Here is a 528,438-nt window from a genome sequence, read left to right as displayed (position 1 = left end):
GGAAAGACACCCCCTTATTGCCAGAGTTAAACAACTTGGGGTTTAACAGTCTGTTTAATTAGATCTTACTGCCTCTTTTCTAGTTTACTATTTTGTTTAAATTCTTCGTAACGAATACCCAAACCTTCCTTAGATTCCTTTCTAGTGAGCACTAATTTTTTATATTTTGTCCTGTCAATTCTTCACAAGTTTATTCTTTCTTTGTCTAAAAAGTATACAAGAGTGCCTGGTTTAACCATCTCTTTGAGCCTCATTTTATTATCTGAGTATCGTATTGTGGTGATTATCCTGTGCCGACATGTCAAATTGGTTTTTCTCTTGTTGATCTAATGTTTTATCAACTTTGTTATTTTATTACTAGTCCAGCCATAGAGCTACCAGTAAAGAAGGGTAGAGTTGGGGAATTCTCCCCCTTCCTGAGAACCTTATGGTGACAAATAATTAATTCACTGTGAAGATATAAATTACATTTATGTATATAATATGTGTTTGAATTGATATAATTACATACTCTCAAATACATAAAACATAAATGAGAAAAACTTCAAAGAATAATTAGACATATCAGAGTGAGAGATTTTAACTGCTCAGTAATTCATAGAAGATTGGACGAGATTGAAGAAGAACCAATTAGTGAGAACAGAGGATTGACCAAAACAATGAACAACTTGACATGATAGACATGAAAAGACATTGCAACTAATATCTTTACCATATGTGGGTGTTATTTTCAATCATAAAAGAAACATTTACAATAAATGACCATGAATTGGCCCATAGTCATTAATTTAATTATTTAATTTATAAAGTGCTGAAATCATACAAGTGTATTCTCTTACCAGAATGGGTGGTGTGTCAGACATAACAAGGCTTCTGTTAATCTCATGGAAAACTTTGAAGCTTCAATAGGCCTCAGAGTTGAACTAAGTTGGGGTGAGAGGTTCAGGCCTTTGTACCCAGACAAACCAGTCATCAGAAGTGGGATGCCTGAGGAAGGCAGAATGACCTCGGGCAGAACAACACTTTCAGCAGAGATATCTCTAGGAGAAGGCTGGAAGCTAAGTTGACAATCTTCCCAGCAACTGAGGGGATGTGTCCTTCAGTTCCTGGTGGCATTGAACAGCATCTGTGATAGGTAACTAAAATCCCAATATGTTCCTAAAGTAATAAATGCATGTATAAATAACCAATTACTTTGAACCCATTTGTTGATTCTGATGAAACAGGGATGACATTTTGAAGGACTTGTGACATACATGAGACGGAAGACATAAATAAGGATCCACCCAATGTGGACAGCTATAACCCAAAAGAGGTATGCTCTCAGAATAAAGGCAAAATAGGTCCAACTCACTCATACTTTTGCAGTTCCTCAATCAAATTGTCTTGTTGCTGAGCATAGGAAGGCGGTGATAAAAGAATCTGAGGCACTGTAGCTCTGAAGTCATGATAGATTTCCAGACTAGATTTATACCACATGTGTTTTTTAAAAAATCAGGAGATTATTGAAAGCAGCTCCACTGGTAGTGTTTAGGTGCCTGAAAAAGAAAACCTACATCTTCTATGTAGAAATGTACAATTATCCTATCTCACAAATGATATAAATGAATTTAAAGGCAATAAACAGTGTACAGCCCACATAAACAAAGCCCACAAGAAAAGAGGACAACATGAGAGAGAAGCTTCAGAATCAACTCAGAGCAAAAGGAGACCAGCAAAGAGTCCCAACACTGGAATTGCACAGCCTAGAATTCTGAGATTAAAAACAAACTTGAAAATTTCTTCAGGGCACAGGAAACCACAAATATAACCAAAGGGATATGAAAATCAATCAAGTGAAACTTCTAAAAGAAAAAAATACAATACTAGTAATTATAATTAGAAGTGCCATGGATGGGTTTGATAGCATTATAGATATAGATGAAAAAAGTGAATAAAAGTCAAATAAATTTTGCACCATAGATAGAAAAATAGATTGAAAATATAAACTGAGGGTTCCAGAGTCTTGTACAATGGGATAAGAATGTCTCATATATGGCTGCTTGAAGTGTCAGAAGAGAGAATGTAAGGTTGGTATGTTTGAAGAGAGAGTGGCTAAGAGAGAGCTAGACATGATAAAATATACCAACCTATGTATACACAAGAAGCCTGGAGAACCTAAATTGGAATAAATTAAAAGCCATCTTCACACAGGGAAACCAAACTGAAAATACAGAACATCAAAGAAAAAGTCTTGGATGAGTCTCATAAACATAGTACTAGGCGAGAGAAGCAAAACAGAAAGAATGTACACAGAATACCTCCATTCATATAAATTAAAAACCCTAATGTTCATGGATGCATGTATAGGTGGTAAAACAATAAAGCAAGCGAAGAAATAATGATTACAAATGTCAAGAGAGTGACTATTTCTATAAGAAGGGAAAGAATTCTATTGAGAAGTGGGGAGTAGGGATGCTGGGAAATATTCTATCTCTTGACCTAGTTGGTGGTTAAATGGGGTTTTGTTATATAATAGTTCCTTAAAGGATGTATTTATGTTTAATATGTGTATTCATGTATGTTATCTCTCTATTAAAAATAAAACACACTATTTGACTTACACTAAATGAAGTAAAATTGTCCTGAAAACAGGACAATTTAAATTTCTGTAGTTCTTATTTCTTCAGGTTTACTTTTGATTCCCCCTTGCCCTCCGAGCCTGTCAAGTATTAATAGGGCATATGGTTTAATAGGGTATAATAGCTTAGAGATAATGAAATGAATCACTCATTTCTAGTTAACATCACTACATAATGCTTCATTCCATTTTAACATTACAATTAAGGCCATACAAGCAAAATAATTCTGAAAATTTAAGATGAGATTGTTGTGTATTGAGACATACTAGGAAGTAGAAAAGAGTAGTAGGTTTGGTCAGATGATCATTTTAATTTAATTTTATCATGTTTATCTAAGTTTCTTGTAAAACATACAGATGGAAATGCTCAGTCGGCAGCATTTGATGCTGATCCAAGACCCAGAGGACATTGTGGAGACACGGGTCTATTTGTAAGCCATCTGTTGAGAGGTCATCTGTATCAGTTTGTTACGGGTTGCTATTGCAAACTGCTGGCACCTGGATCTATTTTCTCCCAGGTCTGGAGGCTAGAAGTCTAAGTAGAATCAGGGTGTCCCAGGGCTGGATCCTTCTGAGGGCTGTGAGGGAAGGAGTTGCTCCCAGCCTCTCTCCTGGGTCTGCAGATGACCATTTCTACCTGTGTCTCTACATTGTCTTCCCCGTGTACGTGACTGTCTTCAAATTTCCCTTCTTACAAGAACACAAGTTATATTCAATGAGGGTTTAGCTTAATGACCTCCTTTTAATTTAATTATACCTTTAAAAATCCTATCTCTAAATATGGTTACATTTTTAGGTACTGGGGATTAGGACTTCAACATATGAATCTTTGGGGGGACACAATTCATCCCATAACACTATTAATTTTAAAAGGGGAGATTATGAGATAGCCAATGCAGAGGGTATACTGGAAAAAGAAGGGTCTGGAAAATATCCATATTAATAAGAGATAGAAGAAGGGACAGGTTGAGAAGATAGTTTAAAGAAGGAGGTAATTAGTGGAATCAAAGGGACAGACCATTAAATAAGGATCTATATGGATTGAATAAAGCAAATGAATGTGGTCATGCAGCTATATATGGTGACCATTTAGAGAACAGTTTATAGAACGGAAGGCTCACTGAAGTGGGTAGAGGAGTATGTTCAATAAGAAGGTGAATGAAAATGGAAAGATAGCAATGAATGTTCAGAAACAGAAGAATAAACTTGGAAAGAAGCAATTGATATAATAATGTGGGGTAATCATGTAGGACCAATGATAGATGATCTTTAAAATTATGGCTTTAGATTGAGCACAAACCATTTCAATAATACAAATGCAGACAGGAGACACAGGCATAAAGCTATTATTGTCAGGAATATGGCTCACCACAGATTTCTTTATCAGAAGAAAGTCAGTATTCAAATTTCTCTTAATATTTTACTTAGGGAAATTTACACTAAGTTGTAACAACCAGTGTCACTGTAATATGCTCAAAATCTTGACATTTCTTGTTTACTTTCATAAAATTATTATCTTGTAAGTCTATTTTAACATTACCAGTTTCTTCTGCCTACTAAATAAACTACTTTAAAAAATTTGAGAAGTTAAATTGGAGGTGGTTATTTACCATAGAAAATTATTTATGCATATATATCTAATGTTAAGTATTATTTATATGTAAATAATGATATCCATTTAAATAACATTTATTTAAAAAAGTAATTGTATTCTTATTTCCCTTGGTACGAAACTTGCCTTATAACAAACATTTTCTCATTTTCAGAAACTCAATTTTCCAATGTATTTTCAGATCATAATATTTAAGAAAATAGGGAACTTCTTGTTCCACAATCCAAATAGATACTGTTAAACATTTTCTGTATTTCCTTCCGGTACAAATGCTATTAAAAGAACAAACTATCTTGCCCATACTTGTGCCATTGTTCGTTTGACTGTTGATCTTTCCTCTGACAGTGCATCATTAGGTGTACAGACATTTAAGCCACATCCTTTTAAATCAAGAAGGAAACATTTGATGATTGTTCTTTTGATGGATATGCTTTAATCTATGTACAGCAGTTATGCAGTATATTTTTTGGTATTAGTAGATGATTTTATCAAGTTGATATACTATTGCCAAAGAGTTAAAGTGCTTAATTTACTTGTAAAAACAAGCTACCCAATGAAAAGTTCCAGAAAATACAACAGTCTGCATCCTATAAAAATTATTTTCCTTTTAGGAATAATATTTAACATTTGCTAAGTTTATAGTTTTAATTGCTTGTAAAATACTTTCCTTTTATAATGCTATCCATGATGGAGACTTTGAAATCTTAGAAGGTGAAAAGAATAACCTACAGTGAAATCCTTGGAGTGGTTTGAGGAGGAAAGAAGCACTAGACTCCAACAGTTGTGTCTATATCAGGGAAACGGGGGGGCACACTTTGTAAATTATATGAATGTTAATCACTGGGTTGTACACCTGAAACAAATAGAACATTATACATAAACTATAATTAAAAAATAATAATTATTTAAGAAAATAAATTATGGAAATGAGAAAAAAATAAGCAAGAGAAGAATAAGAGGAAACAGCAAATGAGGTAGAAAAAACAACCCTGAAAATTGCAGAAGTCAGAGTGTAACAAGAAGGAAGAATTAATCAGCTGTGTGTTAGATGTTAAGAGGTCAATGAAACCAGGACTGAAAACTGACTGTTGGATTCCATTGTCCTTGACAAGAGCACATTTTGTGCAATGCAATGATGGAGTGAAAACTTAATGGGAGTTGAGTTAGTCATGAGATAATGAGAGGTCAGGAAATGGAGGCAATGAGCCCAAGTAACTTTGTGAAGTTTCACCATTAAGGGTAGCAGAGAAATGGGAAAAGAGCTGAAAGGGAAGTGAGTTCAATGGTTTTAAAAAATAAAAGCATTATTGCCCAGCAGGTATGGCTCAGTGGTTGAGCGTCAACCCATGAACCAAGAGGTCACGGTTCAATTCCTGGTCAGGGCACATGTCTAAATTGTGGGTTCAATCCCCAGTGGGGAGTGTGCAGGAGGCAGCTGACTGATGTTCCTCTCTCATCAATGTTTCTATCTCTCTATCCCTCTCTCTAAAAAGAACCAATAAAAACATATTTTTAAATAAAATAAATGCTTTATTAAGATATAATTCAGATACCATACAGTGTTTTGGTTTGTTATATTTATTATTTTTTTAAAAGAAGGGCAAATAATGGAAGTGTTTATACTGTTGGGAATAATGAAAAAGGGGAGGGAAACCCTGATGGTGAGAATAGAGATGAATAAATTACTGGCATAATATAGTTGGGTGGAATCCAGTACACAAATGGGAGGGGACTTTAGATGGCAGAACAGAGAGTTCATCTGTATTAAGAAGGTAGAGTACATGGTACAAATACCAGTAATTAGGAATCTGTGGGAAAGGGAGCTTGTGTTTCTCTTTTGATGGCTTTATTATACTCAGTAAACTTGGAAGTGAGGTCATTAAACTAAGAGGAGGATAGGAAGAAGGTATTGGATATTAGAGAAAAGAGAAAATATAAAGTAGAAGCATGTGAAAGCAAATGGACTAGAAAATATAATTACCTGGCTATTTTAAGGGTACACTTGGTAACAGATTTAAGAAAAATAAGTTAGCATGACTGTGTATTTTTATCCTGTCATATTACTCTACATGCAATATAGAGTAGAGGAATTTCATTTAAGTCCTGGTTGGGGTTTTTCCAAGCAAGTATAGACAAGGCCAAGGAAGTTAAAAATTTATGCAAGGAAATAATGATAAATGATAGAATTTAAACCATGTAAGAGGGTACCTGAATTGCTGACAGGAGTGAAGCCAGAAGATTGTTGGAATTAGACTACTAGAACGAGTGATCTGGAAAGAGAGAAGTTGGAGTTGAGACTTCAGAATGTTTGAAATTGTATTTGACTTTGTTCAAAATGCTTTTTCCATCTAGAATCCTTCCCTGATTCTGCATGTCCAAGTCCCATTTAATTTTCTTGCTTCAGCCCTTAAAAAATATCCTATCCGTGATATTTTTAATGTTTCCCCCAAGATAAAAGAAATCCCACCTTATTGGAATAGACATTTATCCAAAGAGGACATACAGATGGCCAATAGACATATGAAAAGATGCTCAATGTCACTAATCATCAGAGAAATGCAAATTAAAACCACAATGAGATGTCCTTTCACATCTGCCAGAATGCCTACCATGAATAAATCAACAAACAGCAAGTGCTGGCAAGGATGTGGAGAAAAGGGAACCCTTATGAACTGTTGGTGGGAATGCAGATTGGTGCAGCCATTGGGGAAAACAGTATGGAGTTACCTCAAAAAATAAAAAAATTAAAATGGAACTGCCTTATTACCCAGTGATTCCACTTCTGGGAATATATCTGAAGAAACCCAAAATGCTAATTTGAAAGAATATATGCACCCCTGTGTTCATTGAAGCATTGTTAAAATAGCCACGATTTGAAAGTAGCCCAAGTGTTCATCAGTAGAAGAGTGGATAAAAAAAGCTGTGGTACATTTACGCAGTGCAATACTAGTCGGGTGTAAAAAAGAAGGAAATCTTACCCTTTACAATAGCATGGATGGACTTGGTGAGCATTATCCTAAGTGAAATAAGCCAGTCAGAGAAAGACATGTACCATATAATTTCACTCATATGCGGAATCTAATGGATTAAAAAAAAAATAGCAAAATAGAAACAGACTCATAGATAGAGAATAGACTGACAGCTGTCAGAGGGAAGTGTGGTTGCAGGGCTTGATGAAAAAGATGAAGGGATTAAACAAAAAACCCACACAAAACTCATAGACATAGACAACAGTACAGTGATTGCTAGATGGGGAGGGTGCCGAGACCTGCATGGCGGGGTTCAGGATCTCAAGGAGGGGCTGATGGACAAATGAAAATGCTATACAAGAAATGTGAATTTAGAAGGCATTGGGGGCCAGAGGGAGACTCTTTCATGAAGAGCACACTGACCTCTGGCCAGTCCACTTTTTATTTACTTGAATACACATTTGCCCTTTAGCAATGAATACAGGCATATCTAAGGTAAAGTTTGGTAAACAGTAAAAGGATTATCAGGTTAGGGAATTGCCTTGAGCCACCACTATCTCAGCAGATGAGGTGCTTAGCGTCAGCTCTGCTAATGCCCAAGGTCCATCAGCCTCAGTGCACTCTTGTGACAGTATCAGCAAATGGTGGCTTCCAGAAGGCGGGGAGTAAGGAGAGGTAGGAGAGAGTATAGGAGAGATAAATGGAGATGGAAAGAGACTTAATTTTGGATTGGTGAACACACAATACAATATACAGATGATGTATTATAGAATTGTACACCTGAAAGCTATATAATTTTATTAACCAATGTCAGCCCAATAAATTCGATAAAAAAGAAAAAAAAATAGGTAAGAACAAATAAAATAGTTTTCAAAGAGCAGTCCAGTGCTGGATAGCTATAAATCAGAGGGTTTGATGAGTTCAGGATGCTGCTAAATGGGGCATTTATGGACCAAGCTGAGCAAACCAAATAGTTCATGGACAAATAAAGACAGGAGTGTGCTCAGTGTCCGGTTTCCAGACTTCCACTACCCCTTGGCACCTCACTCTGATGCTCACTCTCATTTGTCCTTTAGAGGCTACTTTTATATATTCTCGTTCATTTTATCCCCCAAAATAATGACCTTTAAGCCTAACAATAATAATTGGCTCCTGAGAATGCAATTTTGGAGCCTCAGTTTTCATTTGGTTGTTTTGTGACGTTTCATTTTGGTTGGTTGTTTTTGTCTTCTGCAAAGTTCACAGCACAACTGAAATCTGCAAATAAAAATCTATTATTTTTTGTAAAAATAGAAAAAGAAAAAGAAATACCCCTTTCCTAGAGCAGGGAGCACATGAGTAAAAGTATTCACTATCCACCTGTTCATTTCCTTTAGGTTACTCAGGAAATGAGTGGATAAAGGATCCATATATATTTTCCCCCTTTTCTGGGCTGCTGCTGCTTCTGCTTTTCTGGAGAGAATACACAGATGACTGTTTTCCCTTTAGCTACTGAAGTCTTTTCTTGGTAGTGATGGTAGCAGAAATAAAGCAGATTCTCATCAAAGAAGGAGTTGGCCCTTCTATTTTTCAGGCCCACCTGGTTGGTACCAGGATTCCTGGATTGTTACTCCTCTCTGCCTTGCTTAGCACAGGTCAGACATTCTCCTCTTAGACCCTAACTTGAACTTCCTCCCTTCACTCCAGAATACCTACATATAAAATTCATGCATGGTACTTTGTATTTAATTTTATTACTGTCTTAAAACATTCTATTTCTGATATTCTCATTTTAATTTCTTCTACTTATTTATATATTCACTAGAGGCCTAGTGCACGAAATTCATGCACTGGGGGAGAGGGTGACCCTCAGCCCAGCTTGCACTCTCTCCAATCTGGGACCCCTCGAGGGATGTCTGACTGCCAGTTAGGCCTGTGGGATTGAACCTAAACTGGAAGTCAGACATCCCTCTCACAATCCAGGACTGCTGGCTCCCAACTGCTCACCTGCCTGCCTGCCTGATTGCCCCTAACCGCTTCTGCCTGCCAGCCTGATCACCCCCTAACCACTTCCCTGCCAGCCTGATCACCTAACTGCTCCCCTGCTGGCCTGATCACTCCCAACTGCCCTCCCCTGCTGGCCTGGTCACCCCTAACTGCTCTCCCCTACATGCCTGATCACTCCCAACTGCCCTCCCCTGCTGGCCTGGTCACCCCTAACTGCTCTCCCCTACATGCCTGCTCACCCCTAACTGCCCTTCCCTGCTGGCCTGGTCGCCCCTAACTGCCCTCCATGCCAGCCTGGTCGCCCCTAACTGCCCTCCCCTGCTGGCCTGGTCACCCCTAACTGCTCTCCCCTGCAGGCCTGGTCACCCCTAACTGCCCTTCTCTGCTTGCCCGATCACCCACAACTGGCCTCCCCTGCTGGCCATCTTGTGGTGGCCATCTTGTGGCCACATGGGGGCAACCATCTTGTGCGAGGGCGTGAGGATCAACTTGCATATTACCTCTTTATTATATAGGATATATAGGATTATGAAGTTCATGATAAAAATGTATCTTGTTGGAGCATCATGATAAAAATGTATCTTGTTGGTGCATTTATATACCTTAGTATGTCAGTATCTATACCTATATCTCTGTGAGGGTTATACATTTCTTGAAATATCTATTGACATATCAATAAATAAAGAGTTCTTTGTTTCAAGGTAGCCTAATATTTAAAATATGTTTTTTGTGAAGGCAGAGGCAATTGAAATATTTAATTACAATATTTGAGTTTCTTGAGTTATTAAGACTTGTGCAACAATGAATAGGGTACAGATAAATGCATATCATCAGCCTGTTTGGTATTTAATCCTGAGGCTTTTGGTTCCTGCCTTCGTTGTTTGCACAGGGCTGGGTTTGGCATGAACTGGACTGGGTTGAGACAGAAGATGTCACATAAATAAGACACAAACCTAATTTGAAATGGACTTCGTCTTTGGCATGCCGTGATATTTACCTTTGTTCTGTCATCACTAAGTTTACCACGCCTAGCCCATGATGAGAGACGGTGACATGAGTGGGTATAAAAGCTCTAGTCTGAGGGTCCACTGTGGATCTCTTTCTCCAGGATGACCTGTCTCTATTTCTAGGTCCCAAATTTCTACCATGAAGTTGACCTTTTTGTACTTGGTTGTGACACTTTGTGTCTTCTGCAAAGGTAAGAGAATAACTGAAAGATCCTTTAAAATGCGATAGATCCAGGTGTACGTTTGCTTCAATGTTTGGTGTTTTTTACATCAAACATTTTTGTCCTTGGAAGATTTTTTCAACATCTTAGAGTAATATATTAAATTAAAAAACACACACCTGGATTTTCAATCTATCTGGTATTATTTCAGCTTTAACAAGCCTGTCTTCAGGGTATATCTGCTTAGAAATATCCATGAATAGGTTACTCAAGATGTATGTAGTGTTTGTTACTAATTTTCATCAGCTTATCCTTTAATGACTATCTTGAAGTTATAGCTACATAAAGACCTGCACTGTTAGTAATTGCTGTTTTCACAAATCATGAAAATATCATGAATTAAAAGAGTGGTTCATCACCAAAATAATATTTTGTAGGGAAAATTTCTTAAATTAAGATCTTCCACGGATATTTTAGACAATCAATTAATTGATTTCTGAAATTAAGTGAAAGGTAGGACATCATTGATTAATTTTGTTAATTAAAAATTGAGAAAAATGAAAAAAAAATGGTTAGAAACAAATGTATTTCTTGCCAATTAGTTCTATTTCTGAAAAGGGCAGAAAAACATTAACATCCAAACAAAGAAGGAAGATCTGCAAAAGGGAGAAGACTCATTCTATATCTACACTTAAAAGTACTTTCTAAATTTAGGAGTAGGGTATAATTTTTATGAGAAGCCAGGATAGAGGGGACTGCAATTATTTGTTAAGATTAAGAGAAAATGTTTCTATCCTTAAACTATACCACCTGGGAAATCACCTGGTGGACCTTTAGAAAATAGTTGCTTTAAGTAATAGTGATTTTCATAATCTTATTAGCACTTTGTTATCTTTCTTTGCTTCTCCTTTGCATACAGATAAACATTTTTTGCCTTTATTTTGCATGAATGCATTTCTTATTTCTTAAGTAACAGAGTAAAAACACATTGTTTTCAAATAATTTATTAAATGATATATCTAAAAAATGTGTTTAAAAGTATTTGTTTAAGTCTATTAAATTCACCACAGAACTGGAATATGTTTCTAAAATAAATTCCTAGATATGCATAATATTTATGAGAAATGATTTCAGTAGAAATTTCAAAGATTAGTGATTTAGTGACAAAATTCAGAGTTTTTATGTATTTATTTATAAGTTTATGGTAGGAAATAGAAAAACCTGGAAAACTGCTTTTTGCAGAATCTTCAAAAGTGTCTTTTTATTCCTCTTTGTCAATGAGGTCTCTGTTCCAAACCAGACTCCCTTGATTTTCAGTAGATCACAGGATGGTGAGGCTTGAGAGCTGGAAGGTAAAGAAGGCAGATATTTAAGAGGTATTCATATAATCAACCAGAAAAAAAATTGTATTGTTTAACCAACCACAAGTGTATAGAAGGAAAGAAAAAAACAAAACAAACCACTTCCCTAGCTAAGTGGAAAAACTCTAGTGACAGGAGATGCAGATTTGGCATGAAATAGATATGTATAGTTAATTCTTAAATTAAATGTACATATCTATATTCCATCCTCTCAGTAGAGTAAAATCTATACAGTTGATTTTCTTTTTTTTTTTAAATCTAATTCACTACTTGTAAACACATTAACCAGAAAATGTTTAGGGGAAGTAAAATCAGGAAAAATTTAGATCAGATTGAAAGCTGTAAAAGATTTTAATAGTGTTCCAAGGATATAAAGTACTAATTAATTTGTGGCTTTAATTTGTTTGGCCATATATTTCCAAGAATGAGTTGACATTGAAAACTTTAAGTATGTTGACAGGAAAATGTATTAGTTAGATTTAGATAGATGTTATTTAATAAATAAAAAACTCCAAAATAATAAATTAATATTGAAATATAACAATTATTAGATATAAAAAGTTGCTAGCATATATTGAATTTATAAAAAGAATGAAAACAAGATTAATTTCATTGTCTTAAAGTATGCTATAATTTTAAAATTATATTTTAACTTTTTTATTTTTTACAGATGGTGGAGCCCTATTTTTTAGCCTGAAGTCAGGTCAGTACCTTTCAGAAATTGATCTTAGAGATATCAATGTGTATTCTGAGCCTGCTTTTGAAACATAGAAATATTTTTTCAGCCATATCAAGATATAATTGACATATTGTGTAAACTTAAGGTATACGGTGTAATTGGATGATTTGATATACATATACATTGAGAAATGATTATTAGACTAAGGTTAGGTCACACCTCAACCACCTCACATAATAGCTATTTTTTTTGTGGTGAGAACATTTAAGATCTACACGCTTGGTGATTTTTTAGTATATAATACAATATTGTTACCTATAGTCACAATTCTGTACATTAGATCCCCCAGACTTATTCATCTAATAACTGAAAGTTTATACTTTTGGTCAATATCTCCCCACATCACCTGCCCAAAAACTCTTGGCAACCACCATTCTATTTTTAGTTTCCATGAGCTAGAGGTTTTCAGGTTTCATATAATACTTGTCTTTCTCTGTCTGACTTATTTCATTTAACATAATAACCTCAAGGTCCATCCATGTTGTCACAAAAGGCAGGATTTCCTTTTTTATGGCTGAATACTATCCCATGTCTTTAGCCATCACCTGTCAGTGGATAGGTTTGTTTGCAGGTCTTGTCTATTGTGAAAAATGTGCAAAAAATATGGGGATGCTGATATCTCTTTGAGACAGTGATTTCATTTTCTTTGGATAAATACCCAGAAGTGGAATTGCTGGCTCACATGGTAGTTCTATTTTTCATTTATTGACAAACCTCCAAACTGTTTTCCATAATAGCTGCACCAATTTATATTCCCAGCAACGTGGAATACAGAGAATTGATGTTTCATACACACTTGATTTTGTGAGTGAACTGCCAGGGCTCCTTTCTCATATATCCCACAGAATTGTAAACTCCTCAAAGATAGAATTTTGATCAATGTTGTTCAGTCTGTATTCACAATGCTGAGAACAGTGGCTAAAATGGGACAGGAACTCAGTGTATATTTGTTTTGAATTGATAAAATAATTTAGAACCATAAATATGATTTTTTTATGCCTAAAGATTTTTTTCTTTCTGAAAGTAACCAATCCTTTACGAGATATACTTTCTGAAATGATCCGCAGATATTTTGTCTTACCCAAGAAGATAGGGGGCTTCTAAACATAGTTTAAACTTTATTTATTTTTTAATATTTTTACTGCTTTCCGAGAGGAAGGGAGAGGGAGAGAGGGAAACATCAATGATGAGAGTGAATCATTGATCAGCTGCCTTCTTCACGCTCCCTGCTGGGGATCGAGTTCGCAACCTGGGCATGTTCCCTTGACCAGAATTGAACCCGAGACCCTTCAGTCCACAGGCCGAGGCTCTACTCACTGAGCCAAACCGGCTAGGGCTAAACATAGTTTCACCTTTCTTTGAGTACATCAAAATGCATACTAGTTAGCTCAATACATATTAAGCAATGCTGCCCTTGGGATCTGCTGATATGTACAAAACAGTTGGTCCCTACTCCAGAGATGCTTTCTGAGTTACTGCGTCTGCTTTTGATTTGCCTTTCTGTCTCTCCTACTTCTGTTGAACATCCAGCTCTATATCCTGATAGGATCATTATATCTGTTTTTGTTTTTTTTGTACACAGTTCCAAATCTTATTTACTTTTTTCATCAACTGGGTGAGAACACCATCAATTCAAGCTCATTAGCTTAGTATTTGTAGTAATAGGGTGCACTCTGAGACACTGTGGGGTTTTTCTGAATGGATAAAATTCATGCATGGGTTTTATGATAACTATTTGTTGCAAGAGGATTTGGGGATGACTTTTGACTGCAACTTATATTTTAGAGAGACTCTTCCAGGTATTTAACCTATATGGAGGATGTGTTACTATACATTTTTTAGAAACATTTATATTCTCTTCAAACCATATTTGTAAACCATTTCGTCTTAGCCTTCAGCTAAATATGTGTGCATGTATTTGTGTAAGTATACACAATTTGGTTTTGGTAACAATTTATCAGCACACATAGGAAACCCTTTATCTTTTAACTGGCTGTGTTTGCTGTTCTTCTTAATTTACCAGGGGTGGGCAAACTTTTTGACTCGAGGGCCACAATGGGTTCTTAAACTGGACCAGAGGGCCGGAACAAAAGCATGGATGGAGTGTTTGTGTGAACTAATATAAATTCAAAGTAAAGGAGCGGAGGGGAGAGCAAGAGAACCGGATAGAACAGCCAGATCCGGCCCACGGGCCGTAGTTTGCCCAAGGCTGATTTACACCTATAGGTCTGAGATAGGTTTGCTGACCACAAATCCTTGATTTTCTGAGACAGTTCCAATTTTTAGAAGTTTATCTTAGTATACGACCATATGCTTTGACTTTTACTTGAATCATGTGATCAGTTTGGGTTTAGGAAATTTGTAAAAATTATAGATTATGGAGAAGCATTGAAAAATAACCAACAACCTGCAATACATTAAGTCCCCAAATAAAAATGTTATCCAAAAATTTTTTGAAGTTTCTTGAATATATAATCATTGGCAACTTTATGTAAAATTCTTTTGCCATTCTGTTGTATTTAATTTCACATAATTATTAAGAAAATTCTTTTGGATAACAATGATTTTGATTTTTTTTAATAAAAATATCTTTATATGTAAATTATGCCATTTGTTGTATATACTCTTATTGTGAGTCATTGACTCAGTTATACTTACTAGAGCTTGACAAGTTTGCAAACTTATATGCTATTTATTTAAATATGAAGAAAATTCACTTTGGTTTACCATAATAACCCTTAAATCATTTGTAAACTATGTGTACATTAAATTTATGGGATCCAGTTATAAAATAGAAATTGAGGTCATTTGATTAAAATTAAGTAAATTTAGTTTACACACTATTTTTGCCACATGAAAAAAATCTGTTCACTAAAACATCTGCATTTCACCAACTGAATAATAATTAATACTGCGGAGCACTTTTGCAATAATCTGAGAATTATTGTGTTTTGGTACGTTCTAATTCATGCATCTAGGCTGGGCCGTCCTCTAAACTGGCTGGGGGACTGGTACACGTATTCATTTTATAAGTTGTTCTGAAGGGGTATAAACATACCATGGTAATGGATAATTTCCATATTCATGTCTGAGTATTGAACTCAGTGAGCCTATCTCTGTGGGAACACCTCCCAAGGACAAGAAATGACTGTAATAAAAATTCACTTTCTATTGGCAAATCTGTCAAATATACTAGTAATGACAGCAATTCCTTTTTTTTTTCTTTAGATGATGAAGTAGCTGAAAGCAGTTCAGGTAAATTATTTGGTTTTCTTTTCTTATACTCTTTATACCAAGTAACAACACAGTGGCAGTGCTTTTCTTTGAAAAGAAGGCATATCTTACTGGGAAAATCACTAAAACATTGCATGAAATCTTCCTCATTGTTACAAACAAACATATTCTAGTGTATTTTTGTATATTTTGGGTCAGACATTTTACTATTTAACCAGTTGTTTATAAGGTGGTGACATTTGAAATGGAAAATTGCTTTGATTATTAGCTTTTCTAAAATCACGTACCTAGATGAGAAATGTGGATATGGATTTAAGGTTTTACTTTCCTATATTTTTATTGAACAAAGATGCTCTTGTTTTTCACTCTGGGATTAATTCCTTAGTGACCTATTTTAATTAAACTCAATCTAGTCCTAACAGTTTTACTACTGATTCCTTTGGGCAATTGAACATCACGGAATATTATTCATTATTTTGTTTCCCTAGCCAGCAAAATAAAAAGCCACAGCAAATCAAAACTGCTTTCATGGAATTTTTCTTAAATTTAACAATAATATTTTTGCTAATATCAATATAAATTTACTATCATTCCAGTCTAATGTATACAACAATCAAAATAGCCCAAGATTACTTTTATATTTTTCTTGTAAGGCATTTTTAAATCAGAGAGGTAGATAAAAGAACTTACAAGTTTTCTAAAGTAAAGGATCTACAAAAGAGGAGGGGCGTCTTCCTTTATTTTCATTAGGGAGAATTATGTCTTATTTGTATTTGAACTTATTTTTACATAGTCTTCAAATTTTACGTATAAATCATGAATTTCATTTTCTTGTCTTGTCAGTGACCAAAATGCAAGCTTGCCACAACTTTATTGGAATAGTGTATTCGTTAAGGCATTATCACTTCTAAAGTATTTTAATTTTATTTGCGAGATTTCAAAGAAAATATAAGTGGTATGACAGAAAGCATAAAATACCTCATGTAATATAGTGTATATTACCTTAACAAGAGTGTTTTGTTGATGAATGAATTTGCTAAGTAAATATTAGTTGAGTGTCTTTAGTGTTTCAGGCACTGTTCTAGACACTTGAGATGTCTCAGAGAATAAAACAGGCAAAAACAAACAAACAAACAAACAAAAAAATACACCTAAAACCCAAACCAAAACAAAACAACAGCACACACAAGCAAAAAAAACAAAACAAAACAAAACAAAAACAACAACAACAACAACAAAAAACCTTGAGTTTATGGAGCTTAAAATGTAGAATGAACAGTCAATAAACAATAAACATTATAAGTAGTAACATGGTATATGACAAGATGATAAAATCCTGGACTGAATAAGAGTAGTTGGGAGTGTTAGAATGGGATGGGGTTGCAATTTTAAATCCTCAGAGTATGCCTTATTGAGATGACTTTTCAGCTAAGACTTGAAGAGGTGACTGCTACCATTAAATTATGAGTAGACGTTTTAATCTTTTTTTTTCTTTGCAGGTATAAGGAAAAGAGAAACAGGTATGTTATCTTAAAATTATCAGTTATTACTAAGTCAAGGGTAGTGTGGATCAACTGTCCACACTAATATTTTGATGGGGGAAAGTTGGACACTGAAACTTGGAGCTTAGCAATGGAGGAGGAAACAGAGAGGGAAGTCCCTGCCCTGTCCACGAGAAGAATTTCTAGGACACATCTGATGCATCTTCCCAGCTCTATTCATCTTCTTTTCAAATTGAATTTATTTGGGGTGACATTGGTTAACAAAATTATATAGGTTTTAGGGGTACAATTCTAGAATACATCATCTGTATATTACATTGTGTGTTCACCAACCCAAATCAAGTCTCCTTCCATCACCATTGTATTCATCTATCTTGAAGTCTTAAAACTAAGACAAAAAGATGTGACTATGGCAATTAAGTCAATCAGTAACATGTATTGTTTCAAGTGCTGCCATAAAAACTAGGCTGATACAAAATAAAATATGGCCTTTCATAGTGTCGCAATCAAGTCACCTTATTGTGCCAGCAATGTTGTTTTCAAATGAAATCTCCTGTTCTCACACTAGGTGATTTGCTGGTTGGAGGTTCACCCTTTGATGACTCAGACGGAAGGAAATCAGTTGCTGCTTCGTTCTTCAACACAGAAAATGGTTCTCCAGGAAAGGCTGAGGACAGGCGGCGAGAGCGGCGAGACACTGAGAGTTTAGAGCTAGAGGACACCCCAACAGGTACTGCTAAAGACAAATGCTTACCTAGGAAACAGGGGCTTCTTTTTCGCTTGGGAGAACTTGATAATCTTTGTTTTATTTGAGGTTCATGGCCTTAATAGCAACAGTAGAGTAGGAATAATCTAAAGTCACTAATACCAGTGCCATTGAAAGTGATGAATTCCGTCTTTAGAGAATTTTAGCAAAGATGTTTACCTTAAACCAAACTTTTCCCCCAATACTTTTTATTTCCTTCTGTTATATTTCTACTTAGTACCATTATTATGATGATCAGTCATTTTATAACCTATAAGTTACTAATTTAAAATGCTTTCCGGACCCAAATTTAATCTCTCTATTCATGGTTCCGTCTGCAACCACAACTCATTTTTCTATGTCAGTATTTTCTCTTCAACTTTCATAGTCAATTTGCTGAGTGATAGCATAAAGCAGCGTTTCTAAACAGTTTGTAGCCTCACAATTTTTTTTTTTTGGGGGGGGGATTAAATTTCTCTAGGTGAGGCATGTCCTCTCTGGTTCAATGAACTACTCCTTATTGGCCAATTCAGGTTTTTACTTTACCTGCCTTGTCCCTGGAACATCTATATTTCATACCTCTACATAAATGGGAAAGGAGATTCAGTGAGGAAAATAACTTCAATATTTCATATTAAAATTTAATATTTGAGTTCATTTCGTGATATCTGAAAAGGCAGAAACAGCCTTGGGTGTAGGGATGCAGTTGAGATATTTTCAGGAAGGACACCATTTGCTGTCTGTCCATTCATCCATTTTGGAATTGACAAACTTGGTATGACTAATAATCATTCACACTTGTTTACGATAGTGAGACATTTAGTTTGCTCATGTTATATAGAACTCAGTGAAACTCTTATGGAATTCTATCAAATCTCCTGGCAAACTGATTGTCATGCACACCCCTGATTACACAGTGTGGAAGTATCTGTGGAAAGATACATGGAGAAGAGGGGGAATATACATTACATTTGAAATGTAGGCATAGTTCAAGCAATGTGTATAGTACAATTTCTTGAATAGTCAATGAATGTAACTTTTCTCTGATAATTATTGTATTTTTGCAGAGGAAACAAATGCGGCAAGTGGTTCTGACAACAGTGACTCTGGTGGTACGACTGCTAGTGACACGGATTCAAATCAAAATGAAGCTGGTAAGGATCCCTCCGGCCCAAGTGGATTTGATGAGAATGCAAAAAAATGGAGCTGGCTCTAATCGCGCTGCCAGTATTCTAAGTTGTTTCTTAGCTTCTTCTTTTGGCAGAAAAATCATCAATGAGCAAAGCAGGGGTTGGTCATGTTTTTGACAAATACAGACTTATTGTTAGAGGAACACATGGGAAAGATTTTTTAAACTATGTTTGATTCTTAAAGGATCTGTGTTATCTTCAACAGGAATTTAAACATTTTAATAAAGAGGCAAATAGATAGAATGCATTAATAAAGGGGCTTGGACCTGGAAGGAAGATATCCAGTTTCTATTCTCAGGATTTCTCAGTAACCTTCTGTGGACTTGGGGAAAGCCACTTAAAATCTCTTGTTCCTGCTCGGCCAGTGTGGCTCAGGTAGTTGAGCATCATCCCATGATGAAGAGGTCATTGGTTCTTCCTGCCCCCCATCCTAAGTCAGGGCACATGCCTGGGATTTTGGGCTTGACCCCCAGTAGGGACATGCAAAAGGCAGCTAACTGATATTTCTCTCTCTCCCTTCCTCTCTCTCTCTCTCTCTCTCTCTCAGTCAATAAAATAATATTTAAAAAAAATTCTCTTGCTAAAAAATTTCTCTTGTTCACAAGTTTTGACATAAGAACAGAAACCTTTTGGTTTCTATGACGTTTGCAATGCTTTATAAGTTATATTACACTAGAACTTTACAAATTCTATTACTCATGTTCGAACTAGTTTTCTTGAAAAATAAATGCCAGGAAAAAGTAGATTTATAAAAGTGTGGATAAATAGAAATTTATATTAAAAATTGAAGCAGGTGAAAGAAATATGGATCAATAAAGTACAGTAAATCTAAATATTTTTTTGCGTCAGAGCTATTTATCTTAGAAGATGTGGATGTTGGTGGAAACGGGAAGAACAGCAAAAAGTCTGTGCGTAAATCCATGGGCTTTGGCTCCCATGTCAGTGGCCCAGAAATTCTGATCCAGGCTCTATTAAGAAAAACAAACAAATAATTTACATCCTTTGCTGATTGATCCTGATAACAGTTTCATTTTCCTTTAATTTTAAACTTGGTGGTAAGAGAAGGGTTTATTTGGGCTTAGTAATTCTGTCATGTGGAGTTGGCATCAGTGGTCTTGAACAAAAAGGCTTTGGTTAAAATGAAATAGGGAACACTGGAAAATCAGGTTCTAGGGATTACTCTTCAGGTTTTGTGCAGAAAAAGTGAAGAGTCATAAGATGTATTTAAATATTTCCCGGTGACAATCTTTTTTAAAATTAGCAGATAGCATCAGTACAACATGTTGGGCTGGATTTAGTAACTGGGCCTCTGGAAATTTAGTGAATTCTAGTTAGTAATAGATACAGTGTAGTGTAGTAATGGTTGACCTCAGTCAGAATTGGTCATCAATCAATCTGTTCAAAAAAGTCTTGGTCATATAGAAACAATAATTATTTGGGGTTGTTCTTAAGTTTTAGACATCAGTTTAGAGGTCAACACTTCAACAGAACTGAGAAATTTAAAATCACCCATTATTTATTGCCACTGACTTCCTTTAGGCACAGTTGGTACAAATGGCTTAAGGAACACTGAATTTCTGACCCTCAGATCTGCTTCCATTAGCTTAGGTATACAAATTTAGGTTTTGTTCCTGAGAAATGTACTAAGAAGTAATTGCCTCTCATCTTTCTATTGTGGAGTAATTACTAATTTGAGATTTTTCTACTCATTGAAAGTCAGCTTTCAACTGCTTTCTTTTTTCTCAACCAGACAGACTTTTATTGATCAGTGTTCTTTCTGGTAGTGTGTTTAATGGCAGTAAACCTAGTGGCTTTGAGATGGCAGGTTGTGGTTCCCTTGACACTTCACGTCTTGAGACGGATATCTCTGTTCATCTAGATTAGTGATTTTCATACTTCCAGCTTTTAGGAATGCAGAATCCTTTTTTCAATTGACATTTTGAAATGTCAGCTAGATTTCCCAAATGTAAAATAATTTGAAGTGGGAGTAAGTTTGACTGAAACTGGGATAGGAAACCTGGAACCCTTTCTCTGCAATCCTGACCTCTATAAGTTTTAAGGACATTGATCTGGAATAGAGTAATTTTGTGTCAGTCCATTTAGTGGCAAGACATTTCAATTTGTTACTCCAGCAGGTTGTTCAGTGTATAATTCTCTCTCTCTCTCTCTCTCTCTCTCTCTCTCTCTCTCTCTCTCTCTCGCTACATATATACATATATATAATAAAAGGGTAATATGCTAATTAGACCGGACGTCCTGACAAAGCCGGGGCTGGAGGGAAGCCAGCCGGGTCCCTGGTGTCTGTGGGCAGCCCAGGGAAAGCCAGCCCGGGTTCCAGGTGCCTGCGGGTGGCCTGGGGAAAGCCAGCTGGGGTCCCGGGGTGCTTGCTGCGGCCAGAGGAGAGAAGCCGGTGCCAGCAGCCAGGGAAGGAAGGTCTACTCTTGCATGAATTTTCATGCATCGGGCCTCTAGTATATATATATATTTCTTATGCAGCTTCACGTGGCTTTAAGTGTGTTAGCATTAGCATTGCTAAAACTGGGTACACAGTTTTTCCATCAGATTTTAAAACCTTTTTTCATATTTTACCAACTAAAAGATACACATAAACAACCTAATCATTTTGTATTAAATAGGTGTGACAAGCTCATCGGACTACAGTACCACGGGACCTCCCAGTACTCCAGGTAGTTTAATTTATGACTTCAGTTTTGGAAAAAGTATATATCTATATAAAGTATAAGTAATAATACTAGTAAATCAATAATATCCTATTATGTGTTTCTCATATTGAATTGAGTTTCTAAGTGCTCTTCTCTTTGAGTACTAAAGTTTAGATGACCAAGTGATTATTTAAAACAATTTCATGGATAAGAGAGAGTAAGTCATTTTAAGTCAACCTGAATAAAATATAGTACATCTTCTATATCATTTTAGATATATTATTTTAAAATTTAGTTTTGAATAAAGAGTTAAATCCATTTCCACTCACTCCTAGTAAAGACAGCCTGTTATGAAGAGAAGTGGCTTCAAGATACACAATAAATGGCGCTGTGAAAAATGTTTTTAAATTTATATAAAAATCTTTACTTTTGTTATTGTTGTTGTTGTTTTATTATGCTTGCATTTAGATGTTGCTCCAAGATTTCTTATAAATTTACTTGGTAACATAAAAGGGCCAGTGCATTAGAAATAAACAGTCATGGGAAACAAATTTCAAGGTATACTGATTTTTCCCTTTGATCAGGAAAATTAATTTTTCTTTATATATAGATCATTGGATTATCCATATTATATAGTAGACTGGTTTAATACAGTCTCTCTTGGGCCTGTTTGAACAATGACCAATAAACATTTATAGTTGAAAAAAATAGTTCTGTTAGGGATGCAACATGTGTTTGTAGTTGTAGATGCCCAGAATGAATAAGCTCTTAATTTCTGAGCTTACTATGGCTGATTGTCCCAAGAAAAAATATGAACTTCAGAGATAATCATGTATATGACCTTGGAAAATCACAGCTTTCACAAAATAAAATTATATATTCAAGATAAAACAAACCCCACTGATGGATTTCAGTACCAACTTCTTAATTTCCATATAGATGCCCACATGAACTGTATATTTAAAATCAATATATGTCCTGAAATTTAACTAACCTGTGCATTGTATTGAATAGAAAAAGGATCTCATATTCCAGAAGCAACTCCCACATACTCAGAAACAAGTGCAATTATTGGTAAGTAAAAATTATTATGATTCTTATTCATATTTACATACCTAAGCTAGTCAGTACCTAATCCTATATAATAAAAGCCTAGTATGCTAAGTGTCCAGTCATCTGGTCAGCCATTCAACCAATCAAAAGTAATATGCTAATGATATGCTAAGGCCAGTCAACTGCTCACTATGATGAGCATTGACCACCAGGGGGCAGATGCTCCAACTGGTAGGTTAGCTTGCTGCTGGGGTGGGTCCAGCTGATCGGGACTGAGCTAGATGGGCCGGACATGCCCTGGAGCCCTCCTGCGGTCCCTCCCTGGCTGGCCAACCTCCCACTTCCCTCCCTAGCCCCGATCATGCACCTTGGCCTGGCCTGCACCCTCTCGCAATTTGGGACCCCTAAGGGGATGTCAGAGAGCCAGTCAGCCTGATCCCATAGGCCAGGCTGAGGGACCCCACTGGTGTACGAATTCATGCACTGGGCCTCTTGTGAGGTTATAAAGTAACCAATTTGCCATCATCTATTTGTTCATTGTATGGGTGAATAACATTACATCAGTACTATTTTTCCTCAAAGATACATACAAAGACACTATATACACATAAATACTGTATATATGCACATGTACGCATGTGCATACTGTATAGAAAGAAATAATAGAATTCTTTACACTCATTTGATAAAAATGTTAACCAACTCAGACAACATTAAACAGACTGCCTGTATAAAGAGCAAAACAATTAAGCAGACCACCACTTCCCTCCATAGATTCCTCCTCATAGTAAACTCATTTTCCCTATTCCAGTGGAAACAAGATGTTTTACTCATGTTTTGTTTTGCCAGATAGCCAACTTGGGGTATTCCCAAGGACTCGGGTACTACTTTTAGTGTGTTTGTGCAGTATGTGAGAAAGAAAAGTAATGAATAAAGCTAATGGCTGTGAGAATACAATCTTTCAGTGATTTTTTTTTAAAATCTTGGTGAATAAACACTTTAATAAATCAGAACTAGATAGTACATTAATTGTCTGAATAATTATGAATATTTTATTCTGAATACCTTACAGGTGAAGCTTCTACTTGGGACAAAGGAGAATACAAAGCTTTCAATGGCCGTATCTTTTCCTTCGAGTCATCATGCACATACACTTTCTGCCGCCACTGCGTTGAATCTGGAGATTTCAATATTGAGATCAAACGAAACAATGATAGTGAGATTGAAAAAATAATGGTTTTAATTGACAATAATGACATCTCTATATCTGGTGATACCATTTTAGTTAATGAAGAAAGGTAAGTGCAATAGTGTTTGGATAAATGCTGTAGAATTATTTGAAGTAACCTAAGCAAAACAAACAAAAAAGTTGAATAGGGAAGAGATGGTGAGAGATGATGTACTCTTTTCCTATTTTGATGCATGTTGATATTTTAAATACATTATTGGAAAGGAGTTTGGTAACTCTCTAATACAGATATATGTGGGATTATAAGATACATTTATTTCTGTAACAAGGTAGGGAAAAAAGAAGTCTATTGTTTGACTATTTTGAGTATCTCAATTTTGGGCAACATGCGTATTCAACAAAACTGTTAAGAGAATGTTTCAATTTTCATTTGTATGTTTAACACTAAATATAAACGTGAGGTTTTATAATAGATTAAAGCCCCTAGGCCATGATTTCCAGACATAGTAATTTACATTTGGAAGAGATAGCATATTTGAATACTTACCAGGATAATAAAATGTGGCATATTATTCTATTTGTGAACATTTATAATTAGTTCATCATTATTTTCTTATACTGAACCACTGTGTTTTGTTGTTGTTGTTAATTACTCCAAAGTCCCAAAGATTTATTTATTGTTCCTTAAAAGTCTTTCCAATATTGGGAAAAGAGCCATTGTATCTCTTCTGAAATGATATAAAAAAGAAAACTTTAATAATTACTAGACAGCTTTTCTAACTATAGAAAAATGAATTACCAGACAAAGGTGTTATAAGAATACTTTTTACATTTATATGTAATTGTGTTTTATACTTTCCAGTGTACAGATACCATATAACAACAAGTTGATTCACATTAAAAAATATGGAGAATATAATGTCCTGAATAGCCGTAGAGGAATATTGTCTTTAATGTGGGACAAAAATAACAAACTCTCAGTAAGTTTATCTTATAATCATGTGCTACTTTTTTGTTGCTTTTAATTACAAAAACAATATATTACAAAACCAGTGCTAAAGTTTATTGAGCAATCTCTATGTATTTGTCATTGTACTAACCATTATCTTACTATTTAAAACATCTTGAAGTACATACTATTATTAATCTTATTTTAAAGATGATGGAATTCAGGAGATTCATTCTAATGAAAAAGTTAAATAACCTGCTCAAAGACACATAGTAAGTGGTGAAGTCAGTATTTATTCCAAATTCTAGAGCCAGGTTCTTAAAAATCACACACCCTGTAGTACATCCCTAAGTAATCAGCTTAGATAGAATAAAATACAAAGAGCCATGTTCTTTGGTTTGGGTAAAGCTTGTCTTAAGATATTTTCAATATTTTATAAATATATACATTTTCATTTCTTTTAAAGCTCACTCTTCACAAGCAATATCCAACTTGTGGTCTTTGTGGTAATTTCAACACCACTCCAGGTAAGATTTCAATATATTATGTACAAGAATATTGCTTCCCCCAAAAAAATTACTTAGTAAATGCTCATGTTTGGATAACTGTAACAACACTTTGCATTTGTCTAAAGAATGAAAAAAATGTTAAAATAAACGTATGTCTATATTTATGTTGTCAAGTCTATGTTTAGTTTGAAGATAACATGTAGATGTGATGCATATTGTGAATCAAACATTGCTTTCTTTTTAAGGAGAAGATATCAATGAGCACATTGCCAATAGTAAAATTCGTGATGATTGTCCTCAAGCTACTAGTAAAACCTATCAAACTTGTGAAGATGGAGTAGAGGTAAGAAATTAGTATTTCATTTAGTAGCAAATTTCTGCAATATTCCCTTGGGTTTCTTTCTTTTTTAAAATTTCTTTATTGATTAAGGTATCACATATTTGTCCTCATCCCCCCATTCCCATCCCAAACCCCTCCCCACACATGCCCCCACCCCTCTGTTGTCCATGACTACTGATTAGGCTTATATGCATGCACACAAGTCCTTTGGTTGATCTCTCCCCCATACCCCCACCCTCCCATACCTTCCCTCTGAGGTTTGACAGTCTGATCGATGCTTCCCTGTCTCCGGGTCTGTTTTTGTTCATCAGTTTATGTTGTTGATTATTTCCCCTAGATGAGTGAGATCATGTGATACTAGAAATACACTTATAAGAACCGAAAATGAGACAAGCAATAATGGTTATGTTGAGAGGCAAATGAATCAGTCTGTAGTGAGTTTCTTTCTGGGCCAACAGTTCTTTTGAGTCACAATTTCAATGTCAAACAGTTCCTTATGTGTACATGTCAGCAATGATATTTCAGTTCTGGATGGTGGACAAATGGTGGTAATGCAGGTCCGACCCTCTCTGGTTTGGTCCTGGGCAACCTGCAGCGGCACACAGCTACTGACTGCTAGCATGGCAAGGCATTGTCAGCGTCTTCCATCTCTGGACTGTTTCTCTTCTGTCTTCATGTCTGGAGCAGTCCTGTCAATTCCTCTCTGTTGCAGGAATCCACATGGTCCTGGAGTTGTTTTCTGAAAATATACAAACATATTCTCGACCAAAAGTTAATAAAGGAATCCTTTCTATAAATTTGACTTGGGATCCTTTTTCATTTTTTGCCCAAATGATTTTTCCTTTGGCTTGTTTTGACACCATGTGTGTTTATCATGGGTGTCTTGCTGTTAGCATTTCAAATGAAAGTTAATTTTCTAAAGTAAAATTTTTATAGATGTAATTTACTTACAGGATATTTTTCCTTACATGATATTCTTCTATCTTCCCTTTTTTGATTTAAATATTAGGAGGCTTTTGGAAATTTTATAATGTAGTCTTGACCTTCCCACTAATATTTACAGGGTAAAATAAGATTGTTGTTAGAGTATTAAATTTGACAGTAAAATAGTAGTTAAGTTCTCAGACTAATTTAAATTGGCTAATTGAAATAAGCAAATATTCTAGAAAAATTAATGGTACTGGACAAAAAGCTGTTCCTAAAGTGTTAACTAAAATTTTTATTGGTAGTTCATCTCATGGTAAAATTGCATAACATGTAATGAACCCTGGGTTTCAATTTAGATAGCCAGCGTCCGTTCTCAGCACTCACATCTTAGAATTCTGCGACTGCTTCCCCTCCAATGTTCCTGTAGTCTGAACTTTAGTTTAACTAAAGATGACAAAATAACGTTCTCCCTAACACACTATGATATTAACTGTATTAGTGTGACAATTCTAATTTCCTTTGCATAGTGTTTTAGTTTATCTGTAAATTGACAGGTTTCACCTCTGCATTATTATCTTTTCATGGGTACTAACTTGGCTCTTCCAGTTTAGAAATCCATGTAGTGTGTCCCTAAGAACTAGTTTCTGTTCTCGCTTTCTTGCTTGTGCCCCAGAGAACCAGTCTGAATTGTCATCCTTCATATCCTTTACCTTCTTTTTGAAAAAGTTACAGGTAATATTTCTGACTACATTTGAAAATAGTCATTATTTACTCTGTGAATTTCCAACCTTGTGTTATGTTGAACTTGATAGGTTGATTTGATGACTGAATGAACATTCACATATTCCTGTTTCAATCTAGAACAAAATTCTCAAGATCAAAAAATAGAAGAGACTTTTGTTTTATTGACAATGCATTTATAACCATGTTGTCATCTTCTAGCTATAGTGGTCGGCAAACTCATTAGTCAACAGAGCCAAATATCAACAGTACAACGATTGAAATTTCTTTTGAGAGCCAAATTTTTTAAACTTAAACTTCTTCTAACGCCACTTCTTCAAAATAGACTCGCCCAGGCCGTGGTATTTTGTGGAAGAGCCACACTTAAGGGGCCAAAGAGCTGCATGTGGCTTGCGAGCCGCAGTTTGCCGACCACTGTCTAGCAAATAAAATTAAACCATGACGTTATACAAGATCATCTCCTTGTGAAACCCTCCTTGATCTTTGCACTTAGAATGCCTTCTCTTTCCTTTGTTCCCTATGTCACCCATTGGTCCTTACGATAAGACACCATCTATAATGATTTCCCATATTTTTTTTCATATGTTTTCTATAAGATTATGTATGAGTTGTGTGCTAATGTCTCATTTGTTGTGGTAGTTGCACACTGTGTGAGAAGTTAGCCCTGTTGCTTAATGTTAGTTGAATGTTTACATAAATTTATGTTAAAGCCAATGAATTCTTGATAAAGACCTACTATATCTAAGACCTGGTATTAATCTATGTTATATTACATTCAATGTTATATTTCTTGCCCTAAAGGGACCTATAATCTAGTGAGAAAGCTAACAAAGAACAATAGATGAAAAAACAATCTTTGAAAGTGTTATTTCACTTTATTTTATACCTCGCTTGGAGAATATTATCAGTTGTCTCAGCACTTAATTAGTGCAAATCGTGCCTTTGTTTGGTAATAGCTTTCACATTTCCTGAAAGAAAGCAAACAAAAACAAACAAAAATGGTTAAAATAGAAGACAGTTATGTGGTAGTTAAGATATATTGAAATTTGAACTTTTTTAATTCATTAATATGTTTTTACTTTCTTAACCAACACAAGAACAAATATATTGTTTCCAGAGCAAACTCACATAGCCCATACCAAGAAAACCGAGTCACTGTATTTTACTGTCATCTGTTTGCTCGCCAAATATAAGCAGACTAACAGTTAGAGGGCCAATATCCCTTCTGTCTATTGTATTAGCAATCATTTACCATCCAATTTCTGATATCGACTGATCTCTCCTTTTCTCACTTCTTCCACTTTCTCAAGTTCTAAACCTCATGTCACCTTTAGAGAAATTTGGGATGAATTCAGGTACAATTTTTGAAGTTGTTTTATAGCAACTCAAATGCCACAAGTGAAGTACTATTTTAGGAGTGACCGTATCTACTATAATCCTTAAAAATTCTTGATTTCAGCCAGCATCCAATAATCTTCCCTGTCAAAACTACAGGATATTATGCCAAAAAAACACACAATACTTCTGAATTGATCTCTTCTTAAATACTCATTTGCCCATTTTCAATGTCTTATTAAAACTTCATATTTTCTTTTGTAGTACTGTAACAAAATTATTGGAACCTACTTTGAGGAATGTGCAAAGGTTTCTGCCTTGTCCAGTGACTACAAAAAGGTCTGCATTGATGAGTATTGCCAAAATAGAGACAAAAAGTCGACATGTGACACTTATTCAGAACTGTCCCGCCTTTGTGCCTCAGATGGTCCCGGCACCTACGAATCCTGGCGAGACGATTCTGATGTGGTTTGCGGTAGGTTTTTCATTTTATTGTAGATTTCCAATCAGGAAGTTTATACAGGAGTGGACAAAAGTAGGTTTATAGGTGTGAGTACACAAAACACAAAGCTTATTGTTGTATAATTATTAATTATTGCACTATTTTCCATATGAACGACTATAAAACTACTTTGGACCAACCCTGTATGGGACGTTAAAGTTGAGCTATGTTTCATAGTGATCTTCTCAGATTGTAAGCCCTGGGAAGCATCCCAGAGATGATAGAGTCTTGTCCTCACATGTCCTTGCGAGGACACTGAGGCCCTTTGGTGAAGTGACTCGCCACAAGTTGCAGTGCTTTGTGTTAAGATCTTAATGAGGAACTTAGTAATATTTACAATAAATAAAACTCACTGGGGGGAATGAGTAAAATTGTACAAAAAACTGTAAAAGTACTGGAAATGTTATCAAAAGCATATTGATTAGTACTATGATTTTCTTTCAAAAAATTAATAAAACATAAATACAAGCTTCATACATATATAAATATACTTTCTACGTATGCTTAGCTCAATCCTTATAAGTTAGAATACAAGTAAGATCAAAGTAAGATGGAATGATATTATGTACAGCATACATTTCTTCCATATTAAATTTTGTACTATAAATAATACATGGTCAATTGGCATAATATAGTGGTACTATCTTTAAAAACATATATCTTGAAAATTAGACTCAAATAATTCTATTTGAAAAGATTATCATTAGAATGTTATATATTTATCACATTAATTTTCCTCTAATTTTTAAGTATCAATATTTCTATATTTCTCCAGAAAAACCTCAATGCCCAGAAAAACATATCTATAAAGAATGTGGCCTCTCAAATCCTGCAACTTGTTCTAATGTGGCTCCTTTTCAAGACAGTGAATGTGTGAGTGGCTGCACCTGCCCAGAAGGTAATAATATTTACACTGAAAGAACTGATAAAGAAGTGACTCACGTTAGTGGAGTCTTATCTCTAACAAGATATTTAATGAATTCACTTATTCATAGTCCAGCCTTCTAGCAAATTGCAGATGAGGGGTAGAGAGAGATCTTTAAAGTTAATGTGCATTTCTATCTCTGCAGTACCTGAGGGCTGTAATACCCACAGATTATCTTCTGATTCTATATTTGGCTCAGTAGGACTGCTCTGTGGTTCAGAAAATTATATGCTTGCAAGTTCTCAAAGAAGAAGTAACTGCTTAAATATAAATTACTATGTTAAGCGCATGTCTGCACCTAGTGGAAGTAGCTCAACAGTAATTTCACAATACACTGCTTGAGAATTTACTGATGTTCATATGTTTTGAGATTCATCTTGCATACTGTATTCTAGGTTATGTATTGGATGACATTGGAGAGAAAGGAAGATGTGTTTTAAAGGCTGACTGTCCCTGTGAGTCTAACGGAAAAGTCTACCTGTCAGGAGAAGTCCGAGAAGGTCCTTGTGGGTCTCAGTGGTATGTGTGTGCTTCTCATCCTCATTTTGTTGATAGTGGAAAAGTACGAATATTTTAGTCTAATTTAAAATAATCCCTAAATCTACCCTTAAGACAAATTTAGCAGGCTCATAGGATTTTCTGTGTAAATATTTTATCTTTTTGGTTGAGGAATATTTAGTGTGATATTTATATAAAACGTTAACTTTCTGTATATCTTTAAAAGATAATGTTTTTCACTAATTGAAATAGTATTTTGAATAGTGATCCAGTTGGTGGTTGCAAATATGGAACAAAGAGTAATACAAGAGTATGGTTACAATAATGAAATAGTAATCATTCTAATTGCCAAGAATATTTAATTAAATGTATAATCAGAAACAGCCCAACACTTTTAAAATAATTTTATATAAGGCTACATTGGTGGAAATAAATTTAATCCAGAGTAGATTTTAATGTGCCAAAGGCAGTGTAGATTATTCCTCTTTGAATAGGTCGGTCGATTCTTCCTTTTGAATGCAGCCAGAATTTGCTGATGAGAGAGATTTCCCTGTTCCTCATTATTACTTTTCTCTGAAACTTCAAATTTCTGCAGGATTCCAAAGGACTTTTCTAGAAATATATGATGTCCTTCTGGGGAAATAATTTAACTGAATGAAAAATGATCTATTATTTATACTATAATAATTTCCTTATAAATAGAAAATGTTTGATTCATATGGTAATAATTTATTAATAACTAGTGGCCCGGTGCATGAAATTTGTGCACGGGGGGTGGGAGGGGGTTGGGATCCCTCAGCCCAGCCTGCACCCTCTCCAATCAGGGACCCCTTGGGGGATGTCTGACTGCCAGTTTAGGCCCAATGCCACAGGCAGTTGGACATCCCTCTCGCAATCTGGGACCACTAGCTCCTAACCACTCACCTGCCTGCCTGCCTGATCTCTCCCAACTGCCCTCCTCTGCTGGCCTGATGTCGCCCCCAACAGCTCTCCCCTGCTGGCCTGGTTACCGCCAACTGCCCTCCCCTGCCAGCCTGATCTGACCCCCAATGGCTCTCCCCTGCCAGCCTGGTTGCCTCCAACTGCCTTCCCCTGCCAGCATGATCTTGCCCCAAATGGCCCTCCCCTGCCAGCCTGGTTGCCCCCAACTGCCCTCCTCTGCTAGCCTGATCTCACCCCAAACTGCCCTCCCCTGCCAGCCTGATTGCCCCTAACTGCTTCTGCCTTGGACCCCACACCCATGGCTTTGTCTGGAAGGCAGTTGGCCATCTGGAAGATGGCTGGTCAACCCAGTCTAATTAGCATATTACCCTTTTATTAGTATAGATAGATTATATAGGATAGGATTGCTTAAATGGGGGGGGGGGTGGGGCCTTTTTCATCAGGAGGAGATGCTCTTGACAGACAAAAATATATAATCCCTATATCTGGACTGATAGCCAGCCATATGCACTATACTGCCAAACCAGTCATTAAAAAATTGAACCGCTTTCTTATACCTTACACCAAACAGCTGTCACCCTTAAAAGCCCTCCTCAGCCCCCACCTTAGGTTCTGCCTTCGCAGTTCACCCAGATTAGGTTCTGATTGGTCAGTTTCTATGCCAGTCAGCGTCAAAAGCTCCACCTCCTAGGCAGCCATTGGCTCCTCACAGTTCACCCAGATTTTGTTCTGATTGGTTGGTTTCTATGCCAGTCAGCATCAAAAGCTCTGCTTCCTAGGCAGCCGTTGGCTCCTTGCAGTTCACCAGATTTGGTTCTGATTGTGCAGTTTTTATGCCAGTCAGCATCTCCGAGCCTATCCCTGGGCCTGATCAGAGAGGCGGGCTGATCAGCAGCCCCTGCAGCTGCTGGCAAGGCCTGGAGAGAAAGAGAGGCAAGGGCTGATCAACAGCTGCCATGGAGGCTGCGGATCAGACCCTGCTTCTCTCTCCGGGCCTCTCTCCAGGCCTGAACCACAGCCCCCTCAGCAGTCAGTGCTGGGTTGCTGCGCCTTCAGTAGTGGCAGTCAGTGCTGGGTTGCTGCAGCGACCCAGCACTGACTGCAGGACTGACTTTTGGTGTTCGGTCATCCATTTGGTCATTTTGAACATTACAGACCCTGGCTCTTTACATATATATATTGTTATAAAAAGAGTAGTATGATTTATTAAATATCTACAAAAATGCTGTTCAAGAGAAGTTAATGTGAGTCATGAATGTCACCCACATAAATAACTAACACTTTTAACTATTATTTCAACATAAAACTAGTATAAAATGTTAACATGAGGTTTTACATTTATTTTCATGTCTTCGTAGTCTGTATATTTTTCATTTAAAGTAGATCTCAATCTGGACTAGCCACATTTCAAATAATCAATAGCTGCTAGTATATGACTCTGTACTGTATTGGAAAGTACAGGTCTACAATGTGGCAAGTAGCAGATGTTTTAATACTCACAGTGAAATATGAAATATGTTCCATTTAAGCACCTGAGATCCAGCTTACAAGTTTTTATTTGTTTAATGCAGGCAGATGTTATCATTTTATTCACTGGAATTCACAGCTGTTAAAATACCAGGATACCAGTGTCAATGAGGCATTACATCAGAACTGAGATATTGGGAGAGGGATGTACATGGCCTAATAAAGCTTAACTAAATGTCAGTGTAAGTTGTGATTTTTTAAAGACATGATTGGTGGTCTTTAACATAACCATTTTATTTTAACAGCACATGCCAAGAAGCAAAGTGGTCTTGCACTGAAGCAATGTGTCCTGGAAGATGTAAGGTGGAAGGAAGTTCAATTACCACCTTTGATGGTGAAAAATATAATCATCCTGGAAACTGTCACTTTTTGGCCATCTATGTACGTAAGAACCTCGAACACTTCAGAAAACTAATACAGGCTCCAAGCTATTTTTAAATTATTTTGAAACACAATTTTCACCTTGAATTATTAAAAAAACAAATAACAAACAGCCTTTCAAGTATTGGTTATATATTTCAGTATGTTTGCTATCACATTGACATTGGCAACCAGTATTACCTGTGCTCTTTAGAAATTCCTGCTTAAAAACAAACAAAGCCCTTTCATCACTAATAATTTTCTAAATACACTGGAAAATTATTTGTGCTACTTTTCTTTGCATGTGTTCACTAGTGTCTCAAATGAAACTATTTTTTATATTCTACTAGAGGCCCAATGCACAAAATTCGTGCAAGAGTAGGCCTTCCTTCCCCTGGCTGCTGGCACAGGCTTCCCTCTGGCACCCAGGACCCAGGCTTCCCTCACAGCCCCAGCTTCGTCCGGAAGGTTGTCCGGAAGGATGTCTGGTCTAATTAACATCTTGTGCTTTTATTATTGTAGATGAAGCATCTTTCTCTTTCACCATTATTCTTTGCATTTATTTTTAGTTTTTATGACAATATTATCAGTATGATAGAGGCTGTCCTTATGTTTAAATTCTTTTAGGTATTAAAATTTTAAGTAGTTTGAATTTTAATAAAAGGGGGAATCCCATTTCATAGCTTGTACCTTCGGCTAGCATGAGGACAAGTAATATCATTTAGTCTTCCTGGTAGAAACAAAGATGAACAGAATTTGTGATTCCTGAGGTGAGAGATGCGGGCCAATGCCCAGCATTCTGAGAAATGTACCTGCTGCTGCTAAAAGTCAGTTTTCCAGATTTTCTTTTCTTCTCTTTGTACACCTCATGTAATCCATGAGGATGGGGGAGGGGTAAAGTGAGAAGGAAATATGCCAGAATGTATGGAATATTTGCTTCTTATAGTTTAGGGATTCCTAGATCTTAAAATGAGACTGGAAGTCAATATTTGACATAATTATATTGAGGTTTTATAAATTGTCTCTCACATCAGATCTAAATAGACAATGTGGATTGTCCAGAGACTAACCAAGCTAGTTTGCCTCTAATTCACCTTAGTCTCCACAATACAGCATAACTCCCTTGGAGGAGAGACAGAAAGTAAAGATTAAGAAAAAACAATGGCTATGAAAAACCACCAATCATAGACCACACAGATAGAGCTGATCGGTAAAGCTCTTGACCAATTTTAATCTATACCATGGATTGAAGTTGGATTCTCTTTTCAGAGCAGAATGATTGTATAGAGGCATTGTGGTGACAGAAGGAGACTGGATTTTGGGTGGTGAGCACACAATGGAATCTAGAGATGTTGGATTATAGAGTTGTATGCATGAGATGTATAAAATGTTATTAACCAATATTACCCCAATAAATTTAATTTAAAAATGCAAACATGCATTGTGAATAAGTAAAATAGTGATAACATGTAATCGATTACATTTTAATTACTATTTAAATGAAATGCATTTTTTAACAGGATAAAGATTGGTCTGTTAGTGTTGAGCTTCGTCCATGTCCAAGTGGTATGTCAGGAACGTGTTTAAACAGTGTTACACTCGTCTTAAATTCGGTAAGTGATCAGCTTCCTAAAGTTTACTCAGAGCACAACCAAATCAATTATGTCACAAATTCAGAATTTCAGAGGTTGCAGGAAAGAGGCTTTACTATGTAAATTAAAAGCACAAATAAGATTATGCAGAAAATTGGTAGAGTCTCTGGAAGAGCTGGATAGTTCCAAGGATCCTTAAATAATAAAAATATAACATAGATACACAGCTAACATGCTCATTCTACATCGACCTTACGTGCTTATAAAATCATTAAATATTGTGGATCATTTAAGAAAGCAATCATATTTGTTTAGAATTTCATGTATGAGGAACTAACATTTAAGCGGAAATAGACCTAAATGAGAAGGAAGAGCAGCCAGCCTGCACTTACAGGCTTTTTAACCTTTGGAAATCCAAGTTGCCTTCAAGGGTCTTAGTTTCCTCATCTACAATCAGGGAGGAAGAGTCCTTTACAAACTTCCTCCCAGAGTTGGTATGAGAAACAATGAAGCAAAGTATGAATGGAAAATGCTTTAAAAAATGGTTATTATAGATATTTAGGAATTAATCCAATAAAATTAAACACATTTTCATGGCATCTATTATGTATTACATTGTATTAAACTGAAATAGTTTTGTAAATTGATATGAACTAACAATATATTTTCAATTTTAGTCTGGTTCAGTTGACAAATATGTATTTAATAGAGATGGAACGGTCACAAATGACAAGATTGAAAATCAACATTATTACTATTCAGGTAAGTTTAATAATACCACTTAAAAATAAATGTAAGAGGCATTAATTTATTCAAGTTTTAATGTTAATAAATGTTTCTGTTTTTAACATATATTAAAGAATAAAAACACTTTAATAAATTTAAACCTGTTTAATATGTTAATTACTGCTAATAATATCAATAATTCTTTTAACAGACAAAATACAGATTTTCAAGGCATCTCTCTCATACTTCCAAGTAGAAACATACTCTCATGTAAAAATGCAAATACAAACTGATCCCGTGATGCAATTATATGTTTCCATGCCACCTAATCAATTCACAGACACTGTAGGTAAGTGCTCTGCCTATGTTTTTATTTCCAAGGCTCTAATATGACAATAATTTATTGTAATTTTCAACTGTTTCTTAATGATATTAAACCATAAGTCATTTTTACTTCCTCTTCCTTTTTATATTTCAGTAAAATTTCAATTTGCTTTTTATAGTAATGACAACCTTGTTTATTACAAAACCTATTCCTAAATGGTTCTCAACATTTTAGTCTTTTAAATTAAGGCTTTTATTTTCCAAATATAGTGATATTTGATAATATGTTAAATATGCTTTTGTTAATATGCATTTTTAAGGTTTTTGGTCTGTAAAAGAATAAACTAAGATATTATGGGTATCAATCCTTTGAAAATCATATTTCAAATACAAACCACAGTATAACTTGTTTTTCTGATCACGTGTTCTTATCTTCCACTGAGGTTCTTTCTACTATAGAAATCAGCTCTTACCTACTGTCAGTGACGTCAAACAAAACAAACAAGAACAATTACGGCAAATTCCATGGTCACTTACATGTATCAAGACTAAGCAAGATGTACTCTTAGATAGCTTCTACAGTTTTGACTTAAATAAAGAACTGAATATGAAGTGAGGATATGAGTCCAAGAAGTTGAGTAGGGAAGGGGATGTTAAACTTTGTCCTGTGCTCTTACCCAGGACTCTGTGGCTCCTACAACAACAGAGCAGAGGATGATTTCATGTCAAGTCAGAATATACTGGAGAAGTCATCTCAGGCTTTTGCTGATTCTTGGGAAATGATGTCCTGTCCTAAAGGAAACCCAACTTCATGCATCAGCATAGAAACTGGTAATGCTAATTAAATGCCAAACTCTGTAGTTAAATATCAGGTGCTAGGAATTATAAACTTATTCTGGTAATGGTAGGACTCTATCTGATAAATCTGGTTTTAACTGGTGTTTGGTGTACTGTCCCTGGTTAGAGAAAACATTAGAGAAACTGTCGGTCTGGCTGAGGGCATTCCTAGCAAACACATCTTTCACAGGGAATGGGCGGGTCATCTCAGTTGTCGTTTTCTATATCCATTTTCCCCCTTTCTTATACAGTTTTCTCCATGGTTATAGAATAATAGGGGTAGAAGAGACTTTATAGATTATTTGGTTTATTAAACAAGGCTCATGGAAGTGATCATTGCTTGAAATTGTTAAGAGTGAGCCACATAACAATAGAGCTGTAGCCAGATCCAGGTCTCCCAGCCACTGCTATCAAATACCAGTATATTAGTTATACCAAACCCTACATCTTATTAAGGAAATTACACTGGGTGACAGGGGTGAAATGAGTAGTGTTGTGGTGGCTTCATTTACCTAACTTGTCAACACAGACATAAGTTTATATTTTAAATTAAAAGACACCTAAGTAAATAGGTGTCTTTTAATTTAAATTTCTTTTTACCATTTATGTATATAAACTGCATTTCAGAATAAGGTTAGCTGATTTTATATAAAAGTCCAAAACTAATAAAGATTTTTGCCTCTTTGGCTTAAAGTGTCTCTGGTTATATCATACTACTTTTTTATATAGCGATAACACATTCAATTTATTGTAGCAAAAACACTTTAAAAGCATAATTACTTAAAGACAAAACTTTGTTAAACATTTGTACTTTGTCTTGTAATTAAAAATTATAAAGTTATTAATATAATTTTGGGGTGCCTTAATTTTCTTCCAGAAAGGTTTGCTGAAAAGCACTGTGGAATTCTTCTTGATTCAAGTGGGCCTTTTGCTTCCTGCCATCCAATTGTGAACCCTAAACCATATCATGAGGTATGTGAGGGTCTAGCATTAACAACTTTTTTTAGGAAATACTTTGATAATATCAAAAGAATCATGTAGATATTAAAAAAATGTTTAAAGCAACCATTAACAGTACCTGAAGATATATGTTTAAATTTAACATTGGATTCCACTAATTTATTCAATTGTTAGATATACCAATTTTAATTTAAAATGTGGTACAAAAAATGAAAAGAATCTTGATGTTCTCTTTCTGTATTTTCTAAATTCTTTGAAAACTCAATTAATGATTGATATGCTGTCTTGCAAATTTTTAAAAAGAAATATTTCCCAAAGTTTCAAAAACAATTTTTATTCAGGGAAGCAGAGTGATTATGAACTGAACCATCATACTCAGTTTATCTGTTCTTCTGAATATATTCATAATGTAATATAATTTGTTTTTATTTTAAAGGAATGCAAAAAATACACTTGCACTTGTGAAGATGGTCAAGAATGCCTGTGTACAATTTTAGGCAACTATGTGAAAGCATGTGCTGAGAAAGAAACATACATAGTGGAATGGAGAACTGGACGATGCGGTAAGAAGGATGAAGGCTTCAGATAATTCTTCCTTCTCAATTTTAAGAGAGAGAGAGAGAGAGTTTAGTCCCATGTGTTTGCAAATTTGTACTAGGTTCTTTCAAAGAGAATTTTCTGTTTTTGCTACAGAACAGATGGTTAGTTGACAGAAGTGTGGTTTAAAACAATGTGCCCCTTGGTCCTGGGCAGAGGAGGATGAGCTTCAGGCACTAGTGTGGCGTTTTGGAAATCAGTGTGACATTAGGCAGTAGGAACTATAAAAATCTTCATCGTCCTGATACTGCATTTACACTTTCGGGGAATTATACCAAGGAAAACAGTAACAATTTAAAAATATAATAGTGCACATTTCTGTTCCTCAATTGTATTGATTACTCAAGATCCATGTCCCTCCTTTTTGGTAATAAAATTTTAATATTTCTTTGGGAATCTGTCCCATATTCATTGGAGTAAATCTAATTAGAACTACCAATCAAAGCAACCCAACCTGCTGAAGGACAAGGGATTAGCACGTGATTTAAATATGGTCACTAAGTGCCTGTGTGTGTGTGTGTGTAGTGTGCATGTGTGTGTATATATATATCTTTGTGTCTATATGTATACATATGTATATATGAAATATTTTATCTTTGAGCAATCCTTGCATTTTACTCCATGATCTATTTCTTTTATCTTGATTTAATATGTTCATATTTAACCAGAACAGAATATGTATGTATTTATGTATAAATATATATTTCTGTTCAATTATTATCTGCCAAAATTTAAATAACGTTCTGACTCCTACTGCATTTCTAAGTCAGAGTCAAATGTTTAAAAACTTATTTATTAGAAACCAAATAAAATTAAATCAGTAAATTAAAGTCTCAACTATCATCTATAAAACCTTGCTTTGTTTTAAAATACTGCACTATTTGAATGCAACTTTAGAAAGTACTCAATTTACAAAAATAATGTTTTGTACAAAGTCATCTCTTATAGATCATACTTAAAACCTCATAGTCCATATTCAGTCAATCAATAAGTTCTGTCAAGTTCACTTCCAAAATTTCTCTAAAATCCATTCATATCGCTTCATCTTTATTGACATCAACCTAGTCTGAGAGACCATGATTTTTTCTCATGAGTGACTGCAATAGCTTCCTTCACTTTCCCTCTAGGTTCCTCTAATCCATTTTCTACAGAGAAGTCAGTGTCATCTTTAAAGAAAACCAATAAAGCAAACCCGATTGTGTGGCACTCAGTCTAACACAAGGCAGGGGCTGGTCATGGCTCTAAAACACCAAACTGCCTAAGAGGGCCCTGCAGGTTCTAACTGCCGACTTGGGGTCTGGGTGTAAAGCTTTTCTTCTTTCACGTGCTCTTTACAAGAATTTCCTCTGCTTCTAGCTTAGGCTGTTGCCCAGACATAGAATTACCTTTCTCTCGGCTGCCTTCATGCTGTCCTTCCTCTTCACCAAGAGCAGGTTCCTGGATGCACATAGCACGTAACAAAAGTGTCCTTCTCCCAGCAACATAATCCTCTTGAGAGAAGTGTTTACCAATCTTGTTTGTGGGCTTTATCCCCAGCAAAATATGCAAATATACAGTAGGGACTCAATATTAACTGGGGGAGGGGTGGGGGAAAATAAACAATGAATGAGTACTTTTTCTTGATTTTTAAAAAATAATCTCAATTATGGCCCAGCCAGTGTGGCTCAGTGTTTGAGCGTGGGCCTATGAACCAGGAGGTCATGAGCCCGCACATGCCGGGTTGCAGGCTCGATCTGCAGTGGGGAGCATGCAAGAGGAAGCCGATCAATGATTCTCTTTCATCATTGATGTTTCTATCTCTCTCTCCCTCTCCCTTCCTCTCTGAAGTCAATAAAAATATATTTGAAAATCAATTATGAACAATTTACTATAATATCTATAAACATCAAGTTGAAGTAAAGTTGCTAATTTTTCTGAATATGTACATGTTTACTCTATACCTACAGATCACTCTTGTCCAAGTGGCCTAGTTTTCAAGTACAATGTAAAAGCCTGCAACAGTTCTTGCCGGTCCCTGTCAGAGAGCGATAGGAGCTGTGATGTAGAAGATGTTCCGGTAGATGGATGCACTTGCCCTGATGGGATGTACCAGGATAATGAAGGAAATTGTGTTTCAAAGTCTGAGTGTGACTGCTACATGAATGATGAGGTCATAAAACCAGGCAAACTCATCCAGATTGATGACAATAAATGGTATGGAGATCACATATATATATATTTGTTACAGCTTTGAAATCCTGGGATTGTCATTTTCAGAGAAATAGTCTTTTGCTAGCATGATGTCTTCTTTAGACATGTCACATCTTTTATTTTCTATTTCTGAGTAAGGTTGGTTATTGACACCCTTCACCAGGTATGTCCATTGCATCATCATGGCTATAACTAATCTATCCTATTGTTGTTTGGTTTTAAATACCAGTAGCAGAATATTTTAGCAGCTCCAACCTGCACACTATGTAAAAATGATTTCCTATTCAGGCAATACTTTCTCTCAGCATTCATCATTCAACAAACACATCAAATATATATTTACTGTGTGCCAGGCCTTGTGCTTACTGCAGCAGTTGCAAAGATGAATGAATGTTGTCTTGGACTCACAGAGCAAGCAGGGTACTGACTTGGGAGAATCAAGCTTTCTTTGACGTCCATACAACCTTGTTTGTACATTTCTATCATACACACAAGGCTCTATCTTATATTTTCGTTCATTTGCATTTTCTGAGGACTGTGCCTCATTCATACTACTACTTGCACTAAAACAGGTGGTTCATGGATGAGGGGTTAAAGTTATTGTAACAGTGTATTATGATTTTGTTATTGAAATTTGATGTTTAAATGCATAATTTTCTTTTCTTTCCAGTGTCTGTCGGGATGGACTTCTTCTTTGCCAGACTCCCATTGATTTAACCCTCCGTAAGTGTTGAGATCATGGTGAAGGCTTACGCTACCTCTTTTGGTTAAAATAAACAGATCCAGAGGCCCTTGATTAATACCTTCCTTTATCCTGCAGAGAATTGCTCTGGAGGGGCTGAATATGTTGACTGCAGTGATCCTAAGGTACAGAGAAGAGTTGATAGTACATGTAGCACTCGCAACATACCTAATTTTGAGGTAAGTAACATGGCATCAGAGTTTAGCTCTTTAAAAACTTCTCATAGTTTCAGGGCAGAAGGAACTAAAATGCAGATTAAAAAATCACTAGAAGGTCATATTATTTATTGCTTGTTATTTTGACTTGTCCAATGTTGACACTAAATGCATGCCTCCTATATCAATGTATTGTAAACGAATGCTGATAACGTGATGTGCTTAGAGCAGTGCCTTCTGATGTATGTTTTGTACTTATACCTGTAGGAGAACTTGCCTTGCAAACGTGGGTGCTACTGTCCAGTAGGAATGGTTCGAGATTCTAAAGGGAACTGTGTCTTTCCCGATGACTGCCCTTGCTCTTTTGGTGGACGAGAGTATAGCCAAGGAAGTGTCACCTCAGTTGGCTGCAACAAATGGTGCCTAATAATTTCTATTTTATTTTTTTGGATATTAGGAAGTGTACCGTCTGCCCTTATTTTTATGGGAGAGAAAAAGTCATACTTTGGGATATTTCAAAAATAATGGTCAAATGTATTTAGAAAAAATGCTAGATCTTTAAATGGATCTTTATATAACATCATATATGATGAACATCGTAAAATATAATGAAGACAATTACAAAATTTAAATCCATACAAAAAACTGTTTTGTGCTTTTATACAAAATCAGTATGCACATATACATCCTGGAATAATATAATTGGTGTACACTCTATCATTGCTTTCTTTTAGTACTTGCATAAAAGGATCTTGGAACTGTACACAAAATGAATGTCAGAGTACCTGCCACATCTATGGGGAAGGTCATGTTCAAACTTTTGACAGAAAAAGTTACAGCTTTGATGGTCTCTGCCAGTATTCATTTGTTGAGGTAACTGCAATTGTCTTGTCACAGTTTTTCTATATATCTTATTTATTATTTTTTGTATATAAGCTCTGGATTATTTTATTCTGAAAATGTGAAACAATATTTTAAATGCCCCTTACATGTTTCTCAAAGGCAATAAAATGTAACAAAGTAATTCTGACTCTGAAGGCAGTCCACCTGGATTTGAATCCTGGCTCTACCATTTCTCACATGTGTAACTTTGGGCATATCCCTTAACCTTTCTGTGTCTCAGATCCCTTATCAATATCACGGGATGGAAATAGTCCTTACTTGAAAAGAAATTAGAAAATATATTGGAGCACATACTAAATTGCTTATTAAATGTTAGATATTATTATTTTTTTCAAGACCAGAACTATGTGTTACAACAGCATTTTATGAGTGCTTCTTTGCCAAGCAAACATGTATTTTATTCATTTAATCATTACGACACTAAGGGGCTGATAGTATTCCTATGATTCAGCTGAAGAAATGAAGGTTAGAGACGATAAGCAATGTAAATTACTAAGCAGACAATGCCATATTCAAACCTAATCTGATTGATTCCAGAGTTAGTTACATACAACTAAGCTCCTTCCTCAATAACATCTAATGGGCAAAATTTAATTGTTGGTATTGATTAGTTTTGATTGAATATTAAGTTTCATATAAATCACTGAGGGAAAAAAACTCACACCCTGAGCTATTTACAGCACCCAGAAATAACCTTATGATTACAAACTTATATCACTTAAATACTTACATATTTATGATATAATTCTGAACCTGTATAGGAGAAATGAGAAAAGGCTGAGTCAAAGCGAGATAACTAGTTTGCACTCAGCCAGGTGACCATTGTCTTTTGGGAATTCCATAACATCCCATGATAAATTGCCAGCTTATGGTTTAAGATGTCACTGAGTGAGCTATTTGTCTGATACAAATATTGCAATTGAGTTCCACATTCCTGATATTCATAAACTTATTATAATTTAATTTTTAAAGGATTATTGTGGCAGTGAAAATGGCACATTCCGCATTTTAACTGAAAGCGTCCCTTGCTGTGAAGATGGGCTCACGTGCTCTAGAAAAATCATAGTTGCTTTTCAGGTACAGTGCTATTTCTCTTTATTTACGTTTCCTCTCAGATTATGATTGGCCAAATAAAATGGATTTAATTGTAAGTATATGTTTTTATTTACAGGATCAGAATGTTATCTTGCAAGATGGCAAGGTAACAGCCATCAAAACGGCAGAAAGTAAGGAGTGTGAACTCAATGGAAATGCGTACACTGTACATACTGTTGGCCTATACTTGATTCTGAAATTTGTCTCTGGAATAACCGTGATTTGGGACAAAAACACAAGAATGACTGTTATATTGGAGCCATACTGGAATGTATGTACATCACTAATAAGTAATTAATTGGGAAGCAAAATCATTTCTGTTACTGAGAATTATACACATATTTGTAGATAGAAAGTAGGAGGAGGGTAGTCTCTGTTATAGCACAAGCCCTCCACATATATTCAGTCTGCATGCAATATGAACTATAATCAAAGATGATTGAATCCGGTGAAAAATAAATGCAATAAACCTGAGGCACTCTAGTTTAACCACATTTGGTTATTTGAGATTATTGCATAATTCAATTTTGAGGTAGTTGGTGTATATATAGAATTAGATGTATTCCTGAGAGCAAATATTCTAAGAACCTAAGGGGATTCTCATATACATTTAGAAGCTAGTGAATAGAATAATGTTTTAATTCTTAAGGCATTTATCTTATTTGATACTAGATCATTTTACTATATAGGATTTCTTGGATTAAATGGAGCAGAGCAGACTCTTATCCACAAACTGGTTTCCTTTCAAAATTTTAAATAGATTAATGATTATAATATATGTGTATGTCATTACCTATCTAGCTCTATGTATGTCCCTAGTACAAGTCACTTTCAATTTTCCTTTCTGATCTCATCTCCCTATATATTTACACACCTATATGTCTATATCCCTAACTATTTACTATTCATTTTCCTCTCTGACGTATATAGGGCAAAGTGTGTGGTCTTTGTGGAAATAGCAACGGCGATCTCAAGGATGATTTCACAACACGGCACTCCTCAGTAGCTACCGGAGCACTGGAGTTTGGAAATAGCTGGAAGACTTCTCAAGAATGCTCAGACACCGTGACCCAGACTTTCCCATGCGACTCCAACCCCTACTGCAAAGCCTGGGCCGTGCGGAAATGCGAGATCATCCGGGACAGCACCTTCAGAGAGTGCCACAGCAAGGTAGCGCGGCTCTGAGAGCGGCCATCCCGTCCGCCCCCTGTCCGCCCGCCCGCTGTCCGCCCGCCCCCTGTCCGCCCGCCCGCCGCGGGGTGCCCCGTCACGCTCTGTCCTCTGCGCAGGTGGACCCCAGCACTTACTACGATGCCTGCATCGAAGAAGCCTGCGCGTGCGACATGGAGGGCAAGTACCTGGGATTCTGCACGGCTGTGGCCATGTATGCGGAGGCGTGCAGCGCAGTTGGGGTCTGTGTCGCGTGGAGAAAGCCCGACCTCTGTCGTAAGTAGAGCCCATAAATTGTTCTTCAAGGACGTGATTACGTAGAGTTGTTTTGTTAGGTAATCATTCCTCTCACAATTTCTCTAAATATACTATAGATTATATATAAACTCTCTATATTATTTATATCTATCTATCTATATAAAATCTTGTACTTAGAAAGGTTTAAAACATATTAATAAGTCATAATGGAAAAAATACCTATTAAAAAAAACATAGCACCTAGCATACCACATTAAATTCAATTTTACTTGCAGAAGTTCTTGGTTTTGCAGGGGAGGAAATTGAATTACTGATGGAAAATATCTCATTAAAACTTAGATGAAAATAAACTGTTTACATAACGTGTTATAGACACAAATCCTTAAGAACTTACGTCATATATCACTATTGGTTGGAGTCCTCACTCATTATCATAAAAACTTTTATAGAGCCCTTGTCAAGATAAACTGTAAGATAAATGTAAACTGAATCTTGATATATATGGAAAGTGGTAACTTTAATAGGAATCAGTCAACTCTTCCTTTTAAAGGAAGGTATCATGAGAAAATATGACAAATGAGCAATGTTAAAATTGAATCCGCATTTTATCCAGTTTATTATGCTCAGCATTATATTATATTGAAATCTTTAGTTATCTCATTTGGGAATTGCTATTTACATATTTTGAAAAGCCTAATTTTTGCAGAGATTTATTTTTCTAATTTAAATTTTGAACATTAAAACCGCGAATCTAGACCATGACCTAAATTATCTCAAAATGGGAAAATTAATGTTACTTTTCCACCTCAAACCAACATGAATGCTAGATGTCAAAGAAAAGTGCTATTTTGATTCTATATGCTTTTTTTGTGTGAGCTATTTGGGCTTGTATAACAATTTGGATAAATACAAAAGTTGATAAGACAGAATGGTATACTTTAGTTCTGCTTATTGTAATATCATTCAAATTCCTTTTTAAAAATACTTGGGGAAGTGAAAGTGAAAGTTGTTACCTAACAAGAGGAAGTAATTGGCTCTAATTCGGTTACAGCTGTCTACTGTGATTATTATAATGCCCCTGGAGAATGCAGCTGGCATTATGAGCCTTGCGGGACGGTGACTGCCAAAACATGCAAAGATCGAGTTATTGGCCAGAAATTCTCTGCACTTTTAGAAGGTAAGGTGAATTTTTATAATATCCATGAAGTAGTGCAAATTATATTGATATTTTAAAATTGGATGCCCAGCTGGTGTGGCTCAGTGGTTGAGTGTTGACCTAGGAACCAGAAGGTCATGGTTCGATTTCTGGTCAGTCAGGGCATATGCCCGGGTTGCAGGCTCAATCACCAATGGGGGGTGTGCAGGAGGCAGTCGATCAATGATTCTCTCTAATTGTTGATATTTCTAGCTCTCTCTCCCTCCCCTTCCTCTCTGAAATCAATAAAAATATATTTTTAAAAAATGCGAAACTTGAAATTGTTGTTAGCTCCTGACAATTTAGTGTCCTACATTTTGTAATTTAATGATTAGTTTTCTTTAATTATGACATTAATATTTCCACATTGAAAACACTTTCTCTAGATGTAAATTATCTGCTTAACGAGAGAGAGAGAAAAAGAGAGGGAGAGGGAAAGGGAGAGAGAGAGAGAGGAGATCCAGTGCTATAATCCCATTGCCCATTGTCATTCTTAAGAATGTGTTGTCATTTTGCTATTCTCTACTTTAGTTCATGAAATCATTTAAGTAACTTTACAGCTCTGTAATGCGGTGTGACCAGTTTCAGTACATAAAGCCCAACGGCGGGTCATTTTCACTCACAGGTTGTTATGCGAAGTGCCCAGAGAGTGCTCCTTACCTGGATGAGAACACCATGAAATGCGTCAGGTTATCTGAGTGCAGCTGCTTCTACAATGATGTCATACCAGCAGGTGGAGTGATCCAAGACAACTGTGGAAGAACCTGGTACATTCTCTCCTAACTTTCTAATAAGCAATTCTGTTTCTTGCATTTTAATTTAGAAAAGAAACCAAGAAAAAATATATATGCATGTAATTTTTAACTCATTTCTAAATAAAAAGGCCAGCTTTAGTTTTACATCAGTTAAGTTAGGTATTTTGTATTTTCAGTAAACGCACATATCACCAAATTGTTTGTTAAATCTTATACCGAATAATGCAGAAGATAAGAGAAAAATGTCACTATGTAGCTTTAGGTAAAACAAAAGTTTTGATTCTATAAATGTAAGATCATGTCGGTAGCCTTTCAGACAGTGACATGGAAGCAAAGAAGTGGCTTCCATGCCAGAGCAGCTACATCATGTTTGAAACAAGTGGGAGAACTAACTCTACAGCTTGAGTGCAAAGCATTCTTTTAGGTCCCAAGAACTCCTTAGGGAAATGATTAGAAATAACAGTATGTGAAAAAAACAACCAAAAAACAAGCAAGCAATTTGAATCAATAGCATGCTCTTGGGGAAACAATGATTGACTGTTCTCTTATTTGCTCCTCTTTTGATTTTCACTGGTAGACAATTTGTTGTTTTACATTTTGGAGATGCATGTCACTAGGAGTTAAAATTTCAATCTCATTATTATTTTTTAAACATTAACTTTCAGCTATTGCATCGCAGGAGAGTTGGCGTGCAGTGGTGAGTCATTGCATTTTACTGTAATTGATTTAGGAAAGACTAGATAAAGGGTCTGGGATCTTTTCAGTTCATCAACTACAGAAGAATAGGTACTTAATGCTTCCCACTGCCCCTCAGTGAACTGAGGCCATTCATTCCATTGCAGTGTATTTGTTGATGTTGGGTCCGTTCAAATCCAGTGCTGCCAAGTCACTGCGAACACCGGCATGTAGGCAGTTCTGTTGCATGTGTGCCCCTGCCTCTTTGTAGGTTCTGGGAATTAAGGGGGTGAAACATCAGCCAAAATAGTTGAATAAAAGGTGGAGTGGCAAGTGAGGGTTGATACAGATAGAATTAAATAATGGAAGGATCACTCATGAGCGGCACATCTTAAAAATAAATCCAATGAGCTTCTAAAGAACACATGAACTACCCTTTTGTGTACTAGAAAATGTAACGAGTAAGATACAAAAGGCAACTTGAGATTTAAATTTATTCATGATTTTGCATTAATAATAATAATTTATGATTATTTCAGGAATTGGTTCTGAAAATTCAACAGTTACAGGTAAAATCATCATTGTTTTAAATATGTATTTCTGATTTGTTTTGTGGATAACTTTTTATAGTTTTACATGAATCTGTGCAGAAAAAAGATAGGCTGATAAATCTGCTGATATAAAAATTTCAAATTAAAATTAAGTTACTAGAAAATACGTCAAAATATTATTTCATTATACTCCTGTGAATTGTTAGGAATATGATTAGGACATACAATAGGTATTGTTTGCTTATTAGCTAAACACATAATCTAAAGCTTGACATTTTAAGAAAATAATTGGAATAAATGGAATGAAAAAGAAGTAAATGTGGTCTTCCATGAAGTAAATATTTTAAAATCATGATGACACTGGGAGATCATTTGAAAACATAGAAATAAAAAGTTTTCTTTTTCTTAACTTACATATTTGCTGTAAGCTATAAGAGCATTTCAGTTATGTCCATTCAAGGGAGTGCTGGGCAAAACGCAATTTCACTGTAGCTTGCGGACTTTTAATTTATTGGCAATCTAAGTATTTGAGTTGCTGCAGTACACTTCCCCATTCCTTCTTGTGTGATTCAAGGAGGGCTTTTATTTCCTGTTGATTGATATTTGGAGGTAGCACAGTAAATTAGAAACCTTAGGTTTTGGTAATATTTTTAAAGTTATGTGATCATCGGTAAAATGCTATTTACATTTTAGTTAATAATGGTTACGTACTTAACACTAAGGTTATTATGTATCAAGGTTCTAAACTTTATTTTTTGGCCCATATACAGCCCTTATAAGGATTTAGTTAAGTGGTACTAACTGAAAATAATTAGTTATTTTGGTAGACATGCAATAAATATATAATGATCTTTTGATTTAAATGAAAGATTGTTTTTTTCACTTAATCTTTACACATAATTTCAGAAATTTATTATTAATTTTATGGCAACTTGTTTCTTTAACTAAATTTCCCAGCAAAAATTATTCAAGTAATAATTTTCATAAATATTGTCTTCCCTAAACAGTTTCTACTACAACAGCTACCTCCATATTAAGCACCACAACAGGTAAAAAATAAATGCTTATTTGTTTTTTAACTTCTAAATTAGCAACAACCGGAATTTGCCATTTAGGCATTTTGGCCCTATTTTCAAATATGTATGTATGTATGTATGTATTTATTTATTTCATAAATGCCAAATAGTAGGTTCTACATCTAAATTGTAATATGAGTAAAGAAACATCTCTTTTTGGAGCTTATGTGTCCTAAAAAGAACATTCCACATGCTACTAATTTGGAAAAAGTGGATACTAAAAAAAACTCTGTTAAATTCTTTGAAAATAATTTACAATTTCTTTTTTACTAGCATCAAATAACTTTAATTAAAGCAGTAACCAGTAGAGTAAAAAAATATATTAAAATGTGTGAACATCTGATAAATAAGTTGAACTGTTACATTTAATTATTTGTTTGCATTCTAGAAATACAACATGTCATTCAACACCTTTTTAACATATATTTTTAAATATTTGTTTCCTCCTTTGTATAGCAATTCCACTGTCAACTAGTAGTTCAAGCACAGGTAAGCCATAATATGGAACCACATCTTAATCAAGAGGGCATTAAAAAATTCAAAACTTCCCTTTTCTGTAGTATTTAGGGGGAATTTTTGTTTATTTTATTATTTTTTAAATGTCTTAGAGGAAGAGTTCAGAAAAATGTTATACAAAATAAATTTTTTGACCTTTTACATGTGTACTATAGATTTTAAAATTTTAATTTCACATTTTAACATCCATTCACTTATATGATCAAATTTATCCAAAACATTCATTTTGACCCATTTTACATATGACCATAGATGGTCTCAGAAACATAATTTTCCCTCTACACAAAATTAATTTATTTTCATTTTTTTTCTTTAATTCAGCAACGTTCATTCCAGGGATTACAACATCAAGCAGTGAGACAATAGGTAGGTGAATTAGAAAGCCTATAAAATGACAAAGTTTTTTACAAGTATTAAAATTGTTTTATCTCAATTTGCTTATTAGAATTAACATACCCAGTATCCAATATTTAGGACCTTTTCTTCCTGCAACTTCACACTATTTCTCTTCCTCCTATTATTTCTTTCTTTCCTCTAATCTATATATACATATACTTAAACCCATGGTATTTTTATGGAGGTATAATTGACATATAACATTATATTAGTTTCAGGTATAATGATTCAATATTTGTATATATTGAGAAATGATTGCCACTGTAAGTCCAGTGAACATCCTTGACAGCAGAGACCATGGTTTGCCATTTCTGTATTCCCAATTGCACCCAACCCTAATCTATATAATAGTTAACTTTCAATATTTTTTCAGGTTAACAAAGATCAGAAGAAAAAGAAATTTTTTTTTCTGGTATAATGTAGAGAGATATCAGGGTTGTTTGAGATCTGGAGGGAATGCAGCTCTTTGCTATTATCTTGTTCCCTGGGTAAAGTACTTTTGATCAAATACTGGATTAAACACTTCACTGAATTAAGTACTTTTCACTGGCAATTACATTTTATTTTATTTTTTTACCAAAATTTGAAAAGATTAAATAAAATATTTTAAAGTTTCTTTCCATAAATCTAACAGTGTAGAGATTCTTCAGAAGACTAAAAATAGATTTGTATGACCCAGCAATTCTACTACTAGATATCTTATCCAAAGGAAACAAAAACATTAATTCAAAAAGATATATGCACCTCTATGTTCATGCACCACTATTTACAATAGCCAAGATATGGAAGCAATCTAGGTGTTCATCAATAGATGAATGGATAAAGAAGATGTGCTCTACATATATAATGGAATATTAAAAAAGAATGAAGTCTTGCCATTTGTGACAACATGGATGGACCTGGACGGTATTTTCTAAGTGAACTCAGAGAAAGACAAGTATCATATGGTTTCACTTATATGTGGAATATAAAACAAAACAAACAAACAAAACAAAGATAAATTCAGAAACAGAGACCAAAGGGATGCCTACAAGAGGGAAGAGGATGAGGAGGTGGATGAAAACAGTGAAGGGCAATATGGTCAGTAATATTGTGATAAGTTTGCACGGTGACAAATGGTCACTGTAATTAGTGAAGTGATCACATTGTAAGGTATAAAAATGTTGAATCACTATATTTTTCACCTGATATTAATATAACTAATATAATATTGTATACCAACTATACTTAAATTTTTTTTAAAAGATACTAAAATGAAACTCTGGAATAGTGATTCTAAATAAACCCTATCTTCCCAATCAAATAAACAAACAAGCAAATAAAAAATTATCTTGCTCAGATGATCACAGGCATTACTGTCAAATAGAAGGAGAAATGACTAGGTCCTCAAGAGAGGATTGATGGTTCATTTGACTTTATACTCAATCATCTTGGATAGAGTTGAAGTATGATTTCATTGTTGAGCCTATCGTTGAGGTACATAGCACAGGATTAAAGTGCACTTTTGATGAAATTAGAAAAACATAAAATTTCTAAAAGCATAAGGGAAGCAATGTACAAAGCTTAAGCTTTTTCCACGTTTTATACATCCATTTGCTTTTTCATATAGTAAATGCTTCAGAGGGTTAAAATATCATGAGAGATGCCTACCCAACCATTCCAATTAAATGTGCTATTTTTAGAAAAAATATATGCAGTTCTATTTTTTCCCCTGTTTAAATAGACAGATTTTGACACAGAGCTAACATTTACTGAGCACTGTTCTAAGTATGTGACACATATTATCACATTTGGTACGGAAAACTCTATGAAGTGGGTCCCATCATTTTCCCCAATTTACAAATGAGGAAATGGAAGCACAAAGAGGTAAAGTTATATACTGAGTTCCTTGCTAATAAGGAGCAGAGAGAGGACTAAAATTCAGGACATCTTTTTCTAGATTCCACTCCTAATGCTTCTGTGTTTTGAGGTTTAAGAAAGAGAATAAAGTTTAATTTAAATCCATTATTGAAGTAGCGTAAAATTACAGATTCCAATTTCAAAGTGGACTAGTGTCACAGTCCTAGGTACTAGGTGACTTAGATTTTAGTCTCAGTTTTGCCTCTGACTAGCAATGGTCTTGAATAAATTACTTCATTTTTCTGAGTCCAATTCTTTTTTTTTTTAATATATTTTATTGATTTTTTACAGAGAGGAAGGGAGAGCGAGAGAGATTTAGAAACATCGATGAGAGAGAAACATTGATCAGTTGCCTCCTGCACACCTCCTACTAGGGATGTGCCCACAACCAAGGTACATGCCCTTGACCGCAATTGAACCTGGGACCTTTCAGTCCTCAGGCCGACGCTCTATCCACTGAGCCAAACCAGTTAGGGCTGAGTCCAATTCTTCATATGTAGAATAGTTATAATACTTTTATTCCATTCATTCATTCATTCATTCATTCATTCATTCATCCATCCATCCATCCATTCATTCATTTATGGGTTTATTCATTCTGTTGACAAATACTTACCAAACATCTATTATGTGCTAGGTACTCTAATATTATTAGAGATATAAAGATGAGTTAAAATAGACATGCTTCCTGCATTCATAAAACCTATAGTCTAGTCAGGATATCAATCAAGTAATTACAAAAACACATGAAAACTTGCATCAAGAGCTTTGAAGTGCTTAGAATATGGGTGAAGAGGGTAGATCAGGGGTTTGATTAAGTCAAGATGGTCAGAAAAGGCTGAAGTAAAGATGGCTGATTTGAGAACTGACTAATAAATAGTAAATAGACAAAAAGGAGAGAAACTGTGTTCCATGTATAGAGAAGTACAAATAGCAGGTATAAAAGACTGAAGGAAGGCCAGTGTGGCTGGACAGAGTGAGGATTAAATAGAGAGATTGCATGAGAAATTTATTTTTTTCTTCTTTCTTAAGTTACAAAACACTATAAAATTGTAAAGGGATATAACCACATAAACAATAGCTTTTCAGAGATTTTTGATAGAAATTAAGACTGAAATGCAGAAAATAGCTGACTGTTAGTTATTGATGAAAGCCAGAAATTAATAAAGGCTTATTTTTAACTCCACAGACCCCTCTCAACAAACATTTTATAAACTCCTACCACCTTCTTGCCAATAGGACAGGTATTGGAAATGCAAAGATAAAAACATGGTCTTTTTCTTCAGGAGCATATTGGTCATTTCAAATTTATCTCCACAAACCTGCTTTAACAAATCATTAAAAAATTCCTCAGAAGTATTTCTCCTTCCTCTTACCCCAAACCCTTACGGACTAAATGCTATTTTGTAGAAAATTATTGGAGGCACAGATAATCAGAAAGAGAGAGAATTGAAAGAAACAAACAGTAAAATCAGCCTCTGCTTAACAGAGGATTAACTTGTCATCATGAATATACAGGAGTGGACAAAGAAAATAAAAAATAATACAAGAATAAACTCCTTTACATAGAACTATAAACCTACTGTTGCTCACTCCTGCATATTTATACCATTTATTCTGTATTTAGTAGAATTCACCATATGTCTATGTGTATTTTATACACATAAATTGGAACGTATGTTATAATGTCACTATTTAAAAATAAAATAAAATCATATTACTGTCAACACTAAATACATTGCAAACTACTATCTATTAAAAATTAACAAGGGACCAATCTTTCTGTATTTTCCCTTGAGGTCAGAAAAATTCACAACATATCTCTTTCTCTTATCAGGAACAACTCTAAGTCTACCCACTGAAGCTTTTACTACAGGTCAGTATATTAATTCCTGACTTTTATATGTTAAAAATAGCTAATAGTATAAATTACTCGTAACTTTGTATTTCTAAGAAAAAATTTATATGAGAATTTGACTTTTGAAAAAATATTACCAACAAATAGTTTACACTGGACTTTTCCCACTGGTTTTTAACTTTTTAAAAATGAATTTAACTTGTGTTTGGCCAGTTTATATTGATTAACTATAATATGATAGTTTTATTTTCTTCCTTATTATTAACTATTAATATAATATCTACAACAGTACTAAATAATATCAAGTTTAATTTTTTTTAAAAAAAAGAATATAAGATAAGAGAAAACATATATCTAAAAATATATTGTGTTCTTTTAGGTGTTTTAAGTGTAAAACTAGCAATTAGCTACTTGGTGATGTTACTTCATCATTGTTATTACATCCCTGAATGACAGTGTGATTAAGTTCCATTTCTTTGAGAGCAACCTTGTTGAGACAAAAGTATGCAAACTTAGTGTGACCCCATTACAGATGCAGAGAACATGACTGTTTTTTTAAGAAAAAAATAGCAAGGACTAAACTAAAATCTTAGAGGAAAGTGTAATCAAACTAGCTGAGAGGGAGTTCCTGCCCACCTGTGCACAGCAAGCCAATGAGAACTGACACCAGGATTTTCAGTGAAGAAATAGAAGTAATTTTATTGGGATGGCACCACCCAGGAGAAGGGGGAGCTGGTGCTCAAAATCCCAACTTGCCAATGACTGACAGACAAGAGGTTTTAATAGAACAAAAATTATGGGTAATCATGAGTAAGGGGCTTAGGGCTGTGGGGCTCGCTGATGGGTCCTTGATTATGTAAGCAGTTAATTTTCATCTTCCACTTGTCTACGGCCCTCCTTGCGTCCTCTCGTCTGGTTTCAGAGATTCTGTGGTGGGGTGGTCATTCCACCTTGTGGGCTGAAAACCATTTTAAAACGCGTGTCAATAGGTTACCTTGGTGTGCAGGTTACCATTGTGAGGCCCATTTGTTGTATGCCACCTAGCAGGCCCTGGGCTGAGCAATTTCTCTAATGGTTAACAGGGTGCTATGTGGCTTCCTTCTTGTGGTTGTTAAACTAGCTTACAACCTATTTTGTATTAAAGATATTTTTGAGGGTGTTAACACTTTAGCTTCAAAAATAATATTAGAAAAATATCTTAGGGAACTCTGGATGGAAAGTCACTGGGTTCTTGATTCTATTTTCTATGCTAGGAATTGATTGAACAGTTAAATCGCCCATTGGCAACAAAGCCCAAATTTACTTGAACTGAGTTCATTTCCTGTTTTCCTCAGGCCTTATGAGTACTCCGTTTCCTGTCACCTTCACAGCTGGAAGTACAGGCACCCCTGGAGTAGTGGGTCCCCTCTTCACCAGTCCTTGGCGCGTATCAGGTACGTTAAGTCCAGAACAGAGTACACAGCCATGTCTAAGCAACTGGTTTTAGGCAGTGCTGCTCAGTACAATATTTTACAACATAAAAATAGCCGGCTTAGATGTAATATCAGACGTCGGTGTTCTTTTTTAAAATTTTTAAAATTTTAAAATAATTATTTATTGTTGAAAGTATTACGTATGTCTGCCCCCCTTTTTCATATTTCTTTTTTAAATTAAATTCTTTTTTTTATTATTTAAAGTATTACATATGTCTCCTTTTTCTCCCATCGACCCCTGCCCGGCCACTCCCACTCCCCAGGATGACATAGGTGTTCTTCATATGTAATTAAAGTGTAGAGTCTTTGGGTTTTTTCACAGGTTGATTCCTTAAAGTATATCACATTGTGACAGTTACACACACTCGTTACCTGGAGTGTTGACAGCGCCCATGAACTTTTTCTGGCATGTGTTTGTTTTTTACCTTCCTCAGGGACCACTGGATCATCAGCAAGTGCAGCCACGGGCGCTAAAACACCAAGTTCAACTGACACAGGCCTCAGAGAAGGTGAGATAAAGGAATGAGTCAAATGCTATTTCTTCCATAGCTTCTTTTCACAAGCAGTCCTCTGTTTCCAGTCAGGGACAATTGTACCCTGAGAACAGCATTAGGAAACGGGGGGCCAGTGACAGCACTAAGTCACCTGGATGACTTTGGGAAAATACTCAAAAATTAGTCTTTCTATATTAAATGAAGTATTAGTGATATATTTCTAAAGTACACTAAAATTTCTAAATTATGCTCAAATATGTAACGTAATTTAATCCACATTAACACCATGGTAGTTAAATGTCTTTATTGCCATTAGGAAGAAAATAATAAAAGGTCTCAAATCAAAGCTGACAGAAGCAGGAATAGAACCCAGAACCCTTAGCCTTCTCTGCAATAGTTCCACCGTTCCCTGATCAGTGCATAGAGCATACATAAAAAAAAAGCCAAATGAGGACATGCTTGCCCTTGTGCATCACTGACTAAATTCCAACTATTACTAGTTTCATGAATAAGACATTATTGATATTCTTTAAACATAGATAATATTCATCAGTTAATATAAGTACATCTTACATTTTCTCCTCTGCATCATATTTGCCTCTCTCAGGTGTTAGGCATTGTCCACCTGGTCTCTGCAGTTGTCCACCTACCTCACCTTATCTTAACACTGTGGTGTTCAAAGTGTGGTTCCCAGACCAACAACATCAACATCTCCTTTTAGAAATGAAAATTTTGGGGGCCACCTCCCTGAAATCAGAATCTCTTAGAGTGAAACCCAGCACAGTGTATTAATTAACAAGCCCCTTTGGCAATCAGTGCTTATCAACGTTGAGAACATCTTTCTCCATTTCCCTTCCAATTTATGCTTTAGTCAATACCGCTGGCTAGAATGGACTTCCTAAAATGCAACTGTGATCATGTCACTCCACTATGTAAAATCCTTCCATTGTTCTGGTTGCTTTAGGATAAATAAAAACTCCTTTACTTACCACTAAAAGCCATGCCTTTAGAGTATGCCTGGGACTTCTCTTTATGCCTTTATGATCTAATTCATGGTCTGATTTTAAGAACTAATCTATGGCCTCCTTTTGTTTTTCTACATTTATTTTCCTTTAGCAAATTTCTTGATTTAAAATTTATGTCACATACTTTTTGGAATAAGATATAGTTTACATAAAAATAATGTGTTAAAAGATAGAACCTACAGCAGCAGAAATTAAGAAACTGGTTATTTTCAATTAGATCAATGAACTGTCTGAAACTTTAGGGTGATGACGGTTTAGTCTATAGTCCTTAAAATTTGAACCAGAATGATTTGGCTAATAGTGACAAGTCAATCAGTGAATTGTTTTTGGTTACCAGGTAGTAGTTTTAAACGGGGTTACTACAAGTTTGGTCCACAAATGAGTGCCATCAGAATTGTTGATTACTGGTCGTGATGTGGTAAGAACTGAAACAGAGAACAGGCATTTAGAAACAGCAGTTTCATCTGGCCAGTGTCACTCAGTGGCTGAGTGTCGATCTATGAACCAGGAGGTCATGGTTCAATTCAATTCTTGGTCAGGGGACAGGCAGGGGTTGCAGGCTAGTTCCCCAGAAGGGGGCGTGCAGGAGGCAGCCGATCAATGATTCTCTCTCATCATTGGTGTTTCTATCTCTCTCTCCCTTCCCTTCCTCTCTGAAATCAGTGAAAATATATTAAAAAAATAGAAACAGCAGTTTCACACAGTACCTTTAATACCTCCTAAATACAAGCTTATGTTTGAAATGATTTTATTAAAAAATATTTCTCTATTTTCATGGCATTTCCCAAAACACCAATATAGGGCAGATTGACATTTTTACAGCATTGCTCTTTTACCACAGATTGTTTGGGAAGCTAAGGTCAGAGTGTAAACTTTGGGGCTAGACTACCTGGGTTTGGCTTCCGGATCTGCTGCCAACCGACCTAGTGACCTGGAGAAAGTCACTTACCCACGTCTATTAAATGGGAATAACATTACCTGCCTCGGAGGATGTGTATAAGAGTGAATGAGTGGATTTATGTCGAGGGTATTTTTTAAACTGCTATTTCCCCCCCAGCCGGAATAGGGGCCCCTACTGCACCACCAGTAGAAACTGAAGAAGAGAGCACACCCGGGGAACCAAGCACAGGAGCAACAAGCACAGGAAAATCAGGCAAGTCAGGATGTGCACTTGAATGGCTGTGAAATGGTCCTGAACATATTACAGGTCGAACTAAAGATGAAGCTGTATGTGACATTAGATCATCTCGCTGCAGAAATCCTAGGTGTTAAGATTTCTTTTACATTAGAATCCTCCATTCTGTCACATTAGAGTGATCTGTAGAATCCTACAGCTCTAGAAGTAATGCCCCTTCTTTGCTGTTATGTCAGGGACCTCAGAAGGATCAGAGGACTTCACCACCGCACCTGGGAGCAAGAGCACCAGCGGAGGAGACACAACTGCCCCAGTCACAGCCTCAGGAGGCAGAGCGGGTATGGAAATGGGGCTCTGAAGCATTTTCTTACTGACCATAGGGAAGCCAACAGCGGCTTCTACTAGGTTCTTAGCTATTAGTAAATGTGCATGTTCATCCCATCATCATCCCTGCAATTACGGGCTTAATAGCTGTGTTTCACTAACATTAGCTCACAGGCGACTCAGAACAAAGAGTATTATATTGCAGACTCCTGCCTTTGAACTTCTGAGGCTCTGAGTCTGGGTGGGGCTCAGGTCATGGTTTGCAATCGTGGCTACACATTGGAATTGACTAGAGAAATTTTTTTGAAAATGCATACTGAAGGGCCTTTTACAGGCTAATTGAATCAGAACTCCTGGAGGAAGAGCCCAGGCACAAATGTTTTTTAAAAGGCTTATAGTTGGTTTCAATGGGTTGAGAACCACTAGGCTGGTATATCTGCATGTGTAGTAAGCAACCCAGATGATTCTTACAATTAACTAGAGGCCCAGTGCACAAAATTTGTGCACAGGGGGGTGTGTCTCTCAGCCCAGCCTGCACCCTTTCCAATCTGGGACCCCTAGTAGGATTGGGCCTAAATGGGCAATCAGACATCCCTCTCACAATCCAGGACTGCTAGCTCCCAACTGCTTGCCTGCCTGCCTTCCTGATTGCCCCTAACCGCTTCTGCCTACCAGTCTGATCACCCCCTAACCACTCCCCTGCCAGACTGATTAATGACTAACTGCTCTCCTGCCAGCCTGTTTGCCTCTAACTGCCCTTCCCTGCAGGCCCAGTCACCCCCAATTTCCCTCCTCTGCTGGCCTGGTCAACCCTAACTGCACTCCCCTGCAGGCTTGATCACCCCCAACTGCCCTCCCTTGCAGGCCTGGTCCCTCCCAACAGCCCTCCCCTGCTGGCCATCTTGTGGTGGCCATCTTGTGTCCACATGGGGGCACTCATCTTTGACCACATGGGGGCAGCCATCTTGTGTGTTGGAGTGATGGTCAATTTGCATATTATTCTTTTATTAGATAGGATAGATGCCTGGTGCACGGGTGGGGGCCGGCTGGTTTGCCCTGAAGGGTGTCCCAATTTGGGTGGAGGTTCCCTTGGGGCATGGGGCAGCCTGTCCGAGGGGCCTTTGGTGGTTTGCAGGCCGCCATGCCCCCCGGCGACCCAAGTGGAGGCCCTGGTATCTGGGATTTATTTATCGTCTATAATTGAAACTTTGTACCCTTGAGTGGAGGCCTGGGCCCACCAGGGTGTGCGGAAAGCTTGGCTTCCTCCATTGCCGGGGAAACCCAAGCTTCCTGCTCACTTCGTGGCCGCAGCCATCTTGGTTGGGTTAATTTGCATACTTGCTCCTGATTGGCTGGTGGGTGTGGCTTGTGGGTGTAGCAGAGGTACTGTCAATTTGCATATTACTCTTTTATTAGATAGGATTTTTAGAAACAGTGAACTTTAAATGTTTTAAGTGTGAACAAATATATGCAAAGTATTTGAAAGAAGAGAACAGCAAAATCTGTTCTGTTTACCAAATCTCATGGATATATATATTTATTGTTTATTTTGAAAGGGACTACTGGGTCATCAGCTAGGGAAATGACTAGAGCGCCAAGCAGTGAAGGGACACCCTCTGAGGAAGGCAAGTCAGGTGAGCAGAGGGTGTCATTCAGAGGCCATGGCTTTGTCAAAAAGGACCAAATTAAATCAGAACCTGCTGATTTCACTCAAATTCATCATCTACCATCCAGGAAAAAAAAGGGTATAAAAATGATTAACATTTCATTTTTTTAAACATATATTTTTATTGATTTCAGAGAGGAAGAGAGAGGGAGAGATAGAAATATCGATGATGAGAGAGAATCATTGATCGGCTGGCTCCTGCACGCCTCCCACTGGGGATCAAGCCCGCAACCTGGGCATGTGCCCTTGACTGGAATCAAATCCAGCACCTTTCAGTCGGCAAGCCGACACTCTATCCACTGAGCAAAACCAGTTAGGGCAAAATGATTAACATTTTCAAGATTTTTCATTTTTCTGGCTTCTCCAAATCTTCCCTTCAAAAGTAGCACAGTATTGGATTGTCACAATAATGCAGATGCTCTCCCCATACTGTGTTTGTCAGGGGTACCAGCAGAGTCTGGGAATTACTGTTGGAACTGGCAGTATCAGCTAGACCACTGCTTCCAGCCCAACAGGGAACTCGGCAGGCAAGGCGCAATCTCGCTTTGGTGGTACTCCATCATGAGTTTAGCTGAGACCCCAAATTCTTATGAGGACTGTAAGTGAATTTAGTAATGGCTATGGCTATCATTTTAGGACAAATAAATATAGGTAGTGGGAGCATTTCAACACAACCATCTATGTAGACTAGAATTGCCAAATAAAAAACACAGAATGCCATTTACGTTTTAAATTACTCATAAGTAAGAAATGATTTTTTTAGTATAAATATGTTCTATGCAATAATTGGGACATGGTTGTTTGTTGCTTATCTCGAATTCACATTTAACTGGGTGTCCTGTATTTTTCTTTGCTAACTCTGGCGATCCCAGTGTGCACTGTTCACCACTGTTCTTTTTAAACAGGAACCACTGGAGTGGGAAATGCAGCCACCACTGGAGCTGCTGGTGAAAATACTTCTGGAGCATCAGGTACTGAAAGAACATAATCAGAATAAATCTAGACAACAGAAATGTGATGTCTTTACTCAAAATTTTGTCAGAGCTAAGGTTTCCTGGGGAAATTTAATTCTTATTATTTGTGTAATGTCAAAACTGAAGAAGATCAGAGATAAATTAATAGCTATTTATTACGTGTTGCATCATACTCTAGAGAACATAGGGGCAGAGTAGAGTCAGGCACTTATTCTCTTAGAGCTTAATTTTTGAGCAAAAGAAATGAGTATTTATATCAATGCAAAGGCCAAGGCCATGCAAGGCAGAAGGTAATCAAAGTTAAGGAAATGTTCAATGACAAGTGTTGGAGTGGGAACTCAAGAGGAAATTCTAGCAACAGAAAGGATTAGATTAGGTTTATTCTCTTTTGAAAAGAATATGATATTATGCTCCATGCAGTTTGACTATATCAACATGCTTTAACTTGAGCAAAACTCAAAACATAAGTATGTTGAGCAAAAGTGTAGGGATATATTCAATTCCAGGGGAATAAAGAGCAGTCATATTTCTAGTATTGGGGAATTAGAAATGAAAACAAATTCTCGCAACCCAGAGACCCTGCCCACAAAGAAAACATTTTTATTATTTAATATGGATTAAATTAGAAAGTGATGCAAATCACAGGCAATTTGCTAAGCAATTGTAAAGACAGACCTCTCACCAAGCAGACAGAACCCATTACCTACAAGTTCTCAAGAAAAATTATATTGGTCTTCAAGCAACAAAACCTGACAGCACTATTTATTACACATAGTTCATCCTAAACTCATCTGGTAATTGGGGTGCCATCTGGTTAGTTCATTGGTTTCCTACAAAGGGAAAAAAAACCTCCTATCTTGATGACAGGAGGAAGTTTTGTAGCCAGAGGAAAATAGGGGAAACATCTCCCTAATGTTTATATCTCAAAGATACAGTGCCCAAATTCTTGAGAAAGACACTCCTTGGATATTATGATGGAGAGAGGCCTGTAAATTTTTGTGTTTTCTTTTCAAAGATTTCAATAAATTTCCAAGACACAGAGAAAGAACTTAAAAATACAAATTTTCTAAAGTAAATGTTTTAAAAAAAGGAGAGGGGAAGTCCCTTATTTTTGAGAGAATTAGGCTTCACTCTCATTTTAAGTTATTTTTTCGTACACAAGCCACCCTCAGAAAATGATCAATTTCATATTTTAATGAGCTAACTTTTTGTTTCTCCTATAAAATGTAGCCATGCTCCACTATCTGCTGGTGCAACCTCTGCAGCTGGATGTGGCAGCACCCTGGAGAACCAGGCACTGGACCTGCCAGGGTTCTTGTCCCAGCATTAAGAAAGGTTCAGCAATCTGGAGAAAGGCTGTGCATAGATTAAGTAGGAGTCCAAAGACAAAAGATAGTTTTGAAAGGCACTGGGGATCAGAGGAGCTTCAGCTAAAGGAGCTAAAAACTCTCCTTGTCTCAGGACCCCTTGCTTTTTATTAACACAATTTGTCCTACGGCAAGGTGGAGATAATATACTTCAAAGGGTAGGGTACAGAAGCATTGTCAGATTGGGGAATAGCCTACAGCTGTTCAGGTGTTTGGCCAACAGGAGGCAATAACATGTAGATTAAGATGCCCTGAGCTGTCTGGCAGTAAACAATCATCCTATTCAGGTTTGGGGGACGTGCCCTCTAGCCACTCTAACAGGTAATTACATATGTGACTCAGCCCTTGCTGAGCCTCCAAGTTTCATCAACCTTTTGATAAAACTCTTGTAATTATGACATGCTGGAATTGGCTCCTGACATGAACCCAAGGTCCTGGGAGGTTAGACAAGTCTGGACCTGACTTTTCAGCTGTTCCCAACTATTGAAAGAGAAAGAAAACAAAAAGAAAAAATCAATTTAAGATTTTGCATAGCAAAAAACAAATGCTTGAATTTAGAATCCAAAATCTCATTAAAATAATTTTAATAATAATTTTTATTTCTTTTTAGTGAATGTTTTTTTTTTCAAAATGAGGAAATCCATTAATATATTTTATCATCCTATCTAATAAAAGAGTAATATGCAAATTGACTGTACCTCTGCCACACTTACAAGCCACGCCAACCAGCCAATCAGGAATGAGTATCCAAATTAACCCAACCAAGATGGCTGTGGCCACAGAGAGAACAGGAGGCTTGGGTTTCCCTGGCAATGGAGGAAGCTTTCTGCCTGTCCTGACCTGCCTTGGCCTCTGCTTAAGGCTACAAAGTTTCAATTATAGAAGATAAATAAATCCCAACAAAAATGGCTGCAGAGCAAGCAGGAGGCTTGGCTCCACTCAAGGCTACAAAGTTTCAATTGTAGAAGATAAATAAATCCCAGATACCAGGGCTTCCACTTGGGTCGCCAGGGGGCATGGCCAGCCTGCAAACCATCACAGGCCCCCCCATCCAGGCTGCCCCACACCCCAAGGGAACCCCCACCCTGATCCGGGACACCCTTCAAGGCAAACCAGCTGGCCCCCACTCGTGCACCGGGCCACTATCCTATCTAATCTTCCTATCTAACTAAAGAATAATATGCAAATTGACCATCATTCCAACACACAAGATGGCTGCCCCCTGTGGTCAAAGATGACTGACCCCATGTGGACACAAGATAGCCACCACAAGATGGCCAGCAGGGGAGGGCAGTTGGGAGGGACCAGGTCTGCAAGGGAGGGCAGTTGTGGGCGATCAGGCCAGCAGGGGAGGGCAGTTGGGAGGGACCAGGCCTGCAAGGGAGGGCAGTTGGAGGTGATCAAGCCTGCAGGGGAGGACAGTTAGGAGTGACCGGGCCAGCAGAGGAGGGAAGTAGGGGGTGACCAGGCCTGCAGGGAAGGGCAGTTGGGGGGGACCCAGGCCTGCAGGGGAGAGCAGTTGGGGGCAAACAGGCTGGCAGTGGAGCAGTTAGGCATCAATCAGGCTGGCAGGGGAGTGGTTAGGGGGTGGTCAAGCTGGCAGATAGAAGCAGTTAAGGGCAATCAGGAAGGCAGGCAGGCGAGCAGTTGTGAGCCAGCAGTCCTGGATTGTGAGAGGGATGTCCGACTGCCCCATTTAGGATCCCCTGGTAGGATCAGGCTTAAATGGGGCAGTCGGACATCCCTTGATGGGGTCCCAGATTGGAGAGGCACGGCTGGGCTGAGGGATACCCCACCCCCCCCGTGCACACATTTTGTGCACCGGGCCTTTAGTTCTAACATATATAAGAATAAAAACAACTAGCTATATAGAGGCTAAAAAGGCGCTTGATAAGCATTCTATTGTCATTTCTGATGAGGAAAAAACACTTCAAAATAAGCCACCTGCTAAAATAGTGCCCACAGGTAAAAATTGCTCTTAGAATCAATATTATACTGTAACCTCAGTTTTCTTTTCTGCAAACATGGGCAATGTAATCTATTAAGTGAGGGTCCCATGAAATAATGAATAAATGTATGTCAAAGCACATTTTTTGGAATGTATGGAGTAATAATTATTATTAACATAGAAAATGGACATGTCTGTAATTTTTATTTGGAAGTTAATTTAAACTAGAATTGGTTACCTCACCGTTTATGAAATTCTATGAATGAACTCTTTCCATTTTTTTCCTTTACAACAGGTACACCTGAGACATCAGGTGGCACAACTGGTGGAGGTAAAAGTACACCTGAGTCACCCAGCAGTGGGACTACAAGTTCACCAAATAAGCTAGGTGAGATAACTAAATACAACAAAAATTCACAACGTCTTAGTAGTATAGACACTTGTTTATAAGAGGCTCTTCAGCAAAATATTTATTTAGTTGAAAGTCTTTCCTGCTCAAAAATCAGAACTCTGAAATTCCAATATGTGAATCAGTTGCGAAGATTGCTATTACATTCTTTGTCTGCTAGTCAGTATTTATGCGCTATTGGGATGTCAGTGTGACCAATGATGTCACAGATAATGACGTTGATGTGACAGTTCAGATATTCTCCATTACTAAATAAGCTTAATACAGCATTTTATAGTTGATATTCCAATTTAAAAATCACTTGAATATTTTTTGATACAATCGTAGTGGAGTTAAGCAAAAAGTAATAGTGACAATCTAACATTTCATCTTATGTTTGGTCCTTAAATGAAGTTTTGGAGTTAGGCACTTCTTTTGAGTTACATACTTTGCTCATCTACTTAGTTACATTTCTTTATCTAAGGTCTGCATTGTTCTACAAAAAAACCCACTGAGGCAACAAGCAAAAATGCATAATGGTTAAAAGTGCTAAATAATTATAAGATATGTCAGCCATTTTTGAATTTCACTGATTGACAATGTAATTTTTCAATACTAGAAATATTTAAGAGTTCAATAAATTATTTTGTTTCTTGAATAATAGGCTGCTGGTTACTAAAAGTTTATCAACAAGGATTTCAAATTTCAAGTTAGAAATTTTCTTTTTACAAAAACTACTATCTTTAGTATTTAGAAAATTTTTGTGGTTCCTTAGTATACAAAAATGTCATGGTATAAGATATTAACATATTTTCTATAAGTTTTTAATCGAACAAAAAAGTGATTTAGAATCGTGGTGAAAAGCTATTCCAATTCTTGAAGAAAATTTAACAAAAAGCATTCCACACCAAAGATGTAAATATAATTCCTCAAATTATGGTATCATACATTACTTTCTTATAATCTGCTTTTTTTACTTGTTATATATTTTGAACATTTTTATCTATGTATTTAAACACTGACAGCATCAATTTTATTTACTATCTAGTAGATTATCATGCAGAAACATCATAATTTAATAATATTATTTTTTAAAAAATATTTTATTGATTTTTCACAGAGAGGAAGGGAGAGGGATAGAGAGTTAGAAACATCGATGAGAAAGAAACATCAATCAGCTGTCTCCTGCACACCCCCTACTGGGGATATGTCTGCAACCAAGGTACATGCCCTTGACCGGAATTGAACCTGGGACCTCTCAGTCCACAGGCCAATGCTCTATCCACTGAGCCAAACCAGTCAGGGCAAGAATATTCTTAATGTAATTTTTAAAATAAGAAATATATTTGTACAGTTTAAAAATCAAAAGTTTATAAAGGTAAACCCAGAAGTCTTCCTGCCATCCTACCCCTTTTCTCATCGGTAACCCCTTTTATTAGTATGCTTTCAGTGTTTCCTAATACAAATCCAAGCTAATGCAAATATACATTCTTTTTTTAAATTTAAATTTTATTTATTTTTTATTATGGATTAGATGTTTATATATATTTTTTCTTTATTGATTAACTAAATAGGATTCTTGGTTTACTTTCATACCCATAACTGTTCTCCCAATCCTCTATATTAATAAATGGTACCATACTGACTCAGTTGACTCAGGAAAAAATTAGAGTTATCTTTAGTGTCTCTATTCTTTTTATTTTGCACTTCCTACATACAAACAAGGCCTCTTAATGCTATTTCAAAAACATATCCTGAACCCATTCACTTTTCCCAATCTCCTTTATTACTACCCTAGGCCAAGATACTCATAAATCATTCAATTTCCTGAAATCACTTCTTTTTAAAATTTATTATACTTACTATTATTTCATTTTTTAAAAATGTATTTCCATTTCAGAGAGGAAGGGAGTGGGAGAGAGACATCAATGATGAGAGATAATCATTTATCAGCTGCCTCCTGCATGCTTACCAATAGGGATAAAGCCTGCAACCCAGGCATGTGCCTTGACTGAGAATTGAATCATGACTTCCTGGTTCGTAAGTTGACAGGAAAAACCACTGAGCACACAGTCTGAGCCTGAAATCACCTCTTACTGGTTTTTCTATTTCTATAATGCACCTTTTACCATATATTCTCTATAGAGTGGAAAGAGGGATTTTAAATATGTATATAAATGTATAGCTTCCTTGCATAAAACTATACTCTATTGCATTTAGAAAAATGTGCAACTTTTCTCTCATTTCAAATAATTTACCCAATCCATCATATATGTCTTCACCTTCTAATGTTCTCCCCCTAACCTCCGATGATACCTATAAATTCACCATGTAGTTCTGCTTCTCTAGCACATGTAATTCAGTTCATCCTTATAGCCTTTGTAGTGGCTGTTTCCACTGCCTATGATGTTTCCCATGACTGTCAGCTTCTTGTCAGATCCCAAAATAAATGGCATCTTTTCAGAGAGACTTTGCTAGCCAGGCTGTCTAAAATGAAATCCCAGTTGCTCAGAATTGCCTCTCTTTATGTTAGTGCTTTGAGGCTTTCTTTGTAAATTTCTTTGTTTGCTTGGATAGTAATTTTACTTTTATGTCTACATGTCTCTCACATCTACTAGGATTATCTATGGGATTAGAGAACTATCTGCTTACTAGGTAAATCTTAGAGAAATGATTTAAACAATTTTAAATTTTTTCTCTATAAAAATGGAAAGTAATATTATACATATCACAGGATTATTCTGATGCTAAAATGAGGTAATACAAATTTCTGAGAACATACATGACATATAAAATATTCAGTAATGTTAAATGAGTAAAGAGTTAGGAAGAAGGTACACTGTAGAAAAATAAAATGTATAAAATAGGATGGTGGCAATAGGAATGAAGATGCACAAAACTATAGTTTAGAAAGAAAGCAGCATAAGCCCTACAGTTAGTCAAGGACCAGAACAACTTTTAAACAATGTATTTTTATTAAATGTTCTGATAGGAACAACTGTACAAGCAACTGAAGGATCAGGAACCACAGCAGTACTTTCATCTGGATTGACAGGAACAACAATCACATCAGCTGGAGAATCAGGCAACACTAGAAAGACTGAAACAACTAGATCATATGATGTAGGTTCACAGACAACTGGACCTTCATCTGAAGGATCAAAGACAATGGAAGCAGCAACTGGAACACTAGGGACAACTGGGTCATCTTCCAAAACACCAACTGGAGGATTACAAACAACTGAATCAGAAGTTGGAGATTCAGGGACCACAGAAATATCAAATGGAGAAATAGGAACAGCTGTAACATCTGCTATAGGTTCAGGAACAACTCAATTAATATCTGAAGGAATAGGGACAACAAGACCATCAGCTATAGAGTCAGAGACAACTGGTAGAATGTCGGGAACCACTGCTGTAACACCAGAGGGATTAGGAACAACTGAAAATTCCGTATCTGGAACAAGTGAATCATCTGCTAAAAGTTCTGGAACAACTGCATCATCATCTGAAAGACCTACAACAACCACACAATCAGCTGGAGGGAAAGAAACAACTGTCTCAATGGGTCACATGTCAGGAACTACTGGTGTAACACCTGGTGGATCAGGGACAACTGGAAGATCAGAATCTGGGACAACTGGGTCATCTGCTAAAGGTTCAGGAACAACTGAATCCTCCTCTGAAAGAACAGAGACAACTGGATCATCTGCTGGAGAAACAGGGACAACTGGCCCAACAAGTGGAATGTCAGAAACCACAGCTGTAGCACCTGTAGGTTCAGGGACAACAGGAACATCAGAATCTGAAACAACTGGAACATCTGCTAAAGGGTCTCAAACACCTGAATCATCATCTGAAGGACCTGCAACAAACAGGCCATCTGAGGGAGGAAAAGGAACAACTGGTCCAACAGCAGAAATGCCAGGATCCACTGGTGTAACACCTGGAGAATCAGGGACAACTGCAACATCAGAATTTGGAACAACTGGGTCACCTGTTAAGGGTTCTAAAACAACTGAATCATCATCTGAAAGAACAACAACAACCAGACAAACAGCTGGAGGGAAAGAAACGACTGTCTCAACGGGTCACATGTCAGGAACTACTGGTGTTACACCTGAAGGATCAGGGACAACTGCGACATCTTTCAGAGGTGCAGGAACAACTGAATCATCATCTAAAAGACCAGAGACAACCGGATCATCTGTTGGAGGGACAGGGACAACTGGCCCAACAAGTGGAATGTCAGGAACCACAGCTGTAGCACCTGTAGGTTTAGGGACAACAGGAACATCAGAATCTGAAACAACTGGAACATCTGCTAAAGGGTCTCAAACACCTGAATCATCATCTGAAGGACCTGCAACAAACAGGCCATCTGAGGGAGGAAAAGGAACAACTGGTCCAACAGCTGAAATGCCAGGATCCACTGGTGTAACACCTGGAGAATCAGGGAAAACTGCAACATCAGAATCTGGAACAACTGGGTCACCTGCTAAAGGGTCTCAAACACCTGAATCATCATCTGAAGGACCTGCAACAAACAGGCCATCTGAGGGAGGAAAAGGAACAACTGGTCCAACAGCTGAAATGCCGGGATCCACTGGTGTAACACCTGGAGAATCAGGGACAACTGCAACATCAGAATCTGGAACAACTGGGTCACCTGCTAAAGGTTCAGGGCCAACTGAATCATCATCTGAAAGAACTACAACAACCAGACCATCAGCTGGAGGGATAGGAACAACTGTCTCAACAGGTGCCATGTCAGGATCCACAGGTATAACACCTGGTGGATCAGGGACAACTGGAAGATCAGAATCTGGGACAACTCGGTCATCTGATAAAGGTTCAGGAACAACTGAGTCCTCCTCTGAAAGAACAGGGACAACCGGATCATCTGCTGGAGGGACAGGGACAACTGGCCCAACAAGTGGAATGTCAGGAACCACAGCTGTAGCACCTGTAGGTTTAGGGACAACAGGAACATCAGAATCTGAAACAACTGGAACATCTGCTAAAGGGTCTCAAACACCTGAATCATCATCTGAAGGACCTGCAACAAACAGGCCATCTGAAGGAGGAAAAGGAACAACTGGTCCAACAGCTGAAATGCCAGGATCCACTGGTGTAACACCTGGAGAATCAGGGACAACTGCAACATCAGAATCTGGAACAACTGGGTCACCTGTTAAGGGTTCTGAAACAACTGAATCATCATCTGAAAGAACAACAACAACCAGACAATCAGCTGGAGGGAAAGAAACGACTGTCTCAATGGGTCACATGTCAGGAACTACTGGTGTAACACCTGAAGTATCAGGGACAACTATGACATCTTTCAGAGGTGCAGAAACAACTGAATCATCATCTAAAAGACCAGAGACAACCGGATCATCTGCTGGAGGGACAGGGACAACTGGCCCAACAAGTGGAATGTCAGGAACCACAGCTGTAGCACCTGTAGGTTTAGGGACAACAGGAACATCAGAATCTGAAACATCTGCTACAGGGTCTCAAACACCTGAATCATCATCTGAAGGACCTGCAACAAACAGGCCATCTGAGGGAGGAAAAGGAACAACTGGTCCAACAGCTGAAATGCCAGGATCCACTGGTGTAACACCTGGAGTATCAGGGACAACTGCAACATCAGAATCTGGAACAACTGGGTCACCTGCTAAAGGTTCAGGGCCAACTGAATCATCATCTGAAAGAACTACAACAACCAGACCATCAGCTGGAGGGAAAGAAACGACTGTCTCAATGGGTCACATGTCAGGAACTACTGGTGTTACACCTGAAGGATCAGGGACAACTGCGACATCTTTCAGAGGTGCAGGAACAACTGAATCATCATCTAAAAGACCAGAGACAACCGGATCATCTGCTGGAGGGACAGGGACAACTGGCCCAACAAGTGGAATGTCAGGAACCACAGCTGTAGCACCTGTAGGTTTAGGGACAACAGGAACATCAGAATCTGAAACATCTGCTACAGGGTCTCAAACACCTGAATCATCATCTGAAGGACCTGCAACAAACAGGCCATCTGAGGGAGGAAAAGGAACAACTGGTCCAACAGCTGAAATGCCAGGATCCACTGGTGTAACACCTGGAGAATCAGGGACAACTGCAACATCAGAATCTGGAACAACTGGGTCACCTGCTAAAGGTTCAGGTTCAACAGAATCATCATCCGAAAGAACTACAACAACCAGACCATCAGCTGGAGGGATAGGAACAACTGTCTCAACAGGTGGCATGTCAGAATCCACAGGTGTAACACCTGGTGGATCAGGGACAACTGGAAGATCAGAATCTGGGACAACTGCGACATCTTTCAGAGGTGCAGGAACAACTGAATCATCATCTAAAAGACCAGAGACAACCGGATCATCTGCTGGAGGGACAGGGACAACTGGCCCAACAAGTGGAATGTCAGGAACCACAGCTGTAGCACCTGTAGGTTTAGGGACAACAGGAACATCAGAATCTGAAACAACTGGAACATCTGCAAAAGGGTCTCAAACACCTGAATCATCATCTGAAGGACCTGCAACAAACAGGCCATCTGAGGGAGGAAAAGGAACAACTGGTCCAACAGCTGAAATGCCGGGATCCACTGGTGTAACACCTGGAGAATCAGGGACAACTGCAACATCAGAATCTGGAACAACTGGGTCACCTGCTAAAGGTTCAGGGCCAACTGAATCATCATCCGAAAGAACTACAACAACCAGACCATCAGCTGGAGGGATAGGAACAACTGTCTCAACAGGTGGCATGTCAGGATCCACAGGTGTAACACCTGGTGGATCAGGGACAACTGGAAGATCAGAATCTGGGACAACTGCGACATCTTTCAGAGGTGCAGGAACAACTGAATCATCATCTAAAAGACCAGAGACAACCGGATCATCTGCTGGAGGGACAGGGACAACTGGCCCAACAAGTGGAATGTCAGGAACCACAGCTGTAGCACCTGTAGGTTTAGGGACAACAGGAACATCAGAATCTGAAACAACTGGAACATCTGCTAAAGGGTCTCAAACACCTGAATCATCATCTGAAGGACCTGCAACAAACAGGCCATCTGAGGGAGGAAAAGGAACAACTGGTCCAACAGCTGAAATGCCAGAATCCACTGGTGTAATACCTGGAGTATCAGGGACAACTGCAACATCAGAATCTGGAAAAACTGGGTCACCTGTTAAGGGTTCTGAAACAACTGAATCATCATCTGAAAGAACAACAACAACCAGACAATCAGCTGGAGGGAAAGAAACGACTGTCTCAATGGGTCACATGTCAGGAACTACTGGTGTAACACCTGAAGTATCAGGGACAACTATGACATCTTTCAGAGGTGCAGAAACAACTGAATCATCATCTAAAAGACCAGAGACAACCGGATCATCTGCTGGAGGGACAGGGACAACTGGCCCAACAAGTGGAATGTCAGGAACCACAGCTGTAGCACCTGTAGGTTTAGGGACAACAGGAACATCAGAATCTGAAACATCTGCTACAGGGTCTCAAACACCTGAATCATCATCTGAAGGACCTGCAACAAACAGGCCATCTGAGGGAGGAAAAGGAACAACTGGTCTAACAGCTGAAATGCCAGGATCCACTGGTGTAACACCTGGAGAATCAGGGACAACTGCAACATCAGAATCTGGAACAACTGGGTCACCTGCTAAAGGTTCAGGGCCAACTGAATCATCATCTGAAAGAACTACAACAACCAGACCATCAGCTGGAGGGATAGGAACAACTGTCTCAACAGGTGGCATGTCAGGATCCACAGGTGTAACACCTGGTGGATCAGGGACAACTGGAAGATCAGAATCTGGGACAACTGCGACATCTTTCAGAGGTGCAGGAACAACTGAATCATCATCTAAAAGACCAGAGACAACCGGATCATCTGCTGGAGGGACAGGGACAACTGGCCCAACAAGTGGAATGTCAGGAACCACAGCTGTAGCACCTGTAGGTTTAGGGACAACAGGAACATCAGAATCTGAAACAACTGCTACAGGGTCTCAAACACCTGAATCATCATCTGAAGGACCTGCAACAAACAGGCCATCTGAGGGAGGAAAAGGAACAACTGGTCCAACAGCTGAAATGCCAGGATCCACTGGTGTAACACCTGGAGTATCAGGGACAACTGCAACATCAGAATCTGGAACAACTGGGTCACCTGCTAAAGGTTCAGGGCCAACTGAATCATCATCTGAAAGAACTACAACAACCAGACCATCAGCTGGAGGGATAGGAACAACTGTCTCAACAGGTGGCATGTCAGGATCCACAGGTGTAACACCTGGTGGATCAGGGACAACTGGAAGATCAGAATCTGGGACAACTGCGACATCTTTCAGAGGTGCAGGAACAACTGAATCATCATCTAAAAGACCAGAGACAACCGGATCATCTGCTGGAGGGACAGGGACAACTGGCCCAACAAGTGGGATGTCAGGAACCACAGCTGTAGCACCTGTAGGTTTAGGGACAACAGGAACATCAGAATCTGAAACAACTGCTACAGGGTCTCAAACACCTGAATCATCATCTGAAGGACCTGCAACAAACAGGCCATCTGAGGGAGGAAAAGGAACAACTGGTCCAACAGCTGAAATGCCAGGATCCACTGGTGTAACACCTGGAGTATCAGGGACAACTGCAACATCAGAATCTGGAACAACTGGGTCACCTGCTAAAGGTTCAGGGCCAACTGAATCATCATCTGAAAGAACTACAACAACCAGACCATCAGCTGGAGGGATAGGAACAACTGTCTCAACAGGTGGCATGTCAGGATCCACAGGTGTAACACCTGGTGGATCAGGGACAACTGGAAGATCAGAATCTGGGACAACTGCGACATCTTTCAGAGGTGCAGGAACAACTGAATCATCATCTAAAAGACCAGAGACAACCGGATCATCTGCTGGAGGGACAGGGACAACTGGCCCAACAAGTGGAATGTCAGGAACCACAGCTGTAGCACCTGTAGGTTTAGGGACAACAGGAACATCAGAATCTGAAACAACTGCTACAGGGTCTCAAACACCTGAATCATCATCTGAAGGACCTGCAACAAACAGGCCATCTGAGGGAGGAAAAGGAACAACTGGTCCAACAGCTGAAATGCCAGGATCCACTGGTGTAACACCTGGAGTATCAGGGACAACTGCAACATCAGAATCTGGAACAACTGGGTCACCTGTTAAGGGTTCTGAAACAACTGAATCATCATCTGAAAGAACAACAACAACCAGACAATCAGCTGGAGGGAAAGAAACGACTGTCTCAATGGGTCACATGTCAGGAACTACTGGTGTTACACCTGAAGGATCAGGGACAACTGCGACATCTTTCAGAGGTGCAGGAACAACTGAATCATCATCTAAAAGACCAGAGACAACAGGATCATCTGCTGGAGGGACAGGGACAACTGGCCCAACAAGTGGAATGTCAGGAACCACAGCTGTAGCACCTGTAGGTTTAGGGACAACAGGAACATCAGTATCTGAAACATCTGCTACAGGGTCTCAAACACCTGAATCATCATCTGAAGGACCTGCAACAAACAGGCTGCCTGAGGGAGGGATAGGAACCACTGGCCCAACAGGTGGAATGTCAGGAACCACTGGTGTAACAGCCAGAAGTTCAGGGACAACTGTAAGATCAGAATCTGGAACAACTGGATCATCTGCTAAAGGTTCAGGTACAACTGAATCATCATCTGAAAAAAATGCAACAACCAGACCACCAGCCGAAGGATCAGAGACAACTGGATTAGCAGCTGGTACCACCAGATCTACTCAAGGAAGTTCTGTATTATCAACTGGACCATCAGATAGAACAGAGACATCAGCAGACAGATTTGGGACAACTGGACTGCTATCTGGAGATACATTGACAACTGGATCAACAACTGAATTGGGAAGTTCAACGATGATGCCAGGAAGTGATATTACCACATCTGGAGGTAAGTCAATTTAGTCAAAAATAGACCTAAGAGTTTGAGTAATATGAGTTTTGGTCCAATAATTTGGAACTATACATATAAATTTATAAGGATTAGACTATTTATGACTTGAATTTTTTAATAATATAAGAAGTTTATAGAACATTATTGTTTTAAATTGATATTTCACACTTAATAATTTGATGTTTTCATCCCTGCTACTTTTTTATTGACAGGTGCATTCAGAGTGTCAGTAGGAGCTAGCACCGAGGCAAGCAGAGGAAGCACAGCTAGAGCAGGAGCCTCTGGGGCCACCTCTGCTGGAAACCAATCAGGCAAGGCTCACCTGGGTGATCCAGCACAAACATACCTGACACCCAAATTGTGATGATGAGCTTAAATTAATTACTAAAGCCTGAATTTTTTGGAATATAAAATTAAATTCTAGGTTTACTATTAACATTAAAATTGAAGTTTAGTTAAATGGATGTAAGTTTATTATTTTTACTAAAATGAATCATGTAAAGATAATAATCAATTGTCCCTTTACCCAGGCACAACTGAAGAATCATATGGAGAAACCACTGAAGCAGGCAGCACAACCAGATTAACCACACCTGGTAAATCAGAAGAGTGGGAAGGGATGCTATTGGCTCAGGTTGTGGCTCAACATAAGGTTTTCTGACACATCTAATCATGAATATCAGTGTACTATAAATATAAAAATCAGATCCAAGTTATCCAGTATTTAGGGCCTTATATTTTAACTGGAGGTCTGGTGCATAAATTTTTGCATGGGTGGGGTTTCTCTGGATGGCCTGCAGGGATTGGGCCAAAACCCACAGTCCAAAGCCACCTGCTCCTACTCATCCTGGCCTCACTGTGCCTGCCGCGGGCTTGTGCTCAATCAGTCCCTATCAGGAGAGGCTGGTGCTGCTGCAGCAGCACTCGCCAGCCATGAGCCCTGCATCTGGCACCCTCCTAAAGGGAGTGGCCTATTGGACTGAGCTGAAACCAGCTCTCTGACATCCCCCAAGGGGTCCCAGATTGCTAGTGGGCACAGGCCAGGCTGAGGGACCCCAATGGTGCACAAATGGGCTGGGGAAGGACTGTGGGAGGGCTCCAGGGCATGTCCAGCCCATCTCTCTCAGTCCTGATCGGCTGGACCCCAGAAGCAAGCTAACCTACTGGTCGGAGCATATGCCCCCTGGTGGACAGTGAATATCATAGCCAGTGGTTGAGCAGCCTTAGCATATCATTACCATATTATGCTTTGATTGGTTGTTTGGTTGTTCTGCTGTTTGGTCTACTTGCATATTACCCTTTTATTATATAGGATAGGTGCTTTCTCACCAGTACTGGAACTACAACACTTGGGCTCAAAGTAGTTACAGTGACAATGTCCAGGTTATATCCCCCCAAAATAAAAACACTGCTTATGACTTTCCATTTTCAGTCTCAGGTTCCATAAGAAGCACCCCTGGCTCAACAATTCCATCAGGAAGTACCACTATAGGTAAGTAAACAGGGCATGCTGGATGTATGTGTTTTATTTGTTTTCATGTTCATTGGCTAGTTTTAAATGATAAAATAATTAATAAAAATACCAGTTACATAATTAAAATCTTTTTAAATATATTATTTTGTTTAACTATTTGAATAAGAATGGTTATCTCATTTACTCATGAGGAACTTTAAAAAAGCCATTATCTGGGTTGGTCCAGGTTCCTCAGTCAATCAGAGTGGGGCCTGTGTTTTTACCTATTGCTTCCTGACTCCAGAGACTGATCTTCACCACATGCACATGTCATCCTCTAAGACAAATATACAATGATCTTTAATGACCCATTAAGAAAAGCTTGCTTTTTATATGTACAAAACTTAAATTTTCCCCCTTTCTAACTATAATAACTACAGCAACAGGTATTAAAAAAAGGTTAAAAATTTTTTATACAAGAAAAATTGTGGTATTTGTTCCAAAACAGCATGATTTAAGGCATTTTACTTGACAAAACTATAATTCTATTGTTTTATAAATAAAAAGTTCATCACTTCCTTTCTTTTTTCAGTTATTCCAACTTGACAGAAAATTTACAAATACTTATAGGACAATTTTTTCATAACAATACACGGAATAAATTATTTATTCGAGGCTAGAGTACATTATTATTTAAGTTTCTGGACTAGTAATGTATCATGGTACTTGAGAAAGACATGTCTCACTTTGTAGGTTATCTAATAGAACCTAAGATTTAGTGACTAAATTGTCTATTATTTAAGGAATAGATTGCTAATAATTTTTTTCTGGTAAAGATTTATGCTACATCTATTCTAACTACTATTAAAAACTCCCTGTTGTAAATTTATTTTACAAACTAGCCACCTGGAAATAATTTATTCAAAAATTTAATTCAGACTAAATTCATAATTATGCTTTACTCATTGAATGGTTATGTAAATGTAAATGAATTCATATGCTTTATATTATTTATTGAGCACCAAGAGTATATTATAAATGAGTACCATGGCTACTAGGATATGTAACTATTGGAGCACAGTATGTATTTTATCCTTTTATTACTATTTCTTTTTGCACTTTCCAAGTTCAAGAATTTACTCTTAAATTAAATGGAACCAGACAAGAGGTACTGTTTGTAAATATTTTACTTGGGAAAAAGGCAGTGGTTCTGTTTTCAGTTTGATAATTTGTAACTTATGAATGATTTTTTACAAGAACACTTTACAGTTTTTTCCCCCAAGAGATCCCTCATCCTGACTTGAATTTTTAGGTAAACTGCTATGGAAATAACACTCCTGTTTTTTAATTATATATATATATATATATATATATATATATATATATATATATATATATATGGGCCATTGAAGCACTGAAGTGAATTTTTAAAATGCAATTCAATAAGTATATTTTTTAATTGAAACATGAATTTAATCTTTTCTCTTTTTTGGCTCAGCGAACAAAGTTCTACCAGAACTCATTGTAGGTAAGTTGAAATTAAAATGACAAAAAGCTATTTCCTCACAATGTAGTTTGAAATATTTCTATCTTTTCCATTTGAGCACTGAAAAGTAACTGAGGGACTGTGATATTCTTCCTAAACTATAATTTAGTATAAATTAATCCTTGAGTTGAGATAAATTAAAAAAATATATATATATGTTGTGTTTTTAATTTTTAGTGCCACCAGGACAGGCTAACGTAACAGGTAAGAAAATATAACATTGTAAATATACACTTAAGAAATTGTGTTAGAGTAACTAGATAGAAAATAAGATAGCAGAAGTCATAATTTATCAGATTAATAAAACATAAACTTCAAATTAGAGTTTGGTAGCATAGAGCTTTTGCTTTTCCTATTCTTATGCCTTCTGAAGTCATAACAAAGGTGTATGGAGTTTCTTACATAATAGTTAAATTTTACATTGGTTGTGTGTAAACATACAAAATCAAGTAAATAAAGATAACGCTAGAAATATCCTCCTCATTAAAAAATAAAGTATCATACTTCTCAGTATATTAGCATTGTCACCTACCATTTTCATGAACATTTTTAGCTTTCATGGCTTCCTGATGTTTCTTTTTAAATTTAAGTTTTAAAAGATAAGCAAAAGAAGAATGTTGTTCTATATAACATTTCACTTTTCTGAAAATTGCCCACTTCTGCAGTCCTTTAGCAATTACATTCAAATACAAGCTCCATAAAGACTGGTATTTTTGTCTTATTTTATTAATTGATATAAAATCCCTTTTTGGTCCTTATGCAATGAGGTGTTTGGTTTCCCCACTTGTCCATCTGATCCACTGGATTCTGCCTTTGTTGAGTGGGAACCATTGGCCATGCATCACTCAGTGTGTAGGGCAGTGATCTAAGAGATCTCTTAAAACAGCTATTTCCAACACAGGGGGAGTTGAAATATGAGAAAACCATCTCTATGGACACGATGGAAATTAAGTGGTTTATAGGCTTGCTGTGATAATATAATACAAAATACCTCTTCCCAACATTCCTAACACCCAGAACTTTCTTGTCTATTTTCTCCCTCAGAGGCCACAACTTCCACAGGAGGTGCGGGTATCACTGGAAATAGATTCAGAACGGGTGAGAGGAAGCATCACGTGCCTTCTGCTAACCACTAATTATGATGCTCATAGGAGAGCCGAGAGAGAAAGACTTTCTGGAGAGCTGTTCACATTTTCTTCATTAATACTGTATTTTGGGCCAACTGATTCTTTTTAAGTTTTAAAAATTTGTCCTGCTAAGCTGCTAATAACAGAGTTCAGACTTATAGCTGTAATCCTTGAACATGGCATGATTGTCCAAATAATTCTGAGAAATTTACAGATGTTATAAGACTTGAAGAGGAAAGTGAGAAATTTTTCTATTCCTGATATATAAAGAAGAGCTACATAAACTCTGGAAACATGTCTGCCCCATTAGATGTTGGCTTTTCACACACACACACACACACACACACACACACACACACACACATAACAAAACAAAGAACAGCACAATATTTTCTCAGTAGCTGTAATTTTCAGAACATTCATATCTTCTTCCGTTTCCATCCCCCAGCAGGTACCACTGTATCACCAGAAAGTGAAGTCAATGGGAAGAAAACAGGTGAGTGTGGGAGAAATCCAACCAGTTTACCAAAATAGAATGTTGCCCGGAAGTTGCCTCAGGTTGAGAACATTATCTCTCTGAAAGTCTTGGGAATGAAAAATGGTTAATGGGAAAATACATACAGCTCACCAGCAAAGAAGAGGTAGACAGCGAGCCAGTTAGATAAAATGACAATATACTTGGGTTTTTTTTTAAGGTGCACATTTTTAAAAAAGAAAACATGGTGACTACCGTTGGTTTTGTGTTTTAGGCACCACTGGTATAGCTCCTGGCACAACTGTTGCCCCAGGCAGTTCCAAAACAGGTGAGTCTACAATTTGAAATAGAATCTTCCCCACCTCTTCCCACAAATTAGATTTCCCCTCTGATACTACTCATTGGAAGGGGTACCATCATATCTTTTCCATGATTCTGAAATATTCTTTAATCACTTCTTTCCCCATTCTCTCCCTCAGAGGCCACAACTTTCCTTGGGGAAAGGGAAACAACTATAGTTGGAGTAGGGACAGGTGAGTGCTCTAAGCTAATACCTGCATTTCAAAATAATATCTTAAAATAGTCTTCTGAAAATATATCTACACTATTTTTATATGTTATGTCAAGCAATTTCAGATAAAAAGATAAGCCAGTCCTTACATTGCCTCCTGATTGCCTAAGCTTACAAGAACCTTCACTAGACCATCATAAAGTCAAATTAATGACAGGTAAATAGTAATATGGAAAGAAAATTATTATCTCTCCTCCAAAGTAAGAGACCTGATAGTTGAGAATTCAGAAAAAGAGTTATAGAAAAAAATGTTACATGGAGCAAAATGGATGATGTCTTTGAACTGAAAGTCTCAGGCTTATCACTTGCTGCTATGTGGAGACTTTAGGTACCTCTTTGAATCACTTAGTGAACAAGCAATTGAAGTTGTTGTAGGTACTACTGGTATAGTCTCTGGGAAAACTTTGGAACCTGGAAGTTACAACACAGGTAAGGCAGAAAATTCACCCAAAATCTGGACATTGGTACCTTAGATAATGTATACTGACAATCACCTACTCTATACATTCCCCCAATCTAGTCTATAATCCTTCCATAACATTCATAGAGGAAATGGGTTTAAGCAGAAGTTTTAGCTTAAAGTTTTGGGATGTTTATCAAATCCCTGTTTTGCTAGAGTGAACACATGAGTCGCAGGAAGGGTAAGGAAATAAACCTGAATTTCTTCTAGGGACACAGTATGCCAGAGTCACAAACTTGGGTCAGCCTCAAAATTCCATGAACTCACATGTCTCCAGCATTATTTCCAGAGGCCCAGGCTTACAGAGCTAGTTGTTGAAGGCAGGGGTGAGACCCGCCTGTGGGCCAGGCCTTGCCTTCCAAGGCTGCAATACTTATATATGGTTTGCCATTTTCCCATAAAACTCACTAAGCCTATCTTATTGACCTAGTTATTATGTTTATTAGAGGCCCGATGCACGAAAATTCGTGCAAGAGTAGGCCTTCCTTCCCCTGGATGCTGGTACCAGCTTCCCTCCTGGAACCTGGGACCCGGGCTTCCCTCGGGCTGCCTGCAGGCACCTGGGACCCGATCTGGCTTCCCTCCAGCCCTGGCTTCATCAGGAAGGACATCCTGAATGACGTCTGGAAGGACGTGTGGTCTAATTAGCATATTACCCTTTTATTATTATAAATTTTTTACTGCTGGACTCCAGCTGCTCAAACATAAGCCATATTAGGGGAGTGATCTATGAATATTCTGGTCACCAATATATCCAATGGCCTAAAACAATATTTCACAGAAGACTTGCTTAATAAATATTTGTGGAATCATGAAATGTGTATTTACGTTGAAGCTTCACTCTACTTGCTTTAATAGGCAGCACAACACTTTCACCTGGAGCCAGCAGCAGTTCACAGAATTCCAAGCCAGGTAGGATACCAAATAAATTTACCATATGAGTGTATTAGAGTCACAAAGTTCTTCTTCAAACATTGGAACATCAAAATACTCCAAGTAATGTAGGAATAACATTGAGAAAGATGACTCCATCATTTGCTCTTTTCCTCCTTTAGGCACCTCTGTCACACCAGGGAGCCCAGGCACTGGAAGTGAAACAGGTGAGGGTGACATGAGATCTCCTTTCTCTTTCATTGGGATCTTGGAAAAGGGAACTCCAATAGCAACAATGAAAGGAAATTGTGGAAAGTCACTGATGGCTCATTTCTGTCCGAAACAGAGGCCTCAGGAAATGCCTTCCAGTCATTCCACTCATCACAGTTACTTGACGTTGAGCTAAGGCTTCTTGATGCCTTTATCTTTCTGATCTTTAGGTGTTACACAGTAAACTTGTACACAGGAATGCTCCATGGGGCTCATATGGATGGCATCTTGGCACTTAAACTCACATTTGTCGCTTATAGTCTGGTGCTACAAGGAGACTTTAGATTCTTTTAAAATCACGTGGTGAACAAGCAATGGAACTAAGGGTTCTGCTCCTTTTTTTGCTGCAGGTACTACTGGTATAGTCTCTGGAAAAACTCGGGAACCTGGACCTTATGTTACAGGTATGTCTAAATATATATGCCACTATGGCATCGTGGATCATATATTCTGACATTACCACAATGTGTACTTTCCCACCACCTAGTCTTACTCCTTCCCTTCTTTTCTCTATCAGAGGCCACAACTTCCACGGAAGGAAGTGGGACCACACAAGCAGGACTTGTAGGAGGTGAGCTTTTACATTATGAGGTTTTGGGCTTAAAAAAAATCATATCTCTGTTTATGTGGCAGCAGTGAAGACATGAATGGGAAGTTGGGCTGAAGAAATAGGCCTGCATTCCCTATGGGGACAGAGCATGCCAGAGTCACAAACCTGGGTCTACCTTGGAATTCTCTGGTGTCGCATGTCTTCCTCTGACTTTGCACACACCCTGGGTTTCAGAGCTCCTGGTTGGATGGCAGGGATGACCTACGTATGGGCGAGCCCCTGCCTGCCCGGACCCAATTCTTAAATATGGTTTGCCATTTTTCCATAGCACCTATTAACATGCATCAAATGGACTTATTTATCATGTTTACTGTTCACTGCTAGCCTCCAGCTGTTAGAATATAAGCCACATAGGGAAGAATCTTTGAATGTGGTGTTCACTGATACAATCAAAATCCTAAAACAAAATTGCTCAGAAGATTTGCTTAATAAATATCAGTTGGAGGTAAAACAGATAGTTATTTTGAAGCTTCGCTCTACTTGCAATAATAGGTAGCACCACAATTGTACCTGGAGCCAGCAGTACTTCACAGAAAACCAAGCCAGGTAGGATCAATTCACAGAGTTCTAATTTAAACATCGGAATATCAAAATATCTCATATAATTGGTGAATAGCATTTAGAAAGATGACTCCATCAACTGCCTCTTTTCTCCTTTAGGCCCCTCTGCCACACCAGGGAGCCCAGGAACTGGAAGTGAAACAGGTGAGTGTGACATAGGTCTCCTTTCACTTTCACTGGGATGTGTGGAAAAGGAAACCCCAGTAAAAACAGTGATTACTGGGTTGTTCAGGATAGAAAGTTGTGGTAAGACACTGATGGCTTGTTATTTCTGAAATACAAGTCTCAGGCATGGCCGTCTAGGAGTTCAAGGCCATGGAGTTAATTTAGTTTGAAGGAGAGAGCTAAAGCTGTGTTGATGCCTTTATATTTCTCATTTTTAGGTGCAACACAGGGACTCGCTAGGACAACCAGTGTATCTGAAGGTTCCAACACAGGTAGGTTAGCAAGAAGTCTCCATATTTAACCTCATAATGTAGTTAGTTGACGTGTTCTGATAAAAAGAAATGAACATAACCCACAAACTTTTGGTGTATGGGTTGATGCTCCAACTAACTTAGTCACCTGGGTAGATGAGCTTTTTGAATGTGAGGCTTTGAAGTTTTATGAAGTCCTTGTTTGTGGGCTACAGTGGACAGAATGGAAATTGGGCTGAGGAAAAGGGCCTGCATTTCACACAGGAACTTCATGGCTTCACATCTCTCCATCTTGAGAGCTATTTGTTGGATGGCAGGGATGAGGCCAACATGTGGTCCATCCCATGCAGCCAATACCCAATTACTATATTCTTTGTTTTTCCATAGCATCTACTAACATCAATCACTTTGAGTTATTTATCATATTTATTGTTCACTGCTGATCTCTAGTTGCTAAAGTGTAACCTACATTATTGGAAGAATCTTTGAATATCCTGCTCAATGTACATCCAAAGGCCTTAAGTAATATTTCACAGAAGAGTTTTAGAATAAGTATTACTGGCATGATGAAATGTGGACTTAGGTTGAAGCTTCACTCTACTTGTTTCAATAGATACCACCACGGTTTCACCTGGATCCAGCAGCAGCTCACAGAAAACCAAGCCAGGTAGGATACGCTAATTAAATTCACCCGTTGAGAGGATTAGCGTCATAGAGTTCTAATTTAAACAATGGAATATCAAAGTAGTTCATATAACTGGCTAGTAACACTTAGAAAGATGACTGCACCATCTGCCTTTTTCCTCCTTTAGGCACCTCTGTCACACCAGGGAGCCCAGGGACTGGAAGTGAAACAGGTGAGGGCAACACAAGGTCTGCTTCATATGCACTGGGATCGATAGAAGGGGGCTCCTACAGCAAAAATGACCGACAGGTGGTCAAGAAAGGAAGTTGTTCAAAGTCATTGACAGTTCACTTCCTTTAGGAACAGGATTCTCAGGCAAGTCCTTTGCCATTCAATCTAACTTAGCTAGTTCATTTTGAAGGAGAGCTTATGCTGTGTTGATGCCTTTATATTTTTTATTTTTATAAACAATATACCAGGGAGATCCTTCACAGGTAAGTTAAAAAGAAAAAAACCCCTCCATATTTAAATTCATAGTTAATAGACCTACTCTGATAAAATATCAAGATCATTCTTGCCCTAATATCACAAATTCTCAGACCTCAATTCACCAATTTCTTCCTTCAGAAGCCACAACCTCAACGGAAGGCAGTGGCACTCCGGGAACTGGATCCAGACCTGGTGAGTTGAGTACCACCGTTTTTGGGTTTACCATAAGTTATATCTCCTCATAGGGTAACCTGCTGGGAAATGTACTTTTCTACAGAATGCTTCCATTTGCTATAATTTTTTTTTAAATTTAAAATATAAAAAAGCTCTCAGTACTGGCTTTTATCTTCACAGTTTTTATTCCTAAATAAGCTGTTGGTAAAATCAGTATAACAGGCTTGTCCTGTTAGGACATACACATCACTAAGCTGTCAGAGGGACTTTAGAAATATTACACATCTTGGAGAAAGAGAAAGCAATGTGAACTATTCAAGAAACCTATATGTATATATATAAGGCTAATATGCTAAGTGCTCAACCGTCCCACCTGGTGTTATGATGTGCACTGACCACCAGGGGGCAGAACTCATCACAGGAGCTGCTGTGATGCGCACTGGCACTGCACACCTGGTGCCCACAAAGCAACACTTGGCTTCCCCCAAGTGGGACACAGGCCCGCCATCACTCCAGAGTGACAACCCACCAAATCACAGCCAATGCTACTGAGACCCCATGGCACAAAATGCGGCCCACAGCCCAGCACAGCCTGGGAATGGTCGCTGTGGGCTCTGGGTAATGACATCACGTAGCAATGCCTGGCTTCCTCTCCCTGGAAAAGACTAGCCTCCTTGTAGTTTCTTCAGTCCAGGAAAATGACTTGCTTTATAGCCAGGTGCAAACATTTTACACTGTATCCCAATGTCTGTGAAGCATTTTCCTGTGCCTCATCTCATTTGATCCTCACAGAAGTCCTGGTGTAGGTACATAGGAGACTATTTTCTCTACATTAGCAGGAAAATGGAGATTTAGAAAAATTAGAAACTTGATCCGACTGAAAAGAGGTAAGAAATGGTGGACCGTGAAAATGACTACAGGTTTTCTCACTGCACAGAATATAGTCAAACACTGCAGCAGTTATATATTTTGCCCTTTGTTCTCCCTGAGTGATCTACAAGTATAATCTGCGTTGTGTTGTTATTTACTGCTGTCTTGCTGACAATTACCTGAAAGAGAAGTTGGGGAGCTTCACTGGACTGGAAAAATTTAGCTACATAAGAAAGCAGGTCTAATTAAGCAAGTTTATTGTATATATATATATAAAAGGCTAATTTGACTCACACATGTGTGATACATATAAAGCTCTTGCTGGTGGCAATCGCACACATGTGTTTTGATCTGTCATTATCGATTGTGGATTTGGTTGACACTTCTATGATAGACAAAGGGTGAATAACGATATTAAAATATTTCTTTAAATTAATTTTCTTTCAATGTGCACGAATCAGTGCACCAGGTCACTAGTCTTATATAAATGTTTTCTGCTCAAAAAAGCAATAATGATATTCAATAATTTTCTTTGCTCTTCAAATATTTTTCTGGTTTCTTCCCGTGATAGGCACCACTGAAGGACCAGTAGGCCCAACAACTGGGAGTGTAACAGGTAAACCTAGGTGAAGGCCACCTTTTCCCCTCACTTTGAATGAATGGAGTGCCTGGGAATGGTGACTTATGCTGGGAAAATTACTATTTTTAGTAATTTGTTAGTGATTTGAGTTATAAGAAAGTTGTAGATGCTCACCTCATCAGGAAGTAGTTAATGGGTCTTTTTAAAGAATATGTTTTATTGATTTTTAGAAAAGGGTAGAGAGAGGGATAGAAAGATAGAAGCATCCCTGGGAGAGAAACATCATCCATCAGCTGCCTCGTGCATGTCCTTTACTAGAGATTGAGTCCACAACCCAGGCATGTGCCCTGACTAGAATTGATCTGGGGACTTCTTGATTCATGGGTGAACGCTCAACCACCAAGTCACACCAGCCAGGCATAAATGGGTCTTTTGATACAACAAATATATACCTACTGTCCTTCTAGAGTCAGGTTTTCAGGACACAAATGTGAGTCACTGTGAGGATCTCAGACCCTTTGTGTTTCAGGTACCACTGGCATAGCCCCTGGCACAACCATTGCCCCAGGAAGTTCCAACACAGGTATGTCAACGCGTTGACCTAGAATCTTCAACATGTTCGCCCACAGATTAGTTCTCTTCTCTGATATCATACTTTGCAGGGAAATCACCGTATCTTTTCCAGGATCCTTAAATATTCTCCAATGACCTCTTTTCTCCTTCTCTTCCTCAGAGGCCACTACTCTGCTAGGTCAAAGTGAAACAACCAGGGTTGGAATAAACACAGGTGAGCACTGCAAAGCTAATGCATGAACTTCATAATAACTTTTAAAAGAGTTCCCTGAAAATATCTTTACTCTGCTGATATATGTTATATTACATTCTGACATTACAACAATGTGTACTTTTCCCCAATCAAGTCTTACACCTTCTCTTCTTTTCTCTATTAGAGGCTACAACTTCCACAGGAGGAAGTGGGACCACCCAAGCAGGACTTGTAGGAGGTGAGTTTTTTAATCTGAGTATTGGAGGGTATTTATCAATGTTTGTGTGACTGTAGTGAACACAGGAGTAGGAAGGTGGGTGGAGGAAAAGGGCCTGCATTTCCTCTGGGAACACAAAACTCAGAGTCACACATCTGGGTTGCCTTAGGGATTCCTTGACCTCACATATTTCCACCTCGATTTTCAGGGGCCCAATCTTGCAGAGCTAGTTGCTGGAAGGCAGGGGTGCGCCCCTTGCCCTCTTTAAACCCCCTTCCCACTGACAGTCTCTTCTGCCAAGGTCCCATATGTTTTGTCATATTTTTCATAGCACATTGACTTACTGATCATGTTTATGGTTCAATGCTACCCTCCAGTGACTAAAATGTAGCCATTAGGAGAAGGATCTTTCAATAGTCTGCTTACTGATAGAGCCAAAGTCCTAAAACAATATTGGACAAAAGACTTGTTTAAGAAATTCCAGTGCAATGACCAAACATACTATGTTGAAGCTTCACTCTACTTGCATTGATAGGTACCACCACACTTTCACCTGGAGCCAGCAGCAGTTCGCAGAAAACCAAGCCAGGTAGGATACACTAATTCAATTCACAGAGTTCTAATTTAAACATCGGAATATCAAAATATCTCAGATAATTGGTGAATAGTATTTAGAATGATGACTCCATCAACTGCCTCTTTTCTCCTTTAGGCACCTCTGCCACACCAGGGAGCCCAGGAACTGGAAGTGAAACAGGTGAGTGTGACATAGGTCTCCTTTCACTTTCTCTGGGATGTGTGGAAAAGGAAACCCCAGTAAAAACAGTGATTACTGGTTTGTTCAGGATAGAAAGTTGTGGTAAGACACTGATGGCTTGTTATATCTGAAATACAAGTCTCAGGCATGGCTGTCTAGGAGTTCAAGGCCATGGAGTTAATTTAGTTTGAAGGAGAGAGCTAAAGCTGTGTTGATGCCTTTATATTTCTCATTTTTAGGTGCAACACAGGGACTCGCTAGGACAACCAGTGTATCTGAAAGTTCCAACACAGGTAGATTAGCAAGAAGTCTCCATATTTAACCTCATAATGTAGTTAGTTGACGTGTTCTGATATAAAAAAAATCAATGTAATTCTTTTCTCATATCTCACACCCTTTACCATTTTCCTCCTTCAGAGGCCACAACGTTAACAGGAAGCAGTGGCACTTCTGGAACTGGATTCAAAGCTGGTGAGAAAGAGTTCTGGCAGTTGGGGTTTACTATTAATGTGGCTCTTCTTAGTATGGCCTGCTGGGAGGGGTGCTTTCCTGCAGAGTGGTTTGCACGTAGTCAATACTGGCTTCTAGTCTCCCATGTATAACTTTGTAAAGACGGGTTTCTGGTAAAATCAGTATGAGAGGCTTAACTTGTGATGACACACACATCACCAGGATGGCAGCGTGAGATGAAAAGTATTATACATCTGGGAAGAGGAAACAGCAGTATGTACTCATAAACAGGCATATCCTATGCAACGGGTTTCTTGCTCAAAGGAGCAATAATAATATTTAACATTTTCCTTGATACATTCCAATATATTTCTGGTTTTCCTCCCACAGCAGGCACCACTAAAGTACCAGGAGACCAACAAACTGGAAGAGTGACAGGTGAACCTGGGAGAAAGCCACATTTTTTTTATTTTTAATCTTAGAGTGAATGTAATATCTTGGGAGGGTGCCCCAAGCTGGGAGCCTTACTATTAATTTTCTTTCTTAGAGATGAGGGTCAGAGAAAGGCCTAGATTTTTGCTTCACTTTGAATTTTTGTAACACAGATACACCCAGGGTCCTTTCAGAGGCAGCCATTTGTGAGATAAATACATGTTGCTGTGAAGGTCTCAGACCTTTGTCTTCCCGGCACCACTCTGGTAGCCTTCCCTCCATCAGAGACCACAACATTGCTAGGAGAAAGTGAAGTGGCACAATCAGAGTTTGAAAAGAACCAGGGGAAAGGGGCTAATACCTATACTTCATGATGACTTTTTAAAATAGATTTCTGAAAATATTCTGTATTATTTATATATGCGTATGGAAAAATTTCAGATAAAAATAGACAAGCAAGGCATTATCTCTCCTCCTTTTTGTCTGCATTTTCAAGATCCTTACACCATCTTAAAATCAAACAAAAGACAGATAGATAGTAATATGAAGAAAAATTTCATATCTTGTCTCTAAAGGAAGAGACATGATAGTAGAGAAGTCTGCAAAGTTATTGTACAAAAAAATTTACATGGGCACTTCTTGGCAGGGAAAGTCACGGTTATAGTTTGCTGGTACTAGACACTGCCCCTTTCTTGTTGTAGGTTCTACTGGTATAGTCTCTGGAGAAACCCCAGAACCTGGAAGATACATTACAGGTAAGTCTGAAAATACATGGAAAACTAGGACATTGGCACCTTGGATGACACAGTCTGACAATAGCACAGTGTGGGCTTTTTGCCAAACTAGTCTTACTCCTTTCCTTTTCTGTATCAGAGGCCACACTTCCATATGAGGAAGCAGGCACCCCCACCCCCCAAGCAGAATTTTCATGAATTGAGTTTTCTTCTTTTAAAAGTTTTCTTAAACCTTACTCAAGGACATGTTTTTATTGATTTTTAGAAAATGAAGAAGAGTTGAGAGGGAGAAAAACATCGATTGGTTGCTTCTCACATGCCCCAACCTGAATTCAAACCCACAACCTTTCGGTGTATGGGTTGATGTTCCAACCAACTTAGTCACCTGGCTAGATGAGCTTTTTGAATGTGAGGCTTTGAAGTTTTATGAAGTCCTTGTTTGTGGGCTACAGTGGACAGAATGGAAATTGGGCTGAGGAAAAGGGCCTGCATTTCACACAGGAACTTCATGGCTTCACATCTCTTCATCTTGAGAACTAGTTGTTGGATGGCAGGGATGAGGACAACATGTGGTCCATCCCATGCAGCCAATACCCAATTACTATATTCTTTGTTTTTCCATAGCATCTACTAACATCAATCACTTTGAGTTATTTATCATATTTATTGTTCACTGCTGATCTCTAGTTGCTAAAGTGTAACCTACATTATTGGAGGAATCTTTGAATATCCTGCTCAATGTACATCCAAAGGCCTTAAGTAATATTTCACAGAAGAGTTTTAGAATAAGTATTACTGGCATGATGAAATGTGGACTTAGGTTGAAGCTTCACTCTACTTGTTTCAATAGATACCACCACGGTTTCACCTGGATCCAGCAGCAGCTCACAGAAAACCAAGCCAGGTAGGATACGCTAATTAAATTCACCCGTTGAGAGGATTAGCGTCATAGAGTTCTAATTTAAACAATGGAATATCAAAATAGTTCATATAACTGGCTAGTAACACTTAGAAGATGACTGCACCATCTGCCTTTTTCCTCCTTTAGGCACCTCTGTCACACCAGGGAGCACAGGGACTGGAAGTGAAACAGGTGAGGGCAACACAAGGTCTGATTCATATGCACTGGGATCGATAGAAGGGGGCTCCTACAGCAAAAATGACCGACAGGTGGTCAAGAAAGGAAGTTGTTCAAAGTCATTGACAGTTCACTTCCTTTAGGAACAGGATTCTCAGGCAAGTCCTTTGCCATTCAATCTAACTTAGCTAGTTCATTTTGAAGGAGAGCTTATGCTGTGTTGATGCCTTTATATTTTTTATTTTTATAAACAATATACCAGGGAGATCCTTCACAGGTAAGTTAAAAAGAAAAAAACCCTCCATATTTAAATTCATATTTAATAGACCTACTCTGATAAAATATCAAGATCATTCTTGCCCTAATATCACAAATTCTCAGACCTCAATTCACCAATTTCTTCCTTCAGAAGCCACAACCTCAACGGAAGGCAGTGGCACTCCGGGAACTGGATCCAGACCTGGTGAGTTGAGTACCACCGTTTTTGGGTTTACCATAAGTTACATCTCCTCATAGGGTAACCTGCTGGGAAATGTACTTTTCTACAGAATGCTTCCATTTGATATAATTTTAAATTTTTTTTTTATTTAACGTATTATAAAAAAAGCTTTCAGTGCTGGCTTTTAGCCTCACAGTTCTTACTTTGTAAATAAGCTGATGGTAAAATCAGTATAAGTGGCGTATCCTGTTAGGACCATGGTTGGCAAACTGCGGCTCACAAGCCCCAGGCGGCTCTTTGGCCCCTTGGGTGTGGCTCTTCCACAAAATACCATGGCCTGGGCGAGTCTATTCTGAAGAAGTGGCATTAGAAGAAGTTTAAGTTTAAAAAATTTGGCTATTAAAAGAAATTTCAATCGTTGTACTGTTGATATTTGGCTCTGTTGACTAATGAGTTTGCCGACCACTGTGTTAGGACATACACATCACTAAGCTGTCAGAGGGTCTTCAGAAGTATTACAGATCTTGGAGGAAGAGAAAGCAATGTGAACTCTTAAAGATGCCTATCCTATATAATAAAAGAGCAATATGCAAATTGACCATCACTCCAAAACACAAGATGGCTGCCCCCATGTGGTCAAAGATGGCTGCCCCCAAGTGGACACAAGATGGCCACCACAAGATGGCCAGCAGGGGAGGGCAGTTGGGAGGGACCAGGCCTGCAACGGAGGGCAGTTGGGGGCAATCAAGCCTGCAGAGGAAGGCAATTAGGGGTGACCAGACCGGCAGAGGAGGAATGTTGGGGGCAACCGGGCCTGCAGGGAAGGGCAATTGGGGGGGACCCAGTCTTGCAGGGGAGAGCAGTTGGGGGGTACCAGGCCTGCAGGGGAGAGCAGTTGGGGTATACCAGGCCTGCAGGGGAGGGCAGTAAGTGGTGACCATGCCTGCAGGGGAGGGAAGTTAGGGGAAAACAGGCTGGCAGGGGAGAAGGTAGGCATTGATCAGCCTGGCAGGGGAGTGGTTAGGGGGTGATCAGGCTGGCAGGCAGATGCGGTTAGAGGCAATCAGGCAGGCAGGCAGGCAGGCCAGCAATTGGGAGCCAGCAGTCCTGGATTGTGAGAGGGATATCTGACTGCCCCTTTAGGCCTGATCCCGAACAGGCAGTAGGACATCCCTCGAGGGGTCCCAGATTGGAGAGGTGCTAGCTGGGCTGAGGGACACCTGCCCCCATGCATGAATTTCGCGCAATGGGCCTCTAGTCTATATATATAAATGGCTAATATGCTAAGTGTCCAACCGTTCGACCAGTCGCTATGATGCACACTGACCACCTGGAGGTCGACGCTCAATGCAGGAGCTGCTGTGATGCACACTGGCACTGTAGACCTGGTGTCCACAAAGAAATACTTGGCTTCCCCCAAGTGGGACACAGGCCCCGCTAGTACTCCAGAGTGACAACCCACCAAATTGCAGCCAATTCTACTGAGACCCCCTGGCATAAAATGTGGTCCACAGCCCAGCCCAGCCTGGAAACGGTCGCTGTGGGTGCTGGGTAATGATGTCATGTAGCAACACTTGGCTTCCTCTCCCTAGAAAAAACTAACCTCCTTGTAGTTTCTTAAGCCCAGCAACACAACTTGCTTTATAGCCAGATGCAAATATTTCATACTTTATCTAAATGTCTGTGAAGCATTTTCCCATGCCTCATCTCATTTGATCCTCACTGAAGTCCTGGAGTAAGTAGATAGGAGACTTGGTGGAATCCTATTTTCTTTACATTGGCCAGAAAACAGAGATTTAGGAAATTTAGAAACTTGACCCAACTGAAAAGAAGTAAGAAATGGTGAACCTTGAAAATGACTTCAGGTTTTCTCACTGTGCAGAATATAATCAAACACTGCTGCAATTAAATATTTTACCTTTGTTTTCTCTGCGTGATCTACAGTAATAATCTGCTTCATGTTGATATTTACTGCTGTGTTGCTGACAATTACTTGAAAGAGAAATTGGGGTGCTTCATTGGACTGGAAAAAGTTTAGCTAAATCAGAAAGCTGGTCTAATTAAGCAAGGTTATTCTACATATACTAGAGGCCCGGTGCATAAATTAGTGCACAGGTGAGGTCCCTCGGCCTGGCCAGTGGTTGGGGCCAATCAGGCCATCTTGCCCAGTCCCAATTGGGCCAATGGGGTCTGGCCAGGTGGGGAGGGACCATGGGACATATCCAGGGCATGTCCAGTCTGTCTCGCCCAGTACCCATCAGCTGAACCCCAGCAGCAAGCTAAGCTATCGGTTGGCGCGTCTGCCCCCTGGTGGTCAGTGCACCCATAGTGACTGGTCAAGTTGCTGACCAATCAGTTGGACACTTAGCATATTAGGCTTTTATATATATACATATATATATATAAAAGGCTAAGTTCACTTGCACATGTGCGATACATATAAAGCATTCGCTGGTGCCAATCACACACATGTGTTTTGATCTGTCATTGTTGATTGTGAATTTGGTTGACACTTCTATGATAGACAAAGGGTGAACAGCGATATCAAAATATTTCTTCTAATTATTTTCCTTTCAATGTGCATGAATCAATGCACCAGGACACTAGTCTTATATAACTATTTTCTGCTCAAAAAAGCAATAATGATATTCAATATTTTTCTTGGCTCTTCAAATATTTTTCTGGTCTTCCTCCCGTGATAGGCACCACTGAAGGACCAGGAGGCCCAACAACTGGGAGTGTGACAGGTAAACCTAGGTGAAGGCCACCTTTTCCCCTCACTTTGAATGAGTAGAGTGCCTGGGAAGGGTAACTCATGCTGGGAAAATTACTATTTTTATTACTTTGTTAGTGATTTGAGTTATAAGAAAGTTGTAGATGCTCACCTCATCAGGTTGTAGTTAATGGTTTTTTTTTAAAGATTATGTTTTATTGATTTTTAGAAAAGGGTAGAGAGCGGGATAGAAAGATAGATACATCCATGGGAGAGAAACATCATCCATCAGCTGCCTCCTGCATGCCCTTTACTGGAGATTGAGTCCACAACCCAGGCATGTGCCCTGACTAGAATTGATCTGGGGACTTCTTGATTCATGGGTGAACGCTCAACCACCAAGTCACACCAGCCAGGCATAAATGGGTCTTTTGATACAACAAATATATACCTACTGTCCTTCTAGAGTCAGGTTTTCAGGACACAAATGTGAGTCACTGTGAAGATCTCAGACCCTTTGTGTTTCAGGTACCACTGGCATAGCCCCTGGCACAACCATTGCCCCAGGAAGTTCCAACACAGGTATGTCAACGCGTTGACCTAGAATCTTCAACATGTTCGCCCACAGATTAGTTCTCTTCTCTGATATCATATTTTGCAGGGAAATCACCGTATCTTTTCCAGGATCCTTAAATATTCTCCAATGACCTCTTTTCTCCTTCTCTTCCTCAGAGGCCACTACTCTGCTAGGTCAAAGTGAAATAATCAGAGTTGGAATAAACACAGGTGAGCACTGCAAAGCTAATGCATGAACTTCATAATAACTTTTAAAAGAGTTCCCTGAAAATATCTTTACTCTGCTGATATATGTTATATTACATTCTGACATTAGTACAATGTGTACTTTCTCCCAAACAAGTCTTACTCCTTCTCTTCTTTTCTCTATTAGAGGCCACAACTTCCACAGGAGGAAGTGGGACCACCCAAGCAGGACTTGTAGGAGGTGAGTTTTTTAATCTGAGTATTGGAGGGTATTTATCAATGTTTGTGTGACTGTAGTGAACACAGGAGTAGGAAGGTGGGTGGAGGAAAAGGGCCTGCATTTCCTCTGGGAACACAAAACTCAGAGTCACACACCTGGGTTGCCCTAGGGATTTCTTGACCTCACATATTTCCACCTGGATTTCCAGAGGCCCAATCTTGCAGAGCTAGTTGCTGGAAGGCAGGGGTGCGCCCCTTGCCCTCTCTAAACCCCCTTCCCACTGACAGTCTCTGCTGCCAAGGTCCCATATGTTTTGTCATATTTTTCATAGCACATTGACTTACTGATCATGTTTATGGTTCAATGCTACCCTCCAGTGACTAAAATGTAGCCATTAGGAGAAGGATCTTTCAATAGTCTGCTTACTGATAGAGCCAAAGTCCTAAAACAATATTGGACAAAAGACTTGTTTAAGAAATTCCAGTGCAATGACCAAACATACTATGTTGAAGCTTCACTCTACTTGCATTGATAGGTACCACCACACTTTCACCTGGAGCCAGCAGCAGTTCGCAGAAAACCAAGCCAGGTAGGATAGACCAAATAAATTCACCATATGAGAGTATTAGGACCACAAAATTCCAATTTAAACATCAGAATATCACAATACCTGAAATAATTGATAAATAACATTTGAAAACATAACCCCATCATTTTTCTTTTCTCTTCTTTAGGCACCACTGTCACACCTGAGAGTTCAGGGACTGGAAGTGAAACAGGTGAACTGTCATAATATTTCCTTCCACAAGCGGTGGGATCTGAGGAAAAGGGTACTCCAGTAGGAACAATAATTAGAAACTTGGTCAAAATAAGAAGTTATGGCCCTAACCGGTTTGGCTCAGTGGATAGAGTGTTGGCCTGCGGACTCAAGGGTCCCAGGTTCGATTCCAGTCAAGGGCATGTACCTTGGTTGAGGGCACATACCCGGTGGGGATTGTGCAGGAGGCAGCTGATCGATGTTTCTCTCTCATCGATGTTTCTAACTCTCTATCCCTCTCACTTCCTCTCTGTAAAAAATCAATAAGATATATTAAAAAAAAATAGGAAGTTATAGAAAGTCATTGATGGCTCATTTCTTTCAGAAATAGAGGTCTCAGGTAAGGTCTTCTAGAAGTTCTAGGCCGCATAGGTGCTTCAGGATGCGTGGTATCTGATACTGTGTTGAAGTCTTTATCTTTCTAATTTTTAGATGCCTTATGGGAATTCTCTAGGACAGTGGTCGGCAAACTCATTAGTCAACAGAGCCAAATATCAACAGTACAACGATTGAAATTTCTTTTGAGAGCCAAATTTTTAAAACTTAAACTTCTCCTAATGCCACTTTTTCAAAATAGACTCACCCAGGCCGTGGTATTTTGTGGAAGAGCCACACTCAAGGGGCCAAAGAGCCTCATGTGGCTCGTGAGCTGCAGTTTGCCGACCACTGCTCTAGGATAAGCATTATATTCTTTCTTGTTTCAGGTACTACTGGTATAGTCTCTGGAAAAACTCCGGAATCTGGACCTTACACCACAGGTTAGTCTGGAAATACATGTGAAAGCTGGACATTAGCTCCTTGAATGATATATTTTGAATAGCACAGTGTGCACTTTTCCACCAGGTAGTCTTTACTCCCTCCTTTTTTTTTTTTTAATTAGAGGCCACAACTTCCATGGGAGGAAGTGGGACCACCCAAGCAGGACTTCTGGAAGGTGAGCTTTTTAGTGCTAATTAATCTCTGTAGGGGCTGGAATGAACACGTGAGGGGCGGGTGCACTGAGGAAATCTGCCTTCATTTGTTTGGGAACACAATATGCCAGATTCAAACATCATAGCTGACTTAGGAATTCCATGGCCTCACGTATATCCATCTGGATTTTCAAAGGCCCAAGCTTGCAAATCTAGTTGTTGGATGGTAGGGATGAGGCGCACCGGTGGACCAGTCCCTGTCTACAAAAGCCCTAGTTCTCATATATGGATTGCCATTTTCCCATAGCACTTAAATAACATCTGCCTCATTGACCTATTCATTGTGTTTATTGTTTACTGCTATCCTTCACTTGCTAGAATGTAAGGCACATTAGGGGAGGGATCTTTGATTATTGTGCTCACGGTTACATTCAAATGCCTTACACAATATTGCACAGAAGACTTAATAAATATCAATGGAACATGAAACTTATACTTAAGTTGAAGCTTCACTCTCCTTGCTTTAATAGGTACCACAACACTTTCACCTGGAGCCAGCAGCAGCTCACAGAAAACCAAGCCAGGTAGGGTCACTAAGTAAATTCACCATAGGAGAGTGTTAGAGTCACAGAGTTCTACTTTAAACCTTGCTGTGTCAAAAACCCTTGGATACTTGATGACTAACTTTTACAAAGATGAAACACCATGTGCCCTTTTTCCCCTTTTAGGCACCTCTGTCACACCAGGGAGTCCTGGGACTGGAACTGAAACAGGTGAGGGTGACATAAGGATTCCTTTCACTTTACTAGGACCCATGAAAAAGAGAACTCCAATAGCGACAATGTTATACAGGGGGTCAGTAGATGAAATTGTGGAAAGTCATTGACAGTTCCTTTCCTTCTGAAACAGAGATCCTAAGAAAAGGTCTTCTGGTCATTCAAGGACACATAGCTGCTTCAGTACTGAAGAGGGATCTAATGCTGTGTTGATGGCTTTATCTTTCTCATTTTTAGGTGCTACACAGGAATTCACTAGGACAATCATTATATCTGGGGGTTCCCACACAGATAGGTTAACAAGAAGAAATCTCCATATTTAAACCCAATATCATTATGTCTCCACTGATAAAATATCAACATAATTCTTCTCTCATATCTCAAATCCTCATTCCTCACCCTTCACCATTTTCTTCCTTCAGAGGCTACAACATCAACAGAAGGCAGTGGCACATCTGGAACTGGATTCAGAACTGGTGAGAAAGAGTTTCTGCAATTGGGGGTTTACCATTAATGATGGCTCTTCTTAGCCTGGCCTGCTGGGAGGGGTGCTTTCCTGCAGAGTGGTTCTCATTTGCTTCCAGTGCTTCTTAGATTTAATATATTTTGGTAAACTCTCAATATTGGCTTCTAGTCCTACAACTGTAACCTTGTAAAGAAAGGCTGGTGGTGAAATCAATATGAGAGATTTAACTTGTGATAGCATAGTCATCACTAGGATGTCAGTGTGAGATGAGAAATATTATATATCTGAGGAGAGGGAAAAGCAATGTGAACTCTTAAACAGGCATATCCTATGCAAAGCGTTTCTTGCTCAAAATGCCAATAATCCTTTCTAATGAAGAGGGAATATGCTAACTGACCCTCACACCGTCACAAAGATGGCAGCACCTACAGCCAATAAGGTGGGAATATACTAATTGACTGCCATGCCCTCAAAGATGGCGGTGCCCACAGCCACAAGATGGCAGCGCCCAGTCCCCTTGTCATGCACCTGCCTCTGGAGTCCCTCAGTCCCTTCAGCCCCCCAGCCTGCCAGGGCCACCCGAGTCTCAGGTAACCAGGGCCGGCTGAGGCTTGCACTGCTGGCAGTGGCAGCAGCAGAGGTGTGATGGGGAGTCACCTTCCCCTGATCACTGGGTCACCTCCCACCCCTGAGGGCTCCCGGACTGTGAGAGGGGGCAGGCTGGGCTGAGGGACCCCCCCTCCAGTGCATGAATTTTCATGCACTGGGCCTCTAGTAATATCAATATTTTTCTGGGACATTGAAAATATTTTTCTGGTTATCCTTGCATGGTAGGCACCACTGTGAGGATGAGAAATGCATGTAGGAGAAAGCCCTCTGTTTAACCATCTATGTATATAAAAGCCTAAGTGACCGTTATGACCGGTCAATTGAAGGACTGGTCAACTGGTCGCTATGACGCACACTGACCACCAGGGGGCAGATGCTCAATGCAGGACCTGCCCCCCGGTGATCAGTGCTCTCTCACAGCCATTCTCCCATGGCTGGCCAACCTCCCGTTGTCCCTCCCCACAGCCAGCCAGCCCCAATAGGCCCCAACTGGGACTGGGCAAGATAGCCCTGATTGGCCTCGATCACCGGCCAGGCCGAGGGACCCCACCCATGCGCAAATTCGTGCACTGGGCTTCTAGTATATGAATGAATGGAATTTCTGGGACAGTTTCTCATGCTGAGAACATTACTGTTTTTATTGCTTTCTTACTGATATTGGTCATAGGAAAAACAGATTCTGACCTCATCAGGAAGTAGAGACAGGGCCCTTTGCTAGAGCCCTTCTGGAGGGAGGACTTCAGGAGATAAACAGGACACATGTTGAAGATCTCAAACCTTTTGTGTTTTTGGCACCACTGGCCTAGCCCTTAGCACAACTGTTGCTCCTGGCACTTCCAACATAGGGAAGGCAACAGGTTGCCATAGAATTTTCTCATGCCCTCTCACAGATTAGTTGTCTGCACTGATATTATTCATTGCAGGACTACCACCAAAAATTTAAATGGTCCTGAAATATTCTTTAATTACCTCTTTTCCACCCTATTACCCCCAGTGGCTACAACATTAAAAGTGGCACAACTAGAATTGGAATAGACACAGGGGAGTGCTGCTAAGCTAACACCTACATTTCATAATAACCTTCTTAAAGCAGTCTTCCCAAAATTTTCTACACTATTTATATATGTTGGGAAAGTTCAGATTTTAAAAAGATAAGCTAGACATTACATTGACTCCTTATTGCCTGAGCTTACAAGGGCCTTCGGTAGACAGCCATGAGTCTAACCAATGACAAATAAATAGGTAGTATATAGAGAGATATTTCAATCTTCCCTCCATAAAAAGAGACATGATAGTTGAGAACTCAGAAAAAGGGTTATAGAAAAAAACGTTATGCGGGGCACATATGGATGACTTCTTGTCACTAAAAGTCACAGGGTTATAGTTTGCTATTACGTGAAGATGTAGATTTTTATTTAAATCCTGCGGTAAAAAAACAATTGAGCTAGGGCCACCACCATTTTCTTCTTGTAAGTAATACTTGGTAAAGTCTCTGGAAAAACTCTGGAACCTGGAAGATATGTCACAGGCATATCTGAAAATACAGTAAAAACTTTACATTGACAGCTTGTATCATCTATTCTGACAATAGCCAAGTGTGTACTTTCCCACCACCTACTCTTACTCCTTCCCTTCTTTTCTCTATCAGAGGCCACTACTTCCATGGAAGGAAGTGGGACTACCCAAGCAGGACTTGTAGGAGGTGAGTTTTTTTAAACTGAATCTCTGGGGTTTTTAATCAAATCCCTGTTTGTGTGGTAGAGTAAACACATGAGTGGGAAGGTGAGTGAAGGAAATGGGCTTGTATTTCCTCTGGGAACACAGCATGCCAGAGTCACAAACTTAGATATGCCTGAAAACCATATTCTCATATTTCCCCATCTATATTTGCAAGGCCCAGGCCTACAGAGCTAGTTCTTTGATTGGCAGGTATGAGGCCACCTGTGGCCCTGCTCCTGCCTATCAAGGCCCTAACCTTTATATATGGTTTGACATTTTCTTATAGCCTTAACTAACATCTGTCACTTTGACTTATCGTGTTTGTTGATCACTGTTGGTCTCCAGCTGCTAGAATATAAGCCACATTAGGGGAGCGATCTTTGAATATTCTGCTCACTGATATATCCAAAACATTATTACATAGAAAAGATGCTTAATAAATATTTGTGGAATAATGAAATGTGTGTTTATTTTGAAACTCACTCTCCTTGCTTTAATAGGTACCACAACACTTTCACCTGGAGCCAGCAGCAGCTCACAGAAAACCAAGCCAGGTAGGGTCACTAAGTAAATTCACCATAGGAGAGTGTTAGAGTCACAAAGTTCTACTTTAAGCCTTGGAATGTCAAAATCCTTCAGGTAATTGATGACTAACTTTTACAAAGATGAAATATCATGTGCTCTTTTTCCCCTTTTAGCTACCTCTGTCACACCAGGGAGTCCAGGGACTGGAAGTGAAACAGGTGAGGGTGACATAAGACCTCCTTTCTCTTTCACTGGGATCAATAAAAAAGGAAACTCCAGTAGCAACAATGATCAATAGGTGGGGCAGGGAAAGACATTGTGGAAAGTTATGGACAGTTAAGTTCCCTCTGAAACAGAGGTCCTAAGGAAAGGCCTTCTGGTCATTCAAGGACACACAGCTGCTTCAATACTGAAGAGGGAGCTAATACTATGTTGATGCCTTTATCTTTCTCATCTTTAGGTGCTACACAGGAATTCCCTAGGACAACCATTATACCTGGGAGTTCCCACACAGGTAGGTTAGCAAGAAGAAATCTCCATATTTAAAACCATAATATAGATATTAGGTTTGCTCTGATAAAATATCAAAATTATCCTTTTCCTAATATCCCAATTCCTCTGACCTCACCCTGCACTATTTTCTTCCACCAGAGGCCACAACGTTAACAGAAGGCAGTGGCACTTCTGGAACTGGACTCAGAGCCGGTGAGGAAGAGCTCCTGCAGTTGGGAGTTTAATATTAATTATGACTATTCTTAGCCTGGTCTGCTGGGAGGGGTGCTTTCCTGCAGAGTGGTTCACACATGCTTCCAGTTCTTAGATGTAACATATTTTGGAAAAGCTCTGAACATTGGCTTCTAGCCTTTCTAGTTGTAACATTCTAAAGAGGGGCTGGTGGTAGAATCAATATGAGAATTTTATCCTGTGGTGGCATACACATCACTAAAATATTAAGAGGAGCTGAGAAATATTATGTATCCAGGAAGGAGCCAAAACAATGTGAACTCTTAAACAGGCATATTGATGGAAATTCTCTAGGCAAACTATTATACCTGGGAGTTCATACACAGGTAAGATAACAAGAAGAAATCTTCATATTTAACCCCATACTGTAGTTGGTATTCTTGTTCTGATCAAATATGATGATAATTTTTTCCCTAATATCCCAAATCCTCTGACCTCACCATTCATCATTTCTTCCTTCAGCTGCCACAACACTAGCAGAAGGCAGTGGAACTCCTGGATCAGGATCCAGACCTGGTGAGAATGAGTACCTCACAGTTGGGGTTTACCATTAATTAGGACTCTCCATAAGCTCCCATTTTGGAGGTGTTCTTTCCTGCAGAGTTGTTTGTATTTACTCAGTATTTTTTTTGATTTAACATATCCTCCTATATAATAAAGAGCTAATATGCAAATTAACCCTCATGCCCTCACAAGATGGCTGCCTACAACCAGGCTGGCAGGGGGATTAGTGAGGGGACAACCAAATGACTGAACTAGCAGGCTGCGTGGGGCGACTAAGCTGGCAGGTGGGTTAGTGAGGGATGACCAAATGACTGAACAGAAGGCTGCATGGGGGGACCAGGACAGCGGGGCAGGAGTGGGGGGACTGTGAGGGGTGACCAGGCTGGTGAGTGACCAGAGCAGCAGGGAGGGGGCAGTTGGGGGTGACCAGGTTGGCAGGAGGAGTGCAGTTGGGGGTGACCAGGCTGGTGGGGGGGCTGTTGGGGGTAATTAGGCTGGCAGGGGGGGCAGTAAGGGGTGACCAGGCCAGCAGGGGGGCAGTTAGGAGTGACCAGGCAGGCAGGCAGGTGAGCGATTAGGAACCACCAGTCCAGGATTGTGAGAGGGATGTCTGACTGCCAGTCAGGCCTAAACCAGCAGTTGGACATCCCCCAAGGGGACCCGGATTGGAGAGGGTGCAGGCTGGGCTGAGGTCCCCCTGCCTCTCCCGCCTCCCTGGTGTACGAATTTCGCACACCAGGCCTCTAGTTATCAATAAACTTTCAATGCCTGCTCATGTAGGTTAACAAGAAGGAAATACCCCTTATTTAATCTCTCTTAGCTCACAGCTGTAACTTCCTTATGAATGGCTATTGGTGAAATCCTTGTAAGAGGTTTCCTCTTTGATGGCATATACATCACTAAGATGATAGAAGAGCTGAGAAATATTCTATATGTGGGTAGAAGAGAAAGCAATGTGAACTCTTAAACCTATGCTATATATAGGTCCTCTTGCTCAAAAGTGCAATAATGATACTATTTTTTTTTTTGGCACATTCAAATAGTTTTCTGGTTTTCCTCTCACATTAGGCGCCACTGCAGTACCACAAGGCCAAGCAACTGGGAGTGTGACAGGTGAGCCTGGGAGAAAACCAGCTTTCTTCTTCATTTTAAGTGAATGGAATGTCTATAGAGGGTGCCTTACATTGGAAACATTGCAATTTTTACTACTTTCTTAATGATATGGATTATAGGAAAGGTATATGATTGTCACCTCATCAGGAAGTAGTGGAAGGGGCCTTTGATGTAACAAAGATACACTTAGATTCCTTCTAGAGGCAGGTCTTTAGGAGCTGTATAGGAGTCACCAACAGGCACCGTTGAAGATCTCAGACCTTTTGTGTTTTAGGCACCACTGGGCTAGCTGTTGGCACAACTGTTGCACCTGGCAGTTCCAACACAGGTGAGTCAACAAGGTGGCAGGGAATCTTTCATGGGTCTGTCTTGATGAGATCTTCTTCTCTTGTTATCCTGTGTAGCAGAACTACCCTACCTTTCTGTGGTCCTCAAATAATTTTCAATGATCTCTATCCTATTTTCCTCTATATTGGGGGCCAGGACTTCTGCAGAAGATAGTGGAATAACAAGAGTTTTTTTTTTTTCTTCTTCTCTTAGAAGCCACAACTTCCACAGGAGGTAGTAGGACTACACAGGGAAGATTGCCAGGAGGTAAGCTTCTTAGTCCGAAGCCTAGGGCTATCTATCATCCTTTGTCTATTTGGCTTGCTGCAGTGAACAAATGAATAAGAAGGAGTGTGAAGGAGGGACCTGCATTGTCTCTGAGGCCATATTGTGTGATATCAACCTGATAATTATTTTGCTTGGGAACTCCAAAACCTCAGATGTCTCAGTCAGTCTGTCCTCAGTATTCTGGCTTACAGAGATGTTATTTTCCCCCCTCCCTCTTGAAAAAAAAATGGTATAAATGTACATTGCCTATATCTCACCCCCCCCCCCGCAGTACTCCTCCTTACCCCAGTAGCTTGCCAATTTCTATCATCTCTCTCATTTACTTGTACATAATATTTATTGCTTATTTTTTTTATCTCCCCATACTAGTGAGTTTCATGAAGGCAACTTGCTTATCAAAATGCTCTAAGTTATATGAAAAATTATTACTTAAAGATGAAAACCGTGCTTTATTTTCTCCCTTAGACACATCTGGCACACCAGGTACATCTGTCCCTGGAAATGAAATAGACAAGGGACATTTAAAGACCTGCTGTGACATTTAATTACCACATAGTGAAAGGGAAACCTGGGAAATAAAATACTGTAAAGTTGCTCATTTTTTAATTTTCTGCAGAGAAGAGTATCTTCAGGAAAGGGCTTCCAGTGTTGTAGGGCCACATTGGTGCTGCCAAGATGAACTGTGAAGGAAATAGTCTATTGTTCTATTTACATTTTGCATTTTAGGTACCACTGAAGAGTTTTCTGGAACAACTGTTACATCTGGAGGTTTTAACACAGGTAAGTTAACAAGAAGGAAATACCCCTTCCTTAATCTCTCTTTTAGGGCTGCTATATTAAAATACTATTGCAATATCCCTTCCCAATATTCCAAGTTACCAGACTGTACCATCTTTTCTTGTTGCAGGTACCACTAGGGTAGCTTCTGGTACTACACTTGAACCTGGGAGGTCAAACACAGGTGAGCCAACAGCTGGAGAGAATTGCCCACAGTACTGTCATTGAGAAAAGCATGCCCTTTACTTTCATCAGAATGCTAAATGCTCTTTAGCTCACGTTTGTCTACCTTTTCTCTTTCTTAGAAGCTACAACACTCCCTACAGGCAGTGGAACCACAGGAAGCAATACTGGTGAGTCACAGGCATCCTAACCTCTTCACTTTTCAATGACATTATAGCTAATACTTTCGAGCACTAACTATTCAACATACACACTTCTCATTATTATTTCTTTTATCCCTCACTCCAAGCAATGAGGTAAGTACTATGCTTTTTACAGATGAGGACATTTGTGGCTCAGAGATATTAACCAACTTTTCCAAGTCACACAGCAAATAAACAGCAGATTTCAACTCAGGCAGTCTGGCTCCAAAGGCCATCCTCTTAACCATGATGCTATAACTACCCTTATACAATATCACTAGATTTCCTTATTATATGTCTAAACTTTTTAGAACATTAAAATTTCTACAGCATCAATACATTACCCAAATAAAAATTCAACAGGCCATCAATCCTGCTTCATTTCTTTTTCTAGGAGAATCTAGTAGCCTGGTCACTGGCATTCAAACAGGTAAGTAAAGGAAAATACCTTTGTCTACTTAACATTGATCCCAGAGAAAGGAAAGTTATCTTTGAGACTCCCCACTACCACCCCACATTGTATTCTCCCTCCAACAAGTTTATATTCAGAATGAAACATTAGAAAATGCATAAATCACTCTGGAACAAGCTATTCCTGAAAACGGCCTTTTTACATAATAAAGCATTTTATAGTTTCCTAATCCTATTCTAGAATATAATCTTATTATGGGAATGAAATCACACAATGTTGCCATTCAATTTTGCTTTTAGGTTCTACTGGAGTGGCCCCTGGCAGTACCATCTCACCTGGAAGTTCCAACACAGGTGAATCAATGAGGAAACATGTACTATAATTTCTTTCTTGGGCTAGCTCTGGAGCAACAGCGTCTGAAACCTTTTTATTATAGGTTTCCACTAGCCCTCACTACTTCCTTTTACTCTCAGAAGCCACATTTTCCATGGAAGGAAGCCTAATCAATGAAAGTAGATTTGGCAACTCTTGAGTTCCTGCTAATTCATAGTCTGCCTTTGCCTCTTCATGGGGACATCTGTTAGAGGAAGCTTATACTTATGAAAACCATATTATTTCTTTTGGACAAACCTTATGCTATAATTCTTAAAGGGATGTCTGGAAAGGTTTCCCCTTGTGACATTCAAGCTATTACCCTGGTGTCAGATGGAGGCCATATATGTCCATATGGTTCTAATTAGAGAAACAGAGTTGATGGAAGTAACTCTGGAAGTTTAGGTCTATTGAACTTTGGATTTCAGATAATATGAATTTATTCATTGAGTACAATTAAATACATTTACACAAATATTGTTTCTATTTCTTGTTATTAGGAGCCACCACTGGCACATCTGAGAGGTCAAGTCCTGGAAGTAAAACAGGTAAACATAAGAAAGGCCCAGAAACCTTTGATAGTTAATCCTAGGGAAACAATTTATCAAGACTGAACTATAAGCCTATGCATTTATTGTGGCCCTGAATTAAAAAATGGAGACTGCACCTCATTTTGGCAGGATAACCCAAAGAAGGGTCTTCTACGTTTGAGTTACAGTTTTGTTGTTGGTCATGCTCTTCTCAGGATGGTCAATATGTCACCATGTGCATTTTCTTTTTCTTTCTTCTACTTTAGGAACCACTGGTGTGGTCTCTGGCACAACAGTTGCACCTGGAAGTTCTAACACAGGTAAATCAATAATCAGGGAATATAAGAAGCTTCAGTGAGTAGTTACCCTTCCCGTCCCCGCCCCATCAACTCCTCCACCCAAGTACACACATTCCCTTCCATACCCTGGAGATACCACCAAACTTTTCTCCGTTATGGGACTTACTCTTCTCCTTTCTTTCTTTCATTTAGGGGCCACAACTTCTTCAGAAAGTGGTGGAACCACTGAGGGTGAAATGAAAATAGGTAAGCACTGGACGTCAGATAATTATTTTTCTCTTCATCTTAAAGTAAATTACATTGGCTGTAATAAACTTAGTGGAAATACTACTCTCCTTAAATCTCTCTTCAAGTAAAAATGTTAGTACTTTATCCCATGTAAGTTGCCCTTTTCTTTGTATATTTGTAGTAAAATGGCATAATAGAAACTATACGTGATGTATCACTTAAGGCAAGGAAGTGCTGATGTAATCCTCTTAGTTCCTTAAGAAACCCATTAATTTGTTCAAAATTAAATCCTACTCTTAAGCCAAAGGCAATTCACAAATTGATTCTCTCCTCTCGTGATTTCAGTTACCACTGAGGTCACTACTGGCATAACCATTGCACCTGGGAGCCCCAACACAAGTGAGTGATGAAAAAGTTGAAGAGCCATATGATCTTTAGAGACCTGGTGTCTGCCATAGGAATTTTACATAAAGTAATACTGTTACAGATGTTTTTAAATTTCTGTATCCCATGCCACGCTCTCCTATTTCTTCTCAGAGACTACAACTCTTACAGAAGTTGAAGGTACCACTGGAGTTGGAATGGTAACTGGTAAGTGGCTTGCTCTTTCAGCCTTTTGGGTTCTCAATAATTTTCTGTTTGAGTCTGTGGTAGATGATAAATGAGTAAGAGAATGGCTAAGATAGGGTTTTGTATTCTATTTGAAGAAACAATATGTCAGATCAATAACACTTGGACCTTTTTCTTCAGACTTATTTTTTTCCATACACCAGCCTTTTAGATGTGATTTTATGAAGCTAAGAATGATGTATTACTTTCAATCTTTTATTTATCTTGCCTTTGCAGGTACTACTTCAGGGTCTGCTGGAGTTTCCAGGGGCCCAGGGAATTCCAGTCCTGGTTAGTAGACATGTTTAATTCATACTTCTTGTGCTTTTCTTGCATATAAAATCCATTCTAATTCTGACTGGGTGGCTCAGTTGGTTGGAGCATCATCCCATACACTAAAAAGATTGTGGGTATAATTCCTGGTCAGGGCACATAACTAGGTTGTGGGTTTGATCCCCAGTCTGGATGTGCATGGGAGGCATTCAATTGATGTTTCTCTCTCATATCAATGTTTATCTCTCTTTCTCTCTGTCTCTCAAATCAATAAAAATATATTTTCAGGTGAGGGTAAAAACACACACACACAAAAAAAAAAAACACACACAAAAAAAACAAACATTCTCATGGGTTTATCCTCAAGACTAAGGTCCCAACAAACTAAAAAAAAAAAAAAAAGATTTTTTAATTTGTACTCCCTCCCTGCCCCAACACAAGAGAGTAAGGGTGGAAGTATGTCATCCAGTGTGAGATTGTTAAAGTGAGACATGATTAGAGACTGAAAAAGGCAGTAATGTGGGGAAATAGAGGGCAGACAAATGAGCAATGTGTTGACAAGTTAGAATCAATTAGAGCAAGCTTCTCAAACTCAAAGGCTAACACGGGACAAATAAACGAGGCATGCGGCCTGTGGGCCACAAGTTTGACATGCTTGTAGAGTGTGGTGTTTGGAGATGAAAAAGAGGAAGAAGTTTAGATGGGTTCTAGTTCATGGTTTGGTTGTCTGAGTGGGTGGAAAACAGTGCCATCCACAAAATTTGGGAATATACTGGAGGAAGAAAAAAAAAGATAACTGATAGAAATTATACTGAAGTTAAATTTGAGTTTCAATTTAAAATGCTCTGAAGTATCCAGGCTGTATGCTCAGCAGGAATGAGAAGCACTACTAGAGTGCAGAAGAGAGGCCTGCACTGGAGGTAGAGATTTGTCAGTCATTCGCTTACAAATGAGATTTAAAACTGTGAGTTTATTTAGGGTGAACACACAGAGTGAGATGAGAAGACAAAAATTAAAACATGATTCCTTGGGCATTAAGGGGTAGTCAAATGCAAAGGAGCCTTAAAAGAGAAAGAATTTGGGCTCAATAATTGATTTGGATTAAGTCAAACCCATAAGACAGAGTATTGGGGTTCTGGGATGTGACCCAGAAAACTGTACTGGTTCTAAATTGGGGGATTCAGAATCTCAAATCATACGGGATCAACCAGAATATTCAGGGACAGGTGTACTTTTGAATAAGATTTGTTTTCCAGGGGGGAGGGGGCTTATAGTTATAAAACTTTAAAATTAGAAGGGAGAACTGTTTTGATATAATTAATTAAAATTTTAAGAATCTTAATCTTTTCAATTATTTTAATGTTTAGGAGTAACCAACATAATTCCAGGAAGCCAGGCAACTGGAAGTAAAACAGGTAAGCCTGGGACAGTAAAAGCCTGATACTAATTCCAGGAAAGAAGGATCTCAGAAGACCAGAGATGTTTATTTCACCTTCTAGGGCAAGGAAATCTAGAGAAGGACTACAGTCTTTCACAGAAACACATGGATTTTTCCCAAATCATGGTCTCCATCCAATAAGAAAGACATTACTTCATATTACCCTCTTTATCTTCTCTCCCATTCCAGGTGCCACTGGGACACACTCTGGTACTACGTCCTCACCTGGAAGTTTTAAAACAGGCAAGTCAGGTAGCAAAGGGAATTCTTTAAGTGTCTCTAGAGCAGTGGTTCTCAGCCTTTCTAATGCCGTGACCCTTTAATACAGTTCCTCATGTTGTGGTGACCCCCAACCATAAAATTATTTTTGTTGCTACTTCATAACTGTATTAGAACCACTGAGAACCTCTAGCAGGGTCACCCAAGACCATCGGAAAACACAGATATTTACATTACAATTCATTAACAGTAGCAAAATTAGTTATGAAATAGCAATGAAAATAATTTCATGGTTGGGGGTCACCACAACATGAGGAACTATATTAAAGGGTCAAGGCATTAGAAAGGTTGAGAACCACTACTCTAGAGGCAAGATTGTACACTGCCATATCATTTTCATATTCACAAATCCTCAACCTTCTTAATTTTTCCTCATTTGCTCTTACAGAAGACACATCTTCAAACAAAGGTGTTGGAACCACTAAAGCAGGAATTTCATCAAGTGAGTTTTTCTGGATTTCGATTCTTGTTGATTTTTCCACTTGAATTTACTACATATTGATTGTGAATTAAAAAAAAAAAAAAAAGAGCATGGCTGGAAAGTGGTTGCTTTTAATTTAATAACAGATCCTAAGACTTATCTAGGTTAGCTCCCTGATTTTTCCTAGAGAACATTCCATACATGTAATTCTCTAAACGCATTATTTTATTTTTTTTACTTTATCCCCCCCCCCCTTTTTTTTTGGTCAAGCAATTCTACAACAATATTAGTAATAGTCACCAGTAGCCAAGAAGATAGTGAATATCCCTACAATAGATGTTAGTAAATTTGTAAATTAAGGCCTTGATTGAGATGCCTAATCTTTGATCACAAGTTTAGAAGCAATTAAAAAATTTTTTAATTTGTTTGTTTCCTTCCATTGGAGAACAAGAGAGATAAGTTACTGGAAGAAAATCATGTGACTATGAGACAAACATTCCCAATTTAGTATTTAGATTCTAGATGATTCTAGACCTAGAGAAATAAAATCTATGAGGAAATTAGGACTTTTCCTCCCATATTTTTTTTAACATGCAAGCATTAGAAAGTGCATTGAACGATATGCATGGCTTAATATTTGGTGCAAGAAAAACTGTTAAACTGCTTTCTATTACTTAAGAGAAACAGGAACACTTGTCAATATCACACTCTTCTTAGGGCGAGAAAACCTTTGTAAGTCTCATCCTTCCCTTTTATTACAGGTGCCACTGGGATAGCCTCTAGTCTAATTACTGAATTAGGGAATGTTTGTCTTACAGTCACATGATTTTCTTCCAGTGACTTATCTCTCTTGTTCTCCAATGGAAGGAAATAAACACATTAAAAAACATTTTTTTTTAATTGCTTCTAAACTTGTGATCAAGGATTAGGCATCTCAATCAAGGCCTTAGTTTACAAATTTACTAGCAGGCAAATAAATATTTAGTAATTGGCTCTAAGTAGCTAAGCCTAAAAAAGTAAGAGCCCTTCTCTGGAATTGACTGTCTATTGTAGCAGCAGTCCTGACTCCATTCTTGTTTGCCTTTCTTAGGGGCTACCACTGGAGTTGGAATACAAACAGGAAAGTGTCAGTGGTTCAGATCTGTTGCTTGCTCATTAATGACTTTCATGCCTTTGACCCAACATAGGGGATTATTGAGGATAAAGATAAAGGCCCAGGAAATAGAGCAGACTCTCATTAGGAATGTACTTTCCCAGCCATGTAAGCTTGTCTTTTGCTCTGAATTTCTGAGCTCAGACCAGAGCTCCCAGGTAGGTTTGTAAAGGTGAACATGGGCACCTGCTAAACAGAGGAGTACAGGTTAAAATTCAGCCAATATCCCTACAACAAGGTGTAAATCCATGAGGCTTCATCTGCCAAAAGGGATATTTATTGTAATTCACAAAGGTACCCAAGGACTAGCTGCAGCATTGGCCCAGACTTTCATCTGATTTACTTTCTCTCTTGCTGTTGATCTTTGAAAATAGTCATAAGACATGCATCTGAAATGAAATGTTCTTCATATGCCTTTGTAGGTACTATTGTGGTATCAAGTGGAAGTACTGGTGGCCCAGAAAGTTCCAGCCCAGGTAATAGAAATGACTGACTCAAATGAAGTTTACATGCTAAACATTCTTCTCCCTTAATACCCAGGTGTTTCATGTATCCAATATTTATCTCTTTGAATGAAAAATTTAAAAGAAAAATTGTCCACCTCAGGTAACTGGGGAGGCCAACCCACTGGGCCATATAGGACACCTAGAACACAAAGCTACCCTACCAACTCAGGGAAGCAGTGAAAATGTGGAGACAAAGAGACAGATCACAAACGAAAGAAATGGAGGAAAACAAACGACTGGATATAGAGTTCAAAACCATGGTTATAAGGTTTTTCAAGAATCTTTTAGAAAAGGCCGATAAATTTAGCGAGACCCTCGAGGAAATTAAAAAGGACCAACTAGAAATTAAACATACACTGACTGAAATAAAAAATATTATACAGAGACCCAACAGCAGACTAGAGGATCGCAAGAATCAGGTCAAAGATTTGAAATACAAAGAAGCAAAAAACACTCAACCGGAAAAGCAAAAAGAAAAAAGAATCCAAAAATTTGAAGATAGTGTAAGGAGCCTCTGGGATAACTTCAAGCGTACCAACATCCGAATTATGGGGGTGCCAGAAGAAGAGAGAGAGCAAGATACTGAAAACCTATTAGAAGAAATAATGACTGAAAACTTCCCCCACCTGGTGAAAGAAATAGACTTACAAGTCCAGGAAGCTCATAGAACCCCAAACAAAAGGAATCCAAAGATGACCACACCAAGACACATCACTATGCAGACCAGACGGGAGTGGCAAGAAATAATCAAAGTGATGAATAGCAAGAACCTACAACCAAGATTATTCTACCCAGCAAAGTTATCATTTAGAATTGAAGGTCAGATAAAGAGCTTCACAGATAAGAAAAAGCTAAAGGAGTTCATCACCACCAAACCAGTATTATATGAAATGCTGAAAGGTATTCTTTAAGAAGAGGAAGAAGAAGAAAAAGGTAAAGATAAAAATTATGAACCACAAATACATATCTATCAACAAGTGAATCTAAAAATCAAGTGAATTAAAAATCTGAGGAACAGAATAAACTGGTGACTATAATAGAATCAGGGGCATAGAAAGGGAGTGGACTGATACTTCTCAGGGGGAAAAGGTTGTGGGGGATGCGGGAAGAGACTGGACAAAAATCATACACCTATGGATGAGGACAGTGCGGGGGAGATAAGGGCAGAGGGTGGGGGTGGGAACCAGGTGGGGGGAGCTATGGGGAGAAAAAGGAGAAACAGCTGTAATAATCTGAACAATAAAGATTTATTAAATTTAAAAAAAAGAAAAATTGTTCCAGATGGACTTAAATAGGCAAGAAATACTTTATATAAGATTATTGCAATAGGAGTCAAGACCACTGCAATAAGGGTGAGATTTTGAACTCAACTCTGCTGAAACAAAAGACAGGAGGACTTTTTAAGTGCTGGGGTGAAATGATGGAAAAGTACTGGAGGGCAGGCCATTAGGGGAAAGGTTGGTCTAAGTGACTGGCCATGGATTGTTGCTAATTGGTGCTTATAGAATGAAAGTAGGCTCCTACCTTCCCACAGAGACAGGGAGATATGGGTGCTATTATTCTTGATGATTACATGTCAAGGGGGTGGCTCTCAGGTCTTTGAAAAAGATTCCAGGATTTTAAAACTGGCCAGAGCTGGAGGAATATTTGCATCTCAAGGAGTCAGAGAACTAATTTACAATTGCCAAGTTTCTTAAAATAAAGGCTCTAAGAAAAGGGAGTCCAGGGAGAGTCAGGAAGAAGCATGTCTGAAGTTTAATCAGGCTGAGGGAAATGTTAAGGCCATCTTGATAAACAGGGATGTTTTCTCATTTTCTCTCACTCTACTATAATTTCTGTCCCCCCAAAACTGTTACAGGATAACCAAGAAACCAAGTTATAGGAAATAAAACAGTCAAGTGTGGGAAAAGTTTTTGTCATTTAGAGAAGGAGACTCAAAAGTGAAATTTACCAGGATCATAGGAAAATATTCATTTCTGTGAGCAAGGAGCTGCTGAGATAGAAACCTCATGGTTTAATTGCAGGAGCCTTAGTGTATGCATGAGAACATTCCAAGTGCTTTGAGAATTTGTTCCACGTAGAGATGTCTTGGGACACGCTCTGTCTTGAGACCAGAAAAAGCTCATTGCTCTTTTGCTGCTCGTTTTAGGTACCTCCCAGAAAGCATCTGACACGACCATTGCTTCTGGACTTTCTACCACGGGTAAGCCAAATAATAATAAGTAAACTTTGCTTGGTAGCGTCTCAGAAGACAGGATAGGTTACCAGAAGTTAAACTCTATCTTCTGCAGTCCACCGTACGCACCATGTTGGTTCCTCCCTTAGTTGTCACTGCTTCCACAAGAGTCAAGGAAACCTCTGGAACTGGAATGCAACCATATGAATGCTGGCAATACATACTCATCCATGACCAGTGTGCCTGTGATTACATATAAGGAGTTGAGTCTGGGGGAGAGGAGTGGTGGAAAAGAAAAAGGAGAGGGGCCAGGAAGTTATGCTAAATTTCCTTTTGGAATATGACTTTAAAGCTCAACTAGGTGTTTGTTTGTTTTTCTAGAACATTTTTTGGTTCGGCTTCTACCAGAACTCCTCCCCTGAAGACATAGTTATAAAGCTCTTAGTTTGAAATCTCTGAGTATGAGATTATGAAATGTGCTATTGCTGTCCAATGGGATAATAACAAACCCCAAAGTGTCCTAGCCATATTAAATGAAATGACCCAAATGTACTGGAATGAACTGTCTATTCTACACAAAGTTTTCCTTGAGCATGAATTTGTGTGATCATTTGTACACTCATATACTAGTACACAGAGGCTTGATGTACATACATGTTATTCTGATACATAAAATGACAATACCATCCTCTTATTTCCCCTCAGAAACCACTTCAGTAGCAACAGGAGATCAAGAAACTGAAAATAAAACAGGTCAGTATGGGAAAAATCCCAATTTCCTTATTATTCATTCAACTAACATTTCTTTAATACCTAACATGCGTTAGAATCTATAGCAAACACTAATGGCAAAAATATACATAAAATATAGCCCTTGCCATTTTATTACTTTGTGTGGGATGAATGGGGGAAGATTATTATGGGCACCAAAACTATCTTTACAGTGTGTTTAATGCTAACCCATAAACATGTACAATTATGGTCGCAGGGCTACAGTGAGTGGAGAGTGTTAATACATATCTATTAGTTGCTACTATTGAGTGAAAGGATCACAAAGGATATGATTGAGTTTAATACTGGCTAGAGTGAGAAGGGAATTCTACCAAATAGCCCTTTGAGAAGACAGAGACAAGAAATAGCATGAGTGAATTCAGGAGTCAACCAGATATTGGTGATGACTGTGAACTTCAGGGAAGAAATGGTATTGAAAAGGTAAGTAGAGGAAAGTTCATGAAGGACCTTATTTCCAAACTTAAACAAGACTTTACTCCTTGCACTAAATGGGATCTCTATTAGACTTTTATTAAGAGAATAATATAATCAGATAGGTGTTTTAGAGAAATTACTCTGATAACAAGGTGGAGATTAGGAGATTGTTCTTTATGTTTTTTTCTTATGAATATCTTCAAGGAACTCTTGGAATTCTGGTTCAGGGAAGATTTTTCTGCTGTATTTATGCCCAATAGATCATTACTCTCTCCTGCTGCTGGTTTCTGTTCACCTGCCAAACTTTTTTAGTTCGAGATTAGCCTAGCCTCCCTCAGTAAAGAGGGACATTTGATCCCCCAAACTTCCACATGTTTAATTTCTTTTCTGTTTTTCTGTACCTATTATTTGTTGGCATCTCTCTACCTAAACATGCAGAAATTTTAAGTTCCTCTCAAATATTCTCTTGCTTCTAGGCCAGACTTTTTACCTGGTAGGTAGAATAAAAGTATTAATCTGATTATTAATTGTTTGAAAATAGAATGTTAGCCCTAACTAGTTTGGCTCAGTGGATAGAGTGTCAGCCTGTGGACTCAAGGGTCCCAGGTTCAATTCTGGCCAAGGGCATGTATCTTGGTTACGGGCACATACCCAGCAGGCAGTGTGCAGGAGGCAGCTGATCAATGCTTCTCTCTCATCAATGTTTCTAACTCTCTATCCCTCTCCCTTCCTCTCTTAAAAAATCAATAAGATATATTTTAAAAAATAGAAAATAGAATTTTAATTTATCAGTAAATAGTTGGTGTGCCAAGCCTCAGAAAGAAACATATGACCAGTTTAAAGTATTTGGTTAGGGTAGAGATAGAGCAAGATTGAAGTAGTTCAAGAAGACAAAAAGAAGATAAAAGTTCTTAAAGGATTAAATAAATTGGTAACTAAAAATACATTTCTCAGATATATGAATTATTCTTTTTCTTTTTTGATTATGTATTTTATTGTCGTATTCATCAGAATGGTCCTCCAAGAAAATTTTGAAGAGAAGTTTACCTTGATGACTTATCATTTCTCCTTTAGATTCTCATATGCCCTGCCATTAAAATTTGAGATCCAAAGGAAATACTCTCTAAGGGTGGAATTTCAAAGGGAAAATAGATAGGAATGTGTCTGTTTGTACAGCTAGCAATGTAGCCAATTACTTTCAGTAGTGAGATAACTTATTTACCCCGAAACTATTCTAAGGACTTTAGGGACTAATCTGAACTGTCTGCTTTTACACAGGCTGTCCAGCACCACTCCCACCACCTCCAGGTAAGAATACCTGCACTTGAAAAGCAATCATTCTGCATTAATGTTTCTTATAAATCAAATTTCAGAGGTCGTGGCAATAAAAGGCCATCAGCTTTGAAGATGTTATAAAATAAGGAAACTTAAAGTGGATGAATTTAGCTTTTATTCACCAAATAAATAATGAGTGGTGGTTTGTTTCCCCCCCACACAAGCTAATGAAACAAAACCAAATAAATGTTATCAATCAAAATAGTTTACCTACAATGTAAAATATATCATGTAATTATGTATCTTGATTAACATATGTCACTTGGTAGTTTCTTTTAAACTAGATAATTCCAGCTTTTTTGAGGGCTGAATTATAGTGAGAAAAATTAGTGTTAAACAGAGTTCAGTAATTTCAGAGGGCTTTGAGTTCCTACTATTCTCAAGCCAAAGTGATTGCTTTGTAGAATGGCAAAAGTTACCCAAAAAAAGAAATCATTCTCTGACCTTAGAATATATTCGGAAATGGGAGGTTTTTGAAGAGACATAGACAATTTTTATATATGGCTGATAACAAATTTTACAGTAAAAATGTGAAATATATAACAGAATTGTAATTTTAGAACAATATATACACTAGTCCAGGGTATATGAATGAGAGAATTAAGACAAGGTTGAGAAGGTAGATTGGAGCAAATATCAGAAGCTAAAATGCTAAAATTAATAATCTTTTACAAGATTATATGGGGCCGTCAAAAGTTTTTAATCAAAGAAATGATGAGATGAAAATTAGGCTTTAGGAAAATTATCCTAACTACCGTATAGGAAATTAATTGGATCAGAAGATACCTGAATCAGAGTAACCCCTGAAAAAGCCAGAATGTGCTACATCAGTGATAATAAGATCCCAGAGTACTATATGGCAAGTAGAACCAGGAACAGAAGGGATTCAAATGAAGATGAAGATATAAGATATAAGATTTTGCAGTAGGTTGGATAGCAAGTGACAGGAAGGAATCAAAATGACTCCTAAATTTTAAGCGTAAATGGTTGGAAGAATAATTTGGCCATTAATAGGAGGAAGCCAGATTAGATGAGAAACTGGTTTAGGGGCAAAATAATACAATCTGTTTTGTGCACATTGAGTTTAAGGTTCTTACAGATTGGCCAGCATGCTATTTACTAGACTGAATGAGATCTGGGTCCATCTCACACATGATGTCTGGGCTGGAGCTACATTTGAGAGTCATCTACTTAATGTTACAGTGGACACTGTGGAGAGAGAGGAGGGTACCAGGGGAAAGACTAGAGAAAGAGCTGATAGAGGAATTTCAGAGTGTTGAATCTGAAAGAAGAGTATTTTCAAGATGAGAGTTACAAGTGTTAGCTATTGCTAACTTAAAAAACTGAGAAGGCCCTTGAAACTGGTAATTATAAAGTCTTAGTGACTTCTAGGATTATGGAGGCAGAAGTCAAACTAAAACAGGAAGCAAAACAGTAGCCATAAGTTTATTGACCACTGCCAAGAGAAATTTAGAATTCTCATTTCCTGGGGCTTCTAAACATAGGAAATATATGCTTGTTAGGGACAATTTGCTCATCTTAGGTGGATATGATTTTTCCACTTCAAGGCACCATAATCCTCCATAATTCCTTGTCTCTGAAATCGTAGTGCTAATTACAGTATTGGCCCACCTGGTGGTTAGCTACAAGTAACAGGTGGTTATATTTTGCCAAATTTAATTAGCGTTTATCATTTCATGTTAACAGTTTGCCATGGTCCACTGGGAGAAGAGAAATCAGTAAGTACATAGTTCTTCTCTACTTTAATCCAAATTTGCTGTCATTCCTGTCTTGGAGTAAAAGTCTAAACTTGGTTCTTTCTGTAGCCTGGAGATACATGGACTGCTAATTGCCACAAATGCACCTGTACCAATGCTAATGCGGTGGACTGTAAACCCAAGGAGTGTCCTTCGCCCCCCACATGCAAAACTGGAGAGAGGCTTGTAAAGTTCAAAGATAACGATACCTGCTGTGAAATTGGATACTGTGGTGTGTATTCATAACACCTTATTTGGATTGAATTGAATAGTGTTTGCTTACCTATCCAAGAGATAGTTATTGAGCTACTAATATGTGTCAAACACTATGCAGGATAGATGTGATAAATAAAACAGAGTCAGTAGTTGCCCTCTTAAAAATGTACTATCTTTGTAACGGGGAAACCCAGAAGTAACAGCTATGAATATAAGCAACATATTATAGAGGTATGATGATGTTATGGGAAGAACATTATGATTGGCTGAGAAATGCAATCCCATTTACAATTTCTATCTTATAAATAAAAAATAATTATAATGCTTACTTTAGGATAAAATAATATATTTGTTTTTCAGAACCAAGAACATGTTTATTTAACAATACTGACTATGAGGTAAGATCGTTTTCTGCTTTACCCTATTTTTATCAATATAATTATGAATAAATGCAGCCTCTTTCAGCTTATGACATGAAAATTTCATAGTCAACTGTGGGCAGAATTTTTTCCCTATATTCAGTTTTCAAAAGGAATGTCAAATGTAACACTCAGCGTGGCTCCCTTCACAGGGAGAAAATATACTTGATCATTAACTAACTAGCATTGGAGCTTCTGAATAATATTTCCCCTGGGGCTTGCCAGATGGAGAAGACACACTTTGTAACATTCAAATCAATGAACAGAGTTAAACTGTAATTATAACCAGGAAGATCAGATGGCCAAACTGTCACAGATCAAATAAGAAAACCCCAAAGACTAGAACCCCATTATGTGCATATAGCAATACAGGGGTGGGTTTTAACAACTGATTTGGCATTTTGGAAAGTAATTTAACTTCTTAGAAAAAAGTACCAGGAAGCCATAAAAACCAGATCATTCTCAAAATGACTTTAATACATTTTAACTGGTGATACTAAATATTAAAAAACCTGAAATAAAGTATATGTGGTATGTTAGGAAATACATAGAAACAAAGCACATGGGAGTTTTAATTTGGTAACTTATTTATCACACTCAGTTTTTAGTTTCTTAATTTTTAGTTTCCAAAGGTGACCTGACTTGAGAATTTATGATAGTTTTTTAAACATAAAATATGATTATGTTTAAAGAACAAAGGAAACATTTTACCTCTATGCATTTATATGCAAAATAATTGAAATAATAAAATTCTAGTTCACCAGAAAGTTTATTTTGTGGTTTTAGGCCCTGAAAGAAATGCAATTTCCCAAACTGTTTTTAAATTTTGAGCATAAATTCATTATAAAGCAATCTAGAGAGCTTTAAAAGTACATGACCTGAACCTGTATACATTTGTTAACCGGTGTCATCCCAATAAATTCAATAAAAAGAAAATAGTATAGAAACACAAGCAAAGATAGAAGATGTTACTTGTCATTTGTGATATACCTATTTTATGCCCCTTTCCCCCCATTTGGATTTCCTATTTGTTTCCCCTTAAACTTAGAGCATAAAAACTAGTCAATTGACTGTTACAAATAAAATAACCTTTCTTGAAAACACTTAAAAACTACAACAGAGTAACTGTATGCAGACCTTAATTTGAGAACCTTGACACATTCTGTGCTCTCAATGATAAACTTTGACTCATGGAAGTACAAGGCTTTCAATCCACCTTTTCTTAAATATTAACCTAATGGCTGAACATGCCTCTGGAAATTCACTAACCATCACAAATTTCGATGTTTTTATACAGGTTTTATTATCGATAGCAAAAAGAAATCAAGGTGAATAATTACTTTGTTCTCTCCCCATTCCCACCCCCCAGATTGGTGCTTCGTTTGATGACCCCAACAACCCATGCATCTCCTACTCGTGCGACAAAACTGGTTTCAGTGCAGTGGTCCAAGACTGCCCCAGGCAGACCTGGTGTGCAGAAGTAAGTCATCTCCTCAAGTAGTACAACAACAAGGTTTACGTCTCATGTTTTATACAAATACAACCTGTCTTCTTTCTCATTTGGAAAAGTTTATGTCTGGCCAATAGACCTCTTATAAATTTCATTCCAGGTTTCTCATCTACCTTTTATTGTCATCTGTATTTTTCATATCAAAGATATATTTGCAGGCTCTCTAAAATTTAATCTAGTGCTATTCTAGAACTTAGTTGCTGTGGAAAGCATATTGTTATTTTTAAGCAAACAAAAAAAAACCTAGTTTGTTTTCAAGGTTTATAGAGTCAGGTTAATAATTTTCTATAAAAATACAAAAATTTCATGTAACCCCATATATGTGTACTGTTCAGAGTTTTCTTAGTGCCACAGTCTTTATTTTTATGCAGCCCAAATGTGGTGAGGATTTTGAATTAATAAATACTTAAATGTAAGTTATTAAGAACGGTTTAAGCTTAACTTATTTTTCTTTCTGAAGATACAGTATAATTGATAATATAGTTCAAAGCTTTATTTTAGAACTCTAATATTGGACTTCAACATTTATTGCATTTTCATTCTGAGACATTGATAGGCTAAAGAGTATAATAATGTATGAGGTAAAAATTCCTGCCTGTGAGAAACTTAGTGTCTGGTAGTAATATCACTGTTAAAGTATTTTCAATTATAATAACTAAGGGGTGATTTTTTATTCCTTTGCATTTTATTTTAAAGAAAATTTCATTTAAGTATTATTTTTCCCTTTCAATCCACTGTTGCAAAAATTAATGTAAATACTCAGTCTCATTTTTATTACTACTCTCTCCCATCCATGCTCTCTGAATCTGAGCCTGGCATGTTCATCTGTTCCATTTTCTCCCCTTGAAATAATATTTCAATAAGTTAAAAAATGTTCTATTATTTATAGAAAAATACAGAAAAATTTCAGTCTTTTTTCTTTTTCTCTCACCCATATAGGAAGACCGAGTGTATGATTCAAAAAAATGTTGCTATAAATGTAAGTAAAATTAAGCTCCACATGTAGAGGAAATATAAACTGTTGAAAAAAAATTAGCTTCTTTAAAAAAATAGCAGATCATTAAGAGAAAGTCTTATGTGTTTATTTTTTGTTTTTTTGTGTGTGTTTTTAACACAATAGGTATTCTAATCTATATGCATAAACTGACGATGGATATTTGCACATAATATACTATAGTTACTTATTCGCATTGGTTGTAACATCCCTCCTAGTAAAAACTAGTTATGTTTACAAGGAAAAAAAATCATTTTCACAGAAATAAATTTAGCTTGCTCTCCTAACATCAGCAGGTTTAGTTGTAAATTGATATATTAAATCATAAGGATGATCAGCAATGAGAAAATAAAAATCGATACCAAAAATAACCATGCCCCTCTATCTTCCTTTCCCTTCCTCTTTCCTTTACTCCTTCCTTCTCCCCTTCCTCCTCTTCATTCTTTCCTCTTCTCCTCCTCCTATGGTAGGAATAATAGCAATAACAGTAAGATAACATTTATTGAGTATTAAACAGTTAACTGTGCTGAGTGCTGACATAGTTAATATCGTCAGTAAAATTGTGAAGTATTTATTATTCTTCTCTAATTATGGTTAAGAAAAATGGAAACTTAGCAATTGTTAATGTTAAACCTTTCTGACTCTCTGATCCATTTTTTAAGGTAATATTAGTTGCAGATCTTCACTCGTCAATGTAACTGTTAAGTACAATGGTTGTAAGAAAAGACTTTTGATGGCAAGATGCGTAGGGGATTGCAAACAGACCATCAGGTGAGTTTTTCTTTGAACATATACTGTGTGTTAATTTTGTAACATTATTAAGGCATGAAACTTTTAAAATAATATATGGAAAAATTAAGATTTTTTATTGGTTGTTAGAGATAGAGGAAAGGAGAGGGAGAGATAGAAACATGGATGTGAAAGTGAAACATCGATTGGCTGGCTCCTGCATGCCCCCTTCCTGGAATTGAGCCCACAACCTGGGGGCATGTGCCCTGACCAGGAATTGAACTGGCAACCTTTTGGTGCATGGAATAACACCCAACCAACTGAGCCACACTTGCCTGGGCCATGGAAAACTTTTATATGCTAGCTAATGATCACGATCTTAATATTTAAAATATTAGGATATGAGAATCTTAGTAAGTGATGAATCATTTTGAAGTAGCTTTCTCTATATATCAAACATAATACATTTATGGCAACTGTATTTATTTTCATACAGTGATTACAGAGAGTACTTAAGTAATTACTCTTGCTAAAAGTGTATTTTTAAACTGTCACGTGCATTTTAGATATAACATTTTACATTTTTTCCTTTATGTAGACTTTCACATATAAATTAATTTATGGAGAATAATAATTGGATGTTAAACTGCATATTTTAAAATTGGTTTTATTTTTTTTGTACCATAATACTCTAATTATGAGATTAAAAATATCCATTTTGAATTTCGTTTCCTCTTTTTTATCTTACTACCACTTATCACTGATCTACATCAGAAACGTATAGCAATACAAGGTGTAGGGAAAAAAATAACTTGGTTGGGAGGCTTGGTAAATCACTTAGACAATTAGAAGTTGAGCATTGATGTCAATTTATTTCCAAAGACATTCCAAAAATATTAATTACTGGATATTTTATTTTTAGGTACAATTACGATATCTTTCAGTTGGAAAATTCCTGCCTTTGCTGCCAAGAAGAAAACTACGAGTACAGAGAAATCATGCTTGACTGTCCTGGTGGCGGTACCTTGTCTTACAGATACAGGCACATCACAGAGTGTTCTTGCTCAAACAAGTGCCATCAATCTGCATCCTCAGCAAGCACCTAATGTTAACATTACCTCCCAGTTGTAACAGGCGGGTGTTTATTTTACAAGTGTACAAAAATCAGCACTCAGTTGAGAGAATAATGAAACATTTGTATCTCCACCCAAAAGTGAATTGTCATTATGAAGCACTTTATTTTTTGTTGCCTGGATCTGTAAAAATAAATACAATTTTGCAAGCAATTCATGAGTACATGTATTTATTTTATAGCAATAAGAATTATTTTTTCTTTTACTATGCTTTATATCTCAAGATAAACAAGTTCTTTGGGGTTCTTTCATTGCAGTGCCTAGCTGTGAATAGGTGGCTCTAGCAATAGGAATTCTAAGGAGAAACTGAGTCAGATCATGGCTCACCAGTATGCTCATGTTCTACTCTTTATCTGGTGAGGCCATTATCCTGTTTTGTTCTTTCCCTTCGGTTAAACTTACTGAAAATGTAGTATTTGTTCTCTTTCCTCACTTCTCTATGCCAGTTACATCATCTCTTTCATTCTGCTACAACTCTGCTTCGGAAACCAGTGGCCTCCTTATAATTCTTTCTATAGGGGCTGATATCATTTCCACTCTTCCTTGAATCCCTTTTCTTTCTTTTTTGTATAAATATATTTTTATTGATTTCAGAGAGGAATGATGAGAATCGTTAAGCAGCTGCCTCCTACTGGGGATTGAGCCCTCAACCTGGGCATGTGCCCTTGACCGGACTTGAACCCAGGACCCTTTAGTTCTCAGGCTGACGCTCTACCCACTGAGCCAAACCAGCTCAGGCTTGAATCCTTTTTCTTATTTCTGTTACATCGTTTTTAACTAATGCTCTACATTTTGTGGACACCTTTGTTACCATGGTAATTGGCTAGTTATTAATATTAATATAGGAGGAGAGCAAAGGGGAGGCCACACATTATAAGCATGGTCATGTGGAAACTTCACCAGGAAGCTTCAAGTTTCACACCCCCCACAGGGAACCCCGGGTCCATTCCCTGCAGATGACTAGGGCAAGGGACCAGACAGAGAGAGAAATGTGTGCATGCACAGTGAACTCAGGACGGCATAGGAAAGGTACTTGCCTGTCAGTCAAACCTGGGAACTAAGATTATTGGGTAGGGGGTGAAGCCACTGCAGGCATGCAAATTCTTGGAAGGGTAAAATCCCTGAGACAAATAATTCTCTCTCTTGTTCCTCTTGCTTCGAACCCGCTTCCTTGCACTCACTTGTTCGTGACCTACACTAGCCCATCATGTGGCCCTAGAAGCCATATGGCCCATGGCCATGCAAACCCCACATGCAATGGACTGCAGCTGGGAACAAGCCAGATGCTGGACTGGACTGTGCAAATATGGAGTGGAAGCTCTGGGCAATCGTTTTTATCTCAGCTCGGCTGAGGACAATATGGGACTTTTTAAGGCAGGATGGAGGGAGATGGGATCTTGGAAACCCAGGGGTTTCATTCCACAGAAATAAAGCTTTCCACAATACCTCATCCTCCCATGGGGCCTCAGGAAATACTTATTCCCTTGGGACCCCAAGGAACCCACTTCCACGGCAATAGACAGGGACACAGAGGACACCCCACAGATAACACCTTCACTTTTGCCAGTTCTTTAACTCTCAGGTCTCCAAAGTTGCATCCTGTTCTTCTTTTCATTTTACTCAGGCTCCTTAGATTATTTCATCAACACAGATAGATGTGTTCATACACTGAGGATTTCCAATCTATATGTCCAGTCCCAACCTCTTCTCTGAATGACAGACATTGATACAACTTGAAGAGAGGAGAGTGGAATTTATCCAGAGAAGTGAAAGAAAACAAATAATAAAAAAGGATTTATGTAACAATGTCAAGAGGACCAATGTATACATTATAGGCATGCTGGAAAAAGAAGAGAGAGGGGACGAGGCAGAAAGTTTATTCAATGAAATAATGGCTGAAAAGGTCCTCCATGTTAGGGGAGAAAAAACAGACATCCAGATCTGGAATCCCAGAGATTTCCAAATAAGAGGATTACAAAGAGATCCCGACTCAGACACATTATTAAAGTGTCAAAAGTTAAGAGGAGAGAATCTTAAAAGCAGCAAGAGAAAAGTAACTTGCCTCTCTCTCTCTCTCTCTCTCCCTCTCTCTCTCTCTCTCTCTCTCTCTCTCTCTCTCTCTCAGGTTCTGCTGTTTGCTAACAAATTTCTCTTCTTCTATCTATTGTCTGCCTTGATTTCCAAACACATTTTGGCTCAGTTTGGTACTTTAAGATAGTAGCTAGATACCAATTTTTTTTCTAGAAATTGATAAAGGGAAAGAATTGAGCATTTATCCAGTCACTGCTGTATATACTTGTATATTCAAGATAACCAAATAGTTGATGAAATCTTTTCTTTATAGAAACTAATACATATAGGAGAAATAATAAAATTAGCCATTTGTAATTACTAATTAAATAATAGGCAATGATAACCAATGCTTGCTTAAACCATTATATAGAGAAGACTGAGGATGGCTTTATAAAGACTGAAAGCTCTTGGTCCATTTTTTTTGCAATATTAATGTTACTAACAGTGAAAAAACAGGCATTATCTTTGGTGATTTATAGCCAGAAGTAGTATTCATTACAAACTATTCTTGCTGTATTGTAAGAAATCTAGAATTAGCAAAAGTAAACCACCAACTTAACAAGTAGTATTTAGTAAGAGTTTATTAGGCATTTAAGAACAGTTTGTGAACTGAGAGCTTTCAAATTTAAAACCGCATGAAGCTCAGGGCATGATGTTATAGGATGGCTTATAGTGTAAATTAAGAAGTTGTGTAACCTTTGCAAGTATTAGCTATTATAATGGAGGTTTTCAGATGGCAAAGGACTGGGTAAAAGTGATTACTTCATACCATTTTTAAGAAGATGACTTAAGTTCCTCTTATAATTATCAGAAGCATTTACAAGAAATAATGAAAGTTAAGTTTACTTATGTTCATAAAATAAACTAGAATTAGTTTTGCTTACATGACTTAAATTGCTTTGTTTGCTCAGAGGATTTCCAAGTGATGTCTCCATTTTATAATTAATTTTAACAGTATTAAATCTGAATCCAATCTGGCATCTAAATCTAACTACCAATTATAAGAACATTAAGTGAATAGGTGAGGAGAATGTAAGTATTATGAAGGAAATTATGGGCAAAAGCTGTTTAAATATGTGATTCTGATCTTTAATAGGAATAAGTGCATCTCAAGAAAGAAAAATAATGCTCATTTTATTTATGTCTCATTATAATTGCTTCTTCTTTCATTCATTTATTCAATACATTTTATCTGAGCATCTACTATGCGCCCTGCTCTGTAAATATGCCATGACAATATTCTTGCACTGAAGAATGGTTACAAGATGTAATCACAAAGGAAACAAAATGGAACATGAAATATGGCACCATGGCCCAGCAGGAGTGGCTCAGCTGGTGAAGTGGCATCCTGTGCACCAAAAGGTTGCTTATTTGATCCTGGTCAGGACACATACCTGGGTCTTGGGTTTGATCTCTAGTCGGGGCACCTGTGGAAGGCAATTGGTCAATGTTTCTCTATTTCTCTCTCACATCCATGTTTCTCTCTCCCTCCCCCTGTTCCTCTCTCTAAACATGTTCTTAGGTGATAATTAAAAATACATACATACATACATACATACATACATACATACATAAATACATACATAAAGCACCATGGGAGGCCTCTCTGAGGAGATGAGACTTGAAGGATGAGAAAGTGCTGGCTATACAAATAGCACGAAGAGTATTATAGGCAGAAGAAACAACATAAGAGAAGCTTGGTATGTTCAACAGACTGAAAATAACTTGTGTTGCTTAATTTACTGAGACAGTGTGTCCTGGGATGAGGCCAGAGCGCAGGCAGGTCCCAAATGTACAAGATCTTATAGGTCAAGGTATGGCTTCTGTAGTTTATTCTAATTCTAATTTTATTTATTTATTTATTTATTTATTTATTTATTTATTTATTTGAACTTGACTGCTATGTGGAGAATTTATTTCAATAGTCGAACTGAGAATTGGAAAAAAGGGCAAGAGAAGAAACATTTAAATGCTAAACCTAGTATTTATATATTATGCATTCAGAGGGGAGGAAGTCACGGCAGATACAGCCTTTGGTTTACAGACATGTGTTTTTCAAATTGTTACTCAATAAAGTGTTCCTGAATTCAGATTGCAACTGAATTAAGGTTGCTTGCAGATAAATATGTAAACTCCAAAATATTCAAATATCTTTATGTCTTCTCTAAACTCCCAATTTGTATGTATTCATCTTTAAGTCAGCAATGCAACTGATGAGTAGGTCATAATTCAACCAGACTCAATCTGTATGGACTAGTTATGATCTCTGCTGTGGAGAAATGTGGAATAAGGCAGTGGGCATAAATCCTGTCATCCTCTCCCCAAGGAAAGTTATTATAAAATGTCTATAACTAAAAACAAAACCCTTTAGATGTCTCTAGTTCTATATTTCTATGAGTTATTTTATTGTCTGACCTGAGCCAATTATGATACAACATACTGATAAGATTATTTCATATCTTATGCTGAAAATTGGACTAAGAATTCATTTTCTAAGTTAGACTGATTTAGAAAGGAGAAAATATTTGCATAATAAAAATGACTAAACTAATCAACACTCAGAAGCATTTTGTTAAGGAGGCTGGATTTGAAGGGCTAAGTGAACATCCTATCTAATAAAGAGGGAATATGCTAATTGCCCATCACGCCCTCATGAAGATGGTGGCACCCACAGCCAATAAGGAGGGAATATGCTAATTGACTGCCATGCCCTCAAAGTTGGCGGCACCCACAGCTACAAGATGGTGGTGCCCAGTCCTCTCTGCCCCCCAGCCACCCAGGGCCAGTCTGAGGCACAGGCAAGCCTCGGATGGTGGCTGTCCAGCCACTCATGGCTGCCTGAGGCTCAGAGAACCAGGGTCGGCCGAGGCTTGTGCTGATGGCAGTGGCAGCAGCAAAGGCATGATGGGGGTGTCACCTCCCCCTGATCACCAGGTCTCTTCCTTCCCCTGAGGACTCCCGGACTGTGAGAGAGGGCAGGTCAGGATGAGGGACCCCCCTCCAGTGCATGAATTTTCATGCACCGGGCCTCAAGTATATTAATAACAGACTCTCATGTAAAGCAGGATCCAAGTCCATCCCAAATCTCAACTTTGATTAGTAATCAAACTCAGTGATGTGGACAATCAAAACAGGACAGGAGGAATTCATTCTTTGTCAGGGTAATACAACAGTTATTACTTTCCAGTGTTTTTATTTAAACTTATATATTTTTAATCTCCAAATAGAGACATTTAAAAGAATTAACCAAATATAGGAAAACAAGTCCTTTCTTTATGACATTCAGCTTTATAAAAGGACAAAAGAACAGCAAATGTACATTTGAAGGACTTTAAAACTATTTTATCTACTGCCTGGACAAGCTAAAAATTTTTCTAGAGCGAGAGTGTGGTAGGTTAATTTATTTCACACTGACCCAGCAAGTAATGTATGCAATATTACTGAGAGCTTTGTCTATTGACATAGCAGGGCAAAGAGGACTTCCCCTGTGGTTTATACCTTCAGAACATTTTCAATATTCTCTGAATCATTTGATGTGTATTTCTGCAGAGGTTCTTCTCTCTTATTACCAGCAACTTATTTTGTTTAATTAAAAATTGACAGAACGTAGACACTAATAGCAAATTAGCAAGCACTAGTGGTGATTTATAATTCAGGGTCAAATTTGGCCACAATAGTAGCATTGAAAGGAAGTACATTTCTCATGTTAAGCGCAGAATTAGTAGGCTGTTCTCATAAATCACATGCAAATAGTTGAAGAATTAGTGTAAGCTATGTTACTGAGTTCCCTCTCGATGTTATCTTTCCCACCATCTTTTATTCTTTTTAATGCAAATTTATTAACCTTTTTCTGTTGTTGTTGTTGCATGCCCTTTCCTGAAGAGTTACTTTATGCTACGTATTTTTCTCTAGTCACAATATGTGAAGGATTAGATTAGTACTATCATTTTAGTCTTTTTCTACCTATTTTCTAGCTACCCTGAATAATCATAGTGAAGCACTTACATTTTCTTCAACATACCATCTCTCTGCCATCATCATTTATTTTTTTCTTTCTTACTTTGTCCATGTGAGGAATACTAACTCACCTACCATTGCCTGCTGAATCACAACCCCTTCTGATGAGAATGCATAAGTCCTGGAAAAGAAAATTCTATATATCTAAAGACCCTGCTCCATCTGGACATAGATGACTGTATTAGGATTGGTGCTGAATACAACTAGCATTGATTGGATTCTCTTTCCTAGGAATTTGAATGTGGTTTACTGCGAGATTGTACAAATTAGCTGTAGACTGTGTGAAACATACCTAGAGGGGCAAAACTTGTGGTGGTCATAGGAATGAAAATTGCCTTGGCTGGTTTGGCTCAGTGGCTAGAGCATCGCCCTGTGCACTGAAGGGTCCTGTTTTTTATTTCAGTCAAGGGCACATGCCTGGGTCGCGGGCTCAATCCCCAGTAGGGGGCATGCAGGAGGCAGCTGATCAATGATTCTCTCTTATTGTTTCTATCTCTTCCTTTTTCTTCCTCTCTGAAATCAATAAAAATATATTTTAAAAAAGTGAATATAATTGGTACCAGCAAGACAGTCATATGAAAAGGGAAATAATGGTGAAGCAGAAACTAAGAATCTTAAAGAAGAGAAGTGAGAATGTAACCCATTTTACCATTCTTTTAACATTGTTTCTATAAATGATGACCTGTTAACTAATGTTTAACTGCAGCTAGCTTGTTTGCTTAAGAGTTTGAGGAACTAACATCAAAAGAAGCAGACTCCATCCTTCAGATATTTGGCTCTGGGAGATTTGCTGACCTACACCCAGTTATCTGAACTATTTTGGCTTTCATGTAGAACTCTCAATGAAGAACTCTCAAACCCCTCCTTTTTAAAAAGTTTGCTTCCTCCTCCCTCCCTACAAAAACCCCTGCCCACGTCCAAATGTTAAGATGGCCTTTGTGATGCCGAAACCAGTTTGGCTCAGTGGTAGAGCGTCGGCCTGCGGACTGAAAGGTCCCAGGTTCGATTCCGGTCAAGGGCATGTACCTTGGTTGCGGGCATGTCCCCAGTAGGGGGTGTGCAGGAGGCAGCTGATCGATGTTTCTCTGTCGTCGATGTTTCTAACTCTCTATCCCTCTCCCTTCCTCTCTGTAAAAAATCAATAAAATATATTTAAAAAAAAAAAAAGATGGCCTTTGTGATGATAGTGCCTCATCTTCTCAGACTTCTGGCTCTTGAATAAGTTGATTTCTCCTCCCACCAGCTCCTGTCTCTCTGTTATTGGCTCCGGAGCAGCAGGCAGCCGAACCTGAGTACAGTATCAAGAAGACTGCAAAAAAGCAAAATTGAGAAACATATTGATCTAGAGAAAGCCAGAGAGAGAACAAATAAGTAAATGTGCCATTCTTAAGAAGCCAAGCTGGGTTTTTTGTTTTGTTTTGTTTTTCTGCAGAGAGAGAAAAGAAAGATTGATTTTCTTCCATATTTTTTACTGACTTCCTTTTCAACTTGAGCTACTTGGACCAGTTTCTATACTTCTTACCCAAAAGTTGTTTTCATTTTCTTTTCTTTTTTTTTTTTTTTTTTTTTTTGTGGTAAGAACACACTACATGAGATCTACCGTCTTAACAAATTTTTAAGTGTACAATACAGCACTGTTGACTATAGACACAATGTTGTTCAATGGACCTCCAGGATTTATTCAATTTGCTTAACTGAAACTTTACGCCCATTGATTTGTTTTGATTAGCACACCATCTTCCTATATTAACTCAACTCTACCCTTCTCGCTCCACAGCCATGTCTCTCCCAGATCACCTCTTTTCCTTTCCTCGGGCAGAAGGTCCTTCTGTGCTCAGATGCCTCAGATGTCCTGCACAGGCTTCTTTCACACCCCACTAACCTTTGCTGGATGTACTGCTACCTGTCTCCCCATGTTGGATGGTAAGCTTCTTAAGAATTGGATTATGCCCTAACCGGTTTGGCTCAGTGGATAGAGCATCGGCCTGCGGACTCAAGGGTCCCAGGTTCGGTTCCAGTCAAGAGCATATACCTTGGTTGCGGACACATACCCAATAGGGAGTGTGCAGGAGGCAGCTGATCGATGTTTCTCTCTCATCAATGTTTCTAACTCTCTATCCTTCTCCCTTCCTCTCTCTAAAAATTCAATAAAATATATATATATATATATATATATATATATATATATATATATATATAAAGAATTGGATTATTATTTTTTTTTTTTGAGATTGTATCCCTGGCACCTAATACTGTGTCAAGCACATAATTAGGTGTTTAGTATTTATGCAATAAATAAGTTAAAGAGTGGATTTTTATTTTATTAAAAAACAAAATATTGAATACAATAAATATAATAAAATGAGTAAATATAATAAAATGAAAAATTCCAACTATATATTCCCTTAACGTTATTTTCTTATTATTCTTTTTTTCCTTCTTGAAGTTCTAGACTGTACCAGTGTTTTCCAAAGTTTAGTCTATAAATAGGTTTTTGCTTGGTTGCCTAATAATCAGACTGGCAAAAATTCAAATGTAGTGGGACTGCAGTAGGGGCTGCACATTTGCATTTTTAAGCATGACTGGGGACTCATGTTTTCAGATACTATGACTTCAGAATGCTTCTACCATAGAAAATACACTTTTCCCAAGAGTAAAGAACTTCCAATGGCCACAACCCACAAATCCTCTCTAGTGCTCACCTTGCCAGTGCTACTTTCCATCACGTGCATCTGTTTCCTCTATCCATGTATGGCTCTCCTCGTTTCAGTGGCTTGGAGGCTGCTCTGTTTTCACACTTACCCTCGCTTTCTAAATATCCCTTAGTCTTGTTCTTCGGCTTTTCTTCTTAAATTTCAAGTGGATATTACTCACAGCCTAAATACTGGTCCGACAAAGCAAAGGGAATTGGAAAAAAAGAAAGACACCACAATAAAACAAAGTAGCTTAAGCGATAGCATGTTTCAGTCTCAGGTCGTGGAAGGGGAGGCTGTACGGTGATGTGGCAGCTGGAGTGGTACCACTGTTTCTCATAGGCTCAGGGTTCGGATAAATCTCATGCAGTCATCTACGCCAAACTTCTAGTTTAAAGACAAGGAAACTCAGCCTGAGAGAATAGGTGGGTTGCCCAAAGTCATTGTTTGTTGGTGGCAGAGCCAGTCCTAAAACATAAGTCGCTGATGGTACAATCAAGTGCTCTTTCCATGGAACAAATAGATTTAAAAATATTTCATACTATTATTTTCTTGATTATACAAATAATATATGAATATGATAAGTTTGAAAAGCTGTTTGGCAGTATCCACTAAAGCTGAATATCTGCAACCCCATGGCCCAAAATTTCACTCCTAGGAATATATCCAGTAGAAATGTGCACACATATTTACCAAGAATGTTCATAGTAGCACTAATTTTAATAGATCCAGAATGGAAAAACTCAAATGTCTGTCGAAACTAAAATGGATAAACAATGCAATCCTATATAAGGAATCCTACATAAGGCAATTATGCATACTACATACAATAATGCAGATAATTTTGTGGGTTTTTAAAAATATGTTTTTAATTGATTTTAGAGAGAGATGAAGGGAGAGAGAGAATGAAGGGGAGAGAGAGAGAGAGAGAGAGAGAGAGAGAGAGAGAGAGAGAGAGAGAGAGGTGAAAGAGAAACATTGATGGCTGCCTCCTGCATGCACCCCAACTGGGGATTGAGCCTGAAACCTGGCCATGTGCCCTGATGGGGAATTCAACCTGTGACTCTTCAGTGCATGGGACGACCCTCAACCTACTGAGCCACACAAGTCAGGATCAGACAAGTTTTATACAAATAATATTCAGACAAATAAGCCAGACACAAAAGAGAATATGCTTTATAATTTAATTTGTTAAAAGTTCAAAAACAAGTACAACTTATCTCTGGTGAAAACAGAGAGTGGTTACCCTAGTAATGTTAGAGGGCTGACTGGAACGAGGCAGAGGGAAGCTTCTGGACTTCTAGGAATGTTTTGTTTGTTGATCTGGATACTGGTTACCCAAAGTATTCAGTCTATGAAAGTTAATTACATTATTAATTTTTCTATATAGTTAACATTTTTTTGTAAATTTTATTGAAATAGAACACGTATTAGAGAAAGGAAAAAATCTCTGTAGAAAATTGAAAATTAACAGAAAATATTAAGGAAGCTGAAATCAACTATTAATATTTTTCACACTTATTTTCATATTTTATGCACATGCACTTTATCTGTACTTTTGCAATTCCAAAAGTTCAAAGATCAATTTTTTTTCATAGCTAATTGACAACAAAATTCTGACCTCAACTGAACTCACTTAGTGACAAAAGTTGACCTCAACTGACATGAGGCTATTTATAGTCTTTATTTATTCCTCATGGGAAGAATATTCATACATTGCCCACAGAAATATTAATATCATATTAATTTTTCTGTGGGCAATGTATGAATATTGGATAAATGCCACAGAGGATATAATCTTGATAATTTCCAGTTAAATACTCAAAATTCTGAATTCCAAAATACATCTGGTCCTAAGAATTGAATATTTGGCTTTATGTACTTTTAAAAAATGTTTTAAAACTTTTATTCTTAATGTCAGGAATTCAGAGAAGATATACAAATGAAATCTGACAACACATGTGGGTTTATTATAACTTTATGAATTGTGGTAGGCAAAATAAACCCCACCCCACCAAACATATCCACATCTTAATTCCCAGAACCTGTGAAAATGTTAGGTAACAAGGCAAAGGAGAATTAAGGATTAAGGATGCTCATCAGTTGCCTTTGAGAGGGAAAGATTATCTTGAATTATCTCAGTGGGACAACTCTTGGTGTTGTACATTCTATAGATTTATTTGGACACATGTATAATGATGACACGTATCCTTCATTGTAGTATCTACAGAAGAGTTTCACTGCCCTCAAAATCCCTCTCTCCCCACTATCTCCTGGCAACCAATAATCTTTTTATTGTCTCCATAGTTCTGCTTTTTCCAGAACGTCATATAGTTGGAATCATATACTATGTAGCCTCATCATAATGGCTTCTTTTACTTGGTAATGTGCATGTAAGCTCCTTCTATGTGTTTTTATGACTTCATAACTTATTTCTTTTGAACACTGGATAATATTCACTGTCTAGATGTACCACAGTTTGTTTATTTATTTACCCACTAAAGGGTGTCTTGGTTGCTTCCAAGTTTTGGTAATCCTATATAATAAAAGGCTAATGTGCAAATTGTCCCCTCTGGTGGGAGTTCGACCAATCAGGAGTTTGACCAGAGGGCAGGGCTGGCCAGCCAACCGCTGTGCTGGCTGGACCCCACCCATGCACGAATTCATGCACTGGGCCTCTAGTTATGAATAAAGCAGCTATAAACATCAGTGTGCAGGGTTTTTGTGGACATCAGTTTTCAACTTCTTTGGATGAATACCAAGCAGAATGATTGCTGGATTTTATGGGGAGGGGGTGCTTAGTTTTATAAGATACTGCTGAACTGTCTTCCAAAGTGGCTACATGTGGGGAAGCATGGGACTTGGTTGGAAGGTCTGTAAGGAGGATTCTCCGAAAGGTCAGGGTCCTCTGGGGGAACTTGACAAATGAAGGTGACAGCCCCTACCTTGACTTTTCCAAACAAGTCCAATCCCCCGGGCGTTTTGCTAGAATCTCTATGTTTCATTTTTAAAGACCTGACCTTGTAGAAGCATGTACTTTCTCAAGGATGCTTACCCTGCTGATTGTATCTAGAGGTTAATTTTAGTTCAAGCTGTTAGAACAATAAAAGCCAAAGGAGGCAGGTGAACAGGGCTACTTGGTAGTGATAGTCAAGTAGTGCCTTAGCCCTCTCTTTCACAGAAACGTGTGTCAGAATACTGGTAATCTGTTCATCCATCGTTCAGGGGCTGCTGGTCAGCCCCGGCAGCTGTATCATTTTGCATTTCTACCAACAATGAATTAGAGTTCCTATTGCTTCATATCCTCATCAGCATTTGGTGTTGCCTGTGTTCTGATATTGGCCAATTAGAGGGTAACAATATCTCTTTGTTGTTTTAATTTGCATTTTCCTGATGACATATGGTATGGAGGATCCTTTCATATGCTTATTTGTCATCTGTATAACTTTTTTTAAAATTTATTTTTATTATTGACTGTATTACAGATGTCCCCTATTGCCCCCTCCCTACCCCCTCCCCTCCCCTCCTTCATGGCACTGTTGTCTGTGTCCATGGATTATGCATATATGCATGTAAGTTCTTTGGTTAATCTCTTCCCATCCCCCCAATCCTCCCCTCTGAGATCTGTCAATCTGTTCCATTCTTCCATGTGGTCTCTAGAACTATTTTGTTCGTCAGTTTATTTTGTTCATTAGATTCCACATATGAGTAAGATCATGATATATATATATATATATATATATATACCCTATCTAATAAAAGAGTAATATGCAAATTAACCATCACTCTGCTATACTCACAAGCCACGCCCACAAGCCACGCCCACAAGCCAATCAGGAGTGAATATGCAAATAAACCCAACCAAGATGGCTATGGCCACAGAGAGCAGGAGGGAGGCTTGGGTTTCCCCGGCAATGGAGGAAGCCAAGCTTCCCGCTTGCCCTTGCTGGACTAGGCCTCCACTCAAGGCTACAAAGTTTCAATGACAGAAGATACATAAACCCAAACAGAAATGGCGGCAGCCATGGAGCTGGAAAGAGCAGGAGGCTAGGGTTGCCCCCGGTGATGGAGGAAGCCAAGCTTTCCCCACACCCTGGCCAGCCCAGGCCTCTGCTTAAGGCTACAAAGTTTCAATTATAGAAACATGAATCCCCCAAAAAATGGCTGCTGCCACGGAGCAAGCAGAAGGCTTGGCTCCGCTCCAGGCTACAAAGTTTCAATTGTAGAAGATAAATAAACCCCAGATACCAGGGCCTCCGCTTGGGTTGCCAGGGGGCGTGGCCGGCCTGTAAACCACCACAGGCCCCTCGCCCAGGCCGCCCCATGCCCCAAGAGAACCCCCACCCTGATCTGGGACACCCTTCAGGGCAAACCAGCTGGCCCCACCCGTGCACTAGGCCTCTATCCTATTTAATAAAAGAGTAATATGCAGATTGACCATCACTCCAACACACAAGATGGCTGCCCTCATGTGGTCAAAGATCCTGCCCCATGTGGACACAAGATGGCCGCCACAAGATGGCCAGCAAGGGAGGGCAGTTGGGAGGGACCAAGCCTGCAGGGGAGGGCAGTTGGGGGGGGACCCAGGCCTGCAGGGGAGGGCAGTTGGGAGGGACCAAGCCTGCAGGGGAGGGCAGTTAGGGGTGACCAGGCCTGCAGGGGAGGGCAGTTGGGGGGGGACCCAGGCCTGCAGGGGAGAGCAATAGGGGGGGACCAGGCCTGCAAGGGAGGGCAGTTAGGGGTGACCAGGCCTGCAGGGGAGGGCAGTTGGGGGGGACCCAGGCCTGCAGGGGAGAGCAGAAGGGGGGGACCAGGCCTGCAGGGGAGGGCAGTTGGGGGGGATCAGGCTTGCAGAGGAGGGCAGTTGGGGGGGACCCAGGCCTGCAGGGGAGAGCAGAAGGGGGGGACCAGGCCTGCAGGGGAGGGCAGTTGGGGGTGACCAGGCCTGCAGGGGAGGGCAGTTAGGGGCAAACAGGCTGGCAGGGGAGCAGTTAGGCATCAATCAGGCTGGCAGGGGAGTGATTAGGGGGTGATCAGGCTGGCAGACAGAAGTGGTTAGGGGCAATCAGGAAGGCAGGCAGGCGAGCAGTTGGGAGCCAGCAGTCCTGGATTTTGAGAGGGATGTCCGACTGCCTGTTTAGGCCCGATTCCGGTGTGGGATCGGGCCTAAACGGGCAGTCGGACATCCCTCGAGGGGTCCCAGATTGGAGAGGGTGCAGGCTGGGCTGAGGGACACCCCCCTCCCCCATGCACGAATTTCGTGCACCGGGCCTCTAGTATATATATATATATATATATTTAAATTTAGGAACCAACAACTTCATTGGAAGAAATGGCAAACTACAGCAGGAAGGTAGGGAAAGGTTGGGGGGTGGTTAAGAGATCAACCGAAGGACTTGTATGCATGCATATAAGCACAACCAACAGACACAAGACACTAGCCGGGGGAGGGGAGAGGGCAAGTGCCAGGGGATAGGGGAGGCCATGGCGAGGTCAATGGGGGGAAAAGAAAGGAGACATATGCACTACTATTTGTAATTCCTTAAACAATGAAATAAAAAAAAACATGCAATGGCAAAACTTGAAGAAAAAATTTTGAGTGAATGTGTTGCAAGGGCAATATTGCAACATGCATGCTCAGCAGGGTGATGAGGGGAAGTCACTGGTGTCTATGGAGAAGGCAGTCCAAGCTCATCTCTTCTTGTTGCGCTTGCCCAGGGTGAGCTAGTAAAAGAAGTACTCTGTAGGCAAGGACGGATTCCTGAGTTCCCATCTAGTTCAGGTTGGTGATATGGTCTTCAACTCTTTGATGAACTTCACCTGCTCATGCAGGAAGGGATACAGGTGGGCATCCTTTTTCTAGGTGGCCAGCTGGTGCAGATCAAGCAGGCTCTGGTTCACGCTCATCTCCAGCTGCAAGGCTCACTCTGTGGCCCTTAAACTGTTTTCCCAATAGTTGAGGTCAAGCCTGCTGATCTCACACAGGCACATGAGACCTCCGTGCTGGTTCTGCGGATACATCAGCCTTTCAGCAGCATGTGCCCTCTCCTTGCTAGACTGCCCCAAGAAGAACTGGAACAAGTGCTTCAAGGCCACGTCATCACAGTCAAATAGGAGGCCATGGGCAGGTACACATAGGAGGCTAGAGCTCTGGGTTGATCTGCTTGTTGATGGCGGCCTCGCAGTAGGGCTGGTAGCTCTGGCCCACTTGCTAGGGTTGTGGAGTCATTATGGCTGGTGGCACAGGTGCAGCAGGCACCAAGGCCAAGGCTTTTTCCTGAGTGGGGCTGCGTGCTGGCAGAGGGGCTGACTAAGGTGGCAGCTGCTGGGCATTGAGGCATGCTGGGGCTGGCGGCCAGGGTAGAGGGTGGTAGGCTGAGTCAGCAGCGGTGGTGGTGGATATCTCGGAGCCTCCCAGGATGGAAGAGAAGGTTGCCTTCTGGTCACTCTAGGGTGGGACCCATCTGTGTGTGTTCTTGATGAGGTGTCCATTCAGTTCTTTTGCTCATTTAAAAAATTGGGTTGTTTTTTCTTCTTGTGGTTATATAGTTCTTTATATGCTTCAGGTAAAAATACTTTATTAGATGTGTCTTTTGTAAAAAATGTTCTCCCAGTGTGTGGCTTTTTTTTTTTTTTCTCTAGACATTGTGTTTCATAGAACATAAGATTTTGCTCATAGTGAAGTCCACTTTATCAACCCCCACCTAGATTGTGCCTTTGATTTTATATCTAAAATATCATCACCATAACCAAAGTCACCTAAATTTTCTTCTATGTTATCTTCTATGAATTTAATAGTTAATATTATACATTTTGGTCTATAATCTGTTTTGATTTAATTTTTGTAAAGGATATAAGGTCTGTGTCATTTATTTTATTACATGTTGGTGTCCAGTTTTTCCAGCACCATTTGTTGAAAAGACTCTTCTTTCTTCATTATATTGCCTTTGCTCATTTGTCAAAGATCAGTTGACTATATATTTTTTGTGGGTCTATTTCTGGGTTCTCCATTCTATTCCATTGATCTAACTATCTATTCTTTCACTGATATCACACAATGTTGGTTACTGTAGCTCTATAGTAATACTTGAAATCTGGTGGTATTAGTCCTCCAACTTTGTTTTTCTCCTTCAATATTATGTTGGCCCTTCTGAGTCTTTTACTTCTTCATATAGACTTTAGAATAAGTTTTTTGATATCCACAAAATAACTTTATAGGATATTGTATTGTGTTGAGTCTATAGATCCAGTGGGGAATAACTGATACCTTGACAAGATGAGTGTTTCTATCCGTGTACCTGGAATATCTCTCCATTGATTTTATTATTCAGGGGATAAATAAACAGGCAATGAAATCCTGAATTCAAAGGCAATGAGTTGAGAATATGGTTGATATTTCCAAGAGGAGTGAGAGAGAGGAAAATGGCAACTTATCAGATCAGGACTCTGGGGAGGACCTGGGAAGGACAATGGATTTGCTTTCCCTAAGTGTTATGAAAAACCAAGGGAAGGATGAGAGAAGATTGACAAGACCAGGTTTAAATTTTAAAAGGTTTATTACTAATCCTTGTATTGTGCATTATACTGTGAGGACTACTATAGAGAAGGTAAGGTGGCTGATAATTTTAATTTTGTAGTGAACCCGGTAAAATATGATGTTCTCTGGGGCTGAGGGCTGGGGCTGTGACAGTGAGAAGGTGAGAAGTGGCAAGGATGGGACAGAGAAATCATAATAAAACTTTGAGCCTGAATATTTGGGTGATGCTTAGTTTCTAAGATGGAAAAATACTGGGAGAGGGAGAGTTTGGGAGAAAGAGTTTTGCATATGTTAACTTTAAGATATCTGTTTAGCAACCAAGTGGAAATGCCATAGAAAGAGTGGGTATCTGAGCCTGAAGTTCAGGGGGTAGTTTCTACTTGAAATGCACATTAGGGAGTCATACATCAACTATAGATAATCTATGGTACTGGGAAGATCACCTAGCGATTGAGTCTAGCTGGAGAAGCATTGAGGTTGGATCCCTGGAGGACTCCAAGAAGCAGAGGAAAATGACGAAGTGACTTTTGAAGGAGGAGGAAACCCTGAGTCTCTCCATGTGTCTTTATACCATACACCCTGAATGTCTCTACTAATCTAATAGCTGGAATGAGACTGATCACGGTTTCTCTCAATATCACTACATTAAGAACCAATATTTATGCCAATAGTTATTAATACAATATTGTTAATGAAAAAAAATCTTTGAGATATCAATTTGTCTATCTCCCTCTTTATGGAATAACTTAAAATATATAATGGATATGACTTTTTCACATATACACTTTCTCCAAAATTCTGAATCTAAATTGCAAAAGACACACAACAAAACCTACCCAAAAAAATGTTTTACATATTCAATATGCATAACTCTCACTCAGTTTAGATTAAACATAACAAATTATATATATTCCAAACAAGACTTATGATCAGGGATTCATTCATGGATACACACTTCCAGGCAATTAGCAAACATACATCTGTGCGTGGTATTGTGTGAAGACTGGATACTGTGTTAATCTAGGAGCAACTTGAACAGAATGGTGAGAAAGTCTAAAGCTGACTCAGATTATTCAAAAAATGCATAGCTCAGTTGTGGATAATCTCAATTTTATTTGACTTTTTGATGGATCTTTAAAATTCTTTTACCTTTTGTAGGGAGTGGTTATAGGGTTAAGCCTCGAGACTGACCTGCTGACAAAGCCGCAAACAAGTCCCAGCTTAGGGGGCACAGCCCTCTTAGCATAATTAAGCTTGATCTTGTGACTGCTCCCTAGATCTTTCCTGGGTAGCTAATGGGCTGTGGGAGGTGCAGCAAGTGCTGCCAAAACAAGTGAAACTTACAAGAACATTGTAAATGACCTTGTTTACCTCTGACTATAAAATAAAGGCTCAGCTTGCAGTCTGGATCTGTTCTGTGGTCTCAGTCACGCACAGAAGATCCACCAAATCCCAGCTTATTCTCTTGTCTGTCTTTTCTTCATCCTTCGCTGGCCCTCCCTCAGGCTCGCCGAACCCTTGGCTGTGCTGGCATGGCACAAGTGGTGCCCAACACGGGGCTGAGTTTGGCCCAAGTCGCACTCAATGCGGACCTGAGTGTGAGGGAACTGCAATTGTCAGGTGAAAGGAGGCCCCAAGGCGTGCGCACACAGTACGTAAGGTAGGGGTGTAGTACTAGCTAGGTGTAAAACATGGGAAATTCAGGATCGCAGGGAAAGAATGTATGTGTATCCATGCTTAAGGCTATGCTTCAAGCAAGGGGCTGTTCTGTGAGGTATGAACAGCTTTTCGATTTTTTAGATTTTGTGAGTAAAACCTGCCCATGGTTTTCTGAGGAAGAAAAGGTAAATATATAGGCAAGGGAGAAGGTAGGAAAACAACTTTGTGGTCATTGTATAGCTGAAGGTCCAGAGGAAATGCCTGCCTCTACTTTCAGTCTGTGGTCCCTGATTCGGGACTGCCTAGAGCCCACTCCAGAAGGGGAGTGGAGGAATGTGGCAGGGGAATCAAGACAGATGGGGGAAGGTTGCCAGAGGCTTCCGACTCCACCATCAGTGCCTCCTCCGCCTCCTCCAGTCCCTGAGGCTAAAGCTCCTGTGGGAGAGAGCCCTCCGGACAGACAATGCACTTTCTCCCAAATATGAGCAAGGATTGGAGGAAGCAAGGGAACAGCCAATGGGTTTGGGATGATGGGGGTGGAAATATGCTAAAGTATTGCCTCAGGGCATGACCAATAGTCCTACCTTATGTCAGGATTTTGTGGCTGCAGCCATACATCCTATAAGGAAAAAATATCCCGAGGCTTATATTATTCATTATATGGATGACATTCTCTTAGCTCATAAAAATGAAACGCATCTAAATAATATCTATCAAGGTTTGCAGGATTCCCTGCATTGTGCTGGATTATGCATAGCACCCGAAAAAGTTCAAAGGACATTTCCTTTTTCTTATCTTGGAAGCATTATTGAGGGAAAAACAATAAAACCTTAGAAAATTCAAATTCGGACTGACACTTTACTTACATTAAATGACTTCCAAAAATTATTAGGAGATATTAAGTGGGTTTGACCTGCTTTAAAACTAACCACTGCTGACTTAAGCCCTTTATTTCATATACTAAGGGGAGATTCATCTCGTCATCCCCATGCTGCTTGACAGAGGAAGCCAAGACAGCCTTACATAAAGCTGAGGATGCCTTAAGTTCAGCACAACTTACTAGAATTGATTACTCCCTTCCCTTACAGGTTGTAATTTTCCCATACGACACATACACCCCCTGGGGTCATTTGGCAAGCTCCTGGAGTTGTTGAATGGCTATATTTGGCTCATTCTCCAACTAAGGTATTAACTTCTTTCCATGATTTGGTTTCCCAGCTAATAGCTCGAGCCCGCCTTCGAACAGGCCAATTAGTGGGCCAAGACCCTGACCTTATTGTAGTGCCATTTACAGCTATACAGCAAGACTGGCTCTGGCAATGATCAACAAATTGGCAAGTTTCACTTACTAATTTCTCCGGACAGGTTGATAACCATTATCCAGAAAATAAGGTTTTACAATTTCTCTCAGTTACTACCTTTACCTTCCAAAGATAGTGAAGTCACAACCTATACCTCAGGCATTAACCATTTTTACAGATGGATCCAGTTCTTGAAAAGCTGGATACTACTGCAGCAGAGGTGCAAAGGTCCTTCAAACCCCTTATATTTCAGCATAACGGGTAGAAATACAAGCTCTTATCTATGCCTTGACAGATTTTGCTACGGAGCCCATTAACCTATATAGTGATAGTGCCTATGTGGTAAGTATGGCCAAAATTATTGAAACAGCTACTATAGGGCACACTAATTCTGAGGAACTCTTTCATTTATTTTTCAACCTTCAAAAAGTCATTAGAGAACGACAGTTTCCCTGCTTTATTGGCCATATCCGATCTCATTCAGGTCTCCCTGGTCCATTAGCTATAGGCAATGATGCTATTGATCGCCTCCTTGCTGTAATGCAAGAGGCTACCCCATTTTCTCTTGCCCACTTCTCCCATGCTTTGCATCATCAAAATGCTGCTGCCTTACGCAAACAATTCCATATTTCTAGGGAGCAAGCTCGTCAAATTGTTAAGCAGTGCTCTCAGTGTGTAATTCATTGCCCTGTACAATTGTTGGGGGTTAATCCTAGGGGTCTTAAACCTAATCAAATTTGGCAAATGGATGTCACCCATATACCGGAATTTGGTAAGCATAGATGGGTACATGTTAATGTAGATACCTGCTCCTGCTTTATCTTTGCGACTCCCCAAACAGGAGAGAGTGCCAAGCATGTGATTAATCATTGCCTAGCTGCCTTTGTGGTACTAGGTCCTCCCTTAGAGCTAAAGACAGACAATGGACCCGCATACACTAGTTCTGCTTTTCAACATTTTTGTCAGCAATATCAAATATGTCATAAAACTGGTATCCCTTACAACTCTCAAGGTCAAGCAATAGTGGAAAGAGCAAATCGTACTTTTAAAATGCAATTACTAAAACAGAAATGGGGAGACAGATGTTATGTGTCACCTCAAAACAAACTCAGGCATGTTCTTTATACTTTAAATTTTTTGAATTGCGATGCAGAGGGTCATACAGCAGCTGAAAGGCATCGGGCCTCCTGTACAATAGCCTCTGCGGGGTTAGCCCGATGGAAGGATGCACAAACTGGACAATGGTTTGGACCAGATCCAGTAATGATGTGGAGAAGAGGTTGTGTTTGTATCTTTCCAGAAGGAGCAGCGCAGCCAATTTGGGTGCCAGAGCATTACGTTCGTCACCACAATGGACCCAGAGAAGCTCCTTGTCCCAAAAGACTGAGAGTTGCCCCGATGACAGCAAAGCGGAAAAAGATGACGAAGGCTATATACAAAAGACCGAGGTGCCAACATGGGGTCAGCTGAAGAAGTTAACAACTGAAGCCCAGCAGATGGCAGAAAAGCAAGAAGTGGAAGCTACTCCCTCTGGCCATGCTAGCATTGGTTAGCTGCCAGTCTTCTGCAAACTCTTGCACAGCCAAGTCAGAGGACTCTTGAGTAAATCAGCAAAAGAAACTTAAATTTAGTAGAAAAATGTTACTGTAGTTTGATTTCTCTATTATTGTTGTGTTGCATTGGCATTGTTTTATTAATAGCCATGTCTGGGTTTTACATTGGCATTGTTTTGTTAATGGGTTTTGCATTGGCATTGTTTTGTTAATATTTTAATAGTCAGAACTTTGTTCTTGATGTTTAAGTTTTACTTCCATTATTAGTAGCTTAAAGTTAAAAGAAGGGCGAGATGTAGGGAGCGGTTATAGGGTTAAGCCTCAGACTGACCTGCTGACAAAGCCACAAACAAGTCCCAGCTTAGAGGGCACAGCCTCTTAGCATAATTAAGCTTGATCTTGTGACTGCTCCCTAGATCTTTCCTGGGTAGCTAATGGGCTGTGGGAGGTGCAGCAAGTGCTGCCAAAACAAGTGAAACTTACAAGAACATTGTAAATTACCTTGTTTACTTCTGACTATAAAATAAAGCATCAGCTTGCAGTCTGGATCTGTTCTGTGGTCTCAGTCACACACAGAAGATCCACCTAGACCAGGGGTGGGCAAACTTTTTGACTTCAGGGCCACAATGGGTTCTTAAACTGGACCGGAGGGCCAGAACAAAAGCATGGATGGAGTGTTTGTGTGAACTAATATAAATTCAAAGTAAACATCATTACATAAAAGGGTACGGTCTTTTTTTTTATTTCAATAGTTTTATTCATTTCAAACATTTTAATAAGAAGAATGTAAACACTAATTATTATAATTTGAAACTTCAAAAAATGGAGGAATCATAGCACAGTAACATACCTTATATTGAAGATGGCAAAGGCAAAATAAAATTGCCTAACAAAGGAAAGGTACAAAAGCCTTTCAAATTAAACTTAAATATAATAAAATAATTTAAAACTAAAACAAATAGAAAAGAACAAAATGTGTAAACAGTAAATTAAACATTTCCTTTAGTGCAACTTCCAAATTATGCCCGGGACGTAGATGCAGATGGCAGTGTAGACTGGATTGAAAGGTTTTTGGTCTTTAAAACATCAACTTCAGTGGGAACAGTGTTGTTGGTCTCCTTTTTAGCTAATGCTCTGATACTGTGCTCTCCAGGGGCGTGTCTCCCTACATCACCACGATAAAGTGTCTACGCATTCCCAGGGTGATGTCGGGGGACGCATCCGCGGGCATTACAAGGAGCCTCTGGAAGATTGAGAGGTTGTTCCTTCTACTGAATGGGCGGATATAAATCCGCCCACTCAGAAGAAGGAACTGCGGCCGTGTTTCCCGACGTTGCCATGTTAACACTGCTGCTGGTGAAGGAGCGGAGGGGAGAGCAAGAGAACCCTCCACTCTTTCGGCTCCGTGGGCCGGATAGAACAGCCGAACAGGCCGGATCCAGCCCGTGGGCCGTAGTTTGCCCATGGCTGACCTAGACCCAGCTTATTCTCTTGTCTGTCTTTTCTTCATCCTTCACCAGCCCTCCCTCAGGCTCGCCAAACCCTTGGCTGTGCTGGCGAGGCACAACCTTTGTTCAGTCTCTGAAATTTTCAATAGAGTTAACAGATTTGGTTTAAAGAACTATTATTAGAAGCAAACATTTAAAACACAGCAAAAGCTTAAAGAAATTTTAAAAGATTAAATATATACTATAATTGAGGTTAATTTAAAAAAAATGTATAATTTTGTCAAATTCCCTTGAAGAGTTTAAAAAATAACTTTAATTCAGTCCATTAGAAAAAAACTGATTTTTTAATAGAAGGAACTTCCTGAGAAAGGAATGAATTAGTCATTAGGGCCATTAAATTTCTTAAAATGAACAAAGGATTCCACAGGAAATTATATAAAATATTAATAAAAATATTACTTTTACTGACAAGATGTCATTTGCTTTATTAAAAATCACCTAATCTGAGGAAAGTATCCCCAGAGAAATACAAGAACGTAGGGTGGTAAGAATATTACATACGATAAATTTTTAACACCTTCATCCTCCTCTTTAATTCTTCTTATTTTTTTTATAGCAAATGAGTTCAACGAGTTGCTGAAAATTAAAAATTATTGTAATACGTCCTAGCATAGCTTTTGGTGTGATAGCATGTTGGTAATGGCCCTTTACTTCTTGCTGATGGAATAAAGCTATGCTGTCTAGAAAATGGCTTGCTGAGTATATGATGTCAAATTAGGATCCTCAAATTCTACTTCCAAGTCATTCAAGGAGTTGTAAAGCAAAGCTAGGTTTTGTCTGTTCTGTGTGGATGATTTTACATAGATACTTTTTCTTCTTCTTCTTTATTTCATTTTATTTTTTTTGTATTAAGAGCACAATGTGAGATCTGCCCTCTTAATAAACATTTTAGTGTACATTACTGTTGACCCCATATACCATGTTATATAGCAGATCTTTAGAGCATATTTATTTTGCTTAACTGAAACTTTATGTTCAGTGATTAGTAATTCCACATTAAAAGCATTACTATAGAAAGTGTGACCTAAACAGTCAAATCCTAGAAAAATATGTGTAATATTTCTCATTACCAGAGCTTCTACATTGTTGCCATGTGTCATAATCCCTCAAACTGGAAAACATTTTAATGATTTATGGACTCCAGATTTCCATTCATCTTCTTTGAAATTGTCAAGCAGATCTCTTCTACATATAAAAGCTCAACTCTTCTCTCTCTCTCTTTGTTTTTTAAATTTTTATTTTTTAATTATTTATTATTTAAAGTATTACATATGTCTTCTTTTTTCCCCATTGACCTCTCCCCAACCACCCCACCCCCCAGCACATGCCCTCAACCCCCTAGTGTCTATGTCCACTGGTTATGCTTATATGCATGCATACAAGTCCTTTGGTTGATCTCTTATCCCTGGCCCTCCTCCCCCAACCCCCCCCCCCCAGCACCTCCCGCTTCAGGGAACTCTGAAGTTTGACTGTCTGTTCGATGCTTCTATGTCTCTGGCTCTATTTTTGTTGATCAGTTTATGTTGTTCATTAAATTCCACAAATGAGCCAGATCATGTGATATTTATCTTTCTCCACTGGGTTGTTTTGTTTAGCATAATGATCTCCATGTTCATCCATGCTGTTGCAAATGGTAAGAGTTCTTTCTTTTTTACAGCAGCGTAGTATTCCATTGTGTAGCTGTACCACTGTTTTCTAATCCACTCATCTGCTGATGAGCACTTAGGCTGTTTCTAAATCTTAGCTGCTGTAAATTGTGCTGCTATGAACATAGGAGTGCATATGTCCTTTCTGACTGGTGTTTCTGATTTCTTGGGATATATTCCTAGAAGTGGGATTACTGGGTCAAATGAGAGTTCCATTTTTAATTTTTTAAGGAAATGCCACACTGTTTTCCACAGTGGCTGCACCAGTCTGCATTCCCACCAGCAGTGCATGAGGGTTCCTTTTTCTCCACATCCTTGCCAGCACTTGTCGTTTGTTGATTTGCTGATGATAGCCATTCTGACAGGTGTGAGATGGTATCTCATTGTCATTTTGATTTGCATCTCTCGGATGATTAGTGACTTTGAGAATGTTTTCGTATGTCTCATGGCCTTCTGTATGTCCACTTTCGAAGTGTCTATTTAGGTCCTTTGCCCATTTTTTTATTGGATTGTTTAAAATATCAGACATATGTTGTAGCAATATCTTTACCGATACAGTTCCTGGGACAATGGAGACTAAGGAGAAAATAAATGGGACTACATCAAAATAAAAAAAAAAGCTTCTACACAGCAAAAGAAACCATCAACAAAACAACAGGAAAGCCCACTGCATGGGAGAACATATTTGCCAATGTTTGGAGCAGGCGTCCTCAAACTACGGCCCGCGGGCCACATGCGGCCCGCCGAGGACATTTATCCGGCCTGCCGGGTTGCCGCTGCCTATCCTGCTTAGCAGCCGACTCGTCCCGGGCCCGCAGTGCTCATAGGAATTTGTTCATAGTTGTTTTTTGTTTTTTTTAACTATAGTCCGGCCCTCCAACGGTCTGAGGGACAGTGCACTGGCCCCCTGTTTAAAAAGTTTGAGGACCCCTGATTTGGAGATAAGGGCCTAATCTCCAAAATCTATAGGGAACTCATACATCTACATACACAGTTTGGTTTTTTGTCTTGTAACCTCCAACTAAGTTGCTGGGCTCCAGGTGTAGTAATTATTTATAGTAGAATTGGACAGATAAAGAGTTGGAAAACTCTTACTTTATTAAACAACTAGAGACCCGATGCATGAAATACCTGCAAGAGTAGGCCTTCCTTCCCCCGGCTGCCGGCACCGGCTTCCCTCTGACACCCGGGACCTGGGCTTCCCTCGCAGCCCCAGCTTCATCCGGAAGGTTGTCTGGAGAACGTCCAGTGTAATTAGCATATTATGCTTTTATTATTATAGATAGTTTAAAAATCACCACAGCTATGTGAACATATATTTTTCCATTATGAGTTTATGTTTCTGTAGAAAAATGTTTAGGTTAGCATTATGGATGTGATAAAGTTTTTTAAAATTGCATGACAAAAGGAAACAGATGCTTTCTTCTGGAAACTGTAACTCTCACTCTAATTTCTGTTATCCTAGTTTGAACTCACTGCCACTATATTATTATTCTTTTGGAAAACAAAATGTTAGACATTAGAATATCAATAGAATTAATCTGCTTTGTTAAAAGAGGTATTACTGTAGAAGACCCAAAATCTGGTTTATACATATGTCTCCAAAGCAGAAATATCTATCTTTTATATAATGTTTGGAGGCACATCCAATTCACTTTTTATCCTTATTAATTTTAAAATCTCATATTATTTCCTGTTTCTACTTTCAGTGTTCTCTGTCTTAGTCAGTTAGGGTAATCTATAACAAAATATAATAGACTGGGTGGCTTAAACAACAGACATTTATTTCTCACAGTTCTGGAGGCTAAGAAGTTCAATATCAAGGTGCCAGCAGATTTGGTGTCCAGTAAGGACACTTCCTGGTTTGCAGACAGACACCAATTTGCTATATCTTCACCTGGTGGAAAGAGAGAGTCCTCTAGTCCCTTCCTCTTCTCATGGACACTAATCCCACCAGGGGGCTCCACCCTCAGGACCTCATCTAAACTAATTACTTTCCTAAGGCCCCACCTCCATATATTATCACATTGGGGATTAGGGCTTTAATATATGACAGGGGGTGGGGGGGAGAAAAAATTCAGTTCATAGCTGTCCCTTTTTAAGCACAGTCTCTTTTTAACCAATAATAATGCTGATAGCAATAACTTTCATTTGTGGAACACTTACTCTGAACCAAGCACTTTTCTGAGGATATACACACTAGCTCACATAATCCTCACCAGAACTCCCTGAGGCAGACACTGTTATTCCATTTTACAGGTGGAAAACTGAGGAAAATGATACTGAGTAGTTTACTTGCAGTTATTTAGCTGGGAAGTGGCAGAATTGGATTTAAAATGCTTGATTTCAGGGTCATTCTCTTAACCAGCATGCTACATAGATTATTTCTTTATTTCTTTGTTTTTTTTGGTAACTTTTTAAAAAGAGTACAGTACATAAAAGTAAGCAAGGTCATCTCTAGTTCTTGCTTAATACCTGGTCATTTGCTCTAGTGATTCTTAAACATAGCACCCCTTCAACAACCAGGACTTGCCTGTATTCATCAGTGGATGTGTTTAAAATCCAACACATTACTGATTTGATCACTACTGAGTTGTGATAACATTCTGGTCTCTGTGAACAGTAACAAAGAACTTGCATTTAAAAACATGTTTAATATAAAAAATGGGAGAATTAAGGAGAGGGTAGGAACCAGATTAGGGGCAGTTGGGGTAGACCAAATTTCTATAAATTTGGGAATATTTCTTACTTGTGGTAAAATCTGACTTAATTCAGCATTTTTTTTTTATTGTTTGAAGTATTACAAATAGTAGTACATATGTCTCCTTTTTTTTTCCCCCATTGACCTCCCCCAGGCCTCCCCTACCCCCCAGTACATGCCTTTACCTGCCCCCCCCCCACAGTGTCTTGTATCCATTGGTTATGCTTATATGCATGTGTACAAGTCCTTCGGTTGATCTCTTACAGCGCCCACCCCCCCACAACCTCCCCTGCCTTCCCGCTGTAGTTTGACAGTCTGTTCAATGCTTCTTTGCCTCTGTATCTATTTTTTCCCCATTTCTTTCCTTTAAAAAATCTTGCCTCTGCAGACTAGAAATAAACATATAATAACAAAAAATGTTTGAGTCCCAATTTCAATGTCCAACAGTTGAGTCCCCATTTCAATGTCAAACAGTTTCCTATGTGTACATGTCAGCAATGATATCTGGATGGTGGGCACATGGTGGCAATGCAGATCCGACCCTCTCTGGTTTGGTCCTAGGCAACCTGCTGGGACGCACAGCTGCTGACTGCTAGCGTGGCAAGGCGTCGTCAGCATCTTCCATCTCTAAACTGTTTCTCCTCTTGTCTTTGTGGTTGGAGCAGACCTGTCAATTCCTCTCTGTTGCAGGAATCCACATGGTCTTGGAGTTGTTTTCTGAAAATATACAAACATATTCTCGACCAAAAGTTAATAAAGGAATCTTTTCTATATAATTGATTTGGGATCCTTTTTATTTTTGCCCAAATGATTTTTCTTTGTCTTATTTAGACACCATGTGTGTTTTTCATGGGTGTCTTGCTGTTAGCATTACAAATGAAAATTAATTTTGTGAAGTAAAAATTTTCTAGATGTAATTTACTTATAGGATATTTTTCCTTACATGAAATTACCCTACTATACTATCCCCCCTTTTTTTGATTAATGGAGGCTTTTGTAAATTTTATAATGCAGTCTTGATAACTTTAAATTTTAATTTTTTGCACAAAAATATGACTGCTTTAGGTTCATTGAAGGTTCAGGAATTTTACCATGAGATGGACTACCAATAGAAATTTTAGTTACCACATTAGGAACAGTTTTTTGTCCAGTACTATTAAATTTTCTTTAATATTCACTTATTTCAATTAGCCTATTTAAATTAATCTGAAAACTTGATTATTATTTTACTGTCAAATTTAATACTCTACCAACAATCTTAGTTTACCCTGTAAATATTAGTGGAAAGGACTATTTGCATTCTTGAGTAGGCCCTGAGCATTCCTGGTGCTAGGCTGGATTTAGATATAGGGCAGCTGCTGTCGGCCAAGTCTCTGTCTGTCACCTGTGTCCCAATCTGAGCTGGGCGTGGGAAGCAAAGCAGCCATGGGGGCAGGAGACCTCCCTCAGACGGGGTGAGGGTTCAGGCCCCTGCAAAGTTGGGGGGGTGAGGGTCTGTGCCCCACCTCTGTTGACCCCCAAGTTCTCTCCTGATGGCCCCTCTGTGACTGTGCCTTTCTTAGGTTGTTCCTTCCCTTAGGAATCTTACCCGTCTCTGGCTAACCAGTCATCCTCCGGGGCCAAGCAGGGTGATGTGAGGTTCAGTTCTGTCTCCTTGGTAGCCTATGCCCTCTGGCCTCCACGCCCAGCACCTGCCTTGGGATCCCCTGGCCTGCTGGTGGGGCCCCAACACTGATCACATATCTCGAGGAACTCAGGTTTCTTCTCCAGGGAGGGCCCAGCTCACACGATTGGGCAAGAGACAGATCCATGGTACCAGCCACCACGAGGCTTCAAGCTCAGCATGAACAGAAAGCTCAGGCAACAGCTGAGGGCAATTGGATTGTGAGAAGAGGGTCCCTCTTGGCACAAAAGGCAAGAGGGGCCAATATAGAATGCTCAAGTGCCTTCCCAGTGCCTTAATTCCTTCTGAAAAGGATTAAATCCTTTCATGTCCTTTTTTTTTAAAATTGCTGCCAAACATTCAAAGAATTAGTTTGTAAGTTTGTTTGGGATAATTGTACAATATGCTGTTGTAAAATATCTAAAATTATAATGACATTGTAGAATAATATCATGTAAGGGTATTCTTTGCTCTAGACCATGGCAATTCTAATTCAGCATTTTTTAACATTAAAATTCAATAATGGAGTTTTTATTATGAATTAAATATAGTTTTATGAAATTATGTATTATGGTTTTTCCTGTATAGCCCAATAGTATATTCGTAACAATAATTTCATTAAACTAACTCATTTAAAAACATGAAATAAAGTGTGTGTTTATGTCTCTGTTATGTCCTGTTTTTATGGCAAAACCATTTTGATTATTCAACCATGGGTATTGTAGAGATGTCCCTAAGGAGATCCTTTGTACTATTAATTTTCAACTGCCCATGATAGTGTTCTTTGCTCATCTTCAAAGAGCTTTTCAACAAAATGTTATTACATTAAAGCAAGTGGCAGGCATCACTAACCATATCATACAGACAATCACTCCTGAAGATGAGACATGAAATGCCTTGCTGATATTACAGAACAAATTAGTTTCAGAGATAGACTGCTGATCTAATCTGTTATCTATGGCATAATAAGATAAAAAGTTAAAATCTTTGTGAAATAGTAATAACATCATGACAATATCTATGGCAGGGCATGAAAGTTGGGTACATATAAACTTCTATTTATAGAATTCTTAGGCTGAATGGAACCTTAGGGAACAATCTTGTCACATTTTCTGATAATTTACAGGTAAGGATAGATTACATGATTTACCCCAAACCACACAATTTTCTCACGATGGAGAAAGTACTAGAATTTCATTTTATTTTTATTCTGCAGTTATTGAGAGGATACTGTGCGCCAGTTTCCTGCTGTGTGGCAGGAGGATGAATAGTGTACTAGCACTGATTATCAAGAAGGGAAAAGAGGTAAAAGAATAATTGTAGTACAGCATGATTATTTCTGAGGGTAAAGTCTACACTCCCTTTTCTAATACTGCCCTGCCCCTTACCACTGCCTCCTCATTTCCAAGTCAGGAAGACCAATGTACTGTTGTTAAAATAATGAATTTTTGCTTGGAAATTACACTCATAATTATACTTCCATATGAAAATCTGGAGAAGTTATGGTTATAGTTAGCAAGGTGCTTTGTCCAATTTGTCAAATGTTATCTTTCTAGAAATATTATTCATTAAGTTTATATATAACATATAAAAATATAGATGAATATAAATGTGTATGTTGATTAAAGTTAATAAATTTATTAAGTTTATTAAGATATTCTATTCCTTTCATTCTAACTATTGAGTATTCATATCTGAGTTTTGTGTCCTAAGCTAATAATCCCAAACATAACTGTATTTCCCCTGAAGTTTACAGTTTGTTTTCACTGAACTATAGATGTGCTTACCATCCAGAAAAGGAAATGCCAAATAGATGAGAATATCCAATAATTCATTTAAATGATTTATTTTATTTTGGGGTTTTGGAAATGCTTATGGATTTCAGAGCTGGGGAAGGTCAGCAGGAAAATGGGGAAATGGAAAAGATCATCACTGAAATTCACTTCCAGGATTTCTGGAGGAAGTGCGGCAGCAGTGAGAACTGCTCTGATCCAGACATTGATTTAATCAACAAAAAGAATACAAACTTGATCAGGTGCCTTAAATAGTATATGCATTTGATGTACATTGTATTTCCCTGTATATTCTAATACTCAAAATTTTTTATCTGCATATATATATATATAAAAGCCTACGAGACTGTCCAACTGGTAGCTATGATGTGCAATGACCACCAGGGGGCAGACGCTCCAACCAGTAGCTATGATGCACACTGACAACCAGGGGGCAGATGCTCAATGCAGGAGCTGCAGAGCGACAGCAACTTTGCAGAGTGCCCTCTCGCACTCTGAGACCCCTCGGGGGATGTCAGACCATCGGTTTCAGTCTGATCCCCGCAGGCCAGGCCAAGGGATCCCACCTGCCAGAGGGACCCCGCTCACTCTGCAGACGCCCTGCGAGCCCTGGCATCACCCAGGTGCAGCCAGCTGGGGAGGGACTGTGGGAGGTTGGCTCCAGGGCATGTCCCACCTGTCTTGCCCAGTCCCACCCTGCCAGCCACCTTCTAATTAATTTACTTTCAAGGTACACGAATCTGTGCACCAGGCCTCTAGTTTCAAATAATAATGGTTTAGAATTTCCTATCATCCCACGTTGTACTTAACATAAGTGCTTCCCTTTGAGCACAGTCTTACTATCTGGCCATCATCTGCCTCATCTTAAGCATACCTAGCATAACATATCATTTCCACACATATTAAATCAATAAAATTAGCTTTTCCTGAAGGAATAGCACTCACAGAGAGGGCTGCCACTGGTTTTCTGAACAGCCTTAGGCATGTCACTGAGCCTCTGTATGGTTAATGCTTTTCTCTATTTTTGGAGACATGTGTTAGGTGTGATAAGATATGAGGGCTTAAAAAGGTCATTTCTGAGAGATAAAAGGGGTATCCTGAGAAGAATTTTCTTAACATCAAGACATGACTAGGAAGTATGATAGAATGGAGAATGTGAGGAAAACCAGTGGAGATAGTGGAGCTGGAGTGATGAGGGGAAATCACCGAGCCTTGCAGGGTGGGGATTTTCTGTGTGTTGCTTAGCCTTACATTTCCTCTTTGTCCAAATTGACTCCATCTTAATATTTCTATAAGCACATGTATGCCTAAACTCCCTTTTTATACCAACACATGATATTACACATGAAAAGTTGTTAAACTATCAAAAGGCAAGTCTAAAAAGTACATGTTTTGATTAAGAGGATCAATATGATTAAAATTAAAAATCCAAGCAGAGGTTTTGTTCATAGAAAGGACTATTTACTATTATCAGGATTGAAATCAATTTTCAATATATTAAAGCTAAAAATAAAAATGCCTAACATTCTTTATACCTTCAAGTTCTACTTACAAATCCCATCATGGTATTTATAAATCTAGAAATAAAATTAGAATATTTCCTTTCAATTTTTCCTGGATTAGTGTTTGATTAACTTAAATTGAACAGGATAAATTCCCTTAAACAGGCAGCCTCACTTACTAATTTAATTTAATTTAATTTCCTGGAGGATTTGACACTACTTTTATAAATACAACATATTTGAAGTACAAAACATTGCTGAAAGAGGCTAGAAAACAGTATTAAAAATATTAAAACAGCCCAAACCGGTTTGGCTCAGTGGATAGAGCATCAGCCTGCAGACTGGAAGGTCCCAGGTTTGATTCCGGTCAAGGGCATGTACCTTGGTTGCGGGCACATCCCCAGTGGGAGGTGTGCAGGAGGCAGCTGATCGATGTTCTCTCTCATCGATGTTTCTAACTCTCTATCTCTCTCCCTTCCTCTCTGTAAAAAATTAATAAAATACATTTAAAAATATTAAAACATGTTAGTTCATATTTATGCATCAAAAGACAACACTATGAAGATAGAAATTCTCCCCACATTGATCTATAAACACATGTAAAGCCAATCAAAATCCCAAGGGACTCTTTTTGCTAAAATTTATAAGCTGATTCTAAAATTTATATGGAATAGCCAAAAGTTCCTAAAATAGAACAAAATAGAAGTGATAAAAGTACTTCCCAAAGACCCCACTTTCTAATAACATCACTTTCAACATATGAATTTTAGGAAATACAAACATTCAGCCCATAGCAATTATATTAATTGAAAAAAGCAATAACTGTGTATTATATACACTTTTAACTTTTATTTTTATAAAATTATTTTAGGAGAGTGTATATATGTTTGTACTAAACACTAACAGATTATACATCAAGTGGTTGGTTATCTGTATAAATTGAACTGTAGATGTATTTAGTTTTATTTTTCATATCTCTTTTTTCTATAGCTAGTATGCATTTTCACAATGGAAATATAAAATAAAAGTATTTTAAGGGGGAAATGTAGCTTTCCCCAAAGCCTAATAAAATGCACTTCCATTTATAGAACCTTGGCCTGAATGGGGTTGCCTGGTCACTCCTAATTGCCAAGGAAAACAAGGATCCAATTATTCCTTAAATAAAATTGGGGTTTTGGATAGTAAGTAAGATGCTCTGGGAAAATGTATATTTGGTAGGCAAATGGCAGTGTCTGCTACAGATGCAACATATTCTGAACTTTGCATTTAATGATTTTTCAGCTGTCATTTGCCTACAAGACTGATTTATAAATAGGTCTATATAGCTAATGATTATAAGTTAGTTTGTGACAAATGAGAACAGTTATGATGTAGTGGAAACAGCATGGTTGGAATGAGCCCTGGGTTCTAATCCCATCTTTATAACATCTCATTTGCTATTCTGAAAATAATACCTACAGTTTTTAATTTGGTGATGCTTAAAAAGAATAAAGCTATCAAGTGTGACCTATGTAAAGGGAGACAAATTAAGGGTTGGACTTATACACAAGGTCATATGGTTTAGCATTTATAGGGAGCTTATTCTAATTTTCTCCACATTGTGTTAGGCATGTATGAGTTCCAAAGGCACTCAATAGAATTAATTATATTTCTAGAAACATCTGACTGTTGGAAAGTTCTTTCCTCTATTTACTAGAATCTGTCTTCTATTTTATAGCCAACACTCTTACAAAGATAAAACATCTCTTGGAATTTAAATGCACTGTATGCTAAATACATATTTTCTATTCATAGTGTAGAATTTGAATTTGTTATTATTTCAATATAATTTATGTTTGTTTTAAAGGCAGAATATTTCCTGATATTTTTTTCCATTGCTATAATATTTCTCTTTAATGTTTGTTACCAGTGTGGCTCCAGCAAATAGCTGCCTTTATAAATTAACTTTGATATAACCTAACTAGTGAATATGAATGTGTCTAGTTTTTCCATTTCCTTTCAGGCTAAGCACATCTGGTCCTCAGAAGTGCTGCTGCAATCTCACACAAAGAGGGTTAGTTGATGATGCTTCTTGAATATCCCAACTGCCAATGAAAGCAACTTGGCTTCCTTTGAATACTCTATTTTATGCCTCAAATACTGTGTGAGTGTCTAAAACTACACATGTCTTTCTGATAGTTTTTTTTGCTTCCCTGATACCCAGGCCAATATCTAAGGCATTTCTCTATCTTCTTGGTTCATTAGCTGAGTCCCAGGGTATCTTCTAAGCTTGATGTTTTCATGAGAATGAAAGTCAATAGGCCCATCTGCCCCACCGGAAGTGGCTTTGCCATCTGGCTTTAGGAAATTGGGTCATGTCTTACTGGTTCCAAGTGAGTTGGTAGTAAATCTTTCTTATGTTGCAGCATAAAAAACAATCATGAAAAGACTGCCTTTGAAAGATAGAAAAACGCATCTCTGGAGTAATCTTCAGCTCATTTTACTCACATATGCTGACCAGGAAATCATCAGTCTATTACCATTTACAGAACATCTATTACATGCCAGATGTTTTATATTCATTATCTTTAATACTCACAAGAACCGCATGTAAGTTTTATTTCCCCACTTAACAGATGCATTTCTAGAATTAGAGAGATTGAGATGCCCACAGATGTGCAGCTCAGCAGAAGTGTATCTTGCATCCAAACCTGCATTGGAAGCATAACTTCCTGCTTTCCATGACCTAGCATCACCTTTCTGTTTCAGGCTTCCTATTCTGTGCCATTCACTTATACTGTGGTTAAAGGAAGTTAGTAGGGCATTTTACAATTTTTATTTATGGTTTGTAAGTCCCCCCTAGAAATAATAAACAAGTTTTGAATTTAATCAAAGCAAACAAAATAGTTTTTGAACTCTAACATGTTCCAAAGCCAGAAAGAAAATTCTTGAAAGACTTCCATTTGTTTTTTTAGTACATATTAGTCATTTAACTTTCAACTCTTTCCCATTACGAAGATTTGTTTACTTATTTAAAAACAAAATGTTTTAAGCCAACTTATCTGTATTCATTTCGGGAACTTAAGTAGCATGTAAATGTGATTTAAAAGGAAAAAGTATTATCTAGTTGAAATTGCTTAATCATTTCAAAGGGTAAGACTCAATCTGAAAAAAAAGAAGGCTAAAGCCAGATGTGCCTCTGACCCAGCTAGGAAATAAAGGATTACAGAAAAGAACTGCTCTTTTGTTTAAAATCACAATATATAAAATTTTGTAAGCAGCAAACTCAATGTACCTTTAAACTTGACCCTCTCATCTCTGTTGCTGATATAACTAGACATTCTTGGAGGACTAGAGCAAGAACATTTCTTCACAATTTTCAGTATCAATTATCCAGTTGAAAATGCCAAATGGATGTTTTAGAACTCTTAGAATATTAATTTGAGAAGTCATTTTTCTCTGGTAAGTTGTATTCACACACAAAATATTGTTTTCTAGAGGGACTTTAGAACAAAAAGCTTTATTTCTATTCCTTTTCAAGTCATTCTAGTTTTAAGATGTAGAAAATGCATTTGCTTTCAGAGGATTTAAGACATTAATTTTCAGATAATGTATATAGATATATACCAACATAATAAAATGGCATGATCTGAAGCAATACAAATAAAGGCCAGAAATCTATAATTTCATGCAGTTATTTTCTTCTTACTAGCAAATTCTTGCTTTTCAAAATGAACAGACGTCTAAGAATGGAACCTGAAAGTTTTCACTTTTCATAAAGTTTTTTCATGATATCTTTTCTTTATAGAAGTGCTTAGGTCACCCAATCAATCTACTGGAGCAGATTTAAGTTCTACTGATCTCTGTCAGAGGCCAGAGTGGACATTTGCTCAGACTAAAGACTCTGGCTGCAAAAACAATCAGAAGCCAGGCCCCACTGATGGGCAATCCAATTCACCTAAATTGGCTACCGATAGATTCTTAGAAGCAAGCTAAAGGTCAAACCTGGAAGATGTAATAGAGATTATAGTTTGGTATAAAGCTGGGGACTTTGGATAGAAAATGAACATGACACTGAATGGTCACTACTAGTGGGCTGAGAGAAAAAACAAGTGTTAAAGCCATATATCAGGATATGACTCCTATAGACCTGTTTTGTCTGATCTTCTTTTGCTGTCTATATTTCCTAGATGGCATTTTCAATTATCATGGATTAATATAACATCTTTATAGTGGTCACTTCTGAATTTATATTTCAAATTCTGACCTTCTTCTGAGCAGAAATCTCATAAACTGTCCACATGGTATCTTCACTAGCATGTCTAAAAATTATTCTCTCCAAAACAGAAATCTTGCATTTTCCCCCAACTCCTTTTTCTCCTTATTCATCTTCATTTTGGTCCATGGCAACATCACTCTCCTGCCAATTGCTAATGTCAAAACATCTTCCTTTTTCTTTACTCACCTGGGTAAGTCCAACTGATTTTATTACCAAAAGATTTTCTGAATATACTCATTTCCCAGAAAGCCCATTGCCATCACAAAGTACAGGATGTTATCACTTATTCTCTAGATTACAGTATTTACCTCCTACTTTTCTCACTTTCATGCCTGTCCTCTTATAATAAATACGTTGTTAGCCAGCAGTGTAAATATAAATTGCATGATGTTACTTTCTTGCTTACAGCTTCCCAATGTTTTTTTTTTCCATTGAATTCAAAATGAAATCCATAATTCTTTCAGTGGCCTACACATCCTATACAGGCCTAGCTTTATCTTCCACTATTCTCACTACACCACATAGCTAACATCCCCTATGTACTCAATGTTCCAAGATGTGTCTTATCTCCTGCTTTTACACATACTATTCCCTACGTCTAGAATGCACTTATCCCAAATTCCTACATTCTCTTCAGGTCTCAACTTCAATGCTATATCCTCATGAGGTTTTCCCTGAGCACCTTTCCCAGTGTAGGTGCTTATCTGAAGAAAACCCCCTTTTCCTTCAAAACTATTATTACATTTTGTAATTGCTAAATTGTCTGTTTTCTTTTTATTTTCTATTTCCCTGACTATAATGTAAGCTCCATGACTTCCTTCTTGTAAAGTATCTCAACCACTTATTAAATAAATGAATTGATCAATGGTCAAAAAGACTAGTTTGTTTATGCAAGGGAACCATTTGGAGAAGATGGATCACAAGAGGTTTCTCTGGTTAGGGGTAGTTTCCAAGGAGTTCTGGGTTGACAGCATTCAGGAACAGAAGTCTCTTCAGGATTCCTTGTTGGCTTTGCCTTGCCTCAAAGGAGTCTGCTGCATCTCTTACATTAATTAGTCTTACCATGATTCCACCTGCTAGTTATTAAAAAGGGAAGTTAAAGCACGGACCACTTCAGGAAAGAACTATGAGGTCAGAGAAGCCTCGTGCCAGATTGAACAAGTTCTCTTGGGTCCTCAAAAGACTGTTTATTGGTTGAGGTGGCCTGCTGTCTTCACAGGGGCTTGGAAGTGGGACCGGAAAAGATGACCTGGTGGCACAATGGGCAGCCATCAGATGGCAGCAAAGAGTTGTTTCTTCTTGCATGGCTACCTATTAACTGTGTCCCGTTGAGGGACATAAAAATACTAGTGTTTTCCAGATATATTTAAAGCATTCATGGATTTTCCATTTGGTATTTATATCTGTTTATTTCAAACACTGTCAATTTATAGAATCAGAACACCAATTTTACTAAAACAAATAAGAAAAGGTATGTGTTGTATCAGGTGCTCTCAATAGTAATGGACTAACACACCTGTTTTTTTTTTATATATTAATAATTGTGATCATTTTGCTTCCCTGTTAGAACTGAACTATGTAGGGTGCCATAAAAGCCTTTTACCATCCTGAACCTGAATTAGCTTTACCAACAGTATCTGTAAACATGTTCCTCTCCATCATTTATTCTATTCACAGGAACTCACCATTCCCCAAATACTTTATTCATGTCACTGCTTTTGTTCATGCTAGTCTCAGTTCTGGGAATAATCCACCAACTCTTTTTATCTGACAAGTCTTACTTATCTTTCAAGATCTATCTCGACTATAACTTCTTTGTAAAGCTTTTCAGGCAAAAAGACCCTTATCTAGTAAATAATTATTATTTCATTAGGCATGCACTATACTGAGTGCCAAGAAATAGAGTGATCATGTCACCACTGCCATAGATTCTATCAGAGTAAGGAGACATTATGCAAACAAGTAATAGTATGATAAAGGCTATGAAGACACTTGGGAAAACATGTCTTTTTACATATTAGTAGAGGCTTTCCTAGGAAATGAATCTAAGCATTAGTAGAAGTTAGCTAGACAAAGAGACAAGCATTCCAGGCAGAGGAAAGAGCATATACAAAACTGCTTTGTTAGAAGATGTTGTATACCCTCTATAATAAAAAGCTAATATGCTAATTAGACTGAATAGCAGAACGACCTCTGGACAACCTTCTGGATGAAGCCGGGGCTGCAAGGGCCAGCCCAGGCTGTGAGGGCTGGCCGAGGCAGCCGGGGCTGTTAAGGGCAGAGCCCCTTGCACTAATTTTATGCATTGGGCTTCTAGTCTATAATAATAAAAGTATCGTATGATAATTAGATTAGATGCCCTTCTGGATGAAGCTGGGACTGCAAGGGAATCTGGGTCCCCTGTGCCTGACAGCAGAAGGAGGGAAGCTCGGGTCCCGGGTGCCGAGGGAAGCCTGGGGCCCAGGTGCCAGAGGGAAGCCGGTACCGGCAGCCGGGGAAAGGAAGGCCTACTCTTGCACGAATTTTGTGCATCAGGCCTCTCGTTTGTTTCCGAACACTGTAAGTCCAGCTTGCTAGAGCAGGAGGATAAAGGGAAAAAACAACCATCAGATAAGGTGAATAGTTAAGCAGGGTGTGGTTTGTGAAGGCTCCTTGAAGCCTATTGAGGACACTGGACTTTAGACCATAGGGAAAAAAAAATCACCAAAAGCTTTTAAGAAGAGAAATAAAATGATGAGATGTGTTTTTGATCTAAGATTCTAACTGCAATGTGGAGAACAGATGGACGAGAACACACCAGTTTTGGGAAAGCATAGTGAGGTTATTGTAATAGTCTAGGCAAGAGATTTTTATGGTCTGAACTAGATGTATCTATGGGGAAGGAGGCAAGTGGAGTGATTTGAGTGTGACTTAAGAGGCAGAATGGACAGGACTTGGTGACTGACTGCCAGGAGTGATAGGTAACAAGGAGTCAAGGGGGCTTTAAAGTTACTATATTGAGTAGCTGGGTAGATGGTTGTGCTATTCTAGAGGTGAATAGATTTTATTATCAACTGATACTTAGAATTACATTGATACTCTGTTTTAATGTGGTCTAGAGCTCATATAATGGTACTTAAAATCTAGGATATGGAGTTTTAAAAGTTCATATCCAAAAGAATTTCTGGGATTCCAAAGAAATACAATATATATATTAGAGGCCCGGTGCATGAAATTCATGCACGGGGGCAAGGGGGGGTCACTCAACCTGGTCTGTACCCTTTCGCAATCCGGGACCCCTGGCTCCTAATTGCTTGCCTGCCTGCCTGATCGCCCCTAACCACTATACATGCTGGCCTGATTGCCCCTAACCGCCTCTGCCTAGGCCCCCGCACCCGAGATCGGAGCTTCCGTCCCTCTGGCCAGCTGCAGGCGCCAGGGACCGCCGGCGGCTTTGCCCTGGCCCGGCTTTGTCTGGTCTAATTAGCATATTACCCTTTTATTAGTATATATATATATATATATATATATATATATATATATATATATATTTCAGGGAGAGGGAGAGAGAGAAACATCAATGATGAGCGAGAATCATTGATTGACTCCTCCTACATACCCCACATTGGGGATGGAACCTGCAACCCAGGCATTTGCCCTGACTGGGACTCACACTGTGACCAACTGCTTCATAGGTCGAAGCTCAACCACTGAGCCATGCCGGCTGGGCCATTTTTTTTTTTTATGATAATGAGTAGGTTATAATAATGGACTGGGACATCTGCAGTAATAATACTTCCTGTTTCTGTCAAACTCTTTCTATGGCTGCTTCTGAAAGGAATCATTTGTGGCTCCCTCTTCTTATTTCCCTGTTCCTAGTAAGGTTTACAGCCTTCTGCATTTTGCATACATAATACCTTAACAATTAAAATAGAGTCTCTGAGTTGCAGAGATTCTAATAGAACATTTTAATATTTTTTTCCTTTGTGTTAATCAACTTTCTAAAGTGTGAGCTATTTTTAGCACCAGTTACACTTGTACCTCTGGGTCCAATTCTAATTCTCTTCACATCGCAGACGATCTCTCTGCAGTGTTCTTTTTGAACTCAATCAGTGCTTTCAGAGGAGAGAAAGTGATGCAGTGGGGGATGAGAACTGGGTCATGGCAAGGATTCTCCCTCACAAAATGCCGAATTCTTTTACTTCCAGGTGCAGAGACAGGGTGAGATGATTAACATTTAGAAAGCACAAAAGGAACCATTCTAGTCAACCTCCCTCCCCCCCAGTCCTGCCCAAAACAAGCTTACTTCAGCAGGGTTATTTCAGACTGGCTGCATTATTGTTTTGTTACTAGAATTTTAATTTTATCAAGAAACAAATTACTCTTAATAAGATTGCTATTAAATTTTTCTAGAGTTAAAAATGGTAAGCAGTGTCGAATGCAGCCTCCTCAAACCCACAGTTCCTACTTAGAATCCCGAGAAGACTCAGATTAACACCATCATGCAATCTACTACTGCCTACCCTAACAGATCATCTGTTTCCAGGAACTTTAGAAATCTCCATTAATTTTTAGTTTGATGTGATTTGGAGTGAGAAAAATATAGTGGTTGCCATTTTCTTAGAAGAAAGGAAATAAACCCACCCATCTGAACAAAAGTTGCATGATCTTTCATTTCCCCCCCACTGTCTATCTTTTCATTAGTGACTCAAGTTCTTTATTAACTAGAAAAAAAAGAGAAAATCATTCCTTTGCTGTGCTCATCTTGATTTTGAAGTGGTCAGAAGGCTGATTTTTCAACCTTTTCTACCCACCCTCAAGTAAAGTGGTGCAGGTTAGATTGGAGTAGACAGGAGTCTTAAGGAATCCAGGAGGAGATTGTAATTGCATATACTACATGAATTCATATTAGAATAGCAGGCAGGCTGTAAAAGAATATTCCACCTCATAAAAAAGACTATGAGAGGAATATTCGGGTATTAGTATAAAATTTGGAGCTATTTCTCCTAATTTTTTACACTAACATTGTATTGTATTTATCCGTTTACCCACTTATCCATCGAAACAACTGTTTGTTTGTTTTTATTGTCTTAAATGCCTTTCAATTGACTCTGAAAAAGAAGGGCATTAAAAATTCAAGGGGAAAATAATTTTTGAATGAATTCTTAAGAAACAACATATCGGAAAGAATGGTCTCAAAATATAAAAAAAAAGAAAAATGATTTGATATTCTAAAGTAACTACATAATAATAAAAATAGAAGCTTTGACCATCTTGAGACAAAACTTGAAGGAAGAAAATGTAATGTTGGATTAGAAAGTGAGTAGATAAGGAGTCATTTCCTGATTCTCTCCACTACGCACATCTTCCCTTTTTATCCATAGAAGATAGAGAAAATAAAAGCCCTTTCTGTTCTTTGGGAAAGAGATTGAAATTTGAGGAAGGAAAGCAAGATTGTTCCCCGAGAATCTGGGAAAAGTATCTTGCATTTGCCCATCTCAAGGCCAAAGTCTGGGTTGGGCTTGATAGAAACCTTTAAGTAGGTTTGATAATTGGATAGGAGTGATATCCTGTGCCCTATCTCTTACCTGGATTTTTAGGAAGGAAATGTTCATGCAGAGCACCCTAGTCATAATAGAGTGAGAATGGATGCCGGGCAGTGCTAGGAAGAGAGAAACTATTACCCCTTTCCTAATCTTCTTCATGAGCCCCGAGCCAATGTGGATGAATTACTCCCATGTCCTTGGAAATGATACAGAGGAAGGCTGAGAAGGTGCAGGTGGCACTGAATACGCCTTGCGGTTGGGATAAAGAATATATTGTCCTGGCAATCTGGGAACAAGGCGGTACCATGGATACCAGCAGCAGGTGACAGAGAGAATCATTAAAGGCCAATATGGATTATATATCTTGATTAAGGCCACCTAAGAAAGAAATGGCCATGAATATATATCAGCTTTTCTTTACAGCCTTAATTGTATGTTAAGTACTTCCTCCCCTGAGAAGAAGGGAAGAGAAAGAGGGAGCAAATATTCTTGAATTAACAGAATTACAATTCTGTTTAAATGCAGTACAGACTGAGTTTAATGAGAACTATCAAGATTAAGATTTCTGTATTCAGTAAAAACAACATGGAGGCTTGGAAGCTAAGTTTAGTTCAGTTATTGAGAAATCAAGAGAAAGTTCAATTTTTGCACATCCGACTTTTGTGATTCTGAAAATTCCCTAGATGTAATAGACACACAATATTAGGCATATAGCTCACCTTCTGAGAAAGTGTTATAATATTCCAGGGGATGATGTTTTTAACCAAAAATGATCCATGTATTCTGTTTCTGGCACCCAATGAGTCTCTATATCTTTGGCCTCATTTACTGTTGAAAAGTGTAATAGAAAACAAGATCCTCAATATGGATTTCTGGGAAAATGCTGCAGCACTAGGAAAACAAGCATTACCCTGAAGAGTAAAGAAAAACAGACTCTGGAAAATGAATTAGTAGGACAACATTTTGGCATTCTGACACCATAAAGGAACATGGCCACAATGAAATAAGTTGACCTCTAGAAATGAACTAAAGCATATAAAAATGAAAAACAACAAATGAAAATAAAATTTCACCAGTGAATTAAAATATACAGGGTGCCCCCCAAAAATGTTTACACACTTTGAATAATTATTAATTCCAGTGGGTTAAATCTGTAAAAATAAACAGAAATATTAATTGAGCTATCTGCTGTTAAAGGTGCCTACTTTTTTTTTGGGGGGGGGACACCTATACTTTGCAGGAAACTAAGGTACCAAAATGACCCTCAGGAAAATATTGGGGATCAACTTGAATAGTACTCACTGAATACAAAAGAAAGAACAAGGAGCTAAAAAAAAATAGTCTAGGAGATGATAGATGTAGAGGATGGAGAGCAGAAAACCAATCAAAGAATTAAGATTATTCTTTACAGCAAAAATCAGCATAATTGTAATAGAAGTGTTCATCGAAGGCAAAATTGAAGGTAAAAATTCTGACTCCCCTTCTCCTCACTTTCTTCTGACCCTAATAAAAGAGATCAAGTGCTTTTTATAAGTACATAATTCCCTTTAGCTATTTTATTCCTTTATGCTTAAGATACCTAGGGTGTAGAGATTTTTGTTTCCTGCAACTGAATTCTGAATAATAGCACATGCAACAGCACTGTGTGGAGGAAGTGATTACAGTCAATGGATTATCACGGATGGAGACCTGGGGTTGGCTATCTGACTGAGTTTTGGTTAAAGGTGGGAAGAAACCAGTTACCATTGGAAAGTGGGACACTAGTAACACATGGTATGTAGTTCCTGAAATTATCACTTTTGGTCTGGGATGAAGTGTCTTGCTGAAGGCAAAGCTTGGTGGACAAATTGGCTACATTAATAGACAATGTGTATACTGAAATCATGAATTTTATTCTTTAAAAGAGTGAATTGTATATTATGTGAATTATATATCAATATACTTGTTATTAAGAAAAAGAAATTCCTGCCCTATCCAGTGCTGCTCAGTGGTTGGAGCATTGGCCTGTGTACTAAAGGGTCTGGGTTTGATTCTGGTCAAGGGCACATACCTCGGTTGCAGGCTCGGACCCCCTGCACAGAGGCAACCAATCCATATGTCTCTTTCACACGGATGTTTCTCTCTCTCTCTGTCCCTCTCCCTCCCTACCTCTGTCTCTAAAAATCAATGGAGAAAATATCCTCCAGTGAAGATTAAACAAACAAACAAACAAACAAAAAAAAAAATAGAAGAAAAAGAAATTCCTGTAAACTTTGGAAATATACTTTTTGTGTTATTAACAAAATTCATATAATCGATGTCATAAAGTGATTGTAAAGTTTAGAACATTACTAAGTGATTCAGTTACAGAATATAAAAAAAAATCACATTTTATGCAGCTTTTTTTGGTGGCATTTACTTAATGTATGCATTTCATTGGGTAGTGACAACCTAATAAAGGTAAAGAATTTATTGGGAGTGATATGCAGCAAAAACAGAAACAACAGAAGTAAAGCACATTCAAAAGAGAGAAATAAATGGTTCTGCGAAGTGGATAAAAGGCTTCCATGAAGGGTCATCTGAGACCATGATGACTATAATGGGGAATATAAACTAGCTTTTGTGACATCTTATTTCCTTGTTTTTGTTTCCTGTTGGCTATACTTCCTTTAGCATGTTGCATGTCTTCTTTTCCTTTCCGTTACCCCAAATGCTACAAAAAAAGTGTTGGTTTTTAACCCCTTATAATTAGTTATTGATGCAATGAAAGAAACTTGGATCTGCTGACACAGAATTAAAATTAATAAAAGAAGTTTTCACTAAATCATAGTAAAAGAAACCCTAATAATGTCATAATTACTGATCATTACAGAGTATCAGAGTCACCAAATTGGAAGCAAGATCTTATACATCCACAAGTTGTGTAGCATTTATCAGTACCACTCAGAGGCACAGCCTCACCCATACCTCCTGAACTATTTTGTAACTTGCTGAGAAAAACAAAACAGTTTGCATTAGGATATGTAGTGTGTGTTTAGGATTAAATATGATTGGCTTAAAGTACTGTGGTTGAATTTTTAAAAGAAATTGTGAAGTAGACTGTTAATTTCAGAGCGAAGATATTGATCCTGAAAAGTCCACATGTTTGAGATTTACAAAGAAAAGACCCAAACTCTCCAACCTTGAAGCCCAAGAACAGAATATGACAACTTGTTCAAAATGTCGCAAGAGCTGCACTCTAGTATGAGCTGTCGTTTATATTTACTAGGGATATGCCTACGGAAGCAGCTCTTCAGTGGGTAGAGAGTTATTTTCCCCGTTTCATTAGCCTGCTTCTAACACCTGAGAAACAGAATCTCATTTGTCTCCCACACTCAGGGATTTTGCATTTCTCTTCCTTTGTAAAAATGCTCAGCAACTGCACCAGCTAACTGCAGATTGGTAAATTTGTCTTGTTATAACTGTGACAACTGTAATGTTCTATAAAGCAACAGGTTTAATAAAAACGCAAATGTGAGAACTTTAAAAAAGCATACCAATAAGATTCATGCATGTCCATGTCAGCCTCTCTCCCCAGCTGGTCCAGTGTGTACTCAAAGGGGGTTTGGAACAACACAGCCGTGATGGCCAGGGGCATGTATGTATGTGCAGGCTTCCCTTCACCAAGGCTAGCGGGCTAAGAGGACTGATAAATGTCCTGCTTGCTAAAACAAAGAATAATGCTGCATATATTATGTGGCCATAACCCAGAGGCACCAGAACACATCTGGGGGTTGGTGGATTACTTTGAACCACATCATTGCAGCGTGTTCTCCCTGGAACAGACACTTCTCCATAGACTTACTGAATATCTCATTCACAATTTCAGGATGCCTCATAATGTTGTTTCTCATCAACGGACTGGTTTTCTACGGGAAAAATGTGCTGAAGCCTGAGGAATTTCCTGGTTGTACTAAGTCTCCTGTTACCCTGAGGAAAACATCCTTAGAGAATAATGAAACCACATAGTAGACTCGGTTACAGCACTTTCTGGAAGACAGTACCTTGTGAGGTTAAGAGGTTCTCTTGGAGAATGCATTCTCTGGTTTTAAGCAGTGATCCGTGCTCTAATGTGCCTTGATTGTAAGGAGCACCATTATTTTAAATACTATTAAGGAAAGGAAAAACTACCATCAAGTGAACTATGACTTGCAATCATTGTAAGAGGCAGGCCAATGTCAGAGACACAAAAACAAACACACAGAAAGACTTAAAGGTAGGAGAAATATGGCAAATGCTACTTTTTTTTTTATAGTTATAAAAGTTGAGGAACCAGGGAATGGAAATGAAAGTTATGCTTCAACCTGCAGTACCAATGTCACCTTCCAAATATCCTTGCCATTTAAAAAAACAAAAACAACCATGATGTCAACTTAATTATGTGGACTTATCAAAATTTTATTTCAAGGTTGTTCAAAGGAAAGAACCTAAGTAGATCAACTGAAAGGTTTATCTCTTGCTAGTGACATTTATAGGAAAAAGAGTGTTAAATAATCAAGAAAAGGCTTTCTGGTTAGTGATTGCTAGACTTCTGACTGACTTTCAGCTGACAGATAAACGTTGGGGCGAGGAGTAACTGGTTTTCCAGAACAGAGCTTAGGGCATTAAAGTTCATCAGGCACGCATACAGTGTTGCCTAAGCAAGTGTATTGGGAATGCCAATTGTTTTTCTGAGAAGGAGGTTGTGAAATATATACCAGACCCGGTTCCTGTCTGGGGCAATTTTTTTTTCCAGTCATTGAAGGAAGAAATGCTTCCACAAGGGACATAGTGATGATTGCGGTCAGGCTTTTCTTGTAACAAGCAAAACAAAACAAAATACAATAACATCAATAGGGTGGGGACAGAATGATTATGTTTTCCAGTGATTTATCTAATTACTACAGGGAAATAGGCTAGTGCTTTGCATGGGAACAAAGAGGAATACGTCTGGAGTCAAGTGATCCCTGAGTTGGCTCCTAGTGGTAAAAGTTATTAGAAGATTATATTGACCAAATGATATTCTGCAAGACCATGAACAAGCCAGACACCTCAAATAAAGACTATGTTATGTATATATCTATCTACTAATTAATTTTTCTCCTCCCCTTTTACCTTTTTCCAGCTTACTTTATTGTAAGAATACAATAAATAATGCATATAACATAGAAACTATGTGTTGATCTACTGTTTATGTTATTGGTAAGGTTTCATGTCATTAGAGGGCTATTAATAGGTAAGCTTTTGGGTTCTTCTTTTACTCTTTTTGATAGGATGTGTCATTGATGTTCAATTATAATTGAATTTATAGGTTTATACATATGAGAACAATCTAAGCTGCTGTAGTAAGTGAGTTAAAAATAGAGTGACTTAAGATATAAGTTGATTTCTTCATATATTAGCCTGAGTTGTGGTCTATGACTGGACAGTAGTTTGAGCTATTGCCAGGGGTGAGAGCTTCTTTAGTTGTCTCCTCTCCCATTCCTAGAATGCGGTCCCTGCCCATCATGTCTCAAATAGCTCAAGTCTGCCTACATTTTTTCAGCTTGGAGCAAAGAGAAGAGAAAAAAAGGAGGACAACATGTTTTAGATGGCATTTTGTCTATACAGGTGAATATAGTGAGTGGTGAGACTGGTTCTTTCCTCTGTGGGAGAGGGCGAATGCATTTATATCTGTATGACAGTGGGTATTTTAGTTTGCCATTGTTGTTGTAAATTTAAATATAGGAGCAAGTGTGTGTTGCTTATAAAAAAGATTGGACTTAGCCAGGCTGGTGTGGCTCCATGGTTAAGTGTCGAACTATGAACCAGGAGGTCACGTTTTGATTCTAGTAAGGGTACATACCCCAGTTGCGTGCTCCATCCCCAGTAGGGAATGTGCAGGAGGCACTCGATCAATGATTCTTTTTCATCATTGATGTTTCTATCTCCCCCTCTCCATTTCTCTCTGAAATCAATAAAAATGTATTTTTAAAAAGATTGGATTTGGTGGAAATAGTGAAATGGCACTCATGTTTTAATGTGGCTTCTTATACTGCAGATGTTGGAAAGCAAACTCCATTTTTAAAACTCTTTTGAAGTTGAGGTTGAGGATGATAATTGGGTTCTATTTGATGAAACTGACCATGATATGGCAGCCAGAAGTCTCCTTGCTTATTTGGGTATTGCTTCTGGCCAGCACCATTGTATACCTGTTGACTCTTTTCTAGAACAATCTTCCAACCACAGCATTCTAGAGTAGAGGTTGGCATTAATTTTTCTGTAAAAGGCCAGATAATACCTATATTATTTTGTAGCACAAGTGGTCACACAAGCTCTATCAAAACTTCTCTAATCTGCTGATGTAGTGAAAGAAGTCACAGACAAAATGTAAACAGAGGAGTCTGTGTGTGTTTGATGGCTGGATTTGGCCTGGGGAACACAGGTTGTCAAGCTCTTTTCTAGAGCATGGTTTAGAAAGGCAGATGTAAGGACCGCTGGTGGTCCAACTTAACACGTTATTCTCTAGTCACTAACCTCATGGGCTGTCAGGAGATAGTTGTGGAGGTGCTGGCTTCTTGCTCGTTCAATCATAGCTGTTCTTTGGATCACAGCTTCAGAGATGGCCTCCTTGTTTTTCCATCTTCCTAATTTCAGTAGAGATTGTAGCTCCCTGCTGAGTCAGTTCAATGGTATTGATCTGGAAGTCATGCCTGAAAGCCCAGGGTAAAGCGTGTTTTTCCACAACTTTAGTGATTTTTGTAAGCACCCAATTTCTTATGTTTAAAACAATGTCTTCTTAAAATATACCTAGATTGGGTTCTGTTTCCTGTAACTGAAAACTGTTTGATTGAAGCTTATCTCTATATACCCCTATTTTCCCGAAAATAAGACAGTGTCTTATATTAATTTTTGCTCCCAAAGACGCACTAGGTCTTATTTTCAGGGGATGTCTTATTTTTCCATGAAGAAGAATACGGTACACATTTATTGTTAAATGAAAATAAAGGAAATTTATTACCTGTATACGGTACGGTAGTACGGTAGTTGTCAACACAAACCAGACAAACTGTGAATCCTACAGTATCAAGAATTTACTCATTTATTCAATGACAATCATGTCATCATCTTCTGGAACATCATCATAACAATCCAATTCCTGAATTTCCTGTGACTCCATTTTTTTCAGAATCAGTGGACCAAATCTCTCATGTTTAGCAATAGCACTGTCTTTAAATGAGTACTTCTTGTCAAGGTAGCCTGCTCGCAGTGCATTTGCAAGGCAACTGTCAGTGATTTTCTCCCATGAATTCTTCACCCAAGTCACAACTTCTTGCAGTTTAGGTTTCACAAAGTTTCCACGCTGATTTCTCTCCATTCTATTTTCAATGTAGTCATTAATTTCCATGCGCAAATTGCCTTTGAATGGCTTGTTTATTGCAATATCAAGAGTCTGGAGATAGGCCGTCATTCCTGCGGGAATCATTATATGATCTATTTTTCTTTCGTGAAGAAATGTCTTCATGTCTTTAGCGCGGTGAGTGCTGGCTGCATCCCAGACTAGCAGACCTCTTTGGCTCCCTCGCATAACAAGCGGCAGCATCAAATTGACCCACTTCCTTATAACTGCTTGTGTGGCCCAGGCTTTTTCAGTTTCAGGAATAAAAACGCCCAAAACACGTTCAATCTTTTCCTTCTTGCCCTTAGAAATGATTAAAGGTGGGATTTTAGTGCCATCCAGACGAATTGCCAAAATACAGCAAACACGTGCACTTTTGTAAGCAGTGGAGGGAATGTACGCTAAGGAGGCACCCCGCTGTTCAATTGTTGTTTGAGATGATTGGCCCATAAACACTGCAGTTTCATCCATAGCAATCATGTTGGAAAGATTGTATTTAGAGAAGTCAGCATCATCAATAAAGGACTTGAATGCAAGTGCTCGCTTAATAACTTGAGTATCTTCCAACCTAAACAATGTTGTAGATCTTCTTAAAGACAGTTCACTTCGCTGAAGGAAATTATCCAGCCAGTGTTGTGATGCTTTGAAGTCTTCGGGGGCTATGTCAAACTGTGGTGCCATTGCAAGGGCAAATTCTTGAATCTGAGCCCTATTCACAACCAAAGCCTTTGCTCTCCTGTCAACAACCCATTCACAGATCAGGTCTTCCAGCTCAGAAAATAATGGTTGCCAACCTGATCCACACTTGCGCTTTTTAGCATTTCCCTTGTCCACTTGTTCAATGAGGTTACCATACTCAGCTCGCCATTTTCGGACCAATCAGATACTCAACATCTTCTCTTTGCAGAAAGCAGTAAGATTTTGGCCCCAAGAGTCTTCCACGATTCCTTTCTTGTACTCCACGGAGTAGCTTTTTCTTTTTTTTTTTTTTTTTTTTTTTTTTTAGAAATGTCAGTGTTGATTTTATTTTATTTTATTTTTTTTTTTTTGTTTGTTTTTTTGTTTTTTTTTTCAAATTTTTATTAAGGTATTATATGTGTACATATCTTACCATTGCCCCCCACCCCCACCCCACTCCCATACATGCCCTCACCCCCCAATGTTTTGCATCCGTTGGTTACTCTTATATACATGCATATAAGTCCTTCAGTTGATCTCTTATTTCCCCCACCTCTCCCTAACCTTACCACTGTAATTTGACAGTCTGTTTGATGCTTTACTGCCTCTGTAACTATCTTTTTGTTCATCAGTTTATAATGTTTTTCATTATCCCCAAATGAGTGGGATCATGTGGTATTTTTCTTTCATTGACTGGCTTATTTCACTTAGCATAATGTTCTCTAATTCCATCCAAGTGCCTACAAATGGTAGTAATTCCTTCTTTTTTACGGCAGCATAGTATTCCATTGTGTAGATGTACCATAGTTTTCTGATCCAGTCATCTGCTGATGGGCACCTAGGCTGTTTCCAAATCTTAGCTATTGTAAATTGTGCTGCTATGAACATAGGGGTGCATATATCCTTTCTGATTGGTGTTTCTGGTTTCTTAGGATATATTCCTAGGAGTGGGATTACTGGGTCAAATGGGAGTTCCATTTTCAGTTTTTTGAGGAAACTCCATACTGTTCTCCACAGTGGCTGCACCAGTCTGCATTCCCACCAGCAGTGCACGAGGGTTCCTTTTTCTCCGCATCCTCGCCAACACTTGTCGTTTGTTGATTTGTTGATGATAGCCATTCTGACAGGTGTGAGATGGTATCGCATTGTTGTTTTGATTTGCATCTCTCGGATAATTAGTGACTTTGAGCATGTTTTCATGTGTCTCTTGGCCTTCCTTCTGTCTTCTTTCGAAAAGCTTCTATTTAGGTCCGTTGCCCATTTTTTTATTGGATCATTTATCTTCCTTTTATTAAGTTGTATAAGCTGCCTGTAGATGTTGGAAATTAAACCTTTATCAGTGATACCATTTGCAAATATGTTCTCCCATACAGTGGGGTTTCTTGTTGTTTTGTTGATGGTTTCTTTTGCTGTGCAAAAGCTTTTTATTTTGATGTAGTCCCATTTGTTTATTTTCTGTTTGGCTTCCATTGCCCTAGGGGCAGTATCACTGAAAAAGTTCTTTTGGCATATGTCTGAGATTTTGCTGCCTGTGGATTCCTCTAGTATTTTTATGGTTTCCCGTCTTATATTTAAGTCCTGTACCCATTTTGAGTTTATTTTTGTGTATGGTGTAAGTTGGTGATCTAGTTTCATTTTTTTGCATGTATCTGTCCAATTTTCCCAACACCATTTATTAAAGAGACTGTCTTGACTCCATTGTATGTTCATGCCTCCTTTGTCAAATATTAAATGCGCATATTGGTTTGGGTCGATATCTGGATTCTCTATTCTGTTCCATTGATCTATATGTCTGTTCTTGTGCCAGTACCAGGCTGTTTTGATGACAGTGGCTTTGTAATACAGCTTGAAATCTGGTATTGAGATCCCTCCTACTTTATTCTTCTTTCTCAGGATTGCTGTGGCTATTCGGGGTCTTTTTTTATTCCAGATGAATTTTTGGAGAGTTCTTTCTAGGTCTGTGAAATACGCCGTTGGTATTTTAATGGGGAGTGCATTGAATCTATAGATTGCTTTGGGTAGTATGGACATTTTAATGATGTTGATTCTACCAATCCATGAACATGGTATGTTCTTCCATCTGTTTACATCTTCCTCTATCTCTTTTTTCAGTGTCCTGTAGTTTTCCGCATATAGGTCTTTTACCTCCTTGGTTAGGTTTATTCCTAAGTATCTTAATTTTTTTGGTGCGATGGAAAATGGGATTGCTTTTTTAGTCTCTCTTTCTGTAAGTTCATTGTTGGTGTATAGAAATGCCATAGATTTCTTGGTGTTAATTTTGTATCCTGCTACATTGCCGAATTCATTTATTAAGTCTGTTAGTTTTTTGATGGAGTCTTTCGGGTTTTTTATGTACAATATCATGTCATCTGCAAATAAGGACAGCTTTACTTCTTCTTTTCCAATTTGGATGCCTTTTATTTCTTCTTCTTGTCTAATTGCAGTGGCTAATACTTCCAGTACTATGTCAAACAGGAGTGGTGAGAGTGGGCATCCCTGTCTTGTTCCTGTTCTTAGGGGAAATGGTTTTAGTTTTTGCCCATTGAGTATGATGTTAGCTGTGGGTTTATCATATATAGCTTTTATGATGTTGAGGTATGATCCTTCTATTCCCACCTTGTTGAGAGTTTTTATCAAGAAAGGGTGTTGGATTTTGTCAAATGCTTTTTCTGCATCAATTGATATGACTATGTGATTTTTATCTCTCAATTTGTTTATGTGATGTATCACATTTATTGATTTGCGGATATTGAACCATCCTTGCATTCCTGGGATAAACCCTACTTGGTCATGGTGTATGATCTTTCTGATGTACTGCTGGATCCTATTTGCTAGAATTTTGTTGAGGATTTTGGCATCTACATTCATGAGGGATATTGGCCTATAATTCTCTTTCATTGTGTTGTCTTTATCTGGTTTTGGTATTAGGGTGATGCTGGCTTCATAGAAGGAGCTTGGAAGTGTTCCTTCCTCTTGAATTTTTTGGAATAGTCTGAGGAGGATAGGTTTTAGTTCTTCCTTGAATGTTTGGTAGAACTCTCCAGTGAAGCCGTCTGGCCCCGGGCTTTTGTTTGCCGGAAGCTCTTTGATGACTGCTTCAATTTCTTCCATAGTTACTGGCATGTTGAGCTGTTTAGATTCTTCCTGATTGAGTTTTGGAAGGTTATATTTTTCTAGGAATATGTCCATTTCCTCCAGGTTGTCCAGTTTGTTAGAATAGAGTTGTTCGTAGTATTTTTTAACAATCCTTTGTATTTCGGCGGGATCTGTTGTTATTTCACCTCTTTCATTTCTGATCTTGTTTATTTGGGTCCTCTCCCTTTGCTTCTTGGTGAGCCTGGCTAGAGGTTCATCAATCTTGTTTATCCTTTCAAAGAACCAGCTCTTGGTTTTGTTGATCTTTTGTATTGTTTCTTTGGTCTCTATGTCGTTTATCTGTGCTCTGATCTTTATTATTTCCTTCCTTCTGCTTACACTGGGCTTTTCTTGTTGCTCTTTTTCTAACTCTTTGAGTTGTTGGGTTAGGTAATTTATTACCCCTGTTTCTTGTTTTTTGCAGTAGGCTTGTAGAGCTATGAACTTCCCTCTCAAGACTGCTTTCGCTGTGTCCCATAGATTTTGGATTGTAGTGTTTTCATTGTCATTTGTTGTCATGATGTTTTTTATTTCTTCTTTGATCTCTCTGGTAACCCAGTCATGGTTTAATAGCATGCTGTTTAGTCTCCATGTGTTTGATTTCTTTGGGTTGTTTTTATTGTAGTTGATTTCCAGTTTTATGCCACTGTGGTCTGAGAAGATGCTTGATATGATTTCTATCTTCTTGAATTTGAAGAGACTTTGCCTATGTCCCAACATATGGTCTATCTTTGAAAATGACCCATGTGCGCTTGAGAAGAATGTATATTCTGTGGCTTTGGGGTGAAATGTTCTGAAGATGTCAATTAATTCCATCTGGTCTAGTGAGTCATTTAGGATTGATGTTTCTTTGCTGATGTTTTGTTTAGAGGATTTGTCCAATGGTGATAGTGGGGTATTAAAGTCTCCTACTATGATTGTATTGCTGTCAATGTCTCCCTTGATATCTTCCAGGAGTTTTTTTATGTATTTGGGTGCTCCTGTATTGGGTGCATATATGTTTACCAGAGTTATTTCTTCTTGTTGGATTGCTCCCTTTAGTATTATGAAATGGCCTTCCTTATCTCTTGTTATGTCCTTCAGTTTGAGATCTAATTTGTCAGAAATAAGTATTGCTACCCCAGCTTTTTTTTCAGTTCCATTTGCCTGGAAAACCTTTTTCCATCCCTTCACCCTCAGTCTGTGTGCGTCTTTTTTTCTGAGGTGGGTTTCTTGTAGACAGCAGATATATGGGTCGTGTTTTCTTATCCAATCTGTTACCCTATGTCTTTTGATTGGGGCATTTAATCCATTTACATTTAAAGTTATTATTGATAGGTACTTATTTGTCACCATTCCTATTCTTTACCCCTGTGTTACTTCTTCGCTTCCTGTTTCTTTCTTTCTTTCTTTCTTTCTTTTTTTTTTTTTTTTTTACAGTAGACCCTTTAGCATTTCTTGCATTGCTGGTTTGGTGGTAATAAATTCCCTTAGTCCTTTTTTGTCTGTGAAGCTCCTGATTTCACCTTCAATTTTGATTGACAGCCTTGCTGGGTACAGTATTCTTGGATTCAGCCCCTTCCTTTGCATGACTTTGTATATTTCATTCCATTCCCTTCTGGCCTGATGAGTTTCTGTTGAGAAATCAGTTGCTAGTCTGATGGGGGTTCCTTTGTATGTAACTTTCTGTCTCTCTCTTGCTGCTTTTAAGATTCTTACTTTGTCGTTGGTGTTTGCCAATTTAATTATAATGTGCCTTGGCGTCGGTCTTTTGGGGTTCATTTTGCTTGGGGCTCTGTGAGCTTCTTGGATTTGTGTGGGTTTTTTCTTCCCTATATCTGGGAAATTTTCTGTCATTATTTCTTCAAAGAGGTTTTCTATTCCTTGCTCAGCTTCCTTTCCTTCTGGAACCCCTATTATGCGGATGTTGTTTTGTTTCGTGTTGTCCCAAAGTTCCCTTAGACTCTCCTCCTGCCTTTTAATTTTTTTTTCTAGAAGTTGCTTTTCTTGGGTATTTTTTTCCATCTTGTCTTCTAGCTCACTGATGCGGTCCTCTGCTTCTTCTAGTCTACTCTTGATGCTTTCTATTGAGTTCTTTACAGCAGCGATGTCATTTTTCATTTCTTCTTGGTTCTTCTTCATTTCCTCTTGGTTCTTGCTCATATTGTCGAATTTGTCTTCCATTCTTTTCAGCCACCTTATGACCATTTCTCTGAATTCTTTTTCTGGAAGGTTGCTTGCCTCCATTTCGTTTACTTCCTTTTCTGGTGATGCCTGCTTTTCTTTCATATGCGGGCTGCTTCTTTGTCTCCCCATGGTCTCTCTTCTCTAGCTTTTTCTTTTTGCGCTCATTTCTAGGGGTAAAAAAAAAGGAATTGGGGTATCAAGATGGGGGGAGGGGGATCACTCAAAATGACACAGGGGGGACCCGAGGGGGGAATCAAAATGGCACAGGAGAATCAGAGGGGGAATTACCATTTTAGTAACCCCTTTTGATCCTCCTGTGTCATTTTGATTGTCCCCTCTGATCCTCCTGTGTCATTTTGATTGTCCCCTCTGATCCTCCTGTGTCATTTTGATTGCCCTCTCTGATCCTCCTGTGTCATTTTAAGTAATCCCCCTCCCCACACCCCTGTGCCACTGAACACCTTCACCAGACATCCCCCCTACCCCTTTATCAGACATTTACCCCCTGGGGCCTGCCTGGGGACTGTCACTGGGCTTGCTGGGGCCTGGATCTGGGCTGGAGCAGGGTCTGCCACTGACTGAGAACCTTCAGTCATCATGAAGGCGGCCGTGAGCATCAGGTAGTGTCACCAGAGACAGACCAGCACTCACCATCTTCACCACGTCTCGTCCGCTCTAATCCTCCTGTTCTTCTACACGCATCTGTGAAAGTCTCCTCCTCTCTCCCACCCCACGCTCACTGCTCACTCTGACCTCCGCTCCGCCTCCACACAGCAGTGACGTCAGGACTCCGCGTAACGTCACTGGTTGCTAGATGCCAGTCGGGGCGGCCCTAGCGACCAGTTTATGGTAAATTAATTTTCATTCTGAGACAGAGCCTGGGGACCTTATTTTCGGGGGGATGCCTTATATTTCATTCAGAAGGAAATCTGTAAGTAGGTCTTATTTTCGGAGGATGTCTTATTTTCGGGGAAACACGGTATTATTCAGAGACCATAACTCCCAATATCTCTATATGTCATTCAGAGATCATCACTCCCAGTTCTCTATTGGTCATTCAGAGATCATCACTCCCAATATCTCTATATGTCATTCAGAGACCATAACTACCCATAGTCTCTCTGCCAGGAAAGAGGGGTAAGGCTCAATGCATTCTGAGATTTTTGGTAGCCTAAATAAGTGTTTTTTTCTTTTCTTAAATAAAAGCAGGAATAACACAGTGAACAGAACATGTTGATAATTAATCTAAAATCTTGGCAAAAAAGTACAAGATATGACCTTAGACTTAACAAAAACCATACTGGATTATGGTTAGGTATCACAGATTGAGCCCATTAAGTTTCTTTCCATTTGGACAGAAAATCTTCCAGCAACCAAGTGGACAGTAAATGGTACAAGAGATATTCTACTTGTCTTTTATCAAATGCTAGGCCTGGTTGGTGGTTGCCAATTCCAAATTAGTAAAGACAAAATAATTCATAGAAATATTAAAGATGCTTATGACTAAGAGGTACACATGGTTGTGAACATTCCTTTTCATTATAAATGGAACAGGAATTGTTAGAAGACATCAATCAATGTAGATGTGAAACGGTAGAACCTTAGAGGTGAGGAGAAGTGACGGCAATGACACAAAAGGAAATGGCAGAAGTAAAAATAATATTTATAGAAATGCCAAGAACAATCACAAAACAAAATGAATACTGAAGTAAAAGAGAACATAATTTAAACTTGCAAAGTATCAAATCAGTAATATGGTGGAAGAACTTGAGTATTTCTTCATAACACAGAGGAAACAGACATAGCTGAAAATCAAGGAAAAATGACATCCAGGAAGAAGAGAAAAATAGAAATCCAACCTAAGATATGTATGCATTCCAAAGGAAATGACATAATTAGCAATTACTTCATAGAACATTTTTTCTGAGCTAAAGAAGAATCTATATTTGTTGGTCTGAATGTGCTCACCAAATTCCAGGCAACTGTAATGGAAAAAACAAATAAAAAAAGCAGACATATCGAAATTTACATTTCAAAAGTAAAAAATAAAAAAAAGCAACCTTAAGAAGTTACTCAAAATGTATTTAGGTTGCTTTCATATTTTGGCTATTGTAAATAATGATATGATCTAGGTGTTTATCGATAGATGATTGGATAAAGAAGAAGAGGTACATATATACAATGAAATATACTCAGCTATAAAAAAATGAAAACTTGCCACTTGCGACAACATGGATAAACCTAGAGAGTGTCATGTTAAGTGAAATAATACAGAAAGAGAAAGATAAATACTATATGATTTCACTTAGAGGTGGAATCTAAAAAGCAAAACAAACAAAATAATGTATTTAACATCTAAACTGGCATAGAAATCGATCAACATGATGGATGTTGCCACTGGCTTTACTAGCAAGTATTTCTGAATAGATTATGACATAACTATATATGTTTTCATTTTTGTGTGAATTCAAGAAAATATATTTTTAAGTATGCAAGATCTCAGAAAATATATTGCTAAGAACGTATTTTTACCAAGAAAACTACTTGAAAGTACTCTCAACAAACAATGACAAAATTAAAATCAAGATTTAGTGAAATAAATTAAAGAATTAAATATAACTACTCTCTCTATAAAGCTATAAAACTAAGTGCAAAACCAAGAACTATTATTTTCTTTTAATCAGGTTAAGTGTATGTACAATGAAGTACACAAATTACAAGTTTAGAGCTTAATGTATGTGGGGATCCGGCACGGCCATGGCATACTCAGCCCCAGGGCGCCTTAGGTGCCGTGCCAGCTCAGCCAGGTTCAGTGACCCTGAGTGGGGGCGATGAAGGATTGAGAAAAGACAGAGAAGGAAAGCTGGGACTCGGTGGGATGCTGCTTCCCTGATGGGGACCCAGCAGCGCCACAGACTACAAGCCATGTCTTTATTTTATAGCTGATGCCACGAGGCAAAGTAAGGGCGTGGTCAAGATGTTTACAGCGTTCTGGTGCCTACTCAATTACATGCACCTGATCAAGCTTTGTTTACTTGCAGTCTATATTACTTAGGCACATGGGGCCAGTGTTCGGACCATAGGTTCAAGCTTACAACTATAACTGTTGGCTATAATTGTGCTGGGAGGGCTCTGCCATCAAACTGGGACTTGCACGTGGCCAGCAGAGGGCTGTGCCCTCTCATCAGTCCAAGGCTTGAACCTGTCCAAACACTGTAGCTGCACCCCACAAATGTAAATATATATACATCTGTGAAGCCACCAACTATATCAAGGTATAGAATATTATCAGCACCTCAATAGCTCTTTTATGCTCCCACACATTCAATAGAGCTTCCTCAAAGAAAGCCTCCAGTTTTATGGCATTTATCTTTAGTTTTGCCTTGTTTTGACCTTTGTATGAATATTATATCTGAAATATTCATTCATAATATATGTTGCATATAATAGTGGTTTGTTCTTTTTAATTTCTGTATATATACCATTAAATGAATATATCACAAGTTAATTAGCTTGATGCTATTGATGGGCATTTGATATGTTTCTAGGTTTTGGCTAATTAAGTTTTGGAAAATTTTGTGTGTGCTTTTTCGTGAATATGAGTATTTATTTCTGTTAATTATATTCCAACTAGTGGAACTGCTGTGTTATAGAAATGTCTATGATCAGCTTTTGTAGATATTGTCAACAGTTTTCCATGTGGTAGACTCTTCTGTGATGGTTAGTTTCATGTGTTAACTTGGCTAAACTATCATATCCAATTTTGAATCAAATACCAGTTCAGGTGTTGCTGTACCGTAAATGTATTTTGTAGGAGTGATTAACATTTATAATCAATTGACTTTAATAAAAGAGATTACCTTCCATAATCTAGGAGCAGGGAGCGGGGCTTATCTATTCTTTGAAAGTCCTTCCGTGCCTTTCAAAACTGAAGTTTCCTGGAGGTAGAAGAAATTCTGCTGTGGACTGCAGCTTCAGCTCCCCCCCTCTACCCTGAGAGTTTATAGCCCTATGTAATCCAAATATCTTCTTCCAATATGTTACTTCACTGCTCACTCTCTCTCTTATAGTTTCTACTAGTGGCCCGATGCATGAAATTCTTGCATATTAAAAGGGGATTAATTAGAGGAAATAATTTAATATTGCTATTTGCCCTTTCTCTATAATAGAAGTGTCAGAGACAAAAGAAAATTAGTAAAATGTATATGAAAACCTTTCTCCTGTCAGAGTCTGGGGCTCACCACGGGACCCAGAGTCAAATCCCTGCCCACCCTCACACACCTCAAAATCGCTTGAGCCAGCCAGTCCCACCCTTGTCAAGCCCTGCCAGGCAGGGGGTGTAGCCTCAGGTTCTCTGGCCTGGCGCCAGGATGGGGGTGTGGCCTGAGGTACTCTGTCAAGCCTCGCCAGGGGGGGACATGGCCTGAGGTCCCCCGTCAAGCCCCACCAGGTGGGGGGGCACAGCCTCAGGTCCCCTGTCAAGCCCTGCTGGGCCGGGGCATGGCCTGGGTTCCCCTGACCCAGCACTGAGGGTGCACCTTGAGGTCCCCCATCAAGCCCCGCTGGGTGGGGGGCACGGCCTGAGGTCCACCAGCCTGGTTCTGGGGTGGGGGGAGCAGCCTGAGGTCCCCTAGCCCAGCACCAGGACAGGAATCACACCTTAAGGTCCCCTGTCAATCCCTGCCAAGGCAGGAGGCGCAGTCTGAGGTCCCCCAGCCTGATGCCAGGGTGGGGGACACGGCCTGAGGTCCCCTGTCAAGCCTCATGGGGGCGTGTAGCCTCAGGTCCCTGCTGATTGCTTGTTAAGGCTCCTAAGGGAACATGGCCTCAGCTGTGGGTGCAGCCATCTTTGTGATGGAGTGATGGTCAATTAGCATATTCCCTCTTTATTAAATAGGATTTTCTTTTATTTTTTTTATTGTTTAAAGTGTTACATATAGTAGTACATATATCTCCTTTTTTCCCCCCCATTGATCTTCCCCCAGCCTCCCCTAACCCCTGTCACATGCCCTCATCCCACCCCCCCCCCCAGTGTATTTTAAATATATATTTTTAATGATTTCAGAGAGAAAGGGAGAGGGAGAGAGAGAGAGAAACATCAATGATGAGAGAGAATCATTGATCAGCTGTCTCCTGAATGCTCCCCACTGGCAACTGAGCCCACAACCTGGGCATGTGCCCTGACCAGAACTGAACCTGGGACCCTTCAGTCTGCAGGCCAACACTCTATCCATTGAGCCAAACTGGCTAAGGCTCTTATAGTATCTTTTAATGAGAGAATTTCCTAATTTAATGAGGACCTATTTATTCATCTTTTCATTTTTGGTTTATGTTCTATTTAGAAATCTTTGTGCTTCAGCTCATAAAATTATTAACCTATCTTTTTTCCTAAAAATATTTTGTTTATTTTTCACGACTAGGTCTATGGATTAATTATTGTGAATTATGTAAAATGGAGTTAATATTTTTTTTTCATTTGGATATCCACTTGATTCACCACCAATTATTGGAAAAAAATCATTTCCCTATGGTTGTCAGTGACATGTCCATCATTTATTAGATTGATTGTTATATGATATGTCTGCCTCTGGATTTTCTATTTCATTTCATTGGTGCTTGTGGTGCAACTTTATGATAAATGATATCTGGAATTGTCTACCTATATTCTTCAAGATTGTCTTGTATTTTATTAAGTTTCTTTTGCATTTCATATAAATTTTAGATTAAATTTGTCAACTGCCACATAAACAGCTGAACAAACCTGCTGATAATTTAATTGATCTAGGAATCAATTTTTTGAAACTTTACATTATTGACTCCAGCACAACTAAAACAATGGTGATTCTTTTAGATCTGCAATTGAAATGGTTACACTGGTTTATAGAAAATAAGGACTAACCTTACAGTATGTTTTGAAGTTACTAAGAACTTGTTTGTTAGCTTAGAAGGATACCTGGGGTACTTGGAAATCAAAAGCAGTAAGTTCTATTATATGGAATAAACATAATAGATAGTGCAGTGAATATATATATATATATATTTTTTCAAAATAATCTGAGATTTGTAGCATTCTAGATAATTATAATACAACTAGAGGCCCAATACATGAAATTCGTGCAAGGGGCTCGGACCCCACTACTGCCGCAGCTGCCTTGGCCCCCGCCTGCCGCAGCGGCAGAGGGCCTCGGCCGCCTCTGCTTCCTCTGCCTTATCCTCTGTCCGCTATGGCAGCTGGGGGTCTGTGCTGTCTCTGCCTCACCGTGGATTTGTCTGGAAGGTCGCCCGGAAGGATGTCCGGTCTAATTAGCATATTACACTTTTATTATTATAGGTAGATAACACAGTGAAAATGTTGCCTGATAAACATACTATATAATAAAAGAGTAATATGCAAATTAACCATCACACCACTATACCCACAAGCCAAGTCCACCAGCCACACCCACCAGCCAATCAGGAGCGAATATGCAAATAAACCCAACCAAGATGGCTACGGCCACAGAGAGCAGGAGGGAGGCTTGGGTTTCCCTGGCAATGGAGGAAGCCAAGCTTTCTGCCTGCCCTTGCCGGCCTAGGCCTCCACTCAAGGCTACAAAGTTTCAATGATAGAAGATACATAAATCCAAACAGAAATGGCAGCAGCCACGGAGCTGGAAAGAGCAGGAGGCAAGGGTTGCCCGTGGTGATGGAGGAAGCCAAGCTTCTGCAGCCCTGGCCGGCTCAGGTCTCCACTTAAGGCTACAAAGTTTCAATTATAGAAGATACATAAATCCCAGTAGAAATGGCTGCCCCCACGAAGCAAGCAGAAGGCTTGGCTCCACTCCAGGCTACAAAGTTTCAATTGTAGAAGATAAATAAACCCCAGATACCAGGGCCTCCGCTTGGGTCGCCAGGGGGTGTGGCCGGCCTGCAAACCACCACAGGCCCCTCGCCCAGGCTGCCCCACGCCCCAAGGGAACCCCCACCCTGATCAGGGACACCCTTCAGGGCAAACCAGCTGGCCCCCACCCATGCACTAGGCCTCTATTCTATCTAATAAAAGAGTAATATGCAGATTGACCATCACTCCAACACACAAGATGGCTGCCCCCATGTGGTCAAAGATCCTGCCCCCAAGTGGACACAAGATGGCCACCACAAGATGGCCAGCAGGGGAGGGCAGTTGGAAGGGATCAGGCCTGCAGGGGAGGGCAGTTAGGGGTGACCAGGCCTGCAGGGGAGGGCAGTTAGGGGTGACCAGGCCTTCAGGGGAGGGCAGTTAGGGGCAAACAGGCTGGCAGGGGAGCAGTTAGGCATCAATCAGGCTGGCAGGGGAGTGGTTAGGGGGTGATCAGGCTGGCAGACAGAAGTGGTTAGGGGCAATCAGGAAGGCAGGCAGGCAAGCAGTTGGGAGCCAGCAGTCCTGGATTGTGAGAGGGATGTCCGACTGCCCATTTAGGCCCCATCCCACCAAGATCGGGCTTAAACGGGCAGTCGGACATCCCTCGAGGGGTCCCAGATTGGAGAGGGTGCAGGCTGGGCTGAGGGACACCCCTCTCCCCCATGCACGAATTTTGTGCACTGGGCCTCTACCGTGTTTCCCCGAAAATAAGACATCCTCCGAAAATAAGACCCACTTACAGGTTTCCTTCTGAGTGAAATATAAGGCATCCCCCGAAAATAAGGCCCCAGGCTCTGTCTCAGAATGAAAATTAATTTACTATAAAATGGTCGCTAGTGCCGCCCCGACTGGTGTCTAGCAACCAGTGACGTTACGCGGAGTCCTGACATCACTGCTGTGTGGAGGCGGAGCGGAGGTCGGAGTGAGCGGTGAGCGTGGGGCGGGAGAGAAGAGGAGACTTTCGCAGATGCATGTAGAAGAACAGGAGGATTAGAGCGGACGGGATGCGGCGAAGGTGGTGAGTGCTGGTCTGTCTCTGGTGACACTACCTGATGTTCCCGGCCGCCTTCATGATGACTGAAGGTTCTCAGTCAGTGGCAGACCCTGCTCCAGCCCAGATCCAGGCCCCAGCAAGCCCAGTGACAGTCCCCAGGCAGGCCCCAGGGGGTAAATGTCTGATAAAGGGGTAGGGGGGATGTCTGGTGAAGGTGTTCAGTGGCACAGGGGTAGGGGGAGGGGAATCACTTAAAATGACACAGGAGGATCAGAGGGGGCAATCAAAATGACACAGGAGGATCAGAGGGGATAATCAAAATGACACAGGAGGATCAAAAGGGGTTACTAAAATGGTAATCCCCGCTCTGATTCTCCAGTGCCATTTTGATTTCCCCCTCTGATCCCCCCTGTGTCATTTTGAGTGACCCCCCTCCCCCCACCTTGATACCCCAATTCCTTTTTTTTTTACCCCTAGAAATGAGCGCAAAAAGAAAAAGCTACTCCGTGGAGTACAAGAAAGTAATCGTGGAAGACTCTTGGGGCCAAAATGTTACTGCTTTCTGCAAAGAGAAGATGTTGAGTATCCGATTGGTCTGAAAATGGCGAGCAGAGTATGGTAACCTCATTGAACAAGTGGACAAGGGAAATGCTAAAAAGCGCAAGTGTGGATCAGGTCGGCAACCATTATTTTCCGAGCTGGAAGACCTGATCTGTGAATGGGTTGTTGACAGGAGAGCAAAGGCTTTGGTTGTGAATAGGGCTCAGATTCAAGAATTTGCCCTTGCAATGGCACCACAGTTTGACATAGCCCCCGAAGACTTCAAAGCATCACAACACTGGCTGGATAATTTCCTTCAGCGAAGTGAACTGTCTTTAAGAAGATCTACAACATTGTTTAGGTTGGAAGATACTCAAGTTATTAAGCGAGCACTTGCATTCAAGTCCTTTATTGATGATGCTGACTTCTCTAAATACAATCTTTCCAACATGATTGCTATGGATGAAACTGCAGTGTTTATGGGCCAATCATCTCAAACAACAATTGAACAGCGGGGTGCCTCCTTAGTGTACATTCCCTCCACTGCTTACGAAAGTGGCCTTGTTTCCTGTATTTTGGCAATTCGTCTGGATGGCACTAAAATCCCACCTTTAATCATTTCTAAGGGCAAGAAGGAAAAGATTGAACGTGTTTTGGGCGTTTTTATTCCTGAAACTGAAAAAGCCTGGGCCACACAAGCAGTTATAAGGAAGTGGGTCGATTTGATGCTGCCGCTTGTTATGCGAGGGAGCCAAAGAGGTCTGCTAGTCTGGGATGCAGCCAGCACTCACCGCGCTAAAGACATGAAGACATTTCTTCACGAAAGAAAAATAGATCAGATAATGATTCCCGCAGGAATGACAGCCTATCTCCAGACTCTTGATATTGCAATAAACAAGCCATTCAAAGACAATTTGCGCATGGAAATTAATGACTACATTGAAAATAGAATGGAGAGAAATCAGCGTGGAAACTTTGTGAAACCTAAACTGCAAGAAGTTGTGACTTGGGTGAAGAATTCATGGGAGAAAATCACTGACAGTTGCATTGCAAATGCACTGTGAGCAGGCTACCTTGACAAGAAGTACTCATTTAAAGACAGTGCTATTGCTAAACATGAGAGATTTGGTCCACTGATTCTGAAAAAAATGGAGTCACAGGAAATTCAGGAATTGGATTGTTATGATGATGTTCCAGAAGTTGCTGACATGACTGTCATTGAATAAATGAGTAAATTCTTGATACTGTAGGATTCACAGTTTGTCTGGTTTGTGTTGATAACTACCATACCACCATACCGTATACAGGTAATAAATTTCCTTTATTTTCATTTAACAATAAATGTGTACCGTATTCTTCTTCATGGAAAAATAAGACATCCCCTGAAAATAAGACCTAGCGTGTCTTTGGGGGCTAAAATTAATATAAGACACTGTCTTATTTTCGAGGAAACACGGTAGTACTAAATAATGCAGTGAAACTGTATATATTCCTCAAAAGAACCTGGGACTAGTAGTATTCTAGCTAATTATACTGATTTATGGGCTGCTACTAGTAGCTAATGGTTACATAAATCTTCTTGCTTTTATATGTGTAAATTTCTGCTATAGCTGCTGAACTTCCCACAGTGATATTAATAAAAGTTGTTTAAGTACTAGAGGCCCAGTGCACGAAATTCATGCACGGGTGGGGGGGGGGGGTCCCTCAGCGCAGCCTGCACCCTCTCACAATCCAGGACCCTTTGGGGGATGTTCGGCCTAAACTGGCAGTTGGACATCCCTCTCTCAATCTGGGACACTGCGTACACCAGTGACCATACTTTTCATACAGGTGAAAGGCATCTTGCTGTTGTATAGGCAGCTACATTTTTTTGCCCTGATTATAAATAGTACATAACATGATCCTTTTGAGGCAGTAGTACCATTTTCCCCATCTTATGGGTGGAAAAACTGAAGTGGAGAGAAGTTAAGTAATTGGCTTTATCACACAGGTGTAAGTGTCAGAATCAGGGCTGACCACAAAATGTGCAAGCCAGAGTCTAATCATGTCATCATTGCATCATCCTTTTTTTTCAATGTTAGAGTAGCCTTGCCATGTTTTAATTTCTAAATCTTAGAGACTGTCCCCAATATATACGGTAGGGTCCCTTTGCCTGGCTGGCAATCAGGGCCATCTGTGGGGCGACCAGCGGGTGGGGCAATCAGGGGGGCCCCCCCACTGACACCCATCTTGGCTGGTATCTGCCGGCTGGCCCCGCCCCTCCTCCCCCCACATTGCTGCTTCCTGTCGCCTCCCTCTCCGGGGGCAGACATTCAATGCAGGAGCTGCCCCCTGGTGGTCAGTGCATGTCATAGCAGCCGGTTGTTCCACCAGTTGTTCTGCTGTTCGGTCTATTTGCATATTAGGGTTTTATTATATAGGATGTTTTCCCACAAAATAAACAATGTCAAACAAAAGTCATTTCTTCTTGACTGCAAAGATGAGATGAAATTAAAATATTCATGTGTAAATAACACAAAGTTTGTAAACAAATATCCTAGCCACTGTAGAGGGTGAATAAAAATAATTAAACTTTGATTAATGCTGTGACTGATATAAATAATATTAAAGATTGTTTATGTCAGCCTGACCCCAACTCTCATTCTGTATTGAAAAGATTGCTGATGGAAACTGTCAAGTTGGAAAATGATGCTTTCTAACTTTGACTCCTGTGTACATCTAATTTGACTATCAATTGATCATCTATCTACCTCTCTGTCATTCTAAATTCCACTGTGATACTCATATCCTTGCACATGGCATGTAAACAGAGCCAGATCCTAAGATGGCTGTTAAGTAAGTAGTGATTTACCCTCACATCAGATCTTTCTGTACCCTTTTCTCCATCCCCTCCTCACTTTCACCTCCCAGACCTTCAGAGGCTTGCAAACTGCTGCTGTCTGTCTACTTGTCACTGCTTCTCAGATCGTTAGTAGCTTCCAATACCCATGTTTGCCTCTGCTTCCCACTGACCCTGCTACATTACATTTTCTAGCCCTGTTTGCAGGTGTGGCAATGAGACTGGGTTCAACAATGTGCAACACTTACAAACCTAGCCTTGAAAATCTCCTTTGAGATCCCCCCTCTCTTGCTCTTCCTTTCTCTGTGAGCCAGATGCAAAGCATTCATGGGAAGACTGGAGGGCCTAGGTGATAGCCGCTTGATGAAAGAGTGCCTGAAGAACTATGTGGGACAGTGTAATCCCTTGCCCCCTGGCTCCACCCCAGCCGACCTTCACATTGGACCTTGATGAGAGCCAAATTAATTTATTATTTGTTAAGTCATGGGATTTGGGAGTTGTTTGTAACAAGAGTAAGAGTATTTTGACAAATTAGTGTCCTTATTCCAGATCATTGTTCTTCTCTCTGCTTCCCCTTTAGGACAGAAAGTGGGAAACCATAGACTGTTGGCCAAATGCAATCAGCCTGTATTTTTTAAAATATATTTTATTGATTTTTTACAGAGAGGAAGGGAGAGGGATAGAGAGTTAGAAATGTGGATGAGAGAGAAACATTGATGAGCTGCCTCCTGCACACCCCCTACTGGGGATGTGCCCACAACCAAGGTACATGCTCTTGACCGGAATCGAACCCAGGACCCTTTAGTCTGCAGGCTGACTCTCTATCCACTGAGCCAAGCTGGTTAGGGCCATAGCCTGTATTTTTATAGTCTGCAATCTAAAAATCTGTTTACATTTTTAAAGGGTTTACTTAAAAAGGAAAAGAAGGAGGAGGAGAAGGAGGAGGAGAAGGGGGGGAGGGGGAGGAAGGTGATGGGGAGAAGAGACAATGTGACAAAAATAGCATGTGGCACGAAAGTATTTACCATCTAGTCTTACAGGAGAAGCTGCCCACCGCCGCTCCAGAATACTGACAGTTCAAAATAATTTGTAAAAGCCTAGTATGCCAGAACTATCCATCATAATGTCACCAAAATCTATGTCAAAAATGCTGATTGCTGCAGGCTGCCTCAGCTGTCAGCATCCAGGTATCTGAATGGTGCAGTGCTCTCTGCAGAGACACAAGCTCATCATGGAGAGGGTGCCCTAATGCCACCCCAAGCCTCAATTTTCTACCTACACCCCAAGGCAGCCCTTTATGCTCAGTCTCACAACTTCCCTTTAAGCTTAAGTTTTGGTCTTAACTGTTCATGAACTGAAAATCAGTCTCATATACCAGGGGAAGGAAAATGTCCTCACTATCCCTCTGATAATTCTCATGTTCTAGTCCAGCCGTGGGCAAACTACGGCCGGCGGGCCGGATCTGGCCCATTCGGCTGTTCTACCCGGCCCGCGGAGCCGAAAGAGCGGAGGGTTCTCTTGCTCTCCCCTCTGCTCCTTTACTTTGAATTTATATTAGTTCACACAAACACTCCATCCATGCTTTTGTTCCGGCCCTCCGGTCCAGTTTAAGAACCCATTGTGGCCCTCGAGTCAAAAAGTTTGCCCACTCCTATATCCCAAACTTTTTTCCCTGTCAGAATAAACCTTGTCGCCACCTCTCATAGACATAAAGGAAAGGATGGAGACTAACTGATACCTGGGCTGTATGTAGGGAGGTGTATCTGAGTGTGCGTGTGTGTGTGTGTGTGTGTGTGTGTGTGTGTGTGTGTGTGTGGTGTATATACGGTGTTGTCTATACTAGTGAGCATCTGGTTAAAAATATCCTTTTACATTTGCACTTACATAGGTCTGACCAACAAATAAAATATTTAAGATTACAAATAGCCAGTACTAGTAAAGAATATATCTATGCCAGGCATTGCATTTTGAAGCATGAGTTTCCTGTCCCTTAAATTATAAAAAAATTGGCAATACTTAGTCAAATATGTTTAAGAATAATATGAAAAGTAATAATGAGGTACTAGGGACAGGGAGCAAAAACTATGTTTTTTATTTATTTGTCTTTACTGATTAATTTTGAAGAGATATAGGGAGAGAGTAAGAGAGAGTAAGAGAGAAACATCAATCTATTGTTCCACTTATCTATGCATTCATTGGTTGATTCTTGTCTGTGCCCTGATCAGGGATCAAACCTGGCACCTTGGCATATTGGGACGCTCTAACCAAATGAGCTATCCAGCCAGGACAAAAATCTATGGTTTCTTTTGCCTGAAAAGAATCATGTGCACTTCATTAGGTGGTTGGATTTTATAATGGCAGAATCTAACTCAAACTATCTTACCAAAAACTACTATAAATATAAAAGGCAATTTACAACCAATAAAGAACTTTAAAGTCTCTTGGAATTCAAAGTAATTTGGACTAAATAATAGTATCCTTAGAATATATTTAAAGACAAAAAACATTGTACAAAAAAATGGCTAATTGCCCAAGCAATTCCAGACTCCATGACACCTGCTGACAATGCATTTATTTGCAAAGTTTTGCTGAAAAAAATTAAGATTATCCCAAATATGTAATCATAACTAAGCAATCACTGAACTTTTTAATAAGATTATGTTGGGGTAGGTTCCAAAAAGAATTAAGTTTTACATCCTGGGTTTCAGAGAACACGCCAAAAAGGCCAAGTGTTATTATGATCCACAGATATTTTAAGGTCACATACCAAGATCTGAATAAATCACTGATTTTTCCAAAGTAAATGGACCACGAAATGCGATGGTCAGCTCTCTTCTGTGTCTGAGAGCCCGGCTGCAGAGCCGAAGAGACCGGGCACTGAAGAACACATGGATGGAAGGCCTCCTCTTGCCAAGCTCCCTCCACTGACTTCCAGGGAATTAACTCTGACAGGCTTCCTGATGTGAGTCCCTCGCCCCCACCAGGCTTCTTATCCATTTTAATTCCCCGATGGACTGGCTGGATAAACAAATTCACACCATGTTGGCATCAAAAATGGATATTTTATGCGCTTCCATCAAATTTAATAACTTTGGCTTTTGGGGAAGGTTTGCCTTCTCGGGGAATTGAATGTCAAACCTTTTATAAAATCCTACAACTATTCTTTTTTTGTTCAAAGTTATTTTGAACAATATGCTTGAAGATAGAAAAAATGGCATAAACTGTCAGCTTTTAATGTAGTTGATTTAAATTAGAAGCAACACGGCATATAAGACCTTACTGTGTTTCCAGGGCATAATGGTGATGTTTCTTAGCAGGTAAGATAAAATTTATAGGAGGAATTTACTTTTTTAATTTGGTCATTTTCCAATGGAAAAACTATTTTTGTAGAAAACATATTTTAACATATTTAAACATATTTTAATCATTCCAAAAATGATTGACTAATTTAAACTTCAGGTCAGAGAACTAAGGATGAGTTTCTAAAGGACTGGCATTAAAGACTACACTGTAGACAAGGTAATGTTTCTTGTGCACAATCAAAATCTAAAGCCAGATATATATATGGCTTCTTCTAAAGGAGGGCAGTTTGCCTGAATGAGCAGGTCTGTTCTCTTGGAATGACAAACCATTACTAGCTTACAAACCATTCCCATCTTTGTCACAAAAGCAAGTAGGGGAAATTTTCTTCTGGTATTTTATTTCATGCTTTTTTCAATCACCTTTTTCTTCCCTTCAACAACAAAGTCCCTTGAATGGAGATCTCTAGGAAGATTACAGTGATTGTCTACTCAAACCTCTTATTTTGAAAATATGTAGTTTTGGACCTCATATTCTCCTGTGCTAATTCTGATTTGGTCTTAAAAGAATATTCCCTAAGTAAAAGTTAAATTTCTTTTCCTCCATAATAGTTTATATTACCTACACATATTTATACTATATTATAAAAGCTCATTTGTCATTATTTGATGTTGTATCTTATTTCCTCTGTGTTACTTCCTAATGTATTTGAATAATTGATGGTTTCTCATAAAACAGATCTTTTACATTTTAATGTCCATTTTCTTTGTAAAATATTAGTATACAAAAATTTACACATTTTGAATTGATGTAATTTGATGGGTTTGGAGTTATGCATACACCTGTGCTAATACCACCAAACATAACTATCACCTTCAAAAATTTCTTTGCTGGGTTGTTGTTCTGTGAGTGTGTGTGTGTGTATGTGTGTGTTTGTGGCAAGAACAATTAACATGAGATTTATCCTCAACATATTTTAAAATGCACAACACCATATTGTTAACTATAGTCACAATGTTGCACAGAAGACAGATTTCTAAAGTTTATTCATCTTGCATAACTGAAACATTATACCCATGGATCAACAACTGCCCATTTTTCCCCCAAACCCTCATATCTATTTTCTTTTTTTAAAAAAATTAATAAATCTTTATTGTTCAGATTATTACAATTGTTACTCTTTTTTCACCCATAGCTCCCCTCCACCCGGTACCCACCCCACCCGCTACCCTTACCCCCCCCCCACTGTCCTCATCCATAGTTGTATGATTTTTGTCCAGTCTCTTCCCGCACCCCCCACACCCTTTTCCCGCCGAGAATTGTCAGTCCACTCCCTTTCTATGCCCCTGATTCTATTATAGTCACCAGTTTATTCTGTTCATCAGATTTTTTTATTCACTTGATTTTTAGATTCACTTGTTGATAGATATGTATTTGTTGTTCATGATTTTTATCTTTACCTTTTTCTTCTTCCTCATCTTAAAGAATACCTTTCAGCATTTCATATAATACTGGTTTGGTGGTGATGAACTCCTTTAGCTTTTTCTTATCTGTGAAGCTCTTTATCTGACCTTCAATTCTGAATGATAGCTTTGCTGGGTAGAGTAATCTTGGTTGTAGGTTCTTACTATTCATCATTTTGAATATTTCTTGCCACTCCCATCTGGTGTGCATAGTTTCTGTTGAGAAATTAGCTGACAGTCATATGGGTGCTCCCTTGTAGGTAACTAACTGTTTTTCTCTTGCTGCTTTTAATATTCTCTCTTTGTCTTTTGCTCTTGGCATTTTAATTATGATGTGTCTTGGTGTGGTCCTCTTTTAATTCCTTTTGTTTAGGGTTCTGTGTGCTTCCTGGACTTGTAAGTCTATTTCTTTCACCAGGTGGGGGAAGTTTTTTGGTCATTATTTCTTCAAATAGGTTTTCAGTATCTTGCTCTCTTTCTTCTGGCACCCCCATAATTCGGATGTTGGTACGCTTGAAGTTGTCCCAGAGGCTCCTTACACTATCTTCATATGTTTGGATTCTTTTTTCTTTTTGCTTTTCTGGTTGAGTGTTTTTTGCTTCTTTGTATTTCAAATCTTTGACTTGATTCTTGCGATCCTCTAGTCTGCTGTTAGATCTCTGTATAGTATTTTTTATTTCAGTCAGTGTATGCTTAATTTCTAGTTGGTCCTTTTTCATATCCTCGAGGGTCTCACTAAATTTATCAGCCTTTTCTAGAAAATTCTTGAAAAACCTTATAATGGTGGTTTTGAACACTATATCCAGTCGTTTGCTTTCCTCCATTTCTTTCATTTGTGATCTGGTTCTTTGTCTCCGCATTTTGGCTGCTTCCCTGAGTTGACAGAGTGGCTTTGTGTGGTAGGTGTCCTATAGGGCCCAGTGGCTCAGCCTCCCATTACCTGAGGTGGACACTCTTGGTGCACCCCTTTGTGGGCTGTGTGCACAGTCTTGTTGTAGTTAAGCCTTGATTGTTGTTAGTATCACTGGGAGGAATTGACCTCCAGGCCAATTGGCTGTGAAAATCAGCTGTGTCTACGCTGGGAGAACTTCTGTGCTGGAGACACCCTTATGAGACAAGACTTGTAAAAGCCTCTGTGCTCAGCTTGGATGGGGTGGAGTCTCAGGGCAGAGCAGACAGCAATGGCTTCCTGTCAGCCCTGTCCTAATAGGCCCCTGTGTCTCAGTGTCCCGTGGTAATTGCTGCAAGCACCTCTGAGAGAAAGCCACCCTCGAGTTTTGCCCGCTGCCAGACTGTCCAATTTCTCCCCAAATGAGTCTGGGTCCCCAGAGTCTCGCCCGGAACTGGAGTTCAGCACAGTTGGGAGCTTTTGTCTCCCTCCCGCTTGAAAAAGCCAGCCGCGCACTCAGTTGCCAGTCCTCTCCATGCATGCATCTCAGTACCTCTGCCTCCTGCAGCTCCTGTGAGTCTCAGTGAGCTTTTCTCTTTCCTTCTAGTTGTAGAATTTCCACTCAGCCAGCCTTCCTGTGGTTCTGGATGGTGTCCGTTTTGTCTTTTAGTTGTAGTTTTGAAATTGTTGTGCGAGGCAGCAGTTTAGGTGTTTACCTATGCCACCATCTTGGTTTCTCATATCTATTTTCTTATATCCTCAGTATTACCATGCCTTGGAAATATGGCTGTAGAAACCAACTCTTGGTAGAAAACTCATTTAAAATAATTGCCTTAATAAAATGTTATTTAAATGAAATTTTATACTTTATATATAATTTACTTTTTTATTCTTCTGTACAATAGTAATGCAACAATTTTTAGGAATGCCTGTGAAAGTGCAAAGCTTTGTGTCTTCCTTGTTGAAAGAAGGAACAATCACCTAGAATATTTTGTTTCACATTTTGTAATGAAGAGAACTAAACTGCCTACATCACAGATAAGGACATTATAAAATACTTCATTAAACCTGAGGTAGATCATAATCTTGAATATAGTTATTTGAATCAAGCTAAGTACAAACTATTTGGAGACTTTCAACAAAGAAAATTTGACGATTTAGTCCAGAATGAACAACAAAGGCCATTAATCATCCTGCTGCCAAGAGATAATTTCACAACCTTGTGATGTTTCTGAGATGATGAAAGGCCCGAAGGATGAGAAAGCTGATGTGGCTGTTAAGAGTTCAATAATTTTTTAGTCCAAGCAAAAATAACATGTATCATGTAGACAGGAAGAAGAGACAATATACTGTCGTGGTAGTTACTTAAAACTATTTTTTTCCAGACATCAGATATTTGAGATAACTAAGATCTAATATTTATAAAGCAATGTACAAAAGTAAAATAGCCATATCTACCTAAAATGCTTCTGTTACTTTAAAAGAAAGTGCCTGATAGAGTATAGAAAATGCATTCTTACTTTATGCACCCCAAATAACATTCATAAAAAGTGGGTCAAAAGGGAACTTTCTGGGAGGTCATACTAAATTTCAGGGGTAAAGATATGATAAAATCAATGTAATTAAGAAATTCAAAGCAGAATTAAAACAATGGGATTCTGTAACAAACAGCAGACTTATGTTTTCTGTAAGTACATGAATTTAGACCTTTATCACACTGTCTACTGACTGATGGAAAGACAGGAAATAATAATATATTTAAATAAAATGTTCCCAGTAAACACCCCTTAGCGATGAGATTTAGTGCCTGAAAAAGGAAAGGATGAAAAGAAGGGAATGGGGAAGGGACCTTTTGAGGAGTTGTAACAGGACAACCAAGGGGTCTGGACTGCCTATCACTACTTGAGCCAATTAAGCAGAGACAGGGTTGAATCATATCTGAGCATTTATTCCAATAGTGCCAGCAGCATGGGAGAGCAGCAGGTCATCCACAAAAATCTACTCTACCCTCCCCATATGCCAAATATTCATATTGGGTAGAAGGACAAAGATTACATGGGAAAGTAAGAATTACAGGCCTGGGAAAGCAGGCAAGGCATAATGGTTACAGGCTATAGGCAATGTGAGCTGGGGATTGGTCATAGAGGGTAGGTGCCTCGTGGTACCTCTGGACGCCTCTGGAATTAGATTGTTTCAGCAACAAGGTTGTTAATCTAGGCAATTCTCAGAAAAGGAGGATGGACTGCATTTGATGTTAGCTCCCATGTCCCAAGGTGTACAACTCTCAGCCAGGTTAGAATGTACTTTCTCTAAAAAAAAACCAGAGCAATCATGATTAATAGAGCATGATTCATATTTCTTTTAATTATAGCTAGTCCCCAATATTCTATTTCTGCTCCTACCAGAATGAGCAAAAAGAAAAGGAAAGAGGAAAGCAAAGATAAAGAAAACATTTTTTGAGGACTTACTATGTTTTAGGATTGCAACAGGTGCTTTCATATATCACCTGATCTAATCTTTAAAATAATTTCCTAGATAAATATTATTATCTATTTATATAGATGAAGAAACCAAGACCTGTGAAAAATTAACTAAAGTAAACTGAAACCAGAATAAATTCAAGTTCCTTTTGACTGTTAAGCTCATTCATTTTCCACGCTCTCGTAATTCATCCTTTGGAAGTCATAAAGATTAATCTTCTTGCATTTAAATGAGCAGTCATTGCTCAGTGAAGTGAATTTAAGCCCTAGAGATGTGCATTTTCCATTCAAAGCCTGAGTCTCCAAAGGGAACGTAGTGTTTTGGCTCCATTCCGTGTACATGGTGTTTTAACTGTGGAACCTGTGATGCAGGAATCAGAAGAGGCGATCTAAGGAGTCTTTGACGTCCATCAAACAGAATGTACTGATGGAGAAATCACTTGGGATGGTTGCTCTATCCTGAATCAGGCAGAGTGATATTCCTTTAAGACACAGACTAGTGTAGCTTCTGAGAGGGAAGATTGTCAATGTAGAGAAGTATACTCCTTTCTAATTAACCTCCTGGACCAGATATAACTATATTTGCACCCCAGGATTTCCATCATCTCCTATCTTACTCTCTGATTTGGTTCCCTATGTCCAGTTGTACTTCTCCCAAGCTCCACTCCTAGTTTCTAACCAGACTTCCTGTTTCATTTTCACTTATCTAAGGTCATTGCTCTGTCTGTTACATCCTCCCATCATCCATTACTTCTAGGCTACTTATCTGGATTTAACTCTTGCTCCATTTTTACCTTATGCCCTGTTGTGTTTTCTGGTCGGGGCCACGCTGCCCCCACCTGAAATGCTTTCAAACCAAGGTTAAGGAGCCTATGTGATTCCTTCTTTCTGCATTCATTCTGAAACCCTGGGGACCTTTAAAGGTGGAGCAGTTTGGGCAACATGACTGTGCTGGAATATAGTGAATTAACTATTACCTTGCAAGCTCTTATCCATTTCCTTCCATAATTCTGAGTTAATTCTCAAATGGGCCCTCAATGTTGCCAGCATCTCCACATGTTTCCTTAATACATACATTTACTTTTCCAGTATCATAGACGGCTATTTTATATCTTCATTTGTTGCCTCCAAGCACAAGTACCTCCTTCTTCCTTTCGGATCTCAATGGCTGGCCTTTCTTCCCCCTTAGAAAATAGAAGAAACAAGATGAGGAAATTCCACATGTTCCCAGCATTATCCCTAGATACCCACTCATAAATGCCTTTCCCCCATCACTCCCAATGACATATCAACTATCTTTTCTAAAGTCAATCGCTTCATTTAGAACACTGGATCCCAACCTTTCTTGCCAGTTTGGATACATTAATTCAATGACTATCTTCTCTTTATGGCATCATCATTTCCCACCTTTTACCTGATCTTTCCCAACATCATATCCATATGATATAATATCTCTAACCTGTGCCTCTCTTGCTGCTGTCCCATTTCCCAATCCCCTTTCCAGTAAGACATTTTTTAAAAATGTCTTTGTTTTCCATCTCTATGGCTCTCTTCTAATCTTTTCCTGAACCTGTGCCAATCAGGTTTTTAATTCACTGAAACAACTTCTGTCAAGGTCTCCAGAGACCATTTCATTGCCAAGTATAATGATCAATTCTCTGTTCTCAGCAACTATTGAAAAGAGTTGAACATTTCCTCATTCTTATTTTTTTGTACTTGGCTTCTGGAATCTTTCTCTCTCCACACCCTCTCAGTACTCTCCTTCCTTACTAGCTATTTTCTCACAATCTCCTTTGCTGGTTCCTTCTCCTCTCTCCTAACTCTAAATTGGAAGGCTCCATGACTCAGTACTCAGACATCGCTCATCACTCCCTGGGTGATCTCAGCCAGACTCCTGGCTTTCAACATGTTATAAGTTTCAAATTTATGCCTCTACCCCAGTTGTCTCTGCTGAACTCCAGACTCATTTACTCAACTGTCTACTTGACAATTCCACTTGAATCTCTAATAGACATCTCAAGTGTAATAGGTCCAATCCAAATAGTAATTTCCTGTATTCCTGCCCCAACTTGCTCCTCTTGCAGGCCACTCATCTCAGTTTTTGGCTATTTTATTATCCCATTGCTCAGGGAAAAACATTACCATTCCCTTTCTCTTCCACTATGTTCAGTGTATTAACTAATCCCAATTGATCTATGTCCAAAATATATCTGGAATCTCCCTACTTCTCATCAACTCTACCATGATCACCACTGTCTAAGCCATTATAACCTTGTTTGCACTAAACTGTTAGCTAGTCTTTCTACTTTTGCACTTGTTTCAGTATTCAGTCTATTTACTACACAGCAGCTAGAATGACCTTCAGAAAAAATGTAAGCTCAGGCCCTATTGCGTTTCTGAACAATACCATTCAATGAGTTCCCAACTCAATTAACAACCAATGTCCTTGTTGTGGCTACAAAGCCTCCCTCCTCTTCCCAGCCTTTTAAGCTTGTCTCTTTCCACTTTTCCCTCATTGTTTATTCTGCTTCAAGCACATCAGGTTTGTTGCTGTTCAGAGAAAAAGCAGCTTCAGGAGTTTTTCTTTTTTTATTTTAATTTCTTTATTGGTTAAGGTATTACATATTTGTCCTCATCCCCCCATTACCTTTTACACATAGAGTTCCTTTCAAATGGAAAGCTCTTCCCCTGACAGTCTGATGGGTCCTTTCGTCCCTTTTTTCAGGTTGCTACACTCATGTGTCTTCCATCAGAAAAGCCTCACTGACCCTGTTTAAGAAGCGTCACACCTCACAAGTATCCCTATTACTTCCCTATTCATTATGTCATTCTGTCTTTAAATTTTTTTGTTTGTTTTATTATTAGCTACCTCCTCTCCCTAGACTCCCATGAGGGCAAGAAGCTTGCCTTGTTCTTTGATATGTCTCTGGTGCCTAGAATAATAATTGTCTTAGATTAACTTTCAATAAATAGTGTTGAATGAATAAATAAATGGGCATCATAAGATTAACTACTCTGACTTGTTTGGTGAGGAGGTTTTTTTTTTAGAATAAACAATAAATTAGAAATATTAAAGGTCTTAGGCAAGAGAAAAATGAAACTTAAGAAGTCCTGGTAACTTGTTTAGATGGTGACAAAATAAAACTTTGTTTATTTATCTAGGAGTCAACAGAAATTCAGTGAGTTTTGCTTCTGTTATTTTTTTTCTGTGAGGAATACTGTTGTCTCTTCTGACGTGGCTGGAGCTGTTCATGATCTCATCACCTACTGTGAGACAGAGTCAGGCTCTGGAGCAGACTAGCCCGTGAAATCAAGCAGGTACATCCAGTAAAGACAACACAGCATAAGACAAAAGTCTACAAGTAGGTAATCTAGATAAGCAAGTCTTGAAGGTATGGGGATATTAAAATAAAATAGTAGGGCGTCCTGGCCCATGGATGGGGCATAGATCAGTTTATTAGTTAGGAGTCCTTCCAGTATAAATGACAGAAACCCAAATCAAAGTAGCTGTCTCACAAAAGGGGATATACCAAGAAGTATATGTACCAAGAAGTCTGAAAGCACTCTTCTAATCACAGCTATCCCCAGGGGCTTAACTGAGGATATTAGTACTTTGTCTTGCTTTTCATCTCCTGAACAAGCTTAAGCTCCATGAGAGGTCAGATGGCTCACCACAGCCCCACTTCTTATCCCACCAGTCTATCAGCTGCAACAGGGTAGGTCTTTCCTGAGAGCCCAGAAGAAATGTTCCAGGGAAGGTTCTGCTGGGCCTGGCTTGAGTCTTGTACTTATTCCTGAACCAGTCACAACAGCCAAGAACATGAGGGAAATTTGGCCAGGCCTAGGTCATATTTCTTTCTCTGTGTTTCATGGGGAGTTACAAGACTCACATGCCCACATAGAATGAGTTCCCCAAATGAAAGAGGAATTCTATTACATAATAAGAAGGAGGGAAAGTTGCATAATACATGTCTACTACACAGGCAATAAAAATTCAGAGAGACACTCAGGTGTTTGACATAGGGAGGTCTTCTCAATGTGAAAATAAAAAGAAGAATTTTGTGTGTGTGCCATGGAGGGCCAGATTTGGTAAAGATACCAGTGAAGAATGGGCAGGATGCCATTGTTACATTTATTTTCCCCAAGATTACATATTGATGTTATTTCAATTGTTGTAAAAAAGCAACAATTGAATAACATCAAGCTAAAAAATCAAAGATGAAGTATATAACACTGTATGTTTTTCTTCTAGATGAGTGGCAGGTAAAAATGTGCTCCCTAAAATATAATATTAATTTTAAAATAACTAACCTTAAGATGTTAGAATAATATCAGCTACTTTTCCTCAGTAAAGTTAGTAAAAATATAAAGTATTTAATTGCTTAAATATAAAAAGAAAACATAAATGCTTTCTATTATTAAAATGATTTCTATTTATCTATGGTCCAATTTTAAAGTTATAATTATGATCTGTATATATTTCCTGCAGAATTCATTATAGTCTACATTTTTTGTACCATTTCTATTCTTGACTTTTACTATTTGACTACTTCTATTTCTATTTTTACATGGTGCCTTTTACAGTTATTTAAATGATCTTTCTCTTCCAGTGTAAGAAGCAAAGGCATCATTAGAGATGTTTAGAGATCAGATTTGGGGTTATTGACTGATCATGTATGTTTTCCTTTGAACTGCTGCTTCTGTTGAACAGGAGTAAAAAAATATACTGAATACAGCATTAATGTTTATGGCTTGGTCCTGGAAGCCAAACTAAATTTCTCTGAATAATGAGAAACTCCTGATAATAAACATTATTGATAAAGTATTACTGAGCATTAATTCTTACACTTGGGAATCATTTTGCTAATATCTGACTCAAGAACTTAATGTCTCTAAATTCTACAGCCTTCTTTGTCACTTCTCTCTTTAAAACTTTCAATAATAAAGATAAGTTTAAAAAATAAAATAATTAAATAATTAAATTCAGAGAAAACACACACATACCCTAATATCAATAGTTTACATTTTCCTTCTTTGGTTGATTTCCAGGAAATTGTGTCTTTTACCAAGTTTCCCTACCCAAATATTTTTTGGTGACTTTCAGGACCATTTTCTTGTTCCCCAAATATATCACCTGGCACCTTCAATTCAGGCTACTTCTCTGGGCTTCTATATAGATCACCGTTTGCCCAGTTAATATTATTCCTCCAGGATATTGGAGCTCTCCTAAGTGTGAGAACACATCCATTCAATAATTCCTTAAAGTTTACTGCTTTACAAAGTTTTTCTTAAAGGCCTGAGAACAGGAAAGGTTACTATGTAGATTGAAGAAGAGATGCATGAAAATCCCCCTTTACCAGAGAGTGGACATAATAGTTTCTGGAATCCCTGTGTGGCATCCCTTCACCCAGCATCTGCCTTCACTGTCCGAAGGCCTAGACTTGCCACTTGGTTTCATTCCTTTCCATTTGGACCTCCCTATTCATATAAACTCAAGAGATATTATGCAGAGCATTTAGTACCTCATTTCACAATATTCCTTTCTGGAACAGAATTGACTTTGCATTTGCTTATCGAAAAGGCCCCTTTAAAGAGTTTTCCAACCCAAACCCAATTACACTTACATATAGGACACACACACTATCTTTGTGAAAAGATCCATTCTGTTTCCATCTCACAAGCCACAGGCAAAGTGGAGGGTTGTCCTGCCAACACTATTTAAGAGGAAAAGTCAGTAAATGTATTTTAAAGTAATGAATTGTGCTGTAGAAGTGAAAGTACAAAACCTAAGCCTCTCTGGGGAGTCAAGAGAGTGGAATGTACTCCCTCGTTTTCATGAATACACCTTTGTTAGTTTCTAAGAATAAGCCTGACTTTCAAATATGCAAATGTATCCCTGTGACTTTAGGAAGTAAATGACTGCCACGGTGGAATCTCTACTCCATTCTATGGGCCATTTCTGAAATTGCTGTGATTTGGATGTTTCTGGAGCAGAACGTGAATTACCAGAGTCTGTGTTTTAAAACTGTTGGCATAGTTTGTAATAGTTCCACATTGATATAATTATGAAAATATGTGAAAATAATGTTTCCCTTTCTGAGGGTTTGACTATCCATGTAAAAGAACAGCGCAGGCAGATTGCAGTGTCAGAAGAGGGCAGTACTCTCCCGAGAGCGGGGATTCTTTGATCCAGCAGGTTTCTGCAGTCAGACTGGTAGAGACCAAGCAACAGGTGGAAAGATATCTGATGTTTGGATGATAATGGTGAGACTAAAAAATCTTCATGTCTAATCAGAGTGGTGGTTCTAGTAGGACATGTAGTCAATTTACCCTTTTATTCGGTGTGCATTTATTATTTACTATTTGAAATGTTCTGAATTGTGGAGGCCATAAATAAGAAACCATGCCTGCAAAAAAGCTAACAGTTTATCAACATTACATACATGAACATATTCATGCATGCACACAGGATTGTTAAATATGCTAGCGTAATACATACACTAAAGAAAACTACTGAATGGTGAGGCATTTCAGAGAAGAGCCATTCTAGGCAAAGAATAAAGACAAAATTAGGATAGCCAGGGGAATAATTTTCTAGAAAAACTAAGTACGTGTAAATGAATGGTGGAATATAAGGGGAAGAGAAGTTGACCTGATCTTTGGAGACCTTTGAGCACCACATGAATATGCTTGTACATTATTTTATAACTAGAGGCCCAGTGCACGGAATTCGTGCACGGGGTGGGGGTTGTCCCTCAGCCCAGCCTGCACCCTCTCCAATCTGGGACCCCTCAAGAGATGTCTGACTGCCCGTCGGACATCCCTATCACAATCCAGGACTGCTGGCTCCCAACTGCTCGCCTGCCTGCCCTTCCTGATTGCCCCTAACCGCTTCTGCCTGCCAGCCTGATCACCCACTAACCACTCCCCTGACAGCCTGATTGATGCCTAACTGCTCCCCTGCCAGCCTGTTTGCCCCTAACTGCCCTCCCCTGCAGGCCTGGTCACTCCTAACTGCCCTCCCCTGTAGGCCTGGTCACCCCTAACTGCCCTCCCCTGTAGGCCTGGTCACCCCTAACTGCCCTCCCCTGCAGGCCTGGTACCCCCCAATTGCTCTCCCCTGCAGGCCTGAGTCCCCCCCAACTGCCCTTCCCTGCAGACCCAGTCACCCCCAACTTCCCTCCTCTGCCGGCTAGGTCACCCCTAACTGCCCTCCCCTTCAGGCTTGATTGCCCCCAACTGCCCTCTCTTGAAGGCCTGGTTCCTCCCAACTGCCCTCCCCTGCTGGCCTGATCACCCACAACTGCCCTCCCTTGCAGACCTGTTCCCTCACAACTGCCCTCCCCTGCTGGCCATCTTGTGGTGGCCATCTTGTGTCCACATGGGGGCAGGATCTTTGACCACATGGGGCAGCCATCTTGTGTGTTGGAGTGATGGTCAATTTGCATATTACTCTTTTATTAGATAGAATAGAGGCCTGGTGCACAGGTGGGGGCCAGCTGGTTTGCCCTGAAGGGTGTTCCAGATCAGGGTGGGGATTCCCTTGGGGTGTGAGGCAGTCTGGGTGAGGGGCCTGTGGTGGTTTGCAGGCCGGCCATGCCCCCTGGCGACCCAAGCGGAGGCCCTGGTATCTGGGGTTTATTTATCTTCTATAATTGAAACTTTGTAGCCTGGAGCTACAATTGAAACTTTATAGCCTGGAGCGGAGCCAAGCCTTCTGCTTGCTCCATGGCAGCAGCCATTTTTTGGGGGATTTATGTATCTTCTATCATTGAAACTTTGTAGCATTGAGTGGAGGCCTAGGCTGGCAAGGGCAGGCGGAAAGCTCGGCTTCCTCCATTGCTGGGGAAACCCAAGCCTCCCTCCTGCTCTCTGTGGATATAGCCATCTTGGTTGGGTTTATTTGCATATTCACTCCTGATTGGCTGGTGGGCGTGGCTGGTGGGCGTGACTTGTGGGTGTAGCAGAGTGATGGTTAATTTGCATATTACTCTTTTATTATATAGGATAGCAATGTTCTATTAAAAGCTTTGATGTCAGGGAGTGACATGGTCAGAGCTGTGCTGTGAAAGTCAGTCTGGTGGTGTGGAGAAAGAAAAGGTAGGATAGAGGAAGAAAATGAAGAGTCTGAAAAAATTTAACATAATAACATCTGGTTCTTGAAATTTGCCAATCAGATATTATCCATGTATTTCCCATGAGGAAGACTGGTTTGACCTTTAAGAGTCTACATTTAATGTTGATCCAGGCTTATGTACGTTATTAAGCTAAAAATATTTCAGATGTTTCACAATGTTTACTAAAGTTTCTCCCTGAGATTTCTTGTATCTGCAAATACGTCACAATAATGTCTAAAGTGCTTAAGATAAATCTTCCCTTTACCACTCTTGCTGTGGCATACATAGGGCTAACAACTGTATGGAGCAGAGTATATGGACGATTACTCCAGAAGCCCAGAGCAGGCTGCCCTTGGGCTGGGGCAGAGAGAGGAGAAGGTGTTCGCAAAGGGTTCTTGGGAACATAGTTGCTATTATTCCTTCTCTTTCTAAACCTTTTCCACATTTTAACTGGTCTAGCCTTTAGAGAGCTGAGTGTCGGGGAGATGGGATTGAAAGCTACCTTGGAGAATTCTTATGAAAAACAAAACAATGTTGGGACTAAAGGGGGTTCTTTGTTTCTTTTTATTACACTGTATCTGCTAACAAGGGTCAAAGAGAACTTTCATCATTATCCTGCCATGAATCTTCTTTCTTTTTTAAAATATGTTTTTATTGATTGTGGAAGTTTTACTCTGGGAGTTTCACTTAGGCTTCAGAGCCTGGAGCCAGGGTCACATAATAGACTTCTAAATCTGTGGTACTACAATGGCTCTTCCCACCTCCGTCTGCAGAGCCTGCTGAAGAGGCTTCTGAGAGGGGCAAGATGGTGGCCAGAAGGACTGGCACCAACCCAGTGAGTACCACCTGTGTGCAGCTCACTGTTCTTCTAGCTGCTGCTTCTGCATCCGCTGTCCCAGCGCCGAACCCCACTTCCCCAGGTCAACTTCTCCCTGTGCAGAGTGGTGGCTCTTCAGGGTATTTGTTTTGTGCAAGTGGAAGTGACTCATTTCAGTAAGGATGTGGTTCTTGTTGCATGGTGGATTCAATGCAGCTGAGTTCAATTTTAAAGTGAATGCTAAGCAATTATCAGATCCATTATAACTTAGAAACTTTTGAGGCTTGTTTTTCTAAATAGTCTGAACTAATCTATCATTACTGAACTGCCACTTTCTGGGAAAGAACACCCCACCCCCCTGTCTTTTCTTTTGTGTAAACTCTACACTAAATGTGGGATTAGATGATGTCAATAGAATGAAGAATCTCCTGGTCTAAAAATATGTTTATTATTGTTTAAATCAGATTTTTCTATGTAAAACTAAAACCTTACTTTGAAAACTTCTAAAAATTTTACACAAATATCTGTGAAAGTTGTTAAGTTGATTTTATTTAGCAATGGCTCTTTTAATGGTCTGCAAGATGTCAAAAATTTGCCATAGCACCACTGGCTCTGCAGAACCATTCAGTGGGTACTTCATCATTCCAAGTGGGTACTACATCAAAAAACTCTGTGGTGGCTTTTTATCTTTTCACTCACAGGAATGTAGAGGCCGGTGCATGAAATTCGTGCCCTGGGGGGGGGGGGGTGGGGGGGTGCCCTCAGCCTAGCCTGCATGCTCTGCAATCTGGGACCCCTCAGGGGATGTCTGACTGCCAGTTTAGGCCCGATCTCTGTCAGACATCCCTCTCACAATCCAGGACTGCTGGCTACCAACTGCTGGCCTGCCTGCCTGCCTGCCTGATTGCCCCTAACCACTTCTGCCTGCCAGCCTGATCACCCCCTAACCACTCCCCTGCCAGGCTGATCAATGCCTATCTTCTCCCCTGCCGGCCCAGTCACCCCCAACTGCCCTCCCCTGCCGGCCTGGTCACCTCCAACTGCCCTCCCCTGCAGGCCTGATCACCTCCAACTGCCCTCTCACCCCTTCAGGCCCGGTTGCCCCCAACTGCCCTCCCCTGCTGGCTTGGTCGCCCCTAATTGCCCTCCCCTGCTGGCCTGATCGCCCACAACTGCCTTCCATTGCCGGCCATCTTGTGGTGGCCATCTTGTGACCACATAGGGATGGCCATCTTGTGTGATTGGATGATAGTCAATTTGCATATTACCTCTTTATTATATAGGATTATTGATTCTGAAGTAGTTCTTAAACTAGGAGGTATACCGAAGCTATCAGGATTGAAGCATAAAACGAAGTAGATTTAAACAGTTGTCTCTTACACATGCGCACACACACACATACACACTATCTTCAGCTCAGAATGTAATTCAGCTGGATTAAGACATCCAGCATAGGAATATAAAATTTATAACAATTTTTTTGTGTGAAAACTTAGAACAAAAAGTGTTCTTTTCTTAGAAAATGGATTTTCTTAAGTGTAAATTAACCTAAATTATGCACTTTTAAGGGTTTAGGGGGTCATAGATTGTGCTAAATCAGGAGAATTATACATATTATTGTGTATCACTTTCACCAAAATTTTTAATTAAATGTCTTAAGATATTGCTGAGAATTATCCACATATCAGTGTATATTGAATGAAAATGCAGATAGGAGAATTTTAAAAATAGATGAACAATCATTTCCAAATATTTTCTAGTAAGTTATACCTTAAGGGATCTTCTTCTTTAACACTGTATCAAAAACATGGTAAGCAAGATTGTTTGCCAAATCTGCTAATCATACAAAACTAGGAGAGAAAGGTAATACATATAATTGATAATACACTCAAGATTTCTGAGAACATCCCAAAAGACTGCAACTAACAATTATATCTAAGGAAGATTACAGTTTTGCATTTGAATAAAAATAAGCAATTTTTATTTAAAAGAAAAGTAAAGTATAGGGTGAGAGGTACTGTGATTCAGAGAACTTTAGGTGAAAAAAAGTCAGGAAGTTTTAATGGACCAGAGATTAATATAAATATCTCATGGTCATTGAAGCTGTTGTATAGACTGAGAAAGGCAAAATGATTTTAGAGGTCATAATACATCTGGGGTATTATGTTTAGTACTAGAGGCCCGAAGCATGAAGATTCGTGCAAGAATGGACCTTCCTTCCTCTGGCTGCTGGAACCACCTTCTCTCCAGCCTGGAGCCACCTTTCTGCCTTCCCATGCTGCCCAAAGGCCCAGAACTTCTGGGGTGGTGCGGAATGCTTGCATCGAAGCAAGCATCCAGCCCCACCCCCAGCCGCTCGGCGTCTGTCATATTTGTTGGGTTAATTTGCATACTCACTCCTGATTGGCTGGTGAGTGTCACAAAGGTATGGTCAATTTTCATCTTTCTCTTTTATTAGTGTAGATGTGATGTAATGTTTTAATAGAATATCTTCAAGTAAGAGCATCTCCAAAGAAATTAAAGTGACATGGCAAAGAAATGGTAACCATCGAATGTGAGGAAGCAAGGAAGAGCCTTGGAATGTTTAGACTATAGAAGAGAGAATATGCAAGAGAAATACCAGCTGTATTCACATATATGGAGCAATGCTAGGTAGAAAAGAAATTAGATTTACTATATATTGGTCAAGAAGACAAATCGAGAATCAGTTAGTAAAAATTATTAAGAGGTATTTGACTCAATCTAAAGATGTTTCTACTTTTTATAATTGTAATGGAAGAAATCTTAATTTGAAAAAGTTTCTTATCACTGGAAATTTTCAATTAGAAATTAGATAAACATGTGTCAAAGAAGTTAAAGAAAAGTACTCTTATACCATGCAGAAGTTGAATCTGATACCTATTGGACTCTTGTGGACTATCCAAATGTATTTAAATTTTCTAAAATTATTCAACTACTATTTTAATTTCCATATTTGGGCATATTGTCCTGTGGACTAGTCTCTTTACTTTAAAAATAGTATTTATTTATTTATTTATTTATTTATTTATTTATTTATTTATTTATTTATAATGGCCTTTTATAAATGCAAAGGAGACACCAGAACTCTTTTAAACTTTAAATGAAAGAAAAGTGAATAATTTTTTTTCCTTTCAGTGTGGCATGGCCAAGAATGCTCACATTGAAATTATGCAAAAAATAAATCATTTTGAAATAAAATGACCAGATTTTCTTTAAACAACACACACAACATCCCTTAATTTCCTTTTTTTTGTATATAAAAGTTTTTTTTTAATCTCTGTTTCGAAACATTCCCTTTCTTTTTACTTTGTTTCAATTATAATTTGAACCTACATATGCCCACCCCTTTTTCTTTCTGGTCTCTGAGAATTAAATTTACTATAAAAATGACAACCATAATTTCTCCCACAAGTCTGTTTCCTGGGAACATTTCATTGCCTACACTCTATGTCTGATCATGTGTATCTCTTCTTGAATTCACTTCGAGATAGGCAGGGGCCAGGTAATTTAGGGGTCTTTCAGGACATGGGAAAAAGTTTCCTCTTTCTTTCTGAGAGCTGGAAAGTTATTAGGATATTTTTCCACATAGGGATGACATGATCTATTTACAGTGTGAAAGTATCCTTCTTTCTCCTGCTGAGTGGCAGAATGAGGGCAGAGGGCCAAGAGATGGCAGGAAGCCAGGGGTAGTTATCAAGCCAGAATTGACTATAGTTTGGTTTAAAGTGGTAGTTAGTACTAGGGAAGGCAAGAAATGTTAGAATTTAGGATAGACTGTATTTTAAAATATATTTCTCATCAAGAATTTAACTGGTGTGAGAACATCTATTGTTACATAAAAGCTGGAATTTGGTCTCTGAAATGATTATATTATGGCCTCTCTCATCTGGTAATTACTAACACAAAGAAAAACTTAAAAGGAAACAATATTGTACTAGTTAATCAGGATTTCCCTTTAGGGCTGAGAACTGTTGTTATTCATCAGTTTAGCTTCTTTTTGCCTTTTTTTTTTTAGGAAAACAGAAAAAAATGACTCTTTAACACTAAATAAGTTACAAAAGTGGGTGAAGTTATAAAGGCATGGTTTTTATATGTGTTCATGTAGTTAGCTTTTTCTATATTTTTCCTAGTACATACACACAAAAAACAATCCATATTAGCACTACGATTGAGTAAAATAGATGTCTGACTTGGGGGTACATGCATTAAACACTTTAGCATGTAAATGGAAAAGCATTAATAGAACAGGACAATGTCACTACCCTTAGTCTTCTTAAATATTACATATAATTACTTGGTAGTGAATCAATGAACCTTTCCTCTTTTTTAGTTTAAGAAATTTGGGGGTATTGAATTCTCTACTGTAATGAGTTTATGGTATATAATTTTTTTGGTCTAAATTTTTCAGTAGAATTGGGAATTAATGTTCTCAATAGAAAAGCTCTCCTGAAATTCTTTAAGCACTTATTTTTGTCCATTTTTCCTAACCTATTTAGGATGGTTAGTTGTATGGATGGCAGGGAGAATGGATGAGTCTATTACAGCAGCATTATTCTTCTTTCCCACCATAATGAAGGACTACACAGAAACTTGGAGTTTACCTAGAGAAACTCCTATGTAGTGATAATTCAACAGTTTTTTTTTTTCACCCTTTGAGATGGAAATGAATATCTGTCTTGTTTTCTCATAGTTTGGGAAACAATTGGGATTTTTAGAATAAAATGAAAAATTACTTGGCTACCATTGGGAATAATTATATATAAAAGTTTGGGAGTGTATGCTTATTTACTAGATTGAATAAACAATGTTCTTTCTTTTTCTTTTTTTAGCTTAAACAGCAAAATTTCACTGCTCCTACAATGTAAGGGAAATGTAGAAGCAACTAGAGTTGCCCTCCTTTTCACTTTTATTGGGATTAATGCCTGAGGCTTTATAGAATACAAATTTGTACTACTCCATCTTATAAGTGGGGATATCCTGTTTATAAGTCACAATGTGCACATTATTGTGGTGATTTGATTCTTTACATATAAGATGAGAGCAGGAAAGTCAGCACAATGAAGGAGGAAAGAAAAAGTAATTGTTGACTTGCTGAACTTGAGCACTTTTTGAAACCAGCCCAAATGACCCTCAGGTTCTTTTGCCTGCTGCCATGAAGCCAAACACACAACAACAGGTGCTGATGGAAGGAAAGAGATTTATTCAAATGCCACTCACCTGAGAAGATGGGTGAATTTTGTCCCAAAGCCCATCTTAATCTCTCAGGGTAGCATCGAGCTTTGATAGGGGTATTATGGGAAGAGAGGAACTAAGGAATCCTGGCAAAGTGCAATTTCACAATCCAGCTCTTGGGTGGTTTCGATGTTCTCTTTTATGTGTGCCAGTGTCTGGCTTTTTATTCTCTGTGGGTTTGATGGCTGATATATGGGGACAGGATGTTACAAGCCTGGCCAGCTATTAGCATGTGCTACATTTCTGCGCTCGAGGCTGGTGGAAAGGGAACCTGGAACTGCTGTTGCCTGTGACATGCTTAAATATGAAACTATTAGTATTTTAGACTACAAGTTTTGTTAGTATATTCTTTAATTCTTGGTTAGTTAGTTAACTAAATGTGAGGTTTTTAATATCCTATATCCTGTTTCATGTTAAACGAGTAAGCAATAGGAAAGTGACATGAAGTCATTGAGAGAATGGTGAAATCAGAGTCCAAATATCTGAATTTCAACAACAATCTTGACACTCATTAGATTTATGACTTGGTGAATCTATTTGCTTTCTCTGAGTTTCAATATTATCCAATGTTTTTAGTTGCTTCATCTTACAATACAGTTATAAAACCTACTACAAATGTCTTTAAGATTTGTTTTGATTTGATTTCTTTTTATTTTTCCACTAGATTGTGGATATATAAAATATTCTGTTTATAAGTTACTTGGGGATGGTCCACAGATGAGAGGGGAGTTGGGGGAGATGGGTAAAAAAGGTGAACAGGTTTAAGAAGTATAAATTGCCAGTTATAAAAATAGTTATTGGGATGTAAAGTACAGCATAGGGAATTAGTACTATTGTAATAACTAGGTATGGTACCAGATGGATACTAAACGTATTAGGGTGATTACCTCATAACACATATAAATATTTAATCACTATGCTGTACACTTGAAACTAATATAATATTGTATGCCAACTCTAATTGACAAACAAATTTTTTAAAAAGGAGGGACATTCTTTCTTATGCTATAATACAGATGAAACTTGATGTCATTATGCTCAGAGTAATAAGCCAAATGTCATATGATTCCACTTTGTGAGGTACCTAGAGTACTCAAGCTCATAGAGACAGAGAGTAGGATAGTGGTTGCACAATAATGTGAAGTACTTAATACCACTGAACTGTGTACTTAAAAATGATTAAGTACAAGTGTCCATCAGTAGATGAATAGATAAAAAGAAAGTTATGGTACATTTATACCATAGAACACTATGCAGCAGTAAAAGAAGAAGAAGAAGAAGAAGAAGAAGAAGAAGAAGAAGAAGAAGAAGAAGAAGAAGAAGAAGAAGAAGAAGAAGAAGAAGAAGAAGAAGAATCTCTTACCTTTTGAGGCAGCATGGAGGGACCTGAAAAGTAGTATGGTAAGTGAAATAAGCCAGTCAGAGAAAGACAAGTATCATGTGATCACACTCATATGTAGAATCTAATGGACAGGGTAAGCTGATGAACAAAATAGATCCAGAGACATAGAGGCATGGAATAGACTGATGAATCTTGTAGGGAAGGCAGGGGTGGGTGGGTGGGGAGAGATTAACCAAAAAATTCATATGCATATATGCATATCCCATGGACACAGATGGTGGTGTAGTGGGTGTGTGTGTGTGTGCAGGATAGAGGGGGTCAATGGGGGGAAAAACAATAAAGATACATTTAAAAATGGTTAAGGTGTTAAATTTTGTTATTTCCATTTTACCAGAACAATTAAAAAAAAAAGAAATTGAAACTGTATTAGAAAATACATGGCAAACCTCCTTATGCAGTCCTAGCAAGACAAGTCTCACAGCCTGCATGTTTATATTCCCCTGAAAATATTCATGTCTTTGCATCAGAGCAATATTATTTCATTTTCTTAGAACACTATCTTGCTCTGAATAAGTTAGTATGTTTCAAGAATTTTTTTTCATAAATATGTAACAGAAATAAATTGGAGTTAGTATCTTTGGACTCAATCTTGTGATCCTGCTTCTAAATCTGGTCAGTTTATGGTTACATTGAATAGCTCTTCAGCTCTTTCTTCTTCCCTTCCCCAAATTCAATCGTATGCTTGCTCTAAATTTAGGGTCATTTAGTGTATGAGGGGAGTAAATGTTTGGGTACATAAGCAAAAATTACAAGGTTATTTCAATTATTTGAAGGAATTAGTAAATTACCGCTGTTGTTGGAGAAAACACCCGGTTGTTTGATATAAAAGCATCAGGAAGCTTTCCTTAAACGGACTGTCTGCATCAATTGAGTGTTAACTGCCTTGAGCCCACCAACTGCCGAAGGAGCAAAACCAAGCAGCCTGCTCTAAAACGTCCAGATGGACAACCCTACAGGACAGTCCACCCAGAGGGACCTGTCAGTCTGTGCCAGTGTGAGTGCTCCCCAACAGTGTCCATTGATTTTCTTTTTACAGCCTGCCATGGATATTTTAAAAAGTAGACATGTGTCATAATTATTTACTCAGAAATATTTGTTGAGCAGGTCCCATGTTTAGCACTGGGGAGACAGTGAATAAGACCAGGTCCTTGTCCTTATGCAGCATACATTCAGTAGGGAGAGAAATAAAATACAAAAGTAAACATTTAAATAACTAATATTATTTCCTACAGTAAAGTGCTATCAAGGGAAACTGCAGTGTGCTATAATAGAGAGTCTGAATTAGGGGATGTATTTTAGGTGTGTTGTCACAGAAGTCTTCTCTGAGGGATGGCATTGAAGATTAGACTTGGGAACTCATAGAAGGCCCATCATATGAAGAACTGGGAAAAGAGAACCTTTTAGGAAAAATGGAACAGGGTTTGAGTTTGGCATATTAGAGGAACAGAATCAAGACCAGCAAAGAACTGAGTGGTTTGAGATGAGGTCAGAGAGGTAGGGAGTAGCCAGATCATTTGTAATGGAAAAGAGTTGGACTTTCAAATTGTAATGCAAGGTCATTAGAGAGTATTTAATGGGCAAGTGATTCCTGCTTCTAAATGATCACTTTGGAGGATTTCGCATATAGCTGGGAGTAGAAAGCAGGAGACCAATTAGCAGGCTATTGCCTGAGGCTCACAACAAGTTAATGGTAGCCTTGATCAGAGCGGTAGCCCCTGTGATACATTATCAAATCTGGAGGAATGGTTAATAGGAGTTATTAATGGAGTAGGTAGGTGAGAAAAAGGGAAGAATGGAGGATGACTTTAAGATTTTGGACTTGAGCATCTAATTGAACATTGGGAAAATAATCCAGTCTAATTGGCATTTAATGTTGCAGAAATTGTTGCTGACATACTTTAGTGTGATCTCAAAGAGGGGAAGGAGGAATGAAAAAGAAGACTGGTAGGAAGTGTCCATTTCTTTTGTTGCACCTGGTCCAAACTTATGGTTTAATTTTATGGTGTCATTAGGGTCAGCAGGGATTTAGCGGGTGGTCTAAGAGCAGTTGCTTGTGCTGCAACATGCGGCAGCCTGTTCACCTCTGTCCAGTCGTGTCATCACAAAGTCTTCTCTGAGAGGTGAGATTTAAGATTAGACTTGAAAAAAATCTTAGAAATCTAATCATATAAAGAGTCAGCAGAAGAATTTTTTAGAAAAAAAGCAACACCAACTGAGTGTGGCTGGTACATATTAAGCAAAGAGCTAAGAGAGTGGAGATAAGATCCTAGAGGTAGGGAAGAGCCAGATTACTTGTAATGGAAAAGAGTTTGATATTCAAATTGTAATGCAAGGTGTTAGAGAATTTAGAACCAGAGAGGACTTAAATAGGAGGGGACTCAGAGTGAGGGGAAATCCAGGTGGAATAATTCTAGCCCCAACAACTGCACATTCCCATTAATTCTGTTGACCTGTACCAAACATCCTTTACAAAGAACTGTGAAACACATGGAAAACTCTAGTCTCTCATGTAGTTTTCAAGTCTACGATTCAAATGAAGCACTGCAGTCTTTTTTTCCCTTTTCTAACTGACCTGACCTATGCCCTGTTTCTTTGAGTTCATACTAGACATCTGTTAGTCAACAAAAGCATTCTTTTTAAAATATATATATATATATATATATATATATATATATATATATATATATATATATATATATTATTGATTTCAGAGAGGAAGGGAGAGGAAAAGAGATAGGAACATCAATGAGGAGAGAGAATAATTGATTGGCTGCCTCCTACACGCCCCACACTGCGGACCGAGCCTGCAACTGGGTATGTGCCTTGACAGAGAATCAAACAGATACCTCCTGGTTCATAGGAAGATGCTCAACCACTGAGCCACACCAGAAGGACAACAAGGGATTCTTGATAGTATAAGAACTACTTATTTAACCTAGGCCAGTGGTCGGCAAACTCATTAGTTAAAAGAGCGGCGAGCCGCATGCGGCTCACGAGCCGCGGTTTGCTGCTCTGTTGACTAATGAGTTTGCCGACCACTGACCTAGAGTGTCTAATAGAATTGTAAAGAGCAATAGCAACATAGAAAAAAATTCAGGCATTCATGTAAACCAGGGAGGTAAGGTAAGGAGCTTTTAGCTTATCACAATCATACATAAATGATTGACACATATGTATCCAGTCAAACCTCGGTTCTCAAATATCTCCCATTGGGAACAATTCAGTTCTCAACCAAGTTTTTCATGGGAAAAATGTATTAGTTGTCGAACAAAACTTTAGTTCTTGAACTGACAACCTTCTCATGCTGATACCTGTATGATCAGTCACATGTCTGTCAGGCAACAAACAAAAGAGAGAATGTGCTAGTATGAGTTAGTTTACTGCTAAACCTCAGGTAAACCTCATCTCAGGAAATTGTGCTGTGAATATTTTCATGAATTTTTGCTTTTGTTGATGCTTATCTGTAATAATAAAAGGGTGACATGCCAATTAGACCAGACGTCATTCTGGAAGTCCTTCCTGAGAAAGCCAGTGCCACAGGGAAGCCAGCCCAGGTCCCGGGTGCCTGCGGGCGGCCGGAGGAGGGAAGCAGCCTGGGTCCAGGTGCCGGGTGCTGGAGGGAAGCCAGTGAGGCAGCCTGGATACCGTGTGCCACAGGGAAGGCGGTGCCTGCAGCCAGGGGAAGGAAGGCCTACTCTTGTATGAATTTTAATGCATCAGGCCTCTAGTTATCAGGCCTCTAGGTACAGTAAGTCACCATGTGGCCTAAGAAGGTTAGTGATAGCAGCAAAGTGAAAAGGGAAGTTGAGAACAATGATAGAGCTTACAAAATAAATAAATGCAAAGTACAATAGAGGTGTACGCATGTCTGATCTGGCTACGGAGTATGGTATGGTGAAGTCAACTATTAGCACAATTTTAAAACATAAGAGGTCATCAAGAATGCTGAGGATGCTAAGAGTGTGAAGGTGCTCATGAAGCAAAAATCACAGGCAATTGAATTTCATTTCCTTTTTGTTAAATTTCATTTACATTTCATGTCCTTTTTGTTTTTAAAGTATTTATTTTTGGTTAAAATAGTACATTAGACATGTACAGTATTTAAGAAAGATTAAAACAGGGAATAATTTGTCTGGAACAGATTAATTCAATTTACAGTATTCCCAATGGGAAAAAAAAAAAGGTTTGATTTTTTAACAAATTGCTTCTCAAACAGCCTTCTGGAATGAATTAAGTTTGAGAACCAGGGTTGCACTGTATGCCTAAGAGATATGCCATATTGATATAGTGCACAGACAGACATGAGCAGAGTAGGAATGATAAGCCAGGTGTGGAAAGTCACCAGGGTGGAAACCCCCAGGTACCTAGCAACAGGCAAAACTGGGCCAAGACCTCACCTCCAGAGTGACCTTTCCTCCTTTAGCACATCCTTGGTGAAGCAGTCTGAACTCTCTCCTGACCTTTCCTCCGCTGGCACGTCACTAGTCATGTGGTAGACCCCCTCAGAGGAGCAACAGGGGGTGCAGAATAGCCTTTTTGGATTCCCATACAAGCCCTTGTACAACAACTCCTTTAAGTATTTAGCCCTGAAGATAACTTCCAGGCCTCAGTTTTGTTTCAGCTCCAGCCACAGCAAAGCAGCAAGGCCATGTGGGTGACAGAATGGCTGACATCAGGTCCAGGTGTGATGACTAAAGATCCGATGTTTTGACTGAACAATCAGTGGAGACCAGACCCTGAGGAGACACACCTGGAAGGCTGATGAATATTCTATTGAGATCCTCCCCAGAGAACTCCAGATAAAAACCCTCGAGTTGAAGCCTCCAGCATGGCTCTCTCTCTGCTTCTCTCTCTCTCTCTCTCTCTCTCTCTCTCTCTCTCTCTCTCTCTCTCTCTCTCTCTCTCTCTCACACACACACACACACACACACCCCTATGCTTTTCCTCCTCTCCTTCTTTCCCCAGCATGTTCTGACTCTGTCTTTCTCTTTCTCTCTAGCATGCCCATACCCTTCCTCCCCCTTCCTTTCCTCAAAGAGCATACCTTTGCTTTCTTTCTCCTAAGCTCCAAGGGCCCTTCTTTTGCCTTGGTAACTTGCTCCCTGAACCCAAGCAGCTCAGCTGGCTCACTTCTTTCACCCTCACTTCTACCTCAGTGACTTTCTAAATAAAATTTTGCTTGTATTTGAATCTTGGCTCTGAATTCTTTCTTAGCCAAAACTCAAGGACCAAGGTCTAATGTTTGGTGCCATTTGCCATTAACAATATGTCTAAAAATCCTATATAATAAAGAGGTAATATGGAAATTAACCCTCACACCCTCACAAAATGGCTGCCTACAACCAAGTCGGCAGGGGGGTTAGTGAGGAACAACCAAATGACTAAACAAGCAGGCTGTGTGGGGCAACCAGGCCAGCAGGGGGGTTAGTGAGAGACGACCAAATGACTAAACAAGCAGGCTGCATGGGGTGACCAGGCCGGCGGGGGTGGGGAGCAGTTAGGGGTGACCAGGCTGGCAGAGGGGTGCAGTTGGGGGTGACCAGGCCAGCAGGAGGAGCAGTAAGAGGCGACCAGGCTGGCAGCGGGTGGGGGGGAAGTTAGGGGGCAACCAGGCTGGCAGAGGGGGGCAGTTGGGGGTGACCTAGCTGGCAGTTAGGGGCGATGAGGCCAGCACGCAGATGCAGTGAGGGATGATCCGGCCAGCGGCGGGGGGAGGGGGGGGCAGTTAGGGGCGACCAGGCAAGTAGGGAGGTGAGCTATTAGGAGCCAGCGGTCAAGGATTGTGAGAGGGATGTCCGACTGCTGATTTAGGTCCAGTCCCCAGGATCGGGCCTAAACTGGCAGTTGGACATCCCCCAAGGAGTTCCAGATTGGAGAGGGTGCAGGCTGGGCTGAGGGCCACCCCTTCCCCCCCCCCCCCCATGCACGAATTTCATGCTCCAGGCCTCTAGTCTAGTGTGTGTGTGTGTGTGTGTGTGTGTGTGTGTGTGTATATATAGCTATCAACTCCCCCTCAGGTAGAAAAGCATTGTAGAGCCAAAACCGGTTTGGCTCAGTGGATAGAGCGTCGGCCTGCGGACTGAAGGGTCCCGGGTTCGATTCCGGTCAAGGGCATGTACCTTGGTTGCGGGCACATCCCCAGTGGGAGGTGTGCAGGAGGCAGCTGATCGATGTTTCTCTCTCATCGATGTTTCTAACTCTCTATCCCTCTCCCTTCCTCTCTGTGAAATATCAATAAAATATATTAAAAAAAAAAAAAAAAAAGCATTGTAGAGGAGTTCCAGATTGGGCCAAATTTATCTCAGTAACAATTGGTACAGATCTTTGGGAAAAAATAATTATGTTCACATGAAGGTTAAAGTTAATTTTCTTTTAAGCAGAACTTGAAAGATAATTGGATTGTGGCTAAATGTTCTCATTTACTGGCAGTAGGTAATGCTATTCTCTTAAGCTATGCTTTGCATTGTCCTTGTGTGCTGAGATACTTGTACTAAGTGTTCCTCATGTTATTACTGCATACTCAAAAAAGAACTAATGACCTTTATGACCTCATTTTCTTCAGAAACAAGCAAGAACTCAGAGTCCCCAAGTTTAAATTTTATATATTCTCTAGTTGCCTAGGTTGATTTATACTTTTCTGTGCTTTTATCACCAAATTGCTGTATTTCTCACAATTAACCTTCATGTTAATAGCTCATTAAGATTAAAAGTGATAGAGATGTTCTTTCTCTAGTAAGTGTTAATGTGATCCTAAAAATCTACGCTTTCCATTTAGCTATAAGCAAACTGAAAATTATGTTTCTTAATTATAAAACTGTATGCCTGCTATTCCTTACCCTTTATCTAGTTAATTTCTCTTTGTGTTTAAAGATCTGATTTGTATGCCCCCTTTTCGGAAGTTTTCTCAGATAGATAACATGTAACAGGAGGTAGAGAGAAGTGATTTGTTTCTTAGTTTGTACCAGGATTCCCAATCAACCAAATATCACCCTTGCCCCATGGAGCCTTTTATTTGCAATAAAGAGATATACCAGCAAATGCTTACAACAAAATATTACACCCACCTATGATAAATGTATATGCAAAGGACCTACATTTGGAGTGTGCCTCATTTATCTGAGGAAAAGTGAGAAGGTCAGTGCCATTTCTAATTTGTTTTTCATTTTCTTCATGCTTATGCTTTAATTATAATCAAATTATCACAATTCTTGACTGTGCCTTGCTATTTTACATTACTAGTATGTATCTTTCACACTTTTTTTTTACAGCTAGGAATTTTATCTTAAATTCTGGATACTGACAATTCTTCCTTTAGCAGTTCACCTAAACATATCTCCTTGTCCTCTTTCAGACATACAGAGGTTCTGTTTTAATAATATTTATTTGTAACTTGTACCAAGGTAATTATTTCAGTCTTGGTCATTTTGAGTTGGATATGATTTTGATTCATCCAAGTTGAAAAATTTACTAGAGAAATGGATTTATGTGGCTGCAGTGCAGAGTAGAGCCAAGATTGGAAATAGAGATGTAGAAAAATTATCTATAGGAGCAAGTTAGAACCAGAAGAATGTGTAATATCACACAAGAGAAAAGGTTAAGTGATAAGAGAGTCAAGAACCAAGTATACAATTCTTCATAAAATTAGTGAGTAGTGGAAGAGAGAGAGAGAGAGAGAGAGAGAGAGAGAGAGAGAGAGAGAGAGAGAGGAAGAAGAAGAAGAAGAAGAAGAAGAAGAAGAAGAAGAAGAAGAAGAAGAAGAAGAAGAAGAAGAAGAAGGAGGAGGAGGGAATGGAACTTGGGGGAAAAGCTTTAGAGTTCTTAGAGAAAACCAAACCAGGAGAGAAAGAAATGTGAGGGCCATGGTGGAAAATTTCCAATTCTCAGGGCTTTTTACTATAATTAGAAGAAAATGTAGGGTCAGGGTAATTTTTCATGAGAGATATTTGAAAGTCTGAAAAAACAGATATAGAAAACATGAGATATAAGCCATAATTACTGAAAAGATGACAGGAGGAAAAGGTTGGAAAAGAAGACAATATTTTGAGTGGTACTCTTCAATTAGAATATCCATGAAAATTCAGGGAAAATTTGTAGTTACAAAAGCCTATTAAACTAATAATATCAAACAATAATTGGCCAATTTCTGGGTAGATGTTTTCCAACTATTATATCTCATAGCTTTTCGTACTTTTTATAATGAACATGCATGATTTATTATATTGTGATGGGTTACCCAGGAAATGGATTATAGGATGAAAATTAGTGTGTAGAAAATTTATTGGGAAACATCCATTATAGCCAAGCTTTTTTGCCTTTGAACATAGTTATAATAGCAGTTTAAAAATTTTTGTCCGCTAATTCCAATATTTGCCTTTACTTTTAAGCATGAGTAACATTTTCCTGTTTTCTCCTTAGGTTTTGTTTTTTTGTTTTTTTGTTTTTGTTTGTTTTTGTGTTTTGTTTTTTGTTTTTTGAGGAGGGTAGCAGGATAGTATGTCCAATGATTTTAAATTACATGCTGGACATTCTGATGATACATTGCAGAGATTCTGGATTGTGTTGTGTTTTTTTGAAGAGTATTCATGTATTTTATTTGTTTCATTTGAAGGTAGTTAAGTTGGCTGCACTCAAGTTGCAAACTGTGTCTCACCTTTGTCAGGCAGCAAATGAAATCTCTGCTAAATTATTTTACTGTTTTCTGATGGCTGCTGTCATAAATTATCCCCATAACAAAACAAAAGAAAAATTGTGTCTTCACTTAAATCAACAAAATGTCTTAAAACAACAACAACAAAAAAATGTGTACCCTCACACTTCCGGAGTCCAGAATGTCAAAATCAGTCAGCATGGCCACCCTACCTCCAGTGGCTTTAGGGAGAATTCATGTTCCTTGTTTCTTCCAAATCTGGTGGCTATAGGGACTCCTTGGCATATGCTTGCATTACTTTAATTTTCAAGGCCACCATTCTCCAGTCTCTCTCGGCTCTGTTTTCACATCACCTTCTGCTCGGTGTATAGTAAAATCTCCCTCTGCCTCCCTCGTATAAGAATGCATGTGAGTGTACTTAGGACTCAGCTGGATAATCCAGGATAGTCGCCCCATATGAAGATCCCTAATCAATTCTGCAAAGACTTTGCCATCTTAGGTAACATGTACTGGTTCCAGGGGGTAAGGAGTTATGACTCAGCCTATTACAGTTCTTTTAGCCTTACTGGGTTGCTTGGAGTGTGTGCTATATATTTGTAGTTCCAGAGTTGGTTTAAGATGTGGGTAGAGTTTATACTCTGAATTGAGGACTCTCCGTTTCTGGATCTCTCCTTCCCAAGATTTCCCTCCTCATTGTTTTCTTCTGTCATTAGCCAGAACTCTGTCCTGTGGTCCTTTAAGCCATCCTGTTTGGAACCTACTGGGACCTTTTCTCAACATCAAAGCTGTATAAAATGGGTAACTGACCCACTGCCACTTCCTTTTTCCATTCATAGAAACTCTTCCTGCTCTGGTTATTCCCCCGTGCTCGCAAGTAGTTTTTTCCTTCTTGCCAGAGCTTATAGCTTACATCTATATATAGGGTACGTGGTTCAATAGTACCCATTTCTCTATTACCAGAAGCTGAACTTCTATATTCTTTTTGAGTATAGGGGGCATTTACCAAAAATGCAAATTTTACATTATAAACAAAGCCCCAATAAAAGAGTATTTTTTATGACAACAATAAAATAAAATTAAATTTTTTCAAACAAAAACGTAAGTAGAAAAACCCAAAGTGACTATAAGCTATGCACTTTTAAATTATCTTTAGATAAAAAACAAAACAAAACAAAAAACAGACATTAGAAAATATTTAAACTGAATGACAATGAAGATAAGACATTAAAACTTGTCAGATAGACTAAGGGACTACTTAGAGAAATTTTATAGCACAAAGGCAAATATTAAAAAAAGAAAGGCTGAAAAATCAATGACATCCATTTCAAGAATAGTGAAGAAGAAAACTAAGTAAGAGGAAGGAAACTATAGACATAAGAGCACAAATCAATAAAATACAAGACAAATATACATTAGAGAAAAATAATGAAGCCAAGATTGATATTTGAAATGATTAATAAAATTTCTAAATAGTGGAAACTTGACAAGGGAAAACAGAATTTATCAATACTGGGAATGAAAATTGGGTTGCAAATAGAGATTAACTAGATATTAAACACATAAAATGGGGATAGTATGAATAACTTTAGGTCAATACATTTGGATGAAATGTACAAATTATTTCCTCTGTTCCTCTCCTCTTCCTTCTTTTAGTTGATTTCAGGGTAGGACATATATTTGGGTAGATGATCTTGTATAAAGATGCTGACACCATATTCTTAGCAAATAGCTTTGAATTGTATAACTCTGCCCCTCATTTTATAGCACAAGAAACTAAGGCTTAAAGTGTGGTTCCTCTATTGTCAGCTAGTTACTAGTCTAGAGTAGAACATAGGTCTACTCCATCCTATGTCCACTCCAGATGCTGAATTATCTACTCCATCCTATGTCCACTCTAATGCCCCATCCTATGTCCACTCCAGATGCTGAATTATCTATCATTTCAAGGACATAAATAAAATAAAAATTTTAGTATCTTACAATGGCAGTTAGGAAAGAAGAAAAATTACATCTTAATGAGGGTTGCCTCCTCTCCATGAGTAAGAGAGGCTAAAGCTTCATTTTAACAAGTTATTGACTCTTCTGTATGAGTTCCTTGAGTTAAAAAATTTGGAGGGATTATTGGCTCTGAAGTATGGTATACTTCATATCAAATATTAAAGAGAAATAATGGACTCTATTCTGAAACAATGGAATCTGAATGAAGGTGGGCCTGCACTGTTAGCATGTGGCTTTTCAGCAGATCTGCCCTTTTGGTGCACAGCAGTCACTCACAAAACAAAAGGCATTCTGATCTTATTAATCTCCGGGAAGATTGCAGTGGTCCCGAGTGGATAGCAAGCTGCTGCTGTAACTGTATTTCCAGAATTTAATACTCTTCTTCCAGCCTTGTGGTACTGACAGTCTGTGTGTGTGTGTGAGTGTGTGTGTGTGTGTGTGTGTGTGTGTGTGTGCATCCCTTTGCCTGTGTTCCCAATTGGCTTTGTAAAAGCTAGGTCAGTGGGCTGATGTGATATTCTCTGAGATGCTGCAGTCTGGGTTAACATGACTCTCTTCAAACTAGTGGGCAGAGCCTCCTTTGTCTTTCTGCTGTGTTGAGTGTAGCTTGAAATTTTGATGGGAAAACACCCTTTTCCCTTATCCTCCCCTTCTTTACTATATCAGGCTATGTTAGCAACTGTTCTCCTGGGGAGCTTTGAAGTGAGAAAATTGTGGGTGGGGCAGAGGAGAAAGAAAATAAATACATGCTGTGGAAAGCTGTGCTATTGCTGCGTTTCCTCTCCTCTCACTGAGATTTAATCACTGGTTGGAGGAAATTGCAATGTTTCAAGAATGAGAGCCAATGCATGCTGGAAGAAGGAGGGGGTGGCAGAAAAATTTAATAATAAGGCTAAGGGAAGCTCAGCAATATAATGCCTGATATATTGTGCTATGGAACTTGTTGAGTGGTTAGGGAATCAGAGCCATCCAGGGAACAAGGCAAACTTTTCCTACTGTTTCTTTTGAAGAATTCAAAATAGGTTCTATACAAGGCTGTCAGATAAGGGGACTCAGATAATGTTTCTGCGGTTCTTTTCCTCTTCACTTTAGAGACAATATGGGCCTGAGGTGATCTGCCTACCTCACCACCCATTTCCATCAGCTTTCTTTATACCTTGACACACCAGCCCTGATCACTCTGATCCCAATCTCAGGGGGCAGACCCCATACTTACAAGTGAATTGAGCCTTGGCTACTTTTTATGCTCTTCTTAATTTCTAGTTAAAGTGGCATGCTTTCATATGTTTTCATAGATGCTGGAGGATGAGTACACCATTGTAAGGCCTAAAAACTTCAAAGGCTGGGTGGTTCAGGGAGGAAAAATAGCAAGAACTCTTCTAAAGAAGATACCAGAAAAAGTTATTGTTCATTATGGTGGAAAAAACAATGAATGAATAGCCCTATGACCTGTGTTTCAGACTCAGCTTTGACCTTAACTAGGTTCAAGATGTTAGGCAAAATTATAATATATGATTCTCTGCTTCATAGTATAATGGGTAGAACACAATGGTTTCTAAAGTTCTTCAAATTCTGAAATTTTATAAGCTATATATTCATCAATAAGAATGTACTGGATGTTTTCTATATACCAAGCATTATATACAGAATTATTTTTTCCTAGAGGCCCGGTGCACAAAATTCGTGCACTCAGGGGAGGGGTCCCTCAGCCCAGCCTGTGCCCTCTCACAGTCTGGGAGCCCTTGGGGACATCCATAGCACTGCAGCAGAGGCAGGAAAGGCTCCCGCCACCATGCTCACCAGCCATGAGCCTGGCTTTTGGCTGAGCGGCGCTCCCCCTGTGGGAGCACACTGACCACCAGGGGACAGCTCCTGCATTGAGCATCTGCCCCCTGGTGGTCAGTGTGCATCATAGCGACCGGTCATTTCACTATTCAGTTGATTTGCATATTAGCCTTTTATTATATAGGATTAGCTTTACATTTCCTTTGCTATTTTGATTTCCTCAATTGTGAAATGGGCTAATAATGAATCTCCTGCTTACTTAAGAACAAAGAGGAGGATTGTATACAAAAGTGGTTTGGAAAATTTAAAATGCTCTGCAGCAGATACTTTTGATATATTCATATATATAAGGATATATGTAGCAAGAACAGATATGCATGTATTTTCTATAGGATAACTAATAACCCAGAGATGGTTGTTTTATCTGAAAAGATATGCAGTGACTGATGACCCAGATAGCAATTCTCCTAATACTATTCCCAAGTTGTGTGTAAATACACAGAGTTACATTGTTTGAAGAACAACAACAACAAAAAAGCTTCATAAAAATTTGCCTATCGCATTCATCTCTATACTGACAATAATAATATTTGTTGAAAGAATGAATGAACTGAGGAATGAAAGATTTAGGATAGCAGAGATTTCTTTAACATTCTTTTCACTTCCAATTTCCATTCCTGTGCTGACCTGAATACTCATTTTATTTCCTTGCTACTATGCCTTTTCCTCACTGCTTAAATCTAGAGGAGGGGTCTGTTGGAGTTCATTGTGGCTCAAATGCTTAGAAATAAACAAAATTGTTAGTGTTAGAAAACACACATTCCCTGTTATAATACTTTGCTATCTTAATTGCTTCCTCAGTTCTTCCTTAACAAGTTCAATGTATAATTCTTGTTTAATGCCCTAGTACCTAACACAGGGTGTGGCATAGAATAAGTGCTCAGTAAATGCACTAAGTAATGAATGATTTGTACAATTCAATGGAATAACTGGTGTAGGTGCCTAGGGTTCAGGTGCAAGACTAATGGTATATTATGTAGAAACATGACTGATGGGGTTTTAAAACTTACCATTACATTTTTTTTTAGTTATCCTCACTCAATGTTTAGAGGCTTTCTGGCATAAGAACCATATTTATTGTCCACTGTAAATTATCTCTAGGATTCTTTTCTCACTCCTTAAAACATTAATTTGTTTTCTCCAGTTTTATAAAGATAGCATTTTTATGATGAGTCTAGTCTAATAGTAATAACAACCATAAGTACTAAGCTAAGAGCCTACAGTGATTTAGCATTTAATAACAATGTCATCTTCTCTAATAGCTAGCTGTCTAGTGACTCAAGTCTACCATAAGGTCTTTAAGGATGGAGGTTGTGTCTTATGCTCAGAGTTAAGATAACTACTTAATTTAGGTGGATGAAGAATTTGGCTATTTTGCTGACAGGATGCAGCCATTGAGGGAGATTGTTTCTTTACGTGGCACTAAAATTAGACACTCCCTTATCCATAACTTTACTTGTGATTTTTTAAGTCATTTTCCCCCGTTTAAGAAATCCCTTAAATTCCACTGCTTCCTGATTTCACCTGGACCATGGCAAAGTTGGAAGATGGGCAAAACAAGTTGTGCCCTGAACCTAAAGGGCAGGCTAGGGATCACCTAGGTTTGGGTTGATTTATCCATGCTCTGCAGCCTCAGGGTTTAAGCACAAAAGGAATGATGGCTAATATCAGTAGAAAGGGAACAGACTAACTATCAGTCAGTCTGCAGGTATTTCAAGACTTTTGCTACCAAATGAACTGTCCAAGGCAAGCCCCTTATGCAGTTTGGTCTTACTGGTAATTTCCTTTCTTTACTCTTTCTTTAGAGGTTATTCTACAGGCTTACACTGTTCCTATCAGAGGATATTGGGAGTCTCTCTGCACTATAGATAAGCAGTTCAACCTTTTCTCTCTACACACACAAAACTGCCACGTTGCATTTAGGCAAAAATGGAAACATGAAACAAAAAACCCCCACGCTCCCTCCTCCCCCTGTTGTTTTTGCCTCGTGATTTTTTTTTTTTTACATAAGTGTATGTATTTTTCTATTTTTCTCCGTTCTTCCCCGAGGTTCTTTTATGGAGGCATTGCTCCTCATATTTTTGCCTGTCAAATCTCAGAGCAGATGGTCCCTTCAGGGAAGCTCTGGAAGTGTTGGGTGTCTGCTTATGCCTGGCCTCTCCTTCCCTCTCGGGGTATCAAATGACAAGTCATCAAACCAGTTTCCCTCCTCTTAGGGGTCCTTGGTCCCCAAGCAGCAGGTTTTGGCCATAAGCACTGCAGAGACCCTTAGCAGCCACCGCTCCGCAGCTGAGAGTACTGGGCTGAGTACTGGGCTGAGAGTGACATCCTGCCTGTCCAATCAGAGACGAGAATTTCTCCTCGGTGCCCGCCCCGCTTTCCCCGCGGCGCCAATAACCACTCTGAAAGGCTGGGCTTCTGCTGTCAAGTAGCTTGGGTGGGCTCAACCGAGGCGAGGAGGGGCGCAGGCCGGGGAGATGCGCTCCCAGGTGTTCGCAGCGGAAGTGGGAAACCTGTAGGTGATGGTCCAGCTGTGCCGCGCCGGGGCGAGCCGGAGCAGGGAACAGGTAGGAGGCAGGACTTGTCCTTCTTTGCCGATAGGGTAAAGAACACGTATTTTCACGCTACTGTTGCCTTCCTCCCCTTCCCCCAGTCCTGCCCCGCCCTCGTCACCCCCAAATCTCCCGAGGTCGCCGCAGCTCTTGTCGTGAAGGACTGGGGTGCAGGAGGTCTGGTGCTGGGAAGCAGGTGCGTGGGCAGGGCGGCAGTGCCCGAGGAGAGGGGACCGAACCCCCATCTGTGTCTCGTCAACTTTCAGGCTTCCTCTCCCAATGCCGGTGATGCGCCCGCAGGGATGCCATGTCTGCCGGGCTGGGGAGGGTCTGGGGAGAGCAGGCGTGCAGCCGCCGGGACCGTGCGTCTTCCATGACTGGGGAGAGCTTCTCTTCCTTCCCATGCCTGTCGCACCTCTCCTTCTCCCTCTGCTACCTGGCGTCCAGACTCTAGCACATCCCAGAAAAAACTGGCAAAGGTTGCGCCGAGGCGAAGAAGGGGCTTGCTGGCTCCCAGGTCCCTCTGCTAAAAGCTGGCTCCCTTCGAGACCAGGGGTGGGGGGCAACCCCGCCACCGGAGGGGTCTGTTCGATTCATTACGCCTCTAGTGAGAGTGCTTCGGCTCGTCTCCCAGCTCTGCGGCAGACTGAGCCGGGGAGGGGCCGCGAAGGCTTTGCTTCTCCGAGCCTGGCGCTGTCCCCCGGGAACCACCTTCTCGCATAGTTTCTAAAAGGTGGGTTTATCCACCGGGATTCCCAGAGAGTGAAGTAATTGTGCCCGGATGGGCTCGCGGCGGCTGCGAGGCAGCCTCCCTGGGTGACCGCATCTGAGAAGTAGGTGTTGGCTCAGCGCCGGTTTCTGCCCGAGTCAGATTGCTGGAACCAGTAGGCTGAAGAACTGCAGAGAAATGAGACGCTGCTGCATCACTTTGGGGGCTGATGACACCCTGCTTTGAAAATTATTGAAAAATAGGGCTGATGGGAAAGAGGGAGAGGGGACAGCTGCATCCCTTTCTCCTTTATTTATGCCAAACCCAGCACGGGCATTCGTACCTTGCCTGTGTGCGCGCATCTCCAAGGTGGAGCTATATATAGCTCCTGCATACCCAGCCCCGTGCCTGGTGCTGAGCAGGCTACCTTGGCCTTGGGAAGCAATCTGGAGGCATGGAGTGGGAGGGGAAAAAGAGAATCAAATTCTCCATTGGCGAAAAAGCCAGAGAAGATGCCCTCAGACTGAGGAAACCCTGCATGAAATAATGTTTCTGTAATGCATATGAAGACTAATAATTCCAAATATTATTTTGAATACATTCTTAGGGTGCTATTTGATATTCATCTATTTCCCTGCATTTTTCAGCTTCACAGTGTACCACCGAATCTTACTAGTTTGAAATGTAACACACATATCAAGTAGTAAATACATATATCTGGGATATTTTATTAAAGTCACTGGAACATAATGGCTTGCTTATGCCTGTACCTTGGTTTTTTGATAGTAAATTGATTTGGGTGGTAATATAGCTGGCAGCATTTTGGGAATTTTGGGGAAAAGAACCCACCCACTTTGCAGGATATAGAGCTAAGGGACCCTTAGAACCTTTGGAGTAGTTTTGACATATTTCTTTGTATACATTTTACGTGTGGACCTGATACTTAAATTTGTGCTGCTGTTTCATATCATATCTATTTGTGCTTCATGGACTTTCTTTTATAGATGTATGTGCATTTATTTTTCCTATTGCCTGGAATTATTTAATTCTGATAATAACATTTCCATTTTCTTAGATGAGAAAACGAAGATTTAAAGGACACAGTAATTTGGGTAAAACAAAAATCCATTATTTCAATGCTAATCCTATATAATAAAGATGTAATATGCAAATGGTAGTTACACCGTGAAGTGTAACGACTGACCACATAATGACCGGATCACGGATCAGCAGGAGGGTGGGGTGGAGAGCTACAGGAGGGGGCAGGACAGCAAGCTATGAGCGGGGGGGTCTGAGGAAGGGGGGACTGGGGGAGCTACAGGAGGGTGGGGCAGCAGCTGGAGAGCTACTGGAGGGCGGCAGCAAGCTACTGGCACACGGATTTGTGCGCAGGGCTACTAGTATTCTAATAATGTACTGTGAATTATATTGTATAGTGTTTTTCTCTCAAATAGAATAGTTCAATTTTCCACAGCTTTTGGTCCTGGTAACAAAATTTGGTCAATATTGATATCAGTAATAATATAGGTCAATGTTATTCAGTTATTCAGAAAGTCTTACTGGTATTTTGTTACTTAATCCTGGTTTGTCTGGTTTGTCTTCTAATTAGACAGGAAGTATTTTGCAGGAAAAGACCATTACCATTGAATTGAATCCAGTTCTATATATATAAAGAGGTAATATGCAAATTGACCATCATTCCCTCACAGAATGGCTGCCTATGACCAGGCCGGCAGGGGGGTTAGTGAGAGATGACCAAATGACTGAACAACCAGGCTGTGTGGGGCAACCAGGCCAGTCGGGGGGGGGGGGGGCGTGAGGGGCAACCAGGCCAGCAGGAGGGACAGTTGGGGTGATCAGGCCAGCAGGGGGGGCAGTTAGGGGTGACCAGGCTGGCAGAGGGGGACAGCTGGCGGCAACCAGGCTGGCAGGAGGGCAGTTGGGGGTGACCAGGTCAGCAGGGGGGGCAGTTAGGGGTGACAAGGCCGGCACGCAGAGGCAGTGAGGGGTGATCAGGCCAGCGGGGGGTGGGGAGCCATTATGGGTGACCAGGTGGGCAGACAGGTGAGCGATTAGGAGCCAGTGGTCCAGGATTGTGAGAGATTGGGCCTAAACCGGCAGTTGGACACCCCCCGAGGGGTCCCGGATTGGAGAGGGTTTAGGCTGGGCTGAGGGGGCTCCCCCCTGCACAAATATATATACTAGAGGCCCGGTGCACAAAATTCGTGCACTCCAAGGGGGCAGAGGGGGTGCCTCAGCCCGACGTGTGCCCTCTTGCAGTCCTGGACCCCTGAGGGGTCCTTAGCACTGCCACAGAGGTGGTAGAGACTCCTGCCACCACTGCTGTGCTCGTCAGCCATGAGCCTGGTTCTGGCTGAACAGCACTCCCTCTGTGGGAGCTCACTGACCGCCAGGGGGCAGCTCCTGCATTGAATCTCTGCCCCTGGTGGTCAGTGTGCATCATAGTCACCAGTTGTTCCGCTGTTTGGTCGATTTACATATTTTATTATATAGGATTTCAGAGAGGAAGAGAGAGGAGAGAGAGATAGAAACATCATTATGAGAGAGAATCATTAATTGGCTGCCTCATGCACGCCCCCTTCTGGGGATTGAACCCGCAACCCAGGCATGTACCCTTGATTGGAATCAAACCAGGGACCCTTCAGTCTGCAGGCCAATGCTCTATCCACTGAGCCAAACCGGGTAGGGCTCAAAGATTCTTATTGAAGAACTATCATCATAAGGAGCTGTTTACTAGATGGATGCAGCAATGACTTGGGGATCATTTATTAGTTGATAGAAGGCTGTGTTTTGGGAACTACTTTTGGCTTCCTTATTCCTTCCATGAGAAATAATGGATGACATCAGTGTTTCTATATCATTGCACAGAATGATTCAATTTTCCAATAGGGGTTATGACTTTGTATAGGCGATTCTATATATTCTCTCATATCTTGTGCCCCTGGAGGCCAGCTAGAGACCAAGAGATAGAAAATTCATATTTCTCTACACAAAACATGCCATGTAATTGCCTTTAAAAAAATAAACAATATTCATTTCCATTTCCATTTCCCATGTAAGTTGGCCATGGTCTGTCTCACATCACAAAACCTATCCTCTCTAAGTCATCCATAAGCTCTTCTTCTTCATGTCAAATATTTTTATTCTCTTATAGTATACCTGAGGCCCGATGCATGAAATTCATTCATGGGTAGTGTCCCTAGGCCTGGCTGCTGATCAGGGCTGATCTGTGGGGTGACTGGCAGGGCAATTGGGGTCCCCCACTGGCACCTGCCTTGGCTGGCCTGGGGCCTGTGAGCTGGGAGCAGCTTCTGCATTGAGCATCTGCCCCTCGATGGTCAGTGTGCATCACAGCGAACGGTTGTTCCACTGATCATTGTGCCATTCGGTTGATTTGCATATTAGGCTTTTATTATATAGGATTGTTCATTTTTCTTCTCTTCTGGTCTGCCATTTCCCATATTGTTCATCTCCTTGAATTTTTACTTCTTGACACCACTATGATCTGATGTCACAATTTTTCTCTTACTTTTTCTAACCCTCCTTTCTTTGTGTCCCTCCTACCTCATATTCCTGCTTCTAGCTTTCCAATGAATCCTGCAAATTGATGGCAATTTATTTTATTGCAAACAAAACTCTCTTTCTGCATTTCTACTTCTAATCTCTTCTTCATTAGCCATTCCAAAATATTATCCTTCCAAAGCCTGGCTAAGGCTTTGGAAGGAAACCTACATGTGTAAATATTTATGTATCATTATGCAGATAAGTGAATGTTGGTAAGTCTGTGGGGGTTATAATAGCATTTACCTCAGTTTTTTTTGCACATTTATTTGAATATTAAGTGAGATAATGCATGTAACACATTTAAAATAGGGCTTGACCAACAGCAATTACTCAAAAATAATAGCTGTCAGTAGTAGAAGTTCTGTTTACAGTAATGATAATGTACATAGTGAAAACAAGTTTTTGCTTTTCCCCATCAGTAGTCATCACCCTTAAATTGGCTTTTAGCAAAGGTTTGTGATTAATTTTTTAAGACTTTGTTTTCTCTACCTCCAAGTACCCACTACCTATTCAGTAACTAATTTATTCATTTTTATTCTCAACTCTAATTTGTATCTTTCTCTGTTTTTCTCTGGTACCAGCTTCACCTGTCTTTGTATGCCTAGATTCGTACAGTAGTCAATTTATCAAATGTGTGTGTCTCTCAGCTTTTAATCTAAGAGGAAGCTTATTATTTTTGGTATGGTGTATTTTAAATTTATATTATTAGTCTACTCTGCTTTGAAACTTTCACTGTGCTTTAGTTCATATCTTAAAAAGCACTGTCTTTGTAGCAAGAGCACTTGGGTTCAAATTCTGAGAACAGGGCATAGAAGTTGTGTGCCCTTGAAAATACAGCAAGTGGATGGGACATTTCATTATGGTTGTATGAATGAACTATTATGTAAAATTGCCTTCAAAATTATATCCACTTAATATTACTTTTAAAATAACATTTTCATGATTATAAGGATATATAGAATGACTCAGGAAACATTGGAAATAAAAGAAAATTCTGTGCAAAGATATCCACTCTTAACCTCTCAGGTTTATTTGAATAAATATGCATAGATATTTAAAATATATAATTTGGAATAATTTTATTTTGCATTTAGCTTTTCCCCCACTTAACATCATAACATAAATATTTATTTATCTCATTTAATATTCTTATGAACCATATCTTTATGAATGCCAAATATTTTTTCACACAAAGCCTTTAGATTGCTTCTGGTTTTTCACACTCATGAAAATGAACATGAATATACACTAATTTTGTATTTCTGACCATTTCCTGGTAATAACTTCTTAAATGTTACCTTGTCGAACACATACATATATCTAACACCTAATGCTTATCGCCAAACTGCCCCAGCAAAAAGTTTATAGACAAATTGATACTCACTATAAACCAATGTGGAAATATTCTTTTCACACACGGTAATGGGTTAAAAAATGTGACTGTTTTGATAGTAAAAAGGGTATTTAGTTGTTCTTTGAAGTTGTGCTTCTATAATTTTAGATGAGTTCAAGAAATGTGTTCAGGTTTATTAGCTCTTTGATTTTTAATTTTTGGATTTCATTTGACTATTTCTTTATTGGGGTATTCATGTTCTCTTTGTTTAAACATCTGTTGTTTACTGTGAAAGTTTTTATCACCTTGTTTTTGCCTTCTGTATTTTATATTTTGGACATATATAAATTTATAACTTTACTAGAGGCCCGGTGCACGAAATTCGTGCACAGTAGTGTGTGTCCCTCAGCCCAGCCTGCACCCTCTCCAATCTGGGACCCCTTGAGGAATGTCCAACTGCCACTTTAGGCCTGATCCCTAAACGGGCAGTCGGACATTCCTCTCACAATTCAGGACAGCAGACTCCCAACTGCTTGCCTGCCTGCCTTCCTGTTTGCCCCTAACTGCTTCTGCCTGTCAGCCTGATCACCCCCTAACCACTCCCCTGCCAGCCTGTTTGCCCCTAACTGCCCTCCCCTGCAGGCCTGGTCACCCCTAACTGCCCTCCCCTGCAGGCCTGATCCCCCCCAACTGCTCTTCCTACAGGCCTGGTCCCCCACAACTGCCCTCTCTTGCAGGCCTGGTCCCTCCCAACTGCCCTCCCCCGCTGGCCATCTTGTGGCAGCCATCTTGTGTCCACATGGGGGCAGCCATCTTGTGTGTTGGAATGATGGTCAATTTGCATATTACTCTTTTATTAGATAGGATTATTCAATAGGATCTATTATTCGATAGGCCTGGTGCATGGGTGGGGGCCAGCTGGTTTGCCCTGAAGGGTGTCCCATATCAGGGTGGGAGTTCCCTTGGGGCATGGGGTGGTCTGGGCGAGGGTCCTGTGGTGGTTTGCAGGCCGGCCATGCCCCCTGGCAACCCAAGTGGAGGCCCTGATATCTGGGATTTATTTATCTTCTATAATTAAAACTTTGTAGCCTGGAGCAGAGCCAAGCCTTCTGCTTGCTCCATGGTGGCAGCCATTTTTGTTGGGATTTATTTGTCTTCTGTAATTGAAACTTTGTAGCCTTGAGTGGAGACCGAGGCAGGCCAGGGCTGCAGAAGCTTGGCTTCCTCCTTCGCCCGGGGCAACTCAAGCCTCCTGCTCTCTCCAGCTCCATGGCTGCCGCCGTTTTTGTTGAGATTTATTTATCTTCTATAATTGAAACTTTGTAGCCTTGAGTGGAGGCCTGGGCCGGCCAGGGTGTGCGGAAAGCTTGGCTTCCTCCATTGCCAGGGAAACCCAAGCCTCCTGCTTGCTCTATGGCTGCAGCCATCTTGGGTGGGTTGATTTGCATAGTTGCTCCTGATTGGCTGGTGGGTGTGGCTTGTGGGTGTAGTGGAGTGATGGTTAATTTGCATATTACTCTTTTATTAGATAGGATTGTAGTCTAACCTACAAATCTATTTGTAATACTATCTCTCATTGCTTTAAAGCTCAGAAAACTTTCTGCTACCTGACAAATAATTGAATATAAAAACACACATTCAAGGGTATTATTGCTGAACTTTTTTCCTTCTTTGAAATGGGATTGGGCTTATGTATATTATGTGCATATCCCTGTGTGATGAAATGGCTCATGGGGACATATAAAATGCACTCCCAGTCTATTAAGATCCCATTATTATTTATGTGACTCTCCCATGAAGTGAATACTACTTTAATTCTTTCTGAGTTACCACTGTCCATTTCAAAAGTGCCACAGGGCAAAACATACTATGGAAGTTATTAATGACCAGGTTACTCAGCCAAAGCAGGCACATTTGTATGCACAATTATCTGAATGAGTCAGGCACTAAATCTGCTTTTGTCAGGATTACCCAGATGGTCCTTCCTTCACTAGATAATTGCTTACCCCTATACTTGACTTTGATGATGTAGAGCTGACCATGCCTTTGCTTTTCTTTCACTTTTTTGTTACTATTCTCTAACTGCTTAGAGTTGTTTGAATTATAGTTTCTTTTATGAGAGGCAGCTCCCTTGTCCGTAGGAGCACACTGGAGTTATACAGAGCTTTGCATGAAACTGCTTGGCCAGTTACAATCTGTGTGATTTGGGGCAAGTTATTTAATGTCTATAAGTCTCTGCTTCCTGTTTAGGAAAGAAGGATATTCAGAGTTCAGAGACCCTACTTCAGTCCCCTTGTCTTATAGTCTTTTTTAACATATTTTTCACACCATAACCAAAGTTGTTTTTCTAAGACCAATCTCATCAGGTGCCTAGTCTGCTGAAAACCTTTTGATAGGGCTCTCTTTTGTTTTTATTCTGTGAAAAGATGCGTGAAGTCCTTTGCATTGCACCTAAAGTCATTTATTAAACAGTACCTGTTTACTTCTTTAAATCTGTTTTCTCATAACCCCAATCTCTCCCATCTCCAGTCTCTCACAATATTAATCACACTGAACTGTTCACACCTCCCTTAATGCATTCTGCCTTTTCTCTCTTTTTCCAAACTCTGCTCTCCCTCTGTAGTTAATTCTCTGCTAGAAAGGACCAGTCTTCTTGTCTGCCCTCTAATTGATCTGCTAATCTCTTCAAGGCTCAGTTCAACTGCTACTTTCTCTAGGAGACTTCCCTAAACTCCAGGCTAAGTTTTGAGCTCTTATTCAGTGCTTCCATAACAACCTGTGGATACCCAACCACAGCACTTATTATATACAGTGTAACTGATAGTTTACTTCCTATTACCCCCACTCACTAAGTCTTTGAGGATAGTGGTCATATCTTATTCTTCTTTGTGTGGAATGAAGAACCTGACATGTAGTTGAAATATTTTATGAAGAAATGAATAAAAGAAGGTTAAAATTAAACTCATTTAAAGAATTCAAAAAATTAAACATTTATATCAATTCCTTGGAATGAATGAATGAATGAATGAATGAATAAATAAATAAATAAATAAATAAATAAATAGAAGCTATGTCAGTCTTCACAGTTTTTCAGGAATTCTTGATTTTGTTGATTTATACATTAAAATAGATAAAAGAGAGTCCTTTAATAAGCAATTTTATAATGAAAAGCCGCACTTAAGACACTGAATAATTTCCAAATATTAAATCAGTGGGAAATTCTTTTAAATAATTCTCCATTTTAGAAGGAAGAAGAAATGCATAGTTACATGGATAATGTATATATATAAATTTAGCTGTATTGGAGCTAAATATTGGCAAAATTTAACCCATTCCCTGAATTTAATGAAAAGTCTTCCGTGGGGTGATATCTAGTAGTTTATAAAGCTTGATTACATGCATATCCTCATTTGATCTTTCACAATTCTACAACTTAGGTTGAAATACATGATTATCACATGTAACATATCAAGAAACAAGCTCAGATAAATAAGTAATTTGACTAAGATCATATAAGAGTGGCATAGCTTGAAAAGAATAGTTGCAAGTTAGTATATTATGCCTACCCAAAACATCTCACTGAGAGAGCCGGCCATCTGCCACCATTCTTTTCAGGTAAAGGATATTGGTCTTGATATTAACAATCCACTCAGAGTCCTGAGAAATCCAGTAAAAATACACTGTATTAATACCTATTTATAGTTTTCACTTTAGTTTTTAACAATCTGAGAAGAAACACTCTGATGGCAGTTATTGGTTTAAACATATTTTAAAATCTTTAATTATTGATTATTTAAACTATACACACACATATTACACCCCTCCCCTTATTTTTTTTTACTTCACAGTGTATTTCTTTTTAATTTTGGTGATATTTTTTTTTCTTGTCTTTTAAAATTGGAATTATTAAAATACTTTTTCTAGATATCCCTAATTAGACAATATTTAACTTTTCAGTTTGGCTTAGCATATATTCTGTACAATCTTAGAGAATAGTGTGAAGAATATATTTTTTAAAATATATTTTTATTGATTTCAGAGAAGGGAGAGAGAGATAGAAATATCAATGATGAGACAGAATCATTGATTGGCTGCCTCCTGCAGTCCCTCACTGGGGATCGAGCCTGCAACCCATGCATGTGCCCTGACTGGGAACTGAACCTCTTGGTTCATATGTCAATGCTCAGCCACTGACTGAGCAACACTGGTTGGCCGAGTAAAATATATTTTTCAGAAATAGTGCAACTGTTGAAAAAAAATTATGAAAAAATTTGGGTACTTACCTAGAACACTGATCTAGCCTAGTTTGAAAATTAAAAATACTGAAATATAAGACTGATTTTTCTAGATGACTTGTGCCAACGATTTCTTCTCTATAATTGTGTTGCATGTGCTATTCCATAACAACCAAATGCAGTGAATTGGATTTTATTTATTATTTTTATCATTTTAAAAATGAGAAAAATTAGAGGAATTAGAAAGCTAATGACTAGTGAAGCTAGAATTCACATTTAGGTTATCTGACTCCTAAGCCTAAGTTATTAATCACTGTGTCATTTTTCCTCTTTAGGATGGCTAGTTTTAGTATTTTGTGAGTCACAGTTTAAATTTCCTCTGATTTAGGTCATCAATATTTATCCCCAGACTCCCAAATATACTTAGTATCAACACGAGATTAAATCATTCTAAGTTTATGTATGTTTTATTTACATATATTTCATAAACAAAATGGTCTTTCACTATAGTGACTTACAGGGAGCAGTTTCCCAAACATGAACTAAACAATTACAATGTACCATTTGAAAATAGATTATTCTAACTTTGAACTAAGCATCCAAAGTTTTTATGATTTTCTGCCCTAATTTTGCTTCCTAACATCACAAACCATAAACAGTAATTCTGTCCTAAGACATCTAATCTGAACGGATTTAATTGTCATGGTAACTGAAAGTACAGATTTGCTAGATGTATCAGGCAAGATTGCTAAAAATATTAACAATATTTATATATTCCAGTTGGACACCCACATTAATATAACAGAATTTTATACGGAGTAAAATTTTCTATTGCATATATTTTTTATTCATTAAAGCAATATATTTTTATTGAAATTTTAAAAAAATACCTGCTGGATTGATTTACTATATATTTTTTTTTCTTTCTTTCTCAATGTCTCCCCATTCACAATACAGACCAGGCAAAGAGCCTGAGCTGAGGTGTATATGGGGTAGGTTTACTCTGCCTCCTATTTCTGTACAGTCAGTGTAAGCACACAGCCTGTGGTAAGCACCAGGAGGCCCTATATTTTCTTTTGGTTTGAATATATTATTTTAGAGAGGTAACTATTTTAGTACTAAAAATTGATTCACTTTTTAAAAAATAGTAATTTTAAAATTTTGGTTTATGCACAATTGAATGGTGATGAAACTAAGCTAATTACTTTCAATGAAGCATTGTATATATTTTTAAAATTTTTGGTTAAAGAATAACAGAAATACAGTGAAGTGCCATGAATTATAACAAAGAACCTTGTCAGCACTTAAGATCTCTTTCAGCCCTTCCCAATCACCACCGTCTTGCTGGTCTCCAAAGGTAGCCACTTTTCTGACTTTAAGATTTTATAGAATAGTTTTGCCTGTTTTTGAAAATTATTTAAACAGGACTAGACAGTGTGTACCTTTTGGCACCAGGTTTCTTTTGCTCAGCCTCTTTGGTAAGATATAAAGAGTGGGGCAGAAGTAAGTTCACAGTTGTGAGTACCGGAAACAGTTTATTCTTGTATTATTATTTATTAACTAGAGGCCCAGTGCACAAATTCGTTCACCGGTAGGATTGGCCGGCCTGCTCCGATAGGGGCCCATCGGGCTGGGCTGGCGGGGGGTAGGGGCTGCAGGCAGTTGGCCAGCCAGCCCTGCCCCTGATTGGGGTGTTGGGGGGCGATCAGGGACAGGGCCAGCTGAGAGAAGGGGCTGCAGCCAGCCACGGGTCGGGGGCTGATTGGGGCCCAGATCAGGCTGGTTGGCTGCTGCAGTGTGAGTCATAGCTACCGGTCGTTCCGGTTGTTCCCCCGTTCCGGTCGCTGGGCTTTTTATATATATAGATTATTATATTATTTTACATACAAAGAACAGTAAACCTACTTTCACCTCACCCTGAATAATGTTTTTCCATATAACAACAAATTTCTATATGAAAAATAGCTCATTTTTATTGCTCTATAAAATTCCATCATATGCCTATTTCAAAATGTACACATCTGTTCTACTTGCTGGACATCTGGGATGTTTCTAGTTTTGTGTTATTACTATTAGCTCTCCTATGAACATTTATTATTGTACATTTCTTTTGTACCTCAAGTATGTGTATGCATTTTTTGTAAAGATATACATAAGATTAAAATTGCTGCGTCATAGACTGTTGCTTAGTAGAAATTGCTATTTTTTTTCAAAGTGGTTGAGCCAATTTCCAGTGTAACCTGTAGTGTATGAAATCTCAAGTTGCTCCACAGCTTTGCCAACGCTTGGTAGCCTTTTAAATTTAAACTATCCTACTGAGTGAAGATGGATATTCAGGTATGGTTTTTACTAAAACCACATGCATTTCCTTCATTAATAATAAGTTGAATACTTTTTTAAAAAGATATATAAGAAACACTTGCAATAGAAATTCCTATATTTTTGACACTCTGCTGTAATTATATATTGAAATTATATATAGTAGTTTTGAAGTGTCTGTTCAAAAGTTTTGTCCATTTTATCACTACTAGGGTATCTGTCTTTTACTCATTAATTCACTAGAGGCCCGGTGCATGAATTTGTGCATGGGTGGGGTCTGGCTGGCCCGCCTCCTGGTCAAATGCCCAGTCAAGGGGACAATTTGTATATTAGCCTTTTATTATATAGGATAGAAAGTTCTTTATATATTTTGAATATGAGCCCTTAGAGAATATTTGCAAATATCGTATACCACTCTTTGATTTGCCTTAACACTCCCTGAATGTTATGTTTTATCAAAAAAAAGTTATCAATTTTAAGTAACCATATTATTTTTTGTATCTTATTTGATAAGACAAGTCATTTATTTATTACAAGACATAGAAAATTTTTTTGTATTGTTTTCTAGGCATTATATTGTTTTACATTTCTCCTGAAATTGGTTTTTGAGTATGATTTGAGTTACATTATATTATTTTTATGAATATAAAATTAATCTAGAGTCATTTATTGAAAAGACTGTCCTTTTACCATGGTTTGGCAATGCTACCTTTGTCAAAAATTAAGTGTTCATGAATGGGCAGGTCTCTTTTTGGACTTTATTCTGTTTCACTGATCTATTTATCTATTGTTGAGCTCATGTTTAATTATTGAAGATTTAAAATAGATCTTAATATTTACTAGAGTAAATCCTCCAGCTTGGCTATTCTTTGAGTTCATCTTGAATAACTGTATAAATTGGCTCTTTGCCTTTCTGTATAAATTTTAAAGTCCGCTTGTTAATTTTTATGAAATTCTTATTGGAATTTGATGAAGATGACTTTGAATCTATAACTCTATTTGAGGATAATTTACATGGTAAAAAAAAAAGAGTTTTTCAATTTATGATGGCCTATATGTATATATATACCACTACATTTAGGTCTTTTAAATTTTTCTAAATGGTTATAGTTTTCAGTGTGAAAACCTTGCACAACTTTTATTAGATTTTTCCCTAGGTGTTTGATTTTTTAATGCTATTGTAAGTACTATAATTTCTAAATTTTAGTTTCCAACTCTGTTGATAGTAAATAGAAATATAATTAGTTTTTATATGTTGATCTTTTATAAACTTGCAAAACTAACTTATCAATGTTAATACTTTATTTGTTCATTCTTTTTAATTTTGTAGAAACTCAATTATTGAGGATATTTTTTTCCATTGATTTTTAGAGAGAGTGGAAGGGAGAGGAAGACAAGAAGATAGAGATACATTGATTTTTTGCCTCCCACTTGTGCCCTAACAAGGGGCCGGGGATTGAACCCTCAATCCTTCAGTCCATGGGCCAAGGCTCTATCACTGAGCGATGCTCTAACCACTGAGAAAACCAGCCAGGGCTTAGAATTATTTCTTTATTTTTACTGTGGTAAAGTTAACTAGTTCTAAAGAGAAAGAGTTGCCATTATTACTAACAAAATGATTATATTAATCAAACTAAAATGTGCTCCAAGAAGCTTATTGGCATACTAGAGGCCCGGTGCAGGAAATTTGTGAATTGGGGGGGGGTTGTTGCTCAACCTGCACCCTCTCCAATCTGGGACCCCTCGGGGGATGTCCCCCCTGTGGGATCGGGCCTAAACAGGCAGTCGGACATCTCTTTCACAATCCAGGACTGCTGGCTCCCATCTGCTCACCTGCCTGGCTGATTGCCCCTAACTGCTTCTGCCTGCCAGCCTGATCACCCCCTAACCATTCCCCTGCCAGCCTGATCAATGCCTAACTGCTTTCCTGCCAGCCCAATCGTCCCCAACTGCTCTCCCTTGATAGCCCGGTCACCCCCAAATGCCCTCCCCTGCATATTCCCTCTTTATTAGATAGGGTTTTTTCTTTAACATATTGGACAGCCCTAACTGGTTTGGCTCAGTGGATGGGGCATCGGCCTGCAGACTCAGGGTCCCAGATTTGATTCCGGTCAAGGGCATGTACCTTGGTTGGGGGCACATACCCAGTGGGGAGTGTGCAGGAGGCTGCTGATCGATGTTTCTCTCTCATCGATGTTTCTAGCTCTCTATCCCTTTCCCTTCCTCTCTGTAAAAAATCAATAAAATATATTTTAAAAATAAACATATTGGACAATGTACCTGCTGTGGTCTTGACAAACCAGTAAAAATGCAAACCCAAACTAAAAGTGTCATAAAATAAACTCCTTAAACAGGAATTTCATGAGACCTTGGAAAGGTGATATCATGTGGTTGTTTCTTCCTTTTTTCCTTCTCTTTCTTTTTCTTGATGTTTCATCATTTGTCCTTTCTTTCTTTTCTCCTTTTATTCCTTTTCTGTCCTCTCTTTCTCTTAACTTTTCGGTTGGTAGAATCGTCAGTACTTGAATCGCTCCATGGGGGCACGGGCGCCTCCCAGCCGGACACCCGGGGCTGACTGGCTCTCAGCGGCAGCCCTCCCTGGGACTGGGGGACTCTGGCGGGGCTGAGAGAACTGGGCACCGCCATCTTGTGGCTATGGGTGCCACCATTTTTATTGCGGAGTGACAGTTAATTTACATATTACTCTTTTATTAGATAGGATAGGAAACACTTGCAATAAAAATTCTTATATATTTGATACTCTGTTGAAATTATATATTGAGAAGTCACAATAAATAACTGATACATAGTGAGTGACATAATTATTTTGGTTGTTTGTTTCTTCACTTCTGTCTCCTTTTAATGCCACCATTGTTCAGGGAAGTGTCATGCTGAGGTATATAGACAATACTGGTCATTTTTCGAATCTCTGTAAACAGTTGTACTTTTCAAAGTGAATTATTGTCTATTATTTGACTTATTAGAGAATTAAAATTTTAGTCAGCCTTTCCCCAAGAGAATTTTGTTTCATCCAGAGAATATTTTCCTTCACAATTGCTTGTAATATCATTTGCCTTGATACTACCATTTGAATCTTGCTTCATTATTTCTATTTCATTATTGCCATGGACCTCCTGCTCAAACTTATTTATGCTTATCGCTTCATCTATCCTAAACTTGCTCACTTTTGAGATGGGCCAGTGCTGTGGATGATGGATAGTGATGGAGAATTATTTCATTCATACCAAATCATAGTTTTCTTCAATATTTCATTAATAATGGACTTTAGATAGAATTCTGAATAAAAGTAACACCTACTTTTATAAGAATCTTTGATGTTTTCATGAGATAGAAAGTTTTACTTGTGTCTGCATTGTATATCTGGCAAGCATCTTTCAAGGTTATGCTTTGCCACCTCATTCGGGAAGTTTCTCCAAGCCGGACTTTTCCCTCTTGTTTATGTCCCCAGTGGGCCCTTTGTAAACTTCTGCATAGCCTCTTCATTACACATACTTTCTTTACTAGATTGTAAATGTCTTACTGTTTTTTTAAATGAATATTTAGTGTCTAGAATACTGTCTCACTTAAAGATAGTCCACACTATCTACGTTTTTTCAGTAAAAAAAACATTTTGGAAATGTTCTTTTGTAATAATATTCCATATTTAGAGGATACCAGAAAGAAACCATCAACTTATTAGCAGAGACACACACTTCTTTCTCCGTATTGCTGGGTACAATTATAATCATAGTATTGTTGTACAACTGATGTATTATATGGCAGTGGTTCTATAACTTCATAGATCATAGGAATGACCTGAGATTGTTCAAAATGAGGTATTCTGACCTCCATCATTACAGATTCTGCTTCAGAAAATCTTGAATATGATCCAGATATCTGCATCTCTAACAGCATCTTTTTTGTTCCCCAGACTACATTCGAGAAAGAAAAAAATCAGTTAACCTAGATGGAGCTAATGTGTATTTTTCAGTAATATATGTGGGAATTTGTGAGCAGACATGAACTCCATTCAAAGCTTAGAGTTTAGCCCAGTCAACCCTAAGGCACAGGTGCAGGTGGGCCAATCAAACTGTGGACTGATGAGCAAAAAAACCCAAAATAAACAAAACAAAACAACAAAAAACTTGTTATAATTTTGAGATGTTTGTTTTGTGGTATTATTGAGGCAACAGCTATTTGATGTAACTCAATTCCCTGGGATTTCATGAAATTACCTCTGGTTTTTCTTTTAAGTCTCAGAAACTTTTAGTCTTTTTGCCTTTTCTTTTAAGCACCAAAGTCCCTGAGGCTTCTGTCCTCAACCGATAATCCCAATTTAAATAAACTTACTGTGATATCTTTATCCCAGTGAGGATTGATTGCTATCTATATGCTGTTACCTTCTAAATCATTAACTTCAACTTGACTTACACATCAGACTCATGTTCTCAAAGATACATTGGAATTTTTGCTGGTATATGACAGTTCTACCAACAGCATAGCAGTATAGGGGTTATATGTTACTCTTCCTTTGCAGATGAGGGGCATGAATCCCAATGAAGTAAAATAACGTAAGATCAATAGCTAGTAAGGGACTGAACCAGATCAAACACAAATCTTCCTGACCCCGAAGACCATATACAGACCTACTTATAAAATTTTGTGGGCTACTTATTTAAAATACAAATGTAAGGACCAAACTCTTCAATCTTCTTTTCAGGTTGTATCTTCATACACATATTACCTATTTAACAATAACTATCATTGCTCCCTAAAAAGAAACTCCCTTGCTATCCTTCAAGCTAAACCACCACATTACTGCTTCTGTACCTTTGTCCATACTATTTATTGCAACTAATGGTGCCTGTCTCCACATTTATCTAGATTCTCATTCTCTCTGAAGCACTTAATTTAAAACTTAAGACTTTTATAAAAGATTCTCAGATTACTTCCAATGATGCTGGTTAGTTTCTTCAACCCTCATAGTATTTTTCCCCTAATCAGATAAACAAAGATTCATTGCAAATTATCTGCAAGGCACTGATATTAATCATATGGAAGCTACCACACTATATATAAATAGTATCTACCCCACAGGAGTTTTCAAGTTAGTTGGAATTATGCAAGTGAAATATTACTGAAATGTAACTCTTCTATATTATATAATATTTTCATATTCAACTTTTTAAGTTTTCTCTTGAACACAAAAAATATTCAGCCTGTTTTGTGTTCATTTCAACACCAAGTACATTTGATTGAAGTGCTTTTCAATAAACTGTCTTTTACTTTTAACTGCATATCATTGCTTTTTCTCTACCACTCTCTCAAAAATATTATTATAATAACATATCATCCAGAGAAATATTTCTCTCCCTCAAATCATAGATTCATATAACTCATGGAAGTAATTTCAGGAATTGATTTATTTATTGAGCAGACATTTAAATAAACTTTAAGTTAGACAAAAGCAAACCTGCAGTCTCAAGGAGCTTACCTATCAAAGTCTTTACCAGTCTTGTTTATACAATACTAAATAAAGTGTGTGAAAAAATAGACTAGAATTACTCAATGATTTATATTTTTTATACTAACAGTCTCTTGACTATTTGACACATTTTATAAGTAGATTTTCCTACTTATGAAATGACATTACATATGTACATTGTTAAATATAGTTCCTCATGGAGGGAGCAGTTGATAATGGAAATAATGGGGAAGTCATGCTGTAAATACTATGTTTTTAAGGTCCTATTATGTGTAAAAAAAAGTGTTATGAAGTCATAGAAGAAAGTCTGTATTCAGGCAGAATACTGAGAATCCCTCCTATGTATATAATAAAGTAAATGAAAAAGTAAATAAGATGACCAACTCAGAACCCTGTGCTTTGTTACCCTGAGAAGCATTGGAGAGTAAAGTTATATGTCTTTTACACATTTAGTGCTTTGTTTTAATCTATTATTAAATGGCAGAATTATAACTTCCCCTGTTCCCCTGGTATTTTCAAATGACCCCCTGCTCTATTTCTCACTGCTAAGAGAAACAGGATGAGATCAAGTGACCTCCCTGGGTAGCAATTGGGATTTTTGTGATCATTCCAAAGATCTCTTTCTCCTGGACTACCTAAGTGTTAAGAGATGGGAATGATTAATTATGGCCTCATTCTATTGTTAGGATTGGGATACTAACTAAAAATATTTCAGGCTTGACCACATATGAATGAAAATATATAGTCAAGAGTTAATAAGAAGGAATTAAAATTATCTGGGGTTTTTTCCTTATCCATATAATAGGTCTTCTTTAATTATAAGAATGAGAGTTGATTTAAACATCTTTTCTATTTGAAAATTCTCCACTGATGGATACATTAACATTTTCAGAATTTCAAGAACTAGATGTTCATGTAAAGCATTGGTGAACCCAGGAAATTCATGCAATTTGGGTAACTCATAAAAAAATGAAATAGTCTTGCTGGATTTGTAGTATGGAGCATTTCTGAAATTAATGGGTTGGGGAGTAGCAATTGTAAAATCTTACACAAAGGATCACATATTACAAAGGATCACATATTACTGGATTATAGTATTGCATCTATCCATCCCCAGACATGATTAAAATGTTTATAATTAATGAAGTTATATTATCCAACCTTATTAGAAAGTGAAAAGATACAATAATATCTCTAACTGCTAATCTTTTATCATTGGTCTGCTCTCAGTCTCAGAAATAGATGCTGCTGGGCAATATTATGTATTATTTGTTTTAAGAAATGACAATTTGATTAGCTTTCCTGCAGACTTTCATTTATTCCATTCTGAACTGGTTGCCATGTAAGATGTAAGAGTTGTCAAGAACTCTATTTTACATATAAATTCTTTTATAAACAAACATATAGGCATTCATTATAAAGCAACCAAAATTCAAGATCTTACTTCCGTGAGTGAAAAGTGAGTGTTTCTCGTTAACATTCTGCAGCTTGTGCTACTTTTTGAATTTTATAGGATCCAGCTCCTGGGGAAATCTGATTTCTTCAGTACTGCTGAAACAGTTTCTAAATACTGCCCCTAAGCCTTGATAATAAACTCTATATTCTGTATGTGATCCATCACATAAAAATGGACTTCAAGTGTTTCATTTCTTGTAAAAAGATATATATTGATCCTTTCAGATCAGAACCACATCGAGTCCTCATGGTTACTCTGCAGCTAATTGAAGACATTTCCTCTGCATAATAACTATTTTGTAAGCACTTTTGTGGAAAAAGGGAAAAGTGGATGCAGAAAGGGATGAAATGAGGCTATATAACACCATGTATTACAAACTAAATTTTATTAGCTTTAGAAATCCTGTAAGCCTGTGATTCTCAAGAATGAATATGCATTAAGTAGAACCTGAATAGCTTGTTAGAATGGATGCTCTCAAAGATCCTGACTCAGTTGTCTGGAGCAGGGCCGCACAACTTTCATTTTAACAAGCTCTCAGCTGATGCTGCCTTTGAGAACCACCCTGTGGGTATTATTGCCCTAAGGCAGTGGTCGGCAAACTGAGGCTTGCGAGCCACATGGGGCTCGCGAGCCACGGTTTGCTGCTCTGTTGACTGATGAGTTTGCCGACCACTGTCCTAAGTAACTCTGGTACCAGCCCTTCTTTGTTAACTGGTAACACCTTCAGCAAATGATAATCATGCCAAGAGTATTAACTCATGGAAGAAAAGAACTAAACATAACTAAATAAATAAACATAACTCATGGAAGAAAAGAACTAAACATAACTACAAAAACTAAACATAACATAACTAAAAAGAACTAAACATAGCTAAAGAAAAGAACTAAACATAACTAATGGAAGGAAAGAATGAAACAGCTTGATTATTGTATAGGATGGTGCTGCATTAACAGGATATTTTTGCCTTGATTTAACATTACTGACACATTTTTCCTTACCACCAAAAATGACACAAGTAACCTTCCAAGGCCTAATTTGATTACCTCGTGTTAGAGAAAATATTGACATTCTCCCTTGCTTTGAAGAAATAAAGCTGGTAGATTTTAAAGTTTTTGTTACAGTCAAGTCTGTGGAGAGCAAGTGGGAAGCCCCTGATGTTTTCTCATTAACAAGTGATTTCAAGCCTTTTAGGCTAGCAATTAAAGAATATGCTAGCCGACCACTGTGCTAGTAAATGTAATTAGCCATGACAAACAACTCGTAAAATTAAGGATTGAATTCCACAGACATTTTTAATATTTTGAAAATCAAGGATGATAGAGTATTTCAAAACCTTAGCTAGATGTTAAAGCCACTTGGATAACTTTAGCAATGCTGATGCCTGGGCCGCACCTTTCAGACATTCAGATCTGGTTTATTCGGGTCTGGTCTTGACTGTGATGTGGGGAAATGGATAGAGAAGGATGGTTAAGAAGGGAAGTGTAGACAGGAAACCAACAACCATTTCTTGAGGTTGTTTTCATATGTCAGGTATTACATTAGATAGTTTATAAATACTGCCCCTAAACCTCACATAAAGACACAAGATAACTTAATTAAGAGCCTTTTCTTAAAAACTAAGGAAAGAGACTTGAATAAGGGAATAAAATATCTGACAAGACAGAGGCTGTTTAGTAAACAGGAGACTGGCCTTGAGAACCCAGGTCAGGGTGACTGCAGTCCATCCTTTTCCATTTCTTTGCAGGGGTAGTAGGTTTTCTTCCTTCCTTCCTTCCTTCCTCTTTCCCCTCCTTCCTTCCCCTCCCCTCCTTCCTTTCCCTTCTTCCTTCCTCTCCCCTCCCTTCCCTCCCTCCCTCCCTCCCTCCCTCCCTCCCTCCCTCCCTCCCTCCCTCCCTCCCTCCCTCCCTTCCTTCCTTCCTTCCTTCCTTCCTTCCTTCCTTCCTTCCTTCCTTCCTTCCTTCTTTTTTTTCCCTACAAATCTAAATACCTTGGAATAAGACACAAGCTCTAGCAAATGTTGAAAGACCTCTGCACCATATAAGGAGCAATGTATCTATTTTTAAAAATATAGGCTCAATTCACATGGGGAGTAAAAGCTATGCTTATAGTACCTTGCTGTTGGATATGAGCAAATACAAATGTCTAGATAGGAATACTCACTGCATTTCCCAAGCATGTCTGGAATTCAGGCTTATTCTGCAGTGAAAATGGCATAGAAATGAGGTAGAAAGTATAGATTAAAAATTGGGTAACAATTATTGTTGCAATTGTAGTTGAAAACCGTGATCTCTTCCCTTGGTTATAGGGACAATAAAATCAATAAAGGATATTCATGAGACTAAAATAATAATAGTAAATTTAACAAACTAATCTAAAATGGATATTGAGCTACTTTTCATATAAAGAGCTTAGCACAGTATTTGTCAAATAATATGGTAATTATATTCTTTGTATACATTTGCTTTCCAACTTAACTCTTTCTTACTTTAAGTTCTACAGTAAGCTCTTATTTTAACTTCAGCTAGTTATATAAATTAATATTTAATATGAGAGAATGTCTATGTCTGCTCATTAACTGGGTGTCAACATTAGCAAATATAAAATCATCTACAAATGTACTTGAGACAAGTCAATTCTGTGACAAGTCAATTCTATTCTTTCCTTAAAGGAGCATTATAACTTCATGAGGAAAATAGTTTCACAGCTCTATATAAAATATGATTTTGTTTTCCTTGCATTGATTTAAGTGGAAACTTTAGCATTTCAAGCGCCATTGGATAAAACCACTAATTTAAGCATGATGTACCTAGTAAATTGTAGTAATCCCTTTTAGTGTTTCTCAAGCAAAACAGGAACCTCTGGTAAAGTAACTGTGCTATAATTTCTTGTAAAATTAGGTTTGTTATATTTAGGTCTACATTATTCATCCTTTAATCAGCTTTAAAGCTACTGAGTAAAATGAGATTTCTTTGTTAATAGGTTATATATTTTATCTTTCAAGAAGAAAGATTCTAAATTTTTAATTGACCAATATAAGTGCAGTAGATTAAGTTTTAATTTTACCTCAGCATTTCGTTTGTTTTCCTGTGGAATCGGGTCTTTATATTGTGTTTCTTTTATCCCATCTGATGGATATTTCTTTTTAAAGCAATGCATGTTCTCAATGGAAACCAATAACATGCTGAATCGTTTTAAAGATACTCCTGAGAGTTATGAACATTTTATAATGCCTTCCGTGATAACACACACACACACACACACACACACACACACACACACAAAACAACAATTCAGGAGGCTTCCTGTCAACACTGAGTTGGCTTCAGTGAATCCAGTCATATCTGTCTAGCTTATCAGTTAGTTTTGTCCCAATGGGCAAAACAAAAGCCCTTATAAGCACAATGGCTAAAGCCCAACATGGTGGAGCCATGCAATTGAATAGAGTACCCACGTGGCACTGTGAGGCAGAGATTACTATTCCCTCTATACAGATGAAGGAACTGAGGCGGAGTGAGATTTCCTAATTAGAGACAGAAACTGTAGGCTGGGATTTGAAATCAGATTTAATAGACTTTGCACCTATCCTTCAGTTTTCCCAGGTTCTACTGTTATCTTTATTTGAACAAACTGTTTAGTGCAGGTCTATTCCCTGGCTTTCCATCTGATGAAAATTTGGGATTTCTTTCCATCAAAGCCTATTTCCCAATGTGTCTAGATATCCTCATTGAAATTACTTACCCTTCACCCAAGATGGTATTAGGTGTTAAATCTTTTAAGATAGGCTATTTGAAATCATCACTTTCTGATTGCCTGCATATTATTACAGTTCAAGACTTTTCAAACACTGGACAATTAAAGTAATTTTATAGTTATCTTTCCCTTGAGGACAGAAGTGCTGTTTATTCTGTTGGAAGTAATGTGCTTAAGATGCAAGGTTGCTGATTCATCAGATGGAATAATGCATATTTATGCATATTCTTGTATAATATTTGATCATTCTAAATAAATCAGTAATTTATTTGTGAATTCAATGCAAAAATAAAGTAATAGTTACTTTGATTTTAAATTTGATGATAGTTATATTTTCAGAAGACAATATTTAGGGACGCTTTATGTATAGGCCTAATCCTTTAGTCACCATAAAATTCTTTTAGCTGTAGAATCTGTTATGTAATTTCTAAGCTATTGTATAAACAACTTCTAAATAGCAGTCCTTCTTAACCTGATCATCTGGCATATAAAATGCAGTTACTAAATATAGCAGCTGAAAGAAAGGAAGCAGAAGCTTTTGGAAAAGAGCATTCGACTTGGTATCAGGACCAGATCTTTGCTATATTTCATGTAAAATTGTGGAACTCGCCTTATCTCATTGTATTTTGAGATCAGTAAAATAAATCATTCTTATTTTCTTAATGTATTGTTATTGGTTCAGAGGAAGTACATAATGCATAACTGTGGGATCTCTTAGACAGAGCAAGTATTTATTGAATATTTATCATGTGTCAGTACCATGCTAAAGTTAAAAGAATAGAATATTGTTAAAAAGTCTACTCTGCTGGTCTTAACACTTTGACCTTCAACAATGTGGCTTTGTTCTTAGACTAGTCTGCTCAAATTTGTTTATAAAGTAAGTCAGACTCAAAAAGATAAGTTTAGAAGAGCATGTTTACTAGCAGTAATTTGGTCACAAGTTCTAGTTTTTTCATAGATGTTCAGAGATTTATTTCATAGTATACTGTTTTATTGTTAAATACTATTGATGGATCTCAGTCAAAGCACTAGTTACCATCTCAATGGTATGTGTGTGTGTGTGTATGTGTGTGTGTGTGTGTTTATACACACATAAGAGTAGAGTAGTATACAAATGATTAGAACACACAGCCAAATAGCATTTAATTTGTGTGACTATTTTGTGTTTTTTAAAACTGAATTTTATTTGAATTGTAAATAATATGACTGTTGGATAATTGAATCATATTATAAATCCCTTTGAAAAATAAACTGTAACTAAAATAGTTTTTTGTGTAATTCAACATTTTTTGAAAATAATATTATGAGAGTATTTAAACCAAAGTCCAGCTATGATTGTATAAAATGTAAAGCAAAGATAATACATTTTTGCCTTTTGAGAAAAGATATTATTAGTTGATCATCTCCTCTTTCCAAATCCCAAGCATCACAGTTAATCTAGATATCCTCACTTATCAGTCATGTTTCAGACAATGATGCTTATGAAAAGGATGCAGGACTCTCAGTCCTCATTTATAACTGTGTCAAGTACTCAGCTGTTCACCTTTTCTATCACATTCCCTGCCCCAAATACTAGTATGTCAATAAAATAAGCGACATAGGTGATAGCCTTAAAAACACTATGGGCTTGCTTCAATTTTCTCTTTTATGTTAGACCTTTTTCACTGTTTTAAAATTATTTTTATCCAAGAACTCTAAAATATTATCTTATTTTCATAACCAAAGACAAATGCTAATTTTACTTTCATACTCAATCTCATAACTTAATAAATTCATTTTTTGTAATTTATTACCAAAAGGTGATTATTACTGAATTGGGGCATATTGCACAAATCTGAGCTATGGGGAACAACAGACTTCTCCATCAACTAAGAAGTACCTCATGGTGGAGCTACAGAAGGTACAAAAGAGCACAGGTCAACGTTTCCCCTTTTGTAATTCTGAAGATCAACAGAGCTCTAAACATGCAGTCTTTGTGACTCATTTAGCTACGACGTCTGTTTGACCTGAACTCACTTGGTAGCAAAACCTGTTCTGAATTGATTTGAGGCTGCTTATACTTTATTCTGTCTGGTGTAAATATTCACAATTTTTGCTGAAAAAATATTGATGTCTTTGATTAGGTGTTGCTACTCCAGACAGGTATATACCCTTCCAAAACTCTAAAATCTAGAAAAGAAATCAATTCCAAAGCATATTGTGCCCTATGACTTTGGGAAAGGGACTGTAAGTCTCTATTAGATGTTGTCCTTGACTTCAAGTAGCTAGTAGTTTATTGAGGCATGTGACAGGAAATGCTGCCCTCAAACAGGTAGTCAAGAAATAGTTACTGAAAGTCTGCCAGTTGGCAGATATACACATGCCACAAATATATAGCTAAGAATTAATTATGTAGCACTCTCTCCCTACATAGTATACAAATCCTATGCATAGTATAAAACTTTGTTTTAAATAAATAATATGTATAATGTTCATTTTGTAGTTCTGTACAGGAGAAAAGTATTACTTTAGAATAAGTTTAGTGATGGAAAAGCTTTCAGGAAGTATAACTTCTCTTTAGCAACTTTGAATGTGTTTCTTAATAAAGTAAAGCAAAACCACAGTTAAAAAGGAATCTTCTGTGTGTACACTGAAGGAAAAACAAATAATGCAGTAAAATTTTGATAAACTTTCTAGCAAGTATGTTTTTCTTTAAAGCTGTTTGGAGGAGAGTTCTGTATAACAGGTTTAAAGAACCATATAGAATTTAGTTGGCTTTCACTTCTGCCCTTACTAGCTATGATTTTAGGTAAGTTACTTAAAATCTCTAGGCCTCGTTTATTATCTGTAAAATATTAATAATAAAAGTATTTACCATGTAGAGTTGTTAGAGAATTACATTAGGCCAATGGTCGGCAAACTGTGGCTCGCGAGCCACATGCGGCTCTTTGGCCCCTTGAGTGTGGCTCTTCCACAAAATACCACGGCCTGCGTGAGTCCATTTTGAAGAAGTGGCGTTAGAAGAAGTTTAAGTTTAAAAAATTTGTCTCACAAAAGAAATTTCAATCGTTGTACTGTTGATATTTGGCTCTGTTGACTAATGAGTTTGCCGACCACTGCATTAAGTAATGTATGTATTGGAGGATGCCAGACACATAGGAAGTGCTCAGCAAATGCTAATTCTTAGCTATTTAAGAGAGCTATTTATTGCATATTAGATTTCACTTTGCTAACATAAATTGTTCTACAATTTTTAAAGACTTCATATCTAATAACTAACCTAATTATCTGGTGAAAAAGCCATCTTCAGATGCTTTAGGCCTTCACGTTTATTACTAGAAGTTTCTTGGCTGACTCACATGAGACTTCTAGATTTAGCTTTTATAATTTTTCCAGGAAGCAGAGGAACTGGAACTGCAAAGTATTTTATATTATGAAACACTTGATGTATTTTTTATGGAATTGCTTCTGGTGACACCCTTTTGCCCTATGAGAATCTCACAAGGTATCAAAACTGGGGAGAAATATGACAATGAATAATATGTGCAACGAGGAACTCTGTCCTATTTCTGCTATAGCAGAGTCATACTAGAATACAGGAACTACTAATGTGGCCAAGAATTTTTGTGTGTTATAAAGACTCATCTAAAAAGTAAGTGGAAGAGATGCTAGTAGGGTCACATTATGACTTTCATGGGGCCTAGACACTTCTGCCTTTGTATGCCCCTTACTCCATGAGAAAGAATTATAAACTATCTGTATATATAAAAGCCTAAGCAAGTGAACTACCAAACAGCTGGTCCACTGGTCACTATGATGCGCACTGACCACCAGGGGGCAGACGCTCAATGCAGGAGCTGCCCCCTGGTGGTCAGTGTGCTCCCACAGCAGAGCTGAGCAACGGGCGCCAGACGCAGGGCTCATGGCTGGCCGTCGCAGCCCAGAGACCACAGCGGAGCAGCAGTGAGCCTACTGAGCCGTGACAGCAGGCACAACAGGGCTGGAATGAGCAGGAGAGGCAGGCAGGAGTGGCACACAGTGTTAGACTGAGGGTTTCGGCCTGATCCCCGCAGGCTATGCCAAGGGACCCCACAGGTGCACGAATCCATGCACCAGGCCTCTAGTAGTCTATAACTGTCTTGATTTAAAGATGAATATAACTCAAGTTGAATATAATCCAGGAAAGACATACCTCACAGAAAGAAATGGTGGGTAGATTTTTAAGCTAAATGCTAGTGAGCGAAATTATTAAAACCATCTTCTGTTCTACTTTAATTTTCATCAGCTTTTTGGTAGTTTATATTAACAAGTAACATTTGATTGAATTCAGGCCTGCTTTTGTTTACAACATGAACTAGAGCCAGCCAAGTCCTGGCCTGGCTAAATTGCACATCTACTATCTTGGTCTCCTCTGAAGTTTGTGATTTATTATTGATATAGTTAGTTTAAATGATTTTGATTACTAAAATCTACCTCCCACCCCTTACTTGAGTTTTTCAGCAAAAGTATCCAATCTTTGTCTACTATACAGGCAGAAATAATCCTCCTCCCACAAATGCATAACTCTCCCAAGATTTCATATGCCAACAAAAGAATTTCAGAATGAAAATCCACAGATGGGAGAAGGGGAAACTAGGATCTAGAAACCAATAGCTTTTGAAACAAAACTGGCCCATTCAGAGGAATAATATAATAGCAAAGCAAAGTGGTCATTGTTGATGACAGGATTCTTTGAGTCTTTTTAAGCCATCCTTGTTTTCCAGTCAGGTAAACCAGTGGTTCTTAAACCTGGCAAAGCATCAGAGTCATCTTGGAAACCCTATTCCTAAATCTCTTCCTATAGAAATTCTGATTTAAAAGTCTACAGTGGAATTTGAATGTTCACAAAGTACACGGAAATGGTTCTAGAGGCCTACCAAACTTTGAAGCATTGGTGTAATCTTATTTTGTTATTATTTTTTATTGATTTTAGAGAGAAAGGGAGAAGGAGAAAGAGATAGAAACATCAATAATGAGAGAGAATCATCGATTGGCTGTTTCCTGCACACCCCCAACATCAAGCCCACAACCAGGGCATGTGCCCTAACCAGGAGTCGAACCATGACCTCCTGGTTCATAGGTCAATACTCAACCATGAGCCACACCAACTGGGTAGTATGGTCTTTATAAATGTTTAATGTTGCCCTGTCCAAACAATCTAATTTCTTCCTCTACCCCAAATCTGAAGGTCTTGTTTTATTCTGGGCTGAGAAACTTGTGTGTTGCTCACCAGAGAGGCTGGCTTTTGTACTGCTTTATTGCTAAACTATTGACCGTGGGCCATGCCCAGAGTGAGGCAGCTTTTCTCAGTCCAGGACAGTTTTCCAGAGAAGAGTATAGCTGTAAGCTCACAGCAGCTGGGGATCATGCACATTGACCAATAAAGGTGATCTGGGTAGGGAACTGACAACATGAACTACAGCTATCCTTTCAGCTAAGATTAATTTTGGCTGCAAGAAAGTGAAAGCATGATGAAAGTGATTTAAACAAAGTAAAGTCTTTATTTTTTTCATGAATCAAGAAGTCCAGAGACAGGCAATTTGGGCCTGTGGATCAGCTTCAGGCTACCCTTAAGTATCTTTGCTCTTTCTCCTGCGTTTGTATCCTAAGTATGTGGTTTCATCCTCATGTTCAAGATGGTTGTAAAACCTTTGGGCATATGATCACATTCCAGGCAGGAACAGGCACAGGAGCAGAGGACCAAAGGAACAAGCCAATCAGTACAATAAGCCCTATGAGATCTCTTAGAGAGCTTTTCTGGTAGTACAGCGGCTTTTGTAACATATCATTGGTTAGAATTAGACCACACATTCACCCCAAATTGCAAGGACTTATTGAGAATTTTAGCTGTTTAACTTCTATAGGAAGGAGGTCAGATGAAAAGGGGGATTTGGTATGACTCTAAACACCCACAGTGTTTGCCACAATAGAGATAAATGACTCCTAATTAACTCTTGGGAAATTAGAGATTCACTTCCACAATTATATCATGTTTAGAAAATAGAGAAAAAATACATATTAAATGATGTAACAGGCCTGAGCCATACTCAGAAGAAAATTATTTTACATATTGAAAATAAGTGAATTAAGTATTGAACTAAGCAAAAATTAGAAAGAGTAAGAAAATATACTTAAGAAAAATAAAGAAGAAAAAAACCACCTAAATAAAAAAAAACCAAAAACCACCTTAAAAATTAGGGGGTGGGGGGAAAGCATTGTTTAATTAATCCAATATTTCTTCTTTGACAAGGTCAATAAAACAGACCACCCGTTGACAAGACTTACAGGAAAACAAGGGAGAAAGGTACTATAGTATGTGAGGAATGATAGAGGGGATATAACAATATATTTTGAGTGTTTTCCCCCTAAGAATAAAGAAAATACCATGACAATTCTGTTAACAAAAGGCAAAAAATGTAGGTCAAGTGAAATTTCTCTTGTAGTAAAATACAAGTGAATAAAGTTGATTTAATAGATAATAGAAAACAAAGGAGAAAATGGATAAAGCAGTCATTTAATTTCAGAACGACATAAATGGGAAGTAGAGCAACAATTGAGCAAAATATCCTCAGTACAATTTAAAAATAATTCTTAAAAGAAAAAAAAAGTACATATTCTCTAGATTAGATGTTTTGTTTAGAGAGATTTTTTTTCAGGGGAGAAGAAATATCCAACTATAGAGCATGGTAGTTTATACACCCAATGAAATATGTTAGATGGACTTATATGCTATTGCTGCTATTGACCATGTCTAATTTATGAAAACAGTGATTTCATATACTTCAACCAAATAAACACACCTACTGCGTTTATATACTCCAGTATTTTAACTGCAGTTATCTCTGAGTGATGGGATTAGTAGTGATTTTAGTTGAGTAATTAATTCTGATAAATGAACAAAATAAGCACATAACACACATCTATTGATTTGTAATATTCCAGTAAATGATATACACTTGGGAAGTAGGTATTTGGTTTTGGTAATCATTATATTCCTGGTGCAGGGAGTGCTCTGCAAATATTCACATGATTGAAAATAAATATTTATACCACAAAAGAGAAAAATTTAAATTGCAAATGAGGAGAGCTAGGAAAATTGTTCATTAACTTATTTGCCCCGCGATGTGGAAGGGTTAAAACAATTTTAAACCTATCATGCTCAGTGTGGGCAATTATTTTTCCCTTAATGTATTCAGTAACTGTATCTGATAGGATATTATTACGCGATGTTATGTCAACTTTATGTTTATATTTGAAAATATCCAATTTAATTTTATAACTATTACTTGATGTGGGAAATGATGAAAAGACCAATGATAAAGGATAATATATAATCTTAAGAGAAAAATGTCTGCTCACAGTTCAAGATAGAATGGTGACATAGTATTTTGATCTATCATAGTGCTATATGAAATTGCATCAAATATGTTTTACTTATTCATTATCCAAATTCTCAAATTTCAAAGATATAGTCTTGGAAGATGTCATATAGTTTTGTAGATCAGGCTCATGTTGTGCTGAGAAAAGTGAATTTTAGGATTGAGTTATTTTTTTCTCTAATATAAAGGGAGCACAAGGAAATACCGACTGCGATAGTCTTTAATGGAAAAGAAGATTGAAATCACCATTGGTTCAGAAATTGATTAGTTCTTCTATTGAGGAAAAAGACAAAGAAGAGCACTGAAGTGTTAATGATTTGCTGACAAGAATTAATTCCATAAAAACCTTTTCTTTCAACTTATTTCACTGATGTCAAACTCCTAACCCAGTAGCCTTCTTTGATAGTCCTCTTAAATATCAAAATGTTAAATTTTGTGTATATATTAATAAATGAAGCAGGCATTTTTTTCATTCTATGCCCTTGCACATGAAGTTGGTATATATATTTAATTTGATACACAAATTACAACTGCCTTGTTATTTTTACTGGGAAATTTAGTCTTTCAATCAACCTGTAGAGAGATGAGAAGCCATCGTCTGTATAAAAGAGATGTGGTTCCTGGGTATGAACTGGGGCTTTGATTGGAGACAGGTGGACCTGGAGAGGATATTTATGGCTATTGTAAGCAAATGCATTTGGTTATATTTTGTGAGTCATGTCATACTTGATTTGTATAGTTTGATGGGTAAAGTTCAGCGATATTAAAGTACAGTGTTACCTGGTAACAAAGAGCTTGTAAACCCAAATGAGGTTCCATTTATTTTTCTGGTATTTTTTTTTTCTTGGTCATAAAAATTGCCTAAAACTAAAGGTTGAAATATATAGTCAAAACTTAAATTCCTCATATGCTATAAAAATCAGATTTTTCAGAAATAAAAAACATATTTAGTAGCAAAAAATTGGCAGCAAAACACAAGGCTTTTATTTTCCTATCATGCTGTCATTTTCAAATGTGTCCAGGTAAAGAGGTCTTTTTTTCCAAGATATTTTTTTCAGATGAGACAAAGAAAGCTAACAAGCTTAACAAACTGCATGAAGGACTTAGGTTGTGAATGTCTTTATTTCCAGTAACATTTTCAACATTGAATTAAGAAGAGATTGTGTAATATTTCCAATTTGATCAAACACTATGTAATACCTTTTAAATATTTTATATTCGATAAGAGTACATTTTCTTCTTTCTCCTGCCATTTTGCAATTACCTGTGGTGCCACACAACTCCATTTAGTTTGAAAAGTTTGTACCTAAAAGGCTGAGTACAATCTTTCAATTTATCTCTGGGTTGGTGAAGAGCACTGGTGATTGATTGGATTGCAGCTCCAGCAGTGAAAGAAGTGTTCATTTCATGATCAAGTAGCCTCAAAACACTGTAAAGTGAATGTTTCTTTTATATTTTATGGTGTTTTTTTTTCATTGCACACCAGGGTCCTTCTTGCCTGGGCTTTCCCTGAAACTCTCCTTTTACATTTCCATTAAACTGTAAAAACCAGTGTTAACTGATTAACATCTCACGTTAAGAGCCTTGCTAAAAGCCATATTCATGAATCAAAGTCAGTGTGTATCACTGGTAATTAATTTGACAAAATTCAGCTTTCCAGGCTAATCATCACTTGCTGCTTTATGTAATGGCTATCAATTCAAGTCTACAAAACAACTGGAGTCCACTAAAAGGAAGGGGAGGCATACAAACAAGTGATTAGGGCTTGTTCTTTAGCTGGGAACATATTCTAATTAAAATTCTGAAGTGTATTGAGGAAACAGAAACATTAAAAAATGTTGACTTGAGAATCCCACATTTACCTATATATATAAAAAGCCAGTGTCCAAGACGACCATGGCAACCAAACGACTGGTCACCATGCGGGCGGGTGGGTGGGGCTGCAAGCAGCAGCAGCGATTTCGTGCACTGGACCTCTAGTAACTATATAAAAGCAGCCTAGATAAGATCAAACTGATGGTGAGGGTTAAATGGTGAGATTCAATATAATAAATATCCTAGGGTTTACCATTTAAAAGTTTCTGAGCAAGACCCCATAAAGGCAATGGTTCTATGACACTACAAGGCATTGTGGTTAAGAATGCTGACTTTGCAGTGAGACATGTTCAAATACTGGTCTTATGTTAATTGTGTAATTTTGGAAGAACTATTCAACTTCATTCGACCCATGCTTTCTCATTAGCAAAATAGAAAAAAATAATTTACATCTTCTATGTTTATATTAAGGCTTAAAACAAATAATGCCCATAATCCATTGTATGAAATTTAGTAGTTGCTAAATAATTATAAAATATTATGATTCTATTAACATTAAAATTTATTACTAAGGAAAAAAATCAAGAACACATATTACTGTAATATAATAATGTAATAAACATGCCAAGAAATATACAAATAAACTGCCCTTAGGATTCAGAAATGGAGAACCAACATCTGGCTTAGGAGATCTTGAAGGAGAAACAGAAGTTTATTTTGAAGAAATTACTTAAGAAGATAGGTATAATTTATCAACAAAGGTGAAAATATCTGTTTCAGTTTAAGAGTAAAGCAAAATAACGCAATAGGAAAAACAATGTATAATTGAGGGACAGGAAAGGAATCAACTGACTAGAGCACAAGATTCTGTAATAGAGTAAAAAAAATTATGCTACAGAGAAAGGTTGGATAAATATTGTGGGTTGCCTATATTTAAATCATCCAAAGATTGTTGAATGTTTCACAGGATATTTTGTTCAGTTTTATAGACCCAAATATTACAACATCAGGGAGTCCAACAGAACCAAAAGAGACTTGACCTTTCTATAAAATTCCAGTTAACTTCTATTTAATACTTAAAACCATTTGTAAACTTTAGAAATTAAAAATGGTAGCTTTTATGGAACAAATTTAGTGCTATTTTTTAGAAGTAGCAAGACTTTTAAAAATGTATACCAAGATGCTTGAAAATGTACATTTGGTTCAGAATACAAATACGTTAATATTAAATAGAATGTTTTAAATATTATTAAAAGCCTATCTTTGACTAAGGCAGTGGGTCTCACCCCCACAGAAGAATCACCGGTGGGGTCTGTTCACTTGCACAGCTTTTTGACTGGCTCTTGCTGATTCTCATTTCATTTGCTTAGAAGCAACTTAAGGTATCAATAATTTTCAAAGGCACAAGTGATTTCCAATTGTGGAAAAGAAAAGCATAGATACTTTCCCTTTCTCTACCCTCAAACCATTGAAACAAGAATAACACCAAACCAGAGAGGGTTGGACCTGCATTGCCACCATGTGCCCACCATCCAGATATCATTGCTGACATGTACACATAAGGAACTGTTTGACATTGAAACGGGGACTCAGAACTGTTGGACATTGAAATTAGGACTCAAACATTTTTTGTTATTATATGTTTATTTCTAGTCTGCAGAGGCAAGATTTTTTAAAGGAAAGAAATGGGGAAAAATAGATACAGAGGCAAAGAAGCATTGAACAGACTGTCAAACTACAGCGGGAAGGCAGGGGAGGTTGTGGGGGGGTGGTGCTGTAAGAGATCAATTGAAGGACTTGTATGCATGCATATAAGCATAACCAATGGATACAAGACACTGGGGGGGGGCAGGTAAAGGCATGTACTGGGGGGTAGGGGAGGCCAGGGGGGAGGTCAATGGGGGGGGGGGAAAGGAGACATATGTACTACTATTTGTAATACTTCAAACAATAAAAATAAATAAATAAATAAATAAATAAATAAATAAATAAATAAATAAATAAGAATAACAAAAAATATAAACCATGTTTGTGACAAAACTAGGACTATCTATACTCTTGAGTCACAACTTATAATGAAGCATTGTCAAATTCCTTAAATATCAATCCGGAGGACATATGCAGTGCACACATACATATCTCAGCCAGCCAGCTAACCACAATTACTGTTCAGACCATTGGAGTATGCTATAGAGAAAAAGCTGCGATGGAAACATGCTTGAACCATTTACATAAGTGTTGAAGACGTGCAAAACAATGCTATAAGGTGTTTAAGAACACATAATGTATAGCAGTAGAGTTGAAATGATCCAGAATGGTTAAAAATTCAGCATATTTTTATTCCTTGGGGGGTAAGTTTGTCAGATTTAGCAAATAAAAATACATTCAAATTGCATATGACATGAGATACAGTAAACATGGAATCATTCTTTATCTGAATGAAAGTTTAACAAGGAGTCCTGAATTTTATGTGGCAACCCCACTCCATGGAGGTCAGAGAGGTAAATGGAGTCTCTAATCAAATCTGTAATATTTGATTTCTTTAAGAAGATATCTGAAGCACGTATGGACAGAGCTTGGTATTTAGTATAGGGGTATCCATTTTATAATCTTATTTACATTTTAAATAATTAAAAAATATATAATGAAAGAACAGACCTCGTTGGTAGTAGCAACACTTGTGTAAAGGAGGAGCTACCTTGACATAAACTTATTAATAAATATCCAAAATCTGTATGAAGAAAACATGCTATACCAGTGAGGGATATAACGGAGGATATGCATAGATATAAGATTTGCTATATTTTGTCCTTGGATAGGAAGACTTATAAATAAACATGTGCCTTCTATGTTAATCAATATACTTAATGAGTTTCCCCAAAAAAGCTCAACATAATTTTTTTGTGAACTAGACAACATAATGGGTTTTAAACTTCATAAGGATAAATAAGTTTGCAATAACTGCCAGATAAAGCTGAGGATGATGAATAATAAAGTGTAAAATCCAAGCTTGTAGTAAAATATACTATAATGTACTGTTTTAAAATGAATATTATGTAAAAATATTGCAATTACATTTGACCTAAAGTTGTGTCTTATCTTAACACATTGGATGGCCATAAAAGTAAAATTGTGATAATCATTGCATAATGTGGATTTACCCATAATATGTTTTTGTGTCTTTGCTATCTGTCTTACCTTTTTGCCCCAGTTCCATTCTCCATCACCTTTCATGTGGAAATTCTAATAGTTCTCTAACTATTCTCTGTACTTGCAGTGTTTTCTTCTTGCCTCTCACCTCGGTCAAAATGATCTAACAAACACACATAATGTTAACTTCCTTATAGGAATTAGTTCTTTGCCTCTTCATTGCATACTAGACAAATTTAGTCACATTAGCGTTGACTGAAGAACGCTGTAGGACCCAATCCTGCCACCCTGTATCTTCAGTCCTGCCTTTAGCACTCACATAACTCTGAAAGATTCTCCCCATCGCCTCCCAAACATACAGTTTCCCGCAGCCTAGAATTTCCTTTTACCTTTCTTCACCTGACTGATTTTTATTCATCCTAAAATATGAGCCCAGCTAACATACCTGCCCCTTCTCAGTGGGATGGACTAAGTGTACCCCATCTGGGGATTTCTCTGTAAGTGTGTTTCATAGCTTATGAGTGAATCTTGCGATTTTAAAATTAGATACCAATCTTTCCACTACTCGGTGCATTTTTTGAGACAGAATTTTATCTATCGTTAGCACTTTGTTCCAAGCATAGTGTATATATATCATTATTAATTAAATACATTTTAACTTATTGTTATGTTTTTAATTTGCTTTGAGAGGCAGACTTTCTTTTCGCTTCTCTCCCCATCTATTCTTGGGGACAAAACCTCGGAGGTTTTTAACTTTTCCTGGAGTTTTATGTATACTCTCAACAAATGAAACAAAAATACTTCTACTTATAATAGGGCTTTCTCTCAAGTTAGACAAACTGGCCCAATAATATCACATTACAGTGGGAATTTGGCCTAAAACGCTCAAGTATAACCCGTGTAGCCTAGCCACAACTGCAGGGAGCCAATAATGCTCTCCTACTGCTTGATGACACAAAGGAACTTCAGGGAAGCTTCATTTATCCTGCCCTTTCACTGTGCAGTAAGGTGACTGCCAAGTTGAATTTCAGAATAATAGCTTAAATGGACTAAAACTAAAACCATTTGGTAGAGTGATATTTTACTATAGCAGCTCTGCCAGTCAATAGCTGAACCAAGAGTTTGCACAAAGAGGGAAAGAGAAAAATGCTTTGTCTTTGTTGCAGAGAATTTGATCCAAGTTAACTTGCATTTGATTGCTTAATATTTCAAAAATAACGAAATTTCCAAGGGAGTAAAGTTTGTCTTTGCTGCTTTTCAACTCTTCTGTCATTCCCGTATTTCATCTTCTTTCATGTCCTTTGCCTTCTATCCTTAGAGATCTTTCAGGCTTTGCTAGTAGTTCTCTTATATATCTTTCTGACCTTGAAAACAGTCTAATAAGAATTATCCTTTTCATGAATATCTGATTTGGGGGCATTAAGTTATTATCATTTTTTATTTAATAAACGAGAAAGCCAAAAATCAGAGAGGTTAATAAGATCAAGGTTACATGACATTTAAATTTATTTTTTTCAGATTCCAGTGCTCATATTCTTTAACTAAAAAATAAAATTGTAATCTTAGTTTCTTAACACAGTGCTCTGATAAGTTCCTGCCTAACCTCTTATCAAATGTCTACTTTGTGCCCAGCACTGAGTTAAGCTTGCAATGGACATGCAACTAATATTCCTGAGTGAGAAACATGGCACAATAATTAGTAAGTCCTAAACTCTGCTCTGGAGGAGGTTACCATTTGGTAAGGAGGATGGACTAGCCAATAATTAAATTCTGATACATTATGGTAGGTGTGTGCCAGATAAATGAAAGTAATGTTAGGAAAAAGTGAGAGCAGAACAAGTTACTCTGCAGATTGAGGACAGGAAAGAGGAGGCTTCATTGACGGAGAAACCTTCGAGCCTTGTTGTAAAGTATTTTGCAGGGGAGTGAATGGGACAGACAGTTGAGATATGCACGAAGTGACAGGGTTGAGAAAGGACCCAGCATGTCCTAAGTCTTCCTGTTCATTTTGGCAGGAACACAGGGTGTGGGGTAAGGAGTGTCAAGAGATGAGCTTGGACAACTACACTTGCTCTAGACTTTCAAGAGCTTTCTTTGAAACACTAATGAGTTTGAATTGTTATCACGTGACCCATGGAGGCAAAACAATATTTAAAAAATAATAATTAGAAGGAGTGTCAAAGGCAGGGAAATTGTAGCAATAGTTAAGGATTTCAGATCTACCACTTACTAGCTATGTTATCAAATTACTCTTTTTGTGCATTTGTTTGGTCAATGAAATGTTAATGCTTATGAATGATGTAAAGATTCAATGGGGATAATATAGACTTAGTATTTAGAATGCATGTTTGGAAAAGAATACCAGGTATGAATGCATAAATAGAGTGCGAGTGGAGAAGATGCATCAAATTCAGAAGGTTTCTGAGTGGAATTGTTTGTATTTGGTGACTGGTTATTTTTTTTTTTTAATGATTTTTTTTAAGTCTCTCTTGATGCATCTTTTACAAATGAAATATCACACACTACATTTATGCCTCACTTTTTCAAATCAGTTGAATTTTGTACATACTATCTAATAAAAGAGTGATACGCAAATTGACCGTCACTCCAACACACAAGATGGCTGCCCCCATGTGGTCAAAGATGGCTGCCCCCATGTGGACACAAGATGGCCACCACAAGATGGCCAGCAGGGGAGGGCAGTTGGGAGGGACCAGGCCTGCAAGGGAGGGCAGTTGGGGGTGATCAGGTCGGTAGAGGAGGGAAGTTGGGGGCGACTGGGCCTGCAGGGGAGGGCAGTTAGGGGTGACCAGGCTGGCAGGGGAGCAGTTAGGCATCAATTAGGCTGGCAGGGGAGTGGTTATGGGGTAATCAGGCTGGCAGGCAGAAGCAGTTAAGGGCAATCAGTAAGGCAGGCAGGCGAGCAGTTGGGAGCCAGCAGTCCTGGATTGTGAGAGGGATGTCCGATTGCCTGTTTAGACCCTATCCTACTGGGATCAAGACTAAACGGGCAGTCGGACATTCCTCAAGGGGTCCCAGATTGGAGAGGGTGCAGGCTGGGCTGAGGGATACACCCCTCCCCCCATGCACGAATTTCATGCACTGGACCTCTAGTATTATAATAATATTCTAGGACCAGATGTTTTATCAGGCTCCTTATTGAATGTCTTTTAAGTTGTTTTATTTATTTATTTAAAAATAATTATTGAATGATAACTGTGTGCCAGGCATTTTGCCCACTTAACCTTTTCTGATTTTAAAACATTTTCACTGTAAACTTTAGCATTGAGTTTGAGTAGGGGGAAGGAAAAAAAGAAAGCTTAGCAAAGTAGTTTTCTGTTAGAGGATTTTTGAAAACATTTTAGTATTAATTATTTTGGGTCTTTTGAAGTTTTCAGATAATTGGTGTTTTTAGTGATTTGTGCCACCCATATGTATTATCATAATGAGAAATTTGGTGACACTAGGAAAAAACATTAAAAGTCATTGTCTTAGGTTTAGTACTATGCACCTGACAAAAAGTCCCCTTGCAGGCTTTGTGGGACCTGTAGTTGATAAATTCACTTCATTTAATATTTGAAAGCTTAGTGGTTTATTTTTATTTCAATAGAGCTGAAATTCAGTACAAAATAATGCTGCAGATGACTTTAGGAATAAAACTCTACATAAAACAGATTTTCATGGCATATGAATGAGAAACTAGCTCTTCTATAAAATGGGTAGAAAAATATTTTACTTTATGTTTCATTTTCTGTTTCACTTTGAACATTCTGTTTATTCTCATTTAGTTCTTAGCATTCATATTACTTTAACTTTTGAGTCTACCAGATTAAAAGATCCCCCCCCCCAAAAAAAGGAAAGAAACACATCACACAAACAAGTATTTGAGCACCTGTCATGGTCAAACCATTCTATTGAAAGAGTTTAAAACATTCAGAAAATATCACTTTTCTTAAGGAATTTCTATTCTGACTAAGGAGAGAGGTTATAAGCTTTTAAATAGAAGGACTAGTTTACTTGTTGAACAACTGTTTACTGACCATTTTCAACATATGGGATACAGTCAGGGATACAGTTATAAAAAAGACCATTTGTACTCCAGAAGGTTAACATACCATGTGAGTTAGGGATGTGGTAATATCAGAAATTAATAATTTCACAAAATGATGAATTCTCAGAAGAGAAAGCAGGGGAAGGGATAGGGAGTGATTATGTATGCATGAATGTGAGTGTGAATGTGTTTATGTATGTGTTTTGGTGACTATGTTAGAAAAGATGGTCAGAGAAAGTCTCACCAGAGAAGTAAGCTACATAAAAATGTGGGGGCAGAATTAAATGGACAAAGAAAAACGAATGTGCAGGGTTCCAGGAGCCTATTGAATAAAGGCATGGTGATAAATCCCAGAGCAGAAATGAAGAGGAAGGGCGGGCAGGTGCAAAGTTATGCATGATGCTTTTGTTTTTTTCTCTAGGAATGTAAAATCCACTAGAGAGTTCTAAGCAATGCTGTGACCTGATATGATTTGCATTTTTAAAATATTACTATGGCTGCTGTATGGATAATGAATTGCATAGGGGAGAAGAAGTAGAGTCTAGTCAGGAGGTTATTGCTCTAAAATGATAGCATGCATAACGATACAAAGGAGTTAGAAGAAATGTGTCATATTTAATACCATTGGACTTGACTATGACTTGCTGTTAAATAAATATTCCTTCATAGGAAGCTGAGGAAACAAAGATGGGCAAGGCCATTACCGGCAATAGAAAGCTGTCTTATTAAAGAAGATTAATATTTGTATTACCTCTTTCTCAGCAATGAGTGTCCCAATTGAGTGGAAGGGAGAATATTAGACAATAAAGCCTTGTAGGCAAGCGACCCAGATTATGGAGGGCATAAAACACAAGTTCTGGAGTTTGTACTTTGTCCTATAAGTAAGGGGAGTTAGCTGCAGATATTTGAAGAGGACGGTGGAATGTGCAAGTCTAAAGCATAGCATTTGCTTTAGACACATTGACCTGAAGCGATTAGAATGTGTTTTGAGGAACTAAGACTGGACTCAGAAAGACCTAAGAGGGGGTCAAGTAAAAGACAGGGTATGAAATGAGCAGCTGGGCAGAGGCCAAGTTTAATGTTAACGGTTAAGTGACAGACTTTGGAAAGAAAGACTTCCTGTAATAGGTTGGAGGAGAGGAAATAATGAAAGGTAACTCCAAATTTATATAAGAAAGACATGTGATCTTTAATCCCTGCAACAAATTGGTGAGGTAGGTAATATTCTTATTTTACAGATGAAGAGGCATAGTAGCTTGCCAAGTTCTCACAGCTAGTTGAGTATCAGATGGGATTTGAAACCCAGGTAAATTATATAACACAGTCCTCAAAATGTTCTGAAATAATTTACACTTTCCAAAAATTGGTTGTGCAAGTATATTGTACTCTATTGCAAGATATTTATTTTCATGTTGAAATAGTTGTATTTTAAAACTGTTGTGCTCATTTATAAGTATTGCTGTTGGATTCCAGATATTTAAAACACAAAACAAAAATAAAACTGTGTTTGGATAAAACTTTGGCTTTTATTCTCATTATTTTCATTTAATCACAAAATGATTTTGGTATTGTTTTTCTTGTTTGCTCACTTGTTGCTTTCAGTTTTATATCCCACATTTGAATAAAATCATATGGTTCTTAACTCTTTCTGTCAAACTCATTTCATTTAACATGATATTCTCAATATCCACCCTGTTGTTGGAAATGGCAGTACTTCATCTTTTCTTATGGTTGAGTAGTATTTCATTGTTTATATGTACAACATCTTTTTTATCCAGTCATCTATTGAGGTATACTTTGGTTGTTTCTATGCCTTGGCTACCATGATTAATGCCACAATGAAAAGAGTGCTGCATATATATGGGTAGTTACAAATAAATGTTTTTAAATTTTGGGGGGTAGATACACAGAAGAGGGGTTACTGGGTCATATGGTGACTCTATTCTTAATTTTTTTGAGGGGCCTTCATATTAACAGGTGTGAGATGGTATCTCATTATAGTTTTGATTTGCATTTCTAGTGCGGGGGAGTAGTAAAGGATAAAGAGGGTCAAATATATGATCATGGAAGATTTGACTTTGGGTGGTGGAAACATAATTAATATACACCTGATGTGTTATGAAATTGCACACTTGAAATCTATATAATTTTATTAATCAATGTCACCCCCAATAAATGTAATTAAAATGACATTAATATACAGGTTTCTAATGTCTTATATATTTAATCTTTTATCACATCTGTTTTCTATTGATTTAATCAACTCTTTTTTGACAAGTCTAATTACAGACTACCAACCACAAAAGAAAGTGGAATAAAGTAAGAGGAATCAAGCTAAATAAGGAATTTTGTAGAAGAGTAAATGCTTTTACAATAAGCAATGGTTTAAAAAATTATAGGAGCAATATTTTTAATCTGTCTTTTCTTGACATGTTAAAATTAAAATGTGCTAGATGTGAAAACAGGACACTTCTTAGATTCCCATTAAAGAATTATTTCAGTTTAACTTTTTCAGTTGTTATAGGAATGTGCTCTAATAAGTTCAAGTTCTGATTAATTAGTGCTACCTAGAGAACAACACAACTTTACTATCTGGAATTCTGTTCCTTTTCGTAGAGCAGTTTAGGGACTGAGTTATATAACAACTGTACAGAGCTGTCTCTTTTTAAAGATTTAAGGTGTATCACCATAAATTAATATTCATTGATTGCTCCAACTAGACCCAAGTATTATAGCAAAATAGATACATAGTATATTTAAAGAGACAGCTTATATCTCCATTGTCCACCTTTCAGCTTTATCCACCATAACTCGCTGATATTTTTGACTGAAAATATATTTCTTTTGATGATTATGCTTAGTGTGATACATGTGTTTACAAATATTGTGAGGTATGTTAGTACTACTTAAGGGTTTTTTTCAAATGAAGGAAACAAAACCTTTTTGGGGGTCAACTAGGAGCCAGAATATAAGTTCAGTTCAGTAAGTATTTTTATTAATAACCTGGTAGCTGATAGGTCCTGAGTGAGCACTGAGCTCATGATAAAAATAAATGTTTAAATAATACCCTAAAAATAGTTACAGGCATTAGCTCATTTAATTATCCCAACACCCCTGGGAACCAGCTCCCATTTATGATCACGCCATTTTCATGGATAATAAAAATGAGCTTCTGAGAGGTTAAATAACATGTCCAAATTCATGTGATGATAAAACCACAATTATAATTCAATATATAAGACATCAAGTGCTATAAAGTGCTCCTAAGTACTATATTATTTTAGTAGAAATTACAAGATATGTTAATGGGCTAATGGAAATAATTAGTAAAATAAGTTTTCCTGTACTTTCATCAAGTCATACAGTATATTATATTTATTGTTCCTTCTTTCTAGCATGCTATCATTGCTATAGATTTATTTTACTATATAATTCAATTTGTGACTTGGAATGATAATAGCCTGGGAAGTAGATTTAAAGGAAAAGATAGAAATATTAATTTTGTTGTCACATGATATAGTTCTGGGTCTGAAACAAATTCATTAATTAGGATAATAGTATGAGTAATTGAAACAAATAATATAAATGATGTATAGACATATAGACCAAAGTCTGGTATAAACACAAAGCCCTTGCCCTTCTTGATCTTACTTTTCACACACACAAAAAAAGATTTATGTCAAGTAGTAATAAGTGCTGTGAAGAACTTCAGTAAAGCTGGCTAATGGGGAGAGTGAGTGGGGAAGAAGGGCATTGGGGCCTGGGATGTTGGGACAGGATTGCCACTATTTTGTATATGTAGTTAGGCAGGTCTTGAATCTGTCTGAAGATGGAGGAAGTGATGTACTTTGTCAAATGCTCCTACTAGTTCCTAGAAAATGAGAACTGAGGATTGACCATTAATTTGATGGAGATTTGACAAAAGCTGTTGCATGGTTTGGTAAGAATATGAGCTTGACTGAACTGAGCTCAAGAGAATGGGAGAAAAGGGAATGAGATAGCATTAACAGCTCTTTTGAGTTTTGCTATAAAGGAAAGCAGAGAAATGGAATAGTGTGGATCAAGGAAAGTTTGTTGTTGTTTTTTTAAATGGAAAATATTTAAAAATTAGGTTTGCATGATTATGTGAATCATTTAATAGAGATGAAAAATCAAGGGGGCAGGGAAGAACTATTCTGGAGTATTTTCTTTAAGTAGCTAAAATGTTCTAAGTATAAAATGAGTGATTATCTCTAGGTAGAAGTAGGGTATCTCATACATATTAACAACAGAAAGGGTGTAATATATGGATTCTGATGAAAGTAAGTTGGTGGATGTGCTACTGGCAATATTTAGAAGTTCTCTTTAGCTTGCATCTATTTTTTCCCCAAAGAAATAGAGATCATAGACATCAGCCAAGAATCAGAAATGGAGAAAAAAGTTAGTGAGGGAATGGAAGTGTGAGAACACAAGAGAAGACAGTTCAGTGATTATAAAGAAAAAAATGTTTATTATGAGTATGTTATGCAGGCGTCCTCAAACTACGGCCCGCGGGCCACATGCGGCCCGCTGAGGACATTTATCCGGCCCGCCGGGTGCCGCTGCCTGTCCTGCTTAGCAGCCGACTCGTCCCGGGCCCGCAGTGCGCATAGGAATTTGTTCATAGTTTTTTTTTTAAACTATAGTCCGACCCTCCAACCGTCTGAGGGACAGTGAACTGGCCCCCTGTTTAAAAAGTTTGAGGACCCCTGAATGTTTGAGGTCTTATATATAGGTCATTCAAGGAGAGAGGATATACAATTCTTTAGCTTAGTAAAGTGATGAAGATTAGAAACAGATTTGGGTATTAGTGGCACAGATATGGTTATTGAAAACATGATATAAATTATATATCCAGGGAGGGAGAGCAAGCAAAGTGAGGCGAGCAGGCCAAGGTCAGTTAAAGAATGCATCATTATTTAAGCAAGAGAAGAGATGCCAGTGAAAGAGAAAGAAAACAGAGAGGGAGAAAGAAAACAAGTATAAAATAGCAACAGCAGTAACTAGATGAACATTTAAAATAAAAGTGTTCAATTTATAAATGACTTCTAATTGGATAAAGACTAAAAAAAAAAGACCACCACATTTTGAAAATTAGGAGGTTGTTAATTATCTAACTGGGAATTGTGTCCAAAGAGCTGTGGATCTGAAGTTACAATACAGTTGGCTTAAATTTTAAGATATTGAGCCATGACAGCAAGAGGAAACATTGTGAGAGGTTAGTAGCTTTGCAGTAAGGTGGAGTCCAGGGAAGTTTTCTGTTTTAATCAAAGTTTGTTAAGGATCTTCTCTGTTCTAGACACTATTCCAGGTAGCCTTGAACAAAGTAGACATTGTGAACCAATCAGACAATAATCTCAGATCCCAAATATGTGTGTTACATTCTGCTGTAGGTTGTTTCTCTTAGCCTGAGAAGACTAGATAATTTTTAAATATTATATCAGGAGAAAGCGTCAAAGGTGTGAGATAAGTAAATGTGGTTGCTCCAAGGCATGGTAGAGCCAAGAGAGATTCTCAAAGGGCATTGGGTCCCTTGACATCACAAGAGGAAGCCGCGGTAAAATACAAAACAAGGATTTTGTACAGAAACACGATGGCTCAGTGAAAAGAGCAATATAATAGTTTTCAGAAGAGTGTGGTTCTATAACCCACTTAACTAGGTAGGTGAACAAAAGGAAGAGCTTTGTGGAGCCACAGCTTCTTCATGTGTAAATCAGTGCTATCTGTTTAATCATAAAGGGTTATTACATTGGTCAAATGAGATTATACATTCTCTAAAAAGCCTAATAAATCAAAGGCTTCACTGACAAGGCACATCTGCACAATCTTGTGACCTATATTTTGTGGTTCTTAAATTAACATTCAAATTTTTTTATAATCATGATTTATTTTTATATATCTGAGCATAATCGGAGTGAAACTTCATATTTTATTTACTGTTTTAATGTATTATTTTACATTTGTAAAATACAATTCTATTTATAAAATTCTTGATTAAGTGTTTTATAAGCAAGCTAACAAAATAAATTAGAATATATAATTCCCTTTGACAGTTGTGGACTAACACAAGAACAATGACTTTATTATGCCCTATGTGAACACATGCTATAGTAGATGAGCCCTGGCTTACAATGACTGCTTTGTTGGATGTTTATTAGCCCATGCCTTGGTGCAATTGAACTTGTCCTAAATTCACTGTTTCAGAACTACAACGTGTGTAGCACATTCACTGTCCCTATGAATAATAATCTTGCTTTAGTCAAGAGACTCTATAACTTTAGGACTTCTAAGGTTCTTTCCTAGGTTTTGGAAACTCCTTTTAAAATGTTGAAATGTATAAAGACACTGAAATATTTTAAATAATGGATACTTTATCCTTATTTGATACAATCTTGAAAAATATCTATGTTATCTGTATAGGACTGGTCCCATATTCTCCCCCTAGGAGCCAGTATTAATGAATGTGATCCAAGTATAAATTTTAATTTGTGGTTATTTTATTTAGTTTTAAATAAGACAATCCATGGGACATTAAGTTGTTTATAATTCTAATCTCTATTAGTGGAAGTTTCCAATAATTTTAAAGGATATTACTTAAGCTTTTAAAATGATATTATAAAAGTTAAAGACTAAAAATTGAAGTGAAACATTTTAAACTCTAGAATGTTTTATAATCATTTTTTAAGTACAAAAAATCTGATTTATAAAGGCAATAATACTGTATTTCCCTTTTTTCTCTTCTATATTACTAAGTAAAACAAGTAGTAATTAAGGTACTAAGGTAAAGAGGATATCTCATTCAATCTATTTATTTTATAATTAAAACTGAAGTTCAGTTGTTTCAAGATGCTGTAATTATCACATATACTCTTAGATTTGTTTATGTACTTCTTGACTATTAAAAAATCTATATTTCTACTTTAGTACCATTTTAATATTATTGTTGCTTTATAATATGATCTAATACTTTTAATACATTTTTATAAATTTTGTAAGGTTTTAAATTTATTTGGTTATTCTTATTTATTCTTCCAAAAATCACACTTATTTTTTTATTTGTTCTTCTAATAAAATCTAGGAAAAGAGAAGTAACAAGTTTGTATGTTGATGGGAATTAACAATGGATGTTGAAAAACATTGTTGATACAAGAAGAAAAGGGGAGACTGGTGTGAAGCAAGCAGGCTAGAGGGATGGGATCTTATCATTAGTGGAAACGTTGATATTTTAAAATAATAACATTTACATGGTACTTAGTAAGGATGGCGGTAGGGGAGGAAATGTTCACAGTTTAAAGAGAGAAGAGCTAATATGCAATAGTAATCTCAGAGAGGGAGAGAGTGAATAGTCTGGTTTAACAGCTCTTTTCAGGATACTATTCATGAGTGTGTGGTGAAACCACTCTATCTGATTGTATGGTATGATTTGATTTTCCAGCCATATTTAGATAGGCAGGTACAGGCACATAATAGGTGAAATCGATTTTAACTAGGGTTGGATTTAGACTAGAAGAGAGTAAAGCAAAAAAGGGGCAAGAGTGATAGAGTTTTATAGAGTGGAGTGGTTTTAGTGATATATTATTAAATTTATGACAAGTAAGAAGGTAGTGAGGGCATGAGTTAGGGCTCTCAAAATGTAAGTATTTTGGAAGCAGTGTTTTTGCTTGTTATTTTTGGGTGGCTGATTTCCCAGACTTAAATGATTGCTAGCACATAGTAAGCAGCCAATCAACAATTAGTTGTTGAATAACTGAATGAATATTTACAGTGTTAAATACTCTCTCCCACTTTCCTGTGACTTTTCCCAGGATCCAAATATACTTTTAAAGCAAATTTTCAACTCAAAGAATTCATTCTTCTTCACAACCTTGTCCTTAAGAAAGGTGAATTAGAAACGTTAAGTAGGAACTATTTGCCTTATGAGAGTTAAGTTATTAAAGTTAGAAATCAAAGGTGTTGTCTTCATTACTTGAAGAAATACTCATTAATGGGGCAATTAACTTGAAGTATAACTGTCTCCTGATTTATTGGTTTTCACTGTCACTATTATACACACTTTTATATCTAGCCCATAGTCAGTTATTAGCACATATTAGTACCCCACAACTGTAAACTTGATGTTCCCCTCAGTATGAGTGTACCTTTTGCTCACTTTATAGTCAGAATAAAAAGAAAAAAACCCACATTTATAGATCTTTAGTTGTTTTTTCTTTATATAAAAATTAAATATCTTATTTTATGCTAAATACAAAGTACTAGAAATAAATTTATGATCTTATATTTTTTCAATAACTAGAAATATTAGGTGATTAATTAACATGCTATTTAGTTTATATGTAGGAAACTAGAAATAGCATGGTATAGTGGAATGAGCCCGTGGTAGTGTCAAGGATAATTAAAATAACAAATGTAAATTTGTTTCCCCTTCTTTTCTCTTTTAACAGACCAGATATGTGTTATTCATCTTGTTGCACAGAATAAAATTATCCACCTTAATTTTATGCCCATGGCAGGAACTTATTTTTCCATATCCTAGATGGTTATTATGTAGCATGATTCTAATTGTAGCTGCCCTATTTTTATAAATTGTCATTCTGTAATCACACCAGTGATTTAATGTTTATAATCATTTACATTTTAAGCCTCTGGTATTATGAATATTTTATACAGTAGTTGATTTCTTTTATATAATCAGAATATCTCAAGTTCAAAACAATCTGTTCTTTTGGTGTTCTGAGAATTTTATAGGCAACTTAAATAGAAATATGCTATCATTTTAAATTCTGCTACCATTTATTGAGTACCTGCCAAGTGAAAGGCCCTGTATTAGTCAGCTGGGTAGTTTAAATAAGAGAAATTTATTTTGTCATAGTTCTGGAGGCTGGAAATTCCAGGTTCATTGTTGGGTTCTGGTGAGGGTTCTTTTCCTGCCTTACAGATGGCCACTTTCTCATTGTGTCCTCACATGGTTAAGAGGGTAGAGAGAAAGCTCTCCAGTGCCTCTCCTTAGCACTAATCCAATCATGAGAGCCTTCATGACCTCATCTAAAACTAATTACCTCCCAAAGGCCCCATCTACAGATTCCATCACACTGGAGATGAGAGCTTCAACATCTGAATTTGGGAAGACACAATTCAGTCCATAGCAGGCCCTGAGCTAAGACGACGGGTCGACCAATCACTATGACGTGCACTGACCACCAGGCACCAGACACTCAATGCACAGAATTGGGCTCCCTCCTGTCTGAATCAGGCCTGCAAGGATTGAGCCAAAACCGGCTATCTGACATCCCCCGAGGGGTCCCGAAAGGGTGCAGGCCAGGCTGAGGGACCCCACCAGTGCATGAATCCGTGCACCAGGCCTCTAGTTAGATTATAATTGCAAGAGGTTACTATCATTTCTATTTCCTGTTGGAAAGTAGCCCTTTTGTAGCTGCTTCAAAACTGTGGTTTTTATAGATTATGACACATGTATGGACATATGGACACACTACAATGTAAGATTTTGCATCCAAAGAGACTATGAGATCTGGTTCTTTTAGTTTGCATTATAAAAATTTATTTATATGTATAAAACTAGACAGAGAAGTATTGGGCCCTTATGCATTCATGACCCAGTTTCAACAGTTATCAACTCAAAGTGAATCTGGTTTTCTCTGTACCCTACCCACTGGTGCATAACATGCATCAAATCCAGCACCAATCATTACCTCTAAGTTCTATGATTCCTTTAGTAGTTCAAGACTTTACTGTGTGTGCTAAGGAATCTTACTGCTACTGGGATGATTACTATTTTTTTTTTTTTTTGGCTAAATTGTTTTGTTGACAAAACAACCTATGTTTTGTTTTGATTTTGAACATCAAATACATTATCAGTTCATACTAATTTCTACAATTGAAATTAAGAATTCAGGATGTTTAGTTAAGTTCTTCTATTTTTACATCTGTCTCTCCATTTTCCCATGCTCAGAAGTCTTGTGTCAGGAAAATCAGGGATGATAAAATTATATCATTACAAAAATTACACATTTATTTCATCCAACATTATGCACACAACAGTTTCTATAATACCAACACTACCACCAACATTACTATTACTGATGGCAGGTGATTACATTTTTTTGCAGTTCTTTTTGCTCATAGAACAGCCCACTAAGAATCTTCAGATTACACTGTATGTTTATTAAAACTTTTGTTTAGCGTGGTAATAACATGAGATCTACCTTCTTAACAAAATTTTATGTGTACAATACAGTATTGTTAACTATAGGGATAATGCTGTACAGCATTCTCTAGAACTTACTTATCTTGCATAAGGAAACCCGATGACTGTTGATTAGCATCTTCTTGTTTGGAGTCGTCCTATCAGTGTGGTTCTACCACCAACTGGATGCACATTGAATTCATTGGTTTCATTTCATCTTTCATTTTGGAGTCTCCTTGTTTAATTTTTTTTATAGTTACCTGAAATATTTACATGGTTCAATGACAAAAATAACAAAATTTATATATAAAAATGTAGTTTGTAGTTCAAGGTTCTGCACTATTTTTTCATTCCCTTACTTATTGAAAAAATAGTTTATATTTATATTGTTTTAAAAAATATGCATATATATTTTTAGTAGATGAATTGCAGCATATTTTGTATATGTATATACACTGAGTGGCCAGATTATTATGATCTCTGAACGCATAATAATCTGGCCACTCAGTGTGTGTGTGTGTGTGTGTGTGTGTGTGTGTGTGTAATTCAGGCCCGGTGCATGAATTTGTGCATGGGTAGGGTCTGGCCAGCCTGGCCAGGGGGAGGGGACATGGGCATTGGCTGGCCTGCCTGCTGGTCGAACTCCTGGTCGAGGGGATAATTTGCATATTAGCCTTTTATTATATAGGATATACACTGAGTGGCCAGATTATTATGTGTTCAGAGATCATAATAATCTGGCCACTCAGTGTATATTGATATGACAATCTGATTTTCTCTCTCTTATATGTTACTTACTTATTGTAAACGGATGCCCAAAATATTTTTTTCCTTTAAAGTCTGATCATTTTAGTAGGAAATGTTTTGGTTTGGAGTGGGTTATTTACCAAGGTTTGCAGTGTGACCCTCAAAATATATTTTCAAATCTTTTTACTTTTTTACAGGAAATCTTTTGAATTGTAATTTTTGGGATTTATTCTGTGTTTTACTTTTATTTTATAGGGAAATAAATGAACTACAGTTTAAATTATTCAATAGTCATTAACGTAACATTTACAACATGGAGTCAGTTCTGAACAATACAGAGTCTTGCTAGTTCCCATTAGAGATATGTTACACAGCTTTGCCTCTTTGATCTCACTGTGAAAGGCCAGGGATATCCTGTTACTTGGTTTCCCTTTACCCAAACTAGGTGTCCCAAAATACCGAAGTGTTTCCTTAGAAAAGTAATTACTCTGCCAAGTAACTTTAGAGTAAAAATCTGCAATAGTCAACTTAAACAGGTTTGTTGGAAATGTACATTATATACTTCAAAGAGGGTTACATGTAACATTCTTCTAAGAATATATGTAGCATATCACACACATATTTGACAGGTAGCCTTTTTTTTTTCAAGTAAACATATTAACATCTCTAAGAGAAATATGACTTGGAAGGTATTGACTTAGTTTATTTACCATGGAACTTCCTTAATGTAAGAAATTATTTTGTTGTAATATTTTGATTTATCAGCTCATACTTCTGTGGAGTGAATAATAATTTTAAAATAACATTTCTCAGTTCAAATGGAGATTGCCTTTACAAATTTACTTCATACTCTTATAGTATTTAGTTATCTTTAAAATCTCTTCTGACATTTGCATAGCAGTTCATAATTTATAATTTTTTTTGTACTTAATAACATAGTACTTAATTCTTACCACAACTCTGGCATAGGCATTAGTAATCCATTTTATGGGAAAGGACACTTCAAGCAGAAGTCAAGGTCGTACAGCTTGTAAGGATTGAGAGGGCCCTCACGTCAGCTCCTCCTCTTCTATGTCCAGCGTTCTTCACCATACCTGAGCTACTTTAAAATGGTATAAATTTCCTAAAAACAGTTCCTCATACGAATCCTACAAATTCCTTGTGAATACATACTAAGTTAGGAAATAGATAGAAAATGGCTAGTCATGAATGACTCCATCCTATGCCCCCACTTTTTTTTTCCTTTTTAACAGGTACAAGGGTGTCCTATGTGATTAAAACAAGTACTACATTTTGGAGGTTATAACAAAGAAAGGGTACTTTCATCTGTAACAGTTCCTGGCTGATCACAGTGTTCCACGCCGCAGAAAGGCCTGGGTCATTTCTTTAAAGAAAGCACCAAAGCCAAGAATTAGCATTCTTCTGGATGTTCTGCAATTGCACACAGGTTGGCCTCTCATTTTTGCAGCATTGTTTTCATTAGGTCAGTTGAGAAAGGCTGCTCCCTCCATTCCAAGGCAAATGGAGAAACTCTAGTGCCCATTGTCTACATTTTTTTCAAATTTTAAAGATTTGAGACCTCTGCTTATGTGCAGTCAAGGGCTATTTCTTTTGATTTTGTTGTGCATAAGCATCTGCTGTTTCTATGTGGATATTCAAGCTCTGGCAGTCTCCCCAGCACTGTGCTGTGATGGGCAGTGTGAGCCTCCTCCAAAAGCAGGATCAGGAAACGGTGAGAGGGTGTTGGTGTCCTCTAGTTTCATCAGTATAAATGACAAGGTCACATTGACCACAGTGTATCTGCATGGAAGTGGAAAGAATTTATTATTGTTCTTTTCATTTGTAGATTCAAGTGCTTAAAAAATTTAAAATAAATTGAATAATTCTATCAAGGTGAAATTAAGTAACTATAAAGAATTTTTTTATTTTGTAGTACATGAACAATGTGAGTACTATTCATAACCAGAGAAGGGTAGCACTGTATTATACTGGACCTCCTAGTAAACATGATCTTAATACTACTGAGTATAACAATTAATTGAAATTATTTTGGAAACAGCAGCAAAATATAAGATACATCGCATGTTTGCCCATAAACAGCAATTAAAATTCCACCTCTAAAGGAGGAAAAGCAACAGAATTCTAGATTTAACATTGAATGATACTTAGTCTGAGATTTATGTGTAGTTATTCTATAATTAACCAATGGAAGAGGAAAGGACTGGTAAGTGTGAGGGCTTGTTTAGATAGATATGTGTATAAGATTATTTTTATTTAAATTTTAATGTTTTGTTTATAATGAAATTTTGCATTCATTTTGATGTTTTAGAATATTATACTAAAACTAGAGGCCTGGTGCACAAAATTCGTGCATGGGGTTGTGTGTCCCTCAGCCCAGCCTGCACCCTCTCCAATCTGGGACCCCTCGAGGGATGTCTGACTGCCCATTTAGGCTCGATCTCGGTAGGATAGGGCCTAAATGGGCAGTCAGACATCCCTCTCACAATCCAGGACTGCTGGCTCCCAACTGCTCACCTGCCTGCCTTCCTGATTGCCCCTAACCACTTTTGCCTGCCGGCCTGGTCACCACCTAACCACTCCCCTGCCAGCCTGATTGATGCCTAACTGTTCCCCTGCCAGCCTGTTTGCCCCTAACTGCCCTCCCCTGCAGGCCTGGTCCCCCCCAACTGCTCTACCCTGCAGGCCTTGGTCCCCCCCAACTGCCCTTCCCTGCAGGCCCGGTCGCCCCCAACTTCCCTCCTCTGCCTGCCTGGTCACCCCTAACTGCCCTCCCCTGCAGGCTTGATTGCCCCCAACTGCCCTCCCCTGCTGGCCTGGTCTCTCCCAACTGCCCTCCCCTGCTGGCCATCTTGTGTCCACATGGGGGCAGCCATCTTTGACCACATGGGGGCAGCCATCTTGTGTGTTGGAGTAATGGTCAATTTGCATATTACTCTTTTATTAGATAGGATAGAGGCCTGGTGCACGGGTGGGGGCCAGCTGGTTTTCCCTGAAGGGTGTCCAGGATCAGGGTGGGGGTTCCTTTGGGGCATGCGGCGGCCTGGGCGAGGGGCCTGTGGTGGTTTGCAGGCTGGCCACACCCCCTGGCAACCCAAGTGGAGGCCCTGGTATGTGGGATTTATTTATCTTTTATAATTGAAACTTTGTAGCCTTCAGCGGAGGCCTTGGCTGGCCAGGGTGTGTGGAAGGCTTGGTTTCCTTCATCGCCGGGGAAACCCAAGCCTCCTGTTCGCTCCGAGCCCACAGCCATTTTTGTTGGGATTTATTTATCTTCTATAATTGAAACTTTGTAGCCTTGAATGGAGGCCTGGGCTGGCCAGGGTGTGTGGAAATCTTGGCTTCCTCCATCGCCAGGGGCAACCCAAGCCTCCTGTTTGCAGCCATCTTAGTTGGGTTAATTTGCATACTTGCTCCTGATTGGCTGGTGGGCGTGGCTTGTGAGTGTAGCAGAGTGATGGTTAATTTGCATATTACTTTTATTAGATAGGATACTACTTATTTTGATTACTGAGTTTAGGGGGGCTCCCTTCAAATTTTGTACCTGGGTTTAGGTGTCTTATTTTCTTCATCCTGGACTATGTTTAGACATTTTTAAGGCGATAACAAGTTGCTATATTTGTAGACATATACCTGTGAGTTTTATCCTTAGCCCATTATCTTCACTAGCTGTTTGTAAATGCCTCTTTGACAGAAAAATATTGGGGGGGAAAGGACAGAGAACATATATGGCTGAAGATGCAAGGGCTTCAGAATGATGTTTCAGGAAAATGAGAAGAGAATTCTGCTCCATTGTTTTTCACGCCGGTACAGTGTGCTATGTAGAGGTCGTCAAACTGAAACTATAACCCTATCAAGTTTGGAGAAGCCCTGTAACCTTAGTTCTGCCTGGCTTTGTATTTCATCAAATATTACCAAATTCTCTTCTTTATAAAGCAATCAAATTACTTTAGCACCTAAGAGGATGCTACCTGGAGAAAGGGGTCCTTTGTGGGATACGTCAGCAGTCTTTGTAACTTGTTATTTTAGAGAGAGAGATTCACTGAGTTGGACATCTGGGAAAAGAATAGCTCTCTGGTCCAGTGTTTCATTCAGCAAATTTTCAGAGGAAGCAATTAAGGTTCCTTTGCGTCTATTCTAAAGAGCCATTTAGGTGTGGCATTATCTGGAACTGGAAATGAAACTAGTAATAGAAGAACTAAATCTGTACCAAAAAAGTATGAAAAGAAACTCAGAAATTTTCTATTTATAAGTGTTGCTTAATTACTGCCATTAGGTATTATTAACTATATGTGTGTGTATTCAGAACTTTGAATGTTGCAGGCATGAAAATATTTTTTAAATTGTATGTATGGAGCTTCTGTCAATTTTCACATCAAGGTTTAAAGTGGAATTTTTAGGATAGATGCTGCCTTAAGAAGTACAGGAGGCCAAATAGATAACATGTAATTAATAAAAATACAATCACAAACATTTCCAAAATGTATGTATAAAAGGGGATGATCAGAGATGGTGTAAGATAATGAGACCAGCCTATGTCGATTAATGCTTTTTCTATTACTTGAGATATAGTGTATAATCTAAAGTGCATGGTACATGCAAAAATGAAATAGGAAGCAATTAAATTCTACTAGTGACAGTGAAATAAGCAGAAGCAATGCATTATGAAACTAATGATGTGGAAACTTTCTTATTAGGGTTTCAATTTTAATTTATTGTTTTCCAATTTATTGTACTGTAGCTTTTTTTTTTTTTTTTTTTTTTTTTTTAATTGAGGCCTGTGAAAGCTTGTTGACTTAGAAACACAGTTAGAATATATTAGGATCTGGGCTAAAAGCACTTCTCCGGGATTACAAACATGAATTTTTTCCTCTTTCCAGCCTGTCTCCCTGGAGTCCTTTCTTGAATGGTCAATATGCAGATTTTTAAACACTGGCTTTAGGATAATATGCTTAACAGCCTAATTTTCATCTACACTAAAGTCAATGTCTAGTATCATATCTTTTATAATGTTACTTATAAATATTCTGCTATTATGGAAATTATATATAAGAAGGTATGTTCTAGTTTAGGCCATTCAGAAATAGGATATCTAAGAATATTAAATCTACTAGAGGCCCAGTGCACAGTTTCGTGCACCGGTGGGGTCCCTTGGCCTGGCTGGTGATCGGGGCTGATCGGGGCCATCTCACCCAGTCCCTTTTGGGGTGATCAGGGCCAGCTGGCCCAAAGGGGGGACCTCAGGAGGTTGGCTGGTTGGGGGAGAGGGGCTGATCAGGGCTGACTGGAGGTGGGAGGTGGGGGAGGGACCATGGGAGGTTGGCCTCCACTGGTGGTTGGCTGTGGGAGTGCACTGACCACCAGGGGGCAGCTCCTGCATTGAACGTCTGCCCCCTGGTAGTCAGTGCATGTCATAGGGACTGGTCATCCAGTCATAACCATTGCTTAGGCTTTTATATATATAGATGTTGCTTAGAAAGGCATCAATTTTGGACTAATTAATGATAACGTTAATACGTAAGAAAAACTTATATCGCTGTTTTTGTGAGCATCTGAGCTGCAGAGTTACCTATGTAGTGTAGGTGGCACTCACCAGGACGAGAATGGCCAATTAGAAAATTAAACTTGGCTTAGGATGAGCTGTACTTCTACTATAGGTGGCTGCAAATAAAATAAAGCATCCATTGTTATTATTTAATAACACCAATTATTTAATTATAGCAATTTTATAAAGATTTGTTGTCATTGCAAAAAACCATTTAAATGATCCTTATCCCCTTCCTTTGCCCCAACTGCTATGCAGAGGAAGGTGAAAGTGTAGAGGTGGGGTGGGCTGTTTTTCTTTCCCTCTACAGTGCCAAGAAAGCTTATAACTGTGGCAGAGAAAACAATAAAATTCCTTGGGAAAATTAATTAAATATTAAATGTTTCCTATTTTGTTTGAACTATTTTCCTCATCTTAGACTATGTTGAATGCATTTCATTGGTCTTTTTAGCACTTTTGTAGCAATGCAGAGGGGATAGATTATTTTTTAAGGAAGAACATATGGGATATGCACACAAAGCAATTGGAATGGAGTCACATGGCAAATGTCAGAGAAGGATTAGAGTCTAAATCTCAATGGCTTCTGATGCCTTAGCTTTCTCAGGAAATCATGCTTATCTTGTTACATGTTAAAGTCAGTTGAGCAAAAACCTGGATACCTAGAAATTAGAATATTAATTTTGGTTTCACTTCTAACTTTTCATATAAACTTATTTCTCATGTTAATGTTTTATCTGCAAAATAATGTAATGTAGGTACTATGCAGATCTGTGAATTATTCAAGTGATTCTCAATAGAATTGCTTCTAGACTACCTTCAAGTATCTTAGTCTTATAGATACATTTATTTTTATGATTATTGTATACATAAAAAGCAATGAGAATATATTCTTCTTTGATTGAAGTAATCACACCCATTTGTCTGTAATCATATACTGTATTTCATTGATTTTATGATTAATGAATTTCATGGTTAAGTACCTGTAATAGGTATTTTGTTGTAATGTCAGGAGTTTAAAGCTAGAGAATAAATAACTAAAATTTATTATGGAATTAATATTATGGAAGATGTGAAATAGAAGGGAGGTATGGAATATTTCTTCATGTGCTCTATGTTTTGAAGATTAACTTTATACCTCTAATAATTTTGCCATGTTTCCTATCACCTACGATCTAATACTCGGAGTTGAATACTAGTATTTAGCTCACTAAAAGGGATGTGAGTATCATTCCACACCTTTATAAACTCCAAATTAATATTCAACTGATGTTTGGACACCATTGAATGTATCTAAATGGGCCAATCAGATGACTAAGGCTAAGACATGGAATTTTTATCTGGAATCAGTGTGCAGCAGAAAGTGGAGCAACAAGTTAGAAAGTTGTGATGAAGCAATAGAAAGAAGGGCTTCTTTAGGGTGAGGCAGTGAGACTAAAAAGGGAGTAGACTCCATTCAAATTACTACTTTATATGCACTTTCTTTCCAGGAGAAGTGGAAATAAAATGCACTAATGTTATGAGCTTAGATAAGTGGATAATAAGGGACTAATAAATACTGAACCTTACTGTGTCCCATCCACCTTATGCCATTTACACATATTATCTCATCTAATAGTAACAGAAATATAGACCACAGGAAAGAAAGAAGTTGTGAAGGGGTTAAGAGGTGGGGCACAATGAGTTCCAGAAGCAGAAGGCCTCCAGTAGCATTAGTAAATTCAAGAATTGAGCATCAGTCGTTCTGGAACTAAGCAGAGAGAATCTGAAAATGATCATCAAAACTTTTAAGGTGATAACATAACTCATTCATGTTCAGAGAGAAAAGATAAGAGAATGATGGTCAGAACTTTGGGAAATGGCTGTTACTTTTATTGAATGACAGGAAAAATACAAGCCAATGATAAAGACACCCCCTCCCCCAATGCAACAAACAGCTAGCAGGATGTCCAAAATAGTGCTGTAATATACAAATTAGAGAAAAAGAGAGTTTTAAAAGGAAAAACTGGACCATACAAATATAGTGTGTTGTAAAAGAAAATAATGAGAAAAGGGATTAAAAATAGTTTTATATTTTGAAATTAGAAGATAATTGGTAATACAAAATTCTTAAATAAACAGGAACAAATCTGTAGCTGTTTGTTATTAAAGTCAGCAATGCAGAGACCCAGCCTGAATACAGCATATTTAACCCCAAACAATGTTTTTGGAAGGAGGGTCTGGGTGAAAATGCAATTGCGGGAATTTCTGGAAGCTCCATTGGAGAATACAGCCAAAGTGAGGCATTCATACTGTTTGTTCTATTAGTAGATTCAGAAAAAAATAGACCCAGGTTCAATATGGAAGGGACTGAGAAGAAAAACAGAAAGGAAGCAGAGAAATAGATACCAGTAACATTTATGGGATGAGACATTCTGGGCAAACCCCCTCACTAAGACTCAAAAAAGGCAAGTGAACCATCATGACCAATGAGCATTCTGATGCAGTAAATCTGGATTTGGGATAAATAAAAATAATGTGTTGCTGCAAGCAAGAAACCGTATCTTGCTGGGTCATATCATGTGGTCACTCTACCAGCCTTGGGCAAACTACGGCCCGCAGGCCGGATCCGGCTGTTCTATCCGGTTCTCTTGCTCTCCCCTCCGCTCCTTTACTTTGAATTTATATTAGTTCACACAAACACTTCATCCATGCTTTTGTTCCAGCCCTCCAGTCCAGTTTAAGAACCCATTGTGGCCCTCGAGTCAAAAAGTTTGCCCACCCCTGCCTAGCCCTAAAACTTAGCAAAGTGCCTAGAATTATATACATTCTGTAAATAAACCATGAGTTTGGTGAATGAAAGAGTGGGGAACCATTAAAGGATTTTAAACAAGAGTGAAATGACCAGGACAGCATTTTAAAAGGTCACTCTGGCTGCAATGAGAATAAAAGATTTGATCTGGAAATGATTGTAAACAGCCGGGCTGTTGAAGAAAGAAAATGAGAGCTGTGGAAGAAATGACTGTGATTGTTAAAATGGCGATAAAGAGAATGGGGTAGATTTAAGAGAAGTTTGAACTGAAGCATCAACAGAACTTGGTTAATGGAAGTATGAGGTGAGAGTGAGAGTGAGGGAGGGGCTGGGATGGTGCTCAGGGTTCTGGCTTGAGCAATAGCATGAAAGGTGGTGCCAACAACTAAACCAGGAATCCTAAAGAGAGGATTAATTTGGGGAATGGAGAATGACGTGATAATGAGTTGAGTATAGATTTGTTAAATTTGACCAGGAGGCAGTTGGAGAAGTGTCTATTTAGGTCCTTTGCCTATTTTTTATTTGGAATGTCTGTCTTCCTTTTGTTAAGTTGTATGAGTTCCTTATATATTTTGGATATTAACTCTTTATCAGATGTATCATTGCCAAATATATTCTCCCATACAGTGGGCTCCCTTTTCGTTTTGTTGATGATTTCTTTTGCTGTGCAGAAGCTTTTTATTTTGATGTAGTCCCATTTATTTATTTTCTCCTTAATTTCTTTTGCCCTAGGAGATGTATTGGTAAATATATTGCTATGAGAGATGTCTGAGATTTGGCGCCTATGTTTTTTTTTTAAGAGATTTTTAAGGTTTCATGGCTGGATGTTACATGGGCCGTGGGTCTTGGCTCTGGTGCTCAGGGCTGGGAGCCCAGCCTGGATTCCTGGCCTCTATCTTCTGAGGGAACAGACCCTCCCTTAGCCACTAGCTCCCTCTTCACTCTCCGCCTGCTGCTCCTGGGGGCTAGGTCAGCTCTTCTGGTGCCCTCACCCTTCCTACCCGTCTTTGGGTGTTTTCTGTCCTTCATGGACCTTAGCTGGTAATTCCGGATGAATGTTCCCCACTTCAGTTTTATTTCTAGTCTGGCCCTGGGAGGAGCAAGAAAGGTCTGCCTATCTGGCTGCCACTTTCTCCTCCCATACGCATGTCTATTTTCTCCTACTCTTTAACTTTCTTTAGGTTTTTTTAAAATCAAAGTTTTAAACTAGAAAATTTGAGAAAGAAATTAGAGTAAAGTAAGTCTTAAAATGTATGTATTTCTTTCTAATGTTTAGTGGAAAAGTAGTTATTTTTCTTTATTTATTACTAGAGGCCTGGTGCATAAAATTCGTGCATGGGCGTGGGGGTAGTGTCCCTCAGCCCAGCCTGCACCCTCTCGTAATCTGGGATCCCTGCAGGATAGGGCCTAAACCGGCAGTTGGATATCCCTCTCACAATCTGGGATGACTGCTGGCTCCTAACCACTTGCCTGCCTGCCTGATCTCCCCTAACAGCTCCCCTGCCTGCCTGATCGCCCCTAACAGCTCCCTTGCCTGCCTGATCACCCCTAACCACCTCTGTCTGCCTGCCTGATGCCCCTAACTGCTCGCCTGCCTGCCTGATCACCCCTAACCACTCGCCTGCCTGCCTGATCGCCCCTAACCACCTCTGCCTCAGCCCCCACCACCACAGCTTTGTCCGGAAGGACGTCCAGAATGACGTCTGGAAGGTTGTTCGGCTGTCTGGTCTAATTAGCATATTATGCTTTTATTATTATAGTTGGGGGAAGAGCTTTGTTTTAATAACATTACATACCGTGTTTGAAGAAGAGCTAACTTATATTCAGAGGAAAAGTTCAATTACATGGATTTTTAAAAAATATTGTAAATGTTTCTTTATGTTTCCTTCTGAGAATTTTGGTTTTCATCCTAGGAGAAATTTTTAGATATGAGTTACAACTACCTAGAAGCTTGGAAAGGTTAGCCTTAGCTCTATAATTCTTTTCTCCATTACACTTGTGAGTACAAACTAAGTATAGATCTTTGCTTACATCTCTCTAAATCTGGAATCTTGTTGATGGGTAATATATGTAGGTATATTATGAGTTGGCTAAGGTTTATTTTTATTTTTGTACTGTTTACTTTATTTGAAGAGCCTTTTCTTCCAATTCCAGGTAAAGCATGAACATTCTATAAGTCCTGGAATCATCACTCAGAAACCAAAATGTGCAAGCATTTAAATCCCTGAATTTCATGAAAAAACTACAGAAAGAATCACATGGTGTTTTGTTATTTGCCAGGCACCAGCAAGTTTTTACAACCCAAAGATGAGGCTGAAATGACACAAAATTGCCCTGGGAAGTATAGCCAAATACAAACAAGTGAACAAATGAAAACAAACCTTAGAGGTCAGTCAATATGAGTCAAAGTGTACTGTAAGTAGTATGTTACTGCATCGTTACATTATGAGTCAACTACAGGTCTAGACAGATTCTTACTGGTATGAAACAGAAGTTTACTTCTTTCGTTCAGTGTAGCTCATCAATTATCTATTGTAAAAGCTACAAAAGCTATTCTCTAGAGGATTTGCCTCATTCTACATGATGAGCTGTAAGGTTTTTGCAGCCCCTAGCACTGATAATTCTCTATTATGTTTATGTTTTATTTTTTGTTATCATGATTGGATTCAGAGTTCCTAAATGTTCTAAGATAAGACCAAGAGTTCTTAGATTATCTCAATTACTGAACGTATAAAAGTGAAGCCTCTGTAAATATAATGCAATGTATTTAACTGAACACTTAAAATGGGTCAATTGTATCTCAGGAAGGCTGCTTGAAACCAAACAAAGGCAGGCTTTCACTTGCAGCCACTACTAACCTGGGTCTGCTGTGAAATACAGTCCTGTCAAACATTAATGCCCCATTTTATATCTTAAATTGCTCCCTCCCCCTGGGTACTTTACCAACATAAAAAAGTCCAATGAGCTTACATTCTTTTTTTTTTTTTTTTTTAAATATATTTTATTGATTTTTTACAGAGAGGAAGGAAGAGGGATAGAGAGTTAGAAACATCGATGAGAGAGAAACATCGATCAGCTGCCTCTTGCACACCCCCCACTGGGGATGTGCCCGCAGCCAAGTTACGTGCCCTTGACCGGAATCGAACCTGGGACCCTTCAGTCCACAGGCTGACGCTCTATCCACTGAGCCAAACCGGTTTTGGCTGAGCTTACATTCTTAAAAACAAACATGAGGCAAAACAAAGTAAATCTTTATTTATTCTTCCTTCCTCCTCCTCTTCTGCCTTCTCCTAAGTTTAGGTTAAAAACCTCGTGTGCACACTGTGTTTCTACATCTTTCCCCCTACACTAGTCTGGCCCCTTCCTTCACTGTTCAGGTTGAGGCTCCCTTTGCAGAGTAGACTAGTTACTTTTGAATTGCCAGCGGAGTCATTTCTGCACAGTTTCCATCTTCCTGGAACGCTCTGAAGTAGGGCACATTCTTGAGAACCTCTTTTCATTAACACATTTTTGTTTGTTTTTGGCTTCAGTTACTAATTTTAACTGTCATATCCCTTCCCTGATCATACATTTACAGTATTATTTCTTTTTTTTTGGTTCATCTTATGGGTCCCACCTGTCCTAGTCTTGGTTTCTTATTACTTAATGTCCTCTCATTCTCTTGGTATTAGCTCTCATAGTGCTATAAAAATGACACAAAAATCCCTAGTTCTAGCCTTCACTGTGCTCTTAAATTTAGGTATATATTTCAATTTTCTTTATATTTCTTCATTATCTCTTACTAAACCTTAAAGAAAGAGTTATCTTCCTCCTTCCCAACCTTAATTAACTATCCATACATCTAGTCAACCATGTTAAAATGTTCAGAGTATCTTTAATTTTTATCTCTTTTTTTTCATTCTTCATATTCATACAGTTACCAAGTCCTATCAATTCTACCTTTCAGTTTCTTCCATCTATATAAAACCTTTCTTTTTTATAATAAGAAACTCTTTCCAGGACTTATGGCAAGGAAGGGGCTAATGTTACATATAGTGTGGGAACAGAGAATTCCCTCAAGACCTTCCTCTTTGTAACACTCCAGGTGCCCTCCTGGCCCACAGGTCAGCATAACGTAGAACAAGGTCTTTAGACTCAGGCCAGGACTGGTACTACATGTATAACACATTATTATAACTGGGAAAAGGATCCTTCTGAAACATACATATTTAAATTAAAAATAGTCACAATACAGATTTTGTAAAAACAACAACAACATCAACAACAACAACAACAAAAAAAAACAATTACTGCCCTCTGTGGAAAATTTCTGTAATAAATAAACAAATATATTCCATCATCCAACCAGGTATGGCTCAGTGGTTGAGTGTCAACCCAGGAACCAAGAAGTCACCGGTTTGATTTCTGGTCAGGGCATACGGCTGGGTTGCAGGCTTGATCCCCAATGCAGGGCATGCAGGAGGCAGCTAATCGATGATTCTCTCTCATCAATGATGTTTCCATCTCTTTCTCCCTCTTCCTTCATCTCTGAAATGAATAAAAAAATATATTTTAAAACAACAACAAAACAACAATTATATTCCTTCTATGCTCTTATATGTAATGTTCTACTGACAATAACAAAAACATATCATTGTATGATGCCAGATTATGAAGTTTCTTATACTAATACTAGAGGCCCTTTGCATGTGATTCATTCATGGTTGAGGTCCCCTAGGTCTGGCCAGTGATCAAAGCGTGAGCATCTGGCATAGAAGGGCAGGTCCCAGCTGATCTCTGGGCCCTGGGCAACACCTGGGCTCACGGGCCCTGCATGCCCCCGCACCCTGCTGCTGCCACTGGTCACTGTCTGTGGGGCAATCGGCGGGGCAATTGGGCCTAGCTCGCACCCGCCTTGGCCTGGAGCCACCTGCTCACCTGCTCCACCATTCCACCGCGGTCCTGCTCTCGTTGGGGTTCATCGGGGCAGCAGTGCCTCTACTGCCGCCCACTGCCAGCACCGCATTGCTGACGCCCACCATGTTCCCGGCTGCTCCCTGGTGGTCAGCGCACACGTCATAGCGAGCAGTCGAACTCCTGGTCAAGGGGACAATTTGAATATTAGGCTTTTATTATATAGGCTAAAGATAAGATAAAATACTGTTGGTTTTAACAGCTCAGTATAAGTACTAAAATATTGTCTTTGAGAATATTCCAAAAGAATTAAAGAAAAAGTCTTATTTTTTCAGTGACTAAAGATGTAGTCTAGAATCTAACATATTTACCTGAATGTAGCTGCTATGCTATTTGGACAAAACAATGAGAGGTCAGAAAGTGTCATGGCTTCATCATTTCTACATTATGATCATATTGTATTATTCTCTTATTTCAGGATCAGCTAAATACAGGCCATGGACCATGTGCTGTTTTGGTGAATAATGTTTTATTGGACATAGTCACACACATTCATTTATGTATTGTCTAGGCTGCTTTGCTACTACAGTGGTAGAGTTGAATAATTGTCATGGAGACTTTATGGTCCACCAAGCATAAAGTATTTATTATCTAGCCCTTCACCTGAAAAGTTTGCTTTTTAATCCCTTTTGAAATATTAATTCACTTGAATTTCTATTTTGCTCAATTCTACATGTAGGGGAAAAATACAGGCAGTATTAACTAGAGTAGAATGAGTCATATTTTTCCTTCTAAAATATTTTTTGTAGATGACTAATGAAACCTAGTTGCAGTATGCTGCCTTTACCATGCACAATTCTTAGGCTTTGTTAAAAACAGAACAATGTAAACAAAAACTCTAAGGCAGAACAACTTGTTCTTTTTTACCAGATTTTTATTGGTACTGCCTAGAAAACATTTTCCAAAATAAATAATCTTTGCAGCAACTAACCTTTTCCCTTCTATTAGGAAATTAAAGTTGGAGAAAAGTCCATTTAATAATCAGAAGAGCATGCATTTGATTACACAATGACTAAGAATGTCACTGTTGGAAACTATTTTTTATTGAAACTCAGGGAATTCTATGAGTACCTATTTTGTTCATTAAAGCTAATAATTGACACCATATCTTTCACATGGAAAACAATTCATATTTTTTTATAATAATGTATGTTAAAAGATTGGTAAAGGCATGCTTCAAACATCTATTACTCAATTTCCTATCTATTTGTTTTTTATTATTTGGTATTTTTTTCCTGTTACTTCTCATTCTTTTAAATGAATAAGAATTTAAACTTCCTCACCTTTTTTTTCCCCCTCCCACTTAAAAGAATTCTACCAAGGAAACATAATTTGAAAGCTAGTTGTATGGTTTCATTTGGATGTGCAGTTGCATCTAAAGGTATAATTAGTTATAGAGCAAGAGAATACACAGCAAGCTTTAAAAGAGATTTATTTATTTTTATGCAGCTTTCCAAGGTCCAAAATATCAATGGCTGGGAATTAGACCTTAATTATCAGTTCATCCTCTAAGAAGTTTGCTTTCACTTAGCACATTCTTTGTGTTGTAGAGTCAAGACGTGAAAATTTAAGCTCTTGTATTATTAACTGTGACTCAGTAAAGAAAAACTTTGGGATTCAATGTAGCAAAGCCTCAAAGTTAAATGAAAATGGGAATGGAAGTCAAATCTCTTTTTTAAATAATAAACGGATTATAGAAAGTATCTTTTTCTACTGATATAAAAATCTAGGTACAATCAAACTACACCAGGATACATTTTGGCTGGATTATGGAAGAGTTAAACAGTAGAGCCATCTAGTTTTGGCACCTGCTCCTGCCATTGTTAGGAGTGCTAGGGTCTTTTCGCATTAAGGGTTCAGGAATCTGGAGAAAGGGCTGTGAGGTAAATGAATAAAGAGACTAGATGAGAAATATAAATTTGGGAGGCATGGGGGAGCTAGGGGAGGCTCCACTTTCTAGTGAAGTGGGCTCTCTGAATGTCTGGACCCATGGCTTTTTATTCCCACATTTTTCCCTTTAGCAAAACAGATATACATATCAAAGGTAAAGTTTGGTAAACAGTAAAAGATTATCAGGTTAGGAGACATGCCTTTGGCTGTTCCAGCAGCAGGTAATAACATGCAGATTTTCAGCCCTGCTGAAAGAGTCCATTCAACCTTTTGAGGACTTTTTGTATTTATTATGACCTGCTGGACTTAGCCTCCAGCATATGAAGACTCATTTTAGGCTGGAAAAGTAATTCTCCCAGAGCAGGTGTAATTCTGGAGCAATTTTAAGGAATTTGAGGTTAGATTTTAGTCTGGATTTTTAAGAAATTTTGGACATGTATCTTTCTCCTGGAAGGACTTCAGAACAAAGTGTGTTTTATAAAGCATTTGATATCCTATTACAGACCATGTTACTACAAAGATTAGCTCTAGCTTATATAGGCATATATAGTACAGGGATATGGACTCTAGCTGTATATACAGGGATATACAGTAGAGCATATTCAAATGTGCTAGAATTTGAAATAATCTGAAACCAATGTGAAATATTTATGTATAATGAGAATGAGTACAGCCCAAGACAAAAAAAAATGTATTTTGGAGAAAATTATAAAAAATTATCAAAGTTGGGCAAGAAGCCACCTATCTCATAGTTTGTGTAAGACAGGCATATTAGAAAGATGCACATCCCAAATGGGAAAAGAAATGAAAAATACTCTGAATCTGGGTTTGAAGTTTAAGGCCATTAGGGCTTAGAATATTTGAGATGAAAGATTTGAAATATCAGCCAATAAATTAGTTAGTTATCAATACTATGGGAAACTGTAATATGGTTTAGGAAACCCAACATGTAAAATAAAAATTTAAAAATCTTTCTCATACTTTTTTTGGTCTCATATTTTCATAGAATGTTTTGTTGTTGTTTTTTTAGAAAAAAAATAACGAAGCTTCACTTTAAATTTCATCTCAAAATTCCGAGTCAAGAGAAAAGGTCTTTAAAGAGAGGTCAAGGCACTCAATTAATGGGGCATTAATGTTTGACAAGACTATATTTCACAGCAGTCAATTGGAAAAAAAAGAAAAAACAACAACTCTAGGTAATACTCCTCTTTTGGGGTAGAGGTTCAGGGCTCATTGATTAAGAAAATGTGATGTGTTTCTTGGAGTAACTGGTCACAAAAAAGGGTAGACTTTATTTTTTTAAAGAATTTGATGCAGGATGACTGAAGTCTCATTTCTTTATGAAGATGGTATTACTCATTAATGAATCAGGCTTTGTCTTCCACTAGAAAACAATCACATGTTCATTACTAAGGATACCTCTGTAAACAAGAACTGTCTCATCCATAAACAGCTAAAAGTGGGGGCCAAACACATGAAAATGAATTGTATGTGAATCAAATTCAGATCCTTGAAAAGTAAGTGAGCAGCAAAACGAATGTTGAAATATAAGCAACAACTGTATTAGACCTACTAAACCATCTTTGAGCAGATAGGTAAAGTGTTAGGACCAGATGAACTCACAACATATGTAGGACAAAAGAAATGCCTTAGCTGAGACAAAGGGGGAAGTCAGACATGGAGAGATTTCATGTAAGCTATCAGAAGACCCATTAAAAATGCACTCTCGCATTTGGGTCTCTATCCTATTGGTACCTGTCTTGATTATTCAAAATAGAAAATTTAAATCTCTCTTCAGGTTCGGCCATTGAATGTGGTCCAATCATAATTTGAGTATGATGTGTCAGAGATCCCTGAAGAAACTTTGTTCTCCTTTTCTTCATGCTTTCATCAGAGACAAGTATTTCTCCTCCATGTATTAGCAACTTATATGTGGTATAAATTTTGTTATTTTAAAATCTGATGTATGATAAAAAGAGGGTTGGTCATTGTTATTTTTGCCTTCCATAAATTAGTCACCAAAGTGAAGTATTGGAACAAGAGAACCTAAAAGCAACTCCATTAGATGACTATTGCAGCATAAAAGACCCTAAATTTAATTATCTGTGTACACTGTGTTTTCTCAATTGTGCTCTATTCTTGACAAAATGGATCCTTATTGATTTATCTAATGCTTGTTTATATTTTGTTTTCTGCATCTGAATTTATTTATTTATTTATTTTAGGAGAAAAGAATGCCTTTCCCTTGAGAAGAAATAAATATGATCAGTGTAACTGAGATTTGGAAATCAAATACTCTTTTCTGTTCTCTTCCTTCTATGATTTTTCATTAGTCATCTTGTAAGATTAAATATTCCTTAGAATATTACTTAGATATAATTTTTCCCTGTCACATGAGAGATTGTTCATCCTTGAAGTTCAGTTTTGTGACAAAACAATATTTCCATTGATTTACTTTTCAAGTCTACTATAATTGACAAGGTTTATGTAATTCTTGAGGAAAAGCTCTACAATTCTTCTAAATGAAAATATCCTATATAATAAAGAGCTAATATGCAATGGTCATCACGCCTTCATGCCCTCACACTGGGGCCAGGGGACCTGAGGCCACGCTGATGGACCTGAGGCTGTGCCCCCACCCTGTGGGTCTTGATGGGGGTGGGGCTGGCCAGGTCTGGGTCTCGCTCGATTTCGAGGCACACATGGGTGGGAGGGGACTTGACTCTGGGTCCTGCGGCATGCCTCAGTCTCTGACAGGAGGGAGATTTTCATATACATTTTACTAATTTTCTTTCATCTCTGACATTTCTATTATAGAGAAAGGGAAAATAGAAATATTAAAATATTTCCTCCGATTAATTCCCTTTTAATGTGCACAAATTTTGTGCACCAGGCCACTAGTTGACTAATAAAAACATGTCTGGAAAACATTTCTTGTCCCCATCCATCACATAGTTTTCCCCTTTCATTAAAAAACAAAAGGTGTTCTAAAATACCAACTCCATTTTTTTTTAAATATATTTTATTGATATTTCACAGAGAGGAAGGGAGAGGGATAGAGAGCTAGAAACATCGATGAGAGAGAGACATCGATCAGCTGCCTCCTGCACACCCCCCACTGGGGATGTGCCCGCAACCAAGGTACATGCCCTTGACCGGAATCGAACCCGGGACCCTTCAGTCCACAGGCCAACGCTCTATCCACTGAGCCAAACCGGTTTTGGCCCAACTCCATTTTTTTAATGGGCCAAAGGAAAACCAATCTCAGCCTCCTCTATCTTCTTGAATCCAGTGAATGTACTTCATTCCTCATCTGATTTGTTCTCGGCAACATTCCACATGCTTGCTCACTCAGGGCCCCTCCTTCCATAGAACCTTCTTCTTGACCTCTGTCTTGCCACAATCTTTTGAGTTTTCAACTGTTTTTTTTTTCTTTTTCCTGGTTTGTTTGTTTTTCGTAAGTTTCCTTTGCTGATTCATTTTCTTGTGTTCATTTTTAAATTTCTGCATTCTTTCGGGCTCTCTCCTCACCTTCCCAACTCTTGTACCATATGCGGTGTAGTTAAGTCTTTAACAGTACAGGTTATGTAAACTAACTACCTAGGTATGATAATGTGCATTAGTTTTCAATTGCTGTGTAACAAATCACCATGAATTTTGTGGCTTATAACAGCACTCATTTAGTATCTTGCAGTTCTGTAGGTCTCCTTTGCTGGTCTGGGTGGAGTTCAGCTGGGTCCTTGGCTCAGGGCATTAACAGGCTGATATCAAGGTATTAGTTTGTTCTGAGGGCTCATTTGGGGCTTGAGATAGCCTTCCAAGCTCAGTGGTGTTGGCAGAATTCCATTTCTTGTGGTTATAGGGCTGAGTTCCCATTTTATTAATAGCTTTTGGGCAGGGGCTATTCTTAGCTCTTGGAAACTACCTGTGATCCTCTGCCCTATGGCCCCTTACATGATCCCTCCCACACTCCCCATTTCTGATATCAGGAAAGGCTATTTCCTTTTTAAAGTGTTCAACTAATATACCTTTTAATTTTGATGAACTCAAAATCAACTGATTAGTAACTAAATCTTGGGTGTTATATCCCATCACATTTATAGGTTCTGACCCACAAAGGAAAGGAAATTGTACAAAGTGTGTATACCAAGGGTTGGGAATGTTGGAGGCCATCTTAGAATTCTGCCTACCACACCCTACTTCTGCTATTTGCTAGCTGTGTAAATTTGGTCAAGTTATATAATGTATCTGTGCTTTGGTTTTTATCAGCTTTAAAGTGTAATAAAAATAGAATATTCTTTATGGGGTTATTGTGAAGATTAGTTTGACTGGTACATGTAAAACCCTAGAACAGTTCTTACTATATAGTAAGAGCCTGCAAATATTCAATTGCCATCCTTAATCTCCCCATAGATATTGCATCCACTCCCATTGCTTCAATGTTACTGATAATCCTGTGACTTCCAAATTTATATATCCAGTCAAGACCTCTTTTCTGAGCTTCAGACACTTGAAATTTCTTACTTTACATCTCCCCTTAAATGTCTAATAGCAACTCAAGTACAATTTGTTTAAGTCTAAACTCATGATTTCGTTTGCAAACCTTATTCTTTCTAATACTTCTTATCACAGAAAATAATATCCTTTCATGAAGTTTCTCGTGCTTTCCAATTTCCTCTTCCTTGACTACCATTCATTCATATGTTCAAATTTGTTTTTGTGTGGCAGAGAATATAATGATCAATATAACAGATATGGTCTCTGCCCTCATAGAGCTTATAACCAAGTGGGAGACACAGATTATATTCTATTCCCCCACACCTATTAAAACAAAGCTATTTTCAGATCTCTTTTTAAAAAAAATACGTATTCTTATTGACTTCAAAGAGGGAGAGAGAGACAGAAACATCAATGATAAGAGAGAATCATTGATTGGCAACCTCCTGCACACCCCCTACTGGGGATGAAGCCAGAAACATGGGTGGGAATCAAACCATGACCTCCTGGTTCAGAGGTTGAGGCTCAACCACTGAGAAACACCAGCCGGGCCATTTTCACCTCTCTTTAGCAAACACTCTAGTCAAAGTCACTATCTATCTTTCCTGAATCAGAGTAATAACCCATGGGTTTCTATACTTTCACTCTTTCTCTTTCTCTTCCCCTCAACAGAGATACCATCTTCAAGGATGTCTCATTAACTCACTCCTTTACATAAATCCTTTCATTGGCTTCCTGTAGTATGTAAGATAAAAACAAACCTTCTTCATAGTCTGTCATGGCCCTGCCTAATGTCTCTAGCTTTATGCACCCCCAACTCACCCCTCTACTTCTGTTTTAACCCTGATGGTCTTCTTCCTGCTCCTCAACAGTGGAACACTGGTTCATACCTTAGCATATTGAACCTGTCAGTCCTTCTAAAATGGTCACTCTCTTTCTTTCCAGCTCTATAACCCTCCCTTTACCTGGTAACCCTCATCTAAAATGTTATCCCTCATGAAAGCCTCCCCCTATCCCTCCTGACTAAACCAGGATTCCCACTATACTCAAAGTACTATATGAGTCTTCTTTATGACATTTAATATGTTATGTACAGATTTGAGTCATTATTTAAGATCTTCCAACATTCTGGGGGAGGGACAAGTTTCAGCCATAGGAAAAGTAGATTTTACAATCATGTTTTGTAGATGAGGGGACATGACATGTATTTAATTTTTTTCATGACATGTATTTTAAATGTAAATGCTATTCTCAGAATGTGTGTTTGATGGGAGAAGCTTCTTCTGTAACTACCTCTTTGTCAATTCAGACCAAGCTTACCTGGACAGTATTTGGAAGAAAACACTTTTATGGTCATGAGAGTTACTGAAGACCTGAGCAAGAATGTGAAAAAGTGTTCTACAAACTATAAAACTCAACACAGAATTTTTATTAGTGTTATTGTTGTTAATATCACCGAAATACAAGTTTATCTAAATACTTGAGCTAGGTTAAATTTGATCAATTTGATTGCCTCCAAATACTTGATTTCCTCTACCAGAGGTTTCAGATCTACTGTTTGTTTTCTTAAATGTACACCTGTGTGCTGTCTACCTATTAATATGTGTACAGACATATGAGATATACACACATATACATACGGTGTATATATGGTATAAATGGTATATATTCAGGCTCCTCTAAAATAAATTCCAGCCTAATGTATCATAAAATGGAGCTAGTCCAGCGGTGTTATTTTTATGAATTTACTTAAAATGTTAATTTTCAATACAATTCAGTGATGCTGAATAAGATGATATTTGGGATGTAAACCATCAATAGTTTTTGAAAGCCATAAAAAAGTCAAATTCCTTTAGCTTAAAAGTGTTTACTGATTGTATAAATGTATTTTACAAATATGCCAAATTTACTGTAATGATCAAAACTACAAATATAAACTTCTATATATTAGTTGATTAAAAAGCAACTAATTTATTGTAGAAAATATTTAAAATTATTACTAAAAGTAGAAACATCTTTATCTTTAAGCTAACTGACTGTAATTTTATAATTATTTATTTGTAGACATCCAATTTGGATCATTTCTGAAGCTGAATTCAGAACAACATTAAGGTAAGCTGTTTATTTGGGGTACAAGTGTGTGTGTGTGTGTGTGTGTGTGTGTGTGTGTGTGTGTGTGTGTGTTAGTTTTAAGCAATAAGAATATGTGGCAAAATTGTGTGTAATAGAATGTTCAAACGTATTTTTAGTTTCTGAGCTCCTAGAAAATTTCTGGTCCATGACAAACACTCAATGATATTGGTTCCATTTTATTTTTTTATAATATTTTTCAATTATAAAAAATATCAAAATATAAATTGTCTTATGGCTACTTGTTAAATTTCCTCTCAGCCTTCACTCTGAAAATACCCATACCAATAAATCACTGTGCAAATGCACAGAGCCATTAAAGACAAATTAATACTGAATAGTGTAGTGCTCAATGTTGCTGAGTTAACAAAAGCTGGAATGAGTTCTCAAATGCGGAATGGAGTGATGGGGACATGCCATTGAATTAATAATAATAATAATGTCAACAGCAATAACAATACTGTTTACTTAATGTTATAATTCGGATACTCTACTAAATACTTTACTTATATGCTTTAAGTCATATAATCCTCAAAATTTTCTGAAGCAAAGGTATTATTGTTATTCTTCATCTCATTTTACAATGAGAAAACTAGGACTTGTCTAAAGTTATAGAGTTAGTAAGTGGCATACTTACCAGCTGAGGTCTTTTTAAAACCCAAGTTTTGGTTTTCTACCACTATGTTAAACTACCTGGAAAAGATATGTGTTAATCAGCTTTTTTTGAATTTTGGATTGAGGAGATAATGAGAAGGGAATTTTTTGCTACATGAAGACCACTAACAAAAGCATGAAAGGTGAAATAGATGTGCACTGTCCCATAGTGACAAGTTGGAATGAAGAGCATTTGAGGAAATAGTAATAAAAATTGTATAGTCAGAACACTTGAAGGTCACCAACATATTTTGGTGGATAAAATTGAGTGTTCTAGTTTCATTACCAATGTCCTCTACCTGCAAACTACTTAGTTAAATTTTTACTGTTGTAGTTGAATATATGAATCCACAATATAGTCAAGGTATCAGTTTAAAAAATTAACAACAAAAAAATACTAGAATTTGGAGGGATTGTTGAAAAGTATTTAGTCCTGCCAAGGCATGAAATGATAGAAGTAGTAGAAATAGGGGGGCATGCTATTGCCAAAAGACATGACAGCAAGAAAAATCTGACAGTCCTTATGATAGGTTGGGTAAAGGAATAAAGGAAAAGGAAGAGCAGAGATGGTTTTAAGTTTGCTCCTGTGGGGGAAAAAAAGTGCAAAACTTTTTCTTGTTAGAAAACAGAATGAGTTGGATTCTCAATTTTGCACTGGAAATATTGATGGGGCTCACATTTATATATTCTGTGGGACATAGAAAGTTAAATGAATAAAGAGGTGAAGATTGGGTCCTAATTCCTTTAACTTTGTTTATTAAAGTCTTTACACAAATTCATTAAAGAGATTAATACTTTAGAGTGAGTAGCTTACTATGAAAGGATTAGTATAAAAATGGAAGCACATAGGGCTGTTACTTGAAACACCATTTTCAGTTGAACATTTTAAAAATCAAATATAGCTATGTAAAATTGAAAAGTATGTGGATTGATACAACTTGTATAATAATATTGCCTTCCATGCCTAATTAAATTCTCAAAGATTTTGTTTGTTTGGGTTTGTTTTTTTATTTCTTTGTTTGACAGTACAACATTGCTTTTTAAAAAGTAAATAAATGCAAACTACTTAAAACTCAACCCTGGAGTTACTTCCCTTACTTTAAGCATAGTTTTTATCCTTCCCCTTCCACCCCAATTGGCATTATCATTAAGCTGTTAACAATGTTTCAGGTAAATACAATTTAAAATAATTTTTATTTCAAAATCAAAATGCTCATTCATTCTCTGTGTAGTGAAATACATGAATCCTATATAATAAAGAGGTAATATGCAAATTAACCATCATGCCATCACATGATGGCTGCGCCCACACAGAGGCGGGGTTCCCCATAACACAAGATGGCTGTGCCCACAGCAGATGTGGGATTCTCATAGCACAAAATGGCTGCGCCCACAGCAGATGTGGGGTTCCCGTAGCACAAGATGGCTGTGCCCACAGTGGAGGCAGGGTTTCCAGAACAAGCGATCAGCAGGGACCTGAGGCTGCATGGAGCCAGGCTGGGGCGGGGGACCTGATGTCCTCAGCCCCGGTGCCAGGCCAGGGAACCTGAGGCTGTGCCCCCCCTGGCTGGCGGGGCTTGATGGGGTACCTCAGGCTGTGCCCCCAGCCTGGTGGGGCTTGACGGGGGACCTCAAGGCATGCCCCCCCCACCCTGGTGCTGGGCCAGGGGACCTCAGGCCACGCCCTTAACCCTGGGTCAGGGGACCGGAGGCTGCACTCCCCACCCAGCATGTGCCCAAGGACCTGAGGCTGTGCCCCCCACTCGATGCCTGGCCAGGAGACCTGAGGCTGTGCCCCAGCTTGGCACTAGGCCAAGGGACCTGAGGCTGCACCCCCCACCTGGCAGGGCTTGTTGGGGCTGGGGCCAGCCAGGTCTGGGTATCATGTGATTTCGAGGCACGCGCAGGTGGGCGGGGACTTGACTCTGGGTCCCATGGCGTGCCCCAGACTCTGACAGGAGGAAGATTTTCATATACATTTTACTAATTTTCTTTCATCTCTAACACTTCTATTATAGAGAAAGAGCAGATAGCAATATTAAAATATTTCCTCTAATTAATTCCCTTTTAATGTGCACGAATTTCATGCACCAGGCCACTAGTTAGATAATAAACAAGAAGAGAAAGAAAGAAGGGAAGCTCTGCTTAGGCTATAAGTTACTTCATTTGGAATGATGTCTTTTGGTAATGCTGGCCTACAATACTCTTATGTTTTCATAATACTATAACAGTATTATGAAATATTTTTATAATAGAAAAAATACAGGATGAAATAATATGTGCTACAGAATTATAACCTTATATTTTAGTAAATATCCTCACTCAGAGTAAATTCATCAAATATTTATCCGATAGGTAAATTCAGTGCTAAATTCTGGCCCTACCACAATACTTTCAGTAGGTATGACTTATCTTTTCAAGATGTTCACAGTCTAATAATAATATGTAAACAAATTATTACAGCATAGTGTAATCCTTTGGTATGGAAGCACATGGAATGGGAATATTTCTTTTGATACAGTGGATCCAATTTAGTATTAACTGGTATACCTAGTATATGGCCTTCAATGTAAGATCACCCCCTACTCTAAATTTTTTGTCATATTGTATCACTGTTTCATGTTCTTCATAAAAGATCACAGAAGAGCCGAAACCGGTTTGGCTCAGTGGATAGAGCGTCGGCCTGCGGACTGAAGGGTCCCGGGTTCGATTCCGGTCAAGGGCATGTACCTTGGTTGCGGGCACATCCCCAGTGGGAGGTGTGCAGGAGGCGGCTGATCGATGTTTCTCTCTCATCGATGTTTCTAGCTCTCTATCCCTCTCCCTTCCTCTCTGTAAAATATCAATAAAATATATTAAAAAAAAAAAAAAGATCACAGAAGATACAGTCTTACAAATATCCTATCTAAAAAAGAGTAATATGCAAATTAACCATCACTCCGCTACACCCACAAGCCACGCCTACCAGCCAATCAGGAGAGAGTATGTAAATTAACCCAACCAAGATGGCTAAGGCCACGGAGAGAGCAGGAGGCTTGGGTTTCCCCGGAAATGGAGGAAGCCAAGCATTCAGCACACCATGGCGTGCCCAGGCCTCCACTCAAGGCTACAAAGTTTCAATTATAGAAGATAAATAAATCCCAACAAAAATGGTGGCAGCCACGGAGCTGGAGAGAGTAGGAGGCTTGAGTTGCCCCCGGCGATGGAGGAAGCCAAGCTTTCCTCCTGCCCTGGCCTGCTTTGGCCTCTGCTTAAGGCTACAAAGTTTCAATTATAGAAGATAAATAAATCCCAACAAAAATGGCTACAGCCACGGAGCGAGCAGGAGGCTTGCTCCGCTCAAGGCTACAAAGTTTCAATTATAGAAGATAAATAAACCCCAGATACCAGGGCCTCCGCTTGGGTCACCAGGGGGCGTGGCCAGCCTGCAAACCACCACAGGCCCCTCCTCCAGGCCACCCGACACCCCAAGGGAACCCCCACCCTGATCCGGGACACCCTTCAGGGCAACCCAGCCAGCCCCCACCTGTGCACCAGGCCTCTATCCTATCTAATAAAAGAGTAATATGCAAATTGACCATCACTCCAACACACAAGATGGCTGCCCCCATGTGGTCAAAGATCCTGCCCCCATGTGGACACAAGATGGCCACCACAAGATGGCCAGCAGGGGAGGGCAGTTGGGAGGGACCAGACCTGCAAGGGAGGGCAGTTGTGGACGATTAGGCCAGCAGGGGAGGGCAGTTGGGGGGGACCAGGCCTGCAGAGGAGGGAAGTTGGGGGTGACTGGACCTGCAGGGAAGGGCAGTTGTGGGGGACCCAGGCCTGCAGAGGAGAGGATTTGGGGGGGGGGAACCAGGCCTGCAGGGGAGGGCAGTTAGGGGTGACCAGGCCTGCAGGGGAGGGAAGTTAGGGGCAAACAGGCTGGCAGGGGAGCAGTTAGGCATCAATCAGGCTGACAGGGGAATGGTTAGGAGGTGATCAGGCTGCCAGGCAGAAGCAGTTAGGGGCAATCAGGAAGGCAGGCAGGCGAGCAGTTGGGAGCCAGCAGTCTTTGATTGTGAGAGGGATGTCCGACTGCCCGATTAGGCCCGATCCTTGTAGGATAGGGCCTAAACGGCAGTTGGACATCCCTCAAGGGGTCCCAGATTGGAGAGGGTGCAGGCTGGGCTGAGGGACACCCCCCACCCCCGTACACGCATTTCGTGCACCGGGCCTCTAGTATATTATATTGGGATGATTAGATTCAGAAAAATGCATACGTTTAATGTACTATTTTCTCTTGCTGCCATAACAAATTACCACACAGTGTCACAAAACAGTACAGATTTATCACCTTACAGTTCTGTAGGTCAGAAGTCCAATACAAGTGTCACCAGATAAAAATCTAAGTGTAGGCAAGATGCATTTCATTCTGGAGGCCCTAGGGGAGAATGGAATTGGTTTCTTGCTCATTTGGGTGGTTGGCAGAATTCAGTTCCTCGGGGTTGTAGGACTGATCTAGTTTTGTTGCTGGCTCTAAATTGAGGGTTTCTCCCAGCTTCCAGATGCTGCCATATGCCTTGGTATTGAGCTCCTTTTTATTTTGAAAGCCATAATGGCAGATTGAGACTCTTACATCATATCTCTCTGACTCCTTTAGTTCAAGTTGGAAGTGTTTTCTCTTGTATGAAATTATCAAGAATTCTGTGGGACTTCATGGATGTCACAAGGATTCACCCCATTAGACAAGATTTTCAACAACTCCATGGGCTCTCTTAATTACTGTAGTTTACTCAGGACTTGGCGGCTATCATCAATCAAAAGTAATTTGTTTAGCACTGAATATGTGTTCACTATTCTGCTTGGCGCTTTTGGGAAACTGGGAAAAGTGTTGCAGTCCCTGCTGTATTTTTCAATGTCATTAAAGGCTGTTTATTATAGTAAATTTTGGCAGGCTCTCCTTGTTATTTCCTTTGCACAATTGAACTGTTTTAGATGTCTAATAACTCGAGTTTCACATCAATTATATTAGAATGAATTACAGAATAGATATTAAAAGCCATTGCTTTATTTTTCAAGCATGACTAATGTAAGAAAAATCTCATGACTCTTTATTCTATTTCATCAAAACAAGTATGTCTTCTTCAATAAAAGGAAATCCAAGAATGTACAGGGGATTTAGTACCTGAGATTCAATGAAAAATAAATAAAATGACTGTGAATTTTAAGAAAGCAAACATAAGCTTTATTTTTCTCCCAGAATTACACAGTGGCATTCATATGGAGTCTAAGAAAATATTTTACTAATTGTTAGCAAATAATAACTTGCTAAGTTTTGCTAGATGCAAGCTTTTATTTGAAACATATATAGTTCTGTGATATCTCTTTTGGACAAAATAGATTAGTATCAAATAGAATTGGTTTGAATTGCTAGCTGTGATTCTTTAGACAAATTATATAACCTCTCTGAGCCTTCATCTCACCACACACACAAAAAAAATTAAAAACATCTCTGTCTGGGTAGCTCACTTGGTTAGAGTGTTCTTTCAATAAGCCAAGGTTGCAGGTTCGATCCCCAGTCAGGGCACATAAGAGTCAAACAATAAATTCATAAATAAGTGGAACAACAAATTGATGTTCTTCTCTATTTTTCCTCCTCCTCTCTCTCTCAAAATATTAATAAACAAGTTTTTTATAAATTTTAAAAACAACTGTAACTCAAGTGCAGTCATACCTCTTGGTATGCTCATATTAGCAGGACATCCAATGGCTACCTCTTGAGGTCCTCTCTACCCCCACTACCATTTCCCAAGATTCCCAGAGGGTTACTCTATCTAATGTAGTCTGCCCTGCTTCCAAATCCCAAGCAGAGAGAAAACTGCGAAGTCCATCCATAGCTTTCTATAACTGCATATGGAGCTGCTATGGAAAAGTGGTTCCCTATCACATTCTAACTGGTGGTGTTGCACTGCTACAGGGATTTCCTCACTGAAACTGATCCCTGCACACTTAGAGACATCATGACTTCATCTAGAATCTACAATGGCAATTTTCAACCTTTTTTTTTTCATCTCATGGAACACATAAACTAATTATTAAAATTCTGTAGCACACCAAAAATATATATTATTTGCTGATCTGACTAAAAAATACATATAATTTTGATTCATTCACACTGGATGGCTATTGTGTTGGTTGTTGTCATTTTTAAATTTGACAATCTAAGGGAAAAGAGGTCAGTGCCCCTGACTAAATAGTCAGGCATTGCATGTTTTAAAAATTCTTGTAGCACACCTGTTTAAAATTGCTGTTGGGAAGCTCAGCCATTGTTCCTACAATGTCCACCATCATACAGTGGCCCAGACAGGGAAGTCTACCAGCCTCAGGCTTTCCTCAGGAACCTCTAACCATGGTTCTGAGCTTGGGGCCTTGCCACATGGTGATCTCTTGAAAGATCTTGATATCCTTTTCTGCCAACAGAAATCCTTCAAAGAGGTTCCAAAAACATGACATTACAGATTCTTCTCCAACCCAAATAACCTCTTGGAAAATGTACTCAGTGACCTGCTCTTGGGGGAGGGAGCCATCATCTAGCCATTCATAAAAGGTTCTGTATTACCTTCCTTGGGGAAATAAGTGCCGACTAGCTCACTAGGGGCAAATGAAATGACTAGAGAAGCTTCTTATCTCTGTATGTTCTGCTTCATCAGATAGGTCACACATCCTGCTGCTGTAAGAAGTACTGGGATGACATATATAAGTGCCAACCAGCACCACTACATAGTAGACATTTAATACCTTTTCATTTTCTCGTTTGTCCTATATTCTTAATTTCCAGTTTATTCCTTTATTGTTATTTTTAAAATATATATTCCCAAAGTAAGATTCTAAGACCTCTCAGGGAAGAGAGTTATGTCTTGTACATCTTTCAAGCCTCCAAAGATTACTCAGCATCATGTCTTACAGATAAATATTAATTGCTATCTGATTATTGATTTAGTGATTACTTTGAGATTGAGTTTTCCATAGTTATATAATATAATCTGATTTTTATTTTTTCCTATGACTTTCTGCTATCATACGAATGTTGTTCTGAGAAGAAACTTGGCAAGGAAAGGAGATACAATTCTAATTAATATATTTGCATTTTGATTACTGAATCACCTATCTGTCAATAACACTTAAATAGCTTAGAAACTTTTATGCACTCTTGAAATAATGGGTTTCTTACTTCTCATAAATGGCGAGGAAGTTTATGTGTATTTTGCCAATCTCTTTTTGATTTGAGCTTAAGTAGACCAATAGCAATTGACATCTAGTTAAAAAAGAAAAATAATGGTGAGGAAGATACTTTTTTTTTGTAATAATTATTATATATAGGATTTACTGGGATGACAATGGTTAGTAAATCTATATAGGCTTCACACGTACAACTCAATAAAGCATCATCTGCACACTCATTGCCCTAGGCAAAGTCTCTTCCTGCCCTTTGCCAACTCCACCTACCCCCTTCCCCTTTCCTTCTGGCTATTCCACACTGTTGTCTGTATCTATGTGTTAATGGGACAGACTGACAACTATCAGAGCAAGATACATTTTTATGTGTTGCAGTGAAAAGAACCTAAAGAAACTTAATTTTGAGTTCTAGATCTACACTGACATCTGTAGGAATATTAAACAAGACATTTAATGCTCCTCCTGTGGCAGAAAGGGGAAATGAAGAAAAGATCATTATAACAATTAGAGCAAATCAATGTATAAGTGCTCTATAACAGGAGCCCTTTCATTTAAAAAATGCACACTTATTTTTAAAAACTTAGAAAATGAAAAATATAACTCAAAACCTCATATCTCATAGAAAGGCTTTTGTTAACAACTTGTGATATTTTAAAGCCATCCTATATAATAAAAGCCTAATATGCTAAGTGTCCAACCATTCATTTGACCGTTTGACCAGTTGCTATGATGCGCACTGACCACCAGGGAGCAGACGCTCTGACCAGTAGGTTGGCTTGCTTCTGGGGTCTGGATGGTAGAGACTAGGCGAGATGGGCCAGACATGCCCTGGAGTCCTCCCTCAGTCCTTCCCCGGCCAGCCAGCCCCAATCCACCCAGATCGATCTGATTGGGACTGGGCACGTCGGGCCGCCAGCCCAATCATGCACCGGTGGGGTCCCTCAGCCTTGCCTGCACCCTCTCGCAATCCAGTACTCCTGGGGGATGTCGGAGAGCCAGTTTTGGCCCAATCCCCTCAGTCCAGACCAAGGGACCCCACCGGTTCACAAATCCGTGCACTGGGCCTCTAGTATATATATAAATTTAGATATCCTTTCTTTTTTATTTTCCTTTTACTTTGTCATATTGTGTGTCCTTTTGAAACACTTTCATGCCACAAATTCTTCAAAAACATTATGTTAATGTTATACCTTATATAATTTGGCCATTTCTCATAGTTACATAAGTTTTTTTCTAAGGTTCTACTTAAAATAATTTTATTGTTAGTATCTTTGTAATATGCCCATATTTATGTATATTTTACTAGAAAATATGCAATGAACATTTGTGAGGTTCTTATTTTTTACATTTACACCATTGATATTTGTTACTTTAACATGAGTTGATCCATCTAATCTTGAAATACCGCCACAGACCCATGACTTGGGTAGGTCTGTTATTTGTTCACACTTGAGTGCTGCCCAGGGCTGTTGTTCATAGCATGCACTTCATCTATTGAGTGCGTCTAGTGGCTTAATATCCCTCAGTTCTCAGCTTCTGTGTTCTCTCCTCTCCACGGTCCACATTAAATCTCTCTTTGCTACACTGTGTTGTAATAAATCCATAGACATCCTGCCATCAAACTGCTCTTTCACCCAAAAGAGTATTCTTTTAATTCATTTGGAAGTGGATTTGCTAAGATGTTATTTATTACTTAGCACCTATGACCACATCTATATTTTTCTTCTTTTTTTTGCTTTGTCAGATTTGGCATCAAAGCTGTAGTTCTAGGTTTGTACAATGAAAGTGGTAGCCTAAATCATATTCTACAGAACACAATGCCAACATGGAAAAGTTAAAGTTAATTATAACAACAAATTGCCATTATGTAACCTAGTAACTAATATTTTCAATGACAGAATCAGTATCCAAATTTATTGCAACAATTATAAAAATGAGCTCAAACCAACAAGATAATATATTTCAGATATAAATACAGTATTCCTCATTAAATTTTGAAAATATAATTGTACTAACATGGGGTAATAGGAATCTGAATCAGCACGGATTCATATGAATTAAATGGGGATTGTACATTTAGGAGGACAACAGTGTTATATGCACCCTAGAGTGTACCAGCTACTGATGAAGCTAGTGTCAGATTATACTGCATTCATAAAATAGAAAAAGGGTGACATTTTTCTCACTGTCTTCCATTCAATAGGTTGTCTTGTAAAAATAAACAAATGAAACTACATTAAGTGAAAAAGTTTTGCACAACAAAGGAAACCATTGACAATTCCTTAAATAAAATAAGCCACACTGTCATTCCTAGGGCTTCTTTTATGTGGCCTTCGCTTCCTGAAATACTTGACTCCCTTGTCCTCCACCTTATCCATCTGGAAAATAGCTACTCTATTCCAACACGCAGTTGAATGACACCTTTCCTGACCTTCTTCCTCTCCTCGTCAAGGAGATTTTACCAGCCAGTCTTAACTGCTTCCTGTGATCAAGTCCTCATCTTTTATCATCATACCTATAACACATTATTGTTTCTGTTGTTGCCCTCTATGCCTATTAGATTGGAAATGTAAAAACTGGATTGGGAAGGAGTAAGGAACAATATCCTGGGAATACATTTAGATAATTTCTTTTATACATATCTAATAATGTTCTACAGTTTAGAATTTTCCCATGTATATAAAATGAGAAAAGTATTGAAAATCTTGACACCATAAAGATATTTAGTTTAATATTCCTATTGTTGAACAACAGGGAAAACAAGTAAAATAAATATGCTCTTTGATCAACAGTTTTCATGAATATTTTTAAACTGTGCCTGTAAGAGACAGCAATATTATTTTTACGTTGGTGAAGTGCTTGGAGAGCAATGCCCCGGTGACAGCATAAACAGAATACAAAGGCCAGTTTGTCTTTATATCTAAATAGTGGATTGTTGGTGAAGAGTTGTGCCAGCCAGTGCAGAGTGAAATAGTGTTTTATTCCTCTCAAGATAGATGGATGGCTGAATGGCCTGAGTTCCTGCTGCTTTATAGCCTGCCCCTTGAATTTGAAATTGAATGTGTTCTTTTTCTCTTGAATGGGTGATGAGAAAATGTCATTTAAATAAAACTGAACTAATAATATTGTCATAAAAATATGCATATATGCATAACCCACAGACACAGACAGTAGTGTGGTGAATCCTGGTGGGAGGGCGAGGATTGGAGGGGTTCAGTGGGAAAAAAGGGGACATCTGTAATACTTTCAAAAATAAATGTGCATTTAAAAATATGTCCACTGGTATATTAGCTACGTGATACATTGCTAAAAAACGTTAAATATCTTGTTTATTAAATATTGAAAATTTTAAGCAAATCCTATCATTGTTAAAATAAGGAATGGATAATTTGCCAATGTGTTTACACTTTTAAAATGTTGTTCCTTCAGACAAAGTGAATTAAGCATTACATTATTAATAAAAGCATTATTGAAAACATTTTGCTGGTAGATAATTTAACAAATTCAACAAATGTTTCTTGAGTGCCATGGTGAAAAGTCTCTTTAGGGGATAGAAACAAAAGAAAGATCATCCCTGCAATCAAGTTGCATTCAATAAACATTAGCATATGTACAGAGAATTATAACATAGGAGGGATGCAGGAAAGTTATAGTGACCATGTGGACAAAGAAGGGAAACTACTTCTCGTGAAGATGAATGATTGGAGAAGGCTTCACAAAGTGATGGAAATTGAAAAATGAGTGTGATCATTGAGAGGAGAATCAGAAGAGAGAAATTGAGTTGAATAGTGGAAATCCTTAAATACCAAGAGAAAATTTGATTTTTGTTCTTTCTGTAGATGTAAAGCAGTTGTGGTGGTTAATTTTATGTACCAATGTGACTAGGCTATATTACCCAATTATTTAATCAACCACTAATCTAGATGTTATTATAAAGATATTTTGTAGATGTGGTTAGCATCTAAAACTAGTTCACTTTAAGTATCATAGATTACCATCCCTAATGTAAGAGGGCCTCATTCAATCACTAGGAGCCTTCAGAGAAAAAGAAATTGTGCCTCAAATCTGTAGTATTAAATCCAGCCTCATTTCCCACCTTCTGAGCTGCCCTAGGGATTTCTTATTTGTCAGCTCCACACTCACAATCACTTATAATACTTCCTTAAAACATTTCTTTAAATATGTAAATGTATATATTCAATGTATATAGCCTAGAAAATATATATTCTCCCAATTATATGATATAAACATATATTCTGTTGCTTTTATTGTTTTTCTGGAGCACCCTGACTTGAAGAGTTATTAAAAATTTTAAACAAACAAATATTAATTACTTTTTTGGCACACATTAAGTCATAATTTTAAGCTTTTCTTGATCATCATTTAGTACCAGGTTTATGCTACATGCTATGGAGTAGCATAAAATATAGTGCCAATTTTAGTGCTTTTTCTGCAACAATAGTGAACAGTTTTAGCGCTCCTGTGTGGTAGACAATGTGCTAAGGTTTTTCCAAATTCTTTTACTTAACCAATCAATACAACATTGTTATGACAAAGATATTATTAATGTAGCTATTATCTGTCTAATTTGACAGATGAATAAACTGAATTTACATCTAATAAATATCTGATACAGCACATGAAACAATTACGTATTTAACCACTAAAATGCAAATCTTTTCCTAATGTGAAACAATTTAACTATGGCCAATGGCCAGTTAGAAGAATAAAATTACACTTGTAAGTATGTAAAAAGAAAGCCTAAACAGCCACGTTTATTCCAGAAAAGAGTGTCTAAGCAGCGGAGGCTTCATAGGTGACAGAAGGAAGCCGTTGGTTTAAACAATGAAAAGGGAAGTAGCTGAGATTGTGATTAACAGACCTAAGATAAATTAAAATAATCATTGCATTTTTCAAAACTTATACAAGATCTTCACAAACTTGCCTCACATTTTTAAAATAGTGCTACATAAAATATAATAGTAAGATTATCAGCATTGGCATGGCCCAGGAGCTTGGTAGAAATTCAAATTTGCGGGCTTCATCCCAAATCTTACATATCAGAGTTTCTTAGAGTGGGGCCTGTGCTTCATGCAGGTTTCCAAGCGCTTCATGTCACGTAGAGTTTGAAGGCACTGCAGTAGACCACCAGGGACCAGCAAACAAGGGTCTCATGAGGCTGAGGTGAGCTTCTCCAGGAAAACAGAACGAGGAAGCTAAGCTGGAACTAACTAGAATTAATGATGATTGTTGAATGTTATGTCTTAGGCTGAAAAACAAGTTGGAATCTGGGACAAAAATAAATTTTGGAGGGACAGACTTCAGTAGGGTCATACAAAAGGTGAAACTCTGTCACTTAAGTGAAGATGAGCTTGAACACAAAGTCAGAACAGGTTACATAAGTGTAAGTGAAAGGGGTCAGGGCGGTATGTGTCAAGGATCAAAGCAGAATTCAAGATTAGGGCACGTATGGTAAGCCAAGGTGGCAAAAATCCTGGAAAAAAGAATAGCTAATTCAGAGAGAAACAAAATATGTAGGATCCATAGCCAAAGGTTTGAAGTTGAGTATAAAATATTTGAAAGTGGGCAACCCAGATCCATTAGGCCAGTGGTCGGCAAATTCATTAATCGACAGAGCCAAATATCAACAGTACAATGATTGAAATTTCTTTTGAGAGCCAAATTTTTTAAACTTAAACTTCTTCTAACACCACTTTTTCAAAATAGACTTGCCCAGGCTGTGGTATTTTGTGGAAGAGCCACACTCAAGGGGCCAAAGAGCCGCATGTGGCTCACGAGCCGTGGTTTGCTGACCACTGCATTAGGCCATCCCTGTCACAATTGCTCATTACCCATCCTAAAGAAAACAGATCCTATTAATAGCTAATAAAATCACAAATTGTGCCACAATTTCATTCATCTCTTAATTTAAAAATATTTTAGCACCCTCTATTTGCCAAATACAGTGATAAATAACAGAGATGAAAAAGTAGGTGAAACAAATGTGTTCTCTGCCATCAGGAGAGTCAGGCATTAAATTATATTGTATATATTTACAAAAGTTATACAAGTAAGTACTTAATTATTATTACCACAAGTGGTACCAAGAAAAAGTACAAATATTGTGAGAATGAATCCCAAGACACTTAACCTAGCCTACAGGAGCAAAGGGTAGGAATATAATCGGGGACATTTCTTAGAGAAAGTAATTTTAAGATACAACCTCAAAGATGAGGTGAAGTTAAGGAAAGAGCTGTGGGAAAAGCATTCTAGGTCAAGATAGATGCTGGGCAGAATGTGAATAGGAGAGAACAGGAGAATGGCCAGGATGACTGGAATGTAATGAATGAAGGGAGAATAGTGCAAGATAATACAGACTTGCTATGAACAGTTGAAGATGTAGAAGAAAGTTTTAATTGCAGTCAGAAAACACTGGGCAGTTTTAATCAAGTAAATAATTTAATGACATCCACATGATAAATATATATTATCCTATCTAATAAAGCGGGAATATGCAAATTGACTGTCAAAGATGGCGGTGCCCATAGCCACAAGATGGTGGCGCCCAGTCTCCTCAGCCCCGCTGGAGTCCTCCAGTCCTTTTAGCTCTTGCCGTGGGAGGGGCAATCAGGCCCCCGCAGAGAGCAGACACCAGGGCCCTGCTTACCCCTTGCAGAGAACAGACAGCAGGGCCCTCACAGAGAGCAGACAGCAGGGCCCTGCTTGCCCCTGGCCACAGGGGCGAGCAGCAAGCAGGCCCCCGCAGAGAGCAGACACCAGGGCCTGCGGCTGCGGTGAGCAAGCAGGTCCACACAGAGCAGAGAACCACAGGGAGTGGGCCTAAAGCCATCAGTAGGACATCCCTTGAGGGCTCCCAGATTGGAGAGGGTGCAGGTCGGCTGAGGGACCCACCCTCCACTGTGCACAAATTTTGTGCACTGGGCCTCTAATATTTTATATTATATTATTATATATCATTTTAGTTCTGTGATAGGGTATTTAATATGGATTCCATAAAAAAAATTTTAGTAGGTTATTGTAATAGTTCAGGCAAGTGAAGCAATGATGATGACTTGGAGTAGGTTAATAGCAATGAGTAGAGAAAGAAGTAGACAGATTCATTATATACTTACCAAGTACAAACCAATGAGCTAGTGGCCATAGAGAAAGAAGGAAAAATACCACATTTTGGTTTCTGATATGGGCAGATGAGTACAGACTGGTAATTAACTAGAATAGGTAATATTGGAAGAACTAAATTTTTGGAGAAAACTCAAGAGTTCAGCAGTGGACTGCCTGGATATGAGATGCCTGTTAGTTATCCAAGTGTAAATATAAAATATGTGAGTGGATTGATGGGTCAGTGTGGAACTCAGATAAAAACGTTTTGTCTAAAGATATAAATATGGATTCATTATACATGATAGATCTAATTATTAGGATGGGTGAAAATACCCAAGGAGAGAGAATGCAATCAGAAAGGATTTCTTATCTTTTATTCTTTAAAGAATGATAATTAAAATGCTTTAGTGCAGTGGTCAGCAAACTCATTAGTCAACAGAGCCGAATATCAGCAGTACAACGATTGAAATTTCTTTTGAGAGCCAAATTTTTAAAACTTAAACTTCTTCTAATGCCACTTCTTCAAAATAGACTTGCTCAGGCCGTGGTATTTTGTGGAAGAGCCACATTCAAGGGGCCAAAGAGCCGCATGTGGCTCGAGAGCCACAGTTTGCCAACCACTGCTTTAGTGTAAGAGAGATTGAAAAGGAATGGGCAGAGAAGCAAGAGGCAAAGGAAATGAGTTTGTGTCCAAAAAATTAGTTGAATAGATGTACAACTAAGGAATCAATGAATGTGGGACAGAGTGTTAAGGGGTTAAAAAATGAAGTGAATGGGACTGATTGATTTACTACTATTTTCCTATACTTACTATACTTCCTTACTCAATTTTGAATATGGGTCAACATCCAATGATTTTTTTTTCAAGCCAGATTTCTGGCTTGGAAGAAAAAATCTCTTTAACCCTGACAGAAAATATATATTCTAAAATAATAACATCTTTAAGGTACTGAAAGAAAGAGGGGGGGAAAAGCCCTATCATTATAGAATTCTATACCTAGCAAAAGCATCCCTCAGAATGCAGGCTAAATAAAGACCTTTTTTCATATAAACAAAAGCTAAGTAAACTCATTGCCATCAGACCTTTGCCATAAGTACTGGCAGAGGAAGTTCTTGAGGCAGAGGGAAATGAGGACAGATGGTGCTCCCTGGTGCTATGCAAATGGAGACCCAGACTATCAAAGTCCTTATTCCATTCACACCACTTTCAAGTCAGAAAGTGAAAACAATATGACATAAATGCAAGTATCATGCCATCTTATCCTTTAATGGTTTATATATTTACAAATGAACATCATTAAATTCAATTAATGTATTTATCTCTTAGGTTATTGGAGCATTACTGAAAGAAAACAAAGCATTAGAAGGCTGGTTGCTGGGATTATTAGATTTGATCAATCATATAAAGTACTTAGAAAAGTGCCTGGCACAAACAAATCTCTATATTTGTGAGCCCGAATTATTTAATAATGTATCCTATCTAATAAAAGAGTAATATGCAAATTAACCATCACTCTGCTACACCCACCAGCCACGCCCACCAGCCACGCCCACCAGCCAATCAGGAGCGAATATGCAAATAAACCAAACCAAGATGGTTACGGCCACAGAGAGCAGGAGGGAGGCTTGGGTTTCCCTGGCAATGGAGGAAGCCGAGCTTTCTGCCTGCCCTTGCCGGCCTAGGCCTCCACTCAAGGCTACAAAGTTTCAATGATAGAAGATACATAAACCCAAACAGAAATGGCGGCAGCCACAGAGCTGGAAAGAGCAGGAGGCTAGGGTTGCCCCTGGCGATGGAGGAAGCCAAGCTTTCCACACACCCTGGCCAGCCCAGGCCTCGCTTAAGGCTACAAAGTTTCAATTATAGAAGATACATAAATCCCCCAAAAAATGGCTGCCGCCACGGAGCAAGCAGAAGGCTTGGCTCTGCTCCAGGCTACAAAGTTTCAATTGTAGAAGATAAATAAACCCCAGATACCAGGGCCTCCACTTGGGTCACCAGAGGGCGTGGTTGGCCTGCAAACCACCACAGGCCCCTCGCCCAGGTCACCTCACACCCCAAGGGAACCCCCACCCTGATCCGGGACACACTTCAGGGCAAACCAGCTGGCCTCCACCCATGTACCAGGCCTCTATCCTTTCTAATAAAAGTAATATGCAGATTGACCATCACTCCAACACACAAGATGGCTGCCCCCATGTGTTCAAAGATCCTGCCCCCATGTGGACACAAGATGGCCACCACAAGATGGCCAGCAGGGGAGAGCAGTTGGGCGGGACCAGGCCTGCAAGGGAGGGCAGTTGGGGGCGATGAAGCCTACAGAAAGGGCAGTTAGGGGTGACCAAGCCGGCAGAGGAGGGAAGTTGGGGGTGACCAGGCCTGCAGGGAAAGGCTGTTGGGAGGGACCCAGGCCTGCAGGGGAGAGCAGTTAGGGTGACCAGGCCTGCAGGGGAGGGCAGTTAGGGGTGACCAGGACAGCAGGGGAGGGCAGTTAGGGGTGACCAGGCCTGCAGGGGAGGGCAGTTAGGGGTGACCAACCAGGCCTGCAGGAGAGGGCTGTTAGGGAAAAACAGGCTGGCAGGGGAGCAGTTAGGCATCAATCAGGCTGGCAGGGGAGTGGTTAGGGAGTGATCAGGCTGTCAGGCAGAAGCGGTTAGGGGCAATCAGGAAGGCAGGCAGGCGAGCAGTTGGGAGCCAGCAGTCCTGGATTGTGAGAGGGATGTCCGACTGCCCGTTTAAGCCCAATCCCACTGGGATCGGGCCTAAACGGGCAGTCAGACACCCCTCGAGGGGTCCCAGATTGGAGAGGGTGCAGGCTGGGCTGAGGGACAATCCCCCCCCTCCCCCCATGCACAAATTTCATGCACCGAGCCTCTAGTATAGAATAAAATCTATTACTTATAATGAGATCTATTATTTGATGTTTTATAAAAATGGATATTTATAGGCACAAGAACTAGTATTATTGAGTAGTTACTTAACAATCCTATATAATAAAAGCCTAATATGCTAAATGTCTGGTCATCCAGTCGTCCATTCAAACAATCAAAGTGTAAAATGCTAATGATATGCTAAGGCCGCTCAACTGCTTGCTATCATGTGCACTAACCATCAGGGGGAAGATGCTCTGACTGGTAGGTTAGCTTGCTGCTGGGGTCCAGCCAATTGGGGACTGAATGAGAAGGGCCGGACATGCCCTGGAGCCCTCCTGCAGTCCCTCCCAGGATGGCCAACCTCCCGCATCCCTCCCAGGCCCAGATTGTGCACTGGTGGGGCCCCTCAGCCTGGCCTGCACCCTTTTGCAATCTGGGACCCCTTAGGGGATGTCGAAGAGCTGGTTTTAGCCATATCCCACAGGCCAGGCCAAGGTACCCCATTGGTAAACGAATTCGTGCACCGGGCCTCTAGTGTATATATAATAAAATACATTATGTTTTAGAATTTCCATTAAGATTACCTGTTTCACCATGCCAGAATATAAAATAGGGTCAGATTTTGTTCAATACTTAAATTAATTTAAACATCTGATAAGAAGTGTTTTTTCCTCTTAGCATTGAGTTAATGGAAAATTTAAATAAAAATCAGCAATTATGTGTTTATATCATTTTTGGTAGAAAGTAATAAATGGTTCTCTTAGTGGGAGATAATTATTAAGACCTAACAAAACAAAAGAACTCTGGAAAGTTAGTTGAATTTATCAATCAATCAGTAAGCATTTATTGTAAACTTATTTTATGCAAATTATTAAGACCTAACAAAACAAAAGAACTCTGGAAAGTTAGTTGATTTTATCAGTCAATCAGCAAGCATTTATTGTAAAGTTATTTTATGCAAGTTCTGTGCTGGATGCCTATGATCCAGCAGCATAAAGTTGCTAGTTTGCAGAGAGTTTATGCAATAACTCACAACTGTTTACCCTTGCAATGTTGAGGCACTATACTAGGTAAGTTCTTTTCATGTTCTTTCATTTAATCAAGCTTCGTAGTATTTCTATAATATGGGCATTATTATTGTTATTAGTATTTTCATTTGATAAACAATTGAGGTTTAAGGAACTTATGTAACTTGTAGATAAACAATAAGTGTAAAACATGATTCTAAACCCCAGTGTGTAAAAACAAAAACTTATGATGCTTTCAACTATTAGATACATTGCCTCACTCTCTTTTTACAACTTATTGGGAAGGCAAGGGAGATCTATTTTAAAAAAGGACAATACAACTTAGGAGAAAAAAATACTCTTTAATTTTTTAAATAACATTCCCTACTGTTAAGAAATGTTTATAAAATTTGTAAATTAGAAACTATAAATAAGCTTATTTAGCAACTGAGGTTTTCACAGTTCTTATGAAGACGGAAACTGTCAGCTTAATTACTAAGAGCATGGAAATAGATCATGCCCTGGAAAGTTAGAAAACATGGGCCTTAAAAATACTAGAAATTTAGGAGCCAGCTAAGAAAATTCTCAAAGGGCTGAGGAGAATCTCCCTGGAGAAAGCAAAGTGAGAACAACAGCTAGAGTTACTTGAATTAATCACAGTTAATCAGTGTTCTGTTTGAGGCTGAACCTAAGTAGGAATCTAAGACAACAGAAAATTCAAGTAGGTCAGGACAGAGGTAGAGCTGTGGAGATAATAAAACTTCCCACTTAAGAATATATGAGTTTGCCATTCATTATATTCCACAAATGAGTGAGATCATATGATATTTATCTTTCTCTGCCTGGCTTATTTCACTTAGCATGATGCTCTAACGGCATAGACCGATGAACAAGAACAGATCCAGAGACTGAGAAACGTCGATCAGCATGTCATACCTCAGGGAAGGAAGGGGAGGGTGGGGGTAAGGTGGAGAGATCAACCAAGGGACTTGTGTGCATGCATATGAGCCTAATCAATGGACACAGACAACAAGGGGGTGGGGCATAAGTGGGGGGTGGGGGGTTCTGGGGGAATAAGGACACATATGTAAAAAATAAAAATTAAAAACAAAATTAAAAAAATTATTAATAAAATAAAATATTAAATCTAAAAAAAGAAAAAGAATATATGAGTTTGGGCACAAAATCAGAGTGGATGGTGTACATGGGTGACAATAGGTCAAAGTGGTATGACACATAGGTTTGACAACCTAAGGAGACAAAATTCTCCTTTTAGAGAGAAGTTTAATATATAAGCATTCTTCACCATATATTTAAAGTTGAAAATGAACCATTTATTCAAAGCCAGGAAGCTCAGTTTTATGTAATAATTCTAGCACAGTAACTGATCATTCAGACTTAAAGAATCAGCTCTTACAAGATCATACAAGCATACATTGTACCATTGATTCATTCATCCATGCATTCAGTAAATATTTGATACCCTCTATGTGGCAATCACGTGATATACACCAGACCTGTGATAAATGAAAAGCAAATAAAACAAATATGGTCTGTGATGTAGTGAAATTTACATTATAGTAAAAGAGTTAGGCAGTAAGTAATTACAAAAGTGTGTTTTTAATTATGATTTTAACTAGCTGTAAAGGAAAGGTACCACATATTGTGAGAATAAAGTGCAGAAGAAATTATCCTGGTTTGCAAAGTAGAAGATAGCCTGAAAGATGAGTCTCTTAGCCAAACAACTATTTTGGAGAAAAAAATCATTCCTGACAGAAGGAGAATAGTGTCCTAAAACTGGGAAGAAACAGGGAGATGTCCAGAGTGGCTGGAATATCGTGAGGAAAGGGGAAAGGAGAACACAGTGGAGCTGGAGGACTGATTAGGGGACAGCAAGACATTCAATGCTGTGTTGAAGATTTTTGAATATCATATTAATTGTAGTGAGAGAACACTGCACTTTTTTATGTGGTTAAATAATACGATGACATCTGCATTTTTAAAAGATCACATTTCTGTGATCTCATATGGTATTTGGGATGGATTAACTGGCAGCAGGATGGATATGGCTATATCCATCACCTATAAGGCTATTTCAGCAGTCTAAGAAACAGATGATGATAGCTTGAACTTGGTTATTAACAATGAAAATAGAAAAAAAGTAGATAGATTCAGTATATAATTATGAGGCAGAAAAGAGGATTAAAACCAAAGATTTAGGCATGAGCACATCCTATAGGGTGGTGCCATTTATTGCAAGAAGAATAACTATAGAAGACCAGTTTTGAGGAAATATTGACAATTTAGTTATCTCAAAAAGGGATAAAAGCAAGTGGAAATATAAAGTTGATGTGTCTGAATTTCCAAAAAGATATCTTGCCTAGAGATAAAGTTTGAGTTCATTAGCCTATGCATGATCTTTTTCAAAATCAGAATATAGGTGTGGCAAAAGTAGGTTTACAGTTGTTCATGCAAAAAATAAAACAATAATTAGTAAGTAACAATACAAGAATAAGCTATGTGTTTTTGCACACTTATAGCTGTAAACTTACTTTTGCCAGACCCTGTATTATATTTATTTATTTTTATTTTTTATATTTTCCTTTTAATGGAATTTATCAGAGTGACACTGCTTAACACAATTATACAGGTTTCAGGTGCACAATTCTTCCACATATCATCTGTGCACTCTATTGTGTATTCACCACCCCAAGTCAAGTCTCTATCTATCACCATTTATCTCTCCAAACCCTCCTGCACCTCCCTCTACCCCACCCTTCCCTTGGCAATCACCATACTGTTGTTCATACCCATGATTTATTTCTCGCTCTTTTTTTTTCTTTTTTGCTCAATCACTCCATCCCCCCACTGGCCCCTCCAACAACAGCTATCAGTCTGCTTTCTATGAGTCTGTCTCTATTTTGCTTGTTAGTTCACTAAATCCCACATATGAGTGAAATCATGCAGTATTTATCTTTCTCTGATTGGCTTATTTCACTTAGTATAATGCTCTCCACAAGTATAAAAGATAATATCTCAGTTTCTGGTATGACCCAATGAGTGGAATGGTGGTACCATTTCCTAGCAGAGTAGAAAAAAGAAAACCAAATTAGGGAAAGAAAGTACAGTTCATTTGTGAACTTCCTGAGTTTGAGATGCTTGGAGACATATGCAAGTATAAAATGAACATTAATTATACAAGTGGGTAGATGGGTCTGGAGTTTGGAAAAGACATTTTGGCTGGAAATATAAGTTTGAATTTATTATGCCTTATCTTTCAATTTATGCAGGTGAATAAGAAAAATCTTATCTCTTAATCATTAATAATTACTACATTTAACAACTGTTTTGCAAAAATCCTGAACATTAAAATAGTCTCTAATGAGCTAGTATGGAAGAGCTCCAAAAGACAACTGATTCTAAGCCTTTGAGGGCAAGGGTTATTAAATTCCCAACACCAAGTTTGATTGTCACCTATAGCCCACATCAGTTAATCTTTGTGAAAGAAAAGGCTCAAGTCATTGTATGAAAGACGGGTGTCCTTTGCCTTCACACCTGCATATCCCAAGCTAGTTTTCCTTTCTCCTCCCTTTCATAAACCTGTTTTTTGTTTGTTTGTATGACTCATTCAGATGCTTTTTTCAAACAGAATTATTACTGGGTCATATACTAGCCAAGAGTTTTGCATCTCACAATTTTGCAAGAAGGTTGTCCAGATCATAACTTATTCTTATATAATTTAGGACTTTTATCCCTATTTTAAAGTAACTATTCATTTTAAATTAAAGTCATGTATTTCATTAAGGTGTCACGTTGTTGAGAAAGATCCACACACCCATTGCCTACAACTGAAATACTAGTTCTATTTTAAGATACTTTTTTTGCGTAACTCTTTAATTTCATAGGACAAATATCTATGATGAAATCTTTTCCAGGAAAATACAGTTGCTAGTTTAAAGATGAAACTTCATATGAAGAAGCAAAGTTGATTGTTATATGCAGAAAAACAAATATATTATAAAAACTCTTACTGCTACATTAATATCCTGCTGTCGGACCTAGTTTTTCTTTTATAATATGTTTTTATTGATTTTAGAGAGAGAGAGCAAGGGAGAGATAGAGAGAAACATCAATGTGAGAAAGAAACATTGATTGACTGCTTCTCACATGCACCCCACTGGGGATAGAGCCAGAAACCTGGGCATGTGCCCTGACCGGGAATTGAACTGGTGACTTTTTGGTGCATGGGATGGCGCCCAACCAACTGAGCTACACCAGCCAGGATGGGCCTAGTTTTTTGGTAGAAAAATAAGATATGTTCCAAAGTATTCATATAAAAAAGAACATACAAAATTGCCTTGTTAAATAAAGCGAACAGTTATATTTGACATCTTAAACCTACAGTTAAGTAAGAATGAGAAGATTGTGGATAAAAAACTTTTGTTCAAACTTATTTTTGTAAGGATTCTGTAACTGGAGAATTCTGCAGCACTAGAGCCGTGGTCAGCAAACTGCGGCTCTCGAGCCACATGCGGCTCTTTGGCCCCTTGAGTGTGGCTCTTCCACAAAATACCACGGCCTGGGCGAGTCTATTTTGAAGAAGTGGCGTTAGAAGAAGTTTAAGTTTAAAAAATTTGGCTCTCAAAAGAAATTTCAATCATTGTACTGTTGATATTTGGCTCTGTTGACTAATGAGTTTGCCGACCACTGCACTAGAGAATAGTTTTAAATGATTGTGTTTAAAACCAGGTGAAACTAATGTAGAAAGTTAGCATGAGTACAGAGGCTGTCTGTGGGGGTAGTGAGGGGCCGAAGGAGAACACAGGGCTTCTGGCTCCTAGTAATGTGTTATTTGTTGATCTGAGTGTGGGTCACATAGCTGTGTCGGTTTGTAAAAATTCAACAAGGTGTATAGTTATATTTTTACTAATGTGAGATACAGTATACTGTACTTCCATACAAGTTTGAAAATTTTATACATATGCCCATTCACATATATGCACTTGTGCGCTATAATCATAATGTGGTTATTTAAAAAATATATCTATTTAGAAGTTTTTACTTACATACCTTTTTAGTGATAACAAAGCTAAAACGTGTATAAAGCCCATAAAAGGAGTCCATGTTTTTAATGTGTTATTCAAACATTGCAGTATAATCTCTTTAGATGTTGTCATTTATTTATTCTTGAATTCATGCAATAAACCTTTTTTTCCCCCAATAAACTTTCTTAAAGAAGTAAGTTATGGGTTAAGTCATTTTGTTAAAAGTTCAAAAATTCTAAAAGTCTTAAGAGTGTACAGACTTTTATTTTAATAAAAAATATTGTGGTGCTCAGCCAGGTGGCTCAGTTGGTTGAGCATAGTCCCTATACCAGAATGGTTGCAGGTTTGATTCCCAGTCAAGGCACATACCTAGGTTGTGGGTTTGATCAATGTTTCTCTCTCTCTAAAAAAAATCAATATCATTGAAAATATCCTCAGTTGAGGATATGTATATATCCTATATAATAAAAGGCTAATATGCAAATCAACCAAACTACAGAACTACTGGTCACTATGACGTGCACTGACCACCAGGGGGCAGACACTCAATGCAGGAGCTGCCCCCTGGTGGTCAATGCACTCCACAGGGGGAGCGGGGCTCAGCCAGAAGCCCATCTTGCCAGCAGGCTCACAGATGGCAAATGCAGCAGCGGTGGCAGCAGCATCTCCCACCTCTGTGCAGGTGGACATCCCTCGAGGGTTCCTGGACTGCGAGAGGGCACAGGCTGGGCTGAGGGACACCCCCTCCCAGTGCACGAATGTCGTGCACCGGGCCTCTAGTATATATATATATATATATATATATATATATATATAGAGAGAGAGAGAGAGAGAGAGAGAGAGAGAGAGAGAGAGAGAGAGATACCAAGGTAGGTCTAATTATTTTGAAACTAAAAATATATTTAAACAAAAATACTTTGAAAATATTCAAATTTTTTACTAGAGAAGGAGGATATACTTTTAAAAGTTCTTCCCTAATGTGTATTTAGAGTTGGCATGCACCCTGAGCTGCTTCCGTGAATCTCATGGGGTTGAACTGGCTTCTGCTATCTCTTACTTGAATTTTAATGTATTCCTGCAAGAGGATTTAGTCACTTAAAAAACAAAAAGACTTTCTTAAGATAACTGAAGGTAAATATAATTAAATAGGGATTATTAGGATTATTTGGGAGTTGTTATACTCTCATAGATTTAAAAGACTTTAATTATATTTTTCAATTATATCTGTAACTATAGGAATGCTTAGTAGATTTGTTTTATATGGAGATTAAACTACAATTGGGTCATTTTTGTGAAACCTGGGAAATCATTTGGGATACTGATGTCTGTAAGCCAACTGAAATATTAAGAAAATGTGTGTTTTAACATAACTAGGAACCCTTTCATGTTACATGGACAATGTCCAACTTCTCAAACTTTTGAGACGTATTGATAATTATTCCCCACATGTATTTTCTCATTTTGATTTAACTGAATTTATTTCTAATGACTGAAGAGATGTTAATAATGGATTTGGATGTCATTAGGAGCTTTTTTCTTTTCTTTCCGATTTCCATCTTGGAAAGGGAAGTACAAACTGAAAAAAAAGTGTGTGCGGGGGGAGGGGAAATCCACATCTAAACCTTGTGAGTTCTTTTTCTTACATATTTTTTATTTTCCTAACTTTTAAAATTCATGATTAATATTTTAAATATTTAGATAGTATAAGAAAGCCCACTACCAGCTTAATAAATAAGCATATAAACATATAAAGTTCTCTATATGCCCCTTCCTCCTTCCTGTCCCGAGAAGTAACTACAATAGAGATTTAGTGTTTATATACTTCTCAAACATTACTTTCATGTATCTGTGTATCTCTCTAGGCAATATGCAATATTATCCATACTGTTTTTCCTGTTTTAAAGTTTCATATATTTAAATTATGATATTTGGTTTCTGGACTTTATTTAATTCATTACTTGATGATTTTTTAAAAATACTGTAAAGTATGATATAGTGAAATAAGCATGGGCTTTGGTCATTTGAAACTTAAATTCTATCTTATTCTTTATGTCTATGTATCCTTGAGAAAGTTACTTAAACTATTTCAGCCTATTTTCTTATCTATAGAATAGAATAATATCTTCTTTGTTAACTGATTCAGATAAAATGATATAATATTCATTTGGCAATCTGTAATATATAAAATATATGTTTGAAGCAATAATAAGTTTCCTTTCCATATTCTAATGTATCTTTCTCTACATTTTTAAACTAGTATTGATTACTACATATACTTTTCATATGAAACATGATTTATTGATCTTCTGAGAAATAAAAAAACGAAGAGATGAAGAGAAAACATTCTGTTATGATGGTTCAGTGAGGTAGGTCAGCAGTTTGATGTCAGGGAAGAGACTAGAAAGGAAAACTTAAATCTGGATGTTCACCTGTTCATTGCTTAACTTTTCATCCAGTGGGACTTCTTGACAAATGGGAATAAATGCAACTTAGCTCACAAGGGCTTTGTGATGATCAAATGCAATCAGTTTATTAAAGTACTAAGCATTGTTCCAACCTTATAGTATATGTTTAATATATGTTAGCAATTTTCCCTTTTGCAATCAATGTGTTAATCATGTCATGGTGTTAAATTGACATAAGGCTCTTACGTACATGGTCTTGTGTCCAGGTTTCATCCTTCATCTTATTTTCATGTTACTCTTTCTGCCTTAAGCTATTTCTTTGACTTTCGTAGCTTAAACAATTCTGGTAACTCCCTAACCTATTTAGTGAACTATAGCCTTGTTATCCAGGTGTCAACTGGAAATTCTCTTTTTAATTCTTTAACAGCTCTTTATCTTGCTTCCTAGTTTACCCCTCCTTTGCTTATACTTAATATTATAATCTCACTATCTTTTTATAATATCAGTAGTTATTTTTAAAAGATTTTTATTTTTATGTTACATAGAAGTGAGGTAAGGGAAGTTCACTGATTTACCCAAGTCACCACCATAAAAATCTTTTATTATTCTTCCTAATCTCATAATCCTACTTAATCCTATTGATGAATTTCTTAAATAAATATCTCTAGAATATATATTTTAAATCTCCATATCATTATATCTGCCTTGTTTCTTTCAGCCCTTATCACTTCTGGCAGACTACAAGTGGTGTCCTACTAAATGTATTATTTCCCCCTGGTTACTACATCTAATCTATCTTCCCACCATAAAACCTAGTCATATTATTCTCATGGAGCAATTTTGAAATATCTCTCTGTAGAATAGCTTCACAATTTTTAAAGGTGTTATAAAAGTTCTGTGTAATCAGGATTTTAACAGAGCTTAAGAAAAGGATCCTGCAGAAATCAGATTTTATATAATATTGCCTTATCACCTGACAAAATGTCTATTGTATCCCAAATTCTCCTAATATAGCTACTTCAGTTTCTTAAGCATATTGTGTGATGCCAGGCCTCCCTACAAATGTCCATGTTGTTCTCTTTACTAGAAATTACTTTCCATTCAAGCCTTTCTTCCAATACTAGGCAGTAGGAGGAAATGAATTAATGTTTCTAAAGTCTTTACTGTGTCAGAAACTATGTTAAATGCTATAAAGATATTACAATGTTTGAATTTCCCAATAACTTTATAATGTTGATAAAATCTCTATTTTCAAGATTAAGAAACTAAAGCAGGATTTAAACTCTTATCTAGCTGACTATACAAACTGCATTTTTAACTCTTGTGCTTTAAGTAATTTAATTCTCAAAAAAGATACTTAACTTGATTTCTGTATAATAAAATTGATGCTTATAGGTCATGCAAATTCAAGAGAATCCTGAAATTAATCTCAATTTTGTCAAACATTAAAAGCTATGTTAATGACATTTACCACCCAGCTCCTTTAAATATCAACCCCTCTACAAATTATTGTTTAATGTCCCATGGGCATTTGGTAATGTTAATATTTCTTCTGCTGCTCTGCCTCATATAGTGGAATAAAAATAAGAAGAATTAACACTTACCTAGAAGGTATGAATCATATAGACACAGTTCTATCTTCTTTGGCTCATGTGTATTTGGTGATTATATTAATCACTCTACATCTATGTGTTTACTTGTTTTCCTCACTAAAGAATGAACACCTTGGAATCATCCACTGACCTATAATTATGTATTTTCCTAGCATTTGGCACAATTCCTTTTATGTAAAACTAGAGGCCCGGTGCATGAAATTTGTGCACTGGGGAGGGTGTCCCTCAGCCCAGCCTGCACCCTCTCCAATCTGAGACCCCTCAGGGGATGTCCGATTGCAGGTTTAGGCCTGATCCCTTGATAGGACCTAAACCTGCAGTTGGACATCGCTCTCACAATCTGGGACCGCTGGCTCCTAACCGCTCACCTGCCTGCCTGATTGCCCCCTAATTGCTCCCTTGCCGGCCTGATTGACAACTAACTGCTCCTCTGCTGGCCTGATTGCCCAAACTACCCTCCCCTGCTGGCCTGATCAGCCCCAAGGCTTTTATTAGTATAGATATGACCCTTCACAGAAAATTTTACTAACCCTGCTTTACAATAAGGGCTTGACAATTGAATTATTGGGACCAGACACCAAGATTTCCTTTCTTTGAATAGTGGAGGGAATAATTATCTTGTCTTTAAGTTGCCCTGAAATTAAAATGAGATAATGACTTAGAAAAGTATAAAAGCACCATATAAAGACAACTATCTTTTTCATGTACTGAAAAGACAATAAAGTGGTAAAATGAAAAACACTATTTTTTTCTCCCCCTTCCTTCCTTTACAGCCTTTATTTAAACTTCGAAATTTATAAAAATTTCACTCCAATTTCTTTACATTCAATATTATTTTGTATTGATTTCAGGTTTTATATTAGTTACAGAATAGTGGTTAGACAATCATATACTTTACAAAGTGTTCCCCGATATTTCCAGTACCCACGTGGCATCATACCATCATTACAACACTATTGACTATATTCCCTATTTAAGTGACAATGGGTTTACAGGTTCCTTCCAGTCTTTCTTTTGTGTTGTTCGCCTTTCCTTTTCTTTCGCACTTCTTCCCTCATTTTCCTTATATAGCATCTCAATTGGCCATCAAAGCTCAGTGAAGGCACTGGGACACACTGGTTAGCACTGGGAGCTTCTCTGAATCACATCAGTCAGTCCGGTACCCCGCAGTGCGACACCCATCCTCTGAGGTGGCACCACCCCTCAACCCCTGCCTCAGGGCTGCGGGTCCTTGCCCCTTCCCCGGATGTCCTTCCATGCCCCTTGATCCCTGGCCAGGTCCACCCGCATCTTGGGGCCCCTGCAGAACCTCTCTCTCTGCAGGCAAGGCAGATCCCTGCCGGCCAGTCCCGGCCCCAGGCCGAGACCCCACTGGTGTACCCCACCTCACCAGATTTTTGCCTTTGATCTATGGCATTGGTGACAGTACACTCCTAGCAAGCCTGGTACCCAGAGGGGCACAGGGTCAGTGCTTTGCCCAGAATGTTAGAGGTTGCAGTAGCATTTGCAGATTTTGCCCAGAGCCTGCTGGCAAAGGCAGCGCCTGTGTGGGGTGTCCTCATAGAGGGATGGTGAGGTGCTGCTCGGCGCCCCTTGGAACACCTGCCTCCTGGCCAGCCGCTTTGCCAAAGCTGGGCACATGCCCCTCAGGCAGCCCCGCAGTCGGGCCTCGCGGCTCTTCTTCCACATTTGGCCTTCATCCATCCCTCTCTCCTGCAGTGCTTGGGCTCCAGGCCCAAAAGAAAAGAACCAAGACCAAGAAGGACAAAGCCCAAAGGAAGTGAGTCTTGAACCCCCACATCCCATTCTCTGGATTTCCTCCCGCACCTCCTCTCTGTGTCACATCTTGAAGGGCACCCTGTGGCCCACATGGCCACCAGGCGGCCTGGTAGAATCGGTCTCTGTGAAGCTGTGAATCTGTGGCCAGAGGCCCTGTCTGGGTCTCAGCAACCCCATGCCTGTGGTGTTCACGGGCCCCACGGGAGTGGCTAAGCAGGCCCAGCCATGCCTCCCTGGGGAGGCAATGTTCCCGGAGCCCCACAGGAGTGGCTAAGTAGGCCCAGCTGCTCCTCCCTGGGGCAGCGATGTTCCTAGGACCCCACTGGCGTGGTTAGGCAGGCCGCTGCCCCTCCCGGGGCCTGCGATGGACCCGGACCGCAGGTAGAGTCTGGCGCTGCCTACCCTGCCTCCCAGGGCCCCGATGGGCTTTTCCTTGCCAGCGTTGTCTGGCACTGCCCGCCAGGCCTCCCCCAGCCCCGATGGACCTGGACCCCCAGGGATGGGCCATGGTGCTGCCCACCCACCTGCGTATGCAAATTTACCCACCATCTTTGATGGGTTAATTTGCATACTCGCTCTGATTGGCTGGTGGGCATGGCTTGGCGTAGCAGAGTGATGGTTAATTTGCATGTTTCTCTTTTATTAGTGTAGATAATGCATATTTTAAAATTAAATGAATGTGTTATGATTAGGGAATGATTATGGTATTAACAGGACAGGGTGAAAAAGTAGAAAGAATGTGTTAAATCTCAGAGAACAAATATAGTCTGCTCCCACAACCCTTGAGCTCAGTAATGTAGAAACTTTGGTAGGCTGAATTATTCTCCTAACTGTATATGACATTATATCTTCCTATAATGGATATAAATTTTGCATTTTTCCAAATGATAATAGGCAGGCTAGTTATGCATCTTAGGAGATATTAAAAATTTAGTAGTCTAAATATTCTTTGATGTTTTCACAAATTTTGATTCATTTTATTGACCCTGTTGTACATTACAGAGTTCACTCCATATTTTACATGCATTATAAATTCAAGATATTGGGAAGCCTTTTGATCTACAAAGAGATCAGATTTATATAAAGTAGCCATCTCTGCTTTTCATCCATTTGAAAAGATCGGTTAAGTGTGTTTCTCAGGCATAGCCAGACTTCTGGAAAGTGGAAATTGGCTCTTTATTACAGCCTTCAGCTTTGTTTCATATGGGAGTACAATGGTCTACTTTGCTCCAGTTGTTTTCATTTCAGACTTATTTGCTTCCTCCTCCTGATTTCTTTGGGACTTACTATCTCCATTGCTTTTCTCATGCTGTACCCTTTTCTAATCTTGTGCTATTCTAGACTGATGAGGTGTTTGTGTGTTTCTCATCTCTCTCTCCCTACATTTGAAACAGCTGAATCTGCAAATCTACCAAGTAGAAGAAAAGTTACTATCTTCATTTTTGACCAAGGTCATGGGTATTTGTGAGAAAAGATACTGACTTTCCTGTCACTTGCTAAAGAAGGGGTGGACTAAGTTAATGTTCTTCCTATCCAGCTGGTTATACACCATTGAGTCGTGTCATTTCAGAAAGCTTTCATTTCCAGGGCTTACATTTATAGTTAATTTAGTTTATGCCAGCAATTTAGATTTTCTTAATTATTGAACTCTGTATCCTTATATCTGATAACTTAAAGGCTAAGATTTTAAATGTTCTACTATTTTTAAATGAGATATGAAATTGCTTCCATAGATTATTAAATTGGTAAAACTCTTGGCAGGATATTTATTAGTCATTGGCTACAAATTCTGCATTGTTTAAACTTTTGAGGTATTTCAGTCTTGTTTTTAAAGAATAAAGAATATAATTTAGATAAATAAATCAAAATAAGATCTACTATGTAGTTTACTGGAATTTGATTATATTAAAGATTCTATACAAATAGAAGCTACCTGGGGTAGAACAAAATATTTACAGAATATGGAATATACATGGTTCTTAGATGGTTAATTTTTCATACTGCCACGTAGACTATTTTAACATAGCCTTCATCAATTAGGTGTCATTATCTTCTCTATGGCCTAGCAGGGTTTATGCTCTTACATATGCACTAGGAAGGAAGAGATATCTCTCTGAACATCCCTAAACTCCATCTCTATTGTCATCAGCACCAGTATTACCCGTGCATGTTGATAGCAATTCTTACTGGTTTACTGACTAAAATTCGCTGTTATCATGCCTCCTCCAAGAGTGAATTGCTCCCTGCAGTGTACTAGTAATTGTTAGGTGGGGTATACTCTGACAGTTATTATGTCCTCTAGCCCCAACACATGAATTTGAAGGTTTTACCCTGGTTTTAACAAATGGCTTATCATAGAAATATGATACTTGTATGCTTGCATGTTGTACCTGTGTGTGTATAAAAAGAGGCTTTAGAAAGACATGGCCTTAGGCCACTAAATGTTCATCATAACATCATATTCTGTTTTCTTTGGGTGAAAAACAACAACTGCAGCTTAATTAATTTTAACATTGAAGATACTTTGGATAATAGAAAATATTTTCTATATATGCACACATAATTTATATGGATCTCTCACTATAGTATTTTTGCAAGTACTATTATGACATTTAAAAATTTTTAAATATATTTTTTTATTGATTTCAGAGAGGAAGAGAGAGGGAGAGAGAGGTAGAGACATCAATGATCAGAGAGAATCATTGATTGTCTGCCTCCTGCATGCCCCCTCCTGGGGATCTAGCCACAACCCAGGCATGTACCCTAACTAGGGATCGAACCCAGATCTCCTGGTTCATAAGATGACGCCGAACCACTGAGCCGCACTAGCCAGGCATACTATGGCATTTTAAAACGCTACCTGTGTTTTCCCTTGGTGAACATTAGCATAATTAAATGCACATTTTGTTTTAAAGCCTGCTTTTTGGAGGCAGTAAAAAAGACTAATAGAAGCCATGATGTGTTCTTAGATGCATAAATTCTAAGAGAAAGGGCTCTCAGAACTACTGACACACCCAGAGTAGATGTGCTTACAGCCCAAAACAGTTAACAGTGAGGAACACGTGGACCAACTATAATCATTTTTAAAGAAATGTCTTCCACATTATTGAAATGAGAAATGTATTATTTTTAAATTAAAGTTTTCTAAGAAAGGTTATTCAAATGAGCCCAGGTAAACATTTATGACTTATAGCCAAAATCACTTTTTCTGTGTGTGTTTTTTTCTCTCTTAATTTTCAGTTTAGCCTTGTTAATTTTCCAAAAATGGTAGAGAAAATAACACCTCCATAGATCTTACTTATGATGTAAAATAATAAACCTCAATCTGCAGAAATATGTCTTCTGAATAAAAGACAACAGATGCTATTGCATTTTTGCAGATGAGAGTTCAGTTTAAACACTCTGCAGTATGCAAATGTCATCTCCTCTGTGGGAGTGTTTACCCCAGTGGATGCTGCCGGGTGGGAGGCTTCTGCCTGTGATTTCGGTTGTAATTTTACTTGTGGAAGTAAACCAATCACGGAGCTCCAATTGCCTTAGCAATGAGGTGATCAATAGCCCATTACTGGATAGAACAGTGGCTACAGGAAGTGCATTGAAGATTTTAATGCATGAATTATGCATGCGGTGCTCATTCTTTAGTCTCCGAACAGAATGACAGGGTTTGTGAAGTCGCCTCAGATAGTTTCTTGCATTAAAGTGACTGCAGTGAGATGCTTAATATTTTCAGGCATAGAAGCAGCATTGACTAGGTCCAGCCGAATTTGGAAGATGTAAGTCCCCCAGCTCCAGGCACAGAATGCTTTATTTGAAAGTATTGCTGTGTAGAGAGCCAGCTTGGCTGTCATCTAACCTGCTCTTCTCAGAAGGTTGGCTGAAGGATGGGAGCGGCTGTGCCTGCCTCTGAGGTCACAGCTTGAAGTCCTTTTAACTTGCTTTCCGCTGCAGGAGAGAGGCGGCTTGCGGTATAACTGTCGCTGCATTTATTCAGATGGATAATTTGCAATAAATATTATACCCAGAACGACAGATCCCTCAGCATATGAGGTAAGTCTGAGGTTTGCCTCTAGGTTAGATCATTGTAAACAAGAATGTGCTGAGTGAGGATCACAGCGATGCAGTATTATTAGTAAGGTTGACTCAGACCTCAATATTGTGATGCAGTGTCAGGGCTCTCAATTGTTATGCTAACTGAAAGCTGACTGTATTTTATATGTTTTTGATATTGTGGTGCCATAAAGTATTTTATTTTGCATGCAAAAGCTTTTCAAGGAGGTACCAGAGCTCAGGTATGTGGGTCTGGGCTAGACAGAAGCCTGCACATTTGGGAGGGGCAGCACTGAGAGTGAGCTGAATCAATAAAAAAAATTACTGCCTTGTGGAGAAGTTTCAGCAGGGCTGTGGTATTCCTGTGGCTCCGATTATTTCCTTAATGCCAACGTGTTCAAATTATGGTCAAAGATGTTGGTAGACGCCCATAATGCTCAGTCCTCCCAGAAGTAGAGGAAAGTCCGAGGGACTCAAACTCAAATTCTGTGCAGCATACAAATCGTACAGATGGAATGAAAACAATTTGGACTAGCATGTCCTTGACGGAAGACCTTGCTGTCAGAAACAAAAGAGTTTGGCTTCTACCTGTGGTGCTGTGTCCCCCCTGTCTAGCATGCCCTGCTCTGAGACAAATGGGTAGATGGCATATTTGGAAATTTACCAAAAAGAAAGCTTTCTTTCTTTCTTTAGTGTTTTAAAAATCAGACTTATTTAATTCTATAAAAGCCAAATAAAATTTACAGCTCTGAAAAACTAAATAACGTAGTGTTATACTATGCTTGTCCGTCTTTGTGAATTAAAGCTGCTTGGTTAAATATCATGGGAAATAATTAATAAATATACAAATAATGGGTAGTCTGATACGAATTCCTGAACATATCTTTAGGGTGGAAAAAAAGCATGAACAACCATTCAGTAAGAAACTCTAAGGATAGTAAAAATTGTTAAGGATTTTTTAAACAGTAATTTAAACTATTAGTCTATATGTATATGTATATATGCCCATAAAAATATATGTGTACACACACACACACACACACACACATATATATAGTAACAAAGGATTTATTTAAGAATTCAGTGTCACATGTATGTATATCTACTTCCTCAAGTATGTTAATGATGCTTTTTTAAAAAATATGTTTGCTACATAATCTCTTAAGACTCAAATAATAGATAAGGCCAAGTGTGCTTTGTAAATCAGGCATCATTTATTTTTTTTTTAAGAGAGAGAACTACTTAGGAATGATAATTAGAGGCCAGAAAAGCTACCTTTCAAACATTTCACAGTGCATTTCAATTCTGCTATGGCGTTACTCTATTAGGTGGGTTTCCTGTCAACTGCCGGGTGCTGGGGTGGCCCAGAGCCCTCAGCATTGTACAGTGTGTTTAAATCTTCCAAGCTGCTCTCCTTTAGGAACAGGAGGAAGCTCACACGTGGAGTGTTTCCTTAGGAAGGAGGTGTGATTGCCTCTGCAACTTAGAGGTCTCCTGATGCTGAGTCATATGGTTCAGTTCTGCTCAAATGCCCCTGGCTGAGGTGCCCCATTAAGAGCAAATAAAATGGGGTCTAAAGGAAAATGAGACAGAATGGAGGGGGCATACATTTAAATATATGTATTGCTAAATGACACACTAAATTCTGAGTAATGAGTATCATGACAGTGCCACTTGTTGGAGCTGGTGAGGTGACAGTAGAAGGAGAAAAACTCCCATGCTGGCTGACAAGATCAGGGCAGTAAAATTAATGGGCTGACATGGGGAGGTTGTATAAACAAGGGGATCTATGTACTCTGCACTTGTACTTATTTAAACCTCTCTGTCATTGCTATGTCTCAAACAAAGCCATTTATCAATTTCATGGAAAATACTTGATGTTCAGATGAAGGATATTTCCTGGCATATGTGAGGAAAATCTGAAATGAGATGTGCTCCATTCCCCATTCCTAGAGTAGTTATAATTAATTCTTATAGGTTATCAACTGGGAGAAACTAACAAGGAATTCATGAGAATATGAGAATATCAACCACAATATGAGATGAACCACCAAGATGAGCTTAGTGATTATTATGGCAAAGTATAATCATATTAGATACAGTTGAAAAAGAGACTAAAGATGTAAAAAAGATGTAATAAAAGGAAAAAAGGGGATATGGATTGAAAACTATAGTAGTGAAACATGAAATATATTTGAAAGAAAAATATACTTACATTCCTAGTTAGTATATGTTATTAATATCTCTTAAAATCAGTTTATAAGAATCCTGAAATATTATGATTTAGTAGTATAAGATTTTATAATTAATTTAAAATTAATTTTTTTGAGGTGAGAGAATGAGGTTAGTTGAGAAGAATATTTTAAAATTGTAAACTGTCAATTTTCTTATAGGAAATAAATGCTTATACTAATAAGAGATTTTTGCACTATGTTATAATAAAAAATTACAATCTATATCTGTATCTATATCTAACCTTATATGTTCTATAACATTAACCATAAACTCGGATTGTGGAAAAGTTATTAATCACTCCGGGCCACTTTCCTCCTGCCTTAATCATCCAGGGACAAGTACCAGGAATCTAGAGACAACCCCCATGCCCCAGAGCTCCCTGAAATTATTCAAACTAGCCAATCCTAAATCCGCTTTTACTTTGCCTGCTTCCTGCAAAAAACACAGTAAAGGCTCTTGCTCACAGTTCCAGCTTGCTCTCCCTTGGCCTCCTGACCATCACCCATGATCTCAACCCCCCACCCCCATTGCTTGGCATGCTCCCTTCTCTTGGGACCTGTGAGTAGAACAAGCTATGTTTTCAATGGCAGTCCTCTCCAGATCTATTGAGTGTACTATACCTGGATAAGAATACAACCTTTATTAAAACAAAATGAAACGCTTCTTAACATTTTCTTTAGCACCAATTAAAATCAATAGAAATATTATACTCCCAGTACTACAAATAAACCAGTCAATTTAAAAAAAATCATTGTGCTTTTAATAAACATCTTTGTTATTTTGAATGTACAGGTAAATTCTGAGTGAACTTCCCATAAACGTGTTTTACTCTTTTCCAAATTGTGGTTGACAGAGGAGGGTATATCCTTCAGAAATAAGAATGGAGAATTAGAAGTTTCTACTTTTATGAAAACTACATAGTTCCAAAATTTTAAATATTTCCCTGAGACTGCTATAATTTGTAGTATATCATATCTGTTACATGAAAATGAGCATCTACCTTGTCAAGTAACGAAATCAATGTTAAAAGAAAATGCAACCTCATGCTACTTAAATATCAAATTCTGAAACTGTAATATTATTTACATAATGTCTTTGATATCCAGTAGGTAACTAGGTAATATTCTAGTTAAAAAAATATTTCTGCTAAAAAATGAATGAAACTGTCTTGAGAATGTAGTTGCTACTCATCAGTGAATGCAAAACTTGGGAACAATGAATCAAACAGTCAAGCCCAAGACTAACACGAATTGGGCCACACAAAAATAGTTAGTACTCTGAAGACTATATACCAAAAGCCCTTAGCAGTGTCTTTGGGCGGTACACTCTATTATTTCAAAACATCATCACTGAGAAGAGTTGAGATGCATAAGTGACTTTAAAAGGTATAAGAATTCAAACACTAAATGTATGTTTAAACTGTATACCTTTTAACTTTCCCTTATAACTCCAAGATTATATATATATATATATATATATATATATATATATATATATATATATTATTACAATCACAATTAACCCTTTAAGAAATAAACGTTGATGAAATTTGTTTGCAACTTAAAATGGAAAATTGGAGATGATTTAGATTGGAAATAGGTTAAAAAAGATACTAGTCATGCTAGCAGATGGAAGGGCAACAAGGTAGGTGGCTGGGAGGGAATCTGGAGGCAGAGCTGTGCCAGAAAGAACATAGGAATTCAAACAGATGGGAGTTGAAATATTAGTTGGCAAGAAGAGAAGCAGGGTTACAAACAGGAGAATCTATTGAGGAACTGGATAAGAAGACAGCCAAGAGGTGAATTAGATGGACCATTAATAAACAAAATAGTTTAGTATCAGGGTACCCAAGTTTAAGAACAATTAGGTAAGAAAAACAGAAAACAACTACTTTTTTTTCCTTTACTTGAACCTGGAAAAATGACGTTTATTATTATTTTTAAGTGCTTTGAAATCATAATGAACTGGTTTTTACAGTGGGGAAATTTTAGTAGAAAATTTAGAAATGCTTACCACTGAAGAAATTTATTCTGTGCAATTATTATAAGTATAAAATTTACTTTTTATTTTCTACTTTTGTGTTTCCTATAAGCTCTGGCTTTAGATTGATTAGTATATGAGGATTTGGCTGGAACATAATACTGAAAAATAATAAAAGTAAAGAATAAGGACTTTAACCCTACAAAAAAGAGAATTTGTCAGACTATAGAAAATCTGAATACAATCTTATCTTTAGAAGAAAATTCCTTAAGTTGTCTTTGTCTACTAAGTGATAATAGCAATGTCTCAATGAATGTAGTGTGTTAAGCACCTTTTAAATTATTGTCTATTATAATAAAAGCATAATATGCAAATCGACCGAACAGCTGAACAGCAAAACGACCCTCCGGATGAAACCCCAGGGCTGCGAAGGCCTACTCTTGCATGAATTTCGTGCATCAGGCCTCCAGTGGATTAATTAAAAAGTCCCATGCACAGTAATATTTGTAGGTGGGGCTTGGCTTAATGTGGCTATTCTGATTGACCTTCAGGATAGATACATGGGTTCTAAGTGGAAGAGCTACTTCCATTTTCCCTATATAAATTTGGAATTAACACCACTCTTTCCTCTTATTTTCCTATCTAACCTAAAAGCTTATTTTTTCTGATACTGTCAACTATAGTTCTCAGGCCAATCAATTGCTATCTAGTTTGCTAGTCGAGCCCTTATGCCATCATGCCTGAAACTTTGATATTTTTAGCCAATATGATCATTTCTAAAATATCTGCCTTCCAATTAATTTTATGAGTAGATTAATAAGTTATTGGTTTTTCTAAATTATTAACTAGTGATAGAATATTTAAAAAATTCTTTTCCCTAGGGAGATGTTTTAAGACCCTTTTGCCCTCTTTCTTAGCTCCTACAGGAGAAAAAGTGAAACTAACCAGGAAAGTCTCCTGTATAAAGAATACATCTGTCTTATTCATCATTGCTTCCCCAGTGTCTGATACAGTGCCATGAAGATAGCACATGTCAATAATTATGTGTTGAATGAATGATCATATAAGTTAATGTTATCACATTTTATTAATTCTAAGACACTATGGCTTGTCACACCATCAAATGGAGAGAACATTTGTTATGTTAAATGAACATATTGAATGTAACATGAATCCTTTAATAGTAGGATTTTTTTTAATGACAAAAATCTATCATAAGCTAGCTTAAGCAAGAGAGGGCATTTATTAGAAGGATATAGTTTCATGTGACAGAGGACTATACAAGCAAATGTTGGGAAGGATGAGGATGGGTTTTAGCTGGACCTAAAATATATCTGTAACTGAAGATTTGAATGTCATGTTAATAATGTCAGCTTCTCTATGAATGTGGCCTTCAATCTCAATGAAGACTAACTGTACCTAAGGAAACATGCCTGACCACCAGATATAGATATTTTTATATCTCTCAGAGCCACCTCTCCCACTACCATCAATGAGTACATTTTGTGATATTTTTTTACAAGGATTATGTTGTAAATGGCAAGTTCGGATGGTTGGAATGAGTGAGCATACAGTTTTTGTTGACATAGTGATTAAAAAATAAATATAAAAACATTTGGTTATTTAAAAATTGACCAGATATTCTTCCCAGCAAAAGTACTGTGGATATTTTAATAAAACATTTCTTACTTAGAAGTTATGTGAATAGAAGGAATGAAAAGAAAATATTTTAAATTATTCTATATAATAAAAGGGTAATATGCAAATTGACCCTAATGGTGGAACATCCAGGAACGACCAGTCACTATGATGCACACTGACCACCAGGGGGCAGACATTCAACACAGGAGCTGCCCCTTGGTGGTCAGTGCACTTCCACAGGGGGAGCTCCACCCAGCCACAAGCTGTTGACAGCTGCAAGTACAGTGGCAGTGGCAGGAGCCTCTCCTGCCTCCTTGGCAGCACTAAGGATGTCCTAGTGTGGCTTAAGGTTGTCCTAAGCTGTCAGTTGGACATCCCCTGAGGGTTTCCAGGATGCCAGAGGAATGTCTGACTGCCAACTCAGGCCTGATCCCCTCAGGTGCAGACCTAAGTTGGCAGGGGGACATCCTCCGAGGGGGCCTGGACTGCGAGAGGGCACAGGCTGGGCTGAGGGACCTCCCCAAGTGCACAAATTTCCGTGCAGTGGGCCTCTAGATTTATATAACATTCAACCTGTTTTTAGACTTCATGGGAGCAATTATTATTCTGTTTATGTCCAGATCCTTAGCCTTTAGCATATTGTCTGACATATTTTAAATAGTTGGTAAATATTTGTCATTAATGTCTTGGTGATATTGTTGTTTCTTAATCCTCACCTGAGGATTTATGTTTATTGATTTTTAGAGAAAGAGGAATGAAGGTCAAGCCGGCCTGGAATCAAACCCGCAACCTAGTATGTGACCTAATTGGGAATCAAACCAGCAACCTTTTGGTGCATGGGACAATGCTCCAACACTCTTAGCCATCTGGCCAGGGCATATGATAATAATTTTTTACTCATGTAATTAATTCATAATAGTTACAATGAAATGGACAATGCGATAATAGGAATGTTAAGAAAGTATATTTAAAAAAACAGTGAATGTATTTTATACTGTCATGCACACATAGCTAATAGACAAATTATATAAAACAAATTGCTAGAAATAAATGACCTGTAAGATAAGCAGAGATCTAGGCCGAAAAGAATGTGATTTGTTGGGTCTGGGATTGTGTCCTGTTGCTAAAATGAATTGAAATAGTACATTGTTTTTTGGTTTTTTTTTAGTTTGTTTTTTAATTATTGAAGATATTAAATACATAGGAAATTCTTAAAAGGAGTAGAATTAAGTAGAAATAATAATAAAGCTATTGAGAGAAGCAGGCGTTTGTGCCAGCATACTCATCTAGGAGAGAGAGAACATGGCCAAATGTTTACGTAGGTACATTTGTATGAGACCTTTACAGGAGAGCACAAATGCCAAATATTATTGGCTTTTTAATAAATGACAAATTTTTATCATTATTGTAGGAGAAAATGAAATTCTTTGGCACAATGATATTTTAAGTTATTAAATGTAAGAAAAATCACAAATATGATTATTTTTCTTTCTGTTCTTTACTTCAGTAGGATGAGTTCTCACCTATGGAAATATTAGTGCCTTTTGGTTAAGACCTCCTTTTATTTACATTGCCCTTAAATAGATGCTTCCTGCAGTCTTGAAGAAAATGTTTCTGGTAATCTAAGAGGAACATTATTTAGAATTTATCTCTCAAGTCCCTCATCAAGAATGAAATAAATCTTAGAGTTGAAAGGGTTCATATTAAAATTCCTTAATTTTTACATGTGAAAACTGAGTTTCTGATGATTGACACTTACTATTCATGGACTCGCTTAAATACCTATGTGTATATAGAAAAATAACTTTCACAGCACATAAGGTTAAAAATGTAATAATAATATAAAAATTGCAGTATTATTTTTAATTGTAGAATTCTTGATTCATATATAATGTTTTTCATGTAATTAACATTTTAGTTTAAGGCAGGATGTTCTTTAATGAATTGCTTTTGCTTCTCTAAATTATCAATTTTGAGAAACATTCTTAAGAAAGAAAACTTCAGTGAAAGAAAATTATTCCACTGTGATTCAAAACACATAGAATTCTTAGATCTTAACCACAGAAATATAATGTTGGAAGAAATCATTCGAGAGCATTGATTAGGAAATGGGCACCTGTAGAGACATACTTGGCATCACTAGAAACTCAATCCTTCTTTAAAATAGCCAGTCATGTGTCCACTGATATGCTTAAAATTAATGCTTTGGTTATATTATTAAAAACAGAAATTTCAATGGCTTGTAATTTAGGAATAAACATGAGTAATGTGTTAAAGTTGAAGTGGAGACTGTATCAATGTCCATATATATATACTAGGGGCCCAGCGCATGAAATCGTGAGGGTAGGGTCCCTAGGCCTAGCCTCCTGTGTTCAGGGCCATCTTCAGCCTGTTTGCCAGTCCCCAGGCTGAACACACCTCTGCTGCCAAGCTGTCATGCCATTGGGATCACCAGCTCATCCCCAGCTGCTCCGGTGCTCAGGCCTGAGGGAAAGTGGGTGCCAGTGACTGCACCTCTATACATGTGTGCCAGGCCAGCCACTGATGGAACATGCTGCCCACTTGGGGCAGCTCACGTGGGCACTGCCGCCACTGCTGCTACCATGGCTGCTGCTGCTGCTGCTGCTGTTGAGGTTTGAGATGCTGATGAAAGCTGCGGGGCATGCCCGTGACCTACCAGCCCCGGCGTGAGCGGAGATCGGGCCTAAACCGACAGTCGGACATCCCTCTCCCAATCTGGGACCACTGGCACCTAACTGCTTACCTGCCTGCCTGCCTGATTGCCCCTAACCATTTCTGCCTGCCAGCCTGATCGCCCCCTAACCACTCTCCTGCTGGCCTGATTGATGCCTAACTGCTCCCCTGCCGGCCTGATCGCCCCCAACTGCCCTCTCCTGCCACAACCCGCCTCCTCCTCCAGGACCAGCCTCCTCCACATGAGGCGGCAGAGACGCTGGGCCCAGCCTCCTCCACACTGCATAGAGACACAGGAATCCAACACCTCACCGCATGGAGCAGCCACTGAGTCCCACCTCCACTGTGCATGCAGCCATCTTGTGATGGCCATCTTGTGATGACGTCGTGCATGAGGGTGCGAGGACAACTTTGGCTTTTATTAGTATAGATTATTTTGTTAAAGAATGGAGTGATTAAGTTTGGGCTATAAAGAAATGTCTCAACAATACATGGACAGAATGGAAATTAAATATTTCATAGTAATATTTTACTAATAGGTAATAAAAATCATTTACACAGATTAAGTTAATTGGGAAAACAATGATGTGATAACTGATGAGGCTGATCTAAAATAAATTCAGCAACAAATCTATGGAAAATACTCAGTTTATAGGTGATAAAAGAAATTGCTTTATCAATCACATTATAGTGGAAATTAGAAAAAGAGTAAACTCATATGGACAATTGATGTGGAAGGGACAAGCAGATCTACCAGTAATAAAATAATGGCAGGAATTATGGGTGAGGGTACTGCAAACTCCAATACTTCCATCAAGTCTCCTGCAGACTTAAGTATTCATTTCCTTTCTTCCTAAGCATTATCAACCCATAAAGCAGCTTTTTATTTTTACTTTCTGTAGTAAAGTAATTCAAATCAGCCAATGTTTTTCTTTTTAACATTTATTTTTCCAGAGGGAAAAAAACCTGAATTCACTAATGGTTACTGCTTTCCATTTGTGTCACTTTCAAACACTGTGTGGCCTATTTATGCCAGTTAAAAATGTGAACTGCAAATTATTTGAATTTTATTACTTTCAATGATCTTTAGGGAAAAGTTTAAAAACAGTGAATTTATAATGTAGATAGCAATTAGAATTTTATCTTACTAGTTATGCCACAGGCACATTCTTAAATAGAGAGCAGTGGACTTAATGTACTAAACCAGAGGTCGGCAAACTGCAGCTCACTAGCCACATGCGGCTCGCAAGCCGTGGTTTGCCGCTCTGTTGACTAATGAGTTTGCCGACCACTGGAATAGACTAAATGTTACCGTGTAGTTGGAAGCTGTGAGGATTAGGCAATTGTGGCATATTGTGTGCAAAGAGGTAAAGGGTAGTATATGACAGTGGTCAGCAAACTCATTAGTCAACAGAGCGGCAAACCTCGGCTTGTGAGCCGCGATTCGCCAACCACTGTACTAAACAGTTAGTTGTTTCTCTAGAACATCTCAGCTCTGCACCTATGCTGTCATAGAAATAGTAAGCTTTATACCTAGATAGACAGGATTCCCAGGGCTGCAACTGGACACCAAAATTATATAAAAACTAGAGGCCCGGTGCACGAAATTTGTGCACGGGGGCAGGGGGGGGGATGGTGTCCCTCAGCCCAGCCTGTACCCTCTCCAATCTGGGACCCCATGAGGGATGTCCGACTGCCCGGGCAGTCGGACATCCCTCTCACAATCCAGGACTGCTGGCTCCCAACTGCTCACCTGCCTGCCTTCCTGATTGCCCCTAACCGCTTCTGCCTGCCAGCCTGATCACCCCCTAACCAATCCCCTGCCAGCCTGATTGATGCCTAACTGCTCCCCTGCCAGCCTGCTTGCCCCTAACTGCCCTCCCCTGCAGGCCTGGTCACCCCTAACTGCCCTCCCCTGCAGGCCTGGTCAACCCTAACTGTCCTCCCCTGCAGGCCTGGTCCCCCCCAACTGCTCTCCCCTGCTGGCCTGGGTCCCCCCTAACTGCCCTTCCCTGCAGGCCCAGTCACCCCCACTTCCCTCCTCTGCTGGCCTGGTCAACCCTAACTGCCCTCCCCGGCAGGCTTGATCACCCCCAACTGCCCTTCTTTGCAGGCCTGGTCCCTCCCAACTGCCCTCCCCTGCTGGCCATCTTGTGGTGGCCATCTTGTATCCACATGGGGGCAGGATCTTTGAACACATGGGGGCAGCCATCTTGTGTGTTGCAGTGATGGTCAATCTGCATATTACTCTTTTATTATATAGGATAGAGGCCTGGTGCATGGGTGGGGGCCAGCTGGTTTGCTCTGAAGGGTGTCCCGTATCAGGGTGGGGGTTCCCTTGGGGTGTGGGGTGGCCTGGGCAAGGGGCCTGTGGTGGTTTTCAGGCTGGCTATGCCCCCTGGCAACCCAAGAGGAGGCCCTGGTATCTGGGATTTATTTATCTTCTGCAATTGAAACTTTGTAGCCTTCAGTGGAGCCAAACCTTCTGCTCACTTTGTGGTGGCAGCCATTTCTGTTGGGATTTATTTATCTTCTATAATTGAAACTTTGTAGCGGAGGCCAAGGCAGGCCAGGGCTTCAGAAGCTTGGCTTCCTCCATCGTCGAGGGCAACCCTAGCCTCCTGCTCTCTCCAGCTCTGTGGCTGCCGCCATTTTTGTTGAGATTTATTTACCTTCTATAATTGAAACTTTGTAGCCTGGAGTGGGCTGACCAGGGAGTGCGTGAAAGCTTGGCTTCCTCCATTGCTGGGGAAACCCAAGCCTCCCTCCTGCTCTCTCCATGGCCGCAGCCATCTTGGTTGGGTTAATTTGCATACTCGCTCCTGATTGGCTGGTGGGTGTGGCTTGTGGGTGTAGCAGAGTGATGGTTAATTTGCATATTGCTCTTTTATTAGATAGGCTGCATTAGATATTCTTTTCTAACTGTACTTTAAAGTATTTTCCCCTTAATATTTCTCTAAAGTCAAAATCCCCCTTAGTGTTCAATTAGGAAAAAATAATTTTATTTAAAGTTATTATTATTACTTTTATTAGGTATGAGCTATATAATTAGTTGCCTTTCCCTTTTTCCCCCCTTCCCTTGCAGCTTTTAGCTAAATTTCACTTGATTTCTCTCATACTGGGGTCTCCTTATTTTATTACTATCTTAAAAGCTATATTGATTATGTAAGCTGTCACAAATTCCTTTGGAAGTATTAGTATATATGTGAACAAATAAATATGTGAATAATTTATGAGTTAGCATCTAGACCCTCACTTGTTTTTTTGTTTGTTTTGTTTTGTTTCTCTTTTAGACCCTCACTTGTTTTGATTCACGACATTCAAATGCTATGTTGGAATTTATGATAAACACTAATCTGACCACATCCAGTTCTCTCTATAGGAGATACAGATGGAATAAACTGAAAAGAGAATATTTCAAAGAAGCTTTCCAATTAAATTATTATTGTTTTCAAGGCCTTTCAAGGATGTATGTCATACATCTGGCATCTGGAAAGGGCACTTCATTTTAGATTTTCTCAAGAATGAAACTGCTACTGAAATTGTACTGCACTGAATTATGCAGCATGGCTTTGTAGTACAAATGCAACCCAGAGCTTTAGCTCTTCTTACTGAAAAAAGGGCAGTAGGGACTGGTTAAAAAGGAGAAAAATCACTTTTTTTCTCCATGAATTTCTTTTCAGACAAAATTTACAAATATATTATTGTGCTGGTTTAGAATTTGTGATAGATTTTGATTATATATTACTAAGCAAGAGGTAATGAAATATCAAGAGAAAACATCTCTGCACAGTTAGAGGAATATTAAATATTAGAGGCCCAATGCATGAAATTTCATGCAAGAATGGGCCTTCCTTTCCCTGGCTGCTGGCACCACCTTCACTCTGTCTCAGAGCTGCCTTTCCGCCTTCCCACGCTGCCCAGAGGCCCGGAGCTGCTGGGGCGGTACTGAATGCCTGTGTCATTGCCATGGTGATGACGCAAGCATCCCACCCCACCCCCGGCCACTCGGTGCCTGCGTATTCAAATTAACCCGCCATCTTTGTTGGGTTAATTTGCATACTCCTGATTGGCTGGTGGGTGTTGCGAAGGTATGGTCAGTTTGCATCTTTCTCTTTTATTAGTGTAGATTATTGTTGTAGTACCATAAACCCAGTGCACTAATAATCAGAAAGCCTGAATTTATTTCTTTGAGATTTTAGACAATTGGCTTAATCCCTCTAAGATAAAGGTTATTAATCTTTAAAATGCGTGTTAGTAATATCTGGCCTCACCAATTCTCCAACTGTTTGTGAAGTAAAAATAAAAGGTCCATGCAACTGTTAAGAACTTTCACACCTCTAAAAGAAAACATATGAAGACCAAAAGAATAAACTTATTATTAACAACAATCAAAACTACACTTTTAATTTAAAATGTTTATTTTATATAATTAAACAAGGTAAATTAGTCAGTGAAAGTGAAACATGAACAAATATATAATTTACATTAATGACTGACCCCCAAAACAAGCATATTGCCAACTGAAAATCATTTTCAACCTCTGAACCATTTCTACAAAACTGACTCACAAGTATGTGTCAATCCAACCTAGCCATCTATCCTCTGGTTCCACAAATACCAAGAATTATGTTTTGTTGGGATTTTCCAGGGGAAAAAGAATTAACTAGTTCTAGATATTATGCTAGGCTCTCTGATTTATTCTCCTATCACTGAAGAATGTCTATTGGGGAGACACTCTCCATGAAATATGGAATCCCAACAACCTTCTTAGATACCTTTGTAATAATATCTAATATCTAATGATGATTTGTATTATAGAAATAATGAGTTTTAAATAATTCCTAAGCCAAGTCATATAAATAAAAGCAAAACAAATTTAAATTACGAAGAGCCTATTTATTTTTCCCCAGGAGACACAGAATACTATACTAGTGGGAAATATACATGAATCCAATAAACAATTGGTGACCTACCAACCAACTTTTTAGATAATGATAGTAAAGTGGCATATTTGTTAATGCTTATATCCTTAGCATTGTATATGCTACTGCAGGTTTCTATTTAAATTATGCTGTGTCGCATACAAAGGTACCCAATAATTTGCCTTACAAACATAACTATATTGTTTCATTTAAAATCAATTCATAATAAATCTAAACGTTTATTTATAGTTTTCTAAAGACTGTAAGCTTACAGTCATTTCACTTAAAATTTCTAAGGACATGTCCAGAATTACATTTTTTCCTTCTTTTGATTTTCCTGACAGGAGCCTGAATTATGATTTAATAGTTTTCAACTGTTGTCTTAGATACATCCCGATGTTCTGCAGGGCTAGCCAGGAGTGTGGTAAAAGGAGCGAATAGTTCCTAAAAGTTCTGTTCCTTTTGTGTGTCATAAAACAAAATGGAATTACTAATGCCTCCAATCTATCCCTTGGTCATTCTTTGTATTAAAAAAATCTTTCAGAAGATGCACACACAGTCTAAATCTATTATAGTTCCTATCAGTTAATGTATCAAGTTATTCAGAGTAATGATATTAAAATATGAGCTAGTCTTGAGTAAGTTGCATGTCTATATTAATCAGTATAGATAGCTTTTGTATTTTTTAGCTGTCAGTGAGATTATAGTTGGTGCAGATATGTACCAATTGATTTGAGAGTATTTTTTTTTTAATGGGAGTTGTATGAGGCTATTTACTCATGTTTGTATTATTACTGCACCAAATCTAAATCAGTTATAAATTATCCATTCTCTATTGTGTTCTTTATAATTTTGATGAATGAAACACCACATTTTTTTGGCATAAGGATGATAAAGTAAATTCAATGTTAATAGTTTTGTTCATCAAATTGTCTTTAACAAGGACATCTAGATCATTCATCTAGACATCATTCATCTAGATCGTTTTCAAGCTTCAGGACATAAAATAGAAATATTCCTGCTGAAATTCTGATTGGGGTTGTATTTACCATGCAGTGAATCCTTGATTTGCTATGAAACTCTTGTCCAGAGCCTTTGAGTCGACATGTGATAGTGGTAGAAGTGGGACCCTTTAGGTCAATCTCTTAATCAAAGGTATTGATAGAGTTCCCATGTGACTGGAGTATCAATCACTACTTTAATAAAAACATAGGGGTGACTTAGACATAGGGGTAACTTTCTTTCCTTAGTTTACATACATAAATTCTTTTCACTTTACTCTTTCCTTTTTATTCTTACTGCTTTTTCCAGTGCACTGAGAATGAAAGTCCTAGCTCAAAAGAGTATACACACACACATATATGTAGTTGTGAGCATGCAAAATAATTTATTATTGTATTATTTATTAATTATGCTTGTATTTTTCATGTGAACCATTGTAAACCTACTTTTGTCCCACCCTGTATATAATTATATATACAATTTTTTATCTATGTATAGATAATTGCATATATATGCATGCATGTGTATGTATTTGAAATCATATTTCACAAAGGAGTAAATATTTCATGTTATCTATATAGTCAAAAAGGAAATTATGTAGATATTTTGGGAGCCCCCTGGGATCTGACTTTCAATCATTCACTTTTTTGGATCTCTGGGGTTAGTTCTGCTACAGAATTACATACTCATTGTTGTTAAACCAAACTTTAATTAGCAAAATCTTTATTATATATATTGTACCTTCCCATAAAAATACCTCAGCTATTCTTAAGGTTGGTATGAAAGGTACTTTTATTACCATTTTATAGATGAGGTAACACGTTCAGAGATACCTGAACCTGTTACCTCATAAATATCACTAGGATGAGCAGAAATACTAATTTTTAATTTAGGCCAGCTCCATCTGGGACCACTCCTCTTTCTAGTACATGGTATAACTGTGGCTTGGTTTTCAAGCTTTGTAGCAGGTGTCTTAGACTTTATTTTATACTAGAGGTCTGGTGCACAAAAATTCGTGCACTCAGGTGGGTCCTTCAGCCTGGCCTGAGCACTCTTGCAGTCTGGAGCCCTCAGGGGATGTCCCACTGACAGCTCCAGGGGGAGCGGGCTTAAGCCGCAGGCTGGCCTCCCTCTGTGGAAGGTGACTGGAGGGCCGATCGCCCCTTCACTGCTGCCCCCCACCATCTCCATCCCCTCCCTCTGTCTGCTGGCATGCGCCTTGGCTGGCCTGGCACCGCCTGCTTGCCAGCCCCACCCCCCACCGACAGGTCATCCCGCCATTCGGTCAATTTGCGTATTATACTTTTATTACATAGGATATGCAAGAATGTTTGTAAATACTTTATGAATCACATGTACGTTTTTTAGCATTATATATGCTTTAAATTCTAAATGGCATGTTTTTCCCATTTTAATGTTATTTAAATAAAGATACCACAAAAATTAATGTCACAGTGACATTTTTATAAAACCTGAAATTAAATTAATAAAACAAATGGTGTATTAGAACTGAGAAGGCGCTTTTTTTTTGTTCCATCCCTATGTTTAGCAAACGTATTTTTAAATATATATATATGTTTATATGAGAACTTTAGATAAACATCGAAATACTATTTCACTATTTCTGTTCTTATAATTCTCATAAACCACCAGCAAATTTTTCTTTATCAATGTTCATAAACTTCTAAATTTGTTTTTTTTAAGTTGCTCTGTTTCCCCTTTTAAGAAGATAATCCTCATAGTATAGGTTATTTTCTGAGAAAATTTCATCTAATATCTCTCAGTTTTTCAATGATTTCAATAAATAGTTACTGAAATTTCTTAATAACAGCTTCATTTATTGCAGTCTTTTTGCCATTGTTTTAATGTAAATATCACCCTATATTTTATGATATCTCCCAGTACTTTTATGACTTAAGTAGAGGCCCGAGGTACGAAGATTCGTGCAAGAGTGGGCCTTCCTTCCCCTGGCTGCCAGCACTGCCTTCGCTCTGGCCAGAGCCACCTTTCTGCCTTCCCATGCTGCCCAGAGGCTCGGAGCGGCTGGGGCGGTGAGGAACGCCCTGCCCGTGGCCACTCGGTGCCTGTGTATGCAAATTAACCCACCATATTTGTTGGGTTGATTTGCATACTCACTCCTGATTGGCTGGTGGGTGTCACGAAGGTACAGTCAATTTGCATCTTACTCTTTTATTAATGTAAATGGAGAAAAATGTATGTAAAAATTTACTTTGAGAACTTTTCACTAAACTTTTCTATCCTTGCTTTAACTTGCTCAGATTTTGTTACCGGAGATGGCAGAATGTGAGCAGAGTAAAAGTCAGGATTGAACAAAATTAAACTGTCTGAACAACTGCCCCTAAGAGTTAGGGAAAAAGCAGAGGTACCGTGATGTGCCTCTAAATGATGGGGATACCTTCTGAGAAATGTGTCTTTAAGGTATCTTTTTGCTGTATAGATATTTAGAGTGCATTTACTCAAAACTAGATGGTATAGGCTGATACTGTAAATTGTGTGGGCTATGCTTTTATATGACTAGGAGCACAGTAGGTTTGTTTATACCACAAACATATTAACAGTATGTTGTGCTGGGACATTACAATGGCTATGATGTCACTAGGCAATAGAAATTTTTCAGTTTCATTAAAATCTTATGGTGCTATATACCACCATGGTATATGCGATCCATTGTTGACTGAAATATCAGTTTGCAACACATGACTGTGAATAGCATTCCAAGTGATTATGTTCATTTAAACATAAACAATGGCTCCATTTTGGGTGGCAAATTAAAATGTAGAATAGGAACTGATGCTGGATTCTGGCTGAATGGGCCTAGCTTTGTGGTAAAGAGAGCTCAGTTCAAGGCATATTTTGTAGTAGACCTATGACATCAAAATTATTTCCAACAAGTAATGAAATAGAAGCAGTTTTTATTTTCATTGTCTTGGTCCAGTTTCATTCATTCACTCATTTAGCATCTATTTATTGAATACTAACTATATAGGATACTATGCTAGACATTGGAGCTTTAATGGTAAGCAATAGTATACAGTGTTTGGTCTTCTGTTTGTATTTTTTTTGCGATATAGCTTATCATTTGGGAGTTATTCTTAGCCCATCATGTCATGTTTCTAATTTACAAATTTAGTCTTATTTTTTAAATATGTGAATTACTGTAAATTTATATGTCAACAAACCTGAATCAGAAATAAGTTGGATAAATAATGAAACTAAAGACTATCATGCAAACATCTAACCATTTAAAATAGTAGAATTTGAGGAGCCAAAGCACAATAAAGCAAGTGAAATCTCTCAGCTTCTATTATAATTTATGTTTCTGAATCTGAAGTTATGTGCTCTGACAATACAATAAAAGGATTTTTAACTCATAATCAGAGACCTGAGAAATGTTTTCTAAAATAATTGATTTCAGAATTAAAAGCTGAGTGATGATTAGGAGCTAATTAGGAGAAGGACAGATGGTGAAAGGAGGAGGACTGGAGGAAGGGAGTGAGGATGAGTCAGGAAAAAAGTAAAACTTGAGAAAGAGCCCAGAGGCAGGGTTGGGGAGTGTTCTAGTTCAGTTTCCATGAAGTGGTGGTAAAAGGCAATAGTGGTAACATGACACTAGAATGCCGGGGGTCTTTCCCAGAATCTAGAAGCGTTCAGGAATCTGGAGGAGGTGCTGCATATAAATTAATAAAGAGACTAGAAATATAATATAAATTTGTAATCCTTGGGGGAGCCGGAGGAAGCTTAGCTGTAGTAGCTGAATTCTCTCTATCTCTGGACCCAGGGCTCTTTTTATTCCCACAATTTTCCCTACAGCAAAGTATATATACATATCAAAGGTAAGGTTTAGTATACAGTAGGCATTGTCAGTTTGGGGGAACTGCCTTCGGCTGTTCAGGTGTTTGGCCAGCAGGAGGCAATAACATGTAGATTAAAATGCCCTCAGCTGTCTGGTAGTAAGTAATCATTTATGCATCTTTTTCAGGTTTGGGGAAATGTTTTTTGGCTATTCCAGTAGGCAATAATATATATCTTTCAGCCCTTGCTGAAGGCTCAAGGTCCACCAACCTTTTGATGAACTTCTTTCATTTATGACCTGCTAGAATTAGCCTCCAGCACTGGAAAGGTGCACAGAATAAAGAGAAGCCATTGCATTGTACTAAGTAGAGAAGTGACTTGATTGGAGTTTTGCATTTAGTAAAGATCATTCTGACTGCAGTTTTTTAAAACATTTTTGCGTGGGCATGGCTGCCAAACAGAAAGAAGACTAGAAGGCATTGCAGTGTCCTTCGTAAGTGGTGATAAAGGCATAGACTATTAATTTTCAAAACCTTTTTTCTTAAACAACTCTAGGAGAATTTTGTAAGCTTATATATCCTCTCATATACTTACGAATTGATATACAAATTCATCATAAGTTTAAATAGTTGAAAAATATGTTATCTTTAGTATATTATAAATTTTGACATTTAAAAATAAACCTGTTGTAGCACTCTTAGATATATCTATTAGAGTCTGAATAATATTGATATTCTATGCTCTTCATTATCCACTTTAAAATATTTGAAATAGCTCTGATAGAACTTTAAAAAATGTATGTGGTCCTCTTTTTTTAAATTCATATTTTCATTCCCATGGAAATTAGCCTGCTTTATATATTTATGCTTGAAAGTATTTAATTCATTAAGCTATCATAATTTTTATAAAATATATTTATAATTTATTTTTTTCATTTTCTTTTAACTGTAAGTCTTAGGGTTATTTTTTCTTCTAGAATGATTTGTCAATACAATCTTTATTATGTACAGTTGACCAAAGTTATATTATTATGTTTCAAGTTGTGAAAAGTTTTAGTGACAAAAAGTTTAGCTTTATTGGAAATGCATTGCTGAATGTGACAGGTGGGACTCTTCATTTTAATTAATTCCTCTACTTTTGGGAAAGTGTTACATAAATGTTACATATTGCCAAGACTGGATTTAGTATTGATTCTATTTTGACTTTTCACTTTTATAGATGTGAATGAATAGATGAAGAGTTGAGTTATAATAACATCATTCAATTATTTGAACTCCTTTGGATCATATGTAAACAATCACACAGCAGTCTATTATCAACATTTATTTTTAAAAATATATTACTTTTGTGGAGTTGCAAAGATTTGGAAATGACCTGTTTTACAACATAATTTACTTGCAGTTCACTTTCTTAGCAGCAGCATCAGTATTTCTCGACATTTGTATCAATTGTCCTTTTGGTGGGTCCAGAGAGTTTACATGCTGAGCCAATGCACAAAAAATTCTGGGAGGGTAAGAAGTATGGTTTTGTTTTGTACAACAAGGTAACTAGGAAAGGGGTAGCTGGAAAGTAGAATATGCTTTATAACTGTATCTTCAGATTTTCCCTAAATCTCTTTCCAGGGACCCCTTGGAGATGATTTTTGCACTTTCTCCAGTTTGAAGACTACTAAGCTAAGAGTAAGAAAGTAATCAATGATAATGGAGAAAACTAGAAAGATAAGGTGGAAAAATTCAGTGAATTTTGGTAGTCTGTTAGACTGTGAGTGTGTGTAAAATCTCTAGAACTTGACAAGAGTGGAGTTCATTTTGCATATTTTGTTAGAGAGTGAAAAAAAAATTGACCTGGGAAACATGAAACATTTATCCTGATAACTGGAGATGATAAGTTTATAGGACACTGACCTGCAAACTTATGCAATTTTTCTCTGCAGTCATAAACCACCAGGGTGAAGGTGCAGAGAGGGACTTCTTATGTTACTTTCAGGTAGTTACTTTTGAGGAATATGAGATGAATATGAATGATTAAAAATGGAGGTAATGCCCTGGCCAGTGTTGCTCAGTTGGTTGGAGCTTCATCCAGTACACCAAAAGGTTGCAGTTTTGATTCCTGGTTACAGCACATACTTGAGTCAACCAATCCATGTTTTCCTCCCACATTGATGTTTCTCTCTCTCTCACTAAAAAACAATTTTAAAAAATTTTAAATGGAGGTGACAAACTTTTTTCTTTCGGTGCTGGTGCTGTGGAGATTTATGACATCAGAAAGAAACTGCAGAAAGTAGAGCAGGAGATGGAGCCTGCTAGGGAAGAGGAAACTGCGTCCTTAGGTGGGTCTTGCCCTATGGGAACAAAATTATGCGTAATGATAGCAACAATAGTTCTATTTACTGAGCTGAGCTCTAACCTCACATGAGGCTCTTTTCTTCCATTAGCTCCTTTCTTCTTTACCAAGCAGGCATTGGGTCCTGTGACATATGTTCCTGTCTCCTAGGAACTTCATGGTAGAGAGTTGAACTCACAGTTGAGTAGTGGGCAGGTCTGAATTGGAAGCCAGTTTTGTGCTCCTTACACTACACCAATCTATCTATATATATATATAAAGCCAGTAACCTGAACGCTGTAATGACCGGAATGTCCAGTCGCTATGACGCCCACTGCAGCCAGCGAACCACTGGATCAGGGGGTGCGGTTGGCCAGCCAACCTCCCACTGCCCCTCCCCCTGGCCAGCCCCACCCCTGATCGGCCTCTTCCATCCCAAACAAGGGTGGGGTGGCCAGCCACACACCCCCTGCGGCCCTTCCCCCCATCTGTGGGTGGTGGGCTGGCCAGCCACACCCCACCCCTAATCACCCCCCTACCCCAATAGGGGGCATGGCCAGCTGACCCACCACTCACAGCCCCTACCCATGGCCAGCCCCACCCCTGGTCAGCCCCCACCACCCTGACTGGCCTGCAGCCCCTTCCCCCAGCCAGCCCAGCCCTGATCAGGCCTGATTGGGGCAGGCTGACAGGCCAACCTCCAGCCATCTCCTCCTCCCAATAGGTCCAGCCGTATCCACCTATTGGGGCCAGGCTGGCCGGACCCCACCCATGCAAAAATTCTTGCACTGGGCCTCTAGTAACCTATAAATGACTTTGCACCTTTTAATGGGTCATTCAATTAATATTTTACTGAACACAGGTGTCTGATGTACACAATTGGATAGATCATGGTACCATTCAGTGAATGAAAGACTTGATGGGCATGAGATTGGGGAATCCAGAGTTCTATCTAGATTAATTTGAGGTTCTTGTAACATATACCAAAGGATAAATTAAGTAACTGAATATTTAAATGAAGACTTAGTTGTCAGCCAAAATGATTCTTTTTGTTAGACACCCATCTACGCTGCACTACATTTCTCAGCCACCTTAAAGTAAATGTGCCCATGTGCCCATGCTCTTTCCCCCCATTGGAATGTGAGCAGAAACAGTGTGCCTAGTTTCCAGGCCTGTCGCTTTAAAAACCATCAACAGGTGCTCTTCTATGCTCTTCTTTAGTCTGACAGCTGGAAGCAGATGATGACCTAGTTCTGGAGAAAGCAGTTTCTGGAAGATATCTGGTTGATAATTCTGCCTTATTGACATAAACATCTACCTGGGACTGATATTTGAGAAAACAAAGTCTCTATTTTTTAAGAATAGGATGACAAAATAGAAAAGTAGCTCACTGAATTTCTCTTAATAGGATAAAGTAAAAGAATACTCAAAAAGAGGAATATACCCAAAGGCTTGTCAGAGTATGTCAAGAAAGGAAAAGAACTTGAGAAAGAACCCAGAGGCAGCATAACCAAAGATATTTTGAGAATATGTATCTCCTGAGAAAAGGTCCCTTGAGATCAAGGCAAAGAAAGTAATTTGGGAAGTAAGAAAAATGACACCTTATTTGATCTGGGAGACAAAGTCCTGGAATATTCTAAACTCCATCTAATCTAGTATATCCAAGGTTTTACAAATTTATATTTAAAGCAAATATATAATTCACAATACACTGAAAATTATATTCTTTCAAAATATTTACACACATCGTAATAAGAGTTTAGATGTCAACTTCTAAAACAAAATGCACTGTATAGCTTTTTAAAAATTTTACTAAGGAAGTTATAGGCAAAACTTTGTAGGCTGCTGAAATTACGCATTCACAACAAAGCCTAGAGGTTTAGAGATGATTCTGTAAAATCTAGATGCTAGATAACATATTGTGTTGTATATTATGGTGGTAGCTTGAGAGGCAAAAATTAATGATTAATGTACATAATTTTTCCAAAGAATTTAAAAACCAAACATGTATTCCAAACATGTTCACCCAATGACTCATTCTAAGATTGGTCAGGCTATAGAAAATAATGAAGAAAATGTGGGGAACTAATATCCCTTTTAGTGGGAAATAACTTGATACATCCATTTTTATTACACTATGGCTTAGAGAGGTTTGTTCACAGTAGAAATGCCTAGTGAGTCCTTAGGACAAGTTGATGGAGAAACAGCTCTGGGGCTAGAATTACTTATATCTTTTAAGTCATTCGCAGAAAATGCATAACCTGAAAGCAAGTGGTCTCAGAAAGGAGGTAGAATAATGATACTGTTTCAGTAGAAAAATGAAGCTGCTTACTGTAGAAAACTTCAAGTCAGAATTCTGAAGCCTGAATGCAAAATAATACAGAGTCGATGAATGAAATTATTCCCAATGAGTAAATTCTCATGCATTTATTTTTAAAAATTTCAATGTCAGTCACTGTTGAGTGTCAGGCACAAAAGGCTGAGCTCTGCAGATACAGTCTTTTCAGTTCCTAAGATAACTCAGAACCATAAAGTTCTAGCTAGGCCCCCAATCTAACACTTAATCTGTGTGTGTGTGTGTGTGTGTGTGTGTGCACGCGCTTCCTGTTCTGTTTCTGCTGTCTTTCATGGTGGTTGTGGGATATTACATTTCTATTCTTCACCAGATGGCCACAAATTTAGCATCTGAAAACATACATTATGTTTGTAAGTCAGGAGTTATGGGCACAGTTTAACTGGGTCCTTGGCTCAGTCTCATGAGGTTTCAGTCAAGTTCAGCTAGCTCTGGTCCTTAGAGCTGGAGTTCCCTTCTCCTTGTTTGTGGAATCTAGTTCTTTGTATTTGTGCGACTAAGGTTCCTATTTTCTTGCTGGCTGTCAGCAACTAGAGGGCACACACTGCTCTCACAGGGCCCTCACTGGCTCCATAAGGCAGCTTCTTCAAGGCTAGTCAGAGAACTTTTCTCCTAAGAAGGAACCAGTCCTCTTTTAAGGACTGTCACCTGATTAATAATCCCATGAAGGATAGTTTCTCTTTTGACTAACTCAAAACCAACCAATTCCTTTAATTAGATTTGCAGTATCTTTTCACCTTCACCTAGATAAGGTAACCTATTGACAAGAGTGATATCCTATCATTTCACAACTGGTACCCACATATAAGGGGATAATTTCCAGGAAATTTACACCAGGGGGCAAAATCTTGAGGCCATTTTAAAATTCCATGTACCACAGGAGTGAAGGATACAGAAGTATGACATCATTTAATTAACTTATCCTTATCCTACCACTGTATCATAAAACTACCTGGTTCAAGTTTTAATAAGTTTTCACCAGTGCCAGTGTTTTCATCTTAAGTAGATCAAATAATTCACCACTCACAACTTTGTGTTTGTAACATTCAAAACTGGAGTACTTTATATAGCCAGTGTCACTGAAAAATCCATTAATATCATAATCAGTTTAATTTTTCCTTTCTGAAACTTTTCCAACTCTTTTTATTTTTTCCTTGAAATAGATTATCCACTGTCTTACATGGTAGATTTTAGTTCTGGGCCTGCTGTTGTCCAGTAACACTTTACATTATTTTATTTTCAAACTCCCTAAATTACCCAGAAATTTGACTTTGAAACCCAACTGAATTCAAGAAAGACAATTCAGCTTTATATATTAGTATACTTACTAGCCAGTCACCTTGTCAAGATATAAACCTGAAGAAATATTTTGTTCTCAGGAGCTTAACATTCTTTAAAAATTATTTCAACTTCTTAATTTTGTATTGTTTACCCTAGAGTTTACAATATACATTTTTAATTAATCACAGGCTACTTCAAAATTAGTCTGTGAGTAAATTTTATGTTTGCTTTTGTATGAATAGAAATACCATTGGATTACATCTTAGCTTTGGACATTACTTATTATGGGACCTGTTGTAATTTGTAGTGCTGCCTTTATTAAAAACAACTAGAGGCCTGGTGCACAAAATTCATGCATGGGGAATGTATCCCTCAGGCCAGCCTGCACCCTCTCCAATCTGGGACCACTTGAGGGATGTCTGACTGCCCATGGGATCAGGCCTAAACAGGCAGTCGGACATCCCTCTCACAATCCAGGACTGCTGGCTCCCAACCGCTCGCCTGCCTGCCTTCCTGATTGCCCCTAACCGCTTCTGCCTGGCAGCCTGATCACCCCCTAACCACTCCCCTGCCAGCCTGATCACCCCCTAACCACTCCCCTGCCAGCCTGATCAACGCCTAACTGCTCCCTTGCTGGCCCAATTGCCCCTAACTGCCCTCCCCTACAGGCCTGATCACCCCCAACTGCCCTCCCCTGCAGGCCTGGTCACCCCCAACTGCCCTCCCCTGCTGGCCTGGTTGCCCCCAACTGCCCTCCCATGCAGGCCTTGTACCCCAACTTCCCTCCCCTGTAGGCCTGGTCACCCCAACTGCCCTCCCTTGCAGGACTGGGTCCCTCCCAACTGCCCTCCCCTGCTGGCCATCTTGTGACGACCATCTTGTGTCTACATGGGGGCAGCCATCTTTGACCACATGGGGGCAGCCATCTTATGTGTTGGAGTGATGGTCAATTTGCATATCACCCTTTTATTAGATAGTATTGGAAAATTATTTGCTTTGAGAAATTAAAAGTTTTAATAAGCAGAAGTTAGACTTAACATTTTTATTCTATTTTTTCTTGAGATGATGACTTCTCTTTATTTTTGTTTTTCTTTCTAATGTAATTTACTTCTCCCAGTAAATAAGATCTTTAACACAATAAATCAAAATAATTATACCCATTGGAGAGTTTTTATTTATTAGAATTAAGTAACTATTTCAATAGTAACTATTCCTTGTACAGAAGCCATTAATATTTTAACTGGAACAGACATTTATAATTTGTAAGAGCTTTCGTCATGAAAACAACTCTGGGGAAAGGTGAAAGTCCTTGTCACAGGACTGTCCTGGACTCCAATTCCCAACTCCCCCTGTCAGAGTCTCTCTTTCTGGGTCTCTGTTACCCTCTAGGTCTGGACCCTTCTCTCCAGGCATCTGCCCCCTCTCGTTGGGTCTGTGTGTGAAGTTTCAAACCAGAGCTTATGATCCAGGCTGTTAAACAGGATTACAAAGTGTATTGTATTATTATCATTTGAAAGAACTTCAAAAGTTATTTACCCCAACTTTCTCTCAGAGTAATGTCTTACTTAGAGCCTCCTAATTATACAAGGATGTTTACCAAAATAAATGTTTTTTAAACAATATTATTGTGAAGTCACCATTTTCAGTATTAGCATTGACATGCTGAAACATGAAAAAATCAATTGGAAATTTGTATATATTTTGTTAAGGTATGTAAGTTACATATGGAGAATTTAAGTTATATTTTCTAAACCTTCCATTTTCTGCTTAAGTGTGACAGGCTATCTGCTATAGACTGAGTGTTTATGTCATCCCAAAATTCATATGGTGAAATATAATTCCCAATGTGTTAGTATTTAGAGGTGAAATCAATTATTTTAATTCACCAAATAATAATCCAGAGAGTATACAAATAGCCCAAAATTCACCTGCATTATAAAAATGATAGTTTAAATCTAATTTCTAAAATATCTTAAGGCATAGCCCAGCCTGCATGGCTCAGTGGTTAAGCGTCTACTTATGAACCAGATAATTGTTCAATTCCAGGCCAGGGCACATGCCCCAGTAGGAGGCATGCAGGAGGCAACCAATCAATGATTTTCTCTCATCATTGATGTTTCTGTCTCTCTCTCCCTCTCCCTTCCTCTCTGAAATCAACAAAAATATATTAAAAATATATTAGGGCATAATTCAGGGAAAATGTGATGTATAAATGAAAACTAGAAAATCTGAGGATTGTATAACCAACTACATGGAACTTGTAATTTAGGTAGGATTTTTAAAAAGTTAAATTCAGAAATATAAATTGAATAATACATATATTCATGTATTTTTACTAGTAAAAATTTTAGAATTTTGTCTGATTTGTATTATTGATAACATGCTGCTTGATTAAATTTCTTGTTTGTTACCCCCTGCATCCCAAGCATATTTTCTAAAGGACATTCACTTTCTCCTTCATTTACTGTAAGAATGAAGAAAGTTAATTGTATGAAAGAATTAGAGTGAGTGCTTATTATTATTAATAGTGAATTGTTAATATTTCTTAAATGAATCATAAAGGAATTTATCTAAGTTGAATGATGTCATTGGCTGTTTATAATTGGTCCTGTTAATTTACTCTGCAAGTATCTTTGTGTAATGCACTATACTAGTACTTTGGGGTCTACTTATATGAATATAGCCATATCTGACCTAAAAATGTTTATGAGTCATCCATGGAAGAGCAAAGAGACAGTTGTTTATTTAATAGAGTTTTCATTTTACGTTCTCCTGCCTCCCATGTATCTTCTGCTATGTCCCAATTTCATATCCACTGAGCCATTGCTCCTACTTAACGAATTTTCTCCTAAAAACTCCTATTAGTCTTAAGCTGCCAATCAGAAATAGTAGCCATTGAAGCTATCATGATCTGTTATCCCAAGTGCACAGATGAGTTTGTTGCACTCTCTAGTAACTCCACAAAGTTCTGGAGACTGGCACTTAAATTATTATATTTTCACTAGAAGTGAGTACACAGGAAAGAGAGAAATCGTGACATAAATTCTACAGTATGAAGGAAAGTTAAAAGCTCCCTATGTGATAGAAGTTTTGCTTTTACTGATTTAGTTCATAGTAAAGCTTGATTTTCATGTTAATTCTTGGATCTATTCCAATTATCTCTGGCATTGACACGGTCACATCCTATAAGGTGGGAATCACTGTGCATTTGTACAACACTGGAAGATGGGTTGAATGGGTACCTGTGTGCCTAAGAATGATAATAAGACTGCCTGAGGTACAATAATCAGAAAAATTTCTATAAAAGCTACAAAGTGTAGCATGAGCAGGTTCAAAACCAGCCACACTGATGTCTGCAGAAGCATATCTCTGCTGTGTGTTTTCAAGCCCTACCACCCCTGCACTCTGCCACACCCTCCTGGAACTACTTGCACTTCCCTAAAATGACACACTTTGCTCCTCTTCATGCTTTGGCACAGGCTCCTCTGCTTCTCTGCTGCCACTGATCCCTGCTGCTGCCTTCCCCTCCTTGCAGCCTGAACACCTGTCCTTGTCATTCACCTGTCAGTGCATCTCAGTAGACTGTTAATTCCTCCTGGATCAAGATCAACTGTGTGTTCTTTTACCAGCAGCTGTAATCCCCACAAGTCTCCAGCCACAGTACTATTCTAGAGTACTTAAAAAAATGTCAAATGGGGGAGAAAGGCGACCTCTGTAATACTTTCAACAATAAAGATAAACTTTAAAAAAGCTATAAAGTGAATAAAAAACTCCAACCTATTAAAAGTTTAGCTTCAGTTGTAGATCTTGAGAATTGTTACTTCCTATTTAGAGATGTTTTTAACACTATTCTGTCATTATTCATTTTAGATTCCTTCAAAAAATACTTAGGTTAATATTTATGTGAAAATTGGAAAAATTCTGATTAAACATTAATTTTGAATAAAATGCTTCATTTTATAGATATTTTAGATTACATACAAATCACAAAATAATAGAATAAAAATTTAAATAACTAAGATTTTTATCTTGGGACATTCAAATAAACATTCAAATATTAGAAAAAATCTAGGTAACAGAATGTTAAATCTATCACTGTATTTCTTTTGCATATACATATATTATCATAATCAATTCTTCGGTATGAACTACAGACTACAGAAAATATTTTGTATGTAGTTTCTCAATAAATGAGAAGCCGATTGCAATGAACATTTTTTGTATGGGGGTGGGGAGAGGTACAGGTTACTTTTTTAAAAGAGCACTCTAGCAATTTTATGGAGAGTGGACTACAAGGAGGCAAGCTGAGAAAGGGGCAAAGTCTTTAAATTTGGAATATTCTGAGGATAGGGTCCAAAGGACTTATTAATAAATTATATATCAAAAGAGAGAAACAGAATAATTAATGATAATCTCTAGGGTTTTTGCCTGATCAACTGAGTGAATGCTAGTTCCATTCTTTGAGGTGATCCCCAATGAGGATGGGAATAAAGGTTAAAATATTTTATCATTGTGTTTTACCTTTACTTTGCCAAAACAGAATATAATCACTTTGGCCACAATCGTTGAGTTTCGTGGAGTGAGTCAGACAAACTTCATCATTCTAATATAATGTGAATGATCATTTTTTTGACTGGATATTCTTGGTGTTTCAGGCACTATTCTAAGTGACTTCCATACAATGCACAAATGAGGAAACGGAGTCAACTTCATGAAGCTAGTACATGATGTTGGTAGAAAGCAAATGAGACCGTCAGGCTCAAGAGTCAGCTCTCTTAATCACATGTCTCTTTCTACACACATGTCAGAACAACTCCAAGACTGGTTCTCAATAATTTCTGCACCTTAGACTCATCTGGCCATTTAAAATTTATGACTTGTGCCCAATCTTCTCTCTAAACCAAACTCAAAATCTTGGGATAGGGTCTGTACAAAAATATTTTTAAATCTTATTTATAAATAAACTTTTAACCCAGTGATGCAATCTTGCAAGACCATAATACAATATCACAACTAGGATTGACATTAACACAAACTAAAGAACATGCCCATCACCACAAAGATCCTTCCTGTGCCCCCTTTATAGCCACAACCATTACCCTCTTACCCTTTCTTAAACCTGGGCAACCACTAATCTATTCCATATGTCTATAATGTTGTCATTTCGCCCTAACCGGTTTGGCTCAGTGGATAGAGCATCGGCCTGCAGACTGAAAGGTCCCAGGTTCGATTCCCGTCAAGGGCATGTACCTTGGTTGCGGGCACATCCCCAGTGGGAGGTGTGCAAGAGGCAGCTGATTGATGTTTCTCTCTCATCGATGTTTCTAACTCTCTATCCCTCTCCCTTCCTCTCTGTAAAACATCAATAAAATATTTAAAAATATATATATATAATGTTGTCATTTCAAGAATATTATTTAAATGGAATTTTACAGTATTCTTTTTATCCTTTTGGAATTGACTTTTTTCACTTAGCATAATTCTCTCATCCAGATTGTTGCATGTATGAATAATTAGTTCCTTTTTTTTTCTGATCATATTCCATGGTATGGATGTACCATTGTTTGTTCAACCATTCACCTGCTGAATCACATCTGCCTTGTTTCTAGTTTTTTAACTATCCTAATATATAAAAAGCCAGGGGCCGTCAGGACCTAAGCAACTGGACAGACAACTGAACAGCAGGCTGTGTGGGGCAACAAGGACAGCAGGGGGGTTAGTGAGGGATGACCAAATGACTGAACAGCAGGCAGCGTGGGGCAAATAGGCTAGCAGGTGGGTTAGTAAAGGACAACCAAACAACTGAAGAGCAGGCTGCAGGGGGTAACCAGGATGGCGGGGGGGGGGGGGGGCAGTTGGTGGCGACCAGGCCAGCAGTGGGGGAAGTTAGGGGCGATCAGGCAGGAAGGGGGGTAGTTAGGGGCAATCAGGCAGGCAAGCAGGTGAGCAGTTAGGAGCCAGCGGTCCTGGATTGTGAGAGGGATGTCTGACTGCCGGTTTAGGCCTGATCCCCAGGATGGTGCTAAACTGACATTTAGACATCCCCCAAGGGGTCCCGGATTGGAGAGGGTGCAGGCTGAGCTGAGGGGACCCCCCCACCACCATGTATGAATTTTTTGCTCTGGGCCTCTAGTTACATATAAAAGTGCTATAAATAGTCATTTATAAACTTGTGTTTGAACATACGTTTCCATTTCTATGGGATAAAATGGCCAGATTCAATTGTGATATTTTGTAGTAGTTCCATGTTTTGTTTTTTAACTTCCAAATGGCCCTGATTTGAGTATTTTTAAAGATCCTCGTGTTTTGGATATCACTGTGCTAGGGTTTATACTTGAGAGTTGCATGTCTGAGACATAGGGCATGTGTATTTTCAATACCATTAGATTTTGGCAAAACTGGTTTCCAAAATGAATGTGACCATTTATATTGCTATAGTCTGTTGCTCTCCCTCACCATCACTTGGTATTTTAAACTCTTAAAATGTTTGCAAGTTGATGAATGTTTAATGTGTTTTATTGTGATTTTATTTTGCATCACTCTAATCACTAATGAGATTAAGCATCTTTTTATACATTTATAAGCTTTGCAAGTTTCATCTTCTCTAAGGTGATTAGTCAACATCTCTGCCTACTTTTCTAATTTTCTTCCCTTTTGTCTTTTTCTTTATTTATTGATGTGGCTTTTCCCCAACTTATTATGGACGCTAAACTTTTGTTATTTATATGAATTGAAATAAGTTCCCTAAGCTGTGGCTTATTTTTTATATTGTTTATGGCATCTTTTGATGAGCAAAAGAGTTTGTTTGTGTTTTGAAATATAGCCAAATTTATACACCCTTCCCATTGTGATTTATATATATTGTTTCCTTTTCTAAAAGCTTTGAAGTTTTATGCTGAAAATTTATTTTCTTTATTAAACTCAGAATTAATGTGAAAGGGGTCATCATGGTGGAATCATCAGTTGTCCCAGTGGCCAATTATTAAATGATCTATCCTTTTCCTCCTAGTTGCAGAGATGTTCATATCATTAGCAATTCTCCTTGTATGGCAGGTCTGTTTCTGTACTCTCTGTTTTGTACCACTGCTTTATTATTCCACCTCTGCACTATTATTATAGTCATCATTATTATAACATTATAATAAATCATGTATCTGCTAAAATAAGGACTCCCCTATTTCTTTTTTAAAATTGTCTTCACTATTTTTGGTTGTTGCTGGTCAACATAAGTTTTAAAATAATTTTACTAAATTTCCTACCAAACACTGTTGGTATTTTGACTGGAATTGTATTGAATTTGCGGTTAATTTGGGGGGGAAAGTGAAATTTTTAATATATTGAATTTTCCTATCTACACAATTCCCTATCACCCCTTTCTTAAAATTGGGACAGTTAGCCATATCTTTTCATTTGATTAGGTCTTTTTCAAAGTCTGTTAATAAAACACTTGGTGATTTTCTCCACAGAGATTTCGCACCAATTTTTTGAATTTTTTTTTCTAAATGTCTGGGTTGTTGTTTTTTGTTTGTTTGTTTAATGTGAATATTTTAACTGTATTTTTACTATTTGCTCTTTGTTTATAGGACTGCAATAATTTTTATAAATCTTATATAATAAAATTACTATACTATTAGTTATAATTTGATATTTTTGTTTCAGATTTTTCTATGTGATAATCATATTGTCTTGTGTAATAGCATCTTTCTTTCCTTCTTTTATATTATATTTTCTTACCTTAAACACAACACTCAAGTATAATGTTGCATAGAAGGAGTGGAAGCAGTCACCGTAACTTACTCTTGATCTTTAAGGAAATTTTGTTAATTCACTAATATCTTTCTCTTTGCTCACACTTGAAGGTAAAAGTCAGTGTCTATCTCAGGGTAATATTACTTCTTTTTACTCTACTGATATCACAAATATTTTATTTTTAATTTTGAGTACGAATGTTACTTCTATGACCTTGGAAAACAAGAAGTAGCCACAGGTTAAATATTGCTAACGTTATTTAGTAAAATACAGAACTCACTATTTAAGGTTTTCCAATATTTCAGGTACCCACTTGGTACCGTATATAGTTATTACAATATTATTGACTGTATTCCCTCTGCTATACTTTACATCGCCATGACTACTTTGTAACTACCAATTTGTGCTTCTTAATCCCTTTGCATGTGTCTTTCATATGAGAAATTTGAGCCATAAATATGGCTATCTTCATCCTAAATTTTTTTAGGTACTATAGCCAACAAAAATATAACACAATGCTCTAGTAATGGTGATATCAGCACAAAAATTAAAAATCCTTTATGGTTATTAAAATATTTTAATATGTCTATTGCTATGCCAAAACACTTCCTATTATAGTATACATATGTTCTGAACCCATTTATGTTATTAGCTTTTCTTTTTCCCACCTGCTGCTCTCTGCTTCCTTAAGACATATAACATATGTTATAGGATACATATGATTTTCCTGTTTTAATAAAATTCTGATATAAGAGGTTTGTGATGGTATCATTTTCTAGAGTTAAATACATTTTATAAAGTCTAACATGTTTGCCTATCTGCATTATTTTTCTCTAAAATGTAGCCTACTTGAAGTATTGTCTTTATATGTTTCAAAACCTAAAATTTAAGGTGCCTTTATTTTCTATTGAATTAATCACTAGGTTTTGAGTTGCTCTAAAAACTGAATTTCACAAAGAAAATTGCAAGGGTGAATGCTCTTGTTTTGTGACCTTATCGGAACAACTTGACATGTTTTTCCAACAGCACTCACTGTCTTTCAGTGTGCCATCAATAGCCAGCCTAATATTGAAGTTGAATTCTCCTAGTTTGGGCGCAGAGAAGGTCATATTTACTCAGTATTATCCACATAAAATTGTAAAGTTAATTTTCTTGCTGTTGTACTGTACACTTTGTAACTATTCTAGATTAATACCCAACATGGGATGTTCAGTTAAGTAGACTCATGGACAATTAACAAATATACCCACAACATCTGGCAATAATTTTTTAAATTTTATAGAACATTGGTTTCTAGTATAGAGTTTTCTTTTTATAAAAGAATTAAAGTGAGAAACCTGAATGTATTAAAAATACTTCTTTTCAAAGGAAGAGATTATCTTAATCTTCATGAGGTTGACATGTTTAAAATGAACTTTTTATCTGTTAATGAGATTTTTTTCACACTACTTAGCTTTGTACGGGACATTTTGGATTATATTCCGTGTTCTATCCGAAATTAATAATGTTATGAAAATAAACTAAACACGACTTGGGAGACTGAAGGGCCGTGAGGTCAGCCTTGCTTTATTCAGAGGTTGATTAATAACTATGCTGTGCCTCGGAGTTGGCTAATGTGCAGGACTAAATTAATGTCATGACTTTTCAGGTTGAGATATTGAAGCATTATGATGATCTTAATTACATACATTAAATCATTTATCAAATGTTATACACAGGATATTTTGCTCTTTCTTTATAGAACATTCATCAGCATCACCTTTTGAAGAGTAATCATCTAAGCAGTATTTTGCTATTTCTCCAAAAGATTTTTTTTATATCTCTCTAATAATTAAGTAACATCCATCTCACTGATATATGTTCTCTGGAATCTGTTAGTTTAATCAAACATTCTGAGAAAATAACAAAGATTCTTCCTGTTGTTCAAAGAAATACCAGATATAGGATTCCCAAAAAAGAAATACATTTAAGAATTTTATGCCGCATACAGATTGGTTCTCTTGTCTTCTTTCCCTTCCCTTCCTGTTATGAAAAATGAGTCACAATGGCATAGATACAAGAGGAATAAAGTAGGAAAGAAGCAAGAAATTTAAAATTACCACCACAAAATAACAAGACATGTGTTGGAAAGCAAGGAGGGAAAGTGAGAAACTGACTGAAGGCTGAAATAAGAAATCCTTTCAGTCTTGTTCTTGATTTCCTATGTATGTCAGGAAAATAAAGTCTCCTGGAATGAGAGAGGATAAGTGGGTCACAGAGACATAAATTTTTCATTACAATCAATCCTACATATAGTGTGACTTTTATCTTGAGTGCAACTTTATTTTGTAGTTTGGTCATTTGTTGGGGATTTACTTACTTTAGAAGCAAGAAATTCTTAGTGATAATTGTATGCTATAATGAAAATAAATCACATTATAATCAAATAAACTGAATACAAAAATATCTGTGATTATATCTGTAATCCAGGGAGTTTGCAGTTGATGGCTATAAGTACAATACAAGGTAGTGTAATGCTGTATTCTCCTTAGAGGCAGATTTACTTTGCGCAATAAGTATTTATAAATAAAGTAAATATGAAATAGAGAGGTAAGACAGGATGTCAATAAAGAAAAGAGAAATTATTTAGCTGATACACACTAAAAGTGTATTTATTTATTCATTCAACAAGAATTTGTTGAGTATCAATAAATCTAGATTCAATTAGACTTTAGAGGTTGAGAGGTAGATCATTGTGAGATCTACGATTCAGGAAGTCTTTTATGAGAAGGATCCCATTTGCTGAGTTTCTTGGTGAAGTGGGTTTAAAGAGGAGGTAGGAGAGCATTCTTTTCTGAGTAAGTGGATTTAAATCCATTTACTGAGTAAAGCAAAGCCATTGAATTTTCAGGATATAGTAGTGGTAAATTGCTTTGACTAGAATGGATTGTGTTTAAATATTAGGGAAGTGAAAGTTTTGAAAAAGACAGATTTTAATCACTAGGATATGTACACTTGGTGCTGTGGGCAAAAAAGACTTTCTTCTTAAAGCAAGTAAATGACACAGTGAAAGATTGTGCATCACTTAGGACAGAGAACCCAACTACAGCTGGCTGAAGAAGGAAGGCTGGTCTAGTACAGATCACTAAAAATTCAGAGGAAAACAGGGCTCAGGAATATCCTAGGGCACAGATGGTTTAATGAGGAATTGTTTCTTATCCTTTTCTGTTTTTATCCTCAGGCTTTCATTCTAAGGCTTATGTTCTCCTAGGATTAAGTTCGATAGAAAAGAGAGAGAAATTGTTAACTCCTGAATAAAGTTATTGTACTTTATGCTTGAAATTTCTAGATTCACAAACTCATCTGTGAGACAACCCTAAAAGGATGGAATTATACAGATTTACCAGGGGGAGATTATAAGCCTGTACCATCCCGCACAGCCACACAAATGAGAATTAAGGAAGACTTGCAATATGGGTTATATTTGGTGCCCAAATAAATCTAAATGTTTAGTTTACAGTGTTGTATGAGAGCAGTATGTAGAATTTTATTGCTATGAATTCTATGAATAGAAGCTGTATAATTTGGAACCAAAAGGGTGATGGCAATGAACATACTTTTTCAAGTATGACTTCATACAACTTGGTGATTGATTTAGCTAGCTATTGTTGTTGGTGATAATGGTGATGATGAGATGATGATGAGCTTGTTGATCTATTAGCTATTTCAATAGCAGTTATTTTTACAGTTATATGTGATTTAGAGTTATATTATGTCCCAGAGGTTTTAAAATTATGATACCCTTAAATATCAGTCATTTTTGCATGGCATCATACACTAAAATCAATACCTAAGAGATCAATTTGATAAATATTTAGGTCTGAGAAATAATGTGGTTGAGTTTCACCCTAAAAGATTAAAACACCTCATGGGACCCCTATTTTGTAAATTATAGCTATATCCCTTGACTTACAAAAAAGTCACTGTTCATAATAGTGATCAGGAAACCAAAAATAGATAACATGAGTTTCACATTAACAGTGTATATAAAAGACTTTCATACTTACTCATGTAGATCTGGAGTAGGTGATTAATACATACCATTTTGCCCAAATGTTTCCAGGTTTGAATTCTGGTTAGTGGAGTATGATTAGAAAGTAAAATATGGCAACACTAATTTTACATATAGGCATTTGCTGTTGGAGAATAAATTGACTTGCTTTCTGTATCTGCCCCCTTTGCAAAGTGTTATTTGTTTTTAAATATGTGAAGTAAATTTTATGTAATTTATAATTTACTATAAATGTTCAAAGAAAAAATTGTAGGTAAAAGAGAGAAATGAAGGACAGGAGGATGAAGCTTCGTTACAATGAGCATCAGGTGGAGAGAGAAAGTGGCACAGGAAAGATACATAGACATGGGACAATAATTATCTATGATAAATTTGGATCACTTCTGAATTTTCTGAGAGTGAACCTTGATTGTAATTGGGGCAGGCAACAAAAGAGCCAAGTAAGTATCCAGACAATAGGCACATGGAATAATGTATACAGAACAAGTGGAGCTAACAAGCATTTTGAAATACTTAAAACTCCATTGGTGATTCATTCTGATTATTTAGACACGAGTTAAATAAACCTCATCAGTATATTTGTGCCTTTTCTTATTTTGAATCAAAACCTGTTACATACAAGAAGAAATATGTCACCAACAACAATAAAAGTAGACAAGTCTAAAGATGTGAAGAGCAAAAATAAAGGGTAGAGTGTCCCAGATGCTTTCTGGCTTCTGATTCACTCTCGGAGAGAGTTCTCTGTAGATTGTCTGGAATGTGAAACATAAAAAACAGTGATTTGAACATTATTCTGGATCTTCTTCTCTTCTCTATAGGACTAGTTGTTTCAGTAGAAACTATTCCTTTCAAAGGCAACAATAGGAACTCTTCGTTTCAAAGGGCACAATCTCATCTGAACATCTTTCTCCTGCTGTTCACCTCTTAGGATCTGTGTCACATTTAATTGTGTATTAAAACTCAAACAGTATTCAACTTCAGTAAACCCATGTGGCATAGGTAACATAAATACCAGCACACATATACACATAATATCCTTTGGAAATGCTTCGAATTTAACGTATTTTATGTTTAATATAAGTAAAATAGTTTATAGTAAAATACAGACATTTGAAAACTATTTCACACTTGCTTTTAACGTATGAAGCATTGATTTTTCATTTTGGTCCCTTCATGGATTTATTTGAATTTTACACTTGACACATTATAGCAAATCCATGTATAAGTTATTATATTTAAGATATTCCTGAGGATCATCTTTTATTCAGTTATTCTACAGAATGATCAGATGAGAAGGCTGAATTTTTAATGTTAAATATATTCTTTAGAATTAGTTGCTAATTATCTCTGGTCTTGAGAAAATGATATAGTTACGGTGGCAGTGTTTTTTAAAACCATTGACAAATAAAAGTATTTCTGAAATCATATAACCATGACTGAAAAAAATGCACATATATTCTCCCAAACTTGATGCATAGACATCATAGTATTACAAAGGGATCAAGAGAAGTCTAGTGAACATAGAGTTGATATTCCTTTTTCCCCTTTGCAGCTGCCTTACAATCTAATTGGCATTGCTTATCCACAGGATGAAAGAGATGTTTTTAAGCATTTGCTACAATTAGGAGTGATTGATTTAAAAACAAAACAACTACACTACTTTGGCGTTAAGGGTGTTGCTAGGAAATGCAATTCGAAGATGAAAACCCCTACAGAGTTGTCTTACATCTCACAGCAAAAAAGTGTAGCGGTAACATGCTCTGATTTAAAAACAAACAAACAAACAAAAAAAACCCACAGAAAACTAATCTGTTAAAGTTGCATCCAAAGGGAGTTTGTTATAGGTTCACTTAAATAGCTTCACTTTGGGAATAGTTTTAGTTTCTTTATGTTGCACCAACACTTCTATGTATTTATTTGAGTCCTGCTAAAATTTTAAGCTTATAATCACACATTGTCGAAAAAATCACTTTTAAAAGAAATACACATAAACAAAAATAAGTCATCTTAATTTTTGCCTTAATAATAATTGTCTGATTGTTAAAGTAATGTATATGTCACAAAAGATTTTGGATACAGAGAAAATGTAATGAAGGTAAAGATCATTCATTATGCTACCACATAGAACTGTTGGTAATTTCTTCATATTTTATTTCTTCTAAATACTTAGTACATGTTAGCGAAAAATTTTTAAAGGGGTTTAGAGAGTTTTTGTTTTTGTTTTTTTTGTACATTCCCTGACTTTTAGCATGGGATTAGTTTAATTCCTTTATAGTTATTATAATTTCTTATGTACCTTGATGTATTTATAAAATCTTATTTTTTAATACCCACTTTTTTCTATTATCTTTTTTCTTTTTTATTGTCTTCTATTTGATTGAGAGTCTTTTTTATACCTTGTATTTTTTAGTTCATGCTCTATAATATTTAGTTCTGCTTTTTCACATAATATAGAATAAACTTTATTTGACTCTGATTCTGATTATTATAAAGCACTTACAAGTATAATTTTAAAGCCTTCCTAATACTTCATTGTACTGTTGTAATAACAGAAATGGAGTTAATACACATTATTTTATTAGAATAGATTTCTTTATGAGGAATCACTGTATCAGAATATCTTAATTCTTTTAAAATCCTTAATACATATTACTAAATTATTTTTAAAAGATTGTGTTACTTACTGCTTCTTGTAGCAATATAGAAAAATATCAATTTTGCATTCATACCAACATTGAATCTTATTAATTGCAATGCTATACTAATTTAATCACATAAAACATACTGAGCATTTTTTAAATTTTGTATTTTTATTCACTTATTAGTCATTCATTTTTATTCTTTCATTGAAAAGAGCCAGAAGAATAGAACATTCATCAACCAGAGCACTGACAATTAAATATTATAATGGTACTAGAGGCCCGGTGCACGGATTTGTGCACATTGAAAGGAAATTAATTAGCAGAAATATTTTAGAGGCCAGGGAGGGACTGCAGGAGGGCTCCAGGGCATGACCAGCCCCTCTCACCCAGACCCAATCGGCAGAACCCCAGGAGCAAGCTAATCTACCGGTTGGAGCATCTGCCCCCTGGTGGTCAGTGTGCATCATAGCAAATGGTTGGACATTTAGCATATTAAGCTTTTATTTATATAGATTTTCTCGCAGAATAATTTAGTAATGGAAACTCCCTGCCTCTGGAAGGAACCAAAAGTGCAATTCATGGCATTTAAGGTCCCATAATTTGACTACACTTTTATCTCAACTAATCTTTTGCAAATGCTCCTATGTGTGTAGGCCCAGGCCATGTCAAACTCTTCAGGGTTCTCTGAATTGACCTTTACTGGTACTTTGCTACTTTGTGCTTTCACTTTTGCCATTTCCCCCGGCATGCGTAGATCTGTCTGTGAAATATAGACCAGTGATTTGCTTTAGCAATTGCTCAGTAAATTTATTCCACAGATGCTAAGTATCCTTAGTGCGTAAGGCATGGTGTTAGGCAATATGGTTATAGAAAAATGAATGAGACAATCTGCTATGGATACGCTCTAATCTAGAAAGTCCCTTACTGAATATAAGTACTAGTAAATAAAAGTATAATCTTTGATTTACTAGTATTTATGCTGCTGCTAAAAATGTCTCCAGTTGGTAGATAATACTTCATATATGTGTATGGAATAATGAATGAATAATTAAAAATTGCCATCCACCTACCTTTATATGATTGTTTTATTTTATACTCTTCAAAGAAAATGAAACGCATTTTTTGGTCTTTGAACAACATGCAATACAAACTTATGTCTGATGAGATTGAACAAACATTCAATTATATCCTGTAATATATGTTTCAAAACTAACTTTTTGAATTGTTTTAATTGAGGTGCATTAAAAATAATTTTCTGATGTTGTTTCTAGGAATAAAGGCCTAAATTATCTGAGTAGGAATAACTCATCAGTTAACGATTAATACAATGACATACAGTCATGTTACTGATACTATAGGGTCATTGTATCAGTACAATGACTCAGTCTTCCTTGTCATTTAAGAAGATAGAATGTCAAGGGTTACATCACGCTCTTCCAGGAGGACTGTGCCTTCTGTTTAGTATCTCTCTTAATCTGCACAGCAGCTAATAGAAGTTACAAGATCCTCAGCCTCCTTTTCCCCTCCTGGGTGGGCCTCTTGTCAGAAGACAGTAAGATATTATGTGTACCTTTAGATTGGCAAGGTAGAATAAATACCTGCTCTTATACCTGCGGGACATACCAATAGTGTGGAGAGAGGAGCAGCAGCTAGCATCCTGTCCCGTTAGGGAGAATGGCTTAGAGTGGAGACTCAGAAAACAGACACACAGTAGCAATAATGTCTTTTTAGTAGATATGGTCACCTCGGCAGAGGAATAGAGGCATACAATAGGGAGATTACAACCCAGGAAGTCTTTAAAGCTCCCAGTGTAAATTGAGTGAGACTTCCAAACGCTGTTAGTTTCTTCCCAGGTCTTGTCCTTTTGTGCATTATGGTGGCTGCAGGAGGTGGGGGAACAAAAGGGCAAGAAGTCTGAAAGTTCTGTCTTGCTGGCATGGGAATTTTTGCTGCTGTCAAAGAGTTATTAAATTCTGCTTTGGGTTTTTAGATATGATTCACAGGGAAGGTATCACAGAGCACATTTCTTTGTAGTGGCTCTGCTATCTGAAATCATTTTGAACTACAACAAGAGAAGTTAAAAGAATGTTCAGTCATGCCATTATAATCCAACAAGAGGGTCTCATTTAAAAGTAGGAATCCTTCCAGGTAGTAGTCAAAACATTATGTCAAAACCCCTTGTTCACTATGATATGGTAAAGTAAATCAGATGTAGACATAGGCAATATTTAATTCTCACCTATACAATGTGCCACAGCAAAGTACAGGGCAGACATAATTTTAAGAGGCAGGTTATTAAATGTTGCATATCTTCTGATTTTTAGAGTGCAGTGGCTAAAGACGTGGCCTATTTAATTCAGAACACATCTGCACGCTCTCTGTGAGTGGTGAAAATATTTCTAACCTTTACCTAACACACTTAATACAATAGTTCTTGAACTTTAGTATGCCTACCAATTATCTGGGAAGCTTGGTTAAAATGCAGATACTTCAGCTATTCCCCAGAGACTAATTATTATTGGGAGTTGCTGGTAAATCTATTTTATTAACAAGCACAACCAAATAATGTTAATGTAGGTGGCCCCTACACCTTATTTCGGGAAATTGACTGTGAGTATTGAAAAGTATTTTAATCATTGAATTTACAAAATATCAATTCTTTCAATTTAGAGCAAGAACATTTTGTATCTTTTAAAAAATTAAATAATAAAAAAACTATAGTATTTAAATCTGTCTAGAATAGAAGGACAAACACTGGCTCTGTTAGCAGCTGTATGTCTTTGGGCAATCCATATGATCCCCATAACTCACTTTATCTGTAGAAGTCTCAGAGTTTTCGCAGATCAGGTGATATATAGATTAGTGATTTGTAAAAATTTTAGCACACTTGCATGTTATTGCTTCTTTACTATACCCATGTATCTGAGGTTACCCTGTTACCCTCAGTCCTCCCATTTATAACCTGGTTTCATTCATTTTTCTTCATCCTGAACCTTTATGTAAATCATTGACAGCACAGAGATGATCAGTTCTACTCCATACTACCTTTCCCCAATGCCTACTGCAATATTTTATTTTTCATTTACTATTACTCTGATATTTTGAGCAGCCTTTTTTTGTTTGTTTTGTTTTTTGCCATCCTGGTGATCCAAAATAGTGAAAATATGACTTTACCCTTGAGCATATTAATATTATAGTTATTCTTATTAATATGCTGATGGGAAGGCTTTGAGTAGAATCCCACAAATGTCTTTTGGTTCTAAATCTTACATGACAAAACAACCCCTCTCTTGTTGATTGACTAAGACAGTAATTCTTGGAGTTGCAAATAATCAATAAATCATATTGCCTGATTTGCTATTATTACTATTTCCAGTTTCCATTAACATCTTAATTTTATAATTTTAATCAAAATAATTGTGTAGGATAGGCACCTTGTCAGTTTCATAGGGGAAACAGTTTAAAGTCAGCAGGGTCTTTCTATATTTCTTCAAATTTCAAGAGATACCTAACCACACTATACACACACTCCTAAATTGTGGGACAAAGTAGATGTTGACTTTCTACTTATTCTGCCACCTAAAAGTGATGGTTTCCTGAAACTATCTGAATGAATAAACATGACTGCATCAATTACAGTCTTGTATGACATCTTCGGCTTACATTAGCCTGTGAAAAATATGTGCTATGAATATCACAAATGGGGTTCCACTATTTTAAAGTTCCTTTGTATGCATTGTAATTTTAAAAATAAATGAGCAATTAATTTAATCATAAATCCAATTATCTAAAAATGGGAGCTGCCAGTTTATAAAATGCAGGCTGTGCTGTCAGCACTCAGTTAATGTTCACATCTTCAAACACCTTTAGATTTTTAGTTCCCTGAGCAGCCTCCAAGTCATTGCACTTCACAGTCTGCTGGTGTTCTTAACCTCTTTTTATGTATACTTCACACACAATCAAGTGGAAGGCCCTTTCACGGGCTAATGCAGTTCCATCAAGACCATTACACTCTATCTGCTAGTTGGGCAGGATATGACTCTATTCTAGAACAGAAGGATGTTATTTATAACTACCTTCAGAAGATGGGTATTTTCATTGGATGTGTGTAAGGTTATTCCCAGGTTTAGAAAGGCACATTCTTCAAAAAAAAATTTTTTTTAAATATATTTTATTGATTTCTTACAGAGCGGAAGGGAAAGGAGGGATAGAGAGTTAGAAACATCGATGAGAGAGAAACATCGATCAGCTGCCTCCTGCACGCCCCCTACTGGGGATGTGCCCGCAACCAAGGCACATGCCCTTGATCGGAATCGAACCCGGGACCCTTGAGTCCGCAGGCCGACGGTCTATCCACTGAGCCAAACCGGTTTTGGCCAAAAATTTTTACTAAGTATATTTGGCCATAGCAGTAAGTTGCCAAAACATTGTTAATGACTTTTCAGAAGAACTGCCAACCCGAGACAGTAATAATTTGATGAGAGAAGTGAGAGAGGTGAAAGACAGTAATAATTTGATGAGAGAGGTGTCAGTATGAGCCTAGAGACTAAGACCATCCAAAATATGCATTTATTCATCTAGAGGAAGTTGTGTCACCTATGTTTAAATTATGTGTAATAATCTGAAAATTAACTGGAAAGATGTAATATTGATATGGAAGTACTTAATGTACATAGTGTATATAATATCCCCCTTCTAAAGGATTAGCATTTTAAATATTCAAAACTAATTTTATCTCTGGAAAATTTTATTTATTCCACCTTACTATTTTGACTTCTGGAATGTACCAATTTACACACACATACCCAAACACATATCCATAACATACATGATTTAGTCCTCACATTAATTGTCTGAAGAAGGAACTTAATTTTCTATGGTCCAGCCTGGGTGACTGACACCTCAGGGAGATTAAGCGACTTGGGCAACAGAGGCAGAATTTCAGAGTGACATTAAAATTTAAAATCTGAAGATAAAACGTCCCCTGGTTTTACAGTGCAGAGCAGGAGACATTGGTGTCTTTTCTAGACTAACCTGTGCTTAATTCCAACAAGCTTCCTCTATTTCCTGGATATAGAACTTTATAGCAAATGTTCTTTAGGTCCAGATGTAATATAGGACCAGATGAGCACCATGAGTAAAACTGTAGGTTAAATTTTCTTATTAGCTTAGCTTTTCATGGGCTATGTTAAGGATAGATCAGGATAGATTCCTGACATATCCCAAAAATCTTTTTTTATTCTTTCTGAAACAGAGATGTGACTATTTTCTAATATATATACTACATAAAATATTATTTAGTTTTTCTCTACATATATTTAATCAATATTTCTAGGATCTTGTTCTCAATCAGTGTAAATGATTGTATAGTAATTAGTTCAATGAAATATTAGTTTATTGTCTTGATGGTACATCATTTCATTATATAGCAGTATGAAATATTTTGTGAATAATTGCTATGGCTAAATGCTTTTTAATATATTGTTGATGCTGTTTCGAATAATTTATTTGGCTTATCCTCTGACAGAACAAAAAAACAGGAGAGCTAGATGATGTCTTTCCAACTGAAAAATGAATACCTACCATACATGCGGTCCAAATTTCTCAAAGGAGAACCCTAACATTGCCTAAATTAAGGAGGGAAAAGTGGGGAAGAAGACAAGTGTGGAAAGAAAGAAGGAAAATGAAGGAAAAGAATGTCATGCTATGTTTCCTTATTATATTTTTGTTGTTGCTTTAATGTATGAGTAAGAGATTTAATGAAGAGTGCTGGAGAAATGAAGTTGAATTGTCTTGGAAATTAACGTAGTGCCAGTAAACATCAAGGACACGTCAATCACTAGACACCATCGAGCCATGGTGGGTTGGGAGATACAGTGTCTGCAGTACCTGGTGTAAAACCTAGACTGAGAGAATGAGAACCCACAGGGCTCTGAAAGCCAGCGAGTTCAGGGAGCTGGCCAGCACAGTGTTGCCTCTGGGACAGGAATGCTTGTCTGGGTCCTATTTCTGGTCATTCTGTTATTTTGATTACTGAGAAGCAAACATGTCTGCTGCTGTAACTGTCACACCATTCTCAGCATTATTTGTTTCTTCTCTGCTATTTCATTTACCTCCAACAGTTCAAGCCCCATGGTGGCTGGGGAGTGAGCTGTGAATTTGAGTAGCCAGTCCTCCAGGGAGAAATGGGGTAAGCAGGTTCTTCTGCATGAACAGGGAAGGATTCAGCCTCTCTCTTCTGCCACACTGCCCAGGGATGTGAACAAGGGAGTCAGGAATGATGGGATAACTGGTGACACAATAGAACAAATCACCAGCAGAACACAAGTGTGTGAACAAAATGTGAAAGATGCTTTTATACTGGAACTAGAGGCCCGATGCATGAAGATTCATGCAAGAATGGGCCTTCCTTCCCCTGGCTGCCAGCAGTGCCTTCTCTGTGGCCGGAGCTGCCTTTCCACTCTGGCCCGGAGCCCTTTCCACCTTCTCATGCTGCCCAGAGGCCTGGAGCAGCTGGGAGTGGGGCGGAACGCCTGCATCATCACCATGGATGCAAATTAACCCGCCATCTTTGCTGGGTTAATTTGCATACTCACTCCTGATTGGCTGGTGGGTGTGGCTTGTGGGTGTGGCAGATGTAAGGTCAATTTGCATATTACTCTTTTATTAGATAGGATTTCTTGAAATCACTTGCTCTGAAATCATTAGCTATGTGGATATAGCTAATCTTCCTTTAGACCTGTTCTTCTTTTCCAGAAGCCTGTAAATTTAATGAGATAAAAATTTAAATAACTCAGCAATACTAAAAATCTGAATGCTACCCTCATAGTAATTATATTTATTTTTCTCTCTGGTCAATGCTGCTTCCTCTACACTCAAAACTGCAGCAGCATCCCTTCTGTAGAGTTGATGTGTTTATTATTTAGAGTTATTGTTTAGAATTATTTTAAATTCTCAAGTTATAATACTTTATTAATTGGTAAATTACAAGTATTTAAAATCTAATACTGCCACATTAAATGTCACATGCTTTTAATCTGCAAAGTGTTTGCAAATATATTACCTAGATTAATCTTTACAAAAATAATTGTTTGATTTAACACAACAATTTGGGCATAGTTTATGTGTTTGCTTTTTCTACCTTTTTCCTCATTAAAGGAAGTCATTCTAATTAGTGTGCATAACTCAATGAAAAGAATTAGGAACCAACAAGCTAAAATAATACTCAATTGTACATTATTTTGAGACAAACTCTAGAAGATATAAGCAATGTATATAGGTTTAAATAATTTTCACTTCGGTCTATATTAAAATACTAATGAAACTATACACCCATCAACAAAATAAAAAGCTAAAAATCCTTTCATAGATCACATTGATTTCCCTGCCTCCTGAAAAAATGTTTCTTTATTCTTCACTTTTATATATCTGTTTTTTCCCCCGATCAGCTCCACTTAATAAAATAAATAAAATTAATTAAAAATTTAGAAGTCCAGGCTTAATGCAATTTATACAGATGTATAGTTGGCACCTTCTCACATATGTTCAAGAAAAATAAATTGATCATAAATTAATCCTGGCATTTAAAAATTGTCTGTTGAATATTTTTTCCTTTGCAAAAATATTTTAAATATATCCTATTGCTAATTTGACCCATTTCTACTGTTTTCTCTAAGAATTCCACCAACTTTATCTCAAAATAAATGATTTTTCACTTCAGAATAGTATATAAGGGAAAATATATTTGTCCTGGCCCATGTAGTATACTAAATATTTTTATAAGTCTCTGAAAATGCTAGGAGTCTGGCAAATCAGGATAGAGTGGTTGGATGGCGGTAAATATGGTCTAAAAACATAAGAAGGATCTTTAGCATGTCATTACAATGCAAGCAATCAGTGTCATTTTATTTTCACATTATAGAAAGTGTTGAAATATTATACCTTGAACATTATAGCACTAGGTATTTTCTTTTAGGAAATGCTTTCAGGCTCATTCTTAATTTATATATGATATCTAACTGTATGTCATGAGATTTTCCTAAGCTATTATATATATATCCTTTGAAAACATGAATGAATGTCTTTTTCACTCCCATTGTATCTCAATTGAAGAGGTCTCTTTCTACAGCCCTGGGACATGTTGCACTCAACAAGTTCTAGTAAGAAGCAGTTGGGTTGTGCAGTCATCAAATAACTTAAATCTAAGAGTGCAGTACCTTCACCCCAATGCCCTGTCTACCACAGTCAGACCTGTGCCCACCATGATGTTTCTTACAATGCTTTTCATTAAAGTGATTAACACGTTTTCAAGCTTAATAGTATATAGATCCAAACAGCTATCTCACTTGAACTGTATACACATGCTTCCCATTGATCTGTGAACTTCTTAAGGGTAAACAAACTGTCTTTCTTTTTTATTCATTTGTCTATATGCTTGTTCGTAGAGGTGGATTTACCACAAACATGAAGCTTAAGTTGTGGATCCCCTCATTTATGTGAGGCTATTCCAAGGCCCTGGGTGTAATATATAAGGCTTCACCAATATAAACACGTGGTCATAAATTTGGAGGGAATTTATAAAAGTAAGATATTCTTTTTATAACTTAGTTTGTATTAGTAATTTTCTCCTCTTGTTCTTAAATACAGCTCTCCAACTTTTAATGATTTGGCCCCAAAAATCCTAGATTCTCCCTTCCTGACATACGAGCAGCAATTATTTACATTTGTGGAATGAATAAATGAAAGAAGTGAAGGGGAACAACTTTATTATTAATTAATATATTTTAACATTTAAAAATCAGCATTCTTGGCAAAAATTTTCCACAAACCATCAACAAATAATGCTAGTGTAAAATGTCTGAGTTTGTCAAAACTCTTATACAAACAAATCATTAGTTGAATCTTTGTACCTACCAGCCCTTCAGATAAATTCAATTTTTAATCAAAACAATGATATTGAAATGTTTACAACTGTGCAGTTTGTAGAAAAAAAAATCTCATACTCAATTGTTAAACTGTTAGGAGCTAAAACATACCAATTGATTGGCTTGCTTATGGTTACACAGTGTCAGTACTAGGAGGCAGCTGAGGGCCTGATACTGAATCTACTCTTTCCATTACTACATGGAGTTTACAAATGTATTTAAATAAACTAAAACATAGTCTAAAAACAAGGAATATAAAATAAGGTAAAATTAATAATGCTGTTGCACCCAAATGACAAACATTTTTCCTTCCTTTTGTTTCCCTTCTTTTCTTCTTTTCTTTCCTTGATGCAGCTTTTAATATTACCCAACTGCCATAAAGCTAAAGCTGTTTTTGAAAATTGCACTTAACCTCTACTGAACACAAGATGAAAATGTGGCTGCTGGTTAGTCACCTTCTGATATTATCTTTTACAACCTGCCTATCCGGTAAGAAATACCCTTTGCATGTTATCCATAAGTAATGTCTAAATAATCAATATGTGTGTTCACTTCATTAAATCTGGTGTAGAAAATTAGAATATTTTCTTTTGACACATGGGTCATGCAAGTAAATTAATATATATCAAGGTTGACTCTATTTTTAATTTACTTTCAATTAAAATTTCACAAGACTCAGTCAATCTTATGTGGTGGTATGCTGGTAAATGGGTAAAGTCAGGATACCTGGGTGGGGGAAAAAACACTGTTGAGTAGCATTTGTCAATTCCTGGGGGGTTAATAGTCCTACTGTAGCCTATTTAAACTTGAAAGCCTTTAGTGTAGTTTGGAAAAGATAGTTAACAATTCATCATTATATAGTATTTTCACTATATAGATACAAGAGACTTAAATAACCTTATTAGCATAAATAAAAGTAAAATATGGCACAATAATTAGTTCTTGGTTTTAAGCTTTTGTTACCTTTCTTCTTTATTTATTTGTTAAGTTAATATAATTTATATGAACTGGCTGGTCAGTCTTATGAAAAACAATTTTAAAATAATCTAAAAAATATGTGCAGGCACATGAAGAATAACAATGCAGTTTTAAGAATGCTGTAGTGTTTAGAACCAATAAATACTATTTTTCAAAGACAAATTTGAAGGATTCAGAAATCTTTTCTGCAAGGAGAGGTATATCGTATTTCTCTCTGAAGCAGAGTGTTTTCTAACAATCAGTTTTTCTAATACCTCCATCTCTATTATTTTAACTAAGTAAATAATGGTTGAGTTGCTATTAATTCATGATATAAGTGGATCCTATCATTTATCAATCCCCATTGATTGCTTAATGATGAACTAATGGACATTCTATTGTATCTTATTTATTATTAAAAAAATTAAAATTGCTATTTTATTTTGGGGAGTAATTATTATGACTTAAGAATCCCCAAAATCTATAATTTAAGCAGTACTTAATAATTTTAATGACATTGATATAACAACAGAAATTATACATATATATATTTATATGCATATATACATATATTATGCAAATATAATAAAGAAAATTTTTGTGGTAGGGTTATTGTCACTGTCTTATTTTTATGAATTAAATAAAACTAAAATAATTTTATTAGTACTAAATATTCATACTAATTTTGTTGACCATAAATTTTAGCACTACAACTTTAAACTGCAAAGACAAATGTCTGCAAAGCTGTTTTGATACTTTAACCTTAATAGTAAAGGACAGGTAATCTCATTTCATTAACTAGTACCTCAGTAGCTGAGTAATATTTGAAACCACAATTTGAAGAGTTGCTTTGGGATTAAAATCTTTTTTCTTTCATTTTTAGAGTTTACATGGCACAGAAGGTATGGTCATGGAGGTAAGTTGATAAAAGGGTAAATTTTAAAAGTAACTTTCCTCAAATGAATCACATTTCATCTCTGTCTTAAGCTACCTACTCTATAAACTTAAAGCCAAATGGTTAATGTTAAACTCCATGGAAATTTTGTAAGAAGCTTTATCTGGAGTCATAAGGCAACGTGTTTGATTGCCAAAATGAATGAATGGATACAACATAAATATCCTATTAGAGCAGTGATGTTCAACCTTTTTCATCTCATGGCATACATAAACTAATTACTAAAATTTTGAGGCACACCAAAAAATATTATTTTTTGCTGATCTGACAAAAAGATAGGTATAATTTTGATTCATTCATACTGGATGGCTATTTTAGTGTTGGCTGTTGCCATTTTTTATATGACATTCTAAAGGAAAAGAGGTCTATGCCCCTGACTAAATAATCAGGTATCGCATGTTTTAAAAATTCTTGAGGCACAGCAGTTGAAAATCACTGTCTTAGAGGCTTGCAACAGATGGAAAATATTCAATGTGGCCTGTGTTGTTCTTGTATTCTTTATAACAATCTTATGCTACTAAATTTTGAAACAATATTTTAAATATTATAAAAACCTAACTTATTTTTTAATAAGTTAAAAAATTTAACTTATTAAACATTGCTGAGAAGAGAGAGAGAGAGAGAGAGAGAGAGAGAGAGAGAGAGAGAGAGAGAGAGAGAATTAAAGGTAATGGACTTAGAAGCTTAAGACTCAGTTTAAGAAGGAGTTCAAAGATATTGCAAAATGTATTGTTTGTTATTATAGACTATATTAACAACCCTGTGTAGACCTACTTCAACCACTGAACAGTTCTTGCCAGAAATAGAGGCAGTATACTATGGTGAAGAAAACAGAGCCTGGAGTAAGACCAACCTGGGAGTTGCATTTGCAACCTGGTATTCATTCATGATGTAATCTTGCTCAACTATTCAACTTCTATAAACCTCAACTTTCCAATATGTAAAAGTCACAGGATTCTTATGAGAACTTAAAACTAAGAAAAAAATGCGACAATAGATTCTAGCACAGTAGCTACATAATAGGTGCTCAATAAATATGGTAAAACTGGTATCATAAAAGCCACTGCTCAGTAGGGAGGAGAGCGAATACTCAGGAAGAATCACTGAGCAACCATGGCTACAACTTATATGATGCAGCAAGGATATTCATACCCAGATATCCATAAAAAGCAAGGATGTTTATAGAGAGCTTCCACTTTTAGGTGGCTATAAGGATTAAGAGAAAGGAAAGTCTTAGCCTGAATTCCACCAAATTTATTTTTGTTTCCACCTCATTAGTCGGGAATCACCACATGTAGGCTATATAAAGATCATTACCTGACTTAAAGAACCTTACCATAGAATAGGGAATAAGAAAAGTTAAGTAACAGATTTATAAGAAAAATATAAAAAACACTTTAGCCCTAGCTGATTTGGCTCAGCGGATAGAGTGTCCACCTGCGGACTAAAGGGTCCCGGGTTCGATTCTGATCAAGGACACATGCTGGGGTTGCAGACTCGATCCCCAGTAGGAAGCATGCAGGAGGCAGCCAATCAATGATTCTCTCTCATCATTGATGTTTCTATCTCTCTCGCCCCTCTCCCTTCCTCTATGAAATCAATAAAAATCCTATATAATAAGAGAGGAATATGCTAATTATCTGTTACGCCTTGAGGCATAACAACCAACTGCATAATGACCAGATCACGGATCTGCAGGAGGGTGGGGCAGAGAACTACAAGCAGGCATCAAAAAACCACAGGAGGGGGCAGGGCAGCAAGCTATGGGGGGGAGGGGGGAGGGGGGCAGTGGGTGGAGAGCTACAGGAGGGCGGCAGAGAGCTACTGGTGAATTCATGCGCAGGGTACTCGTATCCTATATAATAAAAGAGAAACATGTAAATTGACCATACCTCTGCTACACTCACCAGCCAATCAGGAGTGAGTATGCAAATTAACACAACAAAGATAGTGGGTTAATTTGCATACACAGGCGCCGGGTGGAAAGCAGAGTGGTAGAGCCAGTGGAGAAAGGAGTAGCTTGGAGAACTTGGCTCCCCAAGCCACCAGACTGAGAGAGGGAGAGCTGGCGGCTTGGAGGACTTGGCAGAGCGGGAGGCCGTGGGATGATGGAGACAGAGCAGGAAGGGAAAACCAAGAGTGCGGGGAGCACCAGGAATTCTGGGAATCGTAGTTCTGGTGGCAGACGGAACTCCTAGACACTACAGCAAAGTGAGCCTGGAGCAAGTTACTGTTGTGGTGGGGGATGGAGGGAAAGCAAAGGTGAGAGACATAAGAAAAATCAGAGTGTCTAGGAAAAATTAAAGGGAAGATATCCTAAAACTTCCAGGAAATCTCTACCAATGAAGCAAAGAAAAAAAAAAATGCCTCAATTATTCTGTGAGCAACAAACCAAATTGCGTTGGGGTCTCAGACAATTTGCTCATATGATTGCAAAGACAGACAGAAACTCCCGGATTGGAGAGGGCTCCCATATTGGAGAGGGTGCAGGTTGGGCTGAGGGACCCAGCCCCCATGCACGAATCTTTGTGTACTGGGCCCCTAGTATATGTACAAAAAACACTTTAACTACTTAGAGCAGTGATTCTCAACCTTTCTAATGCCGCAACCCTTTAATACAGTTCCTCATGTAGTGGTGACCCCCAACCATAAAATTATTTTCGTTGCTAAGTCATAACTGTAATTTTGCTACTGTTAATGAATGGTAATGTAAATATCTGTGTTTTCCGATGGTCTTGGGTGACCCTGTTAGAGGTTCTCAGTGGTTCTAATACAGTTATGAAGTAGCAACGAAAATAATTTTATGGTTGGGGGTCACCACTACATGAGGAACTGTATTAAAGGAGTGTGGCATTAGAAAGGTTGAGAACCACTGCTCTAAGTAGTTAAAGTGTTTTTTGTACATATACTAGGGGCCCAAATCTTCGTGCACGGGGGCTGGGCTGGGTCCCTCAGCCCGACCTGCACCCTCTCCAATCTGGGAGCCCTCACCAGTGCTTAGAGGAATTAAGGAATATTTAATGCTGGAGGTAGTAAGTAAGTATTTCAAATGTTAGAAATGGAGCTAATCTTAGAGGAAGTAGCACAAATGAAAGTACAGGAATGGGAAAATATGGGGTGTGTTAGGTCAGTATTTTAAAGAACACTTGTTCTGCAGGTTGTTCATAGAAATTATATTAGAAAGGACATAATTGTTAATTTAATTTGGGAAAGGCTAGTTCATTAAAGTTGAACAGTTTATTATGAACTTTAGATAGTACTTAAACTACTTATATAATAAGTATAATACATGTATTAGTTGCCTAGCACTGCTATCCACAAACTGAGTGGCTTAAAAAAACAGAAAATAGTCTCACAGCTCTGGAGGCTGGAAGTTCAAAACCAGTGTTATCAGGGCCATGCTCCCTCTGAACCTGTAGGGAAGGCTCCTCCCTGGCCTCTCCCAGCTTTGTGCCCTCAGACATTCCCTGGCTTACTTCAGCATACATACACAGACATTAAGGTAGGTGTGAGAAGATCCCCAGACAGTGATGCAAAACGCAGGGTTTAGAGGCTTCAGGGGTGGACCATATGCCAAAGAAGTGATTGCTATGGAGAAATGTGGTAGGCTTTTCTTGGGCGGGTAAAACCATACAAGAGAAAATTTAGTCAACTTAACCTTACTGCTAACCTGACCTAGTCTTCCTTCTAATGAGTGATTCCTGCACGTTCTTGAGACCAACTCCTTTCCATTTTAGTTATAATAAATTACTATAGTTTACCTATTATCCGCAATCCGATCCTAACAGATTGGGGCACCAGAGCATTTAAAGCTCTAGTCCTAAATGTCCTTGTTCTCTTACCGGTGAAGAAAAGCTAACAGCAGAGAAGAGCCTGCACTGTCTGGAAGAAGTATGCTTTGAGAGAGTTGAAATAGTTACTGTATTTCACGAGAGCTTGTAACACAGGCCATAACCCTGTTATAACATTGTAAACACTGTAAAAATTCCAATATTAGACTCTTCAAGTTTTGTCACCATTGCTTTTTTCTAATAGATTTTTCTCCCTGAGACTCTTTTTACAATAAATATAATTATGTAAGATTATGTTTGATAACCAACAGATTGAGATGACATTACAGAATGAGAAATAGAATTTGTTTCAAAATGGATGTAAAATGAATAAAAAATTACTCTCGAGCATGAATTGTAATTACACCTTCCAGAAATAACATAGAATAGCAAGATGACAGTGGGCCATTTCCACACAATGAGAGGTGAAGTATCCCATTTTAGATCGTCCAACTACCTGATGATAATAATCGCGAAGCTGAGAATGGTGCGGGAAGAAGCAGGAGACTTTGCAGCTCACTCACATTTGTAAATTTGACAGCAAATAATTCATATATGACTTCTTTCTTTCGTGTTAACCTTTTTGTGAAATGAACTTCCCCCTGCAATAACTTATAACCATATTGTAGAGAATAAATGAATTTGCATTAAGAGCAGATAAAATAGTGTGATTTTAGTTTTTTTCTTCAGTTATGTGAGAAAAGTCACTTATAATTTTGTTCTCCTTTTCAGAAGATTCTATCCACTAAGAAAAAGGGCATATACTTTAAAAATAATAATATATATTGAAAACATGATACCTATTTGGTTTTTTAATTTCTCGTGTCCTTTAGCTCCATATGCTTCCAAAGCATTATAATTTGTCATCTAATTTTTCCATGGCTCTAGAAAAAAAAAATCAATAGATGACTGAATCTTTTGTCAGTGGAGAGTAAAACGTTTGCATTGGTGGATCCTTTGCAAAGCCTAGTAAGTTCTTTCCCTTCATCTGAGCATCCTAGTTGAACTATCAGAGTGATGACCTCAGACACTCTTTGGGCGGGTTAGGAAGTTGGCATTCAGAGGTTCACACTGAGCATGTCAATGCAATTCAAAAACTTCTTTTGAGTAATTTACCTCTCTAGGGTCCAAACATGTTCTTAAAATAAAATGTATACAGCAATTACTAACCTATTTAATAGAATACATTATTTTCTTAGGAATGAAAAATTTAAAAAAGCAAGGGACCTATATTTATAAAATAATACTTATCAAAAACACTAATGTGATATAGTGTTCTGCTTTTTTATTTAGAAAATGAGCAAAGGAACATAAATTAAATACAAGATTTTCTCAACATGGAAAATAAATTCAATAACATGTTGGAATTTAATTTTATATTTTTATCTCCTAAATGTTTAATTATCTGTTCCTATAAAGGGCAGATGGGAGTGGAGTATTTGGACATATCTTATATAATAAAAGGCTAATATGAAAATCAACAAAACAACAGAATGACCGGTCACTATGACACGCACTCACCACCAGGGGGCAGATGCTCAATGCAGGTGCCCTGGTGGTCAGTGCATCAGAAGCCAGGCTCATGGCTGGCGAGCGCTAAGGATGTCCGACTGCCAGCTTAGTTCCACTCCTAATGGGGAGCGGGACTAAGCCAGCAGTTGGACATCCCCCGAGGGCTCCCGGACTGTGAGAGGGCACAAGCCGGGCTGAGGGACTCCCCTGAGAGCACAAATTCCATGCACTGGGCCTCTAGTTTACATATACTTTGTGAAAAGCACTGTCATTGAGAGGAAAAATAGCATTAATTGCTGACTATAAGCCAGGTATAGTCCTGTCTTACATATATCGTCTCAAAATAATTATCACAATAATCTAATGAGGTATATTTTATTATTCTCCCCATGCTATATAGGTTAATAAGTAGTCTGGGAGAGGCACTGTTAAACACAACCAAGGCAAGATTTAGATGACTTAATTAAGCTATTTGTTAAGGGAAATGAACAAAGCTCTCATCCTCAAGATTGATGTTAGAGCAGACACAATAAATTGGAGAAGTGAGCCATAGGTTGGATCTAGAAAATATATTATAGTGATCTCATGTAAGAATATCCCTGTTTTCTAGCCATACACATCAGTATTAATTCATTTGGGACATATGACTCTTATCTCTGTTCTGTAAATGCTGTCATATTGATGACGTGGAGTGATTCTTTTCTCCTCCTGTGGCTGTGAGGTATTCCTCTTCTTGTCCAGAGAGGATACACTGTGAGGAACAACTGCTTTCCAACGTGTATATTTTTATGATGGATTTTAAACCAGTTGGCCAATTCCCATATTCATGTTAATTTGTTGATTGTTCTAGATGTTGCTAAGTACCTGTGCTGGTCACATGTTTAGAAAAAAAATAAGAACTGACCCAGGAAAGGAACTAATTTTCCCAGAGCATCTAGAAATTAATTTATTCTGCTGTTCAATAGTTGATAAGTCTTTATTTGTTGCAGACTGCTAGGCAGATAGCAAAGAAGAGTATTTTACCAAGATTATGGACACAGCCACCTGTCCCCAAGTATTTACAATCTAGTGGAACAGAAAGGTATCAAACAATAGTGCTAGCCAGTTTGGCTCAGTCGATAGAGCATCAGTCCTTGGACTGAAGAGTCTTGGATTTGATTCTGGTCAAGGGCACATTCCTCTGTTGCAGGCTTCATCCCTGGCTCTGGTGGGGGAGTGTTTGGGAGGCAACCAATTGATGTGTCTCTCTCACATCAATGTTTCTCTCTCTCTGTCTCTCCCCCTCCCTTCCACTCTCTAAAAATCAATGGAAAAATATCCTCAGGTGAGGATTAACAACAACAAAGAGAATCACACGATAGGTACCATACGCTGGACAAAGAGTTATGAGAATACAAATGAGCTAGGCCAGGTGAGATGTGGCTTCTTGAAAGAGTGGACTCTATGGCTAAGTCATAAAGGACTGCACAAATGTTGATGCTGGTTGTAGAAAAGAACATCACGTGCAAAGCTCAGAGGCATGGAAACATGACTTGTTTGAGGAGCTGTGTGCAGTTAAGCATGGCCACACAAAGTGCTTTGGGAGAAATGATGAGAGATGAGCAGGAAAATTTTTTAATAAAAACCTAAATGTTTTCCTCAGGATTATAGAAGCAAATTATCTTCAGTCTGAATAAAAATAGAGATTCTGTGATTCTGACTTTTTTTCCCTAAAAAACTTTTTTAATGTCCCCAATTTTATTTTATTTTTTTACTTATAAACCAGCACAATGTAAAATAATTTCATTTTCATTACAGTTTCTGAGGAAGACAAAGGATTTGGACCAATTTTTGAAGAGCAACCAATTAATACCATTTATCCAGAGGAATCACCAGAAGGAAAAGTTTCACTCAACTGTAGGGCACGAGCCAGCCCTTTCCCAGTTTACAAGTAAAGTACTGCGCTTCCTTATTCCCAAACGGTGTAGTGAACCGGGGTTTACAGATTAGCACCTGTGACCAGTACCAACTGAGAAAGCTGTGCTATACGGCGTTCTACAAAGTCCAGGGACATTAACAAAAATGTTGGCAGACAAGTGATTTTTAAAAAGTTGTTAAATGCCTAAGTATATAGTAATTTTCTTAAACATATGCAAATAAATAATTTACTTACTATTTTCTGCAAAAATAAAGCCAGTGCCAGTTGACATTATCAATTTAAAAATTGTGTGATGGAAATCATACTAATCATGCAAAAGGTTCTATGAAGATCATGCACATGTGAAGATAAAATGTTCTTGTATGTATTGGCCTAGATAACCTATACCTACAAATGATGGATAATGTTCTATATTAACTTCATTTAAAGTGCTTGCATAAATAATTCTAGAAAGCTACACATTTTTTTCAATAGTCTCGAATATATATCCAGACAACACAGCACATTTCTTAAATGTCTCTACCTATTGAACAATCTATATAAATCTTTTTTTTTCTATTTTTATGGGGTACCTATTGATGATAAAAAAATAACTTTAAAAAATGTAACAATGGGTTTTCCTGCTTCAGATGGTTCAGAAAAATATATTATTAACAGTTTCTAGCCTGATACAAAAATTAAGATTCAAAAATTAAACAGATGCCAATGGATTTGAATTTCACGTATGGAATGGTTCCATGAAGACAAAGCAAGTGATTGATGGAGAAATTGGGGCTCTAGTATGTTATTGTCACCTGACTTAATTGAAGGTTGTCATTAAACAAGGTTGATTTTAATAGTAGATTTTTTTCCTGGATATAAAATTGACTTTTCTATTGTTATAAAAAGTTGTTATCAAAGAGAATACCACTTCCCCCCCCCCATTTAATTCTAATTGAACTCATTTTTACTTGCCTCTGGCTATAACAAAATTATTCTTAAAACAAAATATATGAATTTAGAAACCACATCACTATCCTGTTGAAATTATTTTTATTGTTTCAATTTCATGCGTGGGAGTGCAATATAAGTATATATGTTATAAATTATAAATTATACGTTTGTTTTGAATATATTTGATGGGCTAGACTTAAGTCTACCCTTAAGCCAAACATAATGGGAGTTTATGGACATGGAATAGTATAACCAATAGGAGCTGTAGAGGAGATCTAATCCAAGCACATGATTTTATAGAAGAGGAAGCTGAGCCCTGAATAAGTAAACTGACTTTCTTCAAAGTGAGTAAATCACAGACCCAGGACTGAAACTCAGATTTTATGATTTCCAAAGAAACGTGTAATTTTTAGTATGCATCTTTCTAGATAGTTTGTCATCATCTCAAAAGCTATTTCTGTGGTTCTTATTCTGTGACTTTGTGTCCTTGACATGCAATACATGGAACCTTAGCAAATCAGCCTCCAGGCTGGAAAGGAGGCAACAACACACAAGAGTTGTTGCAGACAGTGTTCTAAAAACACGTGCTCCTCCTTGCCGCCCCCCACTGCCACCCCTATTCCCCACAAAGACAGTAGAAGCAAAGCTTTGTCTAACTATAGTTTTGTACATTGCTATTAGCAACTCCCTATTTCCCCCTCCCTCCAGTCCCATTAAGTGTTCTTACCAAAATTTCAAAAGTAAAGATAAGAAGCAAAACTTCGCTTGGCAAATACCCCTCCCACAGGTGGCACAGCACAGAAGTTGCCAGGACAAGTGTGGCCTGACTCTACACATTCATGTAGAGAGCTGGCAGGGAAAAGCAAATGACTTGTTTTGTTATGAAGGCTGTCTGCTGTCGACAGCATAATAAGAAAAAAATTAGCTAAGGATTTAGTTTGTCTGATGGGAAAGAACATTTGAAGTTTTAAAAATTTACTTAATATTCGGGGCAAGTCTTCCTAACCTTGGTAATCCTGCAATTTGTCATTCACATAGTAGTTTTATATCTGTGGCACATACTGTGATAATTTGTTATTCATGGTAACATCCTGAAAGGTACAACGGGGAACTTTGCCTTCTACTTACCAGCCTTAAGGGTTTTGTTATCTTTTCTTGTTCCCCCAAATAACAAGGGCTCAGATAAAATTGCATTTAACGGGAAATCCCGCCCCCTTCCCATGAAAGGGATTGCAACAATGTTGTGGGTGTTTCTGAAAATTAATAGACCAGTGAACTTACCCCAAAACAGCAAAACTTGATTATTATATGACATCAAAGGCAGAATCAGATCCCCTGGGAGGAAGCTAAGGCAATGAACAAAAATCTGGAGTCAACATACTGTTTTGGGGAAAAAAACAAAACAAAACATAACAACTGGAACTGCCCAACAGGGAAACCCATTCACTTGGCAACTGCTAAGCAATTTGACATTGGATGATTCAAACAGAGACAAGAGTGCCATCAGCTGGGGAAGAGAGAGGATTTTATTGGGTTGCAATTTGGTAATTTTTTAAAACACAAAGCAAGGTTTTCTGTGTTTGCTTTGAAATCACCTGCTACATTGTAAAATTTAAAACTAAGAATGTTCCAAATACTCTTAGGCCTCTTTGGCAAGATTCTGACCCTAAACAGAACTGTGCCAGGAAATAACTGCAACCACAGTCCCTATTTGACCATAGCTCTTACCTTACAATTTTTAAAAATATATATTTTTATTGATTTCAGAGAGGAAGGGAGAGGGGAGAGAGATAGAAAAATCAATGATAAGAAAGTCATTGATCAGCTGCCTTCTGCACACCCCCTACTGGGGATCCAGCTGGCAACCTGGGCACGTGCCCCTGACCTGAATCGAACCCGGGACCCTTCAGTCCATAGGCCGACACTCTATACACCGAACCAAACCAGCTAGGGCGATAGCTCTTATCTTATAACACTGTGGAAGACAAGGAACCTTAAGGATGAACCCTGATACAAAATCACTATAAAATTATGCAGGTGGGCAACTTAATTGAAAACTACTGTCCACATGCATTCTTCTTATCACCCCACTGAGAAAGTTGGATTCCTGTTTCTAGTCAATTTATTTATAACATAATCCCCATATCTACAATACTACATCTGTGGCTTGGAAACCAAAACTCAATTGATTTTTATCATTTTCAAATTATGTGATAGACCTCTATTTATCAGATTATGACATTTACTGAGAAAATCCTGATTTTAATTAGTTTGTTTTATTGAAAAATTAATTGGATATTAAAATAAAATACTGACATATTATTTTATATTTTATTTCTGTCAGAGTAATGCTTTTTAATATTTATATACCATACCTATGTATGCATGAATTGAACTAGTGCATAGCTAGGCATCATTTATAAACCATGTATATCAGCTAAGAAACCAATTTATCTAAAAATTAAATATAGTATTTGTCCTTTGGGATGCTTCATGAAAAAAGTGGGACTGTTTCATGCACTTGAACATTTACCTTTCTGTGCCTGAGCTAAATTATAAATCATGAGCCCAGAATATGCAATTATAGCATGTAAAGAAATACCACAGTGAGCCATCTATTTAATTGCCTGAATTCACAATGAGCTGTCCCATATTATTTTAGAATGATATTAGCTGTGCAAAGGTCATTTGAATGAAATGTATTTCTTTTTCTCATAGATGGAGAATGAATAATGGGGATATTGATCTGACAAGTGATCGGTACAGTATGGTAGGAGGAAACCTTGTTATCAACAACCCTGACAAACAGAAAGATGCTGGAGTCTACTACTGTTTAGCATCAAATAACTATGGGATGGTCAGGAGCACTGAAGCCACCCTGAGCTTTGGATGTAAGTAATTGTAACCTTACAAAGCACAAGTATGTGTATGTGGAGTAAAACTTAGATGTTACCATAAGAGTTCAGCAAGAGGAGCAATAAGGAAGAAAGGAAAGTGAGAGGAAGTCTCCATAGATGGTCTAATGTGATTAGTGGGCCTTAATTGTGTGGAGAAAAAAACAATGCAGGAGAGCAAAGCATCCTGAGAGGTATTATAAATGCACTTGAAACAGTGAAAGGTAACATTAGAAAACAAGCTAAGGCCATATCCTAAAAGATCTTGAATAAGTTTCTAAAGATTAGCATCAATGGAAATGTATTCTCAATGGGGGTGATGCCACTCCAAAGGGAGTGAAAGTTGGTTCCTGGTGGGGAGAAACCATCTTGGATATTACAGCATACTGGTTGTGGCTCTCCAAAATGCAACCCTACCTGACAAAGTCTCACCCCTTAGTATTTAATTTATTTCATTGTAAATAAAGTAAAGCAAAATTTAATCAAATGAATTGTTTTAAATTAAATTAAATTTCTCTTTGGGTGGGCAATAATAAAAAAATATTTTGAAAAACTGTGCTGAACTAACAGTTAGAAGTTGTTCTGAAGGGATATTGTGCCTTGGGAGAGGAGCTGGACTCCAGGTGCTGCAGTATGTGATTGCATAGGTCAGCATTTACATCTTTTGAAAAATTGATTAGAGGATGAAAATGATGTTTTAAGAGGATCCACATGGTAGTGATTACTAGGAGGCAATGAAACAGGATCAGGAAACAGATTAAATTGGTCAGGAAACAGATTAAATTGGGTGTGACAACAGTGGGACTGTAAGTAATAAACAATCCTTGTAGAAATAATCGACTGATTGCATTGCACTTAACTAAATATATCTTATTTTTATTTACTTTTTAAAATATATTTTTGTTGATTTCAGAGAGGAAGGGAGAGGGAGAGAGAGAGATAGAAGCATCAATGAGGAGAGAGAATAATTGATTGGCTGCCTCCTGCACGTGCCCTACTGGGGATTTAGCCCTCAACCCAGGCATGTGCCCTTGACTGAAATTGAACCCAGGACCCTTCAGTCCACAGGCCGACGCTCTGACCACTGAGCAAAACTGGCTAGGGCAACTAAATATATTTTAAAAAGAAAGTCTAATCAAAGGGTAGAAACATTCTGTTCTATTTAAAAAATGGGATGGGAGCAAATAAAACCAAATTAAAGGGTGGTTGTAAGCATTTAAATGATTGTTTACTCGCAGAGGTTACGATAAGTTATCTATGTTGAAATATCAACTAAGTATCTGAGGATAGGGATGGCATTGAAGTGAGACATTAGGACTAGATATGATGATATTTAGGTTTTTCTGGGCAAAGGTAACAATTAGGAGGAGGACTTTTCAGAGATATAAATATATTGAGAGAAATAACAATTAGATTTTATAATTTGAGTACTGATGACAGATACGGAATGAGGCAGGGTGGCAATAGAATAAGCTCCAGTAAAACCAATGAAGAATCAAATAGTAGAGCATGCAGAAATCAAGCAAAATGTGAGTTCCAAATACATAGGGAAGAGTAAAAGAAATGAGAATTGAGGAAAACGCAGAATTTGAAAAGGGCCAAGAGATTGCTGACTTTCATGTTTCTCACCTAGGATCCTGCCTTTCACCCTAATTCCTTCTCCACCTTGGAATCCTACCTCAGAAAGGGAAATATACCTTTCAAATGAGTCCATGTCTCTAAGTTCATTGCTTTCTTTGGTAGATCCCTGGTTTTGTCTGTTATGCTTGTATTTCCAGATATTCTTATTGAGAGTTTTCCTAAAGGTGAAGCAAAAGTTTAGGATATCTGGAATCTTTAGGGTTGTCAGAAGAGTTATGTAGGCTGCTACCAGTATCTGTAAGCTCAGGTTCTCCACAGAAGTCTTCTGTAGTGTATGTAAATCTACCACCTAGAAACAGGGAATTGACTTTGGCTTCACCAAACCGCCTGAGAAGAATCATCCAAAGTGAGTTAGCAGGTGAAAGGTGAACTTCAATCACTATCTCTCTCTATTGACCAGAGAGAGTGAATACTTCCTTCTTGCTTTCATAATTAGATCTTGATCCTTTCCCACCTGAGGAACGTCCTGAGGTCAGAGTGAAAGAAGGAAAAGGAATAGTGCTTCTCTGTGATCCTCCATACCATTTTCCAGGTAACTTTGTCTATGACTGTGAGCCTCTATGGGATGAAATGGGTAAGCTTTAATTTTCTTAACAACAATGGTACATTTATAATTAAATTGAACTCAATATTTGCATAACCTTATAATATATCATGTACTAGTGGTTGGAGAGGGTGTTTTCTTTGGTTCTTTAATTACTTGGCCCTTATCCCAAAGATTTATGATTGTTTCCGTTTATAAATAATATACAGGGTGTCCCAAAAAATGTATACACACTTTGACAGCTGATAGCTCAATTTTAAAAATGAAATGTATTTTAATAAACACTGCCTTTATAATTATTCAATGTGCGTGTATAAATTTTGGGGACACCTTATATACGTTAGATTGCGTTCCCATTAATATTTCTGTCACACTGGAGAAACTATGGTAGATTTTCTACAAATTACTTCTGAAATAGAATGGTACTGAGGAGTGATGTGTGATCAGTCATTTTATTAACAATTTAACACCTACAATATACTGTGAACTGTAATTTAACACAAGAAAGGGATAAAGACATAATAAGTAGTAACCTCATTAGGAACACCAATCTGCAAGAATAATCATCTAATTTAGAAAGGAGATAAATTAAGTGTCGCCTGTTACAAGATTCAACCTTTGAATACATGTTTTCAGTAATTTGATATGGCTGTAATAAAAGCTGCCAAAGTTGAATATTTCATATATTTTCTTTTGTTGTTGTTATTGTTAATCCTCATCCCAGGATATATTTCCATTGATTTTTTAGAGAAAATGAAAGGGAGAAGAAGAGAGAGAGAAACAGAGAGAGAGAGAAACATTGATGTGAGAGAGACACATCACTTGGTTGCCTCCCTCACACACTCCAATGAGTGATGGGGATCAAGCCTGCAACCAAGGAATGGAACCTGGGACCTTTCAGTCCGTGGGCTGACGCTTTATCCACTGAGCCAAATTGGCTAGGTCTTCATATATTTTCAATAATTTTCACTTGTTTTATTTATTATATCTGTCTTGAAGTAATATAGAAATACCACTTTTTCACACTGGAAAACTGCTTTGTATGTTTTATATTCTTATAGTTCTAATATTATGCCATAAATTGGACTGGGATCAAACCTGCAGCCTTGGCATATGGGGACAAAACTAACCAACTGAGCTAACTGAGCTAACTGGCTAGGGCTGGTCCTCAGTATGTATTAAATAAGTGCAGAATTCTCATTGGGCATTAAATCAGCCAGAGCAACTGCTCTGTAGTCCAATACTTATGTTCATATAAATATCATCATGATCATTTCACTGACCTAGTTTTTGTCCCTTAAAAGTTCAAATATTAAAACATTATTCCATTCTTCTTCACCCATTTCTAACAGGGGAACACAAAACACAACCTTAAATTTTAGAGAAACTGAATAATAGCGTGGTTAAATAGGCTGGCCAAAGTTAGTTAGTCTAGAATTAAAATGCAGGTCTCCATATTCACATAACTATTGAGTACCCAGACTATTCTGAATGCATTTTGTGTGTGCTGTCTTGAAAGTAGTGTAAGTTTAAAAATATTTTTCCAAGGAAATCTATATTTTTCCTTACTTTTTATTTTTTTTGAATTTAATTGTAACCAGAAATCATGGCAAAATATTGAGTTTTGTTTTTAAATGAGAATAGGAAAGAATTATTTCACAAATCATATATTTACAGTATGTTTTACAATTTACTCCAATATCATTTTGAAGCAAAGATTACATGGCATTATTTTCTGCCCAATTTCAAGAACCCAATTTAGCAGTTTAAGCTTTCCCCTAAGTTTCTTCCTATCTTGATACTTCTGTGATTTTTACCTGACCCTAAATCAGCATAAGGATAACTATTAAAATGATAAAATTATTCACAGATATAAATGTCCAAAAAGATATATTCTAACAATAACTCTACATTGGAGAATTATGGTGGTTTAATATTTTTTTCTCTTTGAACTCTATCTATACTTTCTATTTATTTTGATAATACAAGTGTACCGCTTCTGTCATTTAAAATTTAAAATTAAGAAGAAGCATAATGTAATCATCTTCATTTACTTCCCTGAGAGTATAAGTTGCTGAAGAAAATTACATAGCTAATCTAAATGGAATACCCTGGATTATTATGCCCAAGAAATTCTTGCAGTTTTTCATAGTTAGCTCTCTTTCACACTCCCTTTGACAGCTGTACCAGTCACTGTGAACTCCCTAGCAGTGGTCCTCAAACTACGGCCCGCGGGCCACATGCGGCCCGCCGAGGACATTTATCCGGCCCGCCAGGTGCCGCTGCCTGTCCTGCTTAGCAGCCAACTCATCCCAGGCCCGCAGTGCGCATAGGAATTTGTTCATAGTTTTCTTTTTAAACTATAGTCTGGACCTCCAATGGTCTGAGGGACAGTGAACTGGCCCCCTGTTTAAAAAGTTTGAGGACCCCTGCAGGGTAGGGTGCCCTCTCACATCGAACATTCGGTCTAACTTGACATAGGGATCCCCTCTTATAACCTTCCTAGTAGCCGTTGTCTTCACATGGCCAGGATGTTTTCAAGGAACTCAGCATTCTGTGACTGAGAAGTATGGAATGCCCATAGTGCCCTCTTGTGCATTACTGCTGTGCATGACACCTGGGGAGTCATCCCTCAGAGCAGGAGGGGAAAATAGGAAGAGAAAACTGCATGAAAAGCAGCAAGTTCATGAGGAAATTCAACATTTGGTCACACCAGTCAGCAGGTTTAGCCAAAGGAATTTCCTGTGGTTAAGAGTTACCATGTGCTATGCTTCCTAATATTTAACAAAACCAGTAGCATGCATTTCTCTGTTTCTATGGTTTTTACTTTTTAGTGTGACCAGAACAGGTTATATAAACTCATTTCTAAATCTATAATTTACAATAGAAGCACAAAAACAAAAAAGACATAAAGCCACAGTATGGCTAATAGTACTGAATTTATTTTTTAAAATGCAGCAGGGAAGTGGGTCATGAGCTTTGAATGATCAGACTTTGATTCAAAAAAATCCATAGTCATGAAATTCTAAGCAAGACATTTAATCTCTCTGAGTTTCATTTAGTCCATCAATGCATTAGAAGAATATTACTAGTCCATAAAATAATTGAGAGAAATAGATATAATTGCTTAGCAACATGCTTATATTCACTCAAATTATAGTAGCTTTGAGAAAATTTGCACTGTCTTGGCCTCCTTCCAACATCTGCTCTACAAAGCCTAGATTAGATTATGTGCTAGGTTATTACTAGATAACAAAGTCTTTGCTTTTGGAGAAAGGTTTAATATTTAGTAGACAATATATTTTTTTCTAGATGATCTTAGCTACCGCTGGCTTCTAAATGAATTCCCTGTGTTTATAACAATGGATAAACGAAGATTTGTATCTCAGACAAATGGCAATCTCTACATTGCGAATGTTGAGGCATCAGACAAAGGCAATTATTCCTGCTTTGTATCCAGTCCTTCTATTACAAAGAGTGTATTCAGCAAATTTATCCCACTCATTCCACTACCTGAACGTAAGTATTTTATTTGTTATGCTAGAGGCCCGGTGCACAGATTTGTGCACACTGAAAGGAAATTAATTAGAAGGTGGCCAGTGGGGCGGGACTGGGCAAGACGGGCCAGACAGGCCCTGGAGCCAACCTCCCGTAGTCCCTCCCCAGCCAGCTACACCTGGGGCTCAAAGGGCATCTGCGGAGTGAGTGGGGTCTCTCCAGCAGGTGTTCAGGATCAGGTCGAAATCAGCAGTCCAACATCCCCCAAGGGGTCCTGGAGTGCAAGAGGGCACTCTGCAAAGTTGCTGTTGCTCAGCAGCTCCTGCGTTGAGCATCTGCCCCCTGGTGGTAATTGTGCATCATAGCTACCGGATGGTCACTTAGTCTTTTATATATATAGAATATAGATTCTGTTTTTGCAAGGTTGTCTGCTTCTGGAATACCTACAGTAATGAAAAGAAATATCCAGTGGGGAGATGCACTGGCTGCTCAGTCAGGGCAAACAGAGGATGCACACTTTCAGAGTATTGGTCCTTTCTTAGATTTTTCAGTAGAGGTGATTAGCATCATGAAAGTAACCTAAGATGGCAGAGTTCGGACTGACTGCTTCTAGTTCAGGAATGCAAAGTACTGATTTATTAGCCAAATATCAGTATATTAATTACAAGGGAATCACTGACATCTGCTTGTTTTCATGGTCATTCACACTTATTAGTAAGTTCATGAAGGAGAACAAATAATTAATTTATAAACTGTATTATTACAGAACGAGGGGGGGAAAGGCAGTTGGATTAATTTGATATTTTCAGGGATCTATTTACATAAAGCATATTGGTATATAAATTGCCTTTCTGATGTAAGTAATTAGCATATGTAGCAGCACTGTGGCACCATTTGCTATGTCCTTTTCCCTGGCTCCCATTAAACTGCCTTCCTTTTTTTAATGCACCATCTCTTCAGAAAAGCAGATCACAACCTATTTGCTTACTTCACGTTGTTTTTATCTCAGGCATGCTGCTACACTCATATCCCTGAGTTCAAGCTCTTGAGGGTATACTGGTTTCATTGTTGACAGCTTTAGGTTTGTTTCATGCCTCTACCCTTAAGTAGGGTATGATGATGGGTAAAATGTCATATCGCCGTGATTCCATTTTTGTTACTCTTCTCACGATAGAGGTCCTGTGGTTGGTTGGTATTCAGTAAATATCTCTTGACTTTCTGGCTCTTTTTCTCTCCCTAATCTCAGTAGTGTTGGCATAAGAAATGTCCAAACCTGTAGAGAATTTTTGTACGAGTTTATTTGAGCCAAACTGATGATATATGCTGGGAAACAAGATCTCAAATGTTCCAGAAAATAACAGTTTTGAAGTTTCAGTTATGCATGTGAGATTAAGGAAGAGACATAAAGAAGATTACATGAAAGGGGGAGAAAGCAAGGCAGAGGTTGGATTACAGAATAAAGAGATTATGTGCTTTCTTAAGGGTGGTTAAGTCTCACAGGGGTATAACTTCTGACATCTCAAAGGTGTGTTAACCTAGATGCACAATGGACAAGGTTTGCTTAAAAACCTCTCACTAAAGAAGTGATAGGCCTAAGGCATGACTACCCACCATGATGTGGCCATTTAGGAATTTATGGTCAGATCACCCTGTGAGGTTACTTTCCATAGAACCCCTTTTCCCTTCTATAGTCGACACTCTCACTCACTACTTCACAGAGTTAAAAAGAGACATGAAATAAAAAACTTTTATTTACTGTTTTTCCTTATTCTTTCCCAGAAATTCAGTGTTTCTATTGATTTTTTTACTTTCTAACATATAGAAGTGTTTCTCCTCCTGTTTAACCTAATTCCTCCAAATGTCCTGATTCACCTCACATTTGATTTATTAGGGACTTCATTACATTACTCACTTCCTTTCTTTTCTAAATCTCCCAACTCTCCTCCATTCCTTTCTCTCTGTGTCTTCTTTTGTATTCAGTGCCAACAATCTTCAGTAACCCAAACAACTTCCTATTTGCTAATCCAAAGAAAGTTTTCAGTCTAATTCTGTATTTACTGTGACACTATTGGTGTCTTCAGTCTCTGGAACTATCCCTTCTTTGCCCAATTTTCCTTCGTCCTTCCACTCTTCATCTCCCACTTGCCTCCCAGACAAATTCTATGCAGTATCCTTCACCAGATCTTCCTCTTTCTTATATTTCTCTCTAATCTTTTTCTGGATATTCTCACCCATTTACACCTTTCAACAGTCGCCCTAGGCAGGTGGCTCCCAATTCACATTTCCAAAACTTTTCCCTGTGTTTAGAGTCTTTAATTCTACCCACTGCCTGGATTTTTCACACAGAAGGTGCTCAAGGATATTCAGCTCACAATGTTTCAAACACACCTGTTATCTTACCTCTAAACCTCTTCTGGTGTTCTTACCTCTAAATTTAGCAATCTCATTATATTTCTACTACCTCAGGGTAGCATTTTTTTTTTTTTAGGGTAACATTCTTAATCAACTCCTTTCCTCCCCTCATCTTCAGGACAGTGAGTTCAGTGGTTTTCAGTTAGAAGCACTTGGGAAGTTTGAGAAAAATGTGGAACCCCGATATGCTGAGTCAGCAGGCCTGGGAAGTGACCCAGGAATCTGCGGGTTCAACGAACATCCCAGGTGATTCTGATGAGGTGGATATTTAATCTACACCTTGAGAAAACATTGATCCAAGCGAAGCCCTCTCGATTCTCCCTCTAGCACACCACTGGGATCTGTTCTCCCCTTTCTGTTCCCACTGTGACTATCCTAGGTCAGACTCTCATCTTTTTTCTTTATAAATTTATGAAACAATCTTCCTTACATATCTAACTCTATTCTGAATTTCTCTTCTCCATCATTAAAAACTACCAACAAGGTATTCTACCTAAACCAAAGGTAAGATTTATATTAATTCTCATACCAAAACCCATTGGTAATTTCAAAAGATTTAATATCACAGTTCTAGATTGGCATTGCAAGATCATCTTTAACTACATATACTTCAACATAATTTGAATTGCTAGACTTTTCTTTTTTAATTTCCTGCACACATCTGGAGTTTTGTCATAATATGCTATTTCCTCATCCTGGACTAGTCCAGTTCAAATGCCTTCCTTACCTGAAATTCCCATACCCACTTCCAATTATCTTTCTTGGCTGCTACTTTTTTTTTAGATCCCGTATTTCCATTTTGGCTTATATTTCAGGTGATTGTGTATTTCTTTGTCTCCTTAGCATCATATGATATAAAGTACATACTCACATGTGATCCTAAACAATGTACTTCGCCTTTCTGAGACTATTTCTTCCCCAACAAGGGAATAGTACATCTTTTAGGACTGATATGTTACATAAATCAGTTAATGGACCTTTGTTTATGAGCGCAGTGATGTCTGAATAGACACTTTCTTTCCTTCTTTCCCTCTTCTCTTCCCTCTTTTCAACTATTTTCCCTTTGCCTTATTATCCATGGACACTTATTTCTCCCTTTTCCTCTCTTTCCTTCTTTCCTTTCTTCCCTTCCCCTTCTCCCTTATTTTCTTTCTTCTTTCCTTTTCTTCCTAAGCCCCATGTAGCACCTAGCACAATGTTTGACACGTATATTTGATGTGCCCTAAAGAATTCTTGAAATTATTTTGTGAGTTGAATCAGATTGATTTACACAGCTGTCAGATGAGCCAAAGTGATAGAAAATGCTTGACAAGCTTTATATTATATACATAATATGCATAAAAATAAATCTACACAGATATTTTTCAAAACCTGTGCAGAGAAAAGCCATCTATATTGAATCAATTCTAATACCATAAAAAAGAACAGTATTAAAAAAAAAACAGTATTTTGTTTATTAATTCATTGAGGTTTTTGTTTTTCTTAACATTAGGGACAACAAAACCATATCCTGCTGATATTGTAGTTCAGTTCAAGGACATATATGCATTGATGGGCCAAAATGTGACTTTAGAGTGTTTTGCCCTTGGCAAGTAAGTATGTACATTTTTCATTAATGTATATATAAATACATTAATTTTGTGCTTTGGGGGAAATAAATGATGTAAATGTTTAGCTATCAACATAATTATAAGATTGCCTCCTAAGCATTGTGGACTCTTAGCTCTTGCATCTCCTATTTAAAGCCCTGTTCCTGACATCCGGTGGCGAAAGGTCCTGGAACCCATGCCCAGCACTGCCGAGATCAGCACCTCCGGGGCCGTCCTGAAGATCTTCAATATCCAGCTTGAAGATGAAGGCACATATGAATGTGAGGCTGAGAACATTAGAGGGAAGGACAGACACCAGGCAAGAATTTATGTTCAAGGTAGATATTTTGTTTTAATTTTTTATAAATTTTCAGCCATTTTTATACTTGAAAAACTAGTAGTACATAGTGATTAATCCTATCTAATAAAGAGGGAATATGCTAATTAACCATCACTCCGTCACAAAGATGGCTGCACCCACAGCTGAGGCCAAGTTCCCATAAGGAGCCTTAACAAGCAATCAGCAGGGACCTGAGGCTACGCCCTCCCCCACCCCCATGGGGCTTGACAGGGGACCTCAGGCTGGCAGGGCTTGACAGGGGATCTCAGGCCACCTTCCACACCCGGCAGGGCTTGACAGGGGACCTCAAGGTGCGCTTCCCGTCCTGGTGTTGGGCTAGGGGACCTCAGGCTGCTCCCTCTGCCCCAGTGCCAGGCCAGGGGACCTCAGGCCCCGTCCCCACCAGGTGGGGCTTGACAGGGGACTTCAGGCCACACCCCCCACCCGGCAGGGCTTGACAGGGGACCTCAAGGTGCACTTCCCATCCTGGTGCTGGGGTAGGGGACCTCAGGCTGCTCCCCCTGCACCAGCGCCAGGCCGGGGGACTTCAGGCTGCTCCCCCCACCTGGCAGGGCTTGACAGGGGACCTCAGGCCACATCCCCCACCCAGCAGGGCTTAACGGGGGACCTCAAGGTGCACTTCCCATCCTGGTGCTGGGCTAGGGGACCTCAGGCTGCTCCCCCGGCCCCAGCGCCAGGCCAGGGGACCTCAGGCCATGCCCCCCAGTAGGTGGGGCTTGACAGGGGACCTCAGGCCACATCCCCCACCCAGCGGGGCTTGACAGGGGACCTCAAGGTGCACTTCCCGTCCTGGTGATGGGGTAGGGGACTTCAGGCTACTCCCCCTGCACCAGCGCCAGGCCAGGGGACCTCAGGCCACGCCCACAGCAGGTGGGGCTTGACAGGAGACTTCAGGCCATGCCCCCTACCCTGGCACCAGGCCAGGGGACCTCAGGCCGCATCCCCCGCCCCAGCACTGAGCCAGGGGACCTGAGGCTGTGCCCCCCTGCCTGGCGGGGCTTGACAGGGGACCTCAAGTTGCACCCCCAGTGCTGGGTCAGGGGAACTCAGCCCAGGGGGGACCTGAGGCTGCAACCCCCTGCCGATGGGGCTTTACAGGGGACCTCAGGCCATGCCCCCCACCCAGCGGGGCTTGACAGGGGATCTCAGGCCATGTCCCACACCTGGTGGGGCTTAATGGGGGACCTCAAGGCATGCCCCCAACCCCGGTCTGGGCTGGGGGACCTCAGGCCATGCCCCCCTGTCCTGGCGCCAGGCCAGGGGACCTGAGGCTATGTTCCCTGCCCGGCGGGGCTTGACAAGGGTGGGACTAGCTAGCCAGGTCTGGATCTATCCCAATGAGGGGTGGGGAGTGGCCAGGTCTGGGTCTCACGTGATTTTGAGGCGCATGTGGGTGGGCGGGGACTTGACTCTGGGTCCCATGGTGTGCCCCAGACTCGGACAGGAGGAAGGTTTTCATATACATTTTACTGATTTTCTTTCATCTCTGACACTTCTATTATAGAGAAAAGGCAAATAGCAATATTAAATTATTTCCTCTAATTAATCCCCTTGTAATGTGCACGAATTTCGTGCACTGGGCCACTAGTAATTTAATAACAGTGAAGTATATTACATGATGCAAAATCATGAAATATTTGTTCTGTCTAATTAAGTTGCACATATTGGTTATACAGTATTCTAGTATATATCTGTGATCAATCAGTATCACTTCCCTGTAAACCCTCTCAGCTCACTCATCTCTCTACTTTGTCTTATTAGCTTTGCAGAGGCTAACCCTGGAAAAATCAAGCTCCCTGCCTCTCAGTGCCTGGAACCAGGAACTTGAATATGAGTTAAGATAAACACTACCATATTGGTTAATTCACTGTAAATGATGCATCACTAACTTTAAGGGAATCTTAGTGTTACCTGGCAATTATACTACATTTCCCAGGTGCACTTACTTGCCCACTCTCTTAAGTAAACATTTCATGACTTCATTACTTCCTTCAAACCTGTAACTTGGCTTTCTATTTTATAGAGAAAATGGAAGTAATTCAATTAGAACTTCTACATTCTCCCAACCACATCTACCTGATACCTGCATCTCTACCCATACCTCTTATTATTATAAATTCAGTTGCTATCTGAGGCCAACACCTCCATTTGTGTATAGATTCTACCCCTCTTACTTATTTAAGGTTATTGTCCCAGAAGTCCCTCATCCTTACAGCATAAGAATTTTTTTTCACTTTACTAGATTATTCCCATCAGTATATAGTGGCTCTGTTTCTTCCTTCCTTAAATTCTTCATTTTACCTCTGGCTACTGCCCCATTTTTTTCTTCTTGTCTCCCCTTAAAAAAGTAATAAAAATCATGACAGAATTGTGTATACTCTTTAAAAATGCTGCCTCTTTTTTTTCTCTCTTAAATACACTGATTTGATTTTTATCCCCACCTCTCAACTGAAACCTTTGCTTTTATGATCACCATGACATCCATTTTTTGCCAAAGCTGATGGTCATTTCTCTGTTGTATCTTTCCTGACTGAACAACAGCAGTTGCCATAGTCAATCCCTTCCTCTTCCATGATTCACTTTCCAGGCTTCTGCCCTGGAACCCACACTTTGTTGATGTCCTTCTACACCACTCTCCTTCTCCTCCTAACTCCGTGCCCTTCTAACATTGGAGCCCTGGGGATTTGGTCTTTGAACCTTTTTTTTTTTTATTTCAGTCACAAAACTCGGACCCAGACATTTTCTCTGCCCTCCAAACTTGTATATTTTATACCCCAACAAAATTCATTTGATACAGATCAAATACATGTAGGTGGCCTCCTGAGGGGAGAAAAATTCTGCTTAGAACTCTTACATTTTTTTAAATACAGCTGCCACTCTCTGTCTGGTTTTTAGAGCTTATAGATTGGTCTTAATTCAACATGTTAAAAATCTACGCTCCAGGTTCTCAACAGAGTAGAGTTCTTAACTGTCTAATATGTAAATCCTTAGAAGAATCAAGGTGACAGAGCAGATATTTATAGGCAGTAATTTAAGGAAACTGCTATTTCTCTGTACTAATGAGGCATGCAAAGTTTTATCTTTTGGTCTAATCAAACAAGCAGAGGATTGCATAATTAAGTCGTATATAGGATGCAACAAGCTGATTCACTTATTTATTCTTCTCATTTTTAATATGACATCTCTATGTTACCTGTGTGAGGCTAAGGCAGAAATGGTGCTGATATTCCCGTTTTATCTATTACTAAGATTATATACAGAATAAAATCTCTATCAATTAATATAACATATTACGAATATTTATTTTAAAATACTCTCCATATGTTACAGGTAAAACATAATTATAAGCAAAAACATACTAAATTATATGTACTCTAAAAATATGTATGTATACAAATATACACATAATGTTGATGGAGTTCAGTGCGATCAGAAAAATGTCTTATGCCTCGTCCTGGCCGGGTGGCTCAGTTGGTTGGAGAATCATCCTGTACACTAAAAGGTTACAGGTTCAATCCCCTGTCCAGGCACATGCAAGAGGCAACCAATATTGATGTTTCTCTCTCTCTCTCTTCTTCTCTCTCCCTCCTTCCCTTCCTCTCTCTCTAAAAATCAATGGAAACATATCCTTGGGTGAAAATTTTTAAAGAAGTTTTTAGGTTCTTTGTTATTTATACACATTAAGTACTTTATAAAAGATGTGTTTATTGATTTGTTCATAAAATGAATATAATTAAAGTTATTTTCAAAGAAAATTAAATAAAATACTTTACTAGGGTTCTCTCCTATCTACTTCTTTATTTTATATTAATTTATTTACTTACATCTCTTTGAACTAGTTTACTTAAATAACTTACATACTAAAAAAGGTTATTAGGTTGCTTATTTGCTTGCTCTCTAGAAATATTATTTTCTTTTGGGAAATTCCTAGCATTTTTAAGCTCTCAATAGATCGGATCAGTTGACGAGGCTGAGATCAATTTCTCTTAAGCATAGATTTCACCATTTATAGCTACTGTATATAGTTTATAACATCTAAAGGTTATTTTAGTGAACAAGTAAAGTTACTGTGGATATTAGCCAAAGTTACATCAAAAGAAAGATAGTATATACCTGAGGAGTGGGAAAAAATGACTCTTTATCCTAAAAAGGAAGAGATAGTGTCATAATTAAGACATAATTCTTTAAAACTTTGTCATTTTGAAAGATTTATGTTATAAATATAAATTACTGCTCTCCATGCATTAGCTTTCTAATATAACATGGTTCACAAATAGAAAAATAATTATAAATTGAATTATAGCTAACTCCTGTTATAATAACAAAGGCTAAAATTTACCTGCAGACCTATGGAAATTCACTTTCAGTGGCTCTCACATTGATTTTATGACACACACATAGCTGATGTAATGAAGGTCAACTAAAGGCATTATTCATACTGAAGATTATGATGAATGTTGAGAATTACATTTGACATTTACACTGATCTTTCTTTATTTTTTCTTTTCTTTTCTTTATTTTTTAGCATTTCCTGAATGGGTAGAGCATATCAATGACACAGAGGTGGATATAGGCAGTGACCTCTATTGGCCTTGTGTGGCCACAGGGAAGCCCATTCCTACCATCCGATGGCTGAAAAATGGATATGTGGTATGTATGTGCAAGTACTTCGTGGTTCTTGGGTCCATATTTAGGTAACATTTCTGGTGGTCCTGGGATAAATATATCAGGAGAGTCAATAGAGTAAGGAGACATGGGACCTTTAATAATAATGATAAAAAATTTCATTAAAAAAAACAAGCAAGAAAGTGAACATAAATTATCTTCTTTTAGCTTAAACAACTTTCTGCAATCTTATGTCTACCTTCTCTTTCTCTCCTTATTTTTCCCTTTGTTCCACTTTCACCCCTCTTTTTACTCATCTATTTCCCCTCCATGATATTGTCCTCTTTTTCTTGCCACTGTTTTCCTGACCCACAGGAACAGAGGTAAGAGCAAAGTCCTATTTTTAGCCCTGGGAACAAGTAGCAGCAGAGGTGTCCTTCTCAGCCTTTCCACTGTAGCCTCCCAGCTGGGCTGGGAGGGGAAAAGGTAGGCTCTCAGCTCGGTAGGAGGAATAAAATAGGAGCCACTGAGTGTGGTAAGTGGGTTTGAGTTCCCCATGAACATCCAATTTCCCTTGGCTTAGTTCATAGTGGGGCAGAATAATGTACTTAAATAAAAAGACATCCAAGCCCACACCCAAATGAAAGCGTTTCTGTTAAAGTTTATTGAGGAAATGTTTTTCCTTTGTGTTCTTTTCAGTATCATAAAGGAGAACTGAGACTGTACGATGTGACGTTTGAAAATGCTGGCATGTACCAGTGCATTGCTGAAAACACATACGGAGCCATTTATGCCAACGCGGAGTTGAAGATCTTAGGTCGGTATCGTTTCTGGTTCCTGTTAACATTCAGCAAGAAAGTGATACATTAAAAAATGACCAGAGGGTGTCTGCAGATCATACTTGATTTCACGTTATATTCTGGCATTATTAAGTTAAAAACGTTTACAATGTGGTTTGGACTAGAATATTATTATTTTTTCTTCCTGTCATTAAAGAACGGTAAATAAATATAAGGCAACATGGAGCATAATAGTTTCAAAAATGTTGTGAATGGTAAAGAAAACCTTACACATGCCGATTTTTACAAGACTGTTCACTCCTATATCTGGGCAGCTAAACAGTTACCTGATAGTCACATAGAGAGGATAGTGCTTTCACAGGCGCATGACCCAGCCTCAGAGGAGGCGTCTGGAGCACTTGCTCGCTGTATCAGTCCCTGGGTCTCATGCCCTACAATTGCTACATGAGACCCTCAGGACGTTCTTCAAGCTCCTTGTCCCTTGCTGACTTCTACTTTCATAATGCTTCTTGTTTCTCCATGAAAATCATAACCCTTTGAAACAGAATATTTCAATTTCCCATCCCTCATTCAAAACTATCTACATCTTTACTACCCCTGCCCTTTCATCTCTTCATCCAGAGAAAGATAGGTCTGTCTTCTCCTGTCCAAAAATAATCCCCTTACCTGTGTCCTATATTCATTCCTTTTTATTTACCCTGATACTTTATTCTTGCTACACCAAGGGGAAATGCTTTAAAACCTTGCTATCACTACAAATTTAGTGACACTAAAATACTAGTAATATGAATGGACGTTACAGAACTGCAAGGAAGTATTAAAAATAAACTATCTTGCCCTGACCAGTTTGGCTCAGTGGATAGAGCGTAGGCCTGTGGACTGAAGGGTCCCAGGTTCAATTTCAGGCAAGGGCATGTACCTTGGTTGTGGGCACATCCCCAGTAGGGGGCGTGCAGGAGGCAGCTGATCGATGCTTCTCATCATCTATCCCTCTCCCTTCCTCTCTGTAAAAAATCGATAAAATATATTAAAAAAATAAACAAATAAACTTTTTTTTTTTAAATTGAGGTCTTAATTTTAACTTTCCCTTCTACTTATTATAACAATGAGGATCATATTCCATTTCTTCCCACACAAAGTCAAAACATTTTGATTAATATATTTGATCTAGTTCATTTGAGTATCAAACAAATGTTCAGGCTTCAGTTTCATACCATATTATTTTGGTATGGAGTGAAAAAAAAACATTTGACTCTTGGAGAAAATATGAGGTGAATTTACACTTTTTTCCAAATATAAACTTTATATTTTCTGTTAAAATTTCTTATTTATCCTAATGCATTACAAAAGAATATGAATATTCAACAGTTCAGGCTGAAGATCTCTCTACATTAAAACATTAGATCTGTCAACCATTTAATGACTATTAATGTAGTAACTAAGCAAACAGCATTTTCAGCCTAAGAGCAATGTTCCTGGGCATTTTTATATTAGTCTCAATATATATTTGTTTATTACCTTTAGGAACATTTCTTTAGTTGTTTAAATTCATTTATTCATCCACCAAATACTTCTTGAGTATGTACCAGATACTATTTTTTCCTCTTTTTTTAATATATATATTTTTTCCTTTTAATCTTTATTGTTGAAAGTATTACAGAGACCCTCCTTTTCCCCCCATTAACCTCTTCTAGTCCTTTCCCGTCCTGCCCAGACCCTCACCACCCCATTGTCTGAGTCCACGGGTTATGCATATATGCATACAAATTCATTGGTTGATCTTTTTCCACCCAATCTCCCCTTTTTTTTTAACAGGCCTAGTAAAGAACAAAAAAGACACACACACACACACACACACACAAACACACACACACACACACACACACAAAAGCATGTCTTCTTCTTAATTGGGTGAAAATGTTCCCTTTTTCCTTCCCACTATTAAAATATATGGGAACATACTCTAGATCCTGTAACTAGAAATTAAAATATTAGATGAGTACAAACTTACTTAAATAACCATGCTGAATCAATTATTCCATTAAAACTGAACCTATTCAAGAAAAATGATCATTTTCTAGATACATTTACTAGTAGACTTTTAAATATAATCATTTTAAATTTTGTCCCATATTTTACAGGGAATATATCACCCACAATATTTATTAAGCCCATACCACACACTGAATTAGGTGTACAGCACTAGTTGGTTGGTTACTTTTTAATCTGTCAATAATCAAATTGTTAGAAGTGCCAAATCTCAGGCCCACACCAGACCTACTAAATCTATATTTTGTCAAGGTCTTCAGATAATTTTGATGAACAGACAAAATTGAGAATCACAGGACTAGAAGATGAGGAGTCAAGACCTGAATAAAGATAAACAGGCCTGACGCTGGCCAGGTACCTCAGTTGATTAGAGCTTTGTCCCAGTACACCAAGTTGTAGATTTGATCCTCAGTCAGGGCACACACAAGAATCAACCAATGAATACATAAATAAGTGGAACAACAAACCAATCTCTATTTCCCTCTCTCTCTCCCCTCCTCTCTCTAAAATCAATCAATAAATTAAAAGTAAAAAAGCTATACCTAGGCCTAAAAAATGCTCCAGGAAGGACATAGTTACAGATGATTGGAATGTGTGGAAATTGATGAATGGAATCACCCTGGAGTCTGCTAATAAACAAGGAGGTTGAGAAATGAGCTAAATGTGGGGACCCTAAAGAAAGTTAGAGCATGCCATCAATGGAGTAACTTTTTATGAGACTCTATATCTTATTTTCACAATTATTTTTCTGTACATGGAGGTAAAGATTAACTCCAGGTGAATCATGACCTTAATGGGATTCCCCAGAAGGCAGGGCTCTCTGTTTACTTTACCATCTCTAGTACCTGCACTCAGTTGGTGTTCAGTACATGTTTGTTTAATGAGGGGGGAGTCATATTGCTTAGTGAAAAAAGCATGTTTGAAAATCACAAGGAACTAGATTCTAATGTGAATCCTACCTGGTACTTGCTGCCTGTGACACCTTCAGCAAATGATGTAATTTTAATAGCTATCACTTCTCTCCTTTGTAAACTAGGGATAGTTCATTTACAGTGTAATTGAGAGTATGGATTGTGACCGTAGGTCATCATTAATGATGGTGTTCAATTTCCTCCAGTCTTTTATTTAACTTCTCTTGTGCAATTCAGCCAAAACAATTGAATTAGATGTTACCTTCAAGGTAAATATGTATATAGTGCTTGATTATAACTAAATCTATACTAATAAAAGGGTAATATGCTAATTAGACTGGGTTGACTGGCCATCTTCTGGATGTCCAACTTCCTCCTGGACAAAGCCATGGTGGTGGGGGCTGAGGCAGAGGCAGTTAGGGGTGATCAGGCCGGCAGGGGAGGGCAGTAGGGGGCGAGATCAGGCAGGCAGGGGAGGGCAGTTGGGGGCGAGATCAGGCAGGCAAGGGAGAGCAGTTGGGGGTGAGATCAGGCCTGCCGGGGAGGGCAGTTGGGGGCGAGATCAGGCCAGCAGGCAGAGAGCTTAGGGGCAATCAGGCAGGCAGAGGGGCAAGGTAGGGGTAATCAGGCCAGCAGGCTGCGGGGTTAGGGGCGATCATAATTAGAGGTTATGGTAGGAAAGTGGTTAGGAGTCAGTCATCCTGGATTGTGAGAAGGATTTCTGACTGCCGGTTTAAACCAGCAGTCGGACATCCCCCAAGGTGTCCCAGATTAGAGAGGGTGCAGGCCAGGCTGAGGGACCTCCCCTCTGTGCACTGATTTTGTGCACCGGGCCTCTAGTCTTATAATAATACAGTAGTCACCAAGAATTATATATTTAAAATTGGTGAATTTTATGATAAGTTAAATATACCTGTATAAAATCTTACCTAATAAGAGAGAAACATGTAAATTGACCGTACCTCCACTACGCACACAGCCAATCAGAGTGAGTATGCAAATTAACCCAACAAAGATGGAAGTTAATTTGCATACATACCTGGGTCCCTGGGAACCTCCTTGGCACCCAGGTCACTCCCAGCTGGCCATCGGAGGGGCGGGGGTCCCCCTTCCCAAGCCTAGGGTGGAGGCTTTAGGCTTGGGAAGGGGCCGAGCCTGCAATCGGAGGGGCCGGGCGGGGGGGCGGGGACCCCTTCCCAAGCCTAAAGCCTGGGGCAGAGGCTTTAGCCTTAGGAAGGGGCCGAGCCTGGGATCAGAGGGAAGGGGAAAAAATCAATGGAAACATATCCTCAGGTGAGGATAAAAAGAAAAATAAAGAAAGAAATGTCATATCCTATGAAAGACACATCTTGAAAATGCCTAAAGAAAGTTGTCATTCTTTCATGGTGAAGGGACTGGAGTCTGTGTTGATGAAACTACCTTGGCGGCTGCAGCAGCAGAGTGATGGGACTGGCTCCTTCCCCTCGCCTCCCGCAAAGGGAGGCCAGGCTGTGGCTTAGGTCCGCTCCCAACAGGGAGCATGCCTAAGCCATCAGTAGGACATCCCTTGAGGGCTCCCAGTATGTGAGAGGGGGCAGGCTGGACTGAGGCACCCCTCCCCAGTGCACAAATTTCATGCACCAGAGCCCTAGTTAGAAAATAAAAGAAAAAGTATTAGCATTAAGTACAAAATATGTATTGGTCATAGCTGATAATATTTGGTGAAACTAATCTTTTCTGTTGCTTAGTAATCAAAATGAAAGAAAAGATGGATAGCAGAATTTTTTTTAACAAAAGAGAAAAATAATAATTTACTTTCTTTTAGCTTTGGCTCCAACTTTTGAAATGAATCCTATGAAGAAGAAGATCCTGGCTGCTAAAGGCGGAAGGGTTATAATCGAATGCAAACCCAAAGCTGCACCCAAACCAAAATTTTCATGGAGTAAAGGGACAGAGTGGCTTGTCAATGGCAGCAGGTTAGTTCAGAAACTAGAAATCCAACTAGAATTCACTATTTGGGAAAATTTGTTTTACAGAGATTTGTTTTCACATTAATAATGTAAATGTTGTTTGTTCCAACTTTTCTTTGCCGAAGATATTCTAGTTCTAAGATGAATGAAGTTCTTACCCAATACTATCAGTGTCTATTATAATCAGGATTTAATTTTTAGGCCTCTATAATTAATTTATAAGGGAATTTAGAACACTGAAACTCAGATTCTTGGTAAATTGCCCAAGGCCACAAAAATAATGAACAATAAGATATAAAATAGGATCTCTTTAACTTCTTTTTTTCCTCATAAGGGCATCTATATTCATTCACATTTTATTTAATTTTATGCCATTAGCCTACTAACTATTTCAGTAAAAACATGAAAAGTTGACTTCAAATTACTAATCACCTCTTCCCGTCTTCTTAAGTGAACAGGAACTTCTAATCTTCCTAACAAATAGATCAGCTACCAATGTCTTGGTGGCTTTGGGGTAATACAAAAAGCATGTGACTTGCATAGATTCTTTATATAAAAGTCACACTGAATGCTTTCTGTAAGGTTCTAAGAAGCTATGGTTATAGTGAGAACTAGACTGGGGAGGAGACAGTCAGGATGAGAAATAAGAGGAATGAGATGTAAAGTTGGGGGATCAGGAAATATTCCAGGCAGTGAGAGTAAAATGTGCAAAGGCCCTGAGGCAGAGAGTATAGAATGTGTAAGGAATGTAGGAACTAAATTCATTATGGCTTGTCTTTAGAAGAAAATAGGGAAGTGTTTTAAGAAATGAGATATAGTAAGCCAGATCATCAATAACAACGTTTCTATGCTAAGGGGCTTGGGCTTCATCTAACAGTAATGGAAATCTGACTAAAGGCTTAAATAAGGAAGGAAAAACATATTTTGCCTTTTAAAAGAGTATTCTGGCCAAGTATATAAGATAAGTCTACTTCACAATAATCCAATAAAGTAAGAGGTGCATTATCATCTCTCTGTTGAGGTATCTAAAGCCTGGAAAGGTTAAGTGAACTTCTGAAAATACAAACTGAAAAACTTAAACACGTGTCATAGTGATATGAATGATCATATGCTAACATAGTCCTCGTATTAGGATGTTCACGAGAGTGGCTGTGTGGGGAACAGAGGTGGGGTGGGGAGAAAGGACAGTGTAGGGATAGCACTTGCTTCCCTGAACACGTTAACTTTTATAGTTAATACGTCTAAGAGTTATTAAGAATTTAATGAAATGATACTGGAAGAATTAATGTTAAAGGAAGAATCCATTTGTTCAGTTTGCTGCTCAAACATTAGCTTTTAATTTAAAAACCTTGGCTTCAGTTCTAATGAGCACCAATATTATAGGCCTCTCCAGCCCAGGATTTCTCTGAACCATGTTTCATGGATTTGTTTTTCTTAAATATCAACACATTCAAAGAAAATAAAATTCTACTTCCTAAAAGTTTACTATTTTAGTCCTATCATAATATGTTTAAAGTCTTTGAATCAAATTGTATTACTTTTTTAGGAAAGGATCTATAAATCCAATTTTGTTCACTACTTTAATCCATTAATAATCTCTTTATAATCAACATAGTATTTGATGTAAATATAGGTTTGAAAGTAATAAAATAGTATGTATAAAGAAAAGTTAAAGTAATAAATTAGTTTTAGAGAAATAAATATTTCTGTTGAAAAATATTCAGCGAGTAACTGAATAACTCATTAAGCATAACTATAATTTCATTCTGATTAATATAGTTATAAAAAAGTGGTTCTACATTACAGATTAATTTATCTTCCTGGTTAGTGGCTTGTAAAATGATTTACACAATATTTGCAATCAGTAGAGAGGAGACATATGTCTTGATAAGTTATAATTAAGTTCTCGGTTGTATGATTTTATTTTGGGCTAAAGTCATATATATTTGCCAACAGAAATTATTTGTAATTGTCCACTTATATCTGATAGATGGCTGTTAGCTATAAAGTGATCTTTATCTGAGCTATTGTTGGAGAATATCTCCAGAATTCTTTTCTACTCCAGAGTCAGTATACTTTAAATATTACTAAATAAGATTGAGCTCATTCAGAGTAATTTTTTGTGGTGGTTAGTGAGTAATTTATTAAAGACCAGAGTAGCTTGTCTGACTACTTGTCTATATCATATTACCTGAAAATAAGAATAAGATCCTGGGAGCTTAATCTACATTGATTTAAGAATAAAGACCATCTTCCTGGCCAATGTGGATCAGTGAGAGCGTCGACCCATAAACCAGGAGGTCATGGTTTGATTCCGGGTCAGGGTACATGCCCCAGCTGTAAGCTTGATCCCAAGTAGGGGGCCTGCAGGAGGCAGTTAATAGATGATTCTCTCTCATCATTGATGTTTCTATCTCTTTCTCCTTCTCCCTCTCTCTCTCTGAAATAAATAAAAACATATATTTTTAAAAAGAATAAAAAACATTATTACCAAAAAAAAAAAAAAATCAAGCTCCCTACATATTCTTACTAAAAATTAATTTTAATGCCATGGAAGAACTGCCTGAAAGTATAGTGAAATCAGTGATGCAGGAAGTATACATTTTAAGGACGATAATGATCAATTGAGAGCTAATATACGTGAGAAAACTAACACTACCAGCGTGATTCTAAAAAGAATAATTGTCACTGTTGTTTCCATTGCAACCTAACTATAATTTTTATTGACTTACTTGCAAAATAATTCAATGGAAGAGGGGTGGAAATTGGCTAAGGATTTACACTAGAGCCTAGTGAGAAAAAAATGTGGCATGATACTGTTGGTACTGTGATACTATGGAACTATGGAAAGCAGATACCAACAAAGGATTAATCATGAAAGAGATTTATTAATGGCAATGAGGAGGAAAGAAAACAGAGAGGACAGAAGGTGGATGACCAGATGCAGATCTTACTCCAGATGAAGGAGACAAGGAAGGAAGGAAATCTGGGTGCAAATGACTTGGGCTTCAGTGTAGATTGAGGGGAGTATGGGAATGCCACTGGAGAGTCGTCCAGCTAAAAATGCCCATCACAGGAGTCTGGTATCTTCCTGGAACTGGCCTGCCTTAAAATCCCTCTCGGGCTCAGTCATTGACTGAGAGCTGCCTGTGGAAAGTGCGGGCTTGGCTCAAACACACTGATAGCTTCTGAGTGTGGCATCTGGGGCACTGGGTCAATTACACTCCTTATAGTTGGAGAACTTAGAGGCACGTTGTCAAAGCTTCCACAGTCTCAAGCAATTACTCTTAGGTTTATATTATTTTGTTACTACGTTTCTTCTTCACGAAGCAGAAAGCACATACTCTGTCATGAACCTAAGTTGGTACTGGATAGTTAAAGAAAGGAAAGGAAATTCTGGAATATATTATTGGTGGAAAACCTTACCAGAGGTTTTTATTAGTAAGGTAGATATATAGTATTATTCCTTTATCAAGTTTGGCCCTTGAAATGGAATATATGAAGGATTGTTGGCATGTGTTTTGAAAAGCTTCAGAGATAAATTAAGTTTTTGGAAATTACACATTTAAAGAAGGTAAGTATCCAGTGGCAGATGAGTCAATATTAAATCAAAGTGCAAGGCGTTAAACAACCCAATCAAGAAATGGGAAACTGATCTAAATAGACACTTTTCAAAAGAAGACAGAAGGAAGGCCAAGAGACATATGAAAACCTGCTCAAAGTCACTAATCATCAGAGAGATGCAAATCAAAACAACAATGCAGTACCATCTCACACCTGTCAGAAAGGCAATCATCAACAAATCAACAAAGGACAAGTGCTGGAGAGGATGTGGAGAAAAAGGAACCCTCGTGCACTGCTGGTGGGATGCAGACTGGTGTAGCCACTGTGGAGAACAGTATGGAGTTTCCTCAAAAAACTAAAAATGGAGCTCCCATTTGACCCAGTGATCCCACTTCTAGGAATATATCCCAAGAAACCAGAAACACCAATCAGAAAGGATATATGCACCCCTATGTTCATAGCAGCACAATTCACCATAGCTAAGATTTGGAAACAGCCTAAGTGCCCATCAGCAGATGAGTGGATTAAAAAACTGTGGTACATCTACACAATGGAATACCACGCTGTGGTAAAAAAGAAGGAGTTCCTACCATTTGCAACAACATGGATGGAGATGGAGAGCATTATGCTAAGTGAAATAAGCTGGGCAGAGAAGGATAAATATCACATGATCTCACTCATTTGTAGAATATAATGAACAATATAAACTGATGAACAAAAATTGATCCAGAGACAGAGAAACATTAATCAGAACGTCAAACCTCAGGGAAGATAGGGGAGGGTGGGGGTAAGGGGGAGAGATCAACCAAAGGACTTATATGCATGCATGTAATCCTAATCAATGGACACAGACAACAGGGGGGTGGGGTCATGAATGGGAGGTGGGGGGTAATGGGGAATAAGGACACATATGTAATACCTTAATGAATAAAGAAATTAAAAAAAAAACAAAGTGCGAGGCATTATATGATAAATATAAGTTATATATAAAAGTTATAGTACAGTTATATATAATAAGTTGTTTTGGTCTCTAGCTTTTAAGGAAGGGGCAGATAGGCAGAGGGAATAGATTTAGGTTCTGTTCAAAGAAGAATTTTCTAAATATTAATCTGTTATAGAAGCTGTTTACTAAGGGAGGTTTTAGAATATCTTTTTTTAAATTTAGAATATCTTTAAAATAAGATATATTTGTATTTCTCTGTAGCTATGAAAATGTCAGTCTGTCCTTACTTCAAAGTCTGAATTGAAGTGTTAAGGTCACATTTCTGCAAGACCTGGGCTCATTTCTTTGAGGACTATGACTGATTTGAGCTTGTCCCGCAGAGGTGTAAGAGTATTTGATGGAGGGATATGGAAAACCACTTGTGTCAGTTCAGCTCCATTTAGTTCATTCACTCAAAAGAAAGGTTGATTGAATGACTACTCAGTGATCAGTGCCTCACCACTTAATGTGTTCTTGGCACACACAAAATATCTTTTTTCTAATGAGTTAATGGATACTATTACTGTTGAAGACACGGCCCCATACAAAGCAGATACAAATTTTCTACATAAAGATGGTATCATCTAATGTAAAGATAGGTTAATAAGTAAACCTAAATTATGTCAGATGAAATATGTATTAGAGAAAAAATATCTTGGAAGAGAGATAGGATGAGAATGGAAAGACAGCATAACTTTGTGTGTGTGTGTGTGTGTGTCTGTGTCCGTGTGTGTGTGTGAGTGTGTGCATGCATTCAATACTACCTAGAATTATCAGGCAAACCTTTCTGAAGGTGCAAAATCCTGAATGATGTGAGGAAGAAATGGTAAAATTGTCCAATGTCTCAAAGGCAATCAGAGGACTGTGGTTTTTACTATGTGAGAAGCAAGGTCACTGGATGGTTCCAAGCTATTGAGTGACATCACTGAGCAGAAGAGTGTCATGATATGCCTTCTGTCATTTATGTCTTCATGTATGGCTGACTCAAGGAAAAGGGACTATGGGTAGGCAAGGGTTAAAGCAGGAAGCCAGTTAGCAATGAATGCAATAGTCCAATAAAAAGATGAAGGCGGCTTTCTAAAACAACTTTCAATGCCGAGAAAGAATATTATAAACAAAGGCTACAATGTTTTCTCTTTTAAAATCTCACTGACAGCCCTGGCCATGTCCCTCTGTTGATTAGAGCAATGTCCCAATGCACCAAGGTTGAGGGTTCAATCTCAGGCCAGGACACATACAAGAAGAAACCGATGAATGTGTAAATAAGTAGAACAACAAATCAATGCTTCTCTGTCTCTCAAATAAATAAATTTTAAAAATGTTATCTGTCAACTAATTTGTGTAAAATGTACTAAACTAATGATACTAGTGTCTGTAATCTAAGACAAAAATAAAGTATTTCATGAAATTTTATGAATTACATATTTTTTTTCATTTCAATAGAACACTCATTTGGGAAGATGGCAGCTTGGAAATCAATAACATTACAAGGAATGATGGTGGCATCTATACATGCTTTGCAGAAAATAATAGAGGGAAGGCTAATAGCACTGGGACTCTTGTTATCACAGGTAAGGAAGCATTTAATTAAAATTGTGTTGTTTTTTTAGTTTGACATTGACACATTTCTAATGTACTGTAAGACGTGGTTCAGCACTAAGCTTCTAAGACAGTGCATGTACTGCTAAGTTTCCATTTGAAAAGCCTCTGGCCAAATCTCTTAATGAAATTGTTCCTGGAATTTGAATTTGAAAACATCATATTCCTTTGCACAGAGCAATCAAAATATATTGATTTTCATTCTTTTAATGTAGCAGATACTATTTTCTTGAATTGTGCTTTACGCCTTTATTTTACATGTCCAGATCCCACGCGAATTATATTGGCCCCGATTAACGCTGATATCACTGTTGGAGAAAATGCCACCATGCAGTGTGCCGCTTCCTTTGATCCTGCCCTGGATCTCACATTTGTTTGGTCCTTCAATGGCTACGTGATCGATTTCAACAAAGAGAACATTCATTACCAGCGGAATTATATGGTATGTGTTTTATGTTTCATCGCATTAATATCCCAGTGACCCCATGTATCTGCACGACAGCTCTGTTACTACAATCATTTACATGAGACTGAAAAACAGGCCAAAAAAAAAAAAAGCTTTTCGTGGGTCTCCTTATGTTCATCAGAGCACTCTTGCCCCTTTCTGAAAAATGGCTAGCCCTGAGGATTTTGGTAGATATATTAATCAATAACTATTCTTTGTGCTCTAGGTCTATTTCCCCTGGATTATTATACAATTTTTATATTGATGTAGTATACCTTAGTATATTTTTACTCTGGGTTCTAGTGCCTTCACATTAACTTTAAATGAGGTAAGAGCATAAACTTATCTTTTGTTAAAACAATTATTTTAGGGTATTTATTTTATTTTTTTGAGGATAAGATATAGATAAATTATATATATGGGGAGGTTAGGAGAACAAATCCGTGTGATTTGAAAAGGGTTAAACAGCTGTTTCAGTTTAAGAATAGGAAAGCATACATGATACAAGTCCTTTAATTAAGCACAGGGATGTATAGATATAAAGAGTATAGGCCCTAGCTGGTTTGGCTCAATGGGTAGAGCATCAGCCCATAAACTGAAGGGTTCCAGATTCAATTTCAGTCAAGGGCATGCACCTCATTTGCAGTTCAATCCCCAGCTCCAGTTGGGGGTGTATGGGAAGCAAACAATCAATGTGTCTCTCTCTCACATCCATGTTTCTCTCTCTCTCTGTCTCACCCCATCCCTTTTGACTCTCTCTCTATCAAAAAAAAAAAAAAAATCAATGGAAAAATATCCTTCGGTAAGGATTAACAACAACAAAAAGAAAGAAAATAGAGGTACAAGACTGGGAGGTAATACGGGAGTAATAGCTTGTTGGAGGCATCGCTGGAGCATTGATAGGGCTGTCTAGTTTACAATGCATGTAAGAAACAAATTGAGCACTGCTCCTACCAGTTTGTTCTCTAGAAGGGTCTGTGTAGAATATGTGCTTAGTTAATAGAACTTTAATTTTAACTTTAGAAGTCAGTTATAAATATACTAGAGGCCCGGTGCATGAAATTCGTGCACTTGGGGCAGGGGGAGGGTCCCTTAGTCTGGCCTGCACCCTCTCGCAGTCCAGGACCCCTTGAGGGGATGTCCAACGACCATGGAGGCAGAAGAGGCTCCCGCCACTGCCACTGTGCTCACCAGCAGTGTGCCAGCTCAGGGCTTCTGGCTGAGTAGTGCTCCCCTGTGGGAGCGCACTGACCACCAGGGGGCAGCTCCTGTGTTGAGTGTCTGCCCCCTGGTGGTCAGTGCATGTCATAGCAACCAGTTGTTCCGCCATTCGGTTGATTTGTATGTTAGCCTTTTATTATATAGGATTAATAAAATTTGAGTTTAAATTAGTTCTGAGTTATAAAATGTTTAAGATTTTTACAGTCCTATGATATCTGAAAATTGGCATATATATATATTATAATAATATTATACTTTCAAATAATCTAGCTCTTTTAAAAAATTCTAGAACTTCCCACTTTAAAAAGCCAAACTAAGCTTTGAGTCAGATTAAGAGGGATTTTAACTAGATGGAGAAATTTATTCTTAAATATCATTAAATAGATTTATAGAATAACTGTTGATGTATCATCATGTTAATGCTTTTTTGTATCTCAAATGCAATTCCTTTTTCTTTCTTTTTAATCGAATAGGTTTAGCTGTAACTCTAAGTCTACAGTAAATTCACTGATTGTCTTTGGTTCTGAACTAACTTACACTTTAAAAAATGACAACTGCACCCTAGCTGCTTTGGCTCAGTGGATAGAGTGTTGGCCTGTGTACTGAGGGGTTCCGGTAGCCACAGATTCCAGTCAAGGGCACATGCCAGTTGTGGGCTCAATCCCCAGTTGGGGGCATGCAGGAGGCAGCCAATTGATGATTCTCTTTCATCATTAATGTTTCTATCTCTCTCTCCCTCTCTTTTCCTCTCCAAAATCAATAAAAATATATATATAAAAAATAAAAAAGTAAAATAAATAAAAAATGACAACTGGGTATTGGCAGAGAACTATTTTAACATTATGCCATGTGATATATTTTCCTTATATGTCAAACTATGTTGATATGCTTAATCATAAGCATACCCAAAACTAGTAAAATTGACACCAAAATCTTTAATAATTTCTTCAAATTGTGTTTTGTTTTGCAAGAAAAGCAAATGATACTCAGTATGTACTCAATTTAAGAAAAACTAAAGTGAGCTAAACAGAAATCTTATTTTTTAAAAAAATAGACCTTTAAATTTGCTTATTTCCTTCGTTTTATAAATTGAATAATTCCAAAAGTATAACAACCGTAATTTATAAAAGTAGTTAATAGCTTCTGTGAAGTCTATGGAAACAGATATTGGGGTATAAATTGCCTAAATGAAGCTGAAACTTTATTTGTGGAGCCTCTTGATGTTTTTAACATAATAGTTACATTGTATTGGTTAATGTAAATAAACATTTCAAAAAAAGAAATTAGCAAAGGGAGAGAGGAGAAAAGAATCCCTCGCTTTAAAAGAGTGAAAAATAAATAGCTGGAATGCTAATTAAGAAATAAATAATAAAGCAGACCATAAAAATGTAATAGACTTTGACCCTCACGATTGTCCCCCCTTTTGCAGAAGGTAGCCACAGAGATCCCTGCAGTTGCCCCTCAGCTTATCCAGAGGAGAACCCTAACTGCACACCCATGCTCTGGGCTCACCAACCCTGGTTTCAGCTCAGCCCACCAGATAATGATTCATGAGTTGTAGAAAACATGCTCCCTGACTGACTATGCAGCTTAATTGAGTGAAAATATCTCCTGCACATTTTAGCACTTTAGCATTTTTGCCAGATAGTTGTTGGTGTTTTTTTTTTATCATTTTTTTATTTTTTATTGATTAAGGTATTACATGTGTACATATCTTCCCATTGCCCCCCCCCACCCCACTCCCATACATGCCCTCACCCCCAAGTGTCTTGCGTCCATTGGTTATGCTTATATGCATGCATACAAATCCTTTGATTGATCTCTTGTCTCCCCCACCCCTCCCCAACCTTCCTGCTGTAATTTGACAGTCTGTTTGATGCTTTACTGCCTCTGTATCTATCTTTTTGTTCATCAGGTTATAATGTTCTTTATTATCCATAAATGAGTGAGATCATGTGGTATTTTTCTTTCATTGACTGGCTTATTTCACTTAGCATAATGCTCTCCAGTACCATCCTTGCTGTTGCAAATGGTAAGAACTCCTTTTTTATAGCAGCATAGTATTCCATTGTGTAGATGTGCCATAGTTTTCTGATCTAGTCATCTGCTGACGGGCACCTAGGCTGTTTCCAAATCTTAGCTATTGTAAATTGTGCTGCTATGAATATAGGGGTGCATATATCCTTTCTAACTGGTGTTTCTAGTTTCTTAGCATATGTTCCTAGAAGTGGGATCACTGGGTCAAATGGGAGTTCCATTTTCAGTTTTTTGAGGAAACTCCATACTGTTCTCCACAGTGGCTGCACCAGTCTGCATTCCCACCAGCAGTGCCCCGGTTTCCTTTTTCTCCGCATCCTCGCCAGCACTTGTCGTTTGTTGATTTGTTGATGATAGCCATTCTGACAGATGTGAGATGGTATCGCATTGTCATTTTGATTTGCATCTCTTGGATAATTAGTGACTTTGAGCATGTTTTCATATGTCTCTTGGCCTTCCTTCTGTCTTCTTTCAAAAAATATCTATTTAGGTCCGTTGCCCATTTTTTTATTAGGTCATTTATCTTCCTTTTATTGAGTTGTATGAGTTCCCTGTAAATGTTGGAGATTAAACCTTTATCAGTGATAACATTTGCAAATATTCTCTCCCATACAGTGGGCTTTCTTGTTGTCTTCTTGATGGTTTCTTTTGCTGTGCAAAAACTTTTTATTTTGATGTAGTCCCGTTTGTTTATTTTCTCTTTAGTTTTCATTGCCCTAGGAGCAGTATTGGTGAAGAAATTGCTTCGGCATATGTCTGAGATTTCTCTGCCTGTGGATTCTTCTAGTATTTTTATGGTTTCCCATCTTATGTTTAAGTCCTTTATCCATTTTGAGTTTATTTTTGTGTATGGTGTAAGTTGGTGATCTAGTTTCATTTTTTTGCATGTATCTGTCCAATTTTCCCAATACCATTTGTTGAAGAAACTGTCTTGACTCCATTGTATGTTCATGTCTCCTTTGTCAAATATTAATTGAGCATAGTGGTTTGGGTCGATATCTGGATTCTCTGTTCTATTCCATTGGTCTATATGTCTGTTCTTGTGCCAGTACCAGATAGTTGTTTTTTAATTGTAGATGGATGGATGGAATCCAACTCTCTAAATATCAAAAAAGGGGGAAAAAAGATAAGAATACTTTAAAATAAGTTCTTAAACTTAATTCTGTCTTTTGAACCTAAGAAACCCATAAATCTTTAAAATGTTGTACTGAGCACATACCACAAGTCTGGAAAAGTGATGGGTGAATAAAACACTGACATAAACAAACACAGCACTGATCCAAAATAAATCAGAGCTAAATCTGTGAGTTTAAAATTCAGATGTAAACATTTGGTTGCTATCACAGTTATCAAACTGCTACAATTATCATCATTACGTTTTAATCATTTTAATTGCTAATGTTAATATCTGAAGCTCTAATTAATGAAGAGAGTATAGAGTTTACAGTTTAAACATTTTATTTCAAGAACCTAAGTTTTTATTTTCCACTTTAATTTTAGTAAGAAATTTTACTCAGTACTCAGTGCTTTAATTTTAGCTTGCTGTTCCAGATTTTGACCACCCTGTGGCAGCCTTGCATAAGGTTTCAAATTTCAGTCTGGAATGATTGTTTATGAAGTTAAACAAATATATTTTCCCATGTATATACGCCCAACCATGAAATGGCTTCTATTTTGATTTTCTAATTCAATAGCTATTTACTCCCTTAAATACCAAAGGCAGAGTCATTTTATTTACCAATATAATTTATAATCCCTCTTGTTCTAGAAAGGACTTTAGACTATCTACCACTTATCTGATCTTCAGAAATTATTTTTTAATAGCCACCTATCTTTTGTCATAAACTTTGAGTCATTTTCTTTAAACTATTTGACAACATTCTCCCTGTCAAAGCTATTATCTTTGTTGATCACATGAGTTTCTTAAACTTTCGAATTCTGGCTGTTGCCAATGTAATTTTTTTTCTGATTCTCTTACAAATAAATATTAATATTGTACTTTACCAAGAAGCTAATTTAATTGGTTGATCTGCATTGAATTTATAAATATCATATGAATTATTCAGAGGCTGAGCCACAACCAGACCTGGGCTCTAGGCTCCATTTTTTTCAATTCGGATCCTGTGACTGAGCCTATGATTAAGCCTCTCTAAGCCTCAGATTTCCCCCTCTGTAAAATGTTATTAATAATTCACTTACTTACTTCAGATTACTTCATTGGGTTTGCAAAACCAATTACTTCATAACATTTTTGTGAGGATTCAATGAGAGAATGCCTATAGAGTGCTTGGCACAAGATGTGGCCGATTGTGATTATTATGAATACTCTTTATAAGAGAGAATCATTCCCCACTGAAAATTACAATAGCTTTTGCCAGATAGTTGTTGTTTTTTTAATTGTAGATCTCTCTTTTTTTTAATATATTTTATTGATATTTTACAGAGAGGAAGGGAGAGGGATAGAGAGCTAGAAACATCGATGAGAGAGAAACATTGATCAGCTGCCTCCTGCACACCCCCTATTGGGGATGTGCCCGCAACCAAGGTACATGCCCTTGACCAGAATCAACCCAGGACCCCTCAGTCCGCAGGCCGACGCTCTATCCACTGAGCCAAACCAGTTTCGGCTGTAGATCTCTTATTTCATAAATTAATTCTTGCGCTGCTTGCTGTGTGGGACACTTAGTTCAAGAAAAAAACCCACCACATTCTCTGTATTTCCTTGCTGAGTGTAGTAAAGAGACAATAAACAGTCAACATTTGTTGAGTGTTTACTATTTGGCCAGCATTGGGTTAAATGTGTTCCATGTGTTTCTCAGTTGATCTTCACAGCAGTCCTCTATGGAACGCATATTATTGTTGTGATTTTCTCCATTTTCGAGGTGAGAGAACTGAGGATTACAAAGGTTAGGTCACTTGCCGAAATTAATTATTCACCTTGCTAGCAGCAGAGGGAGGGTCTGAAATCAGGTGGTCTGACTGCAGTCCCTGAGCTCCTCTCTGCTCCAACTTATCATCCATTGGTTAATATTCATGCCTACATTTATTTAGACAGCCCTCCTCCCATCATTTGAAACACTGTAAGATAGTAATGTTCAACTCAGAATTTATTCTAAACTCTTTTTTTAATTGTTTAAAGTTTTACGTATGTCTCCTTTTTCCCCAATTGACTCCCCCCTTTACCCATCATTCCCACCCCGGTCAAGCCCCCACCGTCTCAGTGTCTGTGTCCATTGGTTATGCTAATATGCATGCAAACAAGTCCTTTGGTTGCTCTCTAACCCCCGCCCCCTGCCATTTGTCTCTGGATCTATTCTCGTTCATCAAATTATGTTGATCATTATATCCCACATATGAGTGAGATCATGTGATATTTATTTTTCACCGACTTGCTTATTTCGCTTAGCATAATGCTCTCCAGTTCCATCCATGCTGTTGCAAATGGTAAAAGAATACTCTTGATTAATGAGCCTTTTATGTTCACTCAAGGTTATCCAAATTACTTCATTTTTCCTATACTATTAGCTACCTTTGCAATACATTGTAATCAAGTCCACAGAGTCTCAGGTGGTCTACCTATAAAATTCTTCGTGATCTCTTTTAGGTAGGCAGGTGTACGTGTATGTTTGCAGGTATGTGGATATGCATTTGTTCTGACTCTATTGACAACACCATTCATAATTAAAGAAGACAGATTTCATACCCTTAGGCTATATTTCTTTTTTTAAAAAATTAATTAGACTGAACATGTCACAAAAATATGTTAAATATGTGTGAGACATATATATTCCCTCCTAGAGCATGTTATGAACTTGAACAGAAATTTTGCTTCTGCAAGACACGCCAAAAAAAAAGGGCGGGGGGAGAAAGAGGGAGAAATAACAATAATAAAACAGGGGTCATTTTATTTATTTTAATTTCACATTTACTCTGTTCACTGTTGAGCAAGGTAAAGGTTGTCCAGAGTTATGGAATAACAGGTTGGAAGAGAACAGGAGCGTAGTGCAGTAACATGGGAAAAGGCAAAGGTCAAATTAGAGCTACAGAGAGCAGGCACACATGGAATACCTTAATCAATAGAGAAATTTTTTAAAAAAAGAAAGCAGGCACAGTGAGATGATATAAGCCCTAAAGTGGTACTTTTAAACCCAGAGCTATTTTTCTGCCTAGGCGACTTTGGTTGTGGCAACTGCAGGGTGGCTGGAGGAGGGCAGTGTGTATGGGCATCTGTTGAACACGTGTGCTGCTAAACATCCTATAATACCGGGGACAGTCCCCACAACAGAAAGTTATCTGATCTAAATTGTCTATAGTGTCAAGATTGAGAAACACTACTCTAGAGGAAGATTAAAAAAGAGAGACTGGGAATAAATGGATTGGCCACTGAAAGGTTTTAAGCAGGATGTTAGGAACAAAGAGCATTATATTATTTTGAGCAGGTGAGAATGCCGAGGACAAAAAATGTATGAAGTTAGATAAACGTTTGCCAAAATAGTATGGAATAGAGGGTAGATACCATGTTTGGTTTTTTTTGTTTTGTTTTTTTGTGAATTTAGGGTCATATATTTTTATGAGCAGTGGAAGAGAAAAAGAAATATGTAAATGTGTATAGTCCCCTGACACAGTCTGTGACACACACAAAACTCATAAAGGCATTCTACCTTTGGCAAATATTTTCTCAGTTCTTACCAGAAATTAATTGGAAAAAAGCTAGAGAATTCTGTCATATCTCTCTCCTTTGCATGTCCATGTGAACATATGCCTTTTTTGACCTCCCTTTTACTATCCTAATACCTTTCCTTAAACCTAACTATTGTATTGTATTTTCTCTTCCCATCAGCTAGCATGGAAGTGGGTATCTATGTTTACTAGGTGTGTCTATTCTCGCATTATCTTCTTTAGATCATCACCATGTGAGCCAAAGGTACTCTCTAGCATAACATCCCATAGCCTCATCTACGTAAGCATTTGTTGGTGGCAATGTTAAGTGAATGGAATTAAGCACATATAGAAGCAAGTCTTGGTTCTTCAGAGATGTATTGGCTTGGGGGAATCTCCAAAAATGCATAGAATATTAAAGACCCATTTGTTTTATATAGAACTCCTTGAATACTTAAACATTGCTGCAGTAATTATTCTGGCTGTTATTCTTGCAAAATACAGTGAGTATTTAAAATTTAAAAAAGGAGAAAATAAGCATGGAAACTTTATAGAGTTTTAGCAATGTTAATATTTTACATCGTGGACTTTGATTATTTTATTTCTGATATCACACTAGAAATATACTATTTGTCATTAGCTGTTGCATCCCCCCCCCCCCAATCCCCAAAGAAAACACCATTAATTTTTTCCAGTTTGTCATTAAGAACAGAACACTATCTAAAAATCTGGATTCTTGTTCTGGTCTTGCCATTGAAGAGTTAGTTATATGACCTTGGGCAAAACAGTTACTCTGAGCCTCAAGGTTCTCATCTGCCTCATGAGGAAGTTGGGCTACATCAGAAGTTTTGAAAAATAACAATAAATAATTTTTAGCAGCAGAATCCTTTTTTGTTTTTGGAAAGAAAATTTAAATCAGAACTCCAATAAATTAAAAAAATGAATGTAAGGTTGAATGTAATGACTGAAGAAATTGTGTGCATGTATGTGTGCATGTGTAGGAGACTACATAGCCAAAAGCCTAACCATAGGGCTTCTCACTCTTTCCTGTCAAATAATTCCCCATTCTGATCTTTTCCTCTACCAAGTGGTCCGTGAAGATCTCAGAACCCTGAGGCTAATGGAAGCCAATTTAAAACCATACAAATTAAACGATACCCAAGTTTCTTTCAACTCTAAAACATAGCTTCTAAATCCAAAGCTTTGATGTTTGGGTCCCTCATTCAAAATGCTAAGGCAGAGACTTCAAGAAAAATTTCTTTTTTTTTTGAGTTTGAATTTAAAATGATCCAATTAATCAAAATTGGACTCTTTGGCCATCAAAATAGTCAAATTTAGGGATGTTCAACATTTCCATTGGTTCTATATATACTGGGTGACTTCCCAGTAATTTTTCTCCACCACTTCCCTAATTTATGTATGCTTTTAAATTTTCAATAACATTACTTCATTTTAATGTTTTAAGGGATATATATACTTTTTTACATTCTATCTTAATGCTGATGTATTCCTTAAAATAACACTAACTTGAATGTTAGATAATATTAGAAAATTAGTGTTAATTATGTGTGAAAAATTTTTTTTGATCATGCAAGAGAATGGCTTTACTTTTTTGGAGATTGAATGTAATGTTTTGAGGAGTGAAATCTGATTTGTTTTTTAAGGCTTCAACAATAGATAGGTGGGGGATAGAGAAAATTAAATATAGAACCAGCTATATAAATAATTAGATAAAGCAAATATGGCAGGAAGTTTACAATTATTGACTCTACTTGGTTGGTATACAGGTGCCATTGTACTGTTCTTTCTATTTTCTTATATTTGAACATATAGATAAAATAATAACATATTTTATTCTTCCTGCTATGAGGAAGTATCCACGTTTACCTACCAAACTAAGAACTTAAATCCCATTGTCTGATCTATAAAGTACTAGTTTGGTGACAGCTTGACCTGGTGAAACCAGGACTGTATGTTAACTATTAAACCTTCCACCAGTAACTTAACTCAAAATCTCAAATTTCTTCTCTCTAAAATAGAAATGTTAATAGTATTTTCCTAAGAATTATAAATTAAATAAGACAATGTAGATAAAGTAGCTAACAAATTGTCACATATAATATATCTAAAAGGCATTTAATAAATTAGTAGTAGTGATGGCAGTGGCAGTAGCAATAGTCGAAGTAGTAGTAGCAGTTTTAATAGTAGTATCTGTAGCGTCTTGAACATCTGGCATTTCTTGCTCCCTATTAGCTGGAAGACTTTGTTGCCTCACCTTAAGCATCACTTTGCTTGCATGGAAAATTTGAGCAATGGTCCTATAATTACCACACTTCTTGGCATCTTCCTTCTTAAAGGTTGGGATGTGTATTCTGTGTTTCCAGTCTGCAGGCAATTGTTTTGTTTTCCATATTTGTTGATATATTCATATTAAGATTTTGATAGAATAAGTCTCTGTGGCTTGAAATAATTCTATTGGTATCCCATCTATCCCTTGTATTTTCCCAATAATTTCAGGCAGGTTTTGTTGGAAAAGACAATAGTGTTGGGGAAAATAGAAGGCAGCAGGAAAAGAGAAAAACCAAATTGGGATGGTTTGGCTCCATAAAAGAAACCATAGGCATGCATCCACAGGAGTGAGCAGGGCTGCTGAGGACAGAACATTGTGGATCACACTCATTCATGGAGTCACCAGGAATCAAAGCCAACTCAATGGCACATAACATACTAACATTAGTAGCAGTAGTAGTATCCTATTAACAGCCACAGCAGTAGCAGTAGTAGTATTGTACCCTCATCTCTAAAATATGGTTAAGCTTGGCCTGTGTGGCTCAGTGGTTGAGTGTCAACCTATGAACCAATAGGTCACAATCCGATTTCTGGTCAGGGCATATGCCCAGGTTGCAGGCTTGATCCCCAGTGTTGGGCGTTCAGAAGGCAGTCAATCAATGATTCTCTCTCATCATTGATGTTTCTATCTCTCTCTTCTCCCTTCCTCTCTGAAATCAATAAAAATATATTTTAAAAATAAAATGAAAATGCTTAAGAAAATTACTTATCACACAGGGCTGTTGTTAAGAGCAAGTGAGTTTGCACATGTAAAGTATTTATAGTAGTTCCTGGCACCTAGGAGTCCTTTACTAAATATTTACTGTTGGTCATGTTGATGATGGTGGTGTTTAAGTTTAAAGTTGTATGTAATGTATTTGTTAGTTAAGTTTTCTTTAACAAAACCAGTCAAAAGTAAAAAAGAAATGTTTATATTTTTTATGGATACAGCATTTATTATACATATACTAGAGGCCCAGTGCATGAAAATTCATGCACTGAAGGGGGGTGTCCCTCAGCCGGGCCTGTCCCCTCTCACAGTCTGGGAACCCTCAGGGGCGGAAGGTGACCCGGTGATCAGGGGAAGGCGATGCCCCATCACACCTCTGCTGCTGCCACTGCTGGCAGCGCAAGTCTCAGCCGGCCCTGGTTACCTGAGCCTTGAGCGACCCTGGGCAGCTGGGCAGCTGCCATCCAAGGCTTGCCTGTGCCTCGGGCTGGCCCTGGGTGGCTGGGGGCTGAGGGGACCGGTGGACTCCGGACTTGCCACACACCTGTAGCCGCGGTGGGGCTAAGGGGACTAGGCGCTGCCATCTTGTGGCCTGGGCGCCGCCATCTTTGAGGGTGTGGCAGTCAATTAGCATATTGCCTCTTTATTAGATAGGATAACAATTTTTACTTATAAGTTTCTAAACTGTTCTATTAAAAGGATGTGCTTTCTTCTAACCTTCAATATAGATGCCTTCATTCTGAACTTTGACAGAACAAAAAAATATGTTTTTGTTGATATATAGCCATTATGAGCTATACATTTTATCTAGCCCTTGTCTGTACCATATCAGTAATATTTTTCATTATGATTAATTCAATTGTTAATATAACTTAGTAATTCAGATTCATTTATACTACAGGAATGAGTTAGTTCAGTGGTCAGTAAACCGCAGCTCGCGAGCCACATGGGGCTCTTTGGCCCCTTGAGTGTGGCTCTTCCACAAAATACCACGGCCTGGGAGAGTCTATTTTGAAGAAGTGGCGTTAGAAGAAGTTTAAGTTTAAAAAATTTGGCTCTCAAAAGAAATTTCAATCATTGTACTGTTGATATTTGGCTCTGTTGACTAATGAGTTTGTCGATCATTGAGTTAGTTCATGTCAGAGGGGGGAAGGAAGATATAGGCATTTATATTTTGGAAGTCTTTTGATTCAAATTTGGGAAATTTCTAAGTGGTAAACCACATATACACTTTGGAATATCCCTGAGCTGTGCTATCACAATTTCCAGTATGTGATTCAACTCTCCTCATATGAAGGGAAGCATTCTGTAATTCAGCCAACCTGTGGTTTTTAGTGAAAAATATAGAGAGCATTCGTATCTAATTTGTGGCTAGAATGTGCTGAGGTCCATGATCTTTACTTGCTTTGTAAGCTTTCTGTTGACCACTGAGAACTTCTACTTCTGAGGTATGAAAAGTGCTAGTGCCATTTATAAAACCTCCAGGAAAGCTTTTCTACACACAGAGCTATATTGGAAGTGATATAGTATGTTTTTCCTTTGCTTTCCTTCTGAGCCATTTTAATGCCACACCTTCACCAAATATAGAGCAAATGAGAATAAATGTTAAAGTCACTTATTATTGCTTTATAAAAGTAAGCCCATCGTTACCAACTAATTTCTAATGTTTTAAAAAGAGCCAACTTTTAAAATGAGCTTAGCATTAAACTTTTAGAATAGTTTAATTAAAACTTTTAGAGAATTTACTATTGTTACAAATTTTTGGACTGGAGCTCGGATTCTTTGTCCGCCAGAATCGAAGAATGAATCCACGGACAGAAAGTGGTATAGCAAAGGTGGAGATTTATTGAAGAACAAGTACAGACTCCCATGTGGGGAGAGGGAAAGAGTCCCACAGAACAGACTCCCATGTAGGGAGGGGGAAAGGGTCCCACTGAGTTCCTTTTCCCTATGGCTTATAAAGGTTGCAGATCCTGGTGCCTTGATAGCCCCTCTGATTGGTCACTATTTCCTTAGACTGGTTACTATAGTAACTCCTGGGCTCAAAGGTTTCCCCCTCCTTCCTTACTGTTTTCTTATTCCCTTTGGGCTTTCTTCTTCTCCTTCTGAATGAAGGGCTTCCTTCCCTTTATTTTGTAAATATAGATGTTTTGCTGTTCCCAGCTCCCTCATTCTATAGAAATGTACCTGTTGCAGCTTTTCAGCTTCCCTATTCTATGGAAATATACCTTCTGCTGCTCTGCAGCCCTGTGATTCCTCCATGGTCCCTCTATTTTCTAAAATTTCCTAAAACCTGTTTTTTTCACCCCCCAAAATTCCTGTTTCACTATGAAGAGTCAATAAGTGTAAGTTCAATATAATATTTTGACATAAAACAATTTGTGTCTTTCATTACCTGTGAAAAGTATAAAAATAATGACCCATTATTGATTTCAGAATAAAATAAGTAAAGAGCAATATGTTTCAAATTGAGAGTCTATGGAAAAACAAAGAGCACTTTTATTAAGAAAAAAATAATTATATTAAGTTTAGAGTACTCAAATATATTTTACAGAGGGCAATTACAGTGCCACAATTTGTTTATTTTTATATTCTTATTTTTCTGTTCTCAATTTCTTTATTTTAAAAGAAAATATTTTAAATTTCTGAAGTGTTTTATTTTTAAAATTCCAATTTAATCACATGGCTCATTGAAATAGTAGTTTAATAATAGTATTATCATTCTCCTAGAGCATGAAGCAAACAAAGTAGTGAGTTTACATAATGAAGCATATAATAGAACTAAGAGCTTTTTATTTTAAAGCAAACATTGTTCTTTCCATAATATTATTATCTATGTCATAATAGTTTAAAATTATTTTACTTAATATCTTTCCATTAATGAATATTTGGTGTCAAAGTACAGTGCTATTAAAGATGCCAAAGCCTATTAAAGCAGTCTTTTTTACAAATATATAGTCTTTAAATTATTTTATTTTACCATAATTATTATTTTCCTAAAATTACTCAAACTATGTGCTAATTAGTCTTTAGAAAAAGTTACCATCCTCACAATTTTCCTATTCCCCTCAAATATCTTTTAAATAAAAGTTATAAATAATAAAATAATATTTCTTTACCTCCTCCCTTAGAAGAATTCTATTTACTAGTAATGTGGTATGAGGATTTAGGCCAAGTACAAACTTGGGCACAGTCTCTGAGGTCATCTTTACTTCTGAAACCCACTACATGTTCTGGGAGTTGCCAAAACCAGTCTCAGTTTTGATTTGATGGAAGTAACTCACAGAACTCCTTGAAAGCTATTATACTTATGGTTATAGTATTTTACAGGAAAGGTATACAAATTAAACTCAGCCTAGGGAAGCAGTGCATAAGGCAGAGTCCAGAAGAAGAACCAAACACAGAGCTTCCATATTCTCTCCCCATAGATACATGACTCTATTAACCTTGGTATGTAGCAATAAGCACAGAGCATTGCCAGCCTGGGAAGCTTACCTGAGCTTTGGTTCCAGAGATTTTATTGGGGCTTAATCACATAGACATAACTGATTGATTGCCCAAATGGTTAATCTCAGTCTCTAGTTTGACTAATATCACATGACACAAAACCCCTGAATCCTAATCTTGTTCTTTCTGGCGGAGCCCAGTCCTACTCTAATAAAATTTTAAATATATTTTATTGATTTTTTACAGAGAGGAGGGGAGAGGGATAGAGAGTTTGAAACATCGATGAGAGAGAAACATCGATCAGCTGCCTCCTCCACACTCCCTACTGGGGATGTGCCTGCAACCAAGGTATATGCCCTTGACTGGAATCAAACCTGGGACCTTTCAGTATAGCCCAAGATACCCAGGCAAAGAAAGACATATAGGTTACCTTTCAGAAGCTGAGGACAAGAGCAGGCCTCTCTTGGGAAAAGGCCCAATTCTTTATAAAACATTGGATGGAAAATGAGCTTCCATTTTCTTATATGTTAATGCATTCTCCTCTCTATAAATTTGCATATTATTTCTGAAACATTTATATTTCTTCATGGAATTAGTATATAAATCATTTGAAATATATTATTTATGGGTAATTGATCTCATGTATATGACTAACAATAGTTTTTCTCAATTCAGCTTTTAAAAAATTTATAACATTACTAGAAGCCTGGTGCATGAATTCGTGCACTGGTGGGGTCCCAAGTTGTGTGTGTGTGTGTGTGTGGGGGGGGGACATGGTTGTCCTCTGAGCAGGCAGTGGGATGCCCTTGCTGGCCCGGGATCTGGTCCGTCTCCCTGACATTCATGCTGGTTGTTGGGAGCCACCTGTTGGCCGTTTTAATATTGTTTCTTCCTTGCAGAATGTCTAGGGTGGGGAAGTGGCCGCATTCCCAGAAGCCAACTTCCAGGAGGCTGGGAGCGCTGTCAGGATCATGCCAGTGGCACTGGTCTGATGGTGCCTGGCCCCTTCTCCAAAGATTGGACATGCAGGACTACTGAGGGAATGAGTGCCTGCCGTGCTCCTGCTGTGGGAGTGCACTAACCACCAGGGTCAGCTCCGGCATTGAGCATCTGCCCCCTAGTAATCAGTGTACATCATAGCAACTGGCCGTTCCAGTCATTCTGGTTGTTCTGTTGCTTAGGTTTTTATATATATAGACTAGAGGCCTGGTGCACGAAATTCGTGTACGGGAGTGTGTGTGTGTGTGTGTGTGTCCCTCAGCCCAGCCTGCACCCTCTGCAATCTGTGACCCCGCGAGGGATGTCTGACTGCCCATTTAGGCCCAATCCCAGTAGAATCAGGCCTAAACGGGCAGTCGGACATCCCTCTCACAATCCAGGACTGCTGGCTCCCAACTGCTTGCCTGCCTGCCTTCCTGATTGCCCCTAACTGCTTCTGCTTGCCAGCCTGATCACCCCTTAACCACTCCCCTGCCAGCCTGATTGATGCCTAACTGCTCCCCTGCCAGCCCAATTGCCCCTAACTACCCTCCCCTTCAGGCCTGGTCACCCCTAACTGCCCTTCACTGCAGGCCTGGTCGCCCCCAACTTCCCTTCTCTGCTGGCCTGGTCACCCCTAACTGCCCTCCCCTGCTGGTTTGATCGCCCCCAACTGCCCTCCCTTGCAGGCCTGATCCCTCCCAACTGCCCTCCCCTGCTGGCCTGATTGCCCACAACTTCCCTCCTTTGCAGGCCTGGTGCCTCCCAACTGCCCTCCCCTGCTGGCCATCTTGTGGCGACCATCTTGTGTCCACATGGGGGCAGCCATCTGGTGTGTTGGAGTGACAGTCAATTTTCATATTACTCTTTTATTAGATAAGATCATTATCTTGCCTGAAAAATCATATTAAATTACTAAAAGAATTTAATGAAAATATTTTAGGCAATAGGTGTTTATTAATTCATTTATGCAGTATTTATTTGTTGAATTCCTCCTGTATGTCATGTATTTCAATAAGTTATTTGTATGCAATAATAAATAAGATCTAGTCCCTCCCTCAAGGAATTACAGTCTAATAAAATAAATGAACAACTAAACAATTATAGTAGAGAGAGATAATTATAATGAAAATGTGCAAAGGGCAATGCCTAACCCTGTCTTTGGGTTCCAGAGAAGAAAGTGGCATCTAAAGTATGACTTGAAGTTAGCCAAGTGATGAAAGTAGAACATACAGGAATCTAGGCATTGCAATAGATATGTACACAGGTCTGCAGGAAAGAAAATAAATGATAAAGTGTAAGTTGTCTCAAGAGGCTAGGAGTTGGGTGAAGGGATAATCAGAGGAGGTAGCAAGAGTGTATACTTCATGCTGATACCAAATAAAATAAGTCTCATTATGTGCTTATGAGGTGCTGCAATTTTCATAGGTTATATGAACTTGCTAAACGAATTCTGCTTGCAGCTGAAGAAAACATATATTATCTTAAAAGCAGATGCCAGAATTCTTGATAAGCAACTTGACTAGTTCATTCAAACAATGTATATTTAGTGTTATTATGTTCCTGGTACTATGCTGGTTCCTATGTATACAGCACATATGGCTGTACATATATATATAACACAGGGATACAATGCTGAACAAAACAGGTGTGTTTCATCCTTCATTAAACTCACAGTCCTCCATGGAGTCAGATTTTAACCACATAATTATACAGTTATTTCATTGCAATTGAGATATATACTATGACATGAGGTAAGAAGTGCTATGACAAAATATAACAAGAGAAAATGGGAAGACTTGCTCAAGTAAATGACTTGAACTGGTATTGGTGGGAAGAGGGTAAGTATTATTTGGGTGATGGTGGTAAGGGAGTGGGGAATGTGGGGTTTAGGAGAGGAATTACCGTGGAGGACCAGAGATCAGAGAGACCAAGGTAAATTTAAGTCCTAGAAAAGGAGGAGGGCTCCTTTGAAATCAGAGTATAAGTGAAACGGTGGCATGAGTTGAGCTGAAATATTGGACAAAATCTACAGAAAGCAGCCAGATTTGTCGTTGTAAAACTTTTATCTGGGAAGGGGACACTTTCTAGAGGTTTCAATTTGTCTTTACAGAGAGTGTGATTGACTGATCATATTTGCATTTTTAAAAGGTCACTTTGAGTGACAAATAGAGAAAAGAATAGAGTGAGACGGGTGGAGGTTGTGACCAAATAGGATATAGTAACTCACTCACTCAGAAATGTTGGTAGCTTGGAGAAGGGCAGAGGCAGTAGTGATGAAAAGGGATGGATAAAGTGCAGTATTCATGCTGGAATTATAAGGAAGTTGAAGAAGAGAAGAGGTTGAGAATGTTCTCAAGGTATTTGGAAAGTGTGTTGTCATAGGTGACTAGAAAAAGTTGAGTGTTTGGGGAAGAAAAGTCAAATGTTAGTAGAAATAAAGTACAGTGAGTTGAATAAATATGACAACCATAATAAAATGGATTGAGGAATAAGAGGTAAAGAAATTAAAAACACTAAAAACAGCAAAGGTTTTGAGAAATTAGTGTGGTCAGAATCCAAGCAGCCATAAAAGAATTAAGCAGCTTAACATGAGGAGATAAAAATAATTCTTTGTCTAGGGGATAGAAGAGAAGACCAGAGAGAAGTAAGAGATGGGAGTGGGAGTGGATACCAGCAAGAAGGCAGAGCACTGGGGGAGGTGAAGGTCACTGAGAATTCCCTCTGAAAATATAACCAACAGGACTTCTAAGAATAGACCTGTGGAATGGATGATAATTCTTTCGGTTGATTTGCCCTATCTTGTGGGATACAACCAGTTCCAGCACCTTCAGTTCTTCAGTAAACCCACTTTACTAGGGAATACTTTGTGTTAGTAGGTTTTATGACAAAAATGTGGAAAGGGCTGCATTTCTAGCCTGGAGACCCTTCGATTGGCAAAGAAATAACTAAGAAAGCAGAAGGAAAGAACTCGCCTACCCCAGGAATTTATACAAATCTTAGAAACTGGATGTTTAGCCAATCTAGATCTCAAGGGACAGGAAGACCCCAAATGACATTAAATTGCATAACCTCTATGTTTTTACTCAGAATGACTATTATCAAGGAACAAGGTGTGTAACCACTGACCAGTTCTTTATATGGAGATAGTAGTATTCTGTTACAACCAACAGAATGGCTCAGATTAAAACTTGCTCTTATTCTTAACCTCATTCATCAAGCAAGGACTGCCAGCCCAAACACTTTCCAAAATCAGCATGGAATTTAATATGGGAAGGGGCCTCTGGTGGAGCCTATGATGAAGTGGAGCATCCATTCATATAGAGCCATTAAAATAAAATAAAAATTGCAGGTTTATTATATCACATAAATAATACCCTCCCATGTTATGTAAAATATTAACCTACTTATTAACCATTCATTCTTTAATAAATATGATTGGGATAGTAAATCAATATTTTTGGTTCTCTGGAAAGCCAAACTGACTTTTTAAAATGTTTCTCTTAAGAGAATTTTTTTGGAGATAGTGAGCAAGGATTAGGCATGCTCTCACTACCAGAGAAGCTGAGTGACCTTAGTTAAATAACTTGATACTCTAAGTCTCACATTTATCTTTAGTAAAATGGACATAATGGGAGTATCTCAAAAGAGAATTAAATGAGGTAATATGAATACTTACATAGCCCAGGACCTGGTACAGACTAGGCATTTGGTAAATATTAGCTATTTTTAGAAATTTCAGTGAGGTGGTGTGTTATTATTCCCAAGCAAAATTCCCTCAGGCCTCCTTCAAAATATATATTCTACTGAATACTTTTTTGAGCATTGGGAAGAGAGCAGTGAACATGACAAAAATCCTTGCCCATATGGAGCTTATATTTTGGGGGGGAAAAAGAACATGTAAGTAGAATTTTCCTTTTTGACAATTTCTGTAAACTTTGTATAATGAACTGTGACACATCCTGAAATTAGTCAATTAGATCAATTTTTTCCCAGACCAAGTTAATAATTCTTTCTAGCCATATAGCATGAATTTGTCTTCACTGACATTCATCACTAAGATTTTTAGACCTTAATATTTCTCTTTAAAAGATACCAAGACATAGTGTCATCCCTTGGTTTCTCCCAGTATGGTCCTCTGCTAGTAGAAATAATAAAATGTTAACGATATCGGGAGCTAAAATAGACCTTGAGTAATTAACTCACTTTATTTTTCACCCGAGAAAGCCCAAAGCTTAAGTATCCTAAGCAAAGACATATGGTTAGCATATCTACAATACAAGCCTTTTCATGGGGTTCATTTTGTTAGAGTAAAAATGTCCTTCTTGTATCTTAAATGCCATGTAATTGGTCAAAAATGTGCTGACTTGAATGTCTGCTGCTTTGCTCCCAGCTGGACGCCAATGGGGAACTGCTCATTCGCAATGCCCAGCTGAAGCATGCGGGCAGATACACGTGCACCGCGCAGACCATTGTGGACAACTCCTCCGCTTCGGCCGACCTTGTTGTGCGAGGTAAGAGTTTCCACATTCTAAAATTATAAAACCCAAATTTTTCCACTTGCATAAATATGTATAATCTTCTGGTAACTCTAGCCCAAATTCTTAGATATTTCGAGTCTTGATCCTTGACAGCTTCTCATGCCTAAGAATAATTTCTGCCAGACAAGTAGTAAACAACACTGATTTTGTTTGTTTTACTAACTACATGTCTTCTAGAAACTTATACCACATACCCCCTACTAAATGTTTGTGCTTGTAAACTTAGTGCTTACCAGAAGTGCTCAGTTCCTGCTAATACTTTTTTATGTGCTGAGTATAGTGGTGTTTCCTTCTTGATTTTTTCATGGAAAAAAATATGCTCATGCCAGTGTTATTTATTTATTACTATCATCTTAGAATCAAAAGTGAATTTATATATGTGTCATGTTTCTATTCTGTGCTTGTTTTCAGACTAGTACTTTTGTTCTTATAAATACCTGAGAGGGTGCTAATACATATTGAAAATATAACCCCTTTGGTACTGAATACTGTATAGATGTGAGGCCACCTCAGAACATGCTTTATCTTTTCCAAAACCATCCATGGGCTCTTCACTCGCTGCCTACACAATGAAGATCATTCCTTTTAACTAAGCACCCAAGAAGTTCCATGGGTTACCTCAGCCCTTAGCCTTAATCTCTCACCATTCCTCATAACCAACTCCACTATCCAACTAATCCACAAAAATACCTAGCATTTCTAGCTCTGTTCCTTGGTTCACAGCATTCCTTCCCTGTCCTGTTCTCATCGTTTGTTGTTCAAATCTTATCTATCCTTCAAAGTGTGACTCAAGCCCTAGCCTGTTTGGCTCAGTGGATAGAGCGTCAGCCTGCAGACTGAAGGGTCCCAGGTTGGATTCCAGTCAAGGGCACATGCCTGAGTTGCGGGCTCGACCCCCAGTGTGGGGCGTGTAGGAGGCAGCCGATCAATGATTCTCTCTCATCATCGATGTTTCTATCTCTCCCTTACTCTCTGAAATCAATAAAAATATATTTAAAAAAAAAGTATGACTCAAGTATTAACAAATTCATGAGTCCTTTCTGGATGTTCCAAATAGGAGCCTCTCTTCTAAACTTTCACAACAATTACTACTTCTCTAGTGTTTTATAGCAATCTGTGTACCTGTCATATTCTCTACTGTTGTATAATTTACATGATTTTTAATTAATTTTAGTGAGCTGCAGAATTCCCATGCATAGTTTCATAGCTCTCATTTTCTCTCTGTGTCTATATCTAATTTTTCTATTAGAAAAAACAATCTACTTTTTCATATTTTACCTACTAGAAATATGTCTTCACCATTATTTAATTGCACATTTCAATCAATATTTTGCACAGACAAATAAAATGTTATCTGTGGTTTGTTTTTCTCAATCCCCCTTCCAGATCTAGATCAATACAATTTCACCCAATCTCATGTGCCTTCTGCATTTCCCTGTAGAGCAATGATAATATGGAGTCTCCATGTCACACTGGAAAATTGCTGAGAAGCATTTTATTCTAGTTGAATGTGTTCTCAAATAGAGCTTTAAGAATTCTAGCTGAAATTTCTTTAACCAACTGAACTTAGACTTTCATTTCACATAAAACTTACTTGAATATTAATAAAACTCCAAGGCTACAAAATACTAAATCAAAGAGAGTTCATTTAAGTTTAGTATTTCCATTCAGAGTATTTTGTTATCTGGGGCATCTGTTGTCTTTGAGAGCTATCAGGGAGAAAAGCTAGTTCACTGTTTTTTCTAGTCAGGCATTTAGCTATTAGCTATTTGCAGCAATAACCTATGTATATATTTAATTGCAATTGTTTGCATACAAGTAGGTTTACAGTTGTGAGCATGCAAAACACAGAGTTTATTCTTGTGTTATTCTTTTTTTTTTAATATATTTTTATTGATTTCAGAATGGAAGGGAGAGGGAGAGATAGAAACAACAATGATGAGAGAAAATAATTGATCAGTTGCCTCCTGCACACTCCCTAATGGGGGTTGAGCCCACAACATGGGGCATGTGCCCTGACAGGGAATCAAAACCACGATCTTTTGGTTTATAGGTCAATGCTCAACCACTGAGCCAAGCCAGCTGAGCTCTTGTATTATTCCTTATTAATTACTAGAGGCTCAGTGCACAAATTCATGCACAGGTGGGAGTCCCTTGGTCTGGCTTGCAAATCGGACTGATCATGGCCTTCTCGCTCAATCCTGATGAGGGCCGATGGGGGCTGGCTGACCGGGAAGCGGGGGGAGGGATTGTGGGAAGTTAACTGGCTGGGGAAGGACTGTGGGAGGGCTCCAGGGCGTGTCCAGCCCATCTTGCCCAGTCACAATCAGCTGGACCCCAGCAGCAAGCTAACCAACCGGTAGGAGCATCTGCCCCTTGGTGGTCAGTGTTTATCATAGCAACTGGTCAAGTAGTTGACAGGAAGGTCCACCAATTGGTTGGACACTTAGCATTTTAGGCTGTTATTTATATATATATATATATATATATATATATATATATATATATATATATATATATATAGTATTATTTTCCATACAAACAACTGAAGACCTACTTTTGTCCTACCCTGTATTAAATGAATATTATTATTATAATAGTGGTTATGTTAGAATATATGTACATCAGTTTCTTCATATAGTAATTACATTATAGTAAGCTCCCAGTATTCAGAAAGAAGTTTTACAGATATCATTGAAGAATGGTAATGATATTACTCACACATACTTAGATAATTGGTAATCATCATAATGTATATTTTACACAGCATAATATACATTATTTACTCAATAAAATAAAGCTATAGCAGGTATTATGTAAAATTATAACCTTTTCATTCTCTGACACCTTTAGTCCCTAGAACAATACCTTAAAGCAATGGAACCAGGCAAGTGTACTTAGTAGAAATATGAGATAGCATTTTAAGTCCCTGCACTGCAGCATCATGTTCATAAAATTATATGAGTGGATGAAAAGTATTGCTTTGCATTTTATTTTATTTTTTGGAGATCTAATTAGCTTTATTAAGGAATTCATGAATTGGGCAGCATTCCATCTATCAACTAGAAGGGTGCTTCCTTCTTAGCATTTTAAAAGTTAGCAGAGTCATAATTATTCTGAAAACCTTATTTCTAATAATATAAAAGGTATTCATTTTATATCAAGAGACATTTGCAATTAAAATAGTGAAATGCACTTCCATATAATTTGTGTTAAAATATATATGAACTAGACCTTCAAATATGCTTTACATATTTAAATCATGGGATATAAAATTGGTTTATTTATTATATTTCTTATAATATATAAGAAGAACAACTGCCTTAAGTAATATTATTATCAGTCCATTTATCCACTTAATTACTTGTTTTTATCTAGTCTAGGATATTATAACCTGGAGGTCCTGGACAGACATCAAGGGGTCCATGGACATCCTAAAATTGAATAAAAGTTTCATGTGTATGTGCATTTTCCTAATAAGAGTATTTATGATTTTCACCAGATTGTCATAGCCAGCAATGGTCATGATCATCTCGTGACATCAATTAAAAATAATATTGTATCAGTGAAAGAGGTAATTTTAGAACCAAGCTTTTATAATATACTAGTGGCCCAGTGCATGAAATTCATGCACAGGGGTGGGTGGGGGGGATGTCCGGTGGGGGGGGTGTCCCTCAGCCCGGCCTGCACCCTCTCCAATCTAGGACCCCTCGAAGTATGTCCTACTGCCAATTTACAGGGATCGGGCCTAAACCGGCAGTTGGATATCCCTCTCACAATCTGGGAATGCTGGCTCCTAACTGCTCACCTGCCTGCCTGCCTGATTGCCCCTAACCACTCTGCCTGCTGGCCTGCTCACCCCTAAATGCCCCTCCACAAATGCCCCCCCTCCAGCCTGATCACCCCCAACTGCCCCCTGTGCCAGCATGCTCGCCCCCAACTGCCCCCCAAACCGGCCTGCTTGCCTCCAACTGCCACCCCTGCTGGCCTGCCCACCCCAACTGCCCCCCTCTGCTGGCCTGATCACCCCCAACTGCCCTCCCCTCTTGGCCTCTAACCGCCTCTACTTTGGCCCCACCACCATGGCTTTGTCCAGAAGAATGTTCGGAAGGCCTCCTGGAAGGTCTCCCAATCTAATTAGCATATTACCCTTTTATTAGTATAGATGTGTGTATAATATAGGCAAAGAAATGTACAAGTCAAACAACTATTAATTGCTTAATATTTAAAAGTTCTTCAGGTTTTAAAACTATTCTTAGTTTAAGAAAAAAGAACCAGCTATGGGACTTAAAATGATTTTAAATTTCTTTTGTAAAAATCAAAATTAAGAGTATTGATACAAATTTCCTTTTGTGTTGTTGTAACAAATGTTTTACTTCTTAGGTCCCATAAAAATGCATTTCAGTTTGCTAAATCAAGCATGTGTGATGCATATGTACATCCCTGGATGAATGTTCTTTAGCAAAGCTATTCCTAGAGGATTTAAAGCTCTTCAGCTAAAAAAAGTGTCCTTTGGGGTTGGAAAGACTTTTCAAGATTTATTCAGCAGCATTGTGGGAACATTTATACAACGTGCCAAATCTCAATTCTCTTTCATGAGTGCACTTTTGAACAGCATTCAAAAATGGACCATAAAATTAGTCCACAAAAGCAAGGAATTAGGCTTTGACCTTCATATTTTACTGTTTTTCCATGGAATTTCTGCAATATTATAAATATCCTTGGCAATGCTATCGGCTTTGTTTGCCATTAAAATTGCCAAAATAGAAAATGCAATAATTATTACAATTTTCAGACCCCCCTTTTTACATCTGATATAATGCATTAAACAAAATTTATAAAGTGCAAGGCTGAAGTTAAAAAAAAAAATGGAGAAAAGACTTTCAGTACCTGAAGTATTTGGTCTCATTCTCAACTCCAATATAGGCTGCACAAAATTCGGAAATTTTTGAAATATCTTTTTATCGATTTCAGAGAGAGGAAGGGAAAGGGAGCCCAGGAGGTAGGAGCTGCCTCCTGTACACCACCTACTGAGGATCAGGCCCACACAACTTGGGCATGTGTCCTGACAGGGAATTGAACCATGACCTCCTGGTTCATGGGATGATGCTCAACAAACTGAGCCACACAGGCTGGGCTGGAAATGCTTTTGTTTTTGTTGTGGTTTTTTTTTTTGTTGTTGTTGTTGTTGTTGTTTTCAGAGAGGAAGGGAGAAGGAGAGAGAAAGAAGCATCAATGATGAGAGAGAATCATTGATGGCTGCCTCCTGCATGCCCCACACTGGGGATGAGCCTGCATCCAAAACATGTGCCTTGACCGGAAATCGAACCATGACCTCTTGGTTCTAAGGTCAACACTCAATCACTGAGCCATGCCAGCCAGACTATAAATGTTTTTAAAGTAAGTGAAGTTAAAGTGGGTAATATAAAATTGTTAAATCATTTTATCTCCAAATAAAGTTTGTATTTTTATATTGTTATATTAGAAACTTATACCATTTTATGCGGATTTTTATTTAAATGGGAACATAGATGTATGTATTTCTCTAAAGCTTTCCTCTTTATTTCTAAGGTCAAAATGTAGTTACAGAATGAAATAGCATATAAGTTAGATGTCACCTTTATTTGATGTAGTCCACTGAAGTTTTTATTACTTGGCCTAATGATATGGTTACCAGATTCTTCCTTAAGGAGGCCATTTTGGTTGATGACTAACCCACTTTTAAATTCTGTGTTGGATAAATGAACATAGCCAAGTAAGTAATATGATGAAAGCTGTCAATATACATTTTAGTCTGAACAATGTTGCTTTATTTTATACCATCATCATAATGGTTGGCTAATGGTCTTTCTTACAGAAAATTCTCTTGAGGATGTATTACTTCCAGCTGTTCTATATTAACAGAGACCATATATAAGGCTTACCTTTCTTCACTGTCCAGGCAAAAATATTTTTGAATCATTTATTTGGAGGTGTTGTTTCAGATTAATTAGCACTCTTTCTTTAAAAAGAATACAAAATAGATAAACATATTTTGTTAAGATACAAAGGGTCCTAATGATCCCTTAGCAAATCATGCATTTATTATATATTTTCCTTCCAACTACTTTTTAAAAATTTTTATTATTATTATTGATTTCAGAGATGAAGGGGAAAGAGATATAGAGATAGAAACATCAATGATGAGAGAGAATCATTGATTGGCTGCCTTCTGCACGTCCCCTACTGGGGGCAAGTGGGGGGGGGGGGTCAAGACTGCAACACTGGCATGCCCTTGGCTGGAATGGATCCTGGGATCCTTTATTCCGCAGGCTGACACTTTATCCACTGAGCCACATTGGCTAGGGCTCCTTCCAACTTCTTTACAGTACCTATATAAAATCTCTGCAGGTATGTTCAAATTTGAATATGCAATTTTAAATCTAGATTAGTCCTTAAAATCATCTAAACAACTTTCATTCTCTTATTTTATTTTTTAAAAATATTTTATTGATTTTTAGAGAGAGGGGAAGGGACAGGAAGAGAAAAAGAGAAACACTGTTGTGAGAATAGAACATCTATTGGGACCCCCACCATGAATCAAGCCCGCAACCTGGGCATGTGCCCTGACCGAGAATCGATCCTGCAACCTCTCAGTGCGTGGGACGATGGCCAACCAACTGAGCCACACCAGCCAAGGCTCATGCTTTAATTTTACAATTAAAATTAGCCCTCGTGGGATTGAGACAGGATCTCTGAAAGAATGAGACTTGCCCTGTATTACCCATCTCCTTTGTGACAATCATCTTGGAGCTCCAATTCAGTTTTCTCATTATAATAGGCTTTTGCAGATAGTATAAAAATAAAATCTATAGTTAATTTCTAAAACGTCAATAGCAGTATCTAAAATTTAGTACTCTAAAACTTTCTGTAGTTAATTTGAAATGGTCCAGAAAGATTACCAAGTCTGTCCTAGAGCTGCTGCTGCGAAGTAGCCAGTCGCTGATTTTGGCTTCTGCTCTTTCCCCTTTCCCTTTCCATCATCTGGCACACACTAGTAAATAGTAACTTATTTTTAAAACATTGTGGTAAAAGGTAAAGCCAAAAACATGTATTTTATTTATTTATTTTTATTTTATTTTTTTTAGGTTTTCTATAAATTTTATTCCCCCCCTCCTCTTTGAGAAATGAACTTGGTCAATGCCATAGTCCCAGATTACTCCCTTCATAGAAAAGAAAACTAAGCTCTCACTTCAAAAGGACACTTTGAATTTAGCAATTAGGGCTGGAACTTGGCTTCACACCTTACCCCCCTCTCCACCCCAACGTCAACCCATCGCTACTTTGATTAAATGGCTTTGCTTTAGCTCCCACCCATAAATTATATCCTGGCTCATTTTCAACAAACTCCTGGACATCTTTAATCACAGGAACAGCATTTTGCCCCTCAGAATGATCTGATTGAGATTCTGACCTTATTTCTTCTTTAAAAAACTTCTTGCAAATAGATGTTCCAATGCAGGCATTGCAAACACATGTATTTTAAAAGTTTATATTTCTAACTTTTGGGTTATTTAATGTTCTATTTGTATGGCTAATTCAGAGACCCTGGATATTAGTGAAAGAAAAGGGACACAGAGTCTGCCGGCAGTTAAATGTTTGTGAAACTCTTAGTGCTAAATCAGGATTTAGATTTCCGTGGTATCAGGCGTAAATATTCATATTGTGTACAAGAATTCCTGTATGTATTGAAATTATTATTCAATAATCAAATGTGGATTTTTATTCAAAATTATTGTTAAGGCATGACACCTAAATTCATTCAAAAGGAGCTTTAAATAAATCAATTTAATCATAAAATTTGGAACAAAAGAGAAAAAGGTTTTGTGTAGTATATACACTAAGTTAGACAGTCATATAAATACATGAATACCTACCGCTCCCAATGCACGCACACACACACACACACACACACACACACACACGTCACACACATTCATGTGAAGAGGTCCAGAAAAGAGATTCACTTTAGGCAGAAAGATGTGTCCAGATCATCACAGTCAAATCAAAGAGAATCGTTGAGGTAGTTTTTCAAGTATTTGGGTCAGAAAAACACACATTTACCTCAGATACTTGGATAATTGCCTCTGCTTTCCACTTGCTCTGGCCAGAAGAGTTTGCCACAGAGACAGTTTGAAGATTCCAGCTCATCAGCGCTGGTGGGATTGAGACAGGAAAATGGCCCTCCCTGCCCTCACTGGCTGGAACAAGGATGGAGCACCATTCTGAGGCACCCGGGCCCTAGCTGGCACTAAACCACAGCAATACATCCCTCAGTAGTAAAGCCCGCCCAGAGATTAAGCATTCTCCTCTCCATTGAGAATCAACAAATTCAAAAGCTACTAGAGGCAGTTCAGTTCTCTATAACCATTATATTCTAAAGCTGAAATGATGAGTTGAAATGTATACGTCTTTATAATAAATACAGAACTTAGAAAGTAACTTGATTGTTTCAAAGTTAACATTTATTAGTAGTTTTATTTTTAAAAACTTGAGTAAATATAACAGCTTTCTCAATTTCTACTGAAGTTAAAAAGTACATCAATGATTTGAAATCCTATTTCTCAATGTAAGGTCAGTGTCAATTAATGTAAATTCAAGGAAATTTTCAGCCATATTAACAAAGTATACACTTCATTCGGAATGGTCACACTTTTTTACGCTTCAAGACGGGTTTTGAAGATGTAGTTTACCACTTCATTTTATAAATTTAAAAAACAAAACAGTGGTGTGAGGGTTATAAACAGGTAGATGATGTTATGAAATATGCAAAGCTATAAATTTAGATTACTTTTCTTTTTCCTCACTGGGTTACAGTGAGATAAGTTGCCTTTGAGGATTTCTTGCCCTCTTCTTCAATGACCTGCTCCTGACTCTCGGTCTTGTAATCAAACTGGTCAGCTCTTGGCAAACTGGAATTAATTCATTGCTGCAGACTTGGTCTGCGTCCCTGGCTCCCTTAAAAACAACCAGCAGACTTGCTGTTCCCCATGCCGACTCCAGGAGAGAGAGTGGGGGCACAGGACTCCATAGATGTGCCAGGCTGCCAGGTTCCCCATTCCAGCGCCCTCCACAGGCTTCACACACGTCAATGTGTGTTTGCCAGACAAGACCAAAGTAAGCTGACAATCATGCTAATGATGTCAAATTGCAAGAACAGTACAGATAATCAGTGATGTCCAAAAGCTTGATGAGCATGAATAACTGGTAATTAGTTCATGTTTTTAAAATAATTTCAATTTATGCCAGCAAAATATGTTTGCAACCGTAATCTTTATGCTGTGGAAAAGATATATTATGAATATAAAATAAACAATAAATATATAATTATATAATTTAATGTACAACATTATATAATAAAATATAATTACATGGTATATATTATAATGAAAACATGTCTTATTATATGTAGTGTATTTATTATATTACAGGGTGTGGCAAAACAGGTTTACAGTTGTTTGTATGGAGAATAATATAGTAATTAATAAATAATAATACAAGAATAAATTCTCATACTGACAACTATAAACCTATGTTTGCCCTACCTTGTGCATATGGATATGCAATATTTATTACAGGCTTATTATTTAACAGGCACTATTTTAAGAGATAGATACTATTATTATTTCCATTTACTCATGAGGAAATTGAGTCCCAAAGAGGCTAAGTTACCTGCCCAAGATCATACAACCACCAAGTAGAAAAGCAAGATTTGAATTCAGGCAGTCTGATTTCAGATACAACACCCAGTGTATTGCTGTGATATAATATAACCAAAGGCTAATTCAGATATATTCAATTAGATAAAATAATCAATGTGGAAACATTAAAATGTAGGCCTTTTGTGGGGGTTAAGAAATGTTTATTCTATAGGATCACTGACGGACACTTTGCAATTTTATTTTTGCTGATGATATATTTATGGCTGATAAGGGGGAGCTATAGTAATTTCAAAAGTATTTTTCTACTAGCCAACATCATACAATTATAATTGCAATAGCAAAACCAGTAAATAAATTATAGTAGATGGTTTTAAAACTTGATTGTATAATGTGCTCTTTGGCCTTAAAAACAATTCATTCAGCATGTTTAAATGTCTTAGATTATAACAGATATGTCTATAGGACTTTCATGTGAGTTTTATCATGTCATCCTAACAAAATGCTGTGAGGTCTAGTGGGAGGACTGGTAATCTCTCTTCATAGGCAAAGGAATTTTTGAAAAGAAAATATTTTTTATATTTCATATTACAAATCCAGACATGGCCAAATATCAGTGATTCAAATTTACTATGTTACCTACTTTCCTTGCCCCTACTCCTTAAGTTTACTGACCCCAAATATAAAAATCAGATCATATAGCTTATATTTTACATCTGTTTCACTGTTAGTGTATGATTTATTTTAGGAAATTAATTACATATTCTACCCCAAACACTCTGAGGCATTGATAATTTGAAGTTAAGTTAGAGAATAGAATAAAATTTAAAGTTATTTGAAATCTGAATATTATAGCTTCTCTTTCGGTTCATTTTATTAAACAAAAGAAGGCAAAACACGTTAGCTTCATTACTGAAAACATTACCAAGAAAAGACTTAATGGTGCGAAATCCCTTTTAAGTAAAACACTGTTCTTATATATGATCTGTACGAAGTCTGCCAATTCAAGTCTCAGGAATGTCCAATGACCACATCGCCCTGCAAGGAGCCAATCTTATCAGCCCAGCCTCAGGGGATTTAATTATGTCACAAAATTTTTACTCCTAAGCAACTGAGAATGAAAGAAACTTAGAAAACCTTTTATCCTCGAAATCTATGATCAATTTAAGAACTTGCAAAGAGGCCCTGGCCGGCTAGCTCAGTTGGTTAGAGTATCATCCTGAAAAACCGAGGTTGCTGGTTCAAACCCCAATCAGGGCACATAGGAGAATCAACCAATGAATGCATAAATAAGGGGAACCAACAAATGGATGTTTCTCTCTCTCCCTTCTTCTTTCTCTTTAAAATCAATCAATCAATCAATAAAAATGTTTAAAAAGTTGCAGAGTAGAAATTTTAGTCCTTTTGAATTTCTATCACATAGCTTCTCAAACTACTCTCATCACTGGAATTAAGACCTACTCAAGGAAAAGGAAAGAAATGTTAGAAGGACTGAACAACTAAATCTCTCTTGGCATCCTACAAATCCAGCCATTTCATAGTTTTGCTCTGTCCACTGCCTGCTGGAAGGGGACTATAGCATCCTGTAATTACATGACAGAATATCTATGTATGACTTAGGACATCTCACTAGATCAGCCCAGCAGGGAGTTCTCAATATTTATTCTGCCACAACATTTCTTTTTATTATATTGGTTAACTGTCCAATATACTTATAAGTGAATGCAGATTTGGGCATAAATCCAAATCTCGTTTATTAAGGAAAACACTACCTCAATTTCTAATTACCCCATGCTGACCATCATGGGTCACTCTGTGGACCCTGGAGGAGGTGAGAAAGTTGACTGTGGTGCATGGAAATTCCCCCACAGCACTGCTGGAGGCACCAACCCCCTTATTTAAAAGTGCATTGGAATGCCACTGAGTGAGAGCATGTTGCAGGGATATTCTTGAATCCATTTCATTTTTACAAAAAAAAAAAAATGCTCAGACATCTGAATTTTCAATATTATTAGAAGCAAGGAACTTGTGACCCCCCTTCATGTGCCTGTCGCTAAGTAGTCTGGGGTCTGTGGCACTGAAGAACACTCTTCTGAGCAATAGCTCTCCACAGTCTCACTGGCTCTCAACCAGCCAGCCACTAGAGGCCCTCCACACGTGCCTGAGGGTCTCCCCAGGAGGAAGGGACTATTACTGACAGGAATATGTCAAGTCCATCTGATGTCTGTGCTTTAAACAACTTAGAGGACCAGTGTTTGGTAGGTTCTTACGTAGGCTGGCAGCTCCTGTAACTAATTCCAGAAATGGCCCTCCACTGTGGAGCAGTTTAGGGAGGCTCCCCGTGTGACTGCGTAGTCTCCTCTTTCCACACTCACAGCCTCAAGTTGCAAATAAGCTAAGCTGATAATACAGCAAAAACAATCAAAACTTCACTTAAGAGGTTGGGGGGAGAGCATGTGTAAAATTAGCAATTTGCGTGACCATTTGTCATATGGACAACATATTCAACAAGCAATCAGCAGAGACAAGTTTTCCTAGATACTGTTTCTACTATGTAAAAGACTATCACAAGGGGCCACTAGTGGTTATTAAGTGGCCTAATTCTAATCATCAAACTACACTTTAGAGTTGGACAATCATCTTGTTAATTGCATGATTTTCTAGATAATAATATAATTTACAAATATATGCATGCAGTCATTAAAAGATCTGCATGGTGCAATGGAACAGGTATGGCTTTTAGCATTAGACATAGATTAGAAATCCATGTCACCCAGTAAGTAACCTGGAGACTTAGACTAGTCAGTTCATCATGGTAAGCTTTAGATTCCATATATATGAAAGATAATAATAATATTACAGTTCACACATCACCCATGACCAGTTTTTATCAATGTTCCTTTACTTTCTTCCCCTTAGCTTGGCATAAAAAATAAATACAATATTATTCAATATACAAGTTACCATGACATTTATCCCCAACCGCTGATTAATTTTTTACAGTTACTGATTAAATTCATCCTCAGTATTTTTTGCCTCCTTAGCCCTTCCAGGTCTAAGCACATGTTTTGATAGGTAGGCTGTGCTATGTGGAATGAAACTGCAAAGGGCCTGAGAGTTTGGGGTTTTGAGGGGTTGCCGAGGGGCTCTTGTTCTTTAGTGAGTCAGTCACTGTTTCGAGGCAGCGGCTTGATTAGACCAAAGCTTGTCCCTTCAGCCTTTTCTCTTTTGGATTCGCATCTCCAGTGACTGGGAGATGCTTTTCTTTGATCGTTATTTTAACTTACCCATCAAGGAAATGTGGCAAATCCCCAAAGGACATGGCTTCCTGCCCCTACCTGGGCATCCGCACTCTCCCTTCAGCCTTGGTCTTTCCTCTTGCAGGTAAAAGCAGAAAAGATGGAGAGAAAATCATGGTGGATCCTTTTCTCCCCGTCTGTGCCAGCCTGCCTCCAACCTGGTGATCGTGGGCACTCACCACTTGTGTGAAAATCTTTTTGTTTAAACATATTATACTACATTTTACTAATAACTCAATCTTGTAGCTTCTGCAGTTCCCCAATCCCTCCCCTCAATCTAGTTCTTAGAGGGTTTTTTTTTTCCCTTTTGAAACTTCTAAACATACTTTGGGCAAAAGGGTACTTAAAAATGTAATTACAAAGCTTCACTAATATCTGAAACATGCCTAGTGAACTAACCCAGTGCATCATTTAATGGCCAAGTACAATTTTTGTGTTTTCATATCCTGTTTTTCTTTGAAATCACATATCTCAGAAATTAGCCCATTATTTTAAAAAAATTACGAGGAAACCAGTGAATTATAATACAGGAGTGTTGCTATTGAATGGATTGTTTGATTTCCCTAAGCAGTAATGAACAAGGTTGTCAAATTGACTAATGAGTCATCTTAATTAGGATATAAGCTAAGGGGCATTACTCCTGCGGCCTTTGGTATCCTGGTGCCATACATATTCTTTGGCAAGAAAGGATAACACACAGCAGTTAACAAATGAAGACTATCCATGACTCTGTAGGGATTTTGGAACAATTGCTGGGATTGGGAAGTGCAAGTGGACAGCATGTGGAGAAAATGATCATGAAAATAAGATTTGAGTGAAGATGGCTAAGCCATTAATAGCACACATACATATTTAATTTTACTAACTCTTACCATCAGCCTTAGATCTTTTCTTTTTGAGGAAGATTGAGACTCTGATCAGAAGGATTTGAGCCAAAGTAAAGGATTAAAATTGAAGCGCATACAATTCTTTCTGAAACTGCTTAAATTTAATTTGAAAATGTTTTCGCTTTCCCCCTTTGGTCAAAGAGACATGCTTAAAATTCTTGTTTCTTCAGAAGAAATATTTTGCTCTTCTTAAATGGGTTTATGTTTGGGTGTGGGATATTGTATAGACTTCTCATTATTAACTCAAGCATCCCCATCTATGGTTGAAAGAACTCTTAAGAAAGTTTGAGGAATATGGACATGACATGAATAGTTTGAATACGATAGGAATAATTTTCTTTTTAAAATAATGTATTAGTTATTTTAAATAAATACATATCTCAAGATGTTACTTATTCCCATCTTTTAATAAGTTTTTTAAGTTTTTTCTAGTCTCGATTTATTGTTACAGAAAGAGTTATCTTAAAATTTAGACCAGAGATCCAGATCAATTGTCATTTTAATAAGTTATTTCAATTAATTTGAGGATCTCATGTGTCTGCAAACATCGCCATGGAGACATGGTGCATGAATCTCTTTGTGGGCATTTTCTTACAGAGCCCATAATTGAAAGTTTACCACCAAGACCAGATAGAGATAGAGGTTTGGAAAGAAAGAATAAAATTTAGAAAGAAAACCACAAGACAAATGTGACTGGTTCCAAGAAAGGGAGAGTCTTCTTGTTTGGATAAAGTGCCTCAATATCAACTAGAATTATACAGATTCATTTACCTCCCTTTAGCTTCATTCTCATTTCTACTTGGGATCAAACTTCACTTTAATCAACGTTAGAAATATAAAAACTACCACGTTCTCATTAAATGTTAGAGTGAAGATATTTAATATTCAGCTTCATCTTAGCACCAGGGCTTTAAACATTGATGAGACCACACAACATTAATTTGTGTTTTATAAACTTATAACTCAACCACTGTCTTAATACTTTTTATTTTTTTTAAATATATTTTATTGATTTTTTACAGAGAGGAATGGAGAGGGATAGAGAGCTAGAAACATCGATGAGAGAGAAACATCGATCAGCTGCCTCCTGCACACCCCCCACTGGGGATGTGCCCGCAACCAAGGTACATGCCCTTGACCGGAATCGAACCCGGGACCCTTTAGTCCGCAGGCCGACGCTCTATCCACTGAGCCAAACCGGTTTCGGCTGTCTTAATACTTTTTAGAGCAGGGATCATACTGCAGTAATAAAGGGACTTTGACATATTTTGGAAAAGAAGAAGCCACCTTTTCTAATATAACGAATACTCTTTCACATTGTTATTTTAAGGTTATTTTATTTTAAAAGGGGGGATAATTTGTTCTGAAAAGATTTTTGTTTCCATGACATTCAAACTTCTTATCAAAATTTGCTATTTCAGTAAAAATTAAAAATGAACCACAGTAAATTTGTATGTGGTGTTTTGCTTTTAATTGCATATTGGGAAATTGCAAGTGAAAAAAGGAAGGCAACGCCAAGTTGTCCTTTAGGCTTGACATCAGGGTTTGCTTTAAAAGTGTGTGCTACACGGGGTGAAGTCCCCACAAAACCAGTACATTTTTGTATCCGATTCCAACTCTAGTTGTTTAGAAAGCCAGTCAGTGCCTAAGAGAGAGAAAGTACGTTAGTTCTACTGCTTAAGTGTTGCTACCAACCCCAGTAATGACTGGGGTATGATTATAGCTACTATGCATCTTTTTAATTCTGAAGGGTCCCATTTTCATATGTTCTATCCCATTTGATCTAACAGGAAATTAGTCTAAATTATTGATTGAAATAATATGGTCAGCTAGTTTGTATTGTGTGAGTAATCATTTTGAAAAGCTTTTTTTTTCTAGCTGCCTTTCCTCAAATGTCTAAACTCTTCTTCATTGAATGTATTCCTAAAAAGGAAAAGAAAAATTGATAAATAATTACATCTCTTTTCATTTTTCCTTCTAATTACATATAAATGAGAACTGGGTGGAGACCACATTTGTATTTTGTTTGTAAGTAGGTATTTATTACAAAAAACACTAGTAAAATTCAGGAAAGATGAACAAATACCTTTTGGTGATCACGAGAGACTGGAGATGTATTGAGTATTAATTTGTAAGTGGGTGATGTTATCTTTACTTACCTGGTTTTAAAGGCTTGTTTTTGATATAGTTATTGAAAAGTTGATCTCAAGGCAAATCATTTGGGTTCAAATCCTAGGCTTTCCATTTATTTGCTGAGTGACTATGATTATTGTATTTAATCTATCCTTGTCTGTTTTCTCATCTGTAAAATAGGGATTACTGTAAGAATTATAAAAGATTTAGCAATGACTGCAATGTAATAAAAATAAAATATATTATTTTATTAAAATGTACAATATACATTTTCTTTTTTTAATTACCAACAACATTTTGCATCATGTAAATTTAAGTTATGGATTCACATTAGTTTAAAAAAATACAGACAAATTCAAGAGAACATCAATATCCACGTCAGGTGGCTCTTTGGACGTCTTTGGCAGCAGGTGCCTTTGGGCTGCACCATCTGAATTTCAAATGAGCTTTTCCTCATTTTGAGTGAGTTGTGCCAGGAAGCCCAGTTTCTTCTGACTCTGCATGCTGCCACGGACTAACTGTGTGATTCTGGCAATAACCCTTCTCAACGGCAGCATTCTATGTAACGTGCAGATTTTGGCTTAAGTGAACTCTAAAATGTGTGTGATCTACGTTGCACATAAAGATATTTCCATTATTTGCCTATGGTTGATGATTTAATAGTCAAAACACGCGGTAATTGAGTTGGGATAATGCTTTATGTAAAGTAACGAGTTTCTTGGTTCTGATCGTGAGTGTGCACTGTATTGCAATGTGGTTTTTACACGTAAAACATGCACTATGTTCTTTCTGAGCATGAATGCCAACTTTGTTCTTTATTATTTATGTGTCTATTTTCATTTATTTTGGATGGTGTGTTATTGTTATTTTTAGCTAATATCAAGAAGTATAAGTTCACTCTTACAAATTATGCATTAATAGAACTTTACCTTTTATTATATTTGTTCCCAAGTAATAAAATTTCTTACCATGAATGGGGGGTGTCTTGTGTTATTTTACTATTACTATTCATGCATTTGTGTTGATCAACACACACCTCTTCCTCCTTGAGACCAACCACACAGAAATTGGTGGAGGTTTGGGGTGCTGTCCATACCTTTGCAAAGACCAAAGCCCATATGGGGAAAAAGTGGCCAGTCATGTAGGCTAAACGTCTGATCTGATATATAAATAGGAAGGTGTTTATTTTTAGCTAAAAGATAAAAACATGTCTCTACTCAATATGAAAAAATGAAGGGGCCACTTTACCAAAGTTGTTGATTATTATCTTTGGCATGCTTAATTCCGTTGGGGATGGCCTTCTTTCTGGTGCAAAGAACGTAAGTGATGCCACTTTCTGAAATGTCTATTCAAGGAGAGGCGCTCTCCGATAACTGAGAAACTTCTTTGGCGTTGTAAGTGATTGATGCCACTGCACTACTTAAAAGACATGTTTCTCATTTTCTTTAAAAAAATATTTTTATTTATTTCAGAGAGGAAGGGAGGGAGGGAGAGATAGAAACATCAGTGATGAGAGAGAATCATTTGTAGGCTGCCTCCTGCACACCCCACACCGGGGATCAAGACTGCAGCCCACGCATGTGTCCTGAAAGGGAATTGAACCAAACTGAAAGGTGATCTGGTTCGTAGGTGGGCACTCAACCATTGAGCCACACTGGCCAAGCCATTTAAGAAAAAAAAAAAAAACTAAGGCAAGAATAAGGATGTTGTATACCATTATTATGGCATTTACTACTTTCTATTATAGCTATTTGTTTGCTGGTTCATTTCACCCCTTTCAAGACAAAGAGTACTTGAAACCCCAAAGCTACGTCTCATTTATCATTTCATTTCTACCACCCAGCATAGTTCTCACAGTTTAGAGGATAAATGAATAATGTTTGTACTGAGTTATGAATCATATATAAAAATCTATTTTAGTAATAATTCTTCTTTCCTAAGATGCTACATTATATAATTTGATGTTTTCAGAGCAATTGTTTTCTACATTTTATAAAAATAGAAATATTTATATTCCTATTACAAAACCAGTATAAATGTATTACCCAAAATAATGCATAACGTCATTCCCAGAAATTTCTACTCCAAGGAAAACAAACTACCTATCATATTTAGGGTTATAAAAATGTATTTGTTCCATTTTGGGAAGCAGAATGAAATATTTGACTATTCTTATGTTTGGATTGAATTGTACAATCGTCTGTGATTCATGCATGGAGCAAGTGTTCATTCATTCTCATTATGCTACAGTCTGTATTAAGTCCCATTGATGCAAATTGTGTTTTATGTTTCAAACAGTATCATATGTATCCTGAATAATAATGATATTTTAAAGTGACAGCATTTATCAAAAAGAGACAAATGAAATCATTTAGTGAAAACCATAAATACTATCATTATCACTTCTTATACTTTATATTTAAAAGGAATGTGGCAACACTGGTTATATCTTTAGATTAACTGCAAGGAAGACATGTTTGTATTCGAATGTGTGCTTAATTCACTATTTGGGATTCATTGATTCATTACCCAACTTTTCATTCCAGGCCCTCCAGGCCCTCCAGGCGGTCTGCGAATAGAAGACATCAGAGCCACTTCTGTGGCACTTACTTGGAGCCGTGGTTCAGACAATCATAGTCCTATTTCTAAATATACTATCCAGACCAAGACTATTCTTTCAGATGACTGGAAAGATGCAAAGACTGGTGAGTTTTATTTGTCCAATTCTTCTGTAGCATATTTTTAAATGAATCCTATCTAATAAAGAGGCAATATGCTAAGTGACCATCACTTCGTCACAAAGATGGCTGCACCCAGAGTTGAAGCCAAGTTCCCATAAGGAGCAATCAGCAGGGACCTGAGGCTACGCCCTCCCCCGCCCCCATAGGGCTTGACAGGGGACCTCAGGCTGCGCCCCCCACCCCGGCACCAGGCCAGGGGACCTGAAGCCAATGGCCCCCACCCCACGGGGCTTGACGGGGGACCTCAAGGTGCGCTTCCTGCTGGGCTAGGGGACCTCAGGCTGCTCCCCCCGCCCCAGCACCAGGCTGGGGGACCTCAGGACACGCCCCCCCACCCCAGCATCGGGCCAGGGGACCTGAGGCTGCGCCCCCCTTCCTGGCTGGGCTTGACAGAGGACCTCAGGCCATGCCCCCCGCCCAGTGGGGCTTGACAGAGGACCTCAAGGTACACCCCCAGTGCTGGGTCGGGGGAACTCAGGCTGCACCCCCCACCCCAGCACCAGGCCAGGGAACCTCAGACCACACCCCCTTCCCAGTGGGGCTTGATGGGGGACCTCAGGCATGCTCCCTGCCCCAGCACCGGGCCAGGGGACCTGAGGCTGCGCCCCCCTGCCTGGCTGGGCTTGACAGGGGACTTCAGACTGCACCCCCCACCCAGAGGGCTTGACAGGGGACCTCAGGCCATGCTTCCCGCCTTGGCACCAGGCCAGGGGACCTCATGCCACACCCCTGACCTGGCAGGGCTTGACAGGGGACCTCAGGCTGTGCTTCCCACCCAGCGGGGCTTGATGGGGGACCTCAAGGTGCACCCCCGTGCTGGGTCGGGGGAACTCAGGCCATGCCCTCTGCCCAGCAGGGCTTGATGGGGGACCTGAAGCTGCACCCCCCTGCCGGTGGGGATTGATGGGGGACCGGAGGCTGTGACCCCCTCCCAGTGCCAGGCCAGGGGACCTGAGGCTGCGGCCCCCTGCCTGCCGGGGCTTGACGGGGGACCACAGGCCATGCTCCCCACCAGCGGGGCTTGACAGGGGACCTCAGGCCATGTCCCACACCTGGTGGGGCTTAACGGGGGACCTCAAGGCACACACCCCGCCCCGGTCTGGGCTGGGGGACCTCAGACCATGCCCCCCATCCTGGCACCGGGCCAGGGGACCTGAGGCTACATCCCCTGCCCAGCGGGGCTTGACAAGGGTGGGACTGGCCAGGTCTGGATCTAGCCCAATTGGGGCAGGGGCCAGCCAGGTCTGGGTCTCACGTGATTTTGAGGCGCATGTGGGTGGGCGGGGACTTGACTCTGGGTCTTGTGGTGCGCTCCAGACTCTGACAGGAGGAAGATTTTCACATACATTTTACTAATTTTCTTTCATCTCTGACATTTCTATTATAGAGAAAGGGCAAATAGCAATATTAAATTATTTCCTCTAATTAATCCCCTTTTAATGTGTACGAATTTTGTGCACCGGGCCACTAGTACTTTTATAAAAAGCAAAATCCTGGACATTTTAAGAATTTTATTATCTACCCAGAAATTCCTTTTTATTGTTAAGCTTTAAAAAAAATCCCCGTGCTTTGATAGTGGAAAACAACAACACAGGGAACTTAAATATTTTAAAGTTATTGGAGAAAAAGATGAATGTCTAAATCTATAACAGGAAAGCAAAGAGAAGCCTCCTGGTTTTCTTTTCATTGAGAAGTCTCTCTCTCTCCCCTTATCTCTCTATCCCCCCACCCCTTTCTTTCTCTCAAAAGGAATTTATAGCTTATTATTTATGACCCATTTTCCAATTAATGTAGGTACTATAGTTCTGCATTATAAAAAAGTCACATTGATCATAAATATTAATTTAAGCATCCAAATCTTACCACTATAACCCTTTCCATTCTGAGAATGATCTTCCCTGGGTTGAATTTTCTCAAAAATTGTTTTTCAAGAAGTTTTGGATCTCAAATGTTTTATTTTCTTATATTAAGAGTTTCTAAAAGTCGATCAGGAAAAAATATATAGATGGGTATCTTCCATTGTCTATAACTATTACCATTGCCATTTCTCATGACTAGATTACAATATCACATAGTTAATTTTCTCCTATAGCATCAATGAAGATAGAGTATCCTTTTGATAAAGTATGTTTGTCAGTTTTGACAATATTTTAAAACAAAGTTGTGGTTGTCAGAAATTCTTTTAGGTACATGAAGAAGATACATAGAAATATGGGCTCAATTTCACCCATGGGAAGAAAAAAAGACAAAAGTGTTGAATTAAATGTTTCTCTCTTTTAAAAATTAAGAAAAGAATGAACCCCAATATATTCTAAGCCTGTTCTTATTTTTGCTTTCCTTAACATAATGGAAGTTATTTGAATCGCTCACTGAGAGGCTTTAATTTCGATGTACTTTCCTTTGATAATTTCCTCCTATCATGAGAGATTAACCAAATATAAACTTGCAATCTGTTACAAGGGTTTATGATATATTTTAGTATTAAATGATCCTCCATATATACATAGAAAGTTCAAATGAATTTGAAAAGGATGAAAATATTTTATTTCATTATGCTTGTGAGCATAGTACTATATATAAATATATAGTCATTTGCCGCATAATGACATTTTGTTCAATGACAGACCTCATATACAATGTAGACAGGAGAAGCATTTTAAATAGAGTTATTCTTATATTAGTATAGCTACACTAACTTTCTCACAGTTCCTGTTTTCATATCTTTTCTTATTCTCAACCTCTTTGTATCTTTGAATCTAAAGTATGTTTTCTGTTGACATCATATAGTTCAATCTTATTTTTTATCCAGTCTGATAATGTCTGCCTTCTTATTGGATTCTTTAATCCATTAACATTTAATGTTATCATTGAAATAGTTTGATTTATACCTGTTTTACAAATGTTTCACTTGTTTTTGTTCCTTTATTCCTTCTTTACTGCTTTCTTTTGCATTAAATGAGTATTTTATAGAGTAATGTTTTAATTTTAATAATATTCATGATAGATAGATAGATAGGTAGATAGATAAATAGTAAATAGATAGATATAGGGATATCCTAAGTAATAAAAGCCTAATATGCTAAGTGTCATTCGACCATTTGACCAGTCACTATGTTGCGCACTGACCAACAGGGAGCAGACGCTCTGACTGGTAGGTTAGCTTGCTGCTGGGGTCCAGCCAATCAGGACAGGGCAAGATGGGCTGGGCATGCCCTGGAGCCCTCCCATGGTTCCAATTGGCTGGACCGAGGGACCCACCAGTGTACGAATCTGTGCACCAGGTCTCTAGTATAAATATGGATATCCTTAATGGGCTACTCTAGGGCTTACCAGGTATAACTGAACTTATCAGAATAGACTTCATATTTTAACTAACGTACATTTGGTGAGACATTGAAATGTTAATCCTAGATAGCTCTATTCTATTTTACCCCTTCTATGTGCTATATATTATTGTTAAACATATTGCATATATATATATATGTATATATATTACAGACTTGGTGATCTCCTGCTAAAATCTTCACATTCTATAATTTTAATGTCTTTCAAAGCAGCTAAAGAAAAGAAATAAAAGCAAGCATATATTTTTAGAGTTTGTAATGTTAACCTTTTTATTTACCATTTCTGATACTTCTCATTGTTTCCTATAAATTTGAGTTTATTTTCTTATTCTAATACAACTTTGTTTTTACCTGGCCCTTTAAGTTATTGTCAAATATTTTACATTTCTAAATGCTATAGCCCCAATAACACAAATTTATTTATTTTTACACAATTTTATTTAACATAATACACACATATGTTTATATACACATACATATAAGTATATATGTATATATTTATCCATATATGTATATGGATAAGTAAATATATACATGATAAATAGGTAAATATGGTTTTCTACAATGGCTTCAAAGTCAGATAAGAGAGAAAAAAGAAGAAATATGTATTTATGCTATCCTATCTAATAAAAGCATAATATGCAAATTAACCATAACTCTGCTACACCCACAAGCCAAGCCCACTGGCCAATCAGGACCGAGTAGGCAAATTAACCCAACCAAGAAGGCTGCGGCCACAGAGAGAACAGGAGGCATGGGTTTCCCTGGCAATGGAGGCAGCCAAGCTTTCCACACACCCTGGCCAGCCCAGGCATCCACTCAAGGCTACAAAGTTTCAATTATAGAAGATAAATAAATCCCAACAGAAATGGCAGCAGCCACAGAGCTAGAAAGAGCAGGAGGACTGAGTTGCCCCCGGCGATGGAGGAAGCCAAGCTTCCGCAGCCCTGGCCTGCCATGGCTTCTGCTTAAGGCTACAAAGTTTCAATTATAGAAGATAAATAAATGCCAACAAAAATGGCTGCAGCCACAGAGCACCAGGAGGCTTGGCTCTGCTCAAGGCTACAAAGTTTCAATTATAGAAGATAAATAAATCCCAGATACCAGGCCCTCCGCTTGGGTCGCCGGGGGGGCGTGGCCAGCCTGCAAACCACCACAGGCCCCTCGCCCAGGTGCCCCATGCGCCGAGGGAACCCCCAACCTGATCCGGGACACCCTTCAGGACAAACCAGCTGGCCCCCACCCGTGCACCAGGCCTCTATCCTATCTAATAAAAGAGTAATATGCAGATTGACCATCACTCCAACACACAAGATGGCTGCCCCCCTGTGGTCAAAGATCCTGCCCCCATGTGGACACAAGATGGCCACCACAAGATGGGCAGCAGGGGAGGGCAGTTGGGAGGAACCAGGCCTGCAAGGGAGGGCAGTTGGGGGCGATCAAGCCTACAGGGGAGAGCAGTTAGGGATGACCAGGCCTGCAGGGGAGGGCAGTTAGGGGTGACCAGGCCTGCAGGGGATGGCAGTTAGGGGCAAACAGGCTGGCAAGGGAGCAGTTAGGCATCAATCAGGCTGGCAGGGGAGTGGTTAGGGGGTGATCAGGCTGGCAGGCAGAAGCGGTTAGGGGCAATCAGGAAGGCAGGCAGGTGAGCAGTTGGGAGCCAGCAGTCCTGGATTGTGAGAGGGATGTCTGACTGCCCATTTAGGCCTACCGGGATCAGGCCTAAACGGGCAGTTGGACATCCCTCAATGGGTCCCAGATTGGAGAGGGTGCAGGCTGGGCTGAGGGACACCCCTTCCCCCCCCCCCCGTGCACGAATTTCATGCACTGGGCCTCTAGTCTTTTATAATTACATAATACCTTTACCAGTGCTCCTTATGCATAGGGGTTTTTTTTTACCAATTACTCTCTGGGGTCCAATGCTTTCAGCTTGAATAATTTACTTTACTATTTCTTCTAAGGAGGGTCTACCAGCAACCAATTATCTCAGTTTTTGCTTATCTGGATATGTCTTTATTTGACCTTGTCTTTTAAAAGAGTTTTACTAGATATAACAGCCTTGGTTGACAGTATTTTCTTCTTTTAGTACTTTAAATATGTCATCTTAGATACTCTTTATCAGGTTGAGGAAGTTCTCTTTTATCCTCAGTTTTTATTTTATTTTATTTACTGAAAGTTGTGTCTTTTGCTTTATCTTTAAGTGATATTATTTGAATATAAACTCAAAATTGCTTTTTATTGGAAGCACTTTAAAAATATTGTGCCTTTGTCTTTTTGCCTGCATTGTTTCTGATAAGATAATAACTATTGTTCTTAACCTTATATTCCTGCATTTAGTGTGTCCATTTACTTTAACTACTTTTAATATTACTTTATAGTTGCTTTTAAGCTGTATGGGAATATACTTACCCTAATGAGGTTTATTTGCATCTTGGATCTTTGAGTTGATATCTTCCTTCAACTTGGGAAATTTTTAGTCATTTTCTCCCTAGATATTCTCTCTCTCTCTCTCTCTCTCTCTCTCTCTCTCTCTCTCTCTCTCTCTTTCTCTTTGATCTCTCTTGACATGTATCATGTATGTTACACTTTTTATGTGTTCCACAGATTGTGAACACTGTCTGTATGTTTTTGTTTCTATTAAGATCTGATTTTTTTATTGAGATTTTCTATAAAAATTGGCCTCACTCAGAACTGACCAGTAAAAAATCTGGACCTTGAGACCCCATTCCTGATTCACAGTACTTTCCTTTATTGTACAAAGTACTCTCCACTCTTCCTGACTCTAGGAATAGCAATCAGGTTGTGAGGAATTTGGCTGAAGGGAAGGGACACAAAGTCTCTCTGCTCCTGACTGTTTTCCTCTTGCATTTGGCTTGAGGCATGAATCTGCTTCCAAAGTAAACCTAACTCCCTTCCCAGCCTGTCTGTGGGGTGGTGCTAGGAAAAGAAAATGTACCCAACTGGTCCTACCAGGGCTGAAGGGGTCAGAGAAGAGTGCATGAGGTAAACATCCATTTATAGGGATATTAGGGTTCAGAAGAAAACAAAACAAAACAAAAAAGTGTGTTAGAGGTAAAACATGTATATGTCTTCAAATGATAGCTACGAATGAGCGAATGAGGATGAAGCAGAAGAAATATTTTGTCTGTGGGCCTTTTATGGATATTACCAGTCTTGACATTCCAGCTATAATAATTATATGGGCTACCTACCTCAAGATTGGAGGTGAGAATAAGTTAGAGAGAAAACAAGATTTAAATCCTATTATCTTGATGTGGTGTGGATCAAAACTCCTGTTACAATTTGGTTAAAGAAAAGCAAGCTAAATAGAAGATCCACTTTAAATTCCAGACACATTATTTAATTGATATATGTTAGTCATGTTTGGCTCTTATCCTTACTTCATATATATATATATATATATATATATATATATATATATATATATAGTTTTATTGGATGAATATTATAAACATACTAGAGGCCTGGTGCACAGAATTTGTGCACTCAGGGGGGTTGTGGGGGGGGGGGTTCCTCAGCCCAGTCTGCGCCCTCTCGCAGTTTGGGAGCCCGTGGGGAGTGGGCCTAAGCCAGCAGTTGGACATTCTTAGCGCTGCTGTGGAGGCGGGAGAGGGTCCCACCACCGCTGCTATACTCGCCAGGCATGAGCCTGGCTTCTGGCTGAACGGCGCTTCCCCTGTGGGAGCGCACTGACCACCAGGGGGCAGCTTCTGCGTTGAGTATCTACCCCCTGGTGGTCAGTGTACGTCATAGCAAGTGGTTGAGCGGCCTTAGCATATCATTGGCATATTACACTTTGGTTGCACGGATGACCGGGCACTTAACATATTAGGCTTTTATTATATAGGATAGTAAAAACATGTTTGTTTGAGATATTTATACTCCCATAAGTACTGATGTTAATGCATATCAACAAGAATTATTGGCCCTGCCGTCATGGCTCAGTGGTTGAGTATTAACCTATGAATCAGGAGGTCTCAGTCTGATTCCCAGGCTGGTGGCTCAATCCCTAGTGTGGGGTGTGCAAGAAGCAGCCAATCAATGATTCTCTCTTATCATTGATGTTTCTATCTCTCTCTTCCTCTCCCTTCCTCACTGAAATAAAATTATATATATATATATATATATATATATATATATATATATGTGTGTGTGTGTGTGTGTGTGTGTGTGTGTATGTAAAATAATTATTGTAATTGGTTTTGTTCTAAAAAGAGCAATGTTCACACCTTTAGAAATCCTGGTTGAGAATATTAATCTTAACTTATAGATATCAAATTATTTCCTAATAATTCAGAGGATACATTCTTCCTAACATCCATTTTTGTTTCCCCTCTTGGAAGCGCTATTTGCATCACTGGGCCAAGGGTTGCCCACTGAGGTGTACCATCTCATGCTAGTCACTCCAAGGCTTTTTGCTTATTCTTCCTTTCTTCATTGTAGTCATTACTAGTAAAGTCACCGCCTTACTTCTCACCTGGAATTCAAAGGCTACCACAAAATGACCCCAATTGACTTTTACTACTTTATCTCTCACCATTTCTCCAAATATTTTCTGTGGTCAAGTATGACTTCCTACTCCTTGAACATATCCCTGAACTTCCAATTTTTTGGGGGGTATTTTCATGTTGGATTCTCACAATTGCTCAAATCAGTCTATCAGCTGCAGTCTCCACGGCACATCCATCTGGTTCTTCCTGTTCTGACCCAGCCTATACCTGCCTATACCTGTTGATTGGCCAGTTGCTTGGAAAAGTCCCATTGCAACTCTCACCATAAGAATGCCATGCCCTTGCCAAGAGAACCCTTTGGAATAGGATCAACATTTCCACTCTCTGGGCATTTAAATGGTGCTGAGGTTTTGCAACATAGCAATCAAGGGAGGATCAGATTGCCTCCTTCAGACTTCTACCACACTTATACTTGGACTCCCCAATCTCATAAAATTACAAATTCTCAAACAGTTCCATCAACTTCTGCCTTTAAACTTCTGCATTAGTTTCCCGTGGCTGCCATAACAAATAACCACAAACTTGGTGGCTTGAAACAACAGAAATTTACTCTCACAGTTCTGGAGATCAGAAGCCCAAAATCAAAGTGTATGTAGTGCTGCACCCTTTCCAAGGGCCCTAGGAAACAATACATTCCTTGTCTCTTCCAGCCACCAGTGGCTCCAAATGTTCCTTGGCTTGTGGCCACATCACATTGTATCCTCCTCTTCTATAGGTTTCCCTCACTCTGTGTTTCTCTTATAAGGGCACTTGTCACTAGGTTTAGAGCCCATCTAAATAATCCAGGATGATATTATCCCAAGATCCTTAACTTTATTCCAGTATTAAAAGGCTCCACAAAGACTCTTTTTCTCAATATGGTCACATTCATGGATTCTGATTACTTGAACATAGACATATCTTTTTGGCGGCCACCATCAACTCACTGGAGCCCTTCCTCTTACTGGAGGCTCAGAGGGTATCTGGAGTGGAAGAGAGGCCACCCTACCCAGTGTCATAGCAACTGGCTCTATTTTTCCCTTTTCTCCATGAAGAGGCCTTTGCAAACCAAAACTTCACCTTCCTTCTTCCAATTACCTAAAAAAGTTCCCTATGTATATGAACTAAGACAAACAAATTTTGATTTGTATGATGGAAGGTAGAGGAGATAAAGAAGCAGAATCAAAACAGAGGGGAAGGCAAAGCCAAACTTTTAATCACAAAGTCAAAAATATGTGTCAAATATATAGAACAAGTTCATAACAAGAAGAGAATTGATGGCAAAATTAATGTCCAAGATGCTTAAAACTATGGCAGGATGAGTCATGGGATAGTCTGACTCACAAAAATTTGTCCAAAAGTAGAGACTGTACACTGGAATGCTTAGCACGTATTGTGGAGATGGTATAATATTTTAAAAATGTAGGTATTCATGGTCTGCATTGGAGATAAAAATTCCCTAACTAATAAGATAATGAGTCATAGACAAGCCTAAAGAAACAAATTTCCCACATAAGTGTTGTACAGGTATTTACATGCATATGTATGAGTAGGCAAATTACTAAAAACACATATGGAAATATTTTAAGAACACTTAAAATAATGTATAATTCTGCCCAGGTTGTATGGTTTATCATATCTCAAGCAATCTTAGAACATATCTAACCCATAATTTATAATCTTCCCATTAGTATCTGGCATCTAGCAGCATGAATTATAAAAAGTACTTGATAAATCTTAATGAATTATTATAACAATAGAGGCCCAGTGCGCAAAATCATGTGAGACCCAGACCCGCCACGGCAGCAGGACCCCAGTCCCGCCGCGTGCAAGTAGCTCGCTGCCACAAGCCACTGCGCTGCATGACCTGTGAGCCCCTCCGTGCCCTGAGAGCCGCGAGCCCTGCCACATGAGCCCCTCCATGCAGCGCGAGCCCCTCAGCGCCACACGAGCCCCGCCCCACCACCACGAGTGGCTCGTGGGCCAGGGGAAAGGACCGAGAGGTGCTCGATGCACCTCCTGGTGACCGGTTGTTTGGTTGTTCCAGCATTATGGCGTTACGGCCACTGGCCTTTCATAATATAGATTTATCATCTCTGTCCCAAATGACTTGTGTATAAATCTAAAAAACCAACTAATAAACATATAGGTGCCCTAGTAATAAATAATTCACTATCTATACTCTACATCAGAGGCAGTCCATTAAACTTTTAACTGCCTCAATTTGTACCCTTGCCTCAGAAAACCTTTCTAGGTTCTACCTTGATGATACAACTCCTTGCTATTCAAGGTATAGCCTGTGGACTACCGGCACTGGCATGACCTGGGAGGTAGTCAGACCTTCTACCCTAGACTTGGTAAATAGATGATTCATATGCATAATACTCTTTGTAGTTTATTATTAATTAATGACCTCTCCTCTTACTCCCTTGAACTTAACAGTTTGTCATTCCTTGTTTTTATTTTCACTTCAACCCAATGAAATATGTGACATTTTCTCAAAATAGTAAAACAGACTACGGAATCTCAGAGAGATGGCAGGGGTCGGTGGGTGGGAAGAAATCAACCAAAGAACTGGTATGCATATATATATATAACCCATGGACACAGACAATAGGGTGGTGAAGGCCTGGGGTGGGGAATGGGGGTCAAGGGCAGGCTAGAAGGGGTTTATGAGGGAAAGAGGAGGACAAATGTAATACTTTCAACAATAAAGATTTTTTAAATAGTAAAATAAAACTGGAGTATTATAAAGGTGATGTTCTTCAAATAATATTCTCTATTTAATGTTCATTTTATTTAGATCCCCCAATTATTGAAGGAAATATGGAAGCGGCAAGAGCAGTTGATTTAATCCCATGGATGGAATATGAGTTTCGTGTGGTAGCAACCAACACATTGGGTATAGGAGAGCCCAGTATACCGTCAAACAAAATTAGAACAGATGGTGCTGGTATGTAAGAGAAGCTTTTTTTAAGTTTAGAAGACTTATATATGCAATGCCACTTTAATATATAGTTGAATGTATTTGGAAAGAAATCATGCTCTGAGGTAAGTGATTCATCCAAACTCTGTGTGTATATGTATTTGACACAAGTGTGTGTATTTTATATCAAGACCCTCAAAAACAAGAAAGGAAATATGAAGTTTAAGAATGTTTTTACATAATTAACATAGGAGAAGAGGTAAATTGAAACTACTGCATATGCCACTGGAGACCACTTAAGTGAAACTGGTATTTAGAATATAAACTTTAATATAAATTGTGACTATTAACCAGGCAGACTATTGATGTAATATGACTTAGAAAGTTCCCAGTTTTGTGTGTCTCTCAAACACATTTATAGTTGGATGGACAGTGTGGGCAGGGAGGATAGGGGGAGCTAGGAGTAGAGAGGATGTGATGAGGACTTCTCAGATCTATACCACTTGGAGAGTCACAGCATCTCTGAGAAATAGCTATAGTGTGTTGTTTGTTTTTAAATATTAGGAGTCACTCTAACTATGCTCTTTCATCACAGCTCAACCTTGGCTGTTCCTTCAATGTACATTCACATTTTTTTATGCTAAATACCAACTGCATTTAAGTAGCCTTCAGTACAAGAAGGATTCCACTCTATTTTCTTTTCCCCTGCATTACAAGGCAAAAATATTGTTCTTATTCTAATAATAGCTATTTTTCTATTATTCCCTGTCTCTGAAAAAGAAAATATTTTGTAGGCTCTCTGAGATTGCTTATTTTTACTATGCCTTGCCAAAATTTTATTTTCAGTGTTTTATTTGGGAGATTTTAAATGGATGACAGACTACCATTAGATTTCTTCTTTGATATCTTAATATCACTTATACACATTTCTGGCTACCTTATTCCTTGACCTAACTTCTAAATAGAATTAGTCTGTAGTTTTTAAAACCAAATCAGTCACAAGATTTCCATTGATCTCTTAAAGTTTTGTGTAATTTACCAGATAAAAAATGATGATGCTGTAATAAAGGAAGAAAACACTAGCATACTGATCTGCACTATTTTCACACTTAAAAATGCATCCATTTATATGAGATGTTATTAGAATTCTAGCAGAAGCTTAGATTTAATCCTTAACTGTGAAACTAAATATAACTTAAATACTACCTTTTGTTGTTTTAAAATAAACATGGTTGTTCCCTTTTCTCTACCTCACAGAAGTCTCTTTAGGATATAGAGGTAATGTAAGTTGATGTCTTATAGATCACAGATACCACAGAGCCAGGATCCTTGTGTTTGGTTTTTATTTATATTCACTAGAGCTTCCTATGTTTGTAATAGAGGCTTCTGTTGTGATGGACTGAACACAGTTGCCCTTTCTGAAAAAAAAGAAAAGAAAAGAAACTGAGACATGATCTGACTAGAGGCTTTAACCATATAATTTCATGTCAAGAGATAATGCACTTAATTTGATTTAACAAGTATTCATTTCAAAATGAAACAGAAAAATAATCAAGTAATTAAGTTGGTCTAAGTAAACTTATTTCATTTAAAAATTATAACATATTTGCTTCAAATATACACGTTTAAAAAAATCAAATTGAGCTTGATTTTTTCCCCCTATGATCTCTTTACTAATATAATATAAACTACATGTTATCTGAACACATTTCTGAAGTACAAAACTGTCCATGGAAAGATGAAATACTGTCATTTGCGACAACATGGATAAATCTTGAGTATATCATGCTGAGTGAAATAAGTGAGACAGAAAAACTCAATAACCATATGATTTCACTCATATGTGGAATATAAAACTGAAAGCAACAAACGAACAAACAAGAAAAACAAAAACTCATACACAGACAACAGTATAGTGGTTTCCAGAGGGAAGGGATAATCTATAATAATCTATAATAATCTATAATAATAAAAGCATAATATGCTAATTAGACCAGACGGCAGAACGACCTTCCAGACAAAGCTGCGGTAGCAGGGGCTAAGGCAGTGACAGTTAGGGGTGATCAGGCAGGCAGGTGAGCAGTTAGGAACAATCAGGCAGGCAGGCGAGCAGTTAGGAACAATCAGGCAGGCAGGCAGAGTGGTCAGGGGCAACCAGGCAGGCAGTTGAGCAGTTGGGGGCAACCAGGCAGGCAGTTGAGCAGTTGGGGGCAATCAGGCAAGCAGGTGAGCAGTTAGGGGCAATCAGGCAGGCAGGCGAGTGGTTAGGGGTGATCAGGCAGGCAGGCGAGTGTTTAGGGGTGTCAGGCAGGCAGAGGGGTTAGGGGTGATCAGGCAGGCAGGTAGAGTGGTTAGAGGCAATGTGGCAGGCAGGCGAGTGGTTAGGGGCAATCAGGCAGGCAGGCAGGCAGGCGAGCAGTTAGGAGCCAGCGGTCCCCGATTGCGAGAGGGTGCAGGCCGGGCTAAGGGAAACCCCACCATGCACAAATTTCGTGCACCGGGCTTCTAGTATAAAATAAAGGAGGCCTAATATATGGTGATAGAAGAAGATTTGCCTTTGGGTGGTGAGCACACAATGCAATATACAGATCATGTATCATAGAAATGTACACCTGAAAGCAATATGATCCTATTAACCAATGTCACCCCAATAAATTTAATAAAAAATAAATAATAAAGGCATCTAATAAAAACAGCTAATACTGTCCAGTACATAATATTTACTTAATAAAATTTATTTATTATGCTGTTAGTGCTTCTTCTAAACTTTTATATGCTTATAAAAATATTATTTACTCTGTAATTGATCACCTTATTGTGCAATACATTTCCATTTTTATAAGCATAATAGAGGATCATCTAATTTCATCTAATTTCTAATCACCTTAAGGGAATCATTTTGTATATTTACTATAATAACATTTCACCAACTTTCTCTTTACTTATTTTACTTTCATCCTGCTTTCAAAATATTGAATATGCATAAAATTGGACCCTTACGTTTTTCATCCTTGCAAGAAAACAAAAATACTTTCTAAAACAGGGGGATGTTTGTCTTGTCATGTCCCATTATAGCAACCCTCCAGCAGATGCCAGCAGATGTTATGTGGTATAAAGCCTGGTTCCCACTTGATGGAAAGGTTGCTCCTGCCTCATTATGCTGATTGAAAGACGTGGCATTATCTAGTGCAGCACATGCCCTTATCTGTCTAATTACTTAATGTTCAGATCACAGTGCACAGTTGGGTATATTCTTTGGATTCAGACAAGTGCATTATAAAATGGATGGCTCCCAAATGAAGAATTAGAAGATGTGTTTGTAATTCATTATAGCCCATTTATTTTTGACTGTAGGAAAGAGATAACAAAAGCTCCCTTCAAAGTAATTGTGTCATTGCATGACGTGTCCTCATAGCTAATAGATCTGCTGGTGCAGTTGGTGAGTTGATATCCTAAAACAGTGCATTCAAGTGAGGTTGACAGCTTTGGCATTTATTTACCTGATCAACCCCAGAAGGAAAAAATCAAAAACCCTAATATCAGAATCAACACTTTCATACTTTATACTGAGCTTTAATTTCACATTTAATGAAACTATTATGTTATTTAATTTAATTAATTTTTTTAACTTTTTAAAGATGTGTTTTGCCCTAGCTGGTTTGGCTCAGTAGATAGAGCATCAGCCTGTGGACTGAAGGGTCCCAGGTTCGATTCCAGTCAAGGGCACATGCCCAGGTTGCAGGCTCGATCCCCAGTGGGGGTCATGCAGGAGGCAGCCAATCAATGATTCTCTCTCATCATTGATGTTTCTATCTCTCTTTCCCTCTATGTTCCTCTCTGAAATTGATAAAGATATATTTAAAAAAAGAGATATGTTTGATAAAGGAGAGGACTGGTGACGAGAAAATATTTTTTAGTTAGAAAGGTATATATTAGAATTAGTTACTGTCATTAGTAATAAAATAGGTTAAAAGAAGCAATTCAGTCCAGCCAGCATGGCTCAGTGGTTGAGCGTCAACCTATGAATCAGGAGGTCACGGTTTGATTCCCCATCAGTGCACATGCCCAGGTTGTGGGCTCCATCCCCAGTAGGGGGTATGCAGGAGGCAGCCGATCAATGATTCTCATCACTGATGTTTCTATCTCTCTCTCCCTCTCCAATCCTCCCTGAAATCAGTAAAAATATGTATTAAAAAAGAAGCACTTCAAACCTATGTTGTCCAAGAGTCAACTGTACTTATTCCAAAGTGTTGATCTAAGTATCCAATTAGGTGTGGTATGCAAAAATCATTTCTAAGGTCTAAATGAGTCTTTCATTAAACTGGGCTTTATTCATTGAGAAAATGTATATGAATTAGGGATTTTTTTTAGATTGAATTTAAATTAGTTGTACTTATTTAATTTATACTGAAAGAGAGCTTCTTCAGGACAGTAATCAGATTTTATTCATATTATTATCTTTTGTGCTTAACACAGCACAGTGTTCATAACTGATGCTCAAAATTATGTGTAGAAGAAAAAAGGGAATGTAAACTGTAATTTAAATAAATAAATAATGTGTTGTAAAAAAGAAATGTGAAAGAAATTTTAAACAAATTCTGTTTGAGAATGAAGACTAGATAAACAAACAAACTTAAAATTTCAGCCTGTTAAGTTCCTAAGACATTCATATTATTGTGAATTATCTTGGCCTGTATATTTTTTTACCTACTATGGAAAAGAACTGATGTTAACAGGGTGGACACATTTGGTGTGTTAACAGTGTGTTCCACCATTAGACCAGGAGAGCATAAGAATTAAAAAGAGTTGTTCTCATTTAAATATACAAATATTATATAGTTCATTTGATTTTATTAATACCTCTTCAAAAAGAATATATATTTAAAGACAGAAAAAAGCAGATGTAAGACTTTAATTCCCTTGGGGTTACTTGAACTCAAACACTGCCATACCACTACAGTCTGGTAACCACAAGGCTACTAAGTGGCTAATGGGAGGGTGGTGGTATATACTGTGTGTTTACACTGAACAAAGGGAGGATTAACGTCCTAGTAGGACAACAAGAGGTTTAATCTCACTACACACTACGCACACTAAACAAGAGTTTTAAACAGAGCAAAATTTAAAACTTACAAATTGTTAAAAAAAAAAAAAAAACTTACAAATTGTTTATTTCTGGAATTTTCCATGTAATATTTTCGCACTGCAAATGCCCATCCGCAACTGAAACTGAGGAAAGTGAATAGATAATGGGGGCCAATTGTACTTATTTTCAAATTATTTAAGCATTCAAACCTAACAGTAAAATTGGCAGCATTAGTTTCTTTCCATAGTGGGGAGGGGGGGGGGGGGGAAGAAGAAAACCAGCCAGAGCATTGGCTTGGTTTTCTTTTAAGATATATTTTAGATCTATTTCTTTTAAGATATATTTAGAAATATAGAAGCACTCTTATAAACAGTATTAGGGGATCACTGTTAGACTGAAATCATGGCAAAAGGACAAGTTAAAAAACATCACTATTTTTAACCTTTCACAGTAAAATTATAAATATTGTTTATTCATGATTAATTCAGTAATTCTGTATTTTTCTTAAATATTTGTTTAAATTCTTTTTAAAAATGATTTATTGTTAAGAGAATGTCTAGTTTGTTCACTGCTAAATGCCCTAGAGCCCAAAGTTAAATAAGCTTCTTTGTGCTTCTGGTGATTTACTTCCCTGAAAGGAATCCCTATTTGGCTAAGACCTCCTGGTCCTGCAGGGCCGGAAGCTAATGGGGAGCACTGAGCTGCTCTCTTCTCAGATTCATGTCAGATGTGTAGGCCATGTGTCACTTCCACCTGTGGAACACTGTCCCTTAGCAGTTAAGACTCCAACTGCACATTCAAAGCTAAATGGAGGAAACTCAATAATTTACCCAAGAAAGATATAAAAACACTCTATTAAGACATACAGTTACTTTTATTTCTGTGCTTTTGCTTGTCTTAAGCATCCTGAGTTCAATTGGTAACTTTTGAAGAGAAAATCAATCTTGAGTTAGTTATTCAAAGGATGTTAAAAAGAGCTTAAGATAAACATTTTAAAATGGGAAAAGAAATATTCAATATAATGTAAATATAGTCCATTATTTAGCTCTGTTCTAAATAAAAAGGTTAATATTAGTTATACTAGAAAGTATTACAATGAAATGATTTGGAAAATAATACTTGTCTTGGTGAAGGCAATATTTAATTAAATAAATTGCAGTATAATAAGTTACTCTTGAGGGTTATTTTTGAGAGTATTTGCCTCTGACCACTATACTTGTATGTATAGTTAAACACAAAATTTGATTTATTCATTAAATACAACACAGCATGTTCTTTTTTTATAGTATGGAGAGCTTTAACTTCAGAATATGAGTTATGGGGTTCAAAGCATTTCCAGAAGTTATTTTAATATCCCAGCCTTCAATCTGAGTTTTATCTAAAGTGCTACAAGGAGATTATATTTTAACATCTGTGAATTTAATTTCATTTCTACCACTCATATGGTGACAGTTAAGTATTAAAATCTCTCCAACTTCAGATAAATTTCTCCATCAGAAAAAGAAATCATGATATAGTTTTACAAGTCTAAAGAAAAACATGCATTTTGTTTATGAACAATTAATGTATACACTTCACCAGGGAATTTATGTGGCTTATATTAGGAGAACTTTTGAAGTATCTATCTTTGAATCACAATTATTTGTTAGGGTTTGCAATACGGTAAATGAACAGCTTGCTTTGAATACTCTGAGGCAGTGTGACTATTTTCTATATGGGAGGCATTTGGACACTCAAAAGAGAACTGATGTTTCATTTTTTCTTTAAAATGTTAACAAATCTGGGATTGATATTTCAGATTGGAGCCAGACCATACGTGCAAGAAAATATATGTTCCCCTGTAGAAACACAGACATCATCAATGTAGCTGGGTACCTGGTCTCCAAGTATCTCAAGTGCAGGGACAACTATCCTTAATGTCTGTACAACTCCAATTAGATGCAAATCCAATGAAATACAGCTTACAGTAAAATGCAGTATCCAAACCCAGTAAAATGCAGCACCTGCCCTGAAGGACTTTTAAGGAGAAAGTCGTTGGAGAAAAAATAAAGAAGAGGCCATTGGACTTGGCAGTTACAAGCAATTTTGTGATTTTGGGGGAGAGTGATTTCAGAAATATGACATGGAAAACAGGTTATGGGTTGTTAAAGCGTGATTATGGAGTAAAAAAATAAAAAAAAAACCACAATAATCTATTCATCCTTATTTGCTGTTTAGTAAGAACTCTAACATCAGAAAAACATTTTTTTCTAAATCTTATTTAAAAATGTGATTTAAATGCCAAGTATAAAATGTGACTACATAGCAAAGAGTAAAGTCACATTTTATACTTGGCATTTAAATGATAAAGTCATCTCAAATTATTTATATGTAAATTTTAGTGTCCATGTAACATACAAAAGTAGCCTCTGTATTTTGTGGTTTGCTACTTAGTTTGCTTGTTTGTTTCAGCACCTAATGTGGCTCCTTCAGATGTAGGAGGTGGAGGAGGAAGCAACAGAGAGCTGACCATCACATGGGCGGTGAGTCTCAACAAGTTGTACTTATTGCAGGCTGCTTTACCTGGACTTAGTCTCAAACCCATTTTGTTTCCTAAACTAAGTTGAAATAAAAGACAATGCCCAAAGCACAAGCAAAATAAATTACTAAAATATATTTTTCTTAAATATATGTCAGATTTTTCCTGGCTTACTATGGCTTAGTGTGCAGAAATAGATTCTTGATGCTAAGGGAACTGTTAGCCAAAAGATTAAACCAAATTTCAACTATCTGATTCCAGACTTTCTTTTTTAACTCATTGTCACCTGGTAACCCAACTATAAATTATAACATCTTTCCTGGACATTCAAAACTCCAAAGATTTGGTTAAAAAGCTTTTATATCAGCACCTATTTTTTAATTGGAGTTTGTTCCCACTTGAGACATACTTTGATCACTAAGTGCAATCAATCATGATAGGTCAGTCTCAGAAGTCTCCCAAGTGTGTTTTATTGAGGTATCAAAAATGTTGTATTGAATTTTTATAACCCAAAGGGAAGTTCCACATCAGAGATGATAATGTCTGAAAAACAATGCATCGTGGCTGGAATTTTGAAGTGAGAGAGATGCTGGGGGTGGGGAAGCATCACCTTGTCTGATGTAGACATCTGACGTGTATCTACCTACCATATTTTATCCAGCTCCATGTGTTCATTAAATATTTTCAGTATTTAATCACTGCAGATAGTAAAATAATACAACCTAGGCTCTAAAGAATTTAAAAAACCACATGAAAAATTGGCAGGTATTATTCTTTTCATCAATCAAATTGGTTTATATAAAAGTAGATATTTAGCAAAAATTGACTTTACTCTTTGCTATGTAGTCACATTTTATACTTGGCATTTAAATCACATTTTTTAATAAGATTTAGAAAAAAATGTCTTTTGCTTGTCCACATCTCAAATTATTTATATGTAAGTTTTAGTGTCTATGTAACATACAAAAGTAAAGAAAATAAAAAACTTAAGAACATCTTAGTTTTTTTTTTATAAGGCTTGATGTTCTTGGATATCCACTTTGGGATAAGTTGGGGAGTTTGTAAAAAAATAATTCAGAATTAGAAATCCTATTCTAAAAATTTGAAATAAAGTTTCTGGGAATAAGGCCTGAGAGTCATTAATTTTTTAAATATGTTTTTATGGATTTTAGAAAGAAGAGAGAAGGACACAGAGATAGAAACATCAATGAGAGATAAATATCAATCGGCTGCCTCCTGCAACACCCTACTGAGGTTTGAGCCTGAAATACAGGCATGTGCCCTGACAGAGGATCTAACTAGTGACCTCTTGATTCATGGGTCAATGCTCAACCACTGAGCCACACTGGCTGGAATTTTTGAAAGCTCCATAGGCGATCTGCTATACTTTTAATTGCATAAACTAAGTAGAGAACTAGCAATAAAAAAAATTTAAACTATTATGGTAATGTTAGGCTACACCTGATATACTCTAAAAATCTAAAATCACATTTTGTATATCCTTGGGGTCATGTTTCAGGATGTTTATAGTTAACTCCTGAGCAACATGGCTTTGAACTGCCCAAGTCCACTGGTATGCACAGTTTTTCAATAAATACAGTGAATGTATTTTTTCTTCCTTATGATTTTCTTAATAACATTTCTTTTCTCTAGCTCACTTTTTTAAAAAGAATACAATATAAAACATTCAAAATATGTATGAATCAATAGTTTGTTATTGGTAAGATTTCCAGTCAACAGTGACTATTCGTAGTTAAGTTTTTGGGGAGTCAAAAGTTACATGCATATATTTTACTAAACCAGCGGGTCAGCACCTCTGACCCCCATATTGTTTAAGGGTCAACTGTATACCATACAACCAGGTTCAACTTCTTCTACCCTTTGAACTTTATACATTTTTATGTATTCATGTTAAACATAGGTATATTCAAGCAGCTATGTTATATTTAATTTAAGAATTTTCCTTGAGACATTTTAAGTTGGATTTTCTGGTGAAAAAAAATTGTAAATATGCAATTTGCACATTTCCCTTATTGGCTAAAGATGACCAAATTATTAGTATTCTCTAGAATTAGCAATAAGCCAGTGTTTCCAAATAATGAAATGGCAGGGTCCACACAGACTTCTTTATTGGACAGTTGAAGAAACTCCGAGAGAATAAGGCAAAACAAAGCCCTTCCTTCAGCCCTGGAGTCAGACAGTCCCAAAGCCAGCCTCCTACCGACGAGAGCTATGTTAGCCCTTCCTCCTTTTGCCTTCGGTCTATTTTTCCTCTCGCCAGTGTCTGTTGTTTGATTACAAGGCAGATATTCCAGAGTTTCATTACTGTCTTTCAACTCTACAATTAATTTATTCATTCATTGAATAAATACTACTTGAGGTTTAGATCTAGGCACAATGGGTAGAGAGGTAATCCAACTGACAAAAGCTTTGCCCTCCTTAAAGCAGATAATAAGTAAAATACATGGAGTATGTCGTGATAGAGTTAAAGAGGAAAAAAATAAAGCAGAGAAGTGAGATATGGAGTATTATAGAAAGAGTGTGGAAATGGCCAATCCTCTGGCCAGGGAAAACAAGTAAGTGATTTTTTACCTCAAGAAAGTGAGGGAGGAGATCTTCTGACATAAGCAAGAGCATCCTAGGTACAAGGTAGAAGGAACTAAAAGTACAAAGGCCCAGAGTGGGACACCCTCCCACCCCAAGGAATGTTCCAAGAATAGCAGCCTTGGAAAGTGAATTCATCACATGTTTTACCCTAGAATTTTCAGACAGCCCTAACTTACAAACTAAGTATATGTTTTTTACAAAAAACATGCTTCCATGTGTATTATTATTATTAATAATTATTATTATTGGCATAGGATTTTTCCTTTTGTTAAATGTATTGCTTAAACCTATTTAATATTTCAATTTCTATTTAGCCTTTGTCAAGAGAATACCACTATGGCAACAATTTCGGTTACATAGTAGCATTTAAGCCATTTGATGGGGAAGAATGGAAAAAAGTTACGGTTACGAATCCAGATATTGGACGATATGTCCATAAAGATGAGACCATGCGGCCTTTCACTGCGTTTCAAGTCAAAGTCAAGGCCTTCAACAACAAAGGAGATGGACCATACAGCCTCATAGCAGTCATTAATTCAGCGCAAGACGGTAGGTAAAAATAAGACCTTACTAACACGACAAGGGGTGGAACCTAGTTCTCTGGTAGGCGTTTCATTTGCTGTCTTTTGGACCTTACTTATTAGGATATATTTTATAACACTATACATGTAGTAAATGATTATTATTTTAAGCCAAATTAAAATGTCAATTTCTCCACACCAATGACAAAAATGTTGCAAAATCTTTTTTTTTCTTTTTTTATCATGTTTATAGTAGTTAGGATATCTCCATGAAAATAGCTGGCTTAGACCCTTGTTCCTGGCCCTCTGATTATAATTTTACAATCAGAAATTCTCCATACTTGATTAGAAATTTAGTATGTCTGTGCATTCATGAGATTTCCTATTTAGAAATTCTTTAACATTTTTTTTGGTAAAATTTCCCTCCTTTTAAATAAATTTGTATAATTGCAGCACTTATATAACTTTTTGTTATTACAGTAGAGTGCTAGAATTTTATTAAAGGGAATCTATGCATAATTCTATGCTAAAGGAGTCAGAAAGCCAGTTGAAATTTTTTTCTTGAAAAGATAAAAATTTAGAAGTCTATTTAGGGATAAAAATACAAATACTGGCTCTAATTGATATGTACGTATTGAAATCATCTCATGATTTTTACTTCCAATACAAACATTTAAGGAAATCATATATATATATGTATGTGCGTCTGTATAAACACATATACTTCTTTAAGTTAGTTAACTAAACACATAGAAAGAACAAAAAACAGAAATTATTTAAGTTTATAATCAATTCAGGACTTTTTAGTCCTGAGTAAGACATTCTCTATGCTTGTTCTGATTCAGCAGAAATATAATGGCACAATGTTAATAGTTTAAATAGCATGAGTACACCTCACAGAGAAAATAAAAGTAGAAAGCATTTTTACGAGTTATGTTCCCACCCAACATCAATTTTTTATTGCTTTATTTGATGTTAAAGTAATCGGGCAAAAACCCATTCTTGTCATCTCTTTAGTCATGGCTATCTGTATTAAATACATTTCTCTCCTAAATGTTTCATGAGTCTCATAAAACCTGCATGTGCCGAAACTTGTATGTCTTCGTTTTACTGTTTTTTACTACTAAGAAATTAATCACAGTACTACATATTAATCTTGGTTTGGAAAGTTAACAGTCTTCTTATGCAGGACATTTTTAACATGAAAGAGGATTATGCTTTGTTAATAAAAGACAATAAAAATTGATCACTCCTGCTTAAAGTTTTCCTTAGGTTTTTTTTTTTTGTGTGTGTGTAAGTTTCATAAGGGATGTCAATTACTTTTTTCCTTTTTACTGAACAGAGGCTGATTTGATACATATTTGATTTGATGCCCAGATAAAAGATTAGGCTTATAAAAGTTTCCCCAATCCCATGAAGCAGTGGATGTCACAACTTGTTGAAAAGATCTTAAAAATAAAAAGTCTTAGCTGAAACATAAAAGAGAAAGAGGGCAGTATTGCTGTGTGTCTTTAGCTCATATAAATAGAAAGTATGAGAAACTTGAAAATTAATTCTAATGAACATCAAATTACATGTTTTTGATCATGTAGAGTTAATAAGCTAAATATAATGAATTTTAATTTGCATCCACAGGCTTTCTTAAGCAGGTTACTTGAAAGAAATTTAAAAAATAGTGTTGTTCTTGCTCACAGATATCAGAGAAATCCATGAAGCTTTTCATATTTTATAAAAGTGTCTGTGCATGTGTATATGTATGTGTAAATGTATGTCTACATTCACATTTGTGTATATGAATATCTGTGTGCATGTGTCACCGATGACCATAAAATAAACATTAGAAAAATAGAGAAAGAGGTAATAAAATTATTGGAATTATTTTATTTTGGAAATATTAAACCTATTTAAAATATTAAAATTCATATGGTACTTTATGAATTTTATATTATAGACATCTTATATGTGAATATAATGTTTACATCAAATTTCAGCTCCTAGTGAAGCCCCAACAGGAGTAGGTGTAAAAGTCCTGTCATCTTCTGAGATATCTGTTCATTGGGAGCACGTTGTAGAGAAAATAGTGGAAAGCTATCAGGTGAGTTCAATTTTTATCAAGCTAAATAAATATATCAATGTTTCATCTTCCCATGTTTTGTGTCCCATTGATGTACGTGGCAACTACCACTATACTTTTTGTGTTTAATATGTTGGGCATTTATAAGCTAATTGCTAAGAGTAAAGCAGAGGTTCCTATCTAGGAGAGATGTAGAGTCCTACGCGTTGACGAACAATTGGCCAAAATAAAATCTAATAGCACCCGTGGTTAAGACAAACATTCTCATAAAGGTGAGTTTTAAGTATTTTGGAAAGCATTTTGGTAATTTATAAAAGCATCCTTAAATTCTTCATCCTATTTGGCTCAGTAGTTCTATTTCCAAAGGAAAGAACTATAAAATACCCACTATGTGTCTCATATGTTACCTATGAAAACAGAAAATTGGTAACACACAAAATATCCTAAAGAAAATTTCCCTTGAGCTGATCTTAAAGGACCAATAGGTATCAGCCAGATAGAAAGGGAACTTGTTTTAGTCAAAGGGAGTAAAACCTGAAAAAATTGAAGCTACAACAATAGTTGGGGGTCTTTGATACTGAGCTAAAAATTAGACTTGATTGTGTAAGAAAAGTGCAGTCATCTTATATTTTTAAGCACAGTGAAAAGTAAGAAAAAATTGGCATCATCTTACCTTTGCAAATGAGCAAATGGATGCTAAAGAAATTCAATGACGTGCCTCAGTTAGCACTAATGAAAAACCTCACAGCAGTGTCTAAACTCAGAATATCTGATTCAAAGTTCAAGGCTTAATGTCAAACCACAGCCTTTTTTATGTTATACTCAGTTAGTGCCCCTCTGGAGCTACAGGCAGTAGCTGCCGGCCCCACCCCCACTCCAGACAGCTTGTTCTCTCAATTCTTGTTCTCCCCATCTTCATCTGTCCATGGAATATTTGTTTCATGAGGGCAGGCTTTTGTCTATTTTGTTCTCAGTGCCAGAACAGTGCTGGGCACATGGTAGGCACTAAATAAATATTCTCTGAGTGCTAACAGAAATACCGAAGTATGATCAAATAAAGTGTTATAACCTGGCTTTCTCAAAGCCATGATTCTGAAAGGTAACCACAAAACCCACCCACATTTTTAGTTATAAACTCACAAACTGACAGGAAGATTTTTCGTTTTCTTTTTTGGTACTGTAGGTTATGATTTGAGTCAATCGCAATGTGTCTTTAGTTAATCTTCGAAAGAGTTCAACTGAAGTTTAGAGAGTAGAATGATAGGCGTGGACTGAGAAGACCCAGTATTCATAACTTATTAAGCTGACAACTAGATTTACAGCTATTAGAAAAAAATGGGGGAAAAAAATTCACCAGATGTTACAAGCCCTTGTAACAAACAAGTCCAAGAGAAGACATCAGTATTTGGAGTTTGAATGCCATTTTGGACCATAGGATTTTTTTTTCCATTTATATTAGTACTAGTGGCCTGGTGTATGAAATTCGTGCGGGGGAGGGTGGTATGTCCCTCAGCCAGCCTGCACCCTCTTCAATCTGGGACCCCTCGGGGGATGTCTGACTGCTGGGGGATGTCCCTGTGGGATCAGGCATAAAATGGCAGTCGGACATCCCTCTCACAATCCGGGACTGCTGGCTCCTAACCGCTCACCTGCCTGCCTGCCTGATCTCCCCTAACCACTCTGCCTGCAGGCCTGCTCACCCCCAACTGCCCCCCCCAACTGGCCTGATCACCCCCAAATGCCCTCTCCTGCCGGCCTCATGGCCTCCAACTACCCTCCCCTGCTGACCTCATGGCCCCCTATTGCCCTCCCCTGCCAGCCTCATAGTCCCCAACAGCCCTTCCCTGCTGACCTCATGGCCCCCAACAGCCCTCCCCCGCCAGCCTGCTCGCCCCCAACTGTCCCCCCACTGGCCTGATTGGCCCCAAATGCCCTCCCCTGCCAGCCTCATGGTCACAACTGCCCTCCCCAGCTGGCCTCATGGCTCCCAACTGCCCTCCCCGGCTAGAGGCCCTCCGCAGCCGGGCGCAGAATGCTTGCCTCGTCGCCAGGGCAACGAGGCAAGCATTCTGTGCCCAGCCTAGCCAGAGGCCCCTCTCTCCGCGGCCGGGCACAGAATGCTTGCCTCGTCACCACGGCGATGATGCAAGCGTCCCCCCCGCCCCCCGCCCCCCAGCCACTTTGTTCCCGCTTCCCAGAGGCCCTCTATGGTCCGGGGTGGAACGCTTGCCTTGTTGCCACAGCAACAAAGCAAGCATTCCGCCAGGCCGCTCACGCTGCCTGCTCTCAGCAGCCGCCCCCCGGGACTAGGGGACTCCAGCGGGGCTGAGGGGACTGGGCACTGCCATCTTGTGGCTATGAGCACTGCCATCTTTGTGGCGGGGTGACGGTCAATTTGCATATTCCCTCTTTATTAGATAGGATTCCTTCCTAAGTAATAAAAAAAAGAAAGAACATATTATTTAATATATAACCCAATCATTTAGTCAAAGTGCTAGATGTATATTTTACTTTGTTAAAAACATGCCAGATGATTATATATTATCTTTGCCTAAGAATTGTATATTGACTGTTTTATAACTTCCAACAGGCAGAGTACAAAGGACATATGAGGTTAGAAGCAATACATTGGCATCAATGAATTCAGACAATAATCAGAATATAAACTTTTTAATTTGGAAATAAACATCAATTAGGATTCTTTCCTTTTGCATTGCCAAAATGCCCCACGGAATTTTGGATGCAATGGTAGAAATATTTTTTCACTCATTTTAGTGCATAGTATTTTTTAGAAATGGTTTTTGTTATATTAATTTAGTTTAAAAGCTTATCCTCTTAAACTGGATGGAATAAAATGTTATCATGGAATGTTGACTTCAAAATGTGGTACACATTCATTCAACAAGCATGCATGCAAAAATGGATGCACCCCAAGGATTTCAGTTTTGTTTGCTATAAAACAGAGTGAACACTGCCATCCTAAGTTTGTTGAAAAAATGATATACGTGGATGAGCCTATGCAGTGCCTGGCATTGTATTAGAAATGTAAATGTTCATTTTATTTCTTAGTCAAGCAGTGGAAGAAGCCTATGTATCACCTAGTTCAAATGTCCACTAAATGTAGGCCGTCTTCCTCCTTCTCAGATGAGTGTAGTCACTGCCTGAGCACTTCCGGCCCCAGGAAATGCATGCCTTCTCCAGGAGGGCACCATCCTTAGGAAGCCTTTTTTTTTTTTTTTTTTTTTTAAATATAGTTTATTGATTTTTTACAGAGAGGAAGGGAAAGGGATAGAGGGTTAGAAACATCAATGAGAGAGAAACATCGATCAGCTGCCTCCTGCACACTCCCTACTGGGTATGTGCACACAACCAAGGTACATGCCCTTGACTGGAATCGAACCTGGGACCCTTGAGTCCACAGGCCAATGCTCTATTCACTGAGCCAAACTGGTTAGGGTTAGGAAGCCTTTTCTCTGCCAACCAAGTTCTGCCTCTGGAGCCACTTGGTGCAATTCCAAGTCCTCGGCCCAGGCCATCCTCTTGGTCAGATGACAGAAATGTCAAAGAGATTCTATCAAAATACTGTGATCAGAAAATACTATTGTAAACAAAATAAAAAGACTGCAAAGGAAACCAATAAGCAATTAGTAGCTAGCTTTTGTTCTGAAATGTTCATTCTACACATAAATCTCACTTTGTTACCAGGTGAATTTGAGCCATCCAGTTCCATTTTATAATGGTTTCATATGTTTTATGTAAATGAAAAGTTCAGGATTATATAAATGTTAGATACTATTTGTAAGTCACTTTGGTTAATTTTGAAATTAAAATGCCATTGTTTTATAGACAGGGCATTTAAAATTTGTCAAATACTAGTATACTTATAAATGATTTTTCCTTTTACTTATAACTTAGATATAATTATAGATTTCTGACCAAGGAAACATCTTATTTAAAGAATGAAAATTGTAATTTATAGCTTTTACTTAAACTTTAAGAGAAAAGGAAGGTTGTCATTAATACTTTGGTTGGTAGCAGTAATCATTTCTAATCCCACCAGGGATAGAATTTTAAAAAATTATTTTAAAGGTAAATAACCTCTATATCTATTCAAGTTGTTAAGTGTAATATTTCTTTCATATCTGGCATCCATGCAGGTTCAAAATAAGTAATATATATTCATGCTACTGAAATGAGATAGCAGGAAGTTATTTCACTGGTGTGTTCTAGGCCACATAATGATTATTTTTGTCAAAAAAGGTTGTGTTACTGACAAACTGCTTTATCAATGGCTCATAACAAATTTGAAGTCATGTGAACAGAAATAAAGCAGGAAATCGATGATAAAAATTATTGTGGCAAATACCTCCACAGAAAGGTTTTACATTTTGAAGGTAAATATTATGCAGATATTTTTGTGGTTTTTGTTTTGTTTTTGTCATTGTAGCACTATTTAAAGCAATCACATGAGCCTTTGATTTGTCTTTGACAAGTTTAATCATCTGCATTGTAAGCCTTGCTATGGTCTAAGACAGATAGAAATGTAAATAGCACTAAGAAATATTTGAGAATATAATAATTGGCATCAATAGTGACAGAGTCAGCTGAAAAGAACTTCTCCCAATTTAAGTGTCTGCATTATGACAAACTGTTACTCAACTTGAATGCTTTTAGATTCGGTACTGGTCGGCTCACGACAAAGAAGCAGCTGCACACAGAGTTCAAGTCAACAGCCAAGAGTACTCGGCCAGGCTGGAGAACCTTCTGCCGGACACCCAGTACTCTGTGGACGTCAGGGCGTGCAATAGTGCCGGGTGTGGACCTCCCAGTGAGATGATTGAGACTTTCACCAAGAAAGCACGTGAGTCTGAACATTTGCATTTTAGACTTGTCAAAAACTAGCAATAGCTTTCAATACCATGAAGGTACATTGGAGAGAAATTTATTACCTAGCAGTCTTCGCACATTTGATTTTCTTTTTTTTTTTCATTAAAATTATACAAAAACTTTAAAGAAACATTGATAGTTCATGTCAATGATGAAAAAATATGGGGAATGCCTTTTATTCATTCATGTTCCATTTTAGAAATAAAATTATAGATCCTCCCTTTGAAACAACTCCCACAACATTTCCCACCATTAGATAACTAATTTTTATTCATTCTGTTATTATTTTAAACTTCATAGAAATACATCGACAGTATGAAACAAATCAAATTCTGCTTTTTTTTTCTTTGCGTTGACTTACAAACTTTCATCACTGCAGAGTGCAAATGCTGCAGCACTACATTTACTCCCTTATCACCACATGCTCTCATTGTTCATACAACAAGATTGCGTACCCTGTTCAGATATCTGCTCATTTTCATCTCTCTGACTTTACCTTGCTATCTCTTCCTTGAACCAAGTTGAATATATCAAATAGGAGAATTTATATTCAGGGAGTTTTGCAATTAATTGAAGATGTGATTAGCATTATAGTTTAAAAAAAAAACTTCTAAAAGAACATGTTGGTAAGAGTCAGACTTTGGTATCACACATGGGTTTTGGATCTGTTTCTGCCACTCAAAGAAATGTGTAATGATAAGACAAATTACTTCACATCTTTAAACCTCAGCTTTCAAATTTGTGAAAGGAACGTTTACTTCTTTGTTCTTTTTTCCCATTTATTTATTCATCAAAAGTATGCTAAGTGCCCTGTTCTAGGTGTTGAGGATACAGAAGACATCAAACTAGTCTTATAGTCTTTTCTCATGGGATTGCCAACTATTGGAAGGACAGAGAAAAACAAAACAAAAATAAAACTAAATATCTGACAAATAAATATGGTAATATCAGATGGTAGGATAATAAAGTGGATAAACAGATGATAAAACTGAAACTGATTTGGGCAAGAACCAATTTCCAATTGGGCCGTCAGGAGTGGCCTCTTTGAGAGATGCCATTGGTGCTTGGATATGAGTAATAATAAGGACCCACTATGTGAGTACTGGGGCTGCGGGAGGTGAGAGATAGTTTCAGGCAGAGGAAATAATGAGAGCAAAGACTTTAGGCAGGAAGAGCTTGATATGTTTTAAGTGTAGAAAGGCCAATGGGGCCAGGATATAAGTTCTGAGGTGAGAAGGGGAAGTATATTGGCATCAAAATATGAACGGCATTGTAGTAAGGAGTAAGGAGTTTGTTTTTCTTAAGTATAAGAAGCCATTGTAAGAGTTTAAAGCTGAGAGTAATACCTAATTAACATTTTTTGGAAGAAATCATTCTGGGTTCTAGATGGACAGTGGGTAGTGATGGATAAGAGTGTAAGCAGAATAGCTAATCAGGAGGTTACTTAAGTAGTTGAGGAAAGAAATGGTGGTGGACAGAACTAAGTAATAACAGAGAAATGGAACACTTTCTGCACTCAGCGTTGACAACTTGCTGCTTGTTTGGATGTTGACAATGAATGAAATGAAAAACTGAATAACTAGATTTTTGTTTGAGAAACTGGGGGTTTGATTGTGAAAGACTTCTAGAGAGGCACATCTGGAGGTACAGTACATCTTGATTTTATTACATTTGAGAAGACTTTGAAACATTAAAGTAGAGATCTGCAGTTGCACATATATGTTTAGAGTTTATGACAAAGATTAGAGATAGAATTGTGAATACATAGAGCTGTGGTTCCAGATGTAAGATATAGGGAAGATTCAGAGGGGAGAGAAGGGTGCCCAGGATCAGGTCCTACGTCATTCCAACATGTAAAAAATGAGCAGAGAATATGGAGCCAGCAAAGCATGGTAATGAGAAAGAGCAGCCAGAGAGGTAGGAGGCAGAAATAGACATTAAAGGATCATGAACTTAAGAAAAAAAATTAGATTCAAGACGGAATCAGAAGGTCAATTCTGTGAAATGCTTCAAAAATGTTAAATAAAAAAAGAATTTTAAAAGTGCCATTAAAATTCGCCCAGTGGTCATAATTGACAGCCTTGAGAGCAGCAATTTCATAAGATTGGTTCAAAAAGAAACTCAAGTGAAGGATGATGAGAGGATGACAAAAGTTATGTTATCTACCTCACAGGACCATGGGTTATAAAGTACTTAGCATAGTGCCTGGCATATAGGAAGCAATCATGGAAATTAGCTGTTGCTGTTGTCACATTATTAGCATCAGCATTATAATTCCTGACACAATGCAGCTTGCAGAACTGAAGCTGGAAATGGTGATGGTCAATTACACATTATTACTTTTCACAGCTCCAAGCCAGCCGCCAAGAATCATCAGTTCCATAAGGTCTGGTTCACGCTACATAATCACCTGGGATCATGTGGTCGCACTATCAAATGAATCTACAGTGACAGGATATAAGGTAGATAAAAGATTATTGGAGTGTTCCCTCACACAAGCTTCATTCTTACAAAGAGGACTGGTGTTTGGACTTTTTGCTGTTTCTGCAAAACCCATTGAGTTTTCTCATTCTAGCTGTGTAACAGAATCAGATGACACAGTGCTATGATAAATTTTGAAATGAGAAAAGGTCTTCAGTGCAGTCTAAGAAAATGATGCATCAAGTGAGCAAGATAAAATAACTGCTTTAAAATACAGAGTTGTTAGAATAATCATGCCTGAAGAACAGATACAGAAAGAAACCACTTTTGTTCGACAATGATTAAGATAGTTTCCCAGCACACAGAGAACTCTTTGATGTATTGAGTTGCCATCTATAAATGAACAAAAAGAGAAAAATATTATTTCTATATATTCTATATATCATACCCTATCACATTTTTCATGTATACTAAATGTAATAAATAATGTGAAAAACATTTTAAATTGTGAAGCAATTCTTTATACTACTTCAATATACTGAAAGAGCCCTCTTTTTGTACTACTTCTTTTAAAAAATACATTCTTCACTGTCTTTATTTTAGATCATCTAAAAAACTCACTTTCTCTTGGATAACCCTAAAATGTAGGTGAAATTGATTTATGTGAATGCAAAATAACATTAATTTCCCCAAAATTATTACATATAGCTACCTCAGGACTAATTTTATTAATAAAAGGGTAAGAATATTCTGGTTGGGACATTTACTCATTGCTACCACATTATTAATTTTACATATTTTGGGACTTTTTAAGGTACTCTATAGACCTGATGGCCAGCATGATGGCAAACTGTATTCAACTCATAAACACTCCATAGAAGTTCCAATCCCCAGAGATGGAGAGTATGTTGTGGAAGTGCGTGCACACAGTGATGGAGGAGATGGAGTGGTGTCTCAAGTCAAAATTTCAGGTAAGCCAGTCATTTAAGACCCATTTCAGTTGGTTACTTGTAAGTTTCTAGGCTACATGGATTACCAAGAGTAAAGGTAGGACTGATATTCACACCAATATGAGTGATTTGAAATGTCAAGGATGCCCTGAAGCTTGACATTTCTTTCCTTATGAGTCACAAAAGTAAATTTGCAACATACCACATACTTGTTGATTATTATCTAGGTGTAAAAGCATAACTAAAATACAATAATGTATTAAAATGAGACATAATACTAGAGCAATCCTATCTAATAAAAGAGTAATATGTAAATTTACCGTACCTCCACTACACCCACAAAGCCACGCCCACCAGCCAATCAGGAGCGAGTATGCAAATTAACCCAACCAAGATGGCTGTGGCCATGGAGTGAGCAGGAGGCTTGCGTTTCCCAGGCAATGGAGGAAGCCGAGCTTCCTACACACCCTCGCCAACCCAGGCCTCCACTCAAAGCTACAAAGTTTCAATTATAGAAGATAAATAAATCCCAGATACCAGGGCCTCTGCTTGGTTTGCCGGGGGGCATGGCCGGCCTGCAAACCACCACAGGCCCCTCGCCCAGGCCGCCCAACACCCCAAGGGAACCCCCATCCTGATCCAGGACACCATTCAGGGCAAACCAGCTGGCCCCCACCGGTGCACCAGGCCTCTATCCTATTTAATCCTATCTAATAAAAGAATAATATGCAAATTGACCATCACTCCAACACACAAGATGGCTGCCCCATGTGGTCAAAGATGGCTTCCCCCATGTGGACACAAGATGGCTGCCACAAGATGGCCAGCAGGGGAGGGCAGTTGGGAGGGACCAGGTATACAAGGGAGGGCAGTTGTGGGTGATCAGGCCTGCAGGGGAGGGAAGTTGGGAGGGACCAGGCCTGCAAGGGAGGGCAGTTGGGGGCAATCAAGCCTGCAAGGGAGGGCAGTTAGGGGTGACCAGGCCAGCAGAGGAGGGGAGTTGGGGGTGACCAGGCCTGCAGGGAAGGGCAGTTGGGGGGACCCAGGCCTACTTGGGAGAGCAGTTGGAGGGGGATCAGGCCTTCAGGGGAGGGCAGTTAGGGGTGACCAGGCCTGCAGGGGAAGGCAGTTAGGGGCAAACAGGCTGGCAGGGGAGCAGTTAGGCATCAATCAGGCTGGCAGGCAGAAGCAGTTAGAGGCCATTAGGAAGGCAGGCAGGCGAGCTGTTGGGAGCCAGCAGTCCTGGATTGTGAGAGGGATATCTGACTGTCCGTTTAGGCCAGATCCTTGTAGGACAGTCAGACATCCCTCAAGGGGTCCCAGATTTGAGAGGGTGCAGATTGGGCTGAGGGACACACTGGCCACCACCCCCTCCCATGCACAAATTTCGTGCACCAGGCCTCTAGTAGATAATAATGTCCAAACTTCTCTTATACCAAAAGGAAATTCACTGGACTATTGTTAATATTCTTCTAACCTCCATTTTCTTGTCTTACCCATATTAATATAGTAATAAAGTAAAAAGACAGTAAATGATTATTCCTTTATCATCTCCCTGTCTGCATATCTATTCTTTCTCTGAAAAAAATATTTTTCTCTCACGGCACTAGTTTATTGAAAATGCATATTTGAGTCAGTGATTTCTTCCCTTTGGAAGGATTTGTAGAACTCTATTATTTGTTTAAATTTTGATACTTTTTGTCACCCTGGATGGATAATGTAGCTTAATTATACAGAATAAAAATTGATGTTAATTTGAAAATTTTATGAGAAACTAAAATAATTGACTACAAAAAAGTTGGTGATTTATACCTAAATAATGAATATTTATGTATTAAACTAATAGAATGTCCTTTAATACAATGCCTTAGTTTTTAGTCTGACCATAATTGCATAAAGAAACTGTAGAATTAACATTAGGAAATATTATATATTTGGTGAATGGTACCTATCTAGAATTTTTAATAATTTGTATTTATTTGTAAATTACTTAAATTATTTTATAGTGACAAAAGCATGGAAATTTTAGATTTTCTTATAAATTTAAAAAATTTACATTTTAACTTTTTTAGTTTAGATATCATGTCATTTTATAAAATTTGGAAATTACAAAAATACATTGCTAGGTTAATGTTCATATGAGTTATGCTGTCCATTCATTCATTCAACAAATATTCATCAATAGCCCACAATGCATAGGTACAGTTTACATACATAAAATGTGCTACCACTTATATATTTACACATTCCTTTGAGTCCAGATTATAATCATCCCCACGGGCCCAACTGCAATTCTAAAATTTTTCTGGGCTGCTTATTTTCCCTTAGTCCATTCTCTATGCAGCAGCTGGAGGGAGTCAAATCATATCACCCTCCTCTCAGAAAGAAATGCTATAGAATAAAATCTAAATTTCTTACTGTGGCCTAGTGTGCCCTATACAATCTGGCCCCACCAAACTCTCTCACCTCAAGTAAATAATTTCTCCCCTGCTCCATTAACCTTCTTTCTCTGATTGAGCCTACCAACATTATTCCTACCTTGAAGCATCTGTGCTTGTTCTTGCTACTGTCTGGAATTCTCCGGATCTTGGCATGGCAGGCTCAATCTTGTCATTTTTGTTTGTGCTCAGATGTCACCTCCTCAGAGAAGGATTATATGGCCTTCAATGTAAGATCATCCCCTTCTCTAATTTTTTTGTCATATTGCATCACTGTTTTATGTTCTCCATAACATTTATAACTATTTAAAATTCTCTTATTCGTGTATATTTATATTGTTGACTGTCTTGAATGAAGAAGTTGTTACTTGAATGTAAGCTCCATGGGAACGAGCTCTTTTTTATTTTGTTTAGCCTTTGAATCCCCAGCACCTAGGGTACATATCTGACACAGAACAGTGTTTTAACAAATAACTTTTTTTTAAATATATTTTATTGATTTTTTACAGAGAGGAAGGAAGAAGGATAGATAGTCAGAAACATTGATGAGAGAGTAACATCGATCAGCTGCCTCTTGCACACCTCCTACTGGGGATGTGCCCGCAACCAAGTTACATGCCCTTGACCGGAATCGAACCCGGGACCTTTCAGTCCGCAGGCTGACGCTCTATCCACTGAGCCAAACCGGTTTTGGCTTAACAAATAATTTTTGAGTAAACTTATGATTTTTTTATAGAGTAGAATTTAGTTTAAAATAACTTGGGCAACTTAAACTATTTTTTAGATACCTAGAATGTAGATGCACTTCGCATTAGGCTCATGATTTGTATTGTGCCATGGGCTAATCCACAAGCTTGGTTCTTACAGAGAGTAAGACGTAATGTGAGAGATATCACAGAAAATTTATTGGACATGGTAATCTTTAACCCCACTTCTCTCTGACCCGAGCACTGTTATCTGCTGTCTTAATAAATTATTCCCTATGAGATGTTCATAGCTCACATCAAGGCATATGTAACACTGCAAATGTTTCATCATTAACATACTATCTCTAATAAGTTCTATATTTCCTATTAATAATCTTTTGTTTTTATACATACTTGTGAGCCTAATTAAGAAAAATGTGAAGATAGCCACAGTATTTTGATTATAAATTTTAATACGCTAATTTGACTTATTACAAATTCACTACAAATTTTACAATACAGATTGGTGAGTATTCTTGGTCATAAATATCCACAGAGAAACAACTATTTCAGTATTTATGTATGAATGTGCACATTTTGAACCTTTATTTTCCTTTTTAGTCTTAAACAAAGTACAGATATTTTAGTCAAATTAAGGGAGACTTTTAAGGACTTTTTTAGCATCTGGACTTGAGCAAGAAGTAGTCAACAGAAACCTTCAATGTAGAAAAAACATGAAAAGATATTTGTACTTGAAAATCACTTTGGTGATTGTGGAAAGTATATATGTAGGGGAGTAAGATGTAAGGAGATGAATTACAAGGTTATTATCATAGAATGATTAAAGATGATGATGGTCTGGCCTGGAAAGTGGGCAGTGGCGAAGTCTCGGGTGGGTTCTACAAAAGTAAGACATCTTACCATTTGATTTAAAGTTCCCATATATTCATTTTGTTGACTTTATGTCTTCTAATAAATCTGTAATTTATCCTGATGTTACCACAGATGATGGAGTCTAAACATTCAGCCTACTATTTTTGGTAACTCCAAGCTATTAAGTTAAACTATATAACCAAAGCCACTGACTTAAACACTGATGAAAAACATATTTTGTGTTTTCCCTTTGTCCTCTTCGGCCCAGTAGCAGAAGTAGAAGGGCTAGGAAACCATTTTTTTAGGTGGAACCGATAGATGTTTAATTCTATCACTCACATGTTCCTCTCTCCAGTGCCTAAGTAGAACAATATAAAGAAAACAAGGGGGTAGTTAAAATTGTTTATTTTTAATTCCTATGTTATTGGATTAAAATGCAATATTAACATAACTAATTTTGCAAATATCTCCTCTGTAAGAATTTTCAAAAACCAAAATTGTTTTTGAGTTTATAATATTGTACAACAGCCGAGATAGATGATAGATACATAGATAGATGATAGATAGATAGATAGATAGATGATAGATAGATGATAGATAGATAGATAGATAGATAGATAGATAGATAGATAGATAGATAGATAAATTAATATACATAGTAGTCTTAGGTAGGAACTAACCATACCACAAAAGTGGAGTACATATCTGGCATAAGTAGAACTTCTCCTGCAAAAATGATTAACACGAAATTCACTGCAGTGTTGCCTTGTGACTGGGCAGGGGGGAGAGGGCAACTGGGAAGAAGCTTATAGGGTGGTAACAATGTTCTGTCTTTGCCTGGCTGGTAAGTATACAGGTAGGCTGTTGTTCTTGTTATTTTTAATTATATTTTTAAATATGCTAACTTGCATGATTTATTTCAAACTTGTAAAAATTAAAAGGGAATTTAAAAAGTGAAGGACTAAAGGAAGGTATTGAATTTGGCATTTGAAAGGTCTATATTAGTTTGCTAGGGCTGCCATAACAAAGTACCACAGACTGGATGGTTTAAATAACTGAAATTTATTTTTTCACAATTCTGGATGCTGGAAGTCTGAGATCAAGTTGTCAGCAGGTTTCACTTCTTCTGTGGCCTCTCTCTTTGGCTTGTAGCTGGCTATCTTCTCTATGTGTCTTCATGTGGTCTTTCCTTTGTGTATATCTATGGCCTAATTTCCCTTTCCTATAAGAACACCAGTCATGTTGGATTAGAGCCCACCCTAATGATCTCATTTTAACTAAAGACTCTCTCTCTAAATCCAGTTATTCTAATATATTGGGCATTAGGGTTTCAACACATGAATTTTTGAGGGGACAAAATTCAGCTCATAACTCCTTGGTAATTTAAAGAGAAAAACGTCCATAAAATAGTGGAGTTAAAAGTCTTATTTCTTTAAGCAAACCTCATGGAGCTTAAATTCTAAAGGAAGGAGGCAAAATCAGTTAATCATTTTTGTAATGATGTAATAATGTAATATTTTGTCTGATAGGGACAATATCTGAGGGTAACTGAAGAAAGTGAAGCAGTAAAGCAGAGGAAGGTGTGTAAGGAGTGATGGAAAAGGACTAGGTAGGGCCCATGTTTTCAATAAGAGCGGCAGCAAAAGCCTGCTCTGATGAGATAACAGTGGGAAAGAGAATTCAATGAAGTGAAGGAATGGTCCATGTAGTTTATCTGAACGATGAGTTATTCCTACTAGAACAAATACCAGGTGCATGCTTAGATGTTCAAGAAACAGCTGGGTGACCAGTGTGACTGGGGCTGAGTAAGCGATGGGGAGAGTGGACACAATGAGGCTGGAGAGGTAGATGGGACCTGAATCTTAACAAGGTTTTTATAGGTCCTGGTTAAGGACTTTGGAGTTTTCTTTAAATGGGATGAGAGGCCATCCATCAAAACAGCTTAAGGTAGGAAGTGACATGATCAGGTTTATATTTTATAAGTGTTACTAGAGGCCCGGTGCACGAAATTCATACACGGGGAAGGGGGTGGCGTGTCCCTCAACCCAGCTTGCACGCTCTCCAATCTGGGACACCTCAAGGGATGTCTGATTGCCCGTTTAGGCCCAATCCCACCAGGATCAGGCCTAAACGGGCAGTCGGACATCCCTCTCACAATCCAAGACTGCTGGCTCCCAACAGCTCGCCTGCCTGCCTTCCTGATTGCCCCTAACCGCTTCTGCCTGCCAGCCTGATCACCCTGATCGATGCCTAACTGCTCCCCTACAGGCCCGATTGCCCCTAACTGCCCTCTCCTGCTGGCCCGGTAACCCCTAACTGCCCTCCCCTGCAGGCCTGGTCACCCCCAACTGCCCTCCCCTGCAGGTCTGGTCACCCCCAACTGCCCTCCCCTGCTGGCCTGATTGCCCACAACTGCCCTCCCCTGCAGGCCTGGTCACCCCCAACTGCCCTCCCCTGCAGGCCTGGGTCACCCCCCAACTGTCCTCCCCTGCAGGCCCAGTCGCCCCCAAACTGCCCTCCCTTGCAGGCCTGGTCCCTCCCAACTGCCCTCCCCTGCTGGCCTGATTGCCCACAACTGCCCTCCCCTGCCGGCTATCTTGTGGCTGCCATCTTGTGTCCACATAGGAGCAGCCATCTTTTAGCACATGGGGGCGGCCATCTTGTGTGTTGAAGTGATAGTCAATTTGCATATTACTCTTTTATTAGATAGGATTCTAGTTTTTCTTTGAAAGAAAGTAGGAATCTCATGAATGGTGGGGAAAATCTCTGTGGACCTCTGGAAACAGAGAGGGTAGTTAGAACACAAAAGGTGATAGTCAAGTAAAAGATGAAGTCAGCTTTGACTATTGTGGTCACAGTAGAAGAAATAAGAAAGTTATAGTCAGAATTTATTTGGAAGATGACCCAATAATGTTTTCTGATGATTTCATAAGGGATGTGAAAAAGTATTTGGCATGACTTGAATAATTTAGATTGTTCAACAGAATCATCTATTAAAATGGCCAACAGAATTATCTACTTTAACAGAATCATCTACTGAAAATAGATTATTGGAAAAGAAAAGTTAGAAGTTCAAATTTTGGCATGCTAGTTCATGCTATATCTATCCAAGTGAAGCCAGGTGGAGATAGATTTTTAAAAAATCATCTAGCAAAACTGAGAAACCAGCTGAGGTCAGATAAGAAATTTGTCAGAGAACCAGTTGGCATAATTATATAGCTATCTGCAACACATACCAGCCTGAGTACAGAAATGGAGATAGCAGATGGTTGTTAGTGTTGCCCAAAGTTGGCAAATTACATCATTAATAGAGTAGGAAACAAGGATTCATTACTTCTAGTTAAAGAATAATTTAAATTTATGAACATTGTGTATGTATTAGAATATTTTCAGCTGTCAGTAACAAACTCTCAATTCAGAATTGCCTGAGAGATAGGTGGCCTTGGACCTTAGTGAAATCAGTGTCTCAAAAATATAATTAAGGACCAGTTTCCCCCTCTTTCTTTACTTGGGAAGGCTCATAATCAGCTTCATTCCAGATTTGTCATTTTTGTGGTTGCAAGATGGCTGCAGCAATGCTGGTAATTATTGCATGCAGACCCAATGCTGTCCAAGGAAGAAGTTCTATTTTAAAACTTCCCAGAAGGCTCTCAGGAAATCTTCCCCATATTGTCCAGAATTGGGTCACAAGTCTATCCCTGAACTACTAAAATGGCATTTCTATGGTTATTCACGGTGATCAAGATTTACTGCTGAGCTGGGGGTGGGAAAGCCTTCCTTGAAAAGTGAACATCTGAACAAAATGGAAAGTGCTCTCTCTCTCTTCACCTTCTGGCACCCCCATAATGTAAATGTTGGTACACTTAAAGTTGTGCAGGAGCTCCTTATTCTATCTTCATATATTTTTATTCTTTTTGTTCTTCTGATTGGGTGTTCTTTGCTTCTTCATATTCCAAATCATTGATTTGATTCTAGGAATCATCTACTCTACTGTTGGATCCCTGTAAATTTTTCTTTATTTTAGTTAGTATATGCTTAATTTCTGACTGGTCCTTTTTCATGTCCTTAAAATTCTCACTAAGATCCTTGAAAGTCTCACTAAGTCCTTTGAAGCTCTCATTAAAATCCTTGGTCAACCGTATAACCATTTTGTTGAACTCTGTATCTAATAGTTTGTTTGCTTTCATTCCATTTAGGTTTTTTCCCCCCCGGAGATTTCTTCTGTTCTTTCATTTGTGTCATGTTTCTTTGTCTCTGCATTTTGGATGCTTCCCTGTGTTTGTTTCTATGTATTAGGTAGAGCTGATATGTATTCTGGAATTGGTCAATTGGCCTTGTGTAGTAGGTGTCTTGTAGGGCCCAGGGGCTCAACCTCCCCAGTCACCTGATCTGGGAACTCTAGCTGCGCCCTGTGTGGGCTGTGTGCACAATCTTGTTGTAGTTGAGCCTTGATTGCTGTTGGCATCACTTCAAGTGTGCCAACACTCCCATTATGGGGGTACCAGAAGGAGAAGAGATAGAGCAAGATATTGAAAACATATTAGAAGAAATAATGACAGAAAACTTCCCCTACTTGGTGAAAGAAATAGACTTACAAGTCCAGGAACCACAGATAGTCTCAAACAAGAGGAACCCAAAGAGGTCCACACCAAGACACATCATAATTAAAATGCCAAAGGTTAAAGACAAAGAGAAAATACTAAAATCAGCAAGAGAAACGCAGTTAGTTACCTACAAGGGTATGCCCATAAGACTGTCAGCTGATTTTTCAACAGGAACTTTGTAGACCATAAGGGACTGGCAAGAAATATTCAAAATAATGAATAGCAAAGATCTACAACCAAGAGTACTCTACCCAGCAAAGCTCTCATTTAGAATTGAAGGTCAGATAAAAGAGCTTCACAGGCAAAACAAAACGCTAAAGGAGTTCATCACCACCAAACCATTATTACATGAAATGTTGAAGGATATTCTTTAAGAAGAGGAAGAAGAAGAAGAAGAAGAAGAAGAAGAAGAAGAAGAAGAAGAAGAAGAAGAAGAAGAAGAAGAAGAAGGAGAAGAAGAAGAAGAAGAAGAAGAAGAAAAATGTGCACAGTAAAATGACAATGAATACATATCAATCAACAATTAATTCTAAAAATCAAAATAAATGAATAAAATAAACTGATGAATAAAATAGAACCAGAGGCATGGAAACATGGAACAGATTGACTAATCTCAGAGGGAAGTGGGGAGGGAAGGTGGGAAGAGATTAACCAAAGATCTTATATGCATATATGATTACCTATGGACACAGACAATAGGGTGGTGAAGGCCTGGGGCAGGACTGGAACCAGGTGGAGCGGGAGAATGAGGGGAAAAGAGGGACATCTGTAATGCTCTCAACAGTAAATATTTTTAATGGAAAGTTATTAGCAAGAAAGCAGATATAAAAAAGATTTCTTCTTAATATTCAAAGTTAAATGATGAGGTAAATAAGGATGAATGCAGGGAAGGAAATAAGAAAAAACAAGGTAAAAAAAAAACAGCTTCATAAGAATGTGTAATAAGAGGGATAAAGAGTTATAGGAAAGATACAAAGTCAGCTTAGGTAGCAGAAAATTTAGGCAGGATTATTATTTTTTTATTCAAGTAACAGGAGACAGTCAATGTTGATCCTGATATTAAAACAAGGATTTATGACATTGAACAAGTTAGAGTTCCAAGGGTTATGTCAATAAGTTAAATTGAGAGAACTCTGATCCAAAGTCAGTAAACAGAGGTTCATCCAGATAGATAGATAGATAGGTAGATAGATAATAGAGGCCCGGTGCATGAAATGTGTGCACTCGGGGGAGTGGGGGGTGTCCCTCAGCCCAGCCTGCACCCTTTTGCAGTCCGGAAGCCCTTGGGGAATGTCCGACTGATGGCTTAGGCCTGCTCCCTATGTGGAGTGGGCCTAAGCTGGCCATCGGACATCCTTAGCACTGCCGTGGAGGTGGGAGAGGCTCTTACCACCACCGCTGTGCTCGCCAGCTGTGAGCCCAGCTCAGGGCTTCTGGCTGAGTGGTGCTCCCCCTGTGGGAGCGCACTGACCACCAGGGGGCAGCTTCTATGTTGAGCGTCTGCTCCCTGGTGGTCAGTGTGCGTCATAGCGACCCGTCGTTCCACTGTTTGGTCAATTTGCATATTAGCCTTTTATTATATAGGATAACATTACTACTGTTAAAGAATATTTAAGTAGGAAATTGGAATGTATAAGAAACAGTTTAAGTCATTCCTACCATAAAGAAATTATAAACTTTTTGCTTTGTTTTATATTTTAGATTAGCTACTCCACAATACTCAGATGTATGAGACACCTTTCCCCTCAAGAGCTACATTTGATGGTCTTTTCTAAATTTAGGAAGTAGTACTAACAGGGTAGAAGATGGAAACAATATTGCTAATGGGACTAAAATTAGAACCTAGCATGAGAAGGAATCCCCATATAGAGTAAGTCTTTGGAAAAGGGGATTGTAAATAAAGGAATTTATCATTTGGGAAGATGTAATTGCACTGAAGAAGTTTTAGAAAATGTTCTTAAGAGAAATATCTTGATTCAGAGATGGGTTTTATTTTGCTTAATTTGGGGGTATCAGCAACATTCCAGTTTTATTAAATAGTAATTTATCTATTTCAACTTGTTTGCATATATCAAGCTTTGTAGAATGGCATTATATAGTTTCAACAAATTGTATGATGGGTCATAATATTTTGCATTAATAAATTAGTCATGAGAAAATGGATAATACTGTGCAATGCATACCTTATATGTATAATTTTAATTATCAGTAAACTCAATTTTGCATTTTTATAAATGTTGGTATATTAGTGACATAAAAATTACGTAAAGATATCATATCCATCTATTCTGTATACTAAAGGGATTTTAAATATTTTGTGATCCTAAGGAAGGAGTATTTATATGTACCTCCCCACAAACCATAAGATATTACTTAATATTGTCTCCTGAAATAAGAGTAACAAATAAATGAGTTAAAATAATTATATTATCTTGAATTGTTATATACATCAACCATCAAAACACTGTTTCAAAATTAATTTTCCTTTGAAACATTATAGGCTATTTTGAAATTTGTAACCCTCTCAGGAAAATATAAAGATAATTGTTTGTGCTGAGAGAGTTGGGTTTTAAATTTTCTCTCCTCTGGTTTGACACTTACCCACTGCAACATAAATTTGAAACCATTTAGAAAAGAAAATGATTTTGTCATGGTTAAAAATAAAACCCTGGAAATTTCTAACAAATAGATCTGGAAACCTTTAATGCTATAGTAAGAGGGAATATAAAACACTTAAACTGGAAAGTGATATATCAACATATTAAAATGGTCCATTTGATACTACATTAGGGACCAACATTAGTGATTTATGAAGGAATGTTTAGGTCTCAAAATACTTCCCATAGTTGGGCAAGGCTAGAAGCCAGGCCCCTTGATGGATTATTCACAGTTTGAAAGCCATGCAATGGCGTAAACGACATTCCAGAGGCACTTTTTTACAGACACCTTCTGCAAAATGAGCCAGACCAAGAGCAAATAAATCATCTAGAACATATTCCAAGAATATGACTTTATCCAGCCAATATTCATTCTTCTATAACCTACCACTCCAAGCCCTGTATAACTGACTTTCATCTCTAAAGCAAATCACCAGGCTTGGTCACATGGCCATAAAGCAGGAAGAAAGAAGGGTGTTATAAATTACAGAGGACTAGCTCAACAAGACTCCTAGCCCATAGGAGATGCCTCAAAGTCCAGATGTGCCTGGAAGTTGTGAATTCTTTGGATATCAACATCTGTGTAGATGATCCTACCAATACCCTGGCCTCTTAATTCCTCTTTCCTAATGATCCTAATTTATAGGGTAATTAATGCTCTCTGCCCTGCCTCAGCCAGCCACTCATGATCACAGTCTAGTTTCAAGACTTGAGTATAAACTGAAACTTGAGGATCCCTGAAACTTGAATAAGAAAAAAAAATTGTAATTTTCTCTAATTTCTAACTGAAATAGATTATTTTCTTCAAATATAAATTTAAGCAACAAATCACCATCACCAATTACAATCACAAATGTTCTCATATACTAGTATTTCAGCTGTTGCAATATCACTTCAAAAATATGATATTTATTAGCCCTTATCTTAGATTTTATTATTTAATGTGCTAATAAGTATGTCATTTTAATGTATTAATAAACATATATTTACTTTGTATATTATACTTTGTTAATTATACTTTGTATATTATATTAATAAACATATATTTACTTTTTAATTTACTTTGTATATTATATTGAAATATATATACGTATTTCAATATAATCTATTTCCTTTTAACTCAACATATTGTATTTTATGTATGTATGTGAAAGCATTATTTTTAGTTTCTCAGAGATTCACAGACTGCCAATGCATCTATAATAGACAAAGAGAGTAAGAATCCTGGCAAAAATTACATTACTAATCACTGGAAAAAATTAAAATTTTCATTTTAAGCATTCTATTTTCAGATACTAACTTTTACCTTTCCAGTTTATTCTTTCAGATCGCCTCTTAACTTAACATTTTCTCCACTCTCCCCTACCCAGATCTACCATTGATCCTATCCTATTGATTTTTCCAATATCCTACAAAATTTGACTCTTCTAATCAAGATGACTATAATACTCCTATGTATTTATATATTTGTATTATTTAAATGCCTTGCTTATTTAGCATAAGTATAGTCTATTTTTTAGAATGGAAATAATGTAGAATGGAAATAATAGTGTTAACCTTTTATATGAGTAATAAATTATAAATAAATTATTACTTCCTATTATTGTGAGTAGTACATGATTAATAAGGTTTTACTCACTATTATTGTGAGTAATAAATAAATTAATTAAAAACCTGTTTTCACATACCTTAATCCTTTGCCACCCAATTTCAAATGAAAGATGATTGCAAGAGATAATACTCTATAGCAGTGTTTCTTAACATTTTTTTCATTATTGTCTCCCCAAAAAAACCTTACATTTTTTTTCCTAGCACTGCAGCCACCTATGGAATTTTAATACCATGAATGTGCTGCATGTCTGTTTATGCCCTGTAGCCCTTTGGAGATGCAAAGCCATTATAATATCTTATATTTAGATTTTTTTCACCCATAAATAAAAACATTTTCACCTCCATGGGGGCCATATTGCACCTTGGAGAATGCATACTCTATGTACATACATACCCCTTTCATTCCAGTCCCAGGACATACAATCAATTTTCTGAATTGATCAATCCAAAACTTCATTGAGCTGTGTTTTTAAAAGACATTGTTTTGCACCTTATAGAATGAATTTTATTAAGTTATAGTTTAGTATTATGTTATTGACTTATACTGATGAGCATTATATAAAAGAGTCCAGAAACAAAAAACAATTACATCAAATCTACTATCATATTATTCATAATTGTTGAGGTTAGGTTTTGCTGTAGGTTTTGCTGTTTTAGTGTTCTCCTTTTAAGGAACCATGATTGGCAATTCTCTCAGGTAGGGCTAGAGGAGTGAGTAAGCTGGGCCACACTAATAAATAAATATTTGAATAAAATAATTCAATAGTTAATATTAAATTAATATTCTTGAAATGGACACTATTTAATGGAGAAGATGAAATCTGATTAGAGGAAGGATGAGAAAGAGGACCACTCTGTCCAATTTCTAGAAAAATTCATCTTCTCATCACCACCACCGTCCCAACATACACACACACACACACACACACACACACTCAAGAAAGCAAAATACATAAGTAAATCTAGTTTCTTCTGTAGGCAGCTTAGATATTACTTATCGGAGCACATGTAATAAAAACCTTATTCTTTATACACACACACTCTAACTAGGTTATCAACATCTTCCTTCAATACATTACTCTCTTTTAAAAGAACTCAGGGTGAAGGAGGGGGAGGAGAAAATACAGTCCCTCTGGTAAATACACTTTTCTTATTTGTTGAATCCAGTCCTGTGTTAGCATCCATTATGGATTGCTATTCTGGGCATCTACCTCACTGGGTTCATTCTCTGGTCTCAGGACCAGACGCACATTACTTGGTCTTATCTTTTGGATAGTGAACTTAATGACTGATCTGCTTCTCTATTTGCATTGCCTGGCCAGAACTCAGAGCCACATTCCAACATACCTCTAGCTCAGTATACTACTATAGAGCATTATATAATTTAATTAAAAATATGTGAATACAGATACAGTGCTTTTTAAATGTGCCTGGAACAACATAGACACTTAATAAATATTAGTAATATTAGTGGTAACATTAGTTGATGTTGATGTTGCTATCTATCTATATAAAAGCCAAGCGGCTGAACGCCAGAACAACCAGTTGCTTTGTCGTGCACTGCGGCCAAGGTCGGCCTCCCCCACCTCAATTGGGGGTGGGGCCAGCTGGTCAACCTCCCACATCCCCTCCCCCAAGCCAGCTGTCCCTGATCGACCCCAATCAACTGTCTGGCCGGACCCCACCAGTGCACGAATTCGTGCACCGGGCTCTAGTTTTAGTATAATTATCTTTTAGCTTTATCTCAATTTTTTATTTTTATTTTTTGTTAATCCTCACCTGAGGATATTTTTCCATTGATTTTTAGAGAGAGAGGAAGGGATGGGGAGAGACACAGAGAGAGAAACATCAATGTGAGAGAGACACACTGATTAGTTGCCTCCCGCATGCACCTCCTAACAGGGCCAAGGATCCAGCCTGCAACCAAACCCAGGACCCTTCAGTCCTCAGGCCAATGCTCTATCCACTGAGCCAAACCAACTAGGGCTCAATTGCCCTAAACTTCTCTTTCCTCTCAATTTTCTTCCTTTTTTCCTTTCTCATAATTTATCTTTGTAAACTATCTCAAAGCCTTTTTTTAAAAAAATATATTTTATTGAGAGGAAGGGAGAGGGATAGAGAGCTAGAAACATCGATGAGAGAGAAACATCGATCAGCTGCCTCCTGCACACCCCCCACCGGGGATGTGCCCGCAACCAAGGTACGTGCCCTTGACCGGAATCGAACCCGGGACCCTTCAGTCCACAGGCCGACGCTCTATCCACTGAGCCAAACCAGTTTCGGCTCAAAGCCTTTTTAAAATAATATAACTCTTTACTTACATAACCATGTAAATATATTTTATTCTCCGAAGAACCTGGCAAAGCATTTTGACTCAATATTTATTTTTTAATTAAACTAGCAAAGAAAAACCATTATCTAGAAATAATACTGGTGTGTTAAAATGTCTCAAAGACTTAGATCATAAATATTTTAACAAGAAGGATAAGACACATATATCAGATTCCCAATATATGCTTTATGATTAAAATATAGGCTAAAAAAATACTCCTTAAATATATAAAGTTATACAGAATGTATTCTAAAATGTGAGAGCCAATAAAACCTAAATGTTAAAAATGAATAAAAATTAAAAAGTGATAATATATTTAGTATGATAATTTTCATGGCAAATGAATAGCTGGCATATGTGATTCTAAGATTGTGAAGAGATTGTAATCCAAGGAGAAACCTAAAATATAAAGCAAATTAACTTAAGAGGAAGATTGAAAGTATAAAATATTGCGTGCTCTTTATTATTATTCGATTATTTGAAATTATATCATACTTTTTAATATCCACTATTTTTTCTGGAAGAAGACTTATTTTACTAAAATTTGAGATAAGTAAAATTAGTAACAAATTATGCTAGGAACTGCAACAATAATTTTGGGAGAAGAATAAAGCATAGGTCACTGATAATAGTAAATTCAGTATTATAAATATTTCATAGAGCATATTTGATTGTAAGCATTTCCCTATAAACTAAGTAAGAATTTTTGGCAATGCCTACTATTCTAGAATATGTATTTTTCCTGTAACATGATATGTAAAGGCAAAGTTAGCTAGACAAAATATGGAAAATCCCAGTGAGAATATGATTTGAGACAGTTTATAAGAGGAAAATTTATCTGAGTCAAATATAAAAAAATATTTAAAGCACCAATTTATAGCCAAATTAAACTATTATCTAAGTATGTTCTTTTAAAGGAATAGCCTCATTTTTCTGGTCCAGGATTATATTCTAAACATATTCGCAACTTAAAATAGGCCACAGTCACTACAGGAAACAAGAAAGGTGGTAAATCTTACACCTTCATTAGCAGAACTTTCACAAGAGAACAAAAAAATAGTAAAAGTTTAGTGTGCTGCTAATTTCCCTTGGTGAATTCTATGTTCTTTTTTATCTGTATTATAAAATCCATCTATGGCTAGCAAAGTGTTTCTTAGAATATAAAATATCAATCAAAGACCATGTTTGTTCACATTTATGAATTGAGAGCTTTAGTAGATGTTGGTTAGATGGGATGATTATTTCATTTTGAGCCTACAACACATGGGGGACATTAGGGGGAAACTAATTTATCATACTACTTTTTCTCAGGAATGGTATTTCTGGGACATGCATAGAGAAAGGGCGAACAGGGGTAGATCTATGGCAGAAGGGAAAAATCCAAATTAGTTCAACTCATTCCACAAAAATATACTGAGTGCCAAACATGTGTCAAGTAAGTCTTGGTCCTTACAAGTTTGAAGATGAATAAAATCATGGTCTCTTGTTAAGAAGCCCTAACCTCACTGGGGATTAAGACAAGCGGAAAAAAATATTTGCGGCACATGTGTTAAGTGTTGTGGAAGCAAGCATTGAGGAAGAAGTAATTGTTTCAAAGGATGATTGTTCTGATGAATTTTGTGAGATCAGCAGTAATTTTCAAGGCATAAAAGGGGATAGAAGGGCATTCCAGTCTCAGGAAATAAGTGGGAACTCTGAGAATACATACAACTGGCATCTCAATCAGGAATGGCAACTGATTCTGGAATGTAGGATCCAACAAAGAACATAAGGAAGATATAGTTGGAGTATAGGTTATAGTCAATCTGTGAGAAGGGGGCAAGTTGAATTTGTGGTTTTAATTTTTTTCTTCATGTTATACTATTTCTTGTGTTTGAGCTGGAGGTAATGAGGTCCTGAATTACTAAAGCAGAAGCAGCAGAGGGAGTGGAACAGAGCGATTCTAGATTCATATTGGAGATCAAATCAATTGTACTTGGTGACCAAGTTGGTATATTGCAAGTGAGGGAGAAAAGGCATTTTTTAAAATGACTCTGCATTTTCTGTAGTAAATGACTAAGTGAAAAGCAACATCATTAACTGAGCTAAGTAATGCAGAAGCATGGGCAAATGTTATGAAAGTATGATAGGAACCAGGAGTGCAGATGAAGAGAGAAGTGGTCTTGTGCTCCTTCTAAATTCTATAATATTTCTCCCAGTGCCTATGTTATTTTGAACATTTTAGCATATCATCATCAATTAACATCTAAGAGTCTCTCTGTATAAAATACACTGTCAAGAGACACAAAAGCACGAGACACAAGTTTTGAGGAGTGAAAAGTGAATGACTCCCAAAATTTTATAATGGAATGATTAGAAGACTGGAGCTACTGGTAGAAATAGAGCTGTTGAAAGAAGAATTTTAGTGTCCATTCACTGTTTGGGAATTTGACTTGCTCAATATAAACAAAATGGTTTCTTAAAGAATTTCTCAGAATTCCTGGTAGTTAGCAAGGAGTAACTACTCTCTTGATTTTTTTTTTAAATAAACTTCTTGCAGAAATGATGAAAGCCAATCTTATTCCACTTATTCGAACCCACAAAGAATTTGCAAATAACTTAAAATTTCAGGGTTTACCACCATGAAAATGAGACTAAGAATGAGCCCTCTCATTGGAAAGGAAATTCTGAAAAATATATCAACAGAACCAAGGACATTCCATGCAAATACCATTCAAAGTGATTGGACTTATTTTATATCTCCTGAATGAGAAGCTAAACAAGCACAAACTCAGAAATTCTTTAGAAAAATGAGAATTGTGTTCCAGTCAGTAACTCCTTACACACTTCAGACCATTGTTAAAACATCTGAGAAATTGTTTCTCCCGCAGAAGTAGAAGAGAAGGGATTCATCTGGTTATGATCTGCTTAATCATTGTAGAGATTCCATGAATTCAGACAGTTTCTTATAAGAAATTCATATGCATCTGGAGACACACTGAGGCACCAACTAATCCTTGTTGACAGATGGATGACACTGGGTCCTGCAGCAAGGCCGCAGGGTCTGACAAACAAATGAGTTCAGGAACACAGTAGGAAGAAAAATCTTAAATACCAAAATACTGCCTCAAACAGGTGAGTCACTCATTTGTTATAGCCCCAAAGCAAAGATTAATCAAGAAAGATCAAATAGGACACTCCCCCCAGTTTTACCCCGGGAAAGCTTCCAAGGTAGCTGTGCCTCTGAATCACCACGTGAAACCAGTGAGGGGCCAGGATCCTTAGCTCTTGTAGTTATGGAAGTATTTAGATACCGGCAGTAATTTCCAACTCTCAACTCATTGTGTTAAGGAAGATTGGATTATTGCATCCTCTAACCGTATTTATAGTAAGGGATATTAATGAAGCATCTGTGGAGCAGAAAAAAATAGCACTGGGCTTAGAATCAGGTTTGAATTCAATACCCACTTTTGCCTTGTTCTAGGTGGGAAAATTTGAGCCATAGAACCCTCATCTGCAAATGAGGATAACAATAATACATGCTTCAACTGTATGTTATAAGAATGAAACAAAATAATAACTTACAAACTTCCCTGAACAGAGTAGGCAACTAATAAATGATAAAAATAAAAAAATTCATTAAACAGGTATTTGTTGATGACATGGTATGGGCCAGACTGTCTAGAAAACTTATGAGTAAATTAAGTACTTTAAAAAAAAATCTCCTTCTGCCTTGGCTGGTTTAGCTCAGTGGTTACAGCATCAGCCTATGGACCTAAGGGTAGAGGTTTTGATTCCTGGTCAAGGGCATGTACCTTGTTTGCAGGTTTAATCCCAGCCCCTGTTAGGGCACAATCTGGAGGCAACCAATCTATGTGTTTCTCTTACGTTGATCTCTCTCTCTCTCTCTCTCTCTCTCTCTCTCTCTCTCTCTCTCTCTCCCCTCTTTCTCTTTTCCCCCTTCCCCCTACCTCCACCCTCTCTAAAAATAAATAAGAAAAAAATATGCTCACTCCTCCAGTGAGGAAAAAAAATCTCCTTTTTATTATTCTCATATGATTATATCTGCATATTTAAATTTTAGAATTTTCCTCATCATTAAAGATTTTATTTAAAAAGAGAAGCAGAGATAAAATTTAAAGTAAAGTTAATCTGCATCTACATTTTGATAAAACTTGAATCCAAAATGGAAATCACCCCCAAGTAGGCCAGCCACTCAATGGCTACTGCTAACCAGAGCCCCACAAGGATCCACATGAACTGGATGCAACTTTCACTTTGGGGATCATAGCACTGATTGACAGAGGCATCCCCATAGCTTTCATCTTCTTGAATGTTCTAAGAAAATTTAAAGGGCAATATACCTATTTTTTTCTAGAACTAGGGAATGATTTCTCTCATAAAGACTGATACTAGAAATAGGCAGACACATGTATGTCTACTAAAAAATATGTCATCTTTCCTAGGATTTTAGGGATGCCTATCCAAAAAAGATTCTCTATGAATAAATAGTTATGATGTTCAGCTGCCTGATGAGTAGGCCTTTCTGGTTCCATTGTCTCACCTAGAAATAAACATTATGCCCCACCATGACCTTGAACCTGGGTATTAAAAGCAGAAAAAGGTTATTTATTCAAATTTATGTAAAACAGCTTAGATGGACTCATTGGGCTTTGTGGGAAGACATATCAGCCTGTTTCTCTTCGTTTGAATTTCTTTTGATTAGATATAATAAATTTAGGAAAATTGACTGTCATGACCAATTAGTTTTACTCTTACTCTTTATTGTCAGTACTCTAAAATACCAGCTGAGACAAGGCTATCAAATGAGCCAGTGTGTTCCTGTGAGAGGTGGGGAAGGTGCAGGGAATAGTCCTTTTTCATCCCTAAGTGAACCCAATGGGCTATGTTATCTGTAGCCCCCAAAATTTCTAGAAAGTCTTAGTCACAGATGTGCTCAACTGGTCCCTCAAGCCCAGCACTAAAGAGGATCCTTCCACTTTGGTAGAGACACACACAAATTCTTAAACTTTCTCTCTGGCTCTACTTGCTGTTTTTTTTTGCCTCAAAAACTGATTGGGGGAAGGCAAAGTCAGTCGGGGCAGTGGAAGGAATAATTTAACATGTGGTGTTGTGTGTATGGCAACATAGAATGGGGCATCTGAAATCCCCTGTCCCTGGAACATTAATCAAGGTTGAGAGAAATGGATCCTGGTGGTAGTGTGATGTATTCCACAAAGCTGGGGCTGTCCATGTAAGAGTGCTATGTCAAACAGCCATGTCCAAAGCCAAATGCAAAGATGAACTGATCGAATCAACCGGCTCTGGTTGTCTGTGAATTCACACAAGTAAGAATTGGAATGTTATTTATTAAAGATTTTGTATAAGATGAGAAAAAAATAAATAAATACATGATACCCATTACATGTATGTTGCACATTTTATAGAAAAGAATCCAAATACTGAGGTCTGGGTTTCTTCAGTTTTCTTTCATGACCCAGGATATTCTTACTAAATATTTGGTAAATAAAGTCACATTTTAAATGAAGAAACTAAATTTCATATTTCAAATTCACAATTATTAGGCGATAAACTATTTTAATTTAATCCTCACAAATATCCTGCTATTAAGTAGTGTGCTCTTCATTTTACAGATAAGGAAATGAAGGCTCCAAGAGGTTAAGTACCTTGTGAGAGGTCACACACATACTCAAGTGAGGGCACTAGTACTCAAATAGAATGCTTTCTAACCTCAAATCCCATGCTCTTGTGAAGCATCACTTTGCATTTCTAAAGATGTAGCCAAGCCAATTTTAAAAGTCCTCAGAATTATAGTCTCATCTTACCCCCAGATGATGTCAACATTAGGTTATTTGAGTAAGTGTGAGCATGTGCTTGTTGGCCAATAGGCAGTTAGAATTTACTTTTACATTTCCCAGCAAATAATCGGTCTTTACTGTATTGGAAATGCTTGCTCCTTTCTCAAAGAGGAATGCATCCTGGCAATCTGGCATTTTCTGGGAGGGAAAGGGCCAGAGTCAACAGTAAGGAACTAATACGACTGCTAGGATAAGCTGCCAGCAAGACATGTACCCCCGCCAAAAAAAAAAAATCTATTTTGCTTGGCATTTGGGTTTATATTTGCCAAACAAGTAGGAGCAGCAAGATTAGTGGGTTTTACCAGATTGACAAACCCATCAAAGCCACTATCACTTATATGATCAAGCTTTTAATATATATATTTATAAAGCAATATCAACTTTGATTATCATAAATAAGGGGAAATAGAACAAATGTGTTTGCAAATTTTATGGCTCAATGCTTGATATTCTTAAATATATATGGTTTGCTTAGAATCACAGACTCATGGCCATAGTAGGAACCTAAGGACTTAGAACATTGAACCCTATCATTTAACAGAAGGAAAATCCACATCCGTAACAAGTAAAGTAGCCAAAGATCACACCAGCTTCAGAGCCATATCTTGAGTCAAAATATTCATTTTTGCCCAAAGTTATACAACTCACTATTGGCAGAACTGGAAGTAGGTCTTAAGCTGTTTTGTTGTGTTTTTTTTTCTCCACATAACTTAGAATTTGCTATCTCAAGGAGGCACAAGGAAATAAAATTATTAAAAGCAAAATAAACAAGCTGGTACATACTGACAGTATGAAAACATAGGTATCCAAAGGCAAAAACAATCATCAGTTGTTAAAAGAAAGCTACTGTATTTCAAAGGTCAAATCCATTTCTCTTTTGTTTGCTTTTCCAGAAAGTCTTAAAACAAATTGGGGTAAATATCCATTACTTCATTTTGTCAAAGGCAGGTAGTTAATGCCTATAATAATTGATATAAAGTTGAGAACTGTCTCAGAATTTTTCCCAAGAGACATATTTGAATAGAAACCAACTAACTTTATAAAAAGACACCTCTTTTAATTTTTTTAAAATATATTTTATTGATTTTTTACAGAGAGGAAGGAAGTGGGATAGAGAGTTAGAAACATCAATGAGAGAGAGACATCAATCAGCTGCCTCCTGCACACCCTCTACTGGAGATGTGCCTGCAACCAAGGTACATGCCCTTGACTGGAATTGAACCTGGGATCCTTCAGTCCGCAGGACGCTGCTCTATCCACTGAGCCAGACTGGTCAGGGCCCTCTTTTAATTTTTAATATGCATTAGACAACTAATTAAAATAATTTTGGTATATAGCCTAAAGGAAATTTTAACATTAACCTTACTAAATTACATGAGTTTTATTAGAAATTCTATGCCAGTTTCCAAGAAAGCAAAACTCTACTATTTTATAAATTTGTACATTTTGCACCTTGGCTCTATTCTATAATTTCCATGGATAACATGTAGACAGGATAAAAAATCGGGTGAGAATCTATGGGGGGAAATCATGCAAGAGAAAATATGCAAGTAAGAAAAGACACTACAAGATGAAAATTCCAGAAATGAATTAACCAATAAAGATTGTTTTGTCTCAGACACTTTGTAAAATTCCAGTAGCCAAGACAGATTTTAACATATTTGTTTTTGCCTCAAGTATAAAATTCTGCACAAAAATTGGGAGTGCATGAATTTTTTAAATTATCTTTGAAAATTCATCCATGCATTATGTGTCAGTATCTCAAAGGAAGAAACAGCACTTCCTCCTTTCATACATGTCTGCCATAAATTTAAGAAAATAAGTACCATTTCTCACGTAACCTTCAACAATCAAATGGAAAAACAGACATAAATAATTTGCTGAGTGCACAAGGGTAAAAGAGTGACTCAGCATTTCCAACAGGTTGGGCTAAATCCAAAAACAAAGCTCTTAACCGCTACCATTTTTTTCAGACTAAATTCTTATGGTTGAATAAATGTGTAAAATGACAATCTCCCAATAGGCCTTCCTCTACAAATAAATAAGTTCAGAAATACAGACCTTACATAGTCCCAGGCACCGTAGTTTATTACATTTCTTAGCATGGTTTCCTTTATGTAGTCATTATCACTGTTTAAATTCCAAATCTTAGAGTAAATATAACTATACAGATTTATGTACTCAACCAAAAAAAAGTAGTTTCTAGTCTTACACATTCTAATGCTGCACCTATCATGAATAGCTCTCAAGGATTACTCATAAAAATGGCTCCTGTACTCTGAGTAATTTATATAAATGTTCTTTAAGTTTTCAGTAGCTAAATAGATCAATTGCTTTTCTTATCTTGATTAACTTCAAGCAATTGGGGAAAGCCAGTTAGAGAGGTTATGAATAATGCAGGTGAATAATTGCATGAAACACTTTTCTTAATTACCATGAAGCACATTTTCCAAAGTTGCGGACAGAACGGTATTCTTGTGACATGCTACTTGACAAAAATCTTACACGGTCAACAATTTGGGAGACAGGAATTGTGCTGTTGCTTTTGGTGACTGTGTGCATTTACACTTTCTCGTTGAAATGTATTCTCTCTTTTCCCAGATCCCTCTTTTTCTCCTGGAACCACACAGCCCTTTCACTGTGGAAAGTATTGTAGGAAGTACCTGCAATCAGAATAAAAATTGACATCTTGTGACCCTGCCTCCTTGGCCACAGGAATTGGTTGAGGGATGGGAGATTGTTCCAAGCCAGTTCGATCATAGAAATTCATTAAGTCAGCCATGGTAATTGGTCTGGGGTTGTATTGTGACCCAGACTTTGCAAATCAGAATCTTTCCTTGAAAGTTTTTTTACTGGAGTTGGGGTTAAAAGATATCATCTCTTTTATCGTGAGAATATATTATTGTGAGCTTGGTGCTCTTGTGTATCTTGAAAAATTAGTCTAAGAGTATGAAGCAATCTGCAAAGGAAGAAGAGATGAAAGTACAAAACATGGAAGACCCAGGTGCTCAGTTAACTTCTCTAGTTGCCTCAGAGTGGTACAACATCAGCTCTTTCTTCAATTGTGCTCCTGTTACTAAAAGCACTCACTTCATACTGAACTTAGTCCACACCGCTAAAAATATGATTTGGATATAATATATTCTCTGTCCTGAAGTTGTTTGCAATCTAGAGACTTTAACCATTGTAAACACAGAGAGTGACATGACAAGGATAAAATTCCAAGTATTACGGCATCATCAGCAATAGCAAAGAAGAAGGAGTTCGGATTGGACCATGGTGTACAAATTTAAGCATCAGAAAAGAGATTTGTATTAACAACTAACTAGAGCAGGTCTCTACTTATCATAAAATATGAAGAGATTGTTAAACATTGCTTAACTTTTACTTCGAATTTTTCTTCTGAATATGTACCTCCCTGTATCAAGAACCCTTCCTGAAGGAAATAAGTCTGGGCAGGTTCAGTTTTTCAAAAAATCAAGAAAATCCAGTAGAAGAGCTATAATAGTCTAAAATGGCTTTACAGTTGTTCTAACAGGGTAAAAAGATTCACCAGATTGATGATTTTTTACATGTTTGACATTCAGTACATATGTGAAAAGGAAAATACATATTTACTACCTACCAAGTAAATACTGAGATTATGTTTGATAGCAGTGTGGTGATATACATTTTGTTAGATACAAAACCAATATATATTGAAAATCCCTCAAGAATATAGGGATCCCACATATGAAATGACTTTAAATAGCGAATCAGTCAGGTCTCTAATTTGTATTTGGAATGTGGAAGAGAATTGGAGATGAAGACCACAATTACATAAGCTTGAGCCATTAGAGGAATTAAATATAACACACATAAACACGAAGAGTTTATTTAGAATAAGTCAAATATCCTGATGTTGAAGCCACAAATTATGAAATTGTGTTTGGTTTTCATACTAACACCAGAACTTCAAAATGGCATCCACAATTGACTAAACTTCTTTCCGCGGCCACAGTTTGTACTGAGCCAACCCACATAGTCAGGCAAGTACAAGAACGTGTGCTCATTGCTGATGTAATTTGTGGTGCAAGGAGGGAGCATTGCCGAGTCACTGCAGTCATTCCCAGACAAAGGTCTTCAGGTCAGATCATTAAAATTAGGTCAAACATTGAAAACTACTGACTTTTTATTTTTTAATATGATTGAGGTTTATTATTCTTCATCTTATCAGAACAAAATAGCATGTGAGTTGTGGCATATTTTAAATATATCTATGTAGAAAAAAATGGAGGACAAAATACTACAACAAAATAAGATTCTTTAAAATGCTTAGGTGTTGTACCTTCTCCTATGTCATTTCTTTTCTTTCTGTGCCTTTGCCTTGACACATTAAGTTCCGGGTGTAGTGTCTTTTTGCATTTCTAGAATTGGTCCCTTTTTACAGCTGTCTACAGAGAGTGGCAGAGAGGTATAGAGTATGGTCTTTGGAGCCAGGCCAATCTGACATCTAATCTTGGCTCTGCCCACTCTACTGACCTTGGCCTTGAACAAGTCATTTTACCTAAATTCTATGTTATATAATCTATAAAATCAGACTAATAAAACCATTATTATTCTAGGCTGTGGCATTAATGTCAAAATGTATATAAAGAGCCAGCATAGTGTCTGTCTCATGGCTGCTAAATAGGAGCTCTCATGGTCACTATTAGTGATTAGTGTAATCACTGTTATCAATAGCTTTCTTTCAACATTGATGAGGCTACAAGTAGCTATTTGAGGATTGTTTCTATTGCACTTCCAGTTCTGCCCTCACTTTTTGAACTTTAGTGTCTTGCTTATTTCTAAGAACTATTTTAATTGTGTTTGATGATGTTTTCCAGGTAGCATGAATGCTGCTAACAGGGCAATAGTGGAATGCATGCATACAGATAAACCGACACAATCTTCTACCATATGAGAAAAATGCATGTGCTTTTAATGACCATAGATTCGAGAGAAATTCCCCAAATCTTCCTAAACATAAGAGGAATATTCCAAATAAAGGGGTGTTTTAGGCCACTGTTAACATGTTAAAATAATAATGATTTAATTTTTAAAGTAAACTTCCAACACTTGTCACAAATTTGTCATATTTACAAGCTGTTGACTGTACTTTTTAGCCTGTCACTCATTCCAGCAGTGTGTTCATTGATGATGGGGCCTCATGCCTGTAGAGAGTGGAAAGGAATACTATGACTTCTTGGTCCCATTTTTCATCCCTTTCTCAAGAATTCCAGTGTGGGCAGGACCAACACCTGTAAACTTGCTTGACCACAAGAAAAGCCTTTCTGGATGTAATTATTAGCCTAATCTATATGTATAAAAGCCTAATATGCTAAGTGTCTGACCATTCAACCAGTCGCTATGATGCACACTGACCACCAGGGGGCAGAGGCTCTGACCAGTAGGTTAGCTTGCTGCTGGGGTCTGGCCGATGGGGACTGGGTAAGATGGGCTGGACACACCCTGGAGCCCTCCCGCGGTTCCTCCCTGGCTGGCCAACCTCCCAGGGTCATTGTTGTTATATCATGTTGTTATTGCTTATTTATTAATTAATTTATATATTGTTTTCATATACATTTTACTACTTTTCTTTCATCTCTGGCACTTCTATTATAGAGAAAGGGTGAATAGCAATATTAAAATATTTCTACTAATTAATTTCCTTTAAATGTGCATGAATCTATATATACACCAGGCCACTAGTATGTAATATAAATCCATAGCATGTTATATCGTGTTTATTTTTAATTCACAATATAACATCTCAAGGCAATTATTCTTTAAATTTGAATAGATGATTTACAATTATTCAAATTATTTTTCTGTTGGTCCTGGCCAGGTAGTTCAGTTTTTAAGAGTGTCATCTCTGTACTCCAGGATTGTGAGCTTGATCCCTGGTCAGGGCACATACAAGAATCAACCAATGAATGCATAAATAAGTGGAACAATAAATCAATGTTTCTCTCTCTCTTTCTCTCTCCCCCTTTCTCTCTCTAAAATCAATCAGTATATAAAAGTTTCAAAATATTTTTTGAAATCATGGTGTATAAGCATCTAAATGTCTTAAAACCATTGGGATGTGAAGTTATATAATATCTATTTAGTTATATCTATGATGTCATAGGTTATCCCAGATAACCTTATTAGTATTTTTACTATCACCTCTTTATTTTATTTTTTAACATGTCACATAGATTTTTTTTAACTTATTTATATATGTTTTTTGATCTGGCACCTTCTGGTAGGAATTTGGGACTGTGAGATCATGGAGAAAACAAGCATTTGTGATCTTATCATCTTAAATGATTTACATGAACATGTATAAACAGAGCACGTGCTCTCATATAAAATCCTTCATCAAATATTCCTGTTTTTCTTAAATGACCTAAGAAGAGAGAAGCGGTGAGTGTGTGTGTGTGTGTGTGTGTGTGTGTGTGTGTGTGTGTGTGTGTAAGGAACCACTTGGTTTTTAGGCCTACGTATTCTGACTTTCCCCAAAGCATTGATAAGAATAGTGACTGTTATCAGTGAAATTTCATACATGTTTTTGGTTTACTTTGTAGGTACATCCACCCTATTACCAAGTCTTCTTGGCTTACTGCTGCCTGCCTTTGGCATCCTTGTCCACTTGGAATTCTGAATGTGGTCTGACAGCTGCTGTTCCTGACCCAGCTCAGAGAACATCCTTCATCCCTGCGATGACTACAGATTCTTCCAATTCCTGCGGCTCCATCCTAAGCCAAATACATTATTCTTTAACAAACTGATTTACAACACATGTTATGACTGAGGCATTCAGGAACCCCTTCATCCAAAAGAATAAACTTTTAAATGGATATAAAATGATTTTTAACTCGTTCCAATATGCCTTATAAACCATTTAACCTGATTCTGTGACAGTTGCATGATTTAATCCAATGGGACAAGTTACAGTGTTCAATTCAATTCCATAGGCTGTAGAGTGAAAGTAAAATCACCATACACAGGTGCTTTAAATTCAATAACAAGTTGTGAAATATAATAGAGGTTGAAATGTTGATTGTATGTGGTAAATGTAAGAGTAATACAGTCTCTTGTACAATCCCCTCTGTTTTGGGTCCTGCATATTTTCAAATGGCCCCCTATCATTCATGACATTTTCAGTTTTCTTAAAAAGAATAGGGTATAACTGAAACATTGTGACTTAAATCCCATTACGAAATCATCTTACTGAATGAGTTGAAAGGTTTGGAATATTCAAAACCAAATTCTAGAACTTATTATCAGTATTCTTATTTTGAAAGTAAGTAATTTTCTAAACATTTAATTTTTAGAATCGGTAATTCTTTTAAGTTAGTTTTTAATAGTAAAGTTGCCATGCCATATGAAGGTTATTTTTTACTTTTGTATTCTACTGTGAAATTATTTTATGCTTTTCTTATCAATTTGAAACCTCAAAAATCACAGCTCTTTTTTAGAGTAGTATCATATTGCTGTATTTATTCATATGTGGAATAATGAGTGTTGAAAAGTAGAGGGCTTCCATTTTTTAATCAAGATGTGATAGTCTTTATACCACTAGGAATAAATGACAGTTAAGTAAGTATCAGAATTATGTATTAATATTCTAGTACTTTGGTTTTTGTGCTGCATTTCTAAGTAAAAACCTATCTTTACTGAAAGTGTAGGATCAAGAAATCACCTATAGGTTGGAAAAACTACAGTATTCCTTATTTTTTTAAATTTCGTTTTAAACTCATTCCTGCTTCAAGGCAATACCGAAAACTGGCTAAAAATACCAAATCTGTATGTTGCTGATGGTACTCTGAAGGGTATGCAAAACTGAAAGGCCAGAAGGAGACACATAATGTGTTCATCCAATGTCGTCTCCCAAGTGCGGGTGCTTTGGTCTTTATAAGTTGTGAAAGGAAGACACACATTTCTTCATTCTTCATGGTGTGCCCTGAAATGTGTTTGAGTGTGGATGTGAAAGAAATCAAGTCATCAGGATTAGCTGGCTCCTGAATTAGTGCAATGACAGATGCTTCGAGAGGTATAATCCTATTTTATTAGCACAACCTTGCGAGCTAATTAGAGATAGAGTTTATCTTTTTAGAAAGGAAACCTTATAGGTTCATAAAAAATATTTACAGGAAGCAAAACAGATCTATTACTATTTTATCCCCCCTTTCTTTAATTTGTATAATTTTTGTACTATATATCTACATGTAAATGTTTAGAGCTTTTGTTATAAAAAATATCACTTCATTAGTTGACATTTAACTCTTTGTTATAAAATGAACATTTTTAAAAATAAGTGAAAGAGGTTATTTCCCAGCAGAAGTATGTCAACAGTCCTAAGAGCATTATCAGATTTCATAAAATATTTAATTATTTGAAAAAAAAATCTTCATACTTTAGGAAAATGAATACTCTCTAAGCCTTCTGCACAAATGTTTGTGTTTTCATTGTTATACTTTGGGGTTCTCCTTTTGCAGTATGACCCATGTTGGGCATTTTTATATAATCAACAACTAAATCTTTTGCCAAATGCATGCTTGCCTTTTATTTTCTAATGTATGGTAATAAAGAGCAAAACTTATTAGATTTTGCATGAAATGGTTCTGAAAGGTAAGAAGAAAAGAGACTTCGGAAGTTACCTGTTTAATTTTAAATTTGTGACAGAGATTAGGCAGATTAATATCTCTCATACACTGATAACTCATGCTTTTCATTTCCTCATACAGTTGTATGAATTTGACTGGGACCATCTGTTTTAAACTGTTGTCAAACTAATATATCACCTGCTTTAAGATGCAAGATTCTGAATTAAACTTTATATAGATATAGACATATCTGTTGTTTCTTTGTATTTCAGGAAAGGTGATAGTAGATTTCTTTGATACTGATAAATATTGAATTGATTTTTTTAGTTATTTTTTATCATTTTTTCCAATGGAGTAGTATAGGACTGTGCTTTGTCCTTTTTATGAATGAAAAAAAAAATATAAAGAAATAAATGTCTTAATGTTATCCAAGAAATAAAAACTGTCCTTTTAATTTACCTAATGTTGAAAATTGATTTTTAGAAAGTTTTCTTTATAAGTCAAATATCATGGAATAATTATTACTTGTTAAGCAACAGTTTAATGTTTGAAGGGTTCTACAAAAAGTATACACACAGACACCAAGACACACGTGAGCTTGCACTCACACACAAGCATTATTATATTGAAATATAATAACTTCAATTTATGGAGATGTCAGTGACTATCACTCAGTCTAATGTTAGACATTAAAACAAGCCACTAGACTAGATGCTAGAAAATAAAAGACTAGTTTAACCCTAAATGAGCTGATACTCTAACAGAGGAATTTGCATAAAAGCATGACTCTACAGTCAGGAGTCTGATACAAGTAAAGCCTTCTCTTAGTCCCGAGCCAGACTGCACCCCAAGTTCTAACTCACAGGGCTCCCTGTGTTTTGCCTTACAATCTTCTCCTGTGTTCTCATTGTGATTCCACATTGGCATTTTGACCCACTTCCTGGGTCATGAAGCTTGTTTCCACCCTGGATTCTGGTTTTCCCTTTTGGACCCTGCCTCCATTTTTTGACCCTAAGTATTAGATTACTTCTATTCTAATATTTTGCTTTTGGTATTTGACCTTGGATTGACCCAAGCTCTAATTCTCCAGGCTTTGGGAGATCAAAGCTTTCTTTCTGTGAGAGCTTTATCCACTTTATCCAAAGTTCTCCAACATGGTTGCCCATCATAGTAACCTGGATAATTTGAAAAGTAAAATAGATTCCGTGGGCCCCAGTCCAGACTTACTAAATTAGAATCTGGGAAGTAAGGTATCAGAATCTGCATATTTTTAGGTTGTTCAGGAGTGATTTGAATGAGCTGACTTTAAATTAGTTGATGGGAAGCAGAGATTATATTTCTACGTTCTTTATCATATTTTAAAAACAGGTTTTACTTTTTAGTTACTGGTAATAATTTGATACTTAAGATAGATAATATTTGTCAATTCCTATGACAGGAAACCAGGTTTGAGAATTACAGGTTTTCATGATTACTACAAGTTAATTTATATTTTTAACTGAATCAACAATATCAACATCATATATACACAATTTAAATATCTTTTAAGAAAAACAAATCCATTCTCCTGGTTTGCCTAAACTGTTAATTTTCTCATGACTAATATGCTCATTAATTCTTACTTTTTGATTCTACATCTTAAGTATCAAAATGCTATATACTTTTGTCTATTCAAAATATCCCCTAATTTGTTTATATCTAAAATCCAAGCAGCAGACTGAAATGTACTTCAGAAGATTTCTTCTTGAAAGGAATGTGGATTTCCTTTATTTTTTTAATGTTTTTCTTCATGTGACTTGGAAAGTTAATTAAATTTTAATACTTAATTTCCTGAGTCTGTAATCTCCTGGAGGTTGCTAATAAAAAGATAGATGAAAGGTGTCCCCTCCCCAATGTCAACTTTTTTTTTTTTTTTTCAGAATGAAAGCATAGCAGTTTTGAATGAGCTGACTTTAAATTAGTTGATGGGGAGCAAGGATTAGGTTTCTACATTGTTTATCATATTTTAAAAATAGGTTTCACTTTTTAGTTGCTGGTAATAAATTTGATACTTGGGAAAGATAATATCTGTCAACTCCTATTTGACTCTGGAATTCAGTCAAGCTCATCCTAATGGAAACTGAAGGCACTTGGTCTTCATCTGTCCTGTCTCTTCAGCTAGGCTCCTTTGCTCTGGGGAAGCTGGCTTAAAAACAATACTGAATATCTTCTAGCCTTGATTGAGTATCCTAGGGCTGCCACAACCAAGGACCACAAACTGAGTGTCTTCAAACAACAGGAATACAGCTCTCAGTTCTGGAAGCCTGAAGTCAGAACTCAAGGTGTCAGCAAGGTAAGGTCCTTATGGAGACTCTGAGGGAGAGCCTGTTCCATGCCTCTCTCCTGGCTGCTGTGGTTCCAGGCAAACCTTGGTGGTTCTTGGCTTGCAGCTGCCTCTCTCCAATCTCTGCTCTTTTTGTCACCCGGCATTCTCCCTGTGCGTCTTTGTGTTCAAATTTTTATCTCTTTATGAAGACACCAGTCATTGGATTGGGACCCAACCAAATCCATTGTGACCTCATTTTAACTTGGTTACATTTACAAAGACCCTGTTTCCAAATAAGGTCATATTTAAAGATTCCAGGTGAATATAAATCTTGGCAGAATTCTATTTCTTGGTATACTTCTCTTTTTATGAGGGTCTGATTGAGAAGCTGCTCTAAGCATGCTTTCAAGAAAACATTTGTGTTGATAACATGAAACAATACAGATGACTTTCAAATGCATTCTGCTAAGTGAAAAGAAGCCAGAATCAACAGGCTGTGGGATTCTATTTATATAGCATTCTAGCAAAGGCAAAACTCTAGGGACTGAGAACAAGTCAATGGTTTCCAGGCAATAAGAATAGGGGCAGAGTTTGACTACAAAGGAACAGCCTAGTGCCCACTTGGGAGTGATGGAACTGGTGGTTGTGACTCAAATCTGATAAAATGATACAGCAAAAGGGTGGGTTTTGCTGTGTGTACATTCTTAAACTTTTAAAAAATGCAGTTATGCAAAGATCATGGGCATTGGACAGGCCTGTGACCATCTTCTAACTCTGTCATTATCTGTGAGATGTTGGACAATAATGTGAGATTTGGAGGATTAAGTTTTCTCTTTCATAAAATGAGAATAGCATTCTTCAATCATTCAGACTTCTTTGGCAAGTGATAGACAACTCAAATAAGCTTAAAAAATAATTTATTGGCTCAAATAATGGGATCTACAAGATAGACTGAATATAAAGGTTTAAGTAATGTTCTCAAGAAACTGTCTTGCCATCTGTTGATTCTGCTTCTCTCTGGGCACTTGTTTCATTCTCAAGCAGGTTGTCTCCTTATGGCAGAAATTATCGGTGCTGACAGTTCAAAGCCTACATCCTACTGGTCAGTGGTAAAAATATAATAGATACTAAAGGCTCAGTGCACGAAAATTCATGCACTTGGGGAGGGGGGTGTCCCTCAGCCTGGCCTGCACCCTCTCACAATCTGGGACCCCTCGGGTAGGGTCCCTAGATCAGGGCCTATGGAGGCTTTACTTCCCCAGGCTGCAGGCAGCTGGTCCCACCCCCGCTGCTGCCACTGTTTGCCATCTGTGCAGTGCTGACCCCCTCTCTCTGCCACCAGTGGCCTCCCTCTGCAGGCGACAGGCTGGGGTGCAATGGCTTGGCTGGCCTGGGCCTCCCTCTTTCTTTGCTGGGGGTTGGGGCCAGCCCTGCGAGGGGCTGTCTGCCTACCTGATTGCCCCTAACCACGCGCCTACCTACCTGATCACCCCTAACTGCTGATCTGCCTACCTGATCACCCCTAACCACTCTGCCTGCCTGCCTGATTGCCTCTATCCACTTGCTTGGGGCGAGGCCAGCCTGGTGAGGGGCCGTCTGCCTATCTGATCACCCCTAACTCCTCTGCCTGCCTGCTTGATTACCCCTTACCACTTGCTTGGGGGCTGGGCCAGCACTGACTTCCAGTTGGTCAGCCTCTGGTCATTACTGGTCATTACAACCAAGGGTTTTTATATATATTAGGATTCTCTTTCTGACCTGGTATATATACCAAATCTCACTAAAGACTTAGATTATCCCCAGAGTTTGGTGTTTTTTATTTACCCACTAGAGGCTCAGTGCACCGGGGAGAGGGGGACAGGAGTGTCCCCTCAGCCTGGCCTGCACCCTTTCGCAGTCTGGGACCCTTCAGCAGACATCTCTCTCGCAGTCTGGGACCCCTCGCTCCTTACTGCCCGCCTGCTCGCTGCTCCTTACCTCTTGGCTTGCTGTTCCTTAGCGCTGCCATGGAGGCAGGAGAGGCTCCTGCCTTTGCCACGGCGCTCGCCAGCCATGAGCCCGGCTTCTGGCTGAGCGGTGCTCCCTCTGTGGAAGCGCACTGAGCATCCTGCGCTGAGCATCCACCCCCTGGTGGTCAGTGCGCATCATAGTAACTGGTCGTTCTGGTCATTCTGCCATAATGGTCCCTTAGGCTTTTATTATATAGACTAGAGGCCCGGTGCATGACATTTGTGCACTGGGGCAGGTCCCTCAGCCTGGCCTGCCCCCTCTAGCAGTCCAGGATCCCCCGAGGGGTCCTTAGCACTGCCACAGAGGAGGGAGAGGCTCCCACCACCGCTGCTGTGCTTGCCAGCCGTGAGCCTGGCTTCTGGCTGAGCAGTGCTCCCCCTATGGGAGCACACTGACCACCAGGGGGCAGCTCCTGCATTGAGTGTCTGCCCCCCGGTGTTCAGTACGTGTTATAGTGACTGGTCGTTCCTCTGGTCAATTTGCATATTAGCCTTTTGTTATATAGGATTTTGGGCCTCCTGGCTAACCTCCTAGCTAACCTTTTGGAAGGTGGAAAACACACTGTGATAGCAATTCCCACCAGGACCACATGGAATGGATAAGGGATTATTGCCCTAAAAATATATCAAGTATTATTAACAGAAGGAGGGTGTTGGACATTCCCCACTCCATGAGAATTTAAATAAGATGATAGAGTTAAAAAATGCCTGACACATAGTAAAATCCCAACAGATCTTAAATTTCCCGTCTCACCATTACTTTCCAATGCATATTTTACTTCTAAAATTCTTAGGTCAGGTGATTGCATAGCTCTCTGGTATCTGTTCATACCTAGCACAGAGCTTAACATTCACAGTGAACTCAAAGTCAGTTCCCCTCAATCAGGAAGAGCTGATTTAGTTGAACTGAATGTAACCTTCCTTTTACTACATTTTAAATGCATACCATTTCCAATAATGAGGGTAGGGGGGAAACCATTGTGAAGCAGTCCCTTTGACCCTTTTCTCATCATTCCTGAGAAAGAACAACGAGCACATCCGGATATAGTACAAGTTCCCAAGGGACCTGAGGACTTCAGAACTTGGAAAAGTTGATCCACATAGACAAACATTCTAATTAGCCAATGGTAAAGTCATGGCATATTAAAGTGCTGAAACCACATACCACTTTAAGTGAGCTATATTAGTTATTTATTGCCACAATAATGTTGCAGAAATGCAACCACAAAACCTCAGTGGCACATAGCTGGGTCAGCACTGGATCAGGTATGCGGCTCTGTAGCTTTGATAATAAGAGCGGGGCTTTCTCGCATGCTTGAGAGCGGCTGACTATCAGCTGTCAGGTTTCCCTCGAGTTGGGGCCTTTAGAGCAGCTTGGCTCTGCTCCACTTCTCTCTTGTCTTTCAGCAGGCGAGTGCTGGCGTGTTCTCATGACAATGACAGAGGTGCAAAGAAACAAGTGGAAACATGTATGTGCTCTTTCAAGCCTTTGCTTGCCTCAGGTCTGCTAATATCCTATTGATCAGATCAAGTCACATTATAAACCCAGAGCCAAGGAGCAGGTGGGCACTTTAAGGCTACAAGCAAAGGTGGCTGTCAGAAGCACTGAGGAATTGCAGCCAAATGATGCAATCTACTGCAGATTCCTACCAAATGGCATTGGATCTTGGAGGCCACTGATTTCACCACTAAGAAAAAAAAAATACTCAAACTATAATGCAATATTTGCTTATCATGTAGATTTTTATTTTATAGTTATTGAAATAGCCATTTGTTTGCACAAAGATTTTTATGACTTGGTATTCTTATGCATAGACAAAAAGGAAACTATCAGAAAATAAACTGTGTAATATAGTCCTAAAAATTCTCCACTTTTAGAATATGACTTCTAAATCATGTTTAAACTATGAACAGTTGATATTTGTATTTTACCACAAAATATCATCCTTGGGTGGTACTGATATATGCATCACTTCTTAAAACAACCCTCAACTATTTATTCCAAGCCACGGATTCCCATTCGGATAGTACTTTCTCAGTCTTATCAGACATTAACAGAAAGTTATGTCCAGTTAAAAAATATGTCTACAAATTCTTTGATAGTCTTTCTTTTAAGAGGTGGAAAGTAATTTTTTCCTCTTGAGACTGTGCTGGATTTAGCAACTCACTTCCAGTGGATAGAATAAAGCAGAAGTAACAGTACAGGACTCTGGAAACTAAGTCGTAAAAAGCCAAAGTGGTTTTACCTTTTTCTTTCTCTCCTTTCTTCCTCCAACCCTTCTGCAAGTGCCCCATGTTGGGCTGCCAGTTGCCCAACCCCACGTCCCGCGTGGTTCAGGGTTCAGGTTCAGGATGCTGCACACAAATGGAAGAGACAAGACCAGAAAATATTAATTTGGGAATTGGGGGGCAGGCAGAAGCCCAAGAGAGGACTCCCTTTGCTCTGGCCTTGTGATCCCTTTTATTCAGGTTTGGGATCCACCTATAGTCCTTAGGCAGGCAATTTCCAGTAACAGCTGGATGATAGCCCATCAGCAAGTATTTACATGAGACTAAAAGGTGGAAGTTGCTTCAGCTCCCTTTGTCTCAACTAGACAGTGGGTGTATGGCTGTGACCCTTGCCAGAGCCTCAAGGTTGACCAGCCTGCCAGGTTCCTCCTCCACACAGCTCTGCTAGTGAAGGCAATGGGCAGCTTCCAACATCTCCCGTTTCTTTTCCTTAAAAAAATCTTGCATCTGCAGACTAGAAATAAACATTTGAGAACAAAAATGAGACAAGCAATAGTGGTTATGCTGAGAGGCAATTAAATCAGTTCTTTCTGGGCCAACAGTTCTTTGAGTTCCAATTTCAATGTCCAACCATTCCTTATGTGTACATGTCAGCAATGATATTTCAGTTCTGGATGGTGCGCAAACGGTGGTAATGCAGGTCCGACCCTTTCTGGTTTGGTCCTGGGCAACCTGCAGCGATGCACAGCTGCTGACTGCTAGCATGGCAAGGCGTCTTCACCATCTTCCATCTCTGGACTGATTCTCCTCCTGTCTTCATGGCTGAAGCAGTCTAGTCAGTTTCTCTCTGGGATCCGTTGTTGCAGGAATCCACAGGGGCTTGGAGATTTCTGGAAATATACAAATATATTCTCGATCAAAGGTTAATAAAGGAATCTTTCCTATAAATTAAGACTTGGGATCATTCTTCATTTTTGCCCAAACAATTTTCCTTTGGCTTATTTTGACACCATGTGTGT

At 38.0% G+C, this 528,438-nt stretch overlaps 2 protein-coding genes across 5 annotated transcripts; both read left to right on the top strand.

Annotated features, from left to right (window-relative positions):
* Window positions 1-74,503: 74,503 nt before the first annotated feature.
* Window positions 74,504-122,616, top strand: MUC19 (mucin 19, oligomeric; the record flags this gene model as incomplete). Its single annotated transcript, XM_080660229.1, has 78 exons — window positions 74,504-74,858; window positions 75,392-75,457; window positions 76,294-76,353; window positions 77,813-77,842; window positions 78,038-78,064; window positions 78,905-78,958; window positions 79,439-79,483; window positions 79,737-79,790; window positions 79,942-79,995; window positions 81,352-81,405; window positions 81,549-81,593; window positions 81,987-82,040; window positions 82,154-82,207; window positions 82,739-82,792; window positions 82,907-82,951; window positions 83,191-83,244; window positions 83,837-83,890; window positions 84,036-84,080; window positions 84,328-84,342; window positions 84,476-84,529; window positions 85,953-85,997; window positions 86,491-86,544; window positions 86,695-86,748; window positions 86,912-86,965; window positions 87,480-87,533; window positions 87,657-87,701; window positions 87,941-87,994; window positions 88,119-88,172; window positions 88,542-88,589; window positions 89,285-89,338; window positions 90,168-90,221; window positions 90,366-90,410; window positions 90,805-90,858; window positions 93,537-93,581; window positions 94,076-94,129; window positions 94,280-94,333; window positions 94,497-94,550; window positions 95,065-95,118; window positions 95,264-95,308; window positions 96,051-96,104; window positions 96,227-96,280; window positions 96,788-96,841; window positions 96,986-97,030; window positions 97,456-97,509; window positions 99,757-99,810; window positions 100,328-100,381; window positions 100,526-100,570; window positions 100,813-100,866; window positions 101,004-101,057; window positions 101,559-101,612; window positions 102,669-102,713; window positions 102,988-103,041; window positions 103,254-103,307; window positions 104,055-104,108; window positions 104,236-104,289; window positions 104,411-104,458; window positions 104,865-104,900; window positions 105,182-105,235; window positions 105,755-105,802; window positions 106,051-106,104; window positions 106,276-106,329; window positions 106,657-106,710; window positions 106,849-106,902; window positions 107,158-107,211; window positions 108,561-108,608; window positions 108,821-108,874; window positions 109,299-109,352; window positions 110,907-110,960; window positions 113,140-113,193; window positions 113,872-113,919; window positions 115,651-115,680; window positions 117,415-117,446; window positions 117,534-117,696; window positions 118,041-118,078; window positions 119,469-119,579; window positions 120,549-120,588; window positions 121,266-121,374; window positions 122,255-122,616. The coding sequence occupies 78 exons, from the start codon at window positions 74,504-74,506 to the stop codon at window positions 122,436-122,438; spliced, it is 4,560 nt and encodes a 1,519-aa protein (XP_080516355.1). The 3' UTR covers window positions 122,439-122,616.
* Window positions 122,617-227,101: 104,485 nt separating this feature from the next.
* On the top strand, window positions 227,102-519,180 carry CNTN1 (contactin 1). 4 transcript variants are annotated; one of them, XM_080661300.1, is made up of 25 exons: window positions 227,102-227,279; window positions 299,272-299,319; window positions 381,068-381,202; window positions 382,554-382,586; window positions 389,765-389,897; window positions 393,537-393,709; window positions 395,790-395,885; window positions 399,210-399,416; window positions 403,300-403,399; window positions 403,553-403,734; window positions 408,283-408,407; window positions 409,062-409,179; window positions 413,927-414,077; window positions 420,061-420,188; window positions 420,483-420,658; window positions 440,455-440,575; window positions 459,166-459,324; window positions 470,019-470,168; window positions 477,679-477,749; window positions 480,667-480,901; window positions 482,865-482,968; window positions 487,622-487,808; window positions 490,184-490,296; window positions 491,070-491,226; window positions 518,855-519,180. In XM_080661300.1, exons 3-25 carry the CDS (start codon window positions 381,142-381,144, stop codon window positions 518,929-518,931), a joined length of 3,057 nt encoding a protein of 1,018 aa, XP_080517426.1. In that variant the 5' UTR covers window positions 227,102-227,279; window positions 299,272-299,319; window positions 381,068-381,141; the 3' UTR covers window positions 518,932-519,180. The 4 variants fall into 4 exon arrangements, with proteins under 4 accessions (XP_080517426.1, XP_080517428.1, XP_080517427.1 ...); XM_080661301.1 differs by lacking the exons at window positions 227,102-227,279; window positions 299,272-299,319 and adding an exon at window positions 332,481-333,101; XM_080661302.1 differs by lacking the exons at window positions 459,166-459,324; window positions 470,019-470,168; window positions 477,679-477,749; ... (4 more) ...; window positions 491,070-491,226; window positions 518,855-519,180 and adding an exon at window positions 453,685-455,931 and having other exon boundaries at window positions 227,112-227,279.
* The last annotated feature ends 9,258 nt before the right edge of the window (window positions 519,181-528,438 follow it).

This window comes from Plecotus auritus, assembly GCF_963455305.1.
Source record: "Plecotus auritus genome assembly, chromosome: 3".
Lineage (NCBI taxonomy): Eukaryota > Metazoa > Chordata > Mammalia > Chiroptera > Vespertilionidae > Plecotus > Plecotus auritus.
Note: the sequence above shows the minus strand (reverse complement) of the source record. Positions and strands in the feature narration are given on the sequence as shown.

Bases quoted from the DNA above. Each gene is read 5' to 3' on its own strand.
- CNTN1 (XM_080661300.1), top strand. From the start codon at position 381,142: ATGAAAATGTGGCTGCTGGTTAGTCACCTTCTGATATTATCTTTTACA. The intron at 477,750-480,666 runs GTGAGTCTCAAC...ATTTCTATTTAG, and splicing joins AGCTGACCATCACATGGGCG to CCTTTGTCAAGAGAATACCA. The intron at 490,297-491,069 runs GTAGATAAAAGA...GGACTTTTTAAG, and splicing joins CTACAGTGACAGGATATAAG to GTACTCTATAGACCTGATGG.